This window comes from Pongo pygmaeus, chromosome 10 (genome assembly GCF_028885625.2).
Source record: "Pongo pygmaeus isolate AG05252 chromosome 10, NHGRI_mPonPyg2-v2.0_pri, whole genome shotgun sequence".
In the NCBI taxonomy this organism is placed as follows: domain Eukaryota; kingdom Metazoa; phylum Chordata; class Mammalia; order Primates; family Hominidae; genus Pongo; species Pongo pygmaeus.
The window spans coordinates 80,753,896-81,330,611 of record NC_072383.2 but is presented as its reverse complement, the minus strand read 5'-3'; the positions used below and the strand labels follow the sequence as shown (position 1 = coordinate 81,330,611).

The 576,716-nt window shown below is 37.5% G+C and overlaps 1 protein-coding gene, 1 non-coding gene and 1 pseudogene across 5 annotated transcripts; all 3 read right to left on the bottom strand.

The window, feature by feature from the left end:
• Positions 1-91,896: 91,896 nt before the first annotated feature.
• LOC129010161 (large ribosomal subunit protein eL6-like) lies at positions 91,897-92,787 on the bottom strand (annotated as a pseudogene).
• A 15,929-nt stretch (positions 92,788-108,716) lies between these two features.
• On the bottom strand, positions 108,717-567,233 carry TMTC2 (transmembrane O-mannosyltransferase targeting cadherins 2). 4 transcript variants are annotated; one of them, XM_063646526.1, is made up of 13 exons: positions 566,029-566,125; positions 444,036-444,144; positions 394,825-395,395; positions 356,316-357,144; positions 320,887-321,001; positions 286,429-286,514; positions 285,789-285,973; positions 284,536-284,614; positions 265,734-265,855; positions 214,856-214,937; positions 194,785-194,899; positions 183,985-184,048; positions 108,717-111,376 (listed from the first exon to the last, which is right to left on the bottom strand). In XM_063646526.1, exons 3-13 carry the CDS (start codon positions 395,125-395,127, stop codon positions 111,197-111,199), a joined length of 2,160 nt encoding a protein of 719 aa, XP_063502596.1. In that variant the 5' UTR covers positions 395,128-395,395; positions 444,036-444,144; positions 566,029-566,125; the 3' UTR covers positions 108,717-111,196. The 4 variants fall into 4 exon arrangements, with proteins under 4 accessions (XP_063502596.1, XP_054299168.1, XP_063502595.1 ...); XM_054443193.2 differs by lacking the exon at positions 444,036-444,144 and having other exon boundaries at positions 566,029-567,233; XM_063646525.1 differs by lacking the exons at positions 444,036-444,144; positions 566,029-566,125 and adding an exon at positions 440,679-440,699.
• LOC129011032 (U6 spliceosomal RNA) lies at positions 229,767-229,869 on the bottom strand. The gene has a single exon (XR_008493167.1). It is a non-coding gene; the product is annotated as a U6 spliceosomal RNA (small nuclear RNA).
• Positions 567,234-576,716: the final 9,483 nt, after the last annotated feature.

Here is a 576,716-nt window from a genome sequence, read left to right as displayed (position 1 = left end):
ACCCCATAGTATGTGCCCCAAATCTTCTAGATCTGATAAACAACTACAGAAAAGTTTCAGGAAACAAAACCAGTAGCATTTCTATCCACAGAAATTGTCAAAGCTGAGTGCCAAATCAAGAATACAATCCCATTCATGATAGCCAAAAATAAAAAATAAAATATGTAGAAATACAGCTAACCAGGGAAGTGACAGATTTCTGCAAGAAGAATTACAAAACACTGCTAAAAGAAATCAGAGACACAAACAGATAGAAAAATATTTCATGCTCATGGATATGAAGAATCGGTATTCTTAAACTGGCCATAATGCCCAGAGCAATTTACAGATTTAATGCTATTCCTATCAAACTACCAATGACATTTTTCATGGAATTAGAAAAAACTACTCTAAAATTCATATGAAACCTGAAAGAGCAGGAGCACCATCATATTAGACAAACACCGCCACTTTAAGTTCCAGCTCCCTTTCTAGCCTCATGCATTTCAAGGAAATCACTTCTCTTCTAACTATAAGCAGCCAGAAGAAACAGATAGTAAAACACAGATAAGACAGCTCGGGCACAGAGGGAGGTGGGGGGAAAGTCTCTTGGGTAACTGCCAAACTACACCCTCATACAATGGGCCCCGGTAAAACAGTGGGCCTTAATAAGCACATTCCTTTCCCTTCAGGTGCAATAAGACAGGGAAAAAGAGCCCAAATAGCCAAACCAATCCTAAGCAAAAAAATCAAAGCTGGAGGCATCACATTGCTCAACTTCAAACCATACTACAAGCCTATAAAAACCAAAACAGCATGGTATGGGTACAAATACAGACACATAGACCAGTGAAACAGAATAGAAATCTCAGAAATAAATCCACACACCTACAACCATCTGATCTTCAACAAAGACAACAAAAACAACCAACGGGGAAAGAACTACCTATCCAATAAATAGTGCTGGTATACCTTGGTAGCTATATGCAGAAGATTACACCACATACAAAAATCAACTCAAAGTGGATTGAAGAATTGAATGTAAAATCTGAAACTACAAAACCCTGGAAGATAACGTGGGAAATACCATCCCAGACATAAGCCCTGACAAAAATTTCATGATGAAGATGCCAAAAGCGATTGCAACAATAACAAAAAATTGACAAATTGGCCCTAATTAAACCAAAAAGCTCCTGCACAGCAAAAGAAATAATTATCGTCAGAGCAAAAAACAACCCCATTAATAAGTGGGCAAAGGACATGAACAGACACTTTTCAAAAGAAGACATACATGCGGCCAACAAGCGTATGAAAAAATTCTCAACATCTCTAATCGCTAGAGAAATGCAAATCAAAAACAAAACAAGATACCATCTCACACCAGTCAGAATAGCTATTATTAAAAAGTCAGATAATAACAGATGGCTGGTGAGGTTGTGGAGAAAAGGGAACACTTATACAATACTTTTAGGAATTTGTAAATTCATTTAGCCATTGTGGAAAACAGTTTGGCGATTCCTCAAAGATCTTAAAACAGAATTACCAATCAACACAACAAAAATATTATTGGTTTTATACCCAAATAAATGTAAATCATTCTATCATTGATATGGTTTGATTCCCAAATCTCATCTCGAATTGTAATTGCCATGTGTCAAGGGAGGAACCTGGTAAGAGGTGATTGGATCATAGTGGGGGTTTCCCCCATGCTGTTCTGACACTGAGGGAGTTCTCATGAGACATGATGGTTTTGAATGTGGCAGTTTCCCTTGCGTGCTGTCTCTCCTGCTGCCTTGTGAAGAAGTTGTCTGTTTCCCCTTTGCCTTCTGCCATGATTCAAAGTTTCCTGAGGCCTCCTTAGCCATGCAGAACTGTGAGTCAATTAAATCTTTTTTGTTTATAAATTACCCAGTCTCAGGTATTATCTTTATAGCAGTGTGAAAATGGACTAATACAGCCATAAAGACACATGCACATGTATATTTATCGTAGCACTATTCACAATAGCAAAGGCATGAAATCAGCCTAAATGCCCATCAATGGTAGACTGGATAAAGGAAGTGTGGTAAATATATACAATGGAATACTGTGCATCCATACAAAAGAATGAGATCATGTCCTTTGTAGCAACATGGATGGAGCTGGAGGCCATTATCGCAAGCAAACTAATGCAGGAACAGAAAACCAAATACTGCAAGTTCTCACTTATAAGTGAGAGTTAAACAAGAACTCATGGACACAAAGAGGAGAAAAACAGACATCAGGGCCTACTCAAGTGGGGAAGTGGGTAGAGGGAAATGATCCAAAAAAATACATAGCGGGTACTATGCTTACTACCTGGGTGACAAAGTAATCTATACACCAAACTCCCAGGTCACACAGCTTACCTATATAACAAACCTACACATATACCCCTGAACCTAAAATAAAAGTTAAAAATAAATAAAATATTTTAAAAATTAAGTTTAGGTTTCAATCTAAAATACCAAGGAATAACTGATACAGGCTAATGTTTCTTTTGGAAAGGAGCTGACTTACTAAATTGGTTTGTTTTATATAATGAGAAACTGAGGCTCAGGTTCATAAAAGAGAAACCTGAATCTAGAAGGAAAACCACATAGTCCAAGAGACAAAGCTATCCATCTCTATCAGTCTTACTATTTATACTAACAGATGCTTTTTTTTCTAATCCTATTCAAATTTAATTCTGTAGGCATAAACTTAGTCGAAGAAAAAACAAATCAAAACACTTTTATTCATTCAATACCCCATTCATCCTTTTATCATTTATGCATTTGTATGTCCAATTAGTCAATTTAACAAGTATTTCGTAACTTTCTTATGGTGTGTTCAGGGAATAGGAAGGAGACCTGGCTGAAGCAGAGAGCTAGGTCAGAGATATAAGTTGGAACCCATCCAAAAGGCATTATTGGGAATAATATACAGAGTACAGAATTACTTACAAATGAGAGAATAACCCATTCAAAAGTTTTACATCAATTCTTAAACTTCTATGAGGATAAGAGTCACTTGGTGAACTTGTTAAAAATCAGAAGCATTAATGTCATTCTTTTGGGTTAGGTGCTGGTGTGGGGCTAAGAAACATGAATTTTACAAAGCCATAAATTACCACCACCATTATCCCCAAGCTATCAGCCAACTCTGAATGCAGTGATTTTTACATAGTCCTTCAAGTACATTTGAAAAAACTCTCTACTATGATACACAATATCTCCTAAAATAGTGTTAATTAAATTTCACATGCACATACTCATCTACAGACAGTGATAAAAAGCAGATTCTGACTCAGTGTGTCTGAGGTGGGTCCTGAGATCCTTCATTTCTAACAAGCTCAGAAGTGGTGCCAATGTGGTCAGTCCAAGAATCACACTGTGACTAGCCAGGACCTATTACTGTGCCAGCAATTTTGTGATTAAGATGTTACAGATGTAATTCTTTTTCATAAAAAAGTTTACAAGCTAAAGAAAGAAATGGAGATATAGCCAGGATGCTTTGGGAGGAGGAAGTATATGAAGGGAGAAGCCAGGGAAAGCTTACTTAGAAAGGGACCCTTGAGCTGAGATTTGAAAGAAACCGTCTGATTCAGTCACATGCTCTTCAGAAATTTACTACTAATATAAGAAACAAACCAAATACTAAAACAAGTAATTTAAGGCATATTATAACTAATACAGGCAAATACTATAGATCTTCAAGAAAAAGGAGTTTACTTCTGACTGTTCCTCCTACAAATATTCCATAAATTTACCAATGATTTCATATCTGTGTACCAATACATCTCTTCCAGTGGACAAAGTTTTCAGGGGCAGAAATAATTGTATTCATAGTGCTATCAATATCCAGCCCTTTAGCTCATATACAACACAAATTTTAAAGTATTTGTTGAATTATCACTGCAGGTTTCAAAGAGAAGGTGGGTTTGTAGCCCACATAAACTTTTCAAAAACAGAGATGTTTAAGGGACAATATTCCAAAGTGGAGAAACAGTGTGAGCTGCCATTAACACTATGATTCTACTACCCCATTTTGAGCACTTGCCAATATCACAGACTGGGACAAAACTCTTTATGTTGAGCCCCAATTACACAAATAATATATCAAAGACAATAGAACCAAAGTTTATTTAGTGAAAGACCCCAGAAGAACATAATTCCTTTAGTTTATTTGTAGTCCTTGTCACCAACGAGAGTCATATAAGAAAATTGTTGGCCGGGCATGATGGCTCATGCCTACAATCCCAGCACTTTGGGAGGCTGAGGCGGGCAGATCACCTGAGGTCAGGAGTTCGAGACCAGACTGGCCAACATGGTAAAACCCCACTTCTACTAAAAATACAAAAATTAGCCAGGCGTGTTGGCGGGCGCCTGTAATCCGGGTTACTCAGGAGGCTAAGGCAGGAGAATCGCTTGAACTCAGGAGGCGGATGTTGCAGTGAGCCGAGATCACCCCACTGCACTCCAGCCGAGGAGACAAGAGCGAGACTCCATCTCAAAAAAAAATAAAAAATAAAATAAATAAAATGTTCAGATTGCTTCACTCTTAATGTTGACAGTTTCATGAAGATCAAAAGCATTTGTGAATAAAGTTAACTGACCCAAAACATCTCAGGAAGACTCAATTCCATTGTACTACACATTTGAGAATCAAGAGATAAGTAAGGCATGGTCAGTCTCATCTACAAACAGCTTCGGAAGACAGGTATATTAGCAACTCATTGTGATACAGTGTGATATGGTGAATACTACTTTAAGGGCATGACCCAAGACCTCTCTTCTTGGCCCATGAACAACATTTCTGTGAAATGCTCTTCTGCCAGAAATCCAGAAACCTCACTGTACTGTATAAGAGATATAATTTCTTTCCATAAAAAAATTTATAAGCTAGAGAAAGAAATTACTTTTCTTCTTTGCAGCATTACCTGGGCCAAAGGCAGAAATCAGACCAGAAGAGGTTACCCATTGACTAGCAGGCACGTAGGAACTTTCTTATAAGAACAGGTACCGACTGACATAGACACAGAAAGGTGGGAGCTGAGTGATGTTATTAGTGAAATATTAGCATGAAACATTACCTTCATTACTGCTGCTTCCCCAGAGTTACTGCTGCTGTTCCCACAGTTACACTAGTTTATTCTTTTCCTGAGAACTCATGGTGACTAAGCACAGAGATCACTGAGGTAGACTTTCTGAGTTTGAATCTGAGTTCTTTTCCTAATTAACTGTGTGACCAGAAGCAAGTTACTTAACCTCTCAATGACATCATCTATCAGTATCATCAACCTCTCAGTATCATCTATCTCATAGGGTTGAGACTTCTAAAATGGTACCGAATGATCTATGCTTCCTGTATAGATCTCACTTGCATGTGAGCTGAACCTAGTGACTTGCTTCTAACCAACAGAGTATGACAAAGGTAATGGGATGACACTTTCATGATTAGGTTACTATAATTTTAACTTCTCTTTTGCTATAAGGCTTTCTGTCTTGTTTGCTTTGATGAAGAAATCTTCCACATTGTGGATCCTGCATCGCAACAGACTGAAAGTACCCTCCAGCCAGTAGCCAGCAAAGGAACTAAGACCCTCATTCCAACAGCCTTCATGAAACTAAGGGGTTAGTACTGAGCTTAGAAGTGAATCTTTTAGTCAAGCCTTTAGATAATACTGCAGACCCTAGCTGACGTCTTTACTTCAGCCTTTTATAAGGCTATGAAGTAGAAGGCACAGCTAAGCCATGTCTAGGTTTCTTGCCCATAAAGATTGTGATATAATAAACGTGTATTGTTTTGAGCCACACAGTTTGGATTAATCTGTTACTCAGCAATATATAATAATACAAATAGGATTCTACCTGTTACTTCCAAACAACAAAAGGCACAAGTGAGATATGGAGAAGGAAGAAATTATTTCTACCTGGTCATAAGCATAAGAAAACTTTCCTTTAAAAACAGAATACTTGCATTGGGGTTTACGTAATTAGTAGAACTATAGCTTGCTGAAAAGGTATGCGGTGGCTTACGCCTGTAATCCCAGCACTTTGGGAGGCTGAGGCAGGCAGATTACAAGGTCAGGAGTTCGAGACCAGCCTGGCCTACATGGTGAAACCCTGTCTCTACTAAATATACAAAAATTATCTGGGCATGGTGACAGTCACCTGTAACCCCGGCTACTCGGGAGGCTGAGGCAGGAGAATTATTTGAACCCGGGAGGCGAAGGTTGCAGTGAAATGAGATCATACCATTGCACTCCAGCCTGGGTGACGGGGGAGACTCCATCTTAAAAACAAAAAAAGGAAACAAAATGATCAAAGTATAAAAGTACAGGCTTTCTAACATTTTCTTCCTTAAACTACAATTCAGGAGATGATATACGGCCCACAGTATCAAGAATGAGGGGAAAACAGCAGAAGAATATACTGAAAAGGTCAGTTAGAAATAGAATTTGAACAGCTTTGACACAGACTTAGGAGTTTGAATAATTTTTTATGGAATGAGAAACTGAACTTAAGATTTGGTAATAAGAATGGAAAGAAAGGGAGAGATGGAATAAAAATATTTCTAAGGTATAATTAGAAGAGCTTGTTTTCTAATATATTGAGTTAGTAACAACGTAGGAGAGCAAATTATAATAAGCAGCATCTAGTTTTGTCCATGGATGTAGAGCACGAAGTCAGTTTTGAAAGTCAGGTAGGTCACTCTGAGTTTCAGATACCCATCTCAGTGATGATATCCAGAAAGCAAGCAAATATGTATTGAGTAGCAATCAGCATATCAGAAATCATGGGAAGACATTAAAGTGATTTTAAACTGCAAACTAAGAAGAGATAAAGAATAAAATGGGGAACTGAAGGAGATAGAGATATGAAAAATCCTTCAAAAAAAATCAATGAATCCAGGAGCTGGTTTTATGAAAAGATTAATAAAATAGACTCCTAGCTGGACTAGGATAAAGAAGAAAATAGAGAAAATAAAGAAGAAAAGAGAGAAGAATCAAATAGACACACAAAAAAAATCATAAATGGGATATCATCACTGACCCCACAGAAATACAAACCACCATCAGAGAATACTATAAAAGCCTCTATGAAAATAAACTAGAAAATCTAGAAGAAATGGAAAAATTCCTGGACACATACACCTTCCCAAGACTAAACCAGGAAGTCAAATCCCTGAATAGAACAATCACAAGTTCTAAAATTGAAGCAATAATAAATAGCCCACCAATCAAAAAGCCAAGGACCAGACAGATTCACAGCCAAATTCTACCAGAAGTACAAAGAGGAGCTAGTATCCTTCTTTCTGAAACTATTCCAAACAACTGAAAAGGAGGGACTCCTCCCTAACTCATTTTATGAGGTCAGGATCATCCTGATACTAAAACCTGGCAGAGACACAACAAAAAAAGAAAATTTCAGGCCAATATCCCTGATGAACATCAATGCAAAAGTCCTCAATAAAATACTGGCAAACAAAATTCAGCAGCACATCCAAAAGCTTATCCACAATGATCAAGTAGGCTTCATCCCTGGCAATGCAAGGCTGGTTCAACATATGCAAGTCAATAAATGAAATTCATCACATAAACAGAACTAATGAAAAAAACACGATTATCTCAATAGAAACAGAAAGGTTCTCAATAAGATTCAACATCTCTTCATGTTAAAAACTCTCAATAAACTAGATACTGACAGAAGATATCTCATGACAAATCCCCAGCTAATATCATACAGAAAGGGAAAAGCTTGAAGTATTCCCTTTGAAAACTGGCACAAGACAAGGAAGCCCTCTTTCACCACTCCTGTTCAACACAGTATTGGAATTTCTGGCCAAGGCAATCAGGCAAGAGAAAGAAACAAAAGGTAATTGTCTGACACAATTTGCAGATGACACGATCCTATATCTAGAAAACCCCATCGTCTCAGCCCAATAGCTCCTTAAGCTGATAAGCAACTTCAGCAAAGTCTCAGGATAGAAAATCAATGTGCAAAAATCACAAGCATTCCTATACACCAACAATGGACAAGCAGAGAGCCAAATCATGAATGAACTCCCATTCACAATTGCTACAAAAAGAATAAAATACATAGGAATTCAGCCAATAAGGGAGGTGAAGGACCTTTTCAAGGAGAACTACAAACCACTGCTCAAAGAAATAAGAGAGAACCCAAGCAAATGAAAAAACATTCCATGCTTGTGGATAGAATCAGTATCATGAAAATGGCCATACTGCCCAAAGTAATTTACAGATTCAATGTTATTCCCATCAAATTTCCATTGACACTCTTCACAGAATTAGAAAAAACTACTTTAAAATTCATATGGAACCAAAAAAGAGCCTATATAGCCAAGACAATCCTAAGCAAAAAGAACAAAACTGGAGGCATCATGTTACCCGACTTCAAACTATACTACAAGGCTACAGTAGCCAAAAGAGCATGGTACTGGTACAAAAACAGACACACAGACCAATGGAACAGAATAGAGATCAGAGAAATAAGTCCACACATCTACAATCACCTGATCTTCAATGAACCTGACAAAAACAAGCAATGGGGAAAGTATTCCCATTTAATAAATGATGCTGGGAAAACTGGCTAGCCAAATGCAGAAAATTGAAACTAGACCCTCCCCTCACACCTTATACAAAAATTAACTCAAGATGGATTAAGGATTTAAATGTAAAACCCAAAACCATAAAAACCTTAGAAAAAAATTTAGGCAATACAATTCAGGACATAGGCATGGGCAAAGATTTTATGATGAAATCTGCAAAAGCAATTGCAACAAAAGCCAAAATTGACAAATGGGATCTAATTAAACTAAAGAGCTTCTGCACAGCAAAAGAAACTACCATCACAGTGAACAGGCAACCTACAGAATGGGAGAAAATGTTTGCAATCTACCCATCTGACAAATATCCAGAATCTACAAGGAATATAAATTAATTTACAAGAAAAAACAAACCCATCAAAAAGTGAGCAAAGTACATGAACAGACACTTCTCAAAAGAAGATATTCAGTGGGTGGGGCCAAGATGGCCGAATAGGAACAGATCCAGTCTACAGCTCCCAGTGTGAGCGACACAGAAGATGGGTGATTTCTGCATTTCCAACTGAGGTACCGGGTACATCTCACTGGGGAGTGTCGGAAAGTGGGTGCAGGACAGTGGGTGCAGCTCACTGAGCATGAGCCAAAGCAGGGCGAGGCACACCTCACCCAGGAAGCACAAGGAGTCAGGGAATTCCCTTTCCTAGTCAAAGAAAGGGGTGACAGACAGTACCTGGAAAATTGGGTCACTCCCACACTAATACTGTGCTTTTCCAACGGTCTTAGCAAACGGCACACCAGGAAATTATATCCCGCACCTGGTTCGGAGGGTCCTACGCCCATGGAGCCTCGCTCATTGCTAGCACAGCTGTCTGAGATCAAACTGGAAAGTGGCAGCCAGGCTGGGGCAGGGGCACCGGCCATTGCCTAGTCTTGAGTAGGTAAACAAAGCAGCCGGGAAGTTCTAACTGGGTGGAGCCCACTGCAGGTCAAGGAGGCCTGCCTGCCTCTCTAGACTCCACCTCTGGGGTCAGGGCACAGCCAAACAAAAGGCAGCAGAATCCTCTGCAGACTTAAATGCCCCTGTCTGACAGCTTTGAAGAGAGTAGTGGTTCTCCCAGCACACAGCTAGAGATCTGAGAATGGACAGATTGCCTCCTCAAGTGGGTCCCTGACCCCCGAGTAGGATAACTGGGAGGCACCCCCCAGTAGGGCAGACTGACACCTCACACGGCCAGGTACTCCTCTGAGACAAAACTTCCAGAGGAACGATCAAGCAGCAACATTTGCTGCTCACCAATATCCGCTGTTCTGCAGCCTCTGCTGCTGATATCCAGGCAAACAGGGTCTGGAGTGGACCTCCAGCAAACTCCAATAGACTTGCAGCTGAGGGTCCTGACTGTTAGAAGGAAAACTAACAAACAGAAAGGACATCCACACCAAAACCCCATCTGTACATCACCATCATCAAAGACCAAAGGTAGACAAAACCACAAAGATGGGGAAAAAACAGAGCAGAAAAACTGGAAACTCTAAAAATCAGAGCACCTCTCCTCCTCCAAAGGAATGCAGCTCCTCACCAGCAAAGGAACAAAGCTGGACGGAGAATGACTTTGACGAGTTGAGAGAAGAAGGCTTCAGACGATCAAACTACTCTGAGTTAAAGGAGGAAGTTTGAACCCATGGCAAAGAAGTTAAAAACCTTGAAAAAAAATTAGACGAATGGCTAACTAGAATAATCAATGCAGAGAAGTCCTTAAAGGACCTGATGGAGCTGAAAACCAAGGCACGAGAACTACATGACGAATTCACAAGCCTCATAGCCGATTCAATCAACTGGAAGAAAGGGTGTCAGTGACGGAAGATCAAATGAATGAAATGATGCGAGAAGAGAAGTTTAGAGAAAAAAGAATAAAAAGAAAAGAACAAAACTTCCAAGAAATAAAGGACTATGTGAAAAGACCAAATCTACATCTGATTGGTGTACCTGAAAGTAAGGGGAGAATGGAACCAAGATGGAAAACATTCTGCAGGATATTATCCAGGAGAACTTCCCCAATCTAGCAAGGCAGGCCAAAATTCAAATTCAGGAAATACAGAGAACGCCACAAAGATTCTCCTCAAGAAGAGCAACTTCAAGACACATAATTGTCAGATTCACAAAAGTTGAAATGAAGGAAAAAATGTTAAGGGCAGCCAGAGAGAAAGGTCGGGGTACCCACAAAGGGAAGCCCATCAGACTAACAGCTGATCTATCAGCAGAAGCACTACAAGCCAGAAGAGAGTGGGGGCCAATATTCAACATTCTTAAAGAAAAGAATTTTCAACCCAGAATTTCATATCCAGCCAAACTAAGTTTCATAAGTGAAGGAGAAATAAAATCCTTTACAGACAAGAAAATGCTGAGAGATTTTGCCACCACCAGGCCTGCCCTAAAAGAGCTCCTGAAGGAGGCAGTAAACATGGAAAGGAACAAACAGTACCAGCCACTGCACAAACATGCCAAATTGTAAAGACCATCGAGGCTAGGAAGAAACTGCATCAACTAACGAGCAAAATAACCAGCGAACATCATAATGACAGGATCAAATTCACACATAACAATATTAACCTTAAATTGTAAATGGGCTAAATGCTCCAATTAAAAGGCACAGACTGGCCAACTGGATAAAGACTCAAGACCCATCAGTGTGCTGTATTCAGGAAACCCATCTCATGTGCAGAGACACATACAGACTCAAAATAAAGGGATGGAGGAAGATCTACAAAGCAAATGGAAAACAAAAAAAGGCAGGTGTTGCAATCCTCGTCTCTGATAAAACAGACTTTAAACCAACAAAGATCAAAAGAGACAAAGAAGGCCATTACATAATGGTAAAGGGATCAATTCAAGAAGAGCTAACTATCCTAAATATATATGGACCCAATACAAGAGCACCCAGATTCATAAAACAAGTCCTTAGAGACCTATAAAGAGACTTAGACTCCCACACAATAATAATGGGAGACTTTAACACCCCACTGTCAACATTAGACAGATCAACGAGATAGAAAGTTAACAAGGATATGCAGGAATTGAACTCAGCTCTGCAACCAAGTGGGTGAAGGATATGAACAGACACTTCTCAAAAGGAAGACATGCAACCAACAGACACATGAAAAATGCTCATCATCACTGGCCATCAGAGAAATGCAAATCAAAACCACAATGAGATACCATCTCACACCAGTTAGAATGGCAATCATTAAAAAGTCAGGAAACAACAGGTGCTGGAGAGGATGTGGAGAAATAGGAACACTTTTACACTGTTGGTGGGACTGTAAACTAGTTCAACCATTGTGGAAGTCAGTGTGGCGATTCCTCAGGGATCTAGAACTAGAAATACCATTTGACCCAGCCATCCCATTACTGGGTATATACCCAAAGGATTATAAATCATGCTGCTATAAAGACATATGCACATGTATGTTTATTGTGGCACTATTCACAATAGCAAAGACTTGGTACCAAGCCAAATGTCTAACAACGATAGACTGGATTAAGAAAATGTGGCACATATACACCATGGAATACTATGCAGCCATAAAAATGATGAGTTCATGTCCTTTGTAGGGACATGGATGAAGCTGGAAACCATCATTCTCAGCAAACTATCTCAAGGACAAAAAACCAAACACCACATGTTCTCACTCATAGGTGGGAATTAAACAGTGAGAACACATGGACACAGGAAGGGGAACATCATACACCAGGGCCTGTTGTGGGGCGGGGGGATGGGGAAGGATAGCATTAGGAGATATACCTAATGTTAAATGACGAGTTAATGGGTGCAGCACACCAACATGGCACATGTATACATATGTAACAAACCTGCACATTGTGCACATGTACCCTAAAACTTAAATTAAAAAAAAAAAGAAGATATTTAGCGACCAATAGGTGTATATTAAAAAAGCTCAACATCATTAGATAAATGCAAATCAAAACCATAATGAGATACCATCTCATGCCAGTCAGAATGGCAGTTGTTAAAAAGGCAAAAAAACAACAGATGCTGACAAGGTTGTGGAGAAAAAGGAACACTTTTACACTCTTGGTGGCAATGTAAATTAGTTCACCCATTGTGGACAACAGTGTGGCATTTCCTCAAAGACCCAGAACCAGAAATACCATTTGACCCAGAAATCCCATTACTGGGTATATACCCAAAGGAATATAAATCATTCTATTATAAAGATATATGCAGGCATATGTTTATTGAAGCACTATTCACAATAGCAAAGACATAGGATCAACCCAAATGCCCATCAGTGATAGACTGGATATAGAAAACGTGGCACATATACACCATGGAATACTATGCAGCCATAAAAAATGATGAGTTCATATCCTTTGCAGGGACATGGAAGAAGCTGGAAACCATCATTCTCAGCTGACTAACACAGGAACAGAAAACCAAACACCACATGTTCTTACTCATAAGTGGGAGTTGATCAGTGAGAACACATGGACACAGAGAAGGGAACAACACACACACCTGGGCCTGTCAGGGGGTGAGAGGAGGCAGAGTATCAGAATAAATAACTAAAGTATGCAAGGCTTAATACCTAGGTGATGGGTTGATAGGTGAGGCAAATCACCATGGCACGCGTTTACCTATGTAACAAACCTGCATGTCTTGTACATGTGTCCTGGAACTTAGAATAAAATTTAATAAAAGAATGAATTGGAAATCTGGAAGATCAGAACACTTAAGGAATAGATTATTAAAAGTCAGTTGAGGTTACTGAAAAGGAAGTAATATGAGAGGCAAGAGTAGACGTTGTCTGAGGGAGGTCATCAGTATAAGTTCTGTACATGTCAAAAGGATAAATTTGTAAGAAAAAAACATGAGATATCATAACCAGAACAGTATTGTTGACCACTAAAAGTTATTTTAACAAAAAGAGGTGAATTCAGACTTCTGCACTTTGAGGAACAACTAAGGGACTGAAGTGAACAGCAGTGATAGCAAATTTAATCTTTTTCAAGAGGTTGGTGGTAAATAGAAATCAAGCAAGCAAATTTTTGAACAAGTGTAGGACAACTGCAGCTAGCTCAATGTCTAATTTATTTATTTTTTTATTAAATTATTCCTTTGGGTATATACCCAGTAATGGGATTTCTGGGTCAAATGGTATTTCTGGTTCTAGGTCTTTGAGGAAACGCCACACTGTTTTCCACAATGGGTGAACTAATTTACACTGCCACCAAGAGTGTAAATAACTTTATTTAAAAATAAAGTCATCGTTAAATAACTTTATTTAAAAATAAAGTCATCGTTAAATAACTTTATTTAAAAATAAAGTCATCGTTAAATAACTTTATTTAAAAATAAAGTCATCGTTAAATAACTTTATTTAAAAATAAAGTCATCGTTAAATAACTATTTTTAAAATAAAAATAATTTATTTTAAAATAAAATAAATTTAAAATTATCTTTAAATAATTTTATTTTAAAAACAAAATTATTTTTTAAATTTTGTGTAATTTTACATTATGAGAGAGAGTCAGTTATGTTCAAAACATGAAGAGAAGGAATCAAAATGGAGGAAATAGAAGAGCATTAGAGATAATATGGAAACATGGAGTCAATAATGGGGCAAAGCCATAAAAAACTGATGTGGATGAAGAGACCATTTTTTTTGACAGGAATAATAAAAGTAAAAATTTGTAAAAGTATAGTTTGGTGTGGAGAAGATAAGAAGAAATTTGAGCAAGCCAATGTTATCTGATCGAGACCAAAAAGTCATCTTTTCATAGTGAAGACTCAAGGATAAACTGAAAATCTTAAAGAAAATGGTAATGGGCTGGGCGTTCTTAAGAGAAGAACATAAATGGAGCTGAAAAACACAGCATGAGAACTTCATTAAGCATACACAAGTATCGAGAGCCAAATCTACCAAGCAGAAGAAAGGATATCAGAGACTGAAGATCAACTTAATGAAATAAAGTGTGAAGACAAATAAGAGAAAAAGAATAAAAAGGAATGAACAAAGCCTCCAAGAAATATGGGACTATGTAAAAAGACCAAACCTACGTTTGATTGGTGTACCGGAATGTGATGGGGAGAATGGAACCAAGTTGGAAAACACTATTCAGGATATTATCCAGGAGATCTTCCTCAACCTAGCAAGAGAGGCCAACATTCAAACTCTGGAAATACAGAGAATACCACAAAGATACATAATCGTCAGATTCACCAAGGTTAAAATGAAGGAAAAAATGTTAAGGGAACCCAGAGAGAAAGGTCAGGTTACCCACAAAGGGAAGCCCATCAGACTAACAGCAGAGCTCTCGGCAGAAACCCTACAAGCCAGAAGACAGTGGGGGCCAATATTCAACATTCCTAAAGAAAAGAATTTTCAACCCAGAATTTCATATCCAGCCAAACTAAGCTCATAAGCAAAAGAGAAATAAAACCCTTTACAGACAAGCAAATGCAGAGAGATTTTGTCACCACCAGGCCTGCCTTACAAGAGCTCCTGAAGGAAGCACTAAACACGGAAAGATAAAACAAGTACCAGCCACTGCAAAAATATACCAAATTGTAAAGACCATTGACACTATGAAGAAACTGCATCAACTAATGGGCAAAATGATCAGCTAGCATCATAATGACAAGATCAAATTCACACATAACAATATTAACCTTAAATATAAATGGGCTAAATTCCCCAATTAAAAGACAGACTGGCAAATTGGATAAAGAGTCAAGACCCATTGGTGTGCTGTATTCAGGAGACTCATCTCACATGCAAAGACACACATAGGCTCAAAATAAAGGGATGGAAGAATATTTACCAAGCAAATGGAAAGCAAAAAATAGCAGGGGTTGCAAAGCTAGACTCTGAAAAAACAAACTTTAAACCAACAGAGATCAAAACAGACAAAAAAGGGCATTACATAATGGTAAAGGGATCAATGCAACAAGAAGAGCTAACTATCTTAAATATATATGCCCCCAAGACAGGAGCACCTGATTCATAAAGCAAGTTCTTAGAGGCCTACAAAGAGACTTACACTCCCACACAATAATAGTGGGAGCCTTTAATACCCCGCTGTCAATATTAGACAGATCAACAAGACAGAAAATTAACAAGGATATTCAGGACTTGAACACAGCTCTGAACCATGTGAACCTAATAGACATCTACAGAACTCTTCACCCCAAATCAACAGAATATACATTCTTCTCAGCACCACATCTCACTTTTTCTAAAATTGACCACATAATTGGAAGTAAAACACTCTTCAGCAAATGCTAAAGAACAGAAATCATAACAAACGGTCTGTCAGACCACAGTGCAATCAAATTAGAACTCAGGCTTAAGAAACTCACTCAAAACTGCACAACTACATGGAAACTGAAACACCTTCTCCCAAATGACTACTGGGTAAATAAGAAAATTAAGGCGGAAATAAATAAGCTATTTGAAGCCAACGAGAACAAAGACACAATGTGCCAGAATCTCTGGGACACAGCTAAAGCAGTTTTTAGCAGGAAATTTGTAGCACTAAATGCCCACAGGAGAAAGCAGGAAAGATCTAAAATCAGCACCCTAACATCACAATTAAAAGAACTACAGAAGTAAGAGCAAACAAATTCAAAAGCTGGCAGAGGGCAAGAAATAACTAAGATCAGAGCAGAACTGAAGGAGATAGAGACACACGAAAAAAAAACCCTTCAAAAAAATAAATGAATCCAGGAGCTGTTTTTTTTTTTTTAAGATTAACAAAATTGATAGATGGCTAGCCAGACAAAGAAGAAAAGAGAGAAGAATCAAAATAGACACAATAAAAAAAATGATAAAGGGGATATCACCACTGATCCCACAGAAATACAAACTACCATCAGAGAATAATAGAAACACCCCTATGCAAATAAACTAGAAAATCTAGAAGAAATGGATAAATTCCTGGACATGTACACCCTCCCAAGATTAAATCAGGAAGAAGCTGAACCCCTGAATAGACCAATAACAAGTTCTGAAATTGAGGCAGTAATTAATAGCCTACCAACCAAAAAAATCCCAGGACCAGATGGATTCACAGCCGAATTCCACCAGAGGTACAAAGAGGAGCTGGTACTGTTCCTTTTCAAACTATTACAAACAATAGAAAAATATGTACTCCTCCCTAACTCATTTTATGAGGCCAGCATCATCCTGATACCAAAACCTGGCAGAAACACAACAAAAAAAGAAAATTTCAGGCCAATATCCCTAATGAACATCGATGTGAAAAACCTCAATAAAATACTGAGAAACCAAATCAAACAGCACATCAAAAATCTTATCTACTACGATCAAGTTGGCTTCATCCCTGGGATGAAAGGCTGGTTCAACATATGCAAATCAATAAATGTAATCCATCACATAAACAGAACCAATGACAAAAACCACACAGTCATATCAATAGTTGCAGAAAAGGCCTTCGATAAAATTCAACACTCCTTCATGGTAAATACTCTCAATAAACTAGGTATTGATGGAATGTATCTCAAAATAATAAGAGCTATTTATGACAAACCCACAGCCAATATCACACAGAATGGGCAAAAGCTGGAAGCATTCCATTTGAAAACTGACACAAGACAAGGATGCCCTCTCTCACCACCTCTATTCAACATAGTATTGGAAGTTCTGGCCAGGGCAATCAGGCAAGAGAAAGAAATAGAGTATTCATATAGGAAGAGAAGAAGTCAAATTGTCTTTGTTTGCAGATGACATGATTGTATATTTAGAAAACCCCATTGTCTCAGCTCAAAACCTCCTTAAGCTGATAAGTAACATCAGCAAAGTCTCAGGATACAAAAACAATGTGCAAAAATCACAAGCATTCCTATACACCACTAACAGACAAACAGAGAGACAAATCATGAGTGAACTCCCATTCACAGTTGCTACAAAAATAATAAAATACCTAGGAATACAACTTACAAGAGATGTGAAGGACATCTTCAAGGAGAACTACAAACCACTGCTCAAGGAAATAAGGGAAGACACAAACAAATGGAAAAACATTCCATGCTCATGGATAGGAAGAATCAATATCGTGAAAATGGCCATACTGCCCAAGGTAATTTATAGATTCAATGCTATCCCCATCAATCTACCACTGACTTTTTTCACAGAATTAGAAAAAACTATTTTAAATTTCATATGGAACCAAAAAAGAGCCTGTATAGCCAAGACAATCCTAAGCAAAAAGAACAAAGCTGGAGGCATCACACTACCTGACTTCAAACTATGCTACAAGGCTACAGTAACCAAAACAGCACGATACTGGTACCAAAACAGATATATAGAACAATACAACAGAACAGAGGCCTCAGAAATAACACCACACATCTACAACTGTCTGATCTGTGACAAACCTGACAAAAAGAAGCAATGCGGAAAGGATTCCCTATTTAATAAATGGTGTTGGGAAAACTGGCTAGCCATATGCAGAAAACTGAAACTGGATCCCTTCCTTACACTTTATAAAAAAAAAATTAACTCAAGATAGATTGGAGACTTAAATGCAAACCCTAAAACTATAAAAACCCTAGAAGAAAACCTAGGTAATACCATTCAGGACACAGGCATGGGCAAAGACTTCATGACTAAAACACCAAAAGCAATGGCAGCAAAAGCCAGAATTGACAAATCAGATCTAGTTAAACTAAAGAGCTTCTGCACAGCAAAAGAAACTATCATCAGAGTGAACAGGCAACCTACAGAACGGGAGAAAATTTTTGCAATCTATCCATCTGACAAAGGACTGATATCCAGAATCTACAAGGAACTTGAACAGATTTACAAGAAAAAAACAAACAACCCCATCAAAAATTGGGCAAAGGATATGCGCAGACACTTCACAAAAGAGGACATTTATGCGGCCAAAAAACATATGAAAAGAAGTTCTTCATCACTGGTCATTAGAGAAATGCAAATCAAAACCACAATGGGATGCCATTTAACGCCAGTTACAATGGTGATCATTGAAGGGTCAGGAGATGGCAGATGCTGGAGAGGATGTGGAGAGGTAGGAATGCTTTTACACTGTTGGTAGGAGTGTAAATTAGCTCAACCATTGTGGAAGATGTGTGGCAATTCCTCAAGGATCTAGAACCAGGAATACCATTTGACCCAGCAATCCCGCTACTGGCTATATACCCAAAAGATTATAAAGTATTCTACTATAAAGACACATGCACATGTATGTTTATTGTGGTACTATTCACAATAGCAAAGACTTGGAACCAACCCAAATACCCATCAATGATAAACTGGATAAATAAAATGTGCCACATATACACCATGGAATACTGTGCAGCCATGAAAAAGGATGAGTTCATGTCCTTTGCAGGGACATGGATATAGCTGGAAACCATCATTCTCAGCAAACTAACATAGGAATAGAAAACCAAACACCACATGTTCTCACTCATAAGTGGGAGTTGAACTATTAGAACACATGGACACAGGGTGGGGAACATCACACACCAGGGCCTACCAGGGGGTGGAGAGCGAGGGGAGGGATAGCATTAGGAGAAATACGAGTTGATGGGTGCAGCAAACCACCATGGCATGTGTATACCTATGTAACAAACCTGCACGTTCTGCACATGTATCCCAGAACATAAAGTATAATAAAAAAAAAAGAAAGAAAGAAAGAAAAGAAAATGGTAATCTTTCCTGTGAGAAACAAGAAAAGGAATTGACTGGGGATTAAGTTGCTAAGCAAAGGTGTTTTTAAAACGGCCAAAAGAAGAGGTGAATAGAAGTCAATCACTTTAGTAGGAAGATCAAGTTTATCTCAGACCTATTGGTTGAAATTAGATCCAAAAAGACAGATAACTCTGAATCATGGGAATGTCAAAAATCTTTTTTTTTTTTTTTTTTTTTTTTTTTTTGAGACGGAGTCTCGCTCTGTCGTCCAGGCTGGAGTGCAGTGGCACGATCTCGGCTCACTGCAAGCTCCGCCTCCCAGGTTCACGCCATTCTCCTGCCTCAGCCTACCGAGTAGCTGGGACTGCCGGCACCTGCCACCATGCCCAGCTAATTTTTTGTATTTTTTTAGTAGAGACAGGGTTTCACCGTGTTAGCCAGGATGGTCTCGATCTCCTGACCTTGTGATCCGCCTGCCTCAGCCTCCCAAAGTGCTGGGATTACAGGCGTAAGCCACCGCGCCTGGCCTGGGAATGTTAAAAATCTTAAATGCAATGTTTTCTTATTTCCCAAATACCATCAATTACAAGGCATATTATCAATTAAATGACAAGTTTAAAGGATAAAACAAACTTTAACTATGGCAAAATTATTTTATAATGAAAGACTCAATCATATTCTAGAAACATTAAAATATGGAAATGCATTTGAAGAAATACACTTATCATCTTAAGAGACAAGTTTTCTCTTTCAATCCCTTTATATTCTCAACAGACTTACAGTAGGATCTTCCTAAATTTGTTGTGATATATAAGTTTTTGCTGACTGTTAAGTTTTCATTGCAATGAAATAAGGTCCTAGTGGTAACTAACAATGAACAGAATGGAAAAGAAAAAGTTATTTCTCCTAGCGTAGAGTGACATGGAGATGTTTCAAAGCTCATTTGGAACTCTGATAACCTGAGATTTGTGATCCTGTAGTTGTAGCATTAAAAGAAAGTTGATTTTTCACAATGCATAGGAAAAGACTTAACTAAGTAATAGTGCAAATATCATTGCAAGAAAAATGCTGTACCTAAGTGAGCAAAGAAAATTTTTAAATGCATTGGAAGTAATAACAAATATGAAAACATACTACATTTAATTACAGTCCATGGCATCTATTCATTAAGACCATTTTTAAGGTGTCACTATTGGACATTACTTTGTTTTTCTAAATTAAGATATTACAGTAATGATTTACTTTAAAGTAACAAAACAATTTTCTTAAAGTTTTCTATGATTGAGACTATTCTTTATTTTGGAGGGTCTTCCCCTGGATTATTCTGCATTAATAAGGTAAGCTCTGCCTGGGCATCTCAGTGTTTCTAACAGCTCCCTCCTGGGCCCTCTCCCAGTTCCTTTCATTCCATGGTCCAATCCAAAAGCTCTCAGGTTTGGCAGGAAACTCTGATACATCCTACAGCCTCATATCTAGACTCTGCCTCTCAACCTCGTCTCTTTGGAAAGATGCCTCATTTAAACTACCTGCCTCAAATTTCATTTTCACATTTGCTTCCTCAAAAGTATCTTTTATGTCACGTTGGATGTCACTATCTGGCGTCCTCAAATCAGTCCTGTGAATCTGTTCTGCCCAGACCTGAGGCACAGCCCAGGCCTCTGACGCTCAGTTGAACTCTGAGCTCCATAAGAACAAATACCATGCTGGTATGTATGAGGAACTCAATTAATAATACATTAATTAACAAATATTCTAGTCCAGACCCCAAAACCAGTGTATCTGTTTGTCGTGGGGAGAAATTTACACAAGTTCCTCCTTTACTAGACTACCTTGCATCTGATACAGAACCAATGTTGCCTTCTGTGCCTGTAAAATGACATGCAAGTAGAGTAACACCAATTTCTAGCTTCCAGTAACTCCAGAAAAAATCTAAAGTTTTAGATGTCTGATGTCAATTGGCAACTATGGCTGAAAGCCATTTCCAAGTGACAGGGATGTTAGAGTCCCCGTAAGATCAGAACAGCTAGTTAGTCCTGTTTGTGTGACGTGAAAGGTAATTTGTGGGAAATAAATCCTGCTCTTAGATATTTATGTCCTGAATTGTCATTGTAAGCCACAATTGAAGCCTTTAAAGTTTCTCCAGCAAAAGTCTCTTGGAATTTTTCAAACAGTTCAGTTTAATTTAAGATAGAAGGTTAGCATCTTCAATGAACTTTTTAAAAAGGGAAGGAGTTATGTAATTTAATGCTCAGAAACTGATGAGTGCTGTACTTCCAAGAAAGTATAGCTCTTCTGATGAGTCTGACAAGAAGTACCATGATAGAAATCGGTACCTGAAAATGTGGTTAGCGAAACAGAGTGCAACTATATTTCTTCCCCCCAAAGAATGTCATCTCCATCTGGAGCCTAGAAATGCGAGCTCTTCACAGAGAATATCTTTTTAAAAAGCACAACGGTCAGGGTAAATGTCATCCTCATTAATCATCCTCTGATATAATAGAGTCAACTGTAAAAATTGTATTAAGTCTAATTTCCTGAGAAGGTGAAGGGAACCGTGAAGCTTAAGCAACTGTAAAACCTAAATGTTAACTTAAGCAAGGCTCTTTCAACATGTGCCTCAGAGTGTTATTGGCGTTCCTGCAACTTCCTCATTTTATCTCCATTTCTCCTCCCCCTCCCCACCACACATTCTGTGGAAGAACAAAAGCAAGGGGAAAATTGGCAATGGCTCTTAAAAGTCCACTTTAGACTGAAAAGAGCAGTCCAAATACATTCTTTTTATCAAACGGGATTTGCTTTCAATCTATCAAAAGCACTATAAATATCACTTAAAAAATAACCTATGACAAGGCCGGGCGTGGTGGCTCACCCCTGTAAGCACAGCACTTTGGGAGGCTGAGGCAGGTAGATCACTGGAGACCACAAGTTCGAAACCAGCCTGGGAAACATGGTGAAACCTGTCTCTACTAAAAATACAAAAATTAGCTGGGCGTGGTGGTGCGTACCCATAATCCCAGCTACTCAGAGGCTGAGGCACGAGAATTTCTTGAGCCTGGGACGCAGAGGTTGCAGTGAGCTGAGATCATGCCACTGCACTGCAGCCTGGGTGACAGTTAGACTCTATCTCAAAAACTAAAAATAATAATAACCTATGACAAATTTTTATTAGCATAATCTCTTCTGATTTTCACAGAAAAATATTTTCAGAGAACTTGGAAATGAATCTTTAATTCACTGACAGTGTTTTTATAGACAAAATTACAAGTTTTATTTAAGATCTTTTAAAATCATCTTAAATAACAAGACAATTGAAACTGATACATTACTGGCTTGATAATTTTAAGTGAAATGACCAGTGGAGTGGTTAATTTTATGTATCAACTTGACTAGTCTAAAGGATGTCCAGATAGCTGATAAAACATTATTTCTGGATGTATCTGTGTCTTTTTTTTTTTTTTTCTTTTTTTTTGAGATGGAGTCTTGCTGTCTCCCAGGCTAGAGCGCAGTGGCGCGATCTCAGCTCATTGCAAGCTCCGCCTCCCTGGTTCAGGCCATTCTGCCTCAGCCTCCCGAGTAGCTGGGACTACAGGTGCCCACCACCACACCCGGCTAATTTTTTGTATTTTTAGTAGAGACGGGGTTTCACCATGTTAGCCAGGATGGTCTCGATCTCCTGACCTCATGATCCGCCAGCCTCGGCCTCCTGAAGTGCTGGGATTACAGGTGTGAGCCACCGCGCCTGGCCTCTGTGTCATCTTAAAGACAGTATCATTTGAGTCCGTATACTGAGCACCACAGTCTGAATGTAACCCCCCCGCAAAAAAAAAAAAAAAAAAAAAGATGTGATGAGATGTAATGAGATCCTAACCCCTAAGGTGATTGTGTTAAGAAGCGGGGCTTTTCAGGAGGTGATTAGGTCATGAGAGCAAGGCCTTTATAATGAGGTTAGTGCCCTTATACAGGTACAATGGAGCTTCTTCAATCCCTTCCACCACATGAGGACACAGCAACAAGGTGCCATTCTATGAACGAAGCAGTGGTCCCTCACCAGAGACACCAAATCTGCCAGCATCTTGATCTTGGAATTTTCAGCCTCCAGAACTGTGAAAAATAGATTTCTGTTGTTTATATGCCACTGAGTTCATGGTATTTTGTTGCAGAATCTCAAATAGACACTGAGTAAAGAAGATTCTGCCTCACCACTATGGGTGCGCATCATCCACTCAGTTGGGGGCCTGAATAGAAGAAAAGATGGAAGAAAGGCAAATTCTCTCTCTCTCCTTGAGCTGGAACATCCATCTTCTCTTGTCCTTGGATGCTAGAATTCCTGGTTCTTGTGTCTTCAGACTCCAGGATTTGTACCAGTGGGGCCTCTGAGATTCCCAAGCCTTTAAGCTCAGACTCAATTACACCACTGGCATTCCTTGTTCCCCAGACTGAAGACGCAGATTGTGGGACCTCTCAGTCACCATAATAGTGTGAGCCAATTCCCATAATAAATTTTCTCTTATATATATATATCTCTAACCTATTTGTTTTGTTTTTCTGAAGAACCGTGACTAATACAAACAGCTACTGGTTATTTACCTAACGTAAAATCAATTGAAATGCTAGCAAGAGAGAGAATAACAGATTGAAAAATGAACAAAACAAAGATGCACTTTTAAGACCCAAAACACACACACACACACACACACACACTTCCAAGAACGCCACCAACAACAGAAATCCTTATTATAGTGCAATCAATAAAAATCTCTAACAGTCTCAATCAAATACATCTTTGTTTTGCAAGCTTTTTCTGTAAAGCACCAGAGAGTAAATATTTTAGGTTTTCTGGGCAATACATTCTCTCACAATTAGTCAACTCTGTATTGTGGTGTGAAAGCAGCCATAGACATAGTCAACCAAAAGGATGTAGCTATGTTTTAAAAATCTTTATTTGCGGCTGGGCGCAGTGGCTCACGCCTGTAATCCCAGCACTTTGGGAGGCCAAGGCAGGTGGATCACAAGGTCAAGAGATCAAGACCGTCCTGGCAAGCATGGTGAAAACCATGTCTCTACTAAAAATATGAAAAATTAGCTGGGCGTGGTGACACACACCTGTAGTCCCAACTACTCAGAAGGCTGAGGCAGGAGGATTGCTTGAACCTGGGAGGCAGAGGTTGCAGTGAGCCAAGATTGCACCACTCACTGCACTCCACCCTGGCAACAGAATGAGACACTGTCTCAAAAAAAAAAAAAAAAAAAATTTTATTTGCAAAAATAGGTAGCAGGCTGCATTTAGCCAGGAAACCAGTTTACCAATGCTTGACTCACACTAGTTCTATAGTACATGTAACATGTCAGGCATGCAGTATGCACTTCCTAAAATTTGAATGAATAAATCAGTACAATGTGAATAGGACTTTTGAATGAACACATACAAATATATTCATTTCAACAGAGAAGAACTGTATCATGTGGGAGAAGTAAATAATGGAAACTGACTTTTAGAACTGGAAGTGACCTTAGAAATATCTAAATATCAACTCACTAATTTCATGGATGAGGAAACCCGAGTCAATAGTATTCAAATGGCAGGCACTATGTTGCATATACCTTTCTTTAAAACAAAAAAAATACATTTCAAAAAAATCCTAAATAACCAAACAAAAAATTCCAAAAATAAGACCTCACTAGATTTAGTGATAAGGAATAAGATAAACATTATTGTAGGATTTTATTGTTTGTCATGGTATACGACAAGCAGCTATTTTAACATTTCTCTAGTTTTTTTATTGCTCTGTCACAATTTTCCCATAAACCACGTTACTTAGAGAAATAACTTGTTCTAACAAAAATAAACTAAGTTCCTATCTATCAACATTGTGAGAAAATTGTCAGGCATTGCAGAAAGAAATATAGGCTCAATTTTATTTGAGTAAGGTAGGAGCAACTAATATATTACCCATTTCCCCATTACATGACTTTTTTGGTTATCAAACATATAACACTTTATCTACCCTGAATTTACCATACTGTTTCTATAAAGAAGGGCTGCATATAAAATAGAAGATTATACAGACATCTATATTTAAACATATCAATGGAAGGGAAAGAGTTTGTATTTCTATTCAATAGCTACTAAGGAAAGTGAAAAACCTCAGTTTTGTATAAATGAAATATTAGGATAATTTTAATAATGTATACAAAAACAATACTATATTATCATTGAATTAGTGTACTGTATTTTAGGGAAGAACAGAGGATGTTCTAAGGAAATGGTTACTAGGGGAGGCAAAAAGCATAGCCCAGTGTGGTTAACTACCATCAACTGGTGGATATCAAGTGTTGGCTCTTCTTCCAAATAATTATCACTATTTTACAGTTCCTTCCTTAAAACATTCCTTGTTGTTATAAGATCATGGAAAAAACACATGAGCCAATTGACTAAAAAAATAAAATAAGTACACTAAATAGAAAAGATACAAATATGACTAAGTCAAGGTTAAGAATACATGTAAACTTACATAATCTTATTTATCTGAAAGAGAAGTAGCCCATGAAGATAAAGCATCAGAATTTAATAGAAATAACAGCAGTTTGCCAGTGGTAAACTACCTCGAACCAAACACTTTTTCTTCCTATTCCTCCATTTTTTGGTTTCTGAAATGCAGGTTTGGATGAGGTGTTCTGTAAGGTCCTTAGAGGTCTATAATTTTAAGTATGTTTGTTTAAATGCTTTACATTTTCTAAATCATTTTGCAACTAAATTAAACATTACCTGAACCTCAGGGTAATATGAGATCATGCAATGAGGGGACATGAAGCCGTTGACCATTTCACACTTATCTTTCATGAGAAAAATGGCTTTTAACCAAAATAAAATTCAACAAGAACCTTTATATCACAAACTGAATGACAACTCAAAATAACATTTAAAAAGCTTTGAATAAATTAATCGTGTCTGGAGAACTTCCTAAGCCAATGCATAATGCTTCTTTTTGTAAGGTAACACAAAATTTTTCTGCTTAATGTTGCCAACAACAGGGCTGACTGCATGATAATTAAATGAAATACTATTAGTTTACCCAGATACTACATTGTCATTATAGATTAGAATACAGGCAGCCCCCAATTTACAGTGGTTCAATTTACTATTCTTCAACTTTATAATGGTGCAAAAGTGATACACATTCAGTAGAAATCTTACTTTAAATACCATTTTTGATGTTTTCCTGGAATGATGGTATGTAGTATGATACTCGTGATTCTGGCCAGTTGCAGTGATCCACAGTTCCCAATCAGCCACACAATCATGAGGGTAAACAACTGATATTCCACAGTATACTGAGTTTCCAGCATTGTTTGGATATTGTGTTTTATGTTTTTGCATCCCATCATATCTAAAATAGGCCAATCTGTCTCCTGTGTCTGGTGAGAAGAAGGGGAAGGCAATTACTCTTGAGAACTCAAAATAATTGCTCAACAGGGTGGCAAGCCAATAATGGCTATTGCATGTGAGTTAGGACTTTCACAATCCACAGTCTCAACCACCTTAAAGGATAAGAAGTGAATCCATGATGCAGTGAAATCATCAGCATCAGTTAAATGCACTGTCACCACCATTAAAAACCTGGGTCAGTTAATGATATGGAAAAATTACTTGTCATGTGGATGGAAGACAAGATACAGAAGCAAATACCACCTAGCCTACTGCCGATCCAGGCTAAGTCAATAAATCTTCAATACATTAAAAGAGCATGCTGATGATCCTGTCTACTTGCAAATGTTGATAGCAAGTCAAGGTAAAAGGTATCAGAATTTTCATAATGTGAAGGTCAGTGGCGAGGAAGCAGATGCCAATAATGAAGGTACCGAAGTTTTTAAGGAAGAGTTGCATAGGATACTTGATAAGAAATATTTGCCAGAACAAATATTTGATGTCAATAAAACAAGCTTGTTCTGGAAGCATATGCCAGGGCATATATACATTCATCAACAGCCCAAGACAATGCCAAGATTCGAGGCATTCAAAGACCATGCAATGATGCTTTCGGCTGGAAATGTTGTAGGGTCAAATTAAAGCCTTTACTAATCTACCATTCTCAGAACCCTAGAGCATTCAAGAATGTAAGTGTACTCTTCCTATTTATTATTACCATAACAAGAAAGCTTGGATGATGTTAGCATTGCTTGAAGATTGGTTTTTGAGCTGTTTTATTCCACAGGCAAAAGAATATTGTAGGCAAAACAATATCCCATTCAAGATTCTTCTGATCTTAGACAATGTACTAGAGTACCCACAGCATATTGGTGATATGCATCCTGATGTAACAAAAGGTTAACTGCTGTCTAACATGACTTCACTCATTCAACCAATGGACAAAGTCACAATACTGTATTCAGAGCATACTATCTACACCAAATGTTTGCACAGGCTGCTGAAGTGACTAAATCTAGCCAAACACGGATAGTTTTGGAAAGATTTTAACATTCTAAATGCTATCGGGAACATTGTTGCAACATGGGAGGATGTCGCACAGCAATGCACCAATGGCATTTGGAAGAAAATTTTGAAGACGTGTGAACACATTCAAAGGCTTTAACAAAGATTCTGCTGTTGATGAAATGGTAAGGAACAAGATTTTAGTGCTTGGGAAGTAGCTAGAATTGGACATTGATGAAGAGGATATTCATGAGTTTGTTGGCATTGGGGCTGAGGGGCCGATCAAAATGGAGGAAGAAAGAAGTAAAGAAGTTGAGGCAGGGGAAGAAGTTATATCCAAGGCACCAAGAAAGTTCACAGCAAAGAAACTGGTGGAGGTGTTTGCTACTGTTGGTAGCGGCATATGGACATTAGAAGAGATGGTTATCAATTCCAAGAGACTCTCAAGAGCTGACAGGCAGATACAGGATGCTCTTTCCTCCTATAGAGAAGTACACATGTAATGAAAAGAAGAAGCAAGCTATACAATCAAAACTTGATATCTTCCTGAAGAACACTATGCCTGCTAAACTGTAAACATGTTGATGCCCCAGTGGCTTCCTCCAGCTAGTCTCAAGCCTCGTTGGAAGAGAAAGAAATTGATGACCCTGTTGCTGTGGCATCCCCATCATCTAGCAATTAATCTTGGTTCAATGCTTCATTCTTCGGGCCCAGTGTGCTTTCAGCTGTGTACATTAACGGTAAGTACTCATAGAACCATTCTGTTTTTTCACTTTCAGTATTTGATAAGTTATATGAAATAGTCAACACTTTATTATAAAATAGGCTTTGTATTAGATGAATTTGCCCAACTGTAGACTAATGTTAAGTATTCTGAGCACATTTGAGGTAGACTATGACGTTTGGTAGGTTTAGGTGTATTAAATGCCTTTTCAGTTTATGATATTTTCATCTTACAGTGGGTTTATTGTGATATAACCTCACTATAAATCAAAGAGCTTCTGTACTGTATTTGGATAGTATATCTCTAAAAATGTTTTATTGAGCAAAGTAGTTAAATTCTTTCCTGACAGAAAAGTTACTGCCCTTGTGCCTATGTACCTTTGGATAGACAACTCTGAAAACCAAAATGTGTCTTCCAAAAGGTTCAATGCTAACAGAATTAGCACACATTTCTAATCCTCACCAATATCAATACAGTCTAAAACTGTTTTCCCTACTCTTTGTAAATTACTATTTTTAGGTGGCTTTTTTACAATTTTATAATCCAGGGCAAAATTTCTTACTCATTCATTTTTTTTCGTTCATTTGTTCAAGAAATACCCAATGAGCATCAACTATGTGCCAGGTATATATAGTTTTCTGGTGTCTTCCAAAACATTCAGAAAACTACTTGGGGGAATAAAAATCTTTCGGTTCAGCTAGAGCTAGATATTTAATCACATAACCATTTGTTCTTCTCCAGCGTTTTTTTCTTCTTTTTCCATTAGCTGTGCTTTTACCTAATGCTAACTTTAACTTAGTAACTTTAAAACATAGATGGAAAACTGCTCCCCCCCTAAAGTGGTGAACCTAAATGCCTTATAGTGCTGGAGACTCCCAATCTTCAGATATATGAAGCTCTCATCTCACTGTTTCTGGCCTTTGAGCCAAGCTTCCCTGTTTTCTAACCCAAAATTCTTAATCTCAGTACTAGAATTCATAGCTCTAGAACCCATAGGTATTTATGCCCCTAAAACCTCATAGAAAAGCATTCCACAGAGTATAGTAGGCAATGGTAGAGAAGTGGACATTTGAAATGGCAAGGGTGGTAATAAAAGCTCATATTAGGTGCATCTCTGTCCGGCACTATACCGAGTTCTTTACATACAGTATTTCATGCAATCTGACAGCTTCTCTGGGGAGAAGTTATAATCACTCCATTTTTAAAGTGAAAAAGTTGAGGTTCAGAGAAAGTTTCAGAACTAGCACAAATTAGTCAGACTTAGCCCTCTTCTGTTTCAGAGTATTAGAGAAACACAAATAGACCAGAAGAAAAAAAAAAGTAAATCCCCAAAAACGCACATATATGCTCCTTCCTTCCCCAACCTACGTCCAATGAGTACAGGACTCCAGTTGCTTTTGCTGCTCACTGAACCCACAGCAATAGCTGGGGATCTTGTAACTATTTCCTAGACATTGTTAAATAAATGCTAATTCATTTACAGGCATATTATTCCTTATTCCTTGCCACCTTTATACGGTACCTTTTTTTTTTTTTAGACCAAGATTTAATATTTAAATCTGTAGAAAACAGTGACAAAAATAAATAAAACTGGACATTGATGACCACTATTAAGTCTGCCTAGCCACTGCAATAGCAGCTAACTTCTTAAAAACTGGGAAACAATATCTATATTGGATAATGGAACCATGTGGGAGGAACGATTTTAATTAAATTCAACTACCAAATTTAGAAAGTGATAGATTAATGAGACAGAAGGAAATTCCCAATACACATTACTGCAGGGGACATTTTTTAAAAAGTTGAACAGCATATCAGGTAATTTAACGTCTGTTCCTAACAAGCCTGAAAAGTTTGTAGACTCTATTCATCTTCAGAATTTGCAAAACTATGATAGGCAGCACTTTCAACTAAATTAGAAACAGTCTGAATTGATAAATCCATAGCCCCTTAATTTTTTTCTTTATAAGCACTTCTTTTTTTCCAAATTAAATGATCAGCTTGGAAGATTTCAAGAAGATATCCCTCTCCACCTTCCTATGTGTGTGATCTTACCTTGAATTTATGTCACCTGATGTTCTGTAGAATATACCCCTGTTCAGACACAGCCCTGTTCAGACAAAGCCCGGCTTTGCAATTCTCATTAAATCTAGTGTTAGCTTCCTGTGAAAGATGGACAGTTCCATCTAGTAATCCCCTCTATTCTCCTGTCAAAAGCATTATTTGCTTTTATGTATTATGTATTTCTCTGGCTGCTTGATTTCTTAAGGTGAGTGGTTATCAAATAAGGACCTAAGACTTCGCGGTATCAAATCTCACCTAGGGCCAGTTTTGATCTCCAAGGGACATGTGGCAATGGCTGGAGTTATTTTTGATTGTCACAACTAGGAGAGCGCTATTGGCATCTAGAGGATAGAGGCCAGGGATGCCTTTTAACATTCTACAATGCATAGGACAGCCCCTCAAAACAAGGAATTATATGGCTACAAATGTCAATACTGCGACTGTTGAGAAACCCTGCAAAAAGGAAGCAATGGATATTTTGAGCTATTTTCAATGACTTTTAAAAGCTTAATAAAATGTGTACTTATCTAAAATCACAACGTACAAGCTAAATAAAATTTAAATTATCTTTGTTTTTGGTTGATTTCAAAATAAATTTGTTTAGTGTTGCCTCTTATTTCATGCTCATGATAAGCCCTGGTTGGCAATTGTCTATGCTATTTAATGAGAAATGGTTTGTTTATAATAAATATAATTGAGCTGGCATTTTTTTTAAATATAAGGTTAATGAAGGAATAGATGAATTAAAGCAATAATTATTGCTAATGAAGCTAATAACCACTGATAGAGGTCTTATTTATCACAAAAGAATGTTTAATCTTATATAAAGGATACATAATCTTGTTTTCTAAAAAAACTAAAACAAAAAAAATTTCCAAGTGAGTTTGTCTTCTTTTCTAATTAAAATTTCATCATAGTTTCCCATACTAGCTTGCAGACTATCATTTTAGTTTTGATTTTAATTGGTTATTCATCTCCCTGCTGTTTGGTGAATGTACAGATCTCTTTATGGGACTTTCAGACTTGAAAGCATTTTCTCAGTTCCAAATGAGAAAATCATTTTCTTGACCTAACTATTCTGCTCTTGTACATTTCTCTTTTTTCCACTATAGTTTTCAGGTGGAATGCCTTTTGCCTTTCTTTTGATTAGCTCTCCTCCATCTTCCTGTGGTGTGGATTTACTATTTTTGATCTACAAGAACCACTATGACCCAGGTCAACAACAATCCTTCTCTAACTATATATGAAGTTCCCTTCGATCTCCATTTGCCTTGATGCATAAGGCAAGTAAAAAGCAGTGGGAATGGTAAGGACAGTTGGTGACCCACTTTTAACACTGAAACATGTTGAAGAGCATTACACTATTTCCAAGGTAGAATCTGTGTGTTATACCTTTCTCTTCAAAACCAATCCTCACACCACTCCTGCTGAGACTTTGCTAAGTCTCCCTACTTTTGTGTATCGTATTTTTGTAAAACCTTGAAACATATTTTTTTTGGTCATTCTATTCTCTAGACTATTATAAGCTTCTGCTACATTTTAGAAGAGTTGAGTGGCTACTTCAGCCTCCAAAGAGGATGAAATTTAAAGGGCCTGCAATTTTGATAGTTGCAGAATCAACATGAAAGTGCCCTTTTGAGTGGATGGCAAAATCAACTCACAGTCCCTATGAATATTGTATATCCTAAAATTTAAAGATTGTGGGGTATAAATTTTCATTAAATCAGTTGATAATTTTGTCTGAATGCAATGGGCCAAGACCTAGGCTAGGTGCCAGTAAAATAAACATGATCCTCTCTCAAGGGGCTCATATCCTGCTGGAGGAAACTTACCGGTAAGCAAATACAATGTGTCATGTGGCATATGTGAGATATGCACAGCGTACAGAAATAAACACAGTATAATAGAAACATGAAGGGACCTGTTCAATCCTACAGAAGCAGGGGAGGGGAAATTGGGGAGACTATGCTTATTACATTCTCTATTTAAAATTTTCTACAATACTCTATCTAGTATTCCCTCAATCTTTGTATAAGATACAATTTACTCCTTCAGTAAAAACTACCAGTATCTCTGATTTCTCATCATCTTTTTCCTTCTGCTATTTATATTCTTTCTTGTTTCCTCAATTGCTTATTTTCTCCATTTCTAACCATGAAACTGCTATCTCAGTAATAAATATCTGACTGGGGACATCTTGATTTCCAGGACACTTTTGACTAGTTGTCAGAGGAAATAAATTTAGTTTGGGAATATTTTCCTTCTTTAGGTATTAATTCTACCTTCCTTTTACTCCATTAGAAGTTTCACAGAGAGGACCCAAATTTCTAGCTAGATATTTTGCCTCTGCCTTAATATGGGACTTGTAAAACTTTCAGATAGAAGGAAGGCACAAAAGCCTGAGCTGTGTCACACTTTCACTCAGAAAGTAAGACTTTATGGGAATAGCCCAGTTTAAACTCAGCTTTTATTCTGTAAATAAATTCAAGTCACTTGATCTTCCTTTGAAACTTTCTATCTAATCCTTTTGCTGAGTCCCTCTGGTGCTTAGGCAAATGGTTAGAACTAATTGTTTCCTACCTTGGGGAAAACATTTGTTGTAGCAGAATTAACTAGATCAACAAAGCAGCTACCTCCTTTGTTATCTTAGATTCCTACCATCTCTAATCCCCAGAATGTTCTGACCCTGAAGCCTGTGCCGGCTGGATATTTTTAGTATTCCTCTCCAATACCCTCTGAAAAGTAGTTATCTGATTTGGAAAAAATACACTTGTTAAATGTATTTTAATAATACAAATTACTTACTTTAAAATCACATACGTGTCTGTATATACACATCCATATGATACATAATTCTATGTATATTTGTGTATGTATAATTATATGTGTCATATGATATAAATTTAAGCACCATGTGTATATAGATGCAAACACAAATTTAAGTTAGATTAGAATGATTATATGTAAGAGCTTGTAAGAAAATTAAAATAATAACCTACCCTGACTTCGCTTCCAATTTAAAAATAAATTAATTGATGTACAGAAATCTAACATAACTACTCAAAGTCATACAAGCTAGTTAATAACAGAATTAGCTTGAACTAATAACAAGTATTCCACATTTCTACTCCAGTGCCTTGTCCATGTTAAAAATTTCACAATTAACTTGTAGTGTAGGCAGAGTCATTTCTATTGCCACCATCTGTGATAGGACATCAGAGGTATGTGCTCTGGAGCGATGAGATTTTATCAGCCAAACAAGGACGACTAAATCAGAAAATGCTGTCTAGTACTTACCAAACTGCCTGGCACAGAATAAATTTTTAATAAATCTTAGCTTTTGTTGTTGTCGTTGTTTTGGTTGTTATTGACACTTAAATGTTGTAATTACTTTAAAGATGGCTGCTAAAGATCCAGTGTAATGGCTCACACCTATAATCCCAGCACCTTGAGAGGCTGAGGCAGGAGGATCCCTTGAGGCCAGGAGTTAAAGACTAGCCTGGGCATAGCAAAACTCTGCCTCAACAAAAAAAAATGATAATTAAAAAATTAGCCAGGTGTGGTGGTACACACCTAGAGTCCCAGCTACCCAGCGGGCTGAGATGGGAGATTCTCTTGAGCCTGGGAGGCTGAGGCTACAATGAACTGTAATTGTGCTACTGCACTGCAGCCTCAGTGACAGAGCAAGACCCTGTGTTAAAATAAATAAACAAACAAACAAATAAATAAATAAATAATAAAATGGCTGCTAAGTAATTATGACCAGATAATATTTTTCTAATGAAATTATCTGGTCAAATAGAACAGAACAGAGGCCTCAGAAATAACACCACACATCTATAACCATCTAATCTTTGACAAACCTGACAAAAACAAGAAATATGGAAAGGATTCCCTATTTACCAAATGGTGCTGGGAAAACTGGTTAGCCATAAGTAGAAAGCTGAAACTGAATCCCTTCCTTACACCTTATGCAAAAATGAATGCAAGATGGATTAAGGACTTAAATATTAGACCTGAAACCATAAAAACCCTAGAAGAAAACCTAGGCTATACCATTCAGGACATAGGCATGGGTAAGGACTTCATGACTAAAACACCAAAAGCAATGGCAACAAAAGCCAAAATTGACAAATGGGATCTAATTAAACTAAAGAGCTTCTGTACAGCAAAGAAACTACCATCAGAGTGAATGGGCAACCTACAGAATGGGAGAAAATTTTTGCAATCTACCCATCTGACAAAGGGCTAATATCCAGAATCTACAAAGAACTTAAACAAATTTACAAGAAAAAAAATCAAACAACCCCATCAAAAAGTGGGCAAAGGATATGAACAGACACTTCTCAAAAGAAGACATTTATGCAGCCAAAAGACACATGAAAAAATGCTCATCATCACTGGTCATCAGAGAAAGGCAAATCAAAACCACAATGAGATACCATCTCACACCAGTTAGAATGGTTCTCATTAAAAAGTCAGGAAACAGGTGCTGGAGAGGATATGGAGAAACAGGAACACTTTTACACTGTTGGTGGGACTGTAAATTAGTTCAACCATTGTGGAAGACAATATGGTGATTCCTCAAGGATCTAGAACTAGAAATACCATTTGACCCAGCCATCCCATTACTGGGTATATAATCCCATACTGGGATTATAAATCATGCTGCTCTAAAGACACATGAACACATAAGTTTATTGTGGCACTATTCACAATAGCAGAGACTTGGAACCAACCCTAATGTCCATCAATGATAGACTGGATTAAGAAAATTTGGCACATATACACCATGGAATACTATGCAGCCATAAAAAAGGATGAGTTCATGTCCTTTGCAGGGACATGCATGAAGCTAGAAACCATCATTCTCAGCAAACTATTGTAAGGACAGAAAACCAAACATGGCATGTTCTCACTTATAGGTGGGAACTGAACAATCAGAACACCTGGACACAGGAAGGGGAACATCACACACCGGGGCCTGTCATGGGGTTGGGGGATGGGGGAGGGATACCATTAGGAGAAATACCTAATGTAAATGATGAGTTAATGGGTTCAGTAAACCAACATGGCACATGTATACATATGTAACAAACTTGCACATTGTACACATGTACCCTAGAACTTAAAGTATAATAATAATAAAAAAATTATCTGGTCATAATTTATTTTATGTGATTAATTTAATTATTAAAATATTCATTAATTTAATAATTCTAGGGCAGCTTTTTTTTTTTGAAATGGAGTCTCACTGTGTCACCCACACTTGAATGCAATGGCAGGATCTTGGCTCACTGCAACCTCCACCTCCCTGGTTCAAGCGATTCTCCTCCCTCAGCTTCCCGAGTAGCTGGGACTACAGGCATGTGCCATCACACTCAGCTAATTTTTTTTATTTTTAGCAGAGACGGTGTTTCACTGTGTTAGCCAGGATGGTCTCGATCTCCTGACCTCGTGATCCGCCTGCCTCGGCCTCCCAAACTGCTGTGATTACAAGCGTGAGTCATTGCGCCCAGCCAGGGCAGCCATTTTATTTATTTACTTATCTTGCAGACTAGAAATTCCTGCTTCGGGTCTTTGAGACTTAAAGTTTCATGAACGTGGTTAAGGAGGCTTGTAAATGCCCAGAATGTATGCTTACATTGTTTAATATATGTGGAAATATCTTATTCTGGAAGAGAAGTGATAGTCTTTATCAATTCTCAAGGTTCACCCATGTTGTAGTATGTATCAGTACTTCATTCCTTCTTATTGTCAAAAAATATTCTATTGGACAGATTACGTTTTGTTTTTCCATTTATCAGCTGATGAACATTTCCACGATATGGCTATCAAAAATAATGCTAATGTGAACATTGTGTACAAGTATTTCTGTGAAAACATTTTTGCAATTCTCTTGGGTATGTACCCAAGAGAATTGTTGGGACAAATGAAAACTTTATGTTTAATTTTCTGAACAATTGCCAACTTGTTTTCCAAGAGTGTTGCACTATTTTACATTCCCACCAGCAACATATAAGGGTTACAATTTTACATCCTCACCAATTTTCCTTTTTTTAAAAAAAATTATATTCATCCTAATGAGTGTGAAATGGTATTCCATTTTGGTTTCCATATGTGTTCCCCTAATAACCAATAATGTTGAGAATGTTTTCATGTGTTTATTAACCATTTGTACATTTTCTTTGGAGAAAAAAATAGTTGGCTGGGGGCGGTGGCTAACAGCTGTAATCCCAACACTTTGGGAGGCTGAGGCAGGTGGATCACCTAAAGTCAGGAGTTCAAGACCAGCCTGGCCAACATGGTGAAACCCTGTGTCTACAAAAATACAAAAATTAGCCAAGCATCATGGCCAACGCCTGTAATCCCAGCTACTGGGGAGGCTGAGGCAAGAGAATCACTTGAACCCTGGAGATGGAGGTTGCACTAAGCCAAGATCGTGCCATTGTATTCCAGCCTGGGCTACAGAGCTAGACTTCGTCTGATAAAACAAATTTTTAAGTCATTCAGATTCTTTGCCTATTTTTTTATTGATTTATTTGTCTTTTTTGGTTTAATAGTAAGAGTTATTCATATATTCTGAATACTAGACCCCACCAGATACATGATTTGAAATATTTCTCCCACTCTTTGGGTGGCCTTTTCACTTTATTGATGACATCCTTTGAAACACAAAAGTTTTAAATTTTTATAAAGTTCAATTATCTATTTTTTTTTTTTTTCGCTTCTGCATTAGCTGTTATGCGTAAAAATTATTTGCTTAATTCAAGGTCACAAATATTCAGATGAATAATTTTTTCTAAGAATTTTATAATTTTACCTGTTACATTTAGGTCTTTGATCTCTTTTTAGTTAATTTGTGTATATGATGCAAGTCAGGGATCCACCTTCTGGTATATTAATACAATATACTTTAGGAATACAATTAATACAATAGGAAGCAGATACCCAAATTATATCATTCCTTTTAAGATCTTCTCTAATTCAAGGTTGAATACAATATATTTCATTTTAGATAAAGAAAAATTTTTATAACCTAGATTTTTTAAAAGAATTAAATTTTATGTGTCTGGCTTATTTCACTTAAGATAATGACCTCTAGTTCCATCTACATTGCTGCAAATGACAGGATTTCATTCCTTTTTTATGGCCAAATACTATTCCATTGTGCTTATACACCACATTTTCTTTATCCATTCATCCTTTGCTATACACTTAGGTTGATTCCATATCTTTCCTATTGTGAACAGTGCTGCAAAAAACATATGAGTGCAGGTATCCCTTTGATATACTGATTTCTTTTCCTTTGGATAAATACTCAGTAGTGGGATTGCTGGATCATACGGGAGTTCTATTTTTCGTTTTTTCCAGAAAACTCTGTACTGTTTTCCATAGTGGGTGCACTAATTTACATTTTCACCAACAGTGTATAAGTGTTTCCTTTTCTCTGCATCCTCACCAGCATCTGTTATTTTTTGTCTTGTTAATAATGGCCATTCTAATTGTGGTAACATAATATCTCATTACAGTTTTAATTTGCATTTCCCTGACAGTTAGTAATGTTTAGCATCTTTTCATATACCTGTTGGTGCTTTGCATGCCTTCTGAGAAATGTCTATTCATGTCTTTGTCCACTTTTTAAAGTTTCTTTATTGTTCAATTCCTTGTAAATTCTGGATATTAGTCCTTTGTTGGATAGTTTGTAAATGTCACATGTTCTCACTCATATGTGAAAACTAAAAAACTTAATCTCACGGAGGTAGAAAATAGAATGATAAAGATACCAGAGGCTGGGAAAGGTGCTGGTGGGGATGAAGAGAGGTTAGTTAATGGTACAAACAAACAGTTAGATAAAAGAAATAAGTTCTAATGTTCAGTAACTGAATACGGTGACTATAGCTAACAACAATGTGCTGTATATTTCAAAATAGCTAGAAAAGAGGACTTGAAACGTTTCCAGTACTCAGAAATAATGAATACTTGATGTTATGGATACCCAAAATACGCTGACTTGATCATCTCATAGTCTATGCATGTAACAAAATATCACATGTACCTCACAAATATGTACAAATATCTGTATGAATAAAAAAGAGAAGAAACATCGTAATAAGAAAAAAGTTATAAGTTGCAAATATTAAAAAACTAAATTTTTTAAATTAAATGTTAACAAATTATTCTTAATGAAAAAAGGAGGTGTAGCTCTACTACACTGAGATGTCATATAATTAGCATTGCATTCCATCTGACCTGGGGGAAACACCATCAAATCACATAATCTTGAGTAGCTCAAAGAACATTCACAGCAGAGAAAATGAAAATAGTGCCAGAATAATAGAAATAAAAGAGCAACCTCTGAAGTAAGAAACAATTAGAACTGGTATTTTGATGACCATATTGTGTGTAGTACATTATAAGTATCAAATAAACTTAAATTTTGAACAATTATATGTATCAAAAATAATTAACAGTAATTCAATCCCAGTGCAAGAAAATAATATCCCAGCACAAATTAAACAAGACACTCAAAGTATCAACAAAATTTGGATAACTCCCAAAGTGAATTCCAGACTCAACCAAGATAGAGATAATTATCTTAGTTACATCTGGATAGGTACCTGGTCTCAGTAAACTCTCACTAGACTATTACCTTGATTCTGGTTTGAAGATTAGGAAAATCAGGTAAGCAACACCAAAACATCATTATCTCTAAAGAGAGATGTACACACCTACTTGTGTATGCAAATGCCTTATTAGGATATTAGAAAAAAATAGAATCTCTATGTTTTTAACTTTAAAAATGAAAACATTTAATGTTTACTGGTATTTAACTATGAATATGATTCCATATGGATGACCATATTCAGTCTATAAATTAGATGATATTATGTCATGTGGAAGATTTATTCCAAAGAAGGAGTAAAAGTTCTGCAACTTGGAGAGGGTAATAAGAAAGGTCTCATTAATTGATTTGCTTTAAACATAAAGTATCATATTTCAGTGCACATGTAACCAGAAAAGAGATGTATTGATTAGATTATCCAGTTTTACATAAACTAATTCTCATTAAATAGGCAAAAAACTATAGAATATTTCTGTAAAAATCTAGATTTAAGACATTACTAGTCATAAGAAGGGGGAAAATTGAATAATAAGAGAATTGTAGAACTAATTCCTATACTCTCTAGCAGAAAAACTTTATCAGCCACATTGGAAGATAAACAATGATAATCTAGCTGGAGCTGACAAAAGGTGCCAAAAATGTTAAAATTATCTAAAAGGCTTTTGAAACATGAGTTTATGTATTATTTACAATGAGTGGTATTATCGAATGCTTGCGATTTTAGTGAGTAAGTGATTGGCTTTCAAAAGAACTTCATGTTATAGAGAGAGTGTTTTAGAGAAACAACTTTTAGAAATATTGATCTTTATGTATCATTACTGCTGAAATATATGCATATCAACATTTAAAGAGAAAAGCTTAACTTTTTCACTTAAAAAATTTGAAAACAAAACTTTCAAAACATCCTAAAGAAAAGTGCTAGATATTTAGGCCATTTTTTCAGAATCTAGAATTTGTTTGTGAGAATAAATTTTTGACTTCCAGGGAGATGATAATTCATTAGATGAATTTCACCTATAAATCTTTGCATAATTAAGGAATGCAGTTTAAAAGTGAATTTCATGTTGTATTAATTGCAGCCATGAAATGTTCCTTCCATTTAAATCTATTACTTCTATGACAGCCATTAAAACCAATAATCAAGAACTTGATTTTTTATTTATTTTTATTTTTTGTTGAAACAGAGTTTCATTCTTGTTGCCCAAGCTCCAAGCTGGAGTGCAATGCTACTGTCTCAGCTCACTGCAACCTCTGCCTCCCCAGTTCAAGCTATTCCTCCTCAGCCTCCCAAGTAGCTGGGATTACAGGCATGCACCACCATGCCTGCCTAATTTTTGTATTTTTAGTAGAGACGGGGTTTCGCCATGTTGGTTAGGCTGGTCTCGAACTCCTGACCTCAGGTGATTCACCTGCCTTGGCATCCCAAAGTACTGGGATTACAGGTGTGAGCCAAGGCTTGATTTTTAAGACACTTTGTCAAATGGTATTTAAACCAAGATTTTCAAAAATAATAAGGCATATTCAAATAGACTGTATTCGCTGAAATTTTATTCATAATTTTTGGTGAAAACAGAAAAGGATGTTTGTAGTACTAATAAAAATAAAATTATTTTTGAAGTGTTATTACTCTTTATATCATTCTTTTATATATCTCATAAAATTATAGTACTTTAGTAAGTAATAAACAATTTTAGACACATTGAGGGTATTCTCAAAATTATTCATTAAGGTGTATCATAAAAAATTTGGAAATGATTGCTCAAGAGAGTGTTGGATAGCATAAGTTTATTCCTCTCTGAATGTACTTTATGGTACACAATCATCTAATATAGTGGAAATAGCCCAGCACTGAGTGACCTAGATTCTAGTCCAGTTTAAAAATCTATAAAATCTCAGACAAGTCAACTCAGCTCTCTGGGACATTTTTGTCTATCTGTAAAACAAAAAGTTTGGATTGGCTGATCTCTAAAGACCCAACCAGCCTGAAAATTCTGGTTTCAATATATTCTTCCTATGAGACTTTGAATGTATGGCTACATTATTATTTACTGTATTATGATAATTCATCATAGAACAAGTTACTTTAAGAACATGAAAGACAAATTAAAAAGCAAACTAATTATGAGAAAATTAATTACAATTTATATTAAATGTCAGATCTTGAGAATGAAAATCTGATTGATCATTTTACGAGCACGTATTGCGTGCCAAATGTCAGGCAGTGTCTTTGCTTTTGGAGAAACACAAAGACTAATAAAAATGCTATCCCTGACATTCTAGAGCTCTCAATTACATTCTACACCATACTTTGTAAATAAGTAATGTCAGCAGAGACTGAAAGCTCATATCATTGCTTAATTCTTATTTTACAATAGAATTATGCTTTTTTTTAAGGAGAGTTGCATCCTCATATGCAAAAGGAAGGAAATAAAGCAACCTATTCAGATGACCCCAAATAAAATGCATTAGAGAGTATTCTTGTTTCGGGTGAACTGCAAAAGTAGTTTCATCTATCATTTATCCAGGCTTTGTTCCAAAACTTTCTTTTACATATACATCACTTCCCAACTTACACTTTTTGTTACAAAGAACTAAATGTATAGTTCTTTTTCCTCTTTAATGTTTGCAGTTTTTCTACTGAGGATGATTAAGGTAGACAAGACCACAAAAATGTCACTCAATCATAAATGACAATCTGCCTTAATTTACCATAATTTATATTCACAAGCACGCTCTAAAAGAAACTGTTGTCCCAAAATGTGCACATGTCTGAAATGGTTTGGGGAAAACAATATTTTAGTCACATGATGAAATCATTCCTGCCTCAGAAACTGAGGCTGAAGCCAGTTCTACCCACCAAGAGCAGATGTGGGTATGATTGAAATATATGGTTAATCTGATATACAATAGTTTCTTAAGGAAACAAAAATTAACTTCCTGATTCACTGGAATTATTTTATTCACTCCTTGATTCAACAGTACATTATTCAAATTCCCACTATACATTGCGTGTTGTTGTAGAGCTTGGGGATTTAGTAGTTAACAAGACAAAATTCCTATCTAAGAGTTTCCATGCCAGAGAGAGAAATAAGTTATTAAGCAAATAAATAAGTAAATATTTTAATTCCTGCTAACGATGAATGCTCTAGCAAAACCACAGCAAGTTTTTGGAAGCCAGAGTGGCTGTAATGTACACTAAGGTATTTTCAACAAGATGTAAAGGCATGACTCCAATGAAGTGTTTAGAAGTTTTAGTCATGGAAGAGATTGGAGAAGTTTGGAATTTCATATGTTTAAGAGTTCTAGATTATATCAAAACCTGTGGTCTGACCATGAATGAGTTGAGCATAATTTGTATGAGTTGAAATAGAATAACGTACTCGGAGGCTAAGGCATCAGGTGGGTCAGGAGCACAAATATCAAACCAGGGAGAAGGATGAAGAGAGAGATAGATTAAGGCAAGTAATGAAAATTACTGATCATATAGAGAAGGAACTAAAGATAAAAGAGAGCCATTTTTAAAATTAGGAGGGTACAACTGGGCTCCATTAGCCTAGAATAATGAATAGGTTTTGCAGGGGATGAAAGAACAGTAATCTTTTAAAATCACTCAAAAAAATTTTTAAAATGCTTAATTGATCTATATGAAATCTATGAACCAGGCCATGTAGAAGAATAAACGGCATTTGAAATGACTACTAGAGCAAGTACCATGAAAGGACAAAGGAAACTAAGTCAAGCATGAGAAGGGATTCAGAAGCCCTCTGTGAAACAGAAGCATTCTGTGAAGAGATAATGTAGCAGGATGAGCTGCAGACAAAACCCCTCAGACACCAAGTTAAAGAAGGAAGGGCTTTATTCAGCCGGGAGCATTGGCAAGACTCACGGCTCAAAAACCGAGCTCCCTGAGTGAGCAATTCCTGTCCCTTTTAAGGGCCCACAACTCTAAGGGGTCCATGTGAGAGGGTCATGATTGATTGAGCAAGCAGGGGGTACATGACTGGGGGCTGCATGCACCAGTAATTAGAATGGAACAGAACAGGACAGGGATTTTCACAGTGCTTTTCTATACCATGTCTGTAATCTATAGATAACATAACCGATTAGGTCAGGGGTCGATCTTTAACTACCAGGCCCAGGGTGTGGCACTGGGCTGTCTGCCTGTGGATTTCATTTCTGCCTTTTAGTTTTTACTTCTTCTTTCTTTGGAGGCAGAAATTGGGCATAAGACAATATGAGGGGTGGTCTCCTCCCTTAGTAAAACATGTATGGAAAAAAATAGAATGAAATGAAAAGTTACCCATGGAACAATACATCTTGGGATAGAGGAAAGCACAGAGCAAAATGTGGATTATTAAGAGGAGAGATAGTCAGAGGGACTTATATTTTATTCGTGTCTGTAAATGACAAGGATGTAAATGATTAAAGAGATTAAAACATGTAAAGCCAATTCAAATAACTGGACACTAGCAAATACATATATCTATATATACACCTATACAAATACATACACAGATATAAAATATTATGTAATGCATATAATAGATTCTGTAGCATACATTAGGTATATGTAATATTATACCTTTTTTCCTTCTTAAGATATTTTAGAGGGCTTCATTCATTCATTATTCCAAAACTATTTTTTAAGCATCTATTTATTGCTCAAAAACATAATCCAGAATAGTATGTTGAACATGAACATGCAAAAACATTCTGTAACATTAGGTTTCAAGACTACTGTATAAAACAATATAATAGTCATTAACATTAAAATAATAAAATAGTTTGAATTATTTCTCTTCTCTGATAAAGCTCACTTTATTGCTACCTGATTTAGTGGTCAGAAAGAAAGAATTGACAGATAAGCATGAATTTATAGAAGTCTAGCTATATAACTTCTACTAACTTCTGAAGCTTAGAAACTTACCCTTGTGGTGATACAATCAGGATTGTGAGCTTACATTGTTTGTGAACTTGTATTGTTAATCAGTACATTAATTTTACATTCATTTTCCCATTTTTCTCCTCTGTCATCTTTGGCAAACCCTTGCTAAGTGTCTAAATGGCATACAAATAAAGATGATTATTTCACAATCCAGATTGCAGTCATCCTGGGGTGAAAACTCTTTAACATGATACCTTCTATTACCTAAGTAATTTGTTATTTAGCAAATTAGTCTATTATAAAAAAATGTCTGTATAGGTATTCACAATTAATGTGTCTTGGTAGTAGCAACCCTTTTCTCATCTCTGGTTTTTAAGTTAAACCACAATAATAAGCAGCTAAAAGTAAATAATTTACTTAATAAGCAGCTAAAAGCAAAGAGCATATTAAGCAGCTAAAAGCAAAAAACAATTTTTTAACTTCTTATTTTAGAGAAATAGATTCTTGCCATCAACTCAATTCCTTAAAAATGCTATGAAAATTATCAGGATAAAATCTGATCTATACTGAGTAAATATTTCATAATATTTCTGTTTAACTGAAAAGGAAACAAAAATTCTGAAAACAAACCAAACAACAGAAAACATAAAATTGGTTATTTTGGTCATTGAAAGTCAAAGAACTTACAGTTTCTATAAAACTGGCTAATCGAGTCAATTTTTTGGTAAAGCTTATCTTTCCAGTCACTGTGACCAAAATATCTTTAGCAATTTAAACCTGTGTTTATGCTGAAATTGTCTATACAATAATAGTGATTGACATTACAACTACTCCAAGAAAAAATTTCCTGATACTTAATCTTTCTTATGAGATGGATGAGGTAAAAGGGAGGCAGGAAGGAGAGGGGAGAAAAAGAGAGAGCGATTGAGATTGGGATTGACTATTTAACACAACAGTTGCTTGCCCTGCAGCATACTTCAGGTAAATAGCTTAAAAGCAGCTTAGCGTAACAAGAGATCATTTCTTTTTTCTTTCTCTTTCATCCACTCAGCTTTCTTTCTTTCAGTAAAAACCTCAAGATGACACTTCTTTCAAAAACATCTAAATAATATATGAACCCTTCAAGACTCATCATGCAGGCTACATAGGCTTGTGGGTCTTAAAGGAAATTTTACATATTAAAAGAACTCACTGATAATTAAATCAGCATTTATGCTGTACTCAAGAAGAAAGACAGTAAAATGGAAGAAATTTCCTGAGATCACGCCCTCCTCACAGAACAGTTTCCACCAGTCCTTTAGCATATATATCATTCTTTTGTTAGCTACAGATAAATTCTTGGTCTTCTTTGCTTGTCTTCTCACCCTTTTATTCTGTCTGGAGGGCTTAGTTTGTTTTTCCTGACAGCATTTGAGATTTCTAAGCTGCAGCAGTAGTGCCAGCCCATACCGTGCACAGTAAGTGAAGAAGAAACAATCTGGCTGTTGTTTTTAACACTTTCCAAACAGTAACTTGTTTCTCCTGCTTAATTTTTGTCCCTGGACATCCAGCAGTGCAATAATCAATTCACCGAATATAAGACAGACTTTCTCTTCATCTTTCACTCCTGCAAATTTGGCAAATTGAGATGAATATTTACAATTCAAAGGAAAGTTTTGTTTTTTAATGATACATTGGGATTCTTTTACACAATGAGAAATCCATTACCTTCCTCAAAAGTTGGCACTAATTTCCAATAAATCACTCCTTGGAGTTTCTGCCAACCATTATAGCAAAGAACAAGGCGTTTTTCTTTTTAGCTTTTCTTAAAATGGACCTAAATGACAAGACTCTCAATAAAACTAATCCACATTGTAAATTTTCAGAGAGCAAGAATACCTTCTTTTATTGTTTGGATGCAATAAAGTATTTATTAGAGTATTTTTTAAGCATGAATTTACACACTATACGAGTTTAATATATGCACAATAAAATAGTCTCTCTGATAGAAACTACTGGTTTTCTTGAGCAGCAACTGGTTCCTTTTTAACTAATTTAGGTTAGTGATTCTCAATACTTGGTATAAAAATTAATCACCCGGTGGTCTTATTTAAAGTTGAGATTCTTGTCTGAATCCTAGAGATTTTCCTTCTGTAATTATGCAAATGGAACCCCTCATAAACCAAAAATAAAACATTAGAATAGAGATAGAAAGAGTGACAGAACAGATTCTTTGTAGCAATAAGATACCAACTCCAACCTGACTCTCATATAACATCACATAATAGGTAACACGTAAAGGAAATCAAAGTATTTTATTCCAACATATATTTCTTTCACATATTTTGAAATGGCCTTGTAAAGGCATCTCTTCTCGGGAAAATTTACATTCTGCAGAGATTCCCTTTCCCTTTCCAAGTATTTTCCTAATCCAGGAGAGATTTAAGAGTGTTTAATACCTTTTATGATCTGATAAGAAACATTTGTTGTCTATTCTCTCTGAAGCCTGCCACCTGGAGGCTTCATCTACATAACAAGAACCTTGGCTTCCACAACCCCCCTTATCTTAACCCCAAGAATTTCTTTCTGCTGACTTCAACTCTTTCGGCAAAGCTTAAATCTTTTAGCCAATTGCCCATCAGGAAATCTCTGAATGAAATCTATGACTTGGAAACCCCTGCTCTAACAAGTCCTGTCCTTTTGGGCTAAACCAACATATACCCTACATGTATTGATTTATATCTCTGCCTGTAACTTCTGTCAACCTAAAATGTATAATATCAAGTTGTAAACCAACCACCTTGGACACACATTCTCAGGACTTCCTGAGGCTGTGTCATGGGTCATGGTCCTCACATTGGGCTCAGAATAAATCTCTTTAAATATTTTACAGAGTTTGGCCTTTTTCATCAACACTCTTAATTTGTATTTGGCCAGATGAGTTGTATAGAAACTGGATTTGAGAAATGGCTTATAAATGTAATCTGAGATACACAGTTGTGTATAAGAAGTCATTTATTCTGGATCTCTGGATACTATCTCCAGCTCTGGGATCCTCTCCCTTTGAGGACTCATCTTCATAATACTTCAAATCTTAATACAAAAATGACATAAAGCAACTCTTACACAATCACATTAGAAAAGTGAGACAGGAATAACAAAGGGTGGTTGCAGGAGAATAAAAAATTCCAGGCATCAGTTTCACATGACTAGATGTTATAAGACCTTGAAAATCCGGGATGTGGAACAAGTTGACTAAGACCAACTAGACCCAACATGGTGCTGGATTTGACCTAGGTTTCTTCTAGGACATCATTATATGCTCATTAGCATACTAAATTACATACCCGCCAGTGCCATGACAGTTCCAAGAACATCCTTATCTGGTATAAAAATGGTTGGTGTTACAGTTCCAAGAAATCTGCACCTTTTTCCAGGAATCTTCATGAATATTCTACCTCTTGGTTAAAGAAACACATAAAGATAGAAACCCCAAGCCTCACTGTGTGACTCTCTCGAGTATGCCAGTACTCCCCTTTCTTGAGTGTGTACTTTTCTCTCAAGAAAGCAAAATAAATCTCTGTACTTACATTACTTTCTGACTCCCTTGGATTTATTCTTGCGATGGTGTCAAGAGCCTGAACACAAGCTGAGATCAAGATCCCACTGGCATTTGGGGACCTCCTCCAGCCCACTGGTATTAAAAGGACACAGAAAAGGCGGTACAAACTAATTTGAACTGCTGAATTATTATTTTTATTGTAGTCTACCTTTTTTTTTTTTTTTTTGGTGAGATAGTCTCGCTCTGTCACCCAGGCTGGAGTGCAGAGGTGCGATCTCGGCTCACTGCAACCTCCGCCTCCCAGGTTCAAGTGATCCTCCTGCCTCAGCGTCCTGAGTAGCTGGGACTATAGGCACACGCTACCATGCCCAGCTAATTTTTTGTATTTATAGTAGAGATGGAGTTTTACCATATTGTCCAGGATGGTCTCGAACTCCTGACCTCGTGATCCGCTCCCCCCCTCAGCCTCCCAAAGTGCTGGGTTTACAGGCGTGAGCCACCGCCCGGCTACTCTTTCTTTCTTAAGACTTGCAAATCTTATTCCATTGGTACTAGATTATTATATTAAGCAGAAGTACTTAACCTGGGTTTAAAAGGTAAGTCTAAGAACTTCCATATATTGTTTGAAAAATTTTAGATACACAGAAATTTCTCAGATGAAAAAATCTGATTGAGGTTTACTGACGAGATTTCCCTTAAGATATAAAAAATCTACTATAGTATGTTGGCTAGGCATGGTGGCTCACGCCTGTAATCCTAGCACTTTGGGAGGCCAAGGCGGGTGGATTACCTGAGGTCAGGTGTTCAAGACCAGCCTGGCCAACATGGTGAAACCCCATATCTACTAAATATACAAAAAATTAGCCAGGTGCAGTGTTGTGCACCTGTAATCCCAGCAACTCTGGAGGCTGAGGCAGGAGAATCGCTTGAACCCGGGAGGCAGAGGTTGCAGTGAGCTGAGATCATGCCACTGCACTACAGCCTGGGCTACAGGGCAAGGCTTCGTCTAAAAAAAAATAAAATAAAATATATATATATCTCAAATTGTCATATGTTATTTTCCACGCATTTGATGTATGAATAAAAATTTCCCTTGCTATATAAAAGTATAAAAATGGGGTAACTATAATACACTGTTTCAACCTCCTCGTTGGATCTTCTCTGACTTTTCCAATTCAAATGTCATCATCCTTCCTCAGATCCTCTAGTTTCCTCTGTGCTGAACAAGTGATGCTATATTTTATATCTAGTTATTGCCAGTGTATCTATCTTCAGCAGGCAATCTTTCCCCTTTGTAATAACTATGAGTTACATGCTGGAGGTTGGGAACCTTGCTGGAATTATGAATAAAGTGAAAATAGTCTTAGAAAGAAAACATGTCAATGGCCACAGAATAGCATTTCATTGTTGCTGCAGACACTAACACATGCTCTCTAGTAAGTTGGCTTATAGGCACCACTGAGAAACTGCAGTCTGTTGTATCTGTGCAACAATCCAGACTGTCATGGAAATAAATGAGTGAGACAAGGAAATATGATCTATCAAATCTAAAATAGAAAAAAACTTCAAGAATGGTAATATTTGAAGAGAAATAACTACCCTCCAAAACCAAACTGGCTATGGAATTGGTATATATGTCATGAATTTGAAACTTGAGAATATAATATGTAATCTTAAATCAATAAGCTCAGAAAATCAACTTTTCTTACTAACTGGAAGGAAAGTAAAATATCTAAAGAAAACAATATAGAAAGCAATTTTTAACAGTTAGAGAATGTCACTGTGTTCATTTGAAGAGCCGAAAGATATGAAAAAAGTTTAAAGAAAGTTGAGTCTGCCTCACGTATGACATATATAATTGTGATTCTACTCTACAGCCAACACTTACAGTGAAGTTTCAGAAATTGGTTCACAAAAAAAGTAAAGAAAACTGTGGCTTAAAAGAATTTTTCCAAACTGAGACTCTCTTAGAATTATTATAGCAGAAACAAAAGGGATTTATCAAGACATTAGATTAATTAATTTAGGTTTAAAATGCAAAATGGAGCTCAATCAGATGCTCATGTTAAGGTATGCGAACATTTTCAAAAGTAATTTTAATCCGTTTTCCACAACAGAAATTTGTTTTAACACTATAGAAGAATATATAGCTCTGCTTTTTAATACTCATTGAACTTAAAATTGAGGAAGACTATAAGTAATATTGTACTAGTTTAAATGAAAGCTGAATAACAGCAGCCCCTTGGAAACTCAGTTCAAATAACTTGGTCTGGGAGTACATTGGCTTTCCCATATAACATATAAAATTCAGAGAGGCATGTACGTACTACTAGGAAACAGGACGGACTATCTGTTGGCCCTAATACATCAGACTCTTTATACATGAGGAAACCACCCAGTTTCTTCTTCAACAGGAGAAACCATATTGTAGAGCTAGCAGTTGGGGCCAGAATAATCTCTCAAAGAGAGTGAGGTTGATTTCCATTTTAATCAATATTGCAGATTAGTTGTTATAAGAAACCCTGTTGCAGAATAACTAACAATAGTATACAAAACATGAATCTAAAAAAAAAAAATCTTTGAATGAGCTTGCAAAAAAAGAAGGGAAACTCTCAGAGACCAGAAGTGTCAGGAAAGTACAAACCCATAAAGACCAGAAGCATCATCAAAACTAGCAATCCCAAGGGTTTTTTGTTTGTTTATTTTTTGTTTTTTGAGATGGAGTTTCGCTCTTGTTGCCCAGGCTGGAGTGCAATAGCACGATCTCCAGCTCACCACAACCTCCACCTCCCGGGTTCAAGCGATTCTCCTGCCTCAGCCCCCAGAGTAGCTGGGATTGCAGGCATGTGCTACCATGCTCGGCTAATTTTGTATTTTTAGTAGGGACAGGGTTTCTCCTTATTGGTCAGGGTGGTCTCAAACTCCCTACCTCAGGTGATCCACCTGCCTCAGCCTCCCAAAGTGCTGGGATTACAGGCGTGAGCCACCGTGCCCGGCCATCCCAAGGGTTTTGTTTTAACCTGCCCACAAGCCTGACTTAATGGAACATAGAAACAAAACAAAACAAAACAAAACAAAAAACTATTTCCTCTCTAACTTGGGAGATCTGAATGGAAACTCCCAAATAATGTTGAACACCTGGAAGACTTTCAACCTTAGTGGATGTGACATAGACAATATATGTTCATCAAAATCTTTCTCCTTCCTGGGCATAGAGGAACACTACATTTCCCCAGCCTCCCTTTCAGTTTGTTTGGGACTGTAAGGTTGTATTCTATCCAACAGGATGTGAGTGGAAATGACTACTCCATTTCCAGACTTGGCCCTTTGGAGTGACTTGTTGCAGACTGTAAAGTTAGAAAAGGGAGAAGGACACCCACCCCACATTTGACTTGGGTGAGGAAAAATAAACCTGCATTTTCCTAAGCTACTGTGATGTTCGGGGGTTTATTTTTAACTGCATTTAGTCTATCTATCTTGACTATTATAAGAAGTGAACCAGGTAGAATAAATTTTCCCACAAAGAGAAATAACAAGAACACCTGCCCTCACACAAATATTATCCTGGAATTAGTGCATATAGGTATGATAGAAAAAAAAAATCCCTGCAAAAAGACTAGAGTGGCCTCAAATTGTTAGAGTGCCCTAGGTATCTTGCAAAATCAAATGCAAATTCTCTCTCAAGGAGCAAACTTTAAATCTAGGATCAAATATTCTAAAAGATAAGAGTCCAAGGATCATAATATCACACATTACGATATGTGAGAAATTACACAGAAGTTGGCAAGCCACCATGAGCAAGAAAGCAGAAGCAACAGACTGTACAAGCAGAAATGCAAATGCTACAAATGTTAGGTTTATAATAGAGAGAATATAAAATTAGTATGTTTAAAATGGTTATATTAATACTAAATTAAAATTATAATTATGAAATAAGATAATTTGTAAACTTACCATGCAGATTAGTAAAGAAAAAAATGTGGTTTCTAGAAACAAAAAGTCAAAACTGAATCTAGAAACTCCAGATTAGACACTAACTAAATTCTGGAGATAAAATAAATGAACTGAAAGACATGAAGACATTATTTAGAAAGTGGCACTAAAAGAAAAATATAAGGTACACAAAAGTAAGTTTAAGAAATATGTACAATAACCAGGTGTTCTAAAATTTGTTTATAAAATTTAACATTGATAATTAGAAATACAACTGATTCTAGAACTGATAAAACATAACCCAGTTCAAATTATTTGAGTAGATTTAACAGTAGAATAGACTGAGAGAAACAGAGAACTAATAGGCAGGTCAAAAGAAAGGATCCCCAATGAAGCTTGGGGGAAAATAAAAAGCAGCAGAATAGAGACAAGAGAGTAAAAATGTTAAAGGATATAGTAAGGCAAAATAATAAAATAATCGGAATCCTGGAAGGAAAGTTAGAGAGAAATAGGGAAAAGGAATAGTCAGACATAATTACAGAAATTTCCAGAACTGATAAAATACTCCAATACTAGATTCAGGAAGCCAGATACATCACAAGCGCAACTGAAAAAAAAAAAAACAAAAACAAAAAAACGCTACCATCAGCATCAGACCCATCCAGGGAAACTGAAGAATACCAGATACACAAGAAAGATATTAAATATCCAAAAGAAGAAACAGAATAATAACGAAGGGCCTACATTCAGACTGACGATATACTGTGCTTCTCAACAACGGAAGGCAAGGGAAAATTGGATTAAATCTCAAAGTGCACACAGAAAATAACCTTCAGTTTATTAGACCATATTTCAAGAATTGGTGTGAATTAAAGATATTTTTATGCAAACATTTACTAAGAGTATTACCACCAACAAAGTCTCCTTAAAGGAACTTCTAAAGACTGTACTTCAAGGACACTGACCCAAGAACAAAAGCTAAGTAAAAATGTACTTTGAGCATAGAAAATGGCAAACATGAATACAGTATTGAAAGACTGACTTTATCAAACAATAAAAATAATGGTATGTATACTTGATGAAGCTGAAAACTAATGATGAAATGACTTCTGTTTTAGGACAGAACAGGTCAGGACAACAGATCACTCTTGCTACAAAACTGGACAAAGCCAGATAAATTACAAATACATTTCTAAAGACTCAGAGAACTTCAGAAGCAACAAACTAAAAATCCAGAAAAAAGAAACACTTTTACGTGAACGAGAATTTTTATTTTTCCTTCTCCTGGGGGTATTTTCTGATTCTAGGTGCTTGCTAAGAATCTGGCGTGACCCGTCAGAGAGCCTCAGCTAGGCAAAAGAGAAACTAGCATAACTTTTAGTGATTCTGCAGGGCTGGTGTGACAAACTGGAAACCTGAGGGGCTGCAAATATACAACTGCTTTTCCTCACAGAACATTTGCTAAGTTTTGATGCTATACAGGAGGCTGGGAAACTACGGCAAAAGCTTATGAAAGACAAAGTGAAATCTCCAGATTCTTGCGGAAGTGGACTGATTGAAAAATACCGCTCGTCTTACCTCCGTGGAATTTGCCTTATTTTGAAATGATATAAGGTGGAAGACGAGAGAGCTGGGCTCAGACCTCTGAGGCACATAGCTGAATTTTCTGAAGTTTTCCAAACCTGGGGAGATAAAGATCTATCGGAATCAGAAACAAACAACTATGAATGGGAGGCGGAGCACAGCAAACATGAACAGGGGTGAAGCAGACTGAGTTTACTAAAACTGAAACCCAGCCCCAACTTCAATTAATGTCTGATTGGATTGAGGTGCTCCAAGCCTCTCTATTTGCCAACATAGGCAGATTACATCATTATCTTGAGTTACATTACCTGCAGTGTCCAACATATATTAAGAAATTAGTAAAAATGTGGAGACAAGAAAAGATGAACAACACTCATGAGGAGAGGAGAGATGACCCAAATACTGGAGTACGCAAACAAGGACTTTCAAAAGCTATGGTTAATATGGTAAAACCAATAAACAAAAAGTGGCAAAATAGATCAAAGCCTAGAGAATTTACAAGAGAAATGAAAATCTATATAAAAGATGACCAAATAAACACTCTGTATATGAAAAAAGAAAATATCTGAAGCTAAGAAGTTAATGAACAAGTTGAAGAAACGAGTTGACTGAACACAGCTGAAAACAGGGCAAATTTGAAAACAAAGTAGAAAACAGGTTTTAAAAAACAAACAAGAAGAAAAAAGAATGGGAAAACACACACATACAAGAAGGTAAAAATTGTAGGATATTGTCTTTGTTCAAGTGTCCCAGTAAACAGATTTTGATGAAAAGATCTACATTCAGGAGATTTATAGGGAGGGTTCTCAGAAACAACATTGTAAAGGAGTGAGTAAAGTTAAGACTGAGCAGAAGATGTTAAAATTGAGATGCAGTTGCAAGAAAAGGCCTTAGTCAATCCTGCAGGTACTCTGGAACTGGGATGGCCTTTCAGAGACATCCCAAATTGACGCAAAGGAACTGGGCATTTTTACCTCTACATGGACCTGTCAGTGCAGTTGCCTCTGGAAGGAGGCATAAATTTGGGTGAAACATCTCTCTTTGGTGAGGGCCATGGCAAGCAAGGGATTCAGCGGTGAGTTGTCCGCAGTCAACACTCCTCACAGCTGAGGGAATAAGTGGGGCATCTGGGTGGTTCATTACTGCCTACACTATAGTTTACACCTGTGTGCTTAATCCACTCTTTAAAATGGAAGTTTACCCACCTGGGAACAATTCCTCTAGAATCTCTTTTCTTTTTTTCTTTTTTTTTTTTTTTTGAGATGGAGTCTCACTCTGTCACCCAGGCTGGAGTGCAGTGGTGTGATTCTCCTGTCTCAGCCGCCCCGCCACTGCCCCCCAAACCCAAGTAGCTGGGATTAGAGGTGCATGCCACCATGCCCGGCTAATTTTTTGTATTTTTAGTAGAGACGGGTTTCACCATATTGGCCAGGCTGGTCTCAAACTCCTGACCTCAGGTGATCCGCCCTCCTCAGCCTCCCAAAGTGCTGGGATTTACAGGCTTGAGCCACTGTGCCCAGCCTAGGATCTCTTTTCTTGTGTTAATTTATAAGCACAGTGTTAATGGGCACCTCACAGCCCTCAGTATTGCAGGTATTCTTTGAGTTTCAGCTGATGTTTGTCCTTCCCTTCTCTATTAACTATTTCAGGTTCATCTTTGGCTAACGCTTCTGCTCATAAAGATGGCTTATACAGTGAAGTGGCCCAAACACTTATCACTCAGCCTCTTTGACATACCTTTCTCTGTCAATGGCAGCTCCCCTTATCCATTTGCCTTCAATATTGGGCAAGGAAATCAAGTGACACACAACTTGATCATTTGGGTACCAAATATATTCTTCCCTACCTTCAGTGTGCAACAGAAACTCTACCTTTTCCTAAGGATTAGGATCAATTAGCCCTGTCAGCATGGTGACTCCTTTACTTGCCTGCTGGTCTCTTGGATTGAGAAACCCAAAGTAATCAGGCAGAAACTATGGCATAAAATGTCATAGGAACCTTATTGTGTTACCTACTGGAAGTGTTTCTTCTCTGGGAATAAGGATCTCTAGACCTAAAGTTGCAGGCCCAGAAAATATAAAATCTTCAAGTGGATCACCAAGAGTGATAGTAAGTGGGATCACTCTTGTATCCAGCCCTTACTTCTGGTTTCTTGTATTCTAACTACCGGTGACAGAGCACTTTTTAATGATTGCTAATCAGGGTGTATGTATGCTACCTCCCAAAGGATAGTGCCCTATCTTTACAGAGTGCCATTTCCAAGCTGGCACCCTGGCTTCTCCTTCAAAAAAACCATACCATTGCTGTATCAGGTCAGCAGTTTCTGGTGGTGTGGTAGGTGGTCCCAAGACGTGCTCACCATTGCTACTCTTGTGCATTAGAGAGGCTCTTGGCACTAAGCATGATATACCACATATCCTGTTAATGGGTCAAGCAATTATACACCCTCATAGAGTGGTGATGGCTGAAGCTCTGCCCACAAGAAAGACAAACATATATCTGAAATATATGTCAGTTCCTGTCAAGATAAAGAACTGACTGCCACGATGTAAGAAATTTGATATACTCGATTTCCTATCAAGTAACTATTTGGTCTCCTCAAGGGATGGTACCATACTGGGGTACAATATTGATCTCTTTTGCTGGCAGGTTAAATGTTGAACAGTGGCACTCTCAGTGAAGCGGAACCTGTGTAAACGCCATTCCTCACACTATTGCTGTTTCATGCATGAGCCTATTGCAGTAGTATCAGAGTAGTGGATGATAGAAGTTGGCTGACTCAACTGACTGAATCATCCTATTTTCTTAATGCCTACTCTGCCAGTTTTCGGTTTATTATATCCCAGTCGAATGCTCCGTTTAAGATATGCACTGTGACAAACAACAGATTCCTTTAAGATACTCTCCCTTAAACTGAGCACAATGTTAAGCTTTCTCCCTACAGGATGCTGGTGGGGTATTACAGGAAGAAAAGGCTTTCTGGAATATCCAGTGTAGTCAGCAGTGTAGGTGTGCAGACACCCCAGTTACAGGCCCAGTATGTCTTCACTGCATTGCCTCAAAGCTATTTCGATCCTTGGCTGGGCGCGGTGGCTCAGGCCTGTAATCCCAGCACTTTGGGAGGCCGAAGTAGGCAGATCACCTGACGTCAGGAGTTAGAGACCAGCCTCAACATGGAGAAACCCCATCTCTCCTAAACACACACACACAAAAATTAGCCAGGTGTGGTGGTGCATGCCTGTAATCCCAGCTACTCGAGAGGCTGAGGCAGGAGAATTGCTTGAATCTGGGAGGTAGAGGTTGCAGTGAGCTGAGATCGCGCCATTGCACTCCAGCCTGGGCAACAAGAGCGAAACTCAGTCTAAAAAAAAAAAAAGCTATTTCGATTCTCACACTCTATGCCATAATCGGCCCATGAAGAACTTGTTCATCTTCTTATTCCATGCTTGTTTACTATGATGTTGTCATCATAGCAATTAGACTTGTTAGATAGAATTTGTAAGTACCTTAGGAGATCACAAGTACCAGAAAAAGATAAACCCCGTAAAATTCCAGAGGCCCAGCATCTTGTGAAGTTTCTAGAGAGAAACTTTGTAGAGAATGCTGGACTATCCTCTCAAAGATTTCTTTATGATCAATTGAATATGAGAAAAAACTCAGGCTTGATTTACAGAAGGTACTACAAGATATTTTTGTAAAATGAATTATGTTCATATAACAGAATACTAATCAACAATTAAAATGAATGATAACTATATTCATTAAAGAGATTAATCTCAAAAATGTAATTTAGTGAAATATTATATTGCAGAAGAATACATTAAGTGTAATTCTATTTATATAACGGCCAAAGATAGGAAAACTGAAAGTTAAAATGTTTAGAGATATTTATTAGGAAAACAAGGAATTATTAATGCAAAATGTAGGATATGGATACCTTGTATGTTTGGGATAGAGAAAGAAATGGCTGATAATTCTATTAAAAATAACCTAGAGGATTTTGACTGGCAATTTTATATTTTTTAGGCTTATAATGGGATATGCATATTCATTTTATTATCATTCTTTTTACTAGTGACTTACAATCCAAACTGAACCATAGACTCACCTAAGAAGCTTAGAAAACAAAGCAAAGCAAACAACAGAAAACTAATGCCCTGATACCAATTTAATTATGCTGGGGTACCTGGGTATCAATATTTTCACATCTCTCCAAGTGTTTCTAATCCATAAGTAGGTTTGAGAAACATTGTTTTGGACACTTAATATACTCTTTTGTATTTTATATTTCAAAAAAAATTAAAGACCAAGGGAATAGGAAATGAATTTCTGTTCCAATTTTCTACTTAGACTTGCTCTGATGTATTGACCCATTTTGCTTCAGTGTTTCATGTCAGCCAGGTCATGTGTTAGTTTATTGGCCTTAAGAGACAAGCCGTATTAAATGTTCTCATGAGGTAATGACTATTCCCAGCCTAACTCAGTCAACTCTATTTGCTCTTTCTCTTTAATCACCACCTCATGTGCTGATAAATTCCACCCTGGCCTGGAAAACTTCCTGCATCAGAAATATAGGCATTTTTCATTGTGCCATTTATTCTCTGACTATTTAAGGAGTGGCTTTTTCTCTTACTGTTTCACTTTTCTCCACCTTGAAGACTTGTGGCCCAATCATTTTGGCTTTCTTCTTCTTTCCTTCCTGACAATTTCATTTAGTACTTTTCTTTCCATGACATTTTCTTCACAGAGATGTCTAAACACAGACAGGTTTCTTTTCTAATGAAGGTTACTCTTTTAGAAAAAGAAGGAGAATTAAAATTCATTAACTAAGGATGTAATTGGTAAAAGAAAATATAATTTAATCAAATGAGGACATTAATTCTAACACTGCTACCACAAATTTTTCTCTATTTCTTTAAGTTCCTAAAAATTATGCAGGAGTGAAATCAATACTCAAGTTTTTAAAATGTCACTTCTTCAGTTTAGTGTTTTAATATCCCTAAGAAACAGTATATTTTAAATATTCTTGAAGCCCAATGAAAGCACTCAAATGTGTAGACGTTAAAGTATGATCATTTAGGATAGACCAAGCCAAGTAAAATCAGTAGTAGCTTTATTTTTATCATGTAAGCAAAGTGTGAAAATGCAAGCCAATAACACACTGGGGAAATTTAAGACATAAAACGCTTCAAATTCATATTAATGTGGAATGCTTAAATGTTAATGGTATGCTGAGAATAATTCCAATTTTTCATCAGCAATTTAGAGAATTATACCGGGACCTATCAGAGGTTTTTTTAACGTAAGACATTGCAAATGAAGTATTTCTCTAACACCTTTGAAGGGCCACTTTGACATCATAAGTATTTAATAACAATAGAAAGCAGAATTGTTTTCTGAAATATCTCTAACTTTTCAGATGAGTTTACTTATTTCCAGACTGTGAGCATCTTGAAGAGCAAAATATACAAGGTTTATGCAAATGTTTATGACATTTTTCCAAAATATTTGTTTTAGAAACAAAGTTTACAGATTATAATTTTCCAAATGTAATAGCATAAAAAGACAGAGGCTTTTTTTCCCCACAAATGAGTATGTAAAAAATACCAGTTGCCAAGATACTAACATTGGAATTAGTACGCAAAAGCAGTTAATCTTAGAGATAAGACTGATTTATTTAATTATATTTCAAAAAATTCCTAGCCTCCAGTGAGGAAATTTGTATAGATCAAAATAGTCTTTTCAGGAAGGAAGCTAAGATTAGGCAATTAACCTTTTAATCCACTTCACAGTTCAAATTCCCCTCATTTCAAAGTTATGCAGGCAGCACAAAGATAATTGTTGGAATTTAAAAGGGTGTTTGTGAGACAGAGAGTATGTGAGTGAGTGTGTGTGTGTAAAGAAATTTGATAACTAAAGAAGACAAAGCCTGCTTGAGGAGATATTGAAACACTTTAGGAATTTTTTAATGGAGGTCAATTTTGAGGTTATTATTTTTATATGTCAATAATTCAAGATGGTGATGAGTATTACATTCTGGATTTTTTCAAGAAAACAACACTACAATTTGATAAACAAAATTACTTACTAATTACCTCATAGAATCTAGTTAAAATATGTGTGCAAAAATGATCTAAGGCAGAACTAAAGCACGTAGTGTATTCCTGAAAGTGAGTGTGAGGAGGTGGATATATCTTACTATCAACAAAAGAGTGTCAGGATCTTTATGCTTCTAACCAATGAGATCATTTATTTTTAGCTTAGGTAGTCCCCAAACAAAAACTTTTCAAAGTAAAAAGATTTTAAAATATCTAAACTTTTCCCATAATAGAAATACTACAATTAGCTTAAAGAACTACGGTATTTATGATCTCACTTACTATGACATTCAGAGGAAAAGCAGACTCCAGGATTGGTTGATTCACGAGCACCATATCTTATTCAAAACTAAGTGTGACATTTACTTTTTCTCAATCTTTCTATACTTTCATTCTTCATGTTGTCTTCATACTGGAGTTGGTAACAAGATGGCTGCATAAATTCCAGATGTTGGATCAAGATCCTGCAACATGACTGAGGAAGAAGGACAAAACCTCATTTGCCCTCTTTTAGCAGTAAGAAAAATTTTCCCAGAACCTTCCAGTAGACTTCTAGCATTTTGTGGGTAAAAGTGCTTCTACCCATTTCAGAAAAAAAATCACTGGAAAGGAGTAATTGATTACCATATGACTAGACCATTCATTTGGGCTGGAATGGATATTGGGGAGACAATTCCAATATTCACTGTGTAATATAGCTTAACATATATGGCATTCATTTATTTACTATTTCATTCATTTAACCAATATTTCTTAAATGTCTACCATGCACCACTAGATATATAGTAGTAAATAATGCTATAATTGGCTTTGATTGCATGTAGCCCAGTAGCTGAAAAGATGAAACCCAGTGAAAGCTGAAAAGGTGGGTTTAAATTTTTCAGAAGTACTTAAATGACTTAACTTTTTTAAATGCTGTTGAATCTAACAAAATATACACAAGATCTACATAAGGAAAACTACAAATCTCTGATAAAAGAAACAGAGAAGAACTAAATTAATTGAGATATATTCCATATCCATGGATAGAAAGACTCAATATTGTCAAGATATTATTTCTTTGAAATTTGACCTATAGATTCAAGATAATTCCAACGAAAACCCCAGTACATTATTCTGAGGATATCAACAAATTAATTCGAAAGTGTACATGGAGAAGTAAAAGACCTAGTATAGCTAACACAATACAGAAGAAGAACAAAGTCAAAGAAATGACACTACCTGACTCCAAGACTTTACTATAAAACTACAGTATTCAAGAGACAAGTACTAATGAAAGAATAGACAGACAGGGACAGAATAGACTTATATATAGTCAACTGATCTTCAACGAAGGACCAAAGGCAATACAGTGGAGCAAAGATAGGCTTTTCAACAAATGATGCTAAAACAACTGGACATCAACATGCAAAAAGGAAAAAAAAAGAGTCTCAACATAGACCTTATACCCATCACAAAAATTAACTCAAAATAGATCATAGACTTATTATAAAACATAAATCTATAAAATTCATAGAAAAGAACACGGGAGAAAATCTAGATGTCCTTGGGTATGGCAATGACATTTTACATACAACGCTACTATGGCCTGAATGTTTGTATCCTCCTCTAACTTTATGTGTTGAAATCCTGAACCCCAATGTAATGACAGTAGGAAGTAGGGCATTTGAGACATGATTAGATAATGACAGTAGGGCCCTCATGAATTGGATTAGTGCCCTTATAAAAGAGGCTCCAGAGAATTGCCTTGCGCTTTCTACCATGTGAGGACACAGCTAAAAGATACCATCTATGAACAGAAAGCAAGTTCTCACCAGACACTGAATCTGCTGGCACCTTGATCTTGGATTTTCCAACTGTAAAAAATATGTTTATAAGCTACAAGCTGTTTATAAGCTTTAAATGTATGGTATTTTGTTATAGCAGCCTAAACGGCTGAAGACAATCACAAAAGTAATTGCTAAGCTCTACTTCATTAAAATTTAAACTTTTACTCTGCAAAATTTAAAATTTAAACCTGTGCTCTGCTAAAGACACTATTAGAGAATGAGAAAATAAGCCACAGGCTGGAAGTAAATATTTGCAAAAGATATACCTGACAAAATACTGTTATCTAAGATAAATAAATATTAAAAATCATCATCAGAGAACAAAAAATACAATTAAAAACAGTCAAAGACCTGAATAGATAACTCACCAAAGAAGATAAACAGATGGCAAACAAGGATATGGAAAAATGCACAGCATCATATCATTAGGGAATTGTAAATTAAAACAATGATATGCCACTATACACCTATTACAATGGCCAAAATCCAAAGCACTGACAACTCCAAAAACTGATGAGGATATGGCACATCAGGAATCCCATCATTGCTGGTGGGAATGCAAAACAGTACAGACACTTTTGAAGACAGTTTGGAGGTTTCTTACAAAACTAAACATGCTCTTAACCATAACATCCAGCAGTTGGGCTTCTTGATACTTACTCAAATGAGTTAAATAATTATATCCTCAAAAAACCTGCACACAGATGCTTACCGTAGCTTTATTCATAGTAGCTTAATAGCCAAAACTTGAAAACAACTAAAATGCCCTTCAATAGGTGAATGGGTAAATGTGCTGTGGCACATGCAGACAATAGAATATTATCTGGTGCTAAAAAAAAATGAACAATTAAGCCACAAAAAGACAAGGAAGAACCTTAAATGCAGATTACTAAGTGAAAGAAGCCCACATGAAAAGATTACATACTGAATGATCATAACTCTTTCGACATTCTGTACAACGCAAAACTGGAGACAAGAGAAGAAAAGTCGCTGATTTTCAAGGATTAAGGAAAAGGAAGAATAAATATAATAAATGAAGCAGAGAAGATTTTAGGGCCATGAAAATGTTCTGTATGGTACTATGGTAGATACATATCATTACACATTTGTCAAAATGCATAGGATGTGTTACACTAAAAGTGAACCCTAATGCAAGCTATGAACTTTGGGTAATGATGATTTATCAACATAGGTTTATGGATTGTAGCAAATACACCACTCTTGTGTGAGATGTTGGTAGTGGGGAAGGCTGTATGAGGGTGGGGCAGAGAATACATCAAACTCTTTACTTTCTGCTCAGTTTTGCAGAAATGTCCTTCAATAGGTGAATAGATAAATACTCTGTGGCACAAAAACTGCCGTAGTAAAGATTGCAGTGCAATCTTTACAACCTCAGCCTCCCAGGTTCAAGCAATTCCCCTGCCTCAGCCTCCAGAGTAGCTGGGATTACAGGCACCCGCCACCACAACCAGCTAATATTTTGTATTTTTAGTAGACATGGGTTTTTACCATGTTGTCCAGGCTGTTCTCGAACTCCTGACCTCAGGAGTGAACCAAAAACTGCTGTAAAAAATAAAAGCTACCTAAAAAAATCACTGGAACCCTAATTCCATGGTGGGAGAGGGGTGTAGAATGGGGAGGAAACGGCAGTCAGGGAAGGATTCTTTAAGGTTATGGCTTTAGGACCCAAAAGATAAATAAGAATGTTTTGTTTTCCACAGTATATCTTTTGTAGTTAGCTTCAATCTATTCATGGTGAATCTTTAAAATTACACTAAATTACATCATCAGTTTAATTAATCATAGAATCTCAGCATTAGAAGAAAACTTACGTCTCATGCAGAAATATCTCTTCCAAAATGAAACTGTAGACAAATTTAATCTAAAAATTATGCTACGTGTATTTGCCCAAATATGTAAAATAACTAAAAAATATGCTTAGATTAGCATAAATAAACAAGAAAGGCTCACACTTTCTTTTTTTTTTTTTTTTTTTGAGACAGAGTTTTGCTCTCGTTGCCCAGGCTGGAGTACAATGGCACAATCTTGGCTCACTGCAACCTCAACCTCCCGGGTTCAAGTGATTCCCCTGCCTCAGCCTCCGGAGTAGCTGGGATTACAGGTACCCACCGCCAGGCCCAGCTAATTTTTTGTATTTTTAGTAGACATGGGGTTTTACCATGTTGTCCAGGCTGGTCTCGAACTCCTGACCTCAGGTATCCATCCACCTCGGCCTCCCAAAGGGCTGGGATTATAGGTGTGAGTCACCGTGCCCAGCCATAAAAATTTAAATAATTATTTCAGGTCCTACGTATAGTTCCATTTGAGAGAGAACTTTTTGTTATTTTCATAGAAAGCAGTCCATAAACAGCATCAGTATTTATGTTGAAATTTCATTTTTCTCAAAAATCTTCTGACAAATGCAGAACTTCACATGCAGAAGAGGACACTGAGATGTAGTTCCATTCAGTCTCTTATTTTAGCCGAGAAGTAGACTAACACCTTGAAAAGTTAGGGGTTAAGACACAGGAGTGAATTTTGTGGACTCTGAGGCCCAGTTTCCTCATTTTTAAAATAGGGAAAATTAAAATACCTAATTCATGGTGGTTCTTTCAGCACTAAACAAATTAATGTATGTAAAGAGCTTAGAACAGTATCTGACATGTAAGTGCTTAATAAATGTCAGCTATTGTCATTTGTTATACTATTAGATATTGTTATTATAAACAAAAATGAGACTCATCCTATTATCACCACACAAAGCTTCCCCATGTTTCTAGTTTTATAGAAAGGTAACAGGCATTACCTGAAAAAAAAATTCATAACAAAAAGGGATCCATATGCAAGGATAGCAGGAAAATGTCAGTCAAGTAAAGTTAAACAGATTTTTCTTTAGCATAAATTCTCAGAGCTCTTCATATGAGATGTATGTTATTACTCTCTGAGAGATGAAAAGGGTATTTAGAAATTTCTGAACTGATTTGACAAAGAAACCCTATATTTACCAGAGCCTTATGCAGAACAAATATTGAATGACTCACACTTTGAAAAATAGTAAAGGATTCTACAACATTTCAGAACTTGAAGCCCATTATCTCTCACTGACAGATTGAATGGGCTTAAATGGAGTTATGGAAACAAACGGTGGTATAAAATATTAACCTTACTCTATTTAATTAACATGCAAATAGACTAGCTCTTCACCTTTCCTCATATACCTATATTACCCTTCAAATTGCTCATTATTTTTCATCTTCCCCAAATGCAAAGAGTGCTAATTACTTATAGCCAAGATATGGTCTTTTCTTTTTACATCAATTCTCATAATTTAAGTCATACTTAAACATAAGTTAACCTCTATAACTACACAAACAGATGTCGACTTTAGACAGAGTACTGAGAGAAAAAAATACATATATGTTCAAATAAAAAGAGATTATGAAAACTAAAATTATAAAATGTCACTTGTTGATTTGTAGCCTGGAAGCTATTCCTGGCCGCAATGAAGCTCTTATGTTTTAAAGCCACAGTCAGATAAAATTTTATAGAATTTGTTTGTTTCGACTAACTCTCCTTAAAAACTCCAACTTCAAATATTTTTTTCAAGACAGTGAAATAATAATAGAGAAAAAACATTTCCACTACTTAGTACAATATAGAAGGGAAGAGAGAAAAACTAGTATGTAGATACTTTGGCACGTTTTCTAACTGACCTGTCAAATATTGACAATCAATAGAAGCAGTACATTTGAAAAGTTAGGTTTAATCTCACTAAAATGTCCAAAGATAATAGGAAACAAAGAATGCTACATTATTCTTATAATTAGTAAATTGATGAAAGTTGACCCAGTATGCCTCCTTCTGATTTTGTGAGATAAGGTGGCTGATAAAATTATAAAGTAGCCAACTTCATTAGATTATATCTAACATCAGACATTGTAATCATGCTACAAATAAAAACAGATTGTTTTCCATTTCCTCTCCTACAACTCAGTGCTAAAACCACCGGTTTGTTAAAGTCTGAGAAACTATTGCTAAATTCAGGGAAACCTAAATAGCCTTTGCTTCATTCTTGATGAGATCATCAATTAATAGAAAATTAATTTGTGGCTGTGACTGCTTCAAATGAAAACCCCATTATGAAGCTGAAAGTCTATATAATGGAATAACTATCTAATGGAATCCCCACCTTCATGCATATGAAACCCATATATCATATCATATCATATCATATCATAATCACTGATTTGAATTTGCAAAATATTTTAATGATAATTCTATCATTTTAAAGAAACACTTGCTTTATATCTGAACAGGCACATTGCTGTTTACTAATGGCTTTAACAATTGTCACATTGCCTCAAGCTAGTTTAATTCTTACATACCCATATATGTATTTTACTTACTCTAAATGATAACTTCTTTTTTAAAAAAATCCTCGGCCGGGTGTGGTGGCTCATGCCTGTAATCTCAGCACTTTGGGAGGCTGAGGTGGGCGGATCACCTCAGGTCAGGAGTTTGAGACCAGCCTGGTCAACATGGTGAAATCCCGTCTCTACTAAAAATACAAAAAATTAGCCAGGCACAGTGGGGTTCTTCTGTAATCCCAGCTACTACGGAGGCTGAGGCAGGAGAACTGCTTAAACCCTGGAGGTGTAGGTTGCAGTGAGCCGAGATTGGGCCACTGCAATCCAGCCTAGCAACAGAGCGAGAATCCATCTCAAAAAAAAAAAAAAAAAAAAAAATCCTCCAAATTGGCCTTTATTTCATCATACATTTTTAGAGCTTTACACTTAGAGAATCTTAGACATCATCCAATCCAACTCTATATTTTATAATAGATAGAATTGATGATGTAGAAAATTGCATAATTTGTCCACCTAGAATGCAAGATTGCCAAATGTCAGTCTACTACTTTTTCTGTAATTTAGACTAACATGTGTTTTTTTGTTTAATTGCCCATTATCTGCAATTGCACTTAAATTGTTAGAGAATGATAAATACTGGCAGGTTGCTGAAACTAGGACACTCAAATAATGCAACTTAGACATCACTATAAGTTCAGGATCCTGTCCTCAGTTTGTGATTTAAATAGCCAGTGTTTTCAGATCACCCAGGGTCACCTCTTTGGAGGGAACTTCCTTTTTCTTCTAATATAAAGTACTCTTCCCCTCAGTAGCGATACTCCCCAAAGCACTCTCTATCCGTTTGTTTTTATCCTACTTGTTTTTTTCCTGAGCATTTATCAGTATGTAACATTTTCTGTTTTTCAGCATCTTTTTATTACCTGCTCTGACTGCTAAATAATAAGCTCTATCTATTTTCAGAGTCTACTCTACCATCAGATTATAGACCTGTGGACTCAAAAGAACACTTTTGCATACATAAAAGAATAAATGAATGAAAAATTATTTATACTGATCAAAATTATAATATTCAGATCTATAACATGTCTAGAATAGTGGAGATACTTAGCATTCCCTCATTTATTCAGCCACTACAAACATTATGAGATATATAAGAAAAGTATAGTGAAATATATACATTTAAAAGTACAATAATGATAAAATATCTTTTCCCACCATTTAGCTAAAGAAGTAAAGGTGTACTAATAGTTTGAATCCTGTGTTTTCTAAACCAATCACTTTTCCCTCTCTGACTGAATTTTTTATTTATCATTCTTTCTTTTTAGTTTAGCTTCACTGCACATATATGTAAGCCTGAACAAGTTAGTGTATAATTATGTTTTGTCTATTTTTAAACTCTATAAGAATAGGTTAAAATGAATGTTTTCTGAAATCTGCTTTTTTTTTTATTTTTTAGTTTTTTGAGACAGTCTCACTCTGTCGCCCAGACCAGGCCAAAGTGCAGTGATGCAATCTCAGCTCACTGCAACCTCCGCCTCCCGGGTTCAAGGGATTCTCCCGAGTAGCTGGGATTGCCGGTGCTCGCCGCCACGCTCCGCTAATTTTTTGTATTTTTAGTAGAGACAGGGTTCCACCATCTTGGCCAGGCTGGTCTCAAACACCCAGTCTCAAGTGATCTGCCAGCCTCGGCCTCCCAAAGCGCTGGGATTACAGGCGTGAGCCACCGTGCTCAGCCTGAAATCTGCTTTTCTGACTCAGTATTTTGTTCTTTAGCTTCATCCATGTTGATGCAAATAGCTGCAGTTCATTCATTTTCACTGCTAATAGCTAATGCATGAATACAGCAAAATTAATTTATACGTTTTGTTGTCAATGAGTACTAAGTGTTTTTTTCTAAGTTCTTGGCTATTACTCAAAAAGCTACACTGAGCATTTTTGTAAATGCTTCTTGGTATACATGTTCAAGAGTTTCTCTAGTTAAGAATCTCTAACATAGAGCATCTTAATTATTGTTTTGAATGATATTTGTTTAGATTTTCTTGCACGCTTGCATATCATTGTTCCTTCTGGAATTAGTTTCCTTTTTCTTAAAGTACATTTTTCAGACATTTCTTCAGTGACAATCTCCTATAAATAATGATCCATACTCTGTTTGAAAACATCTATATTTTATTTTCCTTCTTGAAAAAAATTTACTGGGAGTCAAATTCTACAATAACAATTTTCTCAACACTTTGAAGATAACTTGTTTGGATTTCTTGATTACATTATTGAGAAATTATCTGTCGTTATTGAGAAATTACCTGCAAATCTAATTCTAATTGTAGCTCAGTTAGAGGTAATCTCTTTTCTCTTTCTGCCTGTTTTTAAGATCCATCCTTTGGCTGGGCTCGGTGGCTCACGCGTATAATCCCAGCACTTTCAGAGGCAGAGGCGGGAGGATCACAAGGTCAGGAGATTGAGACCATCCTGGCTAACAAGGTGAAACTCAGTCTCTACTAAAAATACAAAAAAATAAAATAAGTTAGCCGGGCATGGTGGTGGGTGCCTGTAGTCCCAGCTACTCGGGAGGCTGAGGCAGGAGGATGGCATGAACCCGGGAGGCGGAGCTTGCAGTGAGCCGAGGTTGCGCCACTGCACTCCAGCCTGGGCGACAGAGCGAGACTCCATCTCAAAAAAATAAAAAATTAAAAAACAATAATAAAACGATCCATCCTTTGTCCCAGGTGTTCTAAATTCTATGTTGGTTCTAGGTGGATTTTTAAAATTATTATTTTTCCAACTTGAGATTGGGGGGCTGAGGGAGTACTTCTTGAATATAGGATTAGATGTCTGTCATAATTTTTAGAAAAATGTCAACCATTTATCTCTTTACTTACAACTCCTCCCATTTCCTGTCTTACCTTCTCCTGAAACTTGAGTTAGTTGTACAGTGGAATTTCTCTTTGTATTGAATGGTTTGGGTTGCATTTTTTATAATTTCTTCAGATATATCTCCTATTTACTACTTCTTCCAACTATGTAATTGTTGTGTACTGTGTCTCTACATTCTATTTTCTAATATAAGTCAGCTTCTTTTAAAATCTAAATGTTCCAGTCAGTTCTTTTTCGACAAATCAGACTTTTCAAATTGGACTATCAGAACTGATCATTTAGAAATTTTCTCTTTCTATCCTAACCAGTAACCACTACGTGCGTTTAATTTAGAAATCAGTAAAAAAGTTAGATAGTGGTTCATCTAATAGCAAAGATAATTTTTTCCTTTTTCATACTTTTAGCAAATCTCTCTTTTTTAGCTATTAAATACTTCAAATTCTGCATGTGATAATTTCAAAATCAGCGGTTTTGATAGTCTCATTCTGGGTTTGTTGCTTCTAATCATTTTCATTCATGGTATTACTGTCCCTGTACATTGGTGATTTTTGATGATGAGTTCATATTCTATCATACTTTTATGTGTAAATTCCTTAAGACTGATTTTAAAGTGTGTCCTTTCAGAGTGTTTGCTTTCCTTCTGCCAGTTTCCTCTGCTCGCAAGACAGGCAAATATCTCTTCTATCTCTGAAAAATGTATTATTTAATTCCTCTACTGAGGGTGTCACTTTGTATTTCCCGACTTGGTTTTTAACAAGGTTGTTTGATCTAAGTGATTGCCCTCTTCACTCCGGAATTTTATTTCCTGATCTTCAAATGACTGATCCTTTAAATCTAGGCCCTGCAGATTACAGAATATGGGAAACTTTAAAAAACTAATCATCTGGTTTCTCCAATAAGTTAATTGTCAGGAAAACAGAATGATAGATCCCTTATGGATTATAAAAGACATGTCAATCAATAGTAATTTGGATCTCATTTGGATTTTGATTCAAAAAAACAAAACACAAACAAGAAAGCCAGACCACTGGGAACATTTGAACACTGACTTGGTATTTGTTGTTATTAAGGAATAATGTTCATTATTCAGGTGTAATAATAGTATCACAGCTATGATTTAAGAAGAATATTTATTTTTTAATCACAAAACTAAAATATTTACAGATGAAATGATGTAATTTATTGAATATGCTTCAAAACTATTTAATGTAGGTAGGGGGATAGTGGATAGAGATATAAATGAAATGAGTCCTGAGTTGACAATGGTGGGTTCCTGGAGTTCATTATACATTTCTCTATACTTTTGTGTATATTTGAAAGTTTTTATTAAAAAAGAAAGCCAGGCTCTAAACCTCTAGGGAATGTCCAATGCCACTAAATAGCCTAATCTTGAAAGCTGGTTTATACCTTGTAGATTGATTGATAGACTGATTTTTTTTTTTAAATTTGTAGCCTTTGAAGAATTCCCTTACTTTCAAACCTGATCATCCATATATTTAACAAAAGATCTCTTGGACTGTATCCAGCAATTGTAGATATTTTGAGCTGGGCAGCATTTTACTTATCATCATGACTGCCCCATTTCAGGAAAAAGAAGTCTCAAAAATAATTCTAGACAGCCACTCTCTGCAGTTCCTCAACTAGAATCTTGAGACTTTCACTGCTGCTATGTTTTAACCAATCTTGCCTCATTCAGTTTGGTCTGCTCTCAACAAGTCTTCCCACAGCAGCTGAATTCACCTTCTGATAAATAAAAATTATATCATATCAGGCCCCTGCTTAAAATCCTATTATGGTGGATAATAAATCATTAGACTCTGAAATGACCCCAGAGGCCATGCAAACGCTCACCTCTAGCCAAAAATCTCCAACTTCATCCAGGGCTATTTTCCCTGTGTTTATCCTCTAAGATCCAATCAGATGAACCTTGGTTTTATTCTTTGTGCTGAGCTCCTCCAAGACTCAGAGCCTGTGCGTGTGCTTTGTTCTGCCTGGAATATCTCTTCCTTTTCCACATTAACAAGCTAACACCTTATTCTTTTGGTCTCAGCTTAAATTACTTCCTTAAAAAATGATTTCCCTGGTCCTCCATTCAAACAGGCAGCCACATAATACATTCCAATAGCACTGGATCCTCATCTCAAATAAAATCTTTTGATCAATATCCTTCCATGTTTGTTAGTAAGAGTTAACAAGTCAGAGACCATAATTTTCTTATTAACTCCTCCATTCTCTCTAGTGGCTAGTACAACAATATCGTATAGCACATGCTCAATAACATTTTAGAAAAAATAAATGTCAAGTATTATGCTACTTGCTATAAATGGTAACCAAGATAAATTCAATTCCTAATTTCAGGGAGTTCATTGCTGAAAAGATGAATAAGGCAGAAAGGTACTCTAGAATAAATGTGGCAATCAATAGTTTTTCCTTTCCTGTTTAACTGCTCTCACCTCCACCCTCCAGGTCAATGTTGTATATACAACCCTCCAGTCACTTGACAGACTTACAGTGAACAGATCTTACCATTGACAGTATCTGGGCAAACACATTGCTGATATCCCAGCCATAGGTCCTATGATAAGTCTGGCGTTGACTTCTCAGACTTCAAGGTTGACATTCATTCAGTTGCTACTATGGTTTTTGTACATTCAATTTGATTGAATACATGCTCACCTCACTATAAACTGGCACATAGTAGCGGCCTAATTAATATTTGTTGAATAGACAGATTGAGGTTATATTTGTATCGCATCGTAAATACCTCCCAAGGACAAGGTGAACTGGAATCAGTTCTATTCTGTTATTAAGCACTCCATCACTGAATCGTGTACTGCCTAAGTAGGAGACTTTGGAAAGTGTTTAATCTCACATTGTGGCATAATATTTTTGGCTATGTTCCCAGTAACTTGTGTTCTTCTAGCAAGCTTAAAATAAATAATTTTAAACTTCTTCTAGCAAGCTTAAAAATCAATAATAGGATGGCCCATTCTTGAATCTTCTCAGTCCTTAAACTGAAGCTCACTGCTCTATAACAACAAAAAACACCTTTATTTATTTATTTATTTAACTTTTAGAAAACAATGCTTCAGAGTGTGTATTTTATATCTGTACTGTCTAAAAAAATTTTGCAGCCATCTGGTACATGAGCAACAGTTTCTTGTAGAGCCGTTCAATTTTTTTCTTCATTTCTACAGAAAATTTGTGCTCTAGGCTCAGCAGTTTTTTCTTTTTTTTTCCTTTTTGACACTATTTAGAATACTGAGGATGTTTGCCATGATAAGGGGATTCCAACAAAGACTTGTCATAGGCAGTTGCATGCAATTTGGTTGAGTATAAGGTTGTGGGTGTGGATTTTGTCCTTGACATAGTGTCTCTGCTAAATTGCTGACAGCAGTTTGTGGCTGTTCTGACTGTTCAGTAATATCAAGCCCTGAAATATATTATATTCTTCTTTTTGATGTCTGGAGTACTCACAGGAGACACTGTATATACTTTCTAAATTATTCTTTCCCTTTCAGTCTCATTTCTTGTCTCACGTCATGTCTGTTATTTCCTTTCTCATCTCTGTTTCTTATTCTCTGCCTTAGCTGCACTTTCTTCCCCAAAAGGAAAGAAATTTCTCCCCTTCATGTTTTCCATTTGTGATTCCACAAAGAGCTAGCACTGTGAGATAATATTTCCCAAAAATCACCTAAGGATGGTTCTATGATTAAAGTGATGTGAACCAGCTAACTCTGTCCCTCTTGTCTTTTTTTATGTGAGCTTCAATGGATGGTTTCCTCCAGAGATATCATATATTTTCCTGCCATTATTCTTGAACTCTTCTAGTGTTAAAATAAATGCCTAATGACAATAAAAATGGTAATTTATATTTTCCTATAGTTTTCACAGAAATTGTCTGATTTAAGTAAACACATGTGCATATATTTCTTTGAAATTTTAAATACAATTTGAGTCTTCCTTTACCTAGTCTATGAGTAACTAGCCTTTTAAATAGTTACAAAACATTTTTCTAACTTCAGAATTACTTTTTATAATTCTGCTAAACAAACGTTTACCAAACTTTAACATACACATGAATCAACTGGGGATCTTGTTAAAATACAGATCCTGATTCTACAGGTCTGGGGTGGGCCTAAGATTCTGGGTTTTTAACAAGCTCCCAAGGGATGCCAATGCTACTAGTATGTAGACCACACTTTGAATGGCAAAAGGTTAGATTAGATAACAAGTGCTACTAAAGAGCAAAAGCCTTTACTTTCTCGTTCACCACTTTTTAATGTACTAGTGTGTCCAACGCATGCTTGGTTTTCAGTAAGTATTTATTAAGAGAATAATTAACTCCCCACATCATTCATATAGCAATGTAAGCAAGTCATGACAGATACTAATTGTTCCCATTGTACAGAAGTTCCAAAATGTAAAGTGAGTTGATTATGGACTACACAGTAGCAGAACCTTTGTTTTACTCTCACTGTCTACTTTCTTTTAACAAAGAAGAGAAACTGCTCTATTCTCCAGTGTCTCCCCATTTAATATTCTCTTGAAGACTCCAGATGTTTCCAGTGATTTGGGTGTATGTAACTACATTTGATTTCCATGAACCACAGATGGAGTTGTGTAGAAGGAAGCAAATTTATTTTTGAAGTACTTCTAGGTCTAGTCATGTTGTCATATATAAATGCCCTTGCAGAACTGTGCTGGCTTTTCCCAGAAACCAGTTGGGCCTATCTTGCTTTGAACGGCAAAATTTGGGATTAACATTTAGGAGGAAGAAGATTTAAGATTCAATTTAAAAATTGGATTATTTTTAGCATTGCTATATCACTGCTCCTAAAAACATAAAGTACAGAAATTGAAGCGTGTAATCACCTTGTTAAATTTGGAATTGTAAAGACAAGGTAATCAGGAAACAAAAATAAAGCTCTCCTGTTAAGACTGTGATTTAGGAGCTGCTATTAGTAGCTACTGAAGTAGTGGGAAAAATCATTTTCAAATGTTGGAAGCCAATTAACAATAATGAAATATAGTTGAATAACAATTAGTAATTCTACTTCAAAGTATAGTAATGGATAGAAAATAAACTTTCCAAGGAAGCACATCCATTGTGCAAATCTTTTAAAAGCTGCATTAATTGTCAGGTCCCTTTTGAGTCATGGTGTTCTATCTCATATTTTAGTAGGAATTCTGACAGCTGGGGAAAATTCACCTGCTGAGTTACTACCTTTTAATTACCCAAATAAAGAACAAAGTACAAAGCATGACAAAAATAGAAAAGAAAAATTTAAAGTTAAAAAAAATTACTCATGCATTCTAAGGTGAACTTAACTCACCCATATATGAGAGAAGAATAACAAGTTTATTATTTACAACTGCCCTCCTTACTCTCTTCCTTTAACTCTCTCTAAGGAGAAGAGACTTAAGGAAACTCACTTGTCCTGCTGAGTTGAATGGCAAGTAAAAATAATTTTTGAGAATGCAGGGGAGAAGGGAGGCAAGGAGAGGAATAAATCATTGCTAAATTGTTCCAAATAAGAAAAGGAAGCATGGCATATGAGAGGAAGGGTGGGGTAGCCTGGAGATTGGAATTGTGGAAACAGATGTCACAGCTGCCAAAGACAGACTAGAGGGCCTTAAAATGCATTTTAAAGGACATTTTGCAAGGTGATATGTTATGTAAGCCCCATTTCAATCCAATGTAAGGTTTCTTAAGTGGGGCATTTTTGGCATTTGGGACTGGATAATTATTCTCTCTGGGAAACTTCCTATGCATTCTAAGGAGTTTAGCAACAGATATTAATACTACCCAGCAGAGACTAGCATCCTTCCCCTAATTGCAGCAACCAGAAATGTCCTTAGACATTGGTGAATGTTCCCTGTGGGGCACAATCACCCTCAGTTGAGAATGATGAAACTTATTTCAAAAGTTTTGATAAAGGTCTATATTCATTATTTGTGCTACGTAAGTTCAGTAAGTATATGTGTATAATGTTTTAATTTACTTTTAGTGTTGTCATTTGTTTGTTTCCCTGGAGGTGTGGATTGATCCCAGTGCAGACCAAGGCAAGAGCAAATGTTTCCAAGTGGGTCCAACCACATTCAGATGAATCCTTATGAGTTATTGTCTAGATTATTCACCCTAAAATCCAGGTTCAGCTACAACCCAGTTTGAATTATTAAGTTAGATTTCAGTCAGAAATGCCTATAATGGCTGCAAAGGGCATGTCAATGAATATTGAACCGACAGGAGCTATGATGAGAGAGCACATCGAATTTAGAAAAAGATTGTGGAAGCTCCAGAGAATTAAAGTAGTGTTCAAGATTGGCCATTTCGATTGAAGAGGTAGATGGACACAATGCTATAACAGGAAAGTCTATTCTAATGAAAAAAACGCAACAGCGACTGGTGTGAAACTCCAGACTGGAAATTGCAGTTTAACACAACCTCTCTGGAGAGGTAGGTTATAAATTATGTTATTTCCTGGGGGAAAACAACAGCAAAGAAAGATCAAGTATTAGCAGACATGTGCTGGTAAATGTTTAACAATGTCTTTTTTTTTTTTGAGATGGAGTCTCACCTGTCACCCAGGCTGGAGGGCAATGGTGCGATCTCAGTTCACTGCAACCTCCACCTCCCGGGTTCAAGCAATTCTGCCTCAGCCTTCCTAGTAGCTGGTATTACAGGTGCATGCTGCCACACCTGGCTAATTTTTGTATTTTTAGAAGACCTGACCATGTTGTCCAGGCTGGTCTCAAACATCTGACCTCAGGTGATCAGCCTGCCTCAGCCTCCCAAAGTGCTGGAATTACAGGCATGAGCCACCACATCCGGCCTGACAATGGCCTTTTTAAAAGCACTTATTTGTAGCAAACATTTCCCAATTTCTATGGTGTAAATGCTCCCACTATGGCTATTTTCAAGCTACCAACATGTCATTATTGAAGACAGAGTCAGGCAAGGTTGCACACAATCAGCTCCCTTGAGTCAGCAAGTGCAGTCTCCAGCACACCACTGGGTATGAGGCATAAAGATTTGAACTGGTTCAGAGCCTTGCTCTGCTTCACCTGCTCAAAAGTGATCCCTTGGAGAAAGAAATGTCTAGAGGCTGAGGGTAAACTATCATGTAAGTTTTAAAGACACTACTCCATCAGCCCCTTTGCTATTTCAAAATCTTTCCCTTTGGTGTCTAATCCTTTATTATGTAAAACAATTCAGCCACCTTTATCACTGGAACCCTCTGGGGATGTTACTATTTGGCCCAGAATGACTAGAGACATTGGGACTTGGGCAATGTTAGGCATGTAACATATTTGTATTTATATTTAGTTATGTTATACACCTAAAATACTAAAACTAGAAGATGCACACATAGATGGGATATTACCTATGAATCATGATTAAAACATGCCTCTGAGTATTATATTGCTATAATAAGCCTCACAGGAAGACAAGTAATAGAGATGACCTAGGAGTTTATAGGGTTTTAGTACTGTAATTATGTGGGAACTCAAGGTCCCAAAGCTCTATGTCTATAAAATGTTGCACTTAATTCAAAAGAGCTTAAGAAAAGGTGGAGAGATGTATAGACTCTCATAAGCATATATAAAATCACAGAAGGATTTTTCCTGAACATGTGCACAAAATCCAAAGATTTTAATATCAAGATTTAGAAGGTTGTGGAGAGTGCAGGTTGTAGAATTGGAAATGAATGTAACAAATAAAAAATGAACAACATATGAGCATATTGGCACAAGTGACTAAAAAGGCTTAGGATTCCCGACAGCCTGTATAACCCACACACATTAGTGAAGACAATTCACAAACAGGGAAGAAAAGTAGAGGGTGCTTACCCTGAAGGAATAAGGAAAACACATAGAGCACCAGTTCACCTAGCTTGTATAGACCTCCCTTAGCAACCCCAGGTTGGCTTTTGGACCACTTACCGGGGAAAAAGAACCAGTGAGATTCCAACCCCAATCTGAGGCTTGTCAAAGCAAGCCTGAGCCCTTGAATCTGCATGAAATGCAGTAAAGTACGAAGCAAACAAGACTACCATGATAACCTAGACCCTGTTCATCTAGAACCAGACCACAAGGCTGACAGGAACATTCAAGACAAAATTTTAGAATGCTCAACCTGTGAGAGATGGGAATTCTCTGAGATTTCATTGTCAGTAAGTAACTCTGAGAAACACCTACTCATCCCTATTGAAGACATAGGTAAAGCTAAATATTAAAGTGGGCAGGTAAGCTGGGCTTGGTGGTGCACACCTGTTATCCCAGCTACTCAGGAGGCTGAGGCAAGAAGACTGCTTGAGCCTAGGAGTTCAGTACCAGCCTGTGACTATCTCAAAAAAAAAAAGAAAGAAAGAAAGAAAAAGAATGGGCAGTTATTACACTCAGTCCCACTGAAATTCTAATACCAATGGACTTGCCAACGTCCCAAGGTCTCTAGTCACATAATAAAATCCTGGAGGTTTCAGTGATAAACTAGGGAGAGGTTGGACTCTTTGTCAGAGAAACAGTGCAACACACTGTGAGGAAGTATACACACACACACACACACACACACACTGTAGCAAAAGTTTAACAGAATAAACTTATTTTCTGATCTATGCAGCTTCAAAGAAAAAGCAGTGACCTTACTACATTGCTTTTAGGATTTATTAGTGGATGAATACTTACATTTTGAGAACTATGTTACAAAATCTCCTGTTTTTATGTGGATTGATACTAGGGCTAAATTTTTCTACATGATAAAAAATTAGAGATAGCCAAAGAGAAAGATTTTGAAAGACAAGGAGACTGGTGGATCAACATTAGCAATGGGGAAAGAAAAGCGGAGAAACTGATAGGGATGGGTGATGTATAGCTACCAGATTAAAAGGAACTTTGAGAGAAAAAAAAGCAGAAATGATTAAAATTGATTTAAAGAAATTTTACCACACTAATATAACTTTAAAGCTATCCTTCTGCTCACAAAACCTTGAGTAAATTTCCATGTTATTCCTTCTTGCTTCTTTTTTGTTGTTGTTTTTGAGACACAGTTTCGCTCTGTCTCCCAGTCTGGAGTGCAGCGGCATGATCTCGGATCACTGCAACCTCCACCTTCTGGGTTGGGAGTGATTCTCCTGCCTCAGCCTCCTGAGTAGCTGGGATTACAGGCAAGTGCCACCACACCCAGCTAATTTTTATATTTTTAGTAGTGACGGAGTTTCACCATGTTGGCCAGGCTGGTCTCGAACTCTTGACCTCAAGTGATCCATTCGCCTCGGTCTCCCAAAGTGCTGGGATTACAGGCATGAGCCACTGTGCCTAGCCTCCTTCTTCCTTCGTAAATTAGATATTTGGCACCATAAAATCAATTCATTAGGCCACAATCAGCATTTTTGAAAATATAATTGGGAATAGAAAATATCGGTGTGCCTTGCATATAATATTATTTTGTAAAAATTTTTTTAGTTATATATATGTATACATGTGAAAGGTTTGTATGTGTACTGCACAACCATGTAAAATGAATTTAATGTTGATGGCTGGAGTCCAAACAGCTTGATAGCCACTGCCCTAGAACACTGTTGAATGTATCCTAAGAAACAGCAACATTGACAGCAACATTATTTATAACTAAAAGTAGGCAACTTTGAAAATCCTTCAACAGGAAAATGGATAAGTATTTTCTTATCCCTAACTGTGGTATTTTCATATCACGGAATATTAGACTGTAATATAATTGAATACATGATAGCCATATAAAACAGCATGGATGAATCTCAAAAACATAATGTCAAATTAAAAAACTACTCATGGAAGATAATATACAGAATTATTACATATATATGAACTTACAAAGCAATCAAAATAAAAAATATATGGTTTAGAGATATACATACTTGTGAGCAATCTATGAAGAAAGGCAAAGAAATGATAAATACCTGAGGATGCTGATTATATCTTTGTGGAGAAAAGCATATATCACAGTGGAGGGCACACAGAGAGTTCAAAGGAATCGTTTTAATTCCATTTCTTAAGCTGATATGAACATACGTATATTTATTTTTAATTATACTTTATATGTAAAAATATGTGCAGTTTTTGGTAAGCAGGGTATACAGGCAAACCTCAGTATCTTGTGTTTCACTTTTTTGTGTCATATATATTACAGTTCTTGCAAACTGTGAGTTGTGGAAACCTTGTTTTGAACAAGTCTATCAGTGCCATTTTTCCAACAGCTCACTTTGTGTCTCTGTGTCACATTTTTAGTAATTCTCACAATATCTTAAACCTTTTAATTACTATTATTTCCATTATGGTGATGTGTGATCAGTGATCTCTGATGTTACTATTGAAATTATTTGGGGCACCATGAACTGTGCCCATAAAAAATGTTGAGTTTAGTCAGTAAATGTGTGTGTTCTGACTGCTCCACAAACCAGCCATTCTCCCATCTCCCTCCCTTTCCTTGGGACTCCCTCTTCCGTGAGACACAATACTGAAGTTAGTCCAATGAATAACCTTCTTATGCCCTCTAAGTGTTCAAGTGAAGGGAGAGTCACACATGTATCACTTTATATCAAAAGCTAAAACTGATTAAGCTTTATGAGGAAGCCATGTTGAAAGCAAGATGAGCCAAAAGCTGGAACTCTTGCTCCAAACAGTTAGTGAAGGTGTGAATACAAAGGAGAAGTTCTGGAAGAAAATTGAAAGTGCCACTTTTGTGAAAACACACGGTAAGAAAGCAAAACAGCCTTATTCCCACTCTAGAGAAAGTTTTAGTGTTCTGAATAGATGATCAAACCAGCCACAAAATTCCCTTAACCCAAAGCCAAATCCAGAACAAGGCCCTAACTCTCTTTCATTGTATGAAAGCCTTTCAGCTACAGAAGAAAAGTTTGAAGTTAGCAAATGTTTATTCATGAGATTTAAAGAAAGATCCATCTCCATAACATAAAAGTGCCAGGTGAGGTAACAAGTGCTGATCTAGAAAATTCAGCAAGTTATCTTGAAGATTTAGCTAAACTAATTGATAGAGGTGGCTACACTAAATAAAACTAATTTTCAATGTCGATAGAACAGCCTTCTATTGGAAGAATATTCCATCTAGGACTTTCATAGCCAGAGAGAAGTCAATGCCTGGCTTCAAACTTCAAAGAACAGGCTGACTCTCTTGTTAGGGGCAAATGCAACTGGTTACCTGAAATTGAATCCACTTCTCATTTACCAATCCCAAAATCCTAGGGCCCTTAGGAATGATGTTAAATCTATTTTGCCTGTGTTCTGTAAATGGAACAACAAAGCCTAGATGACAGCACATCTGTTTATAGCATGGTTTACTGAATGTTTTAAGTGTACTTTTAAGACCTACTGCTCAGACAAAAAGATTCCTTTCAAAATATTTCTGCTCATTGATAATGTACCTGGTCACTCGAGAGCTCTGATGGAGATGTACAAGGTGAATGGTGTTGTCTTCATGCCTGCTAACAAAATATCCATTCTGCAGCCTATGGATTGAGGAGTAATTTCATCTTTCAAGGCTTCTTATTCAATAAATACATTTTGTAAGGATATAGCTGCCATCTCCTCTGATGCATCTGGGCAAAGTAAATTAAATACCTTCTAGAAAGGATTCACCATTCTAGATGCCATTCAGAACATTTGCAATTCATAGGAGGGGGTCAAAATATCTACCTTAACAAGAGTTTGGAAAAAGTTTATTTCAACCCTCATGGATTATTTTGAAGGGTTCAGGACTTCAGTGGAGGAAGGGACTGCAAAAGTGGTGAAAAGATCAAGAGAACTAGAATAAGAATTAAGTAGACGCTAAAGATTGAATTTCTGCAATCTCATGATAAAATTTGAATAGGTAAGGACTTGCTTCTTATGGATGAGCAAAGAAAGTGGTTTCTTGAGATGGAATCTCAATTTACTAATTTCAAATTACTTTATAAATGCAAAAATATTTTTATTATTTTTATATTTCCTTTCTTGTCTTTATTATTTATAATCATAGGATTTATGATCATGATGTGATATTAAAAAATAAGATCACAATGTAATAGAGAAAAGACCAAAAAGTAAATAAATTATTTCACACCAACACCGGCAATTTACCAGTACATTAGTATGTAGTCCTTTATGAGTGAGAAATTAATGAGCAGAAATAACTTTACCATTATTATTTATTTTTAAGAGTACAAGAGTAAAAGTTGAACTGCCATGTTGTGAAACCTGTTAAATAGTCATTAAGTGGATTACTAATTAAAACTCTTCCACAACTTGCTATGTAAATAAATACTGAAGTAGAATTTGACTTAGTTCAATTTAGAAATTTCTTTTTATGGTTCTCCATAAATGTATGGTTTTAAAAACAAAGAATGGATCTTACTACAAATTGCGTATTATTTTAATCATGCCAATCTGTGCATAACTAGTAACTGGTATAGACACATTATTTATAAGAAATGTCAAAAAATGACTTTTGTTTCCACTTCCTCAATATTTTTACATCGCAAAATAGAAAAAGTAGTAAATAATTGGGTTTATTTTATTCATATAATTTTTAGTGAGTTGTGCAATAAGGATTAGACTAAATGCTAAGCAAATAAAACTCATAATTTCCTGTCACTCTAGTGGGCAAGTCAATAAATAAAGGAATCAAAATATAATGAAAATCAAACATTGTGGTAAGTGCTGTAAATGTGGTAGTGAAATAGAAAAAGGTAAGGAAGGTTAATCTATTTAGAAGGTAAGAGAAGTTGTCAATGAGAAGAGGTTGTCTGAATTGAAACCTGAAGAATGAGAAGAAGCCAGACTTGGTAAGATTAGAAAGATGAAAATGTCGTTCAATGGAACACCACACATAAAGACTCTGTGGTAGGAAGAGCTTAACCCAGGGTGGCTCAAGGTTTATGGCCAAAGGTACAGTGCCATGATGAGATTGGATACATAGGAAGGGGCAATAGATGCCAATATTCAGGTTTCATTTAAGACACAATATTTAGGTTTCATTTAAGACACTACAGGAAGCCAGTGGAGCCCCAAGGAGGGAGTGGTATGATTAAATTTATATTTTTAATTGATTGCTCGTCTGCTTTTTGGGACTAGGTTGGAATGAATTGAAGAATGAAGGAAGAGGGAGAACAGTAAGGAGGCTCTTATAGGGATCCAGGCAAGCTATGATGGTGGGTTGGACTAGAATGGTAGCCATGGGAATTGAAGGTTCTGAATAGAATTGGGTCAGAGCTTGCTGATGGAATAGATGCAGAAGTAATGAAGAAGAGGCAGAAATCAGGCAAGACTCCTAGATTTCTGACTTGAGCAAGCAGGTAAATGATGGGGTCATTAGACGGAAAAGGTTTTGAGAGAAGGGTCTGGAGTCAACTGTTCAACCCGAGGTATGTATTTGAAGGGCTGTAAGCCAGCCAAGTGAAGATTCCACATATGAGGCTGGATATATTAAAAAGAGAGTTTGAAATGTAGATATCATAGCAGGATCATTTTCCATGTTTATTGTAATAATCAGCTGACATATTTGTCTTCCTTGCTACAGTGTGAACCACTTGAGGACTGATACATGTTCTTCATTTTTTCCCAAATTTCTGATACTCATATTGAGTGAAAGTATGCACGAATGAATGAATACTATTAACTTAAACCCCAGGCTTGAACATGCACATTTAAATTGTACCATATACGAATTAATAATCTTACAGTGTTTAGACTTTTTTTTTCCACGCTGCCAAACAGCTGTGTCAACTACTAAAATTGAGATTAAGGTCTGGAAAGTGTTTTAAGAATCACCTAATAAAACTCCTCTTTTCACAAGTCAGGAAACTGGGTCCCAAACGAAGAGTTACTGAAATAGTTGTTAGTGTCAGGGTTTGGATTAGAATCCAAGTTTCTTATCCCTTTCTACTATTCAATATTCTTCTGATCAAAAGCCAGTAAAATGGTTCAATTAGTTTGCATAACATAAAACTAAAAGTTTCACAGAAGATCACAAACATTTTTTAAATTATAAACTTGCTTATGAAGCATTCTCCTCAAAAATAACAAAATGTGGAATACTAACACACCACTTTTTAATTTACTCACTCAAAGAACTTCATAAATTAAAGAGAAAAACCCCACATACACACTACATGACTAAATGTTCTTTGGTTTCCAAAGAATTCTCTCACCAGGCCTTAGAGTAGAGGCATTTATGATGGAAGATGAAGTCACTTTTAGAAAGAAAACATTGGTTCTTTTGAATATAGGGAAAAGCAAATGTGTGTCAATAAGCTGCTGAGTCAATCAGACCACAGTAACCATAGTAGAATACTTTCCAGTGTTCTCAGATTCCTGAATACCTATTTCCCCAAATTAAGAATATGCCTATATGACAACAACAATAAAAAATTTGTACAACATAAACTCCACCACACTTAAAAGGAATACCATAGGTTCCTTGTTTCCAGCACAAGGTTGCTCAAACCTGTGTCACAGACTACATAAATTATTAATAAAATATGTAATGCTTTAGTCTCACATTGCCATTTATAGAGAGCTTAGAAAATACTCAATTTTTCCTACAGGACTTAGAAATGACAACAAATTTGGAAGTACATGTATGCTTAGGACACACTTCATGATAGCTAAGATTTAGAATATTGCCATTGTATAGGATTATTTCAACGATGCTGAACATAGATTAAAAAAACAACAGGGCTCTCTGAAGCTGACCTATACTCTACACTCACTAAAAATTCAGACACATGTGGCACATCTAGAAGATAGACTGTCTCTGGGAAGAAATGAAGAGACACTTGTGAAAGAATTAACCCAAATAGTGTAGATATACAAGTGTGGTCCTAGGAGATTGGCACCACCATAAATTCAAAACCTTCAGCCTCAAGTTGAAGCTGAGCCAATGACAGAAATCCTGTGTTGTTCCCAATCCAGCATTCATTCCAATCCTACACAACAATTGCAAACTCTGCTCTCCTACAACTTTTAAATTCTTCCCTTTTCCCTTTCCCTTTCCCGCCACAGATGGCTTTACTTCCTATATCAAAGTTGTAATAGAAGCAATCAGATATGAAAACCCTCAACCTCCCACTACCAGAATCAGTAAACCTATTAGTATCCACAGCCATCCTTTACCCGTTTACTGCTGTTTCTAGAGAAATGGCACCTTTGTCAAATTCATTTATCAATTAATTCAATAATATGTCATTGTTGAATGCATTGAATTCCACCTTCTTTGGGGAAGGTAACATTGGTTATCTTCTCTTTTCCCCATATTTCAGCCTCTCTCTACTAAATCCCTCCTGGCAGTATTTAAACATGTTCAAATTTGCCTCATATTAAAGAAACAAACACACAAAATAATAATAATTATTCCTTTCTCCCTCAGTCCCTAGTCCCCAGCTCCTGCCCATTTTTGTCCTTTCTTTCCAAACTACTCAAACGAGATACCTCAGGGCTCAGACCGAGGCCATCTCTTCTCACCCTTTATACTCAATGTAATCAATCTTCTCTACTCTTACTAGTTATCTTCCAGTACATGCTAATGATTTTCAAACTTTATTTCCATTTCAGAATTCTCTATTGACTTTCATCCCTTTCCCATATACCCTTGACTTCCCCAGTTAGAGAAAGTTATCCAAATTAATTTTTCAAAAACTGGATTTATTACCTCCACCCATCCCCAACCTGTCACATCATCTTTGTTTCTTAAAACCGTAAATAGAAGCACAGATGAACAAATTACTCAAGCCAGAAACTTGAAAATCACCTGACTCCTTTCCGTCCCTCATGCCCTCATAGCCATAAAAATTCTAACTTTTAAATTGCTCTAGAATCTGTATATTTTTCTCTCTAATCAAATTTACGGTCATTGTTCAACTATTCTATAATAATAGCTTCCTAACTGGCTACCTTGTGAATGCCTTATCAATACTGTAGCTAGATTGTGCTTTTAAAAGGCAATTTCTACTACATACTTCCCTGCTGGAAGTCTTCGATGTTTTTTTATTTTTACTACATGGATTTGCTTCCACAAACAATAGATAATGTTTTATGTTTTAAAAATTTACATCCATAAAAATATATACTACATATTCCTTTGGAACTAGCCTTTTTTAACTAAACATTTTATTTTTTAATGCTATCCTCATTAATGCATAAGCTCCAAGGCATTTTTTTCAACTGATGAATAGTATTCCACTGTCTGGCCAAAGCAGGATTTATTTATTCATCCCTCCACTGAGGGTTATTAATTTGTCCCACTTTTTCATTGCAATGAACATGCTGCGATTAAGTTGCTTGAAAATGTCTCCTGTGCACATGTGTGAGAGTTTCTTTAAAATGAATACCTAGAAAACAAATTGCAAGATCACAGGAATTGAACATTTTGAGCTTCAACAGATACTGTGTCATTGCATAGGAATGATATATTCCAACTGTAGTTATCTGGAAAGAAGAGAAGACAGGGAGGAAGAGAGACACGGGTTTAAGATTTTAGCTGAAATAAAACATTTTATTACTTCAAAACTGTTGCTTTTTCTCCAGTTTTTCTCACAGCCATTTACTTATTTAATTCATTCTCATCTCTCAGATCTCAGACTACATGTTACTTCCTCAGGAATCATTTCCTCGCCCTCTCAGGCCATTCAGTTTTCCTTCATTACACCTTCTCATAGTCATCTTTACTACCCATTTTGTAGCAACCCTTACACTCCAGATTATTTTTTTACATATGTCTTCAAATAATAATTGATTGATTGATTTACTTATTTGCATCTATCATGCCCATTAGACTCTGAATCTCTTAGGGTAGAAACTGTCTTGTCTGAAACTCTATTTCCAGCACCCAGCAGAACGCCTAGCACACAGGGCTTCAATAGTCACCAGAAAATGAAAGTATCAGAGAAGTATTTTTGAGTAGTACTAGGTAGCCAGCCAAGCTCCCAGTCCCCTATAGACCTGTGAAAATCAAGGGCAAGATTCATGAAATTGTAAAAAATAAAACGAAAGTCATTTTACCACAGATCTGTAAGATACTGAGGACATAAAGCAGCGAGGCCTCGAGGCACATATAAGTCCATGTGGCTTGGTTGGCGCTAATTCAACTTTCCACATCTGGTGTCAGAGTTGGTGCAGAATGGAAATGGGCTGGACACACAATTGTATGAGCCACAAGCAGGATCAATAAGATCTGGAATCAAACATTGGACTTTTGAGGGGCAGGAGGCATCGCTGTGACAATCAGAGAAGAGACCAGAATGGTGGAATGTCCAGTCTCAGTTGGGAGCTCTACATTTACAAGTCCTTGTGAGAAAGCGGCAGTTTATCACAGAGTAGATAGGGGCAGATTCACAGAAATAAAGAAGAGTAACTCTTTTTTGTTGTTGTTGTTGTTGAGACGGCGTCTCGCTCTTGTCACCCAGGCTGGAGTGCAGTGGCGCAATCTCAGCTCACTGCAACCTCCGCCTCCTGGGTTCAAGCTTCTCCTGCCTCAGCCTCCTGAGTAGCTGGGATTACAGGCACCCGCTACCATGCCCGGCTAATTTTTGTACTTTAAAAGAGATGGGGTTTCACCATATTGGTCAGGCTAGTGTCGAACTCCTGACCTCAGGTGATCCGCCCTCCTCGGCCTACCAAAGTGCTGGGATTACAGGCGAGAGCCACCGTACCCGCCCAAGAACAGTAACTCTTATTGCTGCCTTACCACACAGATATTTGAATATTTTGTCACTGGATCACAAAGGTTAGATAAATAAAATATTTTCACAATTCTGTGTGAGGTGGCAAAGCTAGAATTCAGAAGTATATATTATTAGTTTCATCTAAAATGCACAAATTTGAGGTGTATTAGATCTTCAAATAAGGGCAGATCTAAGGTAAAAAGAGACCAAGCTTTGCAAACAATCTATGGGTTTTAATAAAAACATCTGTCTTCAACCTTGTCTGTGCCTTAGCAGTTGCTGCAAATAATCTGCATCTTAAGGAAGTACTTGTTTATGCTATGTGTATGCACAGAGCTGAATAAACACATCCAGAAATATCTCTTCCCCTAAATATCGATTGTAGTAAAATGGGTTATTTACTCTCCCTGATCCTAAATCACTGAACTGACTGAACTCCCACATTTCAGCTAGTTGTTTAGTTTTTCTGTTAACTATTTCATGGTCAGAATATCATTTTTGTATATAGAGCTGGCAAAAATAATAAAAATATAAGCAGTTTGAAGAGGCAGTTTTTTAAACCTACGAACTCCCTCACATCTTTTACTCTTACTCCAGTACTGTTATGAAACATATTGCTTTGCTTGCCCTTCTCAGACATTCCTTGGAGCCAATATCCTAGAGCCTAAAATCCACTCAAGATAATTCACTTACTGTCAAGGCAGCAGTTATATCCCCAAGAGTTTCCATAAATAATTCATTGAATGCATTCATTTCCAGAAGATATGCTCAGCTAGAACCTGGTTCTTTCTTCAAGACAGTGCAAATATTGCCTCAAAATTGAAGAGCTAATAGTTGTTCCAGTACGGAACAACTATTGGAAAACCTGAGGCAGAAAGAAAACATTTAGTATATGAACATTGAAGTAGATTGTAAATACCTGTTTACTTGCAGATTCATTGCTGTCTTCCAGACCCGCATTTGCAACCACAGGGCAGGAGACGGGGAGAGAGAATCCCCAAACCAAGGAAGGAATAAAAGCCGGTAGGCCCTACACGCAGTTCCTTGCAATGTCCCCGGGAAAGAGGGGCACTGCTTCTAGAGAAGTAAGGGAGGGCCAGGATCAGTGTTAGCCCTATTTCGTCCTCTCCAGCTGATGTGCATTCACCTTTTCTTTGTATAGCCTTACTGAAAGTGAAAGTAACAATCCCCATCACCTGTCATTCAAATAAATATAATTGCATTCACTTTAACATTCATCATGTGAGGAATAGTATGCCTGTCAGCAAAAGTAATGACCACTTGTGTAGCTTTGGCATACAACTATTTTCACCACTTTCCTCTTTTTGCCACTGCTGCCCCATCGTCTAAGTTCTGGTGTCCGCCCTCACAGGCTACCACAAAGATGAACATTGGACCATCCCATGTGGTACCTAGGGTCTGAAGACTTCTGCTGCCAGTCCCAGCCAGAGTGTAAGGACATTTAGAGAGGCTATGAGGTTCTGTGTGCAGGATACTGCATCATGAGAAGCCATACCCTAGTGAAACCTTTGCCACTTTGCTGAACAGGACATGGCATTTGTCAAAAGTACCTTCTCAACCATTCTTTTCAATATTCTGTCTGGTCTACTTTGAATAGAAGCCACATGAAGAAAGAAATCATATCTTTCTTGGCCACTATGTTCCTGGAACATGGTAGTATTTAAGAAATATCTGTTGAAAAAATAAATGTTTAGTGGATGAATGGGTGGGTGATAGGCAAATACTTTCTCGTGGTCTTTGGGTCTACAAAGTTCAATATTATTTGACATGAACCATCCCAACATCCCTTCAAAATGGCATAAGTATATATGCTAACACCAGGAAGAGAAAAAAATTCTTATTAAACCTCCACTTTGATTCCACCAGGTACAGTTAGTGATATAACAGGAAAGAATGACTTTTAGGAGATATGTATTTATTTAACTCACTAGGAATTCTCATCTGAATATTTTCTGCATTATGTAATCTTAAACATTTTAATACTGTAAATTAACATGCGAACATATTGCTAGATTAATAAACACTATTTGGGTTTTCACTGGAATTTGCCCTCCCAATCACATCTCTACATATAATTACAATAATTAGGGCTTTTAATAAATTTCTAGACCTCTTAGTTCTATAGATTGTAAGATGCAGTTAAGGCATTTCGTGAGTGCAGCTATTATGAAGAATCTTATAAATAATATATTTTTAATTTCTTCAACTGTTATTTTAAGTTCATGGGTACGTGTGCAGGATGTGCAGGTTTGCTACATAGGTAAATGTGTGCCATGATGGTTTGTTGCACAGATCATTCCATCACCTAGGTATTAAGCCCACCATCCATTAGCTATTCCTCCTCATAGCTATAGCTATAGTAGTCCATGGTGAATGCGTACCACATTTTCTTCATCCAGTCTATCATTGATGGACATTTAGGTTGATTCCATGTCTCTGCTATTGTGAATAGTACTGCAGTAAACATATGTATGCATGTATCTTTATAATAGAATAATTTATATTCCTTTGGGTATATACCCAATAATGGGATTGCTGGATCAAATTGTATTTCTGCCTCTAGGTCTTTGAGGAATTGCCACACTGATTTCCACAATGGTTGAACTAATTTACACTCCTACAAACAGTAGAAAAGCATTCCTTTTTCTTTGTGACCTTGCTAGCATCTGTTGTGTTTTGACTTTTTAGTAATAGCCGTTCTGACTGACAGGAGATGGTATCTCACCGTGGTTTTGATTTGCATTTCCCTAATGATCAGTGATGTTGAGCTTTTTTTCATCGGTTTGTTGGCTGCATGTATGTCTTGAGAAGTGTCTGTTCATGTCCTTTGCCCACTTTTTAATGGGGTTTGTTTTTTCTTGTAAATTTGTTTAAGTTCTTTGTAGATTCTGGATATTATACCTTTGTCAGATGGATGGATTTCAAAAATTTTCTCCCATTCTGTAGGTTGTCTGTTCACTCTGATGACAGTTTTTCTTGCTGTGCAGAGGGTCTTTAGTTTAATTAGATCTCATTTGTGAATTTTTGCTTGTGTTGCAATTGCTTTTGGTGTTGTCATCATGAAATCTTTGCCCATGCCTCTGTCTTGAATGGTATTGCCTAGATTTTCTTCTAGGATTTTTATATTTTGGGGTTTTACACTTAAGTCTTTAATCCATTTTGAGTTAATTTTTGTAAATGGTGTAAGAAAGGGGTCCAGTTTCAATTTTCTGCATACGGCTAGCCAGCTCTCCCACCACCATTCTTTAAATAGGGAGTCCTTTCCTCATTGCTTATTTTCATCAGGTTTGTTGAATATCAGAGGGTTGTAGGTATGCAGTCTTATTTCTGAGTTCTCTATTCTATTCCATTGGTCTGTATGTCTGTTCTTGTACCAGTACCATGCTGTTTTGGTTACTGCAGCCCTGTGGTACAGTTTGAAGTTGGGTAGCATGATGCCTACAGCTTTGTTCTTTTGGCTTAGGATTGTTTTGGCTATTTGGACTATTTTTTTATTCCATATGAACAAATGAAATGAAAACAACACACACGATTATCTCAATAGATGCAGAAAAGGCCTTCAATAAAATTCAATATCCTTTCATGTTAAAAACTCTCATAAAACTAGGTATTGAAGGAACATACTTCAAAAAAATAAGAGCCACATATAACAAACCCACAGCCAATATAATACTGAATCGGCAAAAGCTGGAAACATTCCCCCTGAAAACAGGCAAAAGACAAAAATGCCCTCTCTCACCACTCCTATTCAATAAATAGTATCTTCTGCAGTGCCAGGCATGTGCATAAGGAAGGAAAGGGAGGTCACCCTGTTATCAGGCTTTCATATTCTTTCAGTAGGGCAGCAATATAATCAGAACTATGTCCTTGAAAATCTAAAACATAAATTAGTTCTCTCTCAGATGCCTTAGTGCCACTAGAATATTAGCCTTGTTGGCATTTGGAGGAAAAAGAAACTTCTAAGGCATTTTATATTCTGTGAATTTGAGGCCACACATAAACACAAATTTCTTTCCTTTTTTGATGATGAGTCTCTGCTAGTATTTAATAATATAACGCTATGCATTGAAAATATGTTTCCTGGTTGAAGAATGGACAGAGACAACATTCTAGGACCTCTAAGGCCGAACACTTTATTATTATTATTGATATCATTTTACCTGCAGTCTGGGGAAAAAGTATGTGGACCTGTGCACATATATAAACACTCTCAGAAAACTGTGGAAATATGGAACACTTTTTCAAGACCAAAGAAGAAAACCACTAGACTAATAATTATCTCTCAAGGTTACTGGTACTTAGGAGACTAGCTATTGTAATTTGTTGGGTCTTGTTCTATCTGTTAGATGTTATGCTGAGGATTCTTTTACCTGTACAGAGAGGGGGGAAATAAATCAGAAACAAAATTTACATTAGCACGAGAAAAAAGAAGATAAACACAACCTGAGGTCTGGTGAGACATGTAAAAGAAAGAATCTGGACAACTATCAGTTTGATCATATTTGGTGGTTGTTTTCCTAAAATAAATAAACACATAATTTAAAGAAATGTGCTATTACACTTTGACCTTCACTATCATTACAGTTTGAGTTCACTGAAAAATCTGTTTTCCTAAGTTTGAGCTTCAGCTTGGAGTTTGCAACAGCTTCCTAGGACTTCGTTTTATGTATAAAGTTATTAACCCCTTTTGTATCAGGTCTTTTGTAAATGTTCATTATAATCACTGCTGCTTAATTTAGCAGATGGTTGGAACTGTACAATTCTTCTCAGAGGAATTAAATATGGTTATGTCATTTCCCAAGTTGACTTAAAAGAAGTAATTTGAGATCAAGTAATGTTTCAGTTTCAGTATTAGTTCAGAATCATTGCCATAAGTGTTTTCTTTTCTCTACTTCTATAGTTTTGAATATCTGTGATGAACTGAGTTGGTCTTCCATTTTCTTAGCTCTTGATGTTCTTCAATAAATAAATAAAGGTGAATAAATCATTGTACCTAAATCCCATGCTTTGCCACATGATTCTGCAGGAGTTCCAAAAGAGGTTTTCTTATTATATTTGCACAGCACTGTTTCTCATCTGTTGTCAGCCAATACAAGGTGCACAGAAATTATTTCTTACACCAAACTTTTGGTACATATTAACTCCACCTGCAATGACAACCTCGCACTAATCTCAAGGTATCAGTGATCAAATGTAATTAGCAAGAAACAGAGAAGCCGTATCTAAAAAAGTTCTCAGAATCTCCTACCTACTCAGAATGCCATCTATGTCTTTTGTTCAATGGATATTCAATTGGCTAAGAATGGTTTTACTAGGATCATACATTTTGAAAGACAAGAAACTAAAAAAAGAGATTGTTCATAGTTCCAGATCTGTCTCTAAGTAACAGGGTCACTTCTCTTCACCCTGGGGGCTCTTCCAAAAAGGTAGTTTTTCTAAACCAGATTTCACTATTCATAAGGGCTCATTCTTATATGTTATTCAACCTCTTTCAACTTCCAATTTCTATGCCCTGCAACCTCCTACTGTTCGGGTTGAACTTACTTTGGACACTGCGGGAAGCAAAGGGAGGGTAATATTTGAGGGTATGAGAGATGGTTGATTTAGTCTGGAAAGCTCATTACTATGCCATTATGTTTTGTATTCAGAAGCTTTCTTCTGAGAGAGTAACGATCTTAATTTCAAATAGGAAGTAAGCTTTGCAGTTCCCCTGTGAAGCTGGAAAGTTATATGAAAACTAACAGACATCTTTTAGAGAATGTTGGGATTATAATGCAAAGTAGTTAGGAGATCTGGGTTTGTGAATGTGTCTGCCACTGGCTAGTACTTTAGGTCCCTGAATTTTAGTATCCTTTTCAAAACCACAAATTATGGCCATGAAGATTAATAGAATATGTTTATATATATAATATACATAGAGGTTCTCTATAAATCATAAAAATAGTGTTTGTGTACAAGGTATTTTTTTTGTAGTCAGCTATTTAGGTTCTTAAGACATTTAGAACACCAATTTATGGGGATAAATTCCATTCGTCAGGGCAAGCACAGATCGCAGATAGCCCTGGAGCTGAGGAATAGCTTTGATTTTTGGTAAAATTTGTGAGTCCACAGCTTTCTGATCGATCTTGTGATGCTCTATAATCTCATATTTCTCTTCTTCTGTGTCGAAGATCTCACTTTCCTGGTGTCTGGGCTTCTGCAGCTTCTTCTTGAAGTAAGCATCAGTAAGATGTTTTGGGATTTTTTACATTGCTGATATCAATTTTGGTTGAGGTGGCAATGACAAATTTCTGGTGTGTTTTTCGTAGACGAACTCGTTGAGGACCAGAGGTCCAGTCACAAGTAACAAGCCACTAGCCAGCTGCTTCAGGAAAACCACCCTCTTGCCCCTGTGGCATCCAGTGAGGATGATCAGAATGGTCCCTGGGGTGATGCTGGCTCGCAGTTTTCTACGTGCTGACAGAAGGGTTTTTTGCCATGGCTCAACAGCTTTCGAGACACATCTTCAGTAGGATAATATCTAGGCATTTTGCGAAGTTTAACCACCCGGGTACTGCAGTTCTTTTCACCATCAACTGGTTTGTAACAGTTGCAAGAACCTTCTCCTTCTTTTTCTTTTTCTTTTTAACCTTGGATTTGTGGCTGAGTTCTTCCTCTTTACATGGCCTTTCTGGAATACACAGCAGATCGGGAATACCTGCCAATTCCTCTGACAAGGACAGGATTGCAGCTGCAATGGGGCTTTCTCTTCTGGGTTTTTTTAGCCTTGAGGTTATTCTTTTTCACCTTGCCACCAGCATCAGCCTTCTTGGCTTTGAGTTTTTTCTCTTTAGTATCTGGCTTCTCAACCTTTTCACCCGCCATCTTGCAAGATGGGAAAGAGAGCTGTGTACAAGGTATTTTTACATTGTTATTGTCAGTAACCTCTTCCTTCTCTTCAGGAAAGTTGAGAAAGGAGTGACAAGATGCCATCTGCAGGCATTATTCTGCCCTGCCTCAGGCTATTTTCACCATATTGTTTCCCACCTTGGCACTCCCTTCCCCAAACCCCCTGCAAAAAGATAAAAGAACAGATGTACACTCCTCCCTCTGCAAGGTCAACTAAAAGCCTTGTATACCAATCATGATAATGGCAGCTACACATATCAGCTAACCCTGGCTGAAGTAGGTATGCAAATGGCAACACAAGACAAAAGCTCTCTGAACCTGGCAGGAAGCATAAGTGATAGTCAGATAAACTCATTTTCTAATCACCATACATCTGCTTATCTATAAACAGTTGAATCCTGGGCAGTTACTCAATTCTTGCAATTCTTGTAATCTTGATTCCCATCTGCTAAATTTGAAAGAATGGAACTGTCTTTCAGGACATTAAGGATTAAGTGAGAAAACATAGTGAAGTTTCTGCCATAGTTTTGATTACTTACTAGGCCATCAGTAAAAGGTGATTCCTGCCTCTATGCCATCCCCAATTCTTCTACCCTTTGGCAGCAGCCAGGAAGCTATCAGGATCCTCCATGACAGATTCCACCCACACAGAAACAGTACTCCCCAACCACCCCCACAAGAACAACATTTCCCCTAGAAAAAGTTTTCTGCTTTTCTTCCTATAAACTTCAAAGAGACTCATTTGAAAAGTCATCTTTTTTCATACTCTCTTGTATGTATTCTCTTGTGATCCAATGTAACTTTCCAATTCATTTCTTATTAGAATTATTATTGTGTTTTGCAAAACAATGAGGGGGGAGAGAGAGCTAGAGAGAGCTTATGTACTTTTCCTTTACATTGTAGTATTTTGGTTTAAGTGTTTGTCTCAATCTAAGTTTCATATGAAACCAAGGCAAAACTTTTCATCTGTAATTCATTCTTTTATAAGGATTTACAAACTTTTACAGTCAGTTTTGCTGTCGATTTGCATTTCTTTTACTTGGGTTCCCTAGTGGTTTTGCCAAATATACAATCAGTTATGTGATTCAGAGATACATTCTTCTAGCAAACTCTGATAAAAGAGTAATGCTTATTGAAACTTCACATGAAAAATGAGTCACTTCAAAGAATACGAATTTTTGGACTACATGAGACCTTAAAGATCACTTACTTCAACACTTTATTTTTAAACAACTATCATTATAGAATATTTTCAAATGCCATGGATTTCTGCTAAGTGCACCAGATGTATTATGTTTAATTTCCACATTATCTACACTTAACAGAGGAAAAAAATGAAGATCTGTTTGCCAAGGTCAAGGGTTGGAGGAAGACCTAGAGACTGCTGATACTTAGCTTTGGTTCTTTGCACTAAGCAATGATGCGTTGTTTTATGTAAGAGGAAGCTGAGACGAAGGACTCCTAATTGGTTTGAAAAGGATAATGCAGGCCGGGCGTGGTGGCTCATGCCTGTAATTCCAGCACTTTGGAAGGCCGAGGCGGGCGGATCACGAGGTCAGGAGATCGAGACCATCCTGGCTAACACGGTGAAATTCACCTCACCTCTACTAAAAATACAAAAAATTAGCCCGGCATGGTGGCGGGCGCCTGTAGTCCCAGCTACTTGGGAGGCTGAGGCAGGAGAATGGCGTGAACCGGGAGGTGGAGCTTGCAGTGAGCCGAGATCGCTCCACTGCACTCCAGCCTGGGTGACAGAGCGAGACTCCATCTCCAAAAAAAGAAAAAAAATAAAAGAAAGAAAGAAAAGGATGATGCAGCTACATAGTGACAGGACTGGAATGAGATGACTGCACTCATGCAAACCCAGTTCAGTCTTCATTTTGACTTTATTGCACAGTAATATATTGTAAGATGGGCTGCTGTTATATTTTAATTGAGGCTTTTCACTTAACATTGAAGAATTAAACAAAACAAAAAACATTGTCCCCTGTCTTCTATATACTTTGTCTCAACATCCCGTTTATATTCATATTTCCTTTTTTATAATTCTCCACTTCTATTCCCATTGCATAACTTATTTTTATTACATAGGGCATTTTAAATCTTCTCCATTCCTTATGAAATGAGCAAGGAATTAACAAATGAATAGTTCTGTAGAGAAATGAAGAAAGCACAATCAACCTGAAAAAATTTAGGGTTATAAAAACTGGTGTTTTGAATATCAGATGATGCTACTTATCCTCTACACCCTACATTTTACTCTTTACTTTAAAACAACGTAGGCCACTGAGTCTTCGGAAAGGTACTATAAGGCTGTGGCCCACAGGAGGAACCCAGGGCACTCTGGGTAATTTTACAGCAGTTGCTTGCACTACCTTCATTTGCCCTGGCATTTTTAATCACTGCATGGCTGGATCCAGGTTCTGATTCAGGGCCCTTTTTCCTCACTTTTGATTTCACCTCCAGCGCTTATACTTAATGGCCTAGTAAGGTTGTTTCTCTGAGCTTGAGTCCTCCCAGTTTTCCCAGGCCTAGTCTGAGGCACACACCACTGGAGTCTTCGCCTCTTCCTCCTTCAAGGCCCATTTCTCTCCTGGTTCCAGGTCTCAAATTCCTGCTTTCTGTCCATTGAAAAACTGCTCAAGATAAGACTGTTCTCCCTTTTTAATCACACATATTCCCCCGTGGTGGTGATAGTTTTATCCCTGTCTTTTCATCATCACATTGCTTCTTCATGGCAGCAAACATTAACACAACACAATATAAAACTTTTTAAAATCCACGAAGTCAGAGGATCAAGAATGTAGTCATAAAGTAAAAGTCTTTTTTATATAAGCAATAACTTTAACATGCGCACAATAGACATGGCTAAGCACTTGATGACTCAGTATCAGAGACCATCTTGAATTCATAGAGAAGACTGCTGAAACTACTACGCATAGACTTATAGAATGCCTCGTCTGCTGTCATGGTATTCCACACAGCATGGCTCAGATCAGGGAACTCACTTCATAGCAAAATAAGTGTGGCAATGGGTCTATGCTCATAGAATTCACTGGTCTTACCATGTCCCCCACCATCATGAAGCAGCTAGCTTGATAGAATGGTGGAATAGACTTTTGAAGACTCAGTTACAGTGACAGCTTGGCGGCAATACCTTGCAGGGCTGGGGCAAGGTTCTCCTGAAGGCTATATATGTGCAGAATCAGAATCCAATACAATATGTGGTGATGTTTATCTATAGCCAAGATTTACAGGTCCAGAAATCCACGGTTGGAAATCAGAGTTGCAGCATTCATTATTACTCCTAATAACCAACTAGCAAAATTTTTGCTTCCTGTTCCCATGGCCTTATGCTCTGCTTGCCTAGGTCCAAAGGGAGGAATGCTTCCATCAAGAGACACAACAATGATTCCATTACTGGAAGCTAAGATGGCCATCCGGCCACTTTAGTCTTCTCATGCCTCTGAATCAACAGACAAACAAGGGAGCTACTGTGTCAGACTGGAACCATACCATTGGCTCTCTTGGGTCTCCAGTTTGCCAACTGCAGACCTCTTGAGATTTCTCAGCCTCTATAATTGCCAATTCCTTATAACAAATACACACACATACACACACACTACAAATACATACATATACACACACAAACTCATACAAAAACACCCACACACAAATCCTATTGGGTGTTTCTCTGGAGAACCCTGACTAATACACCTGTTTAACATTCAATCACTGTTTGTCATTACATAATTTTTGTTACACCATTTATGATCTGACTACTTGTCCCGTACATATAAGGATAATGGTAATAGCTATTGTTATTATTATGTACTATAATAATTATAAAACCATCCACAACAATAGTAATAATAATACTCAACCCTTGGTTTAAACTTAAAATATTCCAGGCATTGTTTTAAATATTTTACATATTTAATGCATGCAATCCTTATAACCACTCTGAGTTAGATATTATAATTCCAATTCATTTATAAGGAAACTGAGACACAGAAGGGTTATGTAACATACTGAGAAGTACACAGTATCTGCTGCAGCCAGAAACTGAAACCCAGTGGACTGACCCTAGACTTGTGCTCTCCTCCAATATGCAAACTGTGTCTTACTTACTCTGCTTTGGAATCCCATAATGGAGGGCAATTGTTTTCTTCATATTGTATTCCCTGCACCTAATGCATCAGAGAAGCAGCTTGAAAGTATGATGGTAAATATCCTGGAATTACACATTTGAATATGGATAGAGATCCAACTCTATCACTTTTAGCTGTGTAATCTTGGGCAAGTTACTTAACTTCTCTGTTTATCAGGTTTCTCATCTCTGAAATGGGAATGACGGAGTACTGCGAAGATTAAGTCAATATATATAAAGTGCTTAGAATTCTATCTTAGAACTTAGGAAGTATTCAATAAATGCTTGCTTTTATTATGATACTGGTTTTACTCATCACTTTATCTCCATCACCTAGTAAAAGGCATATACTAAGCACTCAATAAATGTCGGATAAATTAACGAATGTATTTGTTGTCTTCCACGTTGTATTCTTTTATATGACAACTGTGCTGCCTTCTTTCCTTCACCATCTATAATATCTGTGGCACTGTGCTAGATGCTAGTGACAGAGATGAGTAAGACATGGTCGATGTCTGTAAGGCATCCACAGTTGAGTGCATAATCTAACATAATACCTAAAATATAGTGTAATGAGTGTGATAGCATCATGACCTAAACATTATGGGAGAACAGAGGATTGGACATCTAACTTGAGTGGAGAGGATGTGGTAGGAAAAATGTAGATGTCTTTCTGCCCTGAGCTATTTATAGTAACAAAGAGAAATAGGCTGTTCTCATAGCCATTCCCCCAAACATCAAAATAATGCTCCTGGGGATACTAGTTTTTTTTTACTGATAAGCAAACTCAAGTGTGGCTTTGACTGTGGAGATATTAGATAGCTACCTAATCACTGTGTAGTGAAAGAATATCAGGACGGGTCCTCTGGCCCCCACAACTCTCTGCATAAAAATTAAGACCAAATAGGTTGTGCCTAAAGGAAAGAAAGTGGAGATAAGGTCAGTAAGGAAGACATTAGCCTGTAAGTGACTCAATGCATGCCCACAGAAGAATGTCTTACAGAGAGGGGTTAATTTTTCTCACGTGAGAGGAAGTCTGGCAGTAAGCAGGTATTGGCCTTGGTTCAGCTGCTCAACAATCCTATCAGGGACTAAGTTACTTACCCCTCCTGGTGCTGGCTTTTACTTTTATATTCATCACCCCATGGTTGCAAGATGGCTGTTCTGACATCCAGATTTTACTTTCAAATTCAAGGCTGGAAGGGGAGTTAAGATGCCAGCCTTATATGAAGAAAGCCAAGCTTTTCCAGAATTCCTTCTGGCAGACCTCTGCTTGTGTTTCATTGTCACATGGGCACTGCCAGCTGGATTGGAGCCTGGAAAAGCAAGATACAAGAGTATCACAATTGGCTTAGACCAGGGGTCGACAAGCTTTTTTTGGTAACAGGCTAGATATTAAATATTGCAAGCTTTGCAGGCCATATGGCCAGTCTCTGTTGTAATCACCCAATCCTGCCATTGTAGCACAAAAACAGCCATAGTCAATACGTTAATGATTGAGTGTGGCTGTGTTCTTATAAATTTTATGGACAATGAAATTTAATATAACTTTCACATATTATGAAATATTCCTCTTTTGATTTTCTTCAACCATTCAGCAATGTACAAACCAATCTTAGCTCATAAATGGTGGGCCTGATTTAGCCTATAAGCCCATAGTTTGCCAACCTCTGGCTTGGACTAATGACAGCCCATTGACTGGATCTGGGAAAAGTGCTATTATATGTGGGGATTCAGCAGTTATCTGTAGGGGAGAAATGAATCGTAGACAGGCAATTAATTTGCAGTAAAGGGTAGTTTAATTTTCTACATGAAATAAGACCTTTATATAGTATTTGGTATATGATCAGGGCATAATATTTTAGTTCATTTCTCCTTCCTGCATTTTAGTATAGAATCTTTTCTGATTCAAAGGCCTTTCTTTGCTGCTGCATTAGTACACCTTATATTCCAACTCTGGTTTTCAGGTAATTAATTATTAGGAAAGTCTTTTGGAGGTGTAGGTATTTTTCAATCAACATGGGATTGACTACCTCTTATTGTCAAACTTTAAGAGAAAGCTAGAGACCAGGCGCGTAATCATGCCTGTAATCCCAGCACTTTGGGAGGCCGAGACGGGTAGATCACTTGAGGCCAGGAGTTTGAGACCAGCCTGGCCAACATGGCAAAACTCCATCTCTATTAAAAATACAAAAATTAGGCATAGTGGCACACATTTGTAATCCCAGCTACTCGGGAGGGAGAGGCATGAGAATCGCTTGAACCCAGGAGGCCAAGGCTGCAGTGAACCAAGATCGCACCACTTCATTTCAGCCTGGGTGACAGAGCGAGACTCTGCCTAAAAAAAAAAAAAAAAAAAAAAAAAGGACAAGAAAAGAAAGAGTTGGAAAGCCTTAAAATTAAGAATTAGAAACTCCATTCAAGTTTCAAGTTTCATAAATGTTTCACAGTTTTCTTCTGGGCTTCCAGAGGTGACGGAAATGCAAATAAAACCTTAGCATAGAAAAAGAATTTTTGCATTCTGCTTTGGTCCAACCACATTATATATTCTTCACTTACAAGAGGAAAAAAAAATAGATTTGAGCAAGCAAAAACAGGTTCCCTCTTTATACATTTAATTACAAAGGCAATTTCCTTTATAGCCTACTTACAGGAATACCTCTTAGCATGTTGCCAACAGTATCACAACTTGTTTATTCAAAGGTTATGTGTGAATGAGAGCTTTTTGATATTAATCAAGTAATTTGCTAGTGTTTCTGGGAAAAGACAAACGTTAGCTTTATCCTGAAAAATGAAACAGCCCATTAATCAAGTTCACTCTATTGAAGACAATTTTCGGGAGAGAGAGGGCAAACAGACCCTTCAGATAAGAAATTCCTAAACTGACGGAGCTTTGAATAGGGTTTGGCATAGACTTCTGAACAGAAGGTGATTAAGTAAACCAACTTTATTCACCTCACAATTTACATATATCAGTTATTTATGAATTCAAAGGTTACTGTTTCTGATTAATTGACCTCTCCCCCCCATCTACCAAATGCACCAAATTCAAGAGCAAAATTCTTGCATAGGGGCTATTTTATTGGTGTTCATCCATTATTTCAGTAAAGTTAAAAGGTTCAATAGAATATGTACTTTCTTAAACATCTGTCTCTTTTTCTTGTTACCACAGCAGCACACTCTTTGTAGGTTTAAGTCTGGGTTTCCATCAATCAGAATTAAATTCTGCAGTAGAAGGTATTTAAAGCTATTTGTATAAATGCAGCTGAATAGTATAAGGTTGCAAGATAAGGGATATGAAAAATAACTCTATTTTGAGAAATACAGTGCATAAGAAGGAGGTCTTTTTTCTAGCCCGATGAACTGCAAAAATCCATTAGCCAAACACCAATGAGTAATTAAGTTTTATGAGCCAGGCTATATCTGAATTTGTTTTTTGAGAGAAAAAGAAAGAAATGTTTCACAATATTGCCTCTTATTTCTCCAGTTCATCTGCAGACTTTATTGTTATTAAAAGAAAAATTAAAACATTGGTATGATGGAATTTTTAATCCTAAGGAAAGGTCAAATATTTAAAAAACTCTAGGTAACAATCATTTTTGAACATTTCCAATGCATCTTTACAAGACCATGTAATACAGAAAAAACAGACATGTTAACAGCAGACGTCAAAGTCACCTATTAAGGGAGGAATTGTCTTTGATAAGAGGAGTCTTATACTCAAATGCCTCTGGAGGCCAGGTAGAAGCAGGGGTACTGGGGACAGTGACACATGTGAGATTTAAGTCCCGTCTAAAAGGAACAGCAGCTAGTCCGCTAACTCTCACTATTGCCATGCTGAGACGTGCCCCCCACCTCCCCCCGCCACGGTGCCAGATATTGTGTATGTTAAGAAAAGCCAGAAATCCAGATTAAAAAACCAAACCAAACCAGAAAAAACAACAACAACAAAAAAAAGTCCAAATTCCTAAATGTATGCTTACATTTTTCAAAATGTGCAGAGGCTACATCCAGTCTGTAGTCTGCAGGGTTTTTTGTTTGTTTTTGTTTCTTTTGAGATGGAGTTTCACTCTGTCGTCCAGGCTGGAGTGCAGTGGCGCGATCTAGGCTCACCGCAAGCTCCACCTCCCAGGTTCACGCCATTCTTCTGCCTTAGCCTCCCCAGTAGCTGGGACCACAAGCACCCACCACCACGCCTGGGTATGTTTCGTAGAGATGGGGTTTCACCGTGTTAGCCAGGATGGTCTCAATCTCCTGACCTTGTGATTCCCCCCGCCTCGGCCTCCCAAAGTGCTGGGATTACAGCCCCGAGCCACTGCGCCCAGCCGGCTGCAGGTTTTTAAACTTGCTTCAGGAAAACACTTGGAAAATCACTTTCTGTATAGTAGGAAGGGTCTGGAGACCTTTGCGTAAGAAGGTAATAGCAATTCTGAGATTGAAGTGAGCATGGGAGAGAACCCTGTTTTCTAGGGGCATAAAACCCATGGCAATGGGCAACCAATGGGAAGTTATCATTGGCAGCTAGAGAAATATCAAGAACCAGTTTGTTCAATATTCAATTTAAGTTATTTGATTAAAACCACTCTGCCACTACAAACACTTAACTTCGGCCTGTGCCAACGATTTCAGGGAAATCAGAAAAAAGTCTATGTTATTCAATTGGTGAATGGAAGAATACAAAGAAAAGCCAGAAGAGATCATTAAAAGAAGAGACTCAAGTTTCAGAATGCAAGAGCCCGATATTCACCAAAACTGGCAAATAGTACCAGACATCCTATAGAAACATGGAATGGCCCAAATCAGGCCAAGCACCTTTGATACCTAGATTGCAAGAGAAAGCTTCAATAGGGACATTTTAAATAGAAGCAATTTAAACCCCTAACACTGGTAAACAAAAGTAAGGTGATCGGACAAAAGTGAAATTATTTTTGTGACCACATGTATCCTTACATTAGAGTGATACTCTCCTCCTTCCTCAACCCACTCACCATATAGGGATGTAGTTGTAAACAGTCTCCAGTTATGAACAGTAGTTTTTTTTTTTACGTGGAAACACTTTTGCATCACATCTCAACTTCAAAGGCTAAGGGAGTAAGAAAGGAGGCAGGACTCCCCTAATGTATTGATCGTGCTCATACCCCTCAATACTTGCTCTAGGTTTAGATCAAAGCTGTAAGATCAGGAGGCAGAAGATGTGTTTTCATACTGAATGTAAATCTTGGGCAAGTCATACAGTCATTCTGAGCTTCTGAGTCATCATCTGCAGCTTGATTTGAGAATTATGTTTCTCCTGTCTATTTTGCCAGATTGTTTTAAAGAGATAAATAGCAAAGATATGAAATCCTTTGAGAACTGTAAAACACTTTGCATGTAAAAAATACAATTACAACAGAAAAACATTTTCTTGAGAGGGAAGGAATGAAATCATTAAAACCCTATTCATTCAGATTTGTATCTATGGGAAAGGCCCCACTACGCTGAAATTCCAAGGAGCAAGTTGAATGAAGATGCCATGTTAGGAGATAAAACGTCACCTGAAGAGCTAAAATCAAAAAAGAAAGCTGGTATTGTGTCTGGAATTGGTGGGTTCTTGGTCTCGCTGACTTCAAGAATGAAGCCGTGGACCTGGACCCTCACGGTAAGTGTTACAGTTCTTAAAGGTGGTGGGTCTGGAGTTGTCCATTCCTTCCGGTGTTCCCACGCCTTCGGAGTTTCTTCCTTCTTTCCTGCTGGGTTCGTGGTCTCACTGGCTTCTGGAGTGAAGATGCGGACCTTCGAGGTGAGTGTTACAGCTCTTCACGGCAGTGCCAACCCAAAGAGTGAGCAGCAACAAGATTTTTTGCAAGGAGCAAAAAAAACCAAAGCTTCCACAGTATAGAGAGGAACCTAGAGCTAGTTGCGGCTGTTGGCTCGGGCACCCTGCTTTTATTGCCTTATATGACCGCCCCCCCCACCCCCCGCATCCTGCTGATTGGCCCATTTTACAGAGAGCTGATTGGCCCATTTTACAGAGAGCTGATTGGTCCGTTTTACAGACAGCTGATTGGTCCATTTTACAGAGCACTGATTGGTGCATTTACAATCCTTTAGCTAGACACAAAAGTTCTCTTAAGTCCCCACTAGATTAGCTAGACACAGAGCACTGATTCGTGCGTTGACAAACCTTGAGCTAGACACAGGGTGCTGATTGGTGCATTTACAAACCCTGAGCTAGAGGGAGTGCTGATTGGTGCATATACAATCTTCCAGTTAGATAATAAAAGTTCTCTAAGCCTCTACCTGACTGAGGAGCCCAGCTGGTTTCGCCTAGTGGTTCCCTCACCAGGGCCATGGGCAGAGCTGCCCAGCCGCGTGCTGCTGGCTGGCACTTCTCAGCCCCTGGGCTGTCGATGGGACTGGGTGTGGTGGAGCAGGGGCGGCACCGGGTCCTGGAGGTTCAGGCAGTGCAGGAGCCCATGGTGGGGGGTGGCTGAGGCCCGGCAAGAATTCGAGTGTGGTGTGGGCGGGCTGGCAGTGCTGGGTGACCCCACGCCCCCTCTGCAGCTGCTGGCCCAGGTGCTAAGATCCTCACTGCCTGGGGCCGGTGGTGCCAGCTGGCCGCTCCTAGGGTGGGGCCTGCCAAGCCCACGCCCACCCGGAACTCAGGCTGGCCTGCAAGCACTGCATGCAGCCCTGGTTCCCGCCGGCGCCTCTCCCTCCACACCTGCCCCCAAGCAGAGGGAGCCGGCTCTGGCCTTGTTCAGCCCAGAGAGGGGCTCCCACAGTGCAGAGGCGCACTGAAGGGCTCCTCAAGTGTGGCCAGAGTGGACACCGAGGCCAAGGAGGTGCTAAGAGCAAGCGAGGGCTGCTAGCACATTGTCACCTCTCAATATAATTGGGGTCTTCCAGTGGGGTATTCATCAGTATTCAGAATTACCGAGTGTGTTGCTTCCTATATTCAATAATCTATATTGTTTGATCATTGGCTAATGTCCCCAAGACAAAATACATTTAAAACCAAGATATTTAAAGGTCAACTTGTTAATTTTTCTTATCTGGAAAATGAAGAAGTACAAATCTACATTTGTCTTATCTCCTCTTTCTCCAAGTGGTATTTCTTTCCTAGAATAAGGACAGAAAAGTACCCTATATAAAGAGTTGATTTGGTGAATCACAGCAGCAGCTTGATTGTGACAGCGTAGGACAATGTAAAAAGAAATGTGCCAAGATATTTATAACAGTATCTTAAGAAATGTCTGCCCTCATCTCCTTCTGACCCTTGCTTGTCTGGATCTAAATCATTCACCCAAGGACAAAGGATTGATCACACTTTATTTCCTCTTTTAATCAAGACATTTCAAATTATGTCTCATTCCTTATAATGACTTTTTCTCCTGGAGGATCAAATGTACAGATACTTAAGATTGGTTTAGCTGTGGACTTCCCAGGCATGCAGTAGGTTTTTTTACGTGTTTGTATGTGTGTGCACACGTACATATAACAGAGAAAGTGGACAAAGTTGATGAAAGGGAATCAAATAGATTAGCTAATAATCATAAATACTTGTAGCAAATGTATTTACTGTTACACTGCAATGGAAAAGTGACATGCTGTTCATATTTTACAATTATTCTCTGGCCTATAAAGAGCTTTCATCCAGCTAGTATGCTCCAAAAACCTTTAATTTTACAAAAACATAGCCTAAAAAAAGAAAAAAAATGTTATTTATTTCATCATGAAGGATCACATCCAACTTGTTATATCTGATGGGATCTTGCACATTGCACCAGTCTGCAATAGGCAAATGAAACTTGGACCACTGATGCATCACAGACAGGTCAGAAGATATACCCAAGCAGTGTTTTGGATCTTTGGAAATGGTTTAATATATCTTATTGCTTCTATGCTCCACTTTTACTTAGACCAGCTTTGTTTGGTTAGGTATGATTCATAAATTTGTCCTAAAATTAAGATTTTCTGACTAAAACCAGGGACCCAAAATGAACTTAGTTGGAGCTGTGTTTTCTCCCTCTACTCTGAAGAAGAGATGATTTCACAAGTTCTGGTTAGCACTGGGCTTTGCAGGATACAACCTGCAGCTATTACCTCAACATTTTATGTGTTACATTGGCTCTACTGTGAATGAGTAAGTTTAGCCATATCAATTAACTGCCCTAAGCCACACCTTCTTTATTCGTATGGTGCCTAGACCAAATCTGTGTTTTCTCTTGCTCTCTGATATTGTGATTGATTTCTAAGAGTTACTACTTTTTAGCTATTTGAGAAATAGCAACAGATTAACTCATCTTCATCATCACTCAAAAAGCAAAAACTCGAAATAGGACTTCAAACAATAATTGGTTCTATAAACAGAAATGAAAACAAATTAACCAAGAAACTTCCTTAACTAATTTTATAGGAAAATGTATGCTTTGCTACATTTTATAAATATCATCAACAGGGTAATGGGTAATGATGATAAATATCATCAAGGGGTTCAAATAAAACAAAATATTGTTATACTGTTCCATATCATATAATGCAAAATCATAAAATTTTAATAGAATAGTATGTAGTAACATCAAAATATTTATTGGCATAGGACAGTTTTTAAAAAATATACCCTGAAACATAATTCCAGTGAAATTTCCCAAATTATCATTATTATACTATATGGCAAAGGCACATTTATGGAATAGTAAGTCATCATTGTAAAGGAAGCATAAAATGTCCGCAGACATTAAGCATAACAACATATCTAAAATAGCACAAAAATGAAAAAAAATCTATTGAGATTACTAATTGGCTCTAACTACTTAATAAGTTGTCTTCAGAATGAAAAAGCTAATTGTGATTTAGCCATTACATGCTAAATGAAATTATAAAAAGGGCCCACATTAAAATCAAAGGTAAGCACTATTTCCACACCCTACACACATACACTTGCCCCCTCATCCCGCATCAATTCTGATTTTCTGGTATTAAATTGTCTTTTATATTATATGAGAGAAATACTCAGCTGCAAAAAAGACACTTTAATTCCTTTAGGGTATTTTAAGAATTTTTGAAAACAAATTAAATTGCTTGATTTCTCCCTCAATACATTTTTGGAAACTTGTATTATAGTCTCTAGTTGTTCAATGATATTGCCAAGAGAAGAGACTCAGGAGTTATTTTATTTTGAGTCTACTCGGATGGAAAGGAAAGAGACATGATAGAAAATTTTATTAGAAAAAGTGTTTCTACAAGTCCTGAGCTATTACTCGAAATACAGAACTCTATTCACTCCATCTGACTAGAGAATGGTTGATAGCTTTGCCTTGAATAAGTGATAAACCTGTCAAATCCAAAAAAGGTAGGAGAAAAATTAAATCTATTTCAGAACAGATAGCTAGTTCTAGTCTAGACTTCAAATTGGTTGCACATTTTTCCAGCCTCTCCTGTGGTTGTATTATTCACTCACTTGTTACACTTTTTTTTCCAATACAGCGACCCTATCTTGGTAGATTACTGGGCAACCAAAAAGAATACAGACAGTCTCAAACTGTTCTAATCAAATCCTTTACCTCTCCAACAAATGCTTAATAATTATTAAGGACAATTAACAGTCAATTTTCCATGCGTCTATCCCTTATCTCTCCATCTTTCCTCTCTCCTTTTGGGAACCTCCAGATACTTTTCCCAAACACCATTTTAGATACCATACTAACTTAGATTCCTATAGGTATTTTTAAATGGTCTCACCACATTGTCTCACATGTTTATAACTTTCTCATTTGATCCGAGAATTTTTTAGCTAAAAAAGTAGTTAGTATATCTCTCCACTCTTTGGAAGCAGACAATTAAATAGCACAATAACATCAGAGAGCAGCTGTAAGAAGTTGGGGGAAGGTTTTGGGAAACATAGAAGAAAAACTTCACAGGAATTTCAAGTTAACAAGAAACTTAAACCCAGCAGTCCTCCAGGGAGAAAAAATACATCTCAAATCTCTATAGAACAACAACAACAAAAGGCCAATATGTGGTGAAGCGGCAGATGGAATGAAAGCTGACTCTTAAGGCCTCTCTGATTGCATCCTGCAGGAAGACCACCCAAAATGACACAGCAAGTTAGTCTTAGTACACATGCATCTTTTTCTACTGCAAAACTAAGCACAATAGCACAATTGCATTACCACTCAGCTTGCTCTAGCTGTACAGTGTGTAATAGTTCCAATGAATAAGCCAAGTTTTCTAGAAATACCTTTATTAAAATGAGTTTTGAATAGTAGGAAGCACATTCTATAGTACTGAAAATAATATTTAAATTGAGAAATCATATTACAAAGGTATGTACAAATAAATTGAAATTATCCTAATTCTTAAATTATCTATGGAAACCCAATTCCTTTCCTTGTAATAGAAAGAACAGCCAAGACTTAGAGGTATTTTCTTTCTCTTTACTGGAAAAATATACTATGTGAAAAACTAGTATCACTCAGGTGAAAATAGTAAATCAGCAAATCCCCAAATCTCAACTGTTTTAGAAAGTGACTTAAAAAAATATCTCATGGGCACATGACAGATAGAGTTTTCATGTATGGTATATTTTAGGGTCTTCTACTCAACAATGTGCTGGGCTGGAGAATAAAGTCTCTCCCAAAAATATGGTCCCTGCCTTCATTGGTTTCCAAGTACAGTGACAGTGCTCCAATTCAACTTCAAACTATACCTTCATTTAAAAAATCAATTATACAATTCCTCATATAGCAATAACTTTTAATAAATTTCTGTAGCCTGATGTGTGCTGCCACTATCTAGTTTTGGGATCTTTGTTAAATCACTTAACTTGCAAGGCTTAATATTCCTCAGGTGAAAAGTAAATGGATTTAACTACATGAACATTGAAGTCTTTTTTTTTGACTGTTCTATTCTAAATTTTAAAGATTTTTTAATGAATTACTTCCTGTAATCTTTAAGATCGTCTGCAGAAAGAGAGGTAGAGAATGTGATTTGTGGAAATGAAGTCGCTAGAGAAATGCGAAGAGGGCTGATACCCAGACCTCTTGTTCAATGACTGAGTGCCCACGTGACTCAGGACACATCATCAGACAACTTGGGGACAGGCTTGCTGCTTGCTACCTTAGTGACATTGGGTAGGTTGTTTCATACTTCTGAGTCTTAGTTTCCTTATCTGTAAAAATGGAAAATAACCTCACACATCCATAGGATGTTTAACATAAAAGTCCTCACAGCTAACTTTTATCCCATAATAGAGGAAACAGGCAATATATAATCAGGTGCCGTAACAATTTTAACAAGACTGCTGAATTCTCTGTCACTTTGCACCATGTCTAGGACCCAGCCTTTCCTTATAACTGACTCCTGAATGCGCTGCACTCACATTTCTCAGCAGAATAGGGGTGTGCTTACATCCAAGACCAGAACTAGAGATTCAGGGTCTTCTAAACATGGCGATTTTTACCAAACAACCTACTGAAGCCAGAAACTTATAAATTTGCCCTTCTTGGATTATTTCATAGCATCTTTTCCCATAGTTCATCAACCAAAGAAAACAAAACAAACTTTGTCATCTTTTCTAAGTATGATAAACCGGGTGATACTGGCAATGCTTACTTGCATTACAATAACTTTTAAAAATGATGATTATTAATTATACATTAACCACAATGTGTCTCTATTCGATGCTCAACCTCTACTCTTTTTAATCTCTTACTTAATTTTGTTAAAACTTCAGAGTTTAAGTGTTGTTGCTGTAGAAGATTTAAAAACGGCTTACACAATATATTTCTTATGAATGCTTTATTGTTGAAAACAAAATTGAAATTCTCTGGCACATAAAACAATTATTTCTACAAAAGGAAAGCCTACAAATCTTGATAATTTATACAAATAACAGTTTCTCAAAAAATAAAATTTTAATTTAGTAAACTTGTCTTGTGCTCTATATTTTTAGCACTGTCTGCAATAATCCACCATAAATCCCTGAGCGGAGACATTTTCTGATCATGTTCTGACGCCCACCCACCCTCGTCCCCAACCCTCCCCCCGAAGTTGGTCAGTTACTAAGTCCAGCCCTGTAGTGAAAAGTGTCAGGGACATTTAGTTATTAATGATCCGTGCATTTTATGACACAGGCCCAATTATTAACGCTACTTGGGAACTGGTGTCACAAGAAGTGCCTCAACTGTGCATTCAGTGAACCTATTAAGAACCAGGTCTTTGAAAGGAAGAACAACAACAATAAAAAGACAAAATGTTAAGACTAGAAAGTCATCATAGGTCAATAACTATTTAAATAAATACAAATGTTAGACACTGAATTAATCTCTATAGCCTTATATTAAATTCCTTTTTTTTTTTTTTGCAATTGCCAATGCACTAAAAGATGAATAATACACTTCAACCCACTATTTTGGTTTGACCACGGGTTTGTTGTTAAATATCATTCTGAAAACACAGTGATTTAGTTATAATTTAACTTTTGGCCCTTCAGTGAAATGTTTACAAAATAACATATATATTACAGAAGGGCTTTCTTATTAATGCCATGAAAAAACCTTTCTCACTACATTTACCCTTCTCAGGAAAACACTAATGCCATAGGAACACTACTTTCAATTATTTATCCCACTGTATTCAGATATATAGAAAAACATAAAATATGGAGAAAACACAATATGATGTATTTGCATGTCCAGCTTCTTTTTAATGGAGAGGCTGATCATATATACATGGAGTGTGAAAGGGAAGGAGAAACAGGTAATTTTCAGTTGCAAAGAACTGGCTTAATGCATCAAGTTTTGTTATTCTGCTATAGTAGAATAATAAATAAATAAATATGTAGGGTATAATATAGCTACTTTCTCTGTGAAGAAGTTGATAATGGACTAGTGTTTTATGAAGTTAATTTTTAGTGGCAAAGTTTGATTGCAAGCCAAAAAGTGTTCAATAAAAATGTTGTTCTCTACCTAATTTATAGTCTTTTTCTTGTGAAATGATCATTGAAGTGGTTACTAACAGGTAATGAAATAAAATGCCAAATTTGCTAGCGAAAAATAGTTTTCAACTGAGAAAAGCACTTGGCAGAAGACCTAGAAACATGCAGGCTAATGCTACCCTCTATTGCAGCTTCAAGTAAGTTGTTTTTGATGCCTTTTGAGAAGAGCAAAATAAGATGAAAATAATTCCTTGAACATTTATCAGCATTGCTGTTTAGGTACCTATTAGAAAGTGATTAACATTCGATACCTACCCTTTCCAAAACACAAAATCACTGGCAAGCATCATCATACACTCCTAAACCGGCAACATCTGAGAAGCACAAAACACCTTCCCTTTTGTCTAATAACCTGTTGGTTAGTTATCGGAACTGCAAGGCTTACAAACTCCTCCCCTGTCCTTTATCCTTATGTAAGCTTGCACATTCTCCAGGAATAGCCATTTTTAAAGGTAATTTCAAAAGAATTAATACAATGAATTCTACTGGGCAGTTTGGGGGAAAATATTGGCAATATTAAAATTTAAAAAATGCCTGCCTGACATATATAAGGCCTCCCCAGTCCCTCATACAACTCGAGTGTGAAGTATGGTTAGCTCTACTCTCCATACCCTTTTCAGAACATAAAAAGCAAATGATGTCCAAAAGAATGAAGCCTTTGACATCCAAATCATAAAACATTATGTGCACTGGTCAAGAAACATAGCAGATTCTGACAGATCTTGACACAGTATTAAAAAAAGTGTTCTAAGCTTCAGAAATTGATAAGCAGGCTGCCCCAAAGAGGGAAGACAGCAGCATTAGGACAACCAGCGGCTCACTGGGACTCACACTATGCGTTTATCACTCCCTAGTAACACTTAACCCTAATCGTTTGCCATGGCTGAATGGACACTCTGACTTCCTCTCACAGTGTTTAAGGAACAAGATAATTTTGAAATTAGCTTTCAGAAAATGAACAAAATCTGTGACTTATACACCCACCCCTCCCTTTTAAGAATGCCAAAAGATTCTGTTTTAAGTGCTCTGGTTTACAGTCTATGGGTAACAATAACATCCTCCAGGAGGTTTCCGGCTTTCCGCTTTTTGGTGTTAACAGCTGTGCCTACAGCAAAGTGGATTCTTCCAGAAGTGGTAGTGACCTCAATGACCTCTGCCCTGGTCTTGAAGTCTAACACCAGCTCTTGTCATAGCACTGCTGGGAAGTTCTGTCTGCTAAGGAAGCCAGCTTTTAAAAATGGAGGAGGATGGGCTTCTGCCTCCTGTGTCAGGTCTTAGAAGTCTTTAAGCCTTGTTTTTCCATGATGTTCCACAGTTTGCGGAGATTGGACTGTGTGATGACATCGTCTGGCTTGAGCTGCAGCGCCCGCAGGTAGTTGGCCTCGGCCTTCTGGAGTCTGCCATTGAGGTGCAGAATGGCTCCCAGGTTCATCAAAGCAGCCGGATACTGCAACAAGAGAAAGAAGGAAAACAATTACGAGGCCGTTTCAAGCTTTCCTTCATGGAAAACAAAAATCTTCATCCACTTATGCAAATGATTCCCTTATGTCTAGAGGCATTTTGTGAAAGCAATTTAGCAATTTATACAAACAGATAAAGATAACTAGGAAGATGGAAAGTTTTCAAACACCTGCTGTGTACTTTGTGCTTTAAAAAGAACAGGCTTCTAGAGAAATAGTATTTTTTCTTTAATGAGAAAGCATAGGTAACATATGAAGGTCTAAAAGCCTAATCAGATGGTACTATTTGAGAAAAAAATCTTTACAAGTGATACAATTTCAGATGGAAAGAATTTATAAAAATTTCAATTCAGTGACAAATAAAAAATAAGTGGGTAAAGTTGACAAATCTATATCCACTCATTCTTTGTTTTCTCTTCTTTGCAATATCCCAGGCTTTTAACACAAAACAATTAAAATAAACTATGAAATTTTACGGATGTTTTTGGGTAAAAATCCTGAAAAAAATTAAAATGCAACCACTAAAGCCCTTCCCAAACCTGAGTAGTTTAACAAGGCAAAGTTTTTATTTTTAAAAGCCAAACAGTGTTTAACCTCTAATGATGAATGTTTACCATAGAGTGAAGTAAAAAATCCAAATAGATAAAATATGGCAGAGAAAAATGAAACCTTTCTAAGAAAAATTTTATATTACTTATTAAAAACTAGTTAAGTAATTCTCATAGAATTTTCAGTAATGCGTAATAATTGCAATACAAAGCTATCGCATGGGGAAAAAAGGTTATAAGTGTTTTTTACATGGCATGAGTTATGTTGCACCAGTTTAATACAAAGGTTTTCATCCGCAAATTCTCAGACATTAGTTAACAACAGCAAAAGTCCCTCCCAAAGGAAAATACATTTTGCTTGCTCTTTATAAATAAGGCTGTTCTGCTCCTGTCCCTGGAACATTCTGGCTAACAGAAAGCAGATAATATTTTGGCAGTTACACAAATGCATATTTCAAATATCAGATAAAATTAAAGTGTTTATACTATGATTACACTTTCATTTTGCAGATCGTGTCAACTATTAATTGTCCTTCAATTCTGTGTTAAAGTCCGAAATCACAATTATTTTTAAGATTTGGTGTTTTCACAAGACATGCACTTTTCAGCTGAATTCATGTGACTCTACTCTTTACTGTAAAATTAATTATTTCTGAACCAAAAGCAATGCTACAGGGGAGGGGAGAATAGCTTAGAATAAACTGACTTGGGGGATTTGGATTTTTAAGAGATCTGGGTTTGAGTTCCTGTTCAACCACTGTCAATGACCTTGGTGAAATCCCCTAACATATCTGTGCCCTTCCTTCATTTGTGAAATACTGAAATAATATCAACTTCTTTGCATGCTGTTAGAAAGATACAGTGAAAAAATTAAACAAATATACATAGCAGAATGCAGGTATAAATTAGACACTCTACAAATATCACGATCAATTTTCCTTATCTCATTTTGCTTGAAGTCTAGCACATACATGTTTGTGATTTTTATGTTGTTGGGCAGTCTTTAAAATTTTGATTTCAGTAGCTACATATGTCTCTGGATATAGATAGTAAAATTCCCTTAAATCTTCAACTACTGGGCATTATTTTTAAACCTTTCTATATCATTTTCTCTTTTACAAAAATAACGCTGCAAATCCAAGCTATTCCTGACCTTCAGAAACCTTTTTGGTCAGGATGACTCCATACTTATCAAGAAAAATACAGATGGTCAATTTCTAATTTTAAACACCAATCCAAATAAACATAGCTCTAAACGACATGTGCAATGAAAAGTTCCACACTGGAAACTGAAAATAACACCACCTACTCTGTCTTCCTAAAAGAACTTTGTTATCACACCACTGTTATTATCCTGAGTTCCTTGCAGCTTGGCCACATTTCTGAATTATGTCCCCTCACAGTGCTTAGCACAACTATCAATAAACAGCCACTAAACTGATGGTGAAGTGTGCTCACAGCCTAAATTACTAAAGATGCTAAGTAGATACAATGTTCAGATTCCTGCTATCCTGAGTAAGAAGAGTGGAAATAGGGAGGGAGAACCACTGTTGGAGACCATACCTTACTAACCAGAAATGGAAGAGGCCCAGTGATGAGGTTGAGAGAAAACAGATGGCTCTGTGGGATAGTCATTATTTCTTGAATCACTTTATTACCAAAGTGTCTGCACCTATAGTGTCTGTGTCTATTATTTCAACTCAAAGGGATTATTAAAAACACTCAGAGGTTACGGAGTCAGACTGCCTAGGTTCAAATACCAGCTCTACCACAGAGATGTGGGCACTTGAACAAGTTGGGTGAGGGCTTGTGATCTCAGTTTCCTTTACAAATGGGATGCCAGCATTTTGTTGCTGTAAATATCACATGAGAATACCCACATTATTGTTGTTTTCCTTTCCTTTTCCTTATCATTTCAAAAAACACAAAGTAGAACCTCCTTGTTAGTGTGCCTGAACAACCACTGAATCTGAAAACTGAGGATTTCTGAACTGGCTTCATGTTTACTAGCTTTCGAGTCTTTTTAAGGTTAAACCTGTAAGAGGTAGATGTGAAAATGGATGGTAAAGTCGATCATGCCACATAAATAGACCTTACTATTGTTACTAAATTGCAGCCTGAGTCTTCTCTGTCCTTCAAACACTTATGGGGTTACCTACCCGCCATCAAATGATGAAACAAATTTTGTACTTTAATATTAGTCTAAGAAAACTCATCTAGGAAGTTAAATCTGTTCTGATGAATGAGTTCTAAATGCTAATTGTAATGAGGTTTCTGTAATAACTTTAACTTTGCATTATCCACACCAGTGTGTTACTCATTAAACAAAAATAATCATAGTTACCATGGGATAACAGCTCTCAGGAAAGCCCACATATACTCATTAATTGCTTCCCCTAATGACTAAAAATATATGGAAACTAAAAATGTGAATATTTAAGAATATTATTCAATATATTTAAGCAGCTATACATTTCAGGTTCAGCTATAACATTTTGGTGTGAATATAAATGGCTATTTTAGTAAAATAAAATTTTTTATTTCAAAAACCTACAAATGTGCATTATGTAATGCTTAAAACATCACAGTAACTTCTTGAGTGAAGGAAACATGAAATTTATACAGATATGCTAAAATGTGACATATGTAATAAGAATCATCGCCCTAGATAACTGCTTTGAAAGTGTCAACGTTTATTCTGACATAAAAAATTTCATGTGTTTATTAAAAATTGATGAATAAGACTGGGTATAGACTCTACTTTTTACAACATGGTTGTTTTCTCTCTTCAAAGACAGGGGCTTTATCTTTTAAGCCTGTCATGTCTCCCCTCTACATCTGTGCTAGGGAAGTTTAATGGATGCTCACTGGACTGAATTCCTCAGTTCTAGCTGAGCACGCAGACTATAGTTCAGGGAGTTGCATCGGCATCACCTGGCAGCTTGACAGAAATGCAGAATTTCAGGCCCCGCCTACTGAATCAGAATTTGAATTTTAACAAGAAACCCAGGTGCCTTGTATGCTCATTAAAATTTGATAAGCACTGTTCTAAAGGTAATTTCTAGATCATAGATTATATCATTTCATAGCTTTTGTGATTAAATTTCCTATAAGAGGTTATAATGTATAGAACAAAGTATGTCAGCGGATAGAACACCTATCCTCCCCCAAAATAGAATTCTTCTCTTGGTCATTCAATTATTTAAGTTAGGAAATGTTCAAATAATCTTTTTTTTTTTTTTTAAGCAGAAGCCATAAATGACTAAATGTTATTAGACAGCAGGAGAAAGTATGAAAAGCCTTTTGATAACCAAATAAGAACATATAAAATTTTCTAAGCAGACTCAAAGTCTACCTAACTCTAATACTGAAATGCAAAAATTTCAGGTAACTGGCTGTTTGATTACATACTGGTGTCGTTGCTCTCTGCCAGCTGTAGCTCATGGGCTGGGGAAGAGAAACTCAATGACAACTGCTCAAGTTTTTCCCTATACACATGGTCTTTTATTAAAGACAACTGATGAAATTTTCAGTATGTTAACCAAAGCAGTCAGTAGCTTGCAGCCCAGTAACATGGGGCTCCTGGTTCTGTACAACAAATGACACCATCTCCTACTTCACAGGCTAGAAAGGAGAACCAGACATTCCTTGTTTCCTTGAAGAGGACAGATGCTTTATATCAAAGGGGCTGACTGGCAGCCATACTGAAACAGAAAATGATATATTTTTGATATATTTTTTTAAGTCACTAGGGATTTCTGCCTTGTTATTTTACTGTGGTCTTTGGCTTGTTTCTTCAACTGTGGAGGAAATATGCAAAATTTAAAATAATGGATGTATATTGTGGTGGGTAGAGCAAAGGCAAGATGATGGAGGTCTGATTCTAGTTTAAAGCCCTTGAGACTCTCAAGGAATGCAGCTGAGCTCACAGGGTATCGTGAACACACAGGATTGGAACACAAAATCATTGTTCTGGCCTAAGCTTATCATGTAGGATTGGAAAGAAAATGACAGAAGAGGAATAGTAAGACTATATGGGGATTTAGGGTTGGGAATCCGTGTTTCTATTGGGATCAGGAGTAATGTAGAACTCTGAAAAGATGAACTGAGTGGGTCCCAGAAGAAAACAAAAGAGAAAAGGGTTTGGTTGAGATATTCTATTTAGTCAGGAGTTGGATACCCCTGCAGTAGTTGGGCTCTCTTGTATCCCATTGGTCTCTGTGGCCATTTCCATTTTATGAAGGATAATCAACAGGCAAGAGGAGTTATAAGAAAGATGACGACAGAGATAATAGACCAGTATTTCTAATTGTTTAAATAAATGTATTTCCATTCAAAAGATTTACTCATGTTGCTAAAATTATCCTGACTTGCATATTTACTGTTGAGTAAACTAAATAACTTTTTAAAAAGAGTGACTGAAGTTAGCCTTACCTAGTCATTACTCAATTAATATACAACACATCTTTGGGATATTTTCAAGATAACTACCTTCAACTGTCCTTATGAATATAATTTGCAAACTTAAATGAGTTTGCAGTCTGAACTTTTTGATGGATTCTCACTCTTTTTAAAGTAGCTATCAAATAACTTAATGAAGGCTGCATACTGGCATTCAACTGTATTCAGTTGAAATTGCTTGCCCAGTTGAATTTACTGAAGCAGCAACTGTACCATGATGCTTAAAAATGAATAGTATAAACATTTTAAGAAACATATTAATGAAAAGGCATTTATACATACATTTAATGGATCTCTTTATATTTATTTGTGCCTTATACATGGCAGATATTTAATAAATAATTACTAAAGTTTTTAAGATAACCTGTTAAGATTCAGAAAAAAAAAAGAATGTTAAATACCTCATTCCTTTCACTTTCAACATCATTCTCCTCCTTTGTTTCATGGGCATGCTTAATGGTTTGATGCAAGCTAGAAACTACATAAATTATCTTGGATTCCTTGCCCCCCTACCCATATACATACTCACATCCAATTGTTAAGTCTTAATAACTTTACCCCCAAATCGCTCTTCAATCTGTCTTCGAATTTTATCCTACCCCTTTTTTCCAACTTGGTTCAGGCCCTTATCATCTTTTTTTGGATTACTTAAATAATTCTGACAGAAATAAAAGAATAAACAAATAGGTAGCTGTATAGATTGATGGCTGATTGACGAAATGAATAAAGAAACGTATGACTAAAGCCATATGCAGGTTTTTTATTGTATTTTAGGCATAGAAAATTTCACAGAATACAACAAACATTGTATACTTGCCTAACAAATATAACTTTATAAATACAACTGAAGTCCCTAAATCTCTCTCCCTATCCTATTCCTGACCATCCCCAGGAGAAAACTACAATCCTGAAATTGGTACTTAACAGTCCAGTACACATTTCACACTTTTACTATTTGTGTACCCATAGCAAATGTAAATATTATCTATAAGTTTTAATTTTATATATTAGGCATCATCCATCCTGGAATGCCATCTTGCCAAACACCCATTTGAAACTTGAAATTTTGTTCAACATTTTATTTTTCAGACTTAGAGATCTTGATATATGTAAGATTTGTTCCTTCACATTAATTACACTGAATACCTTCTCTTAATGATGGAATGCAGACTCTTTAAAAAGAGGACTGCCATCAATTCTTGTGCATATGTCTACATATACTTAGGGAAGAGTTTCTAGGAATAGAATTGTGGGGTCACAGGGGATCTTTGACTTCACTAGCTATTACCAAATTGCTTTTCAAAGCGGTTGTATCAAAATGCATTAATGTAACAGAAGTCCCTTTATTCTATATCCTTAATAACACTTGGTATTGTGTAATTTTTAAAGTTTTCTTGAATTAGAAGTTGCAAAATAGTCTGAACTGGCTATCCCAAATCTGAAAATCTGCAATCTGAAATCCTTCAAAATCTAAAACTGTTTGAATGCAGACATAATGCTCAAAGAAAATGCATTTCAAATTTCAGATTTTCTATTCTCAACTGGTAAAAGTGTAATGCAGATATTCCAAAATGTGAAAAAGCTAAAATCTGAGATTGGGATTTCTGGTCCCAAACATTTTGGACAAGGAATACTCAATCTGTATCTTTCTATGCACTTAATTTCTTTTCACTGATTACTAGAGAGGTTAAAAACATTTTCATAAGGTTATAAGCTTTTTATATTTCCTCTTTGGTGACCCACCTGTTCTTAACATTTGTACAAAATAAGATAACAACGTAACATCGTACAAAATATCACCTACATGGTCATATTTGAAAGGCAGGAACACAGAGCCCCAACTACTTCAAAACTGGTCCTAAATACGACTGCCTACCTTGTTGCTTCCAGTGGGAACCAGATAGCCACTGCTTCTAAAATGAAAAATCTGTTATAAACAAAACAGAGAATCTTTGATATAACTTCACTCAAGGTAATGATAGAAATCTGGGCAGCCAGACAGTAGACCTCTGGGAGAGGCAGTGGGATCTCCATGGATGTCTCAACGTTAACCATGGGAAATCCTGGATGAATGAATACGGGAGGACAGCAGCTCCTAGCTAGCCAGCATGCAGAATAACCTTTATAGCCTTTCTGTATCCAGAATCCTTGTTTTCCTCTTAGTTCCTTTTCCAAGGACAACAAAAAAATTTAAGATGAACAATATGTTTCATATTTTACCTCTCTTTACTACCCTCCATTTCTACTGGCAGCATGTAAAGGCAGCATCTCATCCCACTCCTTAACCTCCATCAGCCTCCTGTAATTCTCCCTATCTTCAGTTTCTTTTTATTCCAATCTATCTCCCACCTAATATTTGTCTTTCTAAAATGCAAATCATGTTTCAGAGGTTTTGATTTATGACTATAGAAAAGGATCCAAATTCTTCAGCCAGTACTAAGAAGCCCCATTTTTACCGGACATCCAAAACATTCTCTCAATGTACATTGTGCCTGAGCCACCTGAAACTTCTATTTCTGTCATGGGCTCTTTTGAGCATTCATTCCTTATCGTAGACTCCTCCACTGACAAAGTCCTTCTTCCACCCTCTCTGACAAACTTCTGCTCATTAAAAAAAAAAAAAAAAAGATTTTAACAATTTCTTATTCATAGCTTACTTCTTTATGTTCCCATAGTGCTGTCTACATGCATTAATTGCTACACTTACCAGAGTGAATTACAGCTACTTGTTATAAGTGTCTGTCTTCTTTGCTGGAAGATGAAAAAGCCAGTGAATTTATCCTAATTGTCTTTATAGTGCTAGTGCTAAGCTTTGCCATGTAAAATAAACTCTCAATAAATGTTTGCTGAAAGAAGACAAATTTGTATGTGCTAGCAGAAAAACCTGATGTAGGAGAGGTAAATTCTATACCAATCTCAATGTAATTTAACAAATATTTATTGACCACTTATTATATGTGCTCTGCCAGACAATGGATATGCAGTGAACAAAAGCAATATATATTTTTAGTCTGTATGTAGCTTGAAGTAATTTTAAGTGCATACTTGGCATTTACTATAATCTATTAGGAGGTGTAACTTCATTGTCTCATTTATGCCCTTCAGACCGAAAGAGGGAGGTGAAACTGTTATCCATGCATCGATGTAAGCAGTATAGAAGAGGACTGCACAGAGGACGGATTCACTGCCCTCAAGGAGTTTATAGTCCAGTGCATGAAGACAAATTCTACTACTCCAAAGGACGAATCAGGTGTGTCTACAAAGGAGATACTAAGACTGAGCTGTGGGGGAGAGGGGATATTATTTCCTTACGGGTATGAGAATATTAGACAACAAGAATTGTTAGGTTGCTTCAGGTCTCTTAGACTCCCAGAATGAGAATATGACATGAACTTTTGAAATTGGTGGGTAGCATCAAAATCAATTTGTTACTTTAAAAAACATTTTTAGCAGACTGCTGAGAGCAGAGCCAGGAGTGGAGAGTCGTCCCAATAGAGGGGAGTCAGAATTTCAATTAATTTGGGGATTAAGCTGTCAGCGGTGATAATCATGATGTTAACCCTTCTGGCACCAACCAAAATGAAAAAATAAATCCTTACTTAAAATGCAAGATTAATACAATTAAACAAACGATCTTCACAAAAGGCTATCATAAAACAAAACCCTATAAGCAATGCAACACTCCCAATTCAGAAAGGATAGTTCTTTGTAGTCTTATTTTGACTACAGTCATATTTTGAATAAATCAAAAAAGATTTACAAAATTGGAGACATAGCAAGGGAAAACAACACAGAAAATCTAGCAATGGCAAGGCAAATTCTGACAGATCATAGAAATGATTCATTTTGATTCTCAGTTTCAACACAGTATTTGTGCTTTTGAAATGGCTTTGAATAAAACAAAACAGATACAGATGACAACTAAGACAACAATGCTGTATAAAGGGAGTACTTTCAATTTGTCAGAGACACATTTTATCCTGTGTGCTCAATCCTTCCCTCCTACGTCTGCCTCGTCCCAGTGAGTGTTACAAGAATGTTCATTTAACTTTTATGATGGGTGTGATTGTCACAGTGTTGGGTGTTATACATTTCTATGGCTATCAAAATGCCAACAGTTTTGGTTTGGGGGAAGAGCAAACAGTGATTGTAACAGAGCAATTTCAAAGGTGGTAGTTATTTCTAACAGACTTTAAAGTGCATCTACTAACTTAAGAATATTACCCCAGAAATTATTCTTCAGTAAAGATGATCCTATTTTCAAAGTTGAGTTTCTGGATGTCTTTAATGTCACAGGAACATCTTTCACATGACTCAAATGCAAAACCTAGAGAACTGTGAGAGATCATGGCAGACAGGAGGCAGGACTAGATTGCAGCTCTGACTTGGACAGACAGAGCAGCATGTGGAGGCTCCATGCTGAATTTTTGCTCCAGAACAACTGCAGAAATAAATCAGGAAATCTGAGAGGACCCACATACCCTCTGAAGGGAGGGGAATGCTCCCGCAGGACACAGGAGACACTCCAAATACTGTGAGTGCCCAAACTGTGGAAGTGGGAAAAGGAGGTCATCCGCCCCCAAACAAACACCCCCACTGGCGAAAATGAAAATCTAGATTATGGGAGAAGATTGTGACTTTGCCTGGAGCTGAGTCAATTTAGAGAGCTGAGCGAAATACAGGGCTAGAGGAAGCAGCGGAAAAAAGCTCTGTGCACTTGCTGGGTTCCGTAGCAAGCCATCTCTGCCTGGCCTCACAGGGGTCCTTCAGGAGGGTGGCCAGAGACTGCGAAAAGGCCCCAGGGAGAAGGAAATCTCCAGCTGAACTTTGTAACAATTTGAACTGATCAGGAAGTCTCCTGGCCAGAACTTGGGGGAGGACATGAATCTGGTGTGCAGACTCCACAGGCGGGGGAAGAAGGAAAGCAACACTTGCTTTCATAGCTGGGAGGCGGGTAGCATGGGGTAAGTTCTCAGCCCTGCCTGCCCACTGCCTGGAAACAGACTCGGCAAACTTGCTTTCATAGCTGGGAAGCGGGTACCATAGGATAAGTTCTCAGCCCTGCTTGCCCACTGCCTGGAAACAGACTCGGCGACACTTGCTTTCATAGCTGGGAAGCGGGTAGCATGGGGTAAGTTCTCAGGCCTGTTGGCCCACTGCCTGGAAACAGACTCGGTGCTGTTGGTGGGGGCATGGTGGGAGTGAGACCGGCCTTTCAGATCTTGTGGGAGCTGGGTGAGGCCTGGGACTGCCAGCTTTCCCCCACTTCCCTGACAACCTGCATGACACAGCAGGGACAACCATAATCCTCCTAAGAACATAACTCCATTGACCTGGGAACCTCATCCCTATCTCCAACAGCAGTTGCAGCAATACCTGCCCAAGGAGAGTGAGCTCAGACACGCCTAGCCCTGCCCCCAACCAATGGTCCTTCCCTACCTACCCCGGTAACTGAAGACAAAAGGTATATACTCTTAAGAGTTCTAGGGCCCCACCCACCGCCTGTTCCTCCCCATACTACCACAGCTGATGCTCTCTGGAAAGCGCCACATCCCAGCAGGAGGCCAACCAGCACAAAAAGAGTGCATTAAACCACCAAAGCTAAGAACCCTCAAAGAGTCCATTTCACCCCCCTGCCACCTCCACCAGAACAGGTGCTGGTTTCCACAGCTGAGAGACCCACAGATGGTGCACATCATAGGATGCCGTGCAGACAGCCCTCAGTACCAGCACAGAGCCTGGTAGACTTGCTGGGTGGCTAGATCCAGAAAAGAGGTAACAATCACTACAGCTCGGCTCACAGGAAGCCATATCCATAGGAAAAGGGGGAGAGTATTACATCAAAGGAACACACCATGGGACAAAAGAATCTGAACAACAGCCTTAAGCCCTAGACCTTCCCCCTAATAAAGCCTACTCAAATGAGAAGGAACCAGAAAACCAATTCTGGTAATAGGACAAAACAAGGTTCTTTAACACACCCCAAAAAATCACACTAGTTCACCAGCAATGGATCCAAACCAAGAAGAAATCCCTGATTTACCTGCAAAAGAATTCAGGAGGTTAGTCATTAAGCTAATCAGGGAGGCATCAGAAAAAACGAAGCCTGAAGTAAGGAAATTAACAAAAATGATACAAGAAGTGAAGGGAGAAATATTCACTGAAATAGCATAAATAAAGAACAATAAACACTTCAGGAAACAATGGATATACTTATAGAAATGCAAAATGCTCTGGAAGGTCTCAGCAATAGAACTGAACAAGTAGGAGAAAGAAATTCAGAGCTCGAAGACAACGTCTTCGAATTAACCTAATCCAACAAAGACAAAGAAAAAAGAATAAGAAAATATGAACAAAGCCTCCAAAAAGTCTGGGATTATCGTAAACAGCCAAACCTAAGAATAATCAGCGTTTTTGAGGAAGAAGATAAATCTAAAAGTTCGGAAAACATATTTGGGGGAATAATCGAGGAAAACTTCCCTGGCCTTGCTAGCGACCCTAGACAGCCAAATACAAGAAGCAGAAAGAACACCTGGGAAACACACTGCAAACAGATCATCACCTAGGCACACTGTCATCAGGTTATCCAAAGGTAAAGGAAGGAAAGAATCTTAAGAGTTGTGAGACAAATGTACCAGGTAACCTATAAAGGAAAACCTATCAGAGTAACAGCAGATTTCCCAGCAGAAATCCTACAAGCTACAAGGGCTTGGGGCCCTAGCTTTAGCCTCCTCAAACAAAACAATTCTCAGCTAAGAATTTTGTATCTAGCAAAACTAAGATTCATCTATGAAGGAAAGATACAGTCTTTTTCAGACAAACAAATGCTGAGAGAATTCACCACTACCAAGCCACCAGTACAAGAACTGCTAAAGGGAGATCTAAATCTTGAAACAAATGCTGAAAACACATCAAAACAGGACCCCTTTAAAGCATAAATCTCACAGAACCTATAAAACAAAAATACAAGTTAAACAGCAAAAACAAAAAACAAAAACAAAGTATGCAGGCAACAAATAGCATGATGAATGGAATGGTACCTCACGTCTCAATACTAATGTTGAATGTAAGTGGCCTAAATGCTCCACTTAAAAGATACAGAATTGCAGAATGTTTAAGAATTCACCAGCCAACTATCTGCTGTCTTCAAGAGACTCATGTAACACATAAGGACTCACATAAGGTAAAAGGGTAGAAAAAGACATTTGATGCAAATGGACACCAAAAGTGAGCAGGAGGGGCTATTCTTAAATCAGACAAAATAAACTTTAAAGAACAGTAGTTAAATAATACAAAGAGGGACATTACATAATGATAAAAAGCCTTGTCCAACAGAAAAATATCACAATCCTAAACATATAAGCATATGCTAACATATAAACATATAAGCACTTACACTGGAGCTCCCAAATTTATAAAACGACTACTAGACCTGAGAAATGAGATAGTCAGTAACAAAGTAATAGTGGGGGACTTCTATATTCCACTGACAGCACCAGACAGGTCATCAAGACAGAAAGTCAATGAAGAAACAATGGATTTAAACTATACCCTGGAACAAATGGACTTAACAGATATATACAGAACATTCCATCCAACAACCGCAGAATACATTGTATTCAACAGCGGATGGAACTTTCTCCAAGACAGACCATATGATAGCCCACAAAACGAGCCTCAACAAATTTAAGAAAACTGAAATTATATCAAGCACTCTCTCACACCACAGTGGAATAGAACTGGAAATCAACTCCAAAAGGAACCTTCAGAACCATGCAAATACATGGAAATTAAATAACCTGATCCTGAATGATGATTGAGTTAAAAATGAAATCAAGATAAAAATTTAAAAATTCTTCGAACTGAATGACAGTAGTGACACAACCTATCAAAATCTCTGGGATACAGCAAAGGTGCTGCTAAGAGGAAAGTTCATATCCCTAAACATCTATATCAATAGCTCTGAAAGAGCACAGGCAGACAATCTAAGGTCACACCTCAAGGAACTAGAGAAACAAGGACAAACCAAACCCAAACCCAGTAGAAGAAACAACCAAGGTCAGAGCAGAACTAAATGAAATTGAAACAAAAAAATACAAAAGATAAATGAAACAGAACACTGGTTCTTTGAAAAGATATATAAAATTGATAGACCATTAGCAAGATTAACCAAGAAAAGAGAACATCCAAATAGGCTCAATAAGAAATGAAACAGAAAATATTACAACTGACAGTACAGAAATACAAAAGATCATTCAGTGCCACTATGAACACCTTTATGTACATAAACTAGAAAACCTAGAAGAGATGGATAAATTCCTGCAAAGATACAGCCCTCCTAGCTTAAATCAGGAAGAATTAGACACCCTGAACAGACCAATAACAAGCAGTGAGATTGAAATGGCAATTAATTACCAACAAAAAAAGTCCAGGTCCAGACGAATTCACATCAGAATTCTACCAGACATTGAAAGAAGGTTTGGTACCAATCCTATTGACACAAGATAGAGAAAGAGGGAACCCTCCTTAATTCATTCTACGAAGCCAGTATCACTCTAATACCAAAACCATGAAAGGATATAACCAAAAGAAAACTACAGACTGATATCCCTGATGAACAAAGATGCTAAAATCCTTAACAAAATACTAGCTAACCGAATCCAACAACATACCAAAAAGATAATTCACTATGATCAAGTCGGATTCATTTCACGGATGCAGGGACGGTTTAACATATGAAAGTCAATAAATGTGACACACCACATAAACAGAATTAAAAACAAAAATCACCTGATCATCTTAATAGATGCCGAAAAAGCATTCAACAAAATCCAGCATCACTTTATGATTAAAACCCTAAGCAAAACTGGCATACAAACGACATACCTCAATGTAGTAAAAGCCATCTATGACAAACCTACAGGCAACATAATATTGAATGGGGAAAAGTTGAAAGCATTCCCTCTGAGAACTGGAACAAGACAAGGACGCCAACTCTCACTGCTCCTCTTTAACACAGTACTGGAAGTCCTAGCCAGAGCAATCAGACAAGAGAAGGAAATAAAGGGCATCCAAGTCGGTAAAGAGGAAGTCAAACTGTTGCTGTTTGCTGATGATATGACAGCATACCTAGAAAACCCTAAAGACTCCTCTGGAAAGCTCCTAAAACTGATAAAATAATTCAGCAAAGTTTCTGGATACAAAATTAATGTACACAAATCAGTAGCTCTTCTTTACACCAACAGTGACCAAGCTGAGAATCAAATCAAGAACTCAACCCCTTTTACAAAATAAATAAATAAAATACTTAGGAATATATCTGGCGCTGAATGATCTTTTGTATTTCTGTACTGTCAGTTGTAATATTTTCTGTTTCATTTCTTATTGAGCCTATTTGGATGTTCTCTTTTCTTGGTTAATCTTGCTAATGGTCTATCAATTTTATATATCTTTTCAAAGAACCAGTGTTCTGTTTCATTTATCTTTTGTATTTTTTTGTTTCAATTTCATTTAGTTCTGCTCTGATCTTGGTTGTTTCTTCTACTGGGTTTGGGTTTGGTTTGTCCTTGTGACCTCTACAAAGAAAACTATAAACACTGCTGAAAGAAATCATAGACGACACAAACAAATGGAAATACGTCTCATGCTCATGGATGGGTAGAATCAATATTGTGAAAATGACCATACTGACAAAAGCAACCTACAAATTCAATGCAACCCCATCAAAATACCACCATCATTCTTCACAGAATTAGAAAAAACAAATCTAAAATTCATAGGGAACCAAAAAGGAGCCCGCATAGCCAAACCAAGACTAAGCAAAAAGAACAAATCTGGAGGCATCACATTACCTGATTTTAAACTATACTATAAGGCCATAGTCACCAAAATAGTGTGGTACTGGTACAAAAATAGGCACATAGATCAATGAAACAGAATAACTCAATAAAGTTATTGACTTGCATATGTTAAACCATCCCTGCATCCCTGAAATGAAACCCACTTGATCATAGTGAATTATCTTTTTGCTATGTTGTTGGATTAGGTTAGCTAGTATTTTGTTAAGGATTTCAGCATCTATGTTCATCAGGGATATCAGTCTGTAGTTTTCTGTTTTGCTTATGTCCTTTCCTGGTTTTGGTATTAGGGTGATGCTGGCTTTATAGAATGAATTAGGGAGGGTTCCCTCTTTCTCCATCTTGTGTCAATGAAACAGACAAAGCAAACAAAAACAAAGGGGGAAAGAACACCCTGTTCAACAAATGGTGCTGGGATAATTGGCTAGCCACACGTAAGAGAATAAAACTGGATCCTCATCTCTCACCTGACACAAAAATCAATTCAACATGGATAAGGACTTCAACCTAAGACCTGAAACTATAAAAATTCTAGACGAGAACACCAGGAAAACCCTTCTAGACATCGGTTGAGGCAAGGATTTCATGACCAAGAGCCCAAAAGCAAATGCAATAAAAACAAAGATAAATAGCTGGAATTTAATTAAACTAAAGAGCTTTTGCCCAGCAAAAGTAACAGCAGCGTAAACAGACAACACACAGAGTGGAAGAAAATCTTCACAATCTATACATCTGACAAAGGACCAATATCCAGACTCTGCAACAAACTCAAACAAGTGAGTAAGAAAAAAACAATCCCACCAAAAAGTGGGCTAAGGACATGAATAGACAATTCTCAAAAGAAGATACATAAACGACCAACAAACATAGGAAAAAAATGCTCAGCATCACTAATGTTCAGGGAAATGCAAATCAAAGCCACAATGAGATACCACCTTACTCCTGCAAGAACGGCCATAGTCAAAAAATCGAAAAATAGTAGATGTTGGCATGGATGTGATGAATGGGGAACACTTCTACACTGCTGGTGACAATGAAAACTAGTACAACTACTATGGAAAACAGTGTGGAGATTCCTTAAAGAACTAAAAGTATATCTACCATTTGATCCAGCAATCCCACTACTGTGTATCTACCCAGAAGAAAAGAAATCATTATATGGAAAAGAAACTTGCACATGCATGTTTACAGCAGCACAATTTGCAATTGCAAAAACATGGAACCAACCCAAATGCCCATCAATCAACGAGTGGATAAAGAAACTGTGGTGTGTGTATATATACACACACACACACACACACACACACACACACACACACACACACACACACACACACAATGGAATACTACTCAGCCATAAAAAGGAATGAATTAATGGCATTTGCCACAACCTGGATGAGACTGGAAACTATTATTCTAAGTGAAGTAACTCAGGAATGGAAAACCAAACATCGTATGTCTCACTTATAAGTGGGAGCTAAGCTATGAGGATGCAAAGGCATAAGAATGACACAATGGACTTCAGGGACTCAGGAGGAAAGGGTGGGAAGGTGGTGAAGGATAAAAGATTATAAATAGGAAGGCCGAAGCAGGCACATCATGAGGTCAGGAGTTTGAGATCAGCCTGGCAAACACATTGAAACCCCGTTTCTACTAAAAATACAAAAATGAGCCAGGCATGGTGGCACGTGCCTGTAGTCCCAGCTACTCGGGAGGCTGAGGCAGGGTAATTGCTTGAACCCGCGAGGTAGAGGTTGCAGTGAGCCAAGCTCGTGCGACTGCACTCCAGCTTGGGCAACACTGAGACTTGTCTCAAACAACAACAACAACAACAACAACAACGACAACAACAGAAACTACAATAGGGTACAGTGTATACTGCCCGGGTGATGGTTGCACCAATATCTCACAAATCACCACTAAAAAACTTACTCATGTAACCAAACACCACCCGTTCCCCAATAACCAATAGAAATTAAAAAAAAATTAAAAAAAAGGAAAACCTAAATCCGAGGCCACCTGTTTCACTCAGTTTTTATAATATGCAATCAGTACTCCATCTTAATTTGCAATAAGCATGCAGCTCATCATTTGAAGTAAAACTGCTAAATAAAAGTTCTATGTAAGAAGATATCTGATGTCTCAAAGTACATACAGAATACAAAAAGGATAAAAATAAGTAGAATTTAAGAAATTTAGAAAAGAATATGCACAACAGGCAAGCATCATCTATCTCTCTAAAACACCAAGAGCTGGCTGCTCTTACTAATCTAGATAGCTGCTACAAAATCATACAGTATCTTTTTTTCTTTTCCTCTGAACCAAATTCCTTGCCTGTTTCTATTTGAAATATGATTTAAGCAACGTAATTCATTCTACACTTTGTTTGTTTTTTGCATGAAGGGGAAGGAGGAACATGTGCATGCTTTCTCAATCATAATCATATTACACAGAAGGATTTCCAGCTGTACAGCCCATCCAACTGTGTATGTGTGAGGCATGAGTTTAAAAATATGTAATACATGACTGCTCATCCCAAGGAACTGGAACCTGTCACTGGAATAATCATGTTGTTGTTAAAATATATTTCAGAGATATGTTGAAATTTGAGATTTGCGCTTATAATATTGAAAATCTCAATTGTCATGGAAGATACAAGCAGAGACTCATTTTTTCCCCTAGACATTTTGCTACACAAATGGATCTGATATATATATGTGTACATATTTTTATATATATAATATACACACATATACATATATACACACATATATCATATATATATATAATGAATGAAGACGGCAAGAGGTATAGACATACTACAGTGTACATGGACATAAGCAAAGACATACTGGGGTAAAGACTCAACAGATGCCACAACAATCAAATTCAGAAGAATGTTTTTAACCTATGTATATCACTTTTCTAATTAATGTCTATGTTTGCCAATAAATAGCTGACTGATGGAGATCAACTGAGAGATAAAAGTTTATATATGGTGGAAATTACAGCTTTTCCTAAATAGGATTTATTAAAAATACTCAGTTTTAAAAATCATGGAAATGATGTATCAGAGACATCAAATAGTAGATTTAAATGAAAATTTAGGGTTAGGCATACATATTCTAAAGATGGTTTCCTAGTCAGTTCAGGCTGCTCTAACAGAGATTCAAAACTGGGTGGCTTAAACAACAAACATGTATTTCTCACAGTTCCTGGAGTCTGGAAGTCCGAGATCAGGCTGCTAGCACAGTCTGGTTCTTGGTGAGGATCTTCTTCCTGATTATGTTTTCGCATGGCCTTCCTTGGTGTGTGCAGGCAGAGAAAGACTCCCTGTGTCTCCTCTTACAATTTTTTTTTTAAATAAGGGATTTACTCGCATCTTGAGCACTCCACCCTCATGACCTAATCTACTCTAATTACCTCCCAAAGGCCCCACCTCCAAATACCATCACATTAGGGATTAGAGTTTCAGTGTATGAATTCTGGAGGAACACAAACATTCAGTCCATAGCAGATGCGTGAGACATTTTTTTTTTTCATCTTCCAAAGCAGATGGGGACTATGGCATGAACAAGCAGGATTAATGCAGGAGTGGCAGTTTTATTCAGAGTAATCACATTTCACCACGACAATACAAAGCAGCAACTGTCCACTCGCAGAATGAATATGAAGAAGTATGTTTCACTGAGTGAATTCACCACAGCTTTCATGCACACGGCAAATGGAAAGTATTTTGAATGCTCTGAGTTAGGATGACTAGGTCAAACATAACGGGCAGGAGCACAGCAATTTCTCCAGAAACTATAATCTTTCCAGGGACTAAAAGTAAAATGTAAACATACTGACTGATGCATCGCATTCTATTTGCACTTTTATAGGGCCAAGACTTCGTTGATACATGCCTGGAAAAATAACGATGCGAGGTCTTCACACATAATCATTTCATAAGATATTCCATCAGGACACACCAATCAAGGTGAAGCCACGCTGTACTCTAAGCCATGACACTTGCCAAGGTGTTATGCCTGCTGAAAATTTAAAAATAAATAAACATGGCTTGTGTGTCTCTAAGCCCATGGCAAATCAATATAGTATTAATGGTAGAACTTCTGCTGCTCACATAGTAAAGGTTCACATATCGCCCTCAAGATCTCTCCATTCTACTGCACATTTTGCCTTTATTTCTGAGAATATCTGAAATTGCCACAATCGGCCTGCATCTAGCATCTCCTAAGTTAAAGTTTTTATCGATAAGAAGCACATTTTTATCTACAAGGTTTTAAAGACTGGCTCAATGACATTTTCTGAGTAATAGCTTCCAAATTTTTATATAATTCTGAATTTACATAGTTTTTACCTGATCTACCAATGTCTTATCTCTTCTCTGAGCAGCCCTATTTTTGAAAACCTTATGTCCTTACCTTCCTGTCTCCCTTCCTTGTTCTACCTTGTTAATATAAAAAAGGAAGCAAGCAAGTAACCAGCAATCAATAAAGCAATCACACAGAACTAGAGCCCAAGCAACTGTTGGCCTTGAAAATATTTATCGCATACTTATTCAACCATATTCACAAATAACAACCAAAACCAAACTTGAAAAAGAAGGCAGAACAAAGTAAGTTGTTTCAAACCCAATGATTAATTCTCAGATGCCACTCTGATTTCTTTTAGACTCATCTGTAATACTAAGTTGGGGGAATCATAATGATTATATGGTATGTGTCAAATACGTTTACAAAATCACAAAATGATGTTTTTACCTACTCAAAAAACATACTTTTGTATTGGCAATGCAACAACCTTGAAATAGTGATCAAATATTTGACTATTCTAAAGCTTGGCCACATGTCACCTCTGCCCATGATTCACGTCTGAACAAGCAGAACAAAAACCACTTCTCTAGAAGTACAAAGGGACATCTTTTCAATTCTTTTATGTAAGAAACCAGAGGCAAGATCCGTTTCTGTTATTACACATTATTCTTAAAATAAAGTATCTTATGAATACTTTACTAACTATCTAATTAAACTATAGGCCATTTATGTCATAAATGTTTAATGTCCATTGCATATAACAACGAAATCCAATTGCAGTGCCTTGAAATGGCTGATGGAAATTAAGCTATGCTCTAATGCCTATCATTTGACACTTTTATTTACTTCGGTCCAAGACAGAAGTTTAAAAACTTTGTTAACTTCTTTGGTTCATCTAAGAGATGTAGAAATTAAATAGTAATTTCTTGGAAAATGAGGTCTTGGATGCTAAATGAGCATGCTGTCTTGTAGCAGCAACCTCCAGCAGAGATGCGGGGATGCACGTGGCTAGTCTTCAGGTCTATTCAACTCTAAAACCTGTCCACGGGGGAGGGGAGAGGAAGCAATGGATTGATACATTGAGGTACCTCTTACTATAGAATATATAAATAGGATTTAGGGGAGCTGAAAAAGAAATTTATAAAAATGGAATAAAAATCAAGTAAGATGAAAATTTTAATAAGAAACTCACTGAAGGAGTCTTTTTTTTTAGACAGGGTCTCACTCTGTTACCTAGGCTGGAGTGCAGTGGTGTGATCTTGGCTCACTGCAACCTCCTCCTCCCGGGCTCAAGCAATCCTCCTCCCTCAGCATCCTGAGTAGCTGGGACCACTGGCATGTGCCACCATACCTGGATTTTTTTTTTTTTTTTGTAGAGACTAGGTTTTGCCATGTTGCCCAGGCTTGAAGGAGCATTTTGTAGACTGTAAATAGTTAAAATGGTATCTCTCCTGTGGTTCTGATTATAATTTTTTAAATAAAATAGAGTATGTCCCATCAATTATACCCAATATTCTTAATTTTTCCTTTTTAAATGTAATTTGTTCACTCACTCATTCATTTATGATGTAATTACTCAGTATCTATTGATCCAGCAGTATGTAATAGAGTCAAGAACTCCAGTCTCATGGAGCTTATATTTGTAAGACATAGATAAGAAACAAAAAGAAGTAAAATATGTGACATTTTATATTGTGATACATTTTAACATAAAAACAATAAAACAAAGAAAGGAAGGCTTTACAGAACATATGGGAGAGGTCAGCAAACTAGTTTGTGGGTCACATCTGGCCCCCTGCTGACCCTGTTTGTGGGTCACATATGGCCCCCTGCTGACCCTTTTGAGTGAAAACCCTCAAAAGAAGAATACATCATAACACATGAAAATTGCATTATATTCAAATTTAAGTGGCCATAAAGATTGGAACATAACCACACTTGATCATATATGTATTGTCTATGACTACTTCTATGCTACAAAAGCAGAGCTGAACATCTGCAACAGAGATCTTATGGCTACAAAGCTTGAAATATTTACCATGTGGCCCATTACAACAAAAGTTTGCTGGACCCTAGTTTAAAAATTAAATGGGAAGATCTAGAAAGGTCTTAGGAGAAGATGGCCTTTGAGTGAAGAAATGAGAAAGTGAGTTGCACAAAGTGCATCATCGGTCATGCATTAAAAGGGTCACTTTGAGGGATACGTTAAAAGCACATTAGTGAAGAAGGAGTAAATTTCAGTATTATAGGTCAGTGGTGATTGTAATGTCTTTTGACCAGGATAGTAGCAGTGGAAGTTGGTTTATAAGACTGGAAGAATGAAGCCATTTATTGCAATGGGAAAGACCATGGGAAGGGAAGGTGTGGGAGGATGATCAGGAATTCAGTTTAGTAGCTTGACAGGCCGCTACATGTGGAGACACTAAGCAGGCATTGGGCAGACGAGTTTGGATTCCAAGAAAAAGACCTGGGTGGGAGATAAAACTGAAAGTCATCAGTGTCTCAATGTCATTTAACACCATGAGAGAGGGAAAGATTCCTGAGAGTTTGGGTGTGAAGGGGGGCAAAGAGGATTCCCAGGTTAAAGACATTGGATTGATGGAGAAGAACCAGTGAAGTGGGTAAACCACAAGAGGTACCGGAGTTAGGTGGTCGCAAAGGAGGGAAGTTTCTGGAAAGTAAGGAAAAAAATGTTTCCAGGAGGAATGAGTAATCATCTGTGTCAAATGCAGGACAAATAAAATTAGAACTGAGAACAAATTAATCTAACGATGCTGAGTGTTGTACTTAACTAGTCAAAGTCTAGTAACTTTGATAAGAGCAGTTTTGGTGACATAACATATCTGAGTGGGTTGAAATGAAAATGGAAAGCTATAGAGAAGGACAGAAATCTATAGAGAAGGAGAGAAGGTGTATCTAGAGGGAGGAATTAGCTTGAGAAGTTTTTTGCTTTTCAATTTTAGTAGAAATAATATATTTAAATGCTGATGGGAAAAATCTGGCAGAGAGGAAACATTTGTTAATACAGGAGAAAGACAGTGACAGAAAGAGAGGAAGTGTAACTGCTGGAGTAGTGTCCTGTAGCAGTCAAGACCAAAGGCATCTAGTGAAGAAATGAAGAGGTTGGTTTGAATTAGAAGCACGAATAATTTATCTAGAATAACAGAAGGAAAAGTAACATTATAGATGTTAATAGACAGTTAGACATGATGATGGAAGTGAGTGGAAGTTCTCTGTGATTACTTCTATATCCTCAGTGACAGAAAAGCAAGGTCTTCGGCTGAGTATAATGACAGGTGAAGATATACTAGAACTTTAAGAGTTGAGAGTAAGGTATGAATAAATGTCTAGAAAAATGTTGAGGTACAATGGTTTAGAAAACTACAGTATAATTGTCACACATCTTTGAGGACTCACTTGAGGTTACTGATATGGATTTAAAGTGAGTTGTGTTTTTCTTCATTCATGCTTCAGGATGCAGGCATGGAATAGGCAGAGATGGATTTAACTGGGTGTTGATTTTTGCCAAGTATATATGATAAGGCAAAAAGAGGCAAAGGAGTAGAGGTTATATAGGTAAGAGAGCAATTATAATGATGGACCTTAGAATTTAATCTAAAAAGGGGTGTGAGTCATAATGTGAAAAACCATGAAACACTGGTGATTTCCATAGACTGTAAGTCCTGGGTGTGGCTGATGCATTTGGGAAGTCGGTACTAGAGGTGGAGATAGTAGTCAAGGAAGGGATGTTTGAAATGAGATCACAGAGGTGTTGTAGAAGAGAAAACCTGGTAAGAGAGCTTTCTTGAGAGACCAAACTTAGTGAAATATTTCAAGAATTGGGGAGTGACTGGTTGATATGGTTTGGATCTGTGTTCCTACCAAGATCCCATGTCTAATCGTAATTCCCAGTGTTGGAGGTAAGGCCTGGTGGGAGGTGACTGGATCATAGGGGCTGATTTTCTCCATGGTACTCTGTCAAAATAGTGAGTGTGTTCTTGTGAAATCTGGTGTGTTTAAAAGTATGTGGCACCTCTCCTTCTCTCTCTTCACCTTCTGCCATAATTGAAGGTTTCCTGAGGCCTCCCCAGAAGCTGAGCAGATGCCAACATGCTTCCTGTATGGCCTGTGAAACTGTGAGCCAATTAAACCTCTTTTCTTTGTAAATTACCCAATCTCAGGTATTTCTTCATAGTAATGCAACAAGGAACTAATACACTGGTGATGCAGAGAAAAGAGAGCTATAGTCTTTTGGGCATTAGATTCTGGGGAATGAGAGATTATCTGAGAACCTGGCCTTTTGGGGAGAACAAATGGAATGGCTCTTACGTGAACAGAAATGAAATGAATAGAGAAAATGACTGATATTAGTCCTCAGTCCTCATCGTACCAAGGAAGAAAATAATACAATTTCATTAACATATTAATAAGAATAAACTTTAGCTAAAATAACTTTTTTAGTAAAGTTAACTTTGAAGACAATCTTCACTTGTTAGCACCTAACTTTAATCACCAAAGCAGCTGTTGCTTATAGTTTGGGGACCTTCACCAAGAAAGCAAACATGGCACCAATAGCATGTCTTAAGATGTTTCTAATAATTCAGTAACACACTTATTAATGTTATTATTGGATTGCTCCAGTGGTCTTAGTGGTCTTGTAGTTCACTTTTTTTTTTTTTGAGATGGAATCTAGCTCTCTCACCCAGGCTGGAGTGCAGTGGCGCGATCTCGGCTTACTGCAACCTCCGCCTCCCGGGTTCAAGTGATTCTCCTGCCTCAGCCCCCCGCATAGCTGGGACTACAGGCGTGTGCCACCATGCCCAACTAATTTTTGTATTTTTAGTAGAGACGGGGGTTTGACATGTTGGCCAGGATGGTCTTGATCTCTTCACCTCATGATCTGCCCGCCTCGGCCTCCTAAAGTTCACGTTTTATAATGTCAATTTTCCCTGTACTTCGGTGGCTAGCTAAAAATAATATTGATCACATTTTTACTTGGTGTCTATTCAGTAGAATTTAATAAATAAAAAATTAATATATAAAGTAAATTAAAGGAACTATGTAATTAATGATTAGTAGTATTACTTTTCATTTAAAGACTGTAGTAGTCCATTCTCCCATTGCTATAAAGAACTGAGACTGGGCGATTTATAAAGAACAGAGGCTTAATTGGCTCATGGTTCTATAGGCTGCATAAAAAGCATGGCTGGGGAGGCCTCGGGAAACACAATCATGGCAAGAAGGCGAAGGGGAAGCAGGCATCTCTTACATGGCCAGAGCAGGAGGAAGAAGAGAAGTGGGAGGTTCTACACATTTTTAAACAACCATATTTCCTGACTATCACAGGAACAGCATGGGGGGAAATCCATCCCCTTGATTCAATCACCTCCCACTGGGCCCCTCCTCCAACATTGTGAATTCCAATTCAACATGAGATCTGGGCAGGGACACCAATCCAAATTATATCAAAGACTAAACTTCAAAATTCAGCATGGTGATTTAAATACTGATAATCTCTTGTGGGCATGGGGGGTCATAAGGATGGGGCAGAAAAAGACGTGTATAGGTAGATAGAAGTTATCAACAATGATTAGTTTTGGAGTCACATGATATGTTCACAGGTATGAATTTTATGATTGTTTATTATCCATGTTTACTTACATATACGACTGTTGCTATGGGTTGAAACTGTCCTCTAAATTTCATGTGCTGGAAACTAAATCTCCAAATTCATATGTGATTGGAGGTGGGGTCTTTGGGAGGTAACTGAGATTAGATAAGGTCTGAATCAAGGTGGGGCTCCCATGAGGGGATTAATGGCTTTTTAAAGGGAAGAAAAGTGACTTGAGCTAGCACATTTCCTCTGTCTCACCAAGTGACACCCCTGCCATGTTATGATGCAGCAAGAAGACCTTCACCAGAAGCCGAGCAGATACCAGCACCATACCCTTGGACTTCTCAACTTCCAGAGCTGTAAGAAATAAATCTCTTTTCTTTACAAATTACCCAGGTTGTGGTATCCTGTAATAGCAACAGAAAATGGACTAAGGCATATGTTACTGTATGAGTTAGATATATTTGATATCATAAAGATTTACATTTACAAATATTCTATTGTAAGATCATACTTCCACTGGGCTTCCCTGTCAGTATGAGTCCAAAGTCCCACATGCTCAGAGAAAAAGTTCCCCTGAGCCATACATCCTCAGTCAATACATGAACACTGTGTATTTCTGGCAAGATGCCTATATCATCCTCTGCCCTAACACTGACCACACAAAACATTATCCCTGTCATCAGATTATACAAGGTTTATTTACATTTATAACAGTAATTTACTGTTTTGTTTGCACAACATTTCTTATCACATCTTAGATTCCCCTTCTGGAGTTATTTTTATTCTATCCAAAGTATATGCTTTAGGGATTTCTTCAGTAAAAGGCTGCCAGTGGCAATATTTTTCAGTTTTTGATTATCTAAAAAGTCCTTATATCACCATCATTTTGAAAGATAATCTTAAACAATAAGAGAGTATTACAGATATTTTTCTTAACAGCTTAAAGTGATTATTCCATTGTCTTCTATCTTTCGCTGTTGTGCATTTAATGTGCTTTTGCTTGACCTGCATGTCTTCATAGGCAAGTTTTCTCTTCTCTCTGGCTGGTTTTAGGTTATCATCTTTGTCTTTGGTATTGCAGTTGACAAACAGTAATTCATGGTAGGCCAAGATATTTCTACTCGGCTCACTGCAACCTCCGCCTCCTGGGTTCCAGTGATTCTCCTGCCTCAGCCTTCCGAGTAGCTGGGATTACAGGTATGCACCACCACACCCAGCTAATTTTGTATTTTTAGTAGAGATGGGGTTTCACCACCTTGGTCAGGCTGGTCTCGAACACCTGACCTCAGGTGATCTGCCTGCCTTGGCCTCCCAAGCTGTGTATCTTTTAACTACTCTAGAAAATTCCGAGATAGTCACTATTTTATACTTTGTGGCTGTAAATAGACATTAGATCTTTTTACATTGTTTCCTTAACTTCTCTTTCATATTCCTGATTTTCCTTCACTGTGTGGTCTCCTAAGAAATTTACTCACATATATCTGATATTCCCATTTGTGACTTACCTATTTAATTTAATCACTGAGTTTTGATTTCAACAGTATTTTTCCTTTCAAGATAATTCTATTATATATTTCTTAAATATTTCATACAACACTATTCTATATTCTGTTTCTGATAATTTCAGTATCTGTAGGCTTTAGAGGTTTAAACTTTATTTCTGCTGATTCCCATTCACGGTGATTACTTCCTTGGGGTCTTGTGATGTCCGTGTTTTCTTTAACAAATTGCTTGATCTTACTCTAAGGAATTCAGCAGGTTTAAATTGTGGGTACTTTTCTCTTAGTAGGATTTGCATCTGCCTTTGCAAAAAGCCAGAGAGTACTACCACCTAGATATAGTTTGGATATTTGTCCCCACCCAAATCTCACATTGAAATGTAATCCCCAGTGTTAGAGGTGGGGCCTGGTGGGTGGTGTTTGGGTCGTGGGATGGATCCCTCATGGCTTGGTGTTGTCTTTGTAATAGTGAGTACATGCAAGATCTGCTTGTTTAAGTGGGTGGCACCTCCCCCTCACTCCTTCCTCCTCCTGCTTTCACCATGTGAAGTGCCAACTCCTGGTTCATCTTCTGCTATGAGAAAAAGCTCCTGGAGATCTCCCAAGAAACTGAGCAGATGCTGGCACCATGCTTCCATACAGCCTGCAGAACTGTCAGCCAATTAAACCTCTTATTTATGAATTAGCTAGTCTCAGGTATTTCTTTATAGCAATGCAAGAATGGCCTAACACAGAAAATTGATAATAAGGAATGGGGCACTGCTATAAAGGTACCTGAAAATGTGGAAGCAGCTTTGAAACTTGGTAATGGGCAGAGGTTGGAAGAGTTTGGAGGACTCAGAAAAAGACAGGAAGATAAAGGAAAGTTGGGAATTACTTAGAAACTGGTTAAATGGTTGTGACCAAAGTGCTGATGGTAATACGGACCGTGAAGTCCAGGCTGCTGAGGTCTCAGATGCAAATGAGGAACTTATTGGGAACTGGAGCAAAGGTCACCATCGTTATGACGGTAGTGTGTCCAGGTACTAGAGATCTGTGAAATTTGAACTTCTGAATGATGACCTAGGGTATCTGGCAGAAGAAATTTCTAAGCAGTAAAGTGTTCAAGCAGTGGTCTGGCTGCTTCTAACAGCCTACTCTCTGACACAGGAGTGAAGAAATGACATACAGTTGGAAGTTACATTTAAAGAGGAAGCAGAGCATAAAAGTTTGGACATTCTGTAGTCTGGCCATGTGGCAGAGAAAGAAAAAGAAAAAGTTTTTAGGGAGAGAAATTCAAGCAGACAGTGGAGCAACCACTTGCTAGAGGTATTTGCAGAACCGAAAGGGAGCCAAATGCTAATATCCAAGATAATGGGGAAAAGAGACCTTCACAGCAGCTCCTCTCATCACAGACTCATAATTCTAGGAAGAAAGAATGGGTTCAAGAGCCATACCCAGGACTCCATTGTCCTGAGCAGCCTTGGGAGACCGCTCCTTGCATCCTGGCTGCTCTGGCTCCAGCCGTTACTCAAAGGGGCTCAGGTACAGCTTAAGCTGCTACTTCGGCGAATGCAAGCTGTAAGTTTTGGCAGCTTCCACATAATGTTAAGCCTGCAGGGAAGCAGAGTTCAGGAGGGAAAGCTTGGCAGCCTGCACCTAGATTTCAGTGGATGTATGAGAAAGCCTGGGTGCCCAGACAGAAGCCTGTTTTAGGGGTGGGGCCCTTACAGAGAACCTCTACTAGAGACGTGCCAAGGGGAAATGTGGGGTTGGAGCCTCAACATAGAATCCCCCACGGGGCACTGCCTAGTGGAGCTACGGGACGGAGATCATTGCCCTCTAGACCCCAGAATGGTAGATCCACCAGGAGATTGCACTCTGGGCCTCAGAAAGGCACAGGTACTCAAAGACCTGTGAGAACAGCCTCTGGGGCTGAACCCTGCAAAGCCACAGGGGTAGAGCTGCACAAGGCCTTGGGAACTCATCCCTTGCACCAGTGTGCCCTGGATGTGGGACATGCAGTCAAAGGAGATTATTTTGGAGCTTTAAGATTTGATCACTGTCCTGCTGGGGTCTGAACTTGCATTGGGCCTGTAGTCCCTTTCATTTAACTGATTTCTCTTTTTTTGGAATGGGAATGTTTACACAGTGTCTATACCTCCTTTGTACAGAAAACTATACAAGGGAGTAACTACTTGCTTTTTTATTTTACTTGGAAGTAACTAGGTTGTTTTTTATTTTACAGGCTTATTGGTGGAAGAGATTTGACTTATGTCAGATGAGATTATGAACTGTAGACTTTTGAGTTAAGCTGGAATGAGTTAAGATTTTGGGGGACTGTTGAGAAGGCATGATTATGTTTTGCAGTATGAGAAGGACATGAAATTTGGGGGACCCAGAGGCAGAATACTACAGTTTGGATATTTGTCCCACACAAATCTCATGTTGAAATGTAATCCCCAATGTTGGAAGTGGGGCTTCTTGGGACGTGTTTGGGAAATGGGGGTGGATCCCTCATGGCTTGGTGCTGTCCCTGCAATCGTGTGTACTTGTGACATCTGGTTGTTTAAGTGTGAGGCATCTCCTCCCTCACTCTCACTCTCTCCTGCTCCTGCTTTACCTTCTGCCATCAGAAAAAGCGCCTTGAGGCCTCCTGAGAAGCTGAGAAGATTTTGGTGCCATGCTTCCTGTACAGCCTGCAGAACTATGAGCCAATTAAACCTCTTTTCTTTATAAATTATCCAGCCTCAGGCATTTCGTTATAGCAGCAATGCAAGACCAGCCCAACACACACCTGAAATTCCTACATTGGGTCTTGACTCAATATTGGGAGTTACAGGCTCTGCTTCACTATACTGGTGCGGGCACAAAGTTATTAGCCAGCAAGCAGGGCTGCTATTGGACTCTATCCTCAGGATATTGGACCTCCATCCTCAGGTCACTTCTACAGGTGACCCACCACTTAGATCCCAAACTCTAGTTTGCAGTTGTTCTTTTTTCTTTTCCTTCTCTAATGCTGCCAACCCCCTCTTCCTTGCCTTTGGAAGGGTACTTCTTATCTCTCTCTTGAAAGCCCAACAGCATTTCAGAACATTATTCTATCCTCTACCAGAGGAAAGAATCTAGGGGAGAGTATCTTTGTGTACTGCTGTACTGACAGAAGTAATTATAAAAATCATTGAAATTTTGATGATTTTAAGAGTTGGCTTTGGAATAGTTTAGGTTAGTCTATTAACCTAAGGTTGGTCAATGACAATTATGGAACTGCATCCTGAGTACATCACACTTCTAAGTTACTGGGAGTAAAAAGGAAAGAAAATAGGTCTTACTCTCAAAATGTTTTCAAACTCAAGAGAAGAGGGGAAGTGACACATACAGATAAGCAACATAAACAAAACACAGACAGCTATGAAGCACTTTGACATCCTTCTGGAATGCTATCCACTGTTGGAAATACTCCACTTTGTTTAGCTTACAATTGAGAACCACTATACAACCCACAGTTTATTTATCAGAAGTATCAAACCACAGTTTATTTTTTACTATAAAGAACACTTATCACACGCATGACTCTTTTGCATTTTGATATAATCCCTTTCTGATAATACACGGAAATTTCCTTTTGATACTGTGTTTTCAGCATAGCAATTCTACCTCTTGCCAAGATAAAGTCTAATTTCATCCTCACAAAATGAGAAGGAATGAATTTGCTTTCCTTTGACTATCCTCTCCCTTTATCATTAAGCAGCAAATTATACAGCTCTATTTGAGCACAAGCACTACTACTTCAGACTAAATATATTTGTTCCTTTCTTCACTTATAGAAAGAGTAAAAAAATAGCATATCTTCCTTGCTGCCAGTACTGATATTCACAGGATGAATAAAGGACGCATGTGTCGACTTTTCTTGCTATCTATCCAAAACGAAACTTTTTCTGATGTGGGGGCAAATGCATTCCCAGGCATATGTATACCTTACAGGCCTGAAACTGACAAAAATCTACCCAGTTCCAAGGAGATAATGCCAATCTCTAAACTAGTCACATGTATTACTGTCCATTGCAATATTTTGGAATTATCTTCATAATGTTAATTTATTACCTGCTTTCCCCATGCAATTTCCCTAGTGAAAACAGTTGGCTGTTAATCTTTAAGCCAGACAAGTCATTTTTATTCTCATGCAATTATCTGTCCAATATGCACTGCATACAAAGCCCCTAGATCTTTCTCTATCTTAGTGGGTCAGAAAGTCTGTCTTCCATTAATTATTTGACAGGTACCTTACATTTGTTTACCACTTTTATATCTTTTGAAGCATATATACTTATATGATCTTAACTGATCCCTGTATTGACCCAGAGAGATCTAGACCCTTAAGAATTAAGTAAGTTAGTTCTTCAAGGTAACAAAGCCGGTAAGCAGTACTGCTCAGTCCCAAACCCAATTCATCCCACTCTTTTTCCTTTTCCCTTTCCACTCTATGATTCCAATGTATTATGATGGTGATACAGTAGTAGTTTTCATTTTGATAAACATTGGTGGTGATTCACAATGTTGATCACAAGTATTTGGATAGACTGGATTGACAATATTCTACAACTATAATTTAGGGGCATAATGCTAACTGAAAGAAAGAAAGGCAGACAGAGTTATTGAGAGATGCTGAAAACCTATTTGCACCAAAATGAATTTTCTGATTTTTCTGATATGTATTAAAAAGTATTTGGGGTCTATGAAATCATTCTCAGTTTAGCCTTTAGTTCTTGCTTTATGCATTTTAAGAAGGAAAATAAATCAATACTTACTTGAAGAAACACAAAATTTATAGCTTTGCAATTGGCCCATTGCTTACAAACAGTAGGGTTAAAATTGTAATGCTTAGATATTGAAAAACAAAACACTAGTAGTCCAAGAATCCCATCAAATGCTCAATTGAAATTTTGCCTTTAAATGCAAAATAATGTCACAAAAATCATGCTAAATGTTTGTGTTACTGTAATTTACTTAATTTAGAAATTTATTTCTCATTTATCAAGTTCTATTGAGTGAAGACATTTAAAATATGATCAATATTGTTTATAGCTAGCTGATGAAATATGAGGAAAACAAAGCATAAAACATGAACTGGAATGCTGCTAACACAACCCAATAATAAATAAATGTGTTAATCAGAAGCATTTAGGATGTGTTGTTAGTGCCATGCTTACTTTCTGAAAGAAGGTTCCAGAGGCTTCGTAATAGCTATTTCAGTGTTTATCAGGTCTTATAAATGGAAAGATTATCTTAATTCAGCTCAGTTTTGTTAGTATTTGTTAATGACAAAAATAGTATCTCAGATAAGTAAAACAGAGAATAGGCCCACATACATTCTTTAGTTTAGAAAGCATTACAACAAGATTTCTCCCAAGCTGTTTTATCTACCTAATTTTACGTTGCTCAGACAGGTCATTTCTGCTGGAAAAAAACTCAGATTATAAGGATATTGATAAACTTATTATCAAATGAGGAGAAACAGTTTCAAAGACGTATTTCAAAACCATATATGTATGTCCAAAATGGCAAGTGGGAATAATTCTGGATTGGGATAGGAAGATCTGAATTTTAATCCTCACTTTACCATTTTCTACCTCTGTGACTTTGGAAAAATTATCTAACATTACCAAGTCACTTTTCTAAATTAAAAAAACAAAAAACAAAAACAAAAAAAACCACAAACAAACAAATAACAAACTGAAAATAGTGGCCCAACCTCCCTTATTGGGTATTATGGGGAATAAGTAATAGAGGAGGTACAGAAAAAGCTTAAAAAATTATAAAACTTGAAGGTGACCCAGCGATGCGCTCGTGGGTTGAAAAACTCTGAGAAGGCCGGGAGTGATGGCTTATACCTACAATCCCAGCACTTAGGGAAGCAGAGGTGGGCGGATCATCTGAGGTCAGGAGTTCAAGACCAGCCTGACCAACATGGTGAAACACCATCTCTACTAAAAATACAAAAATTAGCCAAGCATGATGGCGGGTGCCTGGAATCCCAGTTACTTGGGAGGCTGAGACAGGAGAATCACTTGAACCTGAGAGGTGGAGGTTGCAGTGAGCCGAGATCACGCCACTGTACTACATTCAGCCTGGGCAATGGAGAGAGACTCCATCTCAAAAAAAAAAAAAAAAAAAGATAAAACTTTACAGAGATGTAAGATATTATTTTATAGCATATTATCAAAATAAAAGCTATAATAATTCAGTAGTAATGTGCAAACTTCCAGATGGTACTTCTTTACTGGAATAAAACTAGATCAAGAGTGAGAATACATTATTTACAAGGGTAAGTTTACCCAAAATTGGAAGAAAAGCAACGTTAAAAAAAAGGGTAAAACATAAGCTCTGTTTTGTGATTTTTTTCAAGTGATGAAGAACAAGAATAGGCCTTAGAGAATCTCTTAATTTGGCTTCTTCTCAGGAGGCATCTCAGGAGACATAAACATCCTTGCATGTAACACATATACAAATATATTTCTTAAGCACAAAACTGAAAATCTGGCTTATACACTAAAATTTCCTTCCTAATGCTGGACAAATTTAGACTCTAAGAAAAAGTAAAATATATTAATAATAGCACGAGCAGATTCAAAACAGCATATGCTTAAACTTTGGCTCTAAATCACAAGTGTACATTTAAAATGCAAAGTGAGGAGACAGAGAAGATGTTGTGCACAGTAAGAATTTTATTATACAAAAAAATTAAATGTTACTCATTTGTTTGCCTATGGGTTGTTTCTATTTAGTTTGTAAATTTTCATTACTGTTATAAATCTTTACCCTAAACGCCAAAGAGTAACACCTACTGTGTATGAAGGAAATTAGGCTTTTAATCAAGTTAGGAGCTCCCTGGGAAATAGCTGAAAAAGGAGATTACCTTATATTTCATTCATTTGAAAAGCAGAAAACTCTGAAAAATATTGAATCTTTATAGAATATTGGCTTTCAGAAAACCTGATGATTATGAAGAAAAAGCATTATTTCCCAGCAACAGAAATGGATATCTCTTTCTCTCTCTCTCATGTAGCCTAGTATTTCATTAAAAGGCTATGACGTATCCAAATTTATCTTAAAAAAAGTCTTCTCAGTGGATACTCAGTTGTTTCTATTTTCTTTGCCATTAGAAAAACAGAAGTACACAGAGATGGTATTTAATACCGATTTTCAAGGACAGATTCATGGGGCCAGGGAGAACAGCAGAATATATGGACAGGAAGAGAATTTCAAAGGAATAGAAGGGTTAAATGCATGAAATCAGAGCATGTTGCACTCAGCATGGATGGCAAGAGATGCTGGGAGGTCAGGATGTAATGAGAGTTGCAGTGTATGGCCATGAAGGTGGGGGTTGGGTCCCCTTGCTCAAGCTTGCTTAATAGCTCATCTACATATTTGGTTTCCGATAAAACTTGTGTTAGAAACATGGCTTCGTTTCTGGCACACAAAAAAGCATGAAACGAATTGTTAGCGATGCTATGTCAAAGGGTATTTTTAACAGGAATTTGACAAAAGATGTGTTTTGGAAAGATACAGCTTTTGTGATAGGACTGAAGAATAGATTTGAAGGACTGGAGACTTGAGGCAAAGAGAGCAGTTAGGGATCTCTTACAAAATTTCACTCAAGGATTTATGAAACCCTAAGCTAAAGCAGTGAAAAGAGAGATGAAGAGGAAACATTGTTACAGCCATTTTGTTTTCTTTATCTTATAGAATTTGATGAACTGCTGATTGAGGGTGAGGGAAGAGAAAAAAAGTTGAAGGTAACAGATTACTAGCATAGCTGATGGAGGGAAAAGTAAATGTAACAACTAATATGAAGAGCTCACAAGACAGAGATGTGCTGGGATGATAGGCTGGAGTCAGTTATTCTGAATATGTCCATTTCTTCCCATCTGTGTGTAGGACCAAACCATCCCCTCTACAGCATGAACTACTCCAACAGCCCATTAACTGTCTCTGTTTCCCTGCTTCCAGTTTGTCCCACAAATTCATTCTCCATAGAGTAGCCCTCGACATCTTTGTAAATTGTAAATTAAAGTATTTTACTCTTATGCTCATATTATCTAAGAGGCTTCCCTCTGCACTTAAAATAAAATCAAAAGTGAATCCCATCTACCACTGCCAATCTCTCCAGCCTCAGCTCCTGCACCTCCCTCTCTCTCTCATATGCTACTTCCAACACTGGCATTCTGTCTGCTCCAGGCTTCTTTCCATCTTGTCTTTAGGCCTTTATACACGCTGTTATTCCTGTGCATGCGCATATATTTGCATGGCTGAATCTTTTTCTGTTCCAGATTAAATCTCGTCATTTAGAGGAGCTAAAGAGTGATTATACATTGTAAAGTATGCCTCCCTCTTTATATTTTATTTTCTTATGTCTTATAAATATAGCATGCATTATTTGATTATATTTTGTATTTTTTGTCTCTCTACCCTCAGAATAAAAATCCTTTTTAATAAATAGAAGGGACTTTAGTTACTTTTTTACTGCTCATTCCTAACACCTAGGGCAGTGTTGACAGTGAACAGGTATTCAATAAATATTTGTTAAATGAAAGAATACATGGTGTGTTTGAAGTGGCCCATGGTACAACAATGTGCAAATAGCTAGGAAGCAGTTGTGAGCCCAAGGGCAAAATAAAGCTGGGAGAAAAGAGTTAAAGAAATTAGGTACAGTTGAACCATGACTGATTTATTACTTATAGGTTCAGCTTTCATTTGTGTTTGCATGTGTGAGTGTGTGCTTTTGTGTGTGTGCATATGTTTGAGAAGAACAATTTTCCCTTAACGATTACTTGCAAATAACTTCATTATATCCTTTTCAGGACACAGATGCAAACTAAAAGCCATCTCTCCTTGATATCTGGATGAAAAGAAGCCTGAATTGAGACCCTAGTTCTGCCACTTGTTAGTTGTGTGACTTCAGGCAGATCATCCAGCTTCACATATTCACTCAACAAGTATTTATTCAGCACTTACCATGGACAGACACTGGACCACATGTAAAGTATGTAATGCTGAAATAGATAAACATGGACTCTACCCTCATGAAGCTCTTGTGAGAGTAATGAATAATCAAATAATCATACAAGTATATAAAGATTAATTATGATAAGAACTATGAATGTAAGGCAAAGTGTAGGGTGCAACTAGAATTGAGGGAAGACTTCCCTAGAAAATAATTGTTGAGATCAGATGAATGAGTAGAAACTAATAGGTGAGGAAGGTAGAGGTAAGGGTTCAAAGTCCTGAGCTGGAACTGTGCATGGCATGTTTGATATGGTTTGGCTGTGTCCCGACCCAAATCTCATCTGGAATTGTAGCTCCCATAACTCCCTTGTGTTGTGGGAGGGGTCCTGGTGGGAGGTAACTGAGTCTTTCTCTTGCTGTTCTCATGATAGTGAATAGCTCTCATGAGATCTGATGGTTTTATAAAGAGGAGTTCCCCTGCACATGATCTCTCATTTCTCTCTTGTCTGCCACCATGTAAGACATGCCTTTCGCTTTCTGCCATGATTGTGAAGCCTCCCAGCCATGTGGAACTGTCCAAGTTAACTGTCCATTAAAGCTCCTTTTCTTTATAAATTACCCTGTCTCAGGTATATCTTTATAAGCAGCATGAAAACACACTAATACAATGTCCAAGGTGGATAGAAAACCACACTGATGAGTGATAACAGAATAAAGGAAACAGAAATGTGAGATGTGATGGCAAAGATCAGCTAAGACCAGATCATGCAGGGCCTGAAGGCCAAGTGAAGGACTTCAGTGAATGAAGGAGAGCCTACGTGCTGCCATTCACTGGTAGCTTCATATTTCTCACACTGATAATACCACATATATTTTGGTGTATGATTATGGCAAACTTCCTGAATGTGGCAGAAAACATATTTCAAACTGTGGCTCTAGAAACTATAAACGAACTGTACACTCTGCCAGATATGTAGAAGGCATATTTGAATAATCTGTGAAGTGCCTGTAAAGTGAATTGAATTCAAGTAATCTGTTTGCATTAGTTCAAAAGGGTAAATCTTTTACATTTGCAAGGAGTTTCTCCTATTCACATACATGCTCACAATGTCAAATTTTTATAATAGTAAGAAACTACAAGTTCTGACTTCAGATCTAGAAGCAGTCTTCCTCATCTGAGCTTAAACTTCCATTTCTAATGCTGAAGATAAAAGATCTTGTTAAGCAAATTAATATTGTAAAGAGGGTTCCTGGAGGCCTTGGAGGCATATTTAACCTAATTACAGGGCCAACTACTTTATAATAGATGGCTTACATGCAAATGGAAGTTACTAAATATAAATCAGTTTGTTCATTACAGTGATCTAGTAAGGCTCAGAAACATGTTATCATTAGGTAACTCATGGTGATAAACTGGTAAAGCTACAGTTTATTAATTCATTCCTTCACTCACTCAACAAACCTGCTCCTTGAGAGTCTTTCCCGGTCTCAGGATATAGCAACTCTATCCTTCTGAAAGTTGCTCAGGCCAAAAAACATAAAATTTTGCGATGGCTCACGCCTGTAATCCCAGCACTTTGGGAGGCCGAGGTGGGTGGATCACAAGGTCAGGAGACCAAGACCATCCTGGCTAACATAGTGAAACACCATCTCTAATAAAAATACAAAATATTAGCTGGGCATGGTGGCGGTCACCTGTAGTCCCAGCTACTTGGGAGGCTGAGGCAGGAGAATGGCGTGAACCCGGGAGGTGGAGCTTGCAGTGAGCCGAGATCGCACCACTGCACTCCAGCCTGGGCGACAAAGCGAGACTCCATCTCAAAAAAAAAAAAAAAACAAAAAACAAAACAAAACAAAAAAAAACCATGAAATTTTGGCTTTCTCCTTCCCTCATATCCCACATCAAACTTAAGCCAGCCAATACTGCAGGCTCCAGCTTAAACACACGGACACGTGCACACACACAATTCTCCAACCCCTTGAATAATTCCCTTGTAAGCTTCCCCAACTGGCACTAATGTGTCAAGTGTTTTAAATGTTTGTAGATCACAGAATTTCCTAGTATCTCTTCATGAACTTTATGTTTAGAGCATCTATTTTAAGTGTTCTGAGTTCTATCCAGTGACTTTAAAAAGTAGGCTTTCTTTGTATCTCCATCCCCGAACCCTCCTCTAATCTTCAATTGCATGACAGGCTTCCAGGATATCCAATAATCAACTTTGACACATTATCTTTCCCATCAGATATGTTTGACCTCCAAGATTTCTAATCTAAATAACTAGTACCAGAACCTACTTAGTCGCCCAAGCTAGAAACTTCTCTCTCTTCCTCACTTCCTTGTCCCTGTTAAGGAATTACCAAGCACTGTCCACTTTATCTCCTAAATACTTTTCAAATATACCTTTTCTTCCCTCCTGTACTTACTACTGCCCTAGTTCAAGTCTTTTTTCACCTGGAATACTGAAGTAGTATTGGTCTTTCTTCGCCCAACCCGTGTCCACAAAATTCATCCTCTACAATGCAAATGGAACAAATATCTCTCAATTGTATTACTTTCTTTCTAACCATGAAAGGATCCCCTTAGTGTGGCAGGTGGGGCTTTTGATAATCTCACCACTGATTTGCATGGTTTAGCCTCTTCACCTATCACTATAGATCTCAAGATTTATATTCTGAAAATATAGAGTGGCTGTCATTTCCTGAACACACCACAGTATTGTCTACATCTTCCTTCAAAAGTGAAAATGCTCCCCAGAGCAGGTATTGCTTGGTTAAATACTATTCCTCTTCCAAGGCTCAGCCAAGGCAATTCTCCTCTCCTAGGACATCTTCTCTGGCCTTTTCAACCTTCTCAACTGACTGGCCTAACCATATTTGGTGCCCCCAGGGCATATGGGGATGTTGGATCTACAGGACTGCATTGTCTACTTCTATGTAAAGACATGTTTTTCCCTTTCACAAAAAACTGTGTGCTCCTCAAAGGCTGACACCACAGCTCTTCTATCAGGACACCCCATCTTCCCTGAATGGTGCCTGGCATTGGCACACTCATTTACTGAACAGCCAAGTCTACATTAGTTCCCTCCATTCAACATTCTCATAGCAATATGTATATATGTTTTTAGCCCTCAGTATGGTTCATATTTCTGTGATTATTAATTATTGTCTCTTTCCCTGTCACTAGGTTCAAAAGTCCATGAAGGCAAGTAGGACTTCTTTAACTCTTAAAATCCCATTTCCTAGAAGAATGTATGGCTCATAATTGGTACCCAATAAGTATTTACTGATTGAACAGAGGAATAAAAATTCATCTTTGTCTTTGAAACATAAGACAGTTCTGTTCTCTTCTCTCTACTGTTGGATTTAGGCAGCTTATTAGCTCTCTTCATTTCCTAGACCTTAATTTACTTCCTGTGCTGTTCAAGAGAAGAGCCCACAAGGAAAGCTTCCCCTGTACAGATTCAGCAGGGGATTACCATACCAGGTATTGCTCTAGACTCTCCCAGAAACAAACCCAACAATAAGCAGACAACTTACTTAACACAAGAAAAACGTGTGAAATAAGAATTAGTGCCTTTTATTGCCTGTTTTGTACAATACATTTGGGAAATTCATTCACAGAGCTGTTTCAATCACTGAAACCAGCAGTTTCAGCTTTTGTGCACAAAAGAAACAGAAAAGTCTAAAAACATCTGGAGGGTTGTGTTTTACCTTTTTCTCCCTCACTTTGTTCTTTTTTCTTTTTTGGTCAAGTTCAGACAAGGGCAGAACATGTAAAAATATAATTTTTAAAATACTACTTTATAGACTTGGTGACAAGAAATATTGCTGTGCATCTTATATGTGAAAGAATTTTCTTTTCTGGTGTTTCATTATTCTTTATGTTGTAGACTAGTCCACATGCTTCTAAGGGAGGCGAGCCATTGATAGGGAAGCATGTGAATGTGTGCATGCACACGTATGTCCTGAATTGCTCATAGAATTATTTGCATATCCTGCAAGGGAGAATGTGGGGATCTTTCAGAGAAAAACTATTGGAGAGAGAGCCCTTTGACACACAGTGATATTTAAACACTGAACACACGTCTCAAACATGTGGCTACATTACCAGCAGTAAATTTCAGGACAGCTTTCAAATACCTATTTGCTTAACCACAGAGGGAAGAATCCTTCCTGCTTTTGTTCAGCTTTGCCGCTGGTTTATTTCTCAAGACAAAGGACACCCGATAATTTGCATGTGTCTCTTTACAGCTGTGGTAAATCTAACTTGACACTATTTGCTAGAGGGGTGCCTGATAAGAAACAAATGATAAAATATTCCCTTTTAGTCATGGAAGCAGCAAGAACATAGATGGTATTTCTATTTGATTGAACTATGCAAAACAACCTATTATACACAGAAACTTGTATTTAGAAAGGTAAGAGTAAATAATGAGAATAATATAGATAATAGGGTGGAGACTGCTGATTGGTCCCCCAATACAATCTGGTTTCCTTTTCTTTCTGGGTACATGGCTGCCAGCTAGATGCAATATTTCCTAGTGTCTCTTGAGGCTAGATTCAGGGGCATTATTATATTCTCACCAACGAAACGTGACCTGAATGGATATGTGTACCTTCCATAAAAGGAAACTCTTACCCTGAACTTCCTTTCTTTTGTTCTCCAACACACTGGGACAGAGACATGCTTGCAATCAGCTGTGATCATACAGAAGAGGCCAATACTCTAAGGTGGGCAGGATGCCAACATGGTAGGAGGAGATCTTTAAGCTCTAAGTGAGGCTGGGAGCTGTTGGGCCTAGCCTTTGTGTGGGAGGAACACTGCAAAAAAGCACACCTTTTGGGAGAAGGCAGGATTATCTCTCTAACACAATGGCATCCTGGAGGCCAGGAAGAGAGTAAGAGGCCGGTTAGGGATACCCAGTGAGAAGAAGCACACAAATATATATTTCAGAAGAATGTTAATAGTTTCCATTTCTCCCTTCCCCTGAAAAATGATATGCACACATTGGTACTTACTCTCTCGCCCCCTTCCTCTTTGTGCATATATGCCAATTGTGTTTAACTATAGGGATAAATCTACAACTTGCATTTTCACTAATCACATATCCATTTCCAGATGAAAGCTTAAAAGAAGAGTGAGTGCTTCTTAATAGCTGTGCCACAATCTCGATATGGACTCCATCTGGAAACCATAGAAGAATAAATTCCATATTAATTAAAAATCTAACTTAAAAAACAAAATATCAGTGTGAGGGAGGCCTTCTTAAACAAGACAGGTAACACAAATGCCATAGTGGAAAAGATAGACATCTTAATACAGTAACAAAACTCATTAAAAAATGTGCAAAAGATATGAAAATCAAGTCTCACAGAAGATGACAAATGATAATACATACATAAATGAAAATACCTGTTATTACCACAGTAGTAGCCAAAAAAATGTAATTTGAAACAATAAGATAGCAACTTTAATTCTTCAGGTCAATAATAACATAAAAGATGGACATTATTCAAATTCAGCAATTGTGCCAGTGAGAATGTGAACTGCTATGCTTTTTGGAAAATAATCTGGCAGTATAGCAACTATTAAGATTTTAAAATGTTCATCTTTGACTCCCCAGTCATAATTTTGGAAATTTATCCTAGAGAAGTAAAAAAATACATAAGGAAATATGCAAAAGGAGACTTTCTGCAGCACTGTTTACAACAGTAGTTTGGGGAAAAAACAGAAATAAATGAAATAAATGTTTATTTATAGAGTAAAATTTGACAAAATGGTGATAATATCTCGGGTAAATTTTTTTCTTCGTCGAAATCATCTTTGGTTATGCTTCAGCATCTTAAAATGTTTAGTTCAATGCCAAAGACTACTGTCACCTGCGCAAAAGGGAGTTAAAGAAGGGGATTTGGGGGCAAAGCACAGGAGGAGATCAGCATGAAGTGAGGGCAAAGTATGATGTACTGGGCTTTAGAACAAAGCACGTTTAGACAGAGGAAGGCTGGTTGCAGTGATTAACAAACCACACAGACACTTACGTAGAACATACAGCTATTTTTTATGGATACCCTAAAATTATGTAAGTGGTAATGTTCAGCTACTGAAATTTATATATGGAAAGCAATGTGAAATTGACAGTCACAGTATGTTAAGGTCCCGGGCTATCTCGTTTATGTCTGATATGGCTGGATGTATTTGTTGATTTATGAACAGTTCAATGTCTGCAGTGCTGGTGTAAGAGGAATCTGACAAGTGTGAACTTAATTCAGGAGAGTGATGTAGCTAGAATTACATTTTAGAAATATCACTGTGCAGCAACCCAGGAAATGGATCTAAGAAGGAAGCAGGCAACTGTGCAATGGTAGGAGCATGGAAAGGGCCAATACAAAGGCAATGCAGCAAAGATGAGGAGGGGGAAGACAGATTTGAGAAAGGAGAGGTAGAGTGCCTAGCAAAATGAAGAACTTAGGGCTGCTTTTTAAGTCTCTTGCTTCAGTGTCTGGACAGATATGGTGCCATTCATAAACTCTCGGAATTCAGGAGAAAGAGCTGATGATAGAAAATCATGTTAACCAAAAAGGTTAACTTTATGCAGAGACTTGTGATATGTCAGCTGCATGACTCTTAATGCATAACAATGGAAACAGAACCTTCAATATTAAATTACAGCAAATGAGTTTTCTCTCTAAAGGGCATGAATGTGACACTCTTAGCAGGATATGATGTTAAAATAGAGTACTTTAGTGATTATATTTCATTTGATTTCTCTAACTGTAATTGGTTTCTTTCTTTTCTCCTTCACTCAGCACATGGATTTAAGTAATGTCTTCAAGACACAAACTAAATCTAGGAAAGTATATCTACATCTAATCTTCCCTTTCTAAAGCTTCTGAAAATTAGATATGTTAATGCCACACTTAAAACATCCAAACTACAATAACAATCTCATGGAATATTATGACTGTCCATACCCTTTCTGACCTCATTATTAAGGATTTGGTATGAAAATAAAGATAGAAAAAATGTCAAATGTGGGAACTGGAAGACACTTGCCTTTTCTATCTGCTGTTACGACTCAAGTTGGAGCCCATAAGCTCCTGCAAAATGCAATTATAGGATATATGCACTGAATTCTGCAAAATATAAGGAGTAAAAAGAGCACGTGAAGAAGGACAAAAATGAGATTAAAATAGTTTTTGTTTTTGTTTTTTTGCTATTATCAAGCCAATGTACATGACTGAAGACCCTGAGTCAGCATTGTCTACAAAAAGGGCATGGCTTATGGGAGATCCACATTTGGAGCTTTGAGAATCTCCTGTTGCTCACCACTGTCCAATGCTTCAAACTGAAATTCTCTCCATGAGACTATAAATATTCTAAAGATTAGTACATGGCTTATGTTTTTGTTCTTACACTCCCTACCTAGGCCTCATGCTGGCTAAAGAGCAGGCTATTACTATTTGTTTGGTTTAGTTTCGGGGTACTTATGGTACCCTGGTGACTACTTAGTTTGTGTAAAGGTGCATAAAAAATATAAAAATGTGTGTACTGTATTGTGAATTAGTTAACACCTGAAACACCATAAAACTAATAATAGCCATAGTAGCATAAAGCTAATAAATGCAATAATTATAGTGACATTTATTGAGTGTTTACTATGTGCCATTCAGTTTTCTTGAATAATTCTCACACCAACCCTACGCAATGGATATAATGAAGAAATCAAGTTAATTTGTGTAAAATAACACTTAGGTTGCTATAGCAGAATAAAAGCAAACATTTTAGAGTTTTATAAAATAGTACAAATGAACAGATGCTCCAAAAGAGCGTAAGTTAGGAAGTTGTAGGAAAACAGCCTATTGCCTGGCAAGGGTGATGCCATCTTGAAGTGAAACCACCATGATGACCGGTGTTGTGGGCAAGGTCTTTAAACAATGCTGGTAGCATAGTTTATAAAGGTGCTTATTTAGTTTCCCCCGTGATCATGATTTTGGCAAGGAAGTATGAGATATGACCAGCTACACGAGCCTTTGCCCTAAATACTTGCTAACTAAAAAGGTATTTTCTGGAGGGTGGGTTCATGCATCCTATATCTCATGGATGCCTGAGATACTGCTTCTGTTTCTAAGTCCCTAATAAATATTTCTTTCTGAGAAACTGGACTTACAGGCCTCTTTCTTCAGCCCCTCAGCTCCCTTGACTTTTGGGCATAGGTGTGTATATACCTGCTCAACCCGGAACAGAAGTCTTGCCATTTCAAATGCTTTTATTATTACTATATCTGTTCTGATGATCTGTGGTCAGTGATCTTTGATGTTATTATTGGAATTCCTTTGGGGTGCCCATATAACAGAGTAAATATATTCCATAAATGTGTGTGTTCTGACTGCTCAATAGACTGGCTGTTACTCCGTCTTTCTCCCTCTCCTCGGGCCTCCCCATTCCTAGAGACACAACAATATTGAAATTAGGCCAATTAATAATCCTCTTTTGGTCTCTAAGTGTTCAAGTAAAAAGAAGAGTTGCACATCTCTCATTATAAAAGAAAAGCTGGAAATAATTAGGCTCAGTGGGGAAGGCCTGTCAAAAGGCAAGACAGGCCAAAAGCTCTGTGTCCTGTATCAAATAGTTAGCAAAGTTGTAAATGCAAAGGAAACTCCAGTGAACACACAAATGATAAGGAAGTGAAACAGCCTTATTGCTGATACAAAAAAAAAGACATAATTGTCCGGACAGAAGATCAAACCAGCTGGAAAATTCCCTTAAGCCAAAGCTTAATCAAGAACAAGCCCCTAGCTCTCTTTAATTCTATGAAGGCTAAAAGATAAGAAAGCTACAGAAGAAAAGTCTGAAGCTAGCAGAGGTTTGTTCATGGAATTTAAAGAAAGGTTCGTCTCTATAATATAAAAATGCCAGGTGAGGCTACTAGTGCTGATACAGAAGCTGCAGCAAGTTATCTTGAAGATCTAGCTAAGATCACTGATGGATGTGGCTGTACTAAACAAATTTTCTGTGTAAATGAAATAGCCTTCTATTGGAAGGAGACTCCATCTAGGACTTTCATAGCCAGAGTGAAGTCACTGCCTGGCTTCAAAGCTTCAAGGACAGACTGTGTGTCTTGTGAGGGGCTAATGCAACTGGTGACCTTAAGTTGATGCCAGTGCTCACTGATTATTCTAAAACTCCTAGGGCCCCTACAAATTACACTAAATCTCCTCTTCTTGTGCTCTATAAATGGAATAACAAAGTCTGGTGGTGACAGCACATCTGTTTACACTATGGCCTACTGAATATTTTAAGTGCACTGTTGAGACCTACTGGCTCAGATAAAAAGATTCCTTTCAAAATATTACAGCTCACTGACAATGCACCTGGCCACTCAAGAGCTCCAATGAAGATGCACAAGGAAATTAATGTTGCTTACCCTTCTGCTAACACAATATCCATTCTGCAGCCATGGATCGAAGAGCAATTTCAAATTTCAAGTGTTATTACTTAAGAAATACATTTTTAAGGCTATAGCTACTACAGATAGTGATTCCTCTGATGGATCTGGGCAAAGTAAAACCTTCTGGAAAGGATTCACCATTCTAGATGCCATTCACAACATTCATGATTCGTGGGAAGAGGTCAAAATATCAACCTTAACAAGAGTTAGGAAGAAGTTAATTCCAACCCTCATGGATGACTTCGAGGGGTCAAAATTTCAGTGGAGGAGGAACTGCAGAAATGGTAAAAAGAACAAGAGAATTAGAATTAGAACTGGACCCTGAAGATGTAATTGAATTATTATAAGCTCAGGAAAAAACTTGAATGGATGAAGAGTTGCTTCTGATGGATGAGCAAATAAAGTGGTTTCTTGACATGAAATCTATTCCTGGGGAAGATGCTGTAAACACTGCTGATATGACAACAAAGGACTTAGAATATAACATAAATTTATTTGACAAAGCAGTGGAGCAGTTTAAGAGGACTGACTCAAATATTAAATGAAGTTCTACTGTTGGTAAAATGAATTGCATTTTACCATGCAGACAGCATTGCATGCTACAGAGAAATCTTTTGTGAAAGGAAGAATTAATCCATGCAGCAAACTTCATTGTTGTCTTATTTGAAGAAACTGCCACAGCCAGCCCAGCCTTCAGAAAATATCACCCTGATGGGTCAGCAGCTATTAAAGTGAGCCAAGATGCTCTACCAGCAAAAAAAGATTACTACTATCTGAAAGCTCAGATGACCGTTAGCATTTTTTAGTGATAAAATGTTTTTTATTTAAGGTATGTATATTGTTTTCTTAAACATCATGTTTATTGAACACTTAATAGATGACTGTATGGTATAAACATAAGTTTTACATGCACTGGGAAATCAAAACACTTGTGTGACTCTATTGTGATATTTGCTGTACTGCAGTGGTCTGAAACTGAACTTGCCATATCTTTGAGGCATTTTTATGCTGTTAATTAATACCTCACTGGACAGATGAGGAAACTGAAACACAGAGAGTCTAAGTAGATGCCCAAGGTCACACAGCAGTTTGTCTGGAACTAGGTGATAGAACCAATGCCCATCAAGAACAGAATGCTGTGCATTAAACCAGAGGTCCTCAATCCTAACTGCACATTAGAATCACCTGAAGAGCTTTACAACAAGGATCCTAGGCTCTGTCTTTGACCAATTAAAATCAAAGTGTCTCCATATGGGAAGTGAGGAGTGCCTCTGCCCGGCTGCCCTACTGTCTGGGAAGTAAGGAACACCTCTGCCCGGCCACTGCACTGTAGGGAAGTGAGGAGCACCTCTGCCCGGCCACCGTGCAACCCTCCAGGTGTGAAGTGGCAGCCTTGTGTGTGATCTTTCTACCCTCCCCAAGTTGGCATTTTCGACAGTAAAGTTTACCTTTAAATTAAAAAAATAAAAAAGAAAAAATCAGAATGTCTGGTAAGACTTAGGTCTCAATAGGCTAAAAGTTCCCTAGGCAATTCCTGATGTGTAGCCAAGGTTGAGAACCACTTTATTACACAAAGGCAAGTCTACTATTTATATTCCCAACAAATAACATTTGTGATCAGCGTCCATGACAGGAGGTAGATTTAAAAATCAGCAGTAAATAATAGAACTATACCACTATTGCCTTTACTGTGGTAGGAAATTTATTAGCATTGATTGTAAGCAAGAAAATTATAGATAACTGAAAACAAAGAGTCCCAGAGTGGACGTAGCCTTGAGTTTATTTAATGAATGTCAAATCTGACTTTCTTATCAGTCTTAATTGGATAGTAAATTCACCCTATTATTTCCACATACAGTTCAGGAATACCATGTTGGGAAAGGCCTTAAAAGATCTGTAAGAAATTGAGCTCAGATGATTAATTCTCAAATGTCAATATTTTTCTGTGGGTACTATTTTTCATGGCACTTTATTTTTGATAGCACAGAGGGCAATGTTTTCAAGGCAAAAGAAATATTACTCTCCATACAAGTGAATATACACCACTATTTCCCCATTTTATAAGTTGGGTTTCAAAAACAAATGAAATCCGAAAGAAAAACCTTGGATGTAAAATGGTTTGTAGCATGATGGAAACTGTCTCTGACTGCAATTAAAAAACTATGCCCTTTCTCTCTGGGGCAAATAAAAAGGCTATGAGAAAAAGGTAAGATGGATAAAGGGTAATGCTTGGTAAGTCTTATTTGTCAAGGGAAGTCAGAACAAACATTGATTTCATCAACACCTTTTCTCAAAGGCATAGTTAGCAAAATGTAACCAAACTCCTTGATATTTCCCCCCTTATTTTAAAATTCTTCAGCCAAAGGGACTCACAGAACAAACAGCAAATAGAAATTGCAGAGAGGATTAAAATAGAGAGCTCTTCACCCATGATGGAGGGGATTCAATGACCCCATTAAAGATAAAAATCACAACCAACCCCTACATACGAGGTGCAGTCAACAATCTGGACCTTGCTTTACTTACCCAATAGATCCACGACTAGGCTAGCCGCACTGACAGCACAAGTTCTAGAAAAAATACTCTCCCCAGAAAGCATGCAGGCTTAGCCAATTTGTTATTCACATCTTTAAAATTATTCCTCCACCATAGTCAGATTTCTAAAAGTGCAGGGTATTTCTCTTAGTCTTATGGTTGACACAAAATCACTGATTTACAGAGTTGTGCCTTGTCCTATTAGGTGCTAGGCACACTGCTCCCCTTCAGTGTAGGTGCCTTGCCAGTAATATTTGTCATTTCCTCCTCCACTGGTGTTTTCCTCTTATTTTGGCTCCAAATATCAAGTAGGTCATCCACAGACAATAGCACAGGAAAATATGTTATGAATTCTAGTCTTTTTTCCTCTTCTTATAAAATTGACTAATGATAGGAAAACTTTCTGGCTCATTATTCGTATCCTAAAATTTTTCACATACTTTGTTTTCAGCATTGAAATGTTTCCATCATCATTATTATTTTTTTTAAAAGAAATCTTGTATAGGGCAAATCACCTGTTGAGTGAGACAGAGGTCCTTTTGGGGTTTTCTTTGAAAATGACTGGCAAGTTTTTAATAAAAACTGAGGGAAATAAAAAGCTTCTACCCTTATTATGTAAGTTATGTTTTTAAAAGTAATATAATAGGGGGCTAAAAAATATGTATGCCATCAGGCCAAGCAAAGTTAAAGGGTTATACAGCTTTTCTATATTATATGTGCATTCTATTTAGCATAAAAAACTCTACAATAGCTGTCCCAAAGATTCGTATCCATGCATTCTATTACATGTGTTGTCACTTCTACTATGGGCTATGTTTCAGAATCTGAATTTATAAACACTTAACAGGAGCCCAAACTATCTGAGTGATTCTGAATTTCAGGAGTATGAATTCATTCAAAATTAAATAGAGCTCCTAGTTCACTGTGACCACCATCTCCTCATACTCACACAGACAGATGGGGAGAACCAAAAGACCCAGAGGATACGTGTCGGGGGTAAAAAGAGAAGATTTCTAGGTTCTCCATTCAGCAAGAGTTAAAAGTCGACATTATCTTTGAAAATCTCTTAAAAATCACTTGAATTTCCCTTGAAATAAACCTTGAAGTACAGCCTCTCAATGTGCTCTTGGCAGTCAGTTTTGTTGTGTTTTGATTTTATTTCCAACACTGTAAAAGTCTGCTGTCTTGTGCTGAGCATCCCATGTTGTGGTTGGCTTGCATTTAGAGCCCTAGTTTTATTGAGGGGAGTGGAGGATGTAATTTAAACATGTTTAAAATGTTAGAACCACACTCAGTGCTGCAAGATGTCCACTCTACGAAAGCACAAGAAGTTGGCACGGAGAGGACAACAGCTTCATACAAATTCCTTCAAAATATTGACTGAGAATCTTCAGGCACCAGTCTATGCGCTCGGGAAAGCAAGGTGAGAAGAACCAAGTACCTGCCATCACAGAGTTCACGTTCTAGAGAGGGGAGGCAGATAACACAAATATGTAAAGAAATATACAGACCATAGATGGGAATAAGCACCAGGGAGAAAAAGTACAGCAGAAAAAGAGAGGGAGTGTTGGGGATGCAAAGTCTCAGTGATAGGAGATGCTATTTGAGCAGGTATTTAAGTTACTGCCTGAGCAAGCCACGCTGTTTCTTGGAGGAAAAGTACGGCAATTTTAGAAAAAGCAAGTATAAATGCCCTAAGGAAGAAGTATGTTTGAACCAGAGACAGATAATGCCAATCTGCTCATTGCCTATGTAGCTTGGCAGGTGGAACTGACTTCTTTAAAATTCACTGTGTTTGAATAATATACAGACAAATTCCTGTAATGTAAATAATTAAGCACTTCACTTTCTATGGGCCAGGCAGCATTCTAAATGCTTTCTATGGGTTGCTAATTCCCATAAAAAGCTCTCTGAGTTAATTATCATATTACCACCTCCTTTTACAGAGTGGATGAATGAAGTCTAGGAATGTTATGCAGCAGGCAGAAGATCCCAGACCCAGAAGTAGATGAAGCCCCATTTACTCTTTAACCCAAATTTTGATTCTAGAGCCTAAACTGCTAAGCGGTATTGCGTACCAGGACATGTGAATATGACATGAATTTCACTGTATAAAATGCTCTTCCAAATAGGGACGTCACTGAGGCATGCTATTTATAGCAACACCAAGTAAACAGAAAAATCCTATGTGCTCCACATTTCTCTATAAATTTAGGAAGGCAAAACCCAAAAACCCAGTTTCTTTGTGAAGTGTTATGCTGAGAGTGAACAGCTTTTTTATATGCTGCCATATCATGAATAGAATACAGCACATGCTTATTTAATGAATTTGATGCTGTTATTGTACATAGAATACATTTCATGATTAAGATTTATACTTTTGAGATATAGCATACACAGGCTAACTTATGGCTATTACTGAAAATATAGTCTTAAATAAAAACTTGATATATACCTGAAAGCACAGTCTGTATTGTCAAGGATAGTATAACTCTCTGTGCGAGTACTTTATCAGAACATTTAGTTCAAAATGGGCTTTAAGGACTTGCACTTTGATTGTCAAACTTTAGGGACGGTGTGTATCATAATGTTTTGTGTGGATTATTCCTATGCTCCTTCCTTAAAGGACTCTGACTTGTCTAAGAACATCACAAATACCCATCTGGCAGAGTTTTGGTTCTTCCCAGAGCCTAGCATGTGTTAGCACACTTTAAATGATACAGCACACATGTTTGGGGAGGTAACACATTTGCATTAAAGCAGAGCTGAAAATTCAAATGATGTTTTAAAAAGAATTGAGTCATATGATATCTTCAAGCTATAGTTTCTACTACATAAACACCTTCATCATATTCAGCAGCTTCAATGTAGATGAAAGAAGTACTACAATCGAAGAAATTAATATTAACGACTAAAAGTAAGTATTATGAATTCTGAATTTCCCAGTAAAAGCTTTTTGTTATAATACTCTAATAATAAAATTTCATTAAAGCCATTTAAATTTTTTTTAGAGATAGGGTCTCACTCTGTTGCCCAGGATGGAGTACAGTGGTGTGATCATAGTTCACTGTACCCTCTAACTACATCACCACGCCTGGCTATTTTTTTCATTTTTTGTAACAACAGGGTCTTGTTACATTGCCCAGGATGGTCTTGAACCCTTGGACCCCAGTGATGCTCCTGCCTCGGCCTCCCAAAGTGCTCGGATTATAGGCATGAGCCACTGTGCCCAGCCCAATTTAGCATATTTCTAAGTAGATTATTTTTTTTCCTTCTCAGGAAATTTTCTTAAAGGTAAATGTATGTTGCTTTATCTATATGTAGGGGAATTTTAGATTCTTGTGTATTTAAACATTTTGTACCAGATTTGAAATCACAAAATCTGTAATATATGAAGTTTTTCTCAAACATCTCTCCAGATTTATCAAAATAAACATATATAGTAGAAATAAAATCTGATGTGATACATCCAGATCATTCTCTCATCTCTCATTTTATTTGGTAATAAAAAGGCTTCCCAAACAAATGGCCAGGCAAGTGAGTGAGAATCTACTATCGAAAGTATCGCTCCCTCTCCCTCTCCCTCTCCGGTCTCCCTCTCCGGTCTCCCTCTCCCTCTCCCTCTCCGTCTCCCTCTCCCCTTTCTTTGGTCTCCCTCTGTTGCCGAAGCTGGACTGTACTGCCGTGATCTCAGCTCGCTGCAACCTCCCTGTCTCGGGCTCCTGTGACTCTCCTGCCTCGGCCTGCCGAGTGCCTGGGATTGCAGGCGCGCGCAGCCACGCCTGAATGGTTTTTGTATTTTTGGTGCAGACGGGGTTTCCCGGTGTTGACCAGGCTGGTCTCCAGCTCCTGGCCTCGAGTGATCTGCCTGCCTCGGCCTCCCGGGGTGCTGGGATTGCAGACGGAGTCTCGCTCACTCAATGCTCAATGGTGCTCAGGCTGGAGTGCAGTGGCGTGATCTCGGCTCCCTACAGCCTCCACCTACCAGCCTCCTGCCTTGGCCACTTAAAGTGCTAAGATTACAGCCTCTGCCCCGCCGCCACCCCATCTAGGAAGTGAGGAGCGTCTCTGCCTGGCCGCCCATCGTCTGGGATGTGAGGAGCCCCTCTGCCCGGCCGCCCCATCTGGGAAGTGAGGAGTGCCTCTGCCCAGCCGCCATCCCATATAGGAAGTGAGGAACGTCTCTGCCCGGCCGCCCATCGTCCGGGAAGTGAGGAGCGCCTTTGCCCGGCCACCCAACGTCTGGGAAGTGAGGAGCGCCTCTGCCCGGCCACCCCGTCTGGGAGGTGAGGAGTGCCTCTGCCCGGCCGCCACCCCGTCTGGGAGGAAGTGAGGAGCACCTCTGCCCAGCTGCCCCGTCTGGGAAGTGAGGAGCACCTCTGCCCGGCTGCCCCGTCTGGGAGATGAGGAGCACCTCTGCCCGGCTGCCCCGTCTGGGAGGTGAGGAGCGCCTCTGCCTGGCCGCCACCCCGTCTGGGAGGAAGTGAAGAGCGCCTCTGCCAGGCTGCCCCATCTGGGAAGTGAGGAGCGCCTCTGCCGGGCCACCACCCCGTATGGGAAGTGAGGAGCTCCTCTGCCTGGCCACCCCGTCTGGGAGGTGAGGAGCGCCTCTGCCTGGCCACCCCGTCTGGGAGGTGAGGAGCACCTCTGCCCAGCCGCCACCCCGTCTGGGAGGAAGTGAGGAGCACCTCTGCCCGGCCACCCCGTCTGGGAAGTGAGGCGTGCCTCTGCCTGACCGCCACCCCGTCTGGGAGGAAGTGAGGAGCGCCTCTGCCTGGCTGCCCCATCTGGGAAGTGAGGAGCACCTCTGCCCAGCCGCCACCCCGTCTAGGAAGTGAGGAGCGCCTCTGCCTGGCCACCCCGTCTGGGAGGTGAGGAGTGCCTCTGCCTGGCCGCCACCCCATCTGGGAGGAAGTGAGGAGCACCTATGTCCGGCTGCCCCATCTGGGAAGTGAGGAGCGCCTCTGCCCGGCCACCCCGTCTGGGAAGTGAGGAGTGCCTCTGCCTGGCCGCCACCCCATCTGGGAGGAAGTGAGGAGCGCCTCTGCCCGGCCGCCCCGTCTGGGAGGTGAGGAGTGCCTCTGCCCGGCCGCCCCGTCTGGGAGGTGTACCCAACAGCTCCGAAGAGACAGCGACCATCGGGAGCGGGCCATGAGGACGATGGCGGTTTTGTTGAAAAGAAGGGGGGGAAGTGTGGGGAAAGGAAGGAGAGATCAGATTGTTGCTGTGTCTGTGTAGAAAGAGGTGGGCATAGGAGACTCCATTTTGTTCTGACTAGGAGAAATTCTTCTGCCTTGGGATGCTGTTGATCTATGGCCTTTCCCCCAGCCCCCTGCTCTCTGAAACATGTGCTGTGTCAACTCAGGGTTAAATGGATTAAGGGCGGTGCAAGATGTGCTTTGTTAAACAGATGCTTGAAGGCAGCATGCTCTTTAAGAGTCATCACCACTCCCTAATCTCAAGTACCCAGGGGCACAAACACTGCAGAAGGCCGCAGGGACCTCTGCCTAGGAAAACCAGAGACCTTTGTTCATGTGTTTATCTCCTAACCTTCTCTCCACTATTATCCTATGACCCTGCCATATCCCCCTCTCCGAGAAACACCCAAGAATGATCAATAAATACTTCATAAATAAAAAATAAAAAAAAAAAAAAAATAAAAAAAAAGAAAGTATCTGGCTTCCAAATCGTAAGCCAACATTTCACTACATCATTTAGCTTGCTTCAGTTTTGCTGAGGGCTTGTTAAAGAAAAGGAGATAAATTATTTTTATAAAAATGTGACAAGCATATTTAGCATAATAATGAGTCAGGCCAGAGCAAAGTAATCACTATGTTACATGCAATAAGAAATAATAATTTTACTCTTTGGTATGTTTCTTGAAGTTCCTAAATAGTCTTTGAAGATACAACACGAGAAGGTGACTAAGTTCTTGCATTTTCAGACACTGTTGCATAAGCTGTTGAAGATGCAAACTTTATAGACTTATAATCTTGATAAAATACTCATAAAAATGATGTAACAATTAAAGGCTAAGACTTTTGGTCATGACATAAGCACATTTACTGTCTCTGAGAGGATAGGGACCACAACACCACTATTTCTCATTATATCCACAGGGCTTGTTTTAGCAACTGACATATATTTGACACTCTGCTTGTGTGGCTTTAAAGTCTGTGTCATTTCACTTTTCCAGTGTTTCTCCAACTGGAATCCATAGACCATGTGGTGTGGGGTGGGTTATAGGCATATATTCAAGGGTCTGTGAATTAACCTCAAGTATTTGTCAATTTTGACGAACAGCACTTCTCCACTCTAATGATTTATTAATGATTAGATACCCTGGACAATCTGGATCACTATATTTTAGACAAGAACTGTCCAGTGATCTCAGTGCCCTGGGTTTTATTTATAATGGTGATTGTACTTTTGGTAGGTAATGTTACACATGAAGTAGGGAGTTTAGACACAGGTTCAAAAACCCGGCCGCCTGGGGTTTGTATTCTGTTTCTGCCACTAGCTGTGGCAAACTGCATTACCTGTTTCTCCATCTATAAAAACCGGGGAGACTTTTAATGTTTAATCAGTGCAGATGCTGTTAGGCTGATGACACTTCGTAATTTTTTAAATGACAATTTTATGGTATCCAACATTATCATGTTTACTCTACAAATTACAGATATAAAAATCTTAGCTAATCATTCATTACATACACACACACAGAGACAGAGAGAGAGAGAGAGAGAGAGAGAGAGAGAAAGGTGCACCCGTAGTAGTGGTTTGAATACACATTATCAGTTTTGACCCTCTCAATACTATGATTCCCATTTAAGTGAACATTTGTTTATATATCACTGTGTAAAAAAGATTCCTAACTTTTAAACATGGAGATACAGTTTATACAAATTCAAGTGTAATCATAATAGGTTTAAAGTAATGATGTGGTACTATAGTGCTGAGGGTGTAATCCATCATCTGTTCTTCATTAAAGTTCCCTAGCTGTAGAAAATTGTTGGGAGTTACTGTGTCAATCAGTATACTGGAAAATAAAATGATAATGTTGTACTATGCAATGAAGGGAAAACTAAGCATACGCACGTTTCTAGTAAAGTTTTCCAAGGCTAATTAAAGTACAGAATCTTCCTTCAGTAGCAAAATAATTCCATCCTCAAGGCCTGAGGAATCTATTTCTCTCAATTTTAGCCTAAAGAACTATATAAAAAATTAGGCAGTAATGTACAGAATGGTAACTCAATATAGGTAAGAAATTATAAATTCTAAATAATCACTTTTCTGTTAAGAAAACAAATAAATTAAGATATACGTCCATGTATTTTGGATTTGTTGTTTAAGTAGAGTGACCTACAGAAATGCATTTTAAAACCTTTTTGGTCTTTCAATATTTGTATATTGACACTTTCCAAATAGTTTCTATAACTTCTGGTATTATTTTAAAAGTGTATCCAGTCATGAGTGAGGAAGTATGAACGCCTATGATATATTTATTTGTTATTGCTGGTCTAATTTGCTGATAGTTTCATAGTATACCTGTGGTTACAAGTAAAGGCAGACAGTTGTAGAAGGTAAAATCTATTATAACAAAAATACAATAAATGGTTTAACAATTTGGGAAATGATACTTGAACTCTGTTGAGAAAAAGGGAAAGCAGCCATTGGTTCCTGGAATTATAGTGGAAAATGCATTATCTATTTAAAAGAAATAATTTGTCTCACGAAAACGAAATTCTTGTATTGGGAGAATTATTAGGTTTGTTTTAGTGAGTTTTATTCGAATCCTTATGCTATAAACAACCAGTGAAAATTATAAATATAATCAAGAAATAAACTGCAGTACGAGTGTAGGTTCCATAGGGGAAGATCTGCTATCTCTTACATGATTAAACACTTAAGTAGATAATGATAGAGCAACTTGGACTGATGAATAAGAAAAAAAAAATAACTGATAGAAGTAGCAGTAATGTTCTAAATGTATCCATTCTAGAACTTGTTGAGACTGTTCTCATCTCTTCCTGTGATTTAAGCAATTAATTCTTTGTAGTTATTAATTGTATTAGTAGCTTACACATATATATTTTGTAAATCATGCTAATGATTTTTTTTTTTCAAAATTGCTTCTCTCTTTAAAAGTCAGCATTCCTAAGATGAACAATTTACTTTCCAAATAAAACTAATGTAGTGTAAATGATCATTTCTAATTCTTTCCTATTACAAGGTCTCTGATGTCACTGTATTTGCCCTCCTTAGCCTGTTATTTACTCTTCAAAAAGGAAATGTAAATATGTTGTAAAGCAGCATCTCAGAGTCATTTCAGTATAGATCATTAAAGAAAATGACAGAATAAAAGAGTAAAGATAAAAACCACATGAGAGCTGGTCAAACATAAATGTAAATATAAATTAAGAATACTTAAAACATAGAATTATATATAGTTAAGAAACTGAATTCTCTATAGTTTTACTTTTTTGGTATCACCAAAAATGCAGGTTCACTATTACTTTCACAACTATGAATACTGCTCCACAGCAGATATTTGTTGGCATTTGATATCTAAGAAAATAATAGCTGTTTATATGACAAAAACTGAAAAATTTTGCAGCACATATTTTTTTCCCTCTTGATGATGTCAGTCTTCTCGGTTCTCTTCTCAGGCTTATCAAACATGATGTTATGGCAATATATTTAATCAAATCCTTCTCAAGGAATAAAGAGCAGCTGTTGATTCTTACATTTTCCAAGGAATAAGGAGCTTAACAGTATAACAACCCAGTCTAACAAAATTAATGTCATCCAGGATGACAAAGTCTCTCCTTGACCAAACTTTAGACAGGCTCCTCTAAGCCTTTATACAGAGGACTAGGCCTCATCCTTGAGTCTTGTCATCAGCCTGGCTAGTTCAGTTGCCGCAAAAATTATGCTAAGTCAGTTTAGCAAGATCCCCCGACCCTCGATATCTGATCACCTTTGTTTGTCTTATCAAATTTCTCATCCCCCCACCTTTTGATATCTGATCACCTGGCCTACCTTCAGTGAGAGTCCTGCTAAATCAGTTCAGCAAGAATTCTCCTACCCTTGATGTTGTCCCTTAGAAATTTTCCATTCACTGATCTCGCTCACTATGCTAGTTAGGTATTGTACGGGGGAGGAAAAATATATTTTCCTTCCCCCCATCTTAGGTTCTTTGGCTGAGGCCCTTGTTAAAAAAAAAAAAAAAAAAAAAAGGACAGATTGTCCAGGCATGGTGGCTCACACCTGTAATCCCAGCATTTTGGGAGGCCGAGGTAGGCAGATCATGAGGTAAAGAGATCAAGATCATCCTGGCCAACGTGGTGAAACCCTGTCTCTACTAAAAATACAAAAATTAGCTGGGCGTGGTGGCGTGTGCGGGTAGTCCCAGCTGCTTGGAAGGCTGAGGCAGGAGAATCGCTTGAACTCGGGAGGCAGAGGATGCAGTGAGCTGAGATGGCACCACTGCACTCCAGCCTAGGCAACAGAGTAAGAATCTGTTTCAAAAAATAAAATAAAATAAAATAAAGACATATTAACAAGGTAAAAAAAATTAGGTAATAATTCATAACACACATACGAATTTAACATAAGTTTTACATATGACAGCCTTCATATAGAAATGAAGACATCCTTATAAACCTGAGTGTGTTTTATGGTAGGTTTGATGAAAATTAGAAAGTTGTAGAGAAATAGTATAGGACAAAGGGATATGGGCTAAGTGTAACACACTAGGGGAGAACCGGGCAAGGTCTGTTTGTTCAGGTTCCTCTTGGTTTCACTTCAACTTTGGAGATAAGAAAGTGCCTATCCTCCAGGCATAGCACGGGCACCACTCCCATGAGTGTCTTATGGCTGCCGCAGTGGAAGTTCAGACAGTCCTTCCTGCACATGCCATTTCTCAAATTCCTTCAGCTTAAACAACGTCAATATGCCAAGATACCATATTTTGCAGTAGCATTTTCTGAACTCTTTCACTATAAATTCCCAGCTGTCTTTGCTATAGAGTTGAGCCTAATCTCTCTCCCCTATCACAATAGTCTTGACCCCTCTCATAATAGTCTTTAATAAAATCTCCTTTCCATTTAAAAAGTCTCAGAATATTTCTTCTTTAACAAGGACGTGGAACTTTCAATAGAAAGTAATCTATCAATCTATTAATTTTCATGATGTGCCTAATGTTTATTTGTCTTTAGGATAAGGTATAATATGATTTATCTGTAAATACAGATTGGAGTTCAGATAGTTAACAAGGAGTTATGAGTACAGGAAAGGTAAAGAAGCAGAAAAAGAGGGTGTTACAGGGAGAATTAGAAGCAGGAGGGAGAGAACAAAGACTTACACATGTAAGCAACTTTAGTTTAATGTTTCAGTGTATATTTAGAAAAGCACAAATACCTGTAAAATAATAGAAACGGAGGAAGCTAGCTATGGGAACAACCAAGGAGAATTATAAGGAATGTGGTGACCGGCGATGGGGGAAGGGCATAGCCTTCTGAAGTTTGGACAGCCACTAGTCACCCAAACTGATACTCCCAGGTAGGAATGCGGGTCAGTGTGGTTACATCAGCTGGAATTTCAAAGAAATCAGGAATCTGGTTTCTTTGGAGTAGAGACTAACTGTAATTTTAGTGTGTGGTCCCAGTTTGAACAATTATAGCTACAACTCCATGCAAAAGATACCCCCACAAAGAAATGTGAGTAAAAAGAAATATGTTGGAATCAGAGAATATAATTAAGTGAAATTTCCCAAAGGTTTTGATGTTCCCCAAACTACAATACTGAAGCTGAGTTTCTTCATAGCCAAGAGCTACTTATGTTCCTACTATGCCTCAACTCCCTTGATCTTTCTGGTTGTGAATCTAAAACACACATATATACAGAGAGTACACAAGTATATATTGAAAAAATATTGTTTAAAAATGATTGCATGTAGATTGTGATGAATAACAATACCCCAAGGCTGGAAACACTGTAAATTCAGTTTAGGTCAGTGTGACAATCTGACCCCAGTCTAGGTTGCAACTTGCCCACGCCAACAGTTAGTAAACAAGGGGCTTGTATTCACTATCCTTGTCTTCCAAGCATGGAAACTTACACAATTTGAGAAAGAGAAGAAAAGCAGTAAACACTTCAGAAATACATTTTTTTCTGATTTGTCAATTTGCAAAACAGAAGTACAACACAAAGCAATTAAAATGTCAGCAGAGAGAATTAAATGCACCAGAAGCTAGACTTGTAACCTGTCAGAAGAAAATAACTGCAGCATGAACATAATTTGGAAAAGAGATCTAGAGTAGAAAGGAATTTGAAGACAGATGTGGGCAGGATGGGACCAAAATTGATCCTGACCTAACTGAAACTGTCAGGGAAATGAACATCTATCTCGCTGGAATTAGGTACTTAATTTCTACTGACATGGCAAAAAATATACGTAATAACAATGTGATGAAGCCTATCTATGAACTGAAGTAGAATATGTATTTGAGGAGCTAATTTGGGTAAGTGTGAATAAACCTAAAATCAAAGGTCTTGTTTCAATGATATCTGGTTGCAATTAATAAAAATAGATAAAATGTGGGGGAAAACTAATAACTTCTCTTGATTGAAACCTATTTTGGGGGGAGGGGTGTGTCTGTCAATTTACCTCATGTCATTTGCTAACGATAAAATATACAGATGGGCAAGAGATTGTCATGGGGGATGGGAGGCAGGACTAGATTGCAGCTCCAGACAGAGCAGTTTGCGGAGGTTTGCACTGTGAATTTTAGCTCCAGATCAACTCCAAGAACAATCCAGCAATCCTGAGAGGACCCACAGACCCTTTGAAGGAAGTGGACTGCTCCGGAAGGCCCCGGGAGACACCCCAAATACTGTGAGTGCCCCAACTGTGGAAGTAGGAAAGGGAGACCATCCTCTCTTGACACACACCCCCACTGGAGAAGCTGAAAGTCTGTTTGCGGGAGGAATTTCTGGCTTTACCTGGAACTGAGTCAATTCAGAGAGCTGAGCGAAATACAGGGGTAGGGGAAGCAGCAGAAAGGCCCTGGGAGCTCGCTGGGTCCCCAAGCAGGCCATTCCTGCCTGTCACCACAGGGATCCATCAGGAGGGTGGCCAGAGGAGCAGGGGGTAAAACTCCACAGGGAGAAGGAAATCTCTAGCTGAACTTTGTAACCACCTGAATGGGGCGTGAAGCCTCCTGGCCTGAACTTAGTGGGGAGCTTAGGGGAGAGTGTAAATCCAGTGCGCAGACTCCACAGGCGGGGGAAGAACCAAACCTTTTCCCTCACAGCTGGGAGGTGGGTAGCCTGGGGCAAGTTTTCAAGACCTCACGCCCTCCACCTGGAAACAGACACAGACTCTAGGCTGTTTAGTGTGGATGGGTGGGTAGGTGGGGGGCATGATGGGAGTGAGACCAGCCCTTTGGTTTGTATGGGAACTGGGTGAGGCCTGTGACTGCTGGCTTTCCCCCAATCCCCTGACAACCACATGACTCAGCAAAGGCAGCCATGATCCTCCTAGGTACACAACTCCAGGGACCTGGGACTCTAACCCCATCCCCTAGAGCAGCTGCAGCAAGACCCACCCAAGGAGAATCTGGGCTCAGACACACCTAGCCCTGCCCCCACTTGATGGCCCCAGCAGGAGGCCAACCAGCACGAAAAGAGTGCATTAAACCACCAAAGCTAAGAACCCTCAAAGAGTCCATTTCACCTCCACCAGAACAGGTGCTGGTATCCATGGCTGAGAGACCCACAGATGGTTCACATCATATGACGCTGTGCAGACAACCCCCAGTACCAGCACGGAGCCTGGTAGACTGCTGGGTGGCTAGATCCTGAAGAGAGACAACAATCATTGCAGTTTGGCTCCCAGGAAGCCACATCCATAGGAAAAGGGGGAGAGTACTACATCAAGGGAACACCACGTGGTACAAAAGAATCTGAATAGCCTTCAGCTCTAGACATTCCCTGTCACAGAGCATACCAAAATGAGAAGGAACCAAAAACTAACCCTGGAAATATGCCTAAACAAGGCTCTTAAACACCCCTCAAAAATCACACTAGTTCACTAGCAATGGATCCAAACCAAGAAGAAATCCCTGATTTACCTGAAAAAGAATCCAGGAGGTTAGTTATTAAGCCAATCAGGGAGGCACCAGAGAAAGACGAAGCACAATGCAAGGAAATCCAAAAACTGATATAAGAAATGAAAGGAGAAATATTCAAGGAAACAGAATAGCAGAAAGAAAAAACAATCAAAAACTCAGGAAATTATGGACATACTTTTAGAAATGAAAAATGCTCTGGAAATTCTCAGCAATAAAATTGAACAAGTAGAAGAAGGAAATTCAGAGCTCAAAGACAAGGTCTTCAAATTAACCCAATCAAAGACAAAGAAAAAGGAATAAAAAAAAATGAACAAAGGCTCCAAAAAGTCTGGGATTATGTTAAGTGACCAAACTTAAGAATAATTGGTGTTCCTGAGGAATAAGACAATTCTAAAAGCTTGGAAAACATATTTGGAGAAATAATCAAAGAAAACTTCCCTGGCCTTGCTAGAGACCTAGACATTCAAATACAAGAAACACAAAGAACACCTGGAAAATTCATTGCAAAAAGATTTTCACCTAGACACATTGTCATCAGGTTATCCAAAGTTAAGACAAAGGAAAGATTCTTAAGTGCTATGAGACAGAAGCACCAGGTAACCTATGAAGGAAAGCTTATCAGATTAACAGCAGATTTCTGAGCAGAAACCCTACAAGCTAGAAGGGTGTGGGGCCCTATCTTCAGCCTCCTCAAACAAAACAATTATCAGCCAAGAATTTTGTATCCAGCAAAACTAAGCATCATATGAAGGAAAGATAGTCTTTTTCAGACAAATGCTGAGAGAATACACATTACCAAGCTACCACTACAAGAACTGCTAAAAGGAGCTCTAAATCTTGAAAAGAATCCTGGAAACACATCAAAACACAGGATCTATGAAACAAAAATACATGTTAAAAAGGAAAAACAAAAAAACAAAAAAAAAACCAAAGTACACAGGCAACAAAGAGCACTATGAATGCAACGGTACCTCACATTTCAACATTAACATCGAATGTAAATGACCTAAATGCTCTCCTTAAAAGATACAGAACCGCAGAATGGATAAGAACTCACCAACCATCTGCTGCCTGAGGAGACTACTTAACATATAAGGACTCACATAAACTTAAAGGGGTGAAAAAAGGCATTTCATGAGAATGGGCAACAAAAAATGAGCAGGGGAAGCTATATTTATATCAGACAAAACAAATTTTAAAGCAACAGCGGTTAAAAAAGACAAAGAGGGACATTATATAATGATAAAAGGCCTTGTCCACCAGGAAAATATCACAATCCTAAACATATACACACCTAACACTGGAGCTCCCAAATTTATAAAACAATTACTAATAGACTAAGAAATCAGACAATAACATAGTAATAGTGGGGGACTTCAATACTCCACTGACAGCACTAGACAGATCATGAAGACAGAAAGTCAACAAAGAAATGATGCATTTAAACTATACCTTGAAACAAATGGACTTAACAGATATATACAGAACATTACATCCAGCAACTGTAGAATACACATTCTATTCAACAGCGCATGGAACTTTCTCCAAAATAGACCATATGATAGGCCATAAAACGAGCCTCAATAAATTTAAGAAAATTGAAATTATATCAAGCACTCTCTCATACCATAGTGGAATAAAGCCGGAAATCAACTCCAAAAGGAACCTTCAGAACCATGCAAATATAGAAATTAAAGAACTTGCTCCCGAATGAGCACTGGGTCAAAAACGAAATCAAGATGGAAATTTAAAAATTCTTTGAACTGAACGACAATAATGACAACCTATCAAAACCTCAGGGATACAGCAAAAGCAGCGCTAAGAGGAAAGTTCATAGCCCTAAGCGCCTATATCAAAGAGACTGAAAGAGCACAAATTGACAATCTAAGGTCACACCTCAAGGAACTGGAGAAACAAGAACAAACCAAATCCAAACCCAGCAGAAGAAAGGAAATTACCAAGATCAGAGCTGAACTAAATGAAATTGAAACAATAAAACAATAGAAAAGATAAATGAAACAGAATGCTGGTTCTTTGAAAAGATAAATACAATTGATAGACCTTTAGCAAGATTAACCAAGAAAAGAACAGAGAAAATCCAAATAACCTCACTAAGAAAACGAAACAGGAGCTATTACAACCGACACCACCGAAAATACAAGAGATCATACAAGGCTACTATGAACACCTTGACACACACAAATTAGAAAACCTAGAAGAGATGGATAAATTCCGGGAAAGACACAACCCTCCTAGCTTAAATCAGGAAGATTTAGATACTCTAAACAGACCAATAACAAGCAGCGAGATTAAAATGGTAATTAAAAAATTACCAAAAACAACAACAAAAAAATCCAAGACCAGACAGATTCACAGCAGAATTCTACCAGACATTAAAAGAAGAATTGGTACCAATCCTTTTGAAACTATTCTACAAGTCAGGTAAAGAAGGAACCCTTATGAAGCCAGCGTAACCCTAATGCCAAAACCAGGAAAAGACATAACCAGAGAAGAAAACTACAGACCAGGCCGGGCACGGTGGCTCACGCCTGTAATCCCAGCACTTTGGGAGGCCAAGGCAGGTGGATCACGAGGTCAGGAGATCGAGACCATCCTGGCTAACACAGTGAAACCCCGTCTCCACTAAAAAATACAAAAAAAATTAGCTGGGCGTGGTAGCAGTCGCCTGTAGTCCCAGCTACTCGGGAGGCTGAGGCAGGAGAATGGCGTGAACCCGGGAGGCTGAGCTTGCAGTGAGCTGAGATAGCACCACTGCACTCCAGTCTAGGCGACAGAGCGAGACTCTGTCTCAAAAAAAAAAAAAAAAAGAAAACTACAGACCAATATTCTTGATGACTATTGATACTAAAATCTTTAACAAAATACTAGCTAACCGAATTCAACAACATATAAAAAAGATAATCCACCATGATCAAGTGCATTTCAGAGCAGGGATGCAGGAATGGTTTAACATAACATACGTAAGTCAATAAATGTAATATACCACATAAACAGAATTAAAAACAAAAATCACATGATTATCTCAATAGATGCAGAAAAAGCATTTGACAAAATCCAGCATCACTTTATGATTAAAACTCTCAGCAAATCGGCATACAAGGGACATACCCTGTGTAATAAAAGCCATCTATGACAAACCTACAGCCAACATAATACTGAATGGGGAAAAGTTGAAAGCATTCCCTCTGAGAACTGGAACAAGACAAGGATGCCCACTCTCGCCACTATTCTTCAACACAGTACTGGAAGTCCTAGCCATAACAATCAGAAAAGAGAAGGAAATAAAGGGCATCCAAATCGGTAAAGAGGAAGTCAAACTGTCACTGTTTACTGATGATATAATCATTTACTTTGAAAACCCTAAAGACTCCTCTGGAAAGCTCCTAGAACTGATAAAAGAATTCAGCAAAGTTTCTGGATATAAAATTAATGTACAAAAATTAGTAGCTCTTCTATACACCAACAGCGGCCAAGCAAAGAATCAAATCAAGAACTCAACTCCTTTTACAATAGCTGCAAAAAAAATAAAATAAAATACTTAGGAATACATCTAACCAAAGAGTTAAAAGACCTCTAAAGGAAAACTACACAACACTGCTGAAAGAAATCACAGATGAAACAAACAAATGGAAACACATTCCATGCTCATGGATGGGTAGAATCAATATTGTGAAAATTACCATACTGCCAAAAGCAATAAAAAAATTAAATGCAATCCCCATCAAATACCACCATCATTCTTCACAGAATTAGAAATAAACAATTCTAAAATTCATAGGGAACCAAAAAAGAGCCTGCATAGCCAAAGCAAGACTAAGTAAAAAGAACAAACCTAGAGGCATTATACTACCTGATTTCAAACTATACACTAAGGCCATAGACACCAAAACAGCCTGGTACTGGTATAAAAATAGGCACACAGACCAATGGAACAGAATAGAGAACCCAGAAATAAACCCAAACACAGCCAATTGATCTTCGACAAAGCAAACAAAAACATAAAGTGGGGAAAGGACACCCTTTTCAACAAATGGTGCTGGGATAATTGGCTAGCCACATGTAGGAGAATGAAACTGGATCCTTATCTCTCACCTTACACAAAAATCTACTCAAGATGGATTAAGGACTTAAACCTAAGACCTGAAACTATAAAAAATCCTAAAAGATAATACTGAAAAAAAAAAAAAAAACCCTTCTAGGCAAGGATTTCATGACCAATAACCCAAAAGCAAATGCAATAAAAATAAAGATAAATAGCTGGGACCTAATTAAACTAAAGAGCTTTTTTGCACAGCAAAAGGAACAGTCAGCAGAGTAAACAGATGATCCACAGAGTGGGAGAAAATCTGCACAATCTATACATCTCACCAGGGACTAATATCCAGAATCTACAACAAACTCAAATCAGTAGGAAAAAAACAAACAATCCCATCAAAAAATGGGCTAAGGACATGAATAGACAGTTCTCAAAAGAAGATATACAAATGGCCAACAAACATATGAAAAAATGCTCAACATCATTAATGATCAGGAAAATGCAAATCAAAACCATACTGCAACACCACCTTACTCCTGCAAGAATGGCCATAATCAAGAAATCAAAATATAGTAGATGTTGGCATGGATGTGATGAACAGAGAACATTTCTACACTGCTGGTGGGAATGTAAACTAGTACAACTACTATGGAAAACGGTGTGGAGAGTCCTTAAAGAACTAAAAGTAGAACCACCATTTGATCCAGCAATCCCACTACTGGGTATCTACCCAGAGTAAAATAAGTCATTATCTGAAAAAGGTATGTTTATAGTGGCACAATTCACAATAGCGAAATTTTGGAACCAACCCAAATGCCCATCAATCAACGAGTGGATAAATAAACTGTGGTATATGCATATGATGGAACACTACACAGCCATAAAAACAAATGAATTAACAGCATTTGCAGTGACCTGGATGAGACTGGAGACTATTATTCTAAGTGAAGTAACTCAGGAATGGAAAACCAAACATCATATGTTCTCAATGATATGTGGGAGCTAAGTTATGAGGATGCAAAGGCATAAGAATGATACAATGGACCTTGGGGACTTGTGGGGAAGAGTGGGAGGGGGGCGAGGGATAAAAGACTACAAATATGGTGCAGTGTACACTGCTCGGGTGATGGGTGCACCAAAATCTCACAAATCACCACTAAAGTATTCATGTAACCAAATACTACCTGTACCCCAACTTATGGAAAAATAAATAATAAATAAAAAATAAATAAAATATATGGATGTATTTGTAACTGAAAAAACCAGTCAAGGTGAAATATATATGTGCAGTATTAAAACATATTTTACTCATAAAGTCAATCTGGTGATTCTGGGATCCACATAAAATCAATGCCTAAAAGTCAGGAGACATATGGTATGTAGTATTCCCACATCACAGAAGCTTGTGGAAAGTTTTGGGAGAGGCCATGTGGTTCCTCCCCCATTTACAAGCAGAAATGTGGTTTAACTGCTTCCCACACAAATTATTATTAACCTTGTCATTTTTTTCCAACAACGTAATAATCCTTTATATGTTAAAATCTGAATCTATCCCATTAAACTTGGTTTTCTGGTTTTTTGTTCTAATTAGGGTTGAACAATATCTTTCCCATTAGAACATACATATATAGGTGGGAAATTTTATATCCTTTCAATTAATAATAGCTCAATTAAATAATTAATCTTTTCCCCCAGAGCTCAGTCTTAGTGGTTATTTCCACTCCACAGTCATTCCCCTACCACCATACTCACTACAAAAACGATAGTCAAATTGAAAGTAATACATTACAGAATATGTGGACTACCGCATAACACAGCTGCTTTTTGTCAATAAGCTCATTTATTTGATTTTTCTCTTCCCATGTTTCTCAGTTTAATCTTTTGACATATAATCATTGCTAAAGAGCCCAAATGGATAACACTGGCTTTGATTTTATAATAATGCTCTGAAATAATTTATGTTCTAAGTACCTGGGAAAGATACAATGCATATGTGAAGTTCTCTATTGATAACATAATCCTTGAAAGATATTCTCCTTTTAATTCACATATACTAAATACACATGGAATATTTATAAAATATTCTAAATATTAGAAATGAAAAATGCAAATATAACAGTTAGCATATAAATCAGAGAGCTGAGTCCAAACTAGAAGTAATCTACCAGTGATCATCAAAAAAATGTCTCCTTATTGGTACTTATTTATTCCATGTAGATAGTACAGGCCTGCATCAAATATTACCTACTGTGCTCCTCAGAACATGCAGTTGTCCCTGAGTCTTTAACATAAAATTCTATCCTTTCTTCCCCCACAGGATTAGCAGATAACCAAATAAGCATAACTTAAATAATTTACTACCTAAAGTTACCTCCCCTCTATTTCTAGTTTTGTTTTCCCCTCTGTATCTTCACAGTCTCCTTTATCTTCTTCAGTCACTGGGGAGGAAGCAATCCTTAAATATCTCTGATATTTCCTTTGCACCTCCCCTCACCTTGGACACATTTTCAGTCTCATATTCACATGCACACACACATTTTTAGTATCCTATTTAACACACAGACACAAACATCTCAACATCTATCTTTAATTTGTAATAAATTCAAATATTTATTTCCAAACATCATTACTGCATAAGTCTTACACCACCCACTTCCAATTCTCCATTTCCTTAACTGCTCACATCACTTATGTGAAACTGCACTCTCAAAGGGCACAAATATCCTTACTCTCGGAAGTCGATGGACTTTTTCTGTCCTTGTTTTTCTTTACCTTTTTACAGCAGTGTTCCCTGCTCATCAACTTTGCTTTCTATGCCCTGTCACTGTCTTGGCTGCCTTCCTTATTCTAAATTTGAAATGTAGAAGTTCCCAAATGCCTGAAATTGATTCTCTTCTCTTTTGTATATTCCCTCCATTGTTGATGTTACCCATTTATTTGGTACCATTTCCTTTTTGCAAATGACTCCCAAATCTCTATCCCTAACTATGGCCTTTCTTCTAACTCCTTCCTTGATAGGAATGCCCCATGAGAATATTAGAGTAAGCAAATTCTCTCACTCAGAATTTGCTCAGTCTAAACATTTTGTTCTTAGAATAAATAAAGCCCTCTGATTACAATTTTTTATATTTGTGGTATTTCTTTTCTTCCAGGTTACCTAAAATCAAAATTTGGGAACATATATGGTGGCCAACTAATTATCTTATTCACATCTTTTGAAATAATCTATCGCTTAATTTATCTTTATGTTCTTTTCCATTCCTCTCAATTTCTGTACTTTAGTTTCACTACCTTATGCCTATACTATTACCATGACCTTTTATTTAGTTTTCCCAAGGCTGTATCTCCCAACTCTATTTCCTCAAACACAATCGACATTTTTCATTTCATCATATAAATGGCCATCCTAAATTACTATTTTCAGTATGTCACTTTGCTTAATAACATTTTAAAATACAAACTCCACATCTTTAGTATGGTATCCACCACCTTTCATGTAGTTTTATGCCAGTTTCCATTTCTATCTTCCCCTATACCCTTCCTTTCCGTACCCTCCCTTTGCCCTAGTTCATGTGTATAGTTCTCCCTGCCAGAATTCTCTCCTTGTTCTTGCTAAAATCCTTACTTATAAGCATCCTATCATTTCAACCTTCTTTTAGCTTGTCAACTGTGACTCAGTGCCTCTTCAGCTCAATCCAGCTGAATGTCATTTCTCTCTCCTGTGCGCTTTGCTTACACCTAGCTCATGTGTCTCACAAAGCACTTATTAGATGCCATTATTTACTGCCCTGATGTTTGAGGATTGAGATTCCGGTGTTCTCTCCTCTACTCCCTCCCCACATTAGATTGTACATTTATTAAGGACAAGGTTAATTTTTCATAACTTTCAAATCCTACTGCATTTGGCATAGTCTTACATAAAGCTGGAACTTGATAAAAAATAAGTTGAATAAATTCATACTAAAAACAATTACATTCCCCAAAATACAAGATGTACAGATCTATCATTGCTAATTACCCTCTTCTAACTCTAGAGTTTACTAAAAGCCAAGTAAAAGCAGGTGACTTTGTACTATGCAAATTTCCCATTCTTCACATTAACCATTTTTTAAAAATCCATCAGTTAATGCAGAATTTGGCTTAATTCCCACAGGAAGAACAAAGCAGTTTCATTTAATATCCCCTCTAGTCTTTGAGAGTCAGCATTTTTTCATGCCCATTAGTGAGAGAGAAGACAGAGAAGACTGTTGTCTATTTAAAGTAACCTCCAAAGAGAAGTCAATTTATTTAAAACCAAAAAAAAATTAAAACTAAAAAAACCTAAAATGACAACTTCGATAACGAGTTTTCCTATTATAGAAACGTGTTTTAATGTATTATAAGGTTTAATTTTAGGACAATCAGCCCCAAAAATCAAGTAAATAAAATTTTAAAATGGTAATGGTATCATTTTGTAATAAATAGACTTCTCTAACTATGTATTTTGGTAAACGACAAGGTATTAAACATCTCTGATAAAGAGACAGTAGCAGAATATAAAACTTATTTTGTGCCTGTTAATTTAGACATCTTTCATTATTTTAGTATTTGATCACTGGAATTCTTTGTATATAAAATGATGCAAAAATACATTTAACAATTTCAAAGTAAATTATGTGGAAAATATGGCTTTCATATCATAGAAAAAAATAAAGAAATTCATCATAGGACATATTGAAGAAATGGAATAGGTATTTTATTAAGAAAGAATATCCCACAGACAATCAGCAAGCTTTTTAATGTGACTGTAATGAAGGTTGCAGCTTCATATTTTACTTTGTATAGTAGTGACCTGACATGAACATTGCAGAAACATTCACAGAATCTCCCACATACAACTACAGATTTTTACCCTCTCAGGGGTACTTAAAAAATAGAAGAAAATGCTTTAGAAGAAAAAGTAAGAGTAAGATTAGATTACAGTGTAGGGGAGAAAACTAGAAAAGATAATGGAACTATTTAAATAGAAGACTGGAGTTGAAGTCTGTTTGCTATGCTACCATATAGGCAGGTAACAAATTAAGTTAAAAGCAGAGCAATAACAAAGAATGTTTTTTATGAACAAAGGTAATAAACAGCTATGAACAGGATAAATGTTAAATGAATGCTTTAATTCAGATCAGATGTGTCATTGCTAATAAATCATTACACGGTTATTGTTTAAATAGGTCTCTTCATTTCGGAACAGAAATTTATATTATCATCTTGTCTGATCTCGGAAGCTAAGCAGGGTTGGGCCTGGTTAGTACTTGGACGGGAAAAATTTATATTATTGCTATGGTTTGTATTTTATCACTGTTTCCTCTGTGCTGTGGTGTTTTACTCACCTAGACCACATACTGTAAGTCAAAACACAATTCTGAAAATAGATTAGGAAAAAACCATATCTGTTGATCCATCAATAGTAACATCATTTATTTACTGTTAAATATGAACATTTTATTCTGTCCCATCCATTTAAAAAGTACTGTTGCCAGATAAGGAAAGTATCATTTGAATAAACATATTTTCAAAGGCAGTCTGCAGTGAGTTTATGAAGAAACATTTTGAGGGTTCAGAAAAAAAGGGCTTTGAGTTGGAGATTAAATACTGATTTTATGATTTGGTTAGTCTTTTAAAATTAACCATTTCACAAATCAGACTCAAGTCTTGTAATATCCGAGTGTCTTTCATTTTTTAGTTCAGGTCAGATAGCTCAGGTAGCTCTTCTCTCAAGAATCCATTGTAACATGCTGAAGATGATCATTTGACCAAACACTTGACTAAAAATCAACATGATACTCAAGTGACTAGTACTCAAACAACAATTGCATTTAACTATCATGCATTATGTATATTCACAGCATTCTATTAATGTGAAGGCAATTTAAAAAAAAGAAAAACAAAAACTCTGATCTCTGCCTTTAATGAAGTTGTAATAAGACTTCAAATTCAACCCTTTTCCTAGAAATACTACACAAAGATGCCCAACTAGGGCATTTACAAAACCATGCCTAGTGCACGCCACCCCGTTCCCTGCTGTAACTCTTAACCCACTTGTGCTGCTCCAGCTTTCTCCAAAGCACTTATCACTGTCTGACATACTAGCTCCTTCTCCTCAGACTAGACTGTGAGCTCCTAACCATTTTGTTCACTGCTGTATAGCCACTGCCTGAAGTAATACCTGGTACTCTGTAAATATTACTGAATAAATAAAATGACTATCATTATTTAGGTTTTCCAAATTTCTGGCTTGCCTTTGCTCTCTAAGATATGGCTGCATTTTTTTCCACCAAGCTTTCTCTTATGCATTCAGTGGCCTGGGTTACAGTGTGATTCCATTTAGTTTTGATAGTGGGTGAGTTATTAACTTCTCAGCCCTTCCACAGAATAGGGATCACAAAGGTATCTGTGGGTTGTTGTGAGAAATGAATGAAGTACTTAGCACAGTGCTTGGCACATAATAAGAAGTGCTCAATAAATTTTAGCTGTCATTGTTCTTAACATATGATTATTAAGTTATTTTCTTCTGTTGCAAACTGCCTATCAATTCTTGAAACGTCTCATAATTAATGTGACAGGGTTCAGAATAGCCACCCAAAGTACGGTTCCTTGTAATACTGAGTATTTTAAGCTGCAAAAAACAAAACTGCAGAAGAAGGAGGGTCATTTTATAACTTTCTCCCTCCCTTCTCTCCTGTAGTAGGTAATTAGATCCTCATTAACACTTTATCTCTGAATACACAGGGAAAAAGAGAAGAAGAACAAACAGGACTTTCTAAGTTCCTCCCAATTGATTACCATGAGATCATAACCTTTTGTCTTCTAATCATACTTCTGCATGATGTCTACAAAAAACATTTTCCTGGGTCATCATTTCTGAAGGCTCCCATATCAGGTAAAATGTATATTAACTACATTTGTATGCTTTTCTATTGTTAATCTCTCTTTTGTTTTAGGGGTCTCAGCCATGAGCCTTAGGATGCTTAAGAAAAAGATATATTTTTTTGCCCCTATAAATAAAACTCGGAGGCGTTGAGATTCAGGGCTAAGGTTGCAAGTGGATGAATCTCCTGTAAAGAAAAATAGCTACCTCCCACATAGGTCTCTTTCAGGGAACATTAATCCTCTTTTGTGCTCCCAGAAGACTGTATATACCTCTGTATAAGAATCACCACACTGTATTTCAATTAGTTGATTGTATTCAGTCTTGTCTGCTACACTGTGTGGTCCTTTAAGATACGAAATCTCTGTATTCTACCACAAAGCAGGCACTCTATAGATGCTTGCCCAATGGATGAGTTACTATAAAGAAATGAGACTGATCCCATTATTTGCACTCACATCACATGTGCACTTTCATTACTGTTTCAAAATTACATTTCCCAATAGATGGTCTTGATGTGAAGAACAGGGTAGAAGATTTTAGCACTGGTGAGAGATGCAGAAAGTATATGAAAATAAAAGCAATCTGTTGGAGTTCAGAGATGTGTCGCAAATAAAATGTGCTTAGAAGACCGAGGCAAAACCAGTTCTTATTTTCTTATAAATGGTTACTCTATTTCAATAGAAAAGATCTAATTTATATCTATCTTACTTTATAGACGCATGATTACCCAGAGAAAAATTGTAATAAAAACATTCTTGATAAAGTTGAAAAGCACAGTTATTAGAAATGAGGGCTGTGGAATAGAAAAGAGGCATACAGCTTGAGGTCTGACTATATATGAGAATAAAAAAATAATAGGTATTTAATGCCACAGCCAAAAAAACCTTCAAGGAATTGATTTTAAAAGTTATCCAAATACAAAGTATTTAGAGTGATGCTAAAGCCGGTGTTCAAGTGATAAAAATCTTACATTGCTTTATACAGGCTAGAAGACAGCAAATCTACCTCTAGAAAAAGAAGCTTGAGGCTGGCAGATTTTACTGTTGAATTAGCTGTTCAGTAGGTATTCAAAATAAGAGATCAGAGAGGGAAAGGGAGAAAGAAAAAACAAAACAAAACAAAACAAAAAACAACAAAAACCCAGTATCACGATGCTTCTATGTCTTACACCTATCATACGCTTTGAGTCTATCCCTCTGAAAATGTTTCTCATTAGGGAAGTACTTACATTAGGCCTCAGCCTGGCTGCCAGATCATAATACTTCTCGGCTGCTTCATTGAGGCTAGCCTGTCTGTAAAAGAAAAAATAAAATAAAACTGTACCATTTATTTTAGAATTACAAATAGGATCACTGTGCAGCAAAATAATGTCAATTTTTAAAAAAATTCTGGTCACACCAAACAATAAATTGCCCAAGCAGAAAAAGACTTAAAAATTGAGTGTTTGCATTGCACTTGTTATTGTATTTAAGGCATTATAAATAGTATCTTAACATAATCTATTCAGCGGGTGTTATTTCACATTTACATATTAGGAATTAGAAAAGTTATCCTACTTTTCCATGCAAAACTAGGTAATATATTATAGTGGTGGGGTTCTCCAGCATCAACATGATACCCCAGAAAAATCTGTTTTAAAAATAAATTGTCAAAATTAGTAATTATTGCTTTTGTTTTATGAAAACAGTAAAGATCTGCAGGACTTTCAAAATTCCACATCTGTCTAGAAAGACACTTTCTTTCCAGTATGGAGGGAACTTTCCACGGTGTGTAGTTAACAGAAAAAATAAAAAGTCCAGATTATGTCTCCCCTTGGACTTTGGACACCAGGGTTATAGCACATGACTTAACCTCAGCTAAATGGATGTTCTTGTTACTTAGGACTTTCATTCCTAAGTGACAGAAAGATGAAAGGATGGCCAGAATTCATTCGCGATGGTAGAAGCAATGGGACTATTTACTAGCCAGACTCTTCCTGTAAAGAACTGCTTTTGTATATCTCACTTCTGGGCCACTGAGGCTACCTTGTTTCCTGCCGATTTAAGCCTTCCAGCCTACAGTGAATTCTGTAGCTCCCATAGCCTTCAAATAGCTACGGTCAGTTTCTTTTGCTCACAGCCAAATCCTCTAAGTAGCACAACTGACTTGTACAAATAAGATGTGCACGGAAATTTGCAGATAGATTGGTTCACTGCCTATTCCTGTGATTCACAGAAAAGACCTAGGTTCACCCAACTCATTACCAGAAGCAGGGTTCTAAGGAAGTCCAGCCAGTCGTTCCTTAATATACAATATATTTTTTGATCATATCATGCTGCTTCAGAAGACCTTCTAAGATGGCAGGTAATAAGATCTAAGAAGCTTGTGGAGGTTGAGCTGGAATCTGGTGACAATATTTGAAGGGTACAGAAAAAATGCTACAGGAAAATATCAAATTCAATTTCAGATGATGTATATAGCATAACTATGATGTGACAATAATAGTAAATGGCTGGGGGTCCTGCAGTTAAAATGGAGTGGTGTTCTCTTGAAGCTGTGATGTAAAGAAGCTATTGAGACAAGAAGATGACAGGACAAGGATGAAGAGAACACAAAAATTAACTTTCTCAATTGAAAAACATAGTCAAGTTTTAAAAGATAAGGTTAACTAGCCGTATCTATAAAAGTGAATTTGTACTTTGGTCAAGCCAAATACAAACTATAAAAACATACCCCATGCAACCATATAAATTATGGAAATAATTGAAGATAACATCTCTCTGGAGAGTAGGACATATTTTTCTAATTTTTCAATGAAAAATAATTAAAAACACTGCTATTTTTAATAGAGGTTATAAAGAAAGTAAAAACCCTTGACCTAAGGCTCTACTGGACCCATGACATGTTACAATGTGCTGTTGCAATTTATATTCTCATAAATGTTAAAGCTCAATTTCAATATGTCAAGAGAAGTACTTTAGTTTGGTATGAAACAGTAAAAATTCCCTCACTAGGGTATTTAATAAAGGTTCCCTCCACCAAATTATAGAATCAATTTGGTACAGATTCATTTGGAAATCTGAACCAGAATTCATTAGGTCATGCCCTGGAAAGGTTTTCTCCCGAGGAAAATAAAAGGCATGCAGGTAGGAAATTGGAGTAACTTAATACTACAAAGAAGTCAGTTACTTTGAAGTGAGATCAACCAATAGATGCCCAACATGGAAAGTATATCTACTATTAATATTCATCTTTACGGACATTTAATCATGAGGTAGATAAGGATCAAAAGAGAAACTGGGGAATCCATCAGATAAAATGCCTTGAAAATAATAATAAACTTAATTTTTAAAAGGTTTTACTGCCCCCCAAAATGGTTATTAGTTTTTAAAGTCTTCGTATTATTCAGTGCTCTAGTTCTCAAAGGAAATATCTAGGTTAGAAAACTTAATTTCTTAAGCTAGAAGTGGAATTGATGAAATTCTGATGAGGTGGGAAAAAAAACCCACTAGGATTTATTATATATGTCATACAACTATGCAAATTAATTTTCACTCTAGGACCTTGCTTCTAATATTAAATGGTCTTTATAAACTACTAATCAGCATGTGTTTATGGCAGAACATGGAAAACTGTAGGGAAAAGAATACGTCAGTTGCACCCATGGAATGCTCATTTATATCCTCATTTTATTCTCTAGACAAAAGAGAATAATTCATGAGGAAGTGTCCAATGTCCATTTTACAGTGTTTGCTGTATTTCATACACGGCTCTGCACACAGCATCCTGGGAGCACTTAATAAATCTTAATTGTAGAGATGATTGAATCATTAATCAATATTTGAAAAGTAAAGAATTTAGCAGTATTCTGCCAGTTGCTTAGAGATTCTACTAAATATTGTCAAGAACTTCAACCATAAGATTGTTAGGGACTGATCGCAGGACTCAGATTCCCAAGACTATTAAAGCAGATGATAAAATAACACTTCCTGCATACTCGTATCCCTTCTTCCTTCCCTATTTCTTTTTTGGGACGGAAAATTTCTAAATCCTCTATCCAGGAATTGATTATTTCATTTACCAGTTACAATACCACCATGAAGCAATTATTATTATTAACCACATTTTAAAAATGAGGATAATGCAAAAACAGTGCCAGATACTCACTTTCTTACTTCCTGAAATATCTCATTTTTAAAAGCTCACAATTAGATATAGTGGGAACTTTTCCCAAGTGTCCAAGTATTAAGAGAAGGCTTTGAAGGTGGGTGAAGAGGAAAGCAGTGGCTCTGCAAGAAATCTTGCTGGCCAGATGTAAACAACTTTGCATTCTGACCAAAACACACTTTACAAAGCCAGGAATGAGGTGGTGAGAAGGAAAAATCATTCATACCAGGAACCCACAATGGATCCAGATGGGCAACTTGCTCCATTTAACATGCCACCCTAGGAGTCAACATTGTTATGTCACATATCTAGAGCATTAAACATTTCATCCCTATGCCAACAATAGACAACAACTGGAGACTCAGACGGAGGCTCCTTTCTCATTACCAACTCCTACCTATCATAGCTGTTGGGACCTCCCACTCTTCACATTACCTCTGGTCTCTCAGGGCCAGGAAAGGTAAGGAAGAAGAAAAAAGTCCACATAGTATTTGTGAACCGGACTAGGAAGTAAACCCTGAATTCCCAAGAAATCACTGGAGTGAGCTGCCTATATTTTAAGTCTTTAGATTCGGGGTTTTTTGTTTTGTTGGTTGGTTTTGTTTTTTTGCCATCAGTGAAAATATACTCTCAGATCGAAAGCAAACAGGCAATAACAAAACTCATAAACAAATTTCATCATTTGCGTACTGCAGAATTCCATTTTTGTACATGGGACTATAAAATTTGCATCTGTTAAATATATATATTTCTTATATCTAATTCCACTCCCTGGTGTTATTTTAGAAAAGTATGTTTTGGAACACATGTTTATGGCCCAATAGTCTTATAAAGAAAGATGTAAAGAGAAAGTTGGGAATCAAATATGTAATAGAATAACAACTTAATATACCCTATGAAATGTCTGAAGCGAATCTGATTAAAAGAACCACTTACAATTAACCACATTTTTATGTATTCTGTGAGAATTATAAAATTGCTAAATTTAAAATTTCTTCTTTAGAAATATAAATAATAAAAACTAGTGGCATTTAGAAGTAAAACTCTCTAACTACAATTATTAATAGTTGTGAATTGTCAATTTGAATTAAAAATTAATATAAAAACCACGGATACATACAAAAGATAATATTTCAGTAAAGTCTGGGTAATTATTTTCAAGAATAGCTTATAAGCATTTTTTTTTTTTAACTGGAGAGAGACTGTTGTTCATGTAACATAAAAACAGAGGAAAATAGCTGGGTTTTCCTGGATTCTCGCCAGGCTCTGATGCTTAGTTTTAAGTTACTCAAAGCAGCACTAAATTTTAATTCTAGTTGATACGTTATACAGTAGGAACAGAAGTAGAACTGAAATAATCAAAGACATAAAAATGTACAGAAGATCTTAAAATAGTGAAACCAGAGTCATACATATGTAAAAACAATGGAGCAGAAAAGGTCCTTGCAATGAAACTTCTACAATAAATTGTTTATGACCATTAAGCCTTCTTAGATGAAAACTTCTCTGTCAAGACACCGAAAATGGCTTCTGAATTTTAAAGGAAAAGACTAGAGCAGTAAAGAAAAAATGTAGCAATAAGAAGAAAAAACTACGCTGACAATATAATTTTTAAAAAAGTCCCTCTGAGAAATTCCTTGATGCCCCATGACAGTTTAAGACTCTTCTTTCACGGCCTCAAACTGTTCAGGGGCTGCTAAGGGCAGAGTTAAACCCATATCTAGAAAGATTATATAATTATGTGCAGTAGGAAAAATTAAAAGAGAGGGTATGTGTATCGGCAATGTCAACTGTTATATTCACATGTAGTAAATTACCACTTAGGTTCAAGGTGTAATGTTTGGATGAGGAGAAGGAATTGCGATGGGTGAAAGAGAAACGGCAGGATAGAACTTGCCTGTAGTGGTGGTCCAAGAATCAACGTTCTAAGCTTCTCCTGGGATTTGCTAGAAGCGTAAAATCACAAGTACTACCCCAACCTACTAAATCATAGCATGCATTTTAACAACATCCCCAGGTGTTCACTTGCACATTAATACTGGAAAGGCACAGGGTTGAAAGACGCCCACCTTCAACCTCATCTGCCACCCCACTTTGCTCTGAAGACCCTATGGTCCATTACAGCATGGTTGAAATAAGAGCCTTGTGATTGTAAATTGGAAGTAAAATATAACTTATAATTGAAAAATCCAGTGACTTTCGCGTGGTTTTGGTAAGTTTGGAAGTGTTAAGGAAGAAACTGTATGGTCCAGAGGGTGTTGGAAATATATACACATATCCCCAAGATACACACACATGTGAGCACACACAATCTGATTTGTGAAAACAATTTGATTCTGTTTTTTTTTTCTCATTTAAGAATTTAAATTTTATGTGACTTCCAGTAGAATGTATAAAGAAGTTAGCATTTCTAAATTTTATGTTTTCAATATATTGATTACATATCTGTGACTTGAATATAAAAATTAAAAGATAATGATTCTTTCTCATATATTCACTCTGCTCTCTAGAAATTAGGGAAGAAATTAGAACCAGTTGGTATGGTAGAGTTTTGCTATTTTTACTACCTTTGGGGAACAGTGATAGTTTCCACCCTTAGGCCTAGAAAAAAGGAAAGTGCACGCGTCTCAGCTGCATGCGTGACCCACATCCGAGATTAAATCATGATGATACTTCTAAAAATGTAATATCTCTTTGAGAATATAAAGTTGGAGTTCTCTCTCCAATGACTCTGTCTACTTTATAAAATTTATTATAAAAGTATAATTTAATAATATTGGAAAGCCCTCATTACTGAGCATTTATTTACACATTTCACAATCTGTTACTCTGTAAATTGTTTTCTCTATCAATAAAGTCAAGAATCATAGCATGTAAGCCATCAGTCAGGTGTAAAATATGAGGGAGCCAATGTGGCAAAGTAAAAACAGTATCATACTACATTAAGCTTTAACCCCTGCTTTACCAATGGTAAACACAGAGAAGAGTACTGACTTTGAGTCTCAGTATGCTCATCTATAAGATGGGAAGATTATAACGTTTACTTCACAGATGTACAGTCAGAGGTAATAGAGTGACAGACATAAAATGCAAAGTGTAGTGCCAGGCAGACAGAAGATGTTTGAACAAATGCTACTTTTATCCCTTACCCTGTAAGTAGATTAAACACACACACACACACACACACACACACACACACACACACACCCCTTCCACTAGAGCCTATGAATGCTGTAAACCACGTAAAGTTTGTTTTTAGTGCCTCTATATTTCCTCTCAGATATCAAATACCTTCATGTACTCTCCAGCTTCCAGTTCTTCGGAAAAGCTGAATAAATCCATTCACAGAAAATGTTTCTAATAGAATAAATGATTCAATAGTTTCTTCTCATAATGCTATAGATATAACTCTACTGTGTTCTAGCATTTTAAATTCCTTTATTTTCCTTTAATGATAACCGATCTGCTTTTTTATGCTCTCATCTGGAAGCATCTAGTAACTTTTCATTTTGTTTGAAGTACTAAAAATGTCACCATGTATTGTCAACATTCTTTATGAGAGGCCACTCAACATCTGTGATCACCTTCCCTATGAATACATTTGGTAATCAGCCAGAACAAGGATCCCACATTCTCAAGCAAGGCAGAAGCCAGAAATTCACTGATCTTCTAACTTATGTTTAGCACAGGACTCAGTTTCCACTTATCAGATGCAATCTCAAGAGAATGGAATTCAGAGGTAAGCATAATGGGAAGCAGCTAGGCCCAGGAGAATCATCTTCTAATAAATGTGATGCACACTCTGCTGGGTTCCTTGTGGGTGATGGTGGCACAGCTCCTGAACTGTAAAAGCTGCTGAGCCCAAGGGAATTCTGGGTGGTTGGGAATTATTCCTAGCTGTGTAGAGTAGAGCTCCCAACCCCACTGGTAGAGTCTGCAGGTTATAGAACACTCTTTAAAAAATCTTGTTGCTGCACAAACTAGCAAGAATGATTCTTTAGTACACAACTAAAAGCTGGTCTCTACATGAAAACAGCTTAGAAACAAACCATTCTCATTGATTTTGCCTTCATTATGATGAATGAAGATCATCCTATTTTGGAAATTTTCTCTATTTCTGGATAATTCTTTATCTACTCTATGCTCTTTTTCAGAAATTTCTGTTCTTATTAACATTTACATATACACAAATAAAATTATATATAGCATATATGCTATATAAAACTACATGCATAAATATACAGTATGTAATTATATATGCATATTTATACATAAATAAAACTATCACATTATGTATACTATATATAAATGACATATAATTATATACACATATATAATTATGAGCATATATAGTATGTAGAACTATACAAATATACATATAATTACAAGTCTAATTACTTATAATTATGCATGTGAGTTCCCAATCTATCCTCCAATCTTTTATTCAGTCACCATTTTCATGTTTTTAGTATTTTGCATCAATTTCTGGGGAAATATTTATAGCTTCTACTTAAATTATTAGCCCATTAATTGTATACTACCTCCACTGTTGTTATACATTCAGAGACCCTATTAATCTCTTAGTAATCTTTTCCCAACATTATAATGTTCCTCTTTCTACTTACCTATTTCTTTGCACAGACATATTTTGTATCAGCTAAGTTAGGTTATACTTTGGGAATAAACACCTTCTAAGTCTCACTGAATTAAGACAACAAAGTTTACTTCTCACTCATTGAACCTATCCAACGCAGGTGAGGAGGGAGGTTTGTCTTTCTTTCGTCACTTAGGGATCTACGTTTCCACAATTTCTAAGTCAGAGAAGGGAAAAGCACTGAGTCTTAGAGCTTTGGCTCAAAAGTGCCATACATCACATTCACACACATTCATTGACAAAAAAGAGGCATGCAGGACTTCAGCTTCAAGGAAGGCAGGAAAGTGTAATCCTACTGTGGTCTCTAAAACAAAGGGCCAAGCAAACTTGCTGAATGACATTAATACTACTTCCACCACAGAGTGTTCTTGTGAAGCACTTTGATGACAGGAATTTAGAGACCCTCTAAGAGGCTTTTATGTTTTTAATGTTAACCTGCCTCACTGAGGCCCTTTATTTTGATACCTCTGAGTTGGCATTCTTATCCGAACTGCCAAATTGAATAATATATTTCAAAACTTTATATTAGCTTATTCTACAGAGAAAGATCTTTGTCCATTTCTGGTAGCTGGAATGGGTCTATTGGAAACTTCTCAAATTTCAAACCTCTTGAAGTTCTCAGTAAGATAAAGATTTGCCCCTTGATGGCTGGCCTCAGGATCTCACTTCTTCCAATCTAATCTCATTCAGATGGAATGACAACTTTTTTCTTTTTGCTACATTTGTAATGAGCAGCTCTCGCTCCCTCTCCCCCCATTTATAGATTCTTTTGGTCATTACATTGAAAATTTGCCAAGAAAAGGGAAGTTAAATCAGTATGTTCAAACCTTTTCTTGAACTATAACTTTCCCTAAATTGCTGATTTGGGATAGTGGGTAAACCACTTATCCAGCGAACCAAGTGAGACACAACCAGGAGACACCCAGTCTCTCTCACACCCAAATGGTCACTAAACCCTGTCAATTTTGTCTCCTAAATATCTCTCAAAAGAACATAGTTCCTGATAAAAGAATATCAAACTTAATTTAGAACTATGTGGCATCGCACCCAGGAGAAAATTTACATGTAACATTAAATAAGCAAAATTTTGATAACTAACCATTTTGACAAAAGTATATTCAAGGGGAAACCAATAACCTTTCTTACTCCTTTAGGCAAACAAAGCCCTGAATGTTCTCAACTGATTAGAAAACAGACTGGTATTCAGCTTGACAGCAAGCACTCCAGAAATGCTTGAATTTGACAGAGGTGAAAAACAGAAAAGCTAAGTAAAAACATTCATGAAGACTGCCATCCAGTTGATTAGAAGAAAGTCAGGCTGCTGTGGTCACTCTTGCAGTCAATATAGGAGGGCACCGACTGACTGCAACTTAATGACGCAGAAGACCGGAGAAAGCTGGAGAGGAGGTTCTGAAAATAAATCCTAAAGATTTCCTCACTGCCAGTATATAACAAAAACTTTCCACTGGTTTCTAGCACTAAGGCAACTAAGAAAAAATCATAAGTGATGTCTTTAACAAGGACTTTATTTTGTAATACACTTATAATGGGTTTCTATTGGTAGACTTTGAATTTCAGACATGGATTTAATATGTAGCAAAATGCCTTGTTGATAAAAGTATCTGTTATTATCAAGATGAATTTGCCTGTGTGTATTTGTGCTTTCCCATTCTTGCAAATTGTTTATTGTGGCTGAAAGCAGTGTTTTATTCATGAGGAACAAAAAGTCCTTATCTCTGTAATAGTACCTAACCTTGTCACACAAATTGAGGTGTCTTTTAAAAATTATCTTTGCATTGAAGGCTCTTGCAGATTGGTTACAGTTTATTTTATAAATATACCAATAGTCAATTGAATCCTGATTTCCCTTTGTAGGTGTCAGCTTTCTTGAGTTCATCACAAAACAAGTACTTTAGGGATGCTAACATTAATGTTGAATGAGGACATTCAACTAAAATGTCTCTGTATTATTTTTTATAACTACAGGTGAATCTACAATCATCTTAAAAGCTAAAAAAATAGTCCTTCTACTTTTTTCAAATGTCCTCATTTTAAAACCATCCAATTGTGAACCAACTTCTCTGTTATTATTCTTCTCTTGTAAGAGTAATCTACGTAATTACAAATCTATCCCTGGAAGCCAAGCACAGAGACCACAGTACAGAAGTCATATAATGAAGCATTTAGGTAGGGATTTAATGAAGTGATATTCGAGTAAGAATATGGGTGGAGTTATATGTACATATATATATAAAACTAACATGACAAATAATGTTTTTTAAACAACGATGTAAATCATTTGATTAAAAACAGTTAAAAAATCCTCCTTTAATCTAAAGAACCATTTATGAATGTACTGACTTTTTTTATATTCACACACAAAAAAACCTGATAATCTGGCGTTATATTTTAGTTTTTTTGCTCTCATTGTAATTAGCCTTTGTAATAGTCTTCTCAAAACAGAAGAATTAAAAGTTAAAAAAAATGTATTGTTTCACGACAAAGCAATAGTGTTGATTACAGGGCTATTTTGAGAATTTCATGGGCCTTAAGTATACTTGTATTTGATAATCCTCTCCACTATTAAACATTAAAATGTATCCACATGCCACAGTCAATATAATTAACATAAAAACACAAATATTGAGATGCAGTTTACTGACATAATGTTTTGATTTGGAGACATTTAATTAGACATGTATTATATTCATTTTTGCAGTTTCCTTTTTGTATTTTATGACTAGTAATTTTTAGAGGGAAGGGAAAGGAGGTTGCAGTAATTTTCAGAAAGTCCTAAAAATTCATATGCCCTACACGTGGTGCACATAGACCAGGGGAGTCCAATCTTTTGGCTTCCCTGGGCCACACTGGAAGAAGAAGAATTGTCTTGGGGCCACACATAAAATACAGTAACACTAATAATAGCTGATGAGCTTAAAAAAAAAAAGAAAGAAAAAGCAAAACACCTTACAATAATGTTTAAAGAAAGTTTATGAATTTGCATTGGAATGCATTCAAAGCTGTCCTGGGTCACATGTGGCCCATGGGTCACCGGCTGGATAAGCTTGAATAACCTATAATGAATACAATATTTCTAATTTTTTACATAGTTAAGCAGCATGATTGATTCACATTGAGAATGTGGAATAAGGTGGTATGATAGGAAAATTCATATAATTAATTACCTTCTCAAAGCCTAGGCTTTGAGGCACAGCAGCAAAAACTAACCTGAGCATGTGGGCAGCATTGAAGACAACATCAAACTCTGTGCTGTCTAGTTCAGCTGCTTTTTTTGCCATCTCAGCTGCTTCTATGAGACGAGCTTCTTCCAGAAGAAACTGACCTGAAAAGTATAAAAACCAGTGAGCTTCAACTCAGAAAATCCCATGAAACAATGAAGCTGTTATTAAAGAAAAATAAGTACAGTGGTAAAGGTGATTTGAAGCTAAGATTTAATAACATACTCATTATTTAGAGATTATTTATATGCCTTTTGCTTAATTATGGAACATTTCAAGGTTTCTATTTGCTAACTTAAACTTTTTTTTTCTTAAAAAGAAATCGTCTATAGACTATTCAGCAAGATATAGGATGAATAAATTTAAAGCTATATTACAAATATGAGTTGAGCTGATTTCCATTGTTATTACATTAAAACAGCTCCTGTCTCTGATGCGTATGTACAAACAGGTATATTCATATTGACAAATATGCATTTCTCATATTTAATATTAAATTACTGATAAACATAGGAAGGTAGGTTAAGCATTAATTTACTCAATTAGATTTAATAATAATTATGGAATAAATATTAACAAGTTCAGATTTGTGAGATTACTTTCAGGTTAGCTTTATAAGGTTAGAATTACTGCAGAGTCACAGAACTCTTTGAACTGTACCTCAAAAATTATTATATAATGCTATCCCAGAAACATATTGTGAGGGTAAAGAAAACAAAAGTTAGGCCCAATTTTAATGTCATAAATATACAGACAGAGACAACAGGTCACTTTTTAAATAGAGATTGAACAGTAACGGTAGTAATGCTAACTAAGCCTTATCTGATATGGATATTCAAATAAAAACCAAATTAAAGGATGACAAACATATGCTGAAGCCATCCATATAGTTGCCAGGTTTTTCAAGTTGTGGTATAATTATTATCTCTTCCTGTTTGAGGTTTCATGTTTGTTTAAAGTTCAAAAATTTAAAAGTACTAAAAATAGTTATAAAAATGATTAAGTTCTGAGTTGCACACAAAAACATAAAACTTTGAAAATGTCAAGAAGACATATACACAGCCAACAAGCATGTGAAAAAATGCTCAATATCCCTAATCATTAGAGAAACGCAAATCAAAACCACAATGAGATACCATCTCACACCAGTCAGAATGGCTATTATTAAAAAGTCAAAAAATAACAAATGCTGGCAAGGTTGCAGAGAATAGGGAAGGCTTATACACTACTGGTGGGAATGTAAACTAGTTCAGCTTCTGTGGAAAGCAGTATGCTGATTTCTCAAAGAACTTAAAACAGAATTACCATTTTACACAGCAATCCCATTATTGTGTACATATGCAAAATAACAGAATTCGTTCTATCATAGACACATGCATGTATATGTTCATTGTTAACAGTATTCACAATAGCAAAGACATGGAATTAACCTAAATGCTCATCAATGGTAGACTGGATAAAGAAAATGTGGTACACACACCATGGAATAGTATGCAGCCACAAAAAAGAATGAGATCATGTCCTCTGCAGTGACCTGGGTGGAGCTGGAGGCCATAATCTGAAGCAAACTAACACAGGAACAGAAAACCAAACACCACCATGTTCTCACTTATAAGTGGGAGCTAAACATTGAGTACACGTGGACACAAAAAGGGAACAACGGACACAAGGAGCTACTTGAGGGTGGAAGTTGGCGGTGGCGGGGAGATCAAAAAACTGCCCCTTGGGTACTATACTTATTACTAGAGTGATGAAATAATCTGTCCACCAAGCCCTTGTGACACACAATTTACCTACATAGCAAATCTGCACGTGTATCCCACACGTGTACCATGCATGTGTAACCTGTACGTGAACCTAAAATAAAAGGGAAAGATAAAAACAAACAAAATAAAAATGCTAAATGCTCTCTGGTGGCTAAAGAGCCCATTATTTACTGCTTATTTAATGAATATTACAAATTGTCTTCTAATGCAAAAGACTATTTCTTAAATAAAAAAGAAATACCTCTATTTTAAGGATTTATAATAAACCATAGCTGGCTGGACGCAGTGGCTCACGCCTGTAATCCCAGCACTTTGGGAGGCCAAGGCAGGTGGATCACCAGAGGTCTGGAGTTCGAGACCAGCTTGGCCAACATGGTGAAAGCCAGTCTCTATTAAAAATACAAAAATTAGCCGGGCACAGTGGTGGGTGCCTGTAGTCCCAGCTACTAGGGTGTCCGAGGCAGGAGAATTGCTTGAACCTAGGAGGCGGAGGTTGCAGTGAGCCGAGATTGCGCCACTGCACTTCAGCCTGGGCGACAGAGGGAGACCCTGTCATTCATTCATTCATTCATTCATAAATAAATAAATGCCACTGCTTGCATTTAAGTATTTCTAAACTTCAGTTAGTAAACAATGTGGAGTAAAGGTAAGCCTATGATTATAAAGACTTTCTGTTTTTTTCAAAAGCAAGTGACAAAATTTTAAGACTAGGACTTGGAGATCACTCATCTATTTCTACAAGAAGTTTCACATCACTTTCTTAGTTTGTCACCTAACATTCTGTGCCTTTCTTATCTCCCAAAACAAATAAACATTAATTCTTGGGTTAGAAAATTAAGCAAACAATTATAAATAAGTTACATTTATAAATAAGATACACAGTACTTATGAAATACTTATATATGCTAACTCTACAGATACAGATATGAAATGAAATTTAAATATATGGTGCTTTTTTATATAACAGTAAAATAAGAATCAGATAATCTGTGGCATAATGAAATATTATTATCTCCTCATAAATAGCTTCATAAAGGTTGCCAGGCTAACCCCTTCCTTCAGTCAGTTATAGTTATTACATTTTTAAGTTAAAACACAATATTAATTACTACTTGTATTCAAAACATAACATTTAACTAAGCAAATGCATTAATAAATACATTATGTAGTATTCAAACAAAGGATAATGTAGGGAATTATTAATTGTTCTTTTCCTTTACAGGCAGCTATTAACTCTGAAATGTAATTTATATTAATAGTTAGAAAAATGTAACAATTAAGTAATGATACCCATAACAAGGGGTCCCTTTACAAGCAATGTCCAGAGCAAAGCCTTTGAAGCTTTAGCAATGCCAAATGCATCTTTGCTGTTCAACAACAAAAAAGGAAATATCATTAATTTTGTAAAATCAAATTAACTATTTTTATCATCATTTATTAATATTTCTTTATGCTTTAAATTAGCTTTGCCATGCAACATGTGCTTTGTAAACAATTTCCAAAAACTACATGGAACATATAATTTTTAGTAGGGTAAATGGTGACAGAAAAAAATTCCGATATGATAATTTTATAACTGCAAAATTCATTCACCATATTAATATTCAGAAAAACAATATCACAACATATCAGTTAGGTATCTGGATATTTTCCTCTATTCTGTTCTCGACAGGCCACAAATCTCAATAGTCCCACGTTAGTATTCTGCTACGTGATAAAGGCACAGAATATTATGGAATGTGAATCATCTGGCTGGTATTTTTTAAACTGAATTTGAATATTTCAAACAAAAGTGAAAGTAAATTATTATTCTGCTACATTACATTGAAATATAGCCGAGAACTGATGGAAAATAGAGCAATACACATTTCCAATACATAGAACTTGTGTTTGTACAGGGAACTATTTGTACAGGGAAACAAAGAACAGTAGGTTTCTTCCTAAGAACTACTCAAAGAACCTAAAGTGATACGTTATTGGGGCAACAACAAGAAACAAAATTTTCACTTGCCCTTCGGGAAGACTTTACCTCACATCACCCCTCTCCCAACAGCTTTATCTATTACCGCTTCCACCAGACACTAGCCCCTTCAAATTATTAATTGGGCTTCCCATAGTGGAACCTACTGCTTCCCATCTTTGTCTGGAACTTGCAGCCACTAAGATCTCTCAGCCTCTAAGTTTGTCCCATCTCAATCTCCAGTTCTGTCTGGCCTACCTATTGTGAAAAGATAGCTTTCATTTTTATGCCCAAAACATTTCCTTCTTAGTGATGCCTTCTTAGACCAGTTTCCAACAATGTTAGGATTGCTTATGATTTAGGTTCACTGTAATATAATTTACCAACTAAATTAGAGCACCTAGAAGAGTAAAAGGGAGTATTAATTATGCTGAAGCAAGGGTGGAAATCAGAATTGTCCCAATATGGTCACCCCACTTTTAGCACATGTGACAGAATGTGGATCTCAGTCCTCTCATCTTCATCACTACTGGGAACTGAACTATTTGTACAATAAGGCATTGAATCGCTGCTAGCAGAAGTAATAAATATGGCAAGAAAGATAGGTGCTCTTCCCTGAAGAATTACTGTTAAGCCCATCAAGACTGAGACAAGCCCCAAGTTTCAGTGAGTAGGAACAGCTAATGAGGCTCAGGTAGTGCAGGTATACTACAAGGTAGAGCCAGGACTAAAGGAAAGAGAAACTCGATTAAGGCAGGCACTTTGGAGAGTCTGTCTACACTGATGAATTCTACAGGGCCTGCAAGGTTACCTTTTTCATTAGTCTCTAGCTTTAGAGCACATCAAAATGACCTGGAGGACTTTAAAATAGAGAGCAAGGCACCATCCGCAGAATTTCAGATTCAGTGGGTTTGAGATAGCGCCTGAGATTTGCATTTTTAACAAGTTCCCTGGTGATGCTGATGCTGCCAGTTCAGTGTCCACACTTTGAGAATCAGTGTCTTATGGGAAAAACAAAATAAACGTTTTTCACCATACTCTGGACTCTGATGACATCTGGGATTAGCTAGCAGGCTGAGCTCTTCTGGTAATCATTTGCATCTGGCATTGTGGCAAATCCGTATGGGTCTACGGCAACCTCAGTTCTTGCCTCCTGAGAAGAATGAATTCGACAGAGGGGGATAAGGCAGAAGGAGATACCGAGGCATGTTTTAGAGCAGAAGTGACAGTTTAGTAAAAAGCTTTAGAACAGTAATAAAAGGCAGGAAAGTACACTTGGGAGAGGGCTAAGTGGGTGACTTGAAAGGCAAGTGTGAGGCTTGAGTTCTGACTTGGGGTTTTATAGGTTGGCATACTTCCGGGGTGATGTGTTACTTCTCCCCACTCGCACAACTCCTGAGATCTTATCAGGAAGGTGCTGAGCATCACTTTCAGGTGTTTTCTATCTATTAGGAGCCAGCTTTCCCTCATGCCACCTGTGAACAATTATTACTTTAGAGAAACAGTTAAAAACTGCCTGACCATCACCTGATGGTCACCAGACACTCCTGGGATGTGTGTGTGTGTGTGCGTGTGTGCGTGCGTGCGTGCATGCGTGTGTGCCCTTTCTTGCCCTATAAGCGACCAGCTATCTATAACAGCATTGTCTTCCCTAATTATGGGGCATAATGACTAGTTTACATATATGTGTATAGATAGATACATGTATATAAATAAGACATTCATTGAATATCAGTTTACTTTCTAAAAGTCATTAAAATAAGGAAATGTAAAAGTTTTATCCTTCACAGGGAACAATAGGTTTCTGAGAAACCACTTCTTTTTCATATACAGCAAACACATTCTATGATTTGATAACTGAGTCCAATTACAAATAAAAAAAGAACAGCGTAAGTAAAATTTATTTTGTTCTCATGTGTGTACTGTTGCTACTACACTTTATTTCTTTGGTTGTAATTTGTCTTACCCAAGCTTACCATCATCTTAATTATCACAAATTACAGGGAGAAAGAAATGAAAAAAATGAGATGAGAAATTATTTTTTAAAGTAATTTGAGTAGGGAAAAACAGATGATATAAAATAAGGAAGCATTCTCTAGAGATCCAGACACAAAGAGCATAAAATCTCCTCATGGGCTAAAGTGGGAAAAGGGAAACAGCAATTGCTTTGTATTGAACTGTTTCAACATCAGAGTAATACCATTTCTTCTCTGGACAATTCTCTCACCGAACCATTTAAAGTACTTAGTAGATTTTTACCAACATTTCAATATGACAAGCTTGTGAAGACCAATCTTTCATTAATTCCTGGATTTAAAAAGCTGTCTGCAATGTAGAAATCCATAAAAATGTAAGCTGGCCTTAAGCCATAGGCTCAAATCCTGCTTTGTAAAAATTCTATATATAAACTCCCTAGATTAATTGTGACTGGCATTTTTTACTAAAAGATTATAATAATTCACTCAAGATCAATGCAACTAAAGAGCTAAAACAATCTGTAATAGGTGTTATGATACAATTCTCTTTAGAAAAAAATCATTCATATGTAGCTTTAAAAATGTTCAAAATCAAATAAAAATCTTTTTTATAAAACAACTAGAAAACAGCATTTGCATTAAAGTGGTTGTCCTTGGAAGATGACATTTGATCATAGAAATGTGTCCAGAATCATCTGAACTCTACTGATACCATTCTGTCTCAAGCCACCACATCACCCTGGATGACAGCAATAACCTCCTAAATAGTCCTCATACTTCTGTCTAGAGAGTATTCTCAAAACGGTAGTCTGAGTGATCTTGGTAAAATGGAAATCGGATTGTTATTCTACAGCTGATTCGAGAACCCTTACACTGGCCTACACAGCTTGCTATGATCAGCACAGGTTCCTCCCCACCCTCTCTTACTGTTCCTGTAATACATCAGAGGAACAATGGCTCCTGGTTCAGAGTTTTTTCACTCACTATTCCCTCTACCTGCAATGTTCTTTCCCCAGATATCCCAGTGGTTTTCTCTCTTACTTACTGGCACACTTTGGAGATTTAATAAATGCATGTTCAATGAAAGGACTGAACCAACTAATATTAATAATATCTCTATGTGGTGCTCATCTTCAAGAGCAAGCTAGAACCTATCCAGCATTTATCACCAGAAATTTTCCTATTCATATTTCCATATCTTGCAGTGATTTTAGGCACAGCTGCAGTAAATGGCCACACATGCTTCCCAAAGGTGCCATTCACAGTGAAGTTTCTATGAATGGTGGTTTCTGGGCTTGAGCAACATGGTGGCTGTGATATTAGGACTCTGAATTTCCCTTGGAACACACAAAAAAATCCAGATATCAATCATACCTTCAAATATATTTTAATTTCGGAACAATTCAAACTATGCAATTTGTCCAATACCTACTATATGCTATTGTATTGTGAAATAAATTCAACAGACTGGGAACAGAAGAGGAAATAATCTGAAAACAGAAGATAGTTTCTTTCGTAGGTTAATATACCCCCCAAATTAATACTGTGCCTACTCTACACAAAATATGGTAGTACTTGCAGTGAGCATACAAAGATAAACACAATATTTATCCTTGAAGAAGTTCCATTCTATTAGAGGAGAGAGGAGATTACAGAGATAGTTTAACACCAAAACTCATATAAACTTGAAAAGGAGGTGTGAGGTATCACAGGCTGAATGCATCACTTCTATTTCTGAATGGAGGTAATTTTGGTTTGGTTTTGTTCCACCAGCAGCTGGATCATGAAACAGAACATTGCCAGCATCCCGGAAGCAACTATCTGTACCTAGGGACTTTTTCAAAGATTCTGATGATTAGAAATGGGGAAAAGCCAAGATGGAAGTAATTGGGCTAACTGGTTTTAGTCACATCTAGTGGTAACAAGATGAGTGCATAAAAGGGAATTGAAGCAAGTCATTCATGGGGTGTTTCTACTAGAAGAGGGCAGTAACACACTCCTAGTAAGACAGGGTTGATGATAACACAGCAGTCAGGCTTTAGACTAGCTGTAGGTAGGGGATACTACTAAAGAGTGGTAGCTTGTTAACGCTAATTCTCTGAGATAATTAAAAATACAGAGGGGGCTGTTCTCTTTTTGCCTCTCTGAAAGGAGCCTTGCTGAGTGTCTTTTTCTGAGTCACCATGGCATTTCAAATATGCTTTCGCTCTTTCAGACTAATCTCTCTAGCCTTCCCTTTATTCGTTTTGTTGCTTTGTGTTTTTATGTCCTTGGCAGCCTAAGTTAGTAAATGCTGGTTTTCGTGAGACAGGCCTAATGTGATAAATGTGCCACAGTTACTGGCCAAGAAAACAGGTGGCCTGATGAACAAGGAAAAGATACCCAAGAGATCAATCTGGACTGCTTATTGTGAGACTGGGAGGCCCTGGATTTGTTCCTAAGTGAACACGAGACCAAGAATTTGTCCCGATTTGGACAGGTGGCAAGGAAGGTGTCTAGTGCGGAGAAGATTAGAGAAACAGAAGGCCAGGGCCCTGTGCTCAACTGGAAAGGAGGTCAGGAAGGTTAGAAGTACTTTACTGAATTTATTTCTCCCCTGACTCTTTGCAAAAGGGTTATGAAATGCCAGAAAAACATTGAGGGACTTATGATGACTGTCTGACAGGGTGTGGGAATTTCTGCAGGCTAAGAAGAAGGGGGGAGACTGGGGAGGAGGCGAGAAGCCATAAGGGAGAGAGAAGGAATCGGGGGAGGGACAAGGAATGGAAGGTAACACAATTTCATCATAGGTTTAAGTAACATACAGATTCAACAGGGATCAAGAATGCTTCAAAAGAGAAAATAAGTTCATGATGGGCTTCAAACTATCTTCAGGGTTTTATCACTTAAAGAGGAAGAGAAGGACGCAACCAGATGAGGAACACAACCTCATCAGAGACCCAGAGGTGAGCAGCCTCATTTATAGGATGGGGTGCATTCTTACACTAGGGAGTTGTAAGGAAAGAGATGAGGTAGACAAGAGGACTCAAACACATTTTCTGAGTAACTAAAGAAAGGAGCCCGTTCCTCTGAGACTAAGTTAGAGCAGTAATGAGAATGGAGAGAGGCAGCTCAAAGAGCCCAAACATCCTTTTCCTAGGAGAGCTCCAGGTCTTCTCAGTGTGCTCCCACACCATCTCAATGGGCTTTTCTGAGATATTCATTTCAAGATGTGTCAAGCAAAGCACAGAATAGTTAATAGCAGGGCACACAAGCTTTGAGAGCAATTGTTTTAATTAAGGCAGAAGAATAAATTGCAAACAAGAACCTCAAAGTGGATTTGCTTGCCGAGTCAAAATAGGTAAGACTGGAAAAACTGTTTCTCTCCCTGCCCCACCAATGTGTTTGTGTGTGTGTATTTAATTTATCTTCACACAACACAAACTTCATAGACACTACAGAGTTCTCCAAGATGAGCCATCTTGAGATTTGTAGCTACAGAGAAAAGCCCCTATGATTTACCCAGTTAAGTGAGCATGTACTTATGGAAATAATGGAATAATGGAAACAATCCATTATTTTTCCCTTAAAGAACTGTTTAGACTGTTGAGCACAATGTCTACTCTCTTATTTGTAAGGTTACTTATAATCTTCCATCCTCCTGCAATTATCCCCTTTCTCTTTTTGTTTACATGTGAAGAGGTTTACAGTCCTCTTTTTCTTAATCCTAGGTTTTTACTGTGTCTCTTCTTCCCTTAATTTGTCCCTTCATTTATACACCTTATTCAAAATTTTTTTTCATATTTTTAATCATTCTCCAGGATATTGTTTTTATTATAATTTTAAAATAATAAATGCCCATTGTCACAATTCACTGAGCATTTACTATGTGCTAGTTACTTTATAAAATTGTAAATAAATCCTTACAACTTTAGGCCATAGTAATCCTCTCTAGATTATGACACTGAGGAGCAGAGAGTGCAGCACAAGTCAACTCATGCTCAAGTAGATAATCTGCAGTAGGGCTGGGTGTGCCTTGTTCCAAGTCCATGTCACTGTTTAAAATCTATTGCACTGTCTACTCCCTACATCTACGTCTTAATTCAGTTCTTATCATCTTGCTTTCGTGGCTTCTAGAGCCCTATACAAAGACAGACTCAAAAGAATGTTGTATGCTAATTTTACATAACTGTACGTCGCCTTAGCAAAGCATGACCTAGTTATAAATACTTTTTTTTAAAGTGGATTCTATTTCCATACACAAAAAAAGGGGGCACAGATGAGAAAAGGGAAGTTGAAAACTAACCAAAGGCCAGTCTACCCTTCTTTATTAATTTTTGTATTGAAAAAAAGTTGATTGACCGGGTGCGATGGCTCATGCCTGTAATCCCAGCACTTTGGGAGGCTGAGGCAGGTGGATCCCGAGGTCAAGAGATCGAGACCATCCTGGCTAACACGGTGAACACCTGTCTCTACTAAATTACAAAAAAATTAGCCGGGCATGGTGGCGGGCATCTGTAGTCCCAGCTACTCAGGAGACTGAGGTAGGAGAATGGCATGAACCCAGGAGGCAGAGCTTGCAGTGAGCAGAGATAGTGCCACTGCACTCCAGCCTGGGCGACCGAACGAGACTCCGTCTCAAAAGAAAAAAAAAAAAAGAAAAGGAAAGAAAAAAAGTTGATTGACCAGCCTTCCTAGGTGAAGCACTGTGGTCAGGGCTGGAACACCTGCAGCAAGGCCACTCTGGTTATTGTCTTGATTCTTTGGTTTTGAGTTGCAGTTTCTTCACTTTTCACATCGGTATAATCTCACTGAGTTATTAGAAGGAACAAGTGAGATAGTGTAAATAACACCATGTAGGGTGAGGTCTGGTGCCTTGCCTCCCCCTTTTCTTTTTACTAACTTCTCCATGAGCTCCTTTCTGGTTCTCAAGCTGCCCTTCCTCCCTGAGGCCTTCAAGAACACAATGATCGGAGCTCCCTGGATTTCTTCACCAGCAGTCCTCCATAATATCAGCAATCTGGCTCTGGGTCTGTGTCACCACTGGGGACCCACAAGGCTCACATTTAGTAAGAGCATATCTTTGAAAGAACAAGGAAAACCATGAACATATTGTGAGCTGGGGTGTCAGAAGAGGCTCAAATTCTTGCTCTGCCAACTTACTAGTCATGGGGACTTCAATGTGCCACTTAAACTATTGGAACCTTAAATCTTATATCTGTAAAATAGGGGTAATGTTATTTCTGCACAGGACTCAGGAACTGACAAAAATAGGCAGAAAAGTGCCCAGTGCTTGGTCAGGAATGTAATTGTTAAACACTGAGCTTCAGTAATAACAGCACTAGCATTAATGAGCACATATGTGCCCAGCATGATGCCAAGCTCTTTATTTTCTGCAAATTTTCATAACTCTGGAGTAAGGACACACCATACTACTTGAATTGATTTAATCATCCTAATATTGTGAAGCATTTTGCAATACTATAGTATACTTTACAACACAGTTTCATTTCTTTCTCGTTTTTTTGGAAGAGCTATAATAAAACTTTATGGGTGAGAAATGATATCACCATAGAATGTCATCATACCATCTTAGCATGGTCTTATAATTCTATACGTTGACGTAAGAGATGATAACATTGCAGTATAGCACAAATGGCCCTGTAAAGAATTCATCTACTATTAACTGGCATTGAAACCTTGGGTAATATACTCCAAAGTCACTGCTTGATGACGTCACTCTCATCTGTAAAATAAACATAGTCATGTACCCTCCCCATCTCGCTGTGGGAATTAAATGAGATGCTATATGTGAATTTCTCAGGCCACAAAAGTACTTAGTAAATGTACTATTATATTATGAATTCATCAAATATATTATATATATTTGTCAAATATATAATATATTCATCAAATATAATATTTGAAGATTTCATAATGGAAATATTATATTTAATAGACTCCATGCAAGTGGTCTTTCTCTACTTTTTATTCCTTTCTTGCTTAAGTTTTATGTATTAAAAGTTTACATGTTGAGTTCTATTCAATAATTTTGGATAATTGGTTGGTTACCATAATTATCCTGCTATCTACTTGAACAATAGATTAAGATGCTTGTTCTTGGCCAGGCGTGGTGGCTTATGCCTGTAATCCTAGCGCTTTGGGAGGCCAAGGCAGGTGGATCACCTGAGGTCAGGAGTTCGAGACTAGCCTGGTCAAACATGGCAAAACCTTGTCTCTACTAAAAATACAAAAATTAGCTGGGCAAGGTGGCGGGTGCCTATAATACCGGCTATTCAGGAAGCTGAGGCAGGAGAATCACTTGAACCCGGGGGGCAGAAGATGCAGAGAGCTGAGATTGCGCCACTGCACTCCAGCCTATGCGACAAGAGTGAGACTCCATCTCAAAAAAAAAAAAACAAGGTGCTTGTTCTTTCATACTTTATTAAAGTATTTGTCCTTCATAAAAGTAACGTGCTCATTATAGAAAATTTAAAATAGAAAACATTAAGCCTTCCGAACAAAGGAAAACAAAAGGGTGCATGTCTAAAAAGCTAATACATCCATTCTAAACATTCTGATGTTTTAAAAAGTTTGTTTTGCTTTCTAATGACATAGTTATTTTGTAGAATTTATTCATACTCCATGTATAATTTTTATTCTTTTTTCACCTAACATAATAACATAGGCAGTTGTCTCATTATTATGTATCTTTCATAACTTTAATTTAGGATTTATAAGATTTCATTAAATGGAAATAATCCCACTTGATTGAGCTATCTCCCTTTTTCAGATATTTAGATCAGATATTTCAGATATATGCCTTCCCATTTTACCTGAAACAAATAGCAAAGTCAAGGCTCAATTACTATCTTTGCTGATAATCTTAAACATTAAAAACCTTTATTTCCTTAAGATATATTATCAAGAGAGAATTATTGAGAATATGTGTTAGAGCAGGTTGAGGGAATTCGTTATAATTTATATTTTAATTCCTTTGATTTCCAATGAGATTGTATGTTTACCTAACTTTTTTTTTGAGTATATATATATATATATATTTTTTATTATTATACTTTAAGTTTTAGGGTACATGTGCACAACGTGCAGGTTTGTTACATATGTATACATGTGCCATGTTGGTGTGCTGCACCCATTAACTTGTCATTTAACATTAGGTATATCTCCTAAAGCTATCCCTCCCCCCTCCCCCCACCCCACAGCAGGTCCCGGTGTGTGATGTTCCCCTTCCTGTGTCCATGTGTTGTCATTGTTCAATTCCCACCTATGAGTGAGAACATGTGGTGTTTGATTTTTTGTCCTTGCGATAGTTTGCTGAGAATGATGGTCACCTAACTTTTAAAACCGGTTGTATCATTTGTTCCTATCCCTTGTTCTTTATATTCTATTTTCCTTGTAGTTGTATAGTTTCTCATCTCTCAAGTAGATTGATCTTTTATTTTTTGCCTTTACAGAAATTATTCTTTAAAGGTTTATTGTTTGTCTTTTTATCGTATTACTTTTCAGAAACACATTAGTGCTTTAATTTTTCCTTAATTCTTTGCTTTTAAGCTAAACCCATTTCCTGTTCCCATTTTAGTTATGGGAAAGTTTTAATTATAAAAGGCTTTGGAAAGTATCTTATGTAAAACACATGAAGGTATGAAGATTAAATTGTATTAATTTATTAGATACATTTTAATAACGGGATTTAGAAATAAAAAATCACAAGTGAGAAATGAAATAGTTTGGAACAACCTTTAGGAAAACCTTAATCTAATTACATACCTGTGTATTGCTGATGCTCTTCTTAGAGCATTAAAGGGACACTAAACATTGATTTTTTTAAAAAAAGATGGTTTGGTCTTAAGTATTAAACGTAATTGTAATCTCAATGTAATTTTGCAAAGACTCAATATCTATTTTCATTTTTAATTAAGGCAATATTGTTATTTGGTTCATTATTTAATTAAAAAATTCCTCTTGCTGTTTTTAAAGTGACTAAAAATGAAAGGATAAAACATAGCCTCAGCCATTACCATCTTCTAGTAGCTTTAGTTATGAACAATACAAAATAATACAGGCCACTCACCAATTCAACTCATTACATATTTCAAGCCTCTAGTTTCAGTGCTCAGTGTTGAAAGACCAAACCTATTATTTTAACACTGTCCTCCAGAGCCTACTTTTAAAAGTGAAACAGATAATATATGAACTATCTGCTACGGTTTGGGTATGGTTTGCCTGTTCCTACCAAAGCTCATGTTGAAATTTGATCCTCAATATGGTGATGATGGTAGGTGGGGCATACAGGAAGGTGTCTGGGTCATGAGGGTGGACCCCTCCTGAATGGCTTGGTGCCCTTATAGTGGTAGTGAGTTCTCTGGTGAGACTGGATTAGTTCTTATGACTGTGGATTAGTTCCCATGAGAGCGAGTTCTTATAAAGCCTGGATGCCCCTTGGGTTCTCTCTCTTCTTATGTCTCTTGTTCCCCTCTGACCTTCTTCCACCAAGTTATGAGGTACCAAAAAGCCCTCACCAGAAGCAAAGGCAATGCCCTTGAATTTTCCAGCCTGCAGACATAAATAAACCTCTTTTCTTTATAAATTACCCAATCTCAGGTATTCTGTTATAGCAACACAAAATGGACTAGGACACCATCCTAGAGAAAAACAGAGTATAATAATAACAGTAGAAAGTTCTGGATTTAAAAGTTGAACGGGCTGGGCTTTTCAAGTTCTTCCTCTACTAAACACATTGAACATTTCTGAAATAGGAAGTCACTTAAACATTCTGAACTTCCATTTTCTCAGTCAAATGTAATTAGTATCCATTCCTACCTCACAGGGGTTGGATGATGAAGCAAGAAAAAAAGACTCAGGGACAAGAAAACATAAGATAGATGGCAAAGTGCTTAATAAATTTATAATAGTAGCATTCTAAAACTGACAATAGAGCCAAATAACAATAATACAGATAATTATAATTTTAAAAAATCTATACTTTTCTATGAGCTCATAAGCAAGAATGATGGATTTTTTAAACTAATTAAACTATTATTTTTATAATTTGTGCCTCCTTCCCAGTTTGTAAGATTTGCTAGAGCCGGTCTTATTTTCTACTGTGTCCCTATATCTAGTATAGTGCTGGATAAATACTGAGCAGGAGGCTAAAAGTAAGAGGCTTAGGACTGATCACTACACAGCTGAACCCTTGGAAATGAATTACATCACCATTATCAATAACAAATATAATGGGGCCATAGCTTTTTAGAAACTCACTGTTAATAGGAAGACAGGAAAAGAAGAAACTGTCCGAGTTGTACGTAAGAGTACTTTTTTTCAGTAGCATTACAATCTCCTCCCTTTTAATTTTTCACACGCCAATCCTTAATATTTCTTGAATTCCCCATGTGCCAAAATTTATATACAGTAGGTACCTCATAACAAAGTTCACTGATTTAAATTGTTTCAGTCGACACCAAATTTATTACTACGCACCTACAGAAAAGATTTATAATGTATTCTATCTGAAACAATCATTTTTCTAGTAATTTTTAAAGAGAGACTTTTGTCTTGACCTTCATTCTTTTGGAGGGCACAGGGGAATTCACAGAGGATCCCTTGAATTACAGGCTCACATGAGACACCAAGGCACCAAATCCTCACCTTTGGGATTTATAAACTGAATTCAATAAAGACTTTTATATTATTTGCTTCACATGGACATGGAATACTTGACTACATACAAATACACAATGTTGTATTATTACTTATACCGCAGTTCGAAACCTATTTTCTATGCATTCCTTAAAATTTTGATAAAAGAGCTGCGAGAAATTGGGTATATGTTACAAACAAAAAGAAATCGGAGTACTAGAAAACATTTTTGGAGTCCATGTCAATCTTTCACTTTACAGATGAGAAATCTGAATCCCAGAGACTATAGGTACCACACAGCACAACCTTTAACCAACTGATTGAACTAACTGTATAAACCTGCCTAGCTTGCTTTCTTTCTTGCAAGCCAATCTGAAAAAAATAAAAAAAGGCAATCTGCAATGCAATCTCTTCCCCCGAACAAAACTAGTGGATACAAAAATACAAGTAACTGATAGCGTTTTAAAATATTGCTTTCTAATCACCATTGCAGCAAATATAAATTCCTATAATTCCTTCTGTCTAATCCCAACTAGATGGTATTTTCCAAGTCACTTGGAAGCTCACTAACAAGCAAATCAGAAGCACAAAATCACACAAGAGAGTGGATTTTCCATACAAAACTCACTCATTCTGGCACTTTCATTGGCATTTGCAAAAGCATTTTAAAAAGACTCAAAACACATATATTTCATTTAAACATTTATTTTTAAGCTGAGGAAGTGTTATTATTCATTCAATCTGTTGGCATAACAATCTAAGAATATCTATAACCAGCAAGTTGGCAAGGAACTGATACGAGAATCATAGTACGTATTTTCTTAAACAAGAAATAAAAATTCAAATAGAACATCCTTTCAGGCAATTTTGTAATCCAGATCCAATTCTAGAATGGACAATATTCCTAACTGAGCTCAATATACATCGCACATTACTGTGTAAACAGCAATATAGTAGATATATTGATGATACAAAAATGGAAAACACACCATCCCTACTCTTGTGTTAGAATCTTCTAAAGGAAGTAAACATATAATTTCAGTATAAATATTTACATTCCCACAACTACTTCCAAGTCCAAACCACCATCATCTCTTGATGAAAACATTGCAACAACTATCTACAGAGTTTTCCTTGTTCTATTCTGACCCTTCTCTAGTCCTGTCTTCTCCACATGGTCCCTTCCAGTACACCTAGAATAAAATGCAAAACTCTTTAGCTCAGTCTCCAAGTCCCTATGGGCTCTGCCTCTGCTTCCTCTGTAGCCTCCCTTCCTCCCATTTTCCTATCTGGTTCAATGTGATCCAGTCACATTAGGTTTTTTTTTCTCTGCTGTGAACACAAGCTTAATATTGTCTTGGACCTTTGAACTTTCTCTTTCTTCTGTATGAACCTAGCTCTTTAATAGTTGGATTAACATAGAGATTTCAAATATCATATTCTCAAAGATGCTTTATCTTGTTTCAAGGAGTATCCAGCTTCCTACCTCATCACCTTCTAAAGATGACATCATCCTGTTTATTTCCTATACAGCATTACTTTCTGAACACAGAACAGTGTGGTTGTACCTAGTAGATACACCGTATAAATATTAAAATTACTAAAAAAATTCTCTATGAACTTTAAGCTAAGTCATGACATGAATTTGAGTTCTAAAACTGTGCACAGCAGGGCCTACTGATTGAAAATATCTACCTATGTCTCCATTTGCCAATATTTTGGGGAAAAAAAAAGCAAACCCCCAAAAATAAAACCACAAAAACCCCAAACCAGGATACACGCACACACACACACACACACACATGTGTGTATATATATATATATATATATATATGTGTGTTTTTTGTTTATTTATTTATTTTTTTTGAGACAGAGTCTTGCTCTCTCACCCAGGCTGGAGTGCAGTGGTGTGATCTCAGCTCACTGCAACTTCCGCCTCCCGGGTTCAAGTGATTCTCCTTCCTCAGCCTCCTGAGTAGCTGGGATTACAGGCATGTGCCACCACGCCTAGCTAATTTTTGTATTTTTAGTAGAGACGGGGTTTCTCCATGTTGGTCAGGCTGGTCTCAAACTCCTGACCTAGTGGTCTGCCCGCCTCGGCTTCCCAAAGTGCTGGGAATGCAGGCGTGAGCCACCACGCCCGAACTCAGAATATATTTTATGGAAGAAAAAGCATGACAGTAATCAAGGAATCTAGAACTTACCTGTAATTAACTTGAGCAAGTCAACTTCATTTCTCTAGGCTTCAATCTTATTTGTTCAACAGACAGGTTATATTACATAATTTTAACAGAACTTTACAGTTCTAGTTCTAAAATTCAATCATTTGAAATAGATCCCTCTAAATGAAAATAATTAAGATTCTCTTAAATTTTCATGTTTTATAATCTGAGCACAGTGAGCAAAGAATCTCATGCACTCAATTATGGCCTTCTCATCTGTTTGTAGATTATTTTGCCCTAACTACTACTCCTTTTTGGAACCTCATTTTGAGTTCTTTCTATTACCAACTCCAAAGTAGGAAAAAATATTGAAACTTATAAAATTTCATAAAATACCTAACATTATGTTTCATAAAATTATATTTAATTATACAGTCATTCCTCCTTTAGAAAATAAAATACTCCTTATAATGTATGTATGCCAAAAAAATACTTAAAACAATCCAAGGGTTCTAAGAAGAATCAGTTTTTACACATGCATTTAAAGACATTTGTTATCATTGCTTTCCAAATACTGTATAAAATAAAAAGTTTGTAGGCTGGGCATGGTGGCTCATGCCTCTAACCCCAGCACTTGGGGAGGCCAAAGCAGGTGGATCACCTGAGGTCAAGAGTTTGAGACCAGCCTGGCCAACATGGTGAAACCCTATCTCTACTAAAAATACAAAACAAAAAAACAAAAAAAAAAAACAAACAATTAGCTGGGCATGTTGGTGGGCACCTGTAATCCCAGCTACTCAGGAGGCTGAGGCAGGACAATCGCTTGAACCTAGGAGGTGGAGGTTGCAGTGAGCCAAGATCGCGCCATTGCACACCAGCCTGGGCAACAAGAGTGAAACTCCATCTCAAAAAATTAAAAAAAAAAAAAAATGTTTGTAGAACTTTCTGTTTAAATCCAAAAATTTCTCATGGGAGAAATACCCGCTATTATCACCACTGGAAAAAAATATTTTAGGAGAATGATGTAATGTAAAACTCACAATACTTTTTTTTATAAGTAGAAGATGGATATAACCAGATTAATAAGGGGGTCAACTTTTAAAATTAATAAAATAGTGAAACTGCAGTTCAAAAGGAGCAATGATACTATTTAAAGAAATGGATTGTGAAAAACCTATATATATATAATATTCTCCATAATATTATAGGAAACAAGTTTAGAAGATGCAGTAAGTAGAATTAGTATGAGGCAAATGAAATGCAGACAGCAGATGGGGGGATAAAAACTTCTATTTTATAACATGCAATGACAGGCAGCCCTTTAGCACTCGGAAAATCACCATGGAACGACTTTCGTGGACAGTTGAGGTACCCAAAAATACTAGGCATGAGAAAATACTGAAGCACTTCATATAGGAAAACCTATAAAAACAAAAATAAATTCTGCAGCAAACTTAAATTAGTTGACTACTATTTTAACATGGCATTACAGCTGCATTATGAAACAAAATCAGGAGTTGTACCGTCCTGCATTAATGCTGGAAAGATAATGCACTGCAACCCTAGGTTTGTAAACAAAGACACACAATAACATAAATTAAAAAATGGATTTGTGGTTATTTGAGTATTTCCATTATTTTATTATTTCCATTCTTCTACACTTGCAGCCTGTCACTGATTTATTTTTTACTAGCTGGAAACTGGGAGAAGGAATTAAATATTCTACTAGTACATTAGTTTTATTTCCTTATATTTAATTTCTGTCCACTTTTAAGTTTACTACTTAATAGTCATTAACATATCAAAGCCAACAGCGATCAAAAAACCACTTTTTCCCCCCAAGGGATCAGCCAAAGTAAATGCTTTTTGGCTCCCTAAAAGAAATTCCAACTGCAAATCTGGTAGAAATAAGCACATCTTACACAATATCAAACCAGCTACATACTCTGCCTCACTAAACACATGACTCACTACTAATGACAGAGCAGAGTGTGACAGAGTTGTTATGTAACCTCATTCTAGACTGATTAAGGCCAAGGCTAAACACAATGAGACAGCCATCCTTTGCACCCTTTACAGCTTATCCTTGGCCTCAATATTTGGCATTTACAGGCTGGTGTACATCCTTATCTTCCAGAAAGCAAGATTTTTGAGGCCAAAATGTAAACTTCTAAAACTTCAAAATGACATGCTCAATGAGCAATACATTATCATTTAGAATGAAAAGAAGCAAATGTTTTAGTATAAACTAGGCATAAGGCAAGGAGCTAGATGCTTTCCTGATGAGATCTCATTTAAACTCCACACTGAACTTGAAAAAAACAACGTACAATGCCATCCCTGTTAAAATCCTATTAAAATTACAAAGGAAAATATAATGCACAGCCCCTTTAATAGGACTGTTTTGAATGAGAAGGTAGGGATATAGCATGAGGCTAAATCTGCAATAACAAAGTCCATCTCCTCTTAAAATGTTCTTTGCCAGCAAAGCCTAGATCTCATATCAACATTAATAGTAAATGTGGGGGACATGGAAAAAAAACTAACAACCACTCACCATAATGCATGTAACAGTTTCCTTTGGTGGGATCCAGCTCAATAGCCTTCAAGAAGAGCTTTTCAGCCTCACTCTTACGACCCTTGAAAAACAGAGAAAATGGAAGATTCAGCAACAGATCATGAGGGATTCTTCACTGCCTAGGCCTAACTGAAGTAGCCAAATGTCTACTTGGTAATCATCATAGGAAAGGCAAAAAAAAAAACATTTTGTTTTTATCTATGTGAGGATGATCAAGGAAAAAGTGTTGAGAGAGAACACTGAGGTCTGAACCCTGGAAGGCATGAAGAATATGTAACAGAAGATGAGAAGGGCCCACCAAAAAGATCAGGCCAGGAAAGCAAGAGACAAGGTTGAAAAAAAAAAAAAAGGTTTCACAGAAACCAGAAAGACAAGACAGTTTTAAAGAAACATTATTGTCATTTTCTATTTTATTTTCTCCCTTTCATTTGTTTCCTCTTCATTCCTTCTTTTTCCTTGTAAAGAACTGTGGCCATTTTAAATTTTGAGATGACGGGCATCTCAAAGTACCTAACATTATATTTTATAAAACTATATTGAATTATACAGTCATTCCTCCTTTAGAAAATAAAATACTTCTTACAATGTACGTATGCCAAAAATACTTAAAACAATCCAAGGGTACTAAGAAGAGTGTGATAGAATTGTTATGTAACCTCATTCTAGACTGATTAAGGCCAAGGCTAAACGAAACGAGACAGCCATCCTTTGCACCCTTTACAGCTTATCCTTGGCCTCAATATTTGGCATTTACAGGCCAAATATTTACAGGCCATTACAGGTCATTTATGAAAAAAAGAAGACACAATTTGGTGAATCTCAAGCAGCTACTATTTATCCTTGCTGCAATCACTCAGGACTAAAACTCTGCTAATCCAGGATTTAATCTAAAGCTAGGTCACCTTCTTTGTTGTAGTTTTAAGTAAATATTACCATCATACACAAAAGGAAAATAAGTAAAAAACACGGGTGAACGTTTACATACAACAAATTCATTTTTCATTAAAGAATACCACAATCCAGATTCTAAAAGTACACATTTTTCACCTAGTTATTGCCTCTGAATCACAGTTACCTCCATTGTAACACAGAGGGATGGCACAAGATAGGAGAACAACCCTAAGAAGCACTTGCCTGGAGCAGTTCTATCTTATTTGGCATGGTTGGGATGAAGATGGATGGCGACAGTGAAGGGTAGTAAGGCACTGGGTGGTGCCCAAAGCCACAGATCATGGTAAAGACAAATGACCTTATCTGCCTGCTCCTAATTTATATACTCTCTACCCACATAAACTTCAGGCAATGTTTTTTTCTTACTTTGAGTATATTTTTAAAACTATTGTTATGAAGACCAATTTTCTAAAGTTAGAGGTATATAATTAACCTAATTTGCTACATTAGGGGTGTCTAATCTTTTGGCTTCCCTGGGCCACACTGGAAGAAGAATTGTCTTCGGCCACACATAAAATACACTAACACTAATGATAGCTGATCAGTTTTTTTTAAAAAAAGGTTCATGCATAACTGTCATAATGTTTTAAGAAAGCTTATGAATTTGCGTTGGGCTGCATTCAAAGCTGTCCTGGGCCGCATGCTGTCTGCAGGCTGCGGGTTGGACAACTTGTGCTACATGGTACGCAGCTTTGACTCTTTTCTCCATACTCCCTCTCCTTTTGTTCATTCTGTCATTAAAAACAAAACAAAACAAAAAACTCACTGTTGCTACATCCTCCATTAACTCATTATTCTTGTAGCTAGGACATAGCCTAATGTCTCTACTACCTATAGCTAGTGATAAGCAAATGATCAGACAACTGACTTCCTCATTTCTTCTATCAATTTAGTAATGCTACTCTATTCAGTAACTCCTCCTTAAATCACAAGTCTTGTCAAATACCAATAATTAAAAATTTTAAATTCCCTGAAATGTTTCCCACATTTTAACTTCAAAGGAAAGCACAGACAGAATGTTTCCTATACACACACTTTGATAAAGTTAAAAATAAGAATTAGCAAGTATCTTACCAATTAGGTTTCCCTAAATGATTTAGTAACTGTAACAAATCAGGCAGCCTAATGTATGAATTAGGAGTACAGATTCTAGGGAAACAGAATAGCTCCCATACTTGTTTAGCTATGTGACCCTTGGAAAATTATTTCATCTCGTAACTATAATTTCTTTAATACAAAAAAAAAAAAAAAGACGACAGGCAGAGCATGTGATTTTTAGGGCAATGCAACTATTTCATCTGATACTATAATGGTGGATACGTGCCATTAAGCAATTGCCCAAATTCATAGAACGCACAACACAAAGAGCGAACTGCAATATAAACTATAGACTCATCAACTGTAACAAATCTATGACACCAGAGTAAGTTGATCATAATAGGGGAAACTGTGTATCTGGGGTTGTGGGAAGGTGAGGAGGTTTATGGGAACACTCTGTACTTTCTGCTCAATTTTTAATAACCTAAAACTACTTTAAAATAGTCTTAATTTTTAAAAAGGATAATAACAAAACCTATCTTCTAGGATTTCTGATTTATCTGATGTGATACATGTAAATTAACTATTATACTACCTACGTATATATTTGTAATAAATGTTAACTGTGACTTTATATGCATATACACACACACACATATATATTCGATAGTATGCAAAAAATGCAGTTATAAATGACAAATAATGTATTTTGTTTTATACACAGCCCCCAAAACACATGGTCATCTGACAAAATCACCACGGGAAAGCAATATACAAAGAATTTGCAAAAAATGATACTTTAAGATTTTGGGGGGGGAGGAGCCAAGATGGCCGAATAGGAACAGCTCCGGTCTACAGCTCCCAGCGCGAGCGACGCAGAAGACGGGTGATTTCTGCATTTCCATCTGGGGTACTGTGTTCATCTCACTAGGGAGTGCCAGACAGTGGGCGCAGGTCAGTGGGTGAGTGCACCATGCGCCAGCCGAAGCAGGGGCGAGGCATTGCCTCACCCGGGAAGCGCAAGGGGTCAGGGAGTTCCCTTTCCTGATCAAGGAAAGGGGTGACAGAGGGCACCTGGAAAATCGGGCCACTCCTACCCGAATACTGTGCTTTTCCGACGGGCTTAGGAAACGGTGCCCCAGGAGAGTATAGCCCGCACCTGGCTCAGAGGGTCCTATGCCCACGGAGTCTCGCTGGTTGCTAGCACAGCAGTCTGAGATCAAACAGCAAGTCCGCAGCGAGGCTGGGGGAGGGGCGCCCGCCATTGCCCAGGCTTGCTTAGGTAAACAAAGCAGCCGGGAGGCTTGAACTGGGTGGAGCCCACCACAGCTCAAGGAGGCCTGCCTGCCTCTGTAGGCTCCACCTCTGGGGGCAGGGCACAGACAAACAAAAAGACAGCAGTAACCTCTGCAGACTTAAATGTCCCTGTCTGACAGCTGTGAGGAGAGCAGTGGTTCTCCCAGCATGCAGCTGGAGATCTGAGAACAGGCTGACTGCCTCCTCAAGTGAGTCCCTGACCCCTGACCCCCGAGCAGCCTAACTGGGAGGCACCCCCCAGCAGGGGCAGACTGACACCTCACACGGCCGGCCAGGTACTCCAACAGACCTGCAGCTGAGGGTCCTGTCTGTTAGAAGGAAAACTAACAGAAAGGACATCCACACCAAAAACCCATCTGTACATCACCATCATCAAAGACCAAAAGTAGATAAAACCACAAAGATGGGGCAAAAACAGAGCAGAAAAACTGGAAACTCTAAAAAGCAGAGCGCCTCTCCTCCTCCAAAAGAAGGCAGTTCCTCAGCAGCAACGGAACAAAGCTGGACGGAGAATGACTTTGACGAGCTGAGAGAAGAAGGCTTCAGACGATCAAATTACTCTGAGCTACGGGAGGATATTCAAACCAAAGGCAAAGAAGTTGAAAACTTTGAAAAAAATTTAGAAGAATGTATAACTAGAATAACCAATACAGAGAAGTGCTTAAAGGAGCTGATGGAGCTGAAAACCAAGGCTCGAGAACTACGTGAAGAATGCAGAAGCCTCAGGAGCCGATGCGATCAAATGGAAGAAAGGGTATCAGCCCTGGAAGATGAAATGAAGCGAGAAGGGAAGTTTAGAGAAAAAAGAATAAAAAGAAACGAGCAAAGCCTCCAAGAAACGTGGGACTATGTGAAAAGACCAAATCTACGTCTGATTGGTGTACCTGAAAGTGACGGGGAGAATGGAAACAAGTTGGAAAACACTCTGCAGGATATTATCCAGGAGAACTTCCCCAATCTAGCAAAGCAGGCCAACATTCAGATTCAGGAAATACAGAGAACGCCACAAAGATACTCCTCGAGAAGAGCAACTCCAAGACACATAATTGTCAGATTCACCAAAGTTGAAATGAAGGAAAAAATGTTAAGGGCAGCCAGAGAGAAAGGTCGGGTTACCCACAAAGGGAAGCCCATCAGACTAACAGCGAATCTCTCGGCAGAAACCCTACAAGCCAGAAGAGAGTGGGGGCCAATATTCAACATTCTTAAAGAAAAGAATTTTCAACCCAGAATTTCATATCGTGCCAAACTAAGATTCATAAGTGAAGGAGAAATAAAATACTTTACAGACAAGCAAATGCTGAGAGATTTTGTCACCACCAGGCCTGCCCTAAAAGAGCTCCTGAAGGAAGCACTAAACATGGAAAGGCACAACCGGTACCAGCCGCTGCAAAATCATACCGAAATGTAAAGACCATCGAGACTAGGAAGAGACTGCATCAACTAATGAGCAAAATAACCAGCTAACATCATAATGACAGGATCAGATTCACACATAACAATATTAACTTTAAATGTAAATGGACTAAATGCTCCAATTAAAAGACACAGACTGGCAAATTGGATAAAGACTCAAGACCCATCAGTGTGCTGTATTCAGGAAACCCATCTCACGTGCAGAGACACACATAGGCTCAAAATAAAAGGATGGAGGAAGATCTACCAAGCAAATGGAAAACAAAAAAAGGCAGGGGTTGCAATCCTAGTCTCTGATAAAACAGACTTTAAACCAACAAAGATCAAAAGAGACAAAGAAGGCCATTACATAATGGTAAAGGGATTAATTCAACAAGAAGAGCTAACTATCCTAAATATATATGCACCCAATACAGGAGCACTCAGATTCATAAAGCAAGTCCTGAGTGACCTACAAAGAGACTTAGACTCCCACACATTAATGATGGGAGACTTTAACACCCCACTGTCAACATTAGACAGATCAACGAAACAGAAAATCAACAAGGATACCCAGGAATTGAACTCAGCTCTGTACCAAGCAGACCTAATAGACATCTACAGAACTCTCCACCCCAAATCAACAGAATATACATTTTTTTCAGCACCACACCACACCTATTCCAAAATTGACCATATACTTGGAAGAAAAGCTCTCCTCAATAAATGTAAAAGAACAGAAATTATAACAAACTATCTCTCAGATCACAGTGCAATCAAGCTAGAACTCAGGATTAAGAATCTCACTCAAAACTGCTCAACTACGTGGAAACTGAACAACCTGCTCCTGAATGACTACTGGGTACATAACGAAATGAAGGCAGAAATAAAGATGTTCTTTGAAACCAACGAGAACCAAGACACAACATACCAGAATCTCTGGGATGCATTCAAAGCAGTGTGTAGAGGGAAATTTATAGCACTAAATGCCCACAAGAGAAAGCAGGAAAGATCCAAAATTGACACCCTAACATCACAATTAAAAGAACTAGAAAAGCAAGAGCAAACACATTCAAAAGCTAGCAGAAGGCAAGAAATAACTAAAATCAGAGCAGAACTGAAGGAAATAGAGACACAAAAAACCCTTCAAAAAATCAATGAATCCAGGAGCTGGTTTTTTGAAAGGATCAACAAAATTGATAGACTGCTAGCAAGATTAATAAAGAAAAAAAGAGAGAAGAATCAAATAGATGCAATAAAAAATGATAAAGGGGATATCACCACCGATCCCACAGAAATACAAACTACCATCAGAGAATATTACAAACACCTCTACACAAATAAACTAGAAAATCTAGAAGAAATGGATAAATTCCTCAACACATACACCCTCCCAAGATTAAACCAGGAAGAAGTTGAATCTCTGAATAGACCAATAGCAGGAGCTGAAATTGTGGCAATAATCAATAGCTTACCAACCAAAAAAAGTCTAGGACCAGATGGGTTCACAGCCGAATTCTACCAGAGGTACAAGGAGGAGCTGGTACCATTCCTTCTGAAGCTATTCCAATCAATAGAAAAAGAGGGAATCCTCCCTAACTCATTTTATGAGGCCAGCATCATCCTGATACCAAAGCCTGGCAGAGACACAACCAAAAAAGAGAATTTTAGACCAATATCCTTGATGAACATTGATGCAAAAATCCTCAATAAAATACTGGCAAACAGAATCCAGCAGCACATCAAAAAGCTTATCCACCATGATCAAGTGGGCTTCATCCCTGGGATGCAAGGCTGGTTCAATATACGCAAATCAATAAATGTAACCCAGCATATAAACAGAACCAAAGACAAAAACCACATGATTATCTCAATAGATGCAGAAAAGGCCTTTGACAAAATTCAACAACCCTTCATGCTAAAAACTCTCAATAAATTAGGTATTGATGGGTCGTATCTCAAAATAATAAGAGCTATTTATGACAAACCCACAGCCAATATCATACTGAATGGGCAAAAACTGGAAGCATTCCCTTTGAAAACTGGCACAAGACAGGGATGCCCTCTCTCACCACTTCTATTCAACATAGTGTTGGAAGTTCTGGCCAGGGCAATTAGGCAAGAGAAGGAAATCAAGGGTATTCAATTAGGAAAAGAGGAAGTCAAATTGTCCCTGTTTGCAGATGACATGATAGTATATCTAGAAAACCCCATTGTCTCAGCCCAAAATCTCCTTAAGCTGATAAGCAACTTCAGCAAAGTCTCAGGATACAAAATCAATGTACAAAAATCACAAGCATTCTTATACATCAATAACAGACAAACAGAGAGCCAAATCATGAGTGAACTCCCATTCACAATTGCTTCAAAGAGAATAAAATACCTAGGAATCCAAGTTACAAGGGATGTGAAGGACCTCTTCAAGGAGAAATACAAACCACTGCTCAAAGAAATAAAAGAGGATACAAACAAATGGAAGAACATTCCATGCTCATGGGTAGGAAGAATCAATATCATGAAAATGGCCATCCTTCCCAAGGTAATTTACAGATTCAATGCCATCCCCATCAAATTACCAATGACTTTCTTCACAGAATTGGAAAAAACTACTTTAAAGTTCATATGGAACCAAAAAAGAGCCCGCATCACCAAGTCAATCCTAAGCCAAAAGAACAAAGCTGGAGGCATCACGCTACCTGACTTCAAACTATACTACAAGGCTATAGTAACCAAAACAGCATGGTACTGGTACCAAAACAGAGACATAGATCAATGGAACAGAACAGAGCCGTCAGAAATAATGCCACATATCTACAACTATCTGATCTTTGACAAACCTGACAAAAACAAGAAATGGGGAAAGGATTCCCTATTTAATAAATGGTGCTGGGAAAACTGGCTAGCCATATGGAGAAAGCTGAAACTGGATCCCTTCCTTACACCTTATACAAAAATCAGTTCAAGATGGATTAAAGACTTAAATGTTAGACCTAAAACCATAAAAACCCTAGAAGAAAACCTAGGCAATACCATTCAGGACATAGGCATGGGCAAGGACTTCATGTCTAAAACACCAAAAGCAATGGCAACAAAAGCCAAAATTGACAAATGGGATCTAATTAAACTCAAGAGCTTCTGCACAGCAAAGGAAACTACCATCAGAGTGAACAGGCAACCTACAAAATGGGAGAAAATTTTCGCAACCTACTCATCTGACAAAGGGCTAATATCCAGAATCTACAATGAACTCAAACAAATTTACAAGAAAAAAACAAACAACCCCATCAAAAAGTGGGCGAAGGACATGAACAGACACTTCTCAAAAGAAGACATTTATGCAGCCAAAAAACACATGAAAAAATGCTCACCATCACTGGCCATCAGAGAAATGCAAATCAAAACCACAATGAGATACCATCTCACACCAGTTACAATGGCAATCATTAAAAAGTCAGGAAACAACAGGTGCTGGAGACGATGTGGAGAAATAGGAACACTTTTACACTGTTGGTGGGACTGTAAACTAGTTCAACCCTTGTGGAAGTCAGTGTGGCGATTCCTCAGGGATCTAGAACTAGAAATTCCATTTGACCCAGCCATCCCATTACTGGGTATATACCCTAAGGACTATAAATCATGCTGCTATAAAGACACATGCACACGTATGTTTATTGCGGCATTATTCACAATAGCAAACACTTGGAACCAACCCAAATGTCCAACAACGATAGACTGGATTAAGAAAATGTGGCACATATACACCATGGAATACTATGCAGCCATAAAAAATGATGAGTTCACGTCCTTTGTAGGGACATGGATGAAATTGGAAATCATCATTCTCAGTAAACTATCGCAAGAACAAAAAACCAAACACCCCATATTCTCACTCATAGGTGGGAACTGAACAATGAGAACACATGGACACAGGAAGGGGAACATCACACTTCGGGGACTGTTGTGGGGTGGGGGGAGGGGGGAGGGATAGCATTGGGAGATATACCTAATGCTAGATGACGAGTTGGTGGGTGCAGTGCACCAGCATGGCACATGTATACATATGTAACTTACCTGCACGTTGCGCACATGTACCATAGACCCTAAAGTATAATAATAATAATAATAATAATAATAAATAAAATAAAATAAAAAAGTTGTAAAAAAAATGATACTTTAAGAAAAAAGATGTAAAATGAAAGCTATCATCAGTAAAGTACTGTCTATACAAATGTCATATGCAAAGATTTAAAAAGGAAGCTTCCACTTAAGTTTTAAGAACAGAAAAGAAGGAACTGGCTCTCTTATCAATGGCACGGTAAACAGGGTAGTGAAATCTCTCTGTATAGTCCATTGGCAAAACAATATTATGAAATTTTATAAACATGTAGCAAAACTCAAAGGACAGTACCCCCTTGTTGCTCAGTGGACCAAATTTTTAAATGCAATGAGTCTCATGCTTTCCTAGATGCAAAATAAACACATTGAAGATGAGAATATTCTTTCTAGGGGAAGACACTGTACCATCACACAAAAACTCATCTTTCTGCTTTGACCACTATTTATTTAGCCAAGTGCCAAATGATAAAGAGGAAAAGACAGTTCTCAGGAGAGTATAGTAAGCCATCATTTAATGTGGTCAATCGGTTCTTGGAAACAGCAACTTCAAGTGAAATGACATATGATGAAATCATTTTTTTTCGTCATCAGCATTATAACAACACATCAAACAAAACAATGTTTTTTCAAGGACCTGCTGTACACCCTTTTGCTTTATTAAAGTTGCAATGTCCAAGAATCTACCAACTACTTCAAGTGATGACTTGCTGTATATACAATTAAAAGTCAACCAAATTCATAAGCCAACCAGGGATAAAGGTTGCTGGTTTGTAGGAGGGAAGCATGAGGAAGAAGAGGTAATATGATGTTTAATCATATTTACTATTTCAACTGTTACTGTTATAGATGGTTGGCAGTTAAAGTGAAGAAAAAGTCATTTCTCAGCAGATTTTTCCTGGTGTCTTTTATATTATGTCAGCATTCGGCACAAACAAGCATTATTCCTCATTTTGTTTACTGGTTGACACGTCTGAACACATGTACTGGTTCAGAAATGAAGAAAAACGGACTGTACTGAGTATTAAAAACAACCAATATTTATTAAACTCATGAAAAAAAAAAAAAACCACCATCCCAATTAGGAGAGTGCCTGGTCAGGTCCACTGGGATTGACATCAATAAAACATATAAATGTAAGAGAAATATTCAGTAAAATTTGTTTAGCCTAATCTATATCATGGGATCAGTATTAAGCTAATTCATTTTGTTTTCTTAGCTAAAATGGATGCCACTACCACTGTTCAGCTCAGGTGCGCGGCTGAGTGGATGTACAAGGCAAGCAGCATCTCTCCCAATGACTGATCAATGGTTTATCTAACCATACAAAATACACAAATATAAAAATACATACATATTTTCACACACACACACACACACACACACTCCTTCAATCATTTCTAGAACTCCCCTTAAAGCAAGCAGGAATATTAAATATGAGATAATTAGACTATTATGGCTTCAGCTTAAATTGTTTTATTTTTAAAAAGTAAACTATACTCAAATATTTGTCCCTTATCTTTAGTGACAAACTATTTATTACATCAACTACCCAACTCTGTAGTGTCTTGATAACCACAACTCTGAAATATTTTACTAAATGACACCTGAAGGCACCAAGCCCTTACATTGTTGCATTGCATTATGACTTTGATTGTTTATGTAAATATGTATATATATTTTTATATATTTAAAGATGTGAATTTTAATATTTCAATTTATAATAAGAAATATGTGTATTTTGGTCTTCATCCCCAGTTCCTGGTAGGGAACTTCTAAAATCCTTGTAATTTCTTGAACTATAGGGGTGCTAGGAGAATCTTCTGCTCTAATATTTGGTCTTTTACCCTAGTTTCCTGATACATAGCTTCTAATTCTTTGAAATGTCCTAGGGAACGGGAGTGTCTTTTGTTCTTATGGGGCAAATCTTGATAGGCTCCTGGATGGGGGCCTATCATCCCCCCCATGATCTTCCATGACCAGGAAGATCAAGCCATGATTAGAAACCTGGAATTTTCAGCTCCACCCCTTCCCACTATTCTCCGGGAAGAGAAGGGATGGAGGCTGAGTTAATAATTGATTAGGCCTACATGAAGAAGCCTCCATAAATATCCCTGAATTACAGGATTTGGAAAGCTTCTGCATTGGTGAATAAGAACATGTCTATACCCCAGTAGGGTGACACACCTCAATTCCAGCAGGACAGAAGTTCCTATGCTGAGGATGTTTCCAAACCTCCTCATGTGTATCTCTTTATCTGGCTGTTCAATTGTATCCTTTAAAATATCCTTTGTAATAATTTGGCAATAGTAAGTCATGTGTTTTCCTGGGTTCTGTGAGTCACACTAGGAAACTGGACCCAGGAAGAGGGTCATGGGAACCTCCAATTTGTAGTCATGTTGTATAGAAGTTGTGGGTAACCTGGAAACCTACAACTTGGATTGGCACCTAAAGTGGGGCAGCAGTTGTGTGAGACTGAGTCCTTAACCTGTGAGGTCTGCACTAACTCTGGTTAGTGTCGGAATTTAATAGTAGGGCATCCTGTTGGTGTCTGCTGGACAACGGCTTGGTTTGTGGGGAATTCCCGCACTGACACTTGTGTCAGAAGTGTTCTAGGTTGAGAGTATAATAGGATAAAATAATGTTTTTCTACTATATATAAATATAAATATATAATACATTTATATGTAAATATATGTATATATACACTTTTTTCCCTAATGTAAATAGTGCATTAATCTTGTTCTATAAACTAACACAAATCTTTACCTTTTCTTCTATAGCCATCCAAGTATTCCATAAATACAATACAATAACTAGTCAACATATAAATAGGCTACTATGATTTCTTTTCTTCTTTTTTTTTTTTTTTTTTTTTTGAGACAGAGTTCCAAGAGCTTCACTCTGTCACCGAGGCTGAAGTGCAGTGGTGTGATCTCAGCTTACTGCAACCTCTGTCTCCTGGGTTTGAGCCATTCTCATGCCTCAGCCTCCAGAGAAGCTGTCACTACAGCATGCACCACCACACCCAGCTAATTTTTGTATTTTTTAGTAGACATGGGGTTTCATCATGTTGGCCAGGCTAGTCTCAAACTCCTGGCCTCAAGTGATCCAGCTGCCGTGGCCTATTACAGGTGTGAGCCACCATGCATGGCCCTATTTTCTTTATATAACTTAATAGCTTATAGTTACTACTTAGTTACTTATTTATATGTTATTAGTAGATTACAGAGCGGTGAACAAAGTAGTAACTTCTCCATTTCATATCTGGAAAATGTCATACCAGCTAAGGTTTCTAAAATGATAAAAATAGTTCTTCTGAACTAGCTCACGTTCTCAAACAAATATTTATATCTTAACTGGTGATTACCTATACCTTCAGCATCAGTAGGAATATCAACTAGAACAAAATCAAGAACAAACCAGAGAACTTCATTTCAGTGGCCCTACTCTTTATTTAGAGGCTGCTTCAAGTCTGGGGAAGGAGCAGTCTCTTAAGTAGTGTGTTCCAGCAGCCACTTCCATATGTCTGGTGTTTACTCTTTGGGAATTTCTTACAATTATGACTGTCTGTTATTTTTCACAACCAATGCAAATCACATTTTCATTTCACATTCAAATGTTATCGTTATACCAATAACAAATATGAAAGGGAAGCAGCTGATAAAACAGGTCCGAAAGCTTATGTGTAGTTTGAAAAATATGTTGTTTCACCATGCATTATAGTTAAATGAGTGTAAAAAGTAATTTGTGATGACCATCATTTACAAATAAAAGGAACATTATTTGATAGTTTTAAATTTTTTAAAAAAAATTTTATTGATACAAATATTTGTACATATTTATGTGTTACATGTGACATTCTGTTACATGTGATATTCCATATAATGACCAAGTCAGAGTGTGTTGAGGTGGGGTGTCCATCACCTTGAGTATTAATATTCATCATTTCTACATGCTGAAAACATTTCAAATCCTCTCTTCTAGCTCTTCTGAACTATACAATACATTGGTGTTAAGTACAGTCACCATATTCTGCTATAGAACATTACAACATCATAAATAGAAATTACAGAATAAAGCTACCTGATACAGAAATGATCTGGCTGAACAGTTAACTGATATTAATGTTTGTCCTCCCTGAATTGTCATCCAAGTCCCACTTTCTATAAATATCTGGTCTTCTGTGCCCTCTTTTCCTAAACGTCCTAAAGCAGAGGCTGGCTGAAAGATACTTACAGTGTCATAGGACCGAAGCTCATTGAAAAATTGTATCAAGTGACACCAAGGGCAGCTAGAGGTCAAAATGAGTGCTTCACACTCTTCAAGGACAACATCCAGAATAGGTGAAGAGACCTCACAAGGGAGGAATGGTTCCGTGGTATGCCCAGGACAAGGCTGGACTCTAGAGCCAGAACTGTCATCCTGAGCAAAGCTTCCCTGAAGCCCATCCCTAGTCCCACTGCAGAACCATCAGGCTTTAAGGTGGTGTCAGCTCAGATCAGATGGCCAGGACAGCCTCCTTCCCAGCTTTGTGAGCACCATTATGCCTCCCAGATTTAGGTTAACCCCTGGGAAAGGAGGAGGTCACAAAACTGGCTAAGTTAAATGGTTGACCAAGTGGGAATAAAAGACTGTAACAGAGTTTCACTCCAAGATAAAGAAGTGGATCATCACACTCAGCTGCCTTTCTGGCCTGGGAGCCAGATACGTTACATGAGCAAAGGGCACATAGGAATAGTTTGCAAATACCAAAAAATAATGGTCAGAATTTCTAAAGAAACATGTATTTGGTTTACCTAAAATGCAAATTGATACAAGGGGATGTTATTCATCTATCAAAAAATTTCCCAAATAAAGAGAGAATTCAATATTCCTGAGGGTTCATAAAAACAGGTGTTCATACGACACATTATTAAAATATGGTAATATGTAACAAAAACATCCTGGGGGAAATTTGACACATATGAAAAGCATTAAATCACAGACACACTAGCCAACTGATTCTATTTCTATGTATTTGTCCTAAGAAAATACCTTTAAATACAAAGAAGTTGCCATTCATTTTTATTATAATATTGTTCATACAAACTCAATGTCCACTAGCATGAACTTGATTTGCCAAAAATCATTTCAATGAAATACAATGTTTCTACTAAAATGATTGTGTAGAAAATTATCTAAACCACAAAAGTTCTTCAAGATCCAGTGCTAAATGAAATAAGCAGGCTGTAAATTATAGTTTATAACCTAATAACATTTTCTTAATTGCACCATCTGTATAATTGGCTCATTTTACTGTAGGGATTTCAAAGGTTAATAAAAAGATTAGTCACTGGATCTTTTGAGACTGACGAGGAGAGAAGAAGACATCTAGTGTAGACTGTTAAAAAAAAAATGTACTATGCTAGTGGTCAAAATAAGTACCTCAAGACCACAGTACATCTAAGTACTGAGAAATGAAAGAGAAGGCTTCAGAGATGTGATGTTTCGCTCTATAAAAATGGATTAAGTTCCTGCTATGTGATAGGCTCGGTTCCAGGCCTTGGTAATCAAGACAAAGTTCCTTCCCTGGTGCAGCTCACATTTTAGTGGCAGAATCCTTAGTTTACACATGAGTAGGTAACACTGTCAGTCTTCAGTGCTTTGTGAAAAATAATGCAGAAGAGAGCAATGCACAACTGGGGTGGGGGGAGGGGGGAGGGTTATGTGTGATAAAGTGACAAAGGAAGGCCTTTAGTGATATTTGAAGAGTGACCTAAGGGAGTAGGCAGGGCAGGCAAAGATCTGACATGTTTGGAGTTTTTGGGCCTATCAAGGAAAACATCACGGCAGCAGTTGAGCAAATCCCATAAAAAATTGTGAGTCAGGAGTATGACAGGAGGGACCCGACTGTGCAGGGCCTAGTGGGTTCTGTAAGGAGCATGAAATTTGTCTTTTTTCTTTTCTTTTCTTCTTCTTTTTTTTTTTTTTGGTAGTGAAAATTCATTTCAATTTGAATGTCACATGTCACTTTTACTCATATTGTTTTCTTAGGTGTTAACCAAGAAAGGGTTGAACAGCCTCTGGGAACTGTGCAAATATAGAACACTTCATGAATTTACGTGACGTCCTTGTACAGGAGCCATGAAATCTCTGTGTCCTTTCCCTTTTAGTGTATATGCTGCTGAATTGAGCCCTGGAGTGTCTTTTGAAGAGGAAGGATGGATTTGAAATAGAGGCACAATATGATCTCACTTATACATTTTAGAAAACACCCTAGATTTTGGGTGGAAAACTGTCTGTAGGGAGACCTCTTAGAAGGTTAATACTCCACAGCTTTAACAAAAGTGACAGCAGTGGAAGTAATGAGAAACGAGTAGATTCAGGATCTCTTTCAAAGACAAGTGGCCAGTGGATCAGGTGTGGATATAACAGAAAAAGAAGAGTCAAAGATGACTCCACACTAAAAAAATTTTTTTTTATAGATGGGGTCTCACTCTGTTGCCTAGGCTGGAGTGTAGTGGCACGATCATAGCTCACTGCAACCTTAAAATCCAGGGTTCAAGTGACCCGACTCAGCTTCCCAAGTTGCTTGGACTACAGGTGCACACCACTATGCCCATCTAGTTTGACTTCACAAATTTTCACTTGCTGTACATAGGTGAATGCAGGTATTATTTATTCACATGGGAAAGACTGTATGAAAGCAAGTGTTGATAGGAAGGTGCATATGTAGTGGAGTGATAAGAGTTCTGTGTGACTGAGATGCTAGGATAAAAGAGCGTGAAAGAAATTTAGAAACACCGACTAGATAGGGTTCCATAGACCGAGAATTGGCAAGACATAAGAATATTGGAGATCTGATACCTTGCAATGAGAAGAAAGTAAAAGAAGAAGACTTGCAAGAATGCCAAGAAGGGGGGAAAATGGGAAAAGCAACAGCAAAAAACTCACCTACTTACATTCTAATCATGTTATCAACTAAAAAATATAATAAAAAGCATTATAAAAAGTAAACATACAGGACCATTTTAAATAACCATTTCAAATTATAAGTAACTCACCTTTCATAAATATATATTTAAATATCTGAGATTCTTATAATTCAAACTGAACTGTTGCTTTCTACACAGCTTTGACATTATGAGTAAAAAAAGTTAGATTGTAAGGTATAAACACAACATGGTTGACTTCTATGAATATTACATAAATGAAGGTGTTTAGCTTACTCAGATTTCCTGTAATGTTACCATTTTAATTTCCTTCTATATCTGTTCACTTGTATATTTTCCCTTCTAACTTAAAGAGGTCACCCACACATACTGCAGTAACATTTCAGTGGAGATAATTTGATAGGCTACAATCACATCTTAAGCTCCACCTGAGAAAATTACTTAGGTTGCTATATTGTGTCATGACACTAGCTCAAAGTAGAGGTAAAACCAACATCTTATCATAAGGGTTATCCATCCATAATCTCAGTTGATGAAAACAGTATTCAGACATTTCATTACAACATCTGAGGAAGCTAAGGTGAAGCAAGTAGAAATTATGTTTGAATTAAATTTACAGTAAAGTTACAGGTAAATACAAGTATATCCTAAAATTTCATTTTTAGATTATGCAAATCATTTTAGATATTAAAATGTGCTGTTTTCAGATTTTAGAATTATGCATAGAATTTACCTCTGAATTACAAACCAAAGTGTCTGCTTTTAATTAAAACAGTGCAATTTCCACAATACATTAAATGTATTCATTGCTTCCTTTCATTCCGATGAATATTTGTTGGGCACCTACCCTGTGCCCAATGCTGTATTGAGCCCTAGAATGAAAATGGTAATTAGGAGCAGACACAACTCCTGCCCTGATGAAGCATGAAAAACTTCAGGTCCTAAGAGTATGACAAACACAATCAATGGCCATTTGACCTATAACAGTTGGTCTGATTTAGTGGAAGTACTCAAGGAAGGTTTCCAAAAGAATTGATGCTTGATCTAAAAATCAAAATATTTGTATGATTAACTAATTGAAGCAGAAACAAAAGTATTCTAAGTAGAGGCACAGCAAAGGTAAAATATCTGTGGCAGAAAAACAAAAACACTGTGTGAAGCCCAGGGTGAGTGAGGCAGAGAGGAGTGAAGGTGAACCATACAAAGAGTGAAAATCCAGGGAAGAGCAGGGCACACCTGGCTTATCGGTCATACTAAGATGTTAGCTGCTGTTTTATGACTATCACTCTGAGGGTACTGAGGGTAAAACAGTGGAACGGGAGCAGAAGACAAGTAGAGAGGTGACAATGAAAGGAAGATTAGTGGACTGACATGAGAGAAATTTATACAAATCAGACAGAATAACATGGATAGAACAGAGATAATGCAATGAGGAGGATGGAGTAGCAAGGATGACCCTAAGTTTTTGGACCAAAACCGAAGGGAAGATAGTAAATAATGGAAGAAAGCCAAGTTTAGTGGGTAGGATTATAAGCTTAGTTTTGAGAATTGTTGAGAGATTGGCCTACTTTTGAGATACCTGAGATGTCAAGGGTGTGGTTTACTAGGCTGAATCAAGAGGTTGACGGTAAAGTGAAACAGGGTCTCAAGAAAATAGCAGTAGTTGATTGTGTCTAATGCTGAAAAACATCCACTAGATTTCATAACATGATCACTGGTAACTGCAGGAAGGTATGTTTAACAGGTATGGAAGCCAGAAGAAGTGGGTGTTATTTGGGGAGTGGTGGGTAAGAAAATGGATAGAACAATTACAGACAACTGCCAACATACCTGGCTGTGAAGGAAAGAGGAGCAGCAGTGTCAGCGGAAGGAGAGGAGACACAATGAGGGTTTTTTTTTTTTTAAAGAACATGAAACATAAATGACAAGGGGGCATAAAAATTAATGTGTATTTTTTTTGTTGTTAGTTTAGTTTAAAATTAGAAGAGGAAATAACCTCAAAATCTATTTGTCTTAGATAACTTGCCAACTATGGCCATGACCAAATTAAGCCTGCCCGGAATTCTTTAAGCTGAGTCTTTTTCCTCCTGGGTGCTCTAACAACACTTGATTCCTACTTTTGTTGTGACACTTACCATATGTACTCTAATTACCATTTGTAATCTCTTTTGCTCATTGTAAACCAATTTAGTAGAATTGTTTAATCAACACTTATCCAAGGACCAGATGCGTAGTAGGTGGTCAAAGATGCATGAAGAATGCTAAACATCTTGCAAAAGCAAACACTCAAAACACTTTTCTTAAATGCATACTCTCCTTATGAAGTGTTGTTGCCTAAATGATGGATGGCATAGTTTCCGTGGTAAATCTGACTAAATCTTGAGACCTGAGTGATACTCAGAGCTTCATGCCATTGCCATAATTGGTAACACCTCCTCCTCATAAGGAAAACAAAACAAAAAAAACCCCGCAAATTTTATTAGCATTCTATGATGCATAAGATGACACCAAAAGTTCATGAAAAACTGGTTTCCAATAGGAAACTTTACTTTAGATGGATAAAGTGGTCAATGTGATCTCCATTTAGGGAATGAGTGCAATTAGAAAACCCTGAAATATTAGCTATTAGCCACGACTCCAACCATTCAGTATAGCTGTAACTACAATGGGTGTTTCTCATTTGTTATCACCAGCACTATAAGCATTCACTGGATAATTCCTTCCAAACTGCTCAGCGATAGCATGAGAAGTGCTATGCTGTTTGGCTCCCAAACGGGAGGCCTGAGCTCACAAAACGGAGTTGACACTTGTACTGCAGAAGTTTAAACCCTGTGGGGATGGTAAAGAAAGCTGTCTTGTGAGAGTGAAAAGGCAGGAGCCTAAACAACAGCTGTTTTGCAGCTGGGTCACAAAGGAGAGCTAGAAATCCCTTGACACCATAAAAGGTAGCGGATGATGGGAAGGCAACCACAGTGCCTCCATTTGTCACTGGCAGGGTGCCACTTGCTGCTCTCAAATCCAAATGCTCTTGTAAGAGGATAAAACCAGATGTAAATAATTCCCTAATTATATATATACAAACACACACACACACAATATACACTCTCTCTATATATACATATATATATATGTATGTATATATGAGAAAGCTTCAGCTATAAAGAACATAGAGGTTTAATTTATTTAGACCCTAAATTCTCTGATGATTTACCAGTGTACGGAAGACAGCCTTGGATTTAATAACAGAAACCTAAGTTCTAGTCCGGTTCTGACACCGTAAAGATAAACAGTCATGAAAAGCCACTGATCTGAATAAGTTTTTTTTTTTTTTTTTTTTTTTTCCAGTTATAAATCCAAGGATCTGGGTTAACTGAACATGACTGGTTGCAATTCAAAAATGGAATTCAATTCAGAGGAGGTGGTTAAACATTTAGATTAAAGAAAAAGTAACTTCTTAATTCATGTCATTCTCTCTTGCTTCCACTGCTTTCCAGTCTACCATGCGGTAAAGGAATCAGCTCTTCTTCCCAGGCCCACTCAGCGGACACTAAGACTGGGGAAAGCAGTGAGACCTAAAATCAACTGTGTAGTTCACATTCTGTACTAATGAATGAAATTAAACAGAGGAGGGATAAATTACACATTTATCTTCCGAAAGCAATTTCAAGGTAACGGTGCACACCAAAGGTAGTGTATCTCAGAAAGGTTCTTAAGTGAACTAGGCCACATATGTATTGAAAGTCTAAATAGTTCTTCTAAGTAATTCTGGTTTGCCTGAAACTGCTCTGCCTATGCCCACTGTTTCAATGTGTTTATAACAGCACCCTCTTCCTGGTTTGGACGAAAGTCTACAGTTACCCTAATTCCTGTTTCTCTCTCACAATAATTCACAATTAGATGAGTCAAATGATGGCTCCATGACACTGCCATGTCCCACAAGATGAAACCACTAGGCTCCATTAGCAACATCAGTGAGGTCTTACTGTGACCTCAGCTTTCCATTCCCTAAGACACTCTTAACAAAGAGAGCATTAACAAAGACATCCTTTCAGAGCAGAAGACCATGGGAATTTGCTAGGCATAATTAAGTTTCCATTCATCTTCTCCACTTACCAAAACACATTTTTCCAGGGGCCTGTTGTCACAGCACACTGCAATTCTACTTTTTCTTTGGAGGTTATATAGTAAGAACAGAAATATTATAGGGCAGCTTACTATGCATCAGGTGCTATTCTAAGTACTTTAGATGTATGGTCACATTACGTCCTCATAAAAAGCCCTAAAATACTATTATAATCCTGGTTTTACAAAAGAAGAAAGTGAGGCACAGAGAAGTTAAGTACCTTGCCCAGGTACAGAAGCTTGATTTGGCAGAGCTGGGATTCACACAGAAACTATCTGGCTTCACAGTTCATGCTATTACATTGTAGGCATGTTCCAGAAGTTCACTACCAGGAATCATTATGTTATTTAAAAACTAACTTTATAGCTTAAAGACAAAGTCATGCATCCACCCATTCCTTATCATGTATTTAGAGAGTACCTACTATATGCCTGGCATTGTGTGCAGCACTGGATAGGAAAAGATAAACTGGGGTAACTCCTACTCTTACACATGGTGTAACATCATGCCAACTCCAGAGGTAAGCCCTTATCAAATTGAAGATTATACTTAAAAGGGCTCTTGTTACACATGTGCACAGTAAGCACATAAGGAGAAAACAGAAAGCAGGACTTCTATTCTGCACGAGTGAGTCAGGGGAGGTTTGAAAAAAGAGTAGGCATACTTACGCTGACTCACAGATGGAGGAAAAATTGGGCAGGCATCAAAGCAAAGGGCTATCTAGTCAGTCCAAGTGCTGGTGGCTTAAAATTTCTCTTTAGAAGATCCAAATTAAGAAAATTATTTAGAAATTCTGCTTAATGGAAAATTTTTCTTAATTTAATACTAGTTAAAAGGACCAGCAGCTTACAAATGTTAATTTGATACCAACCAACTCAAAACACACTTTTTGACCAAACACGGTTATGTAATAACTAAACTTTATCAGATTTCTACTTCCTGCCAGGCTAAAGATTCTGGAGTCACCTTCTGCGAACAATAATTTTCTGTGACTTACAAATAGAGAAAGATCCATAGAAAACAGCAATGTTTAGTAAGCAATACTCATTCACTTTCGCTTCTAGAGTGTGAAGTGACTAGCGGTGGTGCATATTAAGATTACAGAAATCTTTAAACTAGGTGGAAAGGGGAAAACACGCACAAATGGCCAGAACCTGGCACATGACCAGCAGAACAAGTCTGTATGTATAAATACAAGCGACAAGCGTATCACCGGACTGGACCATTCCCAAGTCCCAGCATTACAGTGTGCTAGTGGAAGCACACACATGTGTTTTGGCATTATTACAAAATGAAATTCTCTTTCTCTCTGACAGTGAGAGAAAATGTGTAATTTCACAAGAAAATGTGGGCCACTTACAGGAAAACATGGAGTACAGAGGTGACATGGTGATGTAGAACAGAAAGTCTCAACTTCTTTGCCTCTATATAGACAATTTAATAGTAGTTCAGCTCAGAGCTAAATTACCACTGTCAACATCAAAGACACTCTTGACCTTAGAAGGAAAAAATGTGTGATGTGAGCTGCACAGGACTCACTAAACATCAACCTCCTGAATTCTCTTCATCACATTGTGCAGATTAATTGTCACCTGATTTGGCAGGTTTATCTTTGAGATGCAAGAGGGACTGAACAGACACTCCCAATCATTAGAGAATTTTCACCAAAGCAATTCAAGGGTATATAGGATGGCAGTTTAGTCAATTTGACATAATTCCTTGCACAACTGCTATAAATACAGTGCAAGCTTTGGAAGAAATATGTTGACCTGCTCAGCTTTTCAAAATGGTATTCGTGTACACATTGGGGTATATGGTGTCATGCCATGGAAAAACCCAACATGGAGCTTGGAAGAGTTGAGGGATTATCTATGATACTAAATTATTAAATTATCTAAAGTAATTTCTATTTTAAAACAAGCATTGATATGTTATAAAAAGAGAAGCAGTCACATAGAGGAAAGAATACAGCCTTGGGAATCAAACATGAGCTTGATTATCTCGTGAAGGTTGATCCCTAGAAAAGCAGGACTACTTGGGCAAGTTACTTAAAATCTCCAGAAATTCAATTCTTTACAGGGATAATATCATACCTCTCAATGAGACTGTAACAAAGATATCACACGTAAAGCTCTTACAACAGTGCACGTTACACAGTAAGTGCTCAATAAATGCTAGCTATTATGATCTTTGTGTAATAGGGATAGCAGTAGCTAAATCTTAAGAGATTAAATAAGGTAACATATATTTAAGAAGTACAGTACAATAATACATTTTGAGCACTCAAAAAAAAAGTTCTCTTCTTAACTAGACCTTTTATATCTAAATCTATTTATCCAGAGGCAAACCATAGACGTACATGGTTATTTTAGTTGTATTTAAAATAGCATTCTTGGCCAGGACTGGCTCATGCCTGTAAACCCAGAACTTTGGGTGGCTGAGGGGGGTGGATCACTTGAACCCAGGAGTTTGGGACCAGCCTGGGCAACATTGTGAAACCCTGTCTCTACTAAAAATACAAAAATTAGCCAGGTGTGGTGGCAGACGCCTGTAGTCCCAGCTACTCGGGAGGCTGAGGCAGGACAATCACTTGAACTGGGAAGGCGGAGGTTGCATGAGCTGAGATCATGCCACTGCACTCCAGCCTGGCAACAAGAGCAAAACTCCATCTCAAAACAAAACAAAACAAAAACCAAAAAACAAAAATTAGCTGGGTGTGGTGGCAGATGCCTGTTGTCCCAGCTACTCAGGAGGCTGGAGTGGGAGAATCACTTGAGTGCGGAAGGCGGAGGTTATGGTGAGAGGAGATGGAGCCTCTGCACTCCAGCCTGGGTGACAGACCCAGATGCTGTCTCAATAATAATAACAAAACAAAATAAAAAAATAGTATTCTTATAATGCTTCTATGCAAATAATTTTGTAAACTAAAAGAACTTCATTATCAACCAAATTGTCACTTGTTCTGGAATGTCTTAGAAAAACGTAGGCAAAATTTGCCTTAGGGTTCAGTGAATTTGAAGAAAAGACAAAACAGAGACCAATGCTCAACACTGAAGTTACAATTAGAAGAATGTAGGGCTTTTTTGATCAAACTGGAAAACTCATGTATATATTGGAGGCAGTTTCAGAATACATCGCCCACCTCGCCCTAGAAATATGTATTTTCCAAAAGGTCCACTGTCTCTTCGAAATACTGACATGATTTAGCAAGCTCAGGTTGAAATACTCAGCAGGGTTCAAGCTGCTATGAATCTCAAAATTATAAGGAAGTTGGAGAATTTCAGTTGACTACGAATATTGTAGTATACAAATACCTGCTATTTCACAGAAGCAAAATTATGTTACTCAAAATACTATTTTATTCAAATCAGTCACATTTCACATCTCTTTCCTCAAATTAAATGGCTACAGATGAGTATGTTAACATTTCCTTATTTTGTTTTTAGGAATATAACAATACAATAAAAAGTACTGAATAGGCAACGGAGGGAAAAATAAAGTCCACAAAAAATGCAAAGAAGGCATTATATCCAGCAGATAGCTTCTGTACTGAAGGATAAGCAAGAAAGAGTAGAAAAGGCAGTTTTAAGTATTGCTAGCCTAGGTGGATTAATGATCAAATGAAGTTAGAAAAATATGAGTAGAATAAGCTATGTGCCTAAAGAAGGGCCACTTAAATAAATCATATCATCTCTAAAAAAGATTTCATATAACTGTACATATTCATTCTTTTGGAGAATGTCATTTCAGATTTAGATGTTTTAAAATAATAATAACTAATCTATTAATTTCATAAATGTTTGGATATCTACAATATCATTAGAAAAAAATCCTCACATTTCCAAATAAAGATTTCTCAAATGTCTTTTACTACAGTAGTTATTTTAATATTTGTAATAATTAGTATTACAAATTAAGTGATATTATGTTAAGCAGAAGTTAGTAATTTCTAAGATCAGAATGAACTTCAGAAAAACTATAGCAAAACTCTAAAAAGAAAAGCTTGCTTCTTCTATAATCTTTTTCAGTGTAAATTCAACCTAATCACTTCATGTGGAAAATATTTCACATTAATCTCCATCCTGTCACATTTATGTAAAGCCGATTCTTCAGCTGAAATACATAAATATTATAATTCCTATAAATGATCACATTATTTCTAGCTGCCATAATTCATACCTAATAAAACAACAGAGAATTATCTGTATTCTGTTATACCTGTCAGAAGAATACTGTACATACTCATTAACATCACGACTACTGTTCATGAAATTCTACAAATTCCCTCCGAAGTGAATGGCTTATATTACACACTTTGCTGAGATTCCCATTCCAAGGCTATCAGAGCAAAACACATGACCAGAAGATCATACTCTTCTATGTTATCAAGTGAATAAAAAATGAATATATAAATTTTGTGCTTTTTCATGCCTATATTCCAAAAATAATTGTTTCTATATTCATAGGACTACCATATTATTTTACTGAGACAAAGATAATAAAGAAATTATTTTACATGTAAACATGTTGTTGTCCAACTATTTGACTCTTTAAATTCAGCCTTCAATCCCTTCTTAATGCTGAGGACTTCTGCCAACAGAATTTAACCAACAGAATGAAATAAAAAGATATCTTCTACAGACTCTTATTTACTTTAACCCACATAAAGCATCATTTTTTCTCTTTTTGTCTAATTAGTTGTGTAAAACTTCACCTTTGCCATTTATCCCTTCAAACTTTTAATATTTATTTTTTTCTTCTCTCATTTTTTTGTCCACCATGTAACACTAAAATGATATATTTTGTTCAACAAATACTTCCTACTATTTAAGGTCCCCTCTCAGCATAAAAAATAAGTAAGACCAAGCTGATACACTAGACTAGCTTTCATTCTAGTGGGTAAGATAGACATGATAACAGTTAATAATAAGAGAGAGTAGGTGATCTATTTACTCTCATGAGAGCACAGATAACAGAAAAATTAACTCAGGGAAGGACACTGATGTGTCAGTGAGTGTTACGGCCTGACTGAAAGCTTCCATGTGAATTGGGCCAATCCCTGCTTTAGAGTCATTTCACCTGCATTCATTCAGCAAGTATTTATTGAACAATTATGCACTAAAAACCAAGCTAGTAACAATAATGAACATGGTTTCTACTTTAATTATCTAAAAAAAAAGCAATATTTATTAATGTGTTAGGATTCAGTATCATATAGTTATTCGTATGCAATAAGAAGCCTGGAAGAATTTGAAGGCTACCTGGAAGAATGAGGAACTATTTTATGAAAGAGAAAGTGTTTTAGATTAAGTTGTGTAGATCAGTAGGACTTTGCTAAGTGGAGAGGCAAGAAAAAGATATTATAGACCAAGGCAGCACCAAGTTTGGAAAAGACAAAGAATGAGTGAATGGAACATACTTAGGGAGTTACTGTAAGTTTAATACTGTGGGCAATGATGGTTGATGAGGCTGAACAAGTACAGTCATGGTCAAATAATTAGCAATGTTCCATGTCATACAAAGACATAAATAACAATGATAACAATAACATCATTCTTATTGCTAATGGTTAACGACTATCAAGTCCTTACAATATGCTGACCAGACATTGTTCTAAGTGCCTTACATTCATGTATGGACTCATTTAACTGCTCAACAAGAAAATGCTTTTCCCCTCATTTTACAGACAAAAAGGATGAGATAAAGAGAAGTTAAATAACTTGCCCCAAATCACAGAGCTAATAAGTAGTTGAACAAGCCAGGCAGTCTAGAACCAGTGTTCATATAAGTGCAGCCACCCTAAAATGATGGAGTCCTAATGGAAAAGGAAGTCAGGCTTTATGATCAAATATATTTTTATAAACAACTAATTCTATACTTTTGAAATATTAAGACATCATCAGGCCGGGCGCAGTGACTCATGCCTGTAATCCCAACACTTTGGGATGCCGACGTGGGTGGATCACCTGAGGTCAGGAGTTCAAGATCAGCCTGGCCAACATGGCAAAACCCCATCTCTACTAAAAACACAAAAATTAGCTGGGCGTGGAGGCACATGTCTGTAATCCCAGCTACTCAGGAGGCTGAGACAGGATAATCGCTTGAACCTGGGAGGTGGAGGTTGCAGTGAGCTGAGATCGCACCATCGCACTCCAGCCTGGGCTACAAGAGCGAAACTCCGTTTCTAAATAAATAAATAAATAATAAAACATCAATCGAGCATTTACTACATACAATACACATTATGCCTTGGGCAATGGAAAAATAAAAATATATGGCATATCTCATGAATATCTGTGGTTCCTGATATATTAAGATACAGATTTAGACACAGACATAGATTTGTTACTGAAATGACAGGGGTTTTGTCTAGATCCTGTTGCTTGATGCGCAGCCAGCCAATTACTGAGACAATGACTATCACCAGGGAAGAAGGCTTTTTTGGGTGCTAGAGCTGAGGAGATGGGAGATCAGTCTCAAATTCATCTTCCTGACCAACTAAAATCAGGTGTTTATATAGCAGGGGTGTTTATATAGCAGGTAAGTTATATAGCAGGGAAGAAAACTACATGCAGGAAAACAGGAATGTGGAAGGGGTAAGGAAGAGGAGAGCTGGTCAACAGGAAGCAGGTTGTTGCTCAGGCAATCATGATGGGTGAGAGGTCTGGCGTCTCACTGATCAGATGAGATGATATGGTGAGTTTCAGTTCCTTGATACTATCTGGGAGGCCTGATGGTTGGTTTCTTGAGAAAGGAACTCAGACAAGATAAACAAGTTTTAAGAATGAGAGCGTCAATTTCTATGTTTATTCAAATGAAATCATAAATATCAGATGTATGGGACAATTGAGCTGGTTTCAGATTGAGATAAAAAAATAGAAATAGAGAGAGTATGTTTGCACAATATTAGCAGCTCCAATGTTGTGTTACAGGGGTCCCCAACCCCCAGGCCATGGACAGGTCCCAGTTCATGGCCTGTTTGGAACCAGGCTGCACAGCGGGAGGTGAGTGGTGTGTGAATGAGCGAAACTTCATCTGTATTTACAGCTGCTCCCCGTCGCTCACATTACTACCTGAGCTCCATCTCCTGTCAGATCAGTGGCAGCATCAGATTCTCACAGGAACACAAAACCCTGTTGTGAACTGCACTGTGAGGGATCTAGGTTGTGTATTCCTTATGAAAATCTAATGCTTGTTTATTTGAAGTGAAAGAGTCTAATCCCAAAATCATCCCTTCCAAGTCCCCATCTTCTACCCAGTCCATGGAAACACTGTCTTCCATCAAACTGGTCCCTGGTGCCAAAAAGGATGGGGGCCACTGTTCTATTAGACAACCTACAGTAAGTACTATAAGAGGGGTTGAAAGTGTCTCAAGAGTATAAAGAAGGCAGAGATTAGTTCTCACAGTGTTTTTGGGGGAAAAAAAGGAAATCTAAATTGTCATGAAAATTCCATCTCTCCTATTTTTATAAGAAAGAACTAGGCAAACTGGAAATCAATGATTTTTCTGAGATCTATCAGAGAACTGAGTTTAAAAGGAAAGCCACCACCCTGCAATGTGGAGAGACAGGAGATTCTAGAGAATCACAATGGAGACCTGCTTTTCTGATGCAGAAGCGAATCGAGCCAAAAATCTCATAGGCACACTTACACGGTAATTTGGACAACTTGCTGGAGGCTGAGGGTAGACTATCAGGAGAAAGAGAAACCCTGAGGACCACAGTCTTAGGGGGTACTCAACCGTCACCTTTCAGGAAACGGACCAAGTTTTCACAGTGAAGAACAAAAAAGGATCCCCCACTCTTCTGGTGATGGCAGGGGAAGTAGAAGACTCATCCCCGTGAAACACATCCAGAGCCTCCTTAATAACACAGGCCTGTTCTCCAGGGTGAAAGATGTTCCCAGAGCCTTCCCCAGAGCTTTGGGGAAAGACACTCCTCTCAATTAATCTCTAACCACTTTGCCTCACCTAATGTTAGGAGTTACACAAGTAGAATAACTCATGAAGGTCACAGGACACAGACACAGGCCCATTCAAAGACTGAGATGTGACTGACTAATGACAGAATGTTCCTCCTCCCTCATACTTCACCACCACAACAGCTGGCCTCCTATATAATAGTGGACTACAAGTGAAAGATTCTCAAGACACCATCTCTCAGAGAAAGAGTACTAAAGGAAACCTAAGGGCAAGAGAGGAGACAATCAGAATGGAAGAGAAATTTGAAGCCTCTAGCAGCTGTAGCTACAACAAACACTAAACAAGGCCCAGTTCACAGCCAGATTAATACCAGTTCTCACATTAGAGGCTATGTATTTCATTTTCTACCACCCAATTCAACATGTCCTGCATTCATCAAAAAAACATGAGACACGGCAAAAGATTGGAAAAACAAAGTCCAAAGACACAAAGCAAGCATCAAAACCAGACTTACGTGTTGGAATATGAAACAAATTTTGGAATTGACAGAGAACTTACAGTAACTATAATTAACATGTTAAGGGCTCTAATGGAAAAAGTAAACAACATGCAAGAACAGATGCATGTTCTTAGAACCACTCTAACAAAAGTAAAGAATGCCTTTGATGGGCTCATTAGAAGACCCAGGATGGCCAAGGAAAGAATCAGTGAGCTTGATGAAGGGTCAACAGAAACTTCTAAATGGATGTGCAATGAATAAAGGAATGAAAAGTACAGAATATCAAAGAACTGTGCAAAAATTTTAATATATGTGACATATGGGCAATTGGAATATCAGAAGGAGAAGAAAAATAGAGCTAATGTTATAATGATTGAGGGCGTTCCCAAATTAATGAAAGATACAAAACCAGAGATTTAAAAAACCAAAGGCCACCATAAGATACATTCCAAAAATACTAAACCTAGGCATATTATTAGGTTGGTGCAAAAGCAACTGTGGTTCTTGCCATTACTTTCAATGGCAAATCTGCAATTACTTTTGCTCCAACTTAATATATTCAAACTTGTAGGAAGACAAGGAGAAAATCTTGAAAGAAGTCCAAAGGGGGAAAAAATCACCTTCCCTATAGATGAATGAGGTTGTGAATTACAGTGGACTTCTGATCAAAAACCATCAAGCAAGAAGAGAGTAGAGTAAAATATTCAAAACACTGAAAAACAACCACACAAATCTAGAATTTTATATCCGGTGAAACTATCCTTCAAAAATGAAGCAGAACAATAAACTTTCTAGATACAAAACCTGAGGGAATTTATTATGAGCAGACTTTCCCATAAGAAATCTTAAAAGATTTTCTTCAGGCAGAAGGAAAACGATATCAGAGACTTGGATCTATATTAAAAAATGAAGAGGGTTATAGAAAGAATAAATGAAGGTAAATAAAATATTTGTCTTTTTCTTAGCTTATCTAAATAACTATTTAATGTAACAATAGTAATAATTTAATAGATGATTACTGCATATAGGTAAGTAGAATGAGTGACAGAGATGTCATAAGGGACAGGAGGGAGGAACTGTGAATACTCCATGAGGTAATTGTATGCACATCAAGCGGTTTAATGTCACTTAAAGGTATACTTAGTATAAAGTGTACATCACAAATTCCAGGGCAACCACTATGAAAATTTTTAAAGGAATACAATTGATACACTAGGAGAGGAAATAAAATCATATTAAATGCTCAATTAAAATGTAAGAAGAACGAAATACAATGCAGCAAAAGCAGTCCTAAGACTGAAGTTTACATGGTAAGTGTATACATTACAAAAGAACAAAGAGTTCATATCAACAACCTACCTTTATACCTCAAGGAACTAGATAAAGAAGAAAAAACTAAGTCCAAAGTCAGCAGAAGGAAGGAAACAATAAAGATTAGAACAGAAATAAATGAAAGAGAGAATAGAAAAACAATAGAAAAATAACAACAATGAGAGTTCGGATTTTTTTTTTTCAATTTTCAATTTTCTTTTTTTTTTTTCTATTATACTTTAAGTTCTAGGGTACATGTGCACAACGTGCAGGTTTGTTACATAGGTATACATGTGCCATGGTGGTTTGAGGCACTCATCAACTCGTCATTTACATTAGGTATTTCTCTTAATGCTATCCCTCCCCCAACTCCCCAGCCCCCTATCCCACGACAGGCCCTGATGTGTGATGTTCCCTGCCCTGTGTCCAAGTGTTCTCATTGTTCGATTCCCACCTATGAGTGAGAACATGCGGTGTTGGGTTTTCTGTCCTTGTGACAGTTTGCTTAGAATGATGGTTTCCAGCTTTATCGATATCCCTGCAAAGGACATGAACTCATCCTTTTTATGGCTGCATAGTATTCCATGGTGTATATGTGCCACATTTTCTTAATCCAGCCTATCACTGATGGACATTTGGGTTGGTTCCAAGTCTTTGCTATTGTGAATAGTGCCACAATAAACATATGTGTGCATGTGTCTTTATAGTAGCATGATTTATAATTCTTTTGGTATATAACCAGTAATGGGATTGCTGGGTCAAATGGTATTTCTAGTTCTAGATCCTTGAGGAATCGCCACACTTCTTCCGCAATGGAGAGTTCGGTTTTTTAAAGGTAAAGTCAGCAAATTCTTAGCCAGACTAAGAAAAAAGAAAGAAGATTCAAATAACAAAAATCAGAAATGAAAGAGGAAACATTACAACTAATAGCAAAGAAATAAAAAGTATCCTAAGAAGAGGTGGGAAAAGAGGGCCAACTAGACACAACCAGGGAGAGCCTCTCCAAGCGAGTGAGACCAAAATATGGAGTAAATCAACATACTTCAAAACAGATCTTTTGGGAGAAAACACTGAGAGTTGACAGAGAGGCAATGCAGGCACCAAGGCTAAAGAGAGAGGAAACTAAGAGCACTGCATGGGATGGCCGACCTATAGGAAGGACTCCTTGGACCTAAATGGCTCCTAAGGAAGTGGTAAGTGAAGAACCTGTGGAGAAACCCACTCTCACCATGGACTTCTGGGATCCTGGCTGCACGAAATGCCACCACCCCTACAGACAGTTGAGCTGGTAGGGGGGACTGCCCAGAGAGTAGACAGAGACCAAGCTTGAGCATGTGTAAAGCCCAGGGGGTTTTGCATGGGGACAGCTGCAACAAAATATGGTAATAGGCATCCATATCCAACGGTTCTCCATGTTCCTCTGCATGGCTCTTGACTTTGCTGACTGGACTGGGAGAAAACAGGGCTGTCTTTCCTGAGATATCAAGGTATGTCAGATCTGCACATCTGCCTGTGCACTGACCCCTCTTGGGGTTCCCTGCCTGGCTGCTTGCACAGGAGCAGACATACTGCTTTGAGTGCTTTGCCAGTGGCCTGGGAGCAACCCTACCCTGGGGCAATTTCCCGCCAAATCCCCCTGCCCCCACCAAGCACAGTAGGTCTGGTACTCGAGATCTCAAAGGGTCAGAGGACAAGGCTGCTAGCCCAGTAGGTCCCAAGTCCCCAGGGTAAGAGCACGTAGCTCCAGAATGGAGAGCTGAGATTTGTGGTTGGAGCAGGGGAAGAGCCCTCACTCTCAGAGCATGGGGAAGAGTGAGGTGGGGGTTCAAGGGCGCGGCACCAGTGATTGCAGCAGGCTCCCCTAAGTTCTAAGAACGTATATGATAAGGGAGTCATCTCTTCACTCCCATCTCCCCCACCACAGAGCACTACTGCAAAGGTGCTGAATCACAAAAGAGGTGCTAGGCTAAGAGCCAATCTGCCAGCCATTACTCTTTTTTTTTTTTTGAACACCGGAGTCTCCTTGCGTTTCCCAGGCTGGAGTGTGGTGGCGCAATCTCGGCTCACTGCATTCTCTGCCTCCTGGGCCCTTTTTTCTTTTCTCGCTTTTTTTTTTTTTTTTTTTTTTTAAAATAAGACGGAGTCTAGCTCTATCGCCCAGGCCGGAATGCAGTGGCGCGATCTGGGCTCACTGCAACCTCCGCCTCCCGGGTTCAAGCGATTCTCCTGCCACAGCCTCTGGAGTAGCTGGGATTACAGGCGCACACCACCACACTTGGCTAATTTTTGTATTTTTAGTAGAGACAGTGTTTCACCATATTGGCCACTCGGCTGTTTTTTGTATTTTTAGTAGAGACAGTGTTTTACCATGTTGGCCAGGCTGGTCACGAAGTCCTAACCTCAAGTGATCCGCCCTCCTCGGCTTCCCAAATTGATCTGCCTGCCTTGGCCTCCCAAAGTGCTGGAATTACAGGCGTGAGCCACCACTCCCTGCTTCGCGCCTGCCAGCCATGACTCTTAAGCACCATCTACTGGATTGGATCTTGAATTACACCGCCCTACCCCTACTCAAAAAAAAAAAAAATTGGCCAGTATACATTGACTGTGAAACAAAATGCAGGAATCTTTCCACAAATAAAGATCCCGTGCAGAGCCATGGCCTTCTGTTAGGACCCAGAATTGAAGCCAAACGAATAGATACATATCTCACAGTCAAACCCTTAAGATAAATAAAGAATATAAAAATAAAAAGTCCCACCCAAATGACAGCAAATTCTAAAACAGATAAAGGAACACCAGCCCTCTCAGATGAGAAAGAATCAGCACAAGAACTCTGGCAATTCAAAAAGTCTAAGTGTCTCCTTACCTCCAAATGATCTCACTAGTTTCCCAGAAATGCTTCTTAGCCAGATTGACATGGCTGAAATGACAGATGTACAATTTAGAAATTTGGATGGCAAGGAAACTCAATGAGATCTAGAACAAAGTCACAACACAATCCAAAGAATCCAGGGAATCCAGTAAAATGATCCAAGAATTGAAAGATGCAATAGCCATTTTAAGAAAGAACTAAACCAAAAAACTGGAAAAGTTCTGGAAGTGAAAAATTCACAAGGAATATCATAATACGGTTGGAGGCATTAATAACACAACAGGGCAAGCTGAGCAAAAGATCTCAGAGCTCAAAGACTAATTATTTGAATCAATGCAGCAAGACAAAAAAGAGAATAAAGAATAAGAAAAATGATTAAATCTCCAAGAAATATAGGCTTATGTAAAGAGATCAAAACTACAATTCACTGGCATTCTTGAGAAAGGAGAGAGGGTAAGCAGCTTGTAAAACATATTTGAGGATATGTAAGAGTTCACAAAAATTTTCCCAATCTTACTAGAGAGGCCAACATGCAAATTCAAGAAAATCAGAGAATTCCTGCAAGATAATATAAAAAACAACCACCCCCAAGACAGATAGTCATCAGGTTCTACAAGGCCAATGAAAAAGAAAATATCTTAAAGGCAACTGGAGAGAAGGGCCAGGTTACTTACAATGGAAACTCTATCAGGCTAGCACTGGACTTCTCAGCAGTAACATTACAAGCCAGAAGAGATTGGGGACCTATTTTCAGCATCCTTAAAGAAATGAAATTCCAACCAAGAATTTCATGTCCCATCAAACTAAACTTCATAAATGGAGGAGAAATAAAATCCTTCTCAGTCATGTAAATACTAAGGGAATTCATTACCACTAGACCAGCATTAAAAGAGGTCTCTAAGGGAGTACTAAACATGGAGATGGAAGAACAATACCTGTTGCCATAAAAACTCTATTAAGCACATAGCCCACAGACACGATATAAAAACTACACAATCAAGTCTACATAAAAACAGCTAATAACACAATGACAGGACTAAAATCTCACATATGAATATTAATCCTGAATGTAAATGATCTAAACACCCCATGTAAGAGGCATAGAATGGCAAGTTAGATTAAAAAATCAAGACCCAATTGCTGTTTTCAAGAGATCTGTTTCACAGGTATCAACACCCACAGGCTCAAAGTAAAGGGATCAAGAAAGACCTGTCAGACAAAGGGATAGGAAAAAAAAGAGATGAGGTCATTATTCTCATATCAGATAAAACAGACGTTAAACCAACAACAGCCAAAGAGGACAAGGAAGGGTATTATATGATGATGAAAGTTTCAATTAAACAAAAAGACTTAACTATCCTAAATATATACATAGCAAATATTAGAGCACACAGATTTATAAAGCAAGTTCTTCTGCAGTGATGAAAAGACTTAAGGCAGCCATATAGGGATAGTGGGAGGCTTTAACTCCACACTGACAGCGTTAGACAGATCATTAAGGCAGAAAACTAAAAAACAAAACAAAAAAACCTAGACCTAAACTTGACACTTCAATAACTGGATCTAATAGACATCTGTAGAATATTCCACCCAACAACCACAGAATATATATCTTCTCATCTGCACATAGAACATACTCTAAGAGCGACCAGATGCACAGCCATACACAAGTCTCAATAAATTTAAAAAAAAATCAGAATCTTACCAAACACACTCTCAGACCACAGTGCAATAAAAATAGAAATCAATACCAAGAAGGTCACTCAAAACCAATCAATTACATGGAAATTAAATAACTTGTTTCTGAATGACTTTTGGGTAAACAAAAAAATTAAGACAGAAATAAAAAAATTGAAATAAATGACAACAGATGCAGCATACCATAATTTTTGGGATGAAAAAGCAATGTTAAGAGGAAAGTTTACATTGCTAAATGCGTATATCGAGAAGGTAGAAAGATGTCAAATTCAAAATCTAACATCACACCTAGAGGAACTGGAAAAGAAGGAAGAAACCAACCACAAGGCTAGCAGGAGAAAAGAAATAACCAAAATCAGAGCAGAACTGAATGAAACTGAGTCACAAAAATCCATACAAATTATCAGTGAAAACAAACAACTGGTTTTTTGAAAGAATAAACAAAGTTGATAGATCGTAGCTAGATTAACAAAGAAAAAAAGACAGAAGATCCAAATAAGCATAATCAGACATAACAAAGATGACATTACAACCAATCCCACAGAAATAGGAAAGAGTCTTCAAAATTACTATGAAATCTAGAGGAAATGGATAAATTCCTGGAGACACACAATTTTCAAGATTAAACCATGAAGAAATTGAAAATCTGAAGAGATCAATAATGAGTTTGGAAACTGAATCAGTAATAAAAAACTACCCACCAAAAAAGATTTCCACTGGATGGATTCACAGACAATTCTATTGGATGTACAAAGAAGAGCTGGTACCAATTCTACTGAATCTACCCCAAAAAATTGAGGAGAAAGAATTCCATCCTAACTCATCCTACGAAGCCAGCATCATTCTGATACCAAAAGCAGGCAGAGACACAACAAAAAAGAAAACTTCAGGCCAATAATGCTCAAAACTCTGTCTTTTTTTCTTTGTTAATCTAGCTAGGATCTGTCAACTTTTGTTTATTCTAATAGTGACATGAATAATGAAATTAAGGCTGAGGTGGTCTCAGATGGAGATGAGGAATTTGTTGGGAACTGGAACAAAGGTGGCTCTTGTTATGTTTCAGCAAAGAGACTGGTGGTATTTTGCCCCTGCCCTAGAGATCTGTGGAACTTTGAACTTGAGAGATGACTTCGGGTATCTGGCGGAAGACATTACTTTTTTTTTTTTTTTTTTTTTTTGAGACAGAGTTTTGTTTTTTGCCCAGGCTGGAGTGCAATGGCGTGATCTCTGTTCACAGCAACCTCCACCTCCCGGGTTCAAGAGATTCTCCTGCCTCAGCCTCCCGAGTAGCTGAGATTACGGGCATGCGCCACCAAGCCCAGCTAATTTTGTATTTTTAGTAGAGATGGGGTTTCTCCATGTTGGTCAGGCTGGTCTTGAACTCCCAACCTGAGGTGACCCACCCACCTCGGCCTCCCAAAGTGCTACGATTACAGGCATTAGCCACCGTGCCGGGCCCTAAGGTGGAAGACATTTCTAAGCAGCAAAACATTAAAGAGGTGACTGGGTGCTGTTAAAGGCATTCAGTTTTATAAAGGAAGCAGAGCATAAAAGTTTGGAAAATTTGCGAGCTAACAATGCAATAGAAAAGAAAATCCTACTTTCTGAGGAGAAATTAAAGCCTGCTCCAGCAATTGGCATAAGTAACGAGGAGCTGAATGTTAATCACCAAGACAATGGGAAAAATGTCTCCAGGGCATGTCAGAGACCTTTGTGGCAGCTCCTCCCATCACAGGCCCGGAGGTTTAGAAGGAAAAAGTGGTTTTGTGAGTCCAGCCCAGGGTCCCTGTGCTGTGTGCAGCCTAGGAAGTTGGTGTCCTATGTCCTAGCCCCCTCCAGCCATGACTAAAACGACCCAAGGTACAGCTGGAGGCTGTTGCTTCAGTGGGTGGAAGCCCCATGCCTTGGCAGCTTCCCATGTGGTGTTGAGCCTGCAGGTGCACGGAAATCAAGAATTAAGGTTTGGGAACCTCCACCTAGATTTCAGAAGATGTATGTAAATGCCTGGATGACCAGGCAAAAGTTTGTTGCATGGGTGGACCCCTCATGAAGGACCTCTGCTAGGGCAGTGCAGAAGAGAAATGTGGGGTCAGAGTCCCCATACAGAGTCCCCACTGGGGCTCCACCTGGAGCTGTGAGAAGAGGGCCACAGTCGTCCACACCCCAGAATGGTAGATCCACTGACAGCTTGCACCATGCACCTGGAAAGGCCACAAACACACAACACCAGCCCATGAAAGCAGCCAAGAAGAGGGCTACACCCTGCAAAGTCACGGGGGTGGAGCTGCCCAAGACCACAGGAACCTACATATTGCATCAGCATGACCTGGATGTGAGACACAGATTCAAAGGAGATCATTATGGAGCTTTAGGATTTGACTGCCACGGCAAGGCGTGGTGGCTCATGCCTGTAATCCCAGCACTCTGGGAGGCTGAGGAGGGCGGATCACGGGCTCAGGAGATTGAGACCATCCTGGCTAACACAGTGAAACTCCATCTCTACTAAAAATACAAAAAATTTGCTGGGCATGGTGACATATGCCTGTAGTCCCAGCTACTTGGGAGGCTGAGGCAGGAGAATTGCTTGAACTAGGGAGGTGGAGGTTGCAGTGAGCCAAGATCATGCCACTGCATTCCAGCCTGGGTGACAGAGGGAGACTCTGTCTCAAAAAAAAAAAAAAAAAAATTGACCACCCCACTGGATTTTGGACTTCTGTGAGCCTGTAGCCACTTTGTTTTGGACAATTTTTCCCATGTGGAATGGCTGTATTTACCTAATGCTTGTATCCTCATTTTATCTAGGAAGTAACTAACTTGCTTTTGATTTTAAAGGCTCATAGGTGGAAAGGAAATGCCTTGTCTCAGATGAGACTTTGGACTGTGAACTTTTAAGTTAATGCTGAAATGAGTTAAGACTTTGGGAGACTGTTGGGAAGGCATGATTGGTTTTGAAATGTGAAGACATGAGATTTGGGAGGGGCCAGGGGCAGAATGGTATGGTTTGGCTCTGTGTCCCCACTCAAATCTCATCTTGTAGCTCCCATAATTCCCACATATTGTGGAAGGGACCTGGTGAGGGATAACTGAATCATGTTGGTGGGTCTTTCCCATGCTGTTCTCGTGATGGTGGGTAAGTCTCATGAGATACGATGGTTTTAAAAACGGGAGTTCCCCTGCACAAGCAGTTTCTCTCTCTCTCTCTCTCTCTTTGCCTGCTAACATCTATGTAAGATGTGACTTGCTCCTCTTTGCCTTCCGCCATGATTTTGTGGCCTCCCCAGCCATGTGGAACTATAAGTCCATTAAACCTCTTTCTTTTGTAAATTGCCCAGTCTTGGGAATGTCTTTATCAGCAGCCTGAAAATGGATTAATACACTGAGTGTCTTTACAATGGGGAATTCTGACAAAAACTACCTCAAGCCAGGTTATCAAGGTTAGCATAAACAATGATAAGTCACATCGCTAACAGATATCCTTGATATGATGAGGATGATAATTTACCTCTGGTGGTTTTCCTCCCAAACCCCATAATCTAAGTCTAATCATGACAAAATATCAGCCAAATACCAACTGAGGAACATTCTACAAAATATATGACCTTTACTCCTCAAAATTGTCAAGGTCATCATAATAAAAATAAGTTTGAGAAACTGTCACAGCAAGAGGAGCCTAAGGAGATGTGACTACTAAATGTAACATAGTTTCCTAAATGGGATCCTGGAACAACAGAAGGACATTAAGGAAAAACTAAAGAAATCTGGAAAAAATATGGATTTTAGTTAATAACAATATATCTATGTTGGCACATTAATTGTGACAACTGTATCATACTACTGTATTATATTAATAATAGGGGAAACTGAGTGTGGGTATATGAGAACTCTCTGTACTAACTTCAATTCTGTAATCAAACTATTCTAAAATAAATATTTATTAAAAATTAATTGCATTAAAAAGTCTATCAGAAGTGCCATAAAATTATAGCCTTTGTTTTATCTGAGTTAAAAATACATAGGTGCCTTATTTTTTTTTATGTTAGAATAGTTTGCAACACAAATAAATTCATAAGATAAAACTTAAAAAAAGATTATGACTCAAACTGCTAAATGTGGAGGGTGAGAGCATTCCAGTTAAAGGAAAAATCTCAAAGTCATAACTGCTTCCTTTGATGTATTATTCTGTATAGGATATAAGTAACAACATTTGCCAGAGATATGTGAGGAAAAGATTTTAAATACTGGAATCACCAAATGCTGTTTCTATTTGAGAAATGGAAAATAATTACAATTTGCTTAAGATCACAAATTAATAAAGTCAATTTCCTCTTTCAAACTTATGGCTAAAGTTTTGTAAGCATAAAAAAAAGTTGTTTTTGTTTTTTTTTTTAACTAGTATTCTGAAAATTACATATACATCCTTAAATGCATTATAACATTATCAACTGGTAGTTCAACTCTTTTCTTTTGGATTCATCTAGACAAATGGCTATTTTCTGCATAGCTCTAGCCTCGATGTTAATAAGAAATCTTTCTCTTTCAAAATGTTGACCTCATTGGCACTTCCATCCTGATTTCCTGGAGCTCTCCTATTATCTCCGTACACCCATCATACCAATCATAGAGAAGAGCAATGAATCACAGTCTTTTTTAGTAAATTTTCCAATGCTAAACACTGACAGCACACTTGACAGTAATAAATTACTGAGTAAGCAACAGCTCAGGTGTTCTGTCACCAACTCAAGGTCTATCAGTTTACCAGGTAAATAGTAGTTTCTTTCACTTATGTTTATTTCTAAAACTTTTGTATTCTGCATGACTGCTCCCTTTCAGTTTGGTATCTTATAAAATTCTCCAAAGTACATTTGGCAGAATACTGTTATCTTGGGATAAATGGATTCAACTTGAAAAAACCTGTTCCATATGATGAATAAGCTAAATAGGGCTTTAAATACAAAGAAGACTTTCAGAGCCATTAATGGATACAATATATACATATTTTTAGAATGAAATATAGTATGTATCTTTCCTCACACTAATTTGACTACTGGATTTTTTTTTCATAGGACATCTAGAAGTATTATATTATGTGGAATACATTTTGGAAATGGATTTTGTACATTTTAGGAATATTGCTTTGATAATTCCTAACAAAGCAATAATGGCAGTAGTAAAATAATGGCAGTAGTTAAATCTTCTTGGCATTCTTAAATTTCAGCATATTTGAAATTCTTCTTTTTATTCTTACTTGAAAGCAATCCTTGCTGTGTAGCATTACTTGTTGAGTCAGCTTTGCTAATGTTTACAGTCAAAGCAAATGTATAAAGGCAAAAATGCAATTACATATGCTTACATAAATATAGACATATATAACTATATATAAAAATATTATAGTTCTCTCTCTATATATATATATGTATATATACATATATATATACACACACACACACAGTCAAGGCAAATGTATAAAGGCATAGTTATATACGCCTATATAAATATAGACGTATATAACTATATATATAGAGGGAGAGAGAGAGAGAGAGGAAGCGAGAGAGAGAGAGGGAGAGGGAGAGGGAGAGAGAGAGAAGTATCAAGATGGTGAGGGAGTCAGGATGGAAGAGTCCTCTTCCATATCAGCAGAGATAGAGTGGAGTGATTACCACTTTGGCAAATGTGTACCCTAGGTAGAAAAGAGGAAGACAGACACCCTCAGGAAAACATCTTGAGCCAAAGCAATAGATTGAAACTTAATCCTTTACTTCTGCTGATGTAACCTCTTTGAGATATACAAGGAAATCTTACAACATAAGGTCATAGGCTTCGGATCAAGTAATTTTCTGCTTTAAGTGAGTAAATTTCTGATTCAAGCAGACAGAAAGTCTATTTCTCTTTTAGCTATTGCTATTTCATCTCAAAAGATGAGAAATAGAAAAACCTATAAAATAGATGATATCTTCAGGTTTCATCTTTCAGAGACAAAAATTTCTTAGTGATGTTACATCTAAAAACCACAATACTTATTTATCCATTATATGACATCATTATATATGGCTTTATACAACAGTCAGTGCCCTGTGTAAACTCTATGCCATACAGCTAATGTCAAACTGACAAAAGAGTCCTACTTACACATGAGGCATTCTGCATATTGAGGTCCTCTACCACAGGTACTGTTATTGCCATGCAGACTGAATTACACTATATGCTCAAGAATGTACCTCATCCTGTCACTTTTGACAAAGAGCCTCAATTATGTTGTACAAATGAGAGTCCTGCAATTTTAAGCCTTTTAAAAGAATTATGCCTTCCACTGTGAGAAGAAATCAATTACTAGGCAGGTAAGTGCTCAGGTGCTCTGGCTCCAATCCAACATTCTACCAGTTAAATGTTTACCAGATAAAGGTCAAGCCAGTTCACTCAGGTCTCCCATGCCCTTCAACCTCACCCCTTTCAGTGTGGAGTATCATAATGGTTCCTTCAAAACTTCACATTTGAGGAAAACTATATACATCACATTTAAATTAAAAACTCAGCTGTAAACTCCACTATCACTATTTTCTATCACACATAACAAATACTTAAATCTTTTTTACCAGTAGCTATGTTAAAATTCTTTTCATTTAAAAATATACACAGCAAATGCATTTCCCTTTCAGAACTGTACTAGAAGAAAAATCTAAAAACTGAATGAAGGTTTCTTTTGAAAATGTTTTTATGCATTTTGAAGTCAGGCATTTATGTACATGAGGTACCACATATGTATATTTTAGCATAATAGCCAAAAAGCTAAACAGCAATTTTAAAGGGCTGGTGTGGTGGCTCACAACTGTAATACCAGTGCCTTGGGGGATTCAAGGAAGGAGGACAGCTTGAGCCAAGGAGGTGTGGACCACTACACTCCAGCTCGGGTGGCAGAGCAAGACCCTGTCTCAAAAACAAACAAACAAAGCAATTTAAATAGTACTGCTTTCAGAAAACAGGAGGGAGCCACCTCACAAAACAATCCACCTTATATGTAATATTTAATTCTTCATAAGGTGAAGAAAACAAGAGGTGAGGATTTATTTAATATATCAAGGGATATATGAAATGAATAAGAAGCTCAGAACTTGGGAAAAATGTGAAGCTGACCCCAGAATTAACTGTGTTTGAAGCAAGTACAATTCTACTAAAAACTAAGGATACACTCTATAGCTCCGCAGGCTTCATGCTTCAGGTTGCTGAGCCTCATGGGCCTCAAATGTAATATAGGTAAACATAAAGGGAAATCACAAAAACCTTATGAACTTGTGAACATGTTCATGGCCAAGCAGGTTTTGAACCAATTTATGAGTCTGCAAAAATGAAGACTTTCACATCTTAGAACAGATGTGGCATCGTTTATGTGCATATGTGTGTGTGTGTGTGTGTGTGTGTGTATAACCAAATGCCACAAGGAAAAAATACAATTTCCTTTTGTAAAAGCATTGGCCCAACTACTTGAGAAGAAATATGTTTGTTTCTAAAAATGTATATTGTCTGTACCATCACTCCTAAGAGAAAACATAGGCTTAGACCAGATGCTGTTTTAACAAGGCGCCATACTCAAATGTTCTACTTGATATATTATTAGAAAAAAATTATCAAGCAAAGAAAACATAAAGCATAAATTAAAAACAGTTTAACTCATGTTAAAATGTTTTTATGCTTTATTATGTGATAGGAGAGTCAATATGATGTAGCAGAAAGAATAACGAGCTGGAAGCTATGAAGTCAAGTATCATAGAGTATCAATGGGGCTTATCTAACAAATGAAAGCTATAAAATGGGGGGTGGGGGATGGAATCTTCCAAGTGGTATGGGATCCTGTGCCTATAATAAAAATTAAAGGGTAAGGTAATACAATGAATGTACCTACATAATTGTGCTTTCTGAAACAAAAACGATTTCCACCAGTCACTAGTATGGTACACTGACTTTTATTGTGAATTTCACCGAAATAAAATACACGGAGGCCAAGGGAATGCTGTTAGTCTGTGTATCACCACTGCTTATTAGACAGAAAGAGACAAAGTTCAGGCTCAACAAAAATGTGTACCCAATGCAAGTTTTTATACAGGACTGCTTTTTTTTTTTTTTTTTAAGTTCTCTAACAAAGCCAAGCTATATTTAAAAAACATGTCACTTCATCTATATGCCTCCAGTAATATGGAATATCAGAGTACTAGGGATTATGAGGGCTTGAGCCAGCTGGCTATTTAAATTGCATTAAATGACGACGATAGATCAAATACAGAAACCAAACAGACAAGTTAAATAACAACAATAAAATGTGTGAGACGGGCACAGTAGCTCACGCCTGTTGTAATCCTATCACTTTGGGAGGCCGAGGTGGGCAGATGACTTGAGACTAGCCTGGCCAACATGGCGGAACCACAGCTTTACTAAAATTATCCGGGCGTGGTAGCGGGCACCTGTAGTCCCAGCTACTTCAGAGGCTGAGGCACGAGAATTGCTTGAACCCGACAGGCGGAGGTTCCAGTGAGCCAAGATCGTGCCACTGCACTCCAGCCTGGGGCGATAGAGCGAGACCCTGTCTCAAAAAATATAAAAAATAAAATTTTAAAAATGTGTGGACCCCTGGGGAGTTAATAAAGAAATTACAAATGGGCTTAGCTAGCAGGAACAGTAACAGGGGTACAGGGCAAATGTTATAAGAAACAAGGTCAACCCCAAACGGCTCACTAGCACCCAAGCACCCTGTTACACACACGCTGCTCACAGCACCCCCTGGACCCAAGCATCCTGTCTGCAAGCATTCAGCCCAAAGCAGCACAACCTTATAAAACTCCCCTCTAGCCCCTGCCTCTTTGCAAATAGCAGACAGCCTCCCCTCCGCTGTCTTGCCCATTGCTTCCTTGCAATGTATCTCCCCCGTTTCTCTAAATAAATCTGTCTTTCTAAACTCATTAATGTCTTGGTAAATTCCTTTACCACCTGCACGTCAGCCTCAGAGAGTCGTGAACTATGACAAAATGTGTTACCTTAAAAGCAATATACAATTGACCCTTGAACAATGTGAGGGTTAGAGAGGCCAACCTTCATGCAAGTGAAAATGTACATATAAATTTTGACTCCTCCAAACTTAACTACTAATAGCTTGTGTTTGTGTGCATAAATTTTGATAAATTGTAACTTTTTATAAATAGACGTGTATATCTTATGGCAGTAAATGATGGACTAGTATCTACATATATTTTATGTATTTATGACACATCTAACTTTAGAAAAAGTTATTCAATATATCTAAGCTACGAAGTTTGTCTGCCTGTTTTTTTAAATTGTTGCAAATCTCCAAAAATTTTTCCAATGTTTTTATTGAAAAAAAAAAAAAAAAAACCGTGTATAAGTAGACCTGCACAGTTCAAACTTGTGTTGTTCAAGGGTCAACTAATCTTATTTATTTCTAAATAAATAAATAAAAAGCTGGCTTGGAGCAGTGGCTCACACCTATAACCCCAGGTTATAGGTTATAGGTTATGGGAGGCCGAGGTGGGCGGATCATGAGGTCAGGAGTTCGAGACCAGCCTGGGCAATATGGTGAAACCCCGTCTCTACTAAAAATACAAAAATTAGCCGGGCGTGGTGGCACGCACCTGTTGTCTCAGGTATTCGGGAGGCTGAGGCAGAAGAATCGCTTGAATCCGGGAGGTGGAGGTTGCAGTGAGCCGAGATCACGCCACTGCACTCCAGCCTGGGTGACAGAGTGAGACTCCATCTCAAAAATAAATAAATAAATAATAAAAAACAAAGCAGCACATATATGTAGATATAGCTGAAATTATCTCATGTGGCCTTTAATGCCAAAGAATTTGAGTATTTTAATTTTTATTGCTCCTGAGACTATCAGGCAAAAGAAATAGCTCTAATGATGATTTCTACTAAGTGACATACAAAAGTAGAATCAAAGCCTGAGAGATTTTGGAGATTCCTGTGTCACTTAGTGAGAGCAAGTAGAATAATCATAAGACTGATACTAGAAAACAAATGCATATTTGGAGTGGAAGGGAGATCCTTAAAAATGAACTATCAGATTCATTATGCTTCAGAGTAAAAATAATACAACGATAACTCTATTAGCTCCAGACTGATAAATCATAACGTTTAGGTAGAGCAACTTCATATAAAGACTTAGCTGAATATATTGTAGTGATTAAACTTCCTTCTATATTTTCATCCAATATTTCAGTAGCATGATATATGTGATATTATGTCTTCCCTTTTTCATAGAATAAATTTAGCAACTTGAATTATATATATCCATAATAATTATTCAATCAGATTAACAGGAAAAATTACCATTTGTTCCGAACTAGCTCCAATCTAAACATGTCTGTGCAGTAATTACAATAAACAAACAAACAAACAAAAAAACCCAAATATTGGTCAGCTTCCAAAATGGAAGTAACTCTTCTCTGGAGAGGGTCAAATGAATGAAAAAGAAGTCTTAGCTCTAAATAATAATAGCAAAAGGCCCATGGAAACACACTGCATTACATTTCCAGATAAACTACACTGACGCCATTTTAGCCTGGGGTATGAGACTTTTCTGTGGAACCTCCACTACTTCCACAACTGGAGTTTTATGTAGCCTAATTAACTTTGGCTAGACACAGAAGTCTGGCTCAGTGCTCTCAGGCCGTAGCCAAAATAAAGGTTTTCTGTATCAGGAATTACTGTCAGAGTCTCCAATATCCTTCCTTCTCTCCTACTAACCTGAATCTGGAAAATAAGCTAACAGCCAAGTAACTTTTACTACAATTTAAGTCAATATTAATTTTATTGGCTCACAAAACTGAAAAATATTTGGCTTAAATAAAAAGGACAAAAAGAAACGAAGTAAGCATGTGCACACAACTACAGAACCCACACAACTTTAGAAACAGCTATAAAACCATCTGAAATACCATATTAATGGAAATGTTATTCCTTCTTTTCTCTCTTAATGCACACCCAATTTTAAATTCATGGCATTTGCCCTAGGTAACAAAGTTCAAACAAGGAATAAATCACAATTTTAAGCAGAGCAATTCAAACTCATCTTGTGTTTAGTATTTTAATTGGACATGACATTGGTATGAAATTTCCATATTTTAAAGAGATGTCACTTGGGTCCAACTATATTTAAACATGGAGGCTACAATGACTCTAATACAAAACTATTCCCCAGGATACCCCAAAATTTTTGTATTAGAAGTATAATGTAGGATCTAAAACTGTCAGTAGCCTAAAACTGAAGTCTTATGTTCATGACCTATCATGCCTAATAATAAAATTCTGTTTAACCACTCAAATTAAACTAGTATCCAAAGACAGTTTCTAAAAATAACTTATAAAAAGAGGATGGAGGGATAAGTAGTTATTGAGTAACTAAATAACTTGTAACTTATTAAGTAACTATGTAGTCAAGTTACTTTTCCAATCTCCAATCAGTTTAATCACATACACCAAATGGGAAAAAAACTCCACACTTAAAATTATTTAATGTGGAGAGAAAATTAATGACAGTTCAGAAAACCTTGAAGTTATATTCAATTCTACTGTTTAGTAGTGAAATGACTTTTGGGGATGTTCCTCAAACCTTTGAAGCTCAGATTCTTCATTTATAAAAAGGGGATAATACTCCCTAAGGGTTGTTATCAAGCTTCTATTAAATATCACATGTCAAGCACAGGCACTGAAGAGACGCACGCCCCTCTTGTGCCCATCTCCCCATCTAGGATTTTGGAAGATTACTGTGTGTTCACTCTAGAATCATGCCACCCTCATTCATTTTTTTTCAGCACAGATCACTGAGGATTAAAGCAATATCTAGCTTGAAGAAATAAGTCTCAATATATGTGTTGACCAAATGAAGAGATTAATGAGGGAATGAGTACTGGGGGGGAGGGAGGCAACAAAAACATTTAAAAGCCATGGCCCCAGCCCTTAAATAACTTATAAAGGAAAAGGCACATGGGTACAGGGATAGTAACTAATACATTGAAATGGCAGGTACTGAAGAAATAAAAAGTAAAGACTCACCCCCTGCCCCATATCTAGTGTCAAAAGACAGACACATATGTATGTGTCATTCTATTTGGAAGTGCCCTACTATGAAGATACTGAGACCGGTACTAATGAAGTATAGAGAAAAAACAAAAAAGTAACTGCTTAAGAAAGTCAGGCAAGACTTCACAGAAGAAATAAAATCTGAACAGGCAAAGAGAGGAAAAGGACATTTTTGGCAGAAAAATAAAAGAGGATTTGATCTATAGAATGTGCCAAAGCATTCTGGGAAACCTTAAATCCGTTTGAACTTTTCTAAATTCTGTAAATATTACACAAATTCTTAAAGAAAAACTTAAAAAAAAGTACTGAGTGAATCATTCCGCTGACTGTAATAAAAGTACTAATAATCAATATTTTTCTAATATATCTTGTAAACATATAAGTCTTATATAAAATCCTACTCTCCAGTCTAAGTCTAATATAGTTGCATTTCATTTTTACGTATTTTCCCTACGGCCAGTTTTGATTAAAGAGTGAAAACACCACTCAATTTCTATTCCTCTTCTCTTGAGACTAGCAGCCAATTCCATTTTATAATATATTTAAAGCATTCAGAAGTCAAAATGTGTGGTATTTTCTACCTTTGCAAATTCTATGTTAAGCCAGTGGGCTGTTACCAGGCCAAGAAACCCCAAATTAGACAAAAGCTATCCATAGGGATCAGAAATTTGCCAAATGTCATAATTTAGAAAGAAGCTGTTAAAGATGGTTGTGGGGTTTTGGCACTGTGAGTTTAAGCCATTCCATAATAGGGTTTGTATTTCATTTAATCAGCAAGTCGGAAACTAAAAAAGTCTTGGTGGGGGGGATTAAAAATTTGGATTGTAGTATAGGAGTCTTTCCTTTCCTTCCATATGGTTTGGTAAATTAAAACTTCTAAATCTGAAAAAAAAAAAAAAAAGCCTCCTGAAAAGAATAAAACAGCCTTTAAAATCATATTTTTGGTACAGGAAGCCTAAGTATTCAGGCTTGAAAAAATTTTTTAGAAAGGTCACATGGTTTCTATATCCAGTGCCATGGTCTAAGCATATACAGAATCATGGAAATTTAAGTTTAATTTTTTTTTCTTTTCTAACTTTTTTTGGGGCGAGGGTGCAGGTGGGCAATGAATCAAACATCTGAAACTTACAGATTTTTTTTAAAACGTGGCCATTTATCAATCTAGTTTAGGTATATTAATTTAATACTTATGTGGAGCTGTGTGAATCACCACACATCACACAGAATCATCAGTACAGAAATGGGAAAAGGTTTTCTTAGGGTAAAACAACTTTTCCCAGGTGATTAAACTAGAAGTATCTGTAAACAGCAGAAATAGAGACGGTAATCTTCAATTCTTAGTTATTGTTCTTTCCCTTCCTTTGTTCTTTCTCTGCCATTTGGACCCCATATTGATTTCTTTCATAATTCCCTCATTTACATTCTTTTATGTCCCCATTTTTTGTTCGCATATAAGAAGATTTCATTACCTTCATTCTCCTATCTTCCAAATGAAAATCATGTTGCTATCATATCTTTAAATTCTATAAGCTCTTTCTTGCTTTTTTGGTTTGTTTTTTTCATGATATTCTGCTTCATAAAACACTATATGTTTGTATCTCTTTCTAAGGATTATTATTCTTTTAAAGATTTCTTCTGTTTCCTTAGAGTTCCTTCTCCTAATAATTTATTTTAGTTCCAGTCTTTTTAATTTGTGTCTTTCCTGATATGATTGATGATCCTTGGTTACCCACTGATGTTTAAGAATGAGTTAATTAATAAAAGCTGAATCGAATTCCTAAGGCACAGACAGGCATTCTAGATGGAATAGATTCACTGTGCTGTGTCTGGTTTGGGAGCCAGTCATTTATAGGAGACCTCTAAATGTAGGTATTTGAAAACCTTTTCCTTACTGTGATTTAGTTTCCCTGGATCAAAATTCAACAATTTCTTGAGAGGTAAGGTGTAAGCAAAAAGGGTGGGCTGAAGGAAAGGGGGTAAACTCTGTGTTGCTGGTATTCTGCATGGGATAGGGGAGGGGTATTAAGGATCTGAGTACTCCATGGGAAGACCCTCAATCAGTCCTCTTTTCACTCCCCTCCTCATCCTGCCTTCAACTGTGCAAGCTGTTCTTGAATCCTGAACTTCTCTTTATTTACTTGTTCTACCTCTTAAGGGCCCCTTTCCCTTGCCTTGAAGGCAGGTGCCTAGTTGCTGGCATTTGTGGGCAAAGGGGAGAGACCTGAATACTCCATTCATTGGCTGCAATTTACTACTCCATTTTATGTCCCTTAACTGACTCTTTTCTGTGTCAGCTGCCTCCATGTCTTGAGCCTCTCCAGGTTTCTTTGACGTCAGCCAGATTTCTTTTCATTGTGATCCCATTCCAAAGTTTATTTAGATTTTCATTTCCTTCTCCCAGGCAAGTCAGTTATAATACTTCCAACTGCCTTCTGAGTTGCAAAAATCAGCTGTAATCTCTTATCCATTGAAATCTCTCTTCCCATTCCTATTGTTCCTGTATAGTATTCCCTTAATATTTTACTCATTAAAAGCTTAGTCTGATTTGCCCACATTATCACCAATTTCTCTGCCCAGTACTTTTAGGCACCTCACTCCAGCATTCCTTCTAGATTTGTGTTCTTTTGAAGAACATGTCCAGTAACTTCTTCAGCAAAAGTTTTTAGTAGACTAAATTTTATTTAATTTATTGGCTTGGGAATTCCAGGGTTATGTAGGTAAATTCAAAACCAAAAGCTTGGTAAAGGAAGGACAGGAGCAACAAATTCCCAGCAGATTTGTTCACTCTCCATCCAGATCCCATTCTGAGATAGGCAAACATTCACGCTGCCTTCTTATACTTGTGGACAAACTTATGTTGTCCTTTCAAGGCAGGTATGAATTTCCCTGCCTTATTTAGGCATTTAATTCCTGCTCTTCCCTTGGCCCAAAGCGTTGTTTCCTATTCTAGAAATAATGAAAACCAACAAACAAAAACCACCTTCTCACTGGTTTCCACAATCAGTAAATAATCCCAGATAAGCTGCAGGACCAGCCTGCTGTTCACTGCTCTGGTATTCAGTTACCACTTCATTTCTAGCTCCTAGGAACTTCTCTTACTATTCATGCTCAGTTTAGTGTTAAAAACATATCTGTTATATTTTATTAAGTAGATCTAAATATTTTTAGTGGGATGTTTTCTGGTTACTTTGTCTACCTATATGATTTCTTTCTTTCTTTTTTTTTTTTTTTTTTTTCGAGATGGAGTCTCACTCTGTTGCCCAGGCTGGAGTGTAGTGGCATGACCTCGGCTCACTGCAACTTTGGCCTTCTGGGTTCAAGCGATTTTCCTGCCTCAGCCTCCTGAGTAGCTGGGATAACAGGGACTAACAGGGACGCATTACTAATACTAATTAGCCCTTGGCTAATTTTTGTATTTTTAGTAGAGACGGAGTTTCGCTGTGTTGGCCAGGCTGGTCTTGAACTCCTGACCTCCGGTGATCTGCCTGCCTCAGCCTCCTACATGATTTCTTGAAGAGTATTTTAGTGGAATTTTAGAATGGATATTTGACAATTGTAAGTGTTATCTACCATCTTCTGTGGAAAGTAAAATGTTATTATTTTTGAAGTAACACAAAAATACTTTTCAATGAATTCACTTAGGAATCACCTTCCTGATCATTTGCTCTATGTTTTTCTAATATTCATTTATTTTTATTAATATCAAAGAGAGATTAGGTACTATAACTAAAATAATACAGATATTTGATTCAGACTAGGATTGAAGCCTAGTTCTATCACTTATTATCTATGTGAGCTCAGAAAACTTAAACTTTTAAACTATTTACTATTGTGTAAAATAAAGACATTACTATTACTTTGAAATATATGAAATTACCATTTTTATAGGTCATAGTGGTACAATACTAGTAATTTTTTATGCTCCATACTCATGTCACTTTCATGGAATGGTGGCCTCCAAGGGTGCTTGTCACATAGTAAGAGGCCATCGGATAGCCTCACTTCTCTTACAAAATGATTTCAATTAGAAGGAATTTCAGCACACAGAATTTTATACAATGTTGGCTATTTACAAGAATCAGATTTAGTTCTAAGTATAGCCAATTGGGGGCTAACACTGGTTTGTAGAACATATTTATGCAAATATCATTATTAGAACAAATTCATTATGTAATTCCATATTTGGGATTCTCCATTTATATTTTTCAAAGTTACATCAAGGATTATGGCATCTCACATCTGTTTGTTTTGTTTTTTTAATTTTTTAATTCTTTTAAAAATTTTCTGTAGGTGCATAATAGGTGTATATATTTATGCGATACAGAAGATGTTTTGATACAGGGATGATACGGACATCTCACATCTTATCTAGACCAAGATGTAAGATACAGACATCTCACATCTTATCTAGACCAAACCTCATAGGCAAAGTAACACATTTTTCTATATTTTCTGTACAGGGTTCAAAGTTAGTATCATCACCATTACATCCCTAATAGCTGAGATAACTGGCTGTAAAACAGTACTTCAAACCCCATCTATCCCAGTCTGCGTGGAGAAAACCAAGTTTTAAAGACCAAGGAAGGCAGTTACTCACTGTTAGAGCTAGCAGCTTCCCATAGGTGAGATGAGCAGGGATGTGGTCAGTCTTGGATCTCAGTGATTCCATATACCAATGCTCTGCTTCGGGGAGTTTGCTTAAACGCATATATGCTTCACCTGGAAAGAGAATTAATCATGAAGATCAAAGGGAAGATACAGCTTTTCCACATTATTTGCAACAGCATCAGCAGCATCATCATCATCATCATCATCATACTGCGTGGAATTTCAGATGCTGTGGGAAGTACTTTCATTCCCAAAGAAGTCATCATGATTCCCATTTTACAGATGAAACATCATGTGTTTGGAAAATGAAGTAAAACGGCTCAAGTAAAAAATTTAATAAGTAGTAAAGCTTTGATTTTTAACATAGAACATCTGATTCCCAGACATACGTCTTTATCATCATTTCTTTTCCTTTTTGAGAGCTATGTTTGTTCTTTATTCTTTTGTTATTTTTTATTCATATTCATTTATTCCTTTAGAAATTCAAGTATTTATAGAATAACCAAGTGGAAAGCCTTATAAAGGAACTATAAGAAAAAAGTGTGAGATCCTATCCACAAATGACTTACCTTTTTGAGAAAGAGTAACTGAAAGAGTTAAAAATATATTTAGATTAAACACTGCTGCTAATTTTTTTAAAGTAACTGTTTGAATTTTATATGTTAACAAGTAAATTAAGGCCAGGATAGGGGGCTCATGCCTGTAATCTCAGCACTTTGGGAGGCCAAGGCAGGCAGATAGCTTGAGTCTAGGAGTTAGAGACCAGCCTGGGCAACATGGTGAAACTCCATCTCTGAAAAAAAATTAGGTGGGCGTGGTGTCATGCGCCTGTAGACTCAGCTACTCAGGAGGCTGAGGCAGGAGGATCACCCGAGTGGGGGAGATCAAGGCTACAGTGAGCCCTGATCGCACTACTGCACTCAAGCCTGGGTGAAAGAGTGAGACCCTGTCTCAAACAATAAAATTATTTTAATTAAATAAAATTATGATTAATAAAATTAACTAAGTAAATAAAATTTACCAGTTTCATTTGGAAAATCCAATAAACAGACGACAATTATCAAGCATGCCCAGCACTACATACAACATGAGTGTGAGGCATTTTGGCCACGAGTCATTACTCTAATAATATATATTTTAGCTACCAAACAGCATTTCACTAACAGCAGAGCAGGATAAAAAAGTTGGAAATAAAGCCAAAAGTATACCAGCTGCCTATGAATTATCATTCTCCTTTCCCTTATATGATTATATGGTGAACAAAATATTCAACTGATGCAAAAATTGTATTTTAAGATAATTTATATATTTAAGTTAAATATTGTAGTTTTACTAAGCACTGCAAATGTAGAGACACTACTCGGTTTCTGAGACTAAGAAGTAAACTGGTAACTTGCATTATTTTCCAGACAGACCTTTATATATAAGCATAAGTAATCATAATCATGACAGCTTTTTCTTTTAGAGGCATAATCAGAGGCTTTTTGTAAATGAATTACCCACATTGGATGTACATTTTTTGCTTCAAAGGAAGAACTCATTCCTTTTTGTTTTAATCATATTCAACTTGTATTACTATGGTATTGTAAATACGAATATGTTTGATGAAGTGAATTGGTTTGAGTCTCTTGATCCTTTGAATACCCTTTGCTTTGCTGGATAGTGAAAAATATTGGTGACAAATAATACATAGTACGCATAAAAATATACATTTTTTACCCACTCACACATATCTATGTGTTTCTAGTTCGATGAACAATCCTTAAACTATATTATCATAAAAATGATAGTTGAAAAATGTTTGATTTTTTTCCCGCAAAGTTTAAAACATATCTGCACTAAGAAGTTGGTGAAATTAAATTATATGTCTAAGGAAAGACCAAAGAAATACTGAAGCAAAGATGAAAGACTGGAATAAAATACACAAAAATGCTTGTAGTTGTTAAAATGATAGATTAGAAATTGTTTTTTCAATTTCCATAAATTTCTATAATAATTTTATTGTTTTTATTTTCATATCTCTATAAAAACTAACACGCTGTCAGATGGATTTTTTCTTGCCATATTGAACTAACAAATGTTTCCAAATAAAGGAAATAATAATTTGTATTAGGAAAAGTGAATCACTTCATATTAAAACAACACTATATATAATTTATATAACAGAAAAGATACACAAACCCTAAAATACTGAAAGATGTAAAGCAATTAATGATAAAACATATCCATATATTTATCTCTTAAATGGATTATAAAGCTAGATGGAATATGGGCCTAAATTACAGGCCCTATACAAAATCAACCTGAAATGCACTTTGGCTCTTCAAGTGCTTACAGGCCAGTTTAAAAAAGTTGTACAACCATTGTATTTAATATAGCTTCCACTTTTCATATAAAAATTTAATTGATTTTTAGAATAACAGTAGGTCTTCTGTACAGAAAAAGAGTGTGAAGATAACCCCAATTCCTGAGCACTTTTGAAACAGAAATCTTCATTATTTTGTTAATATCTAAAATTTATTTCAGAAAGTATACCTTGCTTTTTTTTCCAAGTCAGAAAGCTATCATTACTAAAATCTATTTTAAATATTATTAATTTGCTCAATAATTAATGACTGGTCCATGTTTTTCAGTAAGAACTCCTAAGCAACTTAATAATTTGTAAAGCTTTGAGATAAGAAAATATTAAAGGGCTAGAAATGAGTAATGTAATATATCATGAATCTTGGCAAGTATATGAAAACTGATAAATAGCCTACTCTGGTACCACTTATTACAACTTTGAAGAACTTCATGTAACCATTCATTGTGCCTCAATAATAACAATGATGACTATGATATATTAATTGAGTGTTTACTATGGATTACAGTAACAAGTTACAGGTGACAAATATCTGACTTATGTTCACCCACTCCTCTTACTCCACACATTTGGGCATGTACAATTTTTTCTCACTTAGCCTCCCGAAGTGGCCTTAACACCTTGCCCCACTCAACCACTACCAATTGATCAAAGCAGGTTTGCAAGATGAAACAGCTTTTCAATTTCTTTAATAGTTGCTTTATAAACGTATCTCATTGCTTACCAAGGAACGTCACTATTTGGATTTTATAGATGGAAAAAATTGAGCAGCAGTGTGGCTAGATTATACACGCAAAATCATGAATATGTAACATGGTAAAACTGCAATTGAAACTCAGGACTACCTGACCTTAACTCATTGCCTTCACCGGCTAATAGAAAATAGTCATAAACTTTCCAAATCCCCAGCTCAGGTGAGAATTATGCTCTCTGTTTCTCACTCATAGAAAATTATTTTCTAGCTTGTGATACATCAGCCAGCCCATTCATTTCACTTTGCCTTGGGCTTATCTATTGAATTAAGAGAATAAGGAAGAGCAATGGTAATCTATGACTGACCTTTAAAACTGCTTTCTACGCATATGTAATTCAATTCTTAAGAGGGAAATACGTGACACTTTAGTTCTAAGTCTAGAATATGTACTTTAGTTCTAAGGCTAACTTAACACAAAAAGGGTGTATATAAATGGTAATAAAATCAAGATGCAAAACCTAAAATGAAAAAAAAAAAGATTGTGAATAAATTAATTATGTTAAAAAAGGTAACTCAATAAAGATTTAAGCAACAAACACTATAAGAACAAGTACTTGCTATATTCCTGACACTGGCAAGGTTAAGAGCTTTACATTTCTCATTTCCAATCCCCGTTAGAGGGTGGAATACCCATTTTATGAATGAAGACAAAGGCTCAGGAATGATCAGTGACTTGCACAAGGACAGTTAATAATCCTATCCTAAAATGATTAAATGGCTTCCCAGTGCATCAAGCTGCCTGCAATATAAAATTTATTATTTACTGAGTACCTATTAACACCTTAAATATAATATTTTCTACCTTTACATTATCCCTACACTGTTATTATCAGTCTCATTTTACAAATGAACTGAATATGCTTCAGAGAGCTTAACAAACTCACTCAAGATTTAAAAAAAAAAAAAAAGCAAATGTCAAATTCAGGATTCAGATTAGAGTTTTCTCTGGCTCTTTCCATTACACCATTCTACACAAATACTATCAGAAGTCTTCAGAGAGGGAATAAAATATTTAATAACTGGAAAAAGTACTGTAAGTGCATTTAGTTTCAGGACAGAGGGGTATATATGGGATCCTACAAGCTTGGCTGAAGTGCTGAAATCATAAAAATTCCATAAAGGAAATGGCTACAGGAAAAGAAAGTTCAATAAATTCAATAAGGAAGGAAACGAAGACACTTGGTCAGGAATAGGACAGGGAATAAAGGTTAAGTCATATTCTCTGGTACCGTAATTTTTTTAACTTACAATAATAGAAAAAAATGTTTATGGTGCCCAGGAGGAAAGAAACAACGATGACTATTTTCCTTTCTCATTCTGTAAGAAATGACATAAAAAAGGTACTTTCATAAGAATGAGAAGATTTGCTGTGCGATGATAGAATGATCAGGTTCATCACCCAGATTTATTTCCAATTCACTCACAGACAAAAGGAATTTGGATGTCTCCAGGCTGGCTTCAGGCAGACATAAACCAGTTTCAGATGTAGAACAAATAATGTCACTCTCTCTCCCTAAAAAGCCCCAGGTCTAAATAACCCAGGCAAAGGCTAACTCCTTAAGGAAAGAATGTTGGGTTGTTGATGATGTAATAGTCTACATCTCACTGACTCTTATGTTTCAAATTACTGGACAGCTCCTGCTTACAGATAAAGAATAGAGCATGTAGTGGGAATTATTATTAAGACAGTATAGATTTCCTAATTTTTAAAGAAACTTATGTGACCACTGTTAAGAAAAGAAAAGTAACTATCCCTTCCTCAACTCCTACAGTAATTGTTAAATGCCTTCTTAAAAAACTCTTGAACATATATCTTGCACATCAATCCAGGTTAACCAACATGAACAATGCATATGGTGGTATACATAAAGGTTAAGTAGATTATCATTTGTTCCTACTTACAATCTAGTGACAAAGAAATAATTTATCGGTGTTCCCCAAAGTTTGCTTGTAGGTGCAAATGAAACAAAAACAACAAAAATCTTTTGAAAAATGTGGTATGTATGAATTTGATTTAATCTGTGTTAAAAATGTGGTAACATAGACATTGTGCTTCAGAATGAAGAAAAATATTAAGTGAGTGATACCTCAGATAGTAAGTGGCTATGAGCAAAATTATGACACTGATAGAGTGATGTGTACGTGACTGACATACGGACAACAACAAATTGCATATACCAAGCTATAACTAAAAAAATTATACAAGTTTTAGAACTTTCTTTATTAAAAAGCTGCCAGACAAGCTCATGGGCGGAAAAGCCTATTTTTCTAAAGGACTCACACAAATTATAATTTTTTTTTTCTAGTCTCTAAAGAACAGGGACACTTACAAAATGGTCCCAACTGATTTCTAGCAGGCTTCCAGCCCCTAATACACTGAAAGCATCTTATTGCCAGTACTGCTAATTTTAGGATGCATTGCTGGAAAAGCAGGCATTTTTATCTTAATCTACCTAATTTCTAGTCTCTCCATGGAGTTTGAGAACTTAGCTGGTTGCTAAGGTAGTCATTCCATTTTTAAGTAATGCTTATTTTCCTTCTAAGATATCAAGTTTATTTTTGGTGGTTTTTATAATGAATTTATTTTATGTACTGGTCATTTTTCTTTTAATGAGCACTTTTAGCAATTTTAAGGTTTGCTATGATAAGTTCCCTTTTATAGGTTACTTTTAATTTGTTCCTTAGGAACTAATTTGGCAACATAATTTTAAAATAAGTTCACTTTAATTAATTGACTGATGAACTTGGTTTATCTACCTATTGAAATTATTCATAATTATGATCCAGCACTGAGTTATGAATTACATACCAAAACAACAAGACGGTTATAGAACATCAAGATTTAACTCAAATAAGACTACCTCAAGACATGTCATAATCAAATTCCCAAAGGTCAAAGATAAAGAAAGGATCCTAAAAGCAGCAAGAGAAAATAAACAAATAACATACAATGGAGCTCTAATATGTGACGCAGCAGACTTTTCAGTGGAGGCTGGGAGTGGCACAACATATTTAAAGTGCTGAAGGAAAACAAACAAACAAATTTGTATCCTAGAATAGTAGATCCAGTGAAAATATCCTTCAAACATGAAGGTGAAATAGACTGTCCCAGACAAAATCTGAGGCATTTAATCAATACCAGACTTGTCTTACAAGAAATGCTAAAGGGAGTCCTTCAATCTGAAAGAAAATGACCTTTATAAGCAATAAGAAATCATTTGAAAGTACAAAACTCACTGGTAGTAGTAAGTATGAAGAAAAACACAGAATATTATAAAATTGCAATTGTGGTACATAATTAGGTGGTAGATAATTACTCATATCTTGAGTTGAAAGACTGAAAAATGAACCAATCAAAACAAATAACTACAACAACTATTCAAGACATGCACAGTATAAGACATAAACAGAAAGAATTAAAAGTTAAAAAGCAGGAGGGTGAAATTTAAAGTGTAGAGTTATTCATTTTCTATTTTCTTATTAATCTTTTTATCTCAGTGATAAGTTGTCATCAGTTTAAAATAATGGGTTATGAAATATTATTATTTGCAAGATTCATTATAACCTCAAACTAAAATCATATAAAAGATATACAAAAAATAAAAAGCAAGAAATTAAAACATACAACCAGAGAAAATCACCTTCACCAAAAGACAGGAAGGAAGAAAGAAGACCACAAAATGACCAGCAAACAACAAAATGGCAAGAGTAAATCATTATTTATAAATAATAATATTGAATATAAATGGACTAATTCTCCAATAAAAACATTGAATGGCTGAATAAAAAGAAAAAAAAGACCTAACAATCTGTTGCATACAAGAAACACACTTTACCTATAAAGACACACATAGACTGAAAATAAAGGGATGGAAAAAAGATATTCCATGCAAATGGAAAGCAAAAAAGAGCAGGAGTAGTTACACTTAACACCAGATAAAACAGATTTCAAGACAAAAACTATAAAAAGAGACAAGGAAGGTCATTATATAACGATACATGTGTCAATTCAGCAAGAGGATATAACAATTGTAAATATATATGCACCCAACTCTGGAGAACCCAGATATATAAACCAAGTATTATTAGGGCTAGAGAGATAGACCCCAATGCAATAATAGCTGAAGGCTTCAAACCTAATTTTCTGCATTGGGCAGATCATCCAAATAGAAAGTCAACAAAGAAAGATGACTTAATTGGCACTATAGAGCAAATGGATCTAATAGATATTTAAAGAACATTTCTTGCAATGGCTGCAGAATACACTTTTTTCACCTCAGCACATGGATCATTTTCAAGAATAGACCATATATTATGCCACAAAGCAGTCTTAGAAAAACTAAAAAAACCTTAAATTATATCAAGTATATTCTCTGATCACAATGGAATAAAACAAGAAATCAATAACGAGAGAAATTTTGAAAACTTCACACACACACACACACGGAAATTAAATATACATACCAAAATAGTATTTTAGATGGCTTGGTTTTGAATTCTCATTTTGCCATTAATAACTGTATGTTTTAGAAAAATGAGTGATTTCAAAGGTCCTCAGTTTTATCATTTACAACATGAAGGGCTAAGAATAAATAACTCCATAATCTCCAAAATGGATAATCATTTGTAGGTTTACCAGTGCTCAGATATTTATATACATTCATTTCATAAAGAGGTAAAAATATCCTAGTTGGTTTAAAATATCCTGTCTCATTCTTAATTTTTAGTTGATCTATTCAAGATTGGCTGCATCTAGATCAAGTCTTGGTTATTCCATTTAATAGTTATAACTCTGTTTTCTAATTATAAACATTATACCTGTTCATTGAAGAAAGTCTGAAAGATCATAATTTTATAAGACTGAAAGAATTATATCACCCATAGACAGCCACTGGCAGATTTTTATGTGTTTTCCAAGAATTTGAATTACATATTGAAAAAAATCAATTATATAGTAAAATATTTTGCTAGTTTTAAGCATCTAGGTTCCTTCCAGTGTTTTGTTATTTTAAATAAAACTATGCCAATTTTCCCAAAATTCAGTTTTCTCATTTAAAATCAGTATTCAGTTTGTTGTCTATTCAAATTCCCCTCCCAACATTTTATGTAAGTACTGCGCTTCCACAATTATCATTGTATTTTTTAATTATCTTTTTTAAACACATCTCTTATTATAACTTCAAATGTATAGAAAGAGAATTCTTGGACTATCTTTTACACAAAATATTATTAAAGTATCTTTTATACACAAAACATTTTCTACATCATGGAGGTATATATCATTTTCTAATTATATAGTTTCATTATTAAAATGAACTATGTATTCCACATGAAATATACTTTGCTATGTGGTACGAGACAAGTATCTGATGTTATTCTTTCCCAAACATTTACTCAATTGTCTAGATCAACTATTATACAAATTTCCTTCCCTGACCAATATTTAATTTTACATTTATTATCTACAACAACCTTAAATAATTTGTTATTATTTCCAGGGTCTCCACTTTGTCCTATTGGTCTGGTTTTCTTTTCTCATGGGTACAATATCGCTCTAATCACTTCATCTAATATCTGAGTATCTAGTAGAACAAACAAGTCTTATCCTTTATTATTCGTTAAGACTTTCTTGGCTATATTTTACTGTTTTAGAATCACTTTGTCAAGTTTTTGATAAAATTCTTTTCAGAATGTTTATCGCTATTAAATTAAAATCTATAAATAAATTTGAGAAAAAGAGAATTTTCACAAAATTGAGTTTCCCCATTTGAGAATAGTATTCAATTCTTGATTGATTCAAACTCCCTCTCCCACTTTTTATGTACTTACGGAACCTAGCTAGGTAAGCAATTATAATCTTTCTACTACAAAACTAGACTATGAGATGCATGGAAGCAGACACACAATCTTTTATATATTTTTCTGTCTTCAAACTAAGTCCAGAAAGCTTTGGCTCCAGAGAGTCCTCGATAAATAGCTGACAAATAACTGATCACATTATGTATCTACTTGAATTTAGACGTTACATTTTTTTACTAAGTATGCCCTTGAAGAGAAATTTCCAGATAATTCTTTTTTTCTAGAACCTGCAGTCCGATGAAGCTGTATGACATAAGGGTGATTATATTAAGAGTTTAACTTGCTGTAATTTTAATCATCATTTTTTACTTCACAGTGTTTAGAAGCATTAGAAACACTACTAGAAACATTAGCGGGTCTGCCTTTTAAAAATGCATTTATGCTACAAACCTGGTGTAACTTTCAGCAGTCAAATTTTGTGAATCTTTTGTATCTCCATCCCAATATTTTTGTCATCTTATTCTTATAAAAATAACACCCTCTAGTTGCCCCAGATATATTGCTTCTGATTGGAAATCCTTTAGTGGCTACAGTACAGTAGTATTGAAAGTAAAATGTAATATTATCCAAGTCTTAATTTGAGAAAAGTTAGGAAAAGGTTCAATATACAACTCTTTTCCTACAGCATTAAACTTAGGGGAAACTCTTGAAGTCTGAAAGTGCAGTTTTAAAGCAAACACAGGAAATACAGAGAAAAAAATATGTGTTTCATTAAGGAATAACACCAATTGTTAAGAAGTAGGTTAAACTTCAGTGAAACTTTTACAAGTTCCTAATTTCTAATATAAGGTCATATAGCACAAAGTCTGATGTTCCATCAAACTTCAACTTGAAAAAAAGCCAGAAGTCTGTGTAAATATTTATCTATTTGCAACTAGGGATCCTGAAGTTCTCCAGGCTAATCAATTTCCTTTATATTTTCACGGAAATAAATCACTAAAATAATCCACAAAAGTCAAAGCCAATTCTATTAAATGCTCAGAATTTTCAAAAAGTATAGAGTGAGATTGTGTGTGTGCATGCACACTTGTGAGTGTGGTGTGTGTGCATCTTCACGAGTATGTTGGGAGAGGTGAGGATCTTTTCCCCAAAAATATAATATTGTCTTCAGGAAAATTAAAATGGAATAAATAAAATGGCTTAATAAAACAGATAATTAGTAAACACTAAAAACATGCAAAGAAGTGCTAAATTGCATTTTTTTTTTTTTTTAAAAAGAAAGGTTTATACCAGAGAAAGGAAAAAAGAATGCGTGAATACTGTACTAGCCTGGAAAGAACAAATGAAAATAGTATTCAGAGAAATAGGAGTTGTATAGCTGCAGGAAAACAATAAAAGAAAAAGCACTCTCCTATGAGTCAAAAGAGTGTAATGGAAGGCTTTTCAACTCCACACAGATCTTTTTAGGAATACATTTCATGTGTACTCCTGAGTCAAGCACTATATCTCCATAATAGGCAATGAATTATTTATTTATATTATAAATTGCTATATTAATGTTAATTACTAAGGCATAGCACACATTGAAAAATTCATCCAACTTTTAATGAATACTTGAGAATAAGATTCTATAATAATCCACAAAAATCCCGTTCCCATAATTAACATGTTGGCAAAAATAATGCATTCCGGAACAAAACTCTGCATGTTCTATTTCCATTCTTTGTTTAATTTGAATATGGCAACAGTTATTGCTTCTCAGCCTTTTGGCTAAGACCAAGTGAATATGGTGATGGCTTCTATCAGTGTAGATAAAATTAAAACTAAATGACAGCTCATTGGAAGAGTTAAATGAGATTTTTATGTAGAAAACAATTTTCCCTTACTTATTAGGAAAATCAGACTTGAGTACACAGCAAAATACATACAATTAGTAATGTACTGAATTTTCAACTTAATTTATATTTCATGTGTTAAGGCTCTGAACACAGTACCCCAAAATATGGCACTTTGGCATGCTAAATGCTTTGAACTAAAAGATATTCGGCCGACAAAGCCTTCTAGTATCTATCATGGAAACAAAGCCTTTCTGAACTCCTTCTGTCCTCCTGTCTCCCACCTCTCTGTCTTCCCTGAGAGAAGTCATAGATAGATACTCTTCCCCTAAGTGAATCACAGAAATTAGAACTCTTCTCCCCCACAGCAGGGCATAAAATCTAGAAAGGTCACTCTCCCTCTCTCCCATCTCCCTTGAAGATCCTCATTCCAAACGGGTGCTGCACTATACCTTGAGGGAAGGAATGCTACAAAGGGAGGCCGAAAAGAATCTGAACAGACAAGTCTTGCTGGGGTTCGCCACTCAGTGGATTACACTAGATTATACCCTTTTGTCCAATCACATTTCTACAAGGCTGTCCATGCTTCATCAAACCTATGCATGAAATAGATGGTTTTCTCTAGGTCTTTCATCTTCATTTCTGAAGCCTCCTCTGTCATGTAACTTTGATTAAATAAATTCATTATGCTTTTGTCAAGTTAACCTGTCTTGTTCTAGGAGTCTTGGCCATGACCCTTATGATGACTGAGGATAGGTATCACATCTTTCTACCCCTACAGTTGCCTATTCTAAATATGTGCAAGAATATCTTCTCATTTCCTTGACATTGATTTTCAAGATTGTATCCTTCACACAAAATTATCTTCTTCCACATGACTATGTCTATTTCATCTAACTGATGTTATTGTCAGCATCATTTAGAATGTTAAGATTTTGAAATCCAATTAATGAATTTTCCAGGTGTAACATAAAATCACAATTTTCTAAATGAAATCCAACATGTATTTGCTACTGAGTAAAAGTTTTACTCCACATGTATTGTCCCAATTAAAGATTACAATACATACTTTTTTTTTTCATTTATTTATATTAAAGTCTCAGAAAACAGTTGTGTGTGTCCATGGGTGTGGGTGTGTAGAGATGGAGTCTCTCCATGTTGACCAGGCTGGTCTCGAACTCCTGGGCTCAAGCAATCCTCTCACCTCAGCCTCCCATGGTGCTGGGATTACAGGCATGAAACACCGTGCCCAGCCTTAAAACAGATTTTTTTGAACAGAACACATTGAAACTATTTGGGAATCAGAGAATAAGGAGGATATAATTAGGTATTAATTTGAGTATATTCGTACCCTTATAATTCAATTTAAATATAAAGTTTCTAAGCTTTGATCTTTTTCTTTACCACAAAACTGGCAGGAGGATGAATTAATGTAACAGGTGGGCTCTTGTGGTTTTAATAGCAATGAAATATAATCAACTGTCTCATATCATATTTCCAGGAAAGCAAGTGGCATTTAGACCTACACATGATCCTTAGGCAATCCTACTATAGGCATTAAAGTGTTCAAACTCCCCATAGGGGCAATATATCTTCTGGCCCTGGGTTTAATTGAAACTTTAAACAAAATATATTACCTACTTAATGCAGCTGAACTGGATGCTAGCCTTTGTAGTGTACAGACTAATGCCTAGCAAATTAGCGTCTGTAACCATAGTACATAATGTAGAGCTTATATACAGTGTAAAATGTAGAAAAATATATTTTAAAAACTGCACTTTTTTAATGAGAAACTTTTAGGAGAAAAAATTATAGTTTTTTGCTCATAAATTTTATATATTCATTATTTTTGATACATAGCCAAACATTCATGATTTCCTTATCTTGTTGACTATATAATCTTCAAAGTATACTTCCAAAATCTCTCAAGTCTATATTTTGCCTTTCTGGATGGTGAACTCTATATACCAGGCATTGGTCTCCTGGTTGTATCCTTTCTGATAATGGAAAAATGAAATGAAATAAAGAGACTTATCTTAAAAATTAGAGGTTCATATTCTTTTTGGATTTCATAAATTAATGACTAATCCAGTTATATGGTCATATACATATTTGTAGGATTGCTTCATTGATTTTCAAGAGTGCCAACGGAAGCAATCATAGGAAAATCGCCAGAACTCAAAATAGGGGAAGCAGGTGGTATAAAAAGCTTAACGCTACTGGAGTGTTAATGCTTCCACACTTGAAAGATGTGAAAGTTCAAATCTCACACAGTTAAAAACCATCTCTTTCACAGTCGGCATGCTAAATGCCTTGAGCAATCCACTTAAGAACAACTAAACACAGGAGAAAACATTAAGCATGTAAACCATCATGTCAAAAATTTACTCTGAATATCCCCACTTTAAATATATTCAGAAACAAGGTGAGGTAAACACACATGCACATACATGCACAGAAGAATCCAACAAAAATAAATGATTCAGTTAAACACAAGCCACACAGAAGGCTGAGAAAGAAACAGACTTCCTTTATGCTCCTTCTGCTGACTGAACTCACAACATAATGTACAGACCTAAAGTAGAATTTGAATTTACAAGCAAGAACATTTGCATTGTTTTCAGAAGGTGATTTGTCAGTTCTTCTCACCTAAATAATAGTTTAAAAAACTAAACATCACTTGTAGCTATTTATGACACTTAACTCTTTCATACCACAAGTTTCTTTCTCAAAAATACAATTCTAAAATTCACACAAGCTTTTTACACAAAAAATTGCTCTAATAAATTCATTTTTGTTTTCTATTCATTGTTTTTCTTCCTCGTTCTCTGTCAACGGCCCAATAAACTTGGGAAAATATCTCATAATTAAAGAGCTGCTGTAAAGAATTAAAAATTAAATCAAAATGTTCCTCTTTATTGAATATATGGGAAAAAACATTTTTTCAATTTCAAATCTGTGTAAGTAAAAGGTTTATTAGATGAAGGATGATGGAGGAAAATACATTTTCCAATATTGAGCTGGGACTGAAAACTAAAAGGGATATATAAAACAAGAGATTATCGTAAGAGAATCAGAACAGTATGATGAAAATAAAGGCAAATAAGATAATAAAAAGCAATGGGCCATTATCACACATTTCTCCTGGAAAAAAGAATCTCTCCCTAAGATAAATGCATATTGCTCATCATAAACACACTTTTTAGAGAACAGGAAATTATGAATATGTATTTCTTAAGTATCACATAAGAAATTAAAGATGTTGAGTTTCTCTTGTTTGTTTTCTTTGGTCTAGTCAACATAGCATAGCCTATATAGCTATAGACAAAATATTTTCAAGGTTAGAGTAATAATATAAATATTATTTATAGGCATTTAATTATTACAGAGAGGTCCTAAAGAGCTCTGGACCAACTGTGAAATCTCCCAGAAAGTTCTTTGAGAGAAGGAACTAGATTAACTATTTACATTTCATATGTCTGCTGCCTCTGTGCTGTCCCAGCACTTGTGACTTAATTTTTTTTTTTTTTTTTTTGCATACAGAGGTTATTCTAAACAGTTATTATAGACTGAAATGACAAGAAAGTTACCCTAGGCTCTCTCTTACTCTGTATAATACATTATGCCCTTTTGTTCTTGAGATATATTACCATGATGAAATGATGTAAATTGCTTGTATAATTAAACCCAACAATTACTCTGCATTGAGAAAGCCAAGTCATTTTATTTTAAATAGTAAATAGGCTTAAAATGACCTCTGGGATTGGAAGAGCTCAAACAGATAAAAATAATTGGACACTGCAGCCTAATTTAGTTTCTATAATCCCTTAGGATTATTCAAAAGCAATGCTTAAGTAGAGATAATAGGAGAAAGAAACAATTATAAAGAAAGAAAAGAGAAACTGAGGGTGTTCAGAAATTATCCTGCATTACAAAAATTTTAAATATCCAGTATATTCAGTGTACTTTGCAGCTGTTGTATTCTTTACAGTAAAACTGTAGAGGTTTTTATATATTTAATTTTTGCTAATTTTTAAGCGCAAAGGAAAACTATTTTGACATAGTAAAAAATATGATAGTTTAGGTAACACAGAAGGACTAAGCAGAAAAAGCATTTGGACTTAAGTCAAGAAACTAAACTCCTGGTTCTAATACAAACTGTAAATCTGAACTTTATAAGATTTAGGGGAGTGTTAATTTTTATCTTATAAAAGAGATTATTTTATAAGGGGTTTTAAGATATGAGTCTTCCATCTTTAACATTCTATGATTCTAAAATACATCTGTAACTTCAGAGGAAGAGAAATTGAGATCTAATAAATGCCTCTGAGCAATAGAATACAGAATAATTTTGGTTAGGTCTAGATGAAAAATAAATCATGACAGAAAAAGAAAAAAAACTCTAACCTACATAGGACAATCTTAATTTGGAGGAAGCACTCTATTAATGAAACCAAGTTAGGTTAATAATAGCTAATGGTAAAAGAAGGATTCTGACTGTAGTTACTGAGAGAAAAAGGGAAGTGAGCCTGGAGAGAAAATACAGTAATTCCAAATAGGATAGAACTAAACAGAATCTCCACTGAACTGTGGTGACTACCAAGGCCATAATGATGACAAAAATCTTGTCTATGAAGTACTCATATTCACATCGCTAAATACAAAAACAGTGACAGAGAATACAATCAACTTTTGGCGTTTAAAAGCCTAAGGAAATGATGATAATTACAATGGAAAGTCCTGTTATAAAACACTTATTAGGTTAGGTAGTTGGACCAATATGTTTTACCTCTTTTATCATTTTAATCAATCCTCAAACTGATACTACTATTACCAAAATCTTATAAAAGGGAAACTAAGGCTTCTTTTAAGTAATTTGCCCAAGGATGCTCAGGGAGAAAGTATCAAAGCCATAATTTGAACCGAGGGTATCTGACTTCAGGGACTACCTTATAGTGAATCTCAATTTAATCTAACCTGTTTTCTCAAGCGGAAATGAGGTCCACAGAATTAAGTCACACAACTGGCTAGGAGCAATTTAACACATATTTTGTGATTTGTTGTCTTAATATTTCATGTAGTCTCATATCTTCCTAATTATAAGCACCTAAGTAAAATTTTAGCTTTTGTTTATAAAATACTATTTATTATCTGTTTATGTTTTTTATGTATGTTTGTAATTCACCTAATTCAGGATGGGAATAATTCTCAATTATTGTTCTCAGACATCTTGGTCCTATAAAATTGAAGAGGATAAATGAGAATAGGCTTTTAAACATTTACAAAAATTACTTATAAGCTGCCATAATAAAATAAATGAATAGTTTTAAAATATGGAAAATTTAAGTTGGGGAATTAATCAAACTTGTTATTTTCTATTAATACAGAAATAGAAAAAACACATTCGCTTGGCATTCAGGATAAGTCGATTGGCATGTGGCATACGGTATATAGTATGTTTTTCATAAAATGTTCAAGGGGAGATTAAAATCGAAGGACTAGAGTGTTTTTTAACAAAAGCAGCTGCAGTGAATTTAGTATTACACTAATAATCACATTAAAATATAATTGTATTTCTTCACACACACTCCTTTATTTCTCCTAACCTCTAAACAAAAGAAAAAATAGAATGGGAAAAAATATAATGCTTGTATATCTATACACAAGTGCTTGGGGGTAGTGGTTGTGAAGGGGTAAATGACAATGAGAAAAATGAACACTTACAGGCTAAATCTAGCCAGACATTATAATCCTTCACTGATCCCTAAAGGGCACTAATAATATGTAAATGTGTGAATTAGAAAACACATTCAAGGCTGTTGATAAACTTGATAGGATAATCAGCACACACTGACAGACTAATGAAACTGATGAACTGATAGGGCAGCTTATCTCCTGGGTCATTTTTTTTCTTGTCAAATGGAGGCTAATCAAAATGTATTAGGAGCTAGAGCCAACACTTGGGGGATTTAACCCATTTTGATTAGGAGGTGAATTCACTCTCTGAAAAAATTATAGTTTCCTGAACAACTGAAACTATAAAACCTGACTGGCTAACAGACCTTCACATAAAATTAAATAGTAGGCAGCCACCATAATCGTAGAAAAAATCTGGAATGTTAAATATTAACCCTCCCTTTAAAAATTGTTAGGGTGCTTTTCAGAGTCTGGACAAAGCAACTATCTCCTTCTCTAATGGAAAATGAGACAAAAGATTAAGCAATAACCCCGAGGGACACACTTATCTTTTGCTGCCTGTGTGAGCTGAGCATCTGTGTAACCATATGAGAGACAGATCCCAAGGTACTGGCTGAATTTTCAAATTTATTCACATAAAATAATTGAATGAATTTCTGAAATAGCTAACTCTAGTGAACATCATCACCACTTTCCATTAACAACAACAACAACAAAATACCACATGCAGTCCGTTGCCAAGAATCTTAGACACCTATCCTAATTTGAAGAAAAATGTCTTATTTGATAACTGAGGAAAACTGGGAATAAGGCCTTGGAAGCACTAGAATTAAGAATAAAATAATAAGCTAAAACCAAAGCTAGAGAAAGCAATTCTTTCAGTACTTATATTGACACAAAAAAATCTACCATTAAAATAAAAAAGTTAATTCAACTCATAAATCTACACATCCTAAGCACATGCTTTATGGACACATATATTTCATTGATATAGATAGATTGAAGGTGAAATGCTGAATAGTAAAAGGCATTGTTTTAATTTATAAAAATTTAATGGCAAGAATATATTTAATGAAGCTAAATTTTACCTTTTAGTAATTACACCAAAGAGGAAAAAAGTGACAATTAAAAAACACTCCAGTGTGCTGTTTAATATGATATTCAATCACTCCACAGGCAAATTGGGGGTGAGATTCCCAGAGACATGGAATAAATATTTTAACCTCTTCCAAATAATTTTGTTTTTCTGTTTACTGTCCAGTGCTCCAGCCTATCTCAAACTATTTCTAAATGTTCTGTCCTTTGGAAAAAAGAGAACATGACTGTTCTTGCCAGGTGTATATTTTGTAGTTTGGGAGAGGTTTGGGATTTTTTTCTGTGCTCAAGACATACAGCTACTATTAAATTCCTCAAACATAGAATGTAGAAGTGTACAATAATCCTGGAGATTATATAGTCTAATCTCATTTATTTTATACGCATGAGAGAGGACTAGAAATATTAAACAACTTAAGCAGGTTTAATGAAAAGGGAAAATCTGACTTTGCAATTTATGCTTTGGAAAAAAAGAAATGTTTGATTTGAGGACAAAATGCTTCTCTTCTCTTTATTATCTCCAAGCAGCAATATTAATTAATCATTAGGCCACCTTACTTTAGGGATTTTTTTCCAAGTGTCATATGCTGAATACGTGGTTTGCAGTTGTAACCATCATCAAACAGCTGTAGTAACAATTTACTACAAGGCAGACAGGCATCAATCACAGATGATAGATATTTTATTATAATTTCTCATTCTTGACCTCTTATACCCAGAAAAATCCATGGCCTAGATTTACATACTTTCTGATTAATAAGAATTAGGCTAATTGTTCAACATAAAACAGAATAATTGTTGTAGCACATCTATTGTCTGCATAATCTTGTTTTTATTATTAATATTACTCTAAATTTAAAATTAAATTTTAATAAAAATTATAAATTTGATAAACTTAGTAAAATTAATGTATACTTTATTACTATTATTGAAAAATTACACACATATAGCTTATTTATTTCTAAAGTCTCTAGAGTCTAGCTAATATTCCATACCCAGATGTTTTTGAGAGTCCCTTGCAATAATTCTGGGATATGACCAAGGTGTTGGGAATCGCTGCTTTAATGCATTTATTTGTCATGTCAGAATAAATATGCTCTGTCAGAATTTGAGTATGATGCCAGATTGTGAACGTTTCTTTTGCGAGGATTAATATGATTTATTAGAATTCCATTAAACACGAACATGGGTTCCTGTTTCTCCACAGGTCCCTGAAATATCGATTTAAAAGTGTTAATGTTTTACTTACCCATCATGTTGTACAAGCTCTGTGGGGCAAACTGCCTTGGCATTTTCTGAATTGCTTCCTTGTATACACTAAGGGCTTCCTAATTTATAAAACAAAAAAAGAGATAAATCATCACTAAAGTGCAGGGATCGTCATTGAAAATAAGATAATAACTTTCTTCCAAAGTTAAAACCATCCACTGCTATTTCTAAATGGTTTGCTAGAGGAAAATAATTGAACTGTCCTTTTGTGGCATACTATCTCAATTCCACCAGTGAAAATACTCAGCCCAGTCAGTGAAGAATGTCATAGCTTAACAAGGCATCGAATGTTAGCAATGCTCTTTTAATACAAATTTTCTAGTTCATACAGATTACTCAACTAAAAAACCAAGAAAACTATATATATATATATTTGAAAGTCACCCATTAGTCATCTAAAGTGCATAATTACTTTAAGTCAGGAAACCTGGTAGGATCTAACATAATGTCAGCTAACACATCTTCCAGCCCTTGAGACCCACTGAAATTACTAAATGCAATTATTTTAAAAGTTGTATCTTCATCCTTATAGTATAGTTTTAATACATTGCGTAAGAGTATGTGAGTGGGAGGGCAGGGGAAGCAGTTTGAAGGAGAGAGAGGGGCAATAAGGAACTCATGCAAGCAGGCTTCCTGTCAGAGGAAGGGAGGACCAGTCTGGGTCACCTCCTAACTCACTGTGCAACATCCTGTTACATCAGTTTCCTTTCCCTCAGTTAAGAAATAATAAAATTAAATTTTATTTCATAATAGTTTTTTAAAGAATTAAGAGAAATGGGTGGCATTTATATCAAATCACTTCCTTAATATTAAAAGTACAAAGAATATATTTTTTAAAATATCAAACACTGGGCATAGGGTAACAATTCTAGAAACTGCGTCTTGGATCATCAAACCAAAGAAATGGTGAGCAAAGAAGCTCGAGAAACATTACATGTTATTTCCCCATTCTTGAATAGTCACTACACATATTGACATACCATAATTGCTCTGAGAAACTCACAGGAAAGAAATCTATTAAATTTTTATTTAGCAGAAGCTTTTTCTAAACAAATTTGATCAAAAAACTGTTCTAATGTCATCATGTATTAGTTTCTCAAAGGACAATAGTTTAACGTGTATACATATTAGTTGTTCAAAGTACATAGGCTCAAAGGAGGCTGTAGGTTAGAAACCACTGAGACTAGATCAGAACAACGGGAAGGGAAAAGGATAGAGAGGCATTGGCCAGACCTCATAGTGTCCCTGCTCATGGTACAGCTTTCCCAGGTTGTACAAACAACTGGTAACAGAGCTCTTGTGTGCATGAGGGTCCTTTAGGTTTTCATCTGGGATCTCTGAACACTTTAAGAATGTCCGTCGGGCTTCTTCCGTCCTTCCTTGGTTCATTAGAATAATACCAGTATTTAAATATGCAGCTGAAGGGGAAAAGTGGAAACAAAAGTGTGAGAAGATGATATACACTTGAATAAAATAAAGTTTTCTTTGTTTCAATTTGGTTTCTATGGTTTAGTGCTCATTAAAAAAGAAAAAAACACTTATGACACAAATACTCATAGGATCAATAATGGTAGTGAAACTGCAAATATCACTGCAAAACATATGAAATAGTGTCTGCCAGCAAGAAATTCTAAATATTTTAAGCTTAAAATATAGTTGAGTAAAAGTTATAGCTATCATAATTTTTTAAATGATCAATGGACATTAAAGTATGATGCAATTGAAAGAGATATAATTGTTAGAGGTTCATAATTTGATTAGCAAGTATTCAGAAATAAGAGCACCAAGTGTTTTCTCAGTGAGGCTGTAAATTAGAGTTGATTTTCAAATATGGAAAGAGGTATAAAAAAATAAAAACTTGAGTATTACTTACAAGCCAGGGTAGGCCTGCTCCCAATGGCCAATTTATAATAATGTAGTGCTTCTGCAAACCTGCTGTTCTCCTGGAGAAGTAGCCCTCTGCATGAGGAAAACAGAAATTTAGAGAAAGGACTGTATTATTATATATAAAACCACAAATTTTTATTTTATATTCCAAAAATAAAAACGGTTAACAGCACAGTAAAAATGCTAACCTGGTAGTATAAAAATAAATTCTAAATATAAGGAAATGATTCCTCAGGAGGGAAAATACTGGATAGGTATCAGTTGCATTTGTGCTGCATTAGAAAATATTAGGAGGTATTTTCTAAAAGCCTTTTACCACCACTGAACTTTCCCCTTTTCTAGCTGTCTTTTCTCTCCCACTAGAATTACTAACCACCTGGATTTCTTCTTGGAGCCATGCACATTTTCCCATCACTTTGGAAATGAAGCTTGCCTAAGGCAGTGAGATATGTATATATGGAAACATGAGATGCCTCTCTCACTAGCTATGTTGCTTGGGAAATACTGGTGCTTGGCTGCCTGAAAGGCAAAAGGTAGTCTGGCTCAATAGCAAAAAGAGAGAGTTTAATCAGATGCCAAAAAAGAGCAACAACGAAAAAGACTGAAGGCTATCAACATCACCCTTTTCTTGATATTGGGATTTAGTTGAATAAGACTGGATTTCAGAACACTGTGCAAATTTCAGTTCACTGTTGTGAAAAACATCTTTCTCTGCAGACCCCAAGATTCCACAGGCTTTCTTAGAAGGCTCTAAGGTAGTAGTAACTGCATGTAATATCTCAGCCATGCCAGAACCCACCCTCATGACCGAATGAAATCAATTACAGGCATGTCTATGAAAACAAGGTGTTAGAGAATTGAACTAAGTTCAAAAAGCTCGCACAGAGGGCTTTTTGGCCTATCCCCATTCTCTTGTAATCAGTTAAGTATCTTACAGACATTCCGCACATCTATTGAGCCTGAATACTGCTGTTATCATCTCAAATCGCAGATTCAACTTGGCAGCTGCTGAGGTCTGTGAAAGGCTAGTAAAATGGAGGTCAGAGAAAAGAGAAGGCTACTAATAAAAACTTATGCTGTTAAGCATTTTAAAATACATTATTTAATGAGCATCTTGGGAAAATATTTAAAATTCAAGAATGCTCACTTGTGTCAAAAGCATATATTAAAAACTTCATTATTTCTCATAGTTGCTAAAAAGTCATCTGAATAAAGAATTCCCAAACACATTAAGATCACTTTCACATATATATATATATATTTCTATTAAAAAATTTGGACAACAGTTAATCTGATCATGAAATTAATATGCTGTGCTGTCAAGTGTCCTTGTCTGCCGCTAGGAACAAGAGAGAATAAAGCTTCCTGCAGTAGTTAAGCATTTGTGGAAATGGTCAGTTTCATTCAAACATAGGTAAAATTGATAAAGAGGATGAACAAATTTTTAAAAAGGAATAATACTCTTTATGACAATAATTTTATTGACACAATGCTTTCCCATTAATTAAACTCATACATATTAGCTAACTTCTGAAACTTATCCACAACCTTAAATGGCTTCATGGCTTTGCTTTAAAATTCAGATAAAGAAAAAAAAATTCAGATAAAGAGGTAATCTCCTTTGATAGAAGGGTAAGGGCACCAGGGGGAAATACCATTTAGATATTTAATTCTATTTTTTCTAGCTTCTTTAGAAATTAAAATCCTTCAATCAACCCCTCTTTGTCCAATATCTTCAGCTGCTTTTACCATACAGTTTTCTTTTCTTAAGACTACAAAAATGTTCGTGTACCTCTTAGACATAGGAGAAGAAAACACCCGTATAACCTTTATTCATTCTTGTATCCACCTCTCACTACTGCTTATGATTGTTCTTCCCTTAAAAGCCATATTTTCTTTAAGAATGGTCTGTGGTGTATATGACCAACGCCCCAATCCCATTTACCCCTAAATCCTGTTTAGATTCTCTTCCCAGAATTCCCCTGAAATGTCCTATTAAATTTCTGACAATTATCAAACCCCCAAAATAGTGCACTTATGTGAAACTCCACTCAACTACTACACCTCAGACTACTCAATTCACCTTCCTTCCTGAAGCTCTGTATTTCCTGGGCTCCTAGGAGACCAGTCTCTTCTTGAGACCTTCCTACACAGAATGAAAAAGAAAATGTCTCTTTATTCATGAACTCCTTTAAAAGGAGTTGGTGTTTTACAGCATTTTGTACTTGTCTCTAGGAATAAATACAGTCTCTATGGATAACTACAGTCTCTGCATGACATCATGCATAAATGTGGCTCATGTACACGCTGACTGCTCACAATTTTGAAAAAATGATCTCCCTCCTGACATCCAGATCTGCTTTCAAAAGCTGACTGAGCCACATCAAGACAGAGGCTCACTGAAATTTCAAAATCAAAATATGAAATCAGTATCTCCCACCTAAAAATAAATAAATGAAAGAAATAAAGCAGGGAAAAAATCTTTGTAATTAACACAATTATTCACTCCAGTTGCTAAAATGAGAAACCTGATTATCACTCTTAGGTCTTCACTTACCTTCACAATTCCATGTTTTGTCTCCTAAGCCCACCTATTCTTATTTTCTAAGACTCTTTACTTTGCCCCTCAAGGTTTATCTTTATGCCTCTGTCAGAGCCCTTTTTATCTTTTCTGTCACCTGAATAATGGCAATAGCCCACTAATTAGTCTCCACATAATTACATTCCTAAAGGGCAAATATGCTATTAGGCTAGATGGAATGAACATGAAGGGAATGAGCACATATCTCTGACAATGTACCTAAAGCCCATAAACATTGAAAACTGATGTACTTAGCCTAATGGGATTCCCAATGCTGACAGACTATATTCCTGTCATTATCCAATTCATAAAATATACAAAGAAGAAAAAAATGATAAATAGTATAATAACCACAGTAGGACAACCCTGTTCTGCCTGTCTTATTCTTATGGGGAGGGGGCGGATCCTAGTCACTCAGAGGAATTCAGCAAGTCATTTCCAGGAATATATATATACTGTGAGTCTTTGAATTAGAATATCATCATCCTCTACATAATCTGAATAAAGTTAGCAATGGAGTGAGTCTAAGATAGATGAGTAATATGACTGATTTCTTATGGGCTAAGGATTTAATTGACCATTAACTATGCCCAAGAATGGATGCTGCGAATGTGAACAAGACAGAGTTTCACTCACCTATGGATGCAAAATCTACTGAGGGAGACAGATAAGAAAACAAATGGTGTAGAAAATTACTGTACTGGAGGACAGAGGACCAACACTACCCAGCCCAGGAATGGACAAGGAAAGGTCTGGAGTCCAAATAATACTGGCAGACGCTGAAAGCACCCCACAGTAAAAAGAGTTATCAGCTCCAGATTACAAAGGGAGAAAGAGAGGCTCAGAGAATTAACCAACTCCTTCTAGTTATTATGATTAATAAGAGGCAAAGCCAGAATTAGAACAGTTTCCGATACTAAATCTCATGCTTTTTCTAGAAGGAAAAGAGAAAAGAGATGAAATAGTTCAATTCCAGGTACACGTGTGCTCGGTTATGTTTCTTTTTGCTGTAAAACTTTCCAAATTTTATATAATGTTAATTTGCACTGCTACACTGAAAAGGAATCAAGTGCCATTTTGGAAGTTCTGAATAAATTTGGGCCAATTCTAGCACGGTTATGACTAGGGTTCTGTTAGTGTTGTTTTCCAGATTGATAAAAGCCTTTTTTATTTTACTGATAACATGATAGAAATCCTTCATGTTACAATAGTTACAATAATAATAATAATAATAGTGGCAGAGAAACTTATTCAGCACTTAGAATGTATGGAGCATTTTACATATATTACTTTATTATTCAATAATAACCTTAAGAGGTAGGATATTATTACTTTCTTCATTTTGCACATAATGAACCCTGGGCAAGAAAAAGTTAAGTAACATACCTAAGGTCAAACAACAGGTAAGAAGGTGCCAAAATTCAAGCCTAATAGTCTGGATATACATGAGGACATGTAATTTAATAAATCATCCATACTAAAGGCTTTTTATGACTTTTCATGACTGTTTAAAAATGGCATAGTCTGTTTACACTCAGATCATGTCCAAATCTTCTGGTTTCTATGTATATGAAAAACAGGAACACATTAAACATTTTTTTTTTAAATTTAAAAAAACAGATACCCATATATTTGTTAAAATTTTAACTTAGATTCAAGGGGTTCATGTACAGGTTTGTTACATGCATATATTGCATGATGCTGTGGTTTTGGGTCCAACTGATCCCATCACCCAGGTACTGAGCATAGTACCAATTAGTTAATGTTTCAACCATTGCTCCCTTCCCTCCCTTCCTCCCTCCTTCTCTGCTCTAGTAATCCCCAGTGTCTTTTATTGCCATCTTACGGCCACGAATATCCAATATTTAGCTGCCACTTCCAAGTAAGAACAGGCAGTATTTGGTTTTCTGTTCCTGCATTAACCTCCTTAGGATAATGGCCTCCAGCTGCGGCCATGTTATGGCAAAATACATAATTATATACTTTTTATGGCTGTGTAGTATTCCCTGGTGATTTACCCCCTTTTCTTTACCCAGTCCATCATTAACAGAACCTACATTGATTCCATGGCTTTGTTATTTTGACTAGTGCTGCAATGAACATGTGAGTGCGTGTGTCTTTTTGATAGAATGAGTTATTTTCCTTTGGGTATATACCCAGTAACAGGACTGCTGGGTCTAATGGTAGTTCTGTTTTAAGTTCTTCGAGAAATCTCCACACTGTTTTTGTAAGTATTCCCTTTTCTTCATTGTCTCACCAACATCTATTGTTCCTTTTTACTTTTTAATAGCCATTCTGACTGGTGCGAGATGGTATCTCACTGTGGTTTTGATTTGCATTTCTCTGATGATGAGTGATGTTGAGCATTTTTTATGTTTGTTGGCAGCTTTCATGTCTTCTTTTGAAGTATCTGCTCATATGTTTCTCCTTTTTTTTGTTGTTTTTAATGGTATTGTCTTTTGCTTGTTCAATTATTGACATTCCTCATAGATTCTGGATATTAGACCTCTGTTGGATGCATAGTGTGCAAACGTCTTCTCCCATTTTGTAGGCTGTCTGTTTACTCGGTTGATAGTTTCTTTTGCTATGCTGAAGCTCTCTACTGTAATTAGGTGCTGCTTGTTAATTTTTGTTTTTGTTGCAATGTCTTCTGAGGACTTGGTCAGAAATTCTTTCCCAAGGATTATGGCCAGAATAGTGTCTCTTAGGTTTCCTTCTAGGATTCTTATAGTTTGAGGACTTACACTTAAATCTTTAATCCATCTTGAGTTAATTTTTTATATATGGTGAAAAGGAGGGATCCAATTTGATTTCATGCATATGGCTAGCCAGCTATCCCAGCATTATTTATTGAACAGCAAATCCTTTTCTCATTGCTCATTTTGGTCAAATTTGTCGAAGGTCAGATGGCTATAGATGTGAGACTTTATTTCTGGATTCCAGATTCTGTTCCACTGGTCTTTGTGTCTGATTTTGTATCAGTACCATGCTGTTTTCGTTATGGCAGCCTTATAGTAGAGTTTCAGGTTGAATAATGCAATGCCTCCGGGTTTGTTCTTTTTGCTTAGAATTACTTTGGCTATTCAGGCTCTTTTTTGGTTCCATATATTAGAATAGTGTTTTTCTAATTCTGTGAAAACTGACATTGGTAGTTTGATAGAAATAGCACTGAATCTGTAAATTGCTTTGGGCAGTATAGCCATTTTAATGATATTGATTCTTCCAACTCATGAGCATGTAATGTTTTTCCATAGTTTGTGTCACCTGTGATTTCCTTCAGCAGGTTTTGTAGTTTTACTTGTAGAGATCTTTCACCCCCTTGGTTAGAAATATTCCTATATTTTTTTTTGTGTGTGTATGGCTATTGTAAATGGGATTGCATTCTTTATTTCCCTCTCAGCTTGAATATTATTCATGTACAGAAATGCTACTGACTGTTTTACATCAATTTTTGTATCATGAAACTTTATTGAAGTCATTTATCAGTCCCAGTAGCCTTTTGGCAGAGTCTTTAGGGTTTTCTGAGTATAGATTAATACTATCAGTAAAGAGTTAGTTTGACTTCTTTTCCTACTTGGAGGCCTTTTATTTCTTTCTCTTGCCTAATTGGTCTGGCTAGGAGTTCCAGTACTATGTTGAATAGGAGTGGTGAAAGTCAGCATCTTTTCTTATTCCAGTTCTCAAAGAGAATGCTTCCAGTTTTTGTCCATTTAGTATGATGTTGGCTGTGGGTGTGTTAAAGATGGCTCTTAATATGTTGAGGTTTGTTCCCTCAATGTCTAGTTTCTTGAGGGTTTTATTATAAAGGGCTGATAAATTTTATTGAAAGTATTTTCTGCATATACTGAGATAATCATATGATTTTTGTTTTTAATTTTACTTATGTGGTGAATCACATTTTTTTGATTTCACATGTTGAACCAACGTTGCATCCCAGGAGTGAAGCCTACTTGATCATGGTGAGTTACCTTTTTAATGTACTGCACAATTCAGTTTACTAGTATTTTACTGAAGATTTTTGTGTCTATGTTCATTAGGGATACTGGTCAGTAGTTTGGTTTTTCTTTTTTCTTTTTTTTTGAGACAGACTCTTGCTCTGTCACCTGGGCTGGAGTATAGTGGTGTGATCATGACTCATAGAAGCCTTGATTTTCCAGGCTCAAGCGATTCTCCTGCCTCAGTAGCTGGGGCTACAGGTGTGCGCTACCACACCTGGGTAAACTTTTTGATTTTTAGTAGAGATGAGGTCTTGCTGTATTGTTCAGGCTTGTCTTGAACGACTGAGGGCAAGCGATCCTCCCACCTTGGCTTGCCAATGGATTGGGATTACAGGCATGAGCCGTTGTGCCCAGCCTGGTTTTCTTCCTTGTGTCTTTGCCAGGTTTTGGTATCAGGGTAATGCTGGCTTCATAGAATGAGTCAGGGAGGAGTCTGACCTCTTGGATTTTTTGGGACAGTTTTAGCAGAATTAGTACCAGTTCTTTGTACATCTGGTAGAATTCAGCTGTGACTCTATCTGGTCCAGATCTATTTGGTAGGTAAGTTTTTGTTGTGCTTTTCTTTTTTTTAATTACTGACTCAGTTTCCAAAGTCAGTGTTAGTCTGTTCAGGTTTTTATTTCTTCCAGGTTCAATCTTGTGAAACTGTGTGTTTCCAGGAATTTATCCATTTCCTCTGGATTTTCTAGTTTGCTTGCATGTAAGTGTTCATAATAGTCTCTGAGGATCTTTTATATTTCTTTGTACTCATTTGTATTCTGCACCAACCTAATATCGTCCCTCTTTTTTTCTTTGTTAATCTCGCTAGTGGTCTATAGATCTTCTTTATCCTTTAAAAAAACCAACTTTTGGGTTCATTGATTCTTTTAGATTTTGGGGTCTCAAATTCATTCAGTTCTGTTTTGACTTTTGTTATTTCCTTTCTTCTTCTGCCTTTGCAGTTAGCTTGCTCATGTTTTTCTAGTTTAGGTGTGATGTTAGATCATTAATTTAAAATCTTCCTAGCCTTTTGAGGTAGGCATTTGGGACTATGAACTTTCTCTTACCACTGCTTTTGCTGTATCCCAGAGACTTTAGTATGTTGCATTTTTGTTTTCATTTACTTAAAAAATTTTTGATTTCTGTTTTAATTTTGTTGTTTACCCAAAAGTCATTCAGGAGCAAGTTGCTTAATTTCCATATAATACTGTGGTTTTGAGAGATCTCCTAGGTAATGATTTTTATTTTTATTCCAAGAGTGGTCCAAGAGTGTGGGTGGTATGATTTCAGTTTTGTTTTTAATTTAGTGAGATTTGCTTTATGGCCAAGCATGTAGTCGATCTTGGGTGATGTTCCATGTACAGATGAGAAGAATGTATATTGGGTGGTTTATTGGTAGCGTATTCTATAGATATCTATCAGTCTAGTTGGTCCAGTGTTGAATCTAAGTCCAGAATTTATTAGTTTTCTGCCTCAATGATCTAACATTGTCAGTGGGGTGTTGAAGTCCCCCACTATTATTGTGTGGCTACGTCTTTTTGTAGGTCTAAAAGTACTTGTTTCATGAATGCAGGTGTTCCAATGTGGAATGCATACATATTTAGGATAGTTAAGTCTTCTTGTTGAACACTTTATCATTACGGAATGCGCTTCTTTGTACTTTTTTTTACTTATGCTCATTTAAAGTCTGTTTTACCTGGCCAGGCGCAGTGGCTCATGCCTGTAATCCTAGTATTTTGGGGGCAAAGGCGGGTGGATCACCTGAGGTCAGGAGTTCAAGACCAGTCTGGTCAACATGGTTAAACTCCATCTCTACTAAAAATACAAAAATTAGCCAGGCATGGTGGTGGGCACCTCTAATCCCAGCTACTTGGGAGAGAGGCTGAGGCAGGAGAATCACTTGAACCTGGGAGATGGAGGTTGCAGTGAGCTGAGATCATACTATTGTATTCTAGCCTGGGTGACATCGACTCTGTCTCATAGAAATAAATAAAGTAAGTCTGTTTTATCTGATAGAAGAATAGTGACTCTTGCTCTTTTTTGTTTTCTGTCTGCATATTACATCTTTCTCCAACCCTTTACTATGAGCCTGTGGGTGTCATATTATGTGTGAGATGTTCCTCTTGAAGACAGCAGACATATATATACATATATATATGTGTGTATATATATATATGTATATATATATATTTTCATTCCACTTGCTACTCTCTGCCTAAGTGGAGGGTTTAGACCATTTACATTAATGATTAATATTAATATGTGAGGTTCTGATCCTATCATGAAGTTATTAGTTTGTTGCTTTGTAGTTTCTATTATGTGGTTGTTTTATAGGGTCTGTGGGCTATATACTTAAGTGTGTTTTTGTGGTAGCAGGTATCATTATTTTGTTTCCATGTTTAGAACTCAAGGATTTCACATAAGGTTGATATAGTGGAAGAACATATTTTAATGTGGCAGTAAGTCCATATCATACGGAGTTGCCTGAAAATTAAGAAAACCGGCCCATGCTATATATTAATGTGAATTTAAAGTGCCGTTTGGGGGAGAAATTGAAAAAAAAAAGTCCAGTCTCTTAAATTATAAGTAATAGGGTCAATTTTATGTATCTATGTGTAGGTGAGTATTATTACAGCATTTTTAAAAGGATATTTTACTTCTCAGATTTCTCCTCTAATGATTTATCTTTTAGAACAACAGACAATGAAATTAAGCAGCCAGTGATGAAAAAAATAATTGGGGAAAGAGAAAGAATCAGTGTTTGTTTTGGTCAAAGAAAGAAAATACACCTGGAGATATGAACTACTACTATTTCTAAGACCTAAATTCTAGAAAACCACGTTACTAAAAAAAAAAAATAAAAATAACAAAATGTTCTCTTTTAAATCCTTTTAGCTCTTTTTTCCCCCGATCATGATCACATGTTCTAGTAATACTGCACGTGTAGTATTTCTTTTCCCTAGGAACATTTTGCCCATCTTTTCTCCCATCTCCCCTAACAACCCTGTCTTTGTCTAAGATAATATTTTATGAAATCACAATAATCTGGACACTTGATTAATGAAGAACAGTCAAACCCACAATAAGAGTGGATTGGACAGAGTTGAACGCAAACATTAAATGTAAATAGGCATATGGGTCCCTAGGTGATCCTAAACATTGAGAGAGAAAGAAGAGGAACATTTATTTAGCACAGTGATCCTCAATCAGGACTGACTTCCTCCCACCCCAGGGGATATTTTGCAATGCCTGGAGACATTTATGCTTGTCACAACTTGGGGAATGTAACTGGCATTTAGTGGGTAGAGTCCAGGAATGCTTTTAAACATCTTACAAGGAACAGAACAGCCTTCCACAGCAAAGAATAACCTAGCCCAAAATGTCAACAGCACTAAAGTTGAAAAACCCTGAGTAGAATTTCATATCAACTAACTACAATACATTTCTTCAGAAAATAAAGGCCTGTGTCTCTTCTAATCACACACACCAACTACACAAGAAGATACACTACAGAAAAGGATTATATTATTTTTCATTAAAAAGTCTAACCTACGATTTCTACTATTTTCACAAAGGTAAAAGAAAAATGAAATTTTCTAAAAATTAAAAAGAAAAGCACACCCTTTCCTACTTCTGACAATACATCTGACCAAATTGTCAGTGTCTCTTTGTAGTAAGACTGCCCTCTAGATAGAACTATCAAAACATCCAAATCCTTAAGTAAAGTGGCCTTTTGCCTCTTGTTCTAACAAAGGTCTTAAAAAGTGGTTGAAATCTGAGAGGTTCAAGTGTGGATATGAATAAAGCACATTAGGAGATGAAAGCATGCTTTTCAAGAGTACATATTTCAGTAACAAAGCTGATGTCCCTGCAACACACAAGGGAAACAGGATCCTGCTTAATATGGAATCACATACCTTCAAAACCAGGGAAATACTGAAGGATAAACAGTTTCTTTCTTGCTTTGATTTCAGTAAAGTGTAATGTGCGACACTCTTAACAATACATTAAACATTGACAATGAGCTTACCAAATAATGAATAAATAATTTGTCAGTGAATTGTCTCACGGTGAAGACAGACAAGCAAACAAGGGTCATGAGAAAATGTAAGGTGTTTTGGGAACCCATGAAAGGAACACCTACCCAAGAGAACAGGTGAGGTGAAGTTCCTAGAGAAGACGAGAAAAAAAAGGACCAATTCAGGAACGCAGACAAGAGCATTCCAGACAGATCAAGCCATGTGTATGAAAACTCAAGAGTGACAGAGGATAGCATTTTTCACCTAACAATAGCAATAATAACAGGCTTCATGAAAATAAAATGACAAAATCTATGTAGGAAGCAGCTGGAAAACTAAAAAACTAAGACAACTGAAAATTAGGACTATATTACCAAGAATGACTTTCAGTAATAAATAGTCTGGCTATTCCCTGGACAAAAAAAAATACTTAATAATCAAAATAAGTCAGATAACAATGTTTATAGGCAATGATTCACAAAATATTTTTAATGCTCAGTTATTTAAAAAGTATATTCATTTTAAACTAAAAGATGTTTCTGAATTTCATTTCATTTGATTGTCCTTTAACATACATATGGACTGTGAAACTAACGGTTTTTTTTTTTCTCAGAGATAAAACGTAAATTTTAGATATTCACATTTTTTCCTAAGGTTATTTATGCATTTGAAATTTGCAAACTGAAATGAACCAACATTGGTTGCAGTCATATTTGAACTTTGCATTAATCCAAATTTCCTAATCAAATTTGCTTATTTAGCTAATGGCTTTAGTAATGAGATTTTACATAACTTAATTGTTAAATGTGATTACAGATGCATTTGCTCACTTTTTTCCAAGAATTATGCTTAGTTTTAAGCAATGTTTATAATATGACACTTGGAAAAATAAATCTTTAATCTCTATCATTCAACAGAACTGATAATAGCACGGCACACTCATAAAACACAAATGCTCCCAAATCTTGTTTGATAAAATAGATATGAGGCAAAATTCTCAAGTGACTACACCGGCAATAAATGGAATTAAATTCAAAATCCTTTTTAAATTCACTTACTGTAAATAAGTCGCTACTACTTGAATTAATTACAGTAATTCCAAAATTTAGAGAGACACAAGAGCTTAGGAATTAAGTACCTAATAAGCACTAGCCACTGTGTTGGAACTGAAAACATAAAAAGAACCATGATCAAACATGCAGCCAGGTTTGGTCATGTGACGAACAGCACAAGAATCCTGCACTGCTTTAGGAAATCACCTGAAAGGAGTGAGAGCATTTCTTCCCTTACCCCACCTCTTTGCTGCTAGCTGTAAGGCAGAAGTCCTGTGTTGAGGGAGGTAGAGGTCAAACCAAAACTAAAACAAGCCCTGGAAACTAAGCCCTTTATAAAACTGTCCAACCAGCAGGGACTGCACATCTCTGGACTCCCTTTTTATAAGACAGATTTAAAAACTGTGTAACTGGTTTAAGCTACTGTTATTTTGGGTTTCTTATCACTTGCCAACCAACCTCTTCCCAAATGACAAAATGCCATATGCATTATTCGTGTTTTTAAAAAATGTATATTGCTGCCGGGCATGGTGGCTCATGGCTGTAATCCCAGCACTTTGAGAGGCCGAGGTGGGTGGATCACCTGAGGTCAGGAGTTCGAGACCAGCCTGGCCAAAGTGGTGAAACCTCATCTCTACTAAAAACAAACAAACAAAAAAACACCACACACAAAAATTAGCAGGGCATGGTGGCATGCGCTTGTAGTTCCAGCTAGTAGAGAGGCTGAGGCAGGAGAATCACTTGAACCCAGGAGGCAGAGGCTACAGTGAGCCGAGATCACACCACTGTACTTGAGTCTGGGCAACAGAGCAAGACTCCATCTCAAACAAACAAACCATATATACGTGTGTGTGTGTGTGTCTGCGTGTGTATATATATAAAGTTTTAAAATATGTAACATCAAATATAGCTCTCATACAGAATTTTAATAAAAACTTCATTTAATTACATTTGAATAAATACAAAGTATGAGCTGTCTGGTTTTGAGTGATAACCAGATTAGACAACTGCCAAGAATAAAACTTGGAATTAAAATATTTAATTAAAATTAAATAATTTAAGAATGTAATAGGTGTATGAAATTGGAACTCTTAAATTAAGCTCCTAGACATCAGAGTGGTCACAGATATCACCGTTTGCCCAAAAGAATAATGACATTAGTAGTATTTTTTTTAAGGCATATGAATCCTCTTCCTATCCAAATACTAGAAAGAGGGGAACTCAGAAATTATTAAGTAGAATAGAAACAGGTAGGATTTTCATCTCAGAAAAAAAAGTTCAGTGAGATATAAGTTATTGAATCTGAGCTCCACGGGACATACCAGAGACAAAGCTATAGTTTCTGGTCTCATGAGGCACTTCTGTGACTTTTAGGTTATCTGAGGATAACAGACTTTGTATTCGAGGACCAAGCAAAAGAATTCTCATTACTCATATATTTTTTTTCTCAAATTATATACTCTATTTCTCTCCCTTTCTCTTTTCCTTAATTAAATTATGTTAAATACTGGTTAAAATGACATTTTAACTAAGAATGTTTTGGATAGAAAAGCACTAATAGAGGATGCAAATGTAAATGACTGACTTTCTTTAAAACATGTACTTTAGAGTTATTAGAAAAATGCTTAACACACTTGCTGCGAAAGGCATAATTGAATACATATTTTAAAATACTGTTATTCTACGTGATTTTTGCATACCATATCTACCGTGAGCAAAATTAAAAGATGTATCCTTCTTTAAAAGGTTAAATTCCAGCTGGGCACAGTGGCTCACACCTGTAATCCTAGCACTTTGGGAGGCTGAGGCGGGCGGATTGCCTGAGCTCAGGAGTTCGAGACTAGCCTAGGCAACCTGGTAAAACCCTGTCTCTACTAAAACACAAAAACAAAAAAAGAAAACAAAACAAAACAAAAAAATAGCTGGGCGTGGCAGTGTGTGCCTGTAGTCCCAGCTATTCAGGAGGCTGAGGCAGGAGAACTGCTTGAACCCGGGAAGTGGAGGTTGCAGTGAGCCGAGATTGTGCCACTGCACTCCAGCCTAGCGACACAGCGAGACTCCGTTTCAAAAAAAAAAAGTTAAATTCCACTGGGAAGGGTACCGAACTAGCTGTTTCCCTGCTCTATACTTTCATTGAACTAAGAAAAATGGAAAAAAGGAGATGGACAGAAAAACCACCACGTCACACATAAACTAGGTAAATAAGGGCACATGATTCTATTACATAGGTCCCCAAAGCTGAAATCTGTTTCAGAGTGTGTCACTTGTGTCACAAAACTGCCAAGTAGGTGTCAGAAAATACAGTTAAGCCCTCTCTCTGGTATCTTTCTTTTGACACAGATCTAATTATTTGTTCTAAATTGAATTTTGTTTAGACTTGGACAACTAAATAAAGTATAATAATGCCACTCTCTTTCATAAAGAAGTTCTTTTTTTAAATTCTAACCTGTTAAATATGAAACTGTAGGCATTCAATCTAAATGACTTTTTAAGTATTTCAGTTGGATTGCCAAAAACATTATTCTTTAACATTATTAGAGAAATAACAAGTTGCAGCTTTTGAAAATAATTTTTATGTGAGTTTTCCCTTAAGAGTCTGAAGAAAGAGAAACGTATTTTCACTACAGTATCATTTATTTAAAAATTTGTGAAGTCTTGATTAAATGGAGTATTCATTACAAAGATGCTTCTCCTGAGATTGAACATGGACTATGACATCTAAATAAGCCTTTATGTCCCGTATTAGTCTATTACTACCTTTGTGACAGGTGGTAAACAAGATGCTTTACAACTATTATGTATTTCTCACAATGAACCCATAAAGGTATCAACCTTATCTTAAAACGAAGGGTTCAAATATCAGAATGGTTAAGCAACTTAAATCTATGCAGCTAGTTGTTATTGTTGGATCTAGGATTCGGAGGACTACATTGTATATTAATATATGCATAATTTACTTTGTACCTATCCTTTGAATATATAACTAAGGCTACATTTTCTTCCACATGTCAAAATAATAGGTGTGAATATATTTTCCTAGTTTAAAAACAGTACTCAACAGGAATAAAGATTAATATTTGGGGTTTAAGTTTTTCGTGTTATTTCTTTCCACCCTTGCAATTAGCAATAGAAATTATTATTCTTTTTACTTTAGAGTCTAAAAATGAAAGGGGAGAATTTACATAATTTGTCCATGATAATGTAGCTGGCAAGACTCAAGATGAGATTCAAATTTAGAGGTATCAGGCTTCAAATCACCAACACTGGGAATAGGTGCCTGCTTTTAGCTTAAGTATTAATACCCGCCCTTTCTCTCTGGTTCATATACACACTGCTTCTTCATTATCTGAGTCAACAAATTTCTCTTCTTTTCTTATTTATACATGCACTTCCCAACATGTAAGCATCTTGAATTTGCATCGTGTGATAAACTGCAGCCTCCCAATGACAGTTAACCTCTATTTTACCAACAAATGCATCACAACCAATACACTTATAAAGGGGTTTCCTTGAGTTACTCTTGTGCTTTGGACTCACTCCTCTTCATGGAAGTGGTTGCCAGTGAGTTAAGACATAGCCCCAAAATGGCACAGCCAGGGAACACTAAGAAATAGAATAAAATTACCAGCTAACAAACTCTTCAGATTTTATTATCATATAATTATATCAAATTTCTAGACATTATATTAATGTCTCATATTATATAATGCAACTCAACCCAGTGTTGCAGATGAGAAATAAGGATTAAACAATTTGCCTAAGGTCAAACACAGGACCAATAAATGAATGATTTGAAGCCAAGTTTGTTTAAAGCCAAAGACATGCTCTGAAGTATTTCACTGAGCTGTCTCCAAAGTACAAGGTTGCCAGATAATTTAATTAAAAAATTAAAAAAAAAACTTTTCCCCTTTCCCCATTACCCTTCCCATGAAAACAAATATGACTCTGGTAAGTCCATATATATCTTCTGGAATCACAGTCAAATCTCTTTCAAGTATTTCCTTCATCCTCTGGGAGAATTTTGATTTAAAACAAACAAAATTAAGAAATGAAAAGCATCTAACATGAGTTAAAGGCACTAACCACAAATGATTTAATTTTAAACCTATATAGTGATTTACTATCTATTCTTTGCTAGTTACAGGTGCTATCCAACATGGACGTCTAATCTTTATGTAATTTCTTGGAGAAGAAACACCTATCAGCTGGAGAGTGTGTAATCACTGCAAAGGAACTCCTATGCTGGAATACAAGCATAGGCCAAAACCTTTCTTGCTCAGTAAAACTCAATGTAATTAGATTGACTTGTTTATTCATTCAAAACATATTTTTAAAGTACCATTATGGAGGTTTAATGACGAGTAGAAAAGATAAATTATTTAAAAAGCAGCACCAATGCTGAGTTGAGAATGCTTTGGTATAGTATGATAACACCACGGAAGTCCACAGCAAGAAAACCTAACTTAAACAAGTTTGTTCAGGCAGAGGGAAGAAAAAAGGAAAAAAAAAATAGCTTTTGAGAATTCTGCAGAAATCAACACACTCAAAAAAATTACAAAAATTACAAAAAGAAAAAAAGCTTCACGGCAAGATTCCATCACAGATATGGTTATAATTTGGGTTAGAGATGTCCCCATGGCACACAGTGATTTAGTGCAATGTACTCACTTTAAACATAAATGTTCAACAAAGTGGGTGTTTTCTTTGTCCCTTAACAGCAGTGAACTAACGAAAGTCTGCTGTTAAAGCAATAAATTATAAAAGGGGAAAAGGTATCATGTATCTTATGGACCAGCAGGAATAGGTGTTAGGTCATACAAGCAGTTTCTAACTTAAAAATAAGGAAGATGAGTTCCAAAAATGAAAGTCTGAAGCTATATATATATATATATATTTGCCTGGAATAGACTTTTCAACTTAGCAACGATTCACTTGCAGGTTTATCCTGAATACTTCAGAATTAGAAGAAAAACACTATTCATAACAATCTTTTTTTTTTTTTTTTTTTTTTTAATTAAGATAGAGTTTCTGTCTGTTGTCCAGGCTGGAGTGCAGTGGTACAAGCATGGCTCACTGCAGCCTGAGTCTCTTGGGCTTAAGGAATTCTCCCACCTCAGCCTCCCAAGTAGCTGGGACTATAGGCATTTGCCACCAGGCCCGGCTATTTTTGTTTTTTAAATAGAAACAAGGTCTCACTATATTGCCCAGGCTGGTCTTGAACTTCTGGGCTCAAGTGACCCTCCTGCCTCGGCCTCCCAAAGTGCTGGATTACAGATGTGAGCCACTGAGCTTGGCCTGTAACAATCTTTCTAAAGTTGCATTTGTTGATTTAATTTTGGTGCAGAAAAGGAATGGCCCCCTTCACTGAACTCAGTGGTCACAGAGAATGAGTAGCAATTCATTGCCAAAGGCATCATTTAGTGGATTCAGTCATGGAAGCAGGAGCCAAATTGGTAGATAAGGCTGAAGAATGGAGAAAAAGGGCTGAGACACGTGGACAGAATGATGGAGGTTTGGGGATCAAGGTGCCAAATTAAGAGAAAACTGGCAAATACACTCAGCAGCACTTGCTTCTATTCTCTTTTCTATTCATTCTACCCTTATATTTAATAAGGCTACTGGTCTTATTTCCCTTGACTTTTCTTTAAAACAAAACAAAACAACAACAAAAAAACAGGGCGTAAGAAATGACCAACTTGTTTTTCCAAGCCATCGATTGCTGCTTTTGATTAAAAATTGCACTCTGAGGCCGGGCACGGTGGCTCACGCCTGTAATCCCAGCACTTTGGGAGGCCGAGGCGGGCGGATCACGAGGTCAGGGGATCGAGACCACGGTGAAACCCCATCTCTACTAAAAATACAAAAAATTAGCCGGGCATGGTGGCGGGCGCCTGTACTCCCAGCTACTCGGGAGGCTGAGGCAGGAGAATGGCGTGAACCCGGGAGGCGGAGCTTGCAGTGAGCCGAGATGGCGCCACTGCACTCCAGCCTGGGCGACAGAGCGAGACTCTGTCTCAAAAAAAAAAAAAAAAAAAAGAAAAAAAGAATTGCACTCTGCTCCAACACCCAGTTTCAGGAGACTGAGTACACACTTTGCAGCCCAGGTTTGCACCTAACACTAAAGTTGGTCTTTGAAGATTTAGAGATTTTTTTCTAAATAAATTTTATTTCAAACAGGCAAATGTACAGGGGACAAACTCAAACACAATACCATCTTTTAAAGGCTGTCCTTAGAATAACAATGGAGTTAAAACCCAGTCACCTGGTAGACTTAAGACAGCTTGGATTGTTCTAACCAGAAATTTCTGTTGTTAAAGAAAGTGCATGCCTGGGCCGGGCACGGTGGCTCACGCCTGTAATCCCAGGACTTTGGGAGGCCGAGGCAGGCAGATCACGAGGTCAGGAGATCGAGACCATCCTGGCTAACACGGTGAAACCCCGTCTCTACTAAAAAATACAAAAAATTAGCCCTGCGTGGTGGCGGGCGCCTGTAGTCCCAGCTACTTGGGAGGCTGAGGCAGGAGAATGGCGTGAACCCGGAAGGTGGAGCTTGCAGTGAGCCCAGATGGCGCCACTGCACTCCACCCTGGGCGACAGAGCAAGACTCCTCTCAAAAAAAAAAAAAAAAAAAGAAAAGTGCATGCCTACTCTCTGAGTCTGATGATGAGATGTGGTTTCTAGAACAAGGCTCCATCTGGCGCTCTATTGCTAGACGGCTGGTGGACATTTCCTCACACTGTCCTCCTTATTATCAGAATAGCAAGACGGCATCACTTTTACCCAAACCCTGTGCCATGAAACACCCTCAGCTTATCATCTGTAACAATAAGGGTCGCTAGGTGCAAAATAAAATGAGAGGCACAATGATTAAAAGCAATGGAGATGTAAAGCAAAAAGGGCATCCTTAGGTATTCTTTAATTCTGCAGGGGTAAATGGGAGAGAAGAAGGAAGAAAGAGAAAAGGAAAGATTCTAAAGTAATCAATGTACACCCTTCACACATGAGGAATTTAAGGAAAATGTATGTACCTAAATCAATGTGCATGCAACTAATATTTATTGAACACATATGCTAAGCACTATTGTAGACACTAAGAATATATACAAAAACAATGCTTTCGTGAAGCTTACATTTTAGCAATATACAAAGTAAACTAGGTTTACGTTTATTTTAGTATCATTATTTGTCATTATAGGTAGTAAATTATATAGTTCACTAAAAGGTAATACATGCAATGTTTTAAAGAATAAAGTATAGGGGAACAGAAGTGTGAGAGAGGTAGAGGGGTTGCTAATTTAAATAGAATTGGCTAGGAGGCCTCATTCAGAGAGTAACATTGAAGCAAAGAATGGAAAGAAATGAGTGATATAATTTAGCTATAGAAATATTATTTAGTAGAAATAATATGTAAGAAAAAATAAGCAGCAGATGACACATTCATTTTTTAAATTCATTATCATCTAAATATCCAGATGTCTTCAAACTTCAGTTATACTTTAAGCAACTTTTCCATCATATAGGGGAAACCACAGTTAGGTTTTGTACAACAAAGAAATTAAATTAAGTGAAAGACAATATTACTATACTTCCTGGTGTGTCTAGGAAATAATTCTTAACTCACAGTAATTGGAAATCTGCAGAGGACGGATTGGAACTACACAAAATAAATTTACATCTGTTCGTTTTTCTTCAGGAGCAGAGAAATAAGAAACTTTTTTCATAATGCAAAACCTCCTTCTGAGAAAATTGAAATTAATTTACTTGAAATTCTGCTGCACATCAGCCTGCACTTTCCATGTTGGCGTAATTTTAGGAACAACAGAAAGCTTCTGGCCATTTAAGCAACTTTCAATCAGTTTTAAAGTTAAACCAAACAAAAGGCATTAAAACAGGATGTGATTATGAACTTCTTTATAAACCTCTTTTATGGGTTTTCTAATATGTCCTCAAATTTACCTACAGTGTCCTGGATGAAAAATGACTATAAAATTAAAGGCCTTTTAATGAGATTGCAGAAAAATGTCTTTCACCATTTTTCCAACATGGATAATAGTTTAACTCACTCTACACTCTTGAATGAATATTTCTACGTAATACCATTTTGCAGCTACGTTTGTAAGAGAAAACCTTTAATACAAATGAGCATAGGAATGAGTCAATCTTTCTTTTGCCAGCCTCCAATTTCTAAAAGGATTCTGATTTCCCCCAGTTCTGCTTTGGGGTAGAGTGGGGAGTGCAAGCCTTAATAGTTAGTTCAGCAGGCAATTCTAGACACCAATTTCCATTGCTATAAGAGGAATGAGTGTGAAATCAGTTTTTTGATTCAATTCTATTTGAAAGCATTTAAGAACCAAGGAAGTACTGAAGACCTCACTATGTGATAGAAACAAATACATATTAATTTACATCTCTAGCCATCAAGGACCTCCTAGTGTGAATCTCAGTTCTTTGGTCTTTGTGTCCATATATTTCATAAGATAAATTCACTCTCTGAATGATATCCTGTAGTTTTGTGATAGCAACATGCTGTTCTCTGAATACCACATGGAGGAGAAGTGAATAACATGTTTAAGTTTCTACACCTAGGACTGATGTCACTATCTTTTTTTCCCATGGGGACACAAAAAAGTCCGTAGAAATATTTAACTTCTCTATAGTACGTGGTTTTGGCCATTTTCTCCCATCTTACTGTCCTAACGAACAGCTTCAATGACATCACACAACTTAGTCTTTTATTGTACTCCTTAAGCCAACTTTAGGGTTCTACTTTTTCTTTCTCTTTTTCCTTTTTTTTTTTTTTTTTTGAGACTGTCACCCAGGCTGGAGTGCAGTGGTGCAATCTCGGCTCACTGCAAGCTCCACCTCCCGGGTTCACGCCTTTCTCCTGCCTCAGCCTCCCGAGTCGCTGGGACTACAGGCGCCCACTACGATGCCCAGCTAATTTTTTTGTATTTTTAGTAGAGATGGGGTTTCACCGTGTTAGCCAGGATGGTCTCGATCTCCTGACCTCATGATCCGCCCACCTTGGCCTCCCAAAGTGCTGGGATTACAGGTGTGAGCCACCATGCCCAGCCAGGGCTCTACTTTTTCTATCGATCTCCTTAAATATCGGTATTCCCTAGGATTCCACCCATGGTTCTTCCATTTATTCTTATGCATATTATTCACACACACATTATTTATTTTCAGTTTTAATTTACATAATTATGACACCAAAATCTATACCCTTTAGCTCAAAATGCTCTCATGAACTATGGAAACACATTCCAGTTGCCCAGTCGATGTTCAATAGTCATCTCAAACTTAGCCAAAACTGAAAAGTAATTCCCCCAAACCACCTTACTTACCTGTCTTTCTAGTATGACTCCTCTATTCTTTTCTTTTTCATTTCTCTTTCCTTCAGGCTGATTTACGTTTCTTTGTATACCTTGTCACGATAATATAAGCATATCACTCAGAAAATATGTCACTTTATTACTTAACATTCTATTTTTACATCCAGACTTCAAGTTACTTGAGAGTAGAAACTACACTTTGTCAGCTTATTCCCAGCTTTTAATATGATGTCTATCACTCTGAAGGTACTCAGTATTTGTTGACTAAATTAATGGACCCTTATTTCCAAAATGTAAATTCATATTTATAAATATACTCAAAAGACATAATCAGTCTTGACTGAACTTTAGAATTGTTCATTCTTTCTCAGAATTATGTGAAAACTAGTGATGTTTGAAATAGGTGCTATAAGAATTGAGGATTTTGAGTGGCAGGAAGATAAATTTCACCTTGAGAGCTAAACTGTAAAATCAATCACAATGAATCAGAGAACAGGGGTGCAAAATCAACGGTGGACAAAAAAGATACCTCCAAAACTAGCAGGTATGCAGTGTAACTGTTTGACCATATTAGTGCAACAACTGAGTACAAAATGTAAAAGTGTGTAGGGAGCAGGAGGTGATGAAACTTTGAAAGCTCTGGAAAAGTAAATTTAGAGTCAAATGCCAATAGCAATTCTCTCAGCACTTTCCAGGAAAGGAGGAGCTGCAGCCAAGAGGTTTCATAGCATCAGGCTGTCTTAGATGAATGTCATTATACATTTATTCATCCAATACTACTTGGATTGATGCTGTTACAAATTAAATGTTTTCAACACATTGAGAGACAAGCTTGTCAAACAAACTTGTGATTCCCATATAGACCTGCTCAGATTTTGAGTCATTCTAGTACCTATGACAATATAATGAACGAAATCTCTTAAAAACACTGACACAGAGGGACTTTCTTAGCCTTCAGCATGCTTTGTTTATATAAGTAGCTCTCTCCAGGACTAATCACCCCAGGCAACTAAGCACCGGGCACCTGAACAGATGAGCTTCTTTCCTAAGACCACTTGCAGCAACTTAACTGAAAACCAATGAATGCTGCAAGATAAAATTTTATGTTATATACAATTTATAATTTTAACTAATAATCACACATGATTCTAAACAGCATAAAACCTGCAATAGAAAATGTTTCATCTTTTTTTTTTTCTAAATAAAAAATTAAGTTAGATGTATTTTAACTCTAGCTCTCCATAAAATCCTTTCTGACTTCTCCTTTACCATCCTGCAGACATCCAGGTCATCATGTAGTAATTCTTGTCTTAAACCATGTCTGGCATCTTGACAAGAACGACTTAGCTAAATTTCTTGAATATAGTATGTCTTGGCCAAAACTCAAGAATGGATAATTTAATGTTAAAATATATTCAAGAATTTACATTCACAAATGTATAGCTGGTTGATGAAATCATTAAACATCGCCAATTTGCCCTAGTTTCAAATAATTACTGTTTTTACTTTCAAAATTTTTTTCGAAAGCTATTTATATTCTCATGTTTTTCCTATAGAAAAATATTATAGTAACTCTACAAATTAGAATTGAAAAACTAAAAGACAAATTTAAACAATATGTTTCTATGAACAAAAGTCAGTTATATAGCCACTTATACCCCAAGTAGCCCTTTAAAAGACAGACTGATATTTTAAGAACCATGAAACATCTTATCCTATTAATAATAAATCAGAATACAAGTATATACTTCACTATTTACTATTTAATTTTTTCTGATTAACAAATGGAGCTATTGAAATGTATTTTGCTGAAATATCCCTTGGCTGGTTATCCATTTAAGTAACATATTCATTATGTTCTCTTATCAACTCTGAATTAAAATATGTTTTCAATGTGTATTCAATAAAGAAAATATATCCAGGGTTTGGTAGGAAGAAAGAAAAGATAACTCAATCCTTTACAATAGAGCTTGTAAGACTATATTTCAAAATCACTATCCCAGCTGGTGCGGTGGCTCATGCCTGTAATCCCAGTACTTTGGGAGACTGAGGCAGCCGGATCACTTGAAGTCAGGAGTTCAAGGCCAGCCTGGCCAACATGGTGAAAACCCATCTTTACTAAAAATACAAAAATTAGTCGGGCATGGTGTCGCACATCTGTAATCCCAGCTACTCAGGAGAATCGCTTGATCCTGGGAGGCAGAGGTTGCAGTGAGCCAAGATCGTGACACTGCACTCCAGCCTGGGCAAGACAGTGTGACTCCATCTCAAAAAACAAAACAAAACAAAAACAACAACAAAAAATCATTATCCCCCACCAGTAGGTATACAATAACAATGGTCTCAGGGAGGGAATTTTACTGCTTTTATCCTTTGTGGACAATGTTTCAAAGACATATATAATAGATAAAAGTTGTGGAATCAATCAACATTCAGAATCAGATAAGAACACATGGCCAGTAATGCAAGCTAGAAAAGAAGTGGGTCAGACAGGTGGCAAGGACACGACACGGGGTCAGCAAACTTGAACTTTGTTGATTTATATCCAGTTATTAGATTATTCATTAGATTATTAATTATCTCATTAATTAGCCCATTAGGTTATTAATCAACATATACATGATTTAACTCATTAGCTTATTAATTCATTTGTTAGTTTATTAACATATACACAGTTTGAAGCCTATGTGCCTGGTATCGTGCTCAATGCTAGGGGAAAATGGTACGTGGGCACCGAGCCAGGTGTGGTGTCATGTGCCTATAGTCCCAGCTACTTGGGAGGCTGAGGCAGGAAGATCACTTGAGCCCAGCAGTTCAAATCTAGCCTGGCAACACAGTGAGATCCCATCTTTTAAAAAAATATAAGAAAGACAGATCTCCCTCCTAAATATCACAATGCAACTAACACTTGGCTCTTTTTAATCTGGATATTAACATTTGTGATACCATGTTCCCCGTTATATATATGATATCATGTTCCCTTTATATCGTATTTATGTATTCTCCGTTATAGTATTTTGTGATACCATGTTCCTTCACGTGGTGTAGGACATGGTATCACAAATACCATAAATACTTGGCTCTTTATAATCTCGGTCATGCTAACATTTGTGATACTATGTTCCTTTATATAAAGAGGCACATACTATCACAAATGTTAACATAATCCAGATTAAAAAGAGCTAAGTATTAGTGGTTTTGTGAGATCTAGGAGGCTTTCACATCTGAAAGTGGGAGAGGTATCCAGAAACCTCCCCAGAAAGTGTTGCTTAAGCTGAGGAAAAAAAAAGGATGTATAGGTATTATGCAAAAAAGGTGGGGGGTAGGATAGAAAGATTTCATAAGGGGTGGAAAGAGATCAGAAGGGGAAGGAAAGAGAGAGAATGTTGCGGGCAGCACAAATAGTATGTGCAGAGACCCCACCAGAGGGAAAAAAAAGGAAAACATATTTGGGAAAACTTTAAGAAAGAACCTTCTAATAAAAGTAAGATTTATGACACAGAAACAACAGCAAAAAATCGAAATTAAGCATATCTAGAAAAAAATCTAAATAACCAGGAATGACCAATTTAAAATAGAATAAAAGAGAAAAAAATCTAATTCTCATTATTAAAAATAATTTCTAAAAAACTAAGAATAAACCTCAAATATGTGAGACCTTTGAGAACCAAATACAAAATTTTAATAAACCTTGAAAATTGAAAGAAATGTAGAAATACATGTATCTGGCCGGGCGTGGTGGCTCACGCCTGTAATCCCAGCACTTTGGGAGGCCGAGGCGGGCAGATCACCTGAGGTCCGGAGTTTGAGACCAGCCTGACCGACATGGAGAAACCCCATCTCTACTAAAAATACAAAATTAGCCAGGCTTGGTGGCGCACGCCTATAATCCCAGCTACTCTGGAGGCTGAGGCAGGAGAATGGCTTGAACCCGGGAGGTGGAGGTTTCTGTGAGCCGAGATCGCGCCATGGCACTCCAGCCTGGGCAACAAGAGTGAAACTCCATCTCAAAAAAAAAAAAAAAAAAGAAAAGAAAAGAAAAGAAACAGAAAGAAATGCATGTATCTGGAAGAGAAAATTCAAGAGTATAACAATGTCAGCTCTCCTTACTTTAATATGCAATCACTGCAAAACCAAGGAAAACCCTAAATGGACTACCAGTTAACTTAAGAAGTCTATGGGTCAAGTTCACATTGAAGATAAAACACAAAGGAATAATCAAGAAGTGTGGGAAACAAATAACAAGGATGAGAGGTTTACCTTTTAAAATATAAATTTCCTACAAATTATAGTAGGGAAACAACTTGATCTTGACAGGGGTTACCAACAGAACAGAAGAGTCCATAGCAATGAACTGTGTTTATATAGGGATTTATTCTAAGTGATAGGTAGCTAACCAATAAATTGGATAGGTAAACTTATCCAATTTAGGTAAATTTATTCTAGGTGATAGGTAAGTATCCAATAAATTATAATGGGAATTTTAGTTTTCATTGGAAAAAATTATACCTTAATACAAAAAAAAAATGAATCCAGAGTAGACTGATGATCTAAACAAAAAAGCAAAAATAACTTTAAAACCACCCCAAAAATATCAAATTTAAAAGCATATTAGGCTGCAAATGGTCATTTTCAGAGAGACACAAAATACAGAGAGTTTAAATTAGAGAACTTAGGGATTTTTTTCTATATAGAAATTAAAGTTACATACACTAAATGCTGTAAGTAAAAATGATATGTTAAAAATTAGTTGAAAATATATGCAAAATAGGTTTGTGTGCTTACACATAAGTTTTCAACCCTACGACTCAGTAAGAAAAAGAAAAGCCTACACAATAGAAAATTAGGCAAGAAATATGAACAATAAATCCCCAGGAAAATTACAAAGAGCCAATTAACATAAGAAAAATTACTCAACTCCACTTGTAATTAGAAAAATGGAAAATGAAGCAATATAGTTTTGAAATCATCCCACTGAGCATTCATTAATGTTGTTGATCTTAACACCTCCAATATAAACAATTTAAAATGAAGACGATTATACAAATTCTGACAAATCTGCACACACATAAAAAAGTCAAAAATTAATAATGATTCATATATGCAGGGGAAAAAACTTGAAAGTGTATACATAACCACATGTATAAATGTTTACCAAAAACGTGGTAAGATCTATACTAGAGGAGGAAAAGGATATGAGGAATGCAATAATAGGGACTTCTATGTTTTACTCCGTATTCTTCAGTATTATTTGAATGTTTCACAAGAGCATATTTGTGTATTCATTGATATTTACCAACTAAAACAAAATGAACGTTATGTACTAGGCGTTAGGCCTTGCTCTTGCCACACGAAAACACAGGTACCTGCAAGCTGCCCCACTTCATTCCAGAAATTAGTAAAGGGCCAGCTGAGTTGTACACCAAGAGCACTGGTGACCTCAAGCCAAAAGCATTATAACAAAATCTCTCAGTCTCAGTTTCATTCGCTCTGTCAGACATGCCCAACACTTCTGGGCACTCCTGCTTGATAATCCCTCTGAAATTATCTATTTTGGGAGACCAGTCGGCTTACCTGGCATCACCTAGACACCTCCCTCTATCCCCAACACACACTCCCTACTATGGAGCTTGGTAGGAAACCCTGTCCTGAAGTATTACTTTTCCTTACATTTCCACCAGTCCTCACTTCTCATAGGCCAAACTCTGTTTTTAAACTCTATGTCAAGTAGTCTCACCAATTCTATTCTGCAATCTCTGACCATTCTAACCTCTCAAATATTCTCAAAACCTGGCCCTGAATTTTCAAGAACATCTCTCATACCCTTATTAGGATTGAATCTAAAAAGGCCGGGCGCAGTGACTCATGCCTGTAATCCCAGTACTTTGGGAGGCTGAGGTGGGTGGATCACCTCATGTCAGGAGTTCGAGACCAGCCTGGCCAACATGGTGAAACACCGTCTCTACTAAAAATACAAAAATTAGCCAGGTGTGGTGGTGGGTGCCTGTATCTCAGCTACTCATGAGGCTGAGGCAGGAAAATCACTTGAACCTGGGAGGTGGAGCTTGCAGTGAGCTGAGATCGCGCCACTGAACTCCAGTCTGGGCAACAGCGTAAGACTGTCTCAAAAAAAAAAAAAAAAAAAAAAAAAAAAAAAAAGAATTGAATCTATGGTGTCAATTCTTTACCACATCTTTCTTTCATTGCTGTCTCAACCTAAACTACCTCTCCCTAAGAGATTTTTTGGCATCATTTTATATACATATATGTATACACACACATACATCCACATACACATACACACACACACACACACACACACCATTGACTTTTGTTCAAAATGTTAGCTTTTTAAAGGAGTCTTACCTGTCCCACTCTTTCACTCTCCCTGTTAAAAATTACTGGCTGGGCCCTATCTCTTTTACACTGAAGCTACTAACAAGGAGGTAAGGAAATGTGATGGGTTGAATTATGTCCCCCTCACCCCCTCAAAAGATATGTTGAAGTCCTAACCTCCACTATCTCAGAATGTGACCTTATTTGGAAACAGGATCATTACAGATGTAATTCATTATTATGGGTAGGCCCCAATCCCATATCACTGATGTCCTTTTAAGAAGATGGCTATGTGAAGATAGAAATACACAAGACAACATCATGTGACAACGAAGTCAGAGATTGGAATTATGCAGCTGCAAGCCAAGAAATGCTAAAGATTGCCAAGAAATCACAAAAAAAAAAAAAAAAAAAAGGCAAGGGAGGATTCTTTTACAGGTTTCAGAGGGAGCATGGCCCTGCCAACATTTTGACTTCGAATTTCTAGTCTTCAGATCTGTGAAATGATAAATTTCTATTTTAAGCTATGTACCTTGTAGTATTTTTGTTACAGCAGTCCTAGGAAACTAATACAGGAGTCAACCCTAATATAAATGTGTTTGTTTCTGAAACTGCAAGAAAATGAAACAACAAATGTCCAATTCAAGAAAGCTCTTTATAAGCCAGATATAGTGATAATGATCAAAATATACTTACATAGTTCAAAGAATGTGGTTATCCTAATACTCATTACTAGTCTTATCACTTATTGAAAAACGGGATATTTTCTGCTCTGATATGGATTTCATAACTTATTTAAAAAATCAGTGCAATTGGAAATTCTCTAGATATGGGGGATACAATAATGAATAAGAAAATGTCACTCCCCAAGAAGCTGAATATTAATGGAAATGACCACTATGCTTCAACATTAAATGTAGTAATTTCTACTAACTTTTGACAGATATTTATTATGATATAGAATTATTTATTTATTCCTAGTTTATTTATAAGTTTGCTTTCCAAGGCAGCTGCTGATCAAATGCCTTCTTGGCATTTCTAGAGATGATATTTTTTTATCCTCTGACTTTTTAAATTGAAAGAGTATAGTAATTTAATTGTAATATTAAATATCCCACCACAAATCTTAGACTAAAGCCTATCTGATAATGGTGTTTAAATCTTTAATATGTGCTACATCCATTATAGTAATTTTAAGACATGTATATACATTTATATTTGTTGTGTAACTGGCCTTTTGTGGGTTGTATGGTTCTTGTTTATTTGCTTTTTGTTCTGTTTTGTTGTTCTTGTTGTCCTTTTATGTGTGTGTGTGTTAAATTTAGTCAGATACATTACAATCAGTTTTATCTAGCTTAATAAAAAATACATAAGTCTAATTATTGCATGAAATATCACTTCATTGAAGATTTGACAGAACTCGTTTGTGAAATGCCTTGACTTAGTTCCTTGTCAAGATAATTCCTTAATATTGTTTCCAAAGTTTTCCAAGGTTTTTGATTGAGATTGCCTATCTCTTCTTGGGCCAATATTGACCATTAATATTTTCCAAGAAGAAGTATATATATTAGTATGATTTTCATATATATTAGTGTTTTATTATTATAAGCATATATCCAGTTATAACTCTTTTCTCATTCTTAAAATTGTATATTTGACATTCTTTATTTTGCCCTACATTACCCTTACCCAAAGCTGCTGATCTTCCAGAGAACAAGATCTTAGATTATGCATTACTTTCTATTGTTTCTCTGCATTCTGATTTATTTATATTTTCTCTTCTCTTAAATTTTTAGTTTATTTTCTTGCTCATTTCTTAGCTTCTCGGATTGGGTATTTACTAAGATTTTTACAACACAGAACAAAATGACAACTAACTTATAGTAGCAAAATCTCTTTCATCAACAGACATAATTCTTCCATTAGGTAAGATAATGAAGAATTGATTATAGCATGTTAAATTCATCTGCATTCTGAAATCTAATTCCTAATACAATATTTAATGTTCTATTGAATTACCTTTTTAAATATCATTTGGAACAGACCGAAACAAATCCATAACAACAACGAAAGGACACTGACTATTTCTTAGCCTAAAAATCAATTATACTTCACATTGCAGTGAGTGGTGTAGTGAAGAGGCTGAAAGTGAACTCTATACTTATAAAATTTGACAGCGTAAATCACTGAGCCATGATTCATCTGCTTTGTCTCTGAAAATGTATTATACCTGAAAAGACAAATCAACATCATAATGCAAATCTGTTAAACCTGGTCTCAATAATTTCTTGTATGAAATATCAGATTTTAGTAAATTTGACAATATGAATAAAAGGCTAAATACAAGGCTGTACAATAAATGCATGATATCTATTGTTATTAAGAATAGAATTAAGTACTGTTTAAATTTCATATTATATAACTACTGTCTGTAAGCACGGATTCAAGTGATATCAAATGACATTATAATTAATAGATTTAGAATTAAAAATGCCTTCTGCAGCACTGTCTTCTTGAAGGCAGCTCTTAGCACAGGTATGCAAACCCAGTGATAATTTTTTTACCAAAATTCTATACCATGAGTTCTGTAAACGCACTAACAGTTACTAAAACCTTATATTCTCGAATAGATTTAATTCTAAATATTTTATTTCTATATGTAAAGGTTATTTTTTTTCTAAATTTGAAACATATATATTGAAGCTTTTTTCCCAAACCTTTGGTTTATTTCTGCCTAAAGAAATACCACAATGAGATACCATCTCACGCCAGTTAAAATGACGATCATTAAAAAGTCAGGAAACAACAGAGGCTGGAAAGGATATGGAGAAATACCAATGCTTTTACACTGTTGGTGGAGTGTAAATTAGTTCAAACACTGTGGAAGACAGTGTGGCGATTCCTCAAGGATCTAGAACCAGAAATACCATTTGACCCAGCAATCCCATTACTAGGTATATACCCAAAGGATTATAAATCATTCTACTATAAAGACACATTCACAAGTATGTTTATTGCAGCGGTATTCACAATAGCAAAGACTTGGAACAATCCCAAATGCCCATCAATGATAGACTGGATAAAGAAAATGTGACACATATACACTACAGAATACTATGCAGCCATAAAAAAGGATGAGTTCATGTCCTTTGCAGGGACATGGATGAAGCTGGAAACCATAATTCATAGCAAACTAACACAGGAACAGAAAACCAAACACCACATGTTCTCACTCATAAGTAGGAGTTAAACTATGAGAACACATGGACACAGGGAGGGGAATATCACACACCGGGGCCTGTCAAGGGGTTGGGGGCTAGGGGAGGGATAGCATTAGGAGAAATACCTAATATAGATGACGGGTTGATGGGTGCAGCAAACCACCATGGCACGTGTATACCTACATAACAAACCTGCATGTTTTGCACATGTATCCTAGAACTTAAAGTATAATTTTAAAAATTAAAAAAGAAATACAAGTGTTGCACAGATACACAATCAGAATGTCTTAGGTTCATATATTGGCTCCTCTATTTACTTTCTGTGTGATGTTAGACACATTATCTCTGAGTCTCAGCTCCCTTGTGTTATAGATTTCCTTTGAAGAAAAGCTATGATAGCATATGTAAAGAACTAAGAAGAACATTTAGCACACAGAGGTAATTGAAGCTACTGCTACTAAAGAAAAAAAATTAAAATTATCCCATCATTTTACAAACATGGAATATAACTCTGTGTATACCTCTTGGATATAATTTGATTTCATTCCTGAAAAAAGCTGTCCTCAAATATTTATGATCTTATAAGGTAATGTTCCTTAAATTTCAGATATAAATCTACATCACTCATACTATTGCTTACTTTATATTTTCCAAGATCATTTCTATTTTTCCTCTATCTTTACCTATAATAATATTCCTATGTGCTACTTAGATGTAGAAGTTATGTTGAGGTCCTAACAGAAGCTTACGATTCCCTAAACCTTTTAAAATGCATGAACAAATGTAGGTATTCCACACCAATTAATACAAATAGGTTTGTTCTAGGCCTCTGTCATAAACGTCTTTAAGAGACGTAACTGTAACTGATGATAGGACAAGTGATTAATACATGCTATTAACTCAAAGGGGTATTATCACGTTATGTGTCCTAGGAAGACTGAGCAAAGCAATTTCCTTCTCTTTTAGGAGTTAAGATAGAACGAAGAGTAACTTCTGTACACCAGAGAAAATTATGTACATCTCAAAACTAAAATTTACTATTTAACAGTCTCTAAACTTTCTATGAGAAAACTTTTCTTTTTTCTACCTATGCAAATAAGTAGAAAAAATGTTTGTTCCTATACATATGATACCAAACATATTTATAATATTATATATTGCAAAGGATCTATCTTGGTGTATTTTTAAAATATTTGATTTAAAATCACGGAAAAATTTACCTATTTTAAAACAGAATTATTGATATCAGAATTCTGTCAAAGCCAATACTTCCAAATCATTGCCAATATTTCTCGTGGAATTTAAGTTTCTCCGTTTAGGGTGACAGATAAGTGTGGTTTAAAGACCCATCATATTAGTAAAAAATATTGTGGAACTATATTTGGCACTTATGACATAACCTATTTCCAACAATTAGGAGGAAAAACTGATCTTGTCAATAACCACTTTTCCAGTAAAGATTTTTCACTAGGGTTTGGGAAGGTCAACTCATATGCTGTCATGATTTACTTATGCATCCTCAGACAGTCTTAAGATGTAATTTTAAAATTACATGTCAGGTGAAATTTTCTAATTGAATACATTTCTCTTCTCAGTAAAGAATAAGCCTGGATAAACACTGAATTGTCCAACAGGTATCACAAAGAGGTGGGCAACGTCTTAACCAGGGACTATGGATAAGACAGAGAGAAACCTTTCAATGAAGAGGTGTTCGTTGTTCAGCTTACTTTTCTTCCAAAAATGTATGAAGGATCGGAACCAGAAAAGTAATATCCCATACTGCAAGGCAAGAGGCCCCCTTTGACATCACTTTCAGATGCAAAAAGTGTAAAGAACATATGTGTGAATATATTAAACTCATAAGATTCTTTTTGATAAAATAAAAATAATAAAAAAATATAGCAATATAACACTATTTAGATGAAGAGGACTTGAGCCTTTGTAGGAGTACCTAGATACGTATTTTCATTCAAGAAAAGAAAAAGATACAAATTCAAATTAGTTCAGCAAAGATGATGGTAAGATACACGGTGAAGCAGGGCACAGAAGAGGAGTAGGTAGAAAGAACAGTGCACTGGAGCAGGTGTGCTTCATGTGAAAGAATTCCAGGTGACAAAGAAAAAAATTACACACTGTGAAAGCCGACACAAAACATATCTGCTGACCTAATTCAGACCACAGGCCGCTAGATTGAGATCCCAGTGTTAAAGCCTACGAGGTTAAACACAAGGTCAGCGTATGAACAAAAAATTAAACTGAGCTCATCCTGTCTGCTTTCCCTTAAATATCTAGATTTTTTCTGTTTATTTTTAGTTATTTTTTTAAGTATCTGTGCCTTTAGACTTAGCCAATACAAAAGATTCAGCTAACGAGAGCCTAAATACATATTTTAAAAGTTTACAGACTAGTTTGATACTGTCAGTATCACACAGCATTCATTAAACACAAGCAGCAGGCATCTTATTTTTCCTAGGATCAGTCATCTTCCTATAGAGAACTGTTTTGCCTCCATTCCATTCCAACTCTGGAGGCGCTGTCAATGGAAGTGACTCGTTGCCCCTCCCACATCACTCAGTGTTTCAGCCAAGAGAGGGCACAGGACTGGAGGAGGGTCAGTCCGACAACTTTTTCCGGGAATACAGACACTGAGACAAAACAGTTCTCTTTCCTTCTGAAATTGAGAAGAGTAAGGCTGCTATCTATGTTTATAAAGGCACAGGAATCATCTTTCCCATTGCTATAGAGTCCCACAGAAAATGGAGCAAACCCAGAAGAAACCAGAGCCACAAAATGGAGAAACATTCCTGAAACACAATCAGGCAACTAGATCTAACTAGGCCTGCATCTAGTCAACCCAGGAACTTCCAGTTAGGGGAGTTTATACATTTTCTGGTGTGTTCAAGCAAGCTTAAACTGGATTTCTGTTACTTATAAACAAAATGTTCTCATAAATATAAGAGACGAAGAGATTTGAGTTTGGTTTGCATTTATCTACTCACATCTCATTGTACCAGCTAGGACTGTCCACTAAAGAACAAAACCAGTTTTTCCCCTAGGGATTTTTCTAACCCAACATACAAGAGCATTCTAAACTATCCCAACCTCACTGATAATCATCAGTGCCTATGAAGAGGAAAACAAAAAAGAACCATAACCTTACTCGCTCACTTTTCTGGTGTAGCACATATTCTATATATACTTTGATACAGCAATTTTTTTTTAATGGAAGACAAAATCTATCATTAATAATCAAGGCTGGGCACAGTGGTTCACACCTATAATCCCAGCACTTTGCAGGGTGAGGCAAGAGAATTCCTTCAGGCCGGGAGTTAGGCACCAGTCTGGGCAATATAGTGAGTCACCATCTCTACAAAAAAATTTAAAAATTAGCCAGGCATGGTGACAGGCACCTGCAGTCTTAGCTATTTGGGAGGCTGAGGAAGAAGGATTGCTTGAACTCAGGAGTTTGAGGCTGCAGCAAGCTATGACAGCACTTCTGCACTCTAGCCCAGGCCACAGAGTGAGACACTGTCTCAAAAAAATAATAATGCTAATAATCAACACATGATTTGCATAACTCTCATACATAACGGGCTTATTTTATGAACTCATCTAAGTATTAATGGAACAAACATTTTAAGAACTAAAAAATATTTAAACCAATGTTTATGTTACATGGCATACTACTTCCAAAAAATTCAGGCATAACATGTAACTACACATGAATATTGATGATGTGGCCCAAAACAAAGAAATCACAACCACCATCCACCTAATAGTCTCAGAGGCACGATTAACAAAAAGAAAAAGACTATTTCAGTACAATAGCTATCATCATCTCCATTTCCAGCAGTTAAATCAATAGTCCCTCTCACTGCAGGTTTCAAAGACGAACCAAACCAGAGAAAGCAAGGCATACTCACAAATTATAAAGCATGTCAGCCATGTTGCTGCGGTAGTACAAAGCATTTCTATAGGCGCTTTCAGCTTCAGAAATTTTGCTCTGACTCTTCAGAACATTTCCAAGGTTACCCCATGCTGCCAAGAAGAAAAAGGAATTTTCAGACTGAGCATCAATCCAATTATACATGACATAATATCAGGCCATCAGGAAGTACACAGTGAGAGAAAACCACCATAAAACATTTTGAAGAAGGAAAATGTATTTCCTTTATACTCTAACATTTCATCAAGCCAGGAGATTAAATATAATCAAAGCCTTAAAAAATTAAAGTAATTATTATGTCTCAAAGCAGATATACATATACAGTTCATCATAAGGCCAAGAACAATGTTATCTTAAGATCACCTACAAAGGCTTCATGCTCTTCCAGATTTCAGTAGGGGTCTTCATGGTCTGAAATTATTGTATACTTACTGGGCCAGAAACTGCAAGAAATGATCTTAAAATAAACAAATATTTCATTCAAGTATGAAAAAACCGATAAATGGCATAGAAGATCTGGAGATGAAAAGCAAAAAAACTAAACAAGACCAAAGCTATAAAGAAGCTTGCCAGGCATCAGAATACATCAATAAAACATTATAGATATAATGTTCTTTTATACTCTTTCTGCTTATGAGCTCACTTCCCTGAAAATCACTATTTCTACACTTAATCATGTTGAAAATTAAATATGTGTTCTGTGTACCCTTTGTTCTCCCCAAATAATAGTAATTTTTCAACATTAAAAATAACAAAAGGCACAGCACCAATAATTGCCCCCATAGTACGGCTCTCCAATGAACTTTGCCCTCAACCTTGGCTGCTTTTCTTGCCTTCTTACTTCCCCACAAGGAGATGGGGTATTGAGTCCTGAAAGCAGAGTCCCCCAGCAAATGATGAGGATGAGAAGAAGGGTCATGTGTGTTGAGATATATTTAGTTGGGTGACTACTGACTGTACCTGAAAAATGAAAGGGTTTTGAGTTATCAATTTTAATGCAAAAAAAAGAGCACAGAGTCTTTCAATCTCAGATTTGCCTGTGTGCCTCTAAGAAATTTAAAACTCCTGTGCTTCAGTTTACTTTATCTGTAAAGTGGGAAAATAGTGTCTCATCTGCTTCATGATGAAGATGAAGTGTGTTAATATATACAAGCTGTTTAAGACAGTGTCTGAGGCTGGGCACGATGGCTTGCACCTGTACTAGCACTTTGGGAGGCTGATGAGGCGAGTGGATTGTTTGAGCTCAGGAGGAGTTTGATAACCGCCTGGGCAACACGGTGAAACCTCGTCTCAACAAAAAAATACAAAAATTAGCTTGGCGTGTTAGATGTCATGATCGCTTGAGCCCACAGAGTTGAGCCCATAGAGTCGAGGCTACAGTGAGCCATGATCACGCCACTGCACTCAAGCCTGGGTGACAGAGTGAGGCTCTCTCTCAAAAAAATAAAACAAAACAAAATAAAAAAACAAACACGGTGCCTGAAACATGGTAAACACTCAATAAATATTACTACTATCATTAATATTATTGTGCTTGATACTCTTTACAATTTACAATAATTAAGCATTTCTTACAAAAATAACATTAAATACAATGCAATTTATGCCCTTATGTTATCTACAGAGAACACTAATCCTTCATGTTTGCAAAGTCATACACCTTCTTTGCTTCTGATGGAAAACAGGGGAAAGGCATTGAACTCACAATTATGCAACAGCTAATAGTGCCACGTACCATGCCACACACTTGACATATATCATCTCACCAAGCTCTCAACACAGTTCCATACATAAGTGCCCATTCCCCAGATAAGGAGACAGAGGCACTAAAGAATTTGTAAAGTTAATACTGAAGTGTTAGAGCAAAAACTGTAATCCGACACTGGCTGTTTCCAAACCTTTTCTCCCCTCTGCCTAACATTTTCATACCACATTTCATCTTTCACTGCAAACCAACATTCACATAGGCCTTGGCATTATGAGTCCATAGAAAATTGTATCCTTTAAATTAAAAGACAAAACAGTGTAAAATATTGTCAAATTAAACTAATAAAACTACTAGTAAAATAAAACTACTAGTAAAATAAATTATAATTATCTTCAAACATAATAGGCGTAATATCATAGGTATTCTACATCTACCACAAATTAATAAGATATCCCTCTATGGAAATTTCTAATAATTACACAATTTTTAAACCCCTATTCCTCCCAAAGTTCTGCTCTGATTGTGTGATTACTAAATGAGAATATATTTACATTGGAATCTCTCTGAGAAATGCATTCAAATGTTAATTTAAGCACCAGGAAATCCTCATTATAATGGTATCCCATTTTGATAGTAGTCCTAGAATATAGATGATTAAAAAAAAAACTAATAGCAAAGACATACCTTTGAATATTTTAAGGCATTATTTCCAGCGAAATAAATTGATTTCTTTAGATACTTATATCTCAAATAAATAATAAACTAATAAGTGCTTCTCTTGTTGGCAACAGACATATAAAGGAAAACCTTGGAGATGTTGTGGGTTTAGGCCCAGAAAACCACAATAAAGTGAATATCACAATATAGTGAGTCACATAATTTTTTTTTGGTTTTCTAGTGTGTATAAAAGTTATATTTACACAATAATGTTGTCTAATAAGTTTGCAATAGCATGATGTCTAAAAAACAATGACATACCTTAATTAAAAAATACTTTGTTGCTAAAAAATGCTAACAATCATCTGAGCCCTTGGTGAGTCTTAATCTTTGTGCTGGTGGAGGGTCTTGCCTCAACACTGATGGCTGCTGACTGGTAAGGGTGATGGTTGCTGAAGGTTGGAGTGCCTGTGACAATTTCTTAAAATAAGACAACATAAAGTCTGCCATATCAATTAACTCTTCCTTTCATGAAATACTTGTCTGTAACAGGTGATGTTATTTGATAGCATTTTATCCATAATAGAACTTCTTTCAGAATTAGTCTCAATCCTTTCAAACCCTGCAACTGCTTTATCAACTAAGATCATATAATATTCTAGTGCTTTGTTGTCATTTCAGCAATGTTCACAGCATGGTCACCAGGAGTAGACTGCACCTCAAGAAACCACTTTCTTTGCTCATCCATAAGAAGCAACTCCTCATCTGTAAATATGTTACCATGAGATTACAGCAATTCAGTCACATCTTTAGGCCCACTTCTAATTCTAGTTCTCTTGCTCTCTCCACGACCTCTGCAGTTCGTTCCTCCACTGCAGTCTTGAGCCCCTCAAAGGTATCCATAAGGACTGGAATCAGCTTCTTCCAAATTCCTGCTAATGTTGATATTCTGACCTCATTCCATGAATCACAAATGTTCTGAATGGCATCTAGAATGGCAAATCCTTTCCAAAAGTTTTCCATTTACTTTACCCAGACTAATCCCGGGAATCACTGTCTACGGAAGCTACATCCTTATAAAAAGTTACTTCTTAAATTAGAAGACTTGAAAGTCAAAATAATTCCTTGATGGATCCATGGGCTACAGAACAAATACTGTGTTACTATGCATGAAAACAGCATTAATCTCCTTGTGCATTTCTGTCAGAGTTCTTGGGTGACGAGGTGCACTGGCAATGATAATCTTTTGAAAACAATTTCTTTCTGAGCAGTACGACTCAACATTAAGCTTAATATATTCAGTAAGCCATGCTGTAAACAGACGTGTTGTCATCTCGGAAATACAGTTCCACTTATAGAGCATAAACAGAGTAGATTTAGCATTATTCTTAAGGGCCCTAAGATTTTTTTAATGTTAATTGACCATTGGCTTCCACTGAAGGTTACCAGTTGTATTAGCCCATAAAAATAACAGTCAGCCTGTCCTTTGAAAATATGAAGCCAGGCACTAACATCTCTCTAGCTATGAAAGTCTTATATGGTATCTTCTTCCAATAGAAATCTGTTTTGTATACACTGAAAACCTATTGTTTAGCTGTAGCCACATTAATCAATTATCTTAGCTATATTTTCTACATAATTTACTGCAGCTTCTCCATCAGTACTTACTGCTTACCTTGTACTTAATATGTTACAGAGCTGGCTTCTTTCCTTCAACCTAATGAAGCAATCTCTGTTAGCTTCAAACTTTTCTTCCACAGCTTCCTCACTTCTCTCAGCCTTCATATAATTGAAGAGAGTTAAGGAACTTGTCCTGGGTTAGGTTTTGGCTTAATGGAATGTTATGGCTGGTTTGATCTTTTATTCAGGCCAATAAAACTTTCCCGTGGCCGGGTGCGGTGGCTAATGCCTGTAATCCCAGCACTTTGGGAGGCTGAGGCAGGCAGATCATGAGGTCAGGAAATCGAGATCATCCTGGCCAACATGGTGAAACCCCATCTCTACTAAAATACAAAAAATTAGCTGGGTGTGGTGGCACACGCCTGTAGTCCCAGCTACTTGGGAGGCGAGGCAGGGGAATCGCTTGAACCCGGGAGGCAGTGGTTGCAGTGAGCCGAGATCGCACCACTGCACTCTAGCCTGGCGACAGAGTGAGACTCTGTCAAAAAAAAAAAAAAAAAAAAAACTTTCTCCGCATCAGCAATAAGTCTGTTCCACTTTCTTATCATTCATGTATTTGAAATGTGTTCCTCACTACGTTTAATCATTTCTAAATTTTGATGTAAAGTGAGAGACATGCCACTCTTCCTTTTACTTCAAGGCCATTGGAAAATTAGCCTAATTTCAATATTTTTTTGGTCTCAAGGAATAGGGTTGCCCATGGAAAGGGAGAGAAATTGGGGAAGGGCTGATCAATGAAACAGAACATGAACAACATCTGTTAAGTTTACCATTTTATATGGGCATAGTCACAATGTTAATATCAGACATCACAGAGCACCATAACAGATATAATAATAAAAAAATTAATATATTGTGAGAATTGCCAAAATATGACAGAGACATGAAGTCAGCACTTGCTGTTGGAAAAACGGCACTGACCAGCTTGGTTTATGCAGTTGCCACATTCAATTTGTTAAAAAAAAATGCAATATCTGAGAAGCACAAAAAAGTAAAATACAAGAAAATAAGGTATGCCTGTCACTATACCTAGAATACACGTTCACTCATTTGGTTGACTGTTCATTTATCCATCCATTAATGTATTAAGTATTTACTCATTCATTAGATACTTGGTAAGCACCTATTGTGCCAGGAACTTCATTAGGAGCTGGACACTCAGTACTGTTCAAAATAGTCAATTCCCACCCATGTGGGCTTATGCTGGAAGTGGGGGATGGAGATAGTGGAGGGAGGGTGGCAACTATACAGTAAAATAAATGAATTAACTTCAGATAGTGATAAGTGTTATAAATAATGTAAAACAAAGTAACGTGGTATGGATGAGGATAATTTAGGTATGGATATCACAGATTTAGGAAAATAGGTATGATCTGTAAGAACTAAAGGATAAGGAGCAAGGCTGGCAAGGACTGCTGATGCCACATAAGGAAAATACAGCAAAGGATCTAAGGCAAAAATGAACTTGATGTTTCCCGGAACAACACCAGTCAGGTGAGTGGCTGCAAAATGAGAGGGAAAGTCAAGATGAAGTCACAGAGATAGACAAGGGTCCAATCACATAGGGTTTCATGTGCCACGATAAGAAGCCTGGGGGTTATTTTATTTGCGATGTTTAGGGGGAAATATTCAGTGAGGGATTTTGTGATTTGACTTTCATTTTCGAAATGTCACTCTTGACTCCTCTGTGGAGAAGGTACTCACTGCAAGCGAACTAAAGGAGCAACAGGGGGACCGGCTGGAAGGCAACTGCGGTAATCTAGATGGCAGAATTACAGTGGTTTCCAACAGGACAGATGAGCAGCAGAGATGGTTATTTCAAAGTGAGAAAATAACTTAGAAATTAAAAATCATCAACAAGGTTAACTGAGGCAAAGTCACAATCTGAAACTAGGTTTCCTGCTTTTCATCCAAATGAAAATCTCTCATATTTCTTACGATTAAGTAATTGCCCTAGATGCCTGCAAAAATCTTGTTTTCTTGTTGTACACACACAATTATACACAATTACCAGCTTCAGACAAGGTTACTCTGAGACCATGATAAAGCAAAACAAATAAAGACCACCTCATAATTCTGTATAAACACAAAAAAAGGAAAACATCACTGTATAACCCACAAACTACCAAACATCCTCCTCTCTTGCTATATGAATGATTTCTTTACCGAGACATAGAATTGTCCTGGTATCCAATAAAAATAAAACCCTCACTTCCTTAGACTCTCTTCCAAATCACCCAACCAAAGTCAAAATCCTGTAATAGGTCACATAATGAGATGCCTCAGAGTTCTCCATGGTGTAACTGTTCTCTCTCAGTGCAAGAAGTAGTTAAGCCAACTTTTACTTCAGGTGTGGCCCTAGTGGTCTTTGGCTGAAGGGCATTGACAGAGGATTTCATTATCCTCAAATATAAAAACAATTCCTTCTCAAATCCTATCTTCCTTAAATTATTGCTCCACAATGCTGTGTTTATCAAAATAGATTTTAGGTTTTTGAAGAGCTGCCATAACTCTTCATAGCTGATTCTATGAGTTAATTCTTTAAGAAATTTGATCATATTAACCCAATCATTTTTAATATCATGTCAATTTTTAAATCTGACCTTTCTGACTACCTGGAAGTATGCAAACCAAATCCTAAAAGAAATGGAGGAATATTCCAAGGCTCATGGATGGGGCAATTTAACATTATAAAGATGTCAGTTCTCCCCAAATTAATCTATGAATTCTATGTAAATCCAATCAATATTTTAGCATCATTTATTAAGAAACTCAAAAACTACATTTTAGCAATAATATATGAGAACAATAAAAACCAATTTTTATACCGTATTCATGAAATACAAAGATAAACCCCAGAAAGCTTAAAAAGTTAAATGTGAAAAAGTAAAGCTAACAGAAGAATATGTAGAAGAATATATCTGTGGAATGGAAAAGAACTTCTTAAAAAGAGCCCCAAATATCATTTGAAATGTAAAAAAAAAAAAAAATTAATGGATTTGGGTACTTCAAAAAGGACTTCTATTTAGTGAAGAACATTATGAACAAGTTAAAATGTATAATATGCTGGGAGAAGATATTTCAAACATCTAAACAAAGAAGTGTCTGTGCTTGGAAACTAGAAGGAACTCCTGCAAAGTAACAATAAAAAAATAAGAAATCCAATAGAGGAAAAATAGGCAAAAGACATGAATAGGATTCTACAACAAGGAAAACCAAAATAAATACCAAGCATTTAAACTAATACTCAAATTTCTTAGTAACCCCCCTGAAATGCAAATTATAACAATGAGATATCTTTTATACCTAGACTGTCAAAAAAATAGAAAAATGGATAAGGCCAACTACTGGTAGGCATGTTGGGGAAGAATCCTGTGCACAGCTGGTGGCAGTGTGGCCCGGGGCAGACATTCTGTTATGCCATCTGACAGTACTCAGTCAAATGAACAAATGTAAGTGACTAAGTCAAAATGGACCTCTGTCTAGCAATCCCACTCCCACATAAATTCTCACCTTAGAAAACATGTAAGAGAATGTTTAAATTCATGTGTCTTAGTGTTGGCTGATAGTGGGTAGTAACAACATGTCCATCATGGGAGTACAATGTGGGTCATTTACTTTACACACTCCTATGCAGCATTAGGAACAACTAATACCATGTAAATACTGTTACATGAATGGACGATAACAGCCTACAGAGAATTTTAAAAAAAGAAATGCATTGCCATAACAATGATATTAAAAATTGATTCATGCCCAAAATATCACTGTGTATTTAACATAGTGTATATTACAATTAAATCAAAGGTATATTTTAAATCAAATACATTACATACAAAACAAATGTTAGATCAGCTGTCTATGCTGCAAAGAGAAAATGAAGTTAAGAATACGGATAAAAGGGGATTAATACATGAATAAAATAGAGGAAACTTACAGGGATTAACCTGAAACTGCAGTGAAGGGAAAAAAAGAGAAAGAGAAGGAAAAGGAAGGTAGGAAAGGAAAGGAAACAAAATAAAATTAAGGTCACACATCATCTTCTTTTAAAACAGAGATGCGGTTATGCTATATCCTACTTAAGGAATAAAAGGTTTTAACATACACTTAACCTTTTTTTTAGAAAGATAATTCAAAACAGATGTTTGGGATTATCTTCAAATTTTCACTTTGGTACTTATTCTTTGGACCAGTCAAAGACCTTGTATTTTCATTAATATTTAATATAATGTGCATTTTTTACATGTTTAAGCCTGTATATTTTATTGGTGTATTCATTTCATATAATCTTTCAAAAGTGCAATTTTACTGAAATAAAATTCTCCAAGTTCTTTCAGTGAAGTGTGATGAAGTGTAAATAACAGTTACAAATGCTTTAAAAGTCCACATTTATTTTTTCCTGTTGCCCAGGCTGGAGTGCAGTGGCATGATCATGGCTCAGTGCAGCCTCAACCTCTTGGGCTTGAGCAATCCTCCCACCTTAGCCTCCCGAGTAGCTGAGACTACAAATGTGCACCACCATGACTGGCCATTTTTTTTTTTAATTTTAATTTTTGTAGAGGTGGGTCTCACTATGTTGCCCAGGCTGGTCAAAAACTCCTGGACTCAAGCGATCCTCCCACCTTGGCCTTGCAAAGTGCTGGGATTACAGGAATGAGCCACTGCACCCAGCCTAAAAGTCCACATTTTAATAGAGGATGTGTATAGATGAATGCAAATCACACTTTCAACCCTGGATATAATATAATAAAGCATTTATCTGAAGTTCAAAAAATAAAATTGTTGTTCCAAAATCCCAATCTAATTTTGAAAAGTTTTTTCCCAATGAAGTTTCCAAATATTCAGAGTATTCATATCATTCCTGTTTTAAACAAAATAAACTTCATATGAAACTGCTCTAACTTGGAAGGGCTACTGCCCCATCTCAAGGGCCTGCATTGCAGCACTGTGACAGCCTAAAGAGAGCAAAAGAATGGGAAGGGGAGAAGAGGAGATGAAGAAGAAATTTTAAAAATTATAATAAAAATAACAACAATAATAGTATTTACATTTATTTAACAATTACTACATCCTTGGTAGTCTCCTCAATTTGTTTAACCTAATAAAAACATTTGGGGTCTATAGTATTACCATCCCCATTTCACAGATGAGAAAACTGAGTTAGTTAAGCCTCCTAAGTAGCAGACGTAATAACAAGGAAGATTCAGATATGTTTACAGGCATCCAAATGTGGTCAGAGGCAAGGCTATTTCACCTTCTCAATATTGAGTTTGAATAGAAGGTAGAATATCATAAGATGATACTTAATATGTGTTAATAATTTTAATTTAGGGACTATAGCATAAATATGAAAACAAAATTATCCAAATGAGTTATCCTCTCAGAACTGCTAGGGGGAAAAAAAAAAACCCTCAGTAGTAACAAAATAAAACTATCTGGTATCCATATTTCATAATATATTTTTCAGACCAGAGAAAAATTAATGCCAAGTAGTATATCAAATGTTTTACATTTCTTTGGGAATATAATTTTATATGTCATATTTTCCTGTTAACATATTGGAACTGAACATATCCTGCCTACGTAAACGAATGGTTGTTGCTCAAAGATGCCGGCTGGGAACTTTGGTATATTTATCAATTCTTCTTAGTGCCCTGAAGATACTTTACATGTGACAGAGATTTAATAAGCATTGTTTAATAAGTAAGCAACTTCAATCCTAAGACTAAGCATATATAATTAGTATATTAAGGGAAGGCAAACAGACATTTCTAAATATCACTGGATAAGCTCTAGAAAATATGATCTGTAGAGTTATTTTATATTCAAAAATAAAAAGAAATTCTTCTGCTAAAAAAATCAAGAAGTGAAGAAGCAGGAATAACTCTTATACCTCAAGGGCCCTTCACATTGATATTAAACTACCTCTAAAAGGTATCCATTTACTAAGAAATTTGATCTTAATTCACAATGAAAGCTTCTCTTGTACTTAGTCCACAGTCTGCCATGGTTTATTTGATGTTCTTTGAAAGGCAGAAGAACAATTAAATATTCCTATCTTGCTGAAGTTGTTCTAAAGAGAAAATCAAATGTGAGGTCCCTCTAGAAATGCTGTGATCTGCTACAATAAATACCTCTAAATTTTTTTCAAAGTTCCAATTTCAAATACATAGTAGTTTTAAGTTTATAGAGTAAATTCAAACTTACTCTGAAGTAACTATTGCAATTTCATATCTCTGATACACTTCACAAAATCAATACAGGGAGATTTGAGAAAGTTTTTTAAGCTTTTTTCTTATGTTAGTAATTTGAAGAAATTATATATATTCATTAATTATAAAAGAAGTTATCGTAAGTTTTTCATAATTTGGCATACACTGCTCTTTGAAAAAATAGCTAGAAGAGCAGAAAACAGACTAAGATAGAAAATTGATACTTAGAGCAGGGCTGTTGCTATAACAACACCTGAAAATATGGTAGCAGCTTTGGAACTGGATAACGGGTGGAGGTTGGAAATTCGGAGAATCAGGCTAGAAAAAGCCTATATTGCCATGGGAGGGCTCAGAAGACAACAGAACTGTAGAGCTACCAGTGTACAAGGCCAATCTGAGAGAGCGGAAATGTGGGCTGAGCCCAGCAAAGCCATGGGCGTGGCAGTTCTCAGTGTCTTGAGAGCCCAACCCCTATATCAGTGTGTTCAGGATATGGGACGTGGAATCAAAGGAGATTATTCTCCCGTTTTAAGACTTCATATTGTTTTCCCTACTGGGTTATGGATTTAGTAGGGACCAGTTACCCTTTTCTTCTTTCTTCTTTCTCCCTTTTAGAACAAGAATGCCTACCCTATGCCTGTTTCACTGTTGTATTTTGGAAGTAGATAACTTGCTTTGATGTTACAGGCTCACATCTGGAAGGAATTTGCCTCTATACAGATCATGCCTTGAGTATCACCCATATCTCATTTAGATGAGACTCTGGACTTTGGATTTTTGAGTTGATGGAAACAAGTTAAGGCTTTTGGGACTTTGGGGATGAAATGAATGTATTTTTGCATTATAAGAAGGACTTAAATTTTGGGTGCCTGGTACAAAATGCTATGGTTTGCATGGGCCCTGAAAACTCAGCATGCTGTAAACTTAATTCCCAATGTAACTGCATTGGGAGGTAGGTCCTAATAAGAAGTGACTGGGTCATGAGGGTGAAGCCCTCATGGATGCATTAATGTTAATACAGGAGTGGGTCAGTTTTCACTAGAGTGAATTGTTATAAAAGCAAGCTCAGCCCCTCATGCTTTTTCTCTCATATGTGCTCTCTTTCTCTTTTGCCTTCTGTTACAGTTCAACCCTTGCGAGATGCCAGCACAATACTCTTGGACTTCCCAGTCTCTAAAACTGTGAGCCAAATATATGTCTTTGTGTTGTTTTGTTTTGTTGAAAAAAGAGGCTGGGTGAGGTGGCTTATGCCTGTAATCCCAGCACTCTGGGAAGCCAAGGCTGTCGGATCACAAGGTCAGGAGTTCAAGACCAGCCTGACCAACATGGTGAAACCCCATCTCTACTGAAAAGACAAAAATTAGCCGGGCGTGGTGGCAGGCACCTGTAGTCCCAGCTACTCAGGAGGCTGAGGCAGAAGAATCACTTGAACCCAGGGGGTGGAGGTTGCAGTGAGCCGAGATCGCACCACTGCACTCCAGCCTGAGCAACAGAGCAAGACTCTGTCTCAAAAAGAGAGACAGAGAGGGAGAGAAAGAGAGAGAGAGAGAAGAAAAAAAAGAAGATAAAATAAAAAGATAAATGAATTTCTTAATATTTAATTTTTACCTATTTAACATTCAGGTCTACGTAAGTAATCATGCCTCTTTGGGTTATCATCTCAGCATTTTCATTATACTAATACACTGCACAGTCACTAAATGTGGTAAGGACTCTCATTCTTGTTTCTTGCTTCAGCTATAATTCATTTTAAACCTTACAAATTTAACATATGTCTTTAGTCCCTATATGAAAATCTTGAGTTCTATGTAAGGATCTGCCAAAATTGAAGTATTTAACTGCATTAAAAAGGGGATATATCCTAAATTTTGCTTCCACCAACGCTGAGTTACTTGTTTGAAATCAAAGTGTTACTTCCGTGAGGAGGTAAAAATTGCAATCTTGCCAGTTATCTATCACAAACCATCTGCAAAACAAAATAACTTATTTGCACTTAATATAGTAGTGCTTAATATAGCTACTAAGAATTGTTTTTATTCAGATTAAAAGCCAATTTTGGCCAGGCGCGGTGGCTCATACCTATAATCTAGCTCTTTGGGAGGCCAAGCTGGGCGGATTGCTTGAGTCCAGGAGTTCAAGACCAGCCTGGGCAACAGGGTGAAACCCCTTTAAATAAATACAAAACTTAGCCAGGCATGGTGATGCATGCTGTAGGCTGGGGTGAGGGTATCTCTAGAGCCTAGGAGATCAAGGCTGAGGTGGGAGAATGCCTTCAGCCTGGGAGGTTAAGGCTACAGTGATTTCTGATGGCACCACTGCACTCTAGCCTGGGTGACAAAGTGAGACCCTGTCTCAAAAAAATAAAAGCTGGCCGGGCGCAGCGGCTCACGCCTGTAGTCCCAGCACTTTGGGAGGCCAAGGTGGGTGGATCACGAGGTCAAGAGATCAAGACCATCCTGGCTAAGACGGTGAAACCCCGTCTCTACTAAAAATACAAAAAAATTAGTCAGGCGTGGTGGTGGGCGCCTGTAGTCCCAGCTACTGGGGAGGCTGAGGCAGGAGAATGGCATGAACCCTGGAGGCGGAGCTTGCAGTGAGCCGAGATGGTGGCACTGCACTCCAGCCTGGGTGACAGAGTGAGACTCTGTCTCAAAATAAATAAATAAAAGCCAATTTTAAGCTAGACTTGTGTATGCATATGTGATCTCTCCTAATCCTCATAACAAATGAGCTTATATTATCATCCAATTTGTACTATTAATAGAAGAAGAAACCATGCCTCACAGAAGTGACACTCAAAAAGATAAGAGAATAAAAAGATGTGTCCGTCTGTTTCCAAAGTCCTTGCCTTTAACCATAAGGGAAGTCTTGGACTTTGGATGTGCCCCATGAATGGTCTTACCAGCTACAATTTAAATAAATATTATTTTAAAATATAAATGTTAATTATGTTAAACTTTCTAATGTCAATGGAGAGAGAAAAAAAGGAAAAAAAGAAAACAAAGGGAGGGGAAAAAGAGCCATTCAACTGCATGGAACTGAAAATGAGCATGAACGTGTTGTTGCTGTTTTTTAAAGTAGACTGTCTTCCCACTCCATCTATTAGCAAAGACTGTGGGGGGGGAGGTCAACATTTGTAGACTGAGCATTTTACTAATTGTATGATAGCCACTTTATGTGATTCCAGGGAAATAAGAGCCTTTGTAAGCCTACAGGAATTTATTTTTTCTGAAGTAATTATACCTCGGATTATTACAGAAAAGAACATAATAGTAAGTAGGTAAATAAAACAGATATAGTTAATATATTAAGCAGAAGAAGTGGCTATGATTTAAAGATCATGATTCACATGCTATCACAACACATATCCTATATACTTATATGTAATTCTAGTTACAGGAATTTTACAAGATACAATTATTTCTCATTCCGCTATCTGTAGTTACTTCAGATAGATCTGAAACTAAATGTATTCCCAATAAGAAAAAAAAATAATTTTTAATGTAAAGATAAAAATTTAGTACTTCAATAATATATTAACACTGTTAGTCTTGACAGCATTATTTGTCACTATAACATCTATGTGCATACTGCAATATCCACATGTATAATCCAGCACCCATGTTTGTTTTGTTTTAGTGTATCTAGGGTTGTTCCTTGGCATTTTACCATCTGCAATCTCTACCATATTCCTGAATTTGACTATGAGCCATCCTCACATCCACGGCTCAGGTCTGCTGCCAGTACCACTCATGGTGTTTGATTTTGGGGTTTGCGTGCACTTGTCTTCCATCCATTTCTTCTCTATGCAAAATTTTTCCCATGGCTTCTCAATCAAAACTTAACTGCCCTATGTCCCTAATAACAACGTGCTCTATACAGTTTCTGACAAACTAGCACATGGTATTATATGTAAAGACAATTAATATAACTGCATTTTCGAATATAATGACTGGCCAAAGGGACAGAATTTGCGAGCAACAAGCCTTGAGGCTCTCCTCAAATCACAGGCAACAAACCCATTTTGCCTATCACACTGTCAAAAGTAGTTAATGGAACACTTGGGGAATATATACACTAGAATGTCATAAATAGTGGTCCTGTTTATGTAACAACTATACCAATTCAGTAAAGGCTTTTTAGAAATTCCTCATATATGGCTGATTGCATAGCCCATGCAGTCATCCAACCAGTACCTTTTTTAATTATTATTTTTCGGTTTTAAATTTTTTCTCCATAAATACTCGGTCTTTCTATGTTGACCAAGCTGGTCTGGAACTTCTGGCCTCAAACAATCCTCCTGCCTTGGCATCCCAAAGAGCTGGGATGACAGACGTTGAGCTGCTGTACGCAGTCTTGATTATTAACAATGATAGATTTTGTCTTCCATTAAAATATCAGTTCCTTTTGATTTATGGTAATTCCTAAAGAGTACAAGTTGCCTCTGAGTTTGTATCAGGGACAGAATTGTCTCCAAGCAGCCCTTACAGCTTGCTTCTAACACAATTGGGATCATTTGAGTTTGGTTCAGGTATAAAAGATGAAGAACCCTTAGAAAGACCAAGAGTTCTTAGACGACTTGTATAGAATTACGATTTCCAAATAACTTCAGGGGAAACAAAAAGAATCCATTTTCTCCCTTAAATTCCCTTTTTAATTTTATCACCCAAAACACATCTGTTTTATCTCACAGTGGATCCAGTCATCAGGTATGTTCCTGCCACCTAATGGCCCGAGGTTAGTTTCCTACTATAAGTCACTAAAGGAACTTTGATACAGAAACATAAAACGAAATGTCCGAAATCTACGTTGTAGTACTAGCCTTGTTACCAATTAGATTTGGGTACACCCAAGTAAATTACTTAACTCTTCTACTTCCTATTTCACAGTAAAAGCAATAATTTAGTAAATATGTAATGTGGGACAAACCCTGGGCCAGGTATGCTATGCACACCCACAAGATGGTATTTCTATACTCACTCTATAGATAATAACACTAATAAGGAGAACAATAACCACTATAAATGAGTTATAATCAATACCCACATCTACCTTACTGCAAAGTTTGGAATCTTTAACCATGCTCCTTAAGCATCCTGCCTCTCTTAGTTTCTCATCTGTAAAAGAATTGTAAGGCCGAGCGCAGTGGCTCATGCCTGTAATCCCAGCACTTTGGGAGGCTGAGGTGGGCAGATCACCTGAGGTCAGGAGTTCGAGACCAGTCTGACCAACATGGAGAAGATACACCGTCTCTACTAAAAATACAAAATTAGCCAGGCATGGTGGTGCATGCCTGTAATCCCACCTTCTCGGGAGGCTGAGGAAGGAGAATCACTCGAACCTGGGAGGCAGAGGTTGCAGTGAGCCAAGATCGCACTATTGCACTCCAGCCTGGGCAACAAGAGCGAAACTCCGTCTCAAAAAAAAAAAAAAAAAAAAAAGGATGAGTTGTAATGATGCTTGCCTAAACTAAACTCTGAGTCACATATTAAATTAACATAGATGTGTAACTCCTTGGAAAGCATATTATTATGGAGATGGTATATTTCATCAATAGATTATTATATACTAAAAGCATAACCAATTTGATATACACTTTTATAGTAAATCTGCCCTATTCATTATCTACGCTCATGCTACTGAGAATCGCATTGCCAACCAAACCCAGAGCAACAAAAACACAACTAAAAGCAATATTGAATACTCTAAAGGTCAATTTTAAGATTTAAAAAATAATGAAAATCCTAAAGATTGCATCTTGTTTTAAAAATCTGCTTCTAAGTTATAAATATAGTACATCTCAAATATAGTACATCAGGGAGAATATTCCATATGTTAACTTCTATATGTTAATTTTTGGCATTCACTGTGATCAATCCAGTAGCTAGTGTTGAACAGGGAAAAAGTAAATACTAGAGAAGAGAATTTTTTTTAAAAAAGAAATGATGATACCAAAGCCTGGCAGAGACACAACAAAAAAAGAGAATTTTAGACCAATATCCTTGATGAACATTGATGCAAAAATCCTCAATAAAATACTGGCAAACAGAATCCAGCAGCACATCAAAAAGCTTATCCACCATGATCAAGTGGGCTTCATCCCTGGGATGCAAGGCTGGTTCAATATACGCAAATCAATAAATGTAATCCAGCATATAAACAGAACCAAAGACAAAAACCACATGATTATCTCAATAGATGCAGAAAAGGCCTTTGACAAAATTCAACAACCCTTCATGCTAAAAACTCTCAATAAATTAGGAATTGATGGGACGTATCTCAAAATAATAAGAGCTATTTATGACAAACCCACAGCCAATATCATACTGAATGGGCAAAAACTGGAAGCATTCCCTTTGAAAACTGGCACAAGACAGGGATGCCCTCTCTCGCCACTTCTATTCAACATAGTGTTGGAAGTTCTGGCCAGGGCAATTAGGCAGGAGAAGGAAATCAAGGGTATTCAATTAGGAAAAGAGGAAGTCAAATTGTCCCTGTTTGCAGATGACATGATAGTATATCTAGAAAACCCCATTGTCTCAGCCCAAAATCTCCTTAAGCTGATAAGCAACTTCAGCAAAGTCTCAGGATACAAAATCAATGTGCAAAAATCACAAGCATTCTTATACATCAATAACAGACAAACAGAGAGCCAAATCATGAGTGAACTCCCATTCACAATTGCTTCAAAGAGAATAAAATACCTAGGAATCCAACTTACAAGGGATGTGAAAGACCTCTTCAAGGAGAACTACAAACCACTGCTCAAGGAAATAAAAGAGGATACAAACAAATGGAAGAACATTCCATGCTCATGGGTAGGAAGAATCAATATCATGAAAATGGCCATCCTTCCCAAGGTAATTTACAGATTCAATGCCATCCCCATCAAGCTACCAATGACTTTCTTCACAGAATTGGAAAAAACTACTTTAAAGTTCATATGGAACCAAAAAAGAGCCCGCATCGCCAAGTCAATCCTAAGCCAAAAGAACAAAGCTGGAGGCATCACGCTACCTGACTTCAAACTATACTACAAGGCTACAGTAACCAAAACAGCATGGTACTGGTACCAAAACAGAGATATAGATCAATGGAACAGAACAGAGCCGTCAGAAATAATGCCACATATCTACAACCATCTGATCTTTGACAAACCTGAGAAAAACAAGAAATGGGGAAAGGATTCCCTATTTAATAAATGGTGCTGGGAAAACTGGCTAGCCATATGTAGAAAGCTGAAACTGGATCCCTTCCTTACACCTTATACAAAAATCAATTCAAGATGGATTAAAGACTTAAATGTTAGACCTAAAACCATAAAAACCCTAGAAGAAAACCTAGGCAATACCATTCAGGACATAGGCATGGGCAAGGACTTCATGTCTAAAACACCAAAAGCAATGGCAACAAAAGCCAAAATTGACAAATGGGATCTAATTAAACTAAAGAGCTTCTGCACAGCAAAGGAAACTACCATCAGAGTGAACAGGCAACCTACAAAATGGGAGAAAATTTTCGCAACCTACTCATCTGACAAAGGGCTAATATCCAGAATCTACAATGAACTCCAACAAATTTACAAGAAAAAAACAAACAACCCCATCAAAAAGTGGGCGAAGGACATGAACAGACACTTCTCAAAAGAAGACATTTATGCAGCCAAAAGACACATGAAAAAATGCTCACCATCACTGGCCATCAGAGAAATGCAAATCAAAACCACAATGAGATACCATCTCACACCAGTTAGAATGGCGATCATTAAAAAGTCAGGAAACAACAGGTGCTGGAGAGGATGTGGAGAAATAGGAACACTTTTACACTGTTGGTGGGACTGTAAACTAGTTCAACCCTTGTGGAAGTCAGTGTGGCGATTCCTCAGGGATCTAGAACTAGAAATTCCATTCGACCCAGCCATCCCATTACTGGGTATATACCCAAAGGACTATAAATCATGCTGCTATAAAGACACATGCACACGTATGTTTATTGCCGCATTATTCACAATAGCAAAGACTTGGAACCAACCCAAATGTCCAACAGTGATAGACTGGATTAAGAAAATGTGGCACATATACACCATGGAATACTATGCAGCCATAAGAAATGATGAGTTCACGTCCTTTGTAGGGACATGGATGAAATTGGAAATCATCATTCTCAGTAAACTATCGCAAGAACAAAAAACCAAACACCGCATATTCTCACTCATAGGTGGGAATTGAACAATGAGAACACATGGACACAGGAAGGGGAACATCACACTTCGGGGACTGTTGTGGGTTGGGGGGAGGGGGGAGGGGTAACATTGGGAGATATACCTAATGCTAGATGACGAGTTGGTGGGTGCAGTGCACCAGCATGGCACATGTATACATATGTAACTTACCTGCACATTGGGCACATGTACCATAAAACCTAAAGTATAATAATAATAATAATAATAATAATAATAATAATAATAAAAAGAAAAAAAAAACATAAATAAATGAATTAAATAAAAAAAAAAAAAAAAAAAAGAAATGATGAGTAAAAAATGCAAATAAAATATTTATGTGAGTAGAAAAATATTTACATGTGCTAATGACGACAATTATTTGTAAATAACTGAGATCTCTAAAATAAAATATCAATTATCTTTGCTATATGCAAAAATCTTGGGCACGTATCATTTTAAAGCATTTCTTCTGTACTTTCAGTTGATTTAACAACAGAAAAGAATGGGAAGTTAATTTTCTTTGCCTTCTTTGCTGGTATAGGACAAGTAGAGAAGAATTCTGAAGAGTGGGCAAATACATGTCACCCCTGAACAACATAGGTTTGAACTGCCTGGTTCTACTTATATGTGGATTTTTTTTTTCAACCAAACACAGACTGAAAATACAGTATTTGTGGGATGTGAAACCCACGTATAGAGAGTACTGACTTTTCCTATATTTGGGTTCTGCAGGGCCAACTGTGGGAATTGAGTATGCAGGGATTTGTTTGTACGTGTGTGGTCTTGGAACCAATCCTCCACATATATCAAGGGACAATGGTTCTTGAGTATGAGGCATTTTTGTATGAACTGAAAAACATGATATTGAAATAGAGAATGCTGTTATAAAAGTCTTGAAACTACAATTCAGAAAGTTATACTTCCATGTATTAAAAAGAAGCTAGTACCCAGAGGGTTAAGTAAGATAGAGGAAAAATCAGGAAATATGTCAAAACCAGTGATTAATGAATATTACCAATTAAAAAATATGACTAGATGTGTGGTCTTAGATATAAAGCCATATATTCTATTCATGAGTTTTAAATAATGTTGTCAGATTATTGACATGTCAGGATGATTAAAACTCATAGAGAAGCCACATTTTCCTTTCGAATAATCAGAACTGGGTCTTAGGATATACTTCTTTAAACCTTAATTTTTAACTTAAAACCTCAAAAGTAAATATCTGCTCCAGGCTCAATGTGAGAATAAGCTGAGAACCAGCAACAGCCAAAACCAAACTATGATGGTCCTCTGCCCAAAGCAGTGCACAGCCTCTTGCTTCTGGAATGGTACCACAGAGAACAGAAGCACGGCATTAGGACTTCAGTGACTTCATCAACCGCCCTCAAAAACTATCTCAAAATCACTGTGCTAAAGCGTAATGGCAAAAGAAATTTTAAAATTCTGTACTGTTGCTTCCAAATAATAGCATTTCAAGAACAAAAAGTAATTTTAAATTTATCACTGTGATTAGAGATAAGAAAAATGCAGAATACATGGGTTTGTACAGTAATCGTAATATGCTAATGTTTTCATTATACAAGCACAGAAACTCCTTTCTAACTTAAAATTATTGTAAATATTTACATGAATATGAATATTACCATTCTTTTTTTTTTTTTTAAGACAAGGTCTCAACTCTGTCACCCAGGCTGGAGTGCAGTGGCGTGACCATAGTGCACTGCAGCTTCGACCTCCCCAGGATCAGGTGATCCTCCCACCTCAGCCTCCCAAGTAGCTGCAACTACAGGTATGCAACACCACACTCAGCTATTTTTTGAATTTTTTGTGGAGACAGGGTTTCACCATGTTGCCCAGGCAGGTCTCAAACTCCTGGGCTCAAGTGATCCACCCATCTCTGCCTCCTGAAGTGCTAGAATTATAGGCGAGAACCACTGCACCCAACCACCATTCATTCTTAACCACAATTGTGAAGGTAACATGATGCCATCATCTTTGGAAAATATTCAGATTATTCAACACCAGTACTGCAAACCATCAAAACTCGTTTGTAAATCTCAAAGAGATTAAGTCAACTGACTTGGTGAAAAAGGAAAACATTTCAAAATATCTTAGACCTTGTGATTTTTGCTGGTAGTCTCACGAAATACAAGTTGAGATATTTACTCTCTTATCCTAAGCAAGGAGAGGTAAGAAGAGCAGAAAAAAAATTATCACATTTCTTTATGATATGACTTCCAAGTTCCTACACAGAGCCCCAAACATTAAACGATTGTAAGTTTCCTCTGCTATTCCAGGCATCTTAAGAAGAAAACGCCATGCTTTGACACCTGGGTAATCTGTTCTTGTCAAAACTTGACTCTGAGCTGATATATTACATTTCTAACCCAGTTCCTTCTTTCTACACTTAAAATGTCTACAGAGAAATTTTTCATAATTAAAACATATGCTTAAAGTGCTTCCAAAAAAGATATTAATGCTGATATTTTAATATCTTATGGTGTTTTGCACAAAGGAACTGAATTATGCTGTTTAAGATCACTGAAAGAATGGGCTGAGAGGCAACTGGTATTATTGGGAATCAGAATCCTTAAATACAAGACAAAATAAAACCTCCAATACAATTCTGCTCTCAAGATGATGTTTTTGTTGTTGTTCTAAATTTGTATCTAGGTACTGTCTAACCAAATCCGAGTACGGGCTGGGCGAGGTGGTTCACACCTGTAGTCCCAGCACTTTGGGAGGCCTATGCGGTCAGATCACTTGAGGACAGGAGTTTGAGACCAACCTAGGAAACATGGCAAAACCCCATCTCTACTAAAAATACAAAAATTAGCCAGGCATGGTTAATTACAGGCGCACACCTGTAATTCCAGCTACTGGGGAGGCTGAGGCACACGAATCACTTGCACCGGGAGGCAGAGGTTGCAGTGAGCCGAGATCGTGCCACTGTACTGCAGCCTGGGCAACACAGCAAGACGCCATCTCAAAAAAAGAAAAGAAAAAAATAAATATGAATATGTCTTATACTTAGAAAACAATATTATCATTCCTTAAAAAAGAACGTCTAATATGTTTGATCATTATTTCATTTTGAGTAAGCACATATTTATGTCCCTCCTAGTTCCCCTTGGATGATAAGGTTAAAACTGCAAAGAAATTTACACTGAGAAGCCATGGTCAAGTGATGATGATAACGGAGTGCTGGGAAGGGAAGAGAGTGGTCCCTTTAAATGACATAGAGGCTGGAGGCGGGCGGGGGTGGGGGAAGGGCTGGGTAGAGGAGGGCGTGGTTCCTTCCTAGGGCTCCACCAAACAGACCTAGGTGAGAACAGGCACTCCTGCCTTCCTGCCCAAATGTTGCATTTTCCAAGACCACCCTAGCCCCCCACACCCAAACCCCAGGGCTGTAAAAACCCGAGATCCGCAGGGCGCAGTGGCTCACACCTGTAATCCCAACACTTTGGGAGGCCGAGGTGGGTGGCTCACAAGGTCAGGAGATCGAGACCATCCTGGCTAACACGGTGAAACCCCGTCTCTACTAAAAATACAAAAAATTAGCCGGGCGTGGTGGCGGGCGCCTGTAGTCCCAGCTACTGGGGAGGCTGAGGCAGGAGAATGGTGTAAACAGGGAGGTGGAGGTTGCAGTGAGCCAAGATTGCGCCACTGCACTCCAGCCTGGGCGACAGAGCGAGACTCTGTCTCAAAAAACAAACAAACAAACAAACAAAAACCCAGAGACCCTAGCAGGCAGACACACAGAAGCTGCTGCTGGATGGCAAGAGGAACACATCTGCAGACGACGACAAGAGGCTGGACATAGACAGGATGTCCAGGGGAACATGCCTGTGGAAGAATACAGACAGGGGCACACTGGAAAGACATCCACCAGCAGAATGAGGCAGAGTTTGGCCGGAGCAATCAGAGGAGAACCCAGGCTGGGAAGCAGCCTAACTCCATGGGAAATCCATCTCCCTTCTGGCCCCCCATCTGCTAAGAGCTACTTCTTAATCAAACCTTCCACTCATTCTCCAAGCCCACATGTAATCCGATTCTTCTGATACACCAAGGTAAGAAACCCTGGGATACAGAAATCCCTCTGTCCTTGTGATAAGGAAGGGGGTCTAATTGAGCTAACACAAGCCGCCCATAGACGCTAAACTAAAAGAGCATACTGTAACATGCCCACTGGGGCTTCAGTAGCTGTAAACATTCACCCCCTAGGCACTGCCGTGCGGTTGGAGCCTGCCCGTCTGTATGTTCCCCTAGAGGTTTGATCAGAAGAAGCAGGCCACACCCCCTTCGCACGCCCTGTGAGGGGGACAGGGGAAATTTTCCCATTTCAGTAAGATTTCTAATTTAATGCCCACATGCATAAAAGTTAAAGTAAGGCTCACACTTTCTCTACATCAAACCCTTTTACAATAATTATATGACTTGAACATCTCAATTTTTTCCATAATTCCTTGAGACTTATCTGGAATTCTCTTTAAAATCCATGATCACCAGAAATAGGCACGAGTGCGTGATAAGGCTAAAACTAAGACAGGTGTTTGTCCTCTCAAAAATCTGCTCTTTAACAATATCAGCAATTGTATTTATATTACAAAAAGGAAGGAACATATTTTACCCTGCTTTAGAGGGTTCAAATACCTGTAATTTGATAGTGCTTTTACACATATTTTTTAGCTTCCTTTAAGTTTTCTTTTGCTGAAAGAGAATTAAACATTTCAAAAATAGTAGATCTGATCTTAAACAACTCTATTCTCAAATAGAACTTCTAACATAGCTAATCATTCCTTAATAGATGTCAGATTTGAAGATATTTCGTAGGTCTCATTTTCTGACAGTATAGTGAAACTCCATGTTCAGAGAATCACAATTTGTACAGAACCAATGAAAATGCTACATTAAAAATAAAAATATTTGCAAATGAATGTATTAATTGGTTGGAAAGTAAGGGCAAACCTGAAGTCTAAAAACTTCATGAGGCCAGGCACGGTGGCTCATGCCTGTAATCCCAGCACTTTGGGAGGCTGAGGCAGGTGGATCACAAGGTCAGGAGAATGAGACTATCCTGGCTAACACAGTGAAACCCCATCTCTACTAAAAATACAAAAAAATTGGCAGGGTGTGGTGGCACGTGACTGTAATCCCAGCTACTTGGGAGGCTGAAGGAGGAGAATCACTTGGACCCAGGAGGCGGAGGTTGCAGTGATCAGAGATCGCACCACTATACTCCAGCCTGGGTGACAGAGTGAGACTCCATCTCAAAAACAAACAAACAAACAAACAACAACAAAAAAACCTTCATGAATGCAGGACTCCAGAAAAGTAAACTAGCTGTGAAGATGGTATTCACCTTGCATACACTAGATCTGTCAAACAGATAAACCTAGGTTTAGGCTTTAATGAACTTCAAGCAATAGGTCACACTGCAGAAGCCACATAAACTGTGATCTGCCTGAAAGGAAACAGCCTTCCTCAGTTAACTAGCAACAAACAAATTTAAAAAGCTTAGGGAATGAAAAGATGGGTGACTGTCTGTCTGGCCTATGTGGACAAACAGAAAACAGGAAAAAATATTCCTTGGGAATTCTTATGTGTAGGTCCACCTTCACGAAGTTTGGGGCAATACTACATCTGTTGCCTAAAGAGTATCCAAGCAAAAACACTTTTAAAACTACAATTGTAGCAGAGATTTTTAGAAAGATATTACAAGAATATTATGTTTAACATTGTACCAATTGAACAAAACCCAGAGAAAAAAGTTACTAAAACTGACCCAAAAGCAAATTTGGCTCTTTCCAAAACTATGAAAGAAATTAAATCAACAGGAAAAAAAAAGTCATCTATAACCAAAACATTATGCCTAGCTAGTTTTGCAGGTAAATTCTACCTAATATAGAAGAAAAAAATAATTCTAATTTTACATAAAATCTTTGAGGGAATGAAAAAGAAGTAATGCTCCTAACCTGATTCTATAAGGTTAAGATCATTGATTTTAAAACCAGAATATGATACCACAAGAGAGAAACTGACAATCACTCAGAAATACAGATGAAAAACAAATGTAGAAGAAAATGGGAATGATAATACATTATAACCAATTCTTGGGTTTAATCTAGGAATGCAAAACAGGTTCAACATTAGAAAATCTGTTAATATAATTCATCAAAGTAAGAGACTAAGTGAGGAAAACCTATCATCATCAATATTAATTCATAAAATAGTTCTTAAACTAGAAATGAGGAAAACTCTACTGATAAAAGTTACCTACAGAAAAATCTGTAAGTACACAAAATCAATGGTGAAAAAATAAAAAACCATTTTTTAAACAAGAAATAAGGAGAAGTATAGGGAAAGGTCCTCAAAGACACTGGTAATATTCCTTTGATAAGCTACAGAATAGATATTTTAGTAGTATTCCTTAAACTATACAAGTATGATGTATATGCATACTTATATGACTATGAATGATATATTTCATATATATTTAATAAAAGTAAAGAAATGTTAGGGCTTTTTGTTTTGCTTTGTTTCGTTTTTGAGAGGGAGTCTCGCTCTGTTGCCCAGGCTGGAGTGCAGTGGCATAGTCTCGGCTCACTGCAACCTCCACCTCCCGGGTTCAAGCAATTCTGCCTCAGGCTCCTGAGTAGCTGGGACTACAGGTGCCTGCCACCATGCCCGGCTAATTTTTGTATTTTTAGTACAGACGGGATTTCACCATATTGGCCAGGCTGGTCTCGAACTCCTGACCTCGTGATCTGCCCACCTCGGCCTCCCAGAGTGCTGGGATTACAGGTGTGAACCACCGCGCCCGGCCTAGGACATTTTTAAGAAACAGAAAAATATGGAAATCAGAAAAATTTACCTTCATGCTTAATCATATGCTAGTCTCAAGTATTTTAGCATATAAACTGTGATAAATATAATCTAAAGTAACTCTAATTTTAAAGTTGGAAGGTTTTCAAAAGCCCATAAAGATTCTAAAAGTTTTGTTGTGGGTAATTTCAAAATCTTAAGAGTCAGCAATATGGCACCCACTTCATCTATAATCCATCATAGGACCACTTGCACTGAGTCTGTTGTGGTCTGGATTTTTTTTCCTGCCCCACAAAACTGTACTTGAAATCATTAGAGCCAGACAACAGGAAAACATTTCTGCGCCAATTCATTCTTTTTTTTTTTTTTTTTTTTTTTTTGAGACGGAGTTGAGAAGGAGTCTCACTCTGTCACCCAGGCTGTAGTGCAGTGGCACAATCTCAACTAACTGCAACCTCCACCTGCCCAGTTCAGGCAATTATCCTGCCTGAGCCTCCCTAGCAGTTGGTACTACAGGCACACACCACCATGCCCAGCTAATTTTTTGTATTTTTAGTACATACAGGGTTTCACCATGCTAGCCAGGCTGGTCTCAAACTCCTGACCTCATGATTCACCCAACTTGGCCTCCCAAAGTGCTGGGATTATAGGCATGAGCCACCACGCCTGGCCCCAGTTCATTCTTAAAGGCATCTGAATGAACTTCTGCAACTCCCCCATCTCAAATGGAAAACAACCATACTTGATTTCTTCAAGAATCAAATATTTAAAATGGGCCTTAATTTAACAATTCAGTAAATGTAAATCTGCTTTTAAAAAATATTTCAGTCTAGTTCAGCCAATGAGATACCTTCCTTTTATTCTTGCCAGCCCTGTTGTTTATCTATTTTTTTCTACTCAATAGAGAAGAGATGGACTGAGAAGACAAAACACATAATTTCCTTATGGAAACCAGATTTAACTTCCTGCTATTTATCTCTCAATCAGCCTTTATTGGTGGGATGCTTTTAGCTAGTTTCTCTTACCAAGGATCTCTGGTAAAAATGAAAAGCTGTGTTTTACAGCACAACTCAGGCCAGTCAGTTTCAACAAAATACTATAGTGGTTTTCCTCCTTGATTTAACTAGTAAATTTTTTTTTTCTTGTTTTGTTTGTTTGTTTTTTGAGACAAAGTCTTGCTCTTGTCCCCCAGGCTGGTGTGCAATGGCACAATCTCAGCTCACTGCAACTTCCGCCTCCCGGGTTCAAGCAATTCTCCTGCCTTAGCCTCCCGAGTAGCTGGGATTACAGGCGCCCGCCACCAGACCTGGCTAATTTTTGTATTTTTAGTAGAGATGGGGTTTCACCATGTGGGCCAGGCTGGTCTCGAACTCCTGACCTCATGTGATCTGCCTGCCTTGGCCTCCCAAAGTGCTAGGATTACAGACTTGAGCCACCGTGTCTGGCCTTAACTGGTAAATTTCATGTTTTATAAAAATCTGAACTTCTGTCGAAAAATTTTTATCTTCCCTTGGACATATCATGACAAATTATTGGTGAAATATAATAATAGAATTTGTTACACCATTTCAAAGCTAGCTAGTTAATTACAACTCATCATGGTTAAAGACACTCAATTCGAGGTAAACAAAAGCTTAGACTATAAAATCCACAAGGAAATAGTCAATTTTTACATGGCTTAGAGGCTTGGGTTTCATTTAAATTGTGAGTTATTTCCTAAATAATATTCCTACAACATACTTGTTTCTTAAAATTTGATGCCATGTTAAATTGAAATAGAACCACCAATTTTGCAGCAATCTATGAAGGAAAAAAAAAATTGTCAAATGCTGCAAAACTGAAACAATTTTGACTCTCTTTTTCCTTTTTTTTTTTTTTTTTTGAGACAGTTTCGCTCTTGTTGCCCAGGCTGGAGTGCAATGGCGCGATCTCGGCTCATTGCAACCTCTGCCTCCCAGGTTCAAGCAATTCTCCTGCCTTAGCCTCCCGAGCAGCTGGGATTACTGGCGCCTGCCACCATGCCCGGCTAATTTTTGTATTTTTAGTAGAGATGGGGTTTCACCATGTTGGCCAGGCTGGTCTCAAACTCCTGACCTCATGTGATCCGCCTGCCTTGGCCTCCCAAAGTGCTGGGATTACAGATTTGAGCCACCGTGTCTGGCCTTAACTGGTAAATTTCATGTTTTATAAAAATCTGAACCTCTGTTGAAAAATTTTTACCTTCCCTTGGACATATCATGACAAATTATTGGTGAAATATAATAATAGAATTTGTTACACCATTTCAAAACTAGCTGGTTAATTACAACTCATCATAGTTAAAGACACTCAATTCGAGGTAAACAAAAGCTTAGACTATAAAATCCACAAGGAAATAGTCAATTTTTACATGGCTTAGAGGCTTGGGTTTCACTTAAATTGTGAGTTATTTCCTAAATGATATTCCTACGACATACTTGTTTCTTAAAATTTGATGCCATGTTAAACTGAAATAGAACCACCAATTTTGTAGCAATCTATGAAGGAAAAAAAAATGTCACACGTTGCAAAACTGAAACAATTTTGACTCTCTCTTTTTCCTTTTTTGAGACAGAGTTTCGCTCTTGTTGCCCAGGCTGGGGTGCAATGACGGGATCTCAGCTCACTGCAACCTCTGCCTCCTGGGTTCAAGAGATTCTCCGGCCTCAGCCTCCCGAGTAGCTGGGAATACAGGTGCCCGCCACCATACCCGGCTAATTTTTGTATTTTTAATAGAGACAGGCTTTCACCATGTTGACCAGAATGGTCTCAAACTCCTGACCTTAGGTGACCCACCCGCCTCGGCCTCCCAAAGTGTTGGGATTACAGGCGTGAGCCACAGCCCCTGGCCAACTGTGTTTTTCTATATCTAAAAAGGTAATGTTTGTCATTTGCACCGGGGGAGTGAATGCAGACTGCCAGGATAATCACCTTGAAAGTTCCAAATATGTATATCATTTTACATACATCTTTTGTAGTTATCATTTCACATATGTACATTAAAAATGGGCATTAAAAACAACTTTTAGCGCTTAAGTTTTCCTCAGATTCACTCTTAATTGTTCTTAACTATTTAAGAAATTGCTTTCAATTAACCACCATAGTCATATATTTTTTAAATCAAATTGACATAGAGTTAATAAACCATTCTCAGAACCTATTTGATTTTGAATCTATAACTTAATTTTAAAATGCCTTCAGGAAGCCAGATGTGCTGCCATATATACTACAATTATTTTATGTTTATGTGCTCACTGATCTGCTTATCTATAACTTTGTTAGCCTGGGATTATGACGTTAATTAATAAGGAAGTTTGCAACAAGTTGATTTTAGGGAAGAGAGGTGACCAGTTTGAGATGCCGGCAGATCACCCAGGTGGAAAAGTTCCTCATAGATAGGCAGTCATGAAGAACATAACTTAGAAATTCAATTGTATATTTATTGACCCCTGCTATATACCAAGAAATGTTCTAGATACTATAGGGAAGGGAAAATAAAGGCAGGTTTTAGGAAAAAAAAAAAAAAAACTTGAAGAATGGATTAGTTTAGGGAGGAAGCAAAAATCATAGAAGAGAGAAAGCTGTGGGAAATTGGAGAAAGATAGTCAAAACCAAGCAGTGGCTTAAAAGCTATGGTAACAGATCAATGATGCCAAATTCTACAGAGACTAGACCTACATGGGGATTTAGAGGAGGCCACAGCAAAAAGGGTGATCACACATTTAACTGCTTTGTAATGAATCAAGAAATACTTTCTTTAAGCAAATACTAATCAATATGGCTTTAAAAATGAGTTGCTTTAAAGGCGGGTGGGGGAAACCCTTTCAGATATAATGTGGCTTGCTCATTAAGGCGTCATCAGAGAAAATTTGCTTTTTCCTAAGCACAGAAATGCAAAGAGTCATTGTGAAATCAGCAAACTACAGTAATCAACTATGTCTAGTATTTTCCTGACATTATCAACCACATAATGAGACAGGACTTGTGGTTTACATAGTCCAAATCAGCTATCATTTCTCCGCTATCCAGATTTAAACCATAAATTAGCAGCACAGTCACTATGACAGGGTTTACTCATCGTCATTTGCATCCAATCAGTTAATGACTGGCAGCTGTCTACAGGACCCATTACTGAAGGCAGCAGTTTTAATGCATACTGTTTCATGAGGCTTAAAATCATATTCCATTAAAGCACATGGTATACTGAAGTATTCCAGAATTTGCAAAGGCTTTCAAAGGAAGAAAAAAAATCCTAACTCCATCTGTAATCTCAGAAAACCATACACAAGATTGGCTTTATAGGGTTTCTAATCTTTTACTTAGGTTCAAATAATGTATGAGACTAAGAAAATCTGCCTTAAGGAAGATTACTGCCAGTCTCATAATTGCTAAGGAAGTAACTGTAGCCAGAATTATTATTAACATCTTATAAACAGAAAAAAATATAAGAAACCTGGATTGGAAGAGTTTTGCCTTGTATCAAAATGGAAGCATATGTCACACACAGATGCAGTCACACAATCCGAAACTAACTCCACTCCCGATTCTAACCCTCTCATGATAAAGCATCCCCACCTGGCATATCAAAGGCATAATATTTCACACTTTTGCCTTATTTCATGCATGTACATTCTATCTGTAAACAGATCATGAACTCTTTAAAGAGAAGGGGACTATGACTGTAATAATACTGAACATACCCATTACTGAATGCCTTTGCTTTATCAGGCACAGTCCTTGTTGCAGCATCTATGGCATTTTTTAAAATGTAAAAATCTCGGCGGGGCGCGGTGGCTCACGCCTGTAATCCCAGCACTTTGGGAGGCCGAGGAGGGTGAATCACTAGGTCAGGAGATCGAGACCATCCTGGCTAACACGGTGAAACCCTGTCTCTACTAAAAATACAAAAAAACATTAGCTGGGCGCGGTGGCGGGCGCCTGTAGTCCCAGCTACTCGGGGGGCTGAGGCAGGAGAATGGCGTGAACCCGGGAGGTGGAGCTTGCAGTGAGCCAAGATAGCGCCACTGCACTCCAGCCTGGGTGACAGAACGAGACTCTGTCTCAAAAAAAAAAAAAAAAAACTCTATCTTCTTGTGTCGTACATTCTAGTGTATGCTGACATTATAGAAAATACAGTATGTCAAATAGTGATAAGTGCTAAGATAAAAATGAAGCATGGAAAGAGAACAGGGAATGCTCGATAAGACAGGTGGAGGGGTGGCTGTAATTTATAGCACGGCAGTCAATTTTACATAAAGCACCTTACTGATAATGCAACAATTGGTCAGAGACTTAAAGGAGGTAAGGGAGACCCCAGTGAGAATAACCAGGAAAACACATTGCAAGAAGAAGCAATGACAAGGGTAAAAGCTCTGCGGCAGGAGCTTACCTGGGATATAAAAGGCATATCAAAGAGGCCAGCAGGGCTGGTGTGTATACACAGGGTCCTGATACTGTGTGCATCTATATCTATCATATCTATAATCTATCTATCTAGCTAGAGTTTTTAAAGTACAGAACTGCTCTAATTTTATTTATTTTTATTTTTTCAACTTTTATTTTAGATTCCAAGGCTATATGTGCAGGTTTGTTACAAAGGCATATTACATGAGGCTGAGGCCTGGAGCACAACTGAACCTATCACCCAGGAAGCGAGCATATACTCAATAAATAGTTTTTGAACCCTTGACTCCCTCCCTCCCTCCTTGCCACTGTTATGTGCCTTCAATTAGAGAGAAACTGGCAGCCAGAGAATAATTGGGGACAGTGGAACGCCATGCCCTGACTTGTGTTTCCAAAAGGTCACCAGGGCTGCTGGTTAAGCATAGACTTTGAAGGTGAATAGAAGCAGGAGTTCAGCTCAGACATTAAAGAATGTGAAGTTGTCACTCACATCATTACAAACAGAAAAAGCTAAACAGACTGAAAATCAATAACTTGTCTTGGAACCATCAGTGAACTGGGGTCGCAGGGCCAACCACCACCCTGAAATCTAGAGAAAGACAAATCCAGAGACAGCACAGGAGAGCTTACCTGGAGCAGAGACTGCTGGAGACAGAAACTGTTAGAAACAATTGACTACTCATTTTAACAAGCTGCTGAAGACTAAGCATAAACTAGTTTTGGAATCAGAAACTCCTGAGGGTGGCAGTCTTAGGGGACTCCCATAGTTTTGGGGGTCTTCCCTCCCAGGACCCCAACAGAGTGTCATTGGGAAGAGCCAAGAAAGATGTTCTCCTGGCTTTGGCAGTGGGAGAAGAATAAACCTTATGAAATATACCCAGAGCATCTGTCATGACAAAAGACCACTAACTCCACAAGGGAAAGATGTCAGCCTTGTCCCAGAGCTGTGGGGGAAAGCCATTCCTCTCAACTCAGCCCCCTCTAGCCTTCCTGTCTTAACTGGAGTGGGACACAAGGAAAGATAAGAAACACTTGCGAAGGTAGTAGCCCAGGGAGGCAAAGATTTAGTCGTAAAATAATAGAACATTTTTCCTCCCCCATACCAACAGAGCTGCAGTATAATAATAGTTGATTACAGCTGAAATAGATGCAAAGCAAACTGAGTCCGTGGGAAAGCCCACAGACAACTGGGAAGACCAAAAACAAGGCCACCAGAGGAATGTGACATCTCTGGCACCCACGGCTATAGCAAAATACAGTCCAACTCCTAAACAGATTTACATAAAATCTCACAATAAAGCCTGTTCACCTCATTTCTTATTACCCAATACATCATGTCTGGGTCGAAAGAAAAAAGTACAAGACATGCTAAAAGGCAAGAAATACAAGCTGGGAGGTGAGGCGAGAGTCTTTTACTAATATTACAGATAAGGCCTGTAATCCCAGCACTTTGGGAGGCCGAGGCGGGTGGATCACGAGGTCAGGAGTTTGAGACCAGCCTGGCCAATATAGTGAAACCCGTCTCTACTAAAAATACAAAAATTAGCTGGGCATGATGGCGCATGCCTGTAGTCCTAGCTACGTGGGAGGCTGAGGCTGGTGAACTGCTTGAACCCGGGAGCCGGAGGTTGTGGTGAGCCAAGAGCGCACCACTGTACTCCAGCCTGGGCAACAGAGCGAGACTCTGTCTCAAAAAAAGAAAATATATATGTATTTATATATATACACATATACATATACATATATGCATTATGTGTGTGTATATATATATACACACACACATATATATAGACACACACACACACACACACATATATATATTCAAGATAAAAGATGGTGGTCACCTGAGCCATGATGCCAACAGTGATAGTGGTAAAAAGTGGCCAAGCTCTGGATGTATTTTTACAAACAGAGCAGAGAGGATCTGCTGATGGAATGGATGTCAGCTGTGAAGTGAAAAGAGGAGGTCAGCTGTGAAGGGAAAAGAGGAGGCAGGGATGACCTTCGGAATTCTCGGCCAGAGCTGCTGGGGAAATGGAGATGCTATCAACTGAGATGGTAAAGCCTGCAAGTAAAGCAGTTGACTGGGCTATGAGTGGGGTGGGGTGTTTCAGGAATTCAGTGTTTGATGTCTGAAAGAACTTATCATGGTAGTGGTCAGCTGTACATTTATTTAGCTAATAATATTTTGGAGTGCCTAAATTCTGCAGCACTTCCTAAGTATTAGGATGGACACCTGAAAATGTTGGAAACCAAGGAAATGTTTAATAATTGTTTTACTTAGTGAATGGAAAAATAAAGAAATGATCAAACATTCTAACTATGTACCAAAATATCTTATTTAGAATCATAACTGTTGGCAAAAATACCAGCTAATGCTGGAAAATACCTAAGCGTTACAAAACGTTTTCACTTATTCTGACTGACTTCTACTTATACCCTAGCATCTGAGTACTTGCCCTCTCCTTTTTGCAGTGTAATAAAATTTGGCTGGGTACTTGGCTTCCCAGAATAAAGATAACATTTCCCAGCCTTCCTTGTAGGTAGGTGTGCCCAGTGGTCTGTGAACAAGCATGGTGTGTGCAATTTCTGCAATATGCTCTAAGATTGGGTACACCCACCATTTGCCCTTTCTCCCTCTCTTCCTGTCAGCTGAAGTGCTGATGTGATAATGAGCCATCTTGGACCATAAGGACAGGGTGACACCACTGAGATGGCAAGGGAATAAAAGAGAAAGAGCTTGGATCCTGAAAACTCATGGCGCCATCTTATCAGCTCTGTGTTTGCACATACTTAGATTGTTACACGAAAGAATAAAGCTTCTATCTTACTTAAGCCACTTTTGTCTTGGCTTTTTGTAACAGCAGCTTAGCCTGAAACTTAATAAATTTAATAAACCCTCAGAACAACACTGTGATGCAAATAATATGCCAAGAATTTTTTTCAATTCCCTATATGTTTTAAACAGCAGAAAAATTGGCAACATAGCCTCATTCCATATCCTTACATCTACCAGTGCAGAAAAACTAACTGATAAGTATTCTGCTAAAACTAATTGTAACAATTTTTACAAGATTTGGGTCCAGGCATTCAATAAACTGTGAAGTACTCACCACCTAGGAAAAGTCACATGGTAATGATTTTTCACAGAGAATTGAGAAATTACATGCTATGCAGTAGCTCAACTTTAATGCTTCAACTTCCCATTAAAATCCCTGCAATTTATTAAACAGTGTAAGTACCAGCAATTAGTTCCTTCAAGAAATGTGTAGTTGCTCACTGAATTCTTGACTTAATTTGTGCTCATCAGACAAGCATGCCAAAGTAGCTTTTGGAGTATCCAGGTCTTTATATATATATATACACCTATTAGTAGGCCATTTTCATATTCTGGAACAGTTTTACACCTTCCTTAATCCTGATATAGAATTGTGTTGGAAAGAGTAGAAAAATGCCAGTTCAAATGCTATATAAGCAAACATAATTTAAAGAATAAAAATAGGCCAGGTGTGGTGGCTCACACCTGTAATCCTAGCATTTTAGGAGGCCGAGGCAGGCAGATCACCTAAGGTCAGGAGTTGAGACCAGCCGGGCTAACGTGGTGAAACCCCATCTCTACTAAAAATACAAAAATTAGCCAGGTGTGGTGGCAGGCGCCTGTAATCTCAGTGCCTCTGGAGTCTGGGGCAGGAGAATTGCTTGAACCCAGGAGGTGGAGGTTGCAGTGAGTTGAGATCATGCCATTGCACTCCAGCCTGGGCGACAGAGCAAGACCCGGTCTCAAAAAAGAATAACAATGGCTTATGAAGAACAAGACTCTTTAGTACTATTTACTATGATATATTTCTGCACTAAAAATTTACATCTATTTTTATATAATTGTCCTCTAGCTTCCAATACATTTAATTGCCTAAACTAGAGTCATCCATTGTCATAGCTTTTGACTTTTTTATTTTAAAGGAAACTACTTTCTACTCTATTGATTCTGAGATTTGCTCAAGTCATTTTCTAAATCAAAAGCAATCATGAATGGTATAATCAAAACTCTCATTATGTAGTGAAAAGTGTGTTTCTCTAAGTGACTTAAGAACTCAAGTAAAAACTTGCTAACTGCTTGGCAACACTCAGATAATTCAGCCTCTGCATAGCCAAAGGTGACTCATACCTGAATGTGTACACACTGACATCTAGAGACATACTTTCAGGATTCAGAGCCAGTGAGATCTCCAAATCTTTTAAAGGTTTCAATGAAAGTCTTGTATTTCCTCAGATGATGCTTGGAAAATAGAAGAGCTGAAGTATACTTAAGTGGGATAGCCTAACTTTTATTATATGATAAAAGAGCTGTCCCTATCAGTATTTTAAAATGTGAAAACCAAGCTCTTTTCTAAATTCCTGGAATAGTCAATATTGTTTACACAACAGGAGCTCTAATTCTTCTGGACAAACATAGTCAGAAACACAGGAAAATATTTTCTTACTCCAAGTAAGGAATATTGGATATGTCTCTAAATTGGTTATATGGCATATCTCTTTAAAAAAATAAAAAGAATGAAAGATACAGGTACTGCATAAAAGGACTTCTTCCTCCTTAATACTGTGTTTTAAGACAAGAAGCAAAGATATAAAGAGGCTGAAAGTGTAAACTATCCAGACAAAAGCATAAAATAAAAGATTACCTTTAGCTGGGTTTACTTTTATCCCTGATCTATACAGCATTTCCTCATTCTGCCAGTCTCCATTCCTGATCGCTGTCTTGAGTCCATAAAAAACAATTAGTGTAGCTGTAGCATAAAAAATCAAGCTCTTGAGGAACCGCTTTTGGACTTTGACATAAAGGGCTCTAGCACCCACTGTAATCAGTAGGCAGAAGCCCATACTAGGAATATATAATACTCGCTCTGCAATTACAAAGCCGACATAGAAAAACAGGTTTGTAGCAGGAACAAAGGGTATGATTAACAAAGATAAAGACAGAACAACAATGTTCTCCGTAGAAGGAAGCTGGGTTCTCTGTGATACATCGTTTTTAATGCCATTTTCTACTTTGCATGCAAAGCTGGACTTAGTCTCTGAGTTCTGGTACTCCACATCTGAAAGGCAGCTATGTCCATTTGCATTTTGCTTGCCATTTGTTACAGTTTTCCCATTGCATTCTCTGTCTACGCTCGGGCTCTTCAAACTATAGTAGGCAAGGAGGAGGAGTCCAGTATAGAAGGCCACAGTGTGTAGGTTTCTCCAGTCACAAACTGTTTTGAGCAGAGGCACAGCATCCATTGACCAATCAAAACTGAGGGTATCTGGACATAGCAACAGCCAGAGGTTCTTGGTTGGCAAGTAGAAGAAGGTGAGCGTGCGGGTGAGGAGGCTGTCCGAATCAGCAGCGGGGTTGTCTGAGTTGGAAAAGCTTGGTGGTTTGTTTCCCATCCAGTATAACCGGGCACCCAAAAGGGAGGACCCCCAGAAAATTAACAAACTAATGCTGAGGCAAAGCGACAAGTTCTTCCTCTGAAACCAAAAGAGAGAAGGGAAAAATTAAGATTATTTTCAGTACAGCATGGGAACACTTAACACTTAGAGATAAAATACATTTTTAAATGGACCGTTAAAAACACAGCATGATGTCTCCAAAACATGACTCCATGTCCATCACCTTTCAAGCATGCCTAGAGAAATTTTAATCTCCAAAAAAACCTGAATGTGGAATCGTAGTTTGTATATATTTTTTAATTATCTTATTTTTTCTCTCTAAAATACCAATAATCAAAGCTTCAATTTCGTGACCTCTACAAAGTAGGTTCAATATATTTATTTCCCTCTCAGAATTCATGTCGGGTCACAAGGGGACCACAATGTACAGTACTTAGCACTCTGCATAAGATAAAGGCACCTAATAACTGTTGTCTTTCATTTTATCGTAGTTTAGATTTTGAAGAAAAACAAAAAGCAGTCATGTCAAAAAATATGTAGTATGGCAGGACTCTTGTGCTTGTCTCTAAGGGAGTAAAGGCATGCAGCTATGTCTAAGCCAGTCCCCATTTCGTTGTCTTAAAGAGTTCCGTCCTTGCAGAATTTATAAACCAGGCTTTAATCTGCTGCCCCATATTGTCGCTGCTATCAGTGACATCCGACATTCAAAAACACTCCTCATGAATCCCAAATTTTTCATGTTGATGACAGCTTTTAAAAATAAAATTACTTTAGGCCGGGCACAGTGGCTCACCCCTTGTAATCCCAGAACTTTGGGAGGCTGAGGTGGGTGGATCACTTGAGGCCAGGAGTTCGAAACCAGTCTGGCAAATGTGGTGAAACCCCATCTCCCCATCTCTACTAAAAAAAAAAAAAAATTGCCGGACATGGTGGTGTGCACCTGTAGTCCCAGCTACTCAGGAGGCTGAGGCAGGAGCACAGCTTGAACCTAGGAGAAAGACGTTGCAGTGAGCTGAGACTGCACCACTGCACTCCAGCCTGGGCAACAGAGTGAGACTCTGACTCAAATAAAAAATAAAATAAAATGACTTCTTCAATAATGAACTAACTTATTTCAAGAGAATGACAAAAAATTGTGAGGAGGGTCAAAGGACATCATGTTAATGTTCATTTTCTGGCAAAGTCCTTCTCCCCCAGCAAGAAACTTAGGTGACATCTAAAAATCTTAGTCCTAAAGAGGCAGAGTGGGGAGGGTTAAAATGGGCACCATATCCCAACCTTAATGGTTCAATGGTAAAGCCATTCTTTACAGCAAGCATCCTGGCGTTGTACAGAATTGTCTTACTCAATGACATTCAGAAGGGGGTTTAGAACCTTACAAAGGATACACCAAATATTTAGTTTTAAAAACAACCCACAAAGGGCAATATACCTTAAGCATATACAACTTCTATGAAAACAATGTCTACGTATTGTATACAACTGCCACACTGGACTCTGCTCCTCAGACTCCTCCTCCACACCAACCCTGATTGCTGGAAGCCACAGAACTAATTATGAATACTCTTTTCCACTCTACCTTCAACCTAATGATCCTCAACAAGGTTCATGATTTTAAACGTCCTTAACGTACGCTAATGACTGTAGCTTCACCCTCCCTCACCTCCATAGGCAATTATTCAGTTGCCTACTGGGCATATTCACTTAGGTACCTCAAACTCTAAATACCCAAAATAGAACTCCTGACTTCATACTTCCCCAACGGAAATAAAACAGTTCCTCCTCCAATCATCGTCACCATCAGGAATAGTAATAGTATGTAACCAGTTTCTTCTTCATAGCCTCTTTCCTTCCCTCCACATTCCACTCATCATCAAGTCTTCACAACTTTCATGTCCAAATATATCCTGAATCTGTCCTTTTTCTCTCCATCTCTTCTGTCATCACTAGTCCCAAGTACCAACACTGAGATTCCTACAATAATCTCCTCCTAACTGGTGACCCTGTCCTTCTTAACACAAATTATTTATTCCCTAATTTTAAACTCAGATCTTACTTTTAAGATCTTAGAAGTTTTTATATCTCTAACAAAACAAAAAGTTTGTAATTCATTTAAGGTTCCCTTCTCACTTTTTGGTGATATGTCCATTTTTACATTTCAAAAGTATGAAAGTTTTTTTTTTTTTTTAAATCTAAAAGGGGGTAATTCTGAGTATAAAATAAGAGAAGCAAAAGAATAGGTGGTTAGAAGTTAAACATGTAAAATAAGGAAAATGAGAAACAGCAACCAGATGGAAATTAGACAATTTTAAGAGGTGGAATTATTCATTAATATCAGATACAGTAGTGCCAAATTCACAGCATTAACTTGTTTTAAAAACATCCTTGTCAAATGTTGGATTAAGATTAATTCAAGTAGGCCAGACGCGGTGGCTCACACCTGTAATTCCAGCACTTTGGGGGGCCGAGGCGGGCGGATCACGAGATCATGAGATCGAGACCATCCTGGCCAACATGGTGAAACCCCGTCTCTACTAAAAATACAAGAATTAGTTGGGCATGGTGGCGTGTGCCTGTAGTCCCAGCTATTTGGGAGGCTGAGGCAGGAGAATCGCTTGAACCTGGGAGGCAGAGGTTGCAGTGAGCCGAGATCGCGCCACTGCACTCCAGCCTGGGCGACAGAGCGAGATTCCGACTCAAAAAAAAAAAAAAAGATTAATTCACGTAATGCTGTATGGAATTTTTAATAGTAGAGGGAGAAATATCACATTCTGCCTCACCAATCTAACTTTTTTCTTTTCTTTTTCTTTTCTTTTTTTTTTTTTTTTTTTTTGAGATAGAGTCTTGCTCTGTCGCTAGGCTGAAGTGCAGTGGTGTGATCTCGGCTCACTGTAACCTCTGCCTCCCAGGTTCAAGCGATCCTCCTCAGCTTCGTGAGTAGCTGGGACTACAGGCGCATGCCACCATGCCCAGCTAATTTTTTGTGTTTTTAGTAGAGACGGGGTTGCACCATGTTGGCCAGGATGGTCTCGATCTCTTGACCTTGTGATCCGCCTGCCTCAGCCTCCCAAAGTGCTGAGATTACAGGTGTGAGCCACCATGACCGGCCCACCAATCTAACTTTTAAACTGGCGAAATACTTCAAAGCCTCATTATCATCTAAGAATAACTTTTGCAAACCATTCCATTGTTTCTCTGAAATTCTACCCAGCAATAATTCTAAAATTTCTTGATTTTAGAAAAAAAAAACCACAGAACCATGCTTAAGAACTTGTAATAACTTGATCGATCAATCACATAATTGCGTACTCTTAGATTATACAAGTGAGAAACACCATTTGGCAAAGATAAAGGAGACAAGATATCATGGATAAAGAAGACTGATCTTGAAAGACAACTGAATTCTGAATTTGTACCAAAAGCCCATTTTTAAAATGTGCCTAAGACCATTCTATTACAATATCTTGTGGTGGAAGTGATCGGGGATGTAGAGAGGGAGAGAGAAAGCATTACAAGAACAGCTGTAATCAGGCAAGAAGAGATGCCGAGGGACAGGAGAGCCACACAAAGGAGGAAACATGGTCAGATTTCTTTGCTAGTCATTAAACTCCAGAAGTAGTTAGCCTTAACAATGATGTAATTGTATTTTATTTCTAAAGACAGAAATGTCATAACAAGGCAAAACTACTTTATTCTTTAATTTTTCATAGAAGTATCTCTAATAATTTGTTATATCTTAATAATTATCAAAATAAAATTGAGATTCCAGATGCGGTCATATTATTGCATTTATTATGCTAAAAAGAAAATTTAAATACAATGGACTATAAAGATATGAATAATGAAAACTATTCAATGTTAAATATTATATGTCTAAGTATTGAGAAAATGAAAATGACATAAAAACAAGAAAACATAAGTAATAAAATGCTAACAAACATTAATTTATGTATTACTTCACATTTAAAGTATCTTCATGTATAATCCCTCATTTGAACAACTGACAGTCAACTAAGATCAAAAGATACTACGGTTCTGAAGTGAAATGCTTTCACATACTTATTCTAGCTTAATGGTGAGTTCTGTAAGGACGAAATAAATGACTCACTCTTTTATTTATTTTTGAGACAGGGTCTTGCTCTCTCACCCAGGCTGGAGTGCAGCGGTACAATCACGGCTCACTGCAGCCTCAACCTCTTGGGCTCAAGCAATCCTCCCACCTCAGCCTCTCGAATAGCTGAGACCACAGGTGTGTGCATGTGTATTTTTTTGTAGATGGTGTTTTGCTATGTTACCCAGGCTGATGAGTGACACTCTTAAAGGGAAACTAAACCAATAGATAAAGCTGATTTTAAAATGTTTAAAGTAGAAGAGTTTCTAAAGTGTTGTGATTTGCTATGACTTTTAAAGTATCAGTCAAAACACATGTTCACCTATGTAACAAACCTGTACAACCTGCACATGTACCCAGGAACTTAAAATAAAAATTTAAAAAAGTATAAGCCAAAGTATGAAACTGCAATTTTCAAGTGTCTCTGATGCTTTCTCATAAAATTTTATTAAAAATTATCAACTAGGCTGGGCGTGGTGGCTCACACCTGTAATCCCAGCACTTTGGGAGGCTGAGGCAGGCGGGTCACCTGAGGTCAGGAGCTCGAGACCAGCCTGACTAACATGGAGAAACCCTGTCTCTACTAAAAATACAAAATTAGCCAGACATGGTGGCGCATGCCTGTAATCCCAGCTACTCAGAAGGCTGAGGCAGCAGAATCGCTTGAACCCAGGAGGCAGAGGTTGCAGTGAGCCGAGGCCCCGTCATTGCACTCCAGCCTGGGCACCGAGAGCCAAACTTCGTCTCAAAAAAAATCAACTATATAAATGAGCTTCTGATAAAAAAACAAATCTCTCTTCAAATCCAATTTTTAATAAAACATCTCAACTGTTCTTATGGAGATGGCCTTAAAACAAGATAAAAGAAAGCATGGAAATGGTTTTCATTTCTAATTTAGTCCCTATGCTATGGTTTATGGATTAAATCAAATTAGCAAATTTTTACTGAGCTACTACTAGGAGTCAGAGTCAAGTGACCCTACAATTTACCTTAGCATTTCTGTATCCGCAGCTTGGTGTATCAAACTGACCTAACACTTGTATTTCTCAGATGCAAGTATAGATAACGCATGAATCTCCTTGCAAGCTAAAACTAGCAAAAATTCATACAAAGAAAATAAGACTTCAAAGTGTGGGATATTTAAACATTAGTTAAGTACAATCTTTGATAGGGAGCATTAGAAAAGGATTGCAATTTAGTAGCTAAAACAATTAGTTCATTCAACTTATTAAGGTTGCAGACACTCTTCTATACACTGGATATGAACTTCTCATAAAAAAAAGAGAGACCCTGTGTGTTCTTGGAGCTTCACACATTCTACTACTCTGTCCAGAAAACCACTTTAACAGAAGAGTTATAACGGCTTAAAGGATAGTTTTCAAACTTAAAGGTCCATCATTATCAATTATGAGCTTTAGAAAAACTAATGCCCCAGTCCAAGTAAAATCTCATAGGTGATTCTAATGCAGCCAAAGTTGAGGGTCACTGCATACTTGTACAACTCTAATTCTTAGTACTGATATTAAAAATGTTGTTGGACTCTTGTTTCACAAAGTTTTAAGGTATATTTGCCTCACTGTAAACAAGTAAATCATAACAAAACATAAATAATACTCCTTCTCAGGCTCTGGGACAAATTGAATTCTTAGTACAATAAGAGTATCACAAAGGCCAGACTACAAAGGAGTTTAGAACCCAAAGTTAAAATATTCAAGTACTGCTGCAACATGCAGAAGATAGGATTTGTTCCCAGAATATTAGGGGAAAAAATTTCTTAAATATGAGCCACCAAAGGCAAAAAACCCAATAGAAAAAAAAATGAATTAATAATATAGCCAGGAAATTCAGAGAAAAGACAAATAACCATAAAGATCTGAAAAGATACTCAATCTCATGAGTTAATGCCAGTTAAGATTAAAGTGAAACGAATATAAGTTAAATAAAGTGCAAAACTAAAGAGATACACTTCACAGATACTGTTCTGGAACAGGTAGACTCATACATTGTTGGGGAAATATAAATTGTACAGTTGTGAAGACAAAAGTACACAATAAAATTAATAGTTTGTATCATGTATGACTTGGAAATCTGTAGTTAGTTACTTACATTCTAACAAAACCTCTAAGATCTAAATACAAGGATACTTAGCATTGTTTATAAAAGAAAAAACAGAAATAGATACAAATTTCAATATGGTAATAAAAAAATCATAGTATATCCATATGTCTGAATCCATATGGCAAATAAAAGAAATAAATTACATACATTACAAAGAGAGATAAATGTTTATATATATGCATAAATATCAACATAATATTATGTAGCAGTGAACCAAATCATTCTATAACAGCATGACTGGTGAAAAATCATGTTGCAAAATATGCATGCTACAGAATCATAAAGTTCATTCAGAAAAATACTACCTTATTTGTGAAAAATATTTTTCACAAATGCTTACATATGTATGAAAGGCCTTTTATTTTTTATTTAAGTCTAGAAGTATTTATACCAAACATGAGACAAGGAAACCTCTAGTGTAGGGAGATGAGTACATGAATAACAGAAAAGATGGCTTCAAATCTGTGTGTGGCTCCCCTTTATTTGAAAAGCTTATTTGAAAAAACTAAAAGGTTTGACAACTTGACATACCTAAACTTACACTGACTGGATTTTAAAAATATGTAATTAATATATTAACAAATCTAAATTTTGGTTATAGGCAAGTAGATAACTGATGTGTTATTTCCTACACTTTTTTTTTTTTTTTGGAGACTCTGTCGCCCAGGCTGGAGTGCAATGGTACGATCTTGGCTCACTGCAGCCTCTGCCTCCCACATTCAAGTGATTCTCCTGCCTCGGCCTCTCGAGTAGCTGGGATTACAGACGTGTGCCACCACGCCTGGCTAATTTTTGTATTTTTAGTAGAGACCGGGTTTCACCATGTTGGTCAGGCTGGTCTCGAACTCCTGAACTTGTGATCTGCCCGCCTCAGCCTCCCAAAGTTCTGGGATTACAGGTGTGAGCCACCGTGCATGACCAATTCCTACAGTTTTCTATATTTGTTATTTATTGAAGCTATTATTTTATAATTGTTTCTCAAGATTAAAAATATTTTCCATGCTCTAGTATACTTATCTTACGATTGTTACCTTAATTGTATGAGAACATCTCTTAAATTCAATGGAAAATAATATAAAAACAAAATGCACAGCAGTGGGATATACAATATCAAAACACTCTCTTCTAGAGCTAAGCTACAACTGACACATCTCTCCCAAGAGGGTAACACAGAGTCTGACATTTGTAGGAATTCAAATAAATGATTCTTAAACTAAGTCTGACCCTCAAACTTTTAAAAGTCAGTTTCTATCTTTCTCTCACACATTTTATACCATTATGCTAAGTCCTAGCTCCCAATATCCCACACAAAGGCTCATAAGTCAACAGAATTGGCTGTGCACAGTAGTAGCCTGTAGTCCCAACTACTCAGGAGGCTGAGGTAGAAAGATGCCCTGAGCCCAAGAGTTCAAGATCAGCCTTGGCAACATAGCGAGACCTCATCTCTTAAAAAAAAAAAGGTCAAAAGTATTCCACACAACTCCGAGTCACCATTTTCAAGCAGTTTGTTGTCACCACATACAGAAACTTGACCTTTTCACCTTTATGTCATCAAATGTTTTCTGCCTGTTTCCCTCTCTCCATGAAAAGCACACATTAAAGTAGTAGCATATGTTCTGGAGGAACATTTTCCTAACTACAACTTTGTTGTAAAAGTAGAAATATAAATGGGAAAATTACTGCATCCGTACAAACAAAAAATTTACAGATACATTTCACACCAGTATGGACAGGGTTTCTTCATGTTTTAATTCACCTAATTGTTCACAAAACATTATAGGTCTGCCTTACGAAAGTGTAATTTTTTAATTTTATTTTATTATTTTATTATTTTTTTTTGGAGACAGAGTTTCGCTCTTGTTACCCAGGCTGGAATGCAATGGCGCGATTTCGGCTCACTGCAACCTCCGCCTCCTGGGATTAAGCAATTCTCCTAGCTCAGCCTCCTGAGTAGGTGGAATTACAGGCATGCGCCACCACGCCAGGCTAATTTTGTATTTTTAGTAGAGACGGAGTTTCTCCATGTTGGTCAGGCTGGTCTCGAACTCCCAACCTCAGGTGATCTGCCCGCCTCAGCCTCCCAAAGTGCTGGGACTACAGGCATGAGCCACCACATCTGGCCGAAAGTCTAATTTTTAAGATGTTCGAATATGTTCATTTTTAAAGTTATTTAACATAAAAAAGGAAATCAGCTCTAATCCCCACTTTTCTGATAAACAAAAATAGATATTTCTAATTATAAAATTTTTAGAGGGTTTTTCCTGAAACTGCCATACATAGAAAATCATAGAATTAAAGTCAGCCAATATGAGATTCCTGGTTGATGACTTAGTTTTTTGACACACTAATGGAATGAAAGTATATAACTATAGCTTAATGAGTGAATAATGTGAAATTTATCAGAAAACATCAAAATCGTCCCCACATATCACCTGAAATATGAGGGAGAAGCCAATGAGAAGACTCTGCCATATTAGTTAGTGGTGATACCTCTACAGAAGCCCTGTGGTGAATTATTCCCTTCTATGGGGGTCTTTGACTAAATAAATAAAAATAAGAGTGAAGTAAAATTCAACTATAACAGCTCCCCTATTATGAAAGAAAAACTGTCATTAATAATAGCAGCTTCAATATTGTCTTCTGATCTCAGATTTTCTGGGACATAAATGAAACTGAAAAGGAATATTTTAGTCTCAATGAAAGAAAAATGTAAACATCCTGCTGCAGAATATTAAAGCCATCATGAGACCTACATTTTGGCAAACTAACGAGAATAAATTACTTAAGCATAAGGCTCATTTAATTCCAAATTAAGCCCTTGTTAATGATAGTAGTTGTAATAATAAAGTAGATAAAAATCAGTTTCTGAAAGTTATAAGACAGAGAAAAGGCTATCCAGACATAACAAAAATCTAGCACCTTCTATTTTGTATTCACCATCCATCACTTTTCTTATGTCAGTAAAATAGGATTTCTCTTAGCTCTCCTCCTTCCCAAAATAGTTATCACTGGATACTCCCCTCAAAGGCATAATTTCTGAACATGTGACAAGAAGGAATGCATGGCTGAAAGTATGGTTAGGAATTGTTTCTAGAACATAGCCATGTGATTCATCAAAGTTTCATCATAATCAAGTTGTCATAGTTGTTCTGTTTCCCTTTAAAAGAAAAATGGGTTTCCTTATTAATGATCATCCTGTCTACAAGATTAGAAACATTTGTTTTTTCCCCCACACCAACTAACAGACAAGATTAAAGAGTTTTATAATGTTTGGTATTTCAAAAGATATTAAGAGAGGTTCAATGAGTGGGCATATCCAGACTTTGTGAGGAAAAAATGTAAAGATTAAGGGGCATAAAAAAGTATGTTAAGATATTCAGTATTTCGGATTATAAGGAGTTCTTTTGTTCACTTAAACCCATAGTACACCATCATGTTTCCCACTGAGTTTAAGCATCCGTCAGAAAGCATTAGTACATCTCCAGCTAAACATATAACAGCTTAAGATGATCATCTAGTCTCTCATGTAATCATACTTGAAACATATTTTCCTGAATTTTACTTAAATTTTTTTGTATTTATTCCTTCAATGGTTGTTATCATTTTCCAATAAAGTGTATCAGGGCTCCTTGGATAAATGGATTGATTTTAGGACTGGAACAGAAAATATACAAGATGAGCTTAAAGCAACTTGTAGTGCCAGAAAGGGAGAAAGTGCTCAAAACACACGTGAAAGTATACTGATACAGATATGTCCAAGTGTGAAAGAGACACAGGAACCCACTTAAAGAGCTCCCAATGGCCAAAGCTGGAAGAATCTGAGCATCAAAAAAAGTAAAGTGGTAGTGGATTATAACCCAAAGTATAAAATAAATATTCACGAGTCCATATTGATAAGTGATACAAAAAATAAATAAATGAGAGAAGAAACAAATCTTCTTTGCAGAAGAATTCCAAATAACTTATATATATTCTCCAACCTCAAAAAAGGGGAGCATAATTCCCATTCCTTGGATGCGGTCTGTGCATAGTGACTTCCTTCCAAAAGGCACAGTATGAACTGGGTGGGTGGGAAGATGTGGGGAGAAAGTAACTTTACCGTGGAGAAACCTGAAAAACACTATCACTGGCAGGTGATGAAGGTCAACTTTATAGCAGTAAGTTGTGTTGACAGTATGTACCCTTGTTATGATGTGATGAAAATGTTATTTTACATCTATGTTCTTCCTCTCAAAACCCATATACCCAGCCAGGAGCAATGGCTCACACCTGTAATCTCAGCACTTTAAGAGGCAAAGGTGGGAGGAATCACTCAAAGCCAAAAGTTCAGGACCCGCTTGGGCAACATAATAAAATACTATCTCTACAGAAAAAAAAAAAAAAAATAGCCAGACATGGTGGCATACACCTGTATTCCCGGCTACTCAGGAGGCTGAGGTAGGAGGATTGCTTGAGCCCAGGAAATCAAGACTACAGTGAGCTCTGATTAGCCACTGCACTCAAACGTGGGTGACAGAGTGTCTCTGTCTCAAAAACAAACAAACAAAAACTTAAGAAAATTAGAAAAAAAAAAAAACTAAAAAAAGAAAATAAAAAAATAAAAAAGACGTATTCCCAGATTAATCATTTAAACAAAAATCAGACAAATTCCAATGGAAAGACATACTGCTAAATATATAATTGGGAATCCTCAAAACTGTCAAAGTCATCAAAAACAAAGTCTGGCTGGGCATGGTAGCTCAGGCCTGCAATCCCAGCACTTTGGGACGCCAAGATGGGAGGATTACTTGAGTTCAGGGGTTCGAGACCACCCTGGGCAACAAAGTAAGAGCCCATCTCTACAAAAAAAAAAGTACAAAAATCAGCCAGGTTTGGTGGCTTGTGCTTGTAGTCCCAGCTACAAGAGAGGCTGAGGAAGGAGGATTGCTTGAGTCTGGGAGGTTGAGGCTGCTGTGAGCCATGATTGTGCAACTGCACTCCTGTGTGGGTAACAGAGCTAGACCCTGTCTCAATCAGAAAATAAACAAAAAAAGCCTGAAAAACTGTCACACGCAAGAGTCTAAGGAGACATGACAAATAAATGTGCCATCCCAGCTGACATCATGGAACTGAAAAATGACATTAGGTAAAAACTAAAAAAATCTGAATAAACTATTGATATAATAATGTATCAGCTCTGGGTCATTAATTACAACAAATGCACAATACTAATGCAGGATGCTAATAATAGGGGAAACTGGGTGTATGGAAACTTTGCCTTACTTTCTGAATTTTTATATGAACCTAAAACTGTTCTAAAAAATAAATTTTTAAATGGTTGTTACTACAGTAGAATAAAAGCTCTTAGAAACCAAATGAAATTAAATGTAGATGAGCTTTGATAGATCAATAGCTGAAAACCGCTAGCAAAGAAAAATTAACAACTGAAAATTAAGACCAACATAAGTGCCTTGCTACCTTCTAAATTAATCAAAAAAGTCTGAATACACAATGAAGTAAAATTCAGGATAACTCAACATAGTCACTTACATGTATTGCACGAAAGGACACATTGATTTCAAATCCTATTTGGTTTTTGTCTGACACTCTATAGCGTTTGTAGTATATTAGAAACCCCTAAATGGGAAGCAAGTATCAAGGAAGGATGCCTCTAAATCCATTGCTATGGTGTTTTGGTTGGCATGGTGACCCATTCTTCCTCATTAAACTAACATGGGGAAATCAAGCAGTGAGCAATTTCTTGCGTACCCATGGCAAGCCCCTTCTAGAGCTAACTATTAGAAACTGAAGTACCCAAAGAGTTCAATTAGTGGAACTTCAAGGGGTGTGCCATAGCCCCTAACCCATTACACTAAAAACAAGCCCCTGAATGCCAGCCTTCAGAGTAATCTTGTTTAGCTTAGAATGAGAGGTTTAACACTTCCCACCAGGCAGTGCGCTATGGTCAAATCAGGTTAGCCACAAAACAATCCAGCCTTTATGAAGAAAATATGTGAAGAAAATATCCTTTGTGACCTGAGAAACAACAACAAAAAAAGTTTTAAACAAAAGTAAAGAAGATACTTCTCTTGACTATGAAAACACTTTGTTTTTTATTAAACTCCTTTCCCTGTTCTTTAAGAAGACCACTAATGGGAGGAGAAGTAAAATTAAGTGAGCTCAAAATTAACTGAATTTAGAAAAGGAACTTTCTTTTATCAATCTTGCCCCAATTGGCCAAATACATTGCAAATGCATTTCCTGCGCCAATGGATTAAACTGCAACATTCTTTAAACTGTGTGGCTTTAGTGCGACAAACCAGCCATTATGAGATGCGTTCCAGTCTCATTAATGAGTTAAGCATGTGAGCCCAGCATTTTGGAAACATAAAGAGACATTATAATGAGACTTCACTCAGTGGGGAGGCTAAGATACAGCCGCCTTCTCTCAAAGATATCATAATAGACAGCTATTTAATGAGTGTGGGAGTTTTTCTATGAAAACACAAAAGACACCAGCAAGAAAAAGAAGATTTTATATTATATATACAAATAGAACTTAATAAACATACATGCCTTATAGATGTTCATTAATAAGCATATAATTTCAATGCTTAATGTTGTTATATGGAAATATACTCCAACTCTATAATTACGCTATGTCTTCTACTGAATTTAAATAGTAAATTCAATGTGAAATGGACAAATTATTATTTACTGTTTCTCACAGGTAAAAATGCAGCCATTTATCTGGGCATAACTCACATACACTGTCTTTTTCCTCAGAATGCCACACTGATTCAGAAAATGCTCATTTGCTTGACTGGGCAACTGAGGCCGACTATAAGTTTTTTTTTTTTGAGTCCAAGTTTCATTCTGTCACCCAGTCTGGAGTGCACTGACGTGATCTTAGCTCATTGCAACCTCCGCCTCCCGGGTTCAAGCAATTCTCCTGCCTCAGCCTCCTAAGTAGCTGGGATCACAGGCACGCACCACCACGCCCAGCTAATTTTTGTACTTTTAGTAGAGACGGGGTTTCACGATGTTGATCAGGCTGGTCTCGAACTCCTGACCTTGTGATCTGCCCACCTCAGCCTCCCAAAGTGCTGGGATTACTTGCATGAGCCACCGCACGCATCCTAGACTATAGTTTTTAAACTAAAGTTTTCACATAGGAAAGCATCCATCAGTTTCATAATTCTTTCAATATCCAGTGATTTTAAACTATTCAGCAATTTCCAGACAACACTGTGGCACTTACTTGGGCTTCGTAACTATTAGTAATTCAGAGCAAAACCAAGCAGAATTGGAATCCTTAAAAGGCAGCTGAGTTGAACATTCTGGGTTTACTAAGCAAGCAAGAGGGTCATCCTCTTCCCCTCACTCCCACGTGAAAGAAAACAGTATAAGCGAAAGGCCATTATAAATTTTCAGATACATCAGAGTAACAGATCGAGTTATGGTTAGCAGAATTATAGAAGAAACAACTCTAATCCCAAATCTTTCTTGGTTTGTACTATTTAGTTTGCTCCCTTTAATACAGAAAGAAATGTGAGAAGGGGTAAAGTACTGATATCAACAGTACCCGAAGGCTAGTTATTTGAAAACATCTTAAAAACAAAAATTGAGTCTGGGGATGGGTAACATGGGAAAAGGTGAAAAATATAATCTAAGTTTTCACAAAGAGTCATTTTTCAGACCTATGTATCTTATTACTCTGACAGTTAATATCTTCTTGAAAAGTAAAATAGTAAGCTTAGAAACAATACTTGTTATAAATAAATGGAATAACTTTGCTAAAAGCACCAATTAACATTGGTACAATAAAATAAGCGTTTCTTAAATGCACACTTTATTAGTTGGAATTAATCATCAAAAGTGTGACTTTCAAATTATACTAACTTTACAGTAATAAGCTAGTGGAGTATTTCATGTTATGTTGACATGGAAATTATTAACGTGGCTGTGAAGTGGCAATCCATTAGATGTTTGGGAACGAAGGAAAATATTAAGAAGTTTTTCAATTCATTCAGGTTCTATTCTGATAACTCTCCAAAAACGTCTTCTTGCCAAAAGCAACTTGAAAATATGCAATTTTTGAGGCCTGTAGGTGGTGACCAATCTAAATAGATGAAATCTTTGTGTAATTGTAATCGCTCTAATTTATTTCTTTCCCTCTTTTAATGTGAAATTTGAAATTAAATTTTGATCATATACTGACTTTCAAAATCATGAATGGAAATTACGATGTCGGAAAGTTAATACACAAATTCACGGTAAGATTTTGAAACAGAAAAGTACTCAAACTATGAAACCCATATAATCATTGCAGTATTCATTCTCCATTTGAATAAGACTTCAACACAACCCAAAAGTTTGATCTTACTTCAAGTCAGTTAAAACAGAATTTTACATTTACTAAATACCCATTTTGATGGCCATTAAAACACTCCCCATTAATCTTTTAAAGCATGCCTAGCCTTTGTAGCTATCATTATAGTACTATCTTTTAAATTATTTCAGGTTGAGTTAAAATCTCGTATTTTTTTCATTAAGATGCATATCTTTGAGTTTTAGCATTATCAATAAAACAAACTCCAGAGTTAAATAAGATTTACTATAAAAATCTCTCATGAGTCTTCAAAACACACTTGGATAATTCTTTCAGCCTGATATAGCTCCAATTAGCACTAATCATTGCCATGCCCTAATTATTTAAAATTAAATAAACTGAACTTACACGTGCAAACATTTTGCAATTCACCCTGCATCCACTTCTCTTTTCATGTTAACTCATAAGATTAGACAACTTGTTTTAATAGATTATTATCATTGGATTAGGTCCAAAAAGCATTCTTCTAATGGGAATTCTGTCTGCTTTAACAGTTGTAGTTTAGTGAACTCTCCCTAACTGAACTGTCGATCATTTTTTGACTGGCTCAGGGCCCTTGGAACCCTGCAGGGAGACAAGCAAAAAGTTTTTGCCAGGTGCATGTCTGGCACTCAGTAAATTCAGATTAAGCAAAGGGGAGTAAGAAGTGGAAGGGATCGGTTAACTGACTGGAATCTCCGGCTTCTTACTCCCTACTTAAACAGGCCCTCGTTCAAATGCACTGGCTGTCTTTGTCCCCTTGTATGGCGCCCTGCTAGGCACATTCAGTGCAACGGTGAACTCCAGCAACATTCAGAAGTGCAGAAAACATATGCAACTTCATGCCATGGGCCAGTCAAACCTTAATAAAAGCAAAGGATAAAAAGTCTTAACATTGTGCTATAAATGTTGACTACCAGATAGTAATAAAAATTACAGGATGTACTAGAGGCTTTATTTAGCTTCTAACTCAAACATTACCTTTTAAGTAATATCAGGAAATTCCACTCTTGAATAGGTTTCTGTAATAACTCCTAAATGAAACACACCAGAAATTTTACAGTAAGGATCATATTTCTTAATAAATCCAGTTTTGTTCTATTCTGAACCGTATCTCAAATCAATCCATGTGTCTTGCTCCTTCAACAATCTAAACAAATGCAGGTCATCCAAATGATATATTAAGTTCCATTATATCTTTCTGTGAGAGACCAGATATTATGAGGAAAGAAGGCTGTGTATAATTGCCTAATGAATTTAAACACCTGTTACATGACTTTATTCCTCCCAGATGAAGTCCCGGCATCTAGTAAGGAGAACAGTGCCTAGAAAACATTCTGTTCTATTATTATATCTCACTTTGGGATGTGATGTGGAGAAAATGGTTTATTAGTGGCAACACTAATTATGAATGTTTATTAAACATTTTACAGAGTGCCTTACATGTATTATCTCAAGTAGCCCTTTCTAAAACATTGTGATGTTTGTAAACTTTGTGAATTCGTGTTTTACAAAAAAGCAGGTAGAATTCAGAAAAGCTAGGTTGTTACTCAGAATCTCATCACCCAATGGGTAGAAAAATTAGGACTCAAAAGCTATGTCTTTTGATTATAAGTCCAGGGTTCTATGCTGTAAACCTGCGGTCCCCAAATCCTGGGCCATGAACCGGTCCTGCTCCATGGCCTGTTAGGAACTGAGCCACACAGCAGGAGGTGAGCGGTGAGCAGGCATTACCACCTGAGTTCCGCCTCCTGTCAGATAAGGAGCAGCATTAGATTCTCACAGGAGCTGGAACCGTATTGTGAATTGCACACGCAAGGGATCTAGGTTGTGTGCTCCTTATGCGAATCTAATGCCTGATGATTTAAGGTGGAACAGTTTCATCTGGAAACTATCACCACCCAGTCCGTGGAAAAATTGTCTTCCACGAAACCGGCCAAAAAGGTTGGGGACCACTGCTGTAAACCACACTAAACCCTACAATACCCACTTCATACCCACCAAGTCCAAGTTCTTCAACAGGCCTCTGTTCATCAAATTGCTCTCACTCTGACTTCAAGGTGATTAACTGATATAAGAGACAATTAACTCCTACTGGAAAAGTTCATACAGCCACAGATTGGTCAATGCTAGCAGACAAAGAGGTCAAAAATTTGTATCTATAAAATCCAGAACATTGGAGAACATCTCCTCAATGTTTATTTTGCAGTGAGGAAATTGATGTCTATATGTGTTGGAAGTGTTCACCAAGAGACAGCGACTCAATCACAGCTAGGACTAGAAATTCCATCTTTCTTTGTGCTCATGGAATAGCACTTTGTTCATTTGTTTCTAATTTTTCATTATCTATTTATTTATTTTTAGAGACAGGGCCTTGCTATGTTACCCAGACTGGCTTTGAACTCCTGGGCTCAAGAGATCCTCCTCCTTCAGCCTCCCGAGTAACTGGGACTATAAGAACATGGCACCGCACCTGGCTCATTCATTTATATTTTTAATTACTACTTTTCTTCAAGAATCTATGATAATTCTCTAAAGCAAGAACATTTAGATTCCAATGTCCTCAGCTGGGTATTCAAAACGGTCCAAAATCTGGCCCATCTTTACTACCTAAACTTCAAATTTCCCTAAATTACATTGGTATCTTTACTGTTTCAAAATGCCCTCGTGGTACTGCCCCCTTTATCATTCTATTTGTAAACCAAATTCCCATCCATCCACCTATTATTGCCACAATTTTAAATGTTCTTTACCTCCAGCCTAAGTTCTATTTTTTCTGCAAGACTTGCAACAACAATTCAGTTTCTCCAGGTTACATTAATCCCTGCTTTCTCAAAGCTCACCAATCTCATAACTTGTATCACGTATGAAAGATATCAACTACTGTAAAGGTCAAATCTGAAGTTGTTGAGGCCCAAAGTGACACTAAGCATACAATCTTAATCTTATTATCTCACACTTACAGAAGTGAGTTTCACTGCTCCCACAAGAATACCAGCTCTGAAAGGGCAAGGATTTATCTATGTTTTGTTCACTGACTTACTATCCATAGCAACTAGACCAGCACCTGGCACAGAAGAGACACATCATGTCATATGGGTGAATGGGTACATGAATGATTGAGCAAATGACTGAATGAATGAACAAAAGAACAATGAACCAAGAGAACAGGCTGGGGGCAATTTTAGATACACCAGAATCTTAATACGTTGATCAAATAGCCCAATCTCATCTGTGTACTTACACAAAACAATATAGAATCTTAAAATATCTACTTCACTTCCTGGGGTCTTTAGGAGGTAAGCTGAAGTGTTAGGATAACTTGTAAACAAAGGGGTTACTGATATGAGAGACAGGGTATTCCTGAAACAGCAACTGTCAGTAACTTGGAAAGGATGCAATTGTGGGATTTGAGAAACTCCTACATAATCGCATAGAAATCTGTGACTTAAGAATGTGGTTTCCGAGAGAAAGTTATTTTTAATCTAATTTTTAAATATCTCTCAAGAATCCAGCCACTTCCTAGTTTACTGTTGTAGTAAATAACAAAATTTAACTTTGATCAACACAAAAATGGACTAATATATCTTTGCAATGTTACACAACAGTATTACAGTATTCACTTTCATTACAGTTTCTCTAATGAATTTTGATATTTAAAAAAAAAAATAGTAACCACAGGTACAGCCAAACATATGATCTTTATGACGTATTTTTAAATTAGCCAATTTGGAGAGAAGGAAAGCATTCTTAAAATAGATAAAAATTTGAAAAGGCTCACATTAACTGAGCAATGTTGGGCACTTAGAGATGTCTATGTATTAATGCATTTAATCATCAGAATACTGTAGATATGAGATGTGGACACTGGGGAAACGAAGAGGTAAAATGAGGATTCCCAGGTCATACTGCTATTAAAGCAGCAGGCATTATACTGCCTCATAGAGGCAGCCTGATCAAGAAAAAGAAGTAAATATTACAAATCGTTGCAAAAAACAAAACAAAATGAAAAATACCTGAAATAACCTTGAAAAACGTCAATTATAAAGTTATATTTAAAAAGACTAATTAAACAATACTTATTAGAATGTATTTATGGAATATTTAGGATTTAAGATTTTGGCCTGATGAGTTTAAAAAACAGGGAAAAAATGTCAAATTCACATTGAGCTTTTCAGATTTCATTACCCAGCATTTTCTTAATTCTGAACCAATAAATCCAATGGTATTCAACCACCCTAAGTGTTCTTCATTTGGATGGAAAAAACACGGCCCATTTTCAGAGAGACATGAAGAGAGATATTAACATCATGAAACTTTCTATTATCTCTCAGCTGAAGTATGTCACAACCACCAATGCACTTCTCACCAAGACTTAAAACAAAACAAAACACAGAACTCACTGCCAAAGTCAATTACTTCATATCCACCTGGAAGGTAAACACTGTGAGAAACACACTACCACCCTATCAACACCACTACCACCACCACCATTACTAATACCACCACCTCCACCACCACCACCACCACCACCACCACCACCACCATTACTAATACCACCACCTCCACCACCACCACCACCACCACCACCACCACCATTAGGAATACTAGTCACCACCACCACCACCATTAGGAATACTAATCACCACCACCACCACCATTAGCAATACCAACACCACCACCAACAACTCTGGTCAAGAAAAAAGATACTAAACTGCTACAAGATTTACTGCTCAGTTTTCTTTCTTTCTTTTTTATTTTTTTATTAGTGTGAGCTCTCCTTCATGATAGAAGTGCTTAACTTTTATACTAAGAGCAATAAATAAATCTGCTCAATATATCTAAATAATTTGGTGGGGAAAAAAGAGGATTAAAAAAATTCAAGTGCCCTAACACTACAAGCTAAATTTTAACTGCAGATATATTTTTACAGCTGCTGTGAACTTCTAGAGGTGGTTATTCTTGGAAATCACCTTCTGCTTACTTGGGCTTCCTTTATGGGGTAATTGTTACCAAAGTTTACTTTGTCTGATTATTTTGAATGAATTCAGTATCCAGAGAATAGCCATAATGCTAAATTCTGACTTAGCTCATTTTCAAAATTTTAGGGTAAAGGAGTTTCACTGACACAAAGTGGGATCAAAGATACCCGCTCAATGTGCTCACTAGTACTTGATACAATATGGAGTAGGAAAAATGAGTAAAGGTCTTGCACGCTCAGGCTCAGCCTGGGCAAATCATACTGCTCTAAGTATTTGTTTCCTCAGCTGTAAAAGTTTTATATATATATATATATATATATACACACACACACATATATGATTTAATTTAATAATTTTTAAAGTAAAAGATTAATATCCTCATGACAGAAGAGTTAGAGTCAGATAAAAGTAAAAATGAACATAAAAGTCCTTTGTAAAATGCATGCAACTTGTATGAAATAGAATGATTCACATTACTACAAATATATTGCCCTAAACATAATCTCTTTGGAGAGCGTGAATTACTCACACATATGAGTTTAGCAAGTAAGTTATTAGAAAGATCAGGAGTCAGCAAACTACAGCCCAGAACACATAACCATACTCTTTGTCTGCAGTATAAACAGCAGAGCTAAGTAACTGTAGTAAACTCCATATGGCCCTCACAGCAAAAAACATTGACTATCTGGCCTTTATGGAGAAAGTATCAGACCTCTGAGCTTGAGGATCAAGCAGGGCACTTAATAATATTTTTTTAGGTTTTCTTTTAATTTCTCCATAATTAAAAAAATTAATTTCAAATTATTGTCAAATTAATTTCAGTATTTAAAAAACATTATTTTTCTTGCATGGAACAATGAATCAGAGTCCATTTCTAATTATATGCATAAAATGATTATACAGGTAATGTAAAAATGGCATAATTCCCTATTTTATTCTATATTTGTTAAGAATTAGAAAGTGGGATTGACTCATGAAAGGCTCCATTTTAGATAATCAAGTATTAACTGTATTTAAGTTTAAAAGATAATGGAAAAGATAACTTCATGATAAAAGGGAGAAAAGGGGATATTATTTTACATGTAAATAGATTCTTCTGAAAGGTGAAACACAAAACATATAGCCCAGTACAGTTTGCAATAAATTACCTGGCCTTCAAAAAAACATAAGCACTTTGGAACTTAATCTTTTGTTCTTAGAAATGAGTGAAAAACATAATATCTGCACAAGAAACCCATCTTTCCAATCAGATTATTTCAAAGAGAGGAAATTATGATTTTACCCAAAAACAGCTTAGCGGTAAAATTATTTTTTAAATTATGATTCAAGTAGAATGCAATTTGGTCCTGAAGCATCCTCAGAAATGCCCACATTAGGAAAATCTCCTGGAGAGGTTAAATGAGTTGTTCACAATTACACAACTAGGTAGTGGCAAAACCTGTGTGAGAACTCAGGCCTCCTGATTAGAACTGCAGGGTTTATGCCATTATGCCATATGGCCATACTTTTCACAGCATGTTCCCTTTATCTACGAAATCACAACTTCTCTCAAATGTCTAACATTTTTCAGAGGCTTTCACTTAATTAATCTAGAAAAAGGCTGCCAGCTGGACGCAAAGGTGCAGGTTCAAACAACTTTTATATAAATCTGATGTAAATCAGCAAATGTCTTAATAGCATATTAAATTTTTATAGAATCGTTCTCCCATAATTAACTTTATGTGATTGCTCTTTTAAAGTTGTTCAGTAGTGAATTTGCCTCTAGGAAGCAATAAGCTGGGCATATTTTAGGATGGCCATTTATTTAAAGGGATAAAAAAATTCCAAATTCATTCCCTGCTTTAAATGTTTGGTTTGTCTGAAAATGATTCCTTTTTCAAATAGGTAACAGAATGGAAACTGGGTTTACCCCAAATTTTACAGTCACCTTTATAATTTGATATAACTCCCCATCAAAGCTAAAAACAAGACAATTTTATATTTTAAATACAACCTAATTCCTGCTGCATATGTAAGACATTTGTAAAACATCACTTCGGCAAGTAAATGGGAAAGAAAAAGAAGCACCCAGATTCATATTTATACTGTAAACCACTGTTACTCAGAAATCAAGGGCTGTATGTACCAAACACACAGCCAAGAAAGCAATCAAATGCTAATGTAAGACTATTACTCCAGAAAATTGCAATTATGTAGGGACCTACAATTTATCATAGTTTTGAAAAAACAAATTAAGAATCCAACCATTCTGACCCATACACAACCCCAAAGAAGATATCCTGATTACTCAAACTTCAGTGCCAATTTGTTAAACAGTAAATAGACAGCTAAGCGGACTAAAGGCACAAGTGAAAAAACAGGGGCTTCACAAGACTTTAACCAGGTTTACTGACCCACATGGTTCGAGGTCAAAACTTTTCACTACAGATCCTGTTAAACTTGGAAAGTTAAACACACACACACACACACACACACACACACACACACACTACATCTTTGAAAGAGGGCCAAAATCCCTATCCTTAATTCCATTCCAAAATATAAAATTAAGATTGATAGTGATAGTTAAAAGTTCTTTGAATACACTCAAAATCAATACACTGCATTCTTTAAATGAGTCAATTTTATGATATGTGAATTACATCTCAATAAAAGCATTAAAAACTAAAAGCCTGACCTGAACTGACATGAGGCAATTTATAGTTTTTATTTATTCCAGTTACTGTAAATATTCATATATTTTCCTGCAGAAATACTAAGTGTTTCTTATTGTGAAGCGTTGCCATGTTGGGAGTGTTATTTAATGCAGGGTTCATGCACTTTGTCTTTGAATAGTAATTTTTTTAAAAATCAAAACCATACCTGACTGGCCTCATGGTTTTGGATATTGAATCAGGGAACATGTAGGCCTTTTTTGTATAAATAGAGGAAAGCTCAGATATCAAAAGTCTTTATGATCTTTACAACCCACACAAGAGAGTCTCCACAATTTAGGACACCATTAGACACATGGACACTCCTGGACATCAAAATATTGCTAATTAGTCTAAGCAATTTTGTATTTTTTATGAAATTTGCAGGAAAAAATTTTGTCTGAATTACAAGGAGCCTCTGTAATGCAGACTCATTATTTCCCGTATAAAGCAATGGGGGAAATATTTTCCTGTATTAGCAATGCACTGCCTGTCAAGAACACATAAATAATATGGTTGATTAGCAATGATGCAGCAGTATGAAATTCAGAAACAAATCAAATGCTTCAATGTCAATTGAATCTGAATTAATTCTTGCTTGCATGCTTTTGAGAAACAACACGCAGAGTAGGTGAAATGCATAGGCACATAAGAGGCAAACTCAGTCAAGACCAACCTCCAGGGTATATGCACAAAGCCTCTCCTTTAAGTCTGTTAAATGTAGGGCAAGGCTACAGTAGAAATGATAGGCCCCTGCAGGCCACTGTGATGTTCAAGCTCAGAATACCAAGATCTCAATGCCTGTTTCCCTTCTGGGACAGACGCATGCCAAAGAAAGACTGTCCAGTCCCTGGTCTCAGGGAGGCTTCCAAACCAGTTAGAGACTAGACAAACTCACACATCCATCAGCATCACTCATCTAATATTCTAATTATCTGGCTATTTTTTACTTTGAAACTCAAGTCTTACTGCATACTAGGCAACTGCGGGGTGTGTCGGCGGGGGGGGGTTTGTTCAACCTTTTTGTAATATGGAGTAAAAATAATGAATGCACATATTATCTGGAGAATGGTTACCACACAAATGTAAATCCTGAGAGAGCAGGTGTTTGTCTATTTTCTTCACTACTTTATCCTCAACATCTAGATCAGTACTTAGAAAATAGTACATATGTATTAATAAATAAATATGAATATAACAAATTTCTCCTCACGAGCGGCATTGAGGAGAAAAAAAATGGACACCGACTCTAAACCTAAATGAAATGCACAAGCATGAAATGGTCTTAAAACACACACACACACACACACACACACACACACACAGATGAGCAGAGCTACTTAGACACCACTACTTTCTGTCACTCTCTGACTCTTCCCTAACCAGGCTAAATTAATTTTTCTGACACTTGTGCTTCTCCAGCATTTCATAAGGAATTATATTAGCACTTAGCACAGAGTTATACAGTTATTGTATACATGTGTGCTACTTGCTAGGGGCAGAGAGAAAATATCCATCATTGTATTTTTAGCACTCATAAAATTAGCTTTTGCACCTGGAAGTACAGATTATTTGTATTCAAAGCTACTGTAGATAATAAGCATTGGTCCCAAAGCCAAGTAATGTGAAAAAAAAAAAAAATCATTGTTTCTTTTGTAATACTACTTGGATCTTTCATTTTCACTAAAATTGCACAAAAACAGTATAACAGGAAGACCATGAGCTTTGGAGTCAGATATTTGAGATGAGATTCTCTCTCTGCTGCATACTATCTATGAATCCTTAGGCAAATTATTTCACTTGATAAGCCTCAGTTTATCTTATCTGTATCTCATCTGTAAATGAGGTTAATGCTTTCATAGAATGGAACAAAATATTGCACAGAAGACACACTGCTAGCACACACTAAGCCTTGATAAATGGTGGTTCTCATTACCACCAGCTGTGTGTATATGCAAATGAAAGCTAGTGAATTCAGATGGGTTATTTCTCTTCCTCTTGAACAATATGGAAGTCAGAGCAGCCAGGGAGAAGATTATACTGCAGAATGAAAGAGAATCAAAGACTACAAATTATCCTGTCCGAGAACCAGAAACTTCAGGCTGCTGCTTTGACAACTTAAATTCAGCCCTTTTCTCACTCAGCCAGCTCATTTTTCAATTGGCATCCCCACATTTTCTCCTTTCTTGCTATTTTACCTCTGAAATATGTTCAGTTTTGGAGTCATTTTCACTTTTACATTAGGGTTGCCAGCAATTCAAGTATTCACAAGACAGCAAGAAACTAAAGTCATATTCTGTGGTCAAAGAAACTTTAAGACTCTAGTGGTGGCCTTTTTAAAAATCCCACCGCATTTCTGGAGTTACAAGTAACAGGATGAATGTCTACACACACAGATAATGTGCCCAGTGCTAATGACTAAAATTTTGCTCCTGAGTTTGTGCAGTGGTGCTGTGTAGAGTTGAAAGAAGGTGGAGATTGAGCTGCCCTACTTTTAATTCTTCACTTCTAAACCCATCTTAAGTTTGGCATGAAAGAGAACAGACCTCTACTGAGGGATAAACTATTTCAAACAGTAACACCATGTTAGTAAAGGAAATTAACCAAATTAGAAAGAAAAATACACTGTGATTTTAGTCTCTTTGCGTTAAGCTTGTGTTATTTGCAGAAGCAAACATTCCATTTGAGTGTGAGCTGAAATCAAGCTGGAGCACTAGGATGACAAAATGCAAATAAGGAGACCCTATATGAAACTACTTGAGGTGGGAGGGAAGGAGGAACCCGGGAGGAAGGGAAGAAAACACAACTACCAACAGCTCAATTTCAAGAGGAAGCTTGGAATTATTAACAAAGGAAAAAAAGAACCCAGGGTGAAATAAAAATTAGAATTGTAATTAATTAATGATGAATTTGAGTGATGGGTACATGGAAGTCCAATACTAGTCTCCAGTCTAATTGAGGTGCAAATGGCCAACTGAAAATGTCCATAAACTAATTTTTTAAGCATTAAAAGAGAAATATGTTTACAGTGACAAAAGCATTCAACCTGGTTGGGAGAGCCTAGAATATACCGTTGTCTCTCCTCTCAACTAATCGTGGGCCTAATTTTTGTGGGCCTCAAATTCTTTTTTTTTTTAATTTATTTTATTTGTTTATTTATTTTTTGAGACAGGGTCTCACTCTGTAACCAAGGCTGGAGTACAGTGGTGCAATCATGGCTCACTGCGGCCTCCACTTCCTGGACTGAAGTGATCCTCCTGCCTCAGCCTTTCAAGTAGCTGGAATTACAGGTGCACACCACTGCATGCTCCTAATTTTTGTATTTATTGTAAAGATGGGGTCTCACCATGTTGTTCAGGCTGGTCTCGAACTCCTGGCTCACACGATCCACCTACCTCGGCCTCCCAAAGTGCTGGCATTACAAGTGTGAGTCGCCATGCCCGGCCTCAAATTCTTTTAAGAGGGCGGTGCTGTAGAGATGGACAAATGGTTTCTAGTATGGTTTCTAGTATATCATTCCAGCTATAAAAATATTGGTGTTTTTGTGAAATTTTTATAATATTTAATGTCATTACAGGAGGGAATCAGATTCTCCATGTACATCAGTGGGTTCCAAACTTAGCTATTCATCAAAATCACTGGGAGAGCTTTTTAAAAATATCTCCCTCCTGCCACGTCTCCACAAATTCTCCCCTCAAGTCCTTAAAAACAAACAAAAGTAAGTAGACCAAAAAATTCTTATTCAGTAGCTTCCAGTTTTGTGCTGTCATCTCTAGTCTAAAATAATTTCCCCAGGAGCAGCTGATGATCATCCAAGTTTGGTGTACTCAAAGAAAACTCATGATGAATCCTCAAGTCTTCTTAAAGTAAATGGTCACCCCTGCCACTCGCCCCATGTATCATCTGTCAAGTAAATCATATTTTTATGTATTGAATTTTCTGAAATCCAAAACCAATTTTATCTATAGATTTGTCTCAGTAAGCCAAAGTTACGAAGATACAGGATTCTGTAAAAGTAATTTGGTCTGAGTGTTATTAAGTTGTCCAAAATAGTTTATGAAATATTTTTGGCAGCCAGAAAACAGTATTGCTTTAAAGACAAAACTTTCTGCCTCCTGTTGTCGCTCCAGGAGGTGGGAAAACAAACCACTGAACAACAACAACAACAACAACAAAGCCAGACTCAACGTTTCCCTGAAAAGGTTTATTATATAGAGATTCTGGGATCAGCTGCAACAATATTGCCTGCCAGGCTGGGGAAGAATAACCTTTAGATGATAACAGTGCCTCCTTTTTTTTTCAAAAAAAAAAAAAGAGAGAGAGAGACTTGAACCCTGCAAGCTATTGCAGTTACTGAACTACTGCTCCCTACAATAAACCTTGCTAAAAGAAAATATATGGGAAACAGGGTGGTTTGGGGAGGGAAACAGGGTGGTTTGGGGAGGAAAACAGAACAACCTGTCTCCCCTCCATTTTCAGATACATAAGCAACAGCACCCTCCTGAGCCCAAAGGGAAAAGAAAGCACGCTCTGAAAGTATGAGATGATGATGATGGCAAGATATTATCAATGGAGGAAAATTGGCATAGGGGTACTTGTTATCAATCTCAATCAAACAAAAGATAAATTATCAAGTCATGTTGCTCAGAAGAATTAACCTTGAAAAAGGCTTTTCCTCAGCTTTCTTTCAATTATCAGCACTGGTGAACAGGATAGCAAGCATTCCATTCTTTGCTGATTGACATTTCAGCATGCATTCCATTAACTAGTCTATATGGTTCTAGAATAGCCGCAGCCATGCTAATTGAGTGCTCCATAAAATGACAGATAAAAAGATCACCGTTACTGAAAATGCTACAAAAATGCCGTAGAATGCTGACAATGATGATACCTGCTATAAGACAGGGACGTGGCAAGAGAGTACACATTTACTATATTCATACCTAACACAAAACAGCGAAGATATTATATCCCTGATTTTACAGGACATTTAACTGATGTTCAAAGAAGTTTAGAAATTTCCCCAAGGTCACACAGCTAAAAAATGACCGAGTTTCTATTTAAATCTAAATCTGCAGGCACCAGTCCAATGGCCTTTCCCCAATAGCCTTATAAGCATCTCTGCATGAAAAGATTAGCCAAATACCAAATAGTTATTCAAAGTAAACAGCAGTTCTTTTCACAATATTAAATATATTTAGCTTTTATTACAATATGTCATGAGAGCTTAAGAAGAAACTACATATAGTGGATCATATAAATGGGCAAATTTTTACTTGAATCTTGAAATTAGGAGAAATAAGGTTTTCATGTAACTTTGAGTTTTCCATTTTATAAAAGTTACGGAAATGTACTCAAATTATTCATGTGAAACCTTGGTATAATCTTTTTCAGTTCTTAAATATACTTTGAGTTTTCCATTTTATAAAAGTTACGGAAATGTACTCAAATTATTCATGTGAAACCTTGGTATAATCTTTTTCAGTTCTTAAATATACAAAATTGAATTATGTTTAAATATCCACAACTGATATTGCATATAATCAAGATCTCTGTATTAAAAGTAGTTATTTGTACTTTATATTTAGCAATAGTTTGATGGGAATTCAGGATATATTTTCCATGTGCTCCCTTAAGTAAGAACTAAGTCATTTATTTTTTAGGTGTCCTTCATTTTCCCCATGTTATCCGTACTGTTTTCTTTAATTTACAGTAATCATAAGCAAAATTGACAACCACATACCAAAACACAGGTAACACAGATCCCCCATCACAACAAAGAGAAATACTACGATCTCTGCATTTTATTTGATTCCTGAAATTAAATGAATCAACACATAGAGAAAGAAAGAAATTGTCCTTTGGAACGGAAACTGACTTCACTAATCAAGACTATAATTACTGAAGAAACATGTATTAAATTCTGAATTCATGCTATTTCTCTTTATGCAAGAGTTATAATCAGACCAACAGAGCATACAGGAGCCATCTGGGTACTGCAGCATTGTAAAGACAAACCCAGAGAACAAGGGCACACTGACCTTCCTACCACCAAATCATCACTGATTTCGAAGATGCTATTCTTCCCTTTTGATTTCTTAATATCCTTTTTGAAGAAAGAAATACTATGACCATTAAGTACAAAATCTGATTGTTTAAAATAAAAACTTATAATCCTATGCAACCTTACCATAGTATCACCTTTCAAATGTATTTGAACCATCAATGCATTTGACATAAGTCAGTTTTATCTACCCCACCCCATTCATGCCTTTTAAGGAATCTCTAATGTACTCATGGAATCTGGCTTTCTATAAAATTTCATTTGATAAATCAACACTAAGTTATCATTTCCACCATTCTAAGCATTTAAGACAGGAACTGAACTTCTAGGTAATGACAATGGATTTCAAATTTGTGCAAACCACATCATTTTCTGTGAACTGAAAATACTGGCTTGAGTATGAGTAACCTGATATCCATCAGATCCCCCTCAGTCAATTTGATTCCCCCAGGCAGCAGGTATCGAAAATTGAGCTGAGTGATGTAATATGCATCCCAGACACAGTGTTATGAGAATAGCATAGAAGATTTCAATGAGACTCATTATTTATTCATCACAAGATCCAATTTGCGTGTCATTTTCACTGACGGAGTATTGAGTTAACTGGTTGAAATTCAGTGCTGATAGAGTATTTCATGCTGTACTGTAAAAAGGACCCTTTAAAAAATGTTTTTTCTATCTTCCTGTATGAAACAGTCTAAAACAAAGAGGTATTTTGTACTTGTAGCCATTCACAGTAATACCTGAACATTGTTCATCAAGGTTGGGAGAAGGGACACAGGAGAAAGCAAGCTTTTTTTTTTTTTTTTGATCTTTTCAAAAAACCAGCTCCTGGATTCATTGATTTTTTGAAGCGTTTTTTTGTGTCTCTATTTCCTTCAGTTCTGCCCTGATCTTAGTTATTTCTTGCCTTCTGCTAGCTTCTGAATGTGTTTGCTCTTGCTTCTCTAGTTCTTTTAATTGTGATGTTAGGGTGTCAATTTTAGATCTTTCCTGCTTTCTCTTGCAGGCATTTAGTGCTATAAATTTCTCTCTACACACTGCTTTAAATGTGTCCCAGAGATTCTGGTATGCTGTGTCTTTCTTCTCATTGGTTTCAAAGAACATCTTTATTTCTGCCTTCATTTCGTTATGTATCCAGTAGTCATTCAGGAGCAGATTGTTCAGTTTCCATGTAGTTGAGTGGTTTTGAATGAGTTTCTTAATCCTGAGTTCTAGTTTGATTGCACTGTGGTCTGAGAGACAGTTTGTTATAATTTCTCTTCTTTTACATTTGCTGAGGAGAGCTTTACTTCCAACTATGTGGTCAATTTTGGAATAGGTGTGGTGTGGTGCTGAGAAGAATGTATATTCTGTTGATTTGGGGTGGAGAGTTCTGTAGATGTCTATTAGGTCGGCTTGGTGCAGAGCTGAGTTCAATTCCTGGATATCCTTGTTAATTTTCTGTCTCGTTGATCTGTCTAATGTTGACAGTGGGGTGTTAAAGTCTCCCATTATTATTGTGTGGGAGTCTAAGTCTCTTTGTAGGTCACTCAGGACTTGCTTTATGAATCTGGGTGCTCCTGTATTGGGTGCATATATATTTAGGATAGTTAGCTCTTCTTGTTGAATTGATCCCTTTACCATTATGTAATGGCCTTCTTTGTCTCTTTTGATCTTTGTTGGTTTAAAGCCTGTTTTATCAGAGACTAGGATTGCAACCCCTGTCATTTTTTGTTTTCCATTTGCTTGGTAGATCTTCCTCCATCCCTTTATTTTGAGCCTATGTGTGTCTCTGCATGTGAGATGGGTTTCCTGAATACAGCACAGTGATGGGTCTTGACTCTTTATCGGAGTCTTGCTCTTGTTGCCCAGACTGGAGTGTAGTGACGCGATCTCGGCTCACTGCCACCTCTGCCTTCCTGGGTCCAAGCGATTCTCCTGCCTCAGCCTCCCGAGTAGCTGGGATTACAGGCACCCCTCCACCTCGCCCAGCTATATATATATATATATATTTTTTTTGGATTTTTAGTAGAGACGGGGTTTCACCATGTTGGCCAGGCTGGTCTCAAACTCCTGATCTAGTGATCTGCCTGCCTCGGCCTCCCAAAGTGCTGGGATTACAGGCGTGAGCCACTGTACCCAGCTGAGAAAGCTTTTAAAGACCTCCACTTCTCTTATGAAGACTGTAGAATAATAAGCCAAATATTATTCAGTAAAAAGTACGATAATACTAGTCTTCCAAAAATAAATGTTTTTTATTTAATGATAAAAAATGTAGGCCGGGCACGGTGGCTCACACCTGTAATCCCAGCACTTTGGGAGGCCAAGGCGGGCGGATCACAAGGTCAAGAGATCAAGACCATCCTGGCCAACATGGTGAAACCCCATCTCTACTAAAAATACAAAAAATTAGCTGGGTGTGGTGGTGTGTGCCTGTAGTCCTAGCTACTCAGGAGGCTGAGGTAGGTGAATCGCTGGAACCCGGGAGGCGGAGATTACAGTGAGCCAAGATTGCACCACTGCACTCCAGCGTGGCGACAGACCAAGACCCCGTCTCTCAAAAACAAAAAAAAAAAGAATGTGACATACACTGATATGAATGAGATATAAAACTTCAACTCTAGCTTTCAGGAGGATTTTCAGTCTCATCACCGAAGGAACCTTCCCTCAGGTTTAGGAGACAGATGGGATAGTTCCCCCCCCTCCCCCCACCCCCGACTCCCAAGTGGCTACACAGAGCTGACCTGCATATCCCTAGGCTCCTTCCATGGACAAGCCAAAGTAGGAGCACATTTTGAAACCATGCATTGTTTCCCAACATTTTGGGAGCTACAATATACCACAGAAGGCCCCTATATCACTGTACATACCAGGTGGTCTCAATCTACCTTTCCTGACTCATTTTCCTCTATCAACCATGTCCTCTGTGTATCTGCCAAAACAACTGCTCCATGGTACCCAGTAATTTTCTGTGAGTTTTCCTCTGTGTAATGCTCATGCTGTACCCTTTACTCTTCCTCACCTCTCCAGTTATAAATGCCTGTATCTTTACCCTGCAAGGTTCTACTCAAACGTCTCTGCTCCAGAAGGCATTTCTTGGTCCCCTCAACCAAAAGTAACCTTCCCTTCCTCTCAACTCCCCCACCATTCTCAGTGGCTCCCTTATAACCCTCACCACTTCCCAGCTTGAATTTCAATTCTATATTTACATGCACTATTCTCGACTTCATACTATTCTATAAAGTCCTGGCATATTGGCATGTTCCTTTCAATTCCTCTTTGAATCCCCACATCGCCTAATATAGTGCTTGGCACAAAGATGAATTTTTTTTAATGATAATTTGTGAATAGATCGTTGTTCCAAGTATTAACAGTGTAATGCAAGCATTACAGATGCTTGGATGGTAGTCAGATTCCCAAACTTAAATTACTTAACTTGAACTTAAACTGCAACTGGAATACAGAATCACCTTAAATCAGCTGAACAAGGGAGTCAGCCTGCAGGAATACAATATCTTATTAATCTTTGACTTTTTGAATCGTAAAATATTTTTGAACATTGACTTTATTTGTGGTATTATCTGGTTAGCAGTGTTGGCAGCTGTTCAAAGTTTTATAGTACTACAGGTCATGAATATTAAATGCCACAAGTTTACTGGGAGGAAATCCAAATTCATTCATAAGTGCCTAACAAACAGCCCTACAGTTTCAATAAAGCTAAGAAATATTGTGATCAGAATCAGAGCATCTTGCTATATCTGGATTCTCGCAAAGTCAAGTGTAAGGCAAATGAAAGGAAAGGGGGTCATAAAAGTGGGAATACTACTTGGAGGAGAGTGGTACAGGTGTTGACTATGGAAAATCACAAACAGTAAATATATCATATTTCATTCAATGCAATTGATATGGGGGAGGGGTCACAACTAAGGCAAAACCACAACCTAGTCTAGAAACGAAAGGGACAATGCCATAAATGATAACAGATTCCATCAAAGCCATCCCCAGCAACTAATGGAAAAAGCACATGTGGATTCAATATGCAAACACCTGCAGGCTATGCATCTCTATTTGCATGCTCTTCTCTATGTGAGAAAGCCACACAAAATAGTCAGAAGTACAGAAACACTACATTTAATACCTTTAGTATTCAGACAGTGATGAACCAAAAATCTTTAACAGAATACAAACTCCCACCCTCAGAAATTATTCTCAAGATAAACCCTACTATAAATGGTTTGGAAATATGGGGTTGTTAGTTTTGATCTGAACACTATTATCTGGATGTAGAATCAAGTGAAGCAACACATAAGACAAAGGTAAACTTCATTGCCCATGGGCAACCTCCATCATTCACATTCTGCTTAGCATTAAAACAAGAAAATTATTTCTAGAAAGAGATGACTGGAAAATCTCAATGTCTCCAATTTTCCCATATAACAATATTATTTATTGAAACAGAGTCACAAAATTTAATTTTAAGAAAAGGAGATTACTTAGGTAATGCACATCTTGGAACCAACTACATAAACTTTAGCAAAACCAAGGTAATCATCTTTAGAGAAATTTTAAAAACATCAAACTAAAAGGGCTTCATTTTTCTAAACTATCTTGTGTTAGTATTAGTATTGCTACATTGACTTTCAGATTTTTAAAATTTTCCACCTGTAACTGAATAAGTGGTTATGAGGCTAATAAAGGGGAAAGAGATGTTTCGACATTAAAACAGTTAACAGATGTTAAATAAGCACGGAAAATGGCCACTAGGCAAGCAATGACTGATGTTGGGTAAGAAAAATGTTGCTTTTACTGATTTTATTACCCATGTACCTCCTGGGGTCATGAGAGGCTTGTAAAAAATTTTGTGGGCAGATAAAAGTCTAGTATTTATTTGCAAGGCTAAGTGTATTTCAAGGACTTTTCCCCCCTTATTTTTTGACCACATAAAACTAAGTGAGTGAAAGTAATCTAAGTAATGCTAAAACAATCATTTAGTGAGAGGTCAAGAAAATTTATTTTTCTGACATACATGTCTTCCAACCCTACCTTCCAGACCCCACTAACTCAGGAATGAAATTCTCATTGTATAAAGGGGAGAGTACAGGACTTCACTTTAACATTTCAGCCACATATTTTAAAAAGGTAAATACTAAGTGTGAATTCAATAATTTACTAAGTTCCTACTATAAGCCAGATGTATCGTGAAGGACAAGGATAATGTAAGGAATATACTAAACTAAATCCTGAAGCTAAGAACTAAGACTATTCTAAAACACTGATTTTTATTCATACTTCTGAAGATTTTATACTTAATGTTTTCTGACAAAATTAACTACTGACAAAATTATAGTTTGTCAGCATTCAACCATATTATTTTGTAAGTCATATTACTTATCTCAATGAGCATTTGTTACATAAGCTAAATACGTTAACATTTTTAGCACACTAAGAATAGTGCTTGGCAGATATAAACACTGTTTATTAAATACTAAATAAAATATCTACTACATGCCAAAAACTATTTCCCATATATTTTATCAAAGAAAAATATAACTTTCATATTTCCTTGCAAAATTGCAAAAGTCTGACGATATGCACATCATCTGCATGAGTCTTGTAACATTTTTGGTGATGAACCAAAATTCTTTAACAGAATATAAACTCCCATTCTCAGAAATCATTCTCAAGACAAATTCCGTAAATGATTTGGAAGTATGGAGTTGTTAGTTTTGGTCTGATCACTACACCCAGATGTAGAATCAAGCTTAAGCAACACCTAAGGCAAAGGTAAACTGCAATCAAAACTGGCCAAATTCAGCCAAGAGCCTTGCCCCTCTGGCCCTAATAATTTCCAGCTTTAAGTGGGCCACGATTTTTAGGTTTTCATTACTTAGCTTGTTCTCTAATTTGAGTAACAGGGTTAAACATTTGTATACTGCAGTTTTCCATTTGTATATAAGTTATGTTTTAACAGGGCAAGGAAGTTTATCTCATCTGGCAAACCATGATAACTAGGATGCAGAGTTAATTGGTAAGATATTTAAGATGATTATTTTTTAAGGTTGAATGGATCTTCTAAAGCCTTTCAGACTACTTTCTTCGAAAAAATCTCCTCTAACTCACCCCAGGCATAGAAATCTATATATTTTACAGACAGAATGTGGGATTTTCTGTAACTTTCATATGGATTCTATGTCAGTGTTTACAAGCGTCACAAGCATGAGATTTTAAATGAAAGTTTGTGCTTAAATCTGCTTACTTCAGCTTTGGTCAATTACTAAGCAGTCCTTATTTCACATGCTGTCAAACAACTGTGTGTGTAAAGACTACTAGCAGTTCATCTTAAGAAGGCAGAGGCCAAAAGATAAAGAATCAAAATTTCCATCGACATTTCTTCTTTCACTTCAACTAATATGTATTAGGTATCATCCAAATACTGGACACTTCAGCTCACACTGAACACCCCCACAATTTCAAATAATCCTCACAACTCTAGGAGAGAACTATAGCTGCCTTCATTTCCAGATGAAGAAACAGATCATGGAATCAGCCCAAGTGAGTTAAGATTCTATTCCATATTAGTTTCCTTTCTACTGGGCAGTCAACTGACTTTACCTATATTTGTTCCTCAAACTATCAGAGTGTAGTAAAGATATCACCAGATAGTCAGAGATGTGTGCTTCAGTCCTAGTGATTCCATCATTTTCTGTGTTACCTACACATCTCTGGCTCTCCACACCCCAGGTGGAAATGAAGAGAGTGGCAAAGATGATCCTACAGGTCCTTAAAAATCTATAAAATGGGCTGGACGTGGTAGCTCATGCCTGTAATCCCAGCACTTTGGGAGGCTGAGGAGGGCGGATCATGAGGTCAGGAGATCAAGACCATCCTGGCCAACATGGTGAAACCCGGTCTCTACTAAAAATACAAAAATTAGCCAGGCCTGGTGACACATGCCTGTAATCCCAGATCCTCAGGAGGCTGGGGCAGAAGAGTCGCTTGAACCCGGGAGGCAGAGGTTGCAGTGAGCTGAGATCGCGCCACTGCACTCCAGCCTAGGCGACAGAGCAAGACTCGGTCTCAAAAACAACAACAACAAAAATCTATAAAATGTGTTATCCCCAATGATTTTGGCCCCAAACCTAAGAATGACAGAAAGAGCTACGACAGAATAGCAAATATCAGACAAAGTCTTGCTGTCCCGACCACTACCCTTGCTGCTGCCATTGCCTAGCCCTGCAAGCGCTGGTCGCCAAGAGAGTCTGGGCAAAGAGCCATCTGGAAACTTCTCAGGACACTGAACCTTCAACAGTATTAAGTCCTTTCTCTTAACATGGGGAACTTCACACTCTTTAGTCTCAAGAGTTCCTTGCTAGTGGCATTTCTTATTTTTGAAGCAGCTGTTACATGAATAAGGTTGACAAATAAAATACAGGATGCCCAGATAAATTTCAATTTCAGAGAAACAAAGGTTAATTTTCCATTATAAGTATGTCCCAAATATTGCATAGAACATATTTCTAGGAAGGAGTACTGCAGTGGGCAACTCTGCCCTTGAAAATATGCTTAGATGACCGTAAATTTCTCAGAGAACTTCATTAGGTCCTACAAGTAAATCCTGAATCATCATAGCCAAATAATTCCCTAACTTATGAGATGGTAAGATGGAAATTCTGTAAAAGAAATCACAACCGGGTGCGGTGGCTCACACCTGTAATCCCAGCACTTTGGGAGGCCAAGGCGGGCAGATCATGAGGTCAAGAGATCGAGATCATCCTGGCCAATATGGTGACACCCCATCTCTACTAAAAATACAAAAATTAGCTGGGCATGGTGGCATGTGCCTGTAGTCCCAGCTACTTGGGAGGCTGAGGCAGGAGAATCGCTTGAACCTGGGAGGCGGAGGTTGCAGTGAGCCGAGATCGCGCCCCTGCACTCCAGCCTGGCGACAGTGTGAGACTCCGCATCAAAAAAAAAAAAAAAAAAAAAAAAATCACAATATTTCACAGGCGACTAATGCAAGGTCCTGAAACAGCCAGCACTGAGCCTGCATCCTCAAATACATCATAACCTCCCTAAGGACAAAGAGCATGAATTACACTTCTCCTAGTTGTATTTCTAATAAAACAAAGTTTGCTATTGTCGATGACATTGTGTTAGGTGAAAACAATTACTCTCTCTAAATCTCTTTGAAAGAATTAAAATTGATTTGAAATTAAGAGCTTGACTTTCAAACCATATGTTGTTTTCAAGCCTCAAACTCTAACCAGAGTTTCTTTTAAAGTTTCAGCATTTAACTGAAATCACAAAACAACTTCATTAAGCCCTTAATACTCTTAAGTGAAAAGGTTAGGTTTCCAGCAGAGAAAAAGCACAGTAGAGATCACTCTGCCTCTTAAGAAGAAAAAAAAAAGGGGGCATTTAAAAAAAATTAATGTTTCGAATTGCATTTGCCTCAATTTGTTTTTAAATTTCTTCTCAATTTTAAATAAAATTAGAAATCGATGGTGAAAAAGTAGTCAAAACTAGGAAAACTTGACAGTTTCCTCATAGCAAAGTATCCAAAACTTTAATTCCTCACTTGTATCCAAAAGATAGGCAAAAAAGTTTGCAAACCCTGGCCCAGTTCGTCTTCACGCCAAAGTCAAAGCAACGGTGAGTTTATTCTGAGTGAAAGAGGGTGGGGAGATGGGAAGACAGACAATTTCTCAAGATGCCCCATCCCCTCAATGCCTCTCCTTAGTGCTCTAGCAGAAAACTGCTCAGTCTCTTCAAGTGTATGGGGATCCTAAAATGCTTCTGTGGCCTTCAAACAACTTTGTACTGGATACTACTAAGGGAATACGGGAAACAAATATGCCCTAAGGCAAAGGTCTTAATTGGCCACAGGGAGAAACTCAATAATAACCATTTTCTGTTTTGACGCTTCTATTTTTATGCACTACCACGAGGAAAAGGTGAGTATGATTCATTGTTTAAGAATTTGACTTCCAAGTGCACTAAAGGGAAGGACTGTTTTTCCAAAGTCAACTCAGGAAAAGTAATATCAACAAATGGCAGAGGATTTCCCCTGTAAAGTCTAGCATCTAGCTCTATTATCAGCCATGTTATTTTTTACAAAAACACGTTATAGACAATTTATCAGATTATAGACAATTTGTGCAGAAATCTAGAAATAAGAACTCAATAAATAATAAAGGTGCATATTCTTTACAAGGCAAAATTATTCCTCTACCACCCTTGAAATCATGAAAGTAAGAAACCAGAGAAATAAAACAATCAGTGACTAAAACCCTGCTTAGTACAAAGGTCAAAAGGACACTTCCACTTACCGAAGATCAAAAAGGAACTTATTTTAAATTCTGCTTGCAGAGGAACAAATTTGCTTTTTAAATGGTGGCAAAGGAGTAAGCAAGTAGATTACTCAGTAATCCAATGCTCAAGAGCCAACAATCACTTACTTTGTAAATGGTAGGTAATATCTGTTTTATTTTCAGCCTGTGAAAGACAAAGACATCATAAACTGCTGAAACTGCGAGAACAGTCACTCCTTGTTCCTTCCACAACATGCTGCATCCTGCGCACAGTCCTGTCCCCAGGAACCAGCCCCAGGTTCTGGCTGAGTAGCTTCTTGTAGAACAGTGTTTAATGTAGCAGAGCAAGGAGAGGAGAAAGAAGAGACTGGCCCCGACATCGGCTCGTCCCACGATTCCTGCCACTGCCTCCGTGTGAATGGGGTGAGAAGCAAACATCAAGCCAGCCATGAATGTCCAGTATCCATCACCAAGGAGGATCTTGGAGAAGCTTGTGAAGAGACCAGTGACTGCTGCATGCAACAGGACATTGACAAGATGGTAGCTCCAGGGATTCAACCCTCCAATGGCATGGTTCAGGCGAAAAGAAAGAGTGCAGAGTGGCCGGTAGGACTTGTGGCTGCCACTGTGGGTTAGAAGAGTGCCCCAAAAATCATTGTAGAAAATGTGCGTCCATGGAGTTTCTGGGAGAAGGTCCTGATTAGTCTTGATAGCACGGCTAAAAAACAAAATGTTAAAAAAAATCAAATGTAAAATACAAAAAGGAAGAAAAAAGAAAAAATATGACATTGATAAGATACTGCCTTTCTCAGAAGCTTTGTTACTATGTGGCTTTGTGATGGGATTCCAGGCACATATAAGCTGAATTCAGGTCCTCCACTTAACGCTTACTAAAACCACAATGAGGGTTGTTTTTCTCTTCCTTAAAAGCTTCCTTCCTTGTTGAAATGCAAATATCTTTGAAGAATAAAGTTCTTCAACTGGTTTAAGCCTTAATGTAGCAGTCTGCCAAACAACTGCCCTGAAAATCATGTGACATACTGGCTAAAAATGAATACTCCAGATCGAGGCTGGGCCTGAGAATCTGCATCTTTAAGAAGCAAGGCCCAGGTGATGCAAGGACTAGCCTCCTACTAGAAATAAATTAATAAATTTTACAGGGAATATCAGTGCCCGGTGCTTCTCATACATACAAATCACCTGACGACCCTGTTAAAAGGCAGGTTCTGATTCAGTAGGCCTGGGGAGAAGCCAGAGAGAGATTCCATGTTCCAATAAGCTCTCGGGTGATGCTGATGTTGATGGTCCTTGGACCACATGCTGAGTAGTAAGGGCCCAGATAACCGGAAAGACTAGGAAGAATGGCTCTCCATCTATCCAGTGTTGCCCTTCCTACTGCATTCTAATAAACTTCAGCCTTTCCCACTTCTTAGCTTTCATGGGACTTACTATCCTCTATAGAAATCTTCATGGTGCTTCACTGTTTCTTGCTTTTGAGGATGGTTTCCATTTGCATGCCTGTTATTTTCAAACAGACTTCAAGAAGGAAGGACCTACTAATTGCTAAACAATTGATATACTGCCAAACACCATGCTGGTCTCCTTGGCTACATCTTCTCATTTAATCTTTAGAGCAACACTGATGAGGTAGATATTATTCTCTACATCTCTCAAGTGAGAAAGTTTGTGGTTCAGAAAGATTAATTAATAACTGGCCCAGAGTCACGCAAGTTGAGAACAGTAACACAGAGCTTCATGGCTAATTCCCTTTCCACTATTCTGGGTTTCCCAAAATATGATCCGTCTACCACTGGGGACATGTAAAAAGATGTCTGCACTTTGTAAAAACTGTAATGGTTATATTTATGTTAAGGTTATTTGAAAGTAAATTTCATTACCATATCAAAGCTGGATTTCCTAGCTATCTGGCTCAGAATAAAGCTGTTGAAAATTAAAAAGTAGATATAAAGAAAAGGATTAAAGACTCAAAAGTACTGACATATGTGGATAAGGTACAAACGTTGAAGGTGGCATTAAATTATTCAGTTTGGAACATCCTGGCTCTGTGCCACTATTCTCCCGAGAACAGAGTGGCATTTGGAGTCTTTCTGTATCCCTAGTGAACCTATCTCTGTATTTACAGAACATATAAGAGACACATGAGTTAGTAAGGGCACAGGAATGAGAACTCCAGAGCTAGAAAACTCTTGCCTAGTCTGATACCAGGGCTTTTTAAGGAGCTATGGGCATCTGTGTGGATAAAGACTATGTGGTGGGAGACTGTCTTAATGATGTTCAACTGTAGACCCTCCACCAGTTCTGCCCTCTCTTGTGAGGCAGGTGTGATCAGAGAAATTTCCACATGAGTACTACCGAAAAGCAGGTTGGAAAAACCCTGGATTCAGGGAAAACGTTCCTGAGTCCTAACTCTTTCATTCACTGCCTGACTGCAAAAACAAACTATCACGGAGATTCAACAGATTAAGAAACCCATCTAACGTGATCTCACCAGTGGAAATAACTGAGTTAGTATTCTAATTGAGTTCAAATGACTAGGCATGATAGTTTTCAACTGTTTCTCTAGATTGCTTCCCAATTAACCTCTCTGAGCTTCAGTTTCTGTGGTAATAGTTTTATCTTGAAATCATTTAATAAACATGTATAATTGTTCATTTGTCTTCTATACAGAGAAGCAGAGAACAGTGCTTTACATATACATGCGTGTTCTGGACACCCTAGTGCAAATGATCTCTCTGCCCTGTTAGCTGCTGCTAGTATTATATAAAGACTAGGATACCATCTATGAAAAGTCCCTTATTAAAGTCTTCCTGACCCATAACCTAGGAAATTAGGTGCATTTTGGGGTTAGAATTAAAATAGGCCAATCAGAAGTTGATGATTATATACAATGTGCCAAATACCATGCTAATCCATATAATAATACGTATATTATCTACTAATAAGAACTAGTTGACTTTTCTAAATGTTCAATAAAAAGCCAAAAGATCTGTGAAAATCTTCAATTACTCCATGTGGCCGGGATGGTTCAATGTCTCCCAATATCTATTCTCTCTCTTTTCCATACAAATGAACTTTAATTTTTAGTTGGGCATGTGGTCATTTAGAAAAAAACTTATTTCCCTATCTTCCCTTCATACTAAATATGATCATATGATGAATTTTTGTCTACTACTTCCAGAAAGTGTCCTTAAAAGGAAAAGCTTAGACTTCTTCCCCTCCACCCCTCCCGTCCTCCTTCCTGCTGAGTGAAGCACATATGTAATGGTTGGAGTTCCAGCAGCCATCTTGGCCCACAAGGTGTCCTTAGGAATAGAAATCATGCGGAGGGCAGAGCAGTAAGATTGAGGGAAACTTAGTCCCTGTTACAAAAGACCATAGTGACCCTAGGCTAACTACCTCCTATTTCTTCAGCGTGAGAAATAAGCTGCTACCTTTTCTAAACTGATATTTTGAGTGTTAACTAGTAACAGTTGAACGCAGTCATGAGCAAAATCCTTTATTAACAGAAGACCTATTACAGAACAGTAGATTGATTTTCCATTTTGATTTTGATTTTTGCAGGTCTCCATGTATTGACTGTGTATTAAATAAATTTCCATATAAATTGGCTTTTAAAATATTAGGACCAGATGTTATTCTGGATCTATTAAATTAAAACACCTTGCTATGACATTCATCAAGAGTCTACCCAGAAGTAATTGCTTAAGACTTGATGGGTTACAATTAAAATTTAAAAGAAATATGAAAAAAAAAAAAAAACTGCCAAACTGCCAGAGTGTTGTCAGAAAGAGCTTATTTTAAGCAATACAGAATGAAACCCAGACTTCAACTAGACATTAACCTAGATATTGATGTAAATATCTCTAATATCAATCCAGAAACCGTCATACCATCAAGGCTAGGGCAGTGGAGAGCTCAAAGGCAAAGCATTCTGGGATAAGGCTTTGTCAAGGCAGTGAGAAAAACTGTGATGCACACTTTGTTTAGAATAATAGTCCATCCTTTCTGTGGCAGATCCCAAAGAATGAAGAATCATCTTTTCCAAACCTGGATTTCTACATGCTATTAGTTCAATGCCATAACCAACTCTGTAAAGGCTTTTTGACAAAAAATACACCCATTAAAAAATCTGTTCAAAGCTGCTGGAATTTATCTTTATAGCAATAAATCTAGCAGCCTACAACAGCCACAAGATTACTATATCCAAAGACCCTCCACCAAAAAGGGTTTCAACACAAAGAACACAATTAACACATCTCATAATTTTACTGTGAGAAAAAAAACTTTGAGGCCGGGCATGGTGGCTCATGCCTGTAATCCCAGCACTTTGGAAGTCCGAGGCAAGTGGATCACCTGTGGTCAGGAGTTTGAGACCAGCCTGACCAACATGGTGAAACCCCATCTCTACTAAAAATACAAAAATTAGCCAGGCATGGTGGCAGTCACCTATAATCCCAGCTATTCAAGAGCCGGAGGCAGGAGAATTGCTTGAACCCGGAAGTGGAGGTTGCAGTGAGCCGAGATTGCGCCACTGCACTCCAGCCTCGGCAATAGAGCGAGACTCCGTCTCAAAAAAAAAAAAAAAAGAAAAAAAACTTTGAAACACAGCCCTAAATTTACATGGAAAAAAAGATAAACATAGTTAACAAAACAAAAATGAAGGAGCAAAAGAGTATCTGGTCCATGTGAAAAACATACTATACCAAGGCAGACATTAGTATGATAAAATTCTCCAATGTGTGTTATCTGCTTAAGTAGGATTTTATTTAACCAATGAATATTATGATAAAAAATATGGAAGACTAAAATGTACTGGACTTTAACATACAAGCCATGTCACACATGCAAGTCAGTGATAAGGGATGCATTAAGCCACCTCAACATCCTATTAAGAAAGATACAGACCAACAGGGCCTTAATAGAATCTGAGTAATCCTCCAGCAAAATAAGAAAAAGGGAGTCATTCAAACCTAAGCATAATAGATTTTGATCTATTTGCATTTCCTTCTATGAGTCCAAAATAGAAATAGTAAAACTTCTGCTATTTCACAGCTAATGAAACACCTTGACTCAAAACAAAATTTCATGTTGATATAATCTTTGAGGTTGCTTCCGTGAAATGGTGTTGAAAATTCAGAAAGGCACTAAGGAATCAGGATATTTTCCACTCTAGGAAAGGTGGAGAACCTCAGAGCAGCAGATACCGGAAAAAAACAATTGTTGGCAGAATTCCCTAGAGAACACAGGACTGAGAAACTGTCTTTTTGAAGCAAAAAGATAGTCTCCGGCCGGACGCGGTGGCTCACGCCTGTAATCCCAGCACTTTGGGAGGCCGAGGAGGGTGGATCACGAGGTCAGGAGATCCAGACCATCCTGGCTAACACGGTGAAACCCTGTCTCTACTAAAAACACACACACACAAAAATTAGCCGGGCGTGGTGGCGGGCGCTTGTAGTTCCAGCTACTCGGGAGGCTGAGGCAGGAGAATGGCGTGAACCCGGGAGGTGGAGCTTGCAATGAGCCGAGATCGCACCACTGCACTCCAGCCTGGGCGACAGAGCAAGACTCCGTCTTAAAAAAAAAAAAAAAAGATACTCTCTTAAGTCTTCAAGGAAGTCTTAACCTGTGTCCAGGTTTGTTCATTTGTGGCTCTTTGTTTTTGTTGCCTTATGATTTTTCCTTTAGAAAATGTTGACAAAGGCCAACGCTATTGTAAAACTGATGAACGATGTGACACTGTCACCCAAACTGTCCTTGTGTGTCTTTCTCTCACAGCTGTTTTGTGTTTTTTTTTTTGTCTTGTGACCTTTTCAGTCATAAGCACCCATGTAAATAATGACCATTAGTCCTTCAGAGCAGGAATGACGCTTAGATTCTTCCAACATCAAATGGTGCTGTTCTGACATGCTTTCAATTGTTCTACTTGAAAGTAAGCAAAGGCCAAACTTAAATTAAAAAAAAAAAATTAGCAGTAGGTTGAAATGTTCTTTGCAAGAAAGATAAGAAAAAAGACTGGCCTTTGTTAACCTGCCCTGCTTCAGTGCTGCCCAGTGCAATGCAGCAGTTAAGAAAATCCATTGTGTAGTCAACTGGATACACTAAAGTTGTAAGACAGCGGACACAGTTATTTTACCTCTCTGTACCTTAGTTTCCTCAACTGTAAACTAGAGAGCACTATGCTTGCCTTATAGGATCATTGTGAAGAGTAAATGATTACATGCAATATAATGTGAGTATGTAACATAGGTAACACGTTAGCTATTTTTTTTTCTTGGAGACAGAGTCTCACTCTGTCACCCAGGCTGGAGTACAGTGGCATGATCCCAGCTCACTGCAACCTTCACCTCCTGGGTTCAAGTGATTCTCCTGCCTCAGCCTCCCAAGCAGCTGGGATTACAGGTGCCCACCACCACACCCGGCTAATTTTTGTATTTTTAGTAGAGATGGGGTTTCACCATGTTGGCCAGACTGGTCTCGAACTCCTGACCTCAGGTGATCTGCCCGCCTCGGCCTCCCAAAGTGCTGGGATTACAGGCATGAGTCACAGCACCTGGTCACATGTTAGCTATTATTATTACATCAACACCAAACAACTGACACTAGCCATCAATGCAAACACAACGTTGTTTTCTTTTTCTCTGAGATGGAGTCTCGCTCTGTCACTCAGGCTGGAGTGCAGTGGTGCAATTTCAGCTCACTGCAACCTCTGCCTCCTGGGTTCAAGCGATTCTCCTACCTAATCCTCCCGAGTAGCTGGGACTACAGGAGCACGCCACCACGCCCAGCTAATTTTTGTATTTTTAGTAGAGATGGGGTATAACCATGCTGGCCAGGATGGTCTTGATCTCTTGATCTCATGATCCGCCCACCTCAGCCTCCCTAAGTGCTGGGATTACAGGCGTAAGCCACTGTGCCCGGCCCACAGTGTTGTCTTCATCATGTTTATAGCATTCAAAAATCAGTGGATCGTGGTCATGAATATTTCACTAAAAATTCCTTTAAGCTTTCCTGGTACTTTGAAAAAGACAATAAGCATTTATCAAGTGATAACTGCAGTCTTTAGCACATTACTCTTCTCATTACTTTTCTCATTCTCTTCCTATATTTTTGAGGACCTTGTTCTAACCCTCCCAAATGTGGCTGTTTCTCTCCTGGTCCCATCCCCTGGCCTTCTTTTTCTCTGCAATTTCCACCTCTTTGGTGGTCATATCCAACAACTGCAACTCAAGGGATGACTTCTCCATTATATGACTCCACTCACCCTAGCCTGGGTGTTGCTCATGAGCCTACACTTCCAACTGTCCATTTGATATCCACATTTGAATGGAAGAAAGATTAATGGAATCCAGGGTTCTCTATTAACACTAGGTGTGCTGCCTTTGTGAGTTAGCCTCTCTAAAGCTCCATTTCCATACCTATAGTTTGCAGATAATGTAAACGACGCTTTTCACAAAATGTCATGTTAAAAATCAAACAAGGCAATGTTAACTTAAAATGCTTGGAATTTATATAGCATTGTGCAATGGACACTACATGTTTTTGCAGACACCCTCCTTTTAGTAACAGTGTCTTGGTTTTCTTTTTAAGAATAGTCCACATCTATTCTCAGTCCACGTGGGTAGGATGACACTGCCCTTACCCCCAGATGAAAGGTTAATGTACTGTATCTCCCCACCCCCAGCACTGGCCACACAATTGACTTAGGTTCAAGCAAGGGCAGCAGGAGTCAATATGGTACCAACTATGTACTAGGAAAAGGCATCTTCTTTTAAGAATGAAATTTTAAAAATCCTAGAGCTGCTTGAGAATTGCCTGAAGACAGGGTCAGCCTGAGGGTGAAGCCAAGATAAAAGAACCAAAATCAAGGAGATAAAGGCAATTCCTAGTGTAGCCGGATCCACTCATACCTGAAGCTAGTACTATACTGTCAAATAAGCCAATAAATGCCTCTTAGTCATAAAGTAGCTTGAGTTGCTATTCTGACATCTGCAACCAAAAGCGTATTAAACAGTATGGCACTGTGTAATTCCCATGTAACACTGGTAGTTTCAGTACCTTAAGCTTAGTAAGTCTGAATCCAAACTAATTTTCCCCATAAACCATCTCTTTTTCATACAATCTCATTATTGAATATCATCATTCTTCCATCACTGAAATTAAGGTTGTACATGACAGCTTCTTATGGTTTTGCTCCTATATCTATTTTTATATTGGTTAAGGACATTTTAAAGCTGTTCAGGACCTCAGAGAAAATTCAACTCAGAAGTTTCCCTTGAATCTGCCTCTAACTTCCCTTTTCTCTTACGCTCATTCAGGCCTGCTTTATTTTCTGACTGCATTGCTTAGCATGCTTATTAAAACTGCCTGATCATTTTTTCTCTTTCCTTCATTAGGCTATAGGTCACCTCTGGAAAGGAATTATGTCTTTTCTCCCAGTGTCCAACACATCTTAGGCATGCAACAAATATTGTTAAACTGAACTAAATAGCTATCCCTGCCTGCCTTCATTCCCACTTTGATCCATTATGCATGCTATGGATAGAAAAACTTCCTGCAATGTAACTCTAACACCAGCACTCCTCTCCACAAAGGTCCCTCATTATGCCCTATTTCTTACCATAATAAACAAACTTCACAGCTCAGCATTCACAGCCTTCCTCTTGATGACTTCAAGGCCAATCTCCCATCACTTCTCCATATGCATGCTAATTTCAGCCAAACTTCTCTTCCTCTATGCTGCCACTCAAACCATTTCTTTTCCCTCTCTACCTGGATTACTATCCTTCTACCATTACATCTTTCCAAATATGCTTCAACCACCAATGCTCATTTGCAAAGCCACTGTCCTCTCAAAGCCTTTCCTAGTTATTGTGGCAGAATATGCTGGCTTTTGACTTTGAGTATTGACACATTCCCATTAACAAAACTGACTGCTTGCTATAAATATCAGGGATCTTAAATGGGATGATATATGGGAGATATTTCAGGAGTGGGAAGAAATGTATGCTTTGAAAATAGCACACAGGTGATCTTAACATTCCCTCTTCTGTCTCTACTGAAAAATCACTGCCCAATAAAATGGAATGTCTGTCCAAAGAAAATCACTCACTCATTCCTTTATTCATTCATTCATTTATAAGCAAGGCACTGTGAAGAACACTGCAAATGGAATGGTGAGCAAAATAGAGCCCCTGACATTAAATATTCAGCCAAGTAGACAAGGCAAATAAATGTACAAGGAGTTTCTCTGTAGTATGATAAATACTATCTAATACAAAGAATGACTGGTATGGGAGAACACAAAACAGATGCCCAATGTCTTAGAGGGTCAAAAGTTTCCAGGAGGAAAGCATATCTGCATACACGTAAAAAGTTCAATGAAGGAGAAAGGAAACTGTGGCGATGCTTCCAGGCCAACAGTCAATATTTTCAAAGACTCTGGGACAGGAGAGAGCGTGGCAAGTCTGAGATCTGAAAATACAGTAAGTATGGATGGAATGAAGCTTGAGGGATGGAGCAGCAGGAATAACTGGCAGTACTCTGTCATGTATGATTCTTCTTCATGGGATTGACAGGAATTTGGCTGGACATGAATCTCTCAATGATCTTCAGGTTTGATTCATTTACTGTCTTGAAACTTCATCTCCCCAATATATTGCTAACTCCTTAGAAGTTGAAAAGGCATCTTATTTATCTTTTGGAGCCTAACATACATAGTACTCAATATGTATCTAATAAACTACATTCTTTTTTTTAATTATTATTATACTTTAAGTTCTAGGGTACATGTGCACAACATGCAGGCTTGATACGTAGGTATACATGTGCCATGTTGGTTTGCTGCACCCATCAACTCGTCATTTACATTAGGTATTTCTCCTAATGCTATCCCTCCCCGCAGTCCCACACCCCCTGACAAGCCCCAGTGTGTGATGTTCCCTGCCCTGTGTCCAAGTGTTCTCATTGTTCAATTCCCACCTATGAGTAAGAACATGCGGTATTTGGTTTTCTGTCCTTGCGATAGTTCGCTGAGAATGATGGTTTCCAGCTTCATCCATGTCCCTGCAAAGGACAGGAATTCATCCTTTTTTATGGCTGCATAGTATTCCATGGTGTATATGTGCCACATTTTCTTAATTCAGTTTATCACTGATGGGCATTTGGGTTGGTTCCAAGTCTTTGCTATTGTGAATAGTGCCACAATAAACATACGTGTACATGTGTCTTTATAGCAGCATGATTTATAATCCTTTGGGTATATACCCAGTAATGGGATTGCTGGGTTAATAAATTAAATTCTAATCAGAGATGATTGGTACTGATAGACTGCATTTACCATTTTGGAAAATTCTAGATTGTTTTAAGTATGTAGAGAATTATCACTTTCATCTAAAAGTGGTTCACTCAGGCCACTAACCTCTACTCACTCAATGATAATTAACTGTGAAAAACCACCAGGTTAACTGGCTTAGCCACATGTCTTTGGCACTCATTTGCCACTTAACCTATAATCCCTTCATTAGAGTACCTCTTTAGGGATAAGCCATTATATTTAGAAAGCTCCAGTTAATATGCAAATACTTGGCTATCAGGGTAAGAGAATGAGAGAAATACTATGCATCTAAAGCTCATCTTACTTTGGGGATAAGCACTGTATTTCAGATTCCTGTAGGAAATGAAGGTAGGGCAAATAAATTACAGTGCGGGGTGCTGGGTTGTTAGGGGCAGTGTTAGGTTTCTAGGTCCCTAGGGTAAAGGAAGGCACTACGCTTTGGACAAGCGTTTATCATTACACTGGTAACGCTTTTCCAAATTTGCTTGTTTTTATCTTGATCTCTTCCTACTAGATTGTAAAACTTTCATGGACAAAAATGATGACTTTGTAAGCATTAATAAATGCTGGCACTTAATTGTTACCACACACATGTTGAATGAAAAGAGAACACAGGAAGTTATTAAAGAGCCTGTTGTCAGACACCCAATGGTCAGGGACCCCAAATAACTGCTGGTTTTGAGAAAATTCTACGAATGCTAAGGCTTCAAACTAAAGGAATATTCTTAGCGGATCCCGCTTTCATCCCTTTAGGAGTTTTTCCGATAAGCAATAAAGGAATTTTATGAGCTATATCTGCACAGCAACCCTCCCTAACCCTAGGCCCCCAAGAAAAAAGAAAAGTCAACTTGTGATAAAAAAAAATGGCCCCAGCTGCAGCTAAACTCAGCCCCCAAGCTGTTGGAGATGTACTTTCATAGAGCTTCCATGGATGATGAGGAAGCTCCTTCTCATCTCAAGTCAAGAAGTTTACCTAGACAATCTTTCCTCTTTTTTTTTTTTTTTTAAAGACAGAGTCCCGTTCTGTTGCCCAGGCTGGAGTGCAGTTGCATGATCTCAGCTCACTGCAACCTCCGCTTCCTGGGTTCAAGCGATTCTCCTGCCTCAGCCTCCCAAGTAGCTGGGACTATAGGTGTGCGCCACAATGCTGGCTAATTTTTGTATTTTTAGTAGAGATGGGGTTTCACCATGTTGGCCAGGCTGGTCTCGAACTCCTGACCTCAAGTGATCCGCCTGCCTCGGCCTCCCAAAGTGCTGGGATTACAGGTGTGAGCCATGGCACCAGCACTCTTTCCTCTTAGTAGGAGAAGATGAGGAAGTAGAATGTTGGCTAAATATTTTTAAAAATATCTTTAGTTCCCCAGATAAAGCAATGCTGTCATTTTCACAATTTCTACAGGAAATATCAAAAAAAAAAAAAAAAAAAAACACAAAAAACACTGTGACCCTGAAAACTAATAAACCATTTAAAAGAATGTTTATCACGTATAATTAAAACTTTAGTTACCTAGAGATGTTTTTAAATGTTATATGAAAAGCATTTTGCAAAATTAAAGCAAAAACTAACACAACATGAAAATATCAGAAATACCACACTCTAAGCACTTTCACTGATTAAAATAATGAGTGAAACAACTTGAGCTACTTTTCACAGACTTGCAATTTGCATGATGAAAAACAGTATAAATATTTTGCACATAATCACTTGGTCACTATATCCATATCAGAACATCCTAACATAATTCAGTACACCTCACCTCCTTCTCACTGTACTACACTGTATCAGAGTCTCAATTTAAAAGCTTAATGAAAATAACTTTTTTCTAATTTTCCAGATTTGAAATTAGAAACAACTAGAAGGGATATTGTAAAGCTTTCTCACACCTAAAAGTTAAATCAGGTACTATGCATGAACCACTTTTAGTGCATTTGTTTACATAATTTATGAATTTCGATTTTGTAGGTATTCATCAACTCATAGCTACATTAAAAAGTTCATTTTCAAAATTTTTACATCTAATACTATGTTTCCCCTACAATAACGTCTTGAAGATTTGTGGTATGTTGCAATGTGTGACTAGTTATATTTTTTTATATATATATTATATATATATATAAAATATATATATATTATATATATATATAAAATATATATATATTATATATATATATAATATATATATATATCACTTGAGGTCAGGTGATATTTTTATATGTATATATTTATATTTATATATTGATATTTATATATTTATTTATAAATATTTATATATTGATATTTATATATTTATTTATAAATATTTATATATTGATATTTATATATTTATTTATAAATATTTATATATTGATATTTATATATTTATTTATAAATATTTATATATTGATATTTATATATTTATTTATAAATATTTATATATTGATATTTATATATTTATTTATAAATATTTATATATTGATATTTATATATTTATTTATAAATATTTATATATTGATATTTATATATTTATTTATAAATATTTATATATTGATATATTTATATTTATATATATAATATATATATAAAATATATTTCCTTTTTTTTTTTTTTTTTGAGACAGTCACGCTCTGTCACCCAGGCTGGAGAGCAGTGGCACGATCTCAGCTCACTGCAACCTCTGCCTCCCAGGTTCAAGCGATTCTCCTGTCTCAGCCTCCCAAGTAGCTAGGATTACAGGCGCCCGCCACCACGCCCAGCTAATTTTTTGTATTTTTAGTAGAGACGGGGTTTCACCATGTTGGCCAGGCTGGTCTTGAACTCCTGACCTCAAGTGATCCGCCCACCTCGGCCTCCCAAAGTTCTGGGATTACAGGTGTGAGCCACCTCACCCGGCCCCTTACAGTTTTTCTATATTAAAAACATGAAAAACATGATTACTGTTTGACTTCATGGGATGTACTGTTTGACTTCATGGGATGGAATGAATATGAGATTATACTCTTTTTTTATGAAGTTTGATGCTTTCAAAAATGAATGAGCTCTATGGAACACTAGATTCTTTTTTTTTTTTTTTTTTTTTTTTAGACGGAGTCTCACTCTGTCGCCCAGGCTGGAGTGCAGTGACGTGATCTCGGCTCACTGCAAGCTCCGCCTCCTGGGTTCCCGCCATTCTCCTGCCTCAGCCTCCCGAGTAGCTGGGACTACAGGCGCCCGCCACCAAGCGCAGCTAATTTTTTGTATTTTTTAGTAGAGACGGGGTTTCTCTGTGTTAGCCAGGATGGTCTCAATCTCCTGACTTCGTGATCTGGTCGCCTTGGCCACCCAAAGTGCTGGGATTACAGGCTTGAGCCACCGCGCCCGGCTGGAACACTAGATTCTAAAAGAGAGAACATAACTATAACCATCAGATTCCAATAACACCTATTTTGTGCATGGTCTTGGTCTATGTGCTTTTGCAGAACAAAAGGTATAATCTTTGTGCCTAGGGATTTGCTTATCCAAATGTACTCTCTAAGGATGCAGGCATGGCAAGCTAAGAATACACCCAGTTAAAATACTTGCCTTTACGCATGTGCTGTACACATTTCAGAACAGATAAAGTACATGGCAATTTTCCTCCAACTATTCAAGTATTACTTTTAAAAAATTCACATCCTGGGGGTCATAATCTTCACCTAGGGTGAATAGGAAAAGTACCCTCTGGCTATGAACACTGCTTGTGAATCCACTGACTCCTCAGCCTGAAAACTACGAGACCAGGAAAGTAAAAGGTGAAAAAGTTTTAAAGGGAGAAACTAACAGGCCCTATGAAAAGTTTTGGGAGTGGAAAGACATTCATGATGCATTATCCAGATGTTTAGCTTATCTGATCACCTAATACTCCTGTCTTCTCTGAATTGAGTCTTAACCAAATCAACTTCCCCCCCCCCCCCCCCCAAGACCGAGTCTCACTCTGTCGCCCAGGCTGGAGTGCAGTGGCGTGATCATGGCTCACTGCATCCTCCGCCTCCTGGGTTCAAGCGATTCTGGTACATCAGCCTACCAAGTAGCTGGAACTACAGGCGCCTACCACCAGACCCGTCTAATTTTTGTATTTTTAGTAGAGACGGGGTTTCACCATGTTGGCCAGACTGGTCTTGAATTCCAGACCTCAAGTGATCCACCCGCCTCGGACTCCCAAAGTGCTGGGATTACAGGCGTGAGCCACCACACCTGGCCCAAATCACCTTTCTTTACCCAGAACTCCTGCAGCCATACAGAATAGCCAAGAAGCTTATTTTACCCAAATGTTTGCAATAATCCTTACCCTTTTGTACTTAAAATATTTTACATGTTGCCAACCTATCCCTCACAGGTATTCCTGTTATAATACTACCTTGTATTTGTATCACCCTTTTACATTTTACAAAATGTACTCAGGTTCATGATCTTCTTCAAGCCTCATCATGACTCTGTGAGTAAGTGGATATGGATGTGGATATTAGAAAGTAAGAGTCGTGCCGGGCACGGTGGCTCACGCCTGTAATCCCAGCACTTTGGGAGGGCAGGGCAGGCGGATCACTTGAAGTCAGGAGTTCGAGACCAGCCTGGCCAACATGGTGAAACCCCGTCTCTACTAAAAATAGAAAAATTAGCTGGGCGTGGTGGCGAGCACCTGTAATCCTAGCTACTCGGGAAGCTGAGGCAGGAGAATCGCTTGAACCAGGGAGGCAGAGATTGCAGTGAGCCGAGATCGTGCCACTGCGAGACTCAAAAAAAAAAGAAAGAAAGAAATTAAGAGTCCTGCTCGAGACTATTAGGGTCAGTAAAGATCAGAGCTGCACACACAAGAATTTAACTCTTTGTCACTGCTCTTTGTCTACTGCTCTCCCTGTTATGTGCCACACACACTGTGTCATGTGCCGCCTTGCCACCCCCAAATTCATATGTTGAAGTCCTAATCCCCAGCACCTCAGAATGTGACTGTATTTGTAGATAGGATCTTTAAAGAGGTGGTTAAGTTAAAATGAGGCATTTTGGGTGGGTCCTAATCCAACATGACTGGTGTCCAAGAAAAAAATTTGGACACACACAGAGACCAGAGATGCACATGAGAAAAGAAAGACCATGCTAGGACACAGCAAGAATGTGGCCATCTGCAAGCCAAGGAGTGAGGCCATAGGAGAAACCAAACCTGCTGACACCATGATCTTGATTTCTAAAGTCTAGAACTGTGAGAACATAAGATTCCATTGTTTATGCTACCCAGTCTGTGGTGGTTTGTTATGGCAGCCCTAGAAAAATAAAAAGCCCTACTATACCATAGAGACGGCACCATATTATTACATATGCTATCTACTGTTTACCTTTCAGTTTCAGGAAAACTACATTTGACATACAAGCCATATTTCTACAATACATACTACGTCTGGTGCTGTTTTTGATGACTCGTTGAACTGCTTTGTGATTGTAAATAGGGTTTTAAGAGGTATCTTATTCTCAGTTCTGCCAGAATTTGTCTAGATTCTCTACCAGAGGAAAAAAAAAATTTTAATCACGCAATGGGGCCAATACAACAACAAGGCATTAATGCTAACTAAACAGACAAAATAAAACACTAGTGCCACATCATATTTACATTGAGATTGACAAAGTTTACAAAGCACACACGTTATCTCAATTTATCCTCAATAATGCTACAAACTAGAAAACTGAAGCTGGAGGAGTTAAGTTAATTAAAGAAATGCATACACTTAATAAGAGGCAGAAAGGACTTGAACACCGTTCTCCAAACTACTCCATTTAACCTTCAAAGCAGCCTGTGTTCCTCCACATGTACAATAAATCTCCAGTGAGAAGTGTTTGCAAGACGATTTGAAAGTAAAATCCCAGTCTATTATTGCATTTTGTCTGGAATCCATATATCTGCCCTCAAGACTCAATAAAGCTATAAAAAACACTTTTGTACCATATTCTTTTAATTTCTGCATTTCAAAAAGAAAGTCTTCTTTTAACACGAAGGAATCTTGGAAAATGTGAATCAAAAGAAGGTGTTAGTTGTCTTGCAGTGACGGGTGGAAAAGGCAGCTTTATGAGAGCCAAACACTAACCTATAATTTCATATTACAAAATTTAATAGAAAACATATTCTGGCAGAGACTTTGCTGCCTGCATCCCTTTTCAGCTATAAAATAGTTATACACACACACATACATCTGAGAAAGATCAGACTTTGAACATATTGTAGCAACACACATGCGAAACATGGGAAGTTTCACCACGGCTGCCAGTGATGACAGGGTACACAGACATCCCTACATTAAAATCAGCCTCACAGCTAAATCAGAGTTTTTTCGGACACGCGGATATAGGAGAGCTGATGAAAAACAGATAGGCAAGGAGGAAAACGCTCTAATTTAAAACTAACACAGATGAGCCTACACAAAGTACCCAAACATTTGGTCCGCAAACCACCAGCAACTCTCTAATTTGTCATGGAAGGCAAGAGATATTTCATCCAAGAATGAGGGGAGAGACAGAGATATTAACTCCAGCATTAAAATTTACTGACATCCTAATATATACTGTAGTGCTTTCTAATCTTTATATCATTTCTTGACCAAACTTTAATAATCAAGAAATAAATTAGATTTCAGGGAGCTCTAACACGTGTTATTCTGTAGCCCTTTAAATAAATCACATAGCAGCCACTTGATATATACACATATATGATAAATGTTATGTGAAAACTATCAGCTTTTTCAGATCTCAGTTATGAACAGATAAATTATGAAGCACCAACATGTCCCTTTAAGAACAGTAAAATCTTGGCCAGGTGTGGTGGCTCATACCTGTAATCCTAGCATTTTGGGAGGCTGAGGCGGGTGGATCACCTGAGGTAAGGTGTTTGAGACCAGCCTGGCCAACATAGTGAAATCTCATCTTTACTAAAGACACAAAAATTAGCCAGGCGTGGTGGTGGGCACCTGTAATCCCGGCTACCCAGGAGGATGAGGCAGGAGAACTGCTTGAACCTGGAATGTGGAGGCTGAAGTGAGCCAAGATCACGCCACTGTACTCCAGCCTGGGCAACAGAGCAAGACTCCACCTCAAAGAAAAACAAAACAAACCGAAACAAAACAAAAGTAAAATCTCTTAAGTAATGGTATAGTTTAGCCTTTTGCTGACCCCAAATTCATATACTTGGAACAGGTGTATATGCGCAGTGCCTTTTTAGCTCTCCATGTCTATGACTACTATATCAGATAACCTCTGCAAAGACTAGAAATCCCAAAACCAGGACCATGAGATCATTTTCATTCAATCGTGATCATCACAATAAACATAATTTCTGTCACCCTGGCCACTGCCAATAAAATAATATTTTTTCTACGTACAAGTAACCATGCTAATTAAATAAATTCACAAGGCATAAAATGAACAAGTAAAATTTAAACATAAGAATGGAAGATGGTATTCAGAGAAATCTAAGAACAACCAATCTAACTTTTTACTCCAATATGTGAAGAAAACAAAAGTCTACACTCATCTCTCATCTGAAGCAACTCCCCAAATCCACATTGTGTTAAACACACATACACACACACTTTAGAGTTTGCCAAATTTTGACTGAAATCATTCCTCTTGGACTTACTAGCTGTTAGGATTCAGGTTTTCATCTAAAAAATGTTGTTTATGGTGAACGGTAAATAAGGTAACTAGGTTAACTCCAAAGCACAGTGCATGACGCACAGTAGGGGCTTCACAAATGACTGCTTCAGTTACAGTGATTCACCTGCCTCGCCTTCCTGGATGCTGTAGGCGAGCACTTTTTCCTGAAATGGTGGTCAATACCCCTATATATAGCATGCAGTTACTGGTATCATTTATCTTTTCTCTTTGCATATTCTCTAGGACTTTGCTCCTCTCTCCCACGCTGCACCCATCTGAAATTTTGCTTGCATTAATCATAAATTAAGCCCAATAGCCAATCTGAGAGCACAAGAATGATGTTCACAGCAGCCAAACTCAGCTGGAAAGATGGATGACAGCAAGGTTAAGTGAGGTGATCAAAAAGCATAAAATAAAAAGAAGTCACAGGACTTAAATCACTGTTCACAGCCTAATTAAGATATTTTGGGAAGAAGACTCATCAGAAGGATGACAGTTGCACACTACCAAAGAAGCTGACCTTGGGTACATCTTCTTGACTAGTGATAATCATTTTTAATAAAACAACCATAATGTCTTCTGCCTATTTTTTCTTGCACAAATTAGGAAAAGAACTAGCCAGGCATTTCCAATTACACACTTTATTATGTTTTTAAAGATGGCCACTTCTAAACAACAGGATGATGTTAAACCTCTTAAAAATAAAGGTCAACATAATACTTGAAAGTGCCCTCTTTACACCCTTCATATAAGTCAACCCTACACAGGTGGGGAGTAAATTGGCTATAATTTATGATGGCCTAAAATACAACCTAGAAGAGTCTAAGATCAGAAATCTGATCACCTGTGAAAAAAAGGGAATGTCATGCACTTTATTATGGTCACTCTACTCAGAATAGATAGATTCTCACATTGAAAAACATTAAAAGTTGCCTTGGGGAGAATAACAGAATAGGATGCCCAAGTGTTATAGTGGTCCTATCTTCTAATGGTTTCCCCTCTGAGGGCATCCTGGGGAGAAGTTCAATCTTTCGAATGGGAATAAAACTGTACTACAACTCTCTAAGGGCATTTACCACTTTAAAAAGGAACTCCAAACTCTGCTGTCTTTAAAAGGCAGCAGGTCATTGGGAAAAGTCATTTTTCAAAGCTCCAGTGAACTGGCAGTCTGCTTTTAGCTAGCCACAGAGATAAGGCATGCAGCCTCAGTAACAGAATCACCTTTCTTTAATTTTTAATGCCCAGGCATTTCACAGCTCCCAAGAGGAATCAATAACTTACTTATGGCATCATAAATGGCTTGGACTGAGAATATGCATGTGTTTTGACAAAGCAGGAAGGAAATCATCCATCAGCAATTCATTTGAGATGAAGATTTAATAAAGGTTACAAAAGTACACCATAAAGGCATCATCCTATTCATCTCCAAAAAAAAAACAACAAGAAAAAATATTAATAAGCTCATCACTGTCACCCTGCAGAAGAATTTAAGTGAAAATAAAGCCCCTAGAGGGGACATGTGTTTTTACTTCCCACTCTGAAAGCACACACAGGTATAAACATGTTCAAATGGCAATGGATTCATCTGGAATGTAAAAGACCATGGGGTTCACACATATAAAGATCAACATTGTTTTAGAAATTAACTACACCACATCTTAAACTTCTACATAAGTTATAAACTGATCCAGGTGTTATCATCAGGGTAGAAACAGATGCAGTGTTAGCACATTAAACTGTGAATCCAGCTCCAACACTGCTTAATGGGCTCCACATGCTGAAAACGATCATCATGGTAGGGAGTGCACTCAACTAAAAGCCTAACTTTCAAGCAAAACAAGAGTTTCATTATCTTCATTATGCTCACAAACAACTATTCTGGGACTAACATTGTTTTTACACTGATTATGGGGCATTAGTCATTTTGAGGGAGGGGAATGATAGGAGAGTAATTCAACATCAGAATAACAAAGCCACAGCTGTCACAGGGTGTTGATGACAGGACACTGATGCTGTCCCCACCGTAAGTGAGCACTGGTTGCACCAGCCTGCCTTATCTTGTGATCCCATCTGGACCCCAAAAATGGCTCAGGGAGGGGAGAAGAAGGATAGGGAAGTTTGTAGAACAACTACCATTACTTACTGTATGTGAAGAACTTTCTAGATTTCAAAGTATTTTTTTATATACATTATGTGTTCTCACAAATGTTTTCTCTCATCTTTTCTGTGATGTAAATAAAGACTTTCAACCAAGATTTCATAGCAAGTAGCAAAATTATGAAAAAATTGCATCTTCGAACTACTGTTCCAGTGCTGCTTCTGTTACTCTATAATCTACAAACATGAGATCCCTGTACTAGGGAAGCCATTTGCCCCCATGTATAATTTACTGATTTAAAATAATAAAATAGATAATCCTAAAAGAATAATACACAATAAAGCAGCACAACTTTGTTTTAGTCAATTCTCCTTGGTCCATTTCTTTGGCAGCTACTGATATTAAAAATGTCTAAATGATGCAAAATTAGCGCAACATACTGGAAAGCTGTCGGAATGGAAGAGATTTCACCATGGAGCATTCTGCATTTATTGACTTTTCTATCGACCAAAAGCCTTTACAGTCTTTAAATAGCAACTTCAAAAACAGACAATTACGATAATGCCAAATTAATCTTTGTAATTTTTCTACTTTCAGAATTCAACTCTGGGATGACAGTTAATTGAATATTTTAAGTCTCCTGAGAGGTCATCATTGTAACCTTTTTGTTTGTTTGTTTTTAGAGACAGGGTCTCATTACGTTACCCAGGCTAGATTTGAATGCCTGGGCTCCAGGGATCATCCAGCCTCAGCCTCCCAAGTATCCAGGACTACAGATGTGCGTCACCATGCCCAGCCATTGTACACATTTATTGAATCAAATCATTTAATTTGTAAATCCAATCTTATTTCCTGAACTTCAGCCTTAGTAATTGTTTTGCATCAACCGGTCCTCAGTAGATGGTTAAACCCATGGCAAGCCAGCTTCTAGTATAATTCATGTTAAGAACAAAAGCTGCTGTTATGACAAAGTAGACCATATGTCCAAATCATATCGCAATGAGAGGCTCCAAGAATAGGCTTCAGAGTTTTTGTCAAAATATCATTCTGAAAACTGGACTTCCATTTTCAATCTAACATGGTCTTATTTTGTCCTTGATGACTAATATACATACTATACTAATTAGAAACTAAATGAATTCAAGGATGAAAAGGAAAAAAGTGATGGCAGACTAGCAGTAAAATATTTTGAGTAGGCTTGGGAGAAAGAACAACCTACTACACAAAGTCCTAAACCTTCCTGTCTCGGCAATGATGAAGGAATGAAGGCTGGTCAGATTGTTTTTTTTTGTTTTGTTTTGTTTTTTATCCTGTTACTTGTAGTTACTGTTAAAAGAATGAAAGCTAGATAATCTTAATTATTAGCAAAGGGGCTGAATTACGACCCCCAGAATGGATATTGATCTGTGTTAGTTTCCTATTGTTACTGGAATGAATTACCATCCACTTAGTGATAAACAAACACAAATTTATTATATTTCTATTCTGGAGGTCATAAGTCCAAAACGGGTTTCAGTGGTCTAAAATCAAGGCATCAGCAGGACTGTATTCCTTCTGGAGGCTCTAGTTCCTTGCCTTTTCTGCCTTTTCTTGCCTTAGACCACTGGTTTCAGTGGTCTAAAATCAAGGCATCAGCAGGACTGTATTCCTTCTGGAGGCTCTAGTTCCTTGCCTTTTCTGGCTTATAGAGGCCACATGCATCCCTTCACTCGGGGCCCATTTTTCCATCTTAAAAGCCAGAAATTGATTACATCATTCCAACCACGACTTCCCTTGTCCCATCTCCTCCTTTGACCCTGACTCTCCAGCCTCCTTCTTTCCCTTATAAGGATCTTTGTGAATGCACTGGGTCCAACCAGATAATCCAGGATAATCTTCCATTTTAAGGTTCTTAATTCAATCATATCTGTAACTTGCTTTTGTCATGTAAGTTAGCACATTGACAGGTGCTGAGGATAAGGATGTGGATATCTTTGGAAGGCCACTAAGTGTCTCACTTAGCTAGGCTTAACCAAGCCTATTAAAAGGGTTATCAAAATCATTTCCTGACTAACATATACAAGCTACTCCATTCTCCAGAGGCGTTACGAAGTTTCAACTATTTTATATATGCATATAAGTAAATAAAAATTACTGCTATTTCTTATTTTTTGCTAGATTATCAAAGCAAAACATGAAACATGGTGTTAGAGCCCAACATACACTGTATTTTACTCATATAATGTTATACCCAGGGGTGATATTCAAAATATTAACAACTAATAGAGAATGGGTACTGGCCACAGCACTGGAGAAGGGCTTTACAGGGCCTCTGCTACGTACAGCATTAAAGGACCAAGCGGAGGTTTATGTGACGTCAAGTGGGGGCATAAGGGGTTCAAGTAAGAGGAAAGTCTCAAGGGGCAGGGAGCAACAGCGATTTACCAACTGCTATGTCCATATCAATGCCAACTGCCTAAATATTGTGTCTCCAATAGAACTCCAACAAGTGACCGCTAATTTCCATAGGGAGTATGCATCACATTCATAATCAGGTAAATAAAAATCAGATTGCAAAGAACGCCTAATTTAAGAAAACAATGTTGATTCTATTCTAAGCAGGGAGGAATGATTAGATTAACAGGGTCCAGTATCGAAAAAGATCCTGAAAGAATTAAATGACCAACTGAAGTAAACAAAGCTAAGTTTAATAGGAATAGGATTAGATCCTAAGGCCTAAAATTGGATCCAAATCTAGCAGCTACAGGATAGGAAGATATGAGTCAGCAGCATTTGCATGGAAAAATACTGGGACATTTTAGGAGAAAGGAAGAGTCAATGAGTCAGTGAGATGTCGCCAAGAACAACAACAAAATGCAGTGCAAACTTAGACATCAGTGAAAACAAATACAATAGATAATCAAAAAGCTACAGTGTCTACAATTAGATATTATACCCTTAAAGTATTTTCTCAGTATTATTATGTACTATATTTAGCATACATAATAATCAGTGCTAACAGTGATAATAGCTACAAGTTAAAATGATGACAATAGGCCAGGTGCCGTGGCTCACGCCTGTAATCCCTGCACTTTGGGAGGCCAAGGTGGCGGAATCAATCTGAGCTCAGGGGTTTGAGACCAGCCTGGGTGACATGGCAAAACGCCGTCTCTACTAAAAATACAAAAATTAGCTGGGTGTGGTGGTGCGCACCGGTAATCCCAGCTACTCAAGAGGCTGAAGCAGGAAAATTGTTTGAACTCGGGAGACAGAGGTTGCAGTGAGCCGAGACAGCGCCACTGCACTCCAGCCTGGGTGATAGGGCAAGACCGCATCTCAAAAAAAAAAAATAAAATAAAATGATGATAAATATCTATGAATTACAGTTTATGTGACATAATTTACAACAGAAGAACTCAAGTTCACCATCTCATAGTGTTTGTGGAATTAAATTACTATCCCTTCTTTTCAGAATGATTAAGTAAATCATCCAAGATTAGGGAACTGTTGGGAAAGATACCTTAAAATAAGGAGGCATTCAAAATAGCAACCGAGACGACACGGACACTTTGGAATCATGTCATTTTAAGAACTACTGAAGAAGAGAGGCTCATTTATCCAGTAAACAGTGACTTGGAAAAAGGAGGATGATAAATGTCTTTAAATTACTAAAATTCTATCCAGTGAAGAGGGATTATTCTGTACCTATCATCGCCTGTCATTAGGTAAGACTGAGATCTGGGAATTACTAAAAGCTAGATGTTGAAGGAACTATAGCTGTGAGATATATCTGATGATGGAGGATGCCAAGTCGGAACTTAGTGAATTCTCCATTACTGGATATTCAAAAACAGAGGTTATAGAGTTACAAGGGCTACAACAGACAAATTTCAAGGGCACTTAACTCTTAAGATTCAACCTTTTTCTCTCTCTGTAGGACAGCACCTCTAAGACAGATAATCACAATCCAGTGTTTCCCAAATACTAGTCATCCATATAGAACCTCCATGATATCTGCCACATTCATGTAACAATTATATTACTAATTAATATCTTCCTGTAAGTTGTCTCATTTTTGCTTCCTTATTGTTAATATGTTTTGCCTTGTTCTTAGCAATAATATCCATGGGCAATCTGACATGCTAATTATATTTCTAGTAGTAATTCTTAAATATTAAAATGGTTATACGTATATTCCTTAAAATCAACAGCACACAGGCCACACTTTAAACAGTTATAACTTCTTAATTACCAAAGTCCACAAGTTTTTAAGTTAAGATATTTTTTTCTCAAATTTCTAAGTTTTGAAAATCATTTTAAAGAGATCTACTGGGTAATTATGATATGTTAGTACAGTTCTGGTATTGCTATGTTTATTTGTTTCGTTTAAGAGAAGACCATGGAAAAACATTCCCCAGGCCTCCTACTTACTTGGCTATATTTGCCTCACGTTTTGGAAACCAATTATTCATGTAATGGATAACAGCCTTGAGTGTCAAGACAGAGCTCTGGTCAACATTATAGTTTCTTAAAGTTGAGCTAAAAAATCTTGAATGCATTACTGAATTTGTCAATATTCCAATTAGCTAACAGATTAACAGCTGTATATTTGGCAGATTTATTTAGGATTTTTATTTTCCTTGCAGACTTGTTTGGTAATGTACTACACATTTTGTGAGCATGAATCAACTGAATGAATAAAGCATTTTGAGAAAAATAGATATGTTTAATTGCTTTTCTTCTACAATCTCTTCAAGAAAGAACCTCAAGAGCAGAGACTTGTCAGAGCCCAAACTGCTGAAATTTTAAAACATAGAAGCTTTTTTATTTGACTTAGTTTTAGTTGATACTTCTTTGTAGCCTCACAAGTAATTCTGAAAATTTCTGCCATAAACTGCAATAAGGCTCTTAACACATGATCAAGCTTCATACTGGGATTCTCGCCTGGCTTTAGCACCTACTTTAGTTGATAAATGTTTGTCCAGCTGGTTTTATTGGTTTATTATGCTATGGTAAAACAAAATATTTTCCATCTTGCTACCTTAAAAAATAAACATCTTTGTCATTAAAAAACACTCCAGAATATACGGCAACATTAGATGTTCTACTCCATAAAGTTTATTGACATTTTGGAAAAGACGACAAAAATGCATAGGGAGAAAGAAACTCTCCACTGAGAGAAAGCAGCCATGCCTAACTGCAATTAGACTGATTTTTGTGCTAGTCTGACACCATCTTGGATAGAACTTGGGTAGTACTAAATCTCTTGCATGGTGCCTTCCATGGGCATGGCCTAAGTTTTACATTAAATTTCCATGGGAAGTGGGACCAACAGGGAACTGGGACTGCAAAACTGGATCTAAAATATTTGCTTCCCAAGACTAATCTATTTTACATTTCCTTCTGTCTTCCGTCCCTTTTTCCTCCTTTTAAAAAAGCTATTTCTTGGGATGACAAATTAAGTTAAGGCTATAATTCAGAGAAGTTTAGAACTTTCTGCTAAAATTCAAAAGCTGCTTTGAATTAGTAGTCACCACTGGCACATAATTTATTTGTAGTGAAGATCTGTGCCTTTCAGTGTTTGTTTTTGGCTAAGCCTTATAAATTAATAAGAGTTTAATAAAACGTCACCACTGCTTTGCAAAGAAATTTTTTTGAATTATGGAAGATACATTCCAGACAATAATGCAGGACAAATTATTACACAGGACAAAACACAAGGTACTCCATGCTCCTCACTCAGATACTGATTTACAATATAATTACTTGATGAAACAGTATACAATAGTATATTTATTCAGTCTGAAAATGTGTACTATAAGTTTCCTTTTATTTAAGAAATTACACACATAATTAAAAACAGGAACTTCAGGTCAAAAAAAAAAAAAACTTGTACATAAAGTCTAGCTGTGGAAGGGAAGGGAGAATGAGGAAGCAAGTTTAGCAAGAAATCTTGCTATGTAACCACTAGCTTGCAGAGTTATATTTTAAGGATTTTTTTTTTTTTTTTTTTTAGCTTCACAGCCAAATGAATTCAGCTAGAAGGCCAGAAAAAGAAAATAATCAGAGAAACCTAGCATGTTTGATTCCGTGAAAAGAAATGGTTATTAACCTGGCTGTCCAGCCTGAGAAGCTCATACAGATCTTCAGATCTCTTCAAAATAGTTAATGGTTGGCTATTTCACAGATAAAATGTTCTGTATAACCCACTTTCTATCAACTGTCAAGGCAAGAACTAGCCATGAGTCCAGTTTTAGTCAGCGACATAATGCTAAGGAATGCGAAGAAGACTTCTGTACTACTCAAAACCTTTTCTTAGCACATTTTTCGGCCTCATCAAAAGTTCTTCGTACAATCCTGAAGGAGATTCACTGCATTGGTGATTTTTCTGTAGTCTTTGAAAAGGAATGTACATACATAGAGCCAGCCCTGGAGCAGAAATCAAGGACAGAGTTCCAGTGTCAGCAGTGCCGCAACCTGTTTGAACATCTACTTTCACATATGGGAAAAATTAAAGGATTGAGATTAATAATTTCTGAGCTCTCTCTTTTTTAAAACACCACCACCACCACCACCACCAATAATCTGATTTCCACCCTAAGTATTAGAGACCATTTCAGGAAAAATACAACAGCATCAACAAGGAGTTTGGCCTGAAGATGAAGATCACCCACAAGAAGAAACCTCCCAAAACAATCATGGCAATCCCATTCCCCTTTGCTAAAGACAGACCCATTCAACAAATATTTATTTACTACTTATGATCTGCCAGGCCGTATGTTATAATTAGAGTTGGCCCATGCTCTGAAGCTCTGATCAATGAGACATAATGTACTCTTTTGCAAAATACTTTCCCACCAATAAGAGAAAAAAGGGCTCTCATTCTTTCACCTTCCCATTTTGGGTGACCTGCTTTGAGAATTTGATGTTTGCAGCTGCAGCCACCTTAAAAATAGGAGGGAAACTGCTGACGCACAGGAGGAGCTCATGGTATCATGGTTAGGTGGTCAAACCAGAAGGCAGAAGGCCACCTTTCTCTAGATATATAGTAACTTTATTATAGTTTAAACCATTTTTAGCTGTCATTTGCCATCAAAGTCAAAGCAATGGCAATATCCTGGGTTTTGTTAAACTTATTTGATATTTCTCATACACCTCCTATCACCCAGAACAAATATCCATTTTCATGTTACTTATTTCAACTATGTTTTCTCTTTTAGAAGTGAGATAGAATATCGTTTTAACCTACCTCTAAATCTATTCCCTCGCCTTCCCTTGCAGAAGTTACCACCATCTTGAAGTTGATATGGACTATCTACCCTGTGATTTCATATTTTTACTACTTAAATATTTTTCCATGTAAAATATATGGTATTGTTTGGCATACATTTAAAACTTAACTGAAATATATCTTACGCTAAGCAGCATTCTGAAACTTGCATTTTTACTCAATAGGTTTCTAATATTTATCTATATTTATGTAACTTTTTCATTAACTACTATAGAGTATTCCAATGAATGAAGATTCCATAACCTATTGCCCTGATATTTAGATGTTTATAATTTTTTACTTCATATGTATTTTTAATGCATAAAACTAACAGCTGTTGCTTGGTCTTCCAAATATACTAAACAGAAAAACAATTAAAACTGAAGACGTACAGTATATCTTCAAGAGACCACTAGGACATGGTAAGATGTCATGGTAAGAAAAAAAGGCTTCTAGGACATATTGTTCTGCAGGGAAAAATCCATTGATATCTGATGTTCTACTAATATTGTATCTAGCTATCTGTAAACTAGTGTCAGTATCACCAATAAACTATTCTCACACTAAACAGCAAGATACAACGCGCACCAATGGGGCCCTAAAACAGCTACACCTGCATTGCAGAGACACTGAGAGTGGGCTAAGGAAGGACTAAGGATTTGTTCGAGGATCAATAAACATTTTAAGGGCTACTATGCTGGGCAGAAACACAAAGGCACAATTATAAAAACACAATAGAATTCAATTTGAGACAATGCAGTTTAATCTGTGAAAATGCCATTTCAAATGTTCCAATTTTGCATTTAACATTTAAAATCCAAACAAACTCCCCTTAAAGAAAAAAAAATGTAAGCTTGCTTTCTGAGGGCACTGACAAATCTCATCTTGTAATTCCATTCTTTAAAAGGTTTTTAAGTACATCCTGTTGCTCTTGGGACAAAAAGGAAAAACCTTTAATATTCTCTACATAGTTCAGGATTATCTGGCCTCTGCTCAGCTTCCTGGCTACATCTGAGACTACATTTCCCATAATATCAAACCTCCAGCCACACAGGACTTTTGTCTTTCCCCACAAGGCTAAGGAGCTCTTACCTCCCTCTGTACCTTTGTAAAAACCCTCTAAAGCTAATCCTTGGCTATCAACCCCACCCACCTTCACCTAGTTGACTCCCTCTCATCCTTCAAAGTTTAGCATCAAGTTGACTTCAGAAGTCCTCTGACGTTTATGAGTAGATGAAGTCTCCTTGGTTTACCCTTATAGCACCTATCACAGCAAGAATGATGATATATAAACAGCATTACGTTGTATACATATAACTTTTTATAGTAATATGGATTAATCAAGGGTGACATTTGCCAAAATTAGCTAATAGCATGTTTATTGGTACTAGTATCTATCAGAGAGGTGGGATTCCTTTGATGCCTCTTTTCTTAAAGTCAATGATCTCTTCACTGTAAATATTTTTAAGATATTCACAAAACCAACAATTTGGATGGTGTAAATTCTCTTTTAAATGAAAACGAAAAGCCACTCTAAAAACAAAATTCAAACAAACAAAACCTTAACAGATAATCCTGGATTTGCTACTCACAAGCTGTGTAAGAAAAGACCTTGCTTTGTCTATAAAATTATAGAGAGGTAAGGACAACTGATTTTGAATCCTCTTCAAATTTCAGTACTCTGTTTCTACAGTATTACCAGGAAAGTAACTCAAGCACTAGGAAGTAGGTTTAGTTCCAATTATAAATTTTTGTGAGGACTCTGAAAAGCTTTGTAAATCAATTATGTTTCTGGTTCCTCAGTTGTAAACAAAACAAAACAACCAAAACTAAAGGTGACTAATAAAACCTTAGTGTACTCAAGAAATTAAAAGTGTTTTAAGACTTACTGCCTAACATGGACAATGCTGCTACCTACTAGAAAAACATTAGTTATTTCAGTCTGCACATTAAATACTTTATTAGTCAAAATATTCACATTATTATAATTCAGTTCTATAACAGTGTCAAATTACCTTTTCCATTTTCGTTTTAAGGGTACTGAGAGCACTACTACTTTTCAGTAAATAACACTTCTGCTTGTATTTTAATCACTATATTAAGCAATACGTAAATTTCCAAGTTATTGCCCCTGAAAATACTTAGCTCCTGAATTTCCTTTTATTACATTAATATTGAAATAGGTTTTTCCTTTAAGTCACACACCTATAATCTGTGCTGTGCATGACCCAATTTAGTAATTATTTGGGTACTATGTGTATGGTCCAAGTGCTAACAGTATGAGTGCTAACAGTATGCCCCAATTAATTAAAAACCTTTTAAGGACAGAAACCTTTTATGATGTTTCTTTTCCTCTAAACAACCTAGCAAAGTCTATCACTCATATGAAAGGCTTAAATATTTGACTATTTTACAAAGAATATCTCTTTCAAGAGTATATGAAGGCCATACAGAACTAAGAGCATTTCAAATGTTCATCCTGGCTGGGTACAGTGGATCATGCCTGTAATCCCAGCACCTTGGGGGACTGAGATGGGCAGATCGCTTGAGGCCAGGAGTTCAAGACCAGTCTGGCCCACCTGGTGAAACCCCATCTCTACATAGCGGGGAATGGTGGTACATGCCTGTGGTTCCAGCTAATCGGGAGGATGAGACAGGATAACTGCTTGAACCTAGGAGGCAGAGGTTGCAGTGAGCCGAGATCACGCCACTGTACTCCAGCCTGGGTGACAGAGTGAGACTCTGCCTCTGAAAAAAAAAAAAAAAGCCAAAGAAAAAAGAGAAAGGGCCAGGCACGGTAGCTCACTCCTGTAATCCCAGCACGTTGGGAGACCGAGGCGGGTGGATCACCTGAGGTCAGGAATTCGAGAACAGCCTGATCAATACTGTGAAACCCAGTCTCCACTAAAAATACAAAAATTAGCTGGGCATGGTGGCGCATGCCTGTAATTCCAGCTACTCAGGAGGCGGAGACAGGAAAATTGCTTAAACTGGGGAGGCGGAGGTTGCAGTGAGCCGAGATCGCGCCACTGCACTCCAGCTCAGGCGACAGAGCGAGACTCTGTCTCAAAAGAAAAAAAATAGAAAACGAAAAAAGAAGAAAAAAAAAATAAGCTGGACATGGTGGCAGGCATCCATAGTCCCAACAACTCGGGAGGCTGAAGTGGGAGGATCACTTGAGCCTGAGAGGTCAAGGCTGCTGTGGTGAGCCCTGATCATGCCACCATATTCCAGCCTGGGCAACAGACAGAGCTCCTGAGAAAGAAAAGAAAAGAAAAGGAAAGAAAAGGAAAGAAAAAGAAAGAAAAGAAAAGAAAAGAAAAGAAAAAAAAGAAAGAAAAGAAAAGAAAAGAAAAAAGAAAGAAGACGTTCATCCTTATACTGAGCACAGACATCATTACTAGCTGATCCTGGCCCACAAGAAGCTTCTTCAAAACTCTAGATCTTCAATCTGCTCTTTCACAATATACTAGGATACAATTTAACCTGGGTTATTCAAACTCACAGAACTTGTAGAGATGTTCCCCCCTTAGGCCGTAATAATTTGATGCAAAGAACAATAAAAGTCTTGAATGCCAGCAAGAATGAGTCCTGTCTCAGCTTGGGCCCCTACTAATTGCATGAACTCAGGTCATTTCCTTAACTTCTTCGAGTCCAATTTTCCTCAACTGCTTGTCAAGGAGTAGGTGCTTGGTTGATGTGACTTACTTTTCTCTTGTTCCACTTACACGAGAGAGGGAAAAAGTAGGTATTGCACCTTTGAGGTTTTGAACTCTACACAAAACAAAAACAGCTTACTATAGTTACTTAATTCAGATATCATAGTTAGCTAACTTTCAATGTCTTTGTTTTACATCTTACTCCTTGTATTCCTTATGATGATTTATTTATATTAGACCTACCCATATTATAATTTCTCCACATAATAAAATTATAGGGAGCCAGATTCAAGTCAAAATAACAGCAATTTTAAGGAATACTTGGTACAAATCATTTATCATCATTACCTTCCAATCAGTAAAATAAGAGAATCAGAGCTCTCTAAAATGTACTCAAGCTTTAAAATAGATACATAAAATTTATGATTTAATGTATTGATCTAATAAGTAAATTTTCAGAGAAACCAATAACAAATTTCAGACACTAATATTTCACAAATATGGATAGGGCTCCAGGCATTGGGCTGGAAAGCTTCTCACAGATATGGTCACCAATAGGACATTCCAATCTTCAGTTAGCAAGAGTGACTGCTACATACTCATGTCACTCAGAATTTCAAATAGCTCATCAGGGAGACCACATACATTCAACAAGAGGGGAAAAAAATCAGTCCAGCCAGTAATTAAGAAAGACTTTCTACCCCCACTGAAGATGTGTAATGATTTGAAGCAAATGTTGCTGCATAATTACTTATGAACATAATTGAGGCTCTCCATCTCTGCAAGTCCTTTTATGTGAGTAGATGATTCAAAATGAAATGCAAAATTAAAAATATCTTTTTTTTTAAGTACACCATTAAAATTATACTTTGGACTCTAAACTTAGCAGGGAACAAGAAAAATCTTTAGAGGCACAGAGTATAAAAGATGAAAAAGTAGCATAAAGTTAAAAATCAAAAGACTACACATATAGTGAAGCCATTATTGGAATATCAACATGGTATTCGTGGGTTCTAACCTAGGAACACCACACGTCAGTATGCTCCCACATACCCTTCTATATGGTAACTGTCCTTTTAATCTAAACTCGCCATAAGAAGGAAAGATACACCGGGATGAGTACCGGATATACATACTGTTGTCAAAGCTCAAACCACAAAGAAATATGTGCTCCTTTACCAATTTCTTTCATTGGATGAAAAGATATTTAAATTATATTTTGGAATAGATTAGTAAGTTTACTTAAACATTCTTTTTTAAAAATGAAGTTGGGAAATCAGCTTGATATGTATAAATTTATCCAAGTCTAGCATCACCTGCTGTTTCCCCTTAATTTACTACAACCATCATTCTGAAATAAGTTTTTGAAGCTATGGTAAAACTTTCCATTCACAATAATTTGCATACTCTCTCGTTTACTGGTTTTGAAGGAACTCAGTTAATCTCCAGCAATCTGACACTGTGTGAGTGTGTGTGTGTGTGTGTGTGTGTGTTCTTTCCCTATCACAGAGTGAACACATTGAGAAGACATAAAGGAAAAGTAACAAAACTGTCAAACCTCACACAAATAGAAAAAGCAACTTCTTACCACAGGAAAATTTGTTTCTTAAAGTTAAATCTTCTACAAAGTATCCCATTTGATTATTTCAATAATTATGTTTATATGGCATATGTAAATACATACACATATTTGGGAGAGATTTTTTATTTTACATTATGATAGGGTGTTTTTCCATCACCCTACCTCACTGTGGAAATAATAGACATACTGCCTACAAGAGAAGGGATTAGAAAAGGAAGCAATTACCTATAAAATACGTGAAAAGCAGAAAAGGAAGCTCCAGTGACAAGGAAAACTTCTACAAAAAAACTGAAAACACTTGGTTGAACTGAGAAACTAAAGCGATTTTACAAACAGCCTCATCGTTCCCCTGTGTCTCTTGGCCCTGCATTGGCTCATCCTCTCCACTCCTGTGGCTGACTGAATCTGGAAGTCCTGCGTGCTCTCCCATTCATGTTCAGCAGGAAAATAAAAACATCAGATACCCCATCTCACATTCCCAACAGTTTTTGTCCCATTATAAATACTTTGTATTTCCAGTGGTACCCATAGTTCAAAAAATGTTTTTTCAAATAAAACTTACTGTGGATGTCAACTTGGAATCAATTTAAGGAAGTCCTCTTAGTTTATCACCTCTTCTATGGAAGGAAGAGCTAAATCACAATAAAACATACAGTGCCTTCTGATCTGCTCATATGTCTTTTTTTTTTTTTTTTTGAGTTGGAGTCTCGTTCTGTCACTCAGACTGGAGTGCTGTGGCATGATCTTGGATCACTGCAACCTCCAACTTCCGGGTTCAAGTGATTCCCCTGCCTCAGGCTCCCAAGTAGCTGGGATTACAGGCATGCACCACCACGCCCGGCTATTTTTTTATAATTTTAGTAGATACGGGGTTTCACCATGTTGCCCAAGCTGGTCTCGAACTCCTGGCCTCAGGTGATCTGCCTGCCTCGGACTCCCAAAATGCTGGGATTCCAGGCGTGAGCCACTGTGCCCAGCCTATGTATATTTTTAATAGATGATTTTCCTGAATATACTCCCATAGAAAATTAGCCTCCCCCTAACTTAACTAGAAAGCTTAAAATTCAAATACTAATTTCCATAATTACAAATCATCACATCTACAGCATTTATTTCTAACATCCTAGTAAACAGCAATTTCTCAGGCCATTTAATTTTACTAAATGTTACAGGCATATAATTCCTATTAACTTCTGTATCTTTTTCTTACATGAAATATTGGCATCATACCTTCTCTGCATATATATTGACGTGATATAAATTAATTTTCATCTGAACAGCCTAAATTGCATTTCATTTCTATTTACTGAAACGCATTTTTACTGAGCACCTGCTAAGTGCCAGATACTTCAGTAGGTAAGAGAACAGAGAATATTCCTGAACCAAATTACTATAATGAATGGTGTAAATTTTTATTAGCATATCAAGGTCCCATTCTGATTAGCCTGACCACCAAACCACATCAGCCAAAGAGGGCTGATGGTCTGTTTATGCTGTTGGGTAAAGTATTGTGTTCCCTTTCTTCAAAGTGCAAGTCTCTATAATATACATTATAAGATCCATACAAAACATTTGTTATTTAAGAAATGGAATAGGCCAGTGCGGTGGCCCAGACCTATAATCACAGCACTTTGGGAGGCCAAGGAGGGTGGATCACTTGAAGTCAGGAGTTCGAGACCAGCCTGGCCAACATGGTGAAACCCCATCTCTACTAAAAATACAAAAATTAGCTGGGCCTGGTGTTGGGTGCCTGCAATCCCAGCTACTCGAGAGGCTGAGGCACGAGAATCATTTGAACCTGGGAAGCGGAGGTTGCAATGAGTCGAGATTGCACCACTGCACTCTAGCATGGGTGATAGAGCGAGACTCCGTCTCAAAAAAAAAAGAAATGGAATAATGACCGGCAACAAGGACTTAATACAAATTATTCTTCCTGTCTGTCTTTATTTTTTTGTGGTGGAGGGGGTGAACAGAGGGTAGAGAAAAGTACAGAAGAGATTTAGGACTAGAACACAAGAATAAAATGATATCTATCCATTCCCTTTCTCAAGAACAGGGTTACCTGGGGTCTTTCTGTAAAAATAATCAATGACCGCCAACATCTGAACCAAGGATTAGAAAAAGGTCCAAATCCTAAATTAATTTTATATTCCCTAAATGTAGATTTTTACCTGTCCTTCTTTGAGCTAAAGAAAACATCTATGCTAATAATTGTCTACTAACACTTAGAAATACTAACAAGCTAAACACTTTGATTTTTAATTCCACAGCAAATTAGATTTAACAAATCAGGAAATGGGCAAAAGCCTAGCAAAGTACTCATATAAATAGCAAAAGTAACACCTGGCAGGTGAATTATGAAAGAAAAAAATTAAATATATTTTTTAAACATACAACTAACAGTCTGGGGCCATTTTGTGTAGAGAAAAAATTTCCTATCCATATACAAGCTCCTGAATGTGTGTACATATCAGCACAAAATATAATACTGAATGACCATCATGGTGGTCCTGAGTTCTGTGAGAGGATAAATCCAATATACTTCAATTATGAAGGTAAATATGGAATACGTTTTAGAAAGATTTCCCACTGACTTATAAAATGTTTCAGCATATAATATAATATTAATAACAGAACTGATTTATGAACTGCATCACTTCTCAGAACCAACAGAAGAGGAAGTACCACAGGTTAATTTCAGTCCCATAAAAGAATCCTGAAGTAAAAGTTAAAAGTGCTCAGAATACTAGCACTTTCTCTTAACACCTTTTCAAAGAAGCTTTTTTAAATGCCCTCCATCCTCTTTTTCATCTTACCTAGCATTTTCTCCCATACCTGCCTCCAGACTGTGGCTCAGTCCCAGGCTGTGAAGAGATGAGAAGGAAAATTTGTTTCATCAGACTAGACTACCACGTGGAAAGTGGAGAATACTCCGTACTGCAGCGTGCCCAGCTATACGAAGCACAAAATGACTACACCAGAGCAAGATGGTCACGGGTATTTTTATCAAATGATTTCAGGAAAATATCACCTATTTTTAGTACCATTGTCAAAATCTCTATTTGCTACCGGAAATTTGAAAAAAATGTTCAATGAAAATCAGGTTTGCCACAAAATCACTAAAAGAACAATTTTACTTGGTTTCACAGGCTGATAAGCTAAGTAAGACCTGTATAGCAAGGGATATCTTGTTATAGGCATTCGAGTTTTAGTGTGGTATTTCATAAAGCCCTCAATCTTTGTAAACCCTCTCACCCCCTAAAAAAGGGGAGAAATATAGGCTATATAAGAGTACTCTTTTTAAAATATAACTTATTTTTTAGAGATCTATGAGGCTGACAGCAAAACTCAGCAGAAAGTTTTGCTTTCTTTCAGCAGAAAGCAAAACTCAACAGAGCTCCCATATACGCCCTGCCCCTCACATGTACAAGCTTCCCACTATGAACATCCTGGCTATAGTGGCACATTTGTTAAAACAGATGAACCTGAAGTCACACATCATTATTACACAAAAGTCCATAGTTTACCTTACAGTTCATTCTTGGTGTTGTACATTCTATGGATTTGGGCAAATGTATCCACCATTACATATCACACAGAGTAGTTCCACTGCCCTAAAAATCCTCTGTGCTCTGCCTTTTCATCCCTCCCTCCTTCACAGCAACCATTGATCTTTTACTGCCTCCATAGTTTTCCCTTTTCCAGAATGTCATAGTTAGAATTATACAATATGTAGTCATTTCAGATTGGCTTCTTTCATTTAGTAATATGCATTTAAGGTTCCTCCATGTCTTCTCATCACTTGATAGCTCATTTCTTTGTAGCACTGAATAATACTCCATCGTAAAGGAGTGCTTTTTACAGTAGCTTGCAAGAGATACAAGGCAGAGGACACATCTAGCTTTTTTTTTTTTTTTTTGAGATGGAGTCTTGCTCTGTCGCCCAGGCGGCTGGAGTGTAGTGGCGCGATCTCGGCTCACTGCAACCTCCGCCTCCCAGGTTTAAGCACTTATCTGCCTCAGCCTCCCAAGTAGCTGGGATTACAGGCACGTGTCACCGTGCCCGGTTAATTTTTTTTTGTATTTTTAGTAGAGATGGGGTTTCACCATCTTGGCCAGGCTGGTCTTGAACTCCTGACCTCGTGATCCACCAGCCTCGGCCTCCTAAAGTGCTGGGATTATAAACTCCTATGCACCTATCACATAGCAGGAATCCAGTAAATAATTTGGAATGAATATATTATTGAACAATTGAAAATATAAATGAAGTTACTTAATCTTTCTAAGCCTCATTTTCCTTATCTGTAAAATGAGGTTAACACCTTCCTCATAATAACATATGAGAAATAGAAGACTGTATTTTAAAGACAGCTGTTATCATTAGTCATTACCAACATGAGTTATAATTAAAACAGTATTTACAAATTTGGCATCATGAATCTTTTAGTTCCGGAAAAATTAAATGGTAAAGAAAGAAAGAAGGTTAGGCCAGGACTTTTGTGAGATACTTATGGCATAAAATTTAAGAAGGTACTCCCCTATTTGCTTTGTCAGGATTCAAAAAGTTTTCAACAGACTAGTAAAAAGGATCAAAACAAATGAGGTGATATTTAATGTACTTGATCATAAAAACCTAGAATTGGCCAGGCACTGTGGTTCATACCTATAATCCTAGCATTTTGTGAGACCAAGGGAAGAGGATGGCTTGAGGCCAGGAGTTCAAGACCAGCCTTGACAACATCACAAGACTCTTTCTCTACCAAAAAAATAAAATAAAATAAAATTATCCAGGCACAATGGCATGCACCTATAGTCCTAGCTACTCCAGAAGTGGAGGCAGGAAGATCACTTTGAGCCTAGGAGTTCTTCCCGCCACTGCACTCCAGCCTACGCAACAGAGTGAGACCCTGCCTGTAAAAAATAGTGGTAATTCATTTTTTGAAATTTTTTCTAAAAACATAGAATCCAGGTCTACAAATTAATTGCACCAGTAATGAATGAGGGACTTCTGGGTTAATGGAAGGAAACATGAATGTTTTAATTATTTGCAAGGTAATTAAGGATCAATAGTACGTTTGTAAAAGTTAATACAAACTTAGAGTGAATAAAAATATAACATAGAAATACAGTTTCCTGGCTGGGCACAATGGCTCATGCCTGTAATCCCAGCACTTTGGGAGGCTGAGGCGGGCAGACCACCTGAGGTAAGGAGTTCAAGACCAGCCTGACCAATATGGTGAAACCCTGTCTCTACTAAAAATACAAAAATTAGCTGGGTGTGGTGGCATACACCTGTAGTCCCAGCTACTCGGGAGGCTGGGGCAAGGGAATCGCTTGAAGCCAGGAGGTAGAGGAGGTTGCAGTGAGCCAAGATCACTCCATTGCACTCCAGCCTGGGCGTTGTAGCAAGACTCTGTCTCAAAAAAAAAAAAAAAAAGAAAAAGAAAGAAAGAAATATAGTCTCCTTAGTGTGATGGTTAATATTTGAGTGTCAACTTGATTGCATTGAAGGATGCAAGGTATTGTTCCTGGGTGCGTCTATGACGGTGTTGGCAAAGGAGATTAACTTTTGAGTCAGTGGACTGGGAAAGGCAGACTCACCCTCAATCTGGCTGGGCACAATCTAATCAGCTGCCAGCACAGCCAGAATAAAAGCAGGCAGAAGAACATGGGAAGACTAGACTGGCTTATTCTCCCAGCCTACATCTCTCACCTGTGCTGGATGCTTCCTGCCCTCAAACATCGGACTCCAAGTTCTTCAGCTTTGGGACTCTTGGACCTTTGACCACAGACTGAAGACTACACTGTTGGCTTACCCACTTTTGAGGTTTTGGGACTTGGACTAGCTTCTTTGCTCCTCAGTTTGCAGATGGCCTATCGTGGGACCTCACCTTGTGACTGTGTGAGTCAAACTCCTTAATAAACTCTCCTTTATATACACAGCTATTCTATTAGTTCTGCCTCTGTAGAGAACCCTGACTAATACACTTACAAAGTACTATGAGGGGCTGGGCACGGTGGTTCACGATGCCTGTAATCCCAGTACTTTGGGAAGCGGAGGCAGGTGAATCAACTGAGTTTAGGAGTTTGAGACCAACCTGGCCAACATGGTGAAACCCTGTCTCTACTAAAAATACAGAAAATTAGCTGGGTGTGGCGGTAGGCACCTGTAATCCCAGCTACTCAAGAGGCTGAGGCAGGAGAATTGCTTGTACCTGGGAGGTGGAGGCTGCAATGAGCTGAGATCGTGCCACTGCACTCCAGCCTGGGCAACAAGAGCAAAACTCTGTCTCAAACAAAAAAAAAAAAAAGAAAAAGAAAAAGAAAGAAAAAGTACTATGAGATCATGAACAACAGTGTCTAGTTCTGAATATCCCATTTCAAGAGGAGCCATGATAAACTGGAGATTATCTATAAGTATGCCAGAGAAAAAAGGATCTCAGAGCCATGTTTTCTAAAGTTATAAAATTAGAAATGTTTGATATGATAAAAAGTTAACATTATAAGAGCAATTCTAGTTGAAGTAACAAAAAATTATCTTTCAGTTGAAAGAAAAGTTTTCTAAAAATTAAAATTGTTCAAGAATGACAGAAATTGTGTCCTAATAGTAGCCTTCCTTTCAAAGAAAGCATTCAAACAGAGGCTAGATGGTCATTTCTAAGCCATACTGCAGATGCTGTCCATCTAGAATTTTCTTCTCATCTAGGATGTATATAAATAATTCTAAAATCTATGTGAAATGCTACTTAAATCCTGTAGAATTCCCACTGGACTAATTATTAGGAAAAGGTAGGCCTTACTTTGTACCTATTGTAAATGTTGTCCATAAGTTATCTTTTCACACCAAAATTTAAAAACAGGAAAAAAATACACAACAGTGCTAAGAAAGCTTATCCACTACAAGTATTTTGGATTAGAGATGAAGTCTATCACTGCCCATCTGGCCTTCAAGTGACCTACTTTTTATTTTCACATTACATTAACTTGCAATTAGCTTGTAGTCCATAAGGTTCAAAACAGATCTGTTTTCAGAACAAGCCCCATGTCAACATAAAATTTTAATAGGTTGAACATGAGAAAGTAAATAAGTGGTGGCTGAAAATGCTAGAAAACTATTTAACATTGTTGAGTATTCATTAAGCAACTATTAGTAGGCACTCCCATACGAGGTATTTGAGAGATTCAGAGAGTCTTCCTCATGTCCACAATCAAACGAGGGGATGCCTTTACATTTACACAGGAAATAAACACAAATACTTCACCTACAGCCATGTTCACTGTTACCAATGACCTAGAGAATCTTGCAATTAACCTTTCTATTGAATCATGGTCTAGGGCATGTGGTCAAGTGCATGGAAAGAGTCAGGCAAAAATGTTATGTGCTTGAGAAGCATGCAGGCATTAAAGTTGAGTCATCCATCATTTTTTGTACTTCCCATAAGTAATAAACAGTTTTAATTTTGCAAAGACTTACCATGGAAAATTTATACTGAGAAGAAAATAACACAATATTAGCAAGGACAAAAGAAATTACTCTTTTATAATATGCATTATCTGGTTTTGATTTGCATTTCTCTGATGGCCAGTGATGATGAGCATTTTTTCATGTGTTTTTTGGCTGCATAAATGTCTTCTTTTGAGAAGTGTCTGTTGATGTCCTTCGCCCAGTTTTTGATGGGGTTGTTTGTTTTTTTCTTGTAAATTTGTTGGAGTTCATTGTAGATTCTGGATATTAGCCCTTTGTCAGATGAGTATGTTGTGAAAATTTTCTCCCATTTTGTAGGTCGCCTGTTCACTCTGATGGTAGTTTCTTTTGCTGTGCAGAAGCTCTTTAGTTTAACTAGATCCCATTTGTCAGTTTTGGCTTTTGTTGCCATTGCTTTTGGTGTTTTAGACATGAAGTCCTTGCCCATGCCTATGTCCTGAATGGTAATGCCTAGGTTTTCTTCTAGGGTTTTTATGGTTTTAGGTCTAACGTTTAAGTCTTTAATCCATCTTGAATTGATTTTTGTATAAGGTGTAAGGAAGGGATCCAGTTTCAGCTTTCTATATATGGCTAGCCAGTTTTCCCAGTACCATTTATTAAATAGGGAATCCTTTCCCCATTGCTTGTTTTTCTCAGGTTTGTCAAAGATCAGATAGTTGTAGATATGCGGCGTTATTTCTGCGTGCTCTGTTCTGTTCCATTGATCTATATCTCTGTTTTGGTACCAGTACCATGCTGCTTTGGTTACTGTAGCCTTGTAGTATAGTTTGAAGTCAGGTAGCGTGATGCCTCCAGCTTTGTTCTTTTGGCTTAGGACTGACTTGGTGATGCGGGCTCTTTTTTGGTTCCATATGAACTTTAAAGTAGCTTTTTCCAATTCTGTGAAGAAAGTCATTGGTAGCTTGATGGGGATGGCATTGAATCTGTAAATTACCTTGGGCAGTATGGCCATTTTCACGATATTGATTCTTCCTACCCATGAGCATGGAATGTTCTTCCATTTGTTTGTATCCTCCTTTATTTCCTTGAGCAGTGGTTTGTAGTTCTCCAAACCACAATGAGATACCATCTCACACCAGTTAGAATGGCAATCATTAAAAAGTCAGGAAACAACAGGTGCTGGAGAGGATGTGGAGAAATAGGAACACTTTTACACTGTTGGTGGGACTGTAAACTAGTTCAACCCTTGTGGAAGTCAGTGTGGCGATTCCTCAGGGATCTGGAACTAGAAATACCATTTGACCCAGCCATCCCATTACTGGGTATATACCCAAAGGACTATAAATCATGCTGCTATAAAGACACATGCACACGTATGTTTATTGCGGCATTATTCACAATAGCAAAGACTTGGAACCAACCCAAATGTCCAACAATGATAGAATGGATTAAGAAAATGTGGCACATATACACCATGGAATACTATGCAGCCATAAAAAAGGATGAGTTCATGTCCTTTGTAGGGACATGGATGAAATTGGAAATCATCATTCTCAGTAAACTATCGCAAGAACAAAAAACCAAACACCGCATATTCTCACTCATAGGTGGGAATTGAACAATGAGAACACATGGACACAGGAAGGGGAACATCACACTCTGGGGACTGTTGTGGGGCGGGGGGAGGGGGGAGGGATAGCATTGGGAGATATACCTAATGCTAGATGACGAGTTAGTGGGTGCAGCGCACCAGCATGGCACATGTATACATATGTAACTAACCTGCACATTGCGCACATGTACCCTAAAACCTAAAGTATAATAATAATAAATTAAAAATATATATATGCATTATCTGGAAGTATTTGGAATTCTGCTTTTCCATAGATAAAATATAAAAATATATATAGCCAGTCAGCAGTTCCGCAGCAAGTACTGCAATAAGAAATAAAAATAGATCTGGGAAGTCCAAATGGTAAGGCTCCATGTCCAAAAATGCAAAACTATTTTCACGTAGAAAAGATGAGATATAGCACTAAATGATAAGATACAGGGGGAAAGAACAGAGATTTTACTCCCATCTTAAAATCATAGCTGTAGCTCATTCCCTCCTTTAAAGTGTAAAGTAAAAGGTGCTGCCTGGTACTATACAGAAAATGCCACCCAAGATAGAGGAGACAGAAATTAGAGCCCTAAAATAATTTTCCATTATCTCAAAGGTCAACATACACAGCCAAGAATAAATTGTGTGTGCCACCAAGCGTGAGCCTTCTGGTGATAAAATGAAGAGACACAAAAGGCAACTGATCCAACGTTTAAAAAGATAACAGTTATCAAGGTCATCTAATCAACTTGGTTTCATTTTGGAAGCAGTGAATTCCATATTATGGAGTAAATGAAGTGCCAGTTTCATCTTTTATGGTCTCACTGTGCTTTCTCTTACTGAGGAATGAGACAAAGTTTAATGACTAAAGACACAAATGACCTAATGAATAACAGTGAAGGAGATGATTCAAACAAGGCACGAGTAGTAAACACCGACACACACACACACAAAGTGATCCTTTTATTCCTTTGCCAAGGGCAACAGATTTTAACGCAGAAATGGCCTTCTGTCACTCCACTTACAGAAACACATTCAAGAATTATTACAGGATATAGGTCAAACTGTACCAAAAAGAACAACTGAACTATAGGCTGAACTCATGAAGAATACTATATAACAATAAAATAAACACAAAATGGCTTTAGGAAAAAGTAGAAAAATTCTTAGATACTAGGTTAAAAGTATAAAAAAACAAAAACAAAAACCAATAGCCTTTCACAGAATAAAGAAAAATTCTAGCTGGGCGCTGTGGCTCATGCCTGTAATCCTAGCACTTTGGCAGGCTGAGGTAGGTGGATCAACTGAGGTCAGGAGTTCGAGACCAGCCTGGCCAACATGGTGAAACCCCATCTCTCCTAAAAATACAAAAATTAGCAAGGGTGTGGTGGCGGGTGCCTATAATCCCAGCTACTTGGGAGGCTGAGGCAGGAAAATCACTTGAACCCAGGAGGCAGAGGTTACACTGAGCCGAGATCGTGCCATGGCACTCCAGCCTGGGCGGCAAGAGTGAAACTCCATCTCAAAAAAAAAAAAAACAAAGAAAGAAAAATTCCTGACTCTTATGAGTTTTGTTCCTATGTTCATATACTGTGCTATATTCTCTTTCACCAATTCAGCCTAAACTATTTCTACAGTGCAGACTGGAATAAGCAGAAATTTTATTTGCTTACACAAATTTTATCCAATATTCCTTCTAATGTAGAATCTTTTTGAATTTTTCCAATCTCTACTAAATATTTCCAGTAATTGGAAGTTTATTATCTTGTAAGCCTGCCCTTTCCGTTTTCAGAGAGCACTATAGGCCAAAAAATTCCTCTCCTCCTAATCTTTGCCTAATATTATTTGATGTAAAAACAGCAGGTTTTTGGTGGGTCCCAAGGTAAAGGAGACACCTTCCATATGCATTTGGGAAGATAATAGAAGTCTGATATAGCAAACATATATTCTATCTTATTACAAACTCATGCTATGTCTCAAAGGCCACAACATTTCAAAAACATCACCGCTGTTACCATCTAATCCTGAGTTTTTTTGGAGACTTCCTGGCAGTCTCCTAAAAACTCTGTGGCCGCCCAAAGAATTAACAAGTGTTAACGGAGCCCATTTCTAGGGTGAGGGACATATGTGGTACTGTACGTATGTATCAAATGGATATCTTCAATTTTAAATGAATTTTTCACAAGTGAAGCTTAATTTTGCTGAATGAATTTTAGGTAATATTATATACGTTCATTTTGAAATGATTTAGGTTTTCCTAATGTCCTGAGGTCTACACATTTAGAGAACTATTTAGAGCATTCTCTAAATAGGAACCTTCACTGTTCATTTCTAAACTGAAGAATTAGGAAAAAAAAAAAAAAAAGATAGCACATTCAACTCAACAAAAATTTGTAAATGGCCTTAACTTCTTTTTAGACAAAGTTTGCTCATTCATGCCTTTATATATTATTTAATACATACCCACTACTATATCAAGTACTATGTTCCATCACAGAAATGCAAAGATAAGCATAATCTGCTTATAGGAGAGATGTGAAGCTAAATAGGTCTATTAGAAGCATTACAAAATAGAGGGAGGAAAAAGACTTTCTCAGACTAAACCAGTCCCACTCTACCCTCAACCCATGTACCTGTGAAGATTTATCTTTTGTAATACAAGTTAATGAAGCCCATTATTCCTTCTGGAGAATGGACAGTATTATCTTTCAGATTGATTCAACATGTCAATCTGAAGTTTATTGAGTTCTTTAGATTTGCTGGGTCACACCTTCACTGGACAGTTAATGTTTTGGCCTACAAACTTTCATTCCTGCTTCTTACTGGGATAAAATACGCAAAAAAAAAAAAGAATAAAAAATCTGTATTTATCTTCAGTAGAGCAGATGCCAACATCAATAAACCTTGAAAGACGCCTGTAAACCTAGCACTTTGGGAGGCCGAGGTGGGCGGATCATGAGGTCAGGAGAACCAGACCATCCTGGCTATCATGGTGAAACCCCGTCTCTACTAAAAAATACAAAAAAATTAGCCGGGCGTGGCGGCGTGCGCCTGTAGTCCCAGCTACTGGGGAGGCTGAGACAGCAGAATAGCGTGAACCCAGGAGGCGGAGCTTGCAGTGAGCTGAGATCGCGCCACTGCACTCCAGCCTGGGTGACAGAGCAAGACTCCGTCTCTAAATAAATAAATAAATAAATAAATAAATAAATAAATAAATAAAAATTAAAAAAAAATGCGCAGGAGAATGGCGTGAACCTGGGAGGCGGAGCTTGCAGTGAGCCAAGATCGCGCCAATGCACTCCAGCCTGGGCCACAGAGCTAGACACTGTCTCCAGAAAAAAAAAAAAAAAGAAAAAGAAAGAAAGAAATGCATGAACCAGGAGCTTACATGAAAACTGTACACAAAGTCCTTAAGAAAACAGTCAAGCTGATGTTTGTCACACACTACTGTCAGAAAATGCCATTGGTCATCTCCAAGCCTAGAAGCAGTACCTCCAATGTCCTGATGTCATATGGTTTACACCCGCTCATCCTCTTTAGCACCTGTATGTTTACTTCCATATGTAACTCAGTTTTCCCCTCTACACAGCTAAAATCAGGCCTATTTCTCCATTTTCAACTTTCCCCTGAGCTACAGCACTGATTCTCAAACTGCTCATTAGATAATTCCATCTGGATTCCACAGTAGTATTTCAAACTCAACGTAAAGGTCAATTCCTCATCTTCCTAAAACAATGTTCCTCAACCACATCTGACTCTTTCTGTTGCCAGTGTCTTGATTTTCAGTTACCACTTCTTTCTTACTCCAATATTCATTTGGTTTTAAAGTCAAACAATTTAAGCAACACCCTGTCTTTTGTGTCTATCCTTTTTGTTCCTTCTAATCATGATTGGTAGTTCTGGTTCTTTTTCTCTCTTATCTACCTGCTTCCTTTATAATCCTCCGTGAATACTACTGCAAGATAACAATTTTAAGGCAGGAGATAACTATGCTCAACATTCTTGCTCAAAAACTAACAACATACATTCATTTTGTCATGGCACTTGATGTCCGCCACAATCTGTCTCTAATCTTTTTCCTATCTTGTATTCCTCAACATGCCTTATGTGTCTGTCCCCATGTAGCCAAACTACACGAATAGTATTCTCTCTTAGAGCTTTGTTCTTTTCCACCTCATTCTTTTATGCCTCTTCCTGGTGAGAGTTTCTTTTGAATGGATAGTTCCCCTTCCTCAAAGCCCATTTCCTCCAGGAAGTCTTTGTCATTCATCTGAAAAACAAATTTTTTCCCTTACTTCAAATTCAGTAACACTTTGTTTCTTACTTAACAGAGAGGTTAATAAAATTTACTTTGCAGGCAGATTAACTGGAATCTGATGCTAGCTCTACCATCCATGACCTCACCATGAGCAAGTATCTTCATCTCAATAAGCCGTGGTTTCTTCATCTGCAAAATGGTAATAATAAATAGCACTTGTGACTTAAGGATTGCTGTGAGAGGTAAATATGCCAGCACCTGTTAAGCACGCCATAATCTCTGGCTATCATTATCATCTTCATTATTATTCCCTGTTTCCTCTGAGGGTATCATAAACATAACATTAAAACCAGAGGAAATTTAAAAGTTTGGTACTATACTTTGATTACCACTTTCTACCAGCACCTACTAGAATATCTGGCACACAGGAACTCAGTAAGTATTTGTTGAAATTAACCATAAATGAATGAGTCCATAAACATGAAATCAATGAGTACATATAAAACTCAGTCTTAAGTTTTTGGTTAAAAACATTGCTATATATAAAACAGATAAAGGAAATACAGATTAAAAGGGTAGGGAGGGTAGGCAAGAAATTTCCCACGCCAGTATCATAAACTGACTGCCAAAAAAGCTTATAAAACTGTAAAAATATAGTTTATAGATCAAGGGAGGTAGGAGACTCATAGTGGTGCTCTGTGGAGGACCATATTTTAAATGTCACCTGGATTAAATAGCATGTGTCAAGAAGAGAAGGAGCAGAATGGTTAAGGGTTTAGAAAGAAGGCCAAATAAGAAATTCCTGAACAAAGGAAATGAATATTTAACCTCAGAAGAGAAAATCTTAAGTAGGGATAGAATCATTCCCATAAAATATATGAAAAGTTAACACTTGGTAAAGAGAGTAGATCACTTCTGTGTGGCTTCACAAGACTTAATGAAAAATGTAAAAGGAAGAACATTTTGATTGAATATGACAAAATGACTATTAAACCTGCCCAGGAACATAACCAGCTGCTGTTACAGAGTAGTGAGTTCCAAATAAACATAAGCATTCAAGTAGAAAATAGTATCTGCCAGAGATGCTAAAATATTTAAAACTATACATATTGGCATAAGTATGACATAGCTGAGTTCACACATTTTAAAAGAAAGAGATACTGATAAACACATTACAGTGAGGTTGGGGAATATTTATATAAACATAATGATCCATATATACATATATAAAGTACTAGTCTGATATATTTCTGAAAATTTGTCACTGAATGGTAAAAACTGGATTCACAGTGTGACGGCAAATAACTATATTACATATACCAGTTAAATCTAACAATCAAAAGTGAAAGTTACTATTATAGGGATAGAGGGTTGTTCTAAATGATTTTATGATTTTTAAAAATTTGTTTTTAATCCTACAAATCATGTTTTAAGATCAGTCATATTTCTTACATTAAAAAATAGTTAATTATCAATATTTTTCTATAAGCTTACAAGATTTTCATAAAAAAAATAAGAGCAAAAGAAAATGGAAGAGGGAAACAAACCGAGTTAGTCAAAAATAAAAATCTAATGTGTTCAATTAGTTCAATAAACCTACAGAAACCATCTTTTATCACATGTAAAAGATGCTTTCCATAATTCTATCTTAACTGTCTTTATTATAGCTATTCCACATGATACAGAAAATATCCAATAGTTTAATGTAATAAAATTCCATTTCATTTTGGATCTATATACATTTCAAACTGATTAGATATCACCTTAAATAACCCTTCCACTCAAAAAAGTTGGCTAAGTCAGTTGATGCTTTCCATTACCATTAAATGGACAAATTTTATGACATGCAGATTTCCAGTTGGGCCATTACTTTAAAATAAACTCCTTACTTCTTATGGGATTTTTTTTTTTTTAATTCCCAAGGAACTTAAGGTTTCATGAATCAATCTCAATATGACCACTATTACAGAGAGAAACAGTTGAAATTACATGCAGTGACAGTCTGAGACAACTGCAATAACTGATTTTACTTCTAATAAGTATCAGTAAGTGAAAAGTAGTACTTAAAAAGAAAAATTATGGTACTAGCATTCTCTTAAAGTTTCAGATGTGTTAAGATATCTTCAGAAGGCGAGAATGTGGCTCATGCCTGTAATCCCAGCACCTTGGGAGGCCGAGGCAGGTGGATCACCTGAGGTCAGGAGTTCGAGACTGGCCTGGCCAACATGGCAAAACCATGTCTCTACTAAAATTACAAAAATTAGCCAGGTGTAGTGACAGGTGCCTATAATCCCAGCTGCTCGGGAGACTGAAGCAGGAGAATTGCTTGAACCCAGGAGGTGAGGTTGCAGTGAGCTGAGATCACGCCACTGCACTCCAGCCTGGGCGACAGAGCGAGACTCCATCTCAGAAAAAAAAAAAGAAAGAGAACAGGGAAAAGAAAACTTCAAGTAGATCTTAAAAAACGTACTAAGTAATTTTACCTATAAGCAGGGATCTAATATTAAAAAATACTTTTCATAGTATAAACGGCTCATTCATTCAGAAAAACTTATACCAGCTCTTATCATTGTAATTTAAATTATATTTTAAGTTTCTAAAATGATTGGCAAATATATGAAACTTCAGATCCATCCTTTGAAAATACTAAAGTTTTAAACAATTTTCCCCAATGTTCCTTATACATACATTTGTACTGATTTTTCCATTTCTTTCTGTGACAACACTACTTAGAATTTATACATAATATTGGCTTAAGAAATATGTATGGTGAGCAACTAAATTTATACTACTATTGTAAAATATAAAAGAAATTGGCCAAAACCTAATTAAGTAATGAGAATAAAATTTCTACGAGGGCAGATCTTTCTGCAGCACAATTACTAGAAAAATGCCTAATACAAAATAGGTGCTTGTATTAGTATGTTTTCATACTGCTATAAAGAACTGCCCACGACTGGGTAATTTATAAAAGAAGGAGATTTTATTTTATTTATTTATTTTTGAGACAGAGTCTCGCTCTGTTGCCCAGGCTGGAGTGCAGTGGCTTGATCTCAGCTCACTGCAACCTCTGCTTCCCGGGTTCAAGTGATTCTCCTGCCTCAGCCTCCCAAGTAGCTGGGATTACAGGCCACCATGCGTGGCTAATTTTTTTGTATTTTTAGTAGAGATGGGGTTTCACTGTGTTAGCCAGGATGGTCTCGATCTCCTGACCTCAAGTGATCCACCCGCCTCAGCCTCCCAAAGTGCTGGGATTACAGGCGTGAGCCACCGCGCCTGGCCAAAAGAAGGAGATTTAACTGACTCATAGTTCAGCATCGCTGGGGAAACTTACAATCATAAGGGAAGGTGAAGGGGAAGCAACGCACCTTCTTCATAAGGTAGCAGGTAAGAGAAGTGCCCAGCTAAGGGGGAAGAGCACCTTATAAACCATCAGATCTTGTGAGAACTCCCTCACTGCCATGAGAACAGCATGAGGGAAACAGCCCCCATGATTCAATTACCTCCATCTGGTCTCTCCTTTGACACGTGGGGATGATGAGGATTACAATTCCAGATGAGATTTGGGTGGGGACACAGAGCTTAACCATTTCAGTGCACAATAACTATTTCCTGCATAAAGTGAATGAAAAACAGTTAATTTCTGTTTTATAAAAATCTTGCTGGAAAATACAAAACTTCCCATACTTGAAAGAGGATCTTACAGACCCAATTTTGGGGTCAACATTTTGTATGTAAAATGTTTGTTTTGTTTTCTAATAATTCTGTTAAAAATAATAAAATTATTTTAATTTTAAATATAATTTTAAAAATAATGAAAATAATTCTGTTAAAAATTCTGTTGTTTAAAAATAAAAAAGTTTGTAATGTGGAATTCAAATAAACACTGCACCCTTGCCTTTTACATGAAAAGCAAATTAAAATCTCATCCACTATGTTTTAAAGAAAATCAAAATCTAACATTTGACAGTAATCAGTATAAGCTTCCTTCGACCACAGCAAAGAAAAAAAAAAAGTCCACTTTTTCTATGCTTTTAAAGAAACTGGTATGCAAAAGCAACTGATTATAATTCAGTCTTCTCTCTCATTAAGCATGTATAGATTCTAATCATGAACATTTTCTCTCCATATCCAAAACAATAGTATCATTATGCATGACCAGAACATTCTAAATTTCTCCACAAAAAGATTCTGTATATAAATTCTCAGCATTTCAGCTCCTCTAAAATGAAGAGAGATTAAGATGATATATACCGAAAGGACCAGCCTAATTTGGAGAATATTCAAAGTGTATGACCCCATACCATAAGTATTTCCTTCAAATAAAAAACGGCTGATGAATACTGGACGTATCAAATACGATGTTTCTTCTATGTTTCTTCTCAGAGTCATTAGTCCAGGAAAAATGGTAAGAAATAATTATTTCTTGTATGTTAGTAATTCCTGATATGAATCCCAACTCACATTCACACTCTAGTCCCAAAACTACTGTGCTCCAGGCAACTGGCAATGACTTATTGCATACACAGAATCTGCTCCTGCCTCCAATACGTACTCAATCCCAGGGAGGATAGGTAAATAGTAAGAAAAAATTATGAATGACCTAAGTATTTGTGAGAATATCTAACAGCAATAAGATTTTTAAAAATCCAATTTGTAGACATACTTACATACTGTATGTTTAAACACTTTTTAAAATTCTGGTGTGCAATCTCAAAATATCCAGCTCCCCTGCAGAAATCTGCTCATCCTTTAAAATGAGTCCCAATACAACTGTCTCCTTTACCCTACAAAACTGTACCCAGAGGACTTAAGCATTCAGTCTTCTGTATAGTCAAAGAAATTGGCTACACATATTTCACTCCAATTTGTAATGGAGCTATTAGTATCTCTTCCCAACCAGGTTATAATCACATGCAATGCAAGATCTGTAGGTTTTTCTCTGTTAAAAAAATCTTATGAAGAACCTAGCATAAGTCTGAGTATATAACCAAGAACAATTTATTAAACTAGATTTGGAATATTCTTCCTATGACCAATGCATATTATTGGTCATTAGCGGTAATATCCTTTCTTTACCATGAATGTTTTTATTTACTATTTCTAAATACTATAGATATATAAGTAATATATAAATTATATAAATAATTTCTGAATCTTATTTTCATTCACTCAGAATAAAAAGTCAATTGAGATAGCTTCTTTCCTAGAAAAAAAAATCAAACAATGGATTTAGAAGCCTAAGAAATCTTGAAAGAGGAATCTCTTCCATACCAAGTGGAAAAAGAGATTATATAAGAATTTAACTGTAATTTTATATAGTAATGGACAAAACTTTTGGCCAATACAAATTTATACTTTAAACAAAAGGCTGATTATAGAAAATCTATACATTAAAATGTTAGAATAGAAAAATATTATTTATCTATTACAAAATAAAAACTAATCCCAAACTCTGTCCAGTAAAAAGGCTTATCACTTAAACTATAATTCTGAACTGCAGTTGAGACGCAGCTAGCAGTGGCAGGAGAAGAATACTGGAATAGATACCAAAAGATCCAAGTACAAATTTTGCTTCCAATACCAATAGAGGGCCTCCTGGCATATAACCGTGACCAATATATGTCTGAATAATAAATAGATGAAGAAATGAAAGGAGTATAAGGGTTTATAATCCTTGATGATTAATTAATGTTTTAGCTCAGTTTCCATATCTACGAACTGACAGCAATAATTCCTTCACTACCTGGTTAAAGATTAAATAAGAGGATATACATAAAAGAACATTTAAAATTACAAAGCACTATATAAATACAAGTTATTTTATTGTAGTTAACACACCACCTTCTTATATTTGGTATAGAAATAAAATTATACTGTCTCCTATTTTTTAAGCAAGCATAACAAAACTTTGAGAAAAAAGTTTAAGATACATGTACATTAATTATATCACCATATTTCTTTTTCTGAAACATTAAAAAAAATGATGTTGTTTTTGGGTAATTTAGCTAATAATTTTTACTGTGAGGTAATTGTAATTTTAATGACATTTTGGTTCAACTTATATTAATATTCTCTATTGCTTTTTAATCCCCAGAGATGCAGCCACTGTTTTTTTAAACAGTTTTTTTAAGATTTTTTTTAAGATTTTTAAGGTTCAGTTTTTTAAAAACTGAATCTAGAGATGCCAATTTCTACATCCAATTAAAATTTGCCCAAATCATTATTAAACAGTCTCAAATAAAACCTAAAAATTTTTAAAGCCCATTATAAGAAAGGCCTAAAAATTTTTAGGTAACTACAAATATAAATTGGATGATTCTGTTTCTAATCATCCATCTAATTTTTTTAAAGTTCTACATTAATTAAATTCATAAACTCTCTCTTGTTCAGACTATTCCTTTCCAGTCTAAATCTCAAATCTATCTATCAGGATGGCTCCATCACCTATTGTAGTAGTATTAGATCACTGGTCTACTTATGCTATCCCAGAATAAATGAGTCTGGATATTTTGTATTTGTTAGCTCTTCTGTAAGGACACATTCTACCTCACATGACGCTTCCTCATTCAATTTGGCCCCACATTCAAAGACCATATATAATTCACCTAAGATACAGAAACAGATTTATGGGATCTTATTTCCATCAGTCATTAGAAACATGCATTGTCTCTGTCATGCATTGTCTCTGATGCTTCTAAGTCCATATTTGGTGCAGTAAGTCACACAAGAAACTTACACTGAAATACCTACTTTATCTCCCACAGGTAGCACTCACACAGGACATGAAAATGAAATATTTCCCCAACAATTGACACTGAATGAAAGGGAACTATTTACCCTTCTTTTTGCTCCATTTCAAACAATAAAATTTAGAGGCTTGTTCCTCACACTCTGGTTTAAGCTGTCTTCCTCTCCAGTCTTCTGTCAAGGAATTAATGGTTTGGAAACTAACAATTAAATGTACTGGGTAAAACTATCTAATTAAAGGAACCCTGGGTAAATCCCTTTATGAAGTGAAAAATCATTTGACAATGAACACAATCACTTCCTTATATATGTTTCATAGGTTTAAAAGTCATATTGAATGAACAGCACATTAATATCTCAGAGTATTTCTGAATATTTCCATTAATTAGTTAGAATTTAAAGATCGACATACCAATTCCTGTTTGCTTCAAACAGCTGTCAATCATACATGTTAGGAGCTTGTTTTGAACTCAACAGGGTTCTGTGCTAGGAGTCATAAAATCATGGGTAGATTTTCTTGGACAAAATATGTACACAATCCATGTACTTAAGAATGGTGTATATACAGCTGATCCTGAACAACAAACGTTTGAACTGTGTGGATCCACTTATACAGATTTTCTTTTGCCTTTGCCATCTAACACAGCAAGACCAACCCCTCCTCTTCTTCTTCCTCTGAAGCCTACTCAATGTGAAGACAACGAGGATGGGGACTTTTATGACGATCTACTTCTATTTAATGAACAATGAATATATTTTTTTCTCTCTTAAGATATTCCCGTTAATATTTTTCTCTAACTTACTTTACTGTAAGAAAACGGTATATAATACATATACCAAATGTGTTAATTAACTTATCGGTAAGGCTTATAGTCAATAGTATCAGTAATGAAGCTTTTGGGGAGTCAAAAATTATATGCACATTTTCGACTGCACTGGGCTTGGTGCCCTTAATCTGTGCGTTATTCAAAGGTCAACTGTATATCCACGTTCCGTATCTATCCCCACTGGAGAATAAACAAAAATGCCAAATACCAAGGATAAAATAAATACAATGCCAAATACTCTATCTGATTCTTCTTTGGTCCTTGCAGGCAAGTTGGAGAAATTTGACTATGGTTGCCATGGAGTATCAGTCATAACTCCTTACTACTTAAGTAATTTCAAGTTTACTGTACTTGTGTGACTAATTGAGCTTTTTTTTCTTGTCTTAAAAAAATGCTGTCAGAGTTGGCAGAAAACAGTAAAGAAAACAGAATTTCCTGAATCATTTGTCAGTTGTGAACCACTTAGATTGCTGCCATCTAACAATGTTTAACTCAACCCACAAAATAAGATTTCCTTCCAATTGCTCCCAGTGCTTCCCTCCCCTCTAGATGCTTCCACAGCACCTTGTTCATATCCCACACTGTCTGAATTTTGATTTATCTGCTTACTTCTCTGCCTCCCCTACTAAACTGCATATGCCTCAAGGATATGAGCTGTATCATCAAGGATAAAAGCTGTATCATTCATCTCAGTATTCCCAGAACGAGTAGAGTGTCTAGCACCAACTAGATGTTCAATAAAGACTTGGTGAGTTAATTAAAAAAATAAAAATTTTATACAGCACCACTGATGACAGCAATGAAAGGCCAAGGGCTTTTTCAGAAAGTGGAAAAGCCAGCTGGGTGTGGTGGCTCACGCCTGTAATCCCAGCACTTTGGGAGGTTGAGGCAGGCAGATCACAAGGTCAGGAGATCGAGACCATCCTGGCTAACAGGGTGAAACCCCGTCTCTACTAAAAATACAAAAAAAAGCCGGGCATGGTGCCAGGCGCCTATAGTCCCAGTTACTAGGGAGGCTGAGGCAGGAGAATGGCGTGAACCCCGGAGACAGAGCTTACAGTGAGCCAAGACCGCGCCACTGCACTCCAGCCTGAGTGACAGAGCAAGACTCTGTCTCAAAAAAAAAGTGGGGGGAGGGGAGCAAACTTACTAAGGGGTGTAAAAAGTAAAGTAGAGGTTCCTCTTCAAAGACTTTCCTCCCATCTAATTAGGAATACATAATAACTTCTCTTAGAACCTGTGCTAACATTCTTAAATATCTGCTAGCCGTAATAAAGAAATCAATGTACTTTATGTTCTTAGCTCCCACAATTTAGCCTAAATATTTGTCCTGGCATGCTTATACTGGTCCAAGCAAACATTAGGTCATAGCTTGTTCCTCTTCCTTACCTGAAGGTGTTTTTACCTTTCTCAGCATTCCACAAGTTACTTCCTCCTTCCTTTGTTCTCCTCTACCTTTGCCTCTTTTTGAAAGTTCTAAGTTGCTAGCCAGTAGGGACAAATATAGAATGTGAGGTCCTGTTCCAGCCAGTGGAAACCAGACACAGCAGTAGGGTGGACGCCTCATGTTATAAATGACCCTGTCTCTTTTGTTTGGTGTACTCTCATGGCAAAACTGCTAGAGAGTGTACCCTTTCTATAAAAAGTAAAAATGGCCTTGCTGAGGAAATTAAATTTATGTTCAAGTGCTATTTCTTTATGGCACCAGGGAACAAGCATTTCTAACAGGGGCAATCCACTGTGTTTACGTAGGGCCCATGTACAGTCTTAGTTAGGTCTGCCTGTTATATGCTAATGGTTGTGATGGAAATCAACTTCCAGTCTCTTCAAATGCAAGATTTCTTATGAAAACTGAGTGCTACTTGAAATTTCTGGGCAACAAAGCCTCATTGCACTATTCAATACCGGAAAAAGTTACTCCTTCTGAAAACTGACATGTCAATTTTAAATTGGTATCAGTTGGTCAATAAGCACTTGAGGCTTTTGTAGAAAGCCCTTTTATATTTAAGAAGAGATAAAGTGCTTCAAAAGAGCAATTTAAAAAAAATATTTATCTAAGCACCTATTGCAAAGCCCGCCCTTTGTTATTAAAACAAAAATATAATCATCATTGCTTTAAAAAGTCCAGGAGTGAAGAAGTAATACCTCTTCCATTAAAAGCCCCAAGATTTATCTTTCAGAAAAAGTTTCTAGGTAACAGAAATAATACACCATGATTTTTCAAAGAAATTCTAGAAATTTTCAGAGGAAGTCAATAAAAGCAGTTTCCACTTTCTGAACATTTATAGATGCCTTAACTCCATTTACTTTGATCTAGGCCCCTAAACTCTTAGCCAAAACCTCTGTTTCTGAAAGGTGACCAACCTCCTTAATCTCACAAAAACATTTCATGCTATTGACTACTGCATTGCCTTCTTCATGCTCTCTCCTGTACTACTCTGTGAGGCTGCACTTCTCATTCTGCTCTCTGAAGCTCCTTACTCTCTTCTTTCCAGTTCTTCCTCCAAAGCCTGAAGTTTTTAACCCCATTTTCTTTGAAATAGCATTCATGTCCCTGAACTTGTTAGGGATGTGATGAATATCTGAACTGCCGGAGATGAATCCATAGGGGTCTGCAGCAACCTCAATTCTTGCCTTCTCAGAAGAAAGAATTCCACTGAAGGGCATAAGGCAGAAAAAGACACCGAGGCAAGTTTCAGAGTAGGAGTGGAAGTTTATTAAAAAGCTTTAGGACAGGAAACAAAAGACCATACACTTGGAAGAGACCCAAGCGGGAACTTTGGAGGTCAAGTGCGGTGTCTGACCTTTTGATTTGGGGTTTTATATGTTAGTATTGCTTCCGGTGTCTTGTGTCCCTTTTACCGTGATCCTTTCCTTGGGGTGGGCTGCCTGCATGCCCGGTGGCCTGCTAACATTTGGGAGGTGAGCATGCACAGTGTGTTTACTGGAGGTGTATGCATGCTCAACCGAAGCATTTTTCCCTTTTCCAGTGAAATGCCTCTGGAAGGTCATACTCTTGCAATTTTGTCTCTTAATGTGCATGCCCAAGCCTACTCATCCAATTCCTGAGCTGCCAATTACCAATTTCAAGTGTTTTTATCTATTATGAAACTCCTCTCTTCCTGGCACCTGAGATCAATTATCACTTTCATGTAACAACTGTGACCCATCAGGAAACTGCCTCTCCCTGGTGCTGGCAGCCAACTGCCATTTTTAGAGAGGCCTTGTGATAACTGCTGAACCATCACCTGATGATCGTCTGATATTCCTGGTGGGTGGAGAGTGGGGAGCCTCCTCTAGCCCAGCTCCTGCCTGGCTAGCTACCTACTGTAACAAACTTAGCTGTCTTGATGTCTTGTCAATGAGAATGAGTCCAATATTTGTTCCTCTCACCAAGTCTTTCACATTTCCAACTGCCTTGTGAGGCATTCATCTGGATACAATATCATACCGGTCACTTAAGGATGACATAGCCAAAATTTAACATCCTCTTGTATTCTTTACATTTGCCACTCAGTGTTCCTAGACACCCTGGATCAAAACATGGGAGTCATCTTTGATTCCTTCTCATATTCTAACATGCATTAAGTCCTGTTGATAACACTTTTACAATATGTCACACATTTTATCATTCTCTCTACATTCCGACTTTCATTAATAACATTCAAGCCCTCATGACTACAAACCAGGAATACTACAGAAGCTCCTTGAATGTGTCTCCATCACCAGAGCATCTCTAAGTATACTACGCTACCAGACTAGCCTTTTCTTCTGCAGAGAATGTTCAAAGGAGTTACTCCTAATTTTCTACCACAAAGACTAAACCTCTTAGTGTGCTACCATCAACCTTCTACAACCGGTTCTTTTCCTGTCTTTCCAACATTATCCCTATACTTAATTCTTCAAACCAGCAATTCACTTTTGTATATCTCATGCCTTTTCCTTGGAATTCTTCCTCCTTTACCCTATTTTGTCAAAATCAATTTTATCTTTCAAGGAGGAAAACTAAAAAAGTTTTCTTGAATTATCCAATTAGAAATCAGTTCTATTCCTGCGAATGTCTTTACCCAATTGTCTTATGTCCCTTATTACAGTGGAAGTGAGAGGTGACAGCGCGCTGGCAGCCCTCCCAGTCCTCACTCACTCTCGGTGCCACCTCGGCCTTGGTGCCTACTCTGGCCACGCTTGAGGAGCCCTTCAGCCCGCTGCTGCACTGTGGGAGCCCCTTTCTGGGCTGGCCAAGGCCAGAGCCAGCTCCCTCAGCTTGCGGGGAGGTGTGGAGGGAGAGGTGCTGGCGGGAACAAGGGCTGCGCACGGGTGGGCGTGGGCTCAGCGGGCCCGCACTGGGAGCGGCCGGGGGGCCCTGCCACCCCCAGCAGTGAGGGGCTTAGCACCTGAGCCAGCAGCTGCTGTGCTTGATTTCTCGCGGAGCCTTAGCTGCCTCCCCTTTGGGCAGGGCTCGGGACCTGCAGCCCTCCATGCCTGAGCCTCCCCTCCCACCAGAGCCTCCCCTCCCACCAGAGCCTCCCCTCCCACCAGAGCCTCCCTGACGAGTGCCACCCCCTGCTCCAGGCACCCAGTCGCATCGACCACCCAAGGGCTGAGGAGTGTGGGCGCACGGCGTGGGACTGGCAGGCAGCTCCACCTGCGCCCCCGTGTGGGATCCACTGGGTGAAGCCAGCTAGGCTCCTGAGTTTGGTGGGGAGCGGAGAATCTTTATGTCTAGCTAAGGGATTGTAAATGCGCCAATCAGCACTCTGTATCTAGCTCAAGGTTTGTAAACACACCAATCAGCATCCTGTGTCTAGCTCAGGGTTTGTGAATGCACCAATCGACACTCCGTATCTAGCTAATCTGGTGGAGACTTGGAGAATCTTTATGTCTAGCTAAGGGATTGTGAATACACCAATCGGCACTCTGTGTCTAGCTCAAGGTTTGTAGATACACCCATCAGCGCCCTGTATCTAGCTAAAGGTTTGTAGGTGCATTAATCTGCACTCTGTGTCTAGCTGATCTGGTGGGGACTTGGAGAACCTTTATGTCTAGCTCAGGGATTGTAAACGCACCAATCAGCACCCTGTCAAAACGGACCAATCAGCTCTCTGTAAAACAGACCAATCAGCTCTCTGTAAAATGGACCAATCAGCAGGATGTGATTGGGGCCAAATAAGAGAATAAAAGCAGGCTGCCCAAGCCTGCAGTGGCAACCCACTAGGGTCCTCTTCCATACTGTGGAAGCTTTGTTCTTTCGCTCTGCAATAAATCTTGCTGCTGCCCACTCTTTAGGTCCACATTGTCTTTAAGAGCTGTAACACTCACTGCGAAGGTCTGCAGCTTCACTCCTGAGCCAGCGAGACCACGAACCCACTGGGAGGAACAAACTCCGGACACGCCACCTTTAAGAACTGTAACACTCACCGCAAGGGTTCGTGGCTTCATTCTTGAACTCAGTGAGACCAAGAACCCACCAATGCCGGACACAGAAGCTTCTCTCATCCTTACTCCATGCCTGAAATCCTCCCATGGGGCCTATCATACAAGTTTGAATATAGGAGATCCTTAAAAATGATGGCCAAGTATTTTGGAAGTTGTCAAAACCCTTGCCTTCTTTTTAAAAGGTTTATAAATAACTACTGTTGAGAAACAAATACATAAAAGTTACAAAACTATAGGCTAGTATCCTGAACTTCCATTAACATGTTTACTAAGCATGCCAATGTGTGTTCTAATTTAATCCCCTCTTTGTTGTTTAATAATGATGTACAACCAACAGGGACAGCTCTAAGCCACACACAAACACATTTCATATTTCAAAATAAATGCTAACAGGAAAAATGTGTTTCTATAGGATTTGACTCTACCAGTTAAAAATCGACAAGGACAAACCCTGTTGTCTCCCTACTCTCTGCAAAAAAAGTGTGGAGGTGTCATTTCTATTATCTCATCAATGACAGTAAGTCATACATTTCCAAGCTCTTAAGTGTGGAAACACTAAAACTCAAATTTTGGTGGTAGGAGGATATTAAATAGCATTTACTACTTCAGGAGCTTAAGTAAATTCTGACATTTACCTTTTTCTCCCTTTCCTCCAATAATGTGCTTTAATGAGAAAAATATGAGTCCTGCTCTGAAAACACAATAAATGCAACAGCTTGAAAGAGAAGAAAGCAGTCTGGTGTCCAGGTGGGTGCCGAGTGCTGAGAACAACTGTCCAGACACACAAGCTGAATAGAGCAGGAATCATGACAGAGTAGGGCTTGTAGCAGACAGAGGTGAGCCACACTGTAAGGTAACGAGCCAGATGTTTCCCTCAGCCCTGGAATAGGCCTGTTTCCCAGTATCTGCAAGAGGCAGCAGGACCTTTTTGTTTGCCTTCTTGTTGGCTGTCATTTCGTATGCTCATCTTCTAGGCCAGGCACTACAGTTAAGGTTTTAAGAGTAATATCTCATTTATTCTGCAAGCAATCCTCTGGGAGAGAGACACTATTATTACCTTCAGTTGACAGAGTTTACGTGCCTTGCCCAGGTCACAGGGATAGGAAAGCTATGACTTGAAACCGGATTCGATTCTAGCGCTTAAATTCTTAACCTCTCTGCTTCATACCTACAAACACACATTAAACTAGTTTATATCTCTTTACTTTTTGTTATTATACTGTGTATTCTGATGTAGTCATGCAAAAGACTAGAGAAATCGACTGGGACTAGGATCCTGGACAAAGAAACAACACATGCTGGCACATGTGATGGTGAAAGCTTTGCCAGGAAACTTCATGCTCCTTGCCGGTAAGAACACCACAACTACAGTAAGCAACTCCGAGGGATTCATGGGCAAGACCTCTGTTGTAGGTTAAATTGTGTCCCCTCAAAAACATATGTTGAGGTGTCCTTATAAAAAGGGAAAATGTGGACACAGACACACATGCAGAGAAAATACTATGTGAAGATGAAGGCTGAGATTGGAGTATAAGGCAAGGAATGCCAGAGATGGCCAGCAAACCACCAGAAGCTGAGAAAGGGAGACACACAGAACTAATCCCACAGCTCTCAGAAGAAACCAACCCTGCAGACACTATCTCAGATGTCTAGCCTTCAGAACTTGAAGAAGAAATGTCTACTATTTCCACCTCCCAGTCTGTGGTACTTTGCTACAGTAGTCCTGGGAAACTCGTACCCCCTATCTGAAAATCTCAGAGATACGTGACTTACAGTAGTGAGAGAGAGGGCATCTTTCTTTTCTACCTTTCCACGTAATCCCTTAATATGCGAAGCTCACTTCTTACTTCTGGAAAACAACGGGGCACAATCTCTCTTCCTGCAACATGGAGGCGGGAGTCAAGTGATTCTCCATCAGGGCAGGTCATTAAACCCTCAGTCCGTAATAATCTAATCTCTGCTCTGCAGGACTGAGTATATTTTTCAACACTGAATATATTTTTAAAATCAGGGCTATCATGAGTATAATAATTCTACATAAAGTTATAGGTAGCTACTACTACAGATAATTCCCTGGTAGTAATTCTCGCATGAAAATATTTTATAGCAAGAATATCAGACTGATGTACAGGCTGGCAGAGGGAGGAACTTTATGTTGTAAAGGTAAAGAATGGTATCTTTTGCTGGAGTTATAAATGCAATATGGACTTTTTAGAGTGAATCAGCTAGAGGTTACTACTGCTCTTGAAAGCAAAATTTTTCCTGCAAGTATCATCATTGGATTTGTTTCAGATGTATATTTTCGTTTACCTCTAGTTGTTCATTAGTCACAACTTCTCTAACTAGCAAGTCTTTACATCCTTTTTTTTTTTTGAGACGGAGTTACCCTCTTGTTGCCCACACTGGAGTGCAGTGGTGTGATCTCAGCTCACTACAACCTCCGCCTTCCGGGTTCAAGCAATTCTCCTGCCTCAGCCTCCCAAATAGCTGGCATTCCAGGCTCCCACCACAACGCCCAGCTAATTTTTATATTTTTAGTAGAGACATGGTTTCACCACTTTAGCCAGGCTGGTCTCAAAACTCCTGAACTCAAGTGATCCAACCACCTCGGCCTCCCAAAGTGCTGGGATTACAGGCTTGAGCCACGGCCACCGGCCAAGCCTTTACATCTTTTTTTTTTTTTTTTTTTTGAGACGAGTCTCCCTCTGTCGCGCAGGCCGGAGTGCAGTGGCACCATCTCGGCTCACTGCAAGCTCCTCCTCCCAGGTTCATGCCATTCTCCTGCCTCAGCCTCCCTAGTAGCTAGGACTACAGGTGCCCGCCACCACTCCTGCCATCCACCCACCTTGGCCTCCCAAAGTGCTGGGATTACAGGTATCAGCCACCACGCCCGGCCCCAAGTCTTTACTTCTTTTAAAATGAAAATTAGGTGGCCGGGCGTGGTGGCTCATGCCTGTAATCCCAGCACTTTGGGAGGCTGAGGCAGGCGGATCACGATGTCAGGAGATCGAGACCATCCTGGCTAACAGGGTGAAACCCCATCTCTACTAAAAATACAGAAAATTAGCCAGGCGTAGTGGCGGGTGCTTGTAGTCTCAGCTACTCAGGAGCCTGAGGCAGGAGAATGGTGTGAACCCGGGAGGCGGAGCTTGCAGTGAGCCGAGATGGCGCCACTACACTCCACCCTGGGTGACAGAGCAGGACTCATCTCAAAAAAAAAAAAAAAAAAAAAAAAAAAAAAAAAAAAAAAAACTTTAGGGTGGTTATATTAAAAATTACTACTCTAAAAAAGCAAAACAATACCTGCTCTGTAAACAATTTTAGAGCCATTCATGGTACCTAGGAATTATAAGATTTAGAGTATTTTATATAAATTGCATGATCTAATCTTCCCATATGAGCCTAAAATGACTTAATACTGTCCTGGTTCTGTCTACCTAAAATCCTTCAAAACATGCACTGAATATATGAGTAAGCCAGAAAACCACTGTCAGATAATTCAAAGCTTGATAAACCAGCGCCTATTACCTTTAAAACTGATTTAGCATCTAATTCAGAATTCAGAAAATAGTCAGAGATAGAGTTTTTTTATACACTTTTGAGGTGACTCTTTTTTTGTTTGCCTAGACCTTATTACACACAGCAGCCAACATATGTTGTGATACTTGAAGAAAACAGTGCTTCCTAAAACACCATGTATCAGGAGACCATACCAGAGGTGCTGCTACATGGTCATTTCTCTGTAAAATTCAACAAGCCTATTCACTTTAGCAACAAGGAAGCCTATTTCTCTGAAGTACATAACAGTGATTGTCCAATTCATTATGCCACAAAAGTGTAACAATTGTTTTGGTGAATAAAACAATTAATGTGAAGACAGCCTCCCACAAGTTTTATTAAAATTGTAATTAGCAACACACTGCTTCACAACAGTAACACCTAGGCTATATGGGAAATATTTCAAATTATTTTCCAGTGGTATAAATAAAAATTTCAAGATCACTTGTGGAACACCCATTATGTTTTTTAAAATGGCAATCAGTGTTGCAGAAAGGAAGGCAGGGAAGATAATGACACTACGAACAATGTAAAGTATGAACAATACAGTCTGCATTGGAAAGGCAACTAAAAACTTCAGATCCTCTGACATTAATCACAGCAGGAACCAACATTTAGTCTTATACAAACATATCTTAAATAATTGTTATTATAGCCAACTTTTATTTTGAGCTGATTATATCTATTCATGAGATGAATTCAATAAAACTTCACAAAAATATGAAGTAGGAACTTTTACATCCCCATTTTAAAGTTGGGGAAACTGAGGCTTAGAGGGGTTGAGTGACCTGACCAAGGTTATAACCAGTAGCTGGTAAGTTGCAGAACTGCACTTCTATCCCAGTCAGACTCCCAATACAACCTGCTCTTGGTCTTTAGACCACTCTGCTTAATAGAACCAGCCTGAGAAGAAACAGGCTCAGACAGAAGTTTCAACCACAGTTCAGCCAAAGAGGCTGCTGAAGAGGAGGCTGTCACTTAGAACAACTTTATTAAATATGTTATGCAATATATATACTTTTCCCCTAAGCTTACCACCATAAGTTATTCTTAGACCAACTACTTATATTAAACTGCTGGAATAGGCTAAAGTTATTTTTATTATTTTCACCAAAACGTAAAGGAGGCTGTGTTGTGTAAGTTAAAATGCATGTAAAAGACTGTAAATAATTACTCATTTGTTTCGAAGTAAATGCCACTAGCTTTTCTTGAAATTTTTCACTACTAAAACAAGAAGCCAAAGGGCTCAATTTACCATGAGAGCCTTCAGCTGGGGCATCAGTCTATTACAGAACTAATTTTTATAGCAAATAAAAATCATTCTTCAGCCTTGTTTCAAGATACCTTAGTAACCAGCTCTATGTTTTTCCCTCAGTAGTTCTCAATGCTTTCACTGAAATACAGGACTGCAATCAATTCAGCCAGGTCGTCCTGGCTACAAATAGTCTCCTCCCAAAACTCCACCCCCACCCAACCCCAATCTTATTAAAATCAAACAACTCAAAAGGCCCATGGGAGGCCACTCATACTCACTTCAGATACACACACTGAGTGCCATCTGTGTGGCTGGCCCTGTTCTAAGTTTCTGGCGTTCTGGTATTCTAACCCATCTTATTACCTCTGAAAAGCCAAAATAGCTGATAACTCATAAACCTCAATCTACAACATATAAAAGCAAAGCAGTGGAAATCACTTAATCATGTTCTCCACTGTTATCTTAGTTTGCTTTGTCCTTCTATAACAAAACACTGGAGACTGACTGGATAACTTACAGAAAAATTTATTTTCTCACACTTCTGCAAGCTAGGAAGTCCAAGATCAAGGTCCCGGCAGGTGTGGTTGTCTGGTGAGGGCTGCTCTCTGCTTCCAAGATGACGCCTTGTTGCTGCATCCCCAGAAAGGGAGAAACATCGTGTCTCCACGTGGTGGAAGGCAGAAGGGCAAGCTAGTTGAGTGCTCTTGAAGCCTTTTTTTTAAGGGTCATAATCCCAATTCACCAGGGAAGAACTTTCATGGCCTAATTACCTCTTAAGGGGCCCATCTCTTAGTGCTATATTGTCATCATACTAGTTGACATCATATTGTTAACACCTGAATTTTGGAGGGGCTGTGAACAAACCATAGCACCTACGGAAACCAATGTTCTTTTAAGGCAAACCTATCTCTACCCTTCAGATGCAAATACTAGGTTAAATACAGGACCATGATATCAACATATGACTGAGAGTTTTCTATAGTGGATATAACGTACAAAATATACAGGCTGTCTTACCATATAATTTTTTTAACTCTTTTTTTTTTTTGAGATGGAATCTCACTCTGTAGTTGGAGGCTGGAGTGCAGTGGCGCGATCTCGGCTAACTGCACCCTCTGCCTCCCAGGTTCAAGCGATTCGCCCACCTCAGCCTCCCGAGTAGCTGGGATTACAAACACGTGCCACCAAGCCCAGCTAATTTTTGTATTTTTAGTAGAGACGGGGTTTCACCATGTTGGCCACGCTGGTCTCGAACTCCTGACCTCAAGTGATCCACCTGCCTCAGCCTCCCAAAGTGCTGGGATTACAGGCATGAGCCACCACACCCCACACCGGGCCAATTTTCTCAACTTCGGATTCAAGTGATTCACAGATGAACTCTTCTATGTTGGCTTACCTCTCTTAGAATCCCAGGCTCCTTTTATTTATTTTTCCAAAGGATTTCTATTAGCATCACTGCTATCTTTTCTTGAGTGGTTATTATTACAAGGCAGAGACTATTGGTAGCTTTATATAAATATTCACAAGGATCCCATGATAACTAACTACTTCTTTTCTGCAAATGGCAAAACTGCAACTTACATCAGTTAGATAACATTCCCAAAGTCAAACAGTCAATAGCTAAGGCATGTCTCTCCGGGTTCACACTCTATTCTCCTAATAAATATACTTTCAAGATGTGGTTAAATTCACCTTCTCAAATTGGAAAATCATTATTTATGGTAATTGGAGTAATGACCATTTTAATATGCTTATAATAGAAGTCTTTATAAGAGGTGGTAATGCAAATACCTCATTTGACCTAACACAAAATAGAACCATAGATGCTGTTAAAAAATAAAACACACACACACACAACCAGCAAAATTCACAAGATTTAGAGTCCTTCACTTATTTGTGGAGTAAAAATTCTATAAATATGCAAGGCAGAGCTTGGCCTGCTCTATGAAATGTCACTAACAACATACCTCAATTTGTGATTCCCCCCAACACAGGCCCTTTTTTTCTGTGTGAGTTGGTAGATGGGGAAGAGGGGAAACGTGCATCATTTATACCTTTCAAGAACAAAAGACGAACCAAATTCCAATGACAAGCAGTAAAAAGAGGGAGGACAAAGGATGAGGGGAGGAGTGAGAGAGGAGGGCGCCCCAGGAGTCAACACTAGCTGAACAAATTGCAGGCCTGCGCCCTGTCTCACATGCCAGCTGAGGCCAGTGGGCTGCCCCGGGACCAAGTCACATGTGCCCTCTTCTCACGCATCAACAGAGCCTGTGCAAATAAGTGAACAGTCACAAGTGAGTGACTGAAGCACCCTGGAGCCATCGAATTGTAAAGAAGGGTTTCTATCAGAAAGCTGAAAATCACATACTGGGGGCACAAAGCAGTTGATATTGAAAAACATCCCTAGGGATCAAGAAAGCATAAAAGTTAAGTCATTTTCCCAAGTCGCATATACAGTAGATAAGCCTATTAAGAACATTGTAAGCTATGCTAATTGGTTCAGAGGTTATATATCTCTTTTGTTTGTTCCAACTGAGCCTTCACACGCTGCAGTGAATTGGGGAAAAAGACAGTGTAATAAATCTATCTGAAACAAAACAGCATTAAGGTTTGAAAGATGCTAATGAGCTGCAGTGTTCCAACTTGAAAACTCCCCTTCCCACCCCCATACCATATAGCTCCTAAGTCATTTCTAACAGCATGGGAAGAAGGCATTTAAAAATTCTTCAACTCCTCATGCTGTTAATTTTTTATTACAGCTAATACTTTCAAATTAAATCAAGTGTCATTTGACAGAGTAACACTAATTTAGTCATTTATAATGAAAGCATGTTCTACATATAAAATATTAGGGAAATATTATATTTGCATCTTGTCATTGGAAAACTCAATGAACATTAATTAAATAATGCTTCTTAGAACTTACTATTTTCAAAGTAAATCTGTCCCTACATTTAGAATTGAAGATATATTCTAATTTTTTTTTAAAAAAAAAAAGACTGGGTCAATTGATTTTGATTTCTTATCCTGAGAAAAAGATGAAATGGGACATGTAAATGAAAACATGCCGAAAAGTATTAAGTCCTTTAAAAATGTTAAATATTATTTTGAGATCTTAAGAACCCAAGAACCAAAAGGTACTAAAAAAGGAAATAATGTTCTATCCCTTGCATCAGCAACAGTTAGCTTTGTGTAAATAGCTAGGTAGTGAGGACACTGTGGAAACAATTCTGAATAATTAGCCATACTACCATTGTGTAATTAAACCCTGCAGTGGTTATGTGCATATGTGTGTATTCATTCATCAAAAGGTGCCCTTACAAAGTAAACATAAAAATATAGCACACTTTAAGAAATCTCAGAGAAATGCCTGGACAACATATATTAATTTCCTTTGGCAAAAATTAATCACATTTTGTGGTCTGATTTAGATCTTCAGCATATTTTAGTTTACCATAATTAAGCTAGAACTGTACACATACTAGGTGGCAAGTACTATATATCTTCAAAAAAATAAAAGATGAATATGAGAATATTCATCTCCAGAATCTGTATCATGTGAAAATAAAATGTAAAGTAACATCGAGAGAGGCCAGGTGCAGTGTCTCAGGCCTATAATCCCAGCACTTTGAGAGGCTAAGGTAGGAGGATCATTTGAGGCCAAGAGTTCAAGACGAGCAGAGGCAACATAGCAAGACCCCCATCTCTAAAAAAATGGAAAAAAATAAAAAATAGTTGGGTGTGGTGATGCATGTCTGTTGTCCCAGCTACTCAGGGAGCTGAAATGGGAGAACTGCTTGACCCCAGGAAGTTGAGGCTGCAGTGAGCCATGATCACATTACTGCACTCCATCCTGGGCAACAGAGCAAGACTCTGTCAATTAAAAAAACAAACAAACAAACAAAAACCATTGAGGAGAGGAGAGGGAATAGAAAGTGACTGTTTAATGGGTACAGAATCTCCTCTGGAGGTGTTGGCATGTTTTGGAAATAGATAGAGGTGATGGTTGCCCAACATCATGAATGTACTGAATGTCACTGAGTTATACACTTTTAAATGGTAAATTTTATGTTATGTGAATTTCGCCTCAAAAAAAATTACAGTACTGAACTCTAGTTGATAGAAAGATAGGTGCTTTATACAGAGCATTTTGTTTTCAGTCTTGATAATAATGCTAATGTATCATTAGCCCCATTTTCAGATAAGAAAAGCCAAGCAAAAGTGGACACATCTGCAACACCAAAATCGACAGATTTTAACTCAAGGCTGTTCACACTCTTTCCCCTCTACCTTGCTGCTTCTTGCTTCTGGGGGAATTTCCCAAGCAGGTGGGTAAGAAAAAACACTCTTGATTAAATCAGAACAGCTTAGCAAAGCATGGGGCAGGTAAGTATACGTCATGTCATGTTCTGAAAATGATAAGAAGCTTAGAACGGTAACAATTGGGGCAGGAGAGCAATGAAGATAAAGCATAAGCAGTGGCTGTGGAGGTAAAGCTTATCAAAGGTCCTCCATGCCTGGTAAGGAGTACAGGCTTTGTCTTGCTACCTACAGCAGTAGTTCTCAAAAAATGTCTCAAAGTCACTGGCAGGTTTCCTAAAGTACAGATTTCTGATTCACTTTGTCTAAGGTGGTGTCTGAGAATTTACATTACTAAAAATTTACCAACAATGTTGCTGCTGCTGGTTCAGTGACTATAACTTAGGAACTTCTGGCCTATAGAATAATCAGAGGTTTTTAAGTAGAAAAGCAACATAATTTTATGAATATATATAACATTATATATGGAAAAGTTATCTTGCAGCGGAGTTACTAAATCCCTTCCCTTCTGAAGTTGGTATTTATCAGGAGGAAAAGCCTTTGTACCACTTTTTCTGTGACAAAGGGCCTAGCTCTCACTTGTGTTAGTTAGTAGTAGGTCTGATTCTTATATCTGAGAGTATCTGCCTGTCTTAATTTCACCATTCATTCCATAACTTATGGAAATATATATAACATTTGATTTAGGACTGGTAGCAGAGAATACAGACGAGATTATTGCAATGTCCAAAGTAAAAATAAATAAATAAAAACTTAAACTAGGATAGCAAAAATAGGGTTTGGAGGTAGGGATGTCATGACCTACAGCTATCTCAGTAAAAATAAAAAACCTTAGTAATATGGAAAGATAAAAAGCTCAATAATTGGAATTACATAGTATGGGAATATACTTTTTCTCAAAGTAGTGACTAATTAGAGGAGAAGTCATGTAGAAAGAATAGTCAAAGATAAGCTATGTTTCCATGAAGGAAAAGCAGAAAGGAGAAGCATCTGGTCCTACAATACAGAAGCCCAGAGATGCTGCTCACCCCCATCCAGGTCACTCAAGGTATGGATGAGCTCACTCAACTGGCTCCCCTAAACAGGGGTAAAGTGGCACAATAGCACCCCAGCAATTATAACATTCTGTTTGAATATTTCTTTTTTAAAGGGAAAGAGGCAGGGAGGTAAGCAAAAGAAGAAATTTTTCTTTTTCTTTTTCTTTTTTTTTTTTTTTTTTTTGAGACAGAGTTTCACCCTTATTGCCCAGGCTGGAGTGCAAAGGCACGATCTCGGCTCACTGTAACCTCCGCCTCCCGGGTTCAAGTGATTCTCCTGCCTCAGCCTCCCAAGTAGCTGGGATTACAGGTGTGCACAACCACGCCCAGTTAATTTTTTGTATTTTTAGTAGAGACGGGGTTTCACCATGGCCGGGCTGGTCTTGAACTCCTGACCTCAGGTGATCTGCCCACCTCGGCCTCCCAGAGTGCTGGGATTACAGGCATAAGCCACTGTGCCCGGCCATAAGAAGAAATTTTTCAAACACATTGAGTCTGGTCCAGCAATTTACTTCTTCCCAGGAAAAGCAACATCCTCTTCTTGTGCAGAGAATTCATAAGAATAGTTTTTTTAAAAATGCTATCAAATGACATTTCCAAACCAAAGCCAAACAAATTACTGGCATTTGGAGAAATTTCAAATATTGAGTCTCTCAAAGAGGGACAGTAAACTGTAAACAGAGAGAGAACCAACTCCTACAGGCCCAATCCACCCCTTCACAATTACAGCAATGAAATCCTTGGTTCAAAGCCCTGGGCTCAGCATCTGAAAGCACAAGACTGTCCATGACAACATGGCCATGGACAGTTTACCCATCTTTTTTTTTTTTTAAGAGACAAGGTCTCACCCAAGCTAGAGTGTGTGGTGCAAGGAACCTGTGAGCTCAATTCATCCTACCTCCTCAGCCTCCTAAGTAGCTGAGACCACAGGCACACATCACCACACCCAGCTAATTTTTTCTGTTTTTGTAGAGATGAGGTCTCACTATGTTGCCCCAACTCCTTGCCTCGAGGAATCATCCTATCTTGGCCATCCAAAGTGATGGGATTACAGGCATGAGCCACTGTGCCCAGATAGCTTACTCATCTTTACTGAGCCGCTTCCTCCTCTGTAAAATGAAAGATAACATTAATAGTACTTGTCTTGCCTACTTTACCAGTTAGATGTGAAAAGCAAATATAATAGAACACAGAAAGCAAACTGAGGGCATAAAGCAAACTCTTAGTCTATGTATTCCTATCATGATCTTACAATAGATTCAAGGTTACATTCAAAGAGGGAAGATGAACCAATTGTCCATCAGTTAGGATTCTTCCTATAGTATTAATAACACAAGTTTCTTTAGATTCTCTGCCTTTGTTCGCAGTTCACTGTTTCATCAGAGGTGCACATGAATCAGAATTGTTTGCATATTCCAGTAGAGAGCCTGGCTTAGTCTATATTTCTATATAATTTAAATCAGGGGTGGCATTTTACTTCAAATAAATATTAATCATACCAGATGAAAGGACAAACTTTGTTTAATGAATCTTTCCATTGTTCATGTTGCTAATTCATCACAGTAATATTAATTCATAGAACCCATCAATCTGTGTGTCTGCTTATACTGTTTTAAATGTTTCTTAACCATTATAGTATACTTAAGCCTATTTGTTCCTCCCTCTTTATTAACAGCCTCTAAAATTCAGCATACACACAATTAGACCCCACAGGTTGCAATTCTCTTTTCTCCCCTGACACAGTTCTAGATGGTCATGATTGCTCGGCAAAGCTCCACCTCTTACACCTGCAATTCACAAGATTAGAAAACCCATTTAACTTTATCGTACATATCAGACACTGGTTTCAAAAAGACAAAAGTGTGAATCTGGAGACTTGAGGAAGCCATTTGGCAAAAGGAAGCCAAATCACCTCAAAAAAGCATTACCTCAAAGAAGCATCCCTAAATGAGTTAGGAGGAGCTGGTGACAGACAGAAGTAGGTAACAGGTTTTCCTTTCTTTTATTTATTTATTTTTTGAGGCAGAGTCTCCCTATGTTGCCTGAGCTGTTCTGAAACTCTTCTGCTCAAGTGGTCCTCTGCTTTGGCCTCCCAAAGTGCTGAGATGACAGGCATGAGCCACTGCGTCAGGCCAGGCTTTCCTGTAAAAGTCCATTAAAAACCTCTTGGTTCTGAAAGTGAGGAGAGAGAAAAGCTACAGGAGTTTAGAACTTCAGCACCCTGGAAAGAGAAGAAAAGCAGAGTAGGCCAAGAACCTAAGAGCAGGGCAGTGCTTAAGGTGAGTGCAAGGAGATGTTAAGGATGTGATTATACATTCTCCAGAGACGAAGAGACCAGGACATTAGCTCCTGAACATGAAAAAGTTCTGGGAAGGCTGTGAGGAACAGAAAGGTAAGTAAGGTAGTAAGTTTTTTCTTATCCTTCTAGGAGATTGTAACTAAACAAATTTAATAAGGTAAAGAAACATGCAAAATATAAGTGGGGAGAACAGACATATTTACCCAGCATTGCTAACCCACCACTCAAGCAACCCCACTGTGCTCTTATTGCTGTTCCTAGGCTACCAAACCTTTCAGTAAAAACTTAAAAATCACGTACCCATGAAAATTCAATTTGTGCCATCTAAATTCAACTTCACTAGTAGTTACCAATAGTTGCAATGATGTAAGAATTTTGAATATTTCCATTGAATTTGTAGAAAAATACTTATTTCCCTTACTCTAAATATTTATATAAAGGGTCAGAAGGTATATTGTAATATCATCTCTGTACTCAAATAGCATTGCTATAACTTACCCCCAAAATAAAAAGCACTTTACCTAAAAGATGTTTCCAAAATAATACATATTTTTATTAAGTCATATTTAAAATATAGTAGCAGATCTGACTTTTTTAAAGAAAATCCATAACAGACGTTTTGTAAGGAAATCATTTAAATTTAAGGACACTGGAAAGTCTATTCTCATCTCACGCCAAAATACCACTTTTGGAAACCACATAACTATGTTCTTAAAAGAGGACATACATTCTCAAGATGAAGTAAGGAAAGAAATTTTAGCCTACTGTTGGTCTAAGGACATTTACTTTTTTAAAATTATTATTATTATTATTATTATTTGAGATGGAGTCTTGCTCTGTCACCCAGGATGGAGTGCAATGGCGTGACAGCTTGGCTCACTGCTACCTCTGCCTCCCAGGTTCAAGCGATTCTCCGGCTTCAGCCTCCCAAGTAGCTGGGCCTACAGGAACACACCACCACACCTGGCTAATTTTTTTGTATTTTTAGTAAAGACAGGGTTTCGCCATGCTGGCCAGGCTGGTCTCAAACTCCTGACCTCATGTGATCCACCCACCTCGGCTTCCCAAAATGCCAGGATTACAGGCGTGAGCAACTGTGTCTGGCCAGGACATTTAATTTCTAATATCTGTTTTTAATCCACTAAGAGTATTACAGAAATACAAATACATACTGACATCATAAAATGAATTAGGTCAAAGATAATTTTAATGGATAAAGATTTTAAGAAGTAAATCTAACTTAAGCAACTATCTGAAAAAGTTTAGCAAACAATTCAGGGAAAAATATAAATTCATTTACATATAACTAGGTTCTGTATTTTTTTCAAATCCTTTAAGAATAAAATCTAAACCTCATTACAAACAATTCCTTAAATCTCCCCTTTCCAACTCGGAAATAGTTAAAACAACAAACAAGCTATTCCACATGTAAAATGGAATTCAGCGCAGAAAATAAGTCCAATGACATTTCATAAATAATGTCCCTTGGCCACCTCATTAGACTCACACCATCTAAAATTAACTCCGGGAGAAAAAAACATGAAAGACAGAAAATGATAAAAACTGCTTTGTCTAGTAGATAGTGAAAATATAAATATGAAAAAGTTTCACCAGTTTCCATATTAGATATGATAATTAAAATATATAACCCTAGCCCCCAACCGAAACATAGTATTTGATAGAAACAGCCTGATAAAGCTCTCTGAAGAAACAAAATAGTGTTAGGGCTAAATACAAACTGTATGGTTATATAGGCTCCTATAATTAAACACTTTTCATTTTCTCTAGCTTGTAATAAGAAAGTAGGTATGTATGAGGAATTTATTTTAAAATGCCATATACATAAATCAACTACAGCATAGCTGAGGAGTAAAAATGTTCTAACAAAAACTTTTATTGTAAGATCCCTAGTACATGGAGTGGTTCTGACTTCACAGTACCCCAACAAAGACTAAGGAAAATCTCTTGTTAAGAGCTCTAAGGAGCTGGAGACACTTTCTTCAAAGACGCCAGGCCCAGATCACTGTTGAGACAAAGGGAAGAGATGTACCAAGCAGTGTTCTAATCAAGGAATTCCCAGTAATAAGAGTCTAAAAAGTAAACATTTAACACTAATTCATCAGTGTTACTTCAAAATAATGGCAGATGCTCATTTTTTTTACCCCAAATTTAATCAAATATATTTTTTCACTGTCAAAAATACCAGCTGGAGAAGTAATTTTCAAAGTACAAATTGGAGAAAATTAAGTCAGCACCACTGATCTCTATGTCAACGTGAATAAAATGACTATTGGACAAGGAATCACTTCTAAACGGTGAGAGCCATTACAATTTATTGGGCAACATATAATGTACTATACCTTGTGATACTTTTCCATTATTGCCTTATACCATTATTTAAACTGGGGGAGGGGAGACTAATCATTTATCTTTTCAGGTGTGTGTGTCATCATTTCTCAACTAGATTATAATTCCTTTGAAGAAGGAAGCTGGAAAGTAAGATGTTTCCTTGCATTTTTTTTTTCTAACACTTTACACCCATGCAGATACATATTAGATGTTTTTCTCTATGGCTTCTTAATGGAAAGGAAATCTAAGGCAATAGAACACAGGGAGATCAACAAAAGAAGGAGATCAAGAAAAGAAAGACATCAGCAAAACATAAATCAGGTAATCAGAGCCAGTTAACTTTCTGTATTGTTCGACAGGCAATGAAAAACACTTAAAAGACTGTAGCTCCTGCAGCAACCAGAACATGGGAAGAAATCTAAAAACCAGAAAAGGACACAAAACAAAGTAGTCTTGCCACACTTAGAATTTCAACGTACTTAAATCGAGATGGTGACATAAACTTCTACCTAGTGCCTTTTACCCATTTAGCAGCTATTTAACAAATATCTGCAGAAATGAACCAAATCCTTTAATGAACAAGGCTAATCTCTGAATCATGGTCTCTAGAATCAAGGAGACTAGAGAACATGGTCTCTAGAATCAAGGAGACTAGAGAACATGGTCTCTAGAATCAAGGAGACTAGAGAATTCCAAAGTGGCAAAGGGAACCATGTTTCAGGATTGTAAATCAGGTTAGATAGTGAAAGACTGCCATTTTAATCTTCTATATCATTATTTTATTGAGGGCATTTGGGATTTGAAAATGAATGTGGTAATAAACCATTCCTTTTGCTGCTGCCCTATGTTGTGAAGTCTGCTTAAATTATGCAGTGCAACAACACGCAGACAAATATGAATGGACATATATTTTGCTAAATATATTTTCCTGTTTGAAAACAAAGAGCTTTACTGCCAGCAACTTGGTAAACTAAATAAAAGTCATGTGATACACAGAAAAGAAAAAGTTACATTCTCACATTCCAGTGCTCTAATAACATGCCCTGGTTTGTTTTTATTTTGTGATTTGTTTCTTTTGTGTGGGGGGGGGGGGGCGGGGGGGTTGTTTATTTATTTTGGATTAAAAATTAAAATAGCTGAAACCAGAAAGAATAAGAGGCCTCAGGATTAAGCACAGGGTAGGGAAATTCCTTCCCGACTGCATTTCTCAATCCCTTTGGTACCAAAGCAAAATGGAGTTTTCCCTCTAAGTCTTTCTCATCTAATGTTTTAGTGCTCAAGAGATTCCCAGCAGCTTCCGGGTCTAAAGAGAGGCCTCAAAGTAAAACTGAGTTCTTTCCCATTGGCATGGATCTCTATGAATCCTATACAGGACTACATCTTTAAGAGAAGCAAAAACTGCTAAGAAAGGTCTCTTCCCTTCTATGCCAGGTAATAGCCTTCAGTTGTTCACTCTTATTATTCCCAATTGGAAACTGAACAAAAAGACACAGAAATTGTAAACTAAGCTATTTTCTGAAAATTCTAAAGCAGCTGGAACCAAAACCAAACAAACAAACAAAAACAAAACAAACAAACAAAAAAGACACACACGCAAGGAAATCAGTGAAACTCAGAAAGCTGCAGGGCAGAATTCTGTAATAAAGCCAGTGTTCTCCACCAAAAAATTAATATGCTGTTAACTCCAGCTGAAAACACGCTGGAAAAATTAAAACCCCCAAATACAAAAATGAAGCATGGAATTACTCTGACAACATACTAACCCCACATTTCCTAACCACTTTCAGACTTCAAGACGGAAGTTAAAAGGAAGTTAGCCTTCGCCTACAAATAGAGGTGGCTTTAAGGTGAATGAGAAAGAGAAAAGCTAGAAGTCTTGCTTCCTTTTAATGTTCACAACTTCAGCTTTCCCATTGGCAGTAAAGCAGGAAACCAGTCCCCAGTATCAAATTGTACCCCCTCTACTTTCTACAAGGTAGGAAGAAACACCGATGTATCAGGCCATGAGATCATAGTAATTACATGAGACCTAATACCCAACTCCATGTAGGAGATATACTTAACCATAATATACCATGTCAATTTCATGTATCCTTTCCACTTAATATGCAGGTTCTCCCAACACACCTTCTCTAAGATATAGTCCCCTAGCCAATGCCTTTCAAAGGGGCTTCCACACACCAAAAAAGGAAAGAGTTGCACAAAATAATTAACTGAAGTATGGTAGAAATATCTGGAACTTCTATTTCTATCACATTATTTGGGTTTCCATTTATTTTAGACTTATAATATTCAAAATATACTATTCAAGTATTATTTGTGTATATTTTTAAATATATATGTACTATACATGTGTTTTGGAATGATGATGTGAACTGGTTAAAAAAAAAAGAACTACTCCAGTTTACAGCAGGCCCACTCTACATATTCATGTCTGCTAATAATTAATGGAAAATATAGCTATAATCAGAATTCTCATCATCCATGTACTCCATTCTACAACTTGTAGAGTATTGTTATAAACATTCTCATGTATCACAGTCTTGGACATAGCAGGCAGAGAGAGATGCAATCCCATATTTCAACAATTGAGCAAACCAAGACTAGGAGAGAACCATTTGAGGTTGATTGCTGCTTTGATCCTCCTCCTCCCCATCCTTTCCAGTTGCGCCTCCATTCCTTCGCTTCATTTACTGCAGAAGCTTGTACCCTTGAGAAAAAAATCACCCCCTTGAGGATCCTTCAAATGGTGGAGAAAATAAGTAAGCTAAATTCTTCATGAAATGACAACTTAGTAGGAAGCACTCTTCCCCTGGATTTGCATTAAACACATAACCATACTTCCAGCCAGATTTTAAACCCAGATGAAATCATAAATGTAAATCCTCCACTTAGAAGAATGCGAATTTAGGCATAAAGAAAAATCAGTAACCTACTGAAGAAAAATTCACAATCAGAATCTTACAGCTGGGACACATTTCTACTCACTGGACTACAAAATATCCTAGTGTCAGATCAATGGCAACAAAAGGGAAGGTTTGCCTCCAGCCAACCCCTTTTTATATGAGAAGAAGACAAGAGGCAAGGGAGGATCTTCAGGAAGGCTTAGAAGCACTCTGTCTGCCTCCCACCACCTCTCTCTCTCAGACACACACACACAGACATACACACACACACACACACACACACAGAGGCATATACCTTCTTGTAAAAACAGCTACAAAAAATTATTTAAAGGCTGAAACCTACCCAGCACCAACACAAAAATAGGTTTATCTTCTAATACTATGAATTGTTCTAAGGACTTCTATTTAAATGGCCAGCCCTACTTGCTTTTTTAAATACCTATTAATTTCCCTCAAAGTCCAGGAAATTATTCAAACCCATTTAGCATCCAAGCTCATTTGCCCTTAATTGAAGCATTTCTAATCAAAAATTCTAATGTACCCTGTTTTCATTGTGAAAGAAACTACATAAACAAGTTTATCAAGCAAAGTAGCTTGTCAACATTATATTTATTATACCCATGAAAGACTAAATGAAGGCATTTCCCTCTATAAACTCCATATCTTGTCTCTGTGCAAAAAGGAACATTCAATAATTTTTGTTAATTTCATTGCAATAAATGTCACATTATCAAAATTAGGAATAAAGAGGCTACTTAGAAGTAACTCAAAGGCACTGTGCATCACACAAGCCTTGAATCGTAATGCCACAGATAGCCATCCACATTGTACTCAGTCTAGGAACGGTAGAAAATATCAATGTCCATAGGACACAGATTTATTTTCATTATGCTCTTCTTGGAGATAGTGTGGTTCAATGACTATGCCAAACGCTGATCTCAAAAGTTCTGTTTCAAAATGTGCCTTTGTAATCAGCTCTCCAAAGTGATCATGAGTGAGATCTTTGACTTGTACAAACATCAGTTAATACTTCCATAAAATTAGGCAGGAGGAGTATTAGAGACAGTATTGGCCAAAGAGCTCTGTTTACAGTTCCTATTCCTTCCTTTATCCAAACACTAGGAAGGCCAGCAAAGCTCTCAGCTGAAATGAAAACAAAATGTCTACTGAATAAAGCCTGGAATCAATTCTGAGACCTATATTTAGCACAATCAGATACATATCATACATAGAGTCCACTGAATTTTTTCCTTTTGTTCAATCAGTTTAATCAAACAGTAGATAAACATAATATAAATATTTCTTAACCTGGGACCATTTAACTGTCCTCTCTTTTTAAACACTCTTGCCGTATCTTTATCCAGTGTTCACAGTGGGAGGAGAGGCTGAGATAATCTGTTTTTTTAGGACCTCAAAGTTAAGTTTTCCTAAGGAGCATCCAGCCATCATTAGGAAGCATCAGAGTCAAATATTCAATCCTTCATTGTTTATTTATTTATGTTAATGGTGTGACTGTTACATGTTTCTAAATCAATAGAAGTGTTAAGAGGCTTTTTTCTGAGGATGGGGGAGGTCTTCAATTCTACCAGTTTAGCTTAGGACCACCAATGTGGTCTTCGGGGAAGGCCCTGCTTTCTAAAGCACACAGTTGTAAACAGCAACTGGTTGAAGGCCTAATTAGCATTAAACAGGCCCCAGGAATGAACAGCAAGATGACAAGGGTCACTAAACTAAAGAGGAGGTCAAACTACCCCAGCCCCTCAGGACAATGCCCAAGGTACCCATGCAAATTAGAGAAGCAGCCTAGGCATGTAGAGATGAGCAGCAGCATTAAAACCTCTAAGCCGCCTTTCACTTTCCTCTCCAAAAAATAATAATAATAATAATAACAATAACAGAGGAAAGAAAGAAAAAGAAAAGAAAACCAAATGGCCTACTTCTTCAGTGTAGCATGATACATAATTAGTAATCACTTCTGTCCTGGAGAAACAACAAATAAAAGGCAGCTAAGAACATCGCAATGGCAACCAAGAAGAATTACAGAATACAATTAGCATCTGTGTTAAGATGGGCAGCGGTTTTCTCCCACAACATCCCAGTATTTCCACCACAAAGAGGAAATCTGTACAACCAACTGCCAACTTGTAGATTTTTTTTTCTGCTAAAAAAAAAAAAAAAAAAAAAAAGAGCAAACTCCACACACATACTCTATTCAAATGTGACAAAGACAAAGAACCCTTTTCTTAAAATGTACTATAGGACTGTTGGTTTTTCCATTCTCCTAGCAATAAAAATTCTTCCTTCTTCAAATTACTGCAAGATAATTGCAGAAATTTGATTTTGAAAAGTTTGAGAGATATATTTTCAGCATTTTGAACCCTATTAATTTTGATCTATTCATCAACGATACTCTCATGTCCTATTTTGTTTGTTGTCTTGTTTTTAATCCTGCTTTTGCTCAAATCCATATTGGGAAAAGTTTCAGCTACTCTGAATGGGAAGAGATTTTATTATATCAGCAATGCAGTTAAGGTCAAAAAATATCTAAAATTGCAAAAGCAACATTTTTCCAAGATAACTCAAAAAGAAACTGTAGTTTAGAAAACTCAAAATAAAAGCTAACATTCATTCTTCCAGCCCTGCTTTCTAAAATAAAAAGCTGTCTTTGTAACAAAAACATGAGACATAACTCTATTAAAAAACTCTTCCACACCACAATGCAACTAGAAAACAAAAAATATTTGCAACCAGAAAGCTCATTAATTCAAATAAAAAAAAAAAACAAAAACTTCTTACATGTTGAGAAATCAATCAAAAAACTATATAGGACATTTTTATTTAAATACACAATTGACATTTTGTGTCACATGCCTTCTTTAAGATTTGCCTCTGAGAATACAAACACATTTTTACCACCAAACAAAGTGTTAGTTCAAATTTCTCATGACGCAAACATTTTTTTGTTGTTGCTTATGAAGAGACTTTTTAAAGCACATTTCCTAATCTTTCTTTTCATTTGACATAAGAAGCAAAGAAGCATGCAAACTAACTTTGTGAACTTCTCTTGTATGATATTACTTATGCTTTTAATATATTCACACCACAAGGTATCAGTATGATACATTTTATATCATGTGTTTAATCAGGTCTGCATAACATAAACACTCAACAAAAAAACTGTTTACTGTTGTGAAAATGAAGCAATGGGTCTGATATTTTAGGAAGTTATCAGAAAGTTATCTATTCTATGTTTCTCGCAAAAGGGAAAAAATAAAGTATGCTATTTCTATTTGAAGCTGGAGAAAGCTATTTTTCTTAGATATCAGAATGGTCAGTTAACCTCATTTAATAAGGAAAATGAGCCAGGTATTTTCATTCACTGTAAGATTATCCACGGCAGGCATGCAAGTTTGCATTAAATATTGGCAAAAATCTGATACTGTGCTTTGTTCAATGCATTAACAACTGAATTATACAACTGGTGTGGACGTGCTAAAAGGCAAATAGAAAAGACTGAGAACAGATAATTAGTAAAAATGTAATCTTTCCTGTAATTAAATATTTACAAGTAAATGGTACAAAAAGGAATCTACAAAATATCCATCTTTAAAGGGACAGCCCCTACTCTTGAAGTAGCAATCGAATGGATGAGTCTCACTTAATGCCGTAACTCAGGCATGTAACATCATGAGAACTATGGCTATTTTTTTTTTTTTTTGAGACGGAGTCTCGCCCTGTTGCCCAGGTTGGAGTGCAGTGGCACGATCTTGACTCACTGCATCCTCTGCCTCTTGGTTCAAGCAATTCTCCTGTCTCAGCCTCCCGAGTAGCTGGGACTACAGGAGCGTGCCACCACACCCGGCTAATTTTTGTAATTTTTAGTAGAGACAGGGTTTCACCATATTGGTCAGACTGGTCTTGAACTCCTGACCTCAGGTGATCCACCCCCCTCGGCCTCCCAAAGTGCTGGGATCACAGGCATGCGCCACCACACCCAGCCTAGAGCTATAGTTATTTTGTTTAATAGCTACACTAAGTTAAATTGTGAAAAGATGCCATCTATTATCACATCTTTACTATTCTTGGTTACAGTTTAATCTATACTTGCTGATCATAGAATAACAGAGATATTAATCATAAGTTTATCTTGGTAGGTTTTACAATGTACAGCTGTGCCCCAAATATCAAGTTTCTAGTTACAATAAATGTGAGTTATACCTGAAAGGCTTATCGCATGAAACATTCTTATTTGCTATCTAAGTGACATCAGAATGATTTATTTAATATATCCTGACATCCCCTGCCTAAATCCTTCGGTTATCTCCATCGGCAAGCCCATCAGCCTCTGCTCTCACCAACTTTTCCCACGTCAGCCCCCACCATTAGATATCATCACCTAGCACGCACTCAACCATTTCAGACTTCCTTACACTTTCTACCCTGCCGTGATGTTGGGATTCCTTGCCTTTGCATATGTTATGCTCTGTCTGGAATGCCCTCCCCTGCCACTATTGTTTGCCCAGAGAGCTACTCAGCCTTTAAGTTTCAGGCTGTGTGAGACTTTTATTTATTTATTTATTTATCTTATTTTATTTTATTTTATTTTTTTTTTTTGAGACGGAGTCTCGCTCTGTCACCCAGGTTGGAATGCAGTGGTGCGATCTTGGCCCACTGCAACCTCCACCTCCTGGGTTCAAGCAATTTTCCTGCCTCAGACTCCCAAGTAGCTGGGACTACAGGTGTATGCCACCACATCCGACTGATTTTTTGCATTTTTAGTAGAGATGGGGTTTCACTGTATTAGCCAGGATGGTCCTGATCTACTGACCTTGTGATCTGCTCGCCTTGGCCTCCCAAAGTGCTGGGATTACAGGCGTGAGCCACTGGGCCCAGCCATGAAAATTCTTAATTGACTGACAACCACAATAAAAAGAACCTTCCAGTTTAATACTTAGCAAATCTTATTTCAAACTTTGTCAGAAGGATGAAATTGAAGAACAGGGAAGATGGGGGACAGACGTTAAAATGTTCAATATTTAAATAAATAATAAATTATTTGCTTCTCTGTGTTCATCGCATCTCTAGTCATGATTGGGGAATAATGAAACTTTAGCTATGGTCTCTGCCCTTAAGCTATATATGCTATTGTTGGAGATGTGAGACTATTGTACATAAAATAAATAGCAGACCCTAATAAAATCTGAGCAAAAATAAAAGACTAGAGTAATACTGAAGAATATTTACATAGTATTTTACAATTCAAAGAGTAATCTTTATATATGACCAAATTTAATCCTTGTATCTGGGTGAAAAAAATGTTTCATAATATACCCAAATTACTGAAAATAAAATTGAGTCACGAGATTATGGGGTACAGCCCCCACAAAGAGAGCAGGCAGAGGACAGGGGCCTTGGAAGAAAGGGAAGCATCTGGACAGGCAGAAAGAGAGAAAATGGCAAATCATGGTGAAAACCAATGGAAACAAAGCGTGAACATCAACAATTTAGGAGCCATTGAAGAGATGAATCTGCAAGAGCAAAAATTTCAGCTGAGGAATGGGAAATGGAGCTAGTATAAAGAGAGACGCAAAGCCAAGAATAGGCATTTGGAATGAGATGGTATATAAACGTTTGCTACTGGCAGTTTGTGAGCAAGGCAACCTCAAATTTAAAGAATTTTTAAAAGACATTTAATACTCTCCAGAACATTTTATTGGGAAAACCTCACTAGAATTAAATATAAGTTTAACAGTTTAGCAGCTGGAGAAACTTAGATTTGAACACATAAAAGAGTGGAATATTTTGAATCCTCTGTAAAGATGGCCAAAAAATACCCTGAAAAAGAAATGCATCCTCTAAAGATTTCTTTTAGAAATTAAACAATATGGAAAGAGAGAATCATTATTAGCATATTTCATTTTGATTCTATTTGTTCTACTCCCTTGCTATACCAATAGAAATGTTTTAAAGAGAAAAGTGTATTTAACCTATCTTAATAACCAACCAGTCCTATATTGATTGCAATAAGTAGAAGAACTATAAATGTCTGTATTCCCAAAAGAGTCCAAGTTCATGCCCGCTATACTACTATGGTTATAAAATCTGTCCCCTTTCACTCTAAAAAATATTCTGGCTTGGACAATAAATGATAAAGTCATCCTAGCTATAACATACTACAACTAACATAGCAAATTCAAGGGTGTGACCAGAGACTTCATGTTCAACTCCATGGGGGTTTCACAGATTTCACTGTAAATAAAATCTATGAATATGGTATCCCCTAGAGCTGTGCAACTCAGACAAACAGGGCACCATGTAGACCAAAGTGTGTTGGCTGGCTTCTTTTTCAGGGCAGTTTAAGGTACACCTTCATTTATTTATTTATTTATTTTTTAGAGATGGGGTCTGTGTCACCCAGGTTGGAGTACAGTGGTATGATCATAGCTTGCAGCAGACTCAAACTCCTCGGCTTAAGCAATCCTCCCAGTTTATTCTCCCATGTAGCTGGGACTACAGGTGCAAGCCACAACCACTAGCTAAAGTAATATTTTTGTTTTGAGACAGGCTCTCACTCTGTTGCCCAGAATGGAGTGCACTGGTGTGATCACAGCTCACTACAGGGCTCAAGCAATTCTCCCACCTCAGCCTCCTAAGTAGCTGGGACTAGAGGCATGTGCCATCACACCCAGATTCTTTTTTTTTTTTTTCATTAGAGACAACATCTTTCTGTTGCCCAGGATGGTCTCAAACACCTGGACACCTGGGTTCAAGCGATTCTCCCACCTTGGCCTCCCAGAGCCACCATGCCTGACCAAGTATACCTTTTAAAGCTTGTTTAGTATGATACTCATTTACCCAGCAGATTTTGGTGTCCAAACTAAATACCAAGCAGGAAATAAAATGCACAGGTAATCTCAAGTCCAGCATATACCCAGAGTGGACACAGGATGTTTGTCTGCCATTCCCTGGGGACTACTTATAGCACCACACCATTTGGTAACACCTAGGAACCATCAGGAAGGCCTAGGTTGGCCTTTTCCTCTCTTTAGTTCATGCTACATTACATTTAGCATATGTATGTTGAAAAAAGTGACCTAAACATAAAACAAGCAGTTTCAAAAATGCTAACATGAATAAGCCAAGAAAGTCCTAAGATATGTTAGCTAATATTAATATTTATGTAGGTATCACTGGAAACTCAATAATGGTTCAATTCAATGGGACATTCTATATATATACATAACTGATTTTCTTGGTAAAACCAGAAATTGGGTTTTATGGGTGCACACACAGGCAACCCATGCATGCACAACTTTGAGAGGAAATTATGTTTCCTCTCAAAAGGAAAGAACACGATCCTCTCAAAAAATGAAAATCTGCCAAGCCCTCAACTAGAGACTAAAGAAAGTAAAAAATTATAAATGTGTTAGAGAAAAAATCAAACGAAGCATAAAAGGAAACTGAGCAGAATTTTGTCTCCTTCCACTAGATATGGGTTGGTACATTTACTTTCCCTACCACAGTGCTATTGAAAATGGAAGAAATATGAGCATCATTATATATCACAGGCTTTTATTGCTACTAGAGACCAAGGTTGGCCTCAAGCAGAACATTTTTATTCTCCAGTAAAAATATTTTTCTTTTTGAGATTGTGAAAAATTTCAGTGACCATTATTCGTTACTTAGAACTCTATGTATTTCATGAGGCCTAAAATCAGCTCTAATTACTTTACATGCCCTCTCCTAACTTCCATTTGCATGTCTCACATAGTTTCCTCTCTATACGCTTCACTCCTGATTCCCGAGTATGGAAATCTTGTTTCTCTTTTTCTCCCCCGCCGCCACCTGGAGACAAGGTCTCACTCTGTTGCCCAGGCTGGTGTACAGTGGTGCAATCAGAGTTCAATGCAGCCTCAATCTCCCAGGCTCAAACAATCCTCCCACCTTAGCCTCCCGAATAGCTGAGGCCAGAGGCACACACCACCATGCCTGGCTATTTTTTTTAATTTTTTATAAAGACAAGGTCTCGCTGTGTTGCCCAGGCCGGTCTCAAATTCCTCGGCTCAAGCAATCCTTCTTTCTGCCTCGGTCTCCAAGTGGAGGGATTACAGGTGTGAGTCACGGTGCTTGGCCGGGAATCTTGTTTCTATCTTTATTTCACAAAGGACCTAAAAAGTAAGGAGCCCCTGCTTTAATTTTTTTCATTGTGGTTAAATTGTGTTACTAACAGTAAAATAAACCCTGGTTTACTAATGACATTTTGGTGTCTTACCAATGGCAAGACTCACAATTAGTTGATCTACGGCAGAAGCAACTTGTCCCTGATAGATTTTTTCCCTTATTCCTTTAGAATACAACATTCAGCTGGGGCTGAGGACATGAATACCTAAAGACTGTTTCTCACCCACCCTGTCAGCTGGTTGTGGCCCTGTGAGCAAACTGCAGCAAAATGAGAGGCAGCAAATGAGAGAGAGCAGAAGTAATAAACACAACTTTCAGGTCTTGCCCTTAGAGAAAAGTGTGTGCCACCCCTCCCATCACCTCTGTATAGCCCAGACTGGAGACATGCCGGAAGGCATGGCAGGCATCTAAGATACGAGATGAAAGCCTGCTCTTGAGGATGGCTCAAAGGAACTTTATCATCCCCACACACAAAAAAAAAAATTGTTCTTTTTTTTTTGAGACAGTCTTACCCTTTCACCCAGGCTGGAGTGCAGTGGCTCAATCTCAGCTCACTGCAACCTCCAGCTCCCCAGTTCAAGCAACTCTCCTGCCTCAGCCTCCCGAGTAGCTGGGATTACAGGTGCATGCCACCATGCCCAGCTAGTTTTTGTATTTTTGGTAGAGACAGGGTTTCACCATGTTGGCCAGGCTGGCCTCAAACTCCTGACCTCAGGAGATCGACCCTCCTCAGCCTCCCAAAGCGCTGGGATTATAGGCATGAGCCACCACACCTGGACATTAGACAAAAATTTTATAAGCAAGAAATAAACTTCTATCACATTGACGTCACTGTTATTTTGGCACCATATATATACATACACACATATACACACATATACATTTGTGTATATATGTGCATATATGTATACATATGTATATACACACATATATAACAGCATCAACCTGTAAACTGCTGAATAAATTAGCTTTTCTTTATTTCTCTTCATTGTTCTTCATTTCTTAAATAATAGAGAAAAAAAGTTAAAATATCTTGGATGAGTATTCTTCCTAACCATTGGCAGGGCAATATCAATTCTAAACTATATTAAATTATTACATTTTAAAAATACATATACATAGCTTATACCACAATGAGGGATTATTATTTTCAGTCCAACACAGAAAAATCTTCCCTAAAATTCTCATCTCTGGACTGCCAGAATTAAAAGAAAAAAGAAAAACATAAAAGGTTACCTCTGCTTTAAGAAAATGGTTGGGGAAGGGCTCCTGGAGTCACTTTAGGGCTCAAGCATTAATATCCTGGCTAAAGAAGTATCAGTGGCTAGGTGTGGTGGCTCATGTCTGTAATCCCAGCACTTTGGGAGGCCGAGGCAGGTGGCTCGCAAGGTCAGGAGTTCGAGACCAGCCTGACCAACATGGTGAAACCCCGTCTCTACTAAAAATACAACAACTAGCCAGGCCTGGTGGCACATGCCTTGTAATCCCAGCTACTCAGGAGGGTGAGGCAGGAGAATCACTTGAACCCAGGAGGCAGAGGTTGCAGTGAGCCGAGATCGCGCTATTGCACTCCAGCCTGGGTGACAGAGCGAGACTACATCTCAAAAAAAAAAAAAAAAAAAAAAAAAAGAAATATCACTTCTCATTTTGCTGTGGATAAATTACATGCTAGACAAATTTTCTTTAGTCCTCAGGACACAAACCACTACCTAGGCAACTCCAACAGTCTGAGTAATATTAATTATTTATCACAAATCAACACATATTTTATCACAAACTGCAATACAATCAAAAGAACATTAGGTTGAGCAGCAATAAATTACTGTCAAGCTTTTGACTATATACAATTTGAAACAAGACTCTCAAACTGCCAAAAAGACATAGAAGCTGTAGTCACTGGTGACAACCAATATAACTAACTCAGGAATAACAGTGAGAAGAAGAGTGCTGGGAGAAAGTTTAGAAGCAGCAAAGCAACATATAACATTTTCACTTGGGCTCCATTTTCCATCAAAAAACCAACATAGCATATAAATTTTATGAAGAAAAACTGTAAACTACATATTCATCAAAATACCAAACCATATTTAAACACAAACAAAAAATACCTTTCAAACCTTTGTAAATAAGGAAGTAGAAAGACAATTTTCTAAAGTAATTAATAATTGTTCTTTCTTCGTTTACACCTAGGAAAGAGAACTGTCTCCCCCCACTCCAACACTACTTTCCCATTTGTGTCAACACCAAAATAATTTCCACAGATCATTAGCTAAAAAAAGCACCCAGCATAGAATTTAAATAGGTGTAAAATTCCAGAATTTTCTTGGGAAAGTAGCATTATTTGGCTTAGCTTTTGGTTCTAGGGGAAAAAAAAGAATTAAATTTATTCCAGGGGGTGGATGGTGGACCAGGAAGAGAGACAGGCATAATTAACTCTAAGAAGTTAACTACTCACTACTCCCCTTTACAGAAACCAACATTTTTTCTACCTGCTGCTGTGATGCAGACTACTATGTCTACCAACGCTGTCAGTAGAACTTTCTGCAATGATGGAAATGTTTTACAGTTTCCAAACTGGTAGCCACTACTCACAAGAGTTGACTGGGTTCTTGAAATGTAGTTAGTGTAAGTGAAGATAGAATTATAAAAAAAAATTTTAATTAATTTTAATTGTCACATGTGGCTACTGGCTACAATATTAGATAAAACAGTACTTCCACAGTCTTTCAAGGCTCCACTGAAAATGCTGTCTCTTCTATAAAGCAGTCCCAGATCTTGCAGCTTAAAAGTTAAAACATTTTCCTCTGGTATGCCACAGCAATTTAAATGTACACATAGATAAAATGCATGAAGTTGGCTCAGCACGCAAGGCTGAGCCAACTTTTGGTCTAGCCAAGATAACTTTTGGTCTAGCCAAGATAACTCTCTGGAATCCCTTATCAAGATAAACAGTAACTCTTAAGTCTAGCCCATTTTTCTCCCAAGCTGGAAACAAATTCCTGTTCATTCAGTTAAACAACAAATGCAGCAGGAAATTTACAGTTAAGCACCATGGTGCAAGAAAAAAAAAACAAAACACACATCTAAATATCCAATTGACAGCAGCAGAGAGAGATGCTGTTACTATGAGACGAACAAGGTTAATGAGACAATCTGCGTGAATAGAAGATTCATTTGCCCATATTCTAGTGCAAATATGGCACGGTATAGACAGAACCCATATAATGGCACCTGTCTCCCTTACTACTGTTTTCCTTTCTTGATTACCTACTTTCCTTCCTATCTACCTACTTCCTTTCCTACCTACTTTGCCTCCCCACCCCTTTGGTACACATCCTAGATATTTAAATTCATATAAGTTAAATGGAATTCTACTAAAATAGCACTTATCACTCTCTATTGTTCATTGGTTATTTATGGATAACCTTTCTGTCCTACTGAATTACTTATCTTTGATGCATATACCAATATAATTTACATTATAGGTATCAAATTTAAAAGCATTGCATCTAGTTATACCATTATTTATTCTTGGTTATAATAAAACTAAGGACTGGTTTGAAAGCAAGTGTACCAAATAAAAAGCTTTCAGTGACTAAGCAGTTAAAAAAAAAAACAACACAAAAAAAACTGGGGCCCATCTAATTGATAAGTGACAGCATTATCTACTTCCTGCTGATGGTGCCACATGGTAATAAGGCCTTAAGTTTTCAAGGGTAGTCAGAATCTCAGGTGATTATTTAAAACACAATTTATAAATGTTTTGCTTATTTAATTGAAAGACCAAAAAAGATACTGAACGTATCAAACAAATGCTTTCTGGTAAGATACTACAAGGTACTGATTTCTGACCTCTGCCCAAATGGATAAGGGCTCTAGGCAAACTCACTTGCTTGCATTCGACAACTCTTTTTTTTTTTTTGAGACAGAGTCTTGCTCTGTTGCCCAGGCTGAACTGCAGTGGCGCAATCTCGGCTCACTGCAACCCCTGCCTCCAAGGTTCAAACAATTCTCCTGCCTCAACCTCCTGAGTAGCTGGCATTACAGGTGAGCACCACCATGCCCAGCTAATTTTTGTATTTTTAGTAGAGATGGGGTTTCACCATATTGGTCAGGCTGGTCTCAAAATCCTGACCTCATGATCCGCCCACCTCAGCCTCCCAAAGTGCTGGAATTACAGGCATGAGTCACTGCACCCTCCAACGACTCTTTACTGTGTTCCTAGCTAGGAATATTTTGGTGATTGAGACATTTGGTACTTGCTCTGTGAGAACTTAGTTTTGATAGGGCAAACAGATAATAAGCAAGGAAACAACTAAATAAGATAATTTTAGATAGTCATAAAGGTTATATTTTAAGTACACTGTGTAATCCGAGCAACTCCAGAGGCTGAAGGAGGACTACTTGAGCCCAGAAGTTCCTGCCTGGCCTGGGCAACACAGGGAGACCCTGTATCCAAATAATAAAATAAAGTAGAGCTATGTGATAAAAGAGTGATAGATTAAGTGCTCGGGACAAATCAATCTTCCCCCTGGTTTTTCTTATACAAATGAAAGATAAAATTACCTGAGGGATGACTCAGGGTAAGGTCAGTGGTTGAGTCTATTTAACTTGCTCTGAGAATCAATGCATCTTCTTAGGCATGCTAGATTCTATCTAAGAAAGTTACTGAACCTTTAAATAGATGGAAAAATCCTACTGAACTATAAAATAGAGTGCTCAGTTCTTCTAATTTTCTGCAATAGAGTAAAACATATTTGAAAATCTGAAACCCTAAATTTTTGAGATACTCTTATAAACAATAGACTCAGAATGACCAGAAGCAAATTGAATCATCAAATGCATATGTCTATGAAATTTAATTGTCTAACCATATACCACAGTCATATTATATTAAATGGGATACTAAATTCACAGATTAGAAGGCTTATCGTTTCCTAGGCAAACTCAAGTAAAAGTCACAGTTTGACTTGCAGTTATACATTTTATAAAGGGTAACACAATAAATCACTCAAGGACACTTAAATTCTATAGGGATTCGCACCCACACACAAATTAAACTCTCGTAGTAGAGTTTTATACTTAAGGTAAAATATATCATTTTCAATAAAAAGTCACTTAGAATATAGGCATCTTGCTTTTTCAGGGATGAGAGAACTATATTAAAAGAAAACAAAACTCAGATATCCATAAAAAATAAGTGTCTTGGCCGGGCATGGTAGCTCATGCCTGTAATCCCAGCACTTTGGGAGTCCGAGGCAGGTGGATCACTGAGGTCAGGAGTTCAAGACCAGCCTGGCAAACATGGCGAAACCCTGTCCCTACTAAAAATACAAAAATTAGCTGGGCATGATGGTATACACCTGTAATCCCAGCTACACAGGAGGCTGAGGCAGGAGAATCACTTGAACCCAGGAGGTGGAGGCTACAGAGAGCCGAGATGGCGCCACTGCACTCCAGCCTGGGCGACAGAGCAAGACTCCATTTCAAAATAAAAAAAATAAGTGTCTTTAACAACACTTCTGACTTTTATGCTCCAGAAACATTAGACAAGATAATGGCTTGAACACAGCCTGGTAGGTTGTTGTCATAATTGTTCACAGTTACCGCTTACATCTTTTTTCCTTTTTTTTTTTTTGGTTTGAGACAGTCTCACTATCACCCAGGCTGGAGTACAGTGGCACGATCTCAGCTCACTGCAACCTCTGCCTCCCGGGCTCAAGCGATTCTCCTGCCTCAGCCTCCTGAGTCTCTGGGATTACAGACACCTGCCACCACGCCTGGCCGATTTTTGTATTTTTTTAGTAGAGATGGGGGTTTCACTATGTTGGCCAAGCTGGTCTCAAACTCCTGACCTAAGGTGATTCACCCGCCTTGGCCTCCCAAAGTGCTGGGATTACAGGAGTGAGTCACCATGCCTGGCCTACCACTTACATCTTAAGTTGCTCTCAAAGTAATATTGCTAGATTCTCGTGGCCACTGAATTGATGCGCCTGAGGGAAAAGGAGAGACATACTAGATTTGTGAGCTGGGGCTTGAGCTAGGCATGTGGCTTAGCCCCTGACACTCTTTGGGATTTGCTTGCCTGCAGACAGTGTGTGTTTTGGTATGCTGTCTTGGCCACATAGCAGCTAGATAGGCTCTCTCTTTGGGAGAGGACTGCAGCCACACTGCTTATGACTGGGTGTGGAAGCCTCATTAAGGAAAAAGCATTAGCATGCTCAATTGTCACAATCTTGCCACAGTCAAAACAGCTTTATCATAATTAAGCAGTGTGTGATCCCTATCATTCTTGTATCTCCCTCACTTGGTTCTTCTGCCTTAACTGAAAAAAAAAAAATACTATAAGCTCTCGGAACCCCAACTGTAATGACCAATAAGTATACAACTGTAGAAAATCCTGCATCAACACTATAAACTAAGGAAGCACACCACCAAGATGCCAGAAACCTTGAGGAATTTCTCCTGTATATATTGAATATGGAACCTAATTTTAAAAGACATGTAGAGTCGAAAAAACCAGACTCACTGCCAGAAAACTCCCCAGCATTGTGGGATGTAAATAAAAGGTGTTTGGCAAAATTCCACTAATGCATCTTAATTTGCAGGGCTGAGAGCTGGAAGTGCGGACAGGCCATGGAAGATGGGACGCACACTATTTAGCATAACTCAGAGCAGCTGTGCTAGAAGGCCCACCGCTCACACAGCCTCTTTTAGAAGCAGAAAATCAGAAGTGTTCTAGGGCCTTTTATTTCTGTCAAATGCTAAAGCATAAGAACGTGCATTAGACACAGCTATTGCACAAACAAGGTGTTATGGTCAAAGCAAAAACACAGACACTCCACATTAGGTCTGGCACTACAGATGCAACCGCAGAGGGAGCGACGGCAGACACAAACTCTTGTGCTGGATTCTGTGCAGCTCCATCTTCTGCTCTGATTCCCTTTTAACTTCTAGCATCTTTCACCTGTAGTGTTGGTTTCCATCAATTAGTGCTCCAGTACAAGTTCTGAGAGGAGAAGCCCCCTGGCTATCTTGTAGGACAGGGAGATAAACTGCTCTGAGCAGACCTCTTGATAGGCAAAGATCAGTTAGCAGGAAACAAGTAAGTTTAAAACACAAAGTAATACGGAGAAAAACAAACTTTTGAAAGGAGTTGTTTCAGGAAGCACATTCTTTTTTATTATTATTATTATTATTATTATTATACTTTAAGTTTTATGGTACATGTGCGCAATGTGCAGGTAAGTTACATATGTATACATGTGCCATGCTGGTGCGCTGCACCCACTAACTCGTCATCTAGCATTAGGTATATCTCCCAATGCTATCCCTCCCCCCTCCCCCCACCCCACAACAGTCCCCGAAGTGTGATGTTCCCCTTCCTGTGTCCACAGGAAGCACATTCTTAAATCCACCTTTGTTTCTCTATGGAACAAGAGACACCACAGAATAGAATAGGATTTTGTAAAGGAGCAGGGGAGGATCACCTGAGGAGGGATCACTTTAAGGGGAGCTGGGTTTCTTTAAGGAAATGGTTTACTGAAGTTGAAAATTTCAGAATAGCAGAATTTCAATTTTCATAAGAAGAAATAAACAATAGAACCAATCGTAGAAAACAAACTTCCTGTGTACCAAAGAAAAGGCAAAAACAGATGAAGGAGGAAAAGCTACGTATGGAGTAGAAAGATGAGAAACCAACATTCAGTAAAGGACAAAATTAATAAAAACTGACCAACATCCAGCCATATCCTAGTTCAACTTTTTTTTTTGTTTGAGCCTCGACTTCCTGGGTCAAGTGATCCTCCCACCTCAGCCTCCCAAGTAGCTGGGATCACAGGTGTGTGCCACCACGCCCAGCTAATTTTATTTTTTATTTTTGTAAACACAGGGTCTCACTACGTTGCCCACGCTGGTCTCAAATGCCTGGACTCAAGCAATCCTTAGCCTTGGTCTCTCAAAGTGCTGGGATTACAGGCATAAGCCACAGTGCCCATTCATACCCTAGTTCAACTTTAAAGTGTAAGAACTTAAGAAATAATCTCAAAAGCAGTAAAAAAGAGAAATTAAAAAGCTACAAAGTATGGGGAGTAATATCAGACTGGCTTCAAACCTTCCAAAAGGAAGCCATACTGTAATTCAAGAATTACATAACCACACAAGTTGTTCACTCATGATTTAAAATAGAGAACAGTGACAGGTATGAAAGAGCCCTCACATGTTTGTATGAAAAGACAGTATTCCTTCACATACAGAGCCAATACCAAGATGAAAAAAAAAAGCTATTGTCAATCCTGTCATAAAACAGAATGCAAACGGTACCAATAATTTATAAAAAAATAAGTAGAGAAATATGTAAACATAAAAGGAAATAATAATATGCCAAATAAAAACACAGGGAGAATGGTGATCAAAGGAAATAAAATTGAGTAAATAGTGTGAATTTTAAAAGTGGATATCAATGTACTTTTTCTTATAAAAACAAATTAATGAATAGGAAAATATGTTTATGTTTTTTAAAAATTTAAGGTAGATATTAGTGAAACAAAAAAAGATGCATTCCTCTCAAATAACTTAAAAAGGAAAAATCCATCAAAAGCATAAAACTATATGAGAGAATATATATGGGTAGTGTATTAGTCCATTTTCACACTGCTATGAAGAAACACCCAAGACTGGGTAATTTATAAAGAAAAAGAGGTTTAATGAACTCGCAGTTCCACATGGCTGGGGAGGCCTCACAATCAAGGTAGAAGGCAAAGGAGGAGCAAAGGCAGGTCTTACATGGCAGCAGGCCTGAGACTGTGTGCAGGGGAACTGCCCTTTTATAAAACCATCAGTTCTCATGAAGATTTATTCACTATCACCAGAACAGCAAGGGAAAAACCTGCCCCCATGATTCAATTACCTCCCACTGGGTCCGTCCCATGGCATATGCAGATTATGGGAGCAACAATTCAAGATGAGATTTGGGTGGGGATAGAGCCAAACTATATATGAGGTGGTAAGGGATAAAAAGGAAGGAAGGAGGGAAACACATACATATATACACCCTTTTCTACTGAGCAAATGCAAGGGCTGACAAGAATGACTCTGTCATGACATCTAAGCATTACTAACATCTAGGGAGTAAGCATTACCCTTAAATTATAAATGAAAAACCTGTAAATTAGAGAGGTTTCATGTAGCAAAAAAAGAAGGTAACTAACGGCCAGGTGTGGTGGCTCACGTCTGTAATCCTAGCACTTTGGAAGGCGGAGGCAGGCAGATCACTTGAGGTCAGGAGTTCGAGACCAGCCTGGCCAACATGGTTAACCCCTTCTCTACTAAAAATACAAAAAAATTAGCCAGGTGTGGTGGTGGGCACCTGTAATCCCAGCTACTCAGGAGGCTGACACAGGAGAATCACTTGAACCCAGGAGGCGGAGGTTGCAGTGAGCTGAGGTCATGCCACTGCACTCCAGCCTGGGCAACAGAGAGAGACTCCATCTCGGGGGAAGAAAAAGGTATTAACATATACAATGAAAGATAAATAAATGAAGAAACATAACAGGGTAGGAAATATTAACATAACTCATTCTTTGTCCATTCAAACAGACAAAAGAAATAGATATATAGAAAATCTGAACATTACAATTAATATTCCTTTTAGTGTTATGGAGACATAATCATGTATTACAACAGAACAACCTTCAGCATATTTTAAAAAGAAAGCTGTTCTTTTATCAAAATGAAGCAAAACTGTAAATTAACTTAAAATGTACAAACAAAAAATTGGGAAATTAAATATCACTTTATTAAGTGATAAAAATGAATATGTCAAAACTAAAAATACAGAATACTAAAAAACAATGATAAAATTAACACCTATGTTGCTGACAGGTCAGAACCACAGATAAATAATTAGTTAATTAATTTTTTAAAGATGTGACAATATTTTGTGCCAAGTAGTATAATAGTTTTTTTAAATGTGACTATATTTTATGCCAAGTAATATTGAGACACAAATTTAAAATAAAATGCTTTCATCCCTAAACACTGTAAAGCAGACAAAGTTAAACAGATATTCAAGCATAGAAGCTAGAAAAAAAAACAAGAAAAAAATAATTAAGATATAAAATCTGAGCCACAAACTGAATAGAAGACAAAAAAACAGAAAGTAACATGGTAGAACTAACTGATTAATACATCCAAGAAAAAGTGTTACAAAAAATAGAACCCTCTAGATCAGTTCTCAAAATTTCTTGTACTGAAAGGTCACTTGGGGGAATTATTAAAATGTGCTGACTCAAGCGGGGAGAGTGCTATCCAGGACTGTCCACTTAAAACCAGCCACCCCAGTAGTTGTGATGCCTACAGCCTGACAACAATAACCCTTTGAAAATTTGAGAAAATGTTTCATACCCAGCTCTGGTCTTTTAAAGAGAAATAAATAAACTGAAGAACTTGATAATAAAAGAAGACACAAACAAAAATATGTCAAAGCCTTTTCAAGTCATAAGAAAACATTATCTACTGTTTTATCCTAACAAATTCTAACCACTCAAAGATATGAATGACTCTCCAAAGAAAAAGAAAAACATGACTTAAGAAGAAAAATAAAGCTAAACAGATCAATAGCCACAAAAGCAATAGAAAGTTGTCAATGAAGTACCTTTTAAAGAGAACCAAGCTAATATGGTTACACAGATAAATTTGCAGAAACCCAAGGGACAAATACTCCTGTCACGGAAAATGTTTCAGAGAACATAAAAGCTTCTCAAATCATTTTATGATGCTAGCATAATCCTGAAAAATACAGCTTAAAAAAAGAAAACCACAGCCCAATCTCACTCATGAATACAGGTACAAAAATAAACTACTTGCAAGAAGACTCTAGGTGAATATTAATATATCATACTGTATTTATGTTGGTTTTATTCTCTGGTGCACTATTCATTTAGTTATAGGAAAATTATTAGCATAATTCTTTACATCAATATGGGAAAGCAGAAAACATATGGGTAACTATACAGATATACATACACACACACTTTTTTTTGAGATGGAGTCTCACTGTGTCACTCAGGCTGGAGTGCAGTGGCACAATCTCAGGTCACTACAACCTCCGCCTCCCAGGTTCAAGCGATTCTTCTGCCTCAACCTCTAGAGTAACTGAGATTACAGGCATGCACCACCACACCTCGATAATTTTTGTATTTTTGGTAGAGACAGGGTCTCGCTATGTTGGCCAGGCTTGTCTCGAACTCCTGACCTCAGGTAATCCACCTGCTTCGGCCTCCCAAAGTGCTGGGATTACAGGTGTGAGCCACCATGCCTGGCCTATACACTTTTTTTAATGGAGGCTTTCTGTTAAAGGCAGCAGAGAGTGAAAACATGACTTTGCCTTTGCTCTCTCACAAAATCCAATAGATGTATCAATGGAGGGATCTTTTACAGGAGCATAAATGCTTAAAGATACTTTATTAAAAGACCACATTTTGCCCTTAAGCTCTGTCAATCAAGAAAAATGATGAGACAAGTCTCAATCATTTTAGGAAGTTTATTTGCCAAAGTTAAGGATACCACGCCGGGGGGACAGGTCTATGCCTTTTTCCAAAGATGATTTTGAGGGCTCCAATTTTAAAGGGGAAAGGGTGAGATATTTAAAAGTATACAATTTTCATGTAAGAGGAGGGTAGGGAAAAATATTCATGCCTTTGGCTCAGTGAATCTGTATTTTTTTTTTTTTTTTTTTTTTACATAAGATGACATAGACAAATAGGGCAGAGGAAAAATGCAGGGAATCTGCATTTTACATAAGATAACACAGACAAAACAGGGCAGGGGAACAATCAGATACTCATTTGTGTCTGGTGGGCGGGGGGGTGACTACACCTGTAAAGATAAGCTATCAATTTACATTGCCATGGTGAAATTTTAACAGAAACACCTTAAAGATCTTGCAGCTCACTAGGCATTTCCTTGTGGGCAAAATATGGGGGAGGCATGTAGCTTTTAATCTTGGAGCCACATTAGTTAGGAACCAAAAAGGGTGAGGCAGGTTTGCGCGACCCAGTTCTCAGCTTGACATTTCCCTTTGGCTTAATGAGTTTGGGGGTCCCAAGACTTAACTTCCTTTCACATTTCAAAGCACCTTTCTATATCATAGTACTCAATCATCCATTCAATAAATATGTATCAAGTGTTTAGTCTATGTCAGATAGTGTGTTGGGTGTTCTCAATTTCTCTCCTTCCCCCAAATAGACTAAATGACTCCCTAAAAACAGGTGCCTTGCTGGCTGGGCGCGGCGGCTAATGCCTGTAATCCCAGCACTTTGGGAGTCCGAGGTGGGTGGATCACCTGAGGTTGGGAGTTTGAGACCAGCCTGATCCACATCAAGAAACCCCGTCTCTACTAAAAATACAAAATTAGCTGGGTGTGGTGACACATGCCTGTAATCCTAGCTACTCAGGAGGCTGAGGCAGGAGAATCACTTGAACCCAGGAGGCAGAGGTTGAGGTGAGCCAAGATTGCACCATTGCACTCCAGCCTTGGCAACAAGAGTGAAACTCCATCTCGAAAAAAAAAAAAAAAGAAAAGAAAAAAACAGGTACCTTGCTATCATATTCATCATTCTCTCACCCAGTCATATCACTGGGGCCCAAAAAGTATTTGTCAAAAAAAGAAAAGAAGAAAAGGAATAAAGAATCTATGTATTAAAAGACTACTTTTTAAAAGGGGCTGGGGATAGATGATCAAACAAGAGTTTTCATTGAAAACACTGAAAAATGTTCACGAACTCAGTGGGTTTCAACATCATTTATTTCTGACCATACCCGGCTTCTTCGGGGTGAGGCCCAAAACGTGTATTGCCATTTTAAGCCAAGGTAAAACAGGTTCCAGTCCTGGCCCGGGCTCTGCTGGTCTAGGATCCCATGACAGCTTCACAGTTAAAAGACTGCTTTGGATCCTAAAGGCTTGGAAGTTTCTCTGTGTCTGGGCTTTCAGTGCTAATGCTTAAAAAGCTCCAAATTTCTACCTATGTCCAATATCACCTCAGGGCAGAGTATGCTTCAAATTTTACTTAGCCCTCTCCTTCTTGCTTTGGGCTATGCACTTTCCACTGTAGGCTTCCTGGGACATAGCAAAGGCATACTCTTATCTGTGACTACATTCTTCCATTCCTGGGGAGAATTCCAATGAGCTAAGTTACTGTGTCCCTCCCAGGTTCCTGCTTTTCATCAACTAAATGCCCCAAAGAAAGAAAATGGTATTGACTAAGTGTCTCCCCTGAAATGATCCTTCCCGAAGCCTGGAAGAGTTGACAAACATCTGCCTGATTATTGATCACAAGGCACACTGTTTTGTCTTAGCTTCTTCACTTCACTTCCTCTTTCTTAGAGGAATCACAATTAATAGCAAATGGGTTTTATCTGCCCTTCCATAGTTGCATTTTTTAGCCTACATCTTATGAAGATGATTATTCTAGATCAACTCTGATGAAAATGCCAAATATGGCAGAGATTCTGAATATTCAGATTACTGTCTCCTGTATACCATGTCAGTCTCCTTGAATAAAAATCCCACTTACATTGTAGGCAATACTACTCTTCTAGTCTCTCAGTCTGGAAATTCTGGTATCGCTGATTCTCTCTCTTTTTTTTTTTTTTTGAGACGGAGTCTCGCTCTGTCACCCAGACTGCAGACTGCAGTGCAGTGGCATGATCTCGGCTCACTGCAACCTCTGCCTCCCAGGTTCAAGCGATTCTTCTGCCTCAGCCTCCCAAGTAGCTAGGACTACAGGTGCACGCCACCACACCCAGCTAATTTTTTTGTGTGTATTTTTAGTAGAGATGGGGTTTCACCATATTGGTCAGGCTGGTCTCGAACTCCTGACCTTGTGATCCACCCACCTCGGCCTCCCAAAGTGCTGGGATTACAGGCGTGAGCCACTGCACCCAGCCGACTCTCTCTTCTTTCTCTCTTATACTTTATCTCTAAAGTCTCATCAAAGGAAATAACTTGAATAACAGGGAGGGGGAAAAAGAGGTTAAGCGGCCACGGTATTCCTCTCAGGAAGAGAACTGTTTGGTGGCAAGGCTGACATTATGTACATGGTAAACGACAGGATGCATTGGGAAAAGACACATAAATGGCTCTACAGTAGAACTGCATGAGCATTGGAGGGGTAGGAGATGAGTGAGTTAAGGAGGAGACATGACGCCCAGCAATGTGCCAGAAAACTGGTTCCAGATAGAGTAGAAGGAAACAGTCGGCCACGCATGGTGACTCACACCTGTAATCCCAGCACTTTGGGAGGCCGAGGTGGGTGGATCACGAGTTCAGGAGTTTGAGACCAGCCTGGCTAACATGGTGAAACCCCATCTCTACTAAAACATACAAAAATTAGCCTTGTGTGGTGGCATGTGCCTGTAATTCCAGTTACTCAAGAGGCTGAGGCAGGAGGATCACTTGCACCCAGGAGGCGGAGGTTGCAGTGAGCTGAGATCGCACCACTGCACCCCAGCCTGGGCAACAGAGCATGACTCGGCCAAAAAAAAAAAAAAGAAAGGGAAAGTGAAAGGAAAGGAAAAAGGAAAGAAGGAAGGAAGGAAAGAGAAAGAAAGAAAGAAAGAAAAAGAAAGAAAGAAAGAAAGAAAGAAAGAAAGAAAGAAAGAAAGAAAGAAAGAAAGAGAAAGAAAGAAAGAAAAGAAAGAAAAGGAAAGGAAGGAAGAAAGGAAAAGAAAAGAAAGAAAGAGAAAGGAAGAGAGAAAGAGAAACAGTCAATGAATATTTTCCAGAGTAGCAATAGCTAAGCGGCTGTAAGAAGGTGAGATTTCTAAGGGTCTGTTTAAAGTTGTTGCTGGGTTGCACTGCAAACCCCTCACTGACATAAAACCTTCATGAAATCTGGGTATACAGCACTAGCATTAATGGGACTCCTGGAAATAAAGAGGTCACTTCTGCCAAGCAGGGTTCCAGGGGTGGAAAAGAGACACCGTAAGGAGGAGATACAAAGTGTAAGAGTGATCAAGACCTCAGCAAAAACTTATAGTAGGCAGTGGCTAAGAGAAATGTGAGTTTTGTGTGCACCCCTATAGATGGTAAGGCCACAGAGAACCCACCATATGTGAGACAGGAATTTAAGCAAATACTTGTTTGAATCTGTGAGGACTGGATGGTCGTGGGTGTGAATTGTATGAGTCTCCCTGATGAGCCATCTCCATCCCAACTGACACTATACTCATCCCCACCCTCACTGCTCTGTAGTTTCTCTTATCCGACCAGCCACAAGCCTCTTAAGAACAAACCATTAGTAAGTATCGTAACATACCAGGCTGAATGGTAATAAGCATGTTATATCCATATCTCCTTTAACATTTAGTCCAATGAAAAAGGTACTTTGTTGTTTCAGAGTGAGAAAATGCAGACTCAGAAGTTAACAAACTTGATCAAGATCACACCGCTCCTGGGTAGCAAGAATAAAAACTGAAATTTGAGACTAAACCCCACACTCCTTACTGTTTTCTCTACTGCAGCAGTCCCAACCTTTTTGGTACAAGGGACCAGTTTCATGGGAGACAATTTTTCCACAAGCTTGGGAGCACGGGATGGTTTCAGGATGATTCAAGTGCATTACACATATTGTGTACTTTATTATTATTACATTGTAATATATAATAAAATAATTATACAATTCACCATAATGTAGAATCAGTGGGAGTCCTGAGTCCTGAGCTTGTTTTCCTGCAACTAGATGTTTCCATCTGGGGGTGAGGGGAGACAATGACAGATCATCAGGCATTAGATTCTCATAACAAGTGTGAAACCTAGATCCCTCACATGCGCAGTTCACAGCGGGTTTGCGCTCCTATGAGAATCTAACGCCACCACTGATCTCACAGGAAGTGGAGCTCAGGGGGCAATACGAGCAATGGCGAGTGGCTGTAAATACAGATGAAGCTTCGCTGGCTCACCTGCCGTTCACCTCCTGCTATGTGGCCCAGTTTCTAACAGGCCATGGACCCGTACTGGTCCATGACCTGGGGGTTAGGGACCCCTGCTTTACTGCATTCTCAAGCTAAAATGTCTCTTTCTCTGGTGAAATGCTTAGCTTCTAACTACAAATCTGCCACTGACAGCTTTCAAGAAAAAAAAAAAAAACCCTGGGCACAGTGCAACCCAAATAAGCATAATTTTAGTAGACAATTTAATATTCTCCTAAAACTAAGAAAATATAATTCATTGAATAAAAACCTGAGGATACATATGTATTTTTGTTGTTGTTGTTTTGACACTGAGTATAAATAGAAAGACCTGGTCAAATGACTGTCAGAAAAAATTTATAGGATGATGCTTAACCACAAATGTCTGCCTAGAGATTCAACAAAATGAGAGCTTCTCAAAAGTGCTGATTACATATTTTAAAATAATAATACAAAAAAAAAAACCCAATTATTTTCTTTATGTAAGTTAGTCATACTTCCCAAATTTACTTGGTTAGTTTATTAATCTAATCCTGAGACCCAACTTTGGACAGAAGTGATAGTATAACTTGAATAACAAAGAAATTAAAAATAAGGAAAACACAAAACACAGGAAATAATCCAGCAGCACCACCCATTCATCAGTTAACAATTTGAGATACACAGTACTTCTGTAAAAATCAGGCTATTGAGGTAACCCAAACTTTGTTAAAATACTATCATTCACATTTGGCTTAAAGGAATAATACTAAAGATTTAAACATGTTCACATTTATCCAAATCACTTTAAACATTAACTCCTGGGTTTCTAACCCATAGGCATTAATCCATCCAAGTTGCCGCTCGATAGATCTTTACAATTTATGTATAGTTTTACAAACTCGCCTTTGGGCTGTCATCTATAAAAGGGCATAGCCACTGTTTCTTACTAGAGCTCAGAAAAATTGTCAAGCATTTTTAACTTTTTACATTTCCAGCTTTTCATAAAGCAAGAGTCAAGTGCAGTTTTTAAAATTACTCTTATTAAAAGTTTATAAGGTAACAATCAAGTGCTGGAATTTTGCCAGAAGGAATGAGCTACAACTCAGTTCTTATGAATTAATCACATCAGAGCATTACTAAAATGAGATCAAGACCTCAATGTTCCAGTGTATCCTCTTCACATAAAAGTGCTTTTGTATCATTCTTGGAAATTTTTCATAGAGAGAAAATAAACTGTTCAAAATTTGTAATTAGAATCTTATCTCTCTTTTAAGATAAATTTTAAAGATGAGGGTAAATGTTACTTTAAATTCTTATGACAGCTTCTTGGTCATTTTATGTAATGAAGTATTAACAAAAGCATGTGCAGGTATTGAGCAGGGTTCAAAACATTCTTATTAAAAGGCTGTTTTAATACACACTAGAGCACTGAGACACATTCTCTTCATTTAAATGTTCAAAAGATGTGAACCAGATTTGCTTCCCAAAGCATAGTGCTTCAAACAACAGTGATGACAACAATAATAGCAATCATTCACCTTGCTCAGCACTATATAATTGAAAATAATTTTCTAATTCACTTAATTGGCAGACAGCCGTGAGGCAAGTCTGATACTGTCATCTCTTTTTTTTTTTAACCAATGATGAAACTGATGCTCGGAAATTAAGGTCATATGAAGCTTGTGCAGTAAAGCACTGTATAGACACCAGTTCTTGACACTCAATCCAGTGTGTTTTCCTTATGGCTACACTGCCTCCTACAGTGATATATTTATACGGTGCTGTGCATTTCTCAAATCAAATTCATATAAAATGTTTAACAAATCAGGTTCTTCCACTGGATAAATATTTACATCAAAAGGATAACTAAACTAAAATTATTTCATGATACCGTTAGGATTTTAATTATTGTTAAAAGCTATTCTTAGGCTAATGGATAATACGGTTTGAATTTAAACTGCTGTTTGAAAGGAAAATGATTCCACACTTTTATTTGAGGATTAGTAGAATTAATTATAGGTCATACATCTAACACGCTACACTACACTTATAAAATAAGTGCTTTTGTGAATAATTTTACAAAATTTATAATTCAGATTGATAACTCTAGATACAGGATCTATGCCTAGGAATGGAACTGCAGAAATGGCTTTAGAAGTGAATGCCAAGTTGTTCTTCAAAGTTTTATACCAACTTACCCTCATACCAGCAATACATAAGAAACTCCATGAATCCACACCATTTTTTGATATTGTGAGTCATATTGTAGAATGTTATACAGCAGTACAAATGAATAAAACAGAGCTACATACTACAACAAAGATAACTTTTTAAAACATTATATTGAGTTTTAAAAAGCAAATGACAGAAGGCTTTATAGAGATCAATAACATTTTTATAAAGCTCAAAACCATGCATATCTAAATAAAGGAATATATACATATAGGGTAAAACTACTTTTCAAAAAACTGGGGAATAAACACAGAATTCCAGATTTTCATAGTAGAGACAGAAATATGATATCTGGGAGAAGTATACAGATATTCAGGTTATTCATATTCTTTTATAAATATAAAATAAGGTAAAATTTATATTTCTTAAGTGATAACAGGACCACACAAATCTTACTTCATACAACTTACAGTAAAATCTGAACAAAAACACTGTTTCTGCCAAAAATAGTCAAGGGTTTTGATTTCCCAAGAGTCTCACGTAATCCTTTGATATTTCAATCAGACTCTTTTGAAGGGCTTCTCTTGTCATTATCTATGGTGATAATTGCCTGATCCAATCCTGCCATACCAATTTGCCTAGGGGTTTATATGTTAATGCAGATCTTACTGAGCCACTTTCCCTGACTTCATGGAATCCTGCATCCTTTGCAAGATGTAAAATCTGACTGTGCATTTTGCAATGCATTTGCATGTGGTTTTGAGATATTCACAGAAGACAGTAAAAGAATTATCAACACTTGATGCCAAAGAGTGGAAATGTTGGTAGCATTAAGCAGAGAGAAATATACAAATAAGGAGTAATTTGAAAATTCATTAATAAATATTTTCTTGTCTTCAAGAGTAACCTCATAACTGCAGAAATGGTGATAATAAGCACTGTACAGGCTGGATTCCCAGAATATAAAAAGTGTATTTCCTAACGTATATAAAGCCTCAGATTGCTCTTCAATGAACTCACCAAGAGGAACATAAATATCTACCAGCCCCTTAATGTTGCTATAAAGATAAACAAGATAAATTATATGAAAAACTCTTTGTAAGCATTCAAGTATATTTAATCAAATGTTAACGTTTTAAAGAGATTTCATTCATGAGCAAATTGCAAAAGAAAACAACTATACAAATGAAGCAATATTTATCTTGACTTAGAACCAGACGAACAAAGCACAACAAATAACAGAGGAATGCTTCCTTAAGCCTGTCTCAAAGGTCTCTGGAGGAGGCTCTCATTTGCTTCCTAATAGATTCCCAGTGGAATTATTTAAACTGCAAGCTCTACCACTATGTCAAAAACAGGATCCACTTACTTTTCAGCTTTACAGGAACATTCTATTAAATAGACTTAAAGCCATCTATACAGTGAAAGTCATGTCAAATATGAGAATACCAGGGGTTTTTCACGTGTTGTCTTTTTATCCCTGGAAATCAGAGTTTGATTTCAGGAAAACCAGGAATAAGAAAATATAGAGGTTTAAGTACTTCTAAGATAGCAATATTTGTATTATTACCGCTAGAGCACTGATTCAAATTCTCTTCACAGGAAGAAAAAGACCCTGGAGGCAAAGGGCTCCATTTGGGTGAGCCCTACTATAGCTGTGTGATATTTGGAATCGTAGTTGCCCATCTGTATATGCAGCCAGTAGGGCCATCACTTGCAGTACAGGGTGGATGTCTTCCAAAAAAAGTAAATGCTGCTAGGCCAAAATAAATAAATAAATAAATACTATCAAAATCCACAAATGCCTCCACATTCCTAAAAGCTAACTCTCTCCAGGTTCTCTACCTGTTTGCTTTGTTTATATCTGATCCCTATTCAGGATACTCTGCCGATGCTAATTATTCAAAGGCAGGAAGGAGGTCTGTATATTCCTTTGTCCCATGCTGTGACCAAATCTGGAAGCAGTAATACCTGCCAATGCAGGCCACATCAGTAAGGTAAAACCCTCACGCAGCTTTACTGGCAGGATGATTGCTCCCAAGCACATCTAACCTCTCTTTTTGTAAAGAATATGTAGGCTTTTCCCTTCAACTCTTTGAAACAGACTGTAATAACCCAGCTACTCTGCTAATCAAGGACATTATCTGTCCTTGGAGGTGTTTCATATACATGGAAAAATTTCAAATCATTATTGGTAGGAGAAAAATTGTGAGACAAGGATTTTTAAAAATAATGTTACAAGCTTTTTAGTAAATAAAGAGCATATACTAAGTATCCAATTCAAGAAGTTAGAAAAACAAAGTAGAACATACCCAAATAAAAACTAAGGAGATAATCAACCTATGATTGGATAGTTTAACAGATAATTTTATGACACATTCAAAGAACAGGTAACCACAAATTATTTAACAAAATACAAAAAGAAGAAATGTTCCTTCAACTTATTTTATGAGGTACTGTCACCCTGACTCCCAAACTAGACACAGGCATCTGATGTCACCTTTGAGCACAAATATCAGGGGTTTTTTCCTAGTACAGCATTTTATATTTAGTAATTTCTATTTTTATTTTGATAAAAACCTCTATTTTATTTTTTAAGAAAAATACTAACAACCACCACCACAACAAAAATCAATGACGTACATATAACAAAAGTTAGCTCTTGGGGTGAAAGCAGATCTGACACTAAACTTACAAGGGTGTGTCATTCAGGTCTATTTCAGTTACAAGTGATAGAAATCCAACTCAAACTGGTTTACACAAAGCAGAAGAGTTCACTGGCTTGCCTAACTGATCAGGTATTCAGACTAGGTCCTCAGGATTCTGTATCTCCAGCTCCAATCTCTGCCTTCCTCTCAAACATGATGGTAGCAAAAGAACTACCACTAACACCAGCGATCTTGCTTATTATTGGCTAAAAAACTCCAGCGGAAAAAAGTAAAGTCTTCTTTCAAATAATTTCAACAAAAATGCCAGGAACTGAATTTCATTTGAACAATTTTGATTAATTAATCATCAATTAGTCACTGTGGGCAGCAGATGAACCCCTTTTTGATTATAGCAGGGGTTGGGGTGTGAGCAGCCCCTCTTGAACTACATAGACAGAGAATATAGGAGGTTTCCCAAAGGAAATTCCAGACTATAATATAAGAAGAAAATGGGAATTGATGCTGGAGAGGAACTAGCAACGGATAGACACCACAATCAATTTCTTTGCAATACCTTAAAAGAACAAATAAGAAACAGACATCCTGAACAGCTCAACTCACCTGCTTGCCACCTCCTCTGTAATAAGGCATCCAGTAATCAGAATTTAAATCACATTTCCCCACAACACTGATGAATTTGAAGAACTTTTCCCTCAAAGCGACTTCAAGTCGGAATGTTGGCATGTACTCCAAATACAATAGTATACAGATGAACTTGATTGTAATCTCTATTTCAAGGAAGCTTTGATTGGTGAAAGCTGCTCACAGATAGCACTTGGAAAATAACTATGCCTTGCATAACACCTTTTTCTGAGATGCTTTCTACAGTTCATTTAACCCATCCTCAAACATTTCTGTTCACAAGGAGATGAGTACAGTTATACTGCACTTTGAGAAAATCAAATATAAAAAATTTCCAGGCCATGTAAATTCAGGTGCTTACCCACATTCCAAAATGATACACTACTGCATGAACTGTCTCAGCTGAAGTACCTTTTATTTATTTATTTCTATTTTTTTGAGATGGAGTCTTGCTCTGTCCCCCAGGCTGGGGTGTAGTGGCACAATATCAGCTCACTGCAACCTCTGCCTCACAGGTTCAAGCGATTCTCCCACCTCAGCCCCCGCAAGTAGCTGGGACTCCAGATGCCCAGCACCACACCTGGCTAATTTTTGTACCGTTTTAGTAGAGACAGGGTTTCACCATGTTGGGCAGGCTGATCTCGAACTCCTGACCTCAAGTGATCCACCCGCCTCGGCCTACCAAAGTGCTGGGATTACAGGAATGAGCCACCGCACCCAGCCTGAAGTACTTTTTAAAGGCAAGTACCTCTACTACAATCCAAATATTTAATTTAAAAAGTTTTGTTATATAAATAAATTAGCAGAACATAGCTATTATACTTCTTATAACACAAAGTTTCTAAGCCCCAAAACCCCATGGGTTTTTCTTTGTGTTTTGTTTCGTTTTTTAAAAAATAACCGTTTTCTTAACTCAGTGAATTAAACTATTGGTATGAAAAATCAATGACAGTATTTCTAGAAGCCACTAAGAAAGGAGTGCCTTTAAAAACAATACAATTACTCTTATTATTCTCTAAGAAATGCCTTATTCCTGATCTTCTCTCAACTTCTTTCTGATAAACTAAAGGCAGAAATGTTAGTAGATATCATTTCTTTGGGGTATCTCCCAAGAAAGCATCTGGACTTCTGGGCATAAATCTCAATCTCCTGATTCTGGTAACATCTTTATTTGTCCCTTCACAGATTTAACTGTTGGATCCCAGAATGCCCCAATGCCTGGAAAAACATGACCTACTAAGACTCCCTAGAGAATCCACTCAATGACAGCTCTAACTCCATCAATGTTTTCCAATTAATAGAGTACGCTTTATTTTTACCTGTATTTCCCCAGGAGGGTCAACCACTTTCATCACCATAATACACAAGCTGACATTTGAAATCAATTAACTTTTGTATCAAAAACTAGAAATGCATTTTAGAAGATCCTTGAAAATTTAAACAGCTTTACACAATAATCAATTGGGCCTCCCAGAGAATTTAACTGTGCCTTTGGCAATCTCATGAGAGAGACCTAAATTTCACAAGTTATATCTAAAATTCTCATATCTTCTTTGAAAAAAATCAGCTTCTGAAGTTTTCTTTTTTTACGACTTCTTTCCAGTTCAGCAAACAGAAGTGAATAACTGTTTTCCTAATCAGTTTGCTCCAGTTAAAATCATTAAGCCACCCAATATATAAAACATGGGTCAATATTAAAAACTTGCTGGTAATAAGCAAATTGTTATAATAACATTATATTTACTTTTAAAATTTAGCCCTCCACACAGTAAAACCACAGTGAGGAAACAGTTTAAAGAATGTTTACACATGGTCAGTCTCTTTTGCTAAAAAATCAGAAAACTTCTTCCTCAAAAAAAAAAAAAGCCATTTTGTTTTCAGCTAGCATACTGGCATGACAATATGAAGACTGCAGAAATAAATTATTTTCTTCTTGTATACATCTATAAAATAGATTTTACACAGCTCACCTATGGAGAATGACCTGGCTCCTAAGGGTAGGAGGGCAAAAGTGATGAGTGGAAAAGATGAGCAGCTGAAAGGACCCCCTCATATATCTGGTATCTGCCTGAATGCTTCTTTAATAGAAAAGAAAAGCCACAAGGTCAACAGGGTATATACTTCTATCTTATTGGCTTAAGAGAGCCGTGCTCATTCAAAAAGATGATGAAAAGACCAGGAGAGAGAAATTCTCACTGTAGCAGCCCTCGAGAACAGCAGGAACAAGGGATCAAGGTGATTTTAGCCTAGGGGTCTAATAAAAGCAAGACAGTGACACCTGATGTTGGATATTTTAAAGCCAGCTGTGCTACTCCATGGCACAGCTGAGGAGGGATAAATAGAAGACAGAAGAGATGTGACTCAATGTGTTGCTAAACTTAGCTCCCTAAAAATCTTGATTATCATTTATGAAGTTCATTGTCCCTATTTAAAGCAAACCCCAAATACAGCACACATTAGTCTTTAAAGTTCTGCATCCTAGATGTTTACTCATGTCCACTAAGATACATGATGATGTTATGCCGCTATACAGGCCTATTTTAAGATTAATTTGCTGGAGGTGGTAGTTGGTCTTTATGAAGTCTCTAAACCAATTTACCAAAAGAATCGCCACTCCCCAGTTTATGCTCCCAGAACTATAAACAGCGCCCCTATCGTCACTCAGGGTAACTCCAGCCCTGAGATTCTTTGTTTTGTTTTGTTTTCGAGATGGAGTCTGGCTCTGTCGCCCAGGCTGGAGTGCAATGGCATGATCTCGGCTCACTGCAACATCTGCCTCCCGAGTTCAAGTGATTCTCCTGCCTCAGCCTCCTGAGTAGCTGGGATTACAGGAGCCAGCCACCAGAGCTGGCTAATTTTTTGTATTTTTAGTAGTCAGGGTTTTGCCATGTCAGCCAGTCTGGTATCAAACTCCTGACCTCAGGTGATCTGCCCTCCTTGGCCTCCCAAAGTGCTGGGATTACAGGCGTGAGTCACCGCACCCAGCCTGAGAGTCTTATAAGCAACAAGAAAGCCTTCAGAAAAAAAAAAATGGAGCTTCCAATAAATATAAAAACATAGTTGACAGTCTATGGGGGAGAGGGATAATGTATCTATTTAACAACTATTTGGAAAGATGTTAAATACAGACTGCAAATTACTAATGGAATGGCATTTTTCCCCTATAAAAATGTCAATGCGTTTGAACACTAATAGCCAATAATACTGGTCTGAATAAAGTACATGTTCACAATGATTGAGAGGCAGTGTAGACTGACACACTCCTTTTATAGATACTTTGGCATTTTGTTCATCCTTTAACACAAAACTGTTTAACTGCAACCATCCAAAATACGTAAATATGGAAAAAATATTTCAGATTCCACACAACATACAATTCCAGATACTTTTTCCACACTATTTTCCTTCTTTAAAAAGACTACAAACATTGAATGTATCAGAGAATCTTAATATTCACATACATTCATATGAATGTTAATATACTCATATACATTCAAATCCTCCCATAAACCAGCAACATTACCATTATCCATGATTTCTTTAATATTAGCCATTTTAAACCTTAAAACCTTTCCCATTAAGTGGCAATTTACAACAGTTTCAAAAATTTGAAGTTTCCAAAGTAACTTTATATATCTAATTTTAGAAACCTAGTTTAACACATCATTCTGCCTCAGAATTCAACATTATCCCAGAATGTTGAACAAAGAAAAAATAACTCTCATAACACAAAGATAAAGATTGCAGGCTCTGAAGTCACGCTTGCCTGGGTGTAATTCCCAGCTTCATCAATTGAACTTGGGCAAGTTATTTAACTTCTCTTAACAGTTTCCTCATTCAAAAAAACTGGAATTTGTTCAACCAATAACTATTTACTAAGCACCTATCCTGCAGTAGGTATTATACTAAATGCTCTCCCAGAATTTAGCCCAGAAGAAGTCCTAACATTCATAGAGCTTATATCTAGTGGGATATTTCAGAAGACTTTGGTGAGGAATTAGAAAAATACCTATAAAGCACTTTGTATAGTGTCTGAAACAAGGAGAGACAATAGACATAAAGTCAGGATTAATAATAACTCACAGGACTGACGATAGCTATTATTATCTTACAGTATTGTGAAAATTAAATGAGCCAGTTCATACAAAGCACTTACCATTAGGTTTTTAAAAAAACCTCTCTACATATCAGCTATTATCATAAAATAATCAACTTGATTATTTCTGATGCAATCTCTATCCCCTGGAGGTACCGGGTGGGGAGAACAGAGTGCAGAATGCCAATTGCCAACAAGATCCTTTAAGCCCCTTAAGAAATGCCAAACCCGAGGTCACTTCTCAAAAACATGAGGAAAAGATATCCAGGGCCATCTCTTCTCTTCATCTTAAACAAGCATGCTAGTTTCTATAGAAAGCTGCTTGATTTGGTCAGCACTGTAGAAAGTATTTAAAATCAATCATTCTTTGTATTAAAAAAAAAGATTAAACTTTTAGAGTTCAGTGGTATAAAACAAAAGAGGAACTTCAAAATTTGAATTAAATACAATTAAAGGAATGAGAAAAAAACTACAAATAAGTATGTAGTGAGCCATTACAGAAATATCTGTATTGGCTACTATATGTTTTTCTGTGAGAACCCTTCTCTTCCATCTTTAAAACAGGATTGCAAAACAAAGTTTCACGGGCCGGGAACAGTGGCTCATGCCTGTAATCCCAGCACTTTGGGAGGCCGAGGCAGGCAGACCACCTGAGGTCAGAAGTTCGAGACTAGCCTGACCAACATGGTGAAAGCCCATCTCCACAAAAAATGCAAAAATTAGGCAGGCGTGGTGGTGCATGCCTGTAATCCCAGCTACCTGGGAGGCGGAGGCAGGAGAATTGTTTGAACCCGGGAGGCGGAGGTTGCAGTGAGCTGAGATGGCACCACTGCAATCCAGCCCAGGCAACAAAGCGAGACTCCGCCTCAAAAAAAAAAAAAAGAAAGAAAGAAAGAAAAACAGTTTCTATTTGTTAACACAATCTTTACCCTGTTCCTGAAGCACTAGCATTGCTACTGCTTATATCTGCTCTGAGGAACCACAGAACAAGTAAGGCTGCAAGAAACCAAGAGAATAGGAGCCCACCTGGACCAATAAGGATGAAGGCATTCAGTTCTTTGTGCTGAGGCTGTGTCTCACAATCATAGTTCAGCTTTTATACCAAATTTAAAAAAAAAAAAAAAAAAAAAGCACCAAATCTACAAAGTGGAGCTGTGTCCAGATTTTTAAACTCAGGTGAGAGACACCAAGCAAGTAAAAAAATTGTTTGCTGCCCATGTCTCCCAAGAGAATGTAAGTCTACGAGGGCAAGGATTTTGTTTTCTCACAGTGTAAATACAAATGCGTGAGTATTAGTTTCTAAAGTAGAAGCAGTCTAAATTAAAAGAGTTTAGCACACTCAGGAGAAGCCAGTGTGATTCTGTGTAACATGGGTCCCGAAGGCAGGAAAAGAAGGTTATAAAAACAGAGAACTACCCACTTTAACTCCTCCAGTTGTCAGCAAACATACTCTGAGCTACCGTCAAAGAGGTGATATGCACAGATTTAACATGAAATAAGCAAAGGATAAGATTCACTGGGGAATCCTATTTATTGGGGTCAAGTAAAACAAGAAGCTACCCTTATTCATCAAACCTGAACATATCATTTAACTACCACTAAAAACATTTTAAGAGACAATGCGTAGCACAAACTATGTATTAGGCTTATATATAAGAAGCTTACCCACATATATATAGATATACACATACATATATATACATACATACGTGTGTGTGTGTGTATGTGTGTGATTCTTTTTGTGATGGAGTTTTGCTCTTGTTGCCCAGGCTGGTGTGCAATGGCACGATCTCGGCTCACTGCAACCTCTGCCTCCCGGGTTCAAGCAATTCTCCTGCCTCAGCCTCACAAGTAGCTGGGACTACAGGCATGCGCCACCACACCCTGCTAATTTTTTGTATTTTTAGTAGAGATGGGGTTTCACCATGTTGATCAGGCTGGTCTTGAACTTCTGACCTCAGGTGATCCACCCGCCTTGGCCTCCCAAAGTGCTGGGATTACAGGCGTGAGCCACCAAGTCCGGCCCCCACTAATGTATTTAATCCACTCAGTTCATTTGCTTAGGGAGTACCTCTTATGTGACAGGTATAAAGTTAATACTATTAGTCTCCATGTTACACGTGAAGAAACTGGGGTCTGCAGAGATTAAGTAATTTGTACACAATCATACCATTAGTAAGCTGCCAAGCTGGGATTCAAGTCCCTCCAAAGAGCATATTGTATTTAACTACCTACCAGAAGAGATGGGATACTCACTCCAGTCATGCCAACATTGCTCCAAAATGACTTCTAAACTTTTTTTTGAGACAGTCACACTCTGTCGCCCACGCTGGAGTGCAGTGGTGCAATCTCGGCTCACTGCAACCTCCGCCTCCTGGGTTTAAGCAATTCTCCTGCTTCAGCCTCCGGAGTAGCTGGGACTACAGGGGCGTGCCACCACACCTGGCTAATTTTTTTGTATTTTTAGGAGAGACAGGGTTTCACCCTGTTAGCCAGGATGGTCTCGATCTCCTGACCTCGTGATCCACCCGCCTCAGCCTCCCAAAGTGCTGGGATCACAGGCGTGAGCCACCGCGTCTGGCCCAAACTTTTTTAAAAACTATGGTTAATTAGATTGAATTTAGAAAACAAAGAAGAAAGTCCAACTTAATACTTAACACCAGTATCTTCTTTTGATTATATTACCTAGCCCAATTTTCTTATATACTAGCCCAACTGGTGTTTATTATATTATTCAGGATGATCACCAAATCTGATTCTTCATATTAGAACTATCTACAAGCTACTGGAAACAATATCATATTAATCCTCCCAATCAAATAGTTGCTAAAAAGAAAGTGCTAAATATATTTAAGTAAAAAAGCTACTCCCATGATATGCCAAATAATAGCAACATCATTAGAAGAATTCAGCAGTGGGTCGATATTGTTAGAAGGAACAATACTCCATTGAAGGTATGAATGCTTCTACATTGCCTAACGAGTAAGTCAAAGCAATGCACTCTATTCCATGCTCTAAAATCTTTAGACAAAAAATAATAATGCTTTCCTGAAATTACCTTTTCCTTCCATTTCTTTCCTTCATTACACTTGGCATTATGACAGAGAAATTACCATTATTTAGCTTTTTTACGCTTTGGTTCCAATTTAAAGCTGGAAGTCATTATGCACCGTAGTAAGATACAATTAAAAAAATGCTGAACCTTGAATCAGGAGACAAGCTTCTATCCCAGCTCTGCCACTAGCCAGATCTAAAATCTTGGACAAAACCTTAACTTCTCTGAACTTCTATTTTCTCATGTATAAAATGAAGATATTTGTAGTAAATTTAAAATTCTGTTAATGTTATCTGAACCTTTTCTTTTTGGTCCTGAAAACTGAAATTAATTAGCACCTCTCATATATCCTAGTATAAAGGAAATGATCACTCTGTGTGTGTATTAGTTTGCCATCGTTGTATAACAAGTCACCACAACGGTAGAGGCTTAGGACAAAACAAACTCACTGGCTTACAGTTCTGTAGGTCAGAAACTCAGCAATAACTCAGGTGGGTTCTCTTGCTTAGAGCCTCATCAAGCCAAAATCAAGGTAATGGCCAGACTGGGCTCTTATCTGGAAGCTTTAAGGAAGAATCTACTTCCATGTTCATTCAAGTTGTTGGACAAATTCCATTTCCTTGCTATTCCAAGACTGATGTCCTTATTTCCTCACCGGCTGCCATCCAGGAGCCACTCACAGCTTCTAGAGGCTGTCCACATTCCTTTTCATTTGGCCCTCCTCTGTCTTCAAACCGGCAATAGCAGAGTGAGTAGAGTCCTTCTCAGGCTTTGCATATCGCTGGCTTCCTGTTCTGCCGTTGCTAGAGAAAACTCTCTGAAGGGTTTGCTTATCCATCTGGGTCATGCCCATTTGGACAATCACCATATCTTAAGGCCAACTGATTTGGGACTTTAATTACATCTACGAAGTCCCTTTGCAATAGCGCCTGGATTCAGGTTTGAATAGCCAGGGGACAGGACTCTAGGTTCTCTTCTTTAGAATTCTGCCTACTTTGTGTTTTGGAGGGGATGGGGGGGGCAAAGAAAGGAGGGTTCATGTGGTTGTATGTCCCTCACAAAGCTCAAAGCCATAGTCTTCTTTGTATCCCATTATACACACAAGTGCTGAAATATGATGCATCTCATAAATATCTGTTCAATTAAATGAAATACTTCCCAGTAGACAAAAACATGCACATTGCCAAATACTACTATTAATTGAGCCCTGGCACTCGATATAAAAATGAAATATATACCTAACTCAAAGGACATGCTTTTTTAGACCTATGTTGATGTTAGTTGTTTCAATACAAAAATGCCAGAGGCAAATCAAAAGCTGAATAAGTGAGCGAATGGGCAAAAATATTTTTTAAATATACATGCAGTTCTTAGTATTCTAGCGTCCAGTGACAGCTATGAAAGCTCTTTGTGTCAATGAATAATTCTAATAAAAATGAAGGCCTCTATATAAAAATTCTTAAATGCACTCCATAATGCTTTCACTCTCATAATAAGGCAAACAATGCTCTCTCCAGCCAGGACCAATAGGTCCGACAATTTAGGATCAGCACCTTGAAGAGTGCTGATAAGCAAACAAACTGCCCATGTAAAAAGCAGGATAAAAGAACAAATCGTTCTGCCACAGTTCCTAATTCTGAAGTCTCAATCATTTTTCAGTACTTCTTGAATTTAAGAAAAAGGGGAGGGGTGTTAGAAATGTGCATTATATTCCTAGATGCTCTGAATTAAGTCACCACATTAATGCCAATTCAAATAATTTATTCTTTAGCAGCTATTTGCCTGCTCTGTAACTAACAAAAGCACAATGCTATTTTTTTGAAAGCATAAATAATCCTGTTCTATTGCAGGCTGATGTGACACCTGCATAAAGACAATTAATTCTCATCTTCCACTATTATCTATTTGTCCATTACCAAAGGGTAAGTGGTGTTTTCTCTAGGCTCTTGTCTGCTAATGTACAATGTTTACTGGTAATGAACATTTTAAGCTACTGAACAGGAGCTTCGAAAGAACATGAAATTAGTTAAACATACATCACAACACTGTGGCATTTACAACAGGCTCCCATGGATAATAAAACTTCACTTAGGACACTCTAGTTCTGTTCAGTCAACACATTTCAAATACCACTAAAGAGATCACTACCTGTAAAGAACCTCAGCTGATCTAATTTAACTTTATCTTGTAACACAGGGGAGTTACAGCATTCTTTGTGACAGTTGTCTTTTCAGACACTACAAAAGGTTTTCTATAACAGCTGTTATCTATCCATCTCCAGAAAAGCCAGATACAATGTAATCATCATGTGCTGTACGGTCTGAACTGCTTTAATTTGGGGTTGACTGAGCTCTGCTTGAGGAATGAAAAAATTAAAGGGCACACACACGAAGAGAAGGGAAAATAAATCCCTGTTGTGTCTTTCAAGATGCTAACTGGTGCCTTATTCTGCTTTTTTCCTTCCAGCAATAAAACAAGGATTTATATTTTGAGTTCTTCAATCCAGACCTGAAATAGCAATATCTTTTGTATACATTCTTTGACAACAAAGAAAAGCCAATAAGCATCAAAATCCTCCCCCCAAATAAAACTATAAACTTCCCTTTAGAAATTAAATTAGTAGTTTCATTAACTTGAAAAGTTATTTTCTGAAAGATACATGTAGAGGGCTTTTTCAGAGTGAAGTTTCCATAGGGAAAGTAGCTATTTAAGCTGTTGCTTACTATGTATGTGAGATACTGTTGGTTGTCTGCAGCAACCTTCTGCTAGCCCCTGCTAGAGGCAACTTTCAGAGAGGGGTCAACAAGTGACATAATTCCATGCAAAGAAATCTAAGTGGAGGGTTTCTGGCCAGAGTTCCATAAAACTTTACATTATTTCTATAAATAAAAATATTTTTTAAATAACTGGCAGATGTGTCCCTGTCCACCCCTTGCCGCCTTCACTCTTTTTTTTTTTTTTTTTTAGAGTCAGAGTCTCTGTCACCCAGGCTGGAGTGCAGTGGTATAATCACAGCCCACTGCAGCCCTGAACTTGTGATCCTCTGCTTCAGCCCCTCAGTTATGTCTTGGCACATAGCTAGGACAACAGCCGTGTGCCACCATGCCCAGCTAATGTTTTTTGTTTGTTTGTTTATTTGTTTGTTTGAGACAGAGTCTTGCTCTGTCAACCGGGCTGGAGTGCACTGGCACAATCTCGGCTCATTGCAACCTCGGCCTCCCGGGTTCAAGCAATTCTCCTGCCTCAGCCTCCCAAGTAGCTGGGACTACAGGCATGCACCACTACGCCCAGCTAATTTTTGTACTTTTCATCGAGACAGGGTTTTACCATGTTGGTTGGCGAGAATGGTCTTGATCTCTTGACCTCGCAATCCGCCCGCCTCGGCCTCCCAAAGTGCTGGGATTACAGGCATGAGCCACCGCACCCAGCTGCTAATTTTTAAAAATATATATTTTAGAGACTTTTCTTGGGATCTCATTTTGTTACGCAGGCTAGTCTTAAACTCCTGGCTTCAAGCGATCCTCCTGCCTGGCCTCCCAGAGCACAGGGATTAAAGGTGCGAGCAACCACACCCAGCACCCCCACTCCTTTCTGACCGAAACCTGTACCTGACATTGAGAAGTATAGCAACCAACCATCATGCAAAAATTAAAACACAGAAAAACTATAGAAAACAATGAGAAAAAGTGCAAAATATAATATATCCCTGGAATAGATAAGTCACAATGCATTATGACAACAGAGTCATATTTTCTGTAGTATTAAGGGAGCTAAAAGAAAGAGCAGATTAGTTTAAAATAAAGCTATCAGAAAGGCATTTATTTGTTAAAGAGGGCTTGCATTAGATTGGAAAGGATGGGTAGTAATTAAATAACCAAAGTGGAGGAAGAAGGGCACTCAAAAAATTGTAGTATAAAAGCCAAATCTGAGAACCAAGATCAAACTTGGACATGGAATGTTTAGGAAAGTAACACCACCAGCCTGGTTGAAAGGTTAGGTGGGTTGTGGGAAACAATGAAAAGGAATAATAATAATAATAATAAATTATTTATTGAGCACTTGGCAGTTCTTGTCTAACATGGTACTAAATGCCATATATCTGCTCTTTTTTTTTTTTTTTTTTTTTTTTTTGAGACAGAGTCTCGCTCTGTAGCCCAGGTTGGAGTGCAGTGGTGTGATCTTGGCTCACTGCAACCTCTGCCTCCTGGGTCCCAGTTCAAGCAATTCTCCTGCCTCAGCCTCCCAAGTAGCTAGGATTACAGGAACGCACCACCATTCCCAGCTAATTTTTGTATTTTTAGTAGAGATGGGGTTTCACCATGTTAGCCAGGCTGGTCTTGAACTCCTGACCTTGTGATCCACCCACCTCGGCCTCCCAAAGTGCTGGGATTACAGGCCTGAGCCACCGTGCCCAGCTATATCTGCTTTTTCATTTAAATCTTCATAATTGTGTGATGTAGGTATTATTATCCTCATTTACCAAAGGTAAATCAAAGCTCAGAAAATAAGTAACAATGTCTAAAGCCACACAGCTACTACTGCAACTGCAGAAAAAATTTCCTAACAAAGACAGCAAATAAGATAAACACAATGAAAATTTTCACAGAAAGGCAACTGTCTACGTAGAAAACAATCATGATGCACTAGAGTGGCTAAAAACTTGAGTCAATGAAATCATATGATCTTGGTGAGATGGTGAAGTGGTGTTAATAAAAATGGACTGGATCTAGGGAATGAAGAATATACAGGATATAGCCGGGAGCGGTGGCTTATGCCTGTAATCCCAGCACTTTGGGAGGCTGAGGCGGGCAGATAACCTGAGGTCAGGAGCTTAAGACCAGCCTGGGCAACATGGTGAAACCCTGCCTCTACTAAAAATACAAAAAACAAATTAGCCGGGCGTGATGGCAGGTGCCTATAATCCCAGCTACTAGGGGGGCTGAGGCAGAAGAATCACTTGAACCTGAGAGGCAGAGGTTGCGGTGAGCAGAGAACATGCCATTGCACTCCAGCCTGTGTGACAAGAGTGAAACTCCATCTTAAAAAAAAAAGAAGAATATACAGAATATAGTGGAAAGTCATCTCGTTTAGAAGGCAACTACTAAATTCTTATTTACTCTCATTTGAACACTATACACTTACTACCTGTTCCTAGCTACCATATAGTGGTGGCATATAATGTAAATGTTGTAGATAATACAGCATTTTTTTTTAAACTTCTTCATTTAGGCCCCTTTGTCATTTAGGTCTCTTAGCTTAGCTCCGAGGCTAAAGACATAAAAAAGAATGGCATGACCTAGGGAAAGTTTCAGGAAGAAATAAATGAAGACATGCCTCTGTTTGTCTTGAAGGATTTGGGTGATAAGGATGCAGACACAGGAGGGTCTCCAGGTCACGTTCCATGGTACTGCAGTCAATAAGTAGGGATGCGCCTTAAGAGAAGCCCCAAAGCATTAGGGCACTGACAACTATCCTGGGCCATACTAGGCCTCCACATGGTATGCAGTTGACCTAGAATTTTTACGGGCTCCAGTAGGGGACATTCACGCTGAAAAATATATATGATGACTGAGAGAAGGGCACTGGGATCCAAACAAAGAGATGTGTCCAGATTTCCTCAATAGAAAAACCAGAACTCCTTGCATCTTGGCCATTGCTCTTCTTGATCACTGTAATACCAGTAATACCAGCCACAGGAACAAATAAGAATCCCAAGGACTCCATATAGAGCTAAGGACCACTCTTCCCCACTACCCAATGTCCCACTTCCTCCCCCATATACATGACATCTTAAAGGAGAGCAGACAGGAGGATAAACACTACAGCCTCCACACTTTACATCAAATTACAATTTAAATCATGTCATGGATGAAATTTCTTCTATTTGATTACACATTGGTTTCCTTTACAACTATCTAGTAGGTAAAGAAGGTCAGATTGGTAAATTGAAAAGCTAAAAAGCACCAGCTGCGTATGTGGTGGCTCACGCCTGTAATCCCAGCACTTTGGGAGGCCAAGGTGGGCTGATCACGAGGTCAGGAGTTCGAGACCAGCCTGACCAACACGGTAAAACCCCATCTCTACTAAAAATACAAAACTTAGCCGGGCGTGGTGGCGCGTGCCTGTAATCCCAGCTACTCAGGAGGCTAAGGCAGGAGAATTGCTTGTACCCGGGAGGCGGAGGTTGCACTGAGTCGAGATCACGCCACTGCACTCCAGCCTGGGCGACAGAACGAGATTCCGTCTAAAAAAAGCTAAAAAGCTCCGACTTTTTCTCTACATCTGAGCTGTGGGAAACTTGGCCAAGTATTTAACAACAACAAAAAACAAACAAACAAACCACCTCAGGAAAGCACTCTTGGGATGAAATACAAATAAACAACTTTTATATTGAAAAGTATGTGTAACTAGATACTAAAATAAGAGTTTAGGCTGAGGCCTCAGGAGATGAGTGTCAGACTCACAGGGAAGCGCAAACCAAAATGCAAATTTCAAAGTGGGTATCACTAAAGTACATGACCCCTTGTTGATATAGTGGGTATACAAGTGACAGGTAATAAAGGCTGAGGAGCGCTGGGGTAAGAGTGCCACCTCCTTCACGTCAAGACAGAGAAAGCTCAAGGCCATGTCAAGAGCTGGCTATGTTGTGCTCGAGTTTGGAAGACATCTTTTTCTGGTGTCTGTAACCTGAGAAATACCAGATTGCTCGGGCAGCATGAAAGAGGCCTTTTAGCTTCCCCTTCTGAGAGCAGGTCAAAGAAAGGTAGGCGACTGTTCTCCATGGACTCACAGACTTGGCAGAAAGAAGAGCCGGTATGGAGCCATTGTGAATCCTTCCTGAGAGGGAGCTCATAGATAGAGAAAGTCTGTGGCACAGACAACCAAAAAACTAAGGGCTGAGGGGAAACTGTTAGCCAGAGGGAAAGGCAAAATACTTCAGGCGAGGCTGTGGTGAGAGAATCCCAGCAGGGAAGGCTCTAATGAATTCGAGACACACCCATAAGAAAATGAGTCAGCTCTGAATATGTGCTAGGATCAGAGTACATAACATCAGTTTAAATCCACAACACACACACACACAGACCTTCCCTGTGGATCCTTCACACCATTCTTATGTCTCTGAAGAGTCCATGACAGGAGCCAGTAAATGCAAGAAGAAATCACCAGGAAGAAATAAGCAGCCATTAGATAGTCTGTTCCAAGAGGCAGGGATTTATCTGTTTTGTCACTTGCTGTATTGTTGCCCACCCTAGAACTATGCCTGCTACATAATAGATGTTCAATAAATATTTGCTCAACAAATGAAAACCTATCATACCCCACTTTTCCAGAATGCGGATTCCCTTCTATAGCAAGGTACACCAGAGGCAAAGATTTATTTCCCAAATGAGACTGTATTTGTAATTTAAAAGGATTATAAGGATTTCTAGTAACAGAAAAATCAGAGGATCTGCTAGAATTTTCATTAATAGCAGAGGATAAACTTTCCCATCTGAATATATATTCAGTTGATAGTAGGAAGTGCAATTTAAATTTACATTTTCCTTTCATCCATTACATGTATATGTTCAAACGTACTGACTACCCAGAGTATGGTTTGCAAAGCAATTTACCATACATGTACCATTTCACCTTTATAACAATCATACTTTCATAGTTTAAGAAACTAGGGCTTATGGAGTAGTAAACAACAATACTGGTTCTATAGTCAACTCTAGAATACTCTGTTTTCCTCTAAATTTTTACCTCAAAGTCTTCCTGGGTTCCTATCTAGCATGTTCTACCCACATAAAGATAGATAAACTTGGACCCTTGCCTTAATTACAACCCAGCTATTCCTAACAGATGGCCTTTTCTTTCATTATTCAACTCACTTAGATGTCTGGTTTATTGACCAATGACTGTAAAATGTCTTATAGAAATAAATAGAAATAAAAATAAATAGAAATTCCAAAAAGTGACTTAAACACGATGGAATTTCATCAATCTACATAAATATATAGTCCAGTGTTAGAAATAGCAAGTCCTAATTATAAGGCACCCATACTCCATCTACCTTGTTGCTCTGCTGTATTTAACTCATGGCATCTGCTTTTTGGCCCATCTAGGTGCAGCCATCATATTGGCATTTCAGCCAGTGGGAAACAAGAAAAGAAACAACAGCAATCAAGTTACACATATCTCTTCTCCAGCCAGAACTAAGTCATATGGCCACACCTGCTCACAAAGAGGCTGGAAAATTTGAGCTCTTATATAGGTTAGAGATGTGTCTTATTCAACTTCAAGTGTCCAACACATTTTCTGGCACTGTTGAAAATGTTTGGCAGTATGATATTCACAATCACTGCCATATTCATTCATACAATAAGCATGTATCAAACATCTTTCTATGTATCCTTTTTTTTTTTTTTTTTTTAAGACAGAGTCTCACTCTGTCACCCAGGCTAGAGTGCAGCGGCATGATCTTACCTCAGTGCAACCTCTACTCCCATGTTCAAGTGATTCTCCTGCCTCAGCCTCCCGAGTAGCTGGGATTAAAGGTGTGCACCACCACACCTGGCTAATTTTTGTATTTTTAGTAGAGACAGGCTTTCATCCTGTTGGCCAGGCTGGTCTCGAACTCCTGACCTCAAGTGATCCACCTACCCTGGCCTCCCAAAGTGCTAGGATTACAAACGTGAGCCATCACACCCAGCCATGTATCATTTTTCATTAACTAGAAAGAAGAATTATTAAATAACATTTTACTGATTGTTTTCATCACTGATAAAAATGACTACCGTTCACATTAAAATAACTAATAATTATACTTGGTTCTGGTTTGCCACTATTGCCTCAAAATTTTTAAATATTTGGTGGCAAACAATTTAGAATTCTCATTCCATATGAATGACAGCATTTTTAACTATTATGTTTTCTTACTAGTTCAAAGACAATTTATTCCAAGTGATTCAGAGGACAACATTTCCTGTTCTTAAGCTCATACACAGCACTAACACCTGAATAATACTATAAAACCAAAATGAACACGTGAGCCAAAGTATTATTTGTGTCTCTTTAAGGTATAAGTAACTATTAAACTCTTGGTGCATTCATTTAGAATGTAAATGTCCCTGTCACTTAGTAAGTGATCACAAAATTTAAAAGGCAGTAGATCACTCTTCTTGTATAATCAAAATAATAAGAAATGTCCTAAAAAGCTAACTAGAAGGAAGAGAGGTCTGATCAAGTAGCTGAAACTACAGGATAAAAATCAATCCTCCATGACATCCCCAACTCATCATCAGTAAAGATGAACTTTTATGAACAATGAAGATAAAATATACATTGGTGCCCTGGCATAGTCATTTAAGGGAGCACCTAATTTCTGCCATTGGTCCTTTTCAAACTTGCAAATGAACAGAATAAAAAAATTACCTAATTATACTAGACCAAAGGACTTACACTATCTTGTTTACCTTGGAACAACTGGAAATTTCTAAGGGAGACAACAATAAAAATACCATAGCAACTCAATGCTGCCCAGTAAATTACTAATGAGAAAGTTGAGAGAGAATTTAGTTTTTTTTCCACCCCAATGAACTCTCTTTCCTTCTCCCAACATACATTTATTATTCCATATCACCGCCCAGAAAGCTTTCTTTAGAATGTGGTCCTTGGAAGAACAACATCAGGGAACTGTCTCCCTTTGGGCACTGGTATTTAGGCATTAGAAACAGCATTAGAAAGGTAAAATATTCTCCTTTTTAAAAGCATGTAACAAAGCTCAATGGGGTGTTTGTGACTTACTACTGGTAAGCTTGAGCATTACAGATTTAAGTCAACCTCAAATTCCTGTATAAACAATTAAACCTGTAGCTGGGAAAGCTTTGTGTTATTTTACTCTTTGACTTCTGATTACTTATTCATTTATATTTCCTGAACTATTTACAAAATGTATACAAACAAAACCAAACTGCAAGCCTATTATGTTGCTTATACTGGCGTCTACTTCCTGCTCCCTTCCTGGGGTTGATAGAGATGGCTGCCATTTTAAATAAATATATTAATAATGCAGCTATTTTTAAAAGTTTCCCAGAGTGGCTGCTTTAAAGCAATAAACAGAACTGTTGAGTCTCACGAGGCAGCTGCTTTGCATATAGGTTCAAATTCATTTCTAAACAGTGCTGCACGTAACAATTTTAATTATTACCATTACTCTCACAGTGGTGTCACTTTAGACCTGATATTAAAAAAAAAAAAAAAAAGTGTTAGACTATTTAGCTGAACATAATGTAGGATGGGATTAATCATTTGGCTAAATTACTGCTAAATTTAACTGGTATTTAAATTACATCAATGTGATGAAAGTTTGAAGATAAAGAGTTTAAACAATACCACAATTTTATAATTCTAGTTAAAATTGTATAAAGAAAAGCACTCATGGCATTGGTCATTTAATGCTTATAGTTATTCAGAACAATTTCTAAATGGAAGTATCATTCCCTCAGATTGATTAATACTACCTCTCTGACAGACTTTTTATTTTACTGGTCATAAATTCTAACTGATCTTTAATTGCTTACATTTTATGTGATTTAAGAACGTCTAAAATCATGGGTACATTAGTTTATACAAATAGGGCATTTGTTAGTTTGTAAGGTAGAAGAAAAGGATTAAGTTTACCTACTATATCTTAAAAGCTCTATAACTGGGATATTCATTAATGTTAGAGATTTCATTTCACCTCTGATTAACTAGAAGCTTCCAATATTTTCCTTTTCTAACTATCTGTTCTCAGATAAAGACTATTATTTGAAATACATTCAAAATAGCAAGTGGCAATCTTGGTTTGTACTTCTCAGAAATGTTTAAATGCTAGCAATAATATAGCAATCATGGGACTAAATATCCATCATGGGAATAATGCCCAGACCATAGAAAATTTTAGCCCTCTCTGACAAGGCTGTGGAAGGAAAACACAACCTAGTAAAGGTTTGAAATGAAAAAGTCATTCTGATATTAGGTTGCAATTACCCTAACCACTTACATTACTGGAAAGCATGCATAATAGAATGCAATAGCTAAAAAGAATGATTATAAAGCTACTGAAATCACAGATGAATCAAACAAAAAAGTAAAAACTGACAGATGTGTTATTATATGAACATGATAATGGGACTTTACTAATACTGGAAGATGTTTAAAGTAGCTCCAAAATAAAAAGAAATTCTGTACTTTAAATATAGGACATGTTTTTTTTTTTTAGAGTTAATCATCTTGAAAATTGCTAATAATTATTTTAATAACTGAGGAATCTGAAGAACTATTGAGAAGAATGCTAGGATGTTAACCTAAAAGAATACTTAGATGTAGTCAAAATAATATTACAAGCAAATTTCAACTCCGATTACATTTTCTGTACCGTTTATTTAACTCCTTTATCCTATTGCTCATTTCCTATGGTCCCTAAATGGAAAAAGCAAAGTCTTCTATCAAGTAAGCAGGACAAGAGTAGGATGAGGTGAGGGAGGCATTCATCTCCAGAGCAAAATTTAAAACTCAATCAAGATAATTGTGTGTGTGTGTGTGTGTGTGTGACGGAGTCTCACACTGTCACCTGGGCTGCAGTGCAATGGCATGAACTTGTCTCACTGCAACCTATGCCTCCCAGGTTCAAGCGGTTCTCCTGCCTCAGCCTCCCAAGTAGCTGGGATTACAGGCACCTACCACCACGCCAGGCTAATTTTTTAAATTTTTTTTATTTTTAATAGAGACGGGGTTTCACTATGTTGGCCAGGCTGGTCTTAAACTCCTGACCTCATGATCCGCCTGACTCGGGCTCCCAAGGTGCTGAGATTACAGGCGTGAGACACCGCACCCGGCCAGGATCAATGAATACATCTTTAAAAAATCAAAATTGGGGGGCTGGGCGCAGTGGCTCACGCCTGTAATCCCAACACTTTCGGAGGCCGAGGCGGGCGGATCACAAGGTCAGGAAATTGAGACCATCCTGGCTAACACAGTGAAACTTCGTCTCTACTAAAAATACAAAAAATTAGCCGGGCGTGGTGGCAGGTGCCTGTAGTCCCAGCTACTCGGGAGGCTGAGGCAGGAGAATGGCGTGAACCCGGGAGGCGGAGCTTGCACGAGCCGAGATCGCGCCACTGCATTCCAGCCTGGGCGACGGAGCAAGACTCCGTCTCAAAAAAAAAAAAAAAAAAAATCAAAATTAATGTATAAAACTGTCAAAGACAGATCAGATCAGTATCACTGACTTTTCCTTTTCCCTCGTACTCTAACATGGCCCAGTATAAGTGGTTACTGATTCTGTATTGTGATATTGGGTTTATTTTGGTATTTGATATAGATTTCTAAATTAACTTTATATTATTTTGGCATATGATTGATTTGATTTAAACATAGATGTTTTGAGGGGAACATCCTGAAATTCTGTGCTCAAGGCAAGTCTCTCTCCCACTTCATTTGAGTCTCAGCCCTGTGGTTTAGGATTCAATAAGTATCTGTGGAATAAGGAATAGAATGTGTGAATTAACCTGCAATGAATCTCAGACTGTTCCCAGTATACCACGTGGGCTCTCTTGATACAAACTCTATTAACTGAGCACCCTTCTTTGTTAGACCCTTTCATTATTATTTCTAATTCTCATAAAAGACCTTCAAAAATATATAACCATCCCAACATTATCACTAAGGAAATTGAGTTTCTGACAGTGCAGTGACTTGGCCACAACACAAGTTCTCAGTAAATATTGGTTGGATAATAGTAACAAAGAAAGTAAGTAGAGACCTAGACTTTAACTCAAGTACATGTCCTGGCATCTCAGGGACTTCATCCTCCAGGAACTCACTTTTAAACCTCTCAAGTTGGATTTTGGTGCTTGTCTTCTGTTTCCAATAGCAACTGTGGTAGGCATAATATTAAGATGACCCTTATGATCTCCATCTCCTGGTATTACTCCTATGATTATGGCAAAAGGGTCCCTATGAACCCTTCAAAAGGAAAGAATTTCTTAGGCAGGTGGCAGAAGAGATGTCAGAAAGATTCAAAGCAAGAGAAGGATGCACACCACTGCTAGTTTGAAGGTGGGGGGAGGGTTGGCATGTGACTAGGAATGTGAACGGTCTCTGGTAACAGAGCATGGCCTCTGGTGATGGCCAGCAAGAAAACACAGGAACCTCACTCCTACAATCACAAGGAACTGGATTCAGCCAACAACCTGGAAAAGCTTGGAAACTGATCTTTCCCAGGGTCTCCAGAGAAGAAGCAGTTAACACCTTGACTTTACCCCTATTAGACCCTGAGCAGAGAATACAGCCAAGCCTGCTCACTCTTGTGGTAATTTTTTAAGCAGCAATAGAAAACTAATACATCAACCAACGTATAATCTCATCATATCACAAACATGGCAATTATCTTTTCATCTAAGCTTCTTATTACCAAGGCCTAGAGATTTACTCACATACCCTGATGTGATCTGCCCAAGGCCAGGCACATTATCAACACAGAGTTGACACTGAAGAGATGAATGAATTCACATACTAGTTCTTCAATAAAGGTTTAAAGTACTGACAGCAATGATAATGAAAATGAAGTGACCTGCACCCACCTGGGCCCTCAATTAATATTTGTGAGCTAAATCTTGCTTTTTTTGTATCCTGGCACACAGCTGAAAGAACACACATTTTCTAAGACCAGTTCCACAGCTATGTAAATATATGATATTTACTGGAATATGCTCCATCTTTCTATAATCTATAGAGAAGTACACAAATTTTGATACAGAATAGCATTATATCCTCCACAAAGATATTAGATAAAATATCTCCAGTGTCACCACGTACCTTACTTCTCTTCACTCCAATTGTCCTGTTTTCCAGTTTTTCCTTTGCTGCTGGCATAACAAACAAAACCATAATCTCTGAAACTTTCCACTAGAAACTAATTCTATCTTCTACAAAGGATATCGTCAAAGGCATGTCATTTACAGAAGAAAGATAATGAAGTAAAATTAATCATCTAGACTGCCTGTTCATAAGTAGTTCTTAGAAGGGAAGATCCCCCACCCTCCCTACACATTCACAAAAGACTGAAATCACACTACAGGAATTAGCTGCTTAATGCTGACCACCTATAGGGCCCTAAATACTGCAAGAAAAAGGAGCTAGTGTGCATGTTATGTATTTATTTATCTTTGAATCCCAAACATTTATCACAATACCTGGTAACCTAGCAGGTACTCAATGCATGTTGCTGAACTGAAGTAGCAGTAGAATCTGTAATGATTTTTGGTGTCCTTAAACACATACGATACCCTCACCTCACAGCAATGAATTATTTATAACTGAGCTGGTTTAAAATAAATGATCTTTTCCAATATTCAGCTTTCCTTAATTGCATCATTTCTATTATTCAACTTACTTTCTTAACAGTATTTACGTATGCATAATGAATAGAGAAGGGATTTCACAAATGAAACACTTTGAAAAAAATAAAGAGATCTTCCCTCTAAGAACAATTAAAATCAAAAACCTTTAAAAAGATGTCTTATATATTAGTCAATGCCTATAATTGTTGTAATTATGTAAATATAACCCACTAACATCCAACAATGAGGCTGGTATTAGTTTCCAAGCTTTGGAACTCCCTTACAACAAGGTCCTTTTAAGGCAATTAACCTTATTTGGATAGCATCCAAGAGAAATCAATGCTTTATCATATTCTAAGCTCCAGCTAACAGTGTTTTAGGTAGGTGCCAGGATGTTTCAAATTAGAACTATAAAATTACTTAATTGTGTGACCTACAGAAATACAGATTAAACTATACTTCCACACAGCTGGAAACCAAAATTAGTCCTCATCTGTCTTTCTATAGCTACCATATTCAGTCATTCCCTTAGCCTTAAATATGATGAGAACCAGCTGGGTGCGGTGGCGCACGCCTGTAATCCCAGCACTTTGGGAGGCCCAGGTGGGCAGATCACAAGGTCAGGAGATTGAGACTATCCTGGCTAACACGGTGAAACCCCGTTTCTACTAAAAATACAAAAAATTAGCCAAGTGTGGTGGCAGGTGCCTGTAGTCCCAGCTATTCAGGAGGCTGAGGCAGGAGAATGGTGTGAACCCGGGAGGTGGAGGTTGCAGTGAGCCGAGATCACACCACTGCACTCCAGCCTGGGTGACGGGACAAGACTCTGTCTCATAAATAAAAAAAAAAAAAGATGAGAACCAAAATGCAAAAACGTTATCCTATTCTTCAATGAAACAGCAGCCAGAGTAAAATAAGCCCCACTGAGACATTTACTCTGACAAGAATCTGTATAAAGATCAATCAATTAAAGTATGATACAGAATTTTAAACTTCCAAAATTGGTATTACACAGCAGGAGTCAACTTGAAATTGGTAAAGAAGGCTAAATAATTTTTAAATACATAGGTACTTAATTCTGTTCGAAATATAACACCTGTAAAACAGTTTAACAATTCTTAGTTTCCAAAAATGTTAGCCAAAATCTAGACCAAATAAATTCCCATCACTCTCCTGACCCCAACCCTTGTCTAAGCATCATCCCTCGTTAACAGGAAAATGAGCAAAGCCAGGGAAAGAGACAAGCAAGGAGAAAGAAAAGGGAAAGCCCTCATGACTTACAAATTAGATAAACTTCCTATTAATCAAGAATTGGCTCTATATTATTTTTGCATGTATTACCATGATCCAAGAACTGAAGTCAGAGCCATTTAGTCATTTATCACACAAACCATTCCATGTAAAACTGAACCTTGTCAGCTAAACACTTACTTGGTTTACTAGTTGCTGATTACACAGCAGTTTAATTGCAGTACACACACATAACTAGACTGTATATTGAAGACATTACTTTTGATGTATCCCATATTTTTCTTCACTTTGCCTAAAATAAAGCCTATTATTTATAGTAACAGCCTAAAACTTTCAATAAATTGATAAGTAAACTAATTATCAAGTATTTCTATGTCGGCTTTCTGATGCCTACAGTTCTGTTAAGAACAAACAGCTGTAAATTCATAGCCAAAAATTCCCACTGGTCTAAAATTTGTATATGGCCTACTAAATACTTCTCATAAATTATGTCATGACAGCATGTTATTTCTACTTACTGAAAATATTACTGTACTCAGTAACATATAATTTTCTTTCTTTAAAAGATGAGAAAAAAACTCTAAATTCATACTTGCCAAATCTTACCACCACAGGGCCAGACACTCTGGAGCCCCACGTTGGCAACCTACGCAGAAACATTTGCTCAGTTCAGCGATAAGCCTGTTAGGTTATGCAACACAACCTTTTGTGCTACACATTACGCAGCAAACTTAAGTTGTGACAACTATCAAGTGGTATGCTTTGCAGACTCTGACACAATGCACATTTGTAAAGGTAGCAGCCAATACTCGATTTTTTTTTTCATTTGTTGAATGTATGAACACCGATAAGTCTGGCACTTGATTCTAAATTCTCCAACTGTAATTACAAACACATGTGCATATTACATAGCTACAGATGCATTTAAAATGATTACCTTATTGAAGATGTCTGCTTTTCCACAAGCTACTAGAAATAGCTGCTAGCTACTCTGAATGCAATAGTTTTCCATGTGCAAACACATTAATCAAAACGACTTATATACTTGAAAAAGCAGAATAGCTATCCATATACCCCTGTTTGATTTTACCTCTCTAGAAAATTGTATCTCACAATTTCCAAGTAGATCCTGCCTTGCTAGTGTGTCCATTGGAATTCCAGAGGACAGGAGCCCACAATAAGGTAAAGGTTATTGATGTACGGCTACAACTTTCTTTTCAAGATGGCTCCATCAAACCTATTTTCTCATTCCACTATATCTTATTTGGAGACTACTTAACTACCTCACTCTTAAACTAGTGTCTTCAATAAAAAGAATGTGATACACAACTGTACAAAACAATGTGCTAAAAGTGCTAATCTCGGCATGGATTCAAGAGAATGCTTAGTAGTCACAAAGCACCCACAAATCTGTCTAACTAGAGTCAATGTTGTTTAAAGTGGACAGAGAAGCATGTGCACCTCCACTTCTTTTTGAAGGGCACATACTGATAAGTGGCAAAGCTGAAACTCAAGTCTGGGTGACCCTCAGACCACACTCTTATTATTATTCCAATAGCAGAAGAAAAGCCCAAGAGATTAAAGTGGTTGTTTTATATAAGATAGGGAGTGGATGAGGTAGGGTCTGCTGTTTTTTTTGTTTTGTTTTGTTTTGAGACAGAGTTTTGCTCTGTTGCCCAGGCTGGAGTGCAGTGGCACAATCTTGGCTCACTGCAACCTCTGCCTCCTGGGTTCAAGCGATTCTCCTGCCTCAGCCTCCTGAACAGCTGGGACTCCAGGCACGTGCCACCATGCCCAGCTAATTTCTGTATTTTTAGTAGAGACAGGATTTCACCATGTTGGCCAGGCTGGTCTCGAACTTCTGACCTCAGGTGATCCACCCACCTCGGCCTCCCAAAGTGCTGGGATTACAGGAGTGAGCCACCGCGCCCAGCCTGGGTCTGCTGTTTTCCATTAAAAGCCTTCTGGTACTTTTGATTTTTCAAATGAGAAAGATCAATTAAACAAAACAAAACAAAACAAAACAAAAACACCTTTTTATAAAAACTAAGAAACTTAAATAATCATAAATTAATTTTAAGTAACAGAGTTCCTCCTATTGTATACCAGGCTCTGGGGTACCAAAAATAAAAAACAGAATAGGACTCATCTCTATTACCAAAGCTCTCACAAGCAGAGGGCCAGCAGAGAACCTGGCACCCTACCTAGCCAAGTAAGCAGTGGTTGGGGAACAGCAGTGGGGCCTGCCATTCCCAGCTATTCTAATGCGTGCAATTCTAATGCGTGCACTGCAAATGCTTGAAACTGCCTGGTACCACAGGAAGAACAGTGTAAGAGAGGAAGACTGCATATTCAGCCATGGCTTTGCCACCATGTAAGGGACCTCATATCCTTGACTTACCCTCTCAAAACTATACCTCAAGAGTGTTAAAAGGAGACACCAAAATAACAGACATGAAAGTGCTTACCAGATATAACCTGTTCAGCTATCTAGTAATCTGCCATTTCCTTTTCTCTCCCTTTTTTTTTTTTTTTTTTTTTTTTTTTTTGGCCTTTCTTAGACTATCCTTCAATTGGTAGTTCTTTCTAGTGGAGTTGTATAATGGAGTGGTCTCTTTCCCTACACCCTACACCGGGTTTCCAGGTGAAAGTTGGGTTTTAAAATTTTTTTTTTTTTTTTTTGAGACAGTCTCCCTCTGTTGCCCATGCTGGAGTGCAATGGCGCAATCTCAGCTCACTACACCCTCCGCCTCCCGGGTTCAAGTGATTCTCCTGGCTCAGCCTCCCGAGTAGCTGGGATGACAGGCCCACGCCATCATGCCTGGCTAATTTTTGTATTTTTATTAGAGATAGGGTTTCACCATGTTGGCCAGGCTGGTCTTAACCTCCTGACCTCAGGTGATCCACCCTCCACCGTAAGCCACCACGCCCAGCCTTAAAAAAAAAAGAAAATTTTAAGTTATGAATCCTCTAGTCTTGGGAATGATCCCAACCTTTCCAGTCAGGGGTCAGAGTAGCTCTGGAAAAGATTCAGTCACGCCAATAGCAGAGAATCATATTGAAAATCCGAAGTCCAACAAGCAGAATACAAATGGTTATATATGTGATGTAATTTTAAACTCAGTAAAATAAATATATCGATACATACATGGAAAAGGAAAAAGGACTAGAAGAAAGGTTAAGACTGATTCTATACTGAGGTGGTAGAATTACAGTTTAATTCTTCTTCTTTTCTATTTTCTATAATGGGAGAAAGAATGAAATACACATAAGTTTTCTGGTTTGTGGTTTTTTTTTTTTTTTTCAATTAGTTTTAAAGTTCCAACACAAAAGATCAGAATTAGAAGGGGAACAAAGAAAACATCTAGTTTTCCTTATTTAACAGGTCACTCAACTGCGGCTCAGGAAAGAAAAGGGGCTTTTCTAAGGATACACAGCAATTCAAAGGCAGTATAGTAGAATTGGTTAAGAGTACTCTATTTGGACTCCAAGCTTGGCTCTGCCACTTTCTTTTTTTTTTGAGACGGAGTCTCCCACTCTCGCCCAGGCTGGAGTGCAGTGGCGCCATCTCAGCTCACTGCAAGCTCTGTCTCCCAGGTTCACGCCATTCTCCTTCCTCAGCCTCCCTAGTAGCTGGGACTACAGGCGCCCACCACGCCTGGCTAATTTTTGTATTTTTAGTAGAGACGGGGTTTTACCGTGTTAGCCAGGGTGGTCTCTATCTCTTGACCTTGTGATCCGCCCGCCTCTGCCTCCCAAAGTGCTGGGATTACAGGCGTGAGCCACCGCGCCCAACTTGGCTTTGCCACTTTCTAGCTATGTGACCAAAAGGAAAATCCCTAACATCTCCAAGCTTCAATTTCCCTATTTGTAAAATATGCAAATAACATAAGCTTCCTACCAGCATCACTGAAAAGTCTCTGGTGGAGAAAGTATATGTAAAGTTTCTAGCCCAACACCTGGCACATGAAAAACACAAAGAATGTCTTTTTGCTGGGAAAAAGAACCACAAGTGTCAATACCATCTCATTATCATCTGGTAGGTATGCTTCATGCATACTATTTAGTCATCTATGATGTACCCTGTGTTTTTAATCTTAATCTGTGTTGAGAACTAAACTCTGATTTCTTTTAGTTTGCCCAAATTCCTATCTGAGGGGTCTAGGGAGTCATCATTCTCATCAGACGGGTTTATTTAACCCTATATATCACGGCTTACTTTCCAATCTGACTCTAGAATAACATTATGTGACAAAGAAAAAATCAAAATATTTTACCCCAAAACATGTTTCTTTGCCTTATTTTGAAATGGCCCTGCAAAGCGGTCCTTTGTGGGGGAAAATTTGCATCTGTAAAGAATCTCTATTAACATAACTATATCATTTTCTTCCAAGCCCTCCCAATTTGAAGAGATTAACTGAGAGTCTAGCACCTTTTAAAGGTGTGAAAGGGAAACATTTGTCACCTCCTCTCTAAGGGCAGCCACTATGAGGCTTCAAAAGAACCTTGGTCTCCACAGTCTTTTATCTTAACCTGAACATTTCCTTTCTATTAATCCCAGGTCTTTAGACAAACCCAACCCATTGTAAACTAGAAAATGTTTAAATTTACCTATTACCTGGATGCCCCACCCACCCCTGGCTTCGAACTGTCACACGTTTCTGGACCAAATCAATGTATTTATCAAGTGTATTTGATTGACATTTCATGCCTCCCTAACATGCATAAAACCAAGCTGCACCCCAATCACCTTGGCACATGTTCTCAGGACTGTGGGCTGTGTCATGGGCCATGGTCACTCATATTTGGCTCAGAATAAATCTCTTCAAATATGTTACAGAATTTGACTTTTTGTTGATAGTGTGCACCATTAACAATTGGGATTTTATTTTTCTTTGTTGATAGTGTGCACCATTAACAATTGGGATTTTATTTTTCTTTTTATGATATCAAAGCATTAATGGAAATAAGAATCTTGTAGACTATCCATCCCAAAATGTGATTCATAAACTGTAATTTCAATTTTCTAAAGCAACCTGTCCAATAAAAAATTAATATTAAAAATAAATTCACATCTAACAAAAACTGCTTTAGGCATTAGAAGCTGACAGAAAATATAAAATAAGTCTAGAAAGGTGACTGGGTGAAAAGAAAACTTACTTTGATAATACAGATTAGCAAGGTCTTTTTGGAGGAAAAAAAAAAGTATCCCCTAACTCTCCACTTCCAACCCTGGATATCTGGGTGTTTTCTAAAAATATTCTCTACTGATAGTTTTTTTTTTTTTTTAAGACTTTTTAAAAATCAACACTGTTGAAAAAGGAGAAAGGCTTCTTAATCTAAATCAAATTTATAATTTCTTACTCTCCTACCGCTAGAAAAGAATGCTCAGAAATTTTGGATTATTAATAGGAAAAGCTCTCAAAAATTTGAGGTGATCAGCCTACAGTGATCAGCCTACAATTACCTTCACATCCCCTGATCGTCTGATGCCCTACAGTTTGCATGTATCATCCATCACAGCAGAAATGTGTTTATTGTACAAACATAAAATTGTCACCAAGGTCATGAAGTCACACAATATGTTCTATAGAAAATCATACTGATACTGCTATCTACAAGAAACAAAATATAAGACAGTAACACTATTCAATAATGGCCATGTTTTCAGAGAATCACACCAACCTATTTTGAGAAGACGGAATGATGGAAAATAAACCTGACAACTGGTTGTAAGTCTCTTTCCACATGTCCAAGTTGTATCAGTCCGTTTTCACACATCTATAAAGAACTACCTGAGACTGGGTAATTTTTAAACAAAAAAGTTTAATTGACTCACAGTTCCTCAAGCATGGGGACGCCTCAGGAAACTTACAATCATGGTGGAAGGTGAAGAGGCAAGCACCTTCTTCACAAGGCAGTAGGAAAGAGACAGAGCAGTGGAACTGCCACTTTTAAACCATCAGATCTCATGAGAACTCACTCACTATCACTAGAACAGCATGGGGGAAACAGTCCCCATGATCTAATCATCTCCCACCAGGTTCCTCCCTCAACACGGGGGGTATACATATACAATTCGAGATGAGATTTGAGTGGGGACAGAGAGCCAAACCATATCACAAGTCTAATAAGCAGCATTAATTGTTATGTTCCTCCTATTTAAAACCAACATCTCCCTTCATTCCTCATAATGTAATGAAGGATTCTTAATGCATGCCGTGGTACTCACATCTAGGGCTCCAAAGTTAATAAATGATTGTTTCTGAATTTCTAGTTTGCCTTGCACAGTCTCAATGCCCTATGCTCAAACGTGAGCTGTGTCAGAAAGAAACCAGACAAAATTTCTTTCCCCAGGGCATTTTGCAGATATTATCACTAACTCTTAAAACAAATCCAGAAGTTCTTTGTATCCCCATTTTACTGACAATGAAATCAGAAGTCAGAAAAATTAAGTGGTTTATCCAGGGTCACCCTGGATAAATGACAGAGTGGGGCTGAATCTCAGGTGGTTCTTTTGACAAAGTGGGGCTGGAACTCAGGTGGTTCTTTAACTAGAAAGCCAATACCAGCAGCTCATACCAGCAGCCCTATAGTACACAGAGTAGGCTAGGTGTGTTTTCAGAAGTCCTAGATGCTTTGGAATGTACTCTAGCCTATGCTTTGGTTTGGTAATGCAGGAAAGGCCATATAGGTTGAGCATACCAAATCTGAAAATCTAAAATCCAGTATGCTCCAAAATCTGAAATTTTTGAGTGCCAACATGATGCCACAAGTGGAAAATTCTGCACCTGACCTCATGTGACAGGTCATAGTCAAAATGCAGGTACAGTTTATTCAGCATCCCCAAGAGAAAAATAAAATTACTTTCAATCTATGTATATAAGGTGTACATGAAACATAAATGAATCTCATGTTTAGACATAGGTCCCATCCCCAGTATCTCACGATGTATGTGCAAATATTCCAAAATCCAAAAGATTCCAAAATCAGAAATATTTTTAGTTCCAAGCATTTCAGGTAAGGGAGAGATAATAAATCTTTATTAGATCTTAACTCTCAGGAAGCCTTGCATAACCATAACTAACAGGGCTCAGAAAGCTGCAGTTGGAGCTCCTAAATTAAAAGAAATAGAAACTGTTACACCTCAAGCTTTCCATCCACTAGGAGAGTCCCTGGTTTTGAGTAGGTTTATTGCACCACTCTTATGATCAAACCCTCTCTGGCACCAAACTATGAGCCTGAGGGCCAATAATTACTATAGTTAAAATTGTCTCTTTACTTGCATGATTATGTTTCTCCTTATGTCAAATGATGATCAACTGAATCCTAATTTATTGATGTGGCATAAATGTAATTAATGAGTGCCTACTATGTGTCAGGCTCTGTGCTAGGTACTATGAAGCTATGAATAAACATTTTTCCATGAAAAAACTACAGTTTTACAGAAAAGTTGGATACAACATGTTAAATCCCAATGACGATAACTTAAGGCAGAAAGGTTGAAATCCACTTTGTTTCTTAAGATGGATTTTACTGACACTGAGTAAAATCAAGGGGAAAGACCCAGAATTTTTTAATGTTAATGAAGCTACTTTTTCTTTAAAACTATCTGTTTCTCTGTTTAGTAAATCAGATATTCTTGAGGTGGCAGCATTCTGAGATTTCACTTTTGTATTTATTTTGTTGTTGTTGTTGTTGTTGAGAGGGAATCTTGCTTCATTGCCCAGGCCGAAATGCAGTGGCATGATCTCAACTCACTGCAGCCTCTGCCTCCCAAGTTCAAGTGATTCTCCTTTCTCGGCCTTCCGAGTAGCTGGGATCACAGGCATGCATCACCATGCCCAGCTAATTTTTTTTTTTTTGAGACAGAGTCTCGCTCTGTGGCCCAGGCTAGAGTGCAGCGGCAGGATCTCTGCTCACTGCAAGCTCTGCCTCCTGGGTTCACGCCATTCTCCTGCCTCAGCCTCCCAAGTAGCTGGGACTACAGGCACCCGCCACCACACCTGGCTAATTTTTTTTTTTTTTTTTTGTATTTTTAGTAGAGACGGGGTTTCACCGTGTTAGCCAGGATGGTCTCGATCTCCTGACCTCATGACCCGCCCGCCTTGGCCTCCCAAAGTGCTGGGATTACAGGAGTGAGCCACCGCGCCCAACCTTACATTAGTATTTAAATTATTCTTTCACAAACAATTTTAGGGGAAAAGAAAGGCAAGTAAGAAGTAGTATGTTTCTGTGTGAGAATACTACTTAAATCCAAGTCCTTTGATTTTTCTTTTTTAAGTCAAAAGCTGATGCATAATTCATTAGGAGTGTCTTTATAATGGCAGAAATGGGAAAGCTGGTGAACAATTTACAAAATACACACAGAAAAAAACCTTACAGTTCTTCCAGAAGCAATCCAACAAAAGTGAAACATCCACAGAGTATACGAGAAAAATCGCTGATGATGTCAGAAGACCCAGATTCTAATTCTTGCTAGAGGACAGACTCAGGTAGGTCACTGTCATCTCAGGATCTCAATTTCTTCATTTCTAAACTGAAGATAATATTGCTTGCCCTATTTATATCACATAGTACTCATGAAGAGGCAAACACAATTGTGAATGGAAAAACACAGAATAAAAGGTTACATGCTACGTAAATAGTCACACATATTATTACAGAAATCTCAGAAATTTAGTCGGGGCAAGACACTGACTTTTCCATAAATATTTAAATACCGTGCATATTTTAATCTCTATTTTTGCCTTCTCTCACCAAAATGAACTTGGAATTTTTGTCAAGGAGTTTGCTAAATTAGTCAGTTATGCTCTTACTCCATTATTTTTAGAAATTATCTCAGTTAACTGTTGGATGTAGCGGGTCTTTTTCAGACAATAGGTTCACTGCATAATGGGAGACACAGTTCCTATTCAGTAGCAACTATAATAAAGAAGTCTTATTTTTAGTTTTATTTTTTAATTTTAGTATTTCAAGTGGCTAAAACATAACTTAATTCAGAAAGAAAAAAACAAAATTAAAAAAAAAACAATTTAAACTATTATAAGGGCAAAAGCAAGCAGAAAATCTTAACTTTTCCTTCCCCTTTGTCAATATTTTCTGGTCCATAGGAAAATTGCACAAATGTGAGCTTCGTCCTTAACCAGGTAGCATCCCCTTATAAACCTACCCAGCAGCTGCCGCTGACAAACAGCATGGGCAACATGGAAGTAAACACTCTTCTAGAAGAATAACTTTTATTAACCAGTAACTGGATGGGGGAGGAAGGATGATAGCTGTTTACAGATTAAACCCAGTGACTGTGTGCCCTTTCAAATTAACTTCATTTAGAAAACCTATCATTAAATGTAATCTAATTTAAATGTGTATCAGAACCACTTATATTTGTAAATCCTCTCTTGATGAGCAATTAGTTCTAGTCTTGCTTTCCTTTCTTGATCTACGTACAGCTAAAACACAGCAGAGGTGAGAAACATCTGTGACATCATTCTTTGCTGAGTTTTCTAGACCCAAATAAAATGTTTTTTCAACCTGGCCATTGGCAATTGGACAAGACAAACAAGCCAAAATCTAGAGCTTTTCACTTTATTCAACATTCATAACTACATGACAAGAAAACATGTGAAAAGACGTTCAAAATACTAATCATCAAGAAAACATAAAACAAGATACCATTTCATACTCACTAGAATCAAAAAGACAGATAATAACAAGCGTTGGTGACATCAAACACTGCTGGTGGGGATGTAGAATAAGGCAGTCACTTTGGAAAACAGTGCAGCAGTTCCTCAAATGGTTAAACAGATAATGATCATATTATCTGCAGTTCCACCACTACATATATACTCAAAAGAATTAAAAACAGGTATTCAAGCAAATACTTGTACAATATTGTTCAAGGCAGTACTATTCATCCACAATCACCAACAGGTGGAAACAACTCAAATGGCCATCAGCTGATGAATGGATAAACAAAATGTTTAATATTCATACAATGGAATTGTATTTGGCTATAAAAAGGTATGAAGTACTGATGCATGCTACAACATGATAAACCTTAAAAATATTTTGCTAAGTAAAAGAGGCCAGTTATGAAAGACCACATATAATTCCACTTACAAAAATATTCTAAAACATGCGAACTTATATAGACAGTATATTAGTGGTTGCAGAGGGCTGGGGTCGGGGGCATGAAGGTATAGGTAGGTGATAGCTAAAAGATACAGAGTTTCTTTTAGAAGTGATTATAATATTCTAATCATTGTAGAGACAGTCACAGAGACCTGTGAATATACTAAAAACCATTGAGTTTTAGAGTTTAAATGGGTGAACTGTATATATGTGAATTATGTACCAATAAACCTCTTCTTCCTCCCGAGAAACAGACAAAAAAACAGAAAATATGCAAGTGTAGAGATCAGTTAAACTAATAATTGCACTTCAAAATTGGAATCACTTTAATTGCAAATATTTAATTATAAAAATAATTTCAACACACAAATTAGTAAAAACTACTGTTTGCCTAGCCTGTACTATTTGCCATGAACTTATATTTCATCTCACACTCTCGTAGCATACAGAAAACATTTCCATTATGCAGTTAAGTAAGAATCTACGAGAATGCATAACTTACCTGTGGTCACAACAGTTAGAAAACCAAGGGAATCAGAACATGTATCCAAGGTTACTTGGGGCCAAAACTGTGCTCTTTACCCTACAATATAACATTACGAAAAAAAAAAAAAAGAGAGAGACATAGAATCATGTTTCCTCAATCAGGCATATGCCCAAAGGAAATTGCTACATAAGTAATTAGGTATAAAAAAGGAAAAGGCATTTGCTCACAGTTGTACCTGTGTTGCATATTTTCACTTATTCACTAATAACTATTTCCCAAGAGTCTACCATCTGCAAAGTAAGAGTCACTAAAATTTTTAAGTGAATATTTTATTGATTTTCAGTCTTTGCTTATTTTGTAACTGTGCTTAATGATTCAGGGTTATTTAAAATATAATCATCCAGGCTGGGCACGGTGGCTTATGCCTGTAATCTCAGCACTTTGGGAGGCCGAGGCGGGTGGATCATGAGGTCAGGAGTTAGAGAGCAGCCTGGCCAAGATGGTGAAACCCCGTCTCTACTAAAAATACAAAAATTAGCCGGGTGTGGTGGTGTGCGCCTGTAATCCCAGCTACTTGGGAGGTTGAGGCAAGAGAATCGCTTGAATCTGGGAGGCGGAGGTTGCAGTGAGCTGAGATCGTGCCTTTGCACTCTAGCCTGGGTGACAGAACAAGACTCCGTCTCAAAAAAAAAATATATATATATATATATACACACACACATATAATCATCTAAAGCTGTAGAATTGTATTAAGTTCTATATACTAGCACCCAGTTTTCTGAATATATATGTTAAAAGGGAAAAGTACTGCTTCATTTTTATAACCAATAGGATTAAACTCTACAGATCATAGAATGAGCATGAATGTGGTATCTGTAGGGCTAAATCCTAAGTCTGTATGTTTAATCTGTTTATTTGGATCCACAATTTCTATATGAATCTTAATAAACTTGCCTAAAACTTCCTAGAATTTTACCGAATATACTGCCAACTTCCATTTTCCTATGAGGGGTTAAATTTCCACAAACATAAAAGTAAAACATATCAGAAATAATAGGGCATGGGTATGTTTCAGAAGTACCCATTGAACCATATGAATTTTTGCTCATTCTTAGCAGGCAAAAATGGCCCTGTCATGTGGTTCAACCTACACATAAGAAAAACACATCTTCTGAGTTCAGGCTTAGTATTCAGATGGTGAGCCAACTTACGTTCACAGTATCCCAAAAACTCCAACACCAGGGCACAGGGGCCCGGGGTTCAAATACGGACTCCGTCACTTAATAGATTTGTGGCCGTGAATACATTATGTTCTGGGCTTCTGCAGCTTCCCTTTCTGAAACCTGGGAATTAAAACCCCTGCCTGGATTTATAACAGTGATATGAGTATCTACAGGTATAATTCAGGTTTAACTGATTTCTAGCATTTCCATATGTAGTTAATATTAGTTCATGTCTTGCTTAGTTTTGCAACTTCCACAATACCCTGCAATGTGAAAGAACAGATGCAGCAGTCTTTTGGTTTTTGCTTTTTAATTGGATTAGATGAAGTTTCAAATCAAGCTCCAATAACCAGTTTTGTGTCTTCGTGGATACTGCCTAATTCTGTGTTCCTTGACCCATTTATGCCAGAGGTTGCAATTTTTGTGTGTGTAAAAAATCATACCTTGGCAATGACCTTGAGGAGTAGGATATAAATAACTCCCATAAGCTTAGTGTTCCAATAATGGAACACCAGGCATAAATGGGTTAAGTTCTCATTTATAAAACTGGTAATGAGAGGGCAGGCACTCTTTTGCTCCTGCTACTTGGTTTCATGAATATAAGACCACTGTTGCCAACTCCTTTTTAATTTTTTTAATTAAGAAAGCTGGAAATATGAGTCAAGGAATAAAATTTCCTGATTACAGGAAATTAGGCTACTAATTTGTTGGCGACTTTATTTTGTTCTGTTTTGCTTTGCTTTGGTTTTTTACAACATAATTGAAGCTAAATAAAAAACTGAGCTAACAATTTGTAACTTCAAACCTAGCAAAATTCCTGACCCACTCTCAGTGCTAAACAATTTACTAAATGAATGTCTTCCGGATAAATAATAGAGGTACCTTCAAAATTTAAAGTATATTGTATAATTGATTTCCTGCTTTGCATTTGTCAAATGTTTAGAATATTTTAAAGAGCTGGTTTTTATTTGTTCAAGTTAAATGCCTAAGATAAGACACTTACAGTACAAAAAATAAAAAATATCTTTTGCCGGGCTGGGTGTGGTGACTCACACCTGTAATGCCAGCACTTTGGGAGGCCGAGGCAGGTGGATCACCTGAAGTCAGGAGTTCAAGACCAGCCTGGCCAATGTGGTAAAACCCCATCTCTACTAAAAAGTAAAAATAAAAACTTAGCCAGGCATGGTGGTGAGCACCTGTAATTCCAGCTACTTGGGAGGCTGAGGCAGGAGAATCGCTTGAACCCAGGAGGTGGAGGTTGTGATGAGATGAGATCGCACCACTGCACTCCAGCCTGGGCGACAAGAGCAAAACTCTGTCTCCAAGATAAAAAAAAAAAGTTCCTTTTGCCTGTAAAGTAAAATCAGCAAACAGATTAATACATTTGTCTTGGGAGCAGGTTCAGAATGTGAGAAAGAATTTTATCACAGAACTGCTTGAAGGACCTCAACTTCTGGGCACACAAAGGCAGAGGTGATACCTATTCCTTATTGGTACAAACATCCCTAAATCACCTTATCAGCTTCCACCCTTAAGATTTGTGATGCTTTACATGTGGAGGTTTTTATTTCTGTTTTATTCCTACAGGACCAGGTAAGTATTATCTCCTCTATATATACCTTTCTTTCTCACTGCAGAGACCTGTATCAACAAATTGCAGAAAGAGCAATACAGTACTTATACGTCAGAAGCAGAAGAGGCTTATAAGCATTTCACTAACCTTAAGTCTTGGCTTTCTGTGTCAATGTTATCATTTTCTATTAGTGAATGATGTAACACATGGTAGACTATAGTGTAATCTTAAACACACATTACTTAGATTCGGTGATAAATCCGGGCACCTGACAATATGTCCACCCCTACATTTAACTGGCACTCAGCAACAATGTACCAGACAAGCATACAAATGTGAATGTACCACTAACTCTTAACAAGTGTCCACTGACTGGTAATAGCATAATTATTTTTAATTCTGCTACCAGCAAGCTCTCTGATGGCACAAATAAGACTAGATGTCTAGAAATAAAAAGCTCGCTCTTTAGAACACAGTATTTAAACTAGCATATCAAGTTGCCATTTGCCCAAAGATATACCAAAAATATATCAAAAAATTCCCTAATGCATTCAAAATTAGATTCATTTGACCCCAAAAAAGAAGAAACAATTTAGACACCAAGTTTTCCAAAACCAAGCAAAAGAATCAAAACACCTCTTATCCCTCTTCAATTTCACATAACATCGGATGATCTAATACACTACTTCCTAATGAAAATAACAAAAGTAGATGATGATAATATGAGCAGAGGGGAGAAGCAAGTAATTGCTTCTGTTGTCATTATCTGATTTCTACAGGACTCATGGCTGATACAGTCACAGGAAACCTTTTACAGCAGCTACAGTAAGATGTGAAATATTCTAAATGTTAGGGCTCAGAAACCAATATCCCAAATGGTTCTTTGACATGCTGAACTGAAGAGGCAGCTTCAAGGTTGACATCCCTACCCCATCCCCACCATCCCACCCCACACCATCCTGTCTCTCAATTCTCTCTCTTCCAAGGCAAAAGATGAAGTCCTTCTTTAAAGTTTCCTTATCTGCCTAAAGTCCAGACCCAACAAAGAAAAAAACTACCTCTGGTTGCTTCTCTGAGTTTTCATTCACTGAACTCTTATTGCAGGAAGAAAGTCTGAAGTCTGTCAGTACACCTGCACAGACTTGTCACAAACCACTGTGTGCTCTGCGTGGCCAACAGACTTTGTTCCAGACCACTGAATATTTTTCAAGCCCACTGAACTCCCCTAAAAATCATTTCCTATCCCCCTAAAATCATGCACACTTCCCCATCTCCTTTTCCCCTAAGAAAAAGGGGATATAAACATCCATATCTCATTGCATGGTGGTGTAATCACTCTGATTTTCCCCTTATGCATGCTAAAAGATTTGTATGCCTTTTCTTTTTTTTTTTTTTTTTGAAATGGAGTCTTGTTCTGTTGCCCAGGCCGGAGTGCAGTGGCGTGATCTCGTCTCGGCTCACTGCAACTTCCGCCTCTCGGGTTCAAGCAATTCTCTGCCTCAGCCTCCTGAGTAGCTGGGATTACAGGCACCCGCTACCATGCCTGGTTAATTTTTTGTATTTTTAGTAGAGACAGGGTTTTACCATCTTGGCCAGGCTGGTCTCAAACTCCTGACCTCGTGATCCACCTGCCTCAGCCTCCTAAAGTGCTGGGATTACAGGCGTGAGCCACCCTGCCTGGCAGATTTGTATGCCTTTTCTATTAATCTGCCTTTTGTCAGCTGATTTTCAGCAAACCTAGAGACAGCAACAGGAAGTTTTCTATTGGCTCCTATGTAAATAAAGTTGTACCCTACCTATGTTCAAGTCCCATGAGCCAAAAAACAAATCACGACCAATAAACTGAGAAGCAATCTCAGTTAAGGTCTTCCCTTGTCTCTATGAGGAAAGCCCCACTGACTGTTTTTTTAATATCTAATTTTAGAATGTGAGTTATGTGACAACATTTTAATTATCCTTTTAAAAAAAATTCACAGTCCCTAACACAATTCCTGAATTCAGCAGGAAGAGAGGAACCGAAGGAAAATGAGGGAGATGGAAGCCAGCTTAGCTATCTAGCACATTATCCTGAGGGAGATCAGAAACAGCAGGTTCCAGGAAGTAACAGGAAAATGCTTCATAGGTAGTAATCAACAAACATCTGAAAGACTGGCATAGAAATAAAAGACCCAAATACCTTTTGTTTTTTAAAAAGGAAAAAATAAAATAAAAAGGACAGACACAATTTTCAGGGCACCTTTCTGATAAGGAAGCACTCTACTACATTTAAGAGCATTTTTCTACTATAATCCACTAAAAACACCTAAAATTAAATATAACAATTCCAATTTGAAATCCTTTTACTTTTTTACAACTTTTTAAATATTTATTTTTCATATAAAATTTACCAGTTTCAAGTATACAATTCAACGATTTTTAGTAAATTTACCAAGTGGTACAACCATCACCATAAATCGTTTTAAATCACCCTAATAAGGTCTCTAATGTTCATTTACAGTAATCCCATTCTCAATGCCAGTCAACAACTAATCTACTTTCTGCCTCTACAGATTTGCCTTTTCTGAGCATTTCAAACAAATGGAATTATACAATATCCCACCAGTTTCTAAGTGTGTAACTTTAGTGAAATCACTTAACATTGTTGTGCTTAATTTCCCTCCCAATAATGATTTCTACACCTCACAGGATTATTATAAGGAATAAATGAGACAGTCCATGTGAAATGCTTAGGACACAGGCTGGCACCTATCAAGTGCACAATAAATGAATTAACTATTTTGTTAAGACACTGATACTATTTGCTTGTAACTCTACAAAAGTTTCAGAGCCAGTGGAGCCTCAAATTCAGCATGCCCAAAAACAAACTGTATATCCATCCTCTCAAAACTACTTTCCTCCTGTGTTCTTTCACACAGAAAATACTATGAGAATCCAGATAGTCATACACTATTACCGATATGGTTTGGCTGTGTCCCCACCCAAATCTCATCTTGAATTCCCAAGTGTTGTGGGAGGGACCAAGTGGGAGGTAACTGAATCTTGGGTACAGGTCTTTCTGGTGTTCTCGTGATAGTGAATAAGTCTCACAAGATCTGATGATTTCAAAAACAGGGGTCTCCCTGCACAAGCTCTCTCTTTGCCTTTCTGCCATCCATATAAGACATGACTTGTTCCTCCTTGCCTTCTGCCATGATTGTGAGGCTTCCCCAGCCACATGGAACTGTAAGTCCATTAAAACTCTTTCTTTTGTAAATTGCCCAGTCTCTGGTATGTCTTTATCAGCAACGTGAAAACAGACTAATACAATGACAAATTCATAAACTCTTTCTCGGTTTTTGTTTTTGTTTTTTCTTTTTTCTGAGACAGAGTTTTGTTCTTGTTGCCTAGGTTGGAGTGCAATGGCACTATCTTGGCTCACTGCAACCTCCACCTCTCAGGTGATTCTCCTGTCTCATCCTCCCAAGTAGCTGGGATTACAGGCGTGTGCCACCACGCCCGGCTAATCTTTTGTCTTTTTAGTAGAGACAGGGTTTCACCATGTTGGTCACGCTGGTCTCGAACCCCTGACCTCAGATGATCCACCCTCCTTGGCCTCCCAAAGTGCTGGGATTACAGGTGTGAGCTACCGCGCCTGGCCTCCTAAACTCTTTCTTATTCATTTTCACATCATTGCCAAGTTTTAAAGAGTCAACCTCTTTAGTCCCTTGAATTTGCCTCTCCTTCTCTTCCTTCCCTCAGCTTTTGTGACAGCTCTATTTCCTTCCTGACTTGGTGCGAAAGATTCCCACCTGGTTTCCCCCTACTTTTTTCCTTTAATCTGTTCATTCTACTTCTGTTAGAGGATTCTCTCTTAGATCATTTCTCTCTCATTCAAGGGTTTGCCAGAGCTTTCCATTTAGCTCCTTAGTTTACCATCAATAGCCCATCACAAACTGATTTCTGCCTACCTTAGTGTTTTCCATATCTGGTTAATCTCCAGAACAACTCCTTGGTACTGGTTGTCTGAGTAACCTGCAAATGTTCTGAATGTGTGAGCCAGACTCCAGCCTCCCAGCAAGCTAGTCAACTCACAGCATCCCTGAGATGGTCATAACTCAAGTATGACTTCTTCTATCAGACTCCCTGGCCCACGCAGCATGATTTGGAGACCCCTTCTGTGTCCAGAGCTGAATGAGGTAATGTACAAAAAGCAGCTCTCACACTGCCATCAACTCTATGAGGTGGCTTTTTTTGTTGTTTTTTTTTGAGACGAAGTTTCACTCTTCTGCCCAGGCTAGAGTGCAGTGGCACGATCTCGGCTCACTGCAACCTCCACCTTCTGGTTTCAAGCAATTCTCCTACCTGAGCCTCCCGAGTAGCTGGGATTACAGGCATGTGCCACCACGCCCAGCTAATTTTTGAATTTTTAGTAGAGACGGGGTTTTGCCACTTGGCTGGGCTGGTCTCGAACTCCTGGCCTTGTGATCCACTTGCCTCAGCCTCCCAAAATGCTGGGATTACAGGCGTGAGCTATTGCACCCAGCCAAGGTGGCTCTTCTTAAACCCCAGTTCAGTGTCACCTACAGGTGAAAGGTGAAGGAGGTGAGTGCAGAAAGGAGGGGGAGCACAGAAAGGAAATGGGGAGAGAATGGAGAAGGAGGATAGGAAAAGACAGGAAAGGAGGAGGGAAAAGGGAAGAAGATAAAGACAGAGCGTGCTCTAGGAGGGCAAAGGTGGCAGGAGAAACAACAAGAAGGAGGAGAACTCACTTTTCTCTAAGAGGAGCTGTCTTTTCAACATGAGCTGTCAATAAAAATGTGAACCTTTCCTTTTACTCCTATGGGTGATGATAATCAATTGAGCTTTAAATTCTTCTGATTCTGAAATGCTACCACTCATAGTGATTCTAGCTCTAAAGTCAAGGAAAAATTTACACACTTCTATCTGCTGCAGACAACATTTCACTTCCTTTCTGAAGCATTGTCCACATTTACCATCAATCACTAGTTACTTCTCAGATTGTCCATCTGTTTTCACTTTTTTTCTTTTCTTTCACCAGAATCCTTGGAAAACTAGATTTATTTTAATATGCTGTAAATATCAAGGATATTTAGGTAAAAGAGTAAGAGTTAAAAGAGCTATTAGAGATTATCCAAATCAGTGGTTTCTAATATTTTCTCCCCAGACCTTCTGAAGTGTATTCACTTCCAATTCAACCCAATGCCTGGTTTTCAAATAGTTTCTTGCCCTTTTTCGTTTTTTTAACAACATATTTCCCCCATTTTATTAATCAAAAGGCAAGGCTAACAATCATATTTTTGGACTTACATAAGCTACCCAGTACTAAGACCCCTGAATGTATATAATTATTTACCAAAACCCCAAACAAACAAAATCCCAACATTCTGTTAGCGTAGGTGATCCTCTGTTAAAATAACTGTAAGCTTTGGGATTTAATGGAAGTTGATGGTGACTTCTGACCTTACTACACTTCCAACTACTGACTTAGCCAAACTCTTCAAGTTTACAGAGGTGAAAGCCCAAGAAATCTTTTATTTCTATACTCCTAATGACTTTAATTTTCTGCCTTGTTTCTTACAGGCTCTTAATAAATATCCATTTGTCTTACCAGAAGTTTGCATCCTGGGTTGTGTGGAAAGAATTCAAAAGATTCATGAACTTGGACGTCATGTAGGAAACCAAAATACATAATATCTGTCCAGTAGGTTTGTGAGATCCTTGAGACCAGAGGCTATATGTTTCATTATTTACACGACATTCCACTAACATGGTGCCTGACAGATTACATGAAAAATAAAGATAGATGAAGCCGAATCGGATTCCATTCCGTGCTCTTAACAACCCTATGAGACCGGAAATTACTGTCCTCTTCACAGATGTGCAAACTGAGCTTCAGTCAAGTCACTAACTTGCTTCCAGAATACTGCCAAAAAGTGAAAGATTTGAGAATAAACCCAAGGACTCCCAGTAGTCAATGATTCACCCATATTCGATTTCTGTTCAACAAGAAATATCTACCCCATTTTCTCAATGCCTTATTCCTGGCGAGTTAAAATATAAAACTTTTAAATATTTCTTTTAATTCATTATTCATGTATCATGTTCATAATGATCATAATTTATTCAGACCTTCACATAAGTATCCAACAGGTAACTAGAAATGATCTGAGATGGAATTACTGGGCTGCCTAGAAGGGAAGACAGCACCCTATGCCTGTTTACAGCAATCATCTTCGATGAAGCAAAACAGATAAATTATGACAGCCAGATCTAAAGAGAAACAACTAAAATGGAGGTGGCAATATAGCTTAAATATATGTTGGAGAAAACAAGGCATCTGTGTTGGAAGCCATGTTTTTCTTAACAACAGCTCAAAATGATCACTGTGATTTAGAGCACAGCCAACAAGATGTCTGGACACAGACATGAACCCCCACCAGAGAGGAACTGTGTCTCCACTGATCAAGTAGCACCAAGCACACTAAGCAAAACCTGTAAACCTCAAATGTGAGTTGGGAAATCAAATTCAACATAAACTCTGAATTTTCTGGATATGATTTCAACAGTACAGATTTTCCTATTACTCCCATAAAGTATTTTACTGACATCAAAATACTTCCAAGCCTTACATAATGTAAGTGCTGCCTGGACACTTTCACATATCACCATATCTTTGGCTCCCAGCAACATTAGCAATTCACCACTTGCAGGTTGAAAAAAAAACTACAGAATTATGGAATTACAATAGGCCTAGCTAGCATCACCACCAACAAATTTACTGCCTCTGTGTTATTTGTAAATTGATTGTTTCTTCTTTGGCTTGTGGCAAGTAGAGAATTGCATAGAAATGCATGAATATTACACATTTCCTCATAAGCATTAACATTAGGATTGAACTTTCCCCAAACTCAGAATATTATGCTACCCTTTAAATAAGTATTATAATATACGTTGGATATAATGTGTCTCTCTTAGCTTTTTTTGTTTTTTGTTTTTTGTTTTTTTCATTGAATTCACTAGCTCCAGGTCAAAATGTCTCCACTTGAAAATCGGCTTTTACAGAAATTGTTTACGACCTGGTTTCTGATTTAAGAATTTTTAATAGACTCTTACTGAAAAATCAAATGAGCAGGTTTTTGGGGTTTTGTGTTTAAGTACAGGTAGCTGTTGGCTAAAACATATTCCATTTACTTGTCAGGAGTTACAATTTCATTTCACATGCATATAAAATTAGTCATTTTTCAAATTCACTATTAAAAATCATAGCCAAGGCAGCATTTTCCACTCAATTAATCCATGTATTATTTTAAATCTGCAAACCAACATTTCAGCTACAGATTTTGAAAAGCCAGTTGTTACTATTTTGTAAAATTCACATTTCTAGCCACATAAATTAACAACATTCCTGAAAAATGTAAGAATCAGATATAACTCTGCAGTAGGCAATCCTGGGTCCTGACACCAACTTTCCTACCTGAGGATGACCACATTCAAACGGCAACCATTTGACAAATGGGGAGTCTCAAAAAGTACAGAAGAGAGCAATCCAGATCACGGCAAAAACATGGCTTTTTCTTGCCAATAAGAAAAAAGAAAAAAACTCCTATCACAGCAGTATGTTACTGACATTTTATCAAAGGTGCCTCCTCCTGGGTAGCCCAAAGAACAAAAAAGCATGAAGACGAGGCTGTCAACAACCAAGCAATGATGCATAGTCACTTTGCAAGTGTCAAAACCTCAAGCACAGAAAATCAGGACCAGTAGGCTGACCACATGAGAAAAATGGATACCAGAAGAATACCAAACAGCTGCTTAGCACTGAGCTAAAGCAAGGCAGATACCCATGGGGAGGTCAAGCAAAACACTTGGAGAGCACATTGAAGCACAGCCTGAAACAATGTAACAAAGCAACAGACAGCTGGGAAACAACTGCTTGGAAACACAGACTTGCAGCTAAGGAGGCAGAGGGGGCCCAGGTTAACAAACAGCAACTCGAGCATCCTAGAGGCAGCCATTCTGAGATGAAACAGCAGGCACTTCCTGCAGGCCAAACAGGACTGCCAGGACCACGTGACAGGGGCTGATGGGACCAGCACACAAAGACTTACAGTTGCATGAAAATCGCTGCTCGCCAGCACACTCAGATAGGATTAGTTGGGACAAAACCTGTAACAATTATAGTAGCATGGGGTCCATGCCATCTAGTCACTTACTGCTAGTATAGTCTCCTAGGCAGCATGCTTGCCAAGTTCTGCAAAAGTCACCCAGTGCTCACTGTAGTGTGGTTTCAGGGAAAGGGAAGTCCGTAAAATTTTACATCTCTAAGTCTGACCTTGAGCTTTCACTCCTAACAATTACATCGCAGACCTGTGTTTCTCAACTGTGGTTGGAGAACCCCTGAGAATGTCCAGATGTGCTCTCAGGGATCAGTAAGTTTGCCAGAAGAGTTTTAAAATTATGTGTTTCCATTTAGATCAGGGGTTGGCAAACTTTTTCGGTTAAGGGCCAGATAGTAAATATTTTAGGCTTTGCAAGCCCCAAGGTCTCTGTCACAACTACTAAACCCTGACATTGTAGAGAGAAAGCAGACACAGACAACACATAAATGAATGGGTGTGGCTGGTTTAAAAAAACAGACTGCAGGGTGGGTTTGCCCCACAAGATGCTCACCCTCGAGACAGACAATAATCCAACACAAACACATGCGTGTGCGCGCATATCTATATGAATCAACTATCTCCTATAGGTGACCACCTCATAATTCTGTGGGCCTACATGATTTCAAATACTGCATTTATGATGGAGTTGAAACCAAGAATACTACTTAAATTGCCAAGGGTAATAAGAGTAGAACAGAAGAGAACTTCATAGGTTTCACAGACCTCTGTGATCCTCCCCTTTTCCAAGAATACCTTGCCCTTGCTTCTAACAGAGTGCGTTTCCTGGTGGTGAACCTATTCCATATAGTGTCACACAGACAAACCTGCCTCCTTTCCACTCATATGCCAGACTGTAAGTGCAGGCACAAGGCCTTGGCCTAGACAAAGTATCCCTACCATTTCCCAAGTCAGGATACCCAAAGTCCTCCACAGAGCACTTCAGAGAGAATTAGGGAGAAAACTCTAGGTTGCCAATGGTCATGAAGGTCACCATAGCCAGACCAAGAGATGAAGAAAGAAACAGAGTCCTCATGGCCTCATTAGAGCTCTTTGGTTCAGACAAGCAAGAGGCTCCACCTTTCCTGAACTGTGCTCATGTCACTGCTAATGACACCAATTTTAGCACCAATTGAAAGTAGCAAATATAGGCATACCAAACTCCGAAGCATCCACACAAGGCACATTTGTGAGCAGAGATGTTCTGACATCTCACCTCTCCTCTTATTCATTAAGGAAAGTAGGCACATCTTTCCATCTCCTTTCACCCAAAAGTGATCTACATACGTGTTTCTTTTTTACTCACTTGTCCAACAGAAATCTGAGAATAGTCTTAAACCTCTCTTTCCCCTTAACCCTCCACATTCAGCTAATTACCAAGTAAAGTCAAGTTTTCTCCACCTTTCCATTTCTACTATATCCAAATTTATTTTCATCTTTGTTCTTAACTTTTTAAAATACTAATCACCACTGGCAATACAAATCTTCCAATATAATCCTATACAGCCTATATAATCCTATATAGCCAATATAATCCTATAATAGCTACCTGTTTTTCTGTGTTGGATTTTATCCCACTTCAGACAATTGTTTAAATGTTATCAGAGAACCCAAGGCCCTTGGTGATCTGGCTCTTATCAACTCATCTCTCTTCTCTCCCTCCCTCCATCCTATCCTCCAGCTTTATTCCCTTTTCTTGGACACCAAGCTTTTCTCTCCCTACGTATTTCTCCTCAAATATTCCTATCTTTTTTTTTTTTGAGATGGACTCTTGCTCTGTTGTCTGCTGTCCAGGCTGGAGTGCAGTGGCACAATCTCGGCTCACTGCAACCTCCACCTCCCAGGTTCCCAGGTTCAAGCGATTCTCCTGCCTCAGCCTCCCTAGTGGCTAGGATTACAGGGGTGCATCACCAAGCCCCGCTAATTTTTGTACTTTTAGTAGAGAGAAGGTTGCACCATGTTGGCCAGGCTGGTCTTGAACTCCTGGCCTCGGGTGATCTACCCACCTCAGCCTCCCAGGGTGCTGGGAATACAGGCAGGAGCCACCTCACCCAGCCTTCTCTCTCATCTTTATTAATCTAATTCTTATTTGTTCTTCAGGAGTCAGTTCAAGCATAAGCATCTCACAAGCACCTCCTTCCCTCCCAGTCTGGGTCAGGTGCCCCTCTTATGTACTCACTCAAGCCATAAGCATGTCTCTATTTTAGAGTAGCTGTTTGCTTGGTTGTCTCCCTACCAGACCCTAAGCTCTTTGAGATTATGTCACACATCCTCTTCAGAGTCACTGCCCCCAATATCTAACATGATCCCTAACATGGCTAAGCATTTACAAATGCTTCCTAATGGAAGAGGGGATGACATGAGCTGAAGGCATCCCACACTGATGCTTTCTCAGGAGATAGCACATTTCTACATAAGAATGACTTAACACTCTTAAATCAAAGGCCAATGCCTATTTGTGCTGATTTCCTAATTTAAAATAAACCAAGTTCAAATGTTTCTCCAAAATTTTGAATAGAATTATCATATTTTTACGCTATAATATGCAGAAATCAGATTATCTAAAATGGTAAGCATACCCTTACTTTTCCTTTCCTTTCATTACTTCTGGTAACAATGGCCATTTCTGGCCTCTGACATAAGTTCTCAGGATACACTACAAAACAATCTACAATGTTCTTACCAAATATAATTAAATCTTTTGTTTGACATGTATATAAAGACAATTTTCTTTTTTTGAATTTTTTTTATCTCCATAGGTTATTGGGGAACAGATGGTGTTTGGTTACGAGTGAGTTCTTTAGTGGTGATGTGTGAGATTTTTGATGTACTCATCACCTGAGCAGTATACATTGCACCCAACATCTTTTATCCCTCACCCTCTACCCACCCTCTCCCCTTGAATCCCCAAAATCCATTGTGCCATTCTTATGCCTTTACATACTCATGGTTTAGCTCCCACCTATGAGTGAGAACATAGGATGTTTGGGTTTCCATTCCCGAGTTACTTCACTTAGAATAACAGTCTCCAATCTCATCCAGGTCGCTGCGAATGCCATTAATTCATTCCTTTTTATGGCTGAGTAGTATTCCATCGTATACATATGCCACAGTTTCTTTATCAACTGGTTGATTGATGGGTATTTGGGTTGGTTCCACATTTTTGCCATTGTGAATTGTGCCGCTATAAACATGTGTGTGCAAGTATCTTTTTCATATAATGACTTCTTTATAAGGGCAATTATCTTCTTATAATTTTTGTTGCTTTCTTAGTTTCCATACATCTCCTTTTTTTTCTAATACTAATCTTAATACAGAACAGAAATTTGTTAGTAAAGGGTGCCAATAAATTAGCTACAACTGAAGTAATTTCCTGGAACAAAACTTAAAGTACAAATAATTTTATTTAAGTGAACAAAAAAAATACTATTTTACAAAAAAAAAAAAAAGATTCATTAGTTTCCATCTCTTCAAGATTTTGAAAGAGACTACCATTCCAGTTTTCAATACAACTACCACTGCAGAGTTACTTATGCCTGTTTCTACCAATCTCAGTCTATTCTGGTAAACTGTTTCAAAACACACAAATAGCTTACAGACATACACAAAAGATTTTCTTCAAATGCAGTAGGTAAGCTACATTCAATGTATTTACTCTACTTTTATATGTGCTTCCAAAGATGCTTTAAAAACAAATTAACGCTGAGTTCTGGTTTATGTTTAAATTTTTATTCAGAAAAAGTTTTAAGGTAAATAATATTTCTGTCCAATCTTATGATTTACAGAAAATCTTTTAACTTCATTTTCAACCAGTTTTCATAAATAATGACAGAAAAAGAAATAAAAATAAAAATTTAAACTTAAGATGCTGCTTAGTTTTTAACATCATCTATTATCTATCTAATTAAATCTGTAAAGTTTCTGGTATCTGAATAAACTGTCCAATGTAACATCAAATTTACTCCTTTGAACTGCAATTGAAAAAATAAACCTCCCCACCTCCCATAAAAAAATAAATTATCAGAACTCAAATTCTAAGAACATAAAGATAAGCATAAAGGTATTTACTATGATTATAGCATTTTAAAAAAATACAAACAAGCCACTATTTTATAACACATGCCAAAAATTCAGCACATAATCAAAATATATCCTAGAGGCTAAATACCACAGAGCTACTTCTACAGACAGTTGAATCTGGAGAATTTCCATTCTAACATGTCTTGATGTCACCTCAAAAGCTTATTTGATGCTCTGGTTCCAATTCACAAAGATACTCATTGAAACTATCTATCTTTGGCCGGGCACGGTGGCTCACGCCTGTAATCCCAGCACTTTGGGGGACCAAGGAGGGCGGATCATGAGGTCAGGAGATCGAGACCACGGTGAAACCACGTCTCTACTAAAAATACAAAAAATTAGCTGGGCATGGTGGCGGACGCCTGTAGTCCCAGCTACTCGGGAGGCTGAGGCAGGAGAATGGCGTGAACCCGGGAGGTGGAGCTTGCAGTGAGCCGAGATCGTGCCACTGCACTCCAGCCTGGGCGACAGAACAAGACTCCGTCTCAAAAAAAAAAAAAAGAAAGAAAGAAACTATCTATCTTCCATTACAATGCATCTTTTTTCTACCCACAAAGAAAAAGTTTATCCAATTTTCCCTAGAATCATCCCTCCTCTACATCATAAAAGGAAAGCACTGTATCATCAGCAAGGAAGAGGCAAAATCCTCTTCAAGTCCACTTCTCTCAATATCACCAAAGTTAATTTACAGGGATGTCATACTTAAACTTCTCCCCTCATAATAGATAACTACACCTTCCCATCCAACTCCAAAGTGGAAAAATCCAATTACTAGTCTTTTGTTAGTTCTTTTCTTTTCTGGAGACAGGACCTCACTCTGTTGGCCCAGACTGGAGTGCAGTGGTATGATCATTGCTCACTATCACTGTAACCTCAAACTCCTGGGCTCAAGTGACCCTCCCACTCAGCCTCCAAATTAGCCAGGACTACAGGCACCTGCCACCAAGCCCAGCTGATTATTATTATTTAATTTATTTATTTATTTATTTTGAGATAGAATCTCACTCTGTCACCCAGGCTGAAGTGCAGTGGCGCAATCACAGCTCCCTGCAGCCTCGATCTCCCAGGCTCAAGTGATCCTCCAATCTCAGCCTCCCGAGTATCTGGTACCACAGGCATGCACCACCCTGCCCAACTAATTTTTATTTTTTATAGAGACAGGGTCTCCCTGCGTTGCCCAGGCTAGTCTTGAACTCCTATGTTCAAGTGATCCTCCTGCCTCAGCTATTTTATTTTTTGTAGAGATGGAATCTCGCTATGCTGCCCAGGCTAGTCTCAAACTGCTGGGCTTAAGCAATCCTGCCCCCTTAGCCTCTTGAAGTGATGAGATTACATGTGTGCGCCACCACACCTGGCTTCTTCTGTTTAGTTCTAAAAGTCATCTGGTGAAAGCATGTTTAATAAAGTCTTGAACAGTTGGTTTCTTACACCAATGTAAATTAATTCCATAGACTTGAGAGCCATCCTACAAAATCGACTTGTTTTCCCATTAACAACTTAAAAATAGTATGACTGATTTTTTTTTAACCCATCTGTAACAGAATTTGGTTTATTAAGATACGGGGTAAATTTTCACCTGAACAGTCTAAAAATATGCCAAAGAACAGATGTGGATTAGAGAAAACTAGGCTGCTATCCAACAAGAACCAAAAGTGTTCTTTTTAGGAGTTTTCCACTTGCTGTTAGACTTTAGTTATCAGTAGGAACAGAGTAAACATTCCAAGTGAGAATAAGGTAACATACAAGAAATGAATAATGATAGTGGCTGAGGTAAAATATCTTTGGTTGATATGGTTTATTGTATTAACTTGCTCATTTTCCACTGTAAGCGTGGCAATATCGCTGTTTTACTCCAAACGTTATTAATTACTCCAAAATGGCCAATTTTAACTATATTTCTTAAGCAAATACAACCAAACCCATCGTTATAAAACTGTGACCTGTTTTAATCTAGAAGGGACTGGGGTGGGGGCAGGGGAAATCAGAACCACATTGACTTTAAAGAGAAAGCCTTATTGCCTCCAGTAGTAGATCACCTTCAGCATGTTTAGGTTTTTTTGGGGAGTTAAAAATCTTTCTCTTTCAAGGAAACGGGGGTGAAGAGGAAAGAAAAAATTGTTAACATTTTAAGTTAATACATATTTTCTTTATATAGGGAATCCCTAGAAAAATGTTAAATATGTAAAAGATCTGTTTTAATTAGGAGAGAGATTAATATTCTTTTTTTTCTTTTTTTCTTTTTTCTTTTTTTTTTTTGAGACGGAGTTTTGCTCTTGTTGCCCAGGGTACAGCACAATGGCACGATGTCGGCTCACTGCAACCTCTGCCTCCCAGGTTCAAGGGATTCTCCTGCCTCAACCTTCCAAGTAGCTGGGGTTACAGGCTTGCCCCTCCACACCCAGATAATTTTTTTTTTTTTTTTAGTAAAGACGGGGTTTCTCCATGTTGGTCAGGCTGGTCTCAAACTCCCAACCTCAGGTGATCTGCCCGCCTCGGCCTCCCAAAGTGCTGGGATTACAGGCGTGAGCCACGGTGCCCGGCCAAGATTAATATTCATAAGTGCAGAATTACTTATAAATAAAGTAATACAAGTTGTAGGTCCTGGTGAGAGTATGAAGGAATGAGTGAGAACAAGCTTCCCAGAAAAGGATTCAAACAGAGCTTTTATATTCAATGCTGCTCACTGTAAAACAAATGGTACATAAAAGTATTCCTGAGATTTGGGCTGTCAATTTAACACAATCTTTTCCAATACAAACCAAGTCTGTAAATTAAGTCTGTATTTTCATTTTTTAAGATATGTCATTACCTAAGATATATACTGTAGAATAGAATCATTCTTACAATATGGTAAAAAAATCATAACTTTGCATATACTCTCATATGGTATGACTGTGTCCCCACCCAAATTTCATCTTGAATTGTAGCTCCCATAATCCCCACTTATCATGGGAGAGACCTGGTGGGAAGTCATTGAATCATGGGGGCAGGTTTTTCCCATGCTGTTCTCATGATAGTGAAAAAGTCTCACGAGATCTGATGGTTTTATAAAGGGCAGCTCCCCTGCACATACTCTCTTGCCTGCCTCCATGTAAGCCATGCCTTTGCTCCTCCTTCACCTTCTGCCATGATTGTGAGGCCTCCCCAGCCGTGTTGAACTGTGAGTCCATTAAACCTCTTTTTCTTTATAAAATACTCAGTTTCAGGTATTTCTGTATAGCAGCATGAAAATGGACTAATACATACTCCTAGATATGATATCATCTAATTTAAAAGAAGAAAGTCAATCATGGTAAAGAATTTGAAAGTCATCTAACAATGTTTTTCATATGTACATTTCATTAACTATACACTGCAAATACTTTATTGGCAAAATTTGCATATATGTACATGCTTGCTTGTATGGGTGCCTGTGTGTGTGTATAATGGTAAAATCTCAACATCACTTCTCCAAACTTAAAATTCAGGATAAAATTTCAATTACAAAATCATTACCTAATTATTATAGTTCACTGAAATCTTTTCAGTTACCGTAAATCTACCCAAAATACTAAGTTATTATCAAAAGTTTAAATTTTGGATATTGGCTTTTATGAAAAATCTTTAAATGCCCTATAATAGTTTCAGATGTTATTATATACTGATCTTTAAACTATTCAACAATACCATTAATGAATAATTTAAAAGAAATATTTAGTAAGTATCCTAGACACTAGTATGGTTCCAAGTACTTTACATAACTTATCTCATTAAATTCTCCCAACAACTCTATCAAGTAGGTATTGCTATTCTTATTCTATATAAGAGAGAACAGAGGATAAAGGAGTTTTAGTAACACAATCAAAATAACACCATTAGCATGTATAGTCACCCCTTGGTATCAGTGGGGAGCTTGGTTCTAGGACCTCTCTCAGATACCAAAACCCACAATGCTCAAGGACCTTATATAAAATGGTGTCACATTTGCATATAACCTATGCACATCCTCCCATATACTTTAAATCATTTCTAGATTACAACACCTAATACAATATAAGTACTATATAAATATAGTCATCCTATATTTAGAAAATTATGACAATAAAAAATCTGTACATGTTCAGTACAGACACAATTTTTGTTTTTCAAATATTGTCACTCCATGGCTGGTTGAATCCATGGATGCAGAACCCAGGTATGTGGAGGGCTGGCTATAATAGTTCTGGGATTAGATCACTGGACCTCTGATTCCAAACTGCTGTGATCTTTACTCTTTGCCTCCTTATTGTTTGAAAAACTCTGACAGACATTTTTTATAATTGTTACCCAAAATGTACCACCAGGCTAATTTATTACACGTTACCACCCTGCACCTGTGTTAAACAAAACTCACTGCAAATTCTTGATATACAAAACTGATTGACACAAACACGTCGGTGCAGGAAAACTGCAGCTCATCTGACAAACAGCTTTCCTAAACGCCACACTGCCAGAACTACTCTGAATATGAGCTTACTCCAAAAAGAAAAAGGGTCGTCAATGAAGAGAGAGACCATGAGTACCCAGTAACAATATGCTCTGCCAAGCAGAACCAAAGTACCAAAGACTATTTATACCAGATGCACTGTAATTGGTCGGTTTACTCTGCAGAAGGAAAGAAGTACTCAGATTGGCCAGAATGCCTATTCAAAATAAGCCTTCGTGTACAATGACTAGAAACATAGGAAAAGCAACAGAAAAGAAATAGAAGAGAACAAAAACTGCTTTTGTAATGAGACTGGAAACTGCTGGCCACAAGAGTGGATAGAGAGTAAAAGCAGAAATGGTGTATGGGGGATGGAGCAGGCCATGCAATAGTAGCTCAGATAGCAGGGGCTCAACCACAGACTCCAAGTGAAAAAGTCAGCAACAACATCAAAGTAGGGCATAGATCTGTTCTCACGGGAGATGACAGTGAGATACAGTAGTCCCCCCTTATCCATGGTTTCAGTTACCCATGGTCAACTATGGTCCAAAAATATTAAAAGGAAAATTCCAGGAATAAACAATTCATAAGTTGTAAAGGGCACATTGTTCTGAGTAGCATGATGAAACTGCATGCCATCCTGCCCTATCCCACCCTGGATGTGAATCATCCTTTGGTCCAGTGTATCCAGTAGTCTACACTACCCGCTCATTCATCACTTAATAGCTCTCAGTTAATCAGATCGATTGACGAGGTATCACAGTGCTTGTGTTCAAGCGACCTTTATTTTATTTAATATGGACTCCAAGCACAAGAGTAGTGGTGCCTGTATATTATAACTGTTCTATTTTGTTATGTTATTATTATTAATCTCTTACTGTGCCTACTTTATATTATAAATTAAACTTTATCATAGGTATGTATGTATGGAGGAAAACATACTATACTATATACAGGGTTTGGTACTGTCCTCAGTTTCAGGCATACACTGGGGGTTTTGGAATAAATCCTCCAAGGATAAGCGGGGACAGCTGTACTTAATGTACAGTCATCAACCAAGTCATTCAGCCACCTGGTCCAACCACTCTACAGCTAAGTATATAACCATGCTGCTTTTTAAAACCACAGAGAACGTTCATCATATTATTTCATTTGAGTCTCACTCTGTGGTTGGCAGTTACTATTATTATTTTTGTTTCCTGACCAATTAAAATACTGAGTTCACGGGAGCTGAGCAGCTCAAGTACTTAGCTAGTACAGTGGTATTCCAAGACTAAAACTGTAATCTTTTATCTTGGTCCAGCATTCGTTCACAACCCTGCCTCTACTACACAGTACATATAGTATTTTAAAAAGAAAGGAAAAAGTATAACTCATTTTACAACAAGTTCCTTAAAAAGGTTTTTATTAACTAGGAATTTAAAACTGCAGATATAGTGCATACACCTATTCAGAAATCCCCCAAGGTGCCTTAAAGCTAAGGTTTAAGTGTACCAGGTTAAAAACTCATACAGGCCAAAGCATTTCTAATCCTATTTAGATACCGTCACTGAAGAGCATCACTTGGTGCCTGAATGTCACTAATAATAATCAATAACAAATTTTTTATCTTTCCTAATTTCAGCTGCTAAACCCTCATTTTTGCTGCTTGCCTGAAATCTATAAAGTCTTCATGCAATGCAAACCAAATTTCCTCAAAATGGTTGTTCAACAAAAGCACAAACCAATAAAGACACTTGACTCTAGAGACTCCATTTAGGCATTAGTACCTACTCGAGCATAAGCCCTAGGCAAGTGCGTATCAGTTTATTTGTCAAAATAAGAATCCAATATCTGTCCCTACAGTCATCTTACAAAGAAGATGACATTGTTTTATATGATGGTGACAGATTATTTAAATAGAGATCATCGCCTAGAATTTCAACAAGCTATCTTTTCAAAATTTGAATACCTCAAACTCATAGGATCAACTTAAAGATGCCATTGTTGAACAAACAAGAAAAATGAAACATAGATTAAATAAACTGGCTAAAGTCATATCCATAACAAGCACAACTTATACTCAACCATTTTTAATCCAGGAATTTAGATAGCTTATCTGTAATACATTTAAATGAACTACAGCCTTATTACCCTAACTGTGGTCAGTGAATTTGCAGCATCTGCTGTATGTGGGAATAACAGTAATGCAAAACCTGCATTTTTTTTTTCTTTTTTTCTTTTTTGAGACAGGTTGTCACCAGGCTGGAGTGCAGTGGTGCTATCTTGGCTTACTGCATCCTCTGCCCTCCAGGTTCAAGCGATTCCCCTGCCTCAGCCTCCTGAGTAGCTGGGACTACAGGGACGTGCCACCATGCCCAATTAATTTTTTGTATTTTAGTAGAGACGGGGTTTCACCATGTTGACCAGGACGGTCTCAAACTCCTGACCTCATGATCCACCCGCTTCGGCCTCCCAAAGTACTGGGATTACAGGCATGAGCCACCACGCCTGGCCAAAATGTGCATTTTAACAAGTCTATATGTGTTTCCCACAGAGGTTGAAGTTTGGGTAGCACTGATCTATTAATAGAAACATATATATAAAAAATATATATATAATAGAAACATATATATTATATAATAGAAACATATATATTATATATATAATAGAAACATATATTATATATAATAGAAACATATATAATATATATGTAGAAATATATATGTATACATATATACGTGTGTATACGTATACGTATATACACGTGTATACGTGTGTATACGTGTGTATATACGTATACGTGTATATATGCGCATATATACGTATACGTGTATATATGCGCATATATACGTATACGTGTATATATGCGCATATATACGTATACGTGTATATATGCGCATATATACGTATACGTGTATATATGCGCATATATACGTATACGTGTATATATGTGTATATATGTATACGTGTATATATGTGTATATATGTATACGTGTATATATGTGTATATATATGTATACGTGTATATATGTGTATATATGTATACGTATATATGTGTATATATGTATACGTATATATGTGTGTATATATATGTATACGTATATATGTGTGTATATATATGTATACGTATATATGTGTGTATATATATGTATACGTATATATGTGTGTATATATATGTAGAAAGAGAGCCGACAAGAAGCCATCTCAGCATCCCTTTAGGGAGATGCTTCTAGCTCCAAAAAACTGGGAATTTGAATTTGAACTGCACTTAAAAAGACTTTTAAAAAGTCAATTGTCCATATGAAAACAGGGAGGCAAGTTATCAGAGGGCCAGGTCTAAAACTCCTTGCCAGCCACAGGCATCCTAAACATCATGCCAGGAGTGTATTGAAAAGTGGCGAACAAACAATTCCCTCCTAGAAATAGTACATTATTTATCCTGATGACATACAAGAGGTTTTGAAATGCTGATTTCATCCTCTGTTCAATATGGAACAAAAGCCAAAAAAATCACTGTTTATAAAAGAAAAAAAGTAAATTTAAAGTTAAATATAGAGGTGAAAGGAAGCAATCTTAATGTGGTCATTTCAATTGGGTATTTTAAATAGATATTCATGGTACACTATAGTTGATTTCAAGCTGCACACTGGTATCTTTAAAAGATTTTTATTAAATCTCAAATTCATTTTATTTGGTTAAATCAGTATATATCCCTGTAAGAGTGGTTTAATGTATAAAACTTTGTTTCTTTAATATAAATCTGTGACATAATTCAGTACCATATTTTTTTTCTTTCACTAGAATAACAAGAATAACCTTCCTATTTTAAATGAAGTTTACCAAATGAATTCAGGTATACCAGTTTTTCCTATCAGCTATAAATAATTGCCTCCCTCTAAAGGGCCTATTTCTGCAAATAAAAATGTCTTTTTGCCTGATTAAGCTTCTTCATCATTTGAGAACTTTTCTTCTGCAAATTTCTAGTTGGAAAATTTGTCATAAACAACTCGCTTTGTCAAAATGAGATCTTTTCCATTGCTTTGGGAGAACAGTCATATAGTTAATTATTTGGGGCAGGAGAGGAGGAACTTGTTCTAAAGGAAATATACTTGAAAAAACATTTGAACCCAACTATTTTACCTTGAGACATTTTACAATTGAAGGCAGCAGGCCTAGTTTCTTAAAGCTGAAGATAGGAAGGCAGAAGTAGCCAAAAACCAATTTACAAAACCATGAGAAATGTCCCAGAGGAACCACTATAGGCTAATTTCAGCTGCCAGCCCTACTTTGAGAACCCCTTCTTCAGAATGGTTCTGTAATGACAAGTGTCCTCCCCAAACAGAAAAGCAGTCAAGCCTATGAATGTAATCTCTATAGCCACCACCTAAAGCACCCCCCGCAGAGGACACAATTTGCAGGGATGTCACTTCTACATGCACTGACAACCAGTAAGTCCTTGTTCCCTCTGGAGCAGCCTTACTCCAGAGTTTATTGACTCACATTTAATCCAAGAGACACAACTAACAGAAAAGAAAACCGAGTAGACATGCTTTCATTGTGGAACAAATTGAAAATTAACAAAAACAAGATGTTTACTTTTCACAAAGTATTTTGACTTATCTACCTCTCTCAAAGACCAGTTTTATAATTTTGGGTTTACAATAGAACTCAATAACAATATGCTTTATAACAATGATCTTAACACAGATCTATGACCTAACAGGTTAACGTAAAAACAAAAAAAACAAGAGAATAGTTTGCATCCTTTCAGTGTCTTTGTAGAATACATATAAGCAACCAAAAAAAGAAAACAGAATTTCGTAAGACACAGCTGTAAAAATTTTATGAGCATTATTCATCTTAAAAACTTATTATGTAAGAAATAAACTTGTGAACTGCACTTCAAATTAATAACCAAAGAATTCCAAGTATGCAGGGTTATATGGACTGCCATTCTTCCCACCGGATTTTTAAACAATGTTGAAACATGGCCGTTTGAAATACTTCAGTCCCATCATTTAACACTGTTCAAAATGTCAAGAGCCATATTGCGCCCCAGTGGCCACTCTTCAGCAAATAACGCAACCTTTGAAGTTAAAATACTTCTAAACGACGTCAAGTGAGAATTCCTAGGCTGGTACAGTCAAAATTTTCTACTTCTAAGGAAATCAATAATCTCTGGAATCACAATTAGGAAAAAGGCACTTTCATTATCAAAAGTCGTGAATTTTTCAGTTTCAAATCTCAATCAATCCCATTACTGCAAGGCAATTTTTTATACAGTTTCCTAATTAAACAAACTATGATCACATGGCTATAGTGAACCAGTTTTTTTAACTTAAACTTCCTGTGGAATAATTATACTTCTATAATAAATTTCACAAAAATGATTAATCATCAAAGACAAAGACCTCACAGAAACATTTTATTTGATAATACCTAGCACACAGCTGCTATTCCAAGGGCACTAATGTGTGTTTCATTTCAGAAATCATGTAATTTAGCCAGTCATCTTGACTATAATGACATGCTGTGCCACACTTTCTACCATGTCTGTCTCACTGCCACCTCACAAAATGCCCCGGCAAAGAAATTAAGAAACAAAAGCTTTTATCGAATCATCATAAGCAAATAGCATCTCCTCTGCCAAATACTAAGGTAATTCTAAAACGGATACAGTGGCACTGCCCTCAAGCAATGTGGTACAGGAATAACCTTCAAGGAAAGTAAATATATGTTTAATTCCATTTAATTACACAATAAAATGGAATCTAAATCCAGAGTTCATATTTTCAATTCTTACCTTTTTTCCATATAATTTTTTTTAGACATGAATAAATCAAAACCTCTCTATCTCATCTTTAAAACAATTATCTCTAGTTTTTCAAATTAATGGAACTTATGAAATGTCCTTGAATAAAATAAACCACTCTAAAAAATGCTATCAACTTTTAATGTGGCATCTTGAAAACAATCATTTCAGTCCTCCCACCTTTTTCAAAATTCTCTGGTTTACACAGATAGGTTTACTTAATTGTTTCCCATTTACCTGTATAAAAAAAAAGTCAAAGTTATAAACCCAAAAAACCAATCCCAAAATGCTTCTAAAAGACTGAAGCAAACATTTACAGCTTTTTTTTTTTTTTTTTTGAGATGGAGTTTTACTCTTGTTGGCTGGAGTACAGTGGCACAATCTTGGCTCACTGCAACCTCCGCCTTCCAGTTTCAAGAGATTTTCCTGCTTCAGCCTGCTGAGTAGCGGGTATTACAGGCACCCGCCACCACGCCTGGCTAATTTTTGTATTTTTAGTAGAGACAAGGTTTCACCATGTTGGCCAGGCTGGTCTCCAACTCCTGAATTCGTGATCCACCCGCCTCGGCCTCCCAAAGTGCTAGGATTACAGGCGTGAGCCACCGTGCCCGGCCACACCTTTTATTCTAGAAACCTTGAGTATCAAAAAAAACTGACAAATGTAACTGGAAAGGTAAACAGAGAGGAGAAAAAGAGAGGAAGAGGGTGAGACAGAAATTTAGAAAAGCTGCATCTTTTTGGAACTAACTGCCTTGAAAATATGGCCAAAAGCCTCTGAGGCAAAAATCTGGAATCCCTATGACAAGTTGAGGCAAATCTAGTCAACTCAAAGAGTTCAGACATCCAAGAAAAACAACTGTCCTGAACAAGTAGGAAAGAGACATTTGGAAGAGGCATTCCAAAGCTTCCGCATGTATGAATGAAGCACCAGTAAGTACAGACCCAAAATAAGGCCAGGCCAAAGTACCAATCATGAATCTTAGGAGTGAGTGTTTTGGAAAAGAAGCTAACAGAGTCCCAATGGAAGTTTTTAAATATGAGTATCAATAAAAATAAACATGAGTAAAAAAATTAAAAGGTAACAATGAAGTGATAAATTCAAGTGGAATTCCACCTGCCAGAGGTCAACCTATCAGCATTTGTACAGATCTATCATTAGACTCTCAGATTCAAACTCTTTACAATACCTGCTAAAGTACAGGTAAGAAAGCACAATGTTTTGTGGGATGCTTGTTAACAAGGTAAGCAGTGCTGTAGTTGTACTATGCACTACATATACAAAGAAGCTCATATGTAGTAATAGTCATAATTTGTGAATTATTGAATGTAACAGTTTATTCTTCAAAAGCACATACAACTCATATCTTCAAAGAAACCATTTAGCATTGTATGTAATTACACCAGCAAGTATTCAAAATATTATGCCGTTTTCACCCAATGAAAAACAGAAGGTATGCAGTCCTGCTGAAATATCCCTCCACTTTTTTAAAAAACTGAGCTCCTAAATGAGGACAGCTATTTATAGAGGAGAGGTCTTTACATTCAATAACCCACTGTTCCTTTCCTTGGAGGCTGCCACACTTGTCACTTTTGTGAAGCCATTAAAATAAGTATCCAAAGCTGATACAATACTCTGCTCCTAAGAGAGAACCAGAAAGGTTAACAGATGAAAGTTACTATGTTAAAAGCACTTCAGATGAGTATAATAAAGTTATAAGAAAGTAAGTTTGTCAGCCACAGATTTTTCAAAGAGCCTTAACGGTAAACTTCATCCTTTCCTAATATTACAAAGGTTCCTGCTTTAGAGACAACGCACCTTTAGCCTATGAAAGACAGTTGGACCACCAGAGGCATTTTTTTGAAAAGTGCTTTTAGTGTGCTGAGCAGCAACAAAACAATTAGAAAGACAAACTATGCTCCTAATGCATGCTGGAATGCAAAAGATTGTTGCTATTTCAAAATTTTAGCAGAAGAGAATTCAGTATAAACAACAGAGGCACATTAGCACTGAAGAACTAAGTGCAGATGACAAAACAACAGCCCATAGAATCACCAATGTAAACATAATAATCGTGCATGTATGTGTGTGTACATGTGTGTATGAAAACAACTAAGAGACAGATGGCAATTTTCCCTGTGGCATTTGCACATGTCCATTCAATGCCTATACGTGGGTCAATTACTATGATAAACATCATGTGATAGGCTCAATGGAGGTAAAGCGGTTCATACTGACTTCACCTAATTTTAATTTACTGATGAGATATACTTACTCAAAAGAGCAAAATGAACTTTTTCCAAATAGGTTTGTTTAAACAATCAAAACGTAGTTAGAAAATAAAATGCCACCTAAAATAATTTATAAACTCTAACTTGTATTCCAGTGAAAACTGGGAAGGAAACTGAAGAGTAAGACCATACTTCTGTATACAGTGGCTTCTTATAATAATAACTTGATAAGACAACCACTGATACAAAGAGAGCTTCTCCCTTACTTAATTATACAGTAATTCTTTCTAAACATGCTTTTTACTAAATACCAGGCCTGCCTTCAGTAGTTACACATGCTGGAATCTTAAGATAACAATCTCAGATTGGTCAAAGACAAGTCTATTAGAGAGAACTTTTTAAAGATAAGTTAACAGAGTGATTATTTCACGAGGGATTCCTATCATACCAGGTCAAAAAACCCAAACTAACAATAACATTAAAAGATCAAGCAGAAATAATAGTTCAATATCTTAAAAAGAATGCAGGTTTTAAAAAAATTGTTAATATGCCTTAAATTCCATTCCTTCATTTTAAATAATATTAATCAAAATCATTATAAAGAAAAATTTAACTCATGTGTTTATAAAAACTGAGTTTCCATTTATACCCAAATGAAAAGCTAACTAGGAGTGAATTATTAAGAGCTTGATGTAATTTTAATTCCATAGTAGAAACTTCTGCTGTGTAGTTGTTTCTCCAAGTTTCAAAAAATTACTGCACAGTGGAATAGCTAAGAGATCTACAGGTAACATTAATGATTCTGGTTGAGTTTAACAAATGCAAAATGGGCAATAAGAAAATAAATTTTCAGAGGAGTCACAAATGTATTTTCTACTTCCAAACCTGCAAATTGTCTTTGCAAACTAATAAATTATTTTACTCATATGAGAATTTAAAGCATGTAAAAGTTGCATTATCTTATTTACTTGTCTATGTATAAAAAGGGCATGTCACCAATTAGAAGATACGTGCTAAGTGAAATCAGACTTCTAAAGTTTAGAACAGTTATGGTTTGTTTACCTTTGTCTGCTTTGAAGTAAACTGATTCCTCTCATGGTGTTATCTCCATAAGAAACTCGTAACAGTATTATTAAAAAGGATAAGAAAAAAATGATGCCATGTCATCCTCAACAAATGCGTAAGAATGCAGAGAATTTTGGGTCAGAGAAGTTTTACCACTGACCTAAACATCAAATTTCTCCAGAAAATAAGAGAAAATCCTTTAAGGAATCACATACAACATAACTTAAAATTTGGCAAAGACTGCATATTGTTAATTTCAATTTTCCTCTAACCACAACTTCAGATTCAATACTAGATTGAAAGCAAGGGGAGGGAGGATGAAGCTGAAACCACATACCCTTTTTTTCACCAGATACTGTGAATTCTTCTCCTCCACTGTTTGTTTCATCACATGAGAGGCATATTCTTAAATTTAGCACAGAAACACTTGTAAAATATTAAATTTTACCATAGAGAAATTGATTGTGCTATAAGAAAGTTTCATGTTACCATTTAATTTCAACCAAGCTACATCAAACATGGAAAGAAATTATATATAGTTTATAAAGTAAACGATCACTATATTTAAAAGAAATGATAACTTTGAGAAGTACCACAGCAATAATGATTTAGTTAAGCAAGTCAGGAATAACAGCCATCTCCCTTGAGCGCTTCTCCCTTCACTTCTGGCACTGGCCTCTCCTTACCGAACTGTATTTCACAAAAGTTCCTGGAGGGCAGCAGAATCCACAGGTCTAGTTTAAGCAATGTTTTAAACATGAATCTTTGCATCTGAAATGTAGTAGTGGAAATAAACAAATTATCATCATCCTACAGTTTACACTTGACTCCCCAGCTCTCCTCCCCCTTCACACACCAGTGAGTTACAATAGTTAGATAGAAAATATATCAGAAAAGCCACAATTTATAGTGTAACTTCGCAATGAATCACTTGAACAGGCTGTGCATACAACAAATAAGTTCAGTGCTCCTATTTATGTGTCTCATAATTTCTAGGATACATAAAAACAAAGTTTGCTGCTCTTAAGATTTCACATTCTAAGAATATGTGATGGCATAATCAGTTCTGCTAAGAAATCAGTGTAAAATACACTTTTCAAATTGTAGCAAAGTATAATTCACACTTATAGGCCCTCAATATTATATCAATATATACTATCTAGACATCATATTGAGCATGCTATCAATAAAATGATATGGGCAAATAATCATACTAAATTCACCTATGTAGCTACAAGATAGAAGTCATTAATTTTAACACTCCATTAGACCTACTGCATCTGAAAAACTTACAACTGCCAACCAGCAAAGCACAACTAATTTATCATCACACTCACACCATTCTTCCAAGTTACAAAGTCCAGTCCTAACACTTCTGATGACTCAAGAGTACAGAACAATTATACCTAAAGAAAAATGCATATCCAAATTTAACTTTAATTTTTAAAGAATGGCTCTTCTGATATGTATTTTATTAAGGATTAGACAGCAATTAACAAGGGCATACAATAAGAATACTTGATTTATCACCGTGTTCTACAACAGGTTGCATTATTATAGTAAGTTTCTGCTTTTAAATAAACTCTATATTCTTGGTTTAAATGCTTACTATTCAAACTGCCCCCAACAGAGCCAGTAACTGCCCAAACTGACCCAAGCTGGTTTTAGTGAAAAGTCACCCATCTTTGGAAACAAGGGCTTTTTCCACAAATATGCTAGAAATAGCAGGTGCACCATTACATAAAATTGGAGAGAACAGAAATTTACCTCACTCTTACAGACCATTTCTCAGAGCATGCTGTGTAGTTGCTAAAATCAGTATGCTGTGTCAAAGTTAAGAAAAAATGTATGTCTAACAGTGGTTCCCTATCAACTAGCCTCTGATAGGCACTACATAAAATGCATTAAGACGGGTTTGCTGGATGTTCTGGCACCTATTATCAGGTGATTTCTTAACAGAGATGTGAAGATGCTTTCAGCAGGAGAATGGGCACACCAGAGAATACAGAATGTGGCTAATTACGACGAGAAGATTCTGCCTTCACCTCCCCTCACTGTCAACCACTTTGCTTAAGTGCACTCACTGCCTCGCCCTAACCCTGGGGATCCATTCACTTTCCATAGCCCAGAGAGGCTGCTGAAAAGCTGTCAAAGTAAATCTGTGCTCACTTTTTGGATGGTTTAATTTCAATGGAGCATGAAACACCCCAGGACGGTTAATAAGTTTAGCCAGGCGTGCTGTTATCCCTAATATATTTTAATTATGCATCTGTTTTAATTGTAATCAGATTAAGGCAACGGAAGGACACAAATTAGAATTTTCCCTAATGGATATACGGGCTTTTCATCACTTTCTGAACACTAATAACGTTTAAAAGATAGGTAGAGACACCAACACAACGGTGACATTTTCCAGAAATCGATGCAGTTTCTTTGACAACACAGTTCAGGTCTCATTAGCCACCCAAACTAACCTAAGTGCAGAAGACAACTTCAGTCTCTAGGGGCGTCTTCTTTTCCAATTAGTACAAAAGAACCACTAACGTCTAATGTACAACTCCCAAACAGAAATGAGAAAGCCGAGGCTTTTATAAAGTGCTGTCCAATGGATTGGTGAAGGAGGCTAGGGCGGCGGGAGAGACCATCAGCAGCATTATTTTGGCTCAAAGTAAAAGTCTGTACACGTTAAAAGGGAAAGTTAAAGCAGAGAACGATCTCTCTTTTCACATTTTTGGCAAATATCAAACGTGTGTTTTAACTTTGGGAAATAAAAGTATCCCATCAATAAAAGGAAACGGGACAGGGAGGCTCTATCAGGGATCTAGGAGCGGCTTCCTCCCAACCCAGACGTAAAATCACTTAATGTGCTTTTGTGGCATCGAGGAATACCTAAGACTTTAATTTTAATACGTTCATTAAACAGTTTCCCAAATTGCCGGGATTTCCGCTAAGAAACTCAAGCGCCTGCCAACAGCCGAGAAGCAAGGGAGAGAACCTGCTGCAAACTAGGAGCGGAAACTCCCTCGGCCCGCCCAGCGCGCTCACGTCCCCGGTGTTTGATTTAGGTGTTAATGTTTACGTGTCACCTAAACAATCAGGTGCTGAACCAGTTCCTCCAAGACGCACTTTGAGCCTTAAAGAGGGAAGCTTCAGAGCCACCGCGGAGTGTGCCCCCTGCAGCCCGTCGCCCCTTCCTCTCGGCCCCTTACCTGTCATCATAGCAGAAATCCGCACTCAGGGTGTTGAGATACAAGGCGAGCCCCAGAGCGCTGCTCACCAACTCTGCAATCATCTCTCCACCGCCTTCCCTCCGGCTCGGCTCCCAGCGCGAGGGCAGCAGCGGCAACAAAAAACAGAAGCATCAATCTCCACCTTCCGCCGCCTTCTCCTCCCAGCTTCACTTTTCCCTCGCTTCCCCACCCTCCCTCGGGTCCTTCCAATCCACGACTCCTCTCCTCCTCCTCGCGCCCGGCTCCGCAGCTCCTGCGTCCTCCCCGGGTGCGGGCTCACACCACACTCCCCATGCCCGGCGCCCGCAAGCGGTGAGCGGCGTTTGGGCTCCGCGTCCCCCGGCGGAAGCGCAGGGCTGGTCTTTCGCGCGGGTCGCGATCCCCACCCTAACCCATGGCAGTTTGGGGCGTCCTAGGTGAGGAGTGGGACTCGGAGGAGGTGGAAGGGTGCGGGATGGGGGCAGAGGGACCGGACCAAGCCGGGCTCTGGGACCAGCTGGAGGAAGAGAGAGAAAGAGGCGCGGGTGGGAGGGACAAGGCGAACCGCCTCCCCTCGCCGCCTCCCGGGCGCACTGCTCCGGTGTCGCTCGGGCGGACTCCGGCCACCAAGGCGACTGCTGCACATTCACTGTTTATTAGCTCCCTCCCGGCCCCAGCCCCAGCCCCAGCTGCCTTCTCCAATGAAGTGAGAAGCGGCGGCTGGAGACTCCAGAAGCTCCCGCGTGGGGTTCTCGACGCGGCCCCCAGCGCCTGCGTGACCAACCCTCCATCCCGGCTTGGCCCAGCCCCTTTCTCCACCCAGATCCTCCCGGAAGGCTCCTCCTACCCTGCCCCTCGGGCTGGAGGCTCCTCCCACCCCCCCCAGCCTGGAGGCTCCTCCTACCAGCCTCCCGCCCTCTTGTTTCTTTCACCTTCGATTTCACTCTGGAAAGCCCCGGGGACCCAAGGGCGACGGCTGGAAGACAGCCCAAAGGAGTAGCTACAGTGCGCCCTGGGAGGGGAAGCCGGGAGAAAGGAGGTCGAGGAGGAAGTGGTCGGTTGCCCCGCTGCTGCCTGGCAGCGCCTGGCACGGCTAAATCTCAGCCACAGCGCTGTGTGTGCCAAGAGCTGCCAGGCGTAAGTCCGGTCAGCTGGAGAGACTTCTGAGACCGGGAGAGGAAGAACAGGTTTGGCGACTGCTGCAGCTTCGGTTGTCACAAACACACGGGCGATCTCTCACGCACGCTGTGTGTGGGACTAAATGGGGCGGGAGGAGGTAGTATTGCAGAGCTTGGAGGCAACTTAGGAAGGAGAGATTTCAGCTCTTAGCCTACGGTTGGCCACAATGTCAAGGGAAAGACGTGTAGGGAGAAAAACGTTTCCTCCTTCAGTAAGGTTAAAAAGAAAGGACCCCAAAAAGGGAAAGAAAGACACACACACACCCCGCAGCAACTGCCTGGGGACCCCTTCGTGGTTTCAGGGGGACTGTCGAGTTGACCCTGAGAACACAGGAGAGAAACCTCTAGTGCAAGCCGGTACAGCACTATGCTTAAACCTAGTAAGACGGGAAGCTAATGCCCTTTCCTTTCCGCTCGGAGGCAGGACTGGATGGAAAGCATCCAACATGGTGAAATATGGTGTAGAATGGTCTGTGTAGAACAAGCTCTGGGTACTAAAGTTGCAAGACCAAAGAGGACCCAGGGCCGCCTGACACGCCTCCTCCCGGCTTGTCGCCTTTCTGGCCAGGAGAGCGGCTCCGGTGCACCGCGATGTACACTACTGCAGCGCCCCCTGCTGCATAGTAACCACAAGGTGTGGAAGACAGGTCTGTTTTCCCTGCGGGCCGACTGGTTCCAAGAAAGAGCAGCACCTACAAGCAAGCTCTCCGAAACTGTGGCAAGAAATTGAGCCCCGGGGTGTCTAGCAGTGGCCTGGAAAGAAAATACCGTGGTTTGGGCTTCTGTAGAACAAAGCTACATATTTCTCTGATTTCACAAGGAAATCTGAGAAATCTGTACTGGATACACACAGATAAAATGATGAATATTTATTAATATTAGACCTATTATGCCATCCACAGTAGCACATTTTTTGTGCCCTGGACAAATATATGTAAACAAAAATAAAAGGAATTATATCTTTACAGGTAGGGACTGATCTTTTACCCTTTTCCTCCATAACCTTTGCTCACTTGAAAATTTCGAAAATCATATCATTTAGTCCGTCCTGATGCTCTGTGTCTCTCCAATGCACTTACATGCTGAGATATACATAGTATATATAAAATATGTATATGGTGTCCTAGAACACTGAAGGAAGAACACATACTGTGGGATCAGATGTTTAAATTTGAGTGCATACTCTGCTATTACTATTTGGGCGATCTTTGGCCAGTCGCTCAACCTCTTTGTGACTCTGTTTTATAATCTATGAAACAGTGATAATAATAGTACTTATCTTATGAGTACTGTTATTATGAGTATTAAAGTAGTTAACCTATGTAAAATAGCTAAAAGGGACCAGGAAAGTGCAATGGAAGTATTAGCTAGTATATCATTATTACTATGCTTTCTAGCTTCCTCGTTTCATTTTACTTGTTAACAAAAACCTGGACATTTACCTCCAAAACACATCCTATCACATCTTTACTACTTGAGTCCACAGCCCAGCTGCCCTCATCTCCTGCATGGACAAATGCAGTAGCCCTCTAAGTGGTCCCCATACTTCTAACCCTGCAATGCCTCCCTTCCCCAATTTTAACTTTAGGCAGAAGTTTCCTTTGAAAACCTATACATTCCCAATTTTTAAATGTTCCACAACTTCCTGTTGTATTTTTAAATGTCCAACAACTTCCTGTTGTACAGCTAATAAAACTAATTCTTACCATGGCCAGCCAAGCCTTTGTTTAGCCCAGACCACCCCTCCCGCTTCATGTTGTGTTCATATGTGTACAACATAGACATCCTTCTCGGGAACTAACCACTTTCTCTTCCTCCTGCATGAGGTTCTTCTCCTCAAACCTTCTCTAGCTCCTTCTCACCATTCAGGTCTTAGCTCAAATGGCATAACCTCAGAAATAAAGTAGGCTCTCCCCCATCAATCTCTATCCAACTACCATGTATTAGTTTCTTCATAGTATGTATTAGTATCTGGAAGCACCACTGAATGGAAGCTCCATGAGGTCAGGGATCCTGTCAGTCTTGTTTTCCACATAAAACCCAAAGCCTATAACATCTGGACGTGGAGAAGAAACTAAAAAGATTGTTGACAAATGAACAAAATAAATGTGCTTAGGAGAAACTATGTAACAGCTGGAAAATCCAAAAATTTTCATCGCTGATTTATTGTTTGTTGTTAGTGTTAAAGATCGTGAAGTATTAACCAAGGAGAGAGGAAGGGAGCAGGTTCACAATTTTTCAGAATACATCAAGTCTACAGGAATACCCGTGATGGGGAGTCACATGGACAGCTCTCTTCAGTTATTAAGAGGACTCAGATATGTAAAAATATTAGAGAGCTTTGGGTTCCGCATGCTAAAGCTTGTAAGCCTTTTCCACAGCTGTGTTCATTTTTAACGCTCCAATAGTTTAATTTAATTTTTAATTTTTTTTTTTTTTTAAACAATCTCACTCTGCTGCCCAAGCTGGAGTGCAGTGACCCGATCTTGGCTCACTGCAACCTCTGCCTCCTGGGCTCAAGCGATTCACCTGCCTCAGCATCCCCAGTAGCTGGGATTGTAGGTGTGTGTCATCAAGCCCGACTAATTTTTGTATTTTTAATAGAGACGGGGGTTTTACCATGTTGCCCACGCTGGTCTTGAACTCCTGATCTCAAGTGATCCAATTGCCTTGGCCTCCCAAAGTGCTGGGATTACAGGCATGAGCCACTGCACCCAGCCATGGCTCCAATAGTTTTAAATAAATGTTATGCACTCCTCCATCTGCTCCTTTTCTCTTTTCCCCACCTCCCAATACCTCTGAATTGGAAGCCTAGGTGACTGGGAGATGGGCTGTAAAGTGGCACATCTTGCCTTCCCTGATAAATGGAAGGCTGAAAACCTAACTGTGTTTGAGAAATCCAGTTGCTTTTAACAAATTTTTCTATTATAATTTAATGTAGGTTTCAATATCCTTCCAGAGCATTAAGCCATGGTCTCTTTTAGATTGCTCTCCAAGGGCTGAGAAGCAGCCAATTCCTGAATTTTCTACCTTTCTGGAACAACTTTAGGAGGAAAATCAGATTAAAGATGTCATCACTATTGTTGGAGATCATTTAAAATCTGAGGACATAGCTTTTTAGTTTATCAAGGTGTACTTATTTGATGTAAGGTTGCAGCATCAGTTCTGAATATGTGTATGTTCTATTTAAAGCTACTGTTGCTCTCCACAGGTGAAGGAAATTAGGATGGCTGGCTTGAATTTTCTGCCTTAGACACAATACTGGCCAAAAAAGCGCTAAGCCCTTATTTTCCTGAAGCAGGCTCCACACATCTGCTACCTCACCACTTCCTCAATGAATTCCTTTTTATAGTAGCCCCGACCTACCCTGCATTTGTTCTGCATTCTCAGTCCTTTGTTGTATAATTCATACCTTTGCAGTGCCAGTTCCTCAGGGTAAAGATTTCCTTATTTGCCTAAGACATTTTTAGTTTATTGTGCAATACTATCTTCCCTTTGGGTGTTGCATAAATATTAACTAAAAATCCACATCTGGTCCTGGTCGTCATTTCTATTTGTCCTAATATAACTTCTCTTTGAACAATTCATTTGGAAAGTGTGCCAAGGGTGAAATGTGGCACGTAAATTCTCTTGCTGCACAGAATGCTTTTTAAAGTGCCCACAGATTTGGTTATTTATGAGCAGGAGATTTGCGCCTCTTCCTTGCTCTCTCAATTCTAAAATTGTACTGGGCCAAAATAATTACAGTCTTCCATATGTTTTCCGAAAAGGTATCCAAGTATCTCCTGCTAAAATTTTAACAGATTGACTAAGAAGCAGAAAAACGCTAGCCCAGCAGGTGAAACTGCCTGTTTAGGGAGGTCAGAACAGAGCTCTCTGCTGGGGGACTCATAAGCTCTGGGATTTACTCAGGAAATAACCCTGCAGGAGAAAAACAGCAGAGCATGGATGAAATGTGGGTCAGGGAGCTGAAACAGGCACATGGGCGGCTTGGTTAACTAATGACTGTAAATGCACTGGCTACACTTGTTACATTTAGATTCTTCCCAGCATACCATAAAGTGCTGCCCTGCAGACACTACTATGTATAACATCACTTTATCCCAAGACTTGTGATCCATTAGGAATAGAAGTAGAACAAGGCAGCCACGGAAACAGATCTTGTCACCTATATCTCAAAACAGGGACTGTTAAGAACCAGCTGCTAGCAAAATAATGATCACTTTAAGAATCTCCCAGTCTCCCCAGCTTCCAAGTCTGAGAATGTGGGGGTGAGGGAGGAGACAAGGAGGAGGAGGAGTGTAGAAGTAACATGTTAATAACCAGATATGAATAATTGCAGAGATGTTGAGGCTAATGATAGAATTCAAAAACTCAATCAAGAAAAGCAAGGACAGCCTCCTTTATAGAATCTCTCTGAATGCATTCACATGCACTGATATAAACAGTGATCAAGAATGTTCTAACAGCTTGAAAAATTGCACCGACTATCAGGAAACCAAATTTTGATAAGCCTCAGATTCTTTAAGGAAAATTAATTTTGATGTGGACATTAGTTAAATTCACCAGCTATTCATGAATGTTGCCTTGATGTTTAACCCATATGAAACTTTTAAGCCAGTGTTGTCCAGCAGAACTTGCTGCAGAGGTGATTTTCTGTTGCACTGTTCATTAGTTACATGTGGCCATTGAGCAATTGAAATGCGGCTACTGTGACTGAGGAACTGCATTTTTAATTTTGTTCAATTTCAATTAATTTAAATTTAGTGACATGTGGCTAGTGGCTAATTTATTAGACAGAATAGCGTAAGCTGTCGGCTGATCAACACCACTTGTGTTTTACGGTGGATTTCATGTAAAAGCCAGTTAGTTGTCAACATCCTCCCACAGGTCAAAGCTTTAGCCCTGAATCATTTGATATGAACTTCTGTGCTCCCCATGGGTGACCTGCTTTTATTTATAAAACGGCTACCAGCTATTGAGCATTTTTCCAGGTATTAGGCATCATACTAAGCCCCTTATATTTATTATCTCATTTAATCCTCATAACAGCACAGGGAGGTAGGTACCATTACTATCTGTATTTTGCAGATAAGGAAAAGGAGACACAGAGAAGTTTAGCAAATTGCTCATGGTCTGAACAGCCTCTCAGTGGTGGTGCTAATATTTGAACTTACGTCTTTTATTCCAAAAGTCTGTGCTTCAACCACTACTCAATAGTCTTTTTCCTTATTTTTCCATTCAAAAGGCCTCATCCCACTTAGGATCTACTTCAGGAGCGGGAATTACTGGGTACAGCCATGATGCTTTGGTTAAATTAATCTTTCTCCTCTACGCTCCCTCAGATCATTTTGGATAGAATACTGTGGAAGCCTTTTTGGTCTACCACTTTTGCCTGATTTTTCCCCAATCTGGTGTAGAAACCTGCAAAGACTATACGCTTATGTATAACAGAAACTCTCCCCCATAAAATATACACACACACACATTTTTTATAACAAATATATTCAACTCATGCATATACATTTTTTCTAATACAATACACTGTATCCATTAAAAAAAATAGGATAGGCCAGGCGCAGTGGCTCACACCTGTAATCCCAGCACTTGGGGAGGCCAGAGCGGGCGGATCAGGAGGTCAGAAGTTTGAGATCAGCCTAACCAACATGGTGAAACCTCGTCTCTACTAAAAATACAAAAATTAGCCTGGCCTGGTGGCACACGCCTGTAATCCCAGCTACTCGGGTGGCTGAGGCAGGAGAATCGCTTGAACCTGTGAAGCGGAGGTTGCAGTGAGCCGAGATCGCCCCACTGCACTCCAGCCTGGGAGACAGAGGGAGACTCCATCTCAAAAAAAAAAAAAAGTTAGGATAAATAACCTAACCCACACTCCAACACAAGAATGAAAGTATTAATGTAAATTACAATTTGGAAAACCAAATAAAAGATTTGCAGAAGTAAATATTATCATGTTAAAAACCCCACTACAAATTCACACCTTACATGTTTAATCCACTTATTATTCCTCTGAAATGACTAGAAAGTCTGTTTGCAATTTGACCTATTAATCTAATAATAGGTGACAAATCAATGTATTTAAAACTTTTGCAATAGATTTAATGAAGTTCCTCATTAAAAATTATAATTTGTAATATTATTACTTTATGTAGTAATTATAAGTGAATTGCATATTTATAGCCTTACATGTAGACTTCCACCGCCCTGTGTTTCTCTTTCCAAATGTCCTTCCTTTCATCTTTTTTGGTCCTTTCTAACCTATTCTTTCAGTTTTCCATATTTTGCTCTACAAAAGCATTTAAAACTTAATACACAAAACCACAAAGTCACCTTCATATGTGTTGTAAAGATCTGTCCTGAGATATACAAACTAATAAAATAGATTGTCTGCAATGATTGATTTGAAGCAAAGACATTGATTTCTTGGCAGTCAGTTCCACAGAGTCAGTCCTTGGATTGAAGTGGACAAATGATGAAGAAGACATTGAATTCATCAGTTCCAAGCTGAGCACAAATGGGAACCTGTGTCAGAAGCTCTCATCCTCTACAACCCACTCCCTGCATTAATCACATGCCACTGCTAGGCTCAAAGGCTTGTCAATTTTTGTCCTTGGATATTCATTTGTTCCGGCACAATTTGTTAAAAAAGTCTAATTTCTCCACTGAATTGCCTTTGCATCTTTGTCAATTGATATATATACATATATATGTGTATATATATATGTATATATATGTGTGTATGTGTGTGTGTGTGTGTGTGTGTGTGTAGGTCCATTTCTGTGCTTATATACTGTCTATTCATTATTTTGTCTATTTTTATGCCAATATCAAACTGTCTTGATTACTGCACCTTTATAAGTGTTGAAGTTGGATAGTATAATTTCTACAATTTTGTTCTTTTTGAAAATCGTTTCCAAACCCTGTTTAATTATAACACTTAAAATTTTATTTTCATTTGCTATTATAAGTCCCTATAATTTGGCTCTTGTTTTCTTGTTTATTTATATCTTGAGTATATTTACATGGAGGTATGTGATTATGTGTATGTAGGCATTTAGATATATGAATGTGATTATGTCTGTTCTCTGAGTTTCTTTGTACAAAAAGTAGAACAAATATCTATGCACTAAAATATCCACTAGCAAAACAGGCTGAGTAGGATTAAAATATGTGAGAGTCATCCCTTCTCATCAATATTCTTAAAGTATTTGTTCCACATGTATTTCTCTTTATATTCAAAATGAGGAATTTATGATATGCATTAAAAGCAATATAGCATTTTATCTGAAATTATCACTCATATCTGTACTGTCACGTGGACAGCACTAGTCACCAGCATTCACAAGTGATAAGTGATTTTAATGGATATAGTTACAAGTTTCTAGTACTTAAATTTTTTTCTTCTCTCTCTTTCTCTATCTCTTGCATATTAATGCCTACAAAACATTTTTCATTTTTCTGTGGTTCATGTTCTATCTTCAGTTTTACTTTTGTGATGTTTCAGAACCAGACAGTATCTTTGGAAACATATCACTGTTTAAACTTCAGATGTAAATCACTGATTCTCAACAAATACCATATACCATGTGTTCTAGTCAGTTTTAACATTTCAGCTGACAGCAACTACAGACTTTAGTCTCAGGGTTGGTGGCAGGGCCAGTACTTACAGGGTCATGTACTTACAGGGGCATACTTCAGAATAGGTAGTGGAGATAGGTTGATTCCGACCCAGAGTAGTTTTGAGTTGCAATTCAAGGGATCGATCATTTTTACACCTTGCCACTCATAAAAGGATTCACATATGCACCATATCTCTAATTAATTCCAGTGGTGACTTGGTATCTCTAATAGATCAGCTGACCCATCCTGTAACCTGGCTCTGGGTACACGTGTCAATACCTGCCCAAATAATTCTACTTAAAGCTAAGCACTCAGGCTGCCCACATGTAGACCTTGTTTGAACGCAATGTCTTTTCTAATCTCTTCATCTCCTTAACAGTCTCTCTTAGCCACTGCTAAAACAAGTCAGGGTTCTGAAGTAAGAACACAAAAGGAAAGATCTTTATATGTGTTCAGCACTTACTCTGCACAGGCACCATGTCAGGTACTTTAAATATGCATATAAATTAATTCTCGCAATAGAGAATTGATAGTATTGCTCAGATTGATATTGTTTTTTCAAAAATGACAAAATTGAAAGTCAAGAATATTATGTAACTTGACTGCACAATGACCAAACGATGACCCAGGATTCTATATTACGTCTGCCGGTTCCAAAAGCCTTTTAGGTCTTTATATTACAGTGTCCATCTTATTAACAGTATTGAGAACCATTTTTAGGATAGGGTAATTTAAGATTTGATATGGTAGCTTTCTCCTTCTTTAAGCCCTTTGTAATATGGTGAGGGAACAGCTTTTGGGAGAATGTCAATGGTCTTCTTTGCTCTGGTGAGCTTTTTGTGAGAAAATGGAATGGAAGTAGATAGACCTGTGTACCATAAAAACACAATCATGTTTAGATTTTGCATAAACAAAAATGAAGGCAAAGTCTAGAGTTTGGGCAGGATATAAAGAATTTGGAATAGAAAAGATAGATGTACTAGTGGTAGCAAATTTCTCTAGAGAATACTAAGAAGCTAAGATTCAGGTAGGGAATGGACTAGTACTATTAGAAGTCTTATCTCACAAACTAGTATTCAGAGCCAACCAGGGGATGACACCATTATGCACAGATAGACATCAAGGAATACCTTATCAAACTATTTTGTAGACAGAATAAAATTAGCCTTTTACCTTGAGGTCAGATGCAGAGATTAAAGAATGCAATGTATACACAAAGATGTACCAATTACATTTTCTGTCACTTCATCTTATTAAAATTTCTAATTAAGAATTATGTTTTATAACAGAAACACCAGATAACAAAGAAGTAAAAAAATGGCTAGTCATCCCTGGAAAGCTTTTGAAGATTCTGGAAACAATTATTTAGTAAAAACAATTCAAAACAAAAATTCATAACAATGGGAATAGGTACTTATGAAGAATTCTAGAAATGCAGACTATTAAATAAAGGATCATTCATTAAAAGTGGCAACTGGAAGTTTTGCCAGGGGTCTGGAAGGAGGGGAAATGAGGAGGTGCTGTCAATGAGTATAGAATTTCAGTCACACAGAAAGGAAAAACTCCTAGAGATCTGCTGTGTAGCAATGTGTATATTAGTTAACAATTCTGTACAGTATGCTTTAAACTTTGTTAAGAAGGTAGATTTCATGTTATGTGTTATTTTTGTTACTGCAATAAAAAAAGTGATGCTAGGATATCACTTTAGGTGACTATGAATAAGTATTGGCAGAGCACACACTCATGTCATTTCATTATCAGTTTTTTTAGATATCATTGGACTTAAGTATTAATATTTTTGTGTATTTTTTAGTTAACGCTACTAAATATATTTTTAAAATATGCACTACAGCTTATGTCTGTAATGCCAAC

What these genes read in the sequence shown, in the direction of transcription:
- TMTC2 (XM_054443193.2), bottom strand. Translation starts at nt 566,111, where the DNA reads ATGATTGCAGAGTTGGTGAGCAGCGCTCTGGGGCTCGCCTTGTATCTC. An exon ending in ATGAGCAGGGACACTATGAG is followed by an intron (nt 284,615 to 285,788) that starts GTCTGGCCAATG and finishes TTTATAAATTAG; the next exon opens with GAAGCCCTTAGTGTATACAA. An exon ending in AAACTGTTACATGCATTATG is followed by an intron (nt 194,900 to 214,855) that starts GTGAGTGGTTGT and finishes TATACTTTTCAG; the next exon opens with GTCAGTTTCTTCTGGAAGAA.